Raw genomic sequence first — 576,716 nt, forward strand, 5'->3', positions numbered from 1 at the left:
GATTTGCTTTTACCGGTACGTGCATTAGTGAATACCACTTCTGTCACAAAAACATGAGTTGTAATCATACCACCGTGTAACCTACACTGTATACCCATTACACTACATGGCATAACCAAGCAGGGAATGAGAAAAGATGTACAAGCAAGGAAAATGACTTAGCAGAATGCATTTCATTTCCCAAATACATAAACAAAACAAAACGAAAAATAGCTGCCATGATGCTTTACCGCATCCTGGTTACAGTGCTATATAATTCCCCTTTGGGCTTAATGTTGCAGGAAAATGGCTTTCACTGCAGCAAGGCAGGTTAGATTGGCCTATCACTAAATATTTATAGCTGAGTATGAAAAATAACCAATAGAAAATATGAAACAACTTCCTTCATCCAGTAAGTGAATGTGGCAGTTTCTGTGGTGATTTTAATGAGATGCAACCAGTTAGTATATACAGGCTGTCTGCACAGAAAAATTGACCAGTGCAGCTCTTCCAGCGTAACTACTTCACAATAGCTATTCTGGGAGAGCACTTTTCACTCCGTTTCCTTTGTTCTTGAACAGTGTCTCCACATGGAGGAAATCACTGCTGAACAGCTAAAGTAAATCAGAACAATTACCACAGTAAAATGTCATTTTTACATTATTCTAGATCTTTATTTACTAATTGATTGAAAAGGCACTTATTTTCCTCTTTTAAATCTCTATATTTCCTCTCTCGGTTTTAAGTTTCTCTGGTCAGAAATACAGTTTTGTACAGTGTTGCACCAAGCATAATTCATCATTACCACTGCAGTCAAGTGACTGACTTGATTCTCATCTCAGCTATGTGCATTTCCATGGTGAATAAGTAGAAAAAGTAGAGATGTCCAATGGCACGTGAACAGAATCAGATTCTACAGCTCCACATTGTTTAGAGTTGAGAAGAAAAACAGAAAAATGCAAGTTTTCTTTTGACATAAATCTATACCAGCTCTTAGGAAAGCTAGCCACTGTCCAAGTTTTCTTTTGCTGCTGCTCAATCAGATCAGCTTAGAATTCACACTTACTGCCAGTTGGATCCTAAACACAGTCACAGAATCACAGAATATTAGGGATCAGAAGGGACCTCAAAGGATCATCTAGTCCAATCCCCCTGCCAGAGCAGGACCACCTAGATTAGATCACACAAGAACGCGTCCAGGTGGGTTTTGAACATCTCCAGAGAAGGAGACTCCACAACCTCTCTGGGCAGCCTGTTCCAGTGTTCTGTTACCCTTACTATGAAGAACTTCCTCATGTTTAAGTGGAACCTCCTATGTTCCAGCTTATACCCATTTCCCCTTGTCCTATCATTCGATGCCACTGAGAAGAGCCTGGCTCCATCCTCATGACAGTCACCCTGTCCTCCATAATTATCTTCCACTTGATGCTAATGAAACATTTCCTGCTACCCCCGTGCACATTTGTTGAGCCTGAGAAGTATGAAAGTTCATAGTGCCATAAGAACAGTGTTCCTGCGTCAGGTTAGGTATGAGTGAGTTACTGGCCACGTGAGAATACACCTTCTGTTGACAGACTAGCTCCAGAACACAAGACTGAACATCCAGGACTGGGATACTGTGAAGCAAAGCCAGTCAGATCTGAATCTTAAGAGACAAAGTTTAAATTAACATAGTGAAAAGGAATACAAACAGTACATTCAATTTCAGTTTACATCAAAGCAGAAACTTTGCAGTTGCTGCCCAAAGGGCACAGTAACCGAAACACATGACAGGCATACCTCCTTGCATGAAACGGAACGTCATTTTGCAAATCACTGTTCTGTGATTTGGAAGTAATCTCCTGTAACAATAAAAACCCTAAGAAAAGACTCTTGAGATCACCACTAATTAGAAAGACAATTCAAGACTGTAGGACTAATATGACTTTGTCAGTGCTCCACAGTGAAGCATCATAGAAGCAATTGCTTTAAAACCACCCACAGCAAGTACGAAAATGTTCAACATACTTGCGCTGCAACACCGAAGTCATTTCTGTATTTTCGAAATGAACACGTTTCAGAAAAACAAAAAAGAGTTGTAAATAATTAATCAACAAAAATATCCACAACTCAGGCCAACAGTTTAATTAAATTTAGAGTTTATTCCAAAATGACTATTGCTTTCACAGCAGTAGAATGTTTTTCAAGATCATCACTCATGTCTTGGAACAAAAATTGGAAGCTATTACATATTCACTCCTGAAATACAATGTCACACTTTACTGACTTTGAAAGTATACAAAGAAGGTCCTTATTTCCTTTGGGTGAACAGTTACTGTACAGTTTTCTGATATCTCTGTACTGTTGGAGAATCCTGTAAAACACAAAGATGTTGGTAATCTATTCAAGAAGCTTTACTCAAATGTACATATTATTCTATCTCAACAGTGTTAACTCATCCATTCCTTGAAAGCTGGTGTTTGAGTAGATTCTCCTCCTTAAATCTATAAGTAGTATGGAGCCTAAGATGCACTCATCCACAATATCAAAATATACAACAATCCATCTACTTTTCACACGCTGACTCACACATAAAATGTGAACGACTCTCCAGTCATGCACCTTTTCCTTCATCATGAGTAAACAACCAAGTTCGTAGCTGCAGGTCTAGCAGAGCTCTAAATTCCCACCTAGCCCAGCCCAAAACCTCCGCGAGCTTTTTAAAAGGCACATATATGGATCTAAGTGACAGTAAGGACAATGTCCAAGCAACTAACTGGAATGAGAAATGAAACGAGGTCACCCAGAGCATCTGACTTGAGTGTCAGCCCTAACTTGAATCATATCCACACAGATCTCTAAGCTGATTACAATGGGGATTTTTAACTGCAGCTGTCTCTTTTTCTGCAGCACAGGGTTAAGCTTAGATTAACGCAACTCATCAGCATTTAACAAAATCAGTCGGTGTCACAAGTGTGAGTTCATAAAGTAGCCATTTCTATCTGGACAAAGATAACTCCAGAAAGATTTCAAGCTTTTTAACACTTCTAGGAAAAACAAGCCATCAGAGAAATACAGCAGTCTAGTACTTGCAGGGAATCTTTGCTAAATGTTACTGCTCACAGGTTCTGCCAGATACTAGGTCTGCCATACAGAAGAACATTACATTTTTAATCTTGCAAATGTTTTTATATTTTTAATTAGACCCTTCGTCAAGCTTCAATAGTCAACAACAACACAGACACCAACCACCTCAATCCACCTACCTTTGTGTGAATATTGTGCAGTCTTCCATTTCCACCGCTTCAAAGTGTTTACATCCCAGGTGCCTGTGAGTGATCGCTCTTCCACTAGCATCACTGATCCTAATCCCTTTAGCAAAGACTGTGAGTAAAGAAAACATAAGGAAACAAACCACAGTTTACTGAAAATAGCATCACACTCACCGGTGTAGCACACAGTTAGACCGAGTAGAACTTTCATCTCTAGCATTGATCTGTTAAGCAGAGCAGTAGAGACTTTAAAATCTGCTAGACCATGTAACATAAGGGCACCTATAAATTCACCAGGTGTCAAACTAAGAAGCTGAGGTGCTGAGAGCTTCCTCTGTGTTGTAGCAAAGTTCAGAGCCTACTAGTCTCTCCATTCAAGAGCTGAAACTCACACTGCACTTTTTAAAACAAACCAGAGAACCCTACACCTTGTTCCCCACGTTTCTATTGTAACAATAAAAATTTCATATTTTAAAACAATAAGCTCCTGCCATGTATTATAAAATAATCTACTTCTGTATGAAAGATCAAATAAACAAGAAACTGAAAACATACAGTACATGATAGAAGTGACCAAAGTTTCAACAACTTGCAGAAATAAACTATACAAGAAAAAAAAAAAGTTTGTTTCCATTAATCTTCTCCACATTTCATTAACTATAGGTGCAACTTGCAATAACTAAAGAAACAGCAAAACAGAGTCTCAGCCTCTGCACTGGTTAAGGTACTGCAGGAAGCGTTATACAACCAAGACCTCAAGAGAACCAGCCCTACAGGTATTTATGCAGATCTTCATGCTGTGCCTATGGCAACTTCATCTGAAGTAACGGCTTCTGTGTTGCAAAGCTGAGTAAAAATAAGACCTGCTTCCCTCTGAAGTTGAAGTTATAGTAATATTTTCATATCCATCTTTTGTGGAGTCTCTAGTACACAGGATGTTTCATTCCAGAACCAGTCGTCTCTGGAACAAAAACTCCCCAAGTGGAATTCTGTCTCAAAGGATTAAATTTACCTTCAGATTTACCATCACAGGTTTAGACAGCACAGGATGCTCTCCAACTTCATACAAGTGCCTAATTCTTAGCAGGACACGACTGAAGTCTGCATCACCTTGCTTCTGTTTACCTTTAAGAGAAAATAAAATGCAAACATTTTCTTACTTTAAAAATTAAACCAATTCTTCAAATTTTTTTTTTTTTTTTTGTAAGCTTTACACTCATGATTTGAATTTAATTCCCTTTTTGCAAAATTAGCAATAGGACTAACAGCAAGAAATACTCTCAACTCCCACTGTTGACAGGAATGACACCAACAGGCATAATGAACTCATGCAGGAGAAATATTTTACTATTTGAGTAGAGCAATCATACAGTACAATTAACTTTCTTGACAGAGGAATTTAACACTTGGAATAAATAAAAGTACTAAGCATAGAAGACAGAAAGAAAAGAAAGCCATGTTCTTTAAGCGTAACATTCAGCCACCCTTTTGAGAGCACCTACCCATGTGGACACTGTGGACCTGCTCTGTGTGATTAGAGCTGTACCTCCACCCTGGAATGCTCAGAGTCTGGAGATGAAGATTAGGTGGGACAGTTACAGGTGAACCATGAACTGAATTCTGCTGGAGTTGGCCAGGTAGCTTTGGTTTATCTCCTCCACGCAAAATGAAACAGAAAAGACATCAAACATGCATCAGACACGTAAGCCTGGCTAGGGTATTGTAGAAGAGTAAAGAGATTTTTTTTTTTTTCCTGCCAACAGATGCAAAGCAGATGCTATGCTTTCCCCTCCAAGGCCTTCTGAGATACAAAGCAGCGTGCAGCACGATTTTAACTGCTGGAGCAGTTAGAGCTTTCCATAAACCTCATTTCACTGCAGCTTGAGTTGAGTATTCCATTACCAGGCTTCAGTGTTAGTTAATAAGTCAAACAAATATTTTTAAAAGAATAACTCAGAAATGGTCATTAAGGACTCAGCATTCAGGAAGCTGATATATGGTGCACTAGCTACTTTGCACTAATTCCCTGAGTGGACATTTTGTTGTCATTGGATGCTTTAAAATTTATTATCCTTTGAAAGTAGAGATAATTACATAACAAGAGGAACATTTCATACACTTGGATAACATTCATGTTTGAAATTAATGCAAAGTAATTAGCAGGCTCCAAATCTGCCTCCTAACTCACTGTATACTAACTTTGCCACACAGGAGGCTTGAAGTCTGCATTTACAAACTTAACAGCATAAATCAGAGCAAAATAAAGAAGCCATTCAGATGCTAAGGATAGCACAGGAGATGGAATAAGTTACCTGCTAATGCTCCAAACATTACTACTGGCCTGTGTTCTAACACCAGTCCACTTGTCCGATACAAAATATTGGTGACAGCCTTCGTTCCTAAAATAAGCCAAATCACAGGGCGAACCACTGAAGAGTCATTCAAAGTGAGATTGTAATTCAGGTCCCACTGAAGGTTGTTCCATAGTCTCCTGTGAAGCATGACCTGTACGGGAAAGGTAAATGTCACAACAGTAATCAGCCACCAGGCTTTACGTAAACTATCAGCAGCCATGAAATTATGCTCTCCTAGGAAAAAAAAATATTTTTATGTTACCTCCACTTGTCCATTTCCTTGACTTGAGACACCATGAGCTCTTTCTGCAAGCAGCATCAACCTTGTGGCATCATCTTCAATGTAGGCAGTCTGGACCATAGGATAATAGTTCTGAAAACACGCAGTAAATCACGCAGTGATAATATTAACTTCGGTAACAGTAATGGAGAACGAAGATAAGACACAATTGACTTTGGATTACACCTTTGTGCCTACCCGAGCCACTGTGTTATTCACATATGCCTTGAATGGTCTTTTCTGAACCTGATATCCATTGCTGTCAGTGTAGAGTAGCTGCCTGGTGTTCAAATTTGTGCTTGTCCTTAAAACTGCTTCACGATTTAATTCCAAAGGCCCAACGCTGTATTCTTGCTCTATCCTATGGCAAAGTAGCTTCCCATCGTAGCCTTCTGGTACTGTATACATCCTGGTATATACTGCATATATGTAATCCTGAGCAGTGACATTACTATAAAAACGAGAGGAATATATGCAGAGTTTATAAAGCGGAGCACTTGATCAGTTACGTCAAGACTTGCAAATCATTCATGATGTCATCCTACACATAGATAACTTTCTTGTCTGTTTTCTATGTATTTCATGTACCTGTACAATTATTTTAATTTCAATTTAATTTTCAAATGTACAGATATTCAGCTGGAGTAAACAACACCCTACAATTTTCTGTAAATGACACCCTACAAAATTTCTGGAGTAAATTTTCTTTAGTGTTGCAAGTGTAAAGAGGACTCTTCATTTGATTAGAGAGGCTCGGATTTTCTCAAAAATAACAAAAACTTTAAAATAATTATGACTCCGTAAGCAACACATTTACATTCTACAGAATACATGTATTTTTTCAATCTGGGCAACATTAATTTTGATGCAAGAATTCTGCTGTTTTCCAAAGGTCTTTCTCAACTATAATCCTCATACAATGCCATGTAATGCAAAAGGCTTCAATCAAATAACCAGATTTAAAAGAGTGTGAAGGGGTTATAGACTAATAAATTTTAACACAGAAATTAGCTAGTTCATCAGGGGGCAGAGTGTGCTTGTGTAGGATTCACTTCTCCTTTCTCTAATTCGCTTGTAAGGAAGATATTCACAGGTATAAAAATAAACTATTATGTCCAAATTCCACTCTTGTAAGAAGATGTTAGGTGCAATTTTTCACTGAATTGTATAGAAACAGGACCCAATAGAAGTTGCACTATAAAACAAACCACAGAAAATAACTCTGAACAAACTTCACCTCCCTTCCTGCAGCAATATGTGCTATTTAAAGGAGGTGCTTCCTCAGCACTACATTTAGCAGATGCATGCATCTTTTAAATCCTAAACAGTACACAGAACTCACTGTTTAGGACTAACTATACAGAATTAATCTCATACACATCTACAGAGAACTAAACATTTCAGTGAAATGAAGCTGTAATGGTGTTGTACCTGTAGAAATACTGCCGTATTTCTGTCACCAAGCTTCCAAAAACCACTTCCAATTCCACTGCTTTTGATACTGGAACAGCTGAAGCATTTGGGGCAAATAAGTAGTTATCTGAAATGGGCCCTTTCGTCACGTCTCCATTTGCATGGTATTCAAGAAACTCCTGGGTCATCTGAACAGTCTGGTTAGTCTCCCTGTGAATTCACAGAAGAGGAAAATTTCTATTACTTACAAACACATTTTGTACATAATAGATGCAAATCTGAACCGCAACAGGAATGAAGCTGGGAATGTAAGGAAAAAAAACCTGATCTGAAAAAAAAAACTGAAAAAAATCATCTATTTCCTCAAGTGAATAACTAATTTCATAAGATTTAGGAAATGAGGACAGCAAAGAATTACAGTGCTTCCTGTCAAGACATCTGTCAGTGTGTAAATAAATGGAATTTCTATATAATTTTATATTATTGTAAAACAGAAACATCTTAAGACAGAAATAACATCTACATCAGCTTGTTGTTTTGACGTGAGAGTTGCTACAGGATCAAAAACCACTCATTGCATGAAAGTGAGGTATGCATCTCAATGCACCATATCGATGAATAATCAGGTTTAACTGACTCTGTAGCTAGGTAAATGAGCATGATGCAACTTTCCATTTTTGACATTGGTAACGAATATAATGGCAACAGGATAGCAAATTTACACTCGCTTAGTACCTACTTCGTTTCTTCCTTTCTCCCCTGAAGCTTGCAGTTTAGCTATTCATGACTCCATATCACAGTCTTTGGAAAGTCCTATGAAGACAATTTAAGATGCTATTGCCCTCAGCTATCTGCTCTGCTCCTCTTTTGGAGCCTTGTTGGCAAAACAGGAAAAATCACTTAGTCTGGCATACAAATTTAAACTGCCAACGATTTTAGCTAGTGTTAATACAGCAGTGTACAAACTATAACGACTGAGGAGCAAAACAAATCTCACCTCAACCTTGACTGGTCTTTGCTTTTATTTGCCTGCTTAAATAGAATTTCCTTAGCTAAATGTTTCCTTTCAAGAAGTTTTGAAGTTTCCTACCACAGAAATAATGATATGGGACTTGCAAACCACTACTGATTAGCAAGAGAAAGTTCTTGCTTTATTACTTAAAGGTCATTGTACAGCCAGAGCGTATGTGCTTACTTATTTATTTTTACTACAAATACAAATTCATAGTCCTCTTTAGAACTGAAGTACAGCAAGATTCTGCTCATCTACTAGTTCATTCTGTGATACGTCATCTTAGACCGACTGCATGGTTAAACAGGGCAACGTTAGAGAAATAGCACGGAATCACACCTAGGCTAGTGTTGATGTTCCTTGAAGAAAGGAGGACATGTGAACTGAAGGAAAACAGAGTAACTGCAAAGAACATTCTTTTACTTAAGTCTCAGAAATAAGGCACACAATACTTTCACAAAGGGTTTTACGGAATCTGAAACATTATTAAAAACAGGCAGGCAATCTCACCTCTCTGTAATGCTGTGCATTAGGTTTGTGTTTTGGTCAAACAAGACCTGGTAGCAGTTGTTAACCACAGGAAGCAACTGTCGACTTTGTTGATCTGCATGAGTTACATCTTTTCGCTTGTACTTGACTGATCTTCCAACAAATGCAGACTGCTTACCATTCAAGGGTTTAACATTGTATTTTCTGTAGCTCAGACCGCTTATTTCAACTAGAATATAGAGATCATAGGTAGAATGGGACTCCGCCGAGCTTTGAACCTGTATGTTAACATGTATGTAATGGAGCAACAATGCTCCATTACAGAAAATTAATTAGCAAGGCAACTATCTTCATGCGTTGTAAACCTTAAATTACAAAAATTAACTACTACTTTAAAAGTAAGTTTCTAAACATGCCATTCTTATAATTCTCAATTATAATGTAGATCCGTGTTGCTTTTAACTGTGAGTTTCATGAACTTGGATTTAGCTTAGTCTTTCTGTGAAGGAAAGAGGTCACTAAGCAAGTTACAAAGTTAGATCTTATTTTATTGTGAACCTGGAATAGTAGATCTTGATTTACGATCGCATTGCGAAACGTCTACATGAGCAGAAATAATCACAAATTAAACGAATCAGTCAAATGCCAGAAAAGAGACTGAAACATAAGAGTGATGTGTAGTGCAAGTATGAGAAAACTCATGCAAGAGGAGGAAGCACCCAGATGTGCCCTCACCTTAAGAAAGGCACACAGAGACGGAGGAGGAAGCATGTGGCATACTTTTGAACAGTAAACAGAACTACCAGCGTTACTTAATATCAAAATACCTTAAACAACAGTTTTTAATCATCTTTCAACTACATGTATCCTGCCCATTAATGTTATAGAATTCAGTATTACTTTTGGTTTGGGGCAAGAAAACGGGAATAGAGAAATACTGTACAGATTACATGGACAAAGAAGTCATGTTATGAAAAATAAAGAAAATAAAGCAAATTGTCTGTACCTTCACACTGCGGACTGGCATATGTCCAGTCACTGACACTACAGACCTCCTAACCTTTGTGGCATCAACAGGGCCCACTCCCATTCTCTCCCTTCACTGTACAACTCCCACGTGCGGTGCAGAAGGCGGCAGAGCGCTTGCCAAGCCTCACGTCCTCTCAGCCACATACTCACATCAGGGTTCTGAGCTAAACATTTCTTTCTCTTAGAAGGAAGGAGTGTGTGATATGAATATACTTTTGAACAATACATACTGTGAGGAAAAGACCCCAAACCACCTTCTCATTAGTGGTAAAGAGATTTCATTTAGCCTCAAGTGACTATCCACATGCATCTATGGGTAACTTCTAGCAAAAGAGAGTACAGACCAACTCTAGAACAGAGAATTTTGTATTTTTTAAATAAAGAACGACAGCTTGACTTCAAGTCATACTAAATCCTGAAATAAATGCTTTAAATACATGTCAATCTCCTCCTTGTATCTTATAACCCTAAAGTAATTGAGACGGTGGGACTTCTGGGAGGCAAATGGCTGACAGGTAAGCATGACCATGTTCCAACTCAAGAGACTGATGGCTTCCAGATAAAGGCAGTATAGTCTTACACCATCGTCACGTATCTATGCGGGGACAGGAGACAGCTGTTGTGTATCATTATCACTACCTGACCATAGGTGCCACAGGCCACAGATAATAGAAACACTGTCCAGATTGCAGAACTTGTTATCTGGCATCTTGGGGACAGAGGGGAGCACCTGGAATTGTGTCGCACCTCTTCAAGCCTTACATGCAGGAGGCAGTCCTATAAGTTTATCAAGTCATTGATGATGACGCACTCTCTACAGCATGTGCTCCTGAGAAAGGCTAGTGCTAGCTTTCACTTGAGGCCACTTTCTTCTCTCCCAGGGAACAGTTGGCCTTGCCTTGGAGCTTGGCTATGACAGAACGATATGTCATATGGCAACTGACTGTCCCCAGTTTCTTTTGGGCTTAAAGACCCACATTTCTTAAATCTCTTCTCCTCCACAAGGCAATCTGCCAATTGTACAAACAGGTCTGTCAATTGTAGGGCAGGGCTTCAACTGAAAAGGCTTTATTGGAAACAGTGTTTTTTTTATAGAAAGAAAAGCAAGATAAGAAGTGCCAGGTCACACACAGCAGGCATGCAATGGACAAATCAAACACACTAGAAGAGCAGGAAGCCCTGCAACAGAAAAGCAACAGAAAGAAACAAAGTTGAAGTACCTGTGCTGGTACAGAATGTCCCAGTTCATCATAAACGCTCATTGTCAAGTGGCTGACAGAAACCGTGACCAAAGTAGTGATGTTCCATGCCAGTGGATTATAGACAACAACATATTGGTCAACGTCTGTAGCACCTTTACGCACACAAATAAAGCTATCAGTCACTAAAACTATGTATTTTTAGAATATGATATTAAAGTATTTGAGAGACCTGTCTAGGTACAACCATCTTACAAAATTTTAACATAAAACCCCACGGTAAAACTTCATGATTGAAAAAAGGGAAACATTTAATAGTACTTCATAAAAGCCTCTTCTGCTTTATTCTTCTATTCTTTATCCAATAAAAAGAGACTGTATTCAGGAGATGACACCTGAGATGAATGTAAATGCATTTAGTGAAAATAATCAGCTTACTATAACTCATTGTCACGCAGTATTAACTTTATCAGAGTTATACAGAAGATCAAAGGAGAAGTCTATTCTAAAAACAACCCTGTAAAAAAACAAATCAGTCTGTTGCGCAGCCCACAGCACTACTTATATTTGACAGTTTAAAAAGTTTCCAAAGAAAAGATAAAATGGAATGTACAGTCTTTAGAATAGATTCCTTAAAAATTTCTTTACATTTTTTACACAAGCTGGCAGTACACTGTAACAAGAACATTTCTCAACTGTGACTGTGCTTGTTACTGCGTAATCTCCCATTGCACAGTAAGGTTAGTTTAGCAATTACCCCCAATCAGCACCTCTTCCCTCCGTTATATAGTTGAGGTCTAATACCTGCACTGGGGCAGGGCTCTGTCTAACACCAGTTTAAAGGTCCTGGTTTCAGAAGCTTGAGATCTGAGAGCTCATAAATTCATCTGAGTTTGCCTCAGGTCTAGCACATCTCATAAGGCAAACAGAATTTTCCAGCCACAGTTCACAGAACTTAGGCGGTACATAGAATTTTGATTTTTTTGGAGGAAAACCTTATAGATTCCATAAGTTAGCCTGAAAACTGGGAAAGCTGTGTTAAAAAAATACCTGGTATTCCTGAGTCTTTATTGTAAACAGAAGAATAGACCTCTCCATTCTTCTTCGCATTGTTCATGTCAAAGATTATGGAAGCCATTAGCTTCTTTACGTTGAACATTCCATACATCAAGTTATTCATGTACATGTCCTTCACCTTCGGAGACTCTGTGCCTGTTATACCATCATGGTGCTGGACCTTATATTTAAGAGCAGTTTGAAAGGTCACAATACAATAGGATAACAACTTCAGGTTTGCATTTCTATCAACCTGATCCACTAACCTTCAGATGTATAACTTAAAATAATAAGGTATTACAGCTAAACTAACAGATTCACATTTTGCTTATTCCAAATCGCTATATGTAGAATGAAATGGTCAAAGACAAGATGCACACAGATTTCTCTCTATACATATTCCTCTTTTAATATTTAGAAATTAGTAAAGTTACATACTTAGAGGAAAAAAAACCCTACCAAACTTGGTAAAACTTGAAAACACGAATGCAGCAAAAATTCCTACTAAGATCTGGTCAATAACTTAGCTGACAAAATATTTATTATAAGCAAAAGCACTGAGGCCTGTACACAGTCAATGGTATGAGGCTGATCACTTAGCTGCTGAATTTCGAAGAAACAAATCTGTCCTTCCTCTTCTAACTTGCAGAAGTAGAGATTATCAATAGTTTTCAGTTGGTCTAGGTTTTGTTAGTTTGTTTTATTTTTAAAAACCATTTATGTAAATAACAAAACTAACAGTAAGAAAAGGCATTTCACATGCAAAGTTTGAAATCGCATACTCTCTTACTGGCTGAAGAAAACATTTGCCAGTAACCATGTCTTGAATGCATGGCTAAGGGGCTGAAGTCATGTTTCAAGACAGTGTTTTGAAAAATTGCTTTATGTTTACTTATGACTTGCTAAAGGGGAAAGTTATTTCTAAAAAACAAAAAAGCAACCTTGAGATGCTCCAGCTGAAATGCTTAAGCAAAGCTTTGCCTTTGGGCAATAAACATTTACATTCAAATTAAAAAATAAATCAATCTTTACCTCTGAAACTGCCCATCTAAGGCTCTGAAGTTGCTTTAAGGCTTCACATTTGCAAATAGAACTTGCTGGGTGTTTCCGGACATACTGTGTGAAAAAGGACTCTCCAGCATAAAGCAGTGAACTTGCTCTCCTTGCGATTCCTTTTAATGTGCTCCGAGAAGTATAAAACCCAGTCCACGCTTGAAATGGTTCTGTTCAGAGTTGAATAGATCCAATATATGTCAAAATACCATTTCAGTTATTTATTTGTTATTTATTAGACCACTACTGTACAGCTTGTCACATGAAACCTGGTATGGGTTTACTTATCAGCCATGAAATGGAATAGTCAAAAGCCCTAAAAAGAAAAACTGTCATAAACGTGCACTTTGGAAAACTACAATCTTTCCTACTGGCCTAGTAATGTAAGTGTTGACACAAAGCTGTTATCAACTAAGTTAACCTGTGTTTGCAGAAATTTCTTCTTTGTGGACCTGCACAGAACAGCTTTAGAAGCTTCACTGAAGCACATTTTATTACTCATTAACAAAGAAAGTGGATTACAATCCTTGGTTACTGCTCGATACAATCTCTCTATACTCCCCCCTTTTAGTCAAAGGGATTTATCTCAAATTTCATTTCCTCTAAACAGAGTAGAAATAACAATGTGATGACTCCAAACTACTGCAGCACTTCAAACTACATCAAAAAAATGCCCTCAAGTGGTCTGTGGAAGTATTTCAACAGTTAATTTGTGCATATAATATGGTCCAGTATCTCATAAACTAGGAAAACAAATACTTGTTTTTAAAACCTCCAAATCTCTACTTAGCGAGTTGGGTTTTTTTGTTGTTGCTTTGGGGGGATTTTTTTTTAAATATTCTTCTGATAAATAGTTTTTGCAGAGAGAAGTTGCAGAAAACACTTCATAAAGTGCATATATGCAACCATAGCAATCTGGTATCAGCCTAGGATCAAAGGTAACAATTAGAAAATGTGATCTTTTGCTCAAAAACTCTAGGACAAATTCTTTTTGGCCTGAAAAATGGCACAAATTCAAACGGAATGAATTCCATTTCAGTTTTCAAGATTACAAGCAGAGGAGTCATATATGCGTACTAGTACAGTAAAATGAATGCAGAGTAGAAAAAGGAAATACCTATCTGGGACTTAAAACTCGAGTTTCCAAGGCATATGTCAGAAGTTACACTGAGCCCAGTAAGTGACTCATAATGAAATGGCATAGAAAGAATGAGAGAGGATTAATCATCAAGAAGCAAAATAGTATGTGGGAGAAAGTGCACTCGAATCTATACGGCAATTGCAAGGCACAGTAAGCTGTTTGGGGAAGAAATCGCATCGATGTGTGGGCACCCACCTGGAACATTGAGGGTGCTGCTATTATGTAAGCTAATGGCAATCAACTACTGCCTGTAAATTATGCCAAGATACAGGTAAAAGCCCAGATGTAAAAGGATATTAACACTTAAAACTGGCAGTGCATTTATCAGCAAGTTGTTAGATATGACATGATCCCTAGAGGGAGGTGAGTGAGTAAGAGATCAGTCCATGCAATGATTCACAGGAAGCAATAGTTATTTTTATTAATTTAAAAGTTAACACACACGTTACAGAATATTGAATGCATAAGTTAAATTTCGGTTGTAACAGTCCAAGATATATATCCACCGCGTCAAAAAATGTGATGAAGTAGTGGTATCTACAATTACACAGAAAGGCATTTTAAAGATAACAATGATATTTTAATGACAATCCAGGCAATGAAACAAATTAATGAGTTTAAGAATTGAGAAGTTAGCTGTGTCTTCTCTCTGCATATTTCCATATGAGGCCTAAAACGGTAAATTTACTCGGGAAAAGAAATAAAGGGATGTTGAGTGTGGCAGGCCTTCTTTCGCATGTCCGCAGTACTTTTCAGCTCTGCTTAAAAAGTGAAGGCAGCGCAGCACATAAGAAGCAAGCAAGCAACAAGCAGCTGCAATGAATTTGTGTCATATCATACTATGAAATTTCAGAAATACAAGCAGTATTTTTACTTCTTCAGACTTCAGTTATAACACTTTTTTTTTCTCCTCCCAGAACTTAAAACTGTTATCTTTAACGTAAAAGACACAACTTTCTCCTAGAGCTACAAAAGACTAGGAGTCTTTAGGAGACATTATAGAATCATAGAATGGTTAGGGCTGGAAGGGACCTTCAAAGGTCATCTAGTCCAACCCCCCTGCAACAAACAGGGATATCTCCAACTAGATCAGGTTGCTCAGGGCCTCATCCAACCAGGCCTTGAACGTCTCCAGGGATGGAGCATCCACCACCTCTCTGGGCAACCTGTTCCAGTGTTCTACAACTCTCATGGTAAAAATTTTTTCCTAATATCCAACCTGAATCTACCTCCCTCTATTTTAAAACCATTACCCCTTGTCCTATCACAACAGGCCCTCCTGAACAGCCTCTCCCCATCTTTCCTGTAGGCCCCCTTGAGGTACTGGAAGACCGCTATAAGGTCACCCCGGAGCCTCCTCTTCTCCAGGCTGAAGAGCCCCAACTCTTTCAGCCTGTCCTCATAGGAAAGGTGCTCCAGCCCTCTTATCATCTTCGTGGCCCTCCTCTGGACCCTCTCCAACTGGTCATTAGTGTTTTGTTTGGACCAGGAACATGCTTTTGAAATTAATCTACCAGTCACTCTTACCTAGTATGCTTTGCTTTTATATAAAAAAAAAAAATAAAATTTTTGCTTTGGTTTTGGAGCTCACAAACTGGACTCCTGATAGTAAGTAACAAGTATTAACAGGCATTCAGTCCATATGATCAGATTATATCCAATTTTCCTGGACTTATGTAGAGTGCGGACATCAAATCCTCAGCACCGTTTCACTTCAACCACTCCTATTCCACTGTACTAACAAAGAAGTACCCTAAGAGCTTTCAGATTCCCTTGGTCCCTTGATTACCTGCCTCGCTTCTCCTTCAGACATTCTTAGATTACTCCATGTCACATTTCCCATCTCTGCTCTAACCGATCCATAATCCAGTTCTTTTAAACAGTAATAATGGGACAAGGCTCTATTTGGCCATGCATCCATATGTTTTTAGGTATCTTTCAATTTATCAGCTTCCTTTCAGTTCCCTGGATTCTGGAGCACTGTGTCCTTACTACAACTACAGTTCATTTTTGGGAAAGAGGAGGAGAGGCATAACACGCACATCTGATACTGCAGAACATCTAGGAAACTACAGGTTATTTGTGTATGCTAACGTGTGGGAGGTCAAGAAAAGAACGAATTCCAAGTTAAACGTCCAAACATGAAACAAATACTCAAAATCTATATTTGAAGCAGTCTTGGGTCCTAGGATCTCAGCTTTAGGAAGTTCAGACAAGACTCCTCCAATGTCATGAGAGACTTCTTGTACTAGTTCTGCTGGTACACCTCTGCAAAGTACCTTTGCCATCACTGCTGTCTGCTAACCAGTTTGCAGAGTGTTACATACTATGCAGTCTTTTTTGCCTTCATCCACCCACTGAAATATCGTCCTGAATTTCAACCAGGTGGCCTAGGCCTACGGGTTTCTCTCATTGCTCACTGTTTTCACTGTAACAGAACCTGATGAATACAGTATCTATACATTTCTTCAAGTCATTAAAAAATCTGGATGACATTACATACATGAATACACCTTGTGCTTAGCCTTCCTTTGCAATCTATTGTAGTTATTCAAAGACAGGAAAACAAAAACCTCAAGCTAGATTTCTTGCCAAGTTTGCCTATTTCTATACTCTTTCTTTCAGGGTCTCTTTACCCACTGCTTCCAACTGTTCCAAAGAAATACTCCAATCACTGCCCTACCATATTTCTTTGCCAATAAGTTGGGATAAACTTGTCTATTTGATGACACCTGGTAGCGTAAATAAATGTTATAAAGAGACAGCGTTTTTCCTCTTAGTTCTCATTTTTTCAATTTCCCTTTATTAAAATTTTAAATACGTACATTTGAGGCAGACATTATGCAGTTTTGAACTTAATTACCTGTTGAATATGGAAGAAAGTCTTGAGAGTCCCGAATTTCCCATGTAAGATTTCTGCTATAAACTGCTTGGAAGTAATCACCAACAGTGGCATACTGAACAGTCACTCCGAACTCATCAGAATGCTTGTTGATATAATCCAACAACAGGTCCATGTTGGAGTACTGAATAGATGCATTAAAGAACTGCTTGTCACAGCCCTGAAATTCCAAAAGCAGAACAGTCGAATGACTTTGGGTCATGTAATTTAGAAGGATCTTTTTTAACACTAGTCTATGTCAAAGTGGTATTTCTTTTGATCTTGACTGCCCATATAAAAATTACTTGTTAAAAAATATCAAAACCGGATAGGGTTACTGGCACAGATCAGCTGACAAGCAACCAGTATTACAGATGGGGAGAAGTGTGTTGACACACCATATTGTGTAACAGCATGAAATTTCATGGTAGCAATTGGAAAATGCATGCATACATGCCTGGAAAGACAACCTTTGTTGCTTTTCACACTGCATTTGTCTCAGAGGAAATAAGGAAGTTCTTATTTTCTGATCTTAAGAATGCTTACAGCTTTAAGAAGTGCTGCAGACATGATGTGAAACAAAACAATCTGGACAGAGATCCCTGTAGTTCAAATGTGACACAATGTGTTGCTGATGCCCCATCCTGACAGTAGACTATAGTACTTTTGATGCTTATCCAAATAGTAAAAAGAGGTGATGCACTGTCTATTAAGCCTCTTTTTTTTTTTGAGCATGCTTGCATGAGTTCCGCCTTCTGTTGAAGGTGTCTCAATATAGACTATCTGCACATACAAACATTTTAAAAAAGATGTAACTAATCACACCTTTGTTCAACTACAGTAGCTGAGCAGGAAAATGAGAGTTAATCAGCCATGGCACCATGTGTATTCTTACAGTATCAGTATTATAGCACAGGCATTGATCTGAAGAGCAACAACATGCTAAGAAACCTTCTCCACACGAAAATGCCTAACTTAAGCCTTCCAACACTGACACCAGCTTAATGCGTCCTCATCTTCATGTCTCTGTGCTCGAAACAGAAAACATTGCACAAGTCAATCCTGATCTCATTTTCAAAATGAAGATGCTCTCTGCAATCTGCCTTCAAAGCTTAGCAGATGCTTGAAGAAATGGCCAAGGAGGCTCTATTTTCTTTGCAATCCCATCTTCCACCCCAACCTTTACCTGATGAGCTCAAGAAGTTTAACCTGATGAGCTGAACACATTCAACTGATGTTCAATTGAACTCAGGGGTGATTACTCTCCCTTCCCTTTCTCAGATAGGAGTGCCACCCCCATCCCTTCCCCATTTACTAGGTGTTTCAAGTAAGGTCACTGTCACATCCTTTATGAATCCTAATGCACGTGCCTGTCCCGCAGACCTGACAGGGTCACTGATCAGAGAAGTGGAAATCTGACTTCCAAAACAGAGAAGTTCTTCTGATACACCCAGACATCTTCTGCATGCTTATAATAGAAAGTAAAAAACAACTTCAAACTGGAATGAGCTACTAAAACATGTCAAGCCAAATACTGAAAAGTACAGCAGCCAGTCCAAACCTGACTTTCTAATGTTGACTCCAACTGAATTTGTGGGGAAGAAGTAATATGTTTACCAGTCAAAACTACTTCATATTTATGGAGCATGACTTCCAACTCATGATCCAAACTTCCTCATAAAAAGTAGACACTGCACCACACAAGGGGATGTGTTGGGCTGGTAGACTCCGCTTATGCTGACACAGAACATAGTAGCTGAGGAGCACAATAGCTCTGTAAGAGAAGGAAAACCAGGACAACCTGCTGTATGTGTTTAGCCATCATGTCCCCTCACTATATGAACAAAACTTTGCACCTGAACATGATACATTAGTCTACAGTTAGTTCAACACACAGACAAAAAAAACCCTCAAGGATCAGTTCCAGCCCTTAAGACAATTCCATACCCCCTCCTACATCTGCTGCCATGGCCTCTAGAGAGGCAGGTTTGAACTTTTACGCTGCCCCACAGCTCAATGCCTCCTCCTGCACAACCAAGTCCTTCAGATCATGAACAAACACTTGTTTGTCCATATAACTCCGCACAAAAGTGCCAATAGTCTAGATGTGAGGTCTGACCTTAAATGGGAACATGTGTATTTCCTGTTTTTTTAACTGAAGGAAAAAAAATAGTATCCAAGTACTCCAAACTATTTGTAAAGTAGCTAAGCTTAGATATACTAGTATCAATATAGCTATTCCTCTCTCCTTCTTTACATAGCACTATGAACTAGCAACAAACTTCTATTACTTTGTTTAAAGCTCATTATCACAAGCAAACAAATCAAAAAGTCAGAGACTGAAATTTTCTTACATTACTGCAAAACTGCAGATTTGGATCTAGACATCTAGAATTTATTCGAGCAACGTAAAACTCTCCTCCCCACTCCAGCATAACTTTCACTATAGCACTACTACAGAGTATTATATCCCTCTTCTCCTCTCAACCTCTCTAAAAAAAATACTCAATATAAGCAAGCGTCACAAACACAGGAGAAAAACAAATCAGTGACTCAAAGCTGCATCAGTCAGAAAACGTTTGTTCTCTTTGCAACATCAGATATTGTGGTGGAACAGACACCTTAAGAACACACATCATCCTTTAATATTGTAATTACGAGACTTACAGCATTCATCAAAATTCAAAACCAGATAGTACATTCCTTTTGGGCAAGTTATTCTTTTCTAAGGACTTTAAAATAGTAAGAGCATATCAGTGCTATGTGTACATGAGGACATAATTAGCACAGCATATTGCTTAAAAAGTGTTTGGATGACCAAGCTGGGATATGCTTATGTTTCTAACTAAAATACAAGGACTGTACAAGAAAATGATTACACATCAGTTAAAAGAAACCTTGTCTACCTAATGCGTAATACATTTTCTTGTAATGCTATCATTTTTGTTAACGTAGAGTTACGTTGTGCTAAGCAGTTATGTAAAAAGATCATTTAAAACAAGGAGAGAAAAAAAGGAAGCAATATTTCAATATATAGTTTCACAAGACGTTATCTTTACATTTTTGTCACATTTCTTTCTGTATTAAGTAGCGTGGAAGACTTATTAGATAGCTGGCAGACTGTACTAGGAAGTTCTTGTTTTTAAAAATCATTACTAATCAGACATTTGGACTCCACTTATTAGAAAAACACTTTACTGACATGTGGTTTGTACCCGCATTTTTACTGTAGCAAAGTACCATGGTCCATGCTGTAGGTGTATTTGCCACTTCTAAAGCAAATGCTGATCACGCACTTACCCACGGCCACAAAACATCACTTGTTCGGAACCAGGCTGCTCTCTCCTTAATGTTTGCCACCATGGTTTGTGCATACAGATGGATGTTCGTATTTGTAACAGGGAGACTCATGTTTGGATAAACACCGTCTTTTGGTGGATCTGGGAAAGCTGCAATTCCATTCCAATAAAATCCTGACCTAAGTAGAAGGAGAAAGCAATAGGCTATAAACAGGATTTATTCAACTGGGAAAAACACATCAAAAGTTGCTGGGATAAAATGCAGACACACAGGGAATAAGAAGCAAAAAAAAAAATAAAAAAAAAATCAATTTTTATTCATTGCTAGTATTTAGGCTGTAGTGTTTATACAAGGGTAGAGGTAGGGGGAAGGTTGTCCAGATTTCTTTTCGCACTGTGCAATTTTCCAAGTCCCTGCTGCTTGCTGGCATAGAACAAAGAAATTATAGAACAAAACAGCAAGCTTTGTAACAATGAGGATGCTCCCCCAGGCAGACTTCATTTACAAAGAGTATTTTACTGGATAAGCCAATGAGCAAAACAAAAGTTTTGAAAAGCTCTTGGATTTTTTTCACAAAGTAAACGGAAAATTTTAGTCGCTTTAGTTTATACACATATAATATACACAATCTCAGCCCAATATAATGCTGAAAATCTCCCACAGAAAATCAATTAGCAATAGTCAAGTCCATACTGACCTTCCTGGAGTTTTTAAATCTTAACTTTCCAGGCAGAGAAACAAAACCCCAGTCCTGCTTTGGACATTTACTGTCTACAGCAATTGATTTGTTCCACATTTTTATTCTATTTCTTTTTTTATAAAGACTGACACGAGATATATATATATATACGTGTGTGTGTGTGTGTGTGTGTGTATGAGCCTCCTGGTGCTAGAAAACATTATTTTTTAAAGTCTGACAACATTTTGAAGTATTTGTAATGCCTGTCAGTAGTAAGTGTCACTTTTGAGTATTCAATTGTCAGGTACTGAGCAAACTTCATGTATTATGGTGGGAAGCTGGAGATGCTTTATAATCCTGACTGAGATCTACACAGTCTAGACATCTCCTTGACCTGCTGCAGGTCAGGAGAAAGCAGTAGAACACTGTTGAAAGAAAACAGTCAAAGAAAATGCTTAAACTCCAACAATATAAACTCTCAGAAGTGATCAATATTTCTGCCTATTTGGAAAATCTTCAGACCTGTTTGAAAAAGGTATTTGAGATGGGGTACAGTAGCTGTACTGATCCATAACATGGGTGAAGATGGCCTCTCTTTCAGACAAGGAAGGAGAGCCCAGCCATACAAACTGAAGCTTCTGGAAAACAAAAAAGGTGAGAAACTGTTACCTTTGATGACAAGTGCAGAAACACCATCATTAACAACTTAAGACTTTGGAGTGCCCATCTCTCTTTCCACCACTTGTAACACTTGAAGTGGTTTTACTTAAGACCAGCCGATGGCACCACAAGCAAGGTCACATGCTATATACAGGAGACTACAGTGTTGCCTCTTCCTATTCGAACTGATGGAGAAGGAGAGGAGACAGCACACTGCCAACATACTGCTAAAATCCAGATGCAAGCCTAGCTTATCACAGGCGTTACATCTCACTTGTTTCAGTGGAAGCTGAAAACCTCTAAGCTAGGAAGGACTCAGATGTAGTCTGGATGGCACTGTAGTCAGTGGGAATCAATATTTAATCAACTGAAACAGAATTTTTACAGTTTTGGAAGCCTCCAGACTGTCAAGTGCCAGAAAAAAAAAAAAGAATTAGATGGGAAAAGATTGTCAAAAGCTCATAAAAGATTTTAGCAGAAAACAAAGTATCACAATTCACTGCAAATATAAGGTGGTAGGTTCTGGCTTCATCAAATTCAACAGGAATTTTGTTGTCTTCTTCAGAGATGCTTAAGTTTCACCCAAAATTCATAAAAACTGCCTAATGCCCAGCTTGTACTAGTGAAAGCCCTTTATTTTCACATAATTTAGTGTGTGAAATTGATGACAGATCAGGTCCAACATTGTGATATGAAAAGAAAAACATTTACTGTGTATGGAAACTGTGCAAGAGAACATGAAACAAAACCTGAATTCAGAAAAAAAAATATTAGCTGCCACTCTAACTAACCTAGTATTATCAATTTTACAGGCACAAATAAGTGTTCCAAGCATGACAACCACCGTGCTCAAACATACACATTACACTTTAAAACAGCATATAAAAACCCTACATATCTAAGATTTTCTCAAGAGAAGCTGAAACCCATTCTAGATGACTCCCATTCCAACACTCCTAATTCAATATCCACTTAACACCTTGCTCATCTGCCCACATTTTCCATCTTCTTCAGGCTAGATTATATTTTATCCTTGACCAGAAGTCAAGGGTGTTTTTACCTTTTTTTTCTGCATGTCAGCCTTCAGATCATAGTCAATCCGAGAAATAAGATGAGCATTAAAACCAGCCAGAGCAAAAAGAGTTGGTGTTGTAGCTGAAGCTCCAAAAGGATCAACGTGCCAAGAAAACTGAGGCCTGATCCCAAAAGTTTCATACAAAAATCCATGGCCTTCTGCAAAACAAAATTTGTTTACGTTAAGAACATTTTTACAAGTTCATTTTATAAATTTAATAGGCATATAGTATAACAAATAAGCACTTAAAGGATAGTTCTTCTTTGCTGTTTTCCAATGCTAAATCTAAAGTTTCAGGAATTTAACAATTCACAACAGAAAGTTTCACACAGACAATACTTATTCTGCTATGCCAAGCATAACTTATTAACATCATAAAAGATGAATAACAAAAACGAATTATGCTTAGAGACAGGCCCAGGAAAAAGTACTTAAATACAGATTAAGTTAAGGCTAATAGCCAGGTTGGAGTCTGCTTGAAAACAACAAGCTGGGTTTTAGCTTGTGTTTGCTCAAATCATACCACCCATTCCCTGAAATTTACAGTCTCTCATGAATGATAAAGGGACAGAGAAGCCACCCAATACACAAAACTAATATGAATATGACCCTTAATTGTAAAAAAAAAAAGAAAAAAGCCGAAGTTTAATAGCAATCTTGATAAAAGATGTTATTTACAACTGATGTTTTTAATTTTGCATTGAAATGAGTTTCAAAAAAAGAAACCTCCAAACCAGAAGGACCAGACAATAGAATAAACTCAGACAAACCATTTAAATGAAAGAAAACCAACCAGATAAGCAGTAGATTTTATTCAGAACTCCAGTATATGGCACTAGGATTCTCATCAACAACAAAAACTCAACCAAATAAAAAAAACAACAAACAAAAACCCCATTGAAGATCTTAATTTCATAGTTCTGGAATGGTGCTCAGAACTATATGAAAATCCAACCATATCTTCCTAATTTTGGACAAACTCCATTCCAAATTTTAATATCACATTTGAACAACTGAGTTTGCATGGCCTTCTCTTTTCACTTTATCTTTCTCATGGTTAATGTCTTCTCTAATGAAAATATTCACAAATAATATGTTTATTTTAACTCTTCTGACTGTAGCACACTTTAGACAGTTTGTTAGGCTTTTCCTAAACACAGCTGGTTGGACAGACAGGAGAAAACACAAAATGTAGGCCCCAAATGTCTGCACTGGCTTTGTCTTCTCAAGACAAACTCCATATACAATGCAAGGACACATTTTTTTGTTTGCATATACTCAAATTGAGCAGAGTGCTTTCAGGAAAAATGAAAGAGAATTTTAAAATATAGTAATATTTTTGCTCCTGCTGAATAAATTACCAAACTTGAATTTTCTTTTTAAAATAATTATGTTTATACATAGAAATATTAAATTAGAAATAATGGGTTTTTTTCAGCTAACTCCAATGAAAGAAAAAGCTGTATTTGCATTTAACAAAAGGACTCTTCAGTCCATATTAGTGTTTTCCTTGGAGAAGTCCTGAGTTCAGTGTACTAAGCCCATATAACAACCTTTAAACACAGGAGTCTAAGAGGAAAAAAAAAGTAGATAATGTTAATTCCCTCTTCTCCTCCTGGCCAGAGTGCTATGTGGTGACTCAGACACGCAAAAGCAGCTGCTATTCCTGTGCTCCTGATAAACACTGACAAGCAAGGAACAAGGCCAGTGGTGCCATGCAGTCAGATTCAGCAAATGACAAAAGTGTTTTCTGACCCTTCACTCTCCCACGTAGAAAGCTGCCCAGAGTGCAGCCTTGAAATGGGCAGACACATGGTGCTCACACATCCCCTCCCACCCCAAGAAAGCATGCTACTCTCTCACAGCATGTTACAGGCATCTATAGCACAGTAGTGGCATGATTTATCCTGTTTCTTTTTTCATTAACAGCATGGAGATAAACCTAATTACTAAAAGACTCTTTAAACCATCAGATGGGAAGGTGTTAACATGTAAATGGCTGGAAGCAGAAGCTAGAAGATAAAAATGGGAAATGGTGCATCTTGGAAATACGCACCTACTTCTAACAAGGCTGCTGGTAGTGATGACAAACGGGAGTTTCTTCATCAAGCAAGTCTTTCAACTAAGTTCAGATGACCTCAGTGACATTCTATGGCCCACACTCTGCAGAAGACTTTGCTTAAATGATACAACCTTCCCACACTCCGAATTGCTACCAGGTATTTTCTTCCAGAGCGTCTCATACCCTCAGTTTCACCATAACCATCTTCCCAAGAGCTGAAGCTCTCAAATACAAACACATACACACAAAAAAAAGGCTTCTGCTCCAAAGGAGTTTATAAATGACATTGATTAAACTGCAAGTGAGCTTTTCAGTAACTCTTCTGCTTACTGCAGAACTGTTGTGTGGTGGGGTTTTTTTAAGCAAAGATTTTTTTTACAGATAACTCATGGGCAAGTAAAAAATAAGAGGTTCTTTAATCAGTTCTTAAAGAGTAAGAAAATAATAGCAAACTTGGGATGGAGAAATTAAAAACAAACAAAACCCCCCAAGGTCATAACAATGAAAAATAAAAGTTAAATGCAAATACCCGTCAACTGTAAAATTTGATCATCAATTAGTGTCACAGCTTCATCATGCATCACTTGCCCTCCAATGACAAATTCCAGTCGTCCCTCCTGAAGCAACTGATGGACCTATGATATTGAAATTAAGACACAGAACATAAACATCATTTCATTCTTATCCAAAAAGGTTGCAAATTCATTTCAGATCACAGCATGTTACCTAGACGCAACACTTGACAAGAAGGCATCCAGGACAACAGTTGGATAAAAGGCCGTCTGTACTGAGTGCTATCAGAAGTAGAAGGAGAAAAAAGCATACTAACACACTGCACAGTGCATTGACTTAGCCAGCTCACACTGAAACCAGGTAGCAGGCACAAAGGATGCACTGTTAGTTAGACCCTGACCTTCTGTTGTTCCTCAGTAGGGCTGTTACTGTGCCCTTATACTATCTAAACACCAGACTTGTCCCCATACATCGCACTGGCAGCAGCCAAGGATCCTGCCTCAAGGCAACAGAGCTGGAGGATTAAAACAGAAGATACCAAAAGTCTCTCCCAAAGTCTTCCTCCTGCTGCATCTGTCTCGGCTTTGGAAAGCAAGCAATATGCAAACTCATACAAGCAGCAATGGCCAGGCTCCCAGGGTTTCCTTTAGTCCACTACCTCAGTAACAGTTTGGAGACTGAGATCTGTGGGATCCAGGAGGGAGACAGAGTGTGCCATCACACCATGGCCACAAACACATCCATTCTACTCTGTATGTATCTGCCTTGCGTTCAGAGCATGGACAGGTTGCTCAACTTGTGAGAGACAGCACACTTTATTAAGAAATAGTTATTCCACATGTAGCAGGTTTGCCTGCCTGATAAACCCATTGCTAACCTTCATTTCTGGTCTCTTTTTCCTAGTTTAAAAACAGTCAATATATTATGAGCTGTTCAATTGTTCATGGTTTTTCTGGGTTTTGTTTTTTTTTAATTTCAGCCACTAGAAACAACAAGCATGCTGACAAATACAGCTTTCAGCAAATTTGCTGAATGAAGAGGGGGGCAGTGTTTGGAGGAAGGGAGTAATAGACTGTGTCCCTTTCTAGAAGTGTCAGGGAGTCTTCTGTTTTTATTATAGTTGCTTCACTACCTAGTACTTCAAAGATACCTCAAACTTCCAACAAAGAAAATTTGTATAAATACGTATTTTTATCTCCACTTTTTTTTTTTTTTCAATCCGTCATGTAGGATGCCAAATCCAGAGCTATTATGTTTATTTCCCCAGGAACCTTCAGTGAATGCCCCTGTGTCTGCTCAGATACGATGCCAGATTGCCAATTTTGATTATAATCATTTCTCTCGTTCACAATGTTGTGAAAATGCTTCAGGGCTCAGCATTCATAAATTAGTTCCAGCCGACTGTGGTGACTGATTAGCATGCTGGGAGACCAGATAAGTGATATCTGGTGTCAGCACAGAACTGGTCTTGACCTACATGAAAAGCATCTGCGGCTATTACTCCCCATTTGGATGGATGTCCAAAAAAGATACCTCTGATCCAAACTTTGGGCCATGGAAACATTTTTTTAATGTTAAGTTTCGTGGAACCACTGAGAGGCTGAAAACACAAGAAAAATAATTCAAGTAATTTAAATAATATGCAATCCCAGAAAAAAAACAAATCAATATCTCTAATGACAAGCACTTTTGCTTACTAGAACCGGGCAAAGGGAACGAGGAACTGAGGAAACAGAAGCAGCAGTACTACAAGGAGCAGGCTACTACGGTAGTAGAACATATCTGTGGTCTCTGGGACAACTAGTACTATCCTTACATCAACTCACCCCTACAAACCAGACAGAAGTGGCTGCACATCTTTTTTACCTCCTAGTTAAAACATCCAGACATCAAGCCAGGGTAAGGTGATAGGAATGGTTCGCACAAGAAAATACTGTGAAAATAACATGCACCGAGAACTAAGAGGTTCAAAGCTGGCACAATACTGCTGCAATACATTTCACTCCTATATATTCTCTTGCCTGAAGTGTAAAATCAGCTTCAGTACCCAGGCCGTACCTTTTCCTAGCTTTTAATACTACTGCTCTAATCCAAAGCAAACATTCCAAAAGAAATTAGAATTAAACCCTGTATTCCAAGTGAAATTGGAATTCAGAAAAAAATATGACAAAATTAAAACTAGAGAGCCTGTACTACAGAAAATCGTTAAAGCTAGAGTTCAAGTGGAAAAAGCAGGACAGTAACCAGAGTGACCTGATTTCAAGGCCCAATATTTGCAAATTGTGAATGTTAAAAACATGTCACTTATCAGCAAGCATCATAGCTCTTAAATATTATTAGAGATTAAGTGTTTGACACAAAGGCTTAAGAGGAATTTGCTTTTAGTAATTTTAATTTTCAGAGAAGCAACTACAAAGTAACCAGAAAACAGACTAAAAATGCGTAAAAGCAACAATTATCAGTAATTAGGTCAGGAAATTAAAGGCCCAATCATGTGTACTAGTGTACATGTGTGACTACTGAGGTCAAATGCGATACACATTTACTCTTCTGGATTCCACATAATAGCAAGATTAGATATTAGAAACACGGGCCTTTACTTTACATTTGGGTTACAGTGGCACAACATACTTACCTTAGAAAGTTAAGAGTACTATTCTGTCCCTGTACAAAGTAGTTCCTATATTATTGTCTTTAATTGCCCCATCCCAGACTCATGGTACAGTTTTCTAATTAAAAACAAACAAGAAAATTGTCCTGCAACAGGCAAGTATGGACAAAGTGCCCCCACAAAAACAGCAAAATGCCTATACACAGCGAAACCTCTCATACAAAGGTCAGCTGCACACAGGTTGTAAGCTGTTACTTTAATACTAAACATTACAGAAAGTTCAGAATTTAGTGAAGGACTAGGTTAAAAAAAAAACAGACAAGAAGGGTCTTTTATACATGACACTTTAAATATCTAGCACTTCAAACAAACAGAAATGGAAAGTGCTGCAAGTAATACGCTGCTGTTGGCTGGACCCCAGTAACAAAACCGACGGTGGAGTTCTGGGTGACTACCTACGAGAAGCTGCATCTGTATATCATCCGGTTTTAGGGTCCAAAACTTAAAAATCTTGCACTGCAATGCAACACATGACCAGCTGCCAGGCTACCAGCCAGTCTTTGATTTCAGCATGTTTGTTTCATGCCAGAGGAAAGAAATGACAATGTCTTCTCAATGTCTTTACCAGGAAAAAAAAACAGTCCTCACATCAAAGCTCTAAGACTGAAAGGAGTCTCAGCTTATAAATAAACAAACCCAAGAAACAGTTGTTGCTGTTGAATCTACAGTCACCTCTTTGCTGGACTATCCTTGTTTACAAATGGCAGCAGTTTGAGCAGTACTTAACTGCAAAGAAAAAACGTTCCTTCTTGTAAGCAGTGTTAGGCAGCAGTTTATAAGCTTCAAATGTTTAACAGATACCGGTGCAGCCTGTTTCAGATTCACCCCCATCTTATATTAGCATGCCCCCAAATACGAAAGCCACTGACGAAACAAGAACTGTAAAGCATAAAGAGTCTTCAGTGCAAAGGTTACTACCTCCTACTGCTCTAATCTATAGCTGGGGTTTTAACCTCTTGCAACTGCCTTCACAGTTAAGGTCCCTTCATAAGTACCACCAGATTCAGAGACAGCTTACACAAGACCTGGGTAAAAAGCAAATGGTGAAGTACTTTGCCCCTCCTTGACCTCTGAAAAGAGCACAGATTCTTTGTTAGCAGGAAGTACAGCTCTAGTACAACCTACCTGCTGCTTGTGCGTGTCTGTGGCTACAGCATCCCACCAGAGTCGAAAGAATTCCTGTTCCACAGCAATAAATTTGCGCTGCTTTCCTTTCATTAGCTCTTCTACAACAGACGTGTAGACATTTGCTGCATAAGCGTGCATACTTTCCTGAAAAAAAAAAAGTAGAAAATAAACTCCATTTTGCCTATACTAAATGGGCTGTTTTGAACCCTCATTGGGCTTGAGAAGAGAGACATCAAAAACCTCACATTTGTTGCACACTTCCCTTTTACACTCAGAAAGAGCCAGTTCTCCCTGATTATGTACAGCTTGTGGGCCCTTCTGCTCCAAAATGCATCCTCTCACTGGGGACCTCATGTGCAGATCTTGTTTTAACTTCCCCCCAGATCTGCAGACACGGATACAACCTTTCTTTTTGATGTACTAGGAAAGGCCTGCCCTGTCCCTCATTCCTTACCTTAAATCAACAATGCCATAAATAGTAACACTTTGCACCAACATAGTTTAAAAACCCACATGCACGCTTTATTCTTCCATTTGTACTTTTCTTCTGATGGCCTGAATTATCAGAATTGTTTCTTTAGAGAAGAAGAAACCAGTATAATACAGTGATACACATAACGTAAATTAAACTATTTCGGCCCTAGAAGTTTCAGCCATGAAAAAGAACTCCATTCCACTTGATGTTTTAGGTTCAAGTAAAATCAAACTGGCAACAGACTCTTAGAAAGAGTTTGACTCTTTGTAGAATCATCCAGAATCTGTGCATCTATTCTATATAATTTCTAAAGCAACCTGTATTCCAGAATGAGGCCTATGGATTTGACTGGAATGCAAACATGACAGCTGTATTCATCAAATAACCTATCACGTGGTTATAACCCATCCTATGGTATCAAATGAAACAACATCATGTTAATTTTAAAGTTGTGCCCATTAAGATATTTCGTGTACTCTTATCCCTTATCTTTGCCAGAACAACTTCTGCTGACCAGATCCAGTCTTCCACCCTTTACTTCATTTCAAAATCATATAGAATGTCTAAAGGCAAAGCAGAGATCCTAGAATTTCCTGCAATGTCTGTGTTTTCTTGTAACAAGGTTATCTGCATGTTATAGCAGTTATTTTAATACTAAGCATAACACTTTTCTACTTTTAACTACTGGTACTTGCTTAAGAATGCACACCACAATACATACACATACATCTGAAAGTGACTGACATATAGATCTCTCACTCACCTGAAAACTAATGGGCATATGTAAAATATGAATCCATGGTTTTAATTTAGGCAAGTTTCCTATACGAAAATCACATTTTGAAATAAGAAGGGCACGATGTGATCCAAATCACAAATGAACTTCCTCACCCGTTGCTTTCCACAACTGAAATCCAGCTATCTTTGTAAAAATGCTGAAGTGTCATCAGAAAAGGGAAAACATTTGAGTGTAGGAGGAATGGCTTAAAATATCATATTGCTTATCTAATTAGTTACTTGTTCAATGATTTCTCGATCAATTCTTGAGGGTTTTTTTAAAATTGAGATTGTGATTAGATGTTTAATATAAAGTGAAATTTTAGTTAAGGGAGTAGCTTTAAAGTTTTACTAATACTCAACAGTGACACGCTCAAACGATTGCTACAGAATTTTAATTTTTCACCAGCAATTGGCTACAAAAAACACATCCTAAAATCCAAGTATACGTACAATGGCTACAACATCAGGCTAAATTTTAGTTCTTAACTATTAAGTGGAGTACACTGGATTTTAAGAGCTGAGCTGAACGAGGACTTTTCAATTTTTTTTCAAATTTAAATACCAAAATATTCTGTGTGGTAACTTACTGAAAATATTTTCTTGAGGTATTTTGCAGATTACGGCAAGCCAGTCTTTACTCAAACTCCAACTACACTGGAACTAAGCAGTAAGATATTACCCAACAACACAAAGTTCATAAATCCCAATTGTCTGGGTGGGAGTTGAAAATAATTGTTCTCACAAACCAGGATACTTGCAAGCAACAATAAGCATTTTCTTTCCAGTTCGCATCCTCTATCAGCTAATGAGATACCCTGAAACAATAAGCAGTGACCCAGTATACATAATCAGGTAAGATTTTACTTATTTAAATATAGATTTTAAACTTCTAACATGATGTAAAACTGTTTTGTACTGCATTCTAGACAATGGCGAGGTGTCTTTCACACCTATGGTAAGATACATCAGTAAGACGCCACATCTCACATAAGTTATGGTACCACCGCTATTATCAGATTGCAACCGACAGCTTTCTTTGAGAAGAAAAGAAGTCTTATGAAATGCTGGGATTCTCCATCAATACTATAATTTCCAGCACACAATAAAGATTGCTGTTCTGATATCATAAATAAAATGCTTATTTTTCACATTATAAATGGAAAAATGAAACACTAAAAAAAATAGTATGTTGTCAGCCATGAGTGAAATCTAATAACTAAGCAGCCCAAAACCATAAAATAGGTTGGGCTCACATTAGTGTTCCACAGAGAGTTACCTTCAGGTTTCACTTTACTACAGAAACATTTGAAAGGATCCACAGGTTGCCTTTGCGTTTTTTGACTACAGGAATTGCTGATGCTTGTGATTTAATGGCAGCTAATTACGTGTTTCATTTCTCTCGGAGATTTCAACCACTAGCTGACCCAAAATAAAAACTAGTTTTGTGTTCTCTTATGCAATTTCTGAGTAGGAGTCTGAAGTATTACAGGAGAAATTCACTAATCTTTCCTAAAAAAAGGGAAGACAAAATACACACACAGCAGAGATTCTTTGGTAAGCCATTAACTCTTCTTTATTAGTCACTCTTAAACATCTGATGCCGTATCACTTTAGCCAGTGAAACATCCACAGTATCTTTCACATAAATGAAAGAAATTCCTACTAATGAAGAATAATTCAGGATTTTGAGTAACATATATAAAAGCTATTAATGTCCCACCTGACTTATTTTGCTCTACATCTCATTTATTTAACAAAAATTACTTTGCTACTACACTTCTATGGCACTAGGCTCCAACCTCAGCCCAGCCATGGAGGACCCGGAATCCCGCTCTCGTGTCGGATCCAGAAAGTTTTCCTGGGGTTCTGACTTAGCAACGAGATAAACAAACAGGCCAAGAAAATCTGCCACATAATCAAAGCACACCATCAAACAGACTGAAGATTCTCCTTAAAAACAAAACCAAACCACTCCATCGGGCGCACCCTGCGGAACACAAGCACACGCAAACCCCAACCCACGGGCACAGCTCCTAAGCAAACCACGCCGCCTCCAAACGAGCGTCGGGATCTCGACCCCCGCGGTGATGGAGCGCGCTCCAGGGCAGCCTCAGGGCGGGAGGCGGACATTACAAGGATGCACGCGTCTCTCTGCCGGCAGGAGCTGTTAGGACCGGCGCGGGCAGACCCCCGCAGCCCGCGTTACACGGCTCCGGCTACTTGCTCAAGGGGGAAGGCGCACGGGGAGCTGAGCCGACGTCGGGCAGCGGAGAGCCTCGGCCCCACCAGCCGCCAGGCCCACCCCACCCCAGCCCACCAGCCGCCGGGACGGCGGCCGCGCCGCTCTCCACCGCGGCGGGCCTCCCTCCGCACCTGCACCGTGTAAACCCAGCCGACGTCCATGTGGCTGTGGGCGACCACGAAGGCCCGCAGCTTTCCCCGGCCGTCGGCCCGAGGGAAGAGCCCGACGAGCAGGAGGAGGAGAAGGAGCGGGGGCCCCATGGCGGCTCCGCCGGCTGCCCGCCGCACTTCCGCGTCCCGCCGCCCCGGCACCGCCTCCCGGCACGGCGGCCGCGGGGCGGGGAAGGGGCGGCGGCCGCGGCGCGGCACCATCTTGGCGGCGCGGGGGCGCCCGGCTCGCTTGTGGAGGGGAGCCGCTGTGCTCAAAGCAACCGATCAACACGAAGCTACAGCAGTTTTCCTCTAAACGAGAGGGTTTGGGGCACTTTGTCCTAATCCCGCGCGGCTCTGCAGGTGTTTTGAGATGGCTGCAGCGGGGTGCGAGCGCCACTTAAAGCACAGCCCTCGGGAGGCCCCGGTGGCTCTCGTTGATAAGTCTGCGGCTGGTTTTCTTATAAAACTAGATTGCTCAGAGAGATGTTGAGTTCTGCCTCTCGAACAACTATAAGTCTTTTTTTTTTTTTTTTAATTTTTTTTTTTTTAGGAAATTCTTCTGAATTGAATGCGAGTTCTTTATTTCAGGGTATAATAGTTCATTACAGATTATTGTCTGCATCTTTGAAGTTTTGAAGTTGTAGCGAAATTAAATTTTATGTAGTTGGCCTTCTGATCCCATTTAAATTGGTTTTATGACTTGTCTTATCGCTGCTAGCAAGAGGTGGACCCTGTGCTGAGAACCGAAAAGGTAGACTCCCGTGTCTGCATAAAAGTCCTAAAAAGGAAAAAAATCCGTAGTTAAAAAATGTTACAGGGTAATGCAGCTCAAACAATGTCCTCAGAAGTTTTGTCTGCAGTTGCACCAGTTTCTGCCCAATCTATCATTGTGATATTAAAAGCTATAATAGTTTAAACTATCTTTTTTAAACCTTTGACTCATACACAGTAGTATAATTAGGCTACATTAAGTTCTAGTTTGAATAAATTACATGCTTTTAACAACACTACAATCCTGAAATGACCAAAAAAAAAAAAAAATCATACCAAACTCTTAGCTCATTTCCAACAATGCAAAAGTGAAGGACATCAGATGTACCTGCTCCTACCTTCAAACAGCTCCTTGGCTGTTGATTTAGTATTACTAGTTTCCAAACGTAATTTCCTTCAGAGACATGACTGGTTTAACTATCACAAATAGCTTAAGAGTGTCCATCTACAGACTTACACTGATAAAAGTAAAAGATTAATTCATACTGGACTAGCTGGCACTTGGGTGCAAATTAACCCATCTCAATAGTCAACACACCTGTAGAAACAGATTGCACACTGTAAACATGATTTGCATCCATCCCCTCATTTTAGAACGAAAAAAAAAAAAGCATGCTGCATCATATGCCAAACTGGGTGAATTTTTTAACATACAAAGTTTGTAAATGAAGTCCAGAATTAAAAATGCTCTGTAATACTGAGTTGAACAGCATAAAATTGCTACATTTTACAAAAATTATATCTAATATAAATGGATTCTCCCAGGACAGGGCCCTTGTTAATACAGTAGACTAGAGTTTTCTCCAAAAAGAAGAGGCTAAACACTAAGGTTAATTTCATTTATAATATCTTGTTATGAAGAGCAATCAAGGTCTGCAGGTAATTTGTAGGGGGAGTTGGTATCACTGCAAGCAGCTGGATGAAGCTTTACTTTAATACAGCTCTGTGATACTCTTTTTTCCCCACAAACCATCAGCTTAAACCTTTTCAGTTCCAAGAAAGCTAGTGCACATCCAGCAAACATACGGCTTAGGGATATATATACACACGCTACACACACAGTCTAAATGAACTGGTGTTCTTTTTACCTCAGAAGGCATTATGGTCTTTGTAATTTAGGTGAAGTTCCCAGGAAAGCTCAAGTGTTGGCATTTTGCTTTGTTCCCAGAAGTAGCTGAGAATGTTTGCAGGATGTTACTCCCATTTTAAACTTATTTCCTTCAGAAAGTACAGTTGTCCTCCTTATTCTTTCACAAAGGCCACGGTGTGATGCTGTCTTGGATGCAATGGAGAAGAATACGAATATTTGATCAGAATACTTATAATAGAAAAGATTCAATCAAACTGCCCACAGTTTACACACCTAAAGGCATCAGGAGGGTCTTCACTTGCTGCAAAAAGTGATTAATGTAGGCATATCAAATAGAATTTATGCTGAAAATAAGGCTTCCCCATCATTTACATACCATTTCGCAAAAAGCTAGATGGAGGAATTGTGCCATGGCAGCTGCCTACATTGACATTTTATCCTCTTGTTGGCTCCTAATCTCTTAGTATGGCTTGATTATAGTCTTCCTGTGTTATTTCTTAAGCTCTTCTCATTTGCCCATACAAAGTGTGTTTGCTCTCTTTGACATGAGCTGTGCTATACGTGGGCCTCTGACACTCTCACCTCCAAGAGACAGAAGAGGTAGGCAGGACACTGCCAGCTATAAGCTAAGCAGTCACAATCGTGTTAAATACCAAGACAGCTACCTAGTGAACAGAACAATTAACATACCTTTGCGTTTCCTTCCTGTGGTGTTTTTGGGGTGGATGTCTGTAAGAATAAAGGCGTTTATGAACATGAGTTTGCTCTAGCTGACTGTTTCAGTGTTTTAAAATTTGCCATTCCCCTAGACGTTTTTCAGCGGAGGCAAAGGTTACACAGAGTACTTCAGCATACTTGAGAACAGGTTTGCTTGCTTACTTACCTCCCACGGATGCTGTAAAGACAGTCTGTGGATCCACAGGGTTCCGTGGACCAGATGCAAACCACCCTCCAGCCTTGCAGCGATTTCAGCGTGTGTAAAACCCGACAGTTCACGTGGTGCCCGCAGCTTTTACCTGTAAGCTAGCCTGCGCGTTCTAGGGACAGTAAGAGAGCAGAGCCGAACGTCGTGAGGAAAACGCAGGTGCCGGTGCTCGGTGCGGCTGTCCCGGAGAGGCCGTTCGGGCGCTAGCAGGGGTGGCACCGGCGAGGCCCCGCTGTGTGCTGGCAGCCCGCCCGCTCCGCTGGGCTCGGCCCCGCCGGCGACGCCCGGGCCCCGCCACGGTGCCGGGGTCGCCCCGCGCCCGCTCCCACCTGTTGGGGCCGCGGCAGGACCGGCGCTGTGCCGGGAGCAGCGGCGGGTGCCGGCGAGGCTGCGCCGCCTCCGCCGGGAGCTCCGGGCGGAGCCTCCCCTCCTTTCCCGTCCTCCCTCCCCCGGCTCCCCGAGCGCCCCGAGGCAGCGCCGCTGCCTGCGCCGCCCGCTCCCCCGGGAGAAGGAGGAGGCGCCCCGAGCCACCGGCGCTGGAAGCAAAGCAAATAACAGTTCAGAGCACTGGGCGCCTTTCGGAGGGCAACACACATGTCCCACAAGCAGGGTATCTGAAAATGCGCTCCCTTCCCCCGGCACTCCCTGGTCCCCTCTTACTCCCCCGTTCCCTCCTCTGCCCCCTCCATCTCTCCTCCCCATCTCTCCTCCCCACTCCTCCGGCTCTGTCTGTCCCCTCGGCTGCCCTCTCCCCCTTCTCCCTTCGTCAGCCCTCTCCCTCCCGCCGGCCCCGGGTGCCCTCGACTGACTGTGCCTTTCCTCCCCGCCCAGGTGGCAGCGCGGTTGACTGGTGCCTCTACCAGCTCAATGGAGCAGCCGAGTTTGAGGTCTCTGAAGGTGAGTGCGGGGGTGCTGCTGTGGGGCGCGTCCCCTCGGCCACTGCCCCGGCTGGCGGCGTGCGGGGAAACGCGGCTCACCGGTGGGAGAGCGGCTGCGGCGGAACACGGCAGCCGCCCCCGGGCGTGGGGCCTGTGGGGCGGCGGCGGAGGAAGAGAGCGGGCTGGCGGGGGATAGCTGCCGATGGCCTCTTGTAAGTTTCTCGGCTGGTTTGGTTTTGGGGTTTTTTTTTGGGAGATGTTGGGTTTCCCAGCCAAGTGGCCTTGGTGGCATCAGTCCTCTTGGCCTGGCCATCGGTGGCTACTGGTGTAGGGGAGGCTGTGTCGTACCTGCCGGAAAGTTTTCTGGCCTTTCTTTTCCTCCCCTTAACTTTGGAGAGAGAGGTAACCTGGAAGATTTTATTTTTGAATATCTTGTGAAGGATACAGCCTTTAGGCGCCGGGGCAAGAAAGTCTCCCCCCGTCTGTGAATCACGTACGATTTTGCCCATGCAGAGTATTTAAACTCAGATGTCAGCCTCTATTTTCCAGGATGCCAGATGCATAGTGCGCGGAGTCCATGAGCATATTTCAGTGTCTGTTTTCAGTCAGTTGAGTGGAGCTAGGACCTCATCTCGACGTTTTGGTCTGTTGATGTTATGCATTTCTGAGGTGAATGCATTTACTGTTTGTAAGGGCTTAAAATGCATCACGAGCTCAGCTGGACTGAAAAACTTCAATGCTGGGGAAAGTGACACACTGTAATAGATTGGCTTCACGTTAGACATTAGCGAAAGCTTTCCAACAGTGAAGCACCAGAATACATGGGATAGGTAGACAACTAAAACTCACTCGAGATATTTAAGGTTTGTTTCACCATCGTGAGTTGAAGTGATAAGGCTACAGATCTTTCTTGCCTTGGGGCAGGTAGGTAGACTACCTTTTGGAGTCTCTTTTTAGCTTTGTTATCTGTGATTCTGAGGGATGTGAAGTTTTGGGTTATGTCTCGTGTTTTGCTGTTTGGAGAAGTGATTTAAACCCCAGTGTACTAATAATAAGCTACGGCTTATTTGGAGTAAACTTTGGAGTAAGTTTATTTTTTTCCCCCTCCAATTATTTCATGGTAGTTTGTATTTCACAGTATATTTAATAGTGCGTGTAATTACACATACTTACATACTGAAGCATTTCTCAAAATGTGTTGTGATTTTATGCCTAGATTTTTTTATTTTTTTGTGAAACTGCATACCAAACCAGATGTGATGACGATAGGTGGGGGTGGAAATTACATCCGTGTGAGGGAGTGTAATGAGTGAGTGACAGCATTTCTTAGGCGTCATAGAATGTTGAAAACAAGCTTTAGGTTGGCATTTACTTTCATTTAAAGATTTGAATGAGTAGAATATGCTTCTTAGCCTTATTAGTCTGGGTAAATACCAGTGTTTCAGCACTGCTTTGAGACCGTCATGTTTTCTTCTCAACAGGTGTTTTATTCGTTTGATTTTTTGGGTCATCTTTTGTTACATGACAGAATTTTTTAAATTAGTTTGCTAACCCTGACTTCGGTTTTCTTTTACACTGTCAATTTATGAATGCTCAGTTTTACTCCATGACTTAAATGGAAATCTTCCGTGTTTTCTCTTATTTACTCAGCGTAGGAATATGTGAAATTTGGAGAACAGGAAACAGGCTGAAGCAGTGTAATTTGATCACATGAGCTATAGAGTCAAAGTAATCTGCAGGTAGTAAACCCTGTTTATGTTAATAGGATTATATATAAATAGGATATGCATTTTTCCAGAATATGTGTTGTCTATTAAATGCCACTGATATGTAGGAACATGTACAGCAGTATAATCAGCACACTTTGCAGAAGCGAAAAACAACCTTTAAAAGGAAGGACCTCTATGGCAGGTGGCTTGACCTTTTTTGCATGCCAGTGTCCAAACCTTTTCCTTTGCTGAAATTTACCTCTGAAATAGCTTAAATTACACAGAGCCAAACAGAATCTTTAGCTTATAATGGATTGTTCCTATGACTTCCAATGAAGATTTTTTTTTTTTCTATCTTTATCCCAGTTCTTTTTACTTTTCAGAAAGGCTGCAACTGTTGTGATTGCAGCTGCATTGGTTAGGACCACCAATGGTCAGAAGGACTAACTAATCTATATTAAATATTATTGTGTGTTTATCTATCAATCTATCTATCCATCTATCTATCTATCTAAATAAATAAATAAATAAATAAACATTGACTTAGTAGTAGTATAAGTTCAATGAGTTCTCTGGGCACCTCTTGCTGCTTTTTCTGTTGAATACATGCAATGGCCTTGTGGTACTCTGTCAGTTAGACTTCAGAATTGTGTTTTGCAACATTTCTGTCTTAGACCAGGCAAGAAAATTATTCTTTTTCCAAAAATAGATGTGTTAGATGAAAAACATTCATTTACATAACAGAAAAGCAAAATTGCATATTTCAAATGCAAGGAAAAATAGAGCATAGTAAGTAAAACATCACAATCAAAGCCAAGATAATAATGTTTGATTTAGTCTTGCTGCCTTGAAACAAAACCCTATTTCAAATATTGCTACTTCTATAATTAACATCTAAGTGCAAAATATATTTTATTCATGCTAAAGATCTCAAAGCACTTTGCTCACATTAAGTGCAGCCTCACAAAAGCTGTATGAGGAACAGTATTAGATTATCCATTTACAGGCTAGCAAAACAAAATTTAGAAGTTAAGGATGTGATTTTAATAGCTGACATTCAGCTTCTATAAAACAGTTAGTACTTGGGACTTCTGAAAAGTCAAATCTTGTACTGTTTGCACAGACTATCTAGTGGACTGTAAACAGGACTGCTTATTCCAGACCCTTTGCTCTATGTTCCAAATCACATTAACTTCTTGCAAACTTTGTGTAAGTTAAAGCATGTTTGAAATATTTTACGCTGTGAATTCTAAGCTGGCATTACGTTACTCTAGATATCACCACATTTAGTAGTGATTATATGGTTCATGAAAATATTAAGTCAAAAATAATATTTTTAGTTTTCACTTTTAAAGTTAGCTCATCTGAGACTTGAAATTGGTTTGCAGTTTAAATTTTCTTTTCATCCATTTTGTAACTTTATGCTCTTGCATGACTGAAGGCCCTGATAATATCAGTACCTTGTGAACTGTGATGTGAACTTGCTTGTTACTTACCTTATGCTGCTCTAACATTCTCTTTTATTTCTGAGCAATTTGAAGAGAGATTTAGTAAGAAGACAAGATGGATAATATTGTATTTTGTTGTAAAGGTACGTTTGAATAATGTACATTCGAAGGAACTAGAAGACTCGCGAACTGATGAGTAAGAATTTTATCACTGTCAGGTTTACCTCCTGTAGCTTTTTGTTTACTGTAGTTTTTAATCAAAGACAATAAGTCTGGATTCGGTTCAATACTGTCTTTTCCATTATTACACGAATTCCATGGAAAGCAGAGTGATTGCACAAGCTTACAACCGAAGTAATGTCCTTGTGAGTCATGCCTTCATTTGTAAGGTCTAATTAAATAGGAAGTCTCCATCTGTAGATGCTTTCACATCTCAGTTGTTTTTTGGCTGAGCTGAACAATTGATTTTACCTTGGTCTCTTATAAAAAGGCGTGGTAGCAGCTCTTTTCTTAACACTTCAGTTTGCTAACATTTGTTTTGAAGTATGATCACCACGAATGGCTGTTGTATTTCCAAGAGGCCTTATTTGGAGGGGCATGCTTTACAGTTTTAGGCTCCCAGTTGCCCAGTTTGGAGATTTAGTGAAGTGAGCTGTGCCTCTTCTGTACCCCACAGTTCTGTTTTTTTTTTTTTTCAAAGGAAACCAAGAGTCTTGGAAGGGACTGATACACCCCTTGTTTCGCCCCAGCGTACATTTAAGACACTACTAGCTTGCATACGGCACTGCACAGTGCGTCACAGGACTCGCACGCACCCTAGTATACCTTCTGATGCCGTGTATGTGGATGGTAACGATGATTCCCGTCCTGCTTCTTACATCCCTGTTTATACATGCAGCAACTCCCTGTATTTAATCCCTCTTTATTTTACAGTCACTTATGTTGGTATTTGGTTGGTTAACTATCACTGATGTCTGGGAGCTGCTGCAGCACAGGGAAAGGGATGCTGTCTGAAAAGTGTTATCATCATACTTTGCTCCCATTGTGACATCATATGTAGCTGTGTAAGACCAGATCCAGTAAATGACTCTTTACAAGAAAATGTGAGTATTTGATTATACTTCTGTTTGTTGCTGCACAATCTGATGTTAAGTTTCAATATGACAAATTCAGCATGATAAACAAAGAGGAAAGATTAAGGTATATTGAAATTACATTTGTTCATATGATAGCTTTACTTCTAGTGATACTTATCTACAAAAGTAGTCCATTTTGTGATATTCTTATCTATTGTTTATAGAGTCTTTGTTTATACATGGCATGGGTTTTGTAAGAATCTTTCATTAAAATATTTCTGTAGATTACTATAAAAAAAGACTCCTTGAATGGCAATAAAATACTGGAAAGTATGTGCACTTGTAATGAAAAAGGTGAATGGCTTATTTAAATTTCTCATTTGTTGTTTCCTAATTTTTTGCTTTGATTAAAAGTTGGTTTGATTTTTGTGGAATAAATTAATTAAGTATATTAAGATTATTTAATTGCAATGATTTATAAAATCCTTGCATTCATAGAGTTTCTATTGGAACTTGATATGGGTGCTAGAGTGTGTTTTCTCCTAAGAGTCATTAAGTGTCATTTGACTATAAAACAAGTACTTTGTTAATGCTTTGTTGATTGTTTTCTTTTGTAAATATCTGACTGAAGATGTTAGCTCCTTTTCAGTAACCTGAACAGTGGTGTTGCTGTTTAGATGAAGCTTGAAAAACAGACTAAGCTTTTTTTTTAGCCAGGTTTTCAGATTTTCCTGCCCTTTTCAAGGATTCCACTCTCCCTCTAACATGCCGTACTTGTTTAGCTAATTCTCTTGCTCTTTGATGCCAGAAAGTGCACCTTTCATTCATCATCTCAGTTTCCAGGATGTGGTCTTCAGCCAATTACCTTTTTACTCTTTAACCTCCCATTGATTGTTTTTCTTTCCTTCCCTTTTTAACATCTTTACTTACATACTCAGTCTGGTTTTCTAGTTCCTGTTGTTTTCCTCAGCGTTGGTTTTACTTTACCATTGTCCTTTGTAACACTTCTCTCTGCTGAGGGGATTGTAGGGGGTCTCAGTCCATTGACTGTTGCAGAGTCTGGCAAAGGGATCCCTCCTCTGTGTTGCTGGAAGTCTGCCATTGGCAGCAGGTGCTTGCACAGCAAATCTTAGCTCTTTTCCCTCTGTCTCTCACTATTTCCAGGTCTACAAGGCTTACCATTTTATATGATCCTTTCAGTTCCATCCAAATAACTCCTGGCAATTTCAGTTTTATCTGTGCTTGAATGATCAGAATTTCCTTGGGTGTTTCAGTTGGCTGCATCCTTTAAGGTGCACGTGTTATGCATATCGTGAAAGATGGAATCACACTGTTGTGCGCCTGATTATGCGTGTATTAGCAAGTCAAAAATCATGCTTTCAAGTTATCTAGTCCAGAATTTAACAGGGACATCTTTTATGCTCCCTCTTTCTCATTAAATATGCAAAATTTTATGTTGTGATTTTGTTATAAATAGTAACACTGGTGAAGTAAACAGTGATTTCATTGGGGCCACAACTTTGCCATTTAGACTAATTTTTGTATTTAAGTCAAACATTATCATTTGGCTTGAATAGTGATGAACAATTTAAAAGAGTATAGAATTGCTTGTGGTTCCAGCTGAGATGCAGAAAAATCACCAAGTCTTCAGAAAGCCTCCTCGTCCATTATAGGTCAGGTCGGAAGCCAGGGATCCTTTATGAGTTTTATATAGGGGCAGAGAGTACCCATTTTCTGATCTTTTCAATTCCAGTTTATGAATGTGTGCAGAATAGCTGATGTGCAGAGAAGTTTTTCCTACTGTGCAGTTTTTTTTTTCTGTATGAACCTATCAAAGCTGAAAGAAATTCCAAGAAGGTGAGATTCTTCTGATTCCAGAATTACAATCCAGAAGTTTAACTTCTGCAGATATGAATTCGGAAGTCATATTGCAGGCCATACGGGTGAGAAAGTGACTGTTCTTCATATCCTTATTTATCGGTTCTTTTGTGTAAAATGCATTTTTCAGTAAAATTCAGAGAGATTTAAAGCAGAAGTCAGTCTTTTCTTTTGCATATTTGTACTGATGAAAAAATTTCAAAATGGTATCAAACTATTTTGGGATTTCAACCGCCTTTCTCTCTTAGTATACTACTTAGATGTAAACTCCTTGTTCAAAGTAATGGCCAGTAGCTTGCATCTTTATAAGTCTCTGTGTGATCACCTAATGGTGTATGACAAAAGCCCCAAATACTGAAAGGTGTTATGTACTAGCCAAATAGTGCATCTTGCCATTTAAATTGAGTTGTCATTGTTTGGTTATCCAGAAGAGGGAGCTACCTCATAAATTTATAACAGTTTTGAACTTAACAAAGTCTCTTTTAAAAACCTTAGTGGCTTTTTTTTTTTTTTTTTTCTTAGAAGTCTGAATCCAGAGATTTAATGTGGTGCCTTTTTGGTCACTCAGTTCATAGTTTGCTGATTTCTAAGGACATCCTTAGAGACTTAGTTCTTGGATTTCCTTCAGTTTTCAGTATCAGTTCAGTGTTTGTCTTTAAACGTTGTGTTTATCTAATGCCCTAAACCCTTTGGTTGATACGATGATTGCAGTCCCTTTCATTTAATCTCCTGAGTCTTTTTAAACATAGATATTTCTGACTAGCGTGCCATGGATGTTTATAGACATTTTCTGTAGCATGCAGGAAGAACCTTGTGGTGGCTGCTGGCCTTCCTCAGTGCAACTCCTCCTGAGATAGAGATGGCTTCTGGGCCATTGTACTATTTTTTTCTTTGTAAGGGGTGTTTCTTCTGTCTCAGTAAGCAGATACAGATAGTATTTTGAAAATAGCAATATGTAAGTAAAATAGCAAAACTAATGTATACTCTACTATATGCTTTCTCTCTCTTTTTAATTTTTTTTTTTTTTTTTTTTTTTTTAGAACTGCAGTGCCATTTATAGTGAGTTAATATACTATTTATGGGCTATAAAAGTAAAGGACCATGAGGTACTGGGAGAAGATATTATAACATATTAAAACTTGTACTGGTAGTCAGGAAGGAGACCAGACTTTTCTGGACATATTTTAAAGTGCATGATTTAGCTAGATTCTGGTATTCCTTGGTTGGTGGAGCTCTAGATTGCGACCTGCTATAATGATAAATCTTGTTAAAGCTATCATACCTCCAGGTTCATTGTTGGTCATTTTGCGTTAAGAACTGTAGCAGCGTTGTGACTTTGTTTCCTAAGGTAACTAGAGTACTGAGAAACAGGTGAATCTTGGTTCAACTGTTCCTTGGTTTTTGTCAATAAGAGCTAGGGAGGGTGCTCTTAGTGTTATGAAGCTTGTCTTTGTTTTTCGTCAAGAAGAGTGACTATAGCACTATGCTGCTTATTTTTTTGTGCGTGATGACCCTTATACGTTTCATGTGAATTTTGAGATGTCAATGGAGCCTTCGTTTCCTGGAGATGAGTACAGGATAGTAAAAGTCTTTGCAGTGCCACTGAAGGGTGAGAATGAAACATTTCATTTGTTACTGACATTGAATACTGCTGCATGTGGCAATGTCCTGCTTACTTCAGATTTCCAATTAGTAAATCTCTAAGTATGACTGCTTTCATGGAGAATACCACTGGATTCTGTTCATATCTGTGCATGGTATCATTGTGTGGCCTTCAGGTTATGTATGCAAACTGCTCTGTTGGAGCATTTAGACTTTACATCAAGAAGTCGTGTACAACATTCCAAAACTTAAATGTACCAACAAGAAGAGCTGTGGCTTATTTGGAGTTATTTTGTAAAATACTTTTGAAAATTCTTTATATATTTTTGACATGCGCACACACACATACACACACACGTGAACACTTTTTTCTTATGTTCATGCAAGGTTTGTGTAAAAATCAAAGGAAGTTAAATTAGATCAATATACATGTGTTTGACTTTTTCTTCCTCCAGGAGGTTTCAGAATAAGTATGTACATAAATGCTGTTTGTTTTACATACATAATGTTTTGCACATGTGTGATAAATGGCTATTGTAGTTCGAAGATATAATATTTTAAAATATTTGTATGTTCTTAAAACTGATGACCTATTTGTATGTTTTTAAGTCTTTCATTAAATACGATTTCTTTTCAGAACACATACGTTCCCCAGATGTTTCGGCTATGTTTATTTATAACCACATTTTACAGAGGCTCATGTTGTAGCGAATAGAGTTGACAGTTGGGCTGATTGTAGGAATATGCAAAATGTTAACCTCATAAATCTTTCTCCATCTATCATATTATGTAATTTTTACAAAATATTCACAAGTGTGATGCAAGAGATGGTTCCATTAATTTAGTTGGAACCATTTTGGTATTGCAGTTAAAGATGATGTATTCAATTCAGAGACAATTATGTCCAGACACTAACAGGGGTCATTGACTTGATGTTCTATTCATAGAGGGGGCATGTGTCATTCAAAGGGGAGTTGTAAAACTATTTAGCACAGTTGCATTGTTAGTGATGTGCCTTTCCATTTCAAACAACTACCATAACTAATTACCATATTTAGTAGAGTCTTCTTGAAATCCTGAAATGAAAACAACCCATAGTTTCTTTGGGAGATACGAATTACATTAATATTCCTTCTCTTTATACCCAGAATAAACTCCTGGGTTATGACTAGATTCAAAGATGCAAAGCGGAAGTTTTAGTCTTGCAAGACTTAATGACATCTGTCTTATTGTGCAATCTTTGAAATTTTTAATACAAAGACTGTTTTTTGTCGATACCTGTTTTTGTCCATCAGATAACTCTTATTTTTAAGGTTCTCTGATAAGCTGTTGTGTTAGCTTCATAAACTCAGCTTTGAAATTGAATGTTTATTCTGGAAATACCCCATCATTCAGATTTTGTTTATTTGCAAGAAGCCCTAACTTAGGAATCCTTCATAATGATATATAAAGTAGATATAATCAATTTAAAATAAGAATGAGCTTATAATTTAAGAATAATTCTTTTTTTTCATGCACTACAATTTGAAAAATTCAAAATGTGTTTTTCTTCCCTTGAGGTTTTTCATGTGAACAGATTTTTTTTTTTTATTTTTTCTTAAGCTTGGCAAGTTGTTATTTTCGTTGCATGCTGTCTCCTCTATTCTAAACCAGGAAAACACAGCCATATTTTACTTGGACTGCTTTTTCTGGGTTTTTAGAGATTTTGCTCCCTAAGAACACTTGCCCTAGTGGAATGTCTGCCTTTTCTAAGTGGAAGCTAAGGAGGCCTTGCATGCCTGCCCAGTGCATTGAGAGTGTACTTGTGCATTGAGGTTTCTTCAGAAAGGTACCACTGTGCCTCAGGAACTTTGTGACTTTATCTTGCTTTTTGATTTCCCCCTTCCTTCATGCTCCTCTACAGTAATTAAAAATCTTACTTAAAATGTGATACCTATGTTGACTTTTCTGAAAGTAGTGACTGTGTAATGCAATTTATTTCAGTTTAAAAATACTGCAATATTAACTTGGTGTTTCTGATTTGTAATCGGGGTCCAAAGTGGCAACGCTCATGCCATTGCATCCAACTGGGGAATAAGCCAGGCCAACCAGAGCAGTGGCAAATGTTCCTTAGCTGCCTCCCAAGATAAGAACCAGAAGACCAACCACCTCAAGTGTATGTATGCACACAGCCTAGGGAAGAACCAGGAGGAACTGGAGCGCTGTAACCCGTCGGAATGTTATCATATCATAGAAATAACTGAAATATGGGAAGACAACTCACATGACTAGAGGATCACGATGGGTGATTCTAGGCTGTTTCATAAAGGCAGATAGGGAAGAAGAGGACAAGGAGTCGTGCTCTATGTTAAGGAGAACCTCAAATGTATAGAGCTTGACTACAGTGATTGTGGAAGCCCTATCAAAATCATCTGGGTCAAGATCAGAGGGGTTGTCTCCAAGGGGGATCTTACAGTAGACATCTGCGACTGACCTCTAGACCCAAGACGATAAGGATAACGAAGCACTATCTGGGTCACTTAAGCAAGCTTTGGATCAACAGATCCTGGCTCTTATGGGTGGCTTCAACTACCCAGACTTGTTGGAAGAACAATTCAGTACTTTACATCACCCATGCAGTTCCTGGAATGCACTTCCTCATACAAAAGTTAGATGTTCCAACAGGAATGAGGCACTGCTGGAAATGCTATTCATAAACCAAGAAAACCTTCTTTGTAATTCCTTGGTTAGTGATAGCCTTGGCTGCCATGATCACAATATTGTGGAGTTTGGGATCCTGCTGAGCGCACTGAAGGTTAGTACTAAGACAAAGGTTTTAGGTTTCAGAAGAGCAAACTTCAGCTCACTCAGAGCTCAGTTGGGAGGGGTTCCATGGGAAACTTCCATGGACAATAAAGGAGGTAGCAAGTGCTGGGAGTTTTTCAACAATGCTTTCCTGGAAGCACAAAAACAATTTATCCCTTTTAAAAGTAAGGAAAGTAGGTAGAGCAAGAGACCCCCTTGGCTTAACTGCGAGCTTCTGAGTCTGCTCAAAACCAAGAGAGAAGTGTACCAGAGGTGAAAAATCAGATGAATACCCGTTGAGAACTGCAAGGGCATTGCCAGGGTGTGCAGAGATGCAGTTAGAAAAGCAAAAGCTTAGCTCGAACTGAAGTTGGCCAGAGATGTCAAAAACTGCAAGAAAGGGTTCTTCAGGTACATAAACAACAAGCAGAAACAGAAGGAAAATGTTGGCGGCTGTTAAACAGGAAAGGTGATTTAGTCACTAACAACACTGAAAGGGCAGAGGTTCTCAACACTTTCTTCACCTCTGTCTTTACCAGCACTGTTGGGCCCCAGGCCTTGGGAACAAAACCCAGGTTGATGCACAAACAGACCTATTGTCAGTGAAGGAAGAGTCAGTATGTGAATGCTTACAGGAGCTTGACCTTTACAAATCGATTGGCCCTGACAATATCCACCTGAGGGTGTTAAGAGAGCTGGCTGACATCGTTGTGAGGATGCTCTCCATAATCTCTGAGAAGTTGTGGAAATTGGAAGACATCCCAGAAGACTGGAAGAAGGCTAATGTCACCCCCATCTATAAGAAGGTCTTAAAGGAGGATCTAGGAAATTACAGGCCCATCAGTCTTGCTTCAATCCCTGGAAAAGTTGTGGAATGGATCCTCCTGGGGGCTATCACAAGTCAAATGAGGCACATGGCTGGGAAAAGCCAATATGGATTCACCAAATTGTGCTTGACAAACTCGATGGCCTTCTACAACAAAGTAACCTGCTTGGTTGATGTTAGGCGAGCAGTGGACATCGTCTACCTGGATTTCGCCAAGGCTTTTGATACTGTTTCCCACAGAAACTGATGCACTATGGTCTAGACAAGTGGTCTGCGTGGTGAGTGGGGAACTGGCTGACAGGCCACACCCAGAGGGTGGTGGTAAATAGCTCCTTTTCAAACTGGCAACCTGTCACAAATGGGATCCTCCAGGGATCAATATTGGGCCCAATGCTGTTTAATATATTCCAATTGATCTGGATGAGGAGCTCAAGTGTACCCTGATGAAGTTTGCTGACGATACCAAACTGAGCAGGAAAGTGGACGCTTTGGAAGGGAGAGCCATCCTGCTGGAAGACCTGGATAGGCTGGAGGAGTCAGCTAAAAAGATCCCTATGAAGTTCAACAAGGACAAATATAAGGTCTTGCAATGTAATCTGCGAGTGCAGTGCAGGCCTGGATCTACCTTACTGGGGAGCAGCTCTGCGGAAAGAGACCTGGGGGTCCTGGTGAGCAACAGGCTTAATATGAGTGGATGGTGTGCTGCTGTGGTGAAGAAGCCAAGAGGATGCTGGGTTACATCAACAAGGGAATCACCAGCAGAGATAAAGAAGTCATCATCCCACTCTACTCAGTGCTTCTCAGGCCACACGTGGAATGCTGTGTCCGGTTTTGGTCCCTGCTATACAAAACAAGATGTGGACAGGCTGGAGTGGATCCAGAGAAGGGCCACAAAGACAATCAAAAGACTGGGAAGCCTGCCATGTGAGGAAAGGCTGAGAGAACTGTGTTCGTTCAGCCTTGAGAAAAGAAGGCTTAGGGGAGACCTTATCACCATGTTGTAGTATTGAAAGGATGGCTACAAAGAAGATGGAGACTCCCTTTTTACAAGGAGTCACATGGAAAAGACAAGGGATGATGGGTACAATTTACTGATTGGACACAAGAGGAAAATTTTTCACAATGAGAACAATCAGCCATTGGAATAATCTCCCCAGGGAAGTGGTGAATTCCCCAACATTGGACGCTTTTAAGATTGAGCTGGACAGGGTGCTGGGCCATCTTGTCTAGACCGTGCTTTTGCCAAGGAAGGTGGGACCAGATGATCCTTGGGGTCCCTTCCAGCCTGGTCTTCTACGATTCTATGGTTAATCTGATGATTTTAGAGGCATAATTGTTCAGTGACAATTCAAAAAATACATAGATGTCTGTTAAAGGACTGGCTTTCCTGATGATGTCAAAACATAAAATGTACTAGTGGGGAAACAGTAAAAAGAGTGTTTTGGGACAAGGAAACTGATCTCAAAGGTTGAGCTTCTTGATTCTACCATGAGACAAATCACCTCTGCTAAAGAACATCTTTAGTAGCAGTAAGAGGCTCTCTCTCCTATGCTGAGGTGAGTCTCTGTAGCAGCTTGTGACCTATATTACACGTCAAATGTCAGTCCTCAATACTCTTATGGCAGAAATCGCTTCCTTTTACTGCATGTTCGTAAAGGACCCAGAGCAATGCCTGGGCTGACTGGGACTCGGCAGTACTGTCTTTGACAGCCCTGTCATGCTTGCAAAGCGCGCTGGCTTATGAAGAAGCTGCAAAGCATCTGGCAAATGTGTGTGTGTGTGTATATATATCTCTTCTCTCATCAAATACCTGAAAGAAAGCATGTACTCAAACCCTGTGGTTAAAAAGTTGAACAAATAAAGGAAGATTGCAAACCCCAAAGTTTTAATGACATCATCGCATACTATTTCCATAGGTATCCTGCTGCATTTGACTCACAGGTTTTATGTGGCTCTGTTTTACTTCTTGTATATGTGGTGTGAGAGTAGTTAGAGCTCTGTACTTCTCCAGACATGAAGTCGTGTGTTGTTTCTTTAGTAAGAATAGTTAAATATGTCGCCATCCATGTAGGTTCATTTTTTCCTTTTTGTGGAAAAAAACAGCACATGCTTACCTATGTTAATGTAACATTTGAGTTCAGATGATAGCACAAGTCAAGAAATTCAAAGATATAGTTCCCACAGCAACCATAATTTCAACCTCATTGCTGTGAAAGCACAGAAGCCCACAGTAAGTGACACAGATAACCATGAAGAATACTGCATATATGCAAGTGTGAGATACAGTTGCTAAGAAAGTCATAAATTTTAATTTCCAGATATTTAGATTCACATTTTATATCTATTAGTAGTAGTAGTATTTTTGCAGTAATGAAAGACTGAGGGAAAGAGGCGAGTTGGGTTAGTCTATCTTTTTGCTTTCTGGTAGTATACAAACAATAGATTGTATTACTATCTCTGCGTTTTTGTTGGGTTTTCCTTTATTTCTAAGTAAGTAATACTGAATGTGAAATATAATCTGGCCTACTTCCTTATCTGATTCTATTTTTTCTCTTTGTTTAGCCCTGTTCCTGAACTGCAGCTAATTAGGTCTGTTCATTTGCCTACCGAGGATAAATAAACTAGATATTTACCCACATCTAGTCGTACATCTTGTTATTCAACCGCATCCGTATCTTAAGGTTCCATTATAAAATATCTTGAAGAATATGGAATATATTTCCTTTCAATATCTATTAGGCTTCTTTTGGTTTCTTTCTTTGCCAGCTAAGTCTGCCAATTCCTTGATTTGGTCATGTTAGACATGTTTCGTTATCACAGTTAGGGGGAAGTGCCCTTGTTTTCAAGTTAGAAATATGTAAATATTTCAACTATGGTGCCTACTTGGCACAGAAAATGTTTTATAAATAATGTTTACAGGATTTCCAGGAGTTGGTTGGCTGAAATATCTATATTATACGTTTCTTAATCTTTCAGATCTAGCCAGTAGAGAGAGAGACTATAATATACCAGAAGACTGGTATATTAAATTCCATTCCCATGGGTGATTATTATATCTGTAGGCTGGATTGAGTGTTCATGATTATTTAAAAAAAATAAATTCCCTTTGACTGAGGCATATGCTAATACCTCATAATTTATTTGAAAAAAAATCACAATGTAACTGTATCTCACCAGTCATAAAAAAAAAAAAAAAAAGTAAGTGACACAGGATAAGGAAGGTTAATAATAAGAGTTTCTCTTCAGTAAACTACAAAAAATTTAATTTGGACTTCATCTAGTTTCTACCAGACTGATTTTTCTCAGCCCTCCATCACATCTTAGCCTGCAATATGAGCCCTTTTATGGACAGTCTGGGCAGAGCTGAAAGACTGATTGGATGTGAAAATGTTCTCCTTGGGAAATCTTTGGATCCTGCCCTTCCCAGATAGTTAGGCAATCTGCTCTAGGAAACCTGTTTTGACAGTGCCTGTTATCTCTGCTAGGCAGAGTCCTATAGGGACCATCACAGCCTACCTCAAAGCCAGGGTTAGGGGAATTCACTCCACAGCCCACCGCCTTCCCAAAGGTTTTATTGTTCTGTTTCATTTTGTTCAAAAGCTAGTTATGAAATGCACACGTATTATTGTACATGTGTTTAAAATAAAGTTTTTAGTTTATATGAAATGCAGGTTTCATTCTGTAAGAATTTATATCCTGAAGTTTGAACGCCATCTGAAAATTAAAACAAAACATTCCCAGGGGTTCAACAATTTGTTAATAGATAAATGCAGAAGGATAAGTCACATTCTGGCTACCGTCTGATCAAGTGTTGGTCTAGCCTTTCCACAGGGCCTTTACTGTTTCTGAAATGAGGAGAGAGACTGGGAATTATAAATCATGGGAATTCTTCAAGCGGCAGACAGAGTGTTGGAATTTGAGTGGAATCCCGGGTAAAAATTTAATGCATAAGCTCTGTATACTACTGAAACAAGACCCCCTTCCATAAAGTGAAAACCTAGGATATAGGTTTTGCATAAGAACTGTGCTGTGGTCACAAGCTTGCATCAACATCCTGACAACATTTCTTGCTTCAGTGTATGCAGCTAGTATTTTGGGGCTTTTCTAAAGTGTGAATAGTTACCAGGGTATTTTTGTCATCTTCTGTTTATCCTCTTACACCTAGTAGCTTTGGTGTTAGTATTTGAACTGACATAAATACGGGCAAACTTCAGTGGAAACCAAGAACTGCCTTGGGATGGTTAGAGGTAACTGGCAAACAACAAAACATCCCACTTGAAATTGGGCTATTGGTAGTAAATAGTAATACATAAATAGACACAAGGTCTGTTCAGTTTACATTCATGTTTCATTGCAAGTTGATTAATGGAAGTGTTGCTGCCTGATTTGGTGCCGCAAGATGCTGTTATTTTATATAATTGATCACTCCGCCTTTAGGCCTGGGTGAGTGAAATACAGAGTCAATAACTGCCAGGGGTTTCTGGTGATCTTGGCAATTTTGTTTCGAGGCGATGGGGAGCTGCTTTCTGTGCAGTGGCAATAGTTCTTGGTGTTGTAAACAGGGTCATAGTTTCAACAGTTACTGCCATCAGAGGACAAAGTTGGTGTAACTCTACCAATGTGTATATTTTTCCTCGAGCACATATCTTTCTCTGTGCACATATGGCCCCAGAGATGTGGATTTCCTCATGGAACGTGGGACTTTGATGAAAGTGGATGGCCATGTCACCTCCAGTTCTCAGTGGAGAAGAAAATCTTCCTCGGTGGGATTAAAACCATCTGCTTGCGTCATGGGCTGTTAGGTGTGAGATATGATTTGACTTCAATTTGTTAGTCGCCGTTAGTAGATGGAGGGTTGGTATGGAGAATACAGTGTCCCATCTGTTAGGGATTTTTGTCATTTCTTTAAATTTGAAAATACATATTTTTGTCAGTTAAAATTAGCTGGAAATAATGAATGTAAAGTTTTTGCAATCTTTCAGTTTAATTTTTCAGAATTTAGAGTATTTTACATCTATCTGCAATCATTTATTCTGTCATCCAGTCAAAATTACCATAAAGATGTTTGAATTATACTTGTTAACTCTAATAGAAGTTTGGTAGAGGAATTGGTAGTGCTGTGTTATTGAAGCTGGCAGTATGCTTCCTTTTGCAGGATTGTATTTCCAGTTTCCAACTTTGACCAGCTCCTAACCATTGAGGCTAACAATAATATTTTTTGTTTTGAGTTTGCCTCAGGCTCATTTTTCACAGAAAATTCTAGTCAAAACTATCTACTCGGCTTTGAGCACAAGCCTCATAAGAAAATGCCTGATATCATTTTGTCCATTAAAAAAGAAAGAATTCCATTAACTTTTCCTTCGAAAACCTCTGGTACTTGCATGCTTTGAAGTAGGAACTTCAATTCGACAAGGTAAATATAGTAAATTTGACTATATTCCGGAGTGTCTTTCGCTATCCCTCTGAAAACTTGCTCTGCTTTGAGCAATTTATAAACCTCTGAAAAATGACAGTTCAAATAATCTCGTTTAAGTGTTGCTAGAGGTGGGTAGATAGACTTCTTACCCCCTCCCCCCCTCTTTTTTTTTTTTTTTTTCTGGCAGCTCTGTATACAGTGAATATTTCCCAGTGCATAATTGAATCCCAGAACTGAATTGACCTTTCTCTAATTGTGATTCTGGTCTTACTTGGATCGGAGGTTTTTTGGTATTAAAGTCCTACAACTTTTCGGTTCTCTCTTTTGAATGTCATTGGAGCTTTCTGTCTACTGGAGGGAGGCAGAGTGAAGAAAGAACCTCTGTCTGTTTTGACACAGAGCAGGCACTGCCTGTCAAGACTACCTTGGAAAAGGATACTGGGGGAGAAGGAATGGACTGGCATTGCAGAGCTCAGGTGGAAAGGAGATCAAAACTCTGAGTGTTTGGAGGAGACTTGTAGCACCTGGTAATCATGGTGATGTGCTGGAGATGCCTGAATGGAGACGGGGAGTGGGGTGAAAGCACAGGAGGGGGCATTACTAGAAGGGGAGGAGAGACTCAGAGATCAGTCTCCTGCTGAGCCTAGAGTGCAGCACAGCTTACCTGAGTACTGCTTCACCTCTGATGCTAGAAGTCTGCATGACATCGTTGCTAGCATCAGAAGTGAAGCAGTACTCAAGTAAGTACTCGAGTAAGTAAGTACATACTTTAGTAGGTGCTTGTGGACCAGCTCTTTGTTAGATGCACAGACTGTAAGTTTGTGTAGCTAATGGTGACCTCCTCGGTTCAAGAAATATGGAATTTTCCAGTAGTCTTTATGATTTCAAAGTTGCAGGTGACCTGTGAAGGTATTAAGTTTCCTGTCATCTGATGGACTATGTTTGCCTTTTTAAGAACTTGGAAATTTTATAACTTTGAATACCTTTTAAAGAACACTTCAGAATTGCCATATCAAGCGTGCAATTACCTGTGCAGCAACTGAGATACAGCACAGCATGTTGACTAATACATTATGAAGTGGCATAGACAATTTAAACAAAACTTATTAAGCTAGTGTTGTTTTCCTATTGTGTTTTTTTTCATGTGATTGCTAATCTGCAAAATTCAGTGAATCTTCTTAAGTATCTGTCATTATTACAAAGTCACAAGGTTCTATTGTGATTGTCTGGGGGTGATAATAATTAATATTTAAAAACATGTAGTTACTTTGCTTTTCTTAAAAAAGGAGAAAATATTTCAAAAATGAATTCTGCCCTAATGGGAGTCAATTTAGAACCTACTGAATGCTACAGTAAAACTTTAATGAATCTCAGGAGGAGCAGAAATCTGGCTTTTCATATAAATTCTTGCTGATGAGGTGATAGCTCTTTTTCTATTAGGAACGGTTGTAAAGTATTGCTCAAAACAATGAAGTGGTACCTGCTGTCTTTGTTCCTGTCTTTGGAATGGGATTTGGGGATATTGAACATAGGTATCTCTCCTTTCTGAAAATACTGAAATGTCTGTTAAATCACAGCTTTTCAAATCCTCCCAGAGGAGATTTGCTTAGATTTTTTTTTTTTTTTTTTTTTTTTACTACATGTGGTAGATGACAAGTAATAAAATCAGAAGGGTTATTTGTTGTATTTTTATGGCTGAGTCTGTTATATTTTCAGACGTGTCAGTGGACAGTCAGCGCTGCCTGAAGTCTCAGAGGTCAACATGGAAGCATGGTGGAATGACTGTGCTGCTGATTGTAGAGAGGAGACTCAGGTTGCATTATGATGATTTACGTTATTCAAACGGGGATTCTGATTGCTACAGCTCAGATGACTTGTAACGTGACAGGCATGTCATGTATTTAATTGTGAGATGCACTGATAGAACGAGCTGGGGTGACACAAGTGTAATGTAGCACAAGCAGTTCTGCAGCGTGGGACGGGACGTACTTGCTCTGAACCGCACTGCGTTGTTGTGCTGGCCCACTGGGTCCCTTTTCCAGCCCGTTCTGATGCAGCTGGTCAGCTTTTAGCTGATTTGGCTTTTAGCAAAGTAACAATATGTCATGTATACAAGGAAAATCTAACTGGTAGGAGGTGAGTATGCGGTAAGGTTTAAGCTCTGTGTCCTTCAAATGCTGTGAAAATACAGCAACGGATGTGCAGGATTTAAACTGGTTATTATTCTAGTGTGGTAGATATACACAGATAATTAAAATGTCATTTTTACAGTGACTTGAGTAGCTAAGAGTTTGATCTTCTACCAACATCTTTTGATATTGCATTTGGTTTTTGTTCTTATATGTTGTTAGATGTCTGTATTCCTCAAGGCATGTTTTTTCTGAATTACATAAATTTTTGCTTAGAATCGTATGCTTTTTTTTTTCTTATTATTCTTCAGTCTTTTTCATTCTTTCGATTAGATATAAGGAAAAAATTTTTTACAATGAGGATGATGAAACACTAGAACAGGTTGCCCAGAGCAGTTGTGGATGCCCCATCCCTGGAAGTGTTCAATGCCAGGTTGGATGAGGCTTTGAGCAACCTGGTCTAGTGGAAGGTGTCCCTGCCCATGGCAGGGGAGTTGGAACAAGATGATCTTTAATGTCACTTCCAACCCAAACCATCACCTCCAGCTGCTTAGTATGATTTAAATTCCTGATGGCATCATGTGCAGACAAATCTAGTGTAATTGTAACGTTAATGAGCATTACTCTGTCATTATTTAAAACTTCTCTCTCAGCATGATACTGTGTAAATATACATACTAGACTTTATATAAAGACTCAGGGCTTAAGTCTCCAAACAGTTCTGAGTACGCTGGATTTCAAGGGCAATTGTCTGCTTTTCCTATCATGATGTTTTAAATATCAGGGACAACCTTTGACAGATTTTTAAAGTCAGTTATTTTTTTAAAAGAAATAACACAAACCTTAGTTTACAGTTTTTTCTACATATATTGTGTACATCTGCACATGTACTTTTTTTTTGTTAGTTTAAAGAAGTGATATGTGCCTTCAGCTTTTCTTGTTTTTGCATAGGCTAAAAGAAAGTGCCATTTATGCTGACAGGAGGAAGAATATGTAGGGAAAACTCTAGCCATGTCTAGCTCGAAGAGTCCTTTAGGGCTGCTTATTTGGTGTGCTCGCTGTGCCCTGCTTTGGTACTGAAATGTCTGACAGAATCGTCAGAGATCAGGCAGCTGAAGATGTCAACAAAAAACCCAGCCCTTTGTGGATCTGCATATTGGTTTTCTTATAAAAACCAAAATAGTTCCACGCAGCGCTAGCGGTCGTTATGACCATTAATTGTAATTCTATCTGTGTAGGCATTATCGGAGTCTTACATTAATTTGTAAAATCCTTTTTTGTTGCTTTTTTCCAATCCTTTTATATAGGATAGTAATCTTCTGTGCATAAACATGCTGCAGAATATATATTTAATTGTATTATCTGTTTTATTTTTTTTTCCTCTTAGTTCGATCATTTGTCACTTGACTTGACATGCAGTATTTCACTGCATTGATTGCAGTTTTTCCATAGGGATACTTATGGGTAAAATTTAGAATATACTCTCTAGTTTTAGATCAAATGTAGAGTATGAGCAAAATAGATACAGATTTTGCAGTTTTGTTTTTGTGTAATTTAGATTTCATATATGCAAATTAGGAAAACATTGTTACACTACCTGGGGGAGATGTGTATAAAATTGGAAGTGTTGGAAACAGTGCTCAGTGTAATTGCAAATTGTTGCTACTTGAAAGTTAATATTTTTGTTAGACAAGTTTAAAAACCAGCGTGATATTGAAAGTAACTCACTACTGAAGGAAGAGGTGTTCAGTAACTTTCAGGAAAATCAAAAAACCCCACCCACTTTGTTGTTGCCATTCTGTGCTAGAGAAAGCACATGGTTAGGAAATGCTGGTTACTCTAGTTCTTCTGTGTGAAGTATTGCTGACCTTATTAGGGTACATGCAGTGAGCGACCTTTAATAAATTAGGGGCTATAGCTGGGCTATTTTGATGACAGTTGATATGCATTTGTTCTATCTGATTTCTAACATTAAGATGCTACTAAGATAATTTAAAAATAGTTAATATTTGAAATATTTATTCTGCTTTTTCTTTCATGTTTTCATTTATGAAAGCTTCTGTTGGTGAAAGTTGTCACTTGTTGCTTTGATGTCCCCGTACCAAGCTTTCAGAGAGACATAGGAGATCAGAAAAGGGAGTGATTTTAACAATTTAGTCTGGTTTGTTTCATAATGCAAACTGTGGATTTCTACCCAGTGACTGCAACATTAATTGAATAATTTTTGATAGAGCTAGGGAATAATTATCTTTCTATGAAGACAACTTTTAGGCCCCAAACTACATTATTCATCCTACTTTCAGTAAAAAGTAAAGATCTTAATTTTATGAGGAGGCCTGTGTTCGGGAACAGCAGTCCTCCTGTAAATTTTAGGTTTTATATCTGAGGACCTTAACAAGCAAACTGTTGTTGGCTTTATTGGGAATTTTGTTTGAGTGAAAATGGAAAGGATTTGACTCATTTACTTTCCAATACCTAGGTGTACAGACATCATTTTCAGTGTATTAAGATGCTTTATGATATTTCTGTTTGTTTTTATGCTTTCTTATTCCATGTACATCTGTTCACTATCATTGTACATCCTAGGTGCTTAACTGAGCCTGATTCAAAACCTGTTGCTCACATTGAGTGGTCCTTTACTTGAATGAACAATTTTCATCTGTAAAAGGAGAAATCCATTTCTGTGCTTCCTCATCAATCAAAGATACCACAGTATTATAAAATCCATTCTTAAAACTTTCTTCTGCTGTAATGCCAACTGATAGAGAGTGTAACTCTCGGGATGGAGTGTAACATACAGGATGGACAGTCCCTATATGCCACACTCTGTTTCTACCTATCATACACCACGTCTTTGTGGACATAGACTAACTTGTATTGTGATTACCTGTGCTTTGTCCCATTGCTCTTTTGTTATGTTCTTTAAAAGTTACATATGTAACTTGACTGTGTTGTGCCCATGAGGTTTATTTTAAATGTTGTTTTAATAAAACATAATAAAAAATGATGTTTACTTCCATAGAGATTGTTTTGAAATTTGAGATATATGTAGTATATAGCTTTATGTTGAATACTGTGCGAAAATTGCGTGTGATTTAAGAATATGTTTGAGACTAATTCGTAAAGTAAAGTAACCTAGTCTGTAGATGGTATGTGTTTATTTGGAAATTCTGTCTAATCTCAAGCAATAGAACACAGAGCTGCAAATTGTCTTCTTCCAAGGAAAGTCCAAACAACCTTGTTGCCTCTGCCGGATGTCTTTGATTATAAACCGCAATCATCAGGTATTTGCCAGGAAGGTCATAAAACTCCTTTTCGTCAGACTTTTGCCCACAGCCTGACAACAGAGTGCTTCAGTGCTCTCCCACAAATGAGTACAGATTTATTTATTTATTTCCGTACCGACTGAACTTCAGAAATTAAACAAAACAGAGATTTAATTGCTGTGCACTGAAGCCCTTTGCACTTGCCTTTGAGCAACTTACTGAGGTGTGGAGGGGTTCTTATTTCATGGAAAATGCCTTTTCCAGTCTCATCTCTGCTACAGAAGCTATCACCTCTAGTTCCAATTCTACGCATTAGTAAAAAAATTTGAGAAATGCCATATGAATGCAACATCTGTCAGCATTTATCAAAGTCTTGCTAGTCTAGCTGATATTAAAGCCACATGATGATTTCAAACTTGCCCATATTGGACCAATAGGGCATTAAGCAAGAACTGGAACATGTTGCCCAGAGAAGTTGTAGATGCCCCATCCCTGGAAGTGTTCAAGGACAGGTTGGATGAGGCTTTAGGCAACCTGGTATAGTGGAGGGTGTCCCTGCCCATGGCAGGGGAGTTGGAACTAGATGATCTTTGAGGTCCCTTCCAACCCTAACCATTCTATGGTTCTAACTGTGCTATTTTCCTTGTAGTAACCACTTTGGTGCATTAGGTGTTAATAATCAGACTTCTAAATAATTTTTTTTTTTCTTTTTGATGTACAGCTTAAAGGATGTGTGCTTTGAGAAGCCCAAAGCTTCCTGTCCTGTTTGTATAACTGTTTGTCAGTTTGTATTTAGAGCTTACAGTTCTGTATTTGAATTTCAGAAGCTGAGAATCGAGATGTTCTTAAAGTAGTGTTTTCGGTATTTTCCTGGTCTGATCTTTCAGTGGTGTGATAACTGAATCATGTGCATAAATTAGCTGTTCTAAAATGAGAAAAAAAAGTCTTGTATAAGCTGAGAGGGTTCATACTGCTATTTCTCAAGTGTGTTAAAAGGAGAAATTATACTAACCTGTTTTTTATAGTTCAGTCTAGCTACTTTGTGTTTCTACTCAGAGACCAATGAATAAATCATAAGTGTTATGTATGTGTTAATCTAACCAGATCCTCAAGGAAGGATAAGTAGAGCAGCTGTTATTTTTACAGCTGTAGCTCATAATTTGAGTGCTTTCCTTTTAGCTGTCTATTTAAATGTAGTGCAGGATTTAGACTTGTGCTAAGTGTATTGATACAATACATCAAGCCTCTTTGCTTTTTCTGAAGCTCTAATTTTATATCTGAAACTAGCTTTTAAACTAGTTTAAAATTAACTTGTGCTGTGATCCCTTTGGAGAAGGCTTATGTCTTCAAACGTCGCTGCAACACCTAGTTCAATTGTCAAGTTGAAGCTCAGAGTTACTCTCTCAGGATAAGTATTAAATAAAAATGTTAAACTCTGGCTTACATGCAGATCTCCGGTCCAAGGGCTTGGCTTCACTGAATTCTCAAGACCTCTGTTCACCGAGTTGAATCTGTACATGTTTAAAGAATTGACCTCATAGATTTTAAGGGAAGTCTTGAGTTATTCTCCACCGAGTCATGGATAAGTTTAGATAGGTAGAGCGCTTGTTATTTTGCATTAGGAAATGGTTGCGCTGGTCATTTATTTTGCATAAAGAGTAAAGATTTTGGTGTTTTGGCTAGGCTTTTTTGTTTCAAGAGTTAGTGATGACCCTGCAAATTAATTTCCCTAAAAGCTACTTATGAAGGAAAATGAGATCATCTGTATGTGCCATATATGGTAAGTAATTACAGGTTTATTAAGATGATTTATGTATAAAATATTGTTATTAATTTTCTGTTTAATATTTTCTTTGTCTCAGATGAGATTTGTTGTAAATGACATATGAAAACTCACTTTCTAGCTGTGTCCTTCTCTTTCATAGATACTGCATTTTTGGATAGTACATTCAAGCTTTTAGAGGAACTATCAGTAACTCTGTGATAGAGGGAAGATGCTTGTGTGTGTTTGTGCAAAAAAGAGCAGTCTTAGAAACAAGTATGGCAAACTAAATTTTTTTTACTACAGTCAAAGGAAAGAAACAATTCATTATCCCAGAGATGCAGTGTCGTGGCCTGGCATATTGGGACACTAGAGGGGTTTCTGCTGTAGTTTGGCGGTTGGTGGCATTAGGGCATTAGGGTGGCAGGTGCTAGCATGTGATTTGCTAGCAAACTTGCTACTGAAGTACAAATATTCTTTTTAATTTGGTTATGTGTTACTCCTTGTTCAACTGTATATGTCATTTAAATATAATTGGAAATTCTTCAGTCTGTAGGAATTCTTTATGTCGACAAAATACTGTCATGATTTCTTTTGAAGGATGAGGTTTAGAGCTAGGAAAGAGGGAGAAGGGAGCCATTTCCCATGGCTTCTGGTAATTAAACAGGTAGCATGAGCAATTTGTTGATGAGTGATGCGCTATATAAGTACACTTTATGCTCAATTAAGTAATGACCGTGTATCGCTTTATCAGTGAAGGGAAGAACTGTAATTGATTTCGGAGTGTTAGCACTGCACTCTGGATACCTTTAGAAGATATTTTTATAAGCTGGGACTGTAAGCCCCAGGAAGAACTTCACTGATGATAAAATTCTGCCTGGGACTCTCTTGCAGTCTAACACCATAAAATCAGCTTTGCTGACTGCAAGTGCTGTGTTCCACCTGCTTCACTGGGCTGGGGGAAGCTGGCACCATCAGCTGCCCTGTTGGTGAGGTGGATGGTCTGACTGTGATCCCTGCGCTTTTCTGTCTGAGTCTGTGCACACAACAAAGTTCTGTTCATAACCTGGCCCTTTGTGAGTATTTTTTAAGGACACACATGCACGTTGCTGGAAGTGCTAGGTGTTTTCTAATTAGCTGTCGAAAAAATCCTGTTATTTTGCATAGCTTTATGTAGCTATGCTTCAATTATTTGGAGCGATGACTGTTTCTGTTTTCTTCAGTGATTGTGGAGCCCTTGGCTGCCTCTGTGCTGGTCACTTTGATTGAGCCTTCTGTTTCACTGCACTGAAAGCCTTGTGGCTTTTAAGCATCGATACATGTGGAGGATAATTCAACGGATGAGAAGACTGAAGCTTGTTGAAAATATGCTGCAATTGTTTATCTTAGGGTCTGAATTGTGTCCCTGATTAGATTTTTGGGGTCAGGAAGCCTTTTTCCCTCTAGAGACTCTAAACTGAGGTACTGCATTAGAAGGTTTCTGCATCAGCTTTTTCTGCTGTGTCATATAAATTGTAGTTGTTATTCAGGTATGCTAAAGCTGTGTTACCATGGTAGGGAGCTGGATTAGGATGGAGTCTGAGAGAAAGAGACTTCTAGTTTTGCATTTTGACTTTGTTCTGTATCTGTGCTTTGATCAGAACTGTATTTTGCTGCAGCCATGGTTATGTGTGGTCATCCACGGTTGGACTGGATGATCTCTAAGGTCTTTTCCAACCTAGAAAATCTATGAAATCTATGTTCTTAAAAGCTGCATTTTTGGTGATTTTTGCACTTTTGTGATTTCAATGGGAATTAAAGTGTAATGAGATTTTTTATTTATTTTTTTATTTTATTTTTTTCCAAGCACCCGAAAGACCTGTCTCAGTCTTTTTGGCACCAAAGTTAAAAGTCAAAAAGCCCTTAAAAATGGTATCCCTTAGTACTAAAACATCAGAAGTTCCTGTTATTTTGATGTGACTGTAGGATGTGGTTTTCATCATTCCACAATATGCGTAGGCAATTCAGCCTTATAAAGTCCAGAGGAACCTGAGACCTTGAAGGTCTGTCTGCCTGATGAGTGCTGAGGTTCACTAGCATGAGGTTTTTCAACGAAGACTTGGTTTGTGGATCGTAGAGGGTAGAGGATTGATTCATTTTGCTTTGCTCTGAGAGATAAAGCATCCAGTTTTAACCAGATTTGGATGTAAGTTTCTTTGGGAGTGTTATTGACAACTGCCTCAGAGTTTACATAATGTTCATAGAAGCAGAAATCTCATCTTTATTCGGAGTATTGAGTTAGTTTGACAATTTGGAAGCAGATATTTTCGCTGTTGTCCATGTTTGTTTGATTTCCTCACAGAAATAATGATGTTTGTTTGCTTTTATGCATATAATCCAGTGTGACATTTTAAATTGAATGTTCCTTTAAGAAACTGAAAATGTAGCAATAAGTATTACAGTGTTTAAAACTTCATCCAGCTTAGTAACTTAGAAAAATACAAAGTAGTTGCAAAGTGGGAAACATCAAATGAAACTCTAAATCCAAATAGAAAAAAAGTTTCATCTCCAGAATAGTTCCTTCTTTGTAAGAATTTGATTCTGAGCTGTAGCAGATATATATCTTGCCTTGAATTTCATAGAATTTCATAGGATTTCTAGGTTGGAAAAGACCTTAGAGATCATCCAGTCCAACCGTCCCTAATCTCCCATTAAACCATGTCCCTAGGCAGTTCATCCACCCTTTTCTTAAACACATCCAGGGATGGGGACTCAACCACCTCCCTGGGCAGCCTATTCCAGTGGCTGACAACCCTTTCAGAGAAGAAATTCTTTCTAACATCCAACCTGAACCTCCCCTGACTAAGCTTATACCCATTTCCTCTTGTCTTATCACCCATCACTAATGTAAAGAGCCCTTCCCCCACCTCCCCACCATCCCTTCTCAAGTATTTGTAGGCTGTAATCAGGTCTCCCCTCAGCCTCCTCTTCTTCAGGCTAAACAGCCCCAACTCCCTCAGCCGCTCCTCATAAGTTTTATTTTCCAGCCCCTTGACCAGTTTATTCGCCCTTCTCTGGACCCGCTCCAGGAGCTCAATATCTCTCTTAGAGCGAGGGGACCACAACTGGACACAATATTCCAGGTGCGGCCTCACCAGTGCCGAGTACAGGGGCAGGATCACTTCCCTATTCCTGCTGGTTACACTATTCTTGATACACGCCAATATCCCATTGGCCTTTTTGGCCACCTGGGCACACTGTTGGCTCATATCAAGCCGATAGTCAACCAACACCCCCAGGTCCTTCTCCGCCAGGCAGCTCTCCAGCCACTCTTCCCCGAGCCTGTAGCGGTGCTTGGGGTTTTTACACCCCAAGTGAAGGACTCTGCACTTGGCCTTAATAAAGCTCATGCCATTGGCCTCAGCCCAACTGTCCAGTCTGTTCAAATCCCTCTGAAGGGCCTCCCTACCCTCAAGCAGATCGACACAGCCTCCCAGCTTGGTGTTGTCTTCAAACTTACTGAGGGTACATTCAATCCCCTCATCCAGGTCATTGATAAAGATGTTAAACAGAACTGGACCCAGCACTGAGCCCTGGGGAACCCCACTGCTGACCGGTCTCCAGCTGGATTTAGCCCCATTTACCACCACTCTTTGGGCCCGGCCATCCAGCCAGTTTTTAACCCAAAGGAGGGTATTCCTGTCCAGGCCAGCAGTTACCAGTTTCGCAACCAGAACACTGTGAGAAACTGTATCAAAGGCTTTACTGAGGTCAAGGAAAACTACATCCACAGCCCTTCCCTTGTCAACCAGGCGGGTCACCCCATCGTAGAAGGTGATCAGGTTTGATTGGCAAGACCTGCCTTTCATAAACCCATGCTGACTGGGCCTGATCACCCGGTTAACCTGTATGTGCTCATTAATAGCACTCAAGATAACCTGTTCCATGACTTTGCCCGTCACCGAGGTCAGACTGACAGGCCTGTAGTTCCCCGGATCCTCCTTCCGCCCTTTTTTGTAAATGGGGGTAACATCCGCCAGCCTCCAGTCCAGCGGAACTTCCCCAGTGAGCCAAGACTGCCCAAAGATAATGGACAGGGGTTTGGCAATGACATCCACCAGCCCTCTCAGGACCCTCAGGTGGACCTTTTTTTACCTTTTTTGAAGATAAAAAAAAAGGATTATTACCTTTTTTGAAGGTAAAAAAAGGATATTACAGAATCATTGAATTATTTAAGTTGGAAAGACCCTTAAGACCAATGAGTTCAACCATTAACTGAACACTGCCAAGTCCACCACTAAACCATGTCCCTAAGCACCACATCTACATATCTTTTAGATACTACCAAGGATGGTGACTCAACCACTTCCCTGGACAGCCTGTTCCAGTGCTTTATAACCCTTTTAGAGAAGATTTTTTTCCTAATGTAACCCAGTATTCTTTATTTTGTTGTTTCTATGTTCTCCAATTCATAAAAGAAGTAGAGGATTTTTTTCAGGATTTTGTCTGTGTAATTGAGAATTTTAATTTTCTTTGTGTAGATCTAAATGATAATCAGGAGAATACCAGGTCAATACCATGTTCAATAGACAAGGCTTATGATTTCATTAATATTTGTATGTTAATACTGTGCTCAATAAGAAATACCTTCATAATTGGACTGTAGGAAGATTAAGTAACTAAATATGGAAGGTTAATTTTAGAAAGTGACTGTCAAGCTACTTGACAGTAGCAGCTGTTATCAGCTGTGATGCTTGCCATTCTGTTCAAGATGGTGTGAAACAATTGTTGCAGGACTGTTTTGGGGGAAGGGATGAGGCCTCTTCCAGAGTTCAGGTTAGGTGACAACAGAGACAAGTAAGTATATTGTAGACAAGTTCTTATACATGTGATTATTATTATCTTGAAAGCAACAAGTTCAATAATGTAATTAGGTCTTGGCAACTGTGGGAAGTTAAAAGAGAAGACTACATAAAATCATCTATGCTCTGTGTTTTCTGTAGCGTGAGAACATTTTATGATTTCTCAGTGAAAAAAAAAACAAAAGCAAAATTATTACCTCTAAACACAATAAAAGCGCTTTTTCTTCTTAAAATGTTTTCTCTCATCCTTCCTTGCATGAAGAATGCTTTTGTTTTCCAGTCACAGACAACTGCATAGGTGTTAATACCACTTTCTTCTGAAACATTGCTTACCCAGGGGAGACAGTAAGAGAGCAAACATCACCTGACATGACAGAGGATCTAGCAACATGCTGTAGGGAGGTGTTTCAGATGCTTTGCTGGTAAGGATAGAAGACGACCTTTATAGATTAGAGGGAACAGTGCTTTCTCCCTTGTTTCCCCCGTTTTTTTCTGGCTATGGCTTTAGCTTGCTTGCTTGTCCTTTATAACAGTGCTACAGGGCACTAAGCAATTCAACAGGATGTGTGTATGTATGGCAGCGTATTTCTTCTGTCTTGCCTTGATTGATGAGACAGTCTGCATATCTCTGATTGTATTTTGCAGAGAATAGCAAACTCAACTGCGTTTCAAAGTGGCTTGCTCATACTGTATACTTGCTCATACTATATACACAGCTATAATTGAAGCAAGTAAATTACGTGTTTCAAATCCCTCAAGAATATTTCTTTAAAGGGTGAATCTAGCTTCAAGTATGGAGAGTCAGTATAAGACAGACGAGGGAGTTGACTGTGATGAGAAGAAAAATTCTTTATTGTGCTTCGGTTCTGCATTATCTCTGGTTATTTGACTTGCTGGCTTAGTCACAGAAATGGTAGTTTGAAGGGATGTTCACGTCACGTAGTCCAGCCTCCCACATGAAGCATGCTGGTATGTGCAGAAGCTTTTCCTGTAAAGGTAGGATGAAAAAAACATTGAGTTTTTCTCTTGTCATCTGTCACTGGGTTCTCTCCCTCGTCTGTCACCCGCATGCTTTCTGAACTTCCTTTTACAGCTGTTACACCCATGGCTTCCCTACTTGTTACCCAAAATGTCCCTCCCTAGGTCTGTCTTCAGGTGAACTCTGGCCTCCCTAATTTTGTCCTCAAGTTCCTGAACAGTGCTCTTTTTGCCTGTCTTTATTTTCATCTCTGTTTTTTTTTTTTTTTTTAAATTTAACTCATCAAAAAGTTTCTTCCTAAGCTAAGTGCCTTCTGCCAGAACTCCCAGCCTTCTCACAGAAGGCCTCCTTCCTTCCTGAATTCTCGATAAAGATCAGGGAACTCTCCTGGGAACATTTCTCCTTTGTGCCTGATCTGCTGATTTTACCCTGCTGTTCCCTTTAATAAGCCTAAATCCATTCTTCTAAAATCCCTCCCCATTCTGCTGCTTACCTTTCCAGCCTTTCTCTGTGTCCTCAACTCAGTCATCTTGAGGTCACTGCAACCCAGGCTGCTGGACAAGGTTCACCTACCAGTTCATCCCTATTTGTGACCAATGGCTTAAGCAGTGTTATTGCTAGCGAACCCCTTCAGCATTTGTATTAGGAAATTGGCACCAGTGCTGTGCAAGAACTTGGGCTGCCAGTGTAGTTCTGTGTTATCCTCTCAGCAGATGTTCAGGTGGTTAAAAACCCTCCACTTGTTCAAGAAGTCCATAACACACCCCTACCCACAGCAGTAAAAGCTTTCTCTCTCTTGCCTCAGGGTCTCCATTCCCTGTAAAAAAAAACAAAAACAAAAAACAGAAACCAAAACACAAAAACCAGTTTAAAGCCACCTCACTGGGTTTAGCATGCCTATTTGCAAAGATGTTCTTCCTGGTCCAGATTAGGTGGGTTCTGTCTCTCCCTGACAATGATTCCTCACTTCAGACAAGATGATGTGATTGAGGAAACCACATCCTTGCTGATGACACCAGCTCTGCACTCTGGTGATGGTCTACTGCTGGTAGTAGTAGAGTAGTAGAGATGGTGATTGCTGCTACCTGGGCCCTTTCTCTGGTAAGGATTCATAACATGTAAGGCAGCATGGGGACATCAAGCATCTGGCTACACGGTGCAGAACTGTGACCTGCAGGGAGATCTGAGCTGTAGTCCTGTTAGAGAAGAGAATCATTTTAGCCTGCATTGGGTTTGTTTTCTTTTTGCTCAGTTGTGCTGTTTGGAGCAGGCTGAGCACTGCTCTGTACTGCTTGTAGTATCTAAACTGTTTTTTTTGTCTCTGCAGAGTGTTATGTTGTGAGTAGGGAATGCTTCTGATCTGATTCTCTGCATAATGGAGACCAATTTATTATCTGTGTACATCTTCTATCTGATTTCCTTTTCTGAGTTTGGCCTGTGGAACTAGTTTTGAGTTCTTACTGTCTGTTTTACAGTTGCAATTATCATCTGGCTGTATTTTCTGTGAAATTGCTAGTTTTCTTTCAGGGCTGCTGACAGGTTGTTGCTGCCAGGCTGTAGTGTGCAGAGACTGCATGTTTTTCTGTTGAAAGTGGAAAGCCCTTTTTACATCTTAAGCTTTACTCAGCAATAGTGACTGGACTGGAATATCATTCTAATGAGTTTAGAGGATAAATTTTGGGAGGATTTACAGTGCTACTTCTTTGTAGTGCCTAGCACATAAGGCTCTGGTCTGTCACAGGAATCTCTAGGCACTAGTAAAGTACAAATTCTAAAAGTCACCATTGCACAGGATAGATTTGAGATGTTTTCAGCTTTTACAGTGAAACAGGAGTTTTTACAGGAGTGCTCAGCAGTGTCCTAGAGGCCTCCTGTAGCCTTTCAGAAACATCTTTGTGTAAGACAGTGCTGATTTTAGAAGTCAAAGATGGCGTTTGGGTTGAGATCTAAAGATGTTTTCCTGTTTATGATTTGGAAGTTTAAAGCCTTTAAAAGGCTGCTTTTAAAATTATTTTAAAACAGCACACAACATCCAGTAAACTTATTTTATTGCTTGTCAATGTGTGGATTCACCCTGCACTGTTACGAAGACTAGAAAACCTGTACCAATAAGATGTTCAAATTATCCTTACCTGCTTGAAGCCTTTTCTCTCACAGATGGGAAAATATCATAAATTCTTCTCTTCTGTTGAAGATTGCTTGGATAATCCATTATTGTTTGTATGAAAAGCTTTTTGAAATTACTTGCAAGGCAATAAATTAACTCATAATACTTACAGGACCGCCAACTAATAGCTTCATGACCTTGAAAATGAAGATAGCAAAACAATATTTCTCAAGAACTTATCTATTTATTTATTTATTTAAAGATAAAACAAAGTAGTTTGCATAATTTCTGGACAACAGAAGTTGACATAGGCATTTACATAATTAAAAATGTGAGGCAATATTTTAGCAGACAGATTTGGCTTCAAAAAATAGCATGACTAAATATGATAGGATCAACCCTAGTTCCTTAAAAAGACAAAAAAAAAGAAGAAAGAAAAAATCTTTAGATCAGTTTTGATGAGTAAAAATTTTAATTTTAGAAAATGGAACTAAATGTTATCATAGGGCATAAAATAAGAAAAATGAGGAAATCCCTGTCAAGTAGCTTCAGTAGAACGGGGTGACTAAGCTGACACAGAGATGATAGACATGGGTCAAAACGTAGCTAATCTATGACAGTTTTAGTGACAATACAACAACAAAAGCTATTTTGTAATTGGGAAGTGGATGATGGATGGTTTGTCTCTTCAGGTAATTGGCTGATCAACTTGTTGGCAAGAATAAACGTAGGAGGTCTGTCTACCCAGAGCCATGTAGAGGCACTGGGAGCTGGAGGCAGTGTTAGCCTGCTGCCCTGCCCGATCTAGTTTGCTCAGCTGGAAATTGCGTGGTGTGGTCAGGAGGTCAGGCCAAGTCGCCCAGGGGCTTGCTTATGAATCTCAGAATCTGTGACTCTCATCAGTCTGTATCTTTCTTCCTTTGATCTTTATAGAATCAAAAGAATAACCGCTAAGTAGAAACAGCACTAAATGGATATCAAATAGCCGCAATTTCCAGGGTGTCATGGCATTTTTTGGAGACTCCTGAAGTAGATGCCCTCCATGTTTGTATACCAGTTACAGATACTAGATATGTCTAGTCCAACTAGTTTCCAGTATCCTTTTGTCCAAGATTTTTAAAGCTTTAATTACTTTTTTTTTTTTTTTTTTCCCATCTGGGAGGCTAGTTTTGAATCTCTGGGAAAAAAATAGGACATGAGCATTGCCGTGAATGAGCTGCAATGTCTGACTGAAAACACTGAATTCAGAGCTCAGAGGAATGCTGACTGGCTACTATATTGTACGTGAGAAAGCTTGGTGTCTTCAGAAGCTTACAAACAAAAAAGTAAGATGAGCAGGGCAGTATTGCATGGAGAGCTTCAATTAAAATGGAATCACCAGGAGTCCTTCATAGATCTCTTCTTTTGTGCTTGAAAAGAGGTCATGCAAGGTGTGTTTTCTAGGGGCATAATAGACCACTCTGTCTTTCAGCAGTAAAGTTTTTGCCAATTACCCTATCTTTAACCTTCCTTTTATTATGGAAAATTAATTAGAAGGTTCTGGAGAGGAAATGGGGACTAACTGGGGTCTTTATGTTTTTATGGCCTATTTAGCTTTGAAAGCACGAATTAAAGTATTTTCCTAATATTTATAATGGAATCTGTCCTCTCCTTCTCCTGCTGTGGTGATTACAAAACAAAAGGCCAGACTGCAAGGCTTCAGCCTGCATCAGGGAGCAAACAGCAGCTATGTCTTTATTGTGCCAGCTGAAACAGAAGCACGAAGAATTTAACCAAGGCAACATGCGATGTACTGAGTCACAAAAGTCTTTTTAAAACAAAAATGTTGATATTCACCGTGAAGGGAATCCGGGAGCAATATAAAACAGTGAGAGCTCATGTGATAGGATCTGGCTTCAGCTATAGTGTTGAGTGGAGATTCAGTCAGAAAAACGAAAGAGTCTAATGTAATTTAGGTTAAGCTTACAAGGAATACAGCTCCTCCTTAAACATTCTGAAGTTATTTTAGGTAACTGAAATTGCATATTAATTTTCATCCTCTTACTTAAAATGTAGCTGTCCCTGTTTGGAGGAGTTTACAAAACCGTTCGCGACACTGTCCCAGTGTTCTTACCCTGCACAGGTAGGAAGTCTCTCTCTGCTTTCGTCTGACGCGGCACCTCCCTCGCAGCTTGAGTCCTTGCTACGAGGTGGTCTATCACAGATTGATAACCACAGAGCAGATGGAGAACAGAATGCCTGGACAGATATTTTATGAGAAGATCAGGAATTATGACTTTATAATCTTCCATCCTGCTATTTTGGAGAGAAGCCATGTTTACTGCTTTTACAGTAAGCATTAGCATAGCAAATTATGCTGTCAGCAGTAACGAGTAGTGCTAGTGCGAGGGGGGGTGAATAGTGGGATTGCAAAAGACAAGTTTGAACCTGAAGAGCTAAGAATCCTGGTTGGAAATTAATGTTGATTATGCAGCCTGTGCGTTGAAATATCAGTGTTTAAGGGTCAGTCAAGGCAGGAGAGAGCTCAAGCAATGTCTTAGTCTGTCTTTCTTTTACCAGCTCCTGCAGAAAAACTGTGAAACAGGAGGCATGTGTGTTTGACATGTTCTTGTTCTTTGCAGAGGATGTGGACAAGGAGCATTAAAGGAAATGGAGGGTTTTCTGCAGAAATATTTTTTAATATAAAATCTATTTATTGTTATTTTTGCTGTTGTTGTTGTTATTAATTTTTAAGTAAACTTACTCAACTTCAGCCTCGGCCTCCTGGAGTCAAATTAAGAAGTGATTTTTTTCATTCCAATTGTGACATTTTTATACTTGTAGAATCAAGCTTTGGGTCAAATGTATATTGTTTTTTCTTTATCTGTGTGAGCTTTTGTGTTTGGTTTTTTTTTTTTTTTTATATTTTGTAATTCAAGTCCTTTACATCCTCATCATCTTTCTCCTCTATAAGTCTGTTTTTCTCTTGCCCTTCTTCTCCTTACTCTTGCAACACGCCACAGCTCTTCCTGTTCGACAGATCAGTACCATAATGGTTTAAAAAATTATGGAGCGCATAGTGTCTCCACAGTAACTCGTACAGAAAAAGGAAAAAATTCAGGGAAGTATTTGTTAATGAACTCCACTTTTGATAAATGGTTAAAACGTTTCTAAATGTTGTGTCTGTATGAAAAACAACTGCATTGAAATGCTGTAAGTTTTACGGATATCATAAAAAAAGAATTTAAGGCAAAAGTAGTGGTCTGTTGTCTCACATACACTACAAAGCAAAACAGAGCTCTGGGAACTTGTTATAGCTATTGATTTTTTTCCACTTCCACATCTGTACTAGCAGAGGGGATTTTCATCTTGTTAAATAATTGTGGCACATATCTTCTTGCCTTATTCACTGCAATTTTGACTAAGATTTTTCTATATTGAATAGGAGTTCACCTCAGATAACATGCTTTAATTAAGGCTTCCTGCAGGAGATGGCAGCTATCTGTTGCTGTTCTTCCTACCTCAATCTATGGGCTACAGTAGGGGAAGTAATTCTGGAAAGTGTCTTGTTCCCAGTGTAACCTGAGAACAGGGTACATTTGACAGGTTGCCCAGAGAAGTTGTGGATGCCTCATATCTGGAAGTGTTCAAGGCCAGGTTGGATGAGGCTTTGAGCAACCTGATCTAGTGGAAGATATCCCTGTCCATGGCAAGGGAATTGTAACTAGATGAGGTTTAAAGATTCCTTCCAATCCAAACTGTTCTATGAATTAGAAGACCTAAGTGGTATTCTAAGACATAGTAAGGGCAATCCAAAGATTTTGTGGGCTCCTTGACCTCCCCCCCACCCCGGCCCCATTGTATTGTAAATTACAGCGAATTTCTTCAAAGAGCTCTATGAAACTACAGACCCAGCTCCAAAGTGACTCTGAAGACTTGTTTATCATCCTATTTGCCTTAATAGCTGCAATGATCATGATTTTCAACAGTGGGGCTCCTTGTCTGACAGTAAGTCAAGAATTTCATTGTTAGAATTAATGAGAAGCTTTAGATCTTCAGTTCCAGAGTCCGCACCTGATGCTGCAAGGGAAGAAAATGAGCATAAAAATGAGCATTGGAACACTACACTGGAAGACAAATTATTGTAATGTGAAGAAATATAGAATAACGTGGATGTGAGAAATGAACAAAAGTATCTGAACTAGGGAGAACTGAGCTGGGTAAATGCATCTTCAGAGTGATCTCCTTAAATCTTTTCAACTCAGTCGATATGAATGAATATATGGATATATCTCTGGAGGACTGTACAGTTTACATGTCTACTCTGTCTGCTTACCCTTTCAGTCTTTGGCTTTTCTTCTGTTGATGGGTTAAGAGATGCCCACCCTTCTGATGGTTTGTGTGTGATGTGCAAACTGGTTTAGTCAACAGCCGAACTGAGTTTGTGAATTCATTTTACGCTGTTTACAGAACAGTTGTCAGCTCTCAAATACTGTTAATTTGCAATGGAGTCAGGTCAACATCTAGAGGTGAATGTCTCCATATTCCTTTATGAGTACTTTGTGCTACTCATCTTTGATTTATAGGTGTTATAAATTTTTACTTGGATTCCTGTCTCCTCTGTCATTTTTCATCTTTTAAAATTAATCCAAAGTAAAATGTAGTACAAGACAGTAGGTTTTCAGAGTGGTACTTCTTACTGTATTTTTCTAATGTAAAGTTTTTAAGCCCACATTTTTGGACTTTGAATTTGCTGGTTGATATCTGAAACTATTTAGAATTTGGTTTCAAATGTCACAGCAGGTAATTTCTCTGTTGGAAGAAGAGGTTTCTTCTTGGCCTTTTTAATTCATATGTGTTAAAACACAATAATTGAAAAAGCTCTTGCATTTCCCCGCTGTACTAGAGGAATGTTTCTTAATAATGTGATATACCTTCAAACATTAACCACCCAATAAATTTTCTCTATTATTTTGATACATGGCACCAACTCAGTTAAGATCCAGGAGAAGTATCTAGTGTGAAGTTTTTTTCAGGATACTGAGCTTGTTCTTTTTAATGTGTTTAGACCCTCTTGAAATACTTTTCTTTGGCAGCTTCCATACTGTGCACATTTTTGGTTTGTCTATTTTTATCATTACTTTTTCATATCTTTTGTCATGACTCTTGTATATGATTGTTTTTGGTAAATGCTAATGCTAATGTTATTTATGCTTCAGAAAACATAAGTTCAAACATCAATCTGAGCCTTTTCACAGAGCCATGGCAAAATGAGAAAAGTAATAATAATGAAATGAGCACAAAGACCATACAGAGATTAGGGATGAGTTTAAAAGCAGTGAGAAGTTTGTTTTTGTTGTTGTTTTGTTTTTTGTTTTTTTTTTTTTAATAAAAGCAAATCCTAGATGGATATGCCTGGAAAGTAAACTTCCTTAATATTAGAGATTAGTTTTTGATTCCTGAGGGAAGAAAGACAGATTCATAGCTCTTATACATCTCTAAGAACTGATTCAGTCTTCTTTAAAGCAAATAGGATATTTTTGATTAACTTTGAGTAGTGTTGAGTCAGTCCTTTACTACTGTTTTGTAGTCAGTGGGGAAACAAACCTACTTTCTCTTAAGTATTGCATTTTCCTTAATGGGCTTCTGCTGATAAAATCCTTGCAACTGTTGATAACTTATTTTCCTGCCATCTATGTATAAGGAAAGGTATTAACTATAGGTATTAACTTATTTCTTGCTTTTTACTCATTGCCTATTTTATGTACAATAAAACGTGTTTTGAGTTTGAGAGATGTCTTAGGGTGTCAGGAGTTTAGAGCCAGGGAAAACAGAATTTTATGGTGTTTTTTGTGCTGGAGCATAATGTTTTTTTTCTCACATAATTAATTCATTAATTTGGTATAGATAATAGTGCTCTTGTGTTTCTTTATTTTTAATTAAACGGTTACCAATGCATGCGTATGCTTTGACCTTGCTTCTGTGAAAGGAAGGAATGTATAGGAAGGGGTGTGATCTTGCCTTGAGCTCCTAGCTCGTGCTGAGCTAAGAATGCAGCTAGAACTATGATTAAGAGACAGTACTAGTAAATAAAAAGGACCAGTATTTCTGCTTGGCTCTGAAGCCAAGAAACATCAAGATTTGCATCCGTATGGCTAAACTCTTCTACTCTCTGGAGCAAAGTTGGATGATAGATCTGAACTACCCACTGATACAGTCCCTGGCCCATGCTATCCCCGAACTGTTTCCAGGCCCTGTGTGGGAGAGCGCTAGCTGGCAAAGACAGAAACCATTCTGGGAGCTGTAGTAACAGCTTAACGATACAGAAATTGCATGCCAGCACCCAGACCCATACTCTGACTCTCTAGCTTAGCAGTGTAGACAAAGCCACAGCATCTCCACGATGCCAGTGGAGCTTGACTCCACACTTGGCTCACTTGTGATAAATTAGCTCCTCCACTTCCTTTTGAAGTAGTTCCCTTCAAGAGAAAACTCAGGTACAGCAAGTGGGATAACATATTCAAGCAGTATAGATGTGAACTATGCCAAGCTTGACTGTGCTTCAGCAGTGTCCCAGCAATACTTGCATCTTCGTAGGCCCCAGGCTGAGCTGCTTCTGTGCATGTGCCTTTGTTGTCATGCTCTAATTCTGGTGTGATGCAACACAACTTTCTCATCATTTCAAGCTCTTTGAACTGAAAAAAGCCTCCAACAAAGCAACAGTCATTGTGTCTCAGGGGCACCATATGTAGCCTGAAGGAGTTACAAGCCAAGTGCTATACAATGTGATCATGAATCTAGCGGATCTGAAAGGTGCTGGTCCACAGCAATGTTGATGGGAACCAGCCCACTTTAACTGGAGTAGGACGCAACGCTGTCTCTGTTCTCTGGTCCACAGACATCATAGAGATGTACTGCTTATTGTGTCATGTTTCTGTATGAGGCAAGCTGCTCTTGTTAAGAGCCAGCAGGTGTTCCAAATGTTGCCATTTCTTATCAAACGTTGCAGTATGCTAATGTTCAGACTTAAAAGCCTTAACTGATCTTGCATTTAAAAACCACTACATTAAACTCTGAATTACTCTAAAAAGCCTTTCATTTCAAAAAATGCAACCCCTTTGATTTTCTATTTTCTGATTAAAATGTCAATAATCATAAGTTGGGCTAAAATTGCTCATGCATAAGTGTCCCTATACACTAGTAAAAATGCCCTGAAAGAGAATACTTTGTGGTCCTTCTTGCCACAGGGCAAGACATGAGTAATTTTCATATACTCGACAGCAATTGGGTGCATTCATGGAAGAAAGATCCAGGAGCGACTGACTGAAATCCAAAAGCCGTATTCTGAGGTAGTCCCTGACCTATAAATTGCTGGAGCCCAGGAGAGGATGCTGTATACTGTCCTTGTTCTTTATATTCCTCCTGGCGCTGCTGTTCCTGACAGGATGCTGAGATGTAGGGATCTTTGAGCACATATGGCTGATTTTATGTTCTTATTTGCAGATCCCAGTAATCCTGCTGTTGTGTTAGATTTTAGCTCTTCTGCATGCTCAAACATATTCAATTTCATTTTAGTAAAGGGAATAAAAGCTGTTTAAAAAAGAAACTGCTGCAAATGAAGAGTAAATTCTGAATGTGCATCTTGTTGACATTGTCCTTTACAGAGCTGGAAACTTTGTCGTACCACAGCAGTATTATGTAAGAGAATGGCGGTGCATAAATGTTGCTGCAAAGCATTCAAATGTTGTGTCCTTGTCCCTTAGGGCTGATCTTCTGAAAGACACAAACAGAAAATGACTGGGGAATGAGAATATAACATACAGGAAAAGAAGCATATTAAAGATTTGGCACAGTTTGGTTATATGCGAGTGGTGGTATAAGTCTTTTCTTCTTTTTGTGTGTTTTTTAAATGAAACTAGAGGTAAGGAGTTTTTATAATATTAGTTTATACACTTGGTATATTGGCAATTAAAACAGAAGATGTGTGTCCAGAACTCGGTAAGCTGGGAAGGAAGCAGGAGGGGGAAGGGGTCAGCACAAGAAGCCAGAGGAATCCTTTGCTTCCATCAAGAACAGTAAGGACAACCCATGGCTATCACCATCCACATGCTAGCTTTCTACACAATTCTAATAATAGAGACATTAATTTGGGCTTGTAATTGCAATTGATAATCAGTTTCACAATGTTTTTGTATTTTATTTGACCATCACTTGTGATTACAAGAAAATTGAGAACCGTGGCTAAACTTTGTTCTTTAACTTGTACTGCATCATACATATGGTGAAAATCACGTCTGTGTGCCATACTAAGCGTAGTGTAACTCTAGGAGGAAATGGCATTTGAGTTATATTTGTGGGCTTAACTATAAACTACTTTGGCTTATAGATTTAAATTGATCCTGGCAGCTCTTTACCTTTTCGTTACTGAAGTTTTATGAATATGTATGTTATTGATTTTCTTCTTAAATGGTTTTCTGCTTAAAAGTCAGAGGCTTGCTGGTATATCACCTTATGCTTTAGTAATATTATGGTGATATGGATTACTGGTTTTGTATTTTTGAACATGCTTGCCTGACACCTTTTCCTATCCTTGTATAGTGGCTATTTGCTTAATGCACAATTGTTTTTGCAGTTGCTAAACCCATCCTTTCATAGTGCCTATTGATTATGAAGTGATACTTCTGCTTTTTATCCAGTTTTTGTGACCTGACTGTATCTCTTGAGTATTGCTATGATAATAACTTCTATTTTCTTTATATGCTGTGTATATTAATTTTAGTCTGTACTGATTTTAGCTGAAACAAAAAGAACTAGAACAGAAGCACTGACCTATTTGCATTGTGTTAGATAATATACATCTTCGGTATAAAGTAAGGTGCATCTTAAAAATGGGTCATGTCCTGAAATCCTGACTAAAGTTTACTTGAAGTTCAGCATATTTTTGAAAATGAGAGATGAAAGCCTCTCTAATATAATATGAAAGTGAGAAATTCACTTGTAACTGCATTGTCAGTTCACAAATTGCATGAAAATATTTTTAAAGTCATGACAGTTAATTGAGGGTCTGATGCCCGGAGAAGTTGCGGATGCCCCTTCCCTGGAAGTGTTCAAGGCCAGATTAGATGAGAAACCTGATCTAGTGGAAGGTGTCCCTGCCCGTGGCAGAGGGGTTGGAATTATGTGGTCTTTAAGGTACCTTCCAACGCAAACCATTCTGTGATTCTATCTTTTTGCGATTTGTCCCTAAAACTTCTGCACTTCCAAGTCATTTTACTGGCTGTTATTTGGTTGATGAGACATAAAAGCCAACTCCCAAATGTGTGCATACAGTATTAAAGAATACTAGTCGTTTTAATCTCAAATATAATCAGTCCAACCTTTTAGAGTTAGTTGTTTAGCATTAGGCCATGGGAATAAACTATAAATGAAGCTTTTCGAAACTGCAAGGAAGCGTGACGCAGCAGAGCTTGCTAAGACTCACCAAAGCCTTAGGCAGCAAGCTGTGAACTTTTACCTTGGTAGATTGAATTTATGTTGAACTTTTACTGGGCTACACAAAGGAAGGCTCTGAAACTGGTACAAATCAGGAGATAAGGAAGCTACAACCACCAGCAGAAGCTGCGACTGTTGAGACAAGAAAAGGAATGGCTCACCTAGAGACAGAGAAAGGATTCAATGAGGAACGTGGAGACCCCAGACTCAAATATTACTATTGGTCCAAACTCTAGTGCTAGATGTGGGAACTTGGATTGTTAAGGGTATAATTGCCCAGGAGTTTCTTTGTTCTGGATCTCTCTCTGGAGGCACCCAGCTCAAGCTGTGACCTGCTGCTATATTACCAACAAATTAGCCTGAAGTACTTTGTATCAGAGACTCTGCCTTGGAGAACCTGGGGTTGAACTTACATGGGAAATGTGTCTGAGTGTGTGAATGTGAAGGGAGTCAAAAAGGGGCACCCATCAGTTCCATGGCACCGCCCACTACAAAGGGACCTCAGTCTTAGTAGTTAAAGTCTTTGGTGGTGTGAGTGTGACTCTCAAAGTGAAGGTTGAGTGCTCTATGACATTTCCCTAACGATAGTAAAGATCTCAGATTTTTCTACAATGTTAGATAATGTCCATTTACATAACATGGGCAACTTTATCTACCTGGCTGAAATGCGGCTTTAAGATAACATTCCATATAGTGTTTAATACTGATGGTGCTGTTTAGATGATTTCTCCATAACCTTCCGAAAGTGTAGCTGATCTTGAACAAGAGTTAATACCTTTAGAGATACAATTTTGTATTTTAAATGTACTAAGTTTATTAAAGATGCTATGTAAACAGTAAGATAAATGTCCTGTCTATCCTTTCAATCTTCATTTATGTTTTATCTTTATTTATTATTGGATTCTGCATCTATTGTCCTTTAAAATTTCTTCATTCAAGGAGTGTTCCTGGGATTAACAAATGCAGAGCCTGGCTCTTAGGCTTTAAGTCCTTAAATTCACTTTGAAACCTAGAGGCAGCCATTTTGTTAAACTGTGATGCTTGCATTAAGAAGGGAAAATATATTTTGAGTTCTTCTGTTTAGCTGTTGACATTTTGTAGCTGTGCAGGCATGTCATGAAAAAGCCATGTCATGGTTTGTTCTGGCTGCTTTTTCATTCTTTAAATTCCCAATGGGAACTGTAAATCCATGTTCAAATGTGTTATTGAGTTGGTTACAAAATCTAAATTTATCTTGTGCTCTTCACCTTTTCAATGAACACTGGAATACCTAAGTACACTTACTAAGGAGTCAGGTTTCCATTACTCATTTATTCTAACTCTTTGGAAAATATTAGAAGGATTCAACTGTTCCTTCTGCAACTTTTAAAAAAGCTTTAAAATCTATTTTATTTTGTTATTTTCTTTATTGTATGTCTTTTACATTACTTTATATTTACATTGATTATATTATTATCTGTTTTCTTCAATATAGATCTTTCTGTAATCACTAATATGTGAAACAGTTGAAAGTTGGGAAGGCTAGATTTGAGAGAATCTGTTTGTGTAGTAAAGATCAGCTGCTTCTTTAGATGCCCTAATGTCTTAATGGCAAATACGTAAAGATACTTATGAGACCTTTTATTGCACATTTGTGTTTTCTATTTTTAGCATAATTTTTCAGACTTGTCATTATTATTTTCTTTAGAAATACAGTACAACTCTACTAGAATTTATTTTCTGTCTTTCATCATAAATTATGACTTGGTGCTTAAACGATCTTGACAAAAGTTATTTTGTTTATGTACTGGATGTTCTCTTTTAACATGTGTAGTGTAGTTGAATTGTGCATAGTTTGTGTTTCAGAGCTGGTTGTAGTTTTTGTTTGTTGTTTTTAGGGAGAATAAAATTACAAATTTTACATCTTACAATGTATTAGAATTTTCAAAATTATACTGTCAAAGTAAGAAGATATGCCACTCTTACAGTTTTCTTCCATCTTTGGTTCTCTTCAAGGATTGGGGAACTGCTCAGAAAAACACTCAAATTTTAGAAATACAGGTTTAGTGCCAAGTGTGCCAAAGCAAATGCTTGTTTGTACAAGAACAAAGCAAGAAGGGGCCCAGTCTTATATAATCTGATCCATGCAAAAATTCCTATAACATTAGCCTGCTTCAAGAGGGAGTCATTTGTGAAATCAGTGAAGGTCTTTGTGAAATGAGGAGTGGAATCAGTCCATGGTGTGGAGCCTTGATTTGTTTGTATAGTGCTGCTTTGTACTGATAGAAAACAGATAATAACCTGGGTGCAGAATGCTGCAAAAAAGTGATATAAAAAGTAGGACAAAGCACTGATCAACTTTATATAATTAGGATTGCTTTGTTGTGGTACAGTTTTAAAATACCTTTATATTTAGACTATTTTATTTCTATTGAAAATTAAAATCAAGTAGTGTGATTCACCTTTTTTGACAAACCAAATAATTAGGGCTGTTTCTCATACACCAGAGTGTTTAGAGCAAGGTCAGTTTTCATTGTAGTTAATTGTGTGTTCGATTACAGTTCACAACACTCTGCAGAAATTTTTCTGACGGTCTTGTTAGGTAAGAAATATTCCTCTTGAAACACTACTTCAAAATTTGAAGTTGGGACTTTTAAATGGTTTGATCTGGAGACCTTTAATAGCTTTATGAAGAGCCTGCAGAACTTGACAGAAGTCTATTGGGCAACACAGAGATCAGTGGCAGCACTTTGGGTGAAGAAATGACCAAATCGATCAGCTGATCCCAGAGGCCCATGTCTTTTGATGAAGTTGTCTTAAAACTGTTTCTTCGATGTGCTTCACACCAGTGAATGGCCTCATGCTGCTTTTCCTTATCGGCTGTGATGTGGTTAAATTGTGTGCCCTGAATGAAAACCTAATTTGCAGATGTTTTTGCTTGGGCAGTATTTCCCCTTTCTGTTCTGTGGATGGGCTCTTGGAAGCCGTTTCCTTTGATAAGGCTCCTACCTCAACAAAAGAAAATCCTACTAGGAAGAAAATTGATTGGCCTGGCCCTGGTGCTTGCTTTGGCAGGTGTCAGTGAGAAGCTGCTGGATATGGAGAGGAGTAGAGGAAAGGCAAGATCCTATGAGAAATAAGATAATACGAGAATAAGATAAATAGTAGAAATTTTAGAACATCCTTGATAAGTAGTAATATAAGACTTTAGACACCTATACATTGTGAAATGTAGAATTTTGCCCAAAAGGTACTGGCTATTCTGTGTAACAGTCGTTCCCTTCAGAATCCACTGCATGAAGATAGCAGGCTGAGTGTGCGGCTTTGGATCCCCGTGCGCAGCTTTCTGTGATGTAAAAAAAAAACTGGAAATAATTGCAAATACAATTTACCGTTCAAAAGCAGATCAATTGCATTCATTTTCTATATGATAAGAAAGGGCAGCAGTAGCAGTTGGCTGCTAATTATGAATAAAGACATAGCATTTTTTAACCTTGCAATCTTCAAATTTGAGTGCTTATTTTAGGGATTAAGCTGGAAAAGGTTTGGAAGCAAGCCAAGTGTCAGTATTGTCACTGTTTTAGACTTTATCACAGCATCCAGTCTAAAGGATGGATCTGAGTCTTACGCTTCTAAAGCAAATCCAAGCGATTTCTTAGGTTTTGCTGATCTGTTCCCTTGTTGTAGTCTTTTTTTTTATTACACAGCCAATTTTTGATGGAAAACTCCCCACCTTGCCATTGAACTGTACTATCAGAAAAAAGAGGTGTCAGAATCCTGTTAGCTTTATTTTCTGGATTTATGTGATTTTTAATATTAGCAGCATATGGTCTTGTAAATTGTATTTGTGAGAAGACATTATCCCCTGAGCCCGCAAAGCTGAGAATAATAGTCTGAAGTGTGAGGCCTGTGAAAGATACAATTCAGTATGAAGAGTGAATAAAAATCTTATGATGCTTATAATGATGTGCACTAATCTATAACATCTAGGTATCACTGGAGAATAAAAATAAAGAAGAAAAGCCAGAGCAAAATTCAATAACCATGTTTTTAAATTCTGAGAAATATTAATATTTTTTTAAAATAGCAATATATATTAGTATTTTAAATAATGCTTATTGAATTTGGGTTTTTTTTTAAAATAGAATTTTTAATTAGAAGCTACATGCACCACTTGAGACTGTAAAATTGGTCTCTCTTATTTTGATACAGAGTAAGTAATTAATGATTCATCTGTTCTTATAGCTAGCCAATTTATATTTCATGTTACCAGCTGGTTTATGATATGTCAAAGACACAGAGAAAGGTATCATGGGTGTACTACATTAAAAATACAGTTTTTATCTCTTGGTGCGTAGATACAAACTAAGCGGAAAGTGAAATTATGACCTTGCATTACTGAAGATATTATGAAAACTGCGTGTTTTTAAAATTATGACAAACAGATAGCATGTAAGCAAGAAAAGACAAAAGCACTTAGTGGTTTTATTTCCACAAATGAGTGGAGCTTTCTGTAACTGGAAATGAAGCATTAAGTTACTTGCCAATGAGATTTTTACCAGCCCCCTAAACTGGATCGTCAATGTCATATGTTGGAGGTACTTATATTACTGGGTGTTCTCTTTAATTTTATCATTTTTACTGTGTCAGCTTTTATTATCATTAACAACTAGGCTCACAGACTCAATTGTGTCCCAGCAGGATTTCAGATTATTCTTCAAATTACAGCAATTTGTCATGATGTCAATGTTTTTTAACCTATAGCCCTAGGTTACCTACAGAGTCTGCGGAGTCTGGATTTCACATGCCACAGATTCAATTTATATTGTGTGTAAACAATTACAGTGCTTCACAAACAAACAAAAGGCAAGCAAAGTCAAAACTAAAGGTCGAAGTCTAGCTTGTTGTAAATCCATTCTAATTGGATTTTTTTTTCCAAAAGGGATATAGGAAATGCAACAGTATCAGCTCTTTACCTTAAAATGAGGTAGGAGTGAGTTAGATTCTTGTTAATGGCAGAAACTCTGTCATTGGTGGCAGCAACAGAATTCAGATGAATCACTGTTACGACTAGTGTTTCTTGTAATTTGTGACTTCAAAAGTTTTCAACAGTTTTAATGATATTAGAGAAAAAAGCAAAATGATCATAGAGTCATAGAATGGTTTGGGTTGGAAGGGACCTCAAAGATCATCTAGTTCCATTCCCGGCAGGATCTTGAAGCTGAAAGAATGTTCTAGGTCAGGAACATCCTAAGCTGGGGAAGAGAAGGGAGGAGAGCGACTGTTCATCCTCTGGTAGCTTTTGTGGCATCCCCAGGTGTCCTCAATGCTGAGGATCCGGATGGTGGTCTGAAAGCCCTGAATCAACCCTGCCACCTACAATGGCCAGAGCTGTCTTACAGGACACAGCTGTGCTGACGTTTACTCACACAGACAAGCTGTAGGACAGCTCAGCTGTGGAGTGGAGATTGGAACAAATTTACCATCTTCACAAATTGTGTGTGGCATTAAAGTGACTGAGGGGGAATCTGATTGTTTAATGTAATGTAGAATTGCATTTATTTTGCTCTCTTTTTACTGTGTCGAATATTGCAACCTTATGTTTACCTGCATTTTCATTCTTGAACTTTGCCTGTGACAAGGTGATCTTACAGAATCACAGAGTGGTTGAGGTTGGAAGGGACCCCTGGAGGTCACCTGGTTACCCTTACTCAAGCAGGGCTACCTAGAGCTGTTTACCCAGGACCATGTCCAGATGATTTTTGAATATCTCCAAGGATGGAGACTCCACAACCTCCCTGGACAACCTGTGCCAGTGCTTGATCACTTTCACAGTAAAAAAGTGTTTCCTGTGTTCCAGTTTGTGCCCACTGCTTCTGGTCCTGTCACTGGGCACCACAGAAAGGAGCCTGGCTCCATCATCTTAGCCACATTGTTTCTACAGTCCTGTGTCTGTATTGTTTTTCTCTGATACCTTTACAACTGTGATAACAGCAGTTATTTCCAAGGGCTGGGGTGATTTTGCCTCTTTAATCAGCTGCATTGCTCCCAGACTATGTTTTCTTGATGTACTTGCTTCGTCGTTCCTGGTGATGGAAACTGTGAATGGGCTTATCCACAGTTTTGTTTGCAAGCAACAGGTATGGGATTCTTTGCTGGCTTCTTCCTTTTTCTGATCACTGTCACCTCAAAGGTGAAAGGATTGATATTCCATGGTCATCTTGTAAGAATTTCCATACTCCCTGAAACACCACTAACATTTTCACACCCATTAAGCATATCTTTCTGTTTGATTCTGGATTATTTAAATTTTGGAAAATTCACGTAATGTGGCAAAATATGGAAATCTGACATCACTACTTGTGTGCGTCAGTCTGAAAATGGATTTTTGCTTCAGCAAAATGCAGAATTTTAAAATGGTGAAATGCAAATATTTTTTTTGCTCAGAATACAGTATCATTGTAGTGAATGTTGTTTCATGCAAAAAGAAGATTTCTGAAGTTAGAGATTTAGGAGACTTGACCATGGGAAATCACTTGCAGTAAAGTGAAATCTTAGTAAATCCTTGTTACGGTGAGTGCCCTGTGGTCATGGGTCATGCTGCCAAAGTGAGGGTGAAGGAGTCGAGCTCAGAGGGCACCCTGTAAACAGAAATGATACTTTTAGGATTCTTGGAGCATTAGATGTTTGATCAAGTGATTTTGGTGCGTTGCAAGAAGAAAAAAATAGCTTTCTGGGGAAGCCTTGACTAGAACAGAATAAACTGAAAATGGTTTTATTATGAAAAATCTTTGCAGTTAAAAATAGTTATTTTAGTGATAATACAGAGGCTGAACGTGGGTGCTGTGCAAGATGGAGAGACGGACTGGCAAAAAGGTGGTGCATTGGCTCCCAGACCCCCAGTTCTGGGGGCAGTAGCTGTTGCTAAGAAATAAGGGGCTCTGCCTTCTTGGGATTGCAAGAGCCCTTCTCCCCGCAGCCTTCAAGCTCAAATCTTACTTCAGCCCATCTAAAAGGGACCAACAAGACTGCAGTTCTTAAGTGTTATTTTATAAATATGAAGTAGAGATCAAACCTCTGTGTCCTCAGCCTCTCCATCACTGTAAGCAAGTAGTTGGTGAATGGCATGCCTGTAGAAAGGGATTTGGTTAGCCTCAGAGTTGCTAAAGAACTTCAGTTAAGCTTTCAGGTCTAGTTTACTTGCCAATACATATAGATAGATAGATAGTTTCCTGTACATTCTCTGAAATGATTTTGTATTAAATTATTAGTTCGCGCTCATGCAGCCCAGAAGGCCAACTGCATCCTGGGATGTATCAAGAGGAGCGTGGTCAGCAGGTCAAGAGAGGTGATTCTTCCCCTTTACTCTGCTATTGTGAGACCCCACCTTGAATACTGCGTCCAGTTCCGGTGTCCCCACCATAAGAGAGACATAGATTTGTTGGAGCGTGTTCAGAGGAGGGCCACAAAGATGATCCAGGGGCTGGAGCACCTCTGCTACGAGGACAGGTTGCGGGAGCTGGGATTGTTCAGCCTTGAAAAGAGAAGACTTCGGGGGACCTAATAGCTGCCTTCCAATACCTGAAGGGAACCTACAGGAAGGCTGGGGAGGGACTTTTTACAAGAGTGTCCACTGATAGGACAAGGGGAAATGGGTTTAAGTTGAAGGAGAACAGATTTAGATTAGATTTTAGGAAGAAATTCTTCAGTATGAGGGTGGTGAGACTTTGAATAGATTGCCCAGAGAAGTTGTGGATGCCCCCTCCCTGGAGGTGTTCAAGGCCAGGTTGGACAGAGCCTTGAGTAGCCTGGTCTAGCTGAGAGGTGTCCCTGCCCCTGACAGGGAGGTTGGATTAGATGATCTCTAAGGTCCCTTCCAGCCTATGCCATTCTATGATTCTATGATTCATGTATTTTCTGGTGAACTTGAAATGCTTACATCTGTCAGTTACGTTGGTACAAGTTCTTGATTTGTTATAGATAAATTGAATAATTAAGAAGCTGCTCTTAATTACTGTCCAAGGAGTCATAGAAGTTACAGTTCTAAATGTGTTACCAAGTAAGTCTTTAGATTAAATTTCTTTAAATAGAATTATGCAAAATACATACTGCCAGAGGTTTCCGCCACAACTTATTTTAAAGAATCTTCTATAATCTAACGGCATCTGGTTAAAAATTTTTAAAAGTGCTTAACTGATGTGAGGATGAGATTTGTGGTTAGATCCTAAACAAAGCTTAGGTATATGCTTAAATACAAATGTGGTACATACAAATATATGTAATCAAGCTCATTGGCTGCCTATTTGTGGAAATAGCTAAGCTTACTGGATTGTTCCCGTTGCTCCACTAAGTTTCTGAAACTAAGTAGGGAATTATCCTGGAGGCTCAAGCCAGGCTTAGAGTATTTGCTGCATGCATACGTTTAGCTTACAGAAAATGCAACTGTATTTCCTTTTTGTCATGTTGTTGACTTTGTTTTAATGTGGCTTAGTTTTGGGGGGTGGGGGGCAGCGGGAGTGGGTGAGTGGTGCAACAGTATTATCTGGCAAGGAAGGAGACTAGTTATGCAAGGAGGTAGACAGGATTTTTAACAGCATATATAGGTTGGCAGTATTTATGGACAAAGCAGAGCAATGACAGCTAAGAATCAGTGGTACTTAGCCATAGGATAATCCCAACAAGTAAGGATCACAGGCAGTCTCAGCAATCAGACTGCGAAGTAGGTGACGATGAAATATCAATGGCAGTGGATGTGTTGATGGAGGGATTCTGTAACTGAAGAGATTACATAAATTAAAGTAGATATGAGGAACAGCCTACAGTCATTAGCATGTGTAATTGTGTGGTTATGGTAGACACTTTTACTCCCAGATGCTTAAGCTTTCCCAACTCCTAAAGGTACACAACACCTCTTGGCCCTTACAGCCCACCCTCATGGCATGGGGGATCAAAGGACATCCCTCCTGGTGCTGCATGAAGTTTGTTCAGAGAAGTACTTGCCTCTACAACAGTCAGTTTTCTGCTGCTGGGGTCTGCAGTGTTGGTCCTCTTCTGCTTTGTCCACCACCAAATTTTCTTTTATCCCCTCAAAACTGCCATGACCCACAGCTTAATTTCCTGATTTCCCACACTGCTCACTTCTTGGTTTACTGCCTCCATTCCAGTCCTCAGATCTCACTGGTCACTGTGCTCTTAGGCATGGTGTCTCATAGATGGTTTTCCTCACCCATCCCCAGGGAGTTGTTCCTTGAAGCTTACAGACATCATTCTCTTTTCTTTGATTTATAATTGTCTTAAGCATACCATTATTGCATTACTTTTCCCATGCTCTGATCTTTTCATTGCGCTGGCTCAGCAGTTCATTAGTTGAAATTAGTTCATTCTGTTGCAGACTGTAGATATTTTAGGGCTCAGCATTAATGCTTGCTCAGCAGCTGCGTTAGTCCCCTGTCTAGCTGTAAATAACGTTAAATATAGTTTTGTGGAGTTTAGCAAAAATTCTACCAATAAGGGGCCACCCCTCCTCTTCTTTTTTGTTAAAGTAGTTAGTGACATGCTAGGGCTTGGTTTTGCTTAGCAGACCTTTCTTTTCCAACAGCAAATTATGCTGGGGCCTTTGGCCTGTGTTGGGTGAGGGCGCCTGTTCCCTCCTTTGCCAAGCTGAATTTCCTCTTACAGACAGCTGCACATAGCTGTAGTTGGGATGATTGTTTCTCTTACGTGCATGAAGTAACTGCAAGTGCGAAAACTTGAACTGTCCTCAAGCTGGGCTCAAAAACCCCAAAATTTCCTTGCTATGGTGAGCATGTCAGTTACTAAGCCAAATTTGTGTTCTTTTTAGTTGGGATCATTTCTGGTTCCACAAACACTGCATTTTTTTGTTGACATCTGGTGCAACTTCAGCAGGAGGTGTGGTAAATGTCCATACCCAGATTTTTTTTCTCTTGAACTAAAATGAAATTATATTGGATTTCCCGTATGAGTTAATCAGCATGCTGCTATGTAATAAGGTAAGACTGTCTCCCAGTTTTTTCAGAGAATATTTAGTGGTACCAGCTATTAGGACTATATTCATATTCAGGCTCTAGATCTTACCTCAGCAAGCATGTCTCCCTTGTGATCTTTTTTGAGACCTCTGAACTCTAGAAAGGAACATACGTGGCCTGGTGCTTAGCGTTTCAGGGTGCTGATTCCAGGGAGCACCCCCTGCGCTGGCAGTTTCTGCACTGGACAGGCTGAGCACTTCCCCCCGCATTCCCAGGATCTCCTCGGGGCCAGACGCCTCTGCTGTTTCCATTGCAACTCTTAATTTGTAGGTGCTTAGTCCTTTGTTAGGTTGCAAAATCGATTCATAACTTTCCACTTCTACTCTCCCTTGTAAGTATAGTTCAAAATAAGCAATTCCTTCATTTAATTTGCTTTTACTATGTCTTGAGCTGCAATAAAAAGAATTCCTTTTGATGTTTGTGCTTCCATTCCTTTCAGCATACTCCTATGAGGAATCTTCTCAGTCATCGTTTATGTTGTAATTCTCTGTTTCCAATGCCAAATCACCTCGGTGACTTATTCTTTTTTCTGCATTTTGATTCCTGCTGTTGGTATGAGGGTGGCCGGAAGTGGAACACAACATTTCGGTGCATTTGCTTTTTACTGTGGTGTAGTATGGGGTTTCATACTCCTCAAAATTTGGGTTTTAGCATGTCTTGCAAGCTTTGATTTCCATTCATTGCTAGCTTGCTTTCTACATTTCTGCTTACATATTACTTTTTTTCTCACACCATTGAATGCTTTTCTGTTAGGTGGTTTGTTTTTTTTTCCTTTTTTCACTTTTAATTGCAGAGGTTGCCCAGAGAAATTGTGGATGGCCCATCCCTGGAAGCGTTCAAGGCCAGGTTGGATGAGGCTTTGGGCAACCTGGTGTAGTGGAAGGTGTCCCTGCCCATGGCGGGGGGGTTGGAACTAGATGATCTTTAAGGTCCCTTCCAACCCTAACCATTCTATGATGCTATGATTCTATAATAGCTTGAATTTATTTTTAGCATTTGTTTTACCAAGTGAGTATTATTTCAGAGACTGCAGCTTTGACAGCAGGTGCAGCATTGTTTACTGTACTTCAGATGTTACAATAATTTAAATATTTGGATGATCTGGAGGAAAAGCTAACAGAAAAATCATTATATTGACGCAATTTGGTTTTTTGAGCCATTTCCTCTCTCTTGAGTCTGCATCAACAGTATTGCAGAAAATTTTGTGTATGAGAAAAAATGTTGTGCTGTATCATTTTCTAGAACAGCTTTTTAGTTCTGCAGTAGTTCCATCTCACTGGCCCAGGATGGCTGAGGTCTGCAGGCAGTCCTGAATCAGTGGATTCACATGTCTCCTTAGTTACTATGGAACAGAGAATATGTAACTACTCTTTGTGGTGTAAGGTAACACTGGGGGAAAAAGCTGTTTGCGCTATTCCTATCTGAATTAATTAAACACATTGGTGGAAGGAAGGAGTGAGGATGAATGTCCTGTCATATGTCATGTTATTTCTCTGCAGTCTTGTGAAAAGCGTAGTCTTTTGGGCTAAGTTCTCTTCAAAGCTGTCATCTTTGTATGATTGTGTGTAGAATGCAAAAGCATTAATAAATGATCCTGTATGTTGATTTTGTTTAATAGACTTGCCATGTGCAGGAAGTGTTCCTGAATTATTATTTCCTGAAATATTTTGAGTTCTGAATTAGCAAAATGTTAGGAAGAGTGGCTGTGATTTGCTTTTTAATGTGAAAGCAAGTACAATCTGCTAATTTTATTTGATTTTTAATTATTTGCTTAAGTCTCAAAAATGTTTTAGAGGTGTTACAAGTTCTCAGGCAGCTTCTGATATTTTATGACAGGTCATAGTATTTAAACTGTTTCCTATCTTGATCTTGTGCAGAAAGTTTGTCAATTTGTACCTGCTTTAATGTCTTTTCTCTTGATTTTTATTTTTCTGTTGAAATTGTTCAAGCTCCATCTCTCCAGGATTTCTGTATCTTATCAGCTTAATCCCTTCAGAATGCTGATTTTTGGAAGCTGTTTTAGAAACTGCTTTCCCTTTGCAATGTTTTGACTGTGTAGTAGCCTCACCACACAGGTGCCACATCAGGATACTGCTTAAATGGGTGTTTCAGTCCGTGACTATTCAGGAAGAATGTATGTGACCCTTAGCATGAGTTGAACGCTGTTCACACTGGGTTCCCTCCCTCTCTTCCCAGTTCCTTTCTCATGCAAATACGCATGTAAGCATGTCTTCAGAGTCTAAGGGAGTTCTGTCAGTGCTTGTATCCCTGTTCTAAATTCTCTTTCAGGCCAGCCACTTTCCTATCTGTGTATAATAGCATCATTTCTTTGGATTGCCCAGTGCCTCCAATTCTGTAATTATTTCACGCCATGTGCATGTTTGCACGTTCTCTGTTACTCTCTTCTCAGGCTTTCCTGTCTCATCTAGCTTCACATTCCACTCCAGAGCCTGACACCTACAAAGTTATTTGGGATGTGGGTCGTCTTGTCTTAGGGTATGAAGTTAGTTTTGTAATCGCTGCCTTGCGTGGCTGTGGAGTGATAGGTCTTGTCTGGAAACCGTTTCTGACAGTGTGCTGGGTGAAGTGCCAGGGAGGGAGCACGCAGCCTCGGCTCCTGAGGCTCCACTGTTGTGACAGTGCCCATCAGCAACGTCTGGCGCTGCGTGCTCTGGTGCCTGCGATCCCTTCAGTGTGAACAGCCACTGAAACTTCTTCCCTTCATGATTTCCAGCCCTTTCCAGCAAGATTTTAGCTATCCTTCTTAGGACCTATCGCTGCTTTGCATAATTTTTAAATAGTGTGGATAGATTTCCTGCTTCTTTGTGTGCATAAAAGGATGTGATAACAATGTTAGTTTGAATAAACTGCATGCTTCATGAATGTATAGATTGCATGCAGAGGCGTACATTGCCAAACCTTTTCTGCCCTGCACAGCAGTAGAACATGGTAGTGAGTTCCTGATGTTGTAGGGTACTTCAGAGAAAGGACGTTATCATGGGTATCACTGTAGGGGGAAAGTGTGCCATACACTCCAGACTTCTCATATACTAGGCATGCGGCAGCATGCAAATGATGCTATAAGTATATAAGTTATTGAACATCTATAAAAAATATTTGTAAAACTAAACTAAGTTTGCAAAACAAATAGTATGTTTTCTTCAGCTTGTAATGCAGTGACACCAACTGCAACGTATTATTTCTCATTTGGAATATATATACATATATGTATTTATTTATGTTTATATTTCAATTGGGAAACCGTTGGGAGCGGAGTAACCTTTGTTGTGAGTAAAGGCGAAGCTGGAAGTGTTTGTTTCAATAGTTGTCCCCAACCCTGCCTTCCTCCTCGGGCTCCCATTTTGTTTGCCCATCAGTGTCCCTGGCCTGCTTGGCACAGTGACAGGCCCTGTCAGTGATAGGTTTTCTATTTGAGACTCATCTTAAACCCTTCTAGGAGGCCATAGTTTCTACATTGTCTTTTTCTGTGATGTTGTTTGCTGTGGAGTAAATAGTCTACCTCGTGTTTTAGAGGACACGGAAGCTTGTTGTAGGAACAGAAAAGCTTTATTAGCTTGGGAACAGTGTCTCATAAGTATCAACATTGCTCAGGGGTCCTGCATCTGTCGCCACTGGAGGCCTGCAGTAGGGAAGATAGTGTTTATGCCTATGTAATTTTTCGTTTAAGTAGGCAAGACAGTAGAAGAGCGAAAAAGAAGAACAAGGAAGGAAAATGCCTCACAGCAGGAATTAGTGCTTGGTCTTTGGTTCCCTGTGCTATGTTCTTTCCCTTGAACTGCTCTTGCCATTGCTGATGCAGTCACTGTATAGGCTTAATCTCCGAATTAGTAAATTCTGGGAAAACTTCCAGCTTCTCCTTTTGGCATTTTGCCTGTTCTTTCTGATTTTCCTTCTCCTATCATTTTTCAACCTTGCTTTCCATCTCTCTAGCTAAACCCAGATCCTGCTGGATTCTGTTATTGTATTCTGAAATTTGCCAAATAAAAACTTGCCCCTAGAGTGTGCAGAACTCACTTTTTTCATGTGAATGGAATTTCTTCATGCTCTTGTTAACTGGTTCCTTGGACTCATTAGCTGATAAATTGCAGGATATGATTTAGATGTCATTTTGAAACACTAAAGGCTGAGGCAAAGATGCAGTTGCTGTCTGTAATACAGTGCTTCGGTTCTGTCCAAGGTTGTGAGCTCATGGGATCTGGGCCCATCTGCACTTTTCCCTGTTGCCAGATGCTGCTACGACTTCTGCCTGGTAGTTCCGGCTCTTTGGCTGCAGGCTTGCTCTGACCAGACTCAAGCCAGTAGATAGGAAACTGTTTATCTTTCCAATTTCTTCCTTTCTCCGAGGGGAACACCTGAAAGCAGTGCCCAGCATAGGGTCGTCAGTCTACGGATTACCATGCTGTTACGGAGCTAGGAGAGGACCATGGCTTATGCAGCTGCTGTGGCAGGATGGGGAAACCTACTGCTTCCCAGCCAGAGTGGTACAGTGGCCCTACAGAGGAGCTTGTATCACAGAGGGGCACCCTGGGGGCACAGGGATGTCATAGCCCAGGGCATCAGTCTTGCCTCAGAGACTTCTTGCAGGAACCATTATGTCCAAATATCCTGGCTGCATTCTCTTAGTTGTGGAAGAGATCATTAAATTAGGCTCCGAGCTCTGCATATTGGTTAGCTCCACCACTATCACCAGCACGCCACAAAAAAGAAGAGCAAAATTGCTGGTTCCTGTGTGAAAAGGTATGAGCATGGTGTGGATTCAGTTCATCCCATGCTTTGGCTTTCTGCAGACCTTAAAGTGACGCTGACTCTGCTAAGGGTCCTTATGCAATGTTCTCCGGAACAGATAGGGTGAAAGATGTTGAAGGAGGTTGGCTTCTGTAATTTAAATTACTTGATGATAATTTTTAATTGCTAGCTTTCTAAAATCACCAGGTGCTGGGAGGCATTAGTTTTATTCTGTGTCTACAGTACGTAGGCTAAAAATAAATTCTTTCTTTTGGGAGGTGTTATTTTTAGGTTTAATACAGCAAAAGGTAGTGTGTTGAAGAAACTTCCCCTTTGTGAATAATAGAATATTTTCCTAGCAGCCATTATTTTTTTTCAAAATTGTTGGGCTACATCATAATTTTAAATCTTAAATATTCAATTTAATATGCAGTAGCCACAGAGTGTGTATTGAAATAAAAAATAAATGCTATAAATGTAAAGATTCTAAACGATTACAGTTGAGGTGTTAGACAAATAACTGATAAAATTTCTCTTTAACTTTTTGTATTAACTTTTTGCAGTATCTGTTTTTGTTTAGCTGTCAAAGAATCAAAAATGGAATTGCATGGCAGTGCTGTACATTATGTTATATTTGGCTATTAAACACGTATCAAGAGGTCTATTCAGAAGTGTATGGAAATACAGATTTTTATTTTTAAGGCAAACTCTTAATCAGAGTAATTTATGATACACTCATTACTATCGCAAAGCTATTAGATGAATTCCTTTGCAAGTAGGCATCATGTAATGAGATGTACTTGAATGTCTTCAAAATAAGCAATAGTGGAAGGATGTTTGTACCACTGCTACTTTAATCACACGTGGGGTAATTTCCCTCCAAGGTGTTCAGCTCATGCTGAGGTCTATGCCATCAGGGCTGGAATGTTTCTAATATCTAATTTCTTTATAGTTATCTTGGGTATTTCTGCTGCAATTTGCAATGTAGGTCTAGTCTCAAATACAGAGAAGGGTATGATCCAGACTGAGTGTTCATTCTGGACAGAAGTACTAAGAGAGGACTAGATATCAGAGAAAAACACTATTTTAAAGTTAGCATTCTTAAATAGAAGTAAAACTACTCAAACCTGAGGGAGGTGATTTGCTATCTTATCCCTGGCTTAGAGCTCCGAGTCTCTTCTCTGTCATGCTGAGTAGGTTTGGAGGAAGACTACGGAAGTAGGTTTTTATCACATTATATTTCCTTGTTGCTTTATCCTTTTAAATGAAAGGCAGCCAATGAGCTCCAGTATTTCTGAACAGGAGTATGACTCTACTATATCATCTTATTTTCTTGGACATTATGAATAAATAAAGAAACAACAAATCTAATTTGCTGATGGCCTCAATGGAGAAGTCAGTAGCTAGGCTTTTTACATCTCCATACATAAACTAGATACACGTAAAGGGAGAGAACATCTGGCTCATAAATATTCTCTTTTGGTGAGCAAATTCAATTGCAATGAAATATAACCATAAAGGGTTAGCTAAATATTTTGTTGTATTTTTTTCTGTAGCTGACTAATTCTATGTGTTATCTTATTCCATTTCAAGATGAGAAGAGAAAGTTTGCACTGTGTCACACAGTTTGCAGATGTTAGGATATGGTTAGATGTAAATTCTGTCAAAGCTCTAAAAAACCTCCAATGACTACAGAAACATTAAAGTAAGGTAATATTTTAAGATAGCCTGGTTTTGGTGCGATTTTTGTAACTTATGAAGACTTTTACTATCACAATGCTTAAAATCTTTTGTTCTTCAAAAATAATTAATTCAAAGTTCTGTGCCAATTCAAAATTCAGTTCCATTTCATTTACAGCCATTGTATTTTACTAAATGAAGGACAGAATGATCTGTATATGACAAGTTTTGTTAGACAAAGAAAATATTTAAGTATTCAAACCCTATTTCTTTCAATTGCAGTTCAAGTTTAATTGTTCTAATTCAGTTAGTGTGATGAATTTGGAGGTAGTAAAACAGAGACTTGGAGCACCTGACAGTGCTCTATTTCAGATATTGAGAGTTTAAATTATTAAAGGCTATGCTCTAAGTGTCTGACAAAGCTAAACAGAAGCTCTTTGTGAGAATGAGTTTAAGAGAAGAACAAAAGCATACTGCAGGAGCAAAACAGGGTGGCCACCCATTCAACAGGTGTTTATACGTGGGATCACACAGGAGCCCTCAGAACCAATTGCCTTCTAACACCTAATTCTTCCCTCTCTCATGCTGCAGAGCTTCCTGATGGAAATGCTATGAGCAAACATGATCAAGTCCTTCAGCTGAAGATTCGTCCTCATCTTCTTCAATTCCTTACTTCTGTTAGGCTACACTGTTACCAAATCTTATGTTCTCAATCCCGTTTGTATCACCTTTGCTAGTTTTAATTCCTTCCTGAGGGTACTGGCTGCTTCCTGCTTCAGTCTCTGGCTCCTTTCTTTTTTCTTTCTCCACCTTCCCCTTTCTCCAGTCCTTCTCCCCAAAAGTCTAACATAGGGAAATATAGGTTTCTCCCTTTCCTCAAGTTTTTCTCTCCCTATCCTATCAGATTTTTCTCCTCCTGGCACAGATCCAGTTTTTGTTTGCTGTGCTCCTTTTAACTCTTCTGTTTTCTTACTGACATCCTCAGTCTCTATGGGCATTTGTGTCATGCCTGCCCTCGCCTTTTACTCTCCTCCTCGCCTTTTACTCTCCACTGACACTTTCACTGAACATCTTACTCTTTAGAATGTATCTTAGTCTCTTCTATCTTTCGGAAGAGGGAAAAAAAGAAAAAAAAAGAAAAAGCTCTTGACCTGCTAACCAGTCTTCCTCCTTTTACCATTAAGCTTGCTCTCTTCTTGTTATGCAGTTATTTTTCAGCCTCTTGAATCCAGTTTTGTTTATTGGTGCTTTCCACAAAGTCTCTAATGACCGTCTTTTGAAGAAAGCTCAAAACCAGGACTCTGTCCTCATTACTGATTCACTGTTTACTTAAATGTCTCTGCTGATCTGTACATAGCTCTTCCATTTTACAGTTTCACTGTAAATTCTTTAGGATAGGGCACTCTTCTATTTCTGTGTCTGTACAGTATTCAGCTCAATTAGTAGATTGTTTTATGAGTAGCACTGTTAACTACCATGAAAGTACACATAACTAATACGTGTTTGATCAAAGGTTCTTTTCCCCCACCCTCTCCCTGGATATTTGACCAGATCAAATTATGTGGGTTATCAGTAGGATTGATAATAAATAGCATTTTAAAATGGCACAGCTAGTTATCTGCAAACGTTCTCTCATGAATTTGCCTTGTGCTACAAATTCAGAGCAGAGCAGACTTTTGCTAATCTTTTTCATGTGAACTGACCTACTTAAGTCAGTGGACTACTAATATTTACCACACAGTAAGGATTTGGCTCATAATCTTGGGGAAAGCATTTGCATGCACGCAGGGAATATTGTCTAGTGTTTTTCTTAAAGGCTTTCTCCTCATTCCATTCCTCCTTACGAGGTTGTTTGGTTTGGTTTAGTTTTTTGTTTTGGTTTTGGTTGGTTGGTTTTTGTTTGGGTGTTTGTTTGTTTTTCTAAAACTTAGAAGTGAGAGGAACAAGGTAAACAAGATCTGACCCAGGTGTGATGCAAAAGGAAGTTGTCTGTGAACCTCTCTAATTCAAATGGCAAGAGGAGAAAATTATCTCTGGATGAGAGTTACTATTTTGTCTTCACCAAAAATACCCCACTTGGCTCCTAGAAAAAATGAAAACACTCTATAAAGAGGGGAGGCTCAAAATGATAGACCATAAAATATCATAAAGTTTCCACCAATTGAGGACAAATAAGGGGCAGCAGTGATTGCTGAGATTATGTGGAAGGGCAGGAACGTTCTCTCAGGTGCTGAGGAAATTGCAGACACCCTGGCCACAGAAATTTAAAGGTATTTGTGAAGAAAATTATTTGCGTTGTCTTTTCATCGGCTGTTGGTGTGGCTTTTTGAGACTTTACTTGTCACTGAAATAATTTATTATTAAATTATTTTTATTAATAGTTTTTCTATTTTTTTTCTATTTTTTTTTCTTGGAATGGTGGGAACACACGCTCATTTTCCATATATTTGTAGATATAAATTATTCCTATGTATTTTTACTCAACGGTGTTGCTTGAGTTTTGGAATCAAATGCCCTGCAAGGTGGCATTTCTTTCAGTTTCAGCAGTCATCACAGAACGGGCGGAAGCTACTCTCCATCTTTTATATAGCTTTCTACTTTTTCCAAAGTCACATGCCAGTTTTATAGGAATAGCAGGGTACTTGAAATTACCTTCGAGAAACATATGTCCTAACTTCGTTAAAAAGAAATGAAAACAGAACCAAAAAACTGTGCAAGATTCATGCAGGATTACACAAAATGCTGTAGTAATGCTGACAACCGAATTGTATTTTTTGTGTTTAATTCCAGGGCCTAAACCACAGGACCATCCTTCTGTCCTCCAAATTGGTTTTGTGATTGGGTACTCCCTTTTCATGCTGTAGTGGAGGCTTTGGTACACAGCCATTTGTCTGCTATTCAAGCTCCTAACCTTTAGTGATGCTTATACCTTTTCAGAGTACCTGCCTTCTGCAGCAAACAGTTCATGGTTTAATGAACAGATACTGAAAGTTTAAGGAAATTGCTTGTCTGTTCAGTTGAAAGAATTTTGTTGTAATATGAGACATTAAACACTTGGACTAAAGAACAAGCTTTATTTTATAATGCAAGTGAGCAATTTTCCTCTTCTACTTGTTTTTCTTGTTTCTGAGTGCACAGATTTCAACATTGCTTTTTCAAGGTGACGGGATAATGCAGTGAATGACAGTAGCAGGTCTAAGAAAACTCCATGGCCTGCAAACATTCCCTTTGTCCCTGTACCGGGAAGCCACAGAGATTGTCTCCTAGCCTCCGTGTGTTTCATACTTTGTAATTTATCTACAAAAATGGCAAAAAAAAAAAAGGGAAAAGATAAATAACGATTATTTTATCTTAGTTCTGCCGAGCGGTTGCCGTGCCCCTGTCTGTTCTGCGTGCACAGGCAGGCGTCGGCAATCTCCGCGGCAGCGACCTGCCCAGGCTGGCGGCGAACGACTGTCGCTTTTGCGGCACACGACGGCACCGACCGGCACAAGACTGCGGCCGCACGGGCCAGCGCAGACCCACCCAAGCATCTCCAAGTTTTTTTCTCCCGCGTCCCCTCCCTTAATGTCTTGGTCGCCAGCAGAAGAGCAGGAATAATCACCTGCGGGCTCATTTTTCACTCCGCTACGCGCGGGCCTGGGGCGGCGGGCGGGGAGGGGCCTGCGCTGGTGCCGCACAGGCGTGTGACGGCGGGAGCGGCGGCAGCAGCAGCAGCCGCCGCCGGAGCCCGGCGCCGGGCGGGTTTTGCTGCAGTACGCTGATTGCCGCTTCCCAGCAGCCAGCAAGATCCCCAGCAGCAGGCGCTTGGAGGAGACTCTGCGTGGCCACTTGTTTAAGGAGTACCTGACCAAACAATTGGGCTATTCTTTAACTGCGGGAGAAGTGCCTGTCTTCCCTTCACGCCAGCTCCCTACCGGCTTGCTGCGTTCGTAATTCATCGGAGCCGTTTCTCCCTGCGTCTTCCTCCAGTGACTTCTTTTCCTTTCTTTTTTTGTTTTTTTTCCTCCTTCTTTTTTTTTTTTTTTTTTCCCCCCCCCCCCGGTCGTTATTCGCCCCCCTCAAATCTGTGCCGCATCACCAGCCCTCATTATGCTGTGCTCAGTAGCCCGGTGCGTTCTCCGCCTCTGCTAGGCAGTGGCAGCATGGATGGTGCTCTTGTGACGACCTCTGCTGATGCTATCAGTCCACTGCGGATAGGCATGCTGAGTAATCCTGCTGTAAATGGGCGAGGACACGGACACACGAAAAATTAACCACAGCTTTCTTCGAGACCACAACTATGTGACTGAAGGTAACACAAATACTGTCGTTATTCTCTTCTTGCATTGCATAATCTGTGCCAGGAATGCACTGTCACGTTTGGAGATGTAGGCTGTTCTTTTTTTTTTTCTTTTTTTTCAAACAGGGAGACTTTCAAGGCGTTTTTCTGTGTGATGTAGCAACAGAATCTGTTTGAATTTGCTAAATCCCAAAGGCATTCTGTCATGCTACGGCAGTATGTGAAACTATATGGGCTGAAGAAGGTCTTGCATTGTGCTGAGTTTCTGCTAGTGAGGTGTGCAGCACCTGGCATTGAATGCACAGGAGCTGCAATGTGGAGGATCAGAAGCAGTTGGTTACTTAAAAAAAGATGAAAGATTTGACAGCACTAAAGCAAGAGAAATAATCCGTAAAGTTAACTGTTTGCTGGTGTAATAAAGGTTATGCATCTCATTTTGGTAATTATAGCCTGAGCATCACAGACATTGCTGAGTTGATTGTTCCCTAGAGAACCGTATATATTTAGAAGGGACATGTAAGCATAATCTTATGAAATACTGCTGCTTTCTTTCCATCCTCTGTGTATGTGCAAGATACGTGAGAAAATAAAAGGTATCTTCATTTTAAATCATTCAATGGTTGGTAGCTTATTACATAAAAACGAATTTTGCTGCAGGTGACACATGTTAAATGCTGAGAGAATTTGCCTTGAGACCAGTGAAATGGTCGAGTCAGGTGCTGATCCATATTTCCTTGCCAGAAAGTTGGTTTAAGAGCAGGCCATTTTAAGATTGATTGATTGAAAAGGAGAAATGTATTTGTAGGTGCTTGACTTTGCAAATATGTTTGTGTGGGCAGAGTTTTAATGGCACTTTCCAGCAGCAGAAACAGTACTTCAGTGCAGGATGGTATAATATGAACATACTTAACATCAGGGTGAACCAATACTACGTGAGACTCAGTCTCCAGATTCTGTCGTCATTTGATCAATGCATGGTCACTTAATACTCCCATGCTGCATCCTGAAGTGTGATCAGCTGATGCTCTCTAGGTTATTGATGATTTGCGTTTTTTTAGAATGTAGAAAACAGCAGGGTGATTTTGCCGAACTGGGAACACAAAGCAGATTTTTCAGAAGAAAAACTAAAATGCTGTGTACTGTAACTGTTACCACTGGCTGGTGTAATTGTTTGCTAATCTTGCCTCTAGGACATTCTCTGCATTCTGGTTCATGTTTTGGTGCATTTTTAAAATTGTTTTGCATTTTCGATTAATTCTTTTTGTCTGAATGATGGTTTATGTTTATGTTTTGAGATGTCATCTGTAATAACATTTGAAGAAACTTTGTCTTAAATTTATAAATTTATGCCTCAGAATCTGCAAAATGCACAGTATAATTACTGCGGTGTGCTTGCTACATGTTGAGATTCAGATGTATATTTAATGGGCATGTACAGATGTGTTAAAATTTGGACTTTCAAGTCCGTTAGTTTTGTAATCTGAGGAAAATAATCCCTTGTGGATTTCACAAATCAATATTCTCCTCTTGTATGTTATGGGTGTTTTAAAAATTAGATGGAGATTTTTAGTATTTCTGCAGACACTGCTGACAGGAGTTTTAGATTTTTTTCACGTTTTATCTTCACTTGATATTTGGATCAGAAGGACTGGATGTCCTCCCGTGATTGCACATGGAGTGGCTTGTCTGAAATGTGTCAAAATGCACCTTGAACATTAATGTCAGCCTGTATTATATTTTACCTGGGATTAGAAGTCATTATGAAATCTATTGGCATCTGATTTTGAGGTAGATGAAGTATGGGAAACCTTCAGTAGCAAAGTGTTAGTTCTTCAGCTCGGACTGTGTAATGTTTCTTGGGAATGCTCAGTTGGTCAGCTGTAGTAAAATTATTCACATCTGTTATATCTGATGTTGCCACACCTTTTAAAAGATCATGAACATGATGAGGGAATGGATTTATCTGTGAAAATTTTCCAAGGACACCTTCAGCTCAAAGACGACCACCACAAATTTTAATTTCTCATTGATATACTTTGTTTAAAATGCATAATGAATATGTAAGTTAAACTGGTACTTAAAATGTACTCTCGTCTGTTTTTTTTTTTTTTTTTATTTTGTTTAAAGATTTGGCTCCATGAGACAACCTTTAACACTTTTCACGTGTAAGGCCTGAAGTCCTTTCACAGTCCTTGCATTTGGTCCTAAGATATATTAGTGATGCATGCATGAGAGTAATATACATATAGAAATGCAGTTGCAGGCAATAACGTGTTGCTTTGTTAGACTGGAACATAATTTCATTGGGGCCAAACCCAGTTCTTTCTTTTGGGGTCTTTGGCTTTTGTAACCCACTATTTAAAACAAAGAAATTCTTTATATTGTATCTAGTCTATTAGAGACGTTACCGATTCATTGTTGTCTGTGAATGACTACAATTTTCTCCTCTGTTTTCAGAGTTTTAAAATCTCAGTAAGGATTGTCCTATGTCCTTGCTGCACCATGCGGCAGACTAAATTCATTTACTAAAGGAAGTATTTCTGGCCTTTATATGCACTTTCTTCCTCTCTATTCCCTGAGGAAAGTAAAGCCAACAATAATCAAAATGATGTGGGTTAACTATAGTATTGCTTTAGTTCTCTTCCTCTTTTACTTCTTCAGTGACTTAAAAAAAAAAATCAGGTGTTATATGAAATCATAGGGTATAGGAAAACTGTGAGCCAAACCTGATTTGTTCTGCTCTTGCTAGTGGACCAAGCGTGTTCCTAACGAAACTGCTTGCTTAAGCAAAGTCAAATTTAATCTCTTTGATAGGTCATTATTTTGTAATATTGGAGTTATCTGTATCAAATATGACTTCACCTTGACTATGGAAACTTGAATTGATTTTTAAATCTCAAAAGTTCCTTGATTTGATGGTTCATGTTTTACTGTTGATGTTATACTCTTTTTGGTAATAGGCATTGTAGACACGTATATGACAACAGTGACTATCTGGACTTATTTCTCCTCTAACATATGTATATCTGCAGTAAAACCAATCATAGAATCATAGAATGGTTAGGGTTGGAAGGGACCTCAAAGATCATCTAGTTCCAACCCCCCTGCCATGGGCAGGGAAATCCTCCACTACACCAGGTAGTGGAGTTGAAATGGAGTTCAATGTAGATGAAGCAAGCAGGACTTGAATAATTTTGTCCTTGTAAGTCTTAAAAGTATGTTAGAGTTGCACAATGGAAAGAGGCAATTTCATTCCAGCAGCAATATACAGTAAGTTCTTCAATGATCACTTTCAAAAATGATTTTGAAGGACACTCCTTTAATTGGAGTTATCTGTGTGGGGAAAACAGGGAAGACCTGATGGGACTTGTAAAGAAAGAGAGGAGAAAGACCTGAGGCCTAGAAAGTGTGACCTGTGAGGAAAGATTGAACCTTTTTTATGTGAAGGTGGTGAAAGACTGAGATATGTTGCCTAGGGAGCTTGTGTAGTTTATATCAGTGAAGTCTTTAAAAGCAGGTGACAGATCTGTAAGAAATGACATGGGGATAACTCGGCCTCCCTTGGGGCAGGGGATGGACTAGGTGACCTCTGAGATCTGTTCAGGCTTGTGATTCATTGCCGAGCTGTGTTTTATCTTTATTGCCTTTTGCTCCCCAGCTGCGGGAGCCAGCTGCCCAGGAGGTGTTGTGTCGGTAAAATGTATTATTTCCACAACACCTTTAGAAGAACAGAGAAGAGAGGAGAGGCACGGTGTAACATGGGAAAGAAGATGGGCTGGACGGGAGAGACATGAGCCTTCAGGTCTGTTAGGGGAGATGGCAAGAAAATCACGGACAGAGAGTTGGGGGAAGGGATAAAGGAGGAAAGAGGCTTGTGTGCTTTTGGGGGCAGAGAATGTCCTTCAGTCCGAGAGTTCCCTTGACATTACATGTGCTTAGAGAATGGTAAAACTGACAGGACTGCTGATGTGCTTTGCTGTCTCAGGACCTTGGGATCAGCCACAAAGGATCTGATTCAGAAGAGTGAATTGTGTAGTACGGTCACTGTGTTCCTTGGCAAGGGCAAAAAGTTGTGGGAAACGACGGCGCTGCTACTTTGAGCAACTGCACTGTTAATTCAGCTACTCTGTATTTTACAGATTTAACGATTGACGAAGAAATAATGAACAAAATTCACTGTCCTTACCAAACTCTGTTAAAGGATGTGATTCATATCCATGAACCCAAATTTATCTGGAGAAACGCTCTTGTGGCAAAGGCTTTCTGCAGGTTGTATGCAGACATCTATAGCGTATCAATTCATCCTTGCCTTTTTATGGATTATCCCTGTTTTGGGAAGAAATAAAAAATTGCTTACACTCAGTTTCTAGAGACAGATTCCTCCCTTGGTCTAGGCCTGCAAATTCAGGTGAAACCAGTGAAGTTCACAGGTGCAGTGGGGCAGAAGCTGACCTTCACTATCTAGTCATTTATATGGCCAAATGGTACAGATTGGTTCCATATGGCTTAACTTCTATTAAAAAGTTAATCATGTTAATGGTGTATTAACCTCCTCAAATGTGGTATTTGAAGAATAATGAGAGTTACCAGTGTAGTGTAAAACATATTGAATCATAACCATGTGAAATATTTATTATAGAGGATGAAAAAAGACTTTTTTTTCCTCATGATTTTAAAGGAAAATCCTCAGCAGATAATGAAAACAGATTTTGGGGCTTTTTGCCCCTTAACTAAAGAAATTAGTATCTCTGTTCTTCATTAATCAAAGTTAAGGGGAATAATCCATTTTCATCTGCCAAGAAGAAATTAATTTATAAACTTGTCTTTCATAAACATCTCAAATATAATTTGAATAAGAGCTGAATACCTGAGAGTATTGGATGAATATAGCGAACAGATACTGCTCTACTGGCTCAGTCTCACCACCAGTCTAGTCTGTTCACTTATTTCTGAGAATAGCTGGTAACAAGCTCATTAAGAAAAGTGCAAGAGGTAATTCTTCCTCTCTTAACCTCCAGCAATTCAAGATTTATGTTGTGAATATTGATGATTTTTATCTTTTTGCAAATCTCATTTAGAAACAGTTTTAGAATGACCCTAGACATTATTGCTCATTCTTGTTCTAGTCACTTGTGTTATTTATTTTTTTCCTCAAGTCAAGTATGAACAGAGGTAAACCTTGTTAAAGCATAACTTTACTCCTTGTTAAACAGGATATAGTTCTGTCTTTTTGTGCATGGATTTGGTTCTTCTTTCACTTACAGTGCTATTCAGATGAATGTTGTGGGTAGCCTTGAAGATTTGGATTAATAAGGTTTGTTCCATCCAAGTGATGTTGCTGACTTTGTAATCTTTATTTGTGCAGCTTAGTTGGAAGAAGCCACGGAGGCAGGGATAGAGCGCAGCTGTCGCACTGACTTGCACTGAAGCCTCAACCATTTGCTCACCCGCTGAAGCCTGCAGCTGCATACATGGTTCAGCGTGCAGGAAAATCAAACTTGGTACTGCTTGAAGCTTGGATCTGCACAGCACGGACATTTAAGGTGCTGTCCAGTGTGGGCAACATGGGGCAGCAATTTGTTCAGGCAAGCCTGGAAAAACCAACATAGATTTAGCCAGAGTGAATTACACTGTCAGCAACACTTGTCACTGTTCAGTACCAGCTACACATTCAAAGTACTCCACAGATATCATTTTCATACCGCATCTGTTAGGCACTTCTAGTACCATCATCTCTATTTTACTTGCCCAACCTGCTTTCTGAAGAAATTATGATCAGGAGTAGGATCAGACCAGGACTTTGTAATTTCTTAATTTACTGTTCCCAGCATTCCCAGAGAGCAGAGACATGTTAATGTTAGCTTGTTACTGCCTCCTCAGAAGACCTACCTCGTCAAGGAAGGGGTTAGTTTAATGACTGGCTGTTAGATCCTCCTAAGAGAGGACTTCAAGGTACTCTGAGCTGCAAGACATGCTTAAAAAGCATGGGGTTAACTTGATTTGGCTCTCCAATTAATGTCATGCCTCCACATGACTATTATTCACCAGTGCCACATGTACCCTGTAAAACGTTACCAAGTGTGACTAAACTGGGCTGCAATCTTCCCCATTTGCAAAGGAATAAATCCCTGACGCTGGAGCGCTGGTTTTGGTGGGTTGCCCTCAGGGACCGATGGCAACCTTGGCTATCTTTGCGTGCACGTATCATCAACAGGTGATCTCCCTCTCCGTAAATAGATAATAACTATATATAATTGCTGTGTAGTGTTACAGGTCCTGGAGAAGTGAATAATATGTATTAACAAAAGAAAAGTACCCTAAAGAATGTTAGCTACATGATAGACAAGCCAAGCTGCTTCCATGACAGTGAGTATGCAGAGCTGCAAAAGAATCTGGTTGTACCAGTCTGGGGCTTTTCTCAGGTGCGACCAGTGCTGAGTGGCACAAAAAGACTGGTTAGTTTCAGCAATTTAGCCTATATGCTGTTTGTTTGCACATATATTATGATATGTAGACTAATATGGACTAGAAACATTATAAATAGGAATGTTTATCGTATATTTAACTATATAATTACTATATGTAAGAACTACATATAAACTTTAAAAATGGAAGTTCAGGTGGTCCATAGTACAGTGTGTGTAGAGATAAAATGCAGGCATAAGATATGATCTATGCAAGCGCTCTCTCTCTGTCAGACTTCTTTGTAATTGAAACTGACAATTCAAAAGCATGAAATAATGTAAAACTAAACAACACTGTGCAGGTAGAGTCAGTGTCATCGTTCACCGCAGGAGCAGTTTATTTAGCATATGCATCATTATAGAAAGAAAACTGTACTTTGCAATATATTTGTTTTCTACGTAGCCCTCAGACACTTCAGCAATGTATCATATATTTAAACAGTGAGTTTAGAGAATAATAGATGTGGTTCTTACATCAGTTTAAAATGTGAAACATGATACAATAATGCTGAATATTTTATAATAGAAAAAGGACTGAGTATCTTTTATTACAGCCATAAAAAGGTAATCAATCATTACTGCATATGTTGTGTTACTGCATCATTACTAGTTTGTTGATCTTTGAGACTTTCATAGTTTATTTCACCCACCTTAGCAAGGCTTTGTATAGAGGAGAACGTGTTGAGATGGTAGGGTATTTGCTGGCTAATATCAGTGCAGTTGTTTTGGCCAGGGAAGGGATGGTAAAGTAGGTAATTATCTCAGAAAATTAGGAAATTATTTTGGTTTTAAATAAGAAAGGGATTTACATGCACTTCTGGCCATACTGAGGCACTTTCTTGATCAACTATTTCTGTAGTTCCTGGGTTAACACTGAACTTGCCTTGAGTAATGAATGTGGTCTGTATTACTGGTTCCTGGTGAAAGTTCCCCAGTTCTTTACCAACAGTAAAAAGCCCACCCAGCAAAGCAGCCACATATACGGTATATTCTCAGGAATGTTTCCTTGCTGATAAACTGTTATACCTGTTATTTTCATTTCTTAAATGCAAATCATGGCAGAATGTATTTTGCCAGGGCAAATACAAGTAATGAAAATGTACATTAAGATACTCAATTCCTAATAAAATCTTTCAGCACAACACATCATGCAGTTCAGTGAATTTTGCAAATTATTAATAAGACAGGGATTTGGGGTCTGTATTGTTAAATATAGCAGTGCTTTTCCTTTCATACTTTCATACTGATTCATCTGTTTGAAAAAGAAAAGAACAAGATGGAAACATCTATGTGTAGTATAATGACATTTGTGTGTGTTTTACTCAGGAAGAGTACAGAAGAAGGTAAAGGACTACTGAGAGTTGGTTTATTATCCTCTATTTCCAGTTCAACTCAAGTCTGAATTAGAAATTAATTGTCACCTTAATTCTTCCCATGTATAGTGCTTTTCTTGTTCATGTGACCCAGGCAATGCAGGTAGTTGATGACTGTGCAAAGTAACACTTTGCCTAAATCCCTCGTTAATGCTGCCCTGTGATACTACTGATTGTGTTAGAGCCGTAGAATGCTCTGCCTGTTGGGCCAGTTCCTAGTGAAAAATAAGGATCATCAGAGTTCAGTTTAAAAAAATGGTTGCTTATCTCCTTCTCTTTGTTTTTGTGGATCCATATTATTTATCCCTAATCTAAGATGTTAAATGAGTATTTCAAATAGAATAGAAGTAGTTCTCAAACAGTGAGCTGGTTACCAGTATTCAATAATTTATTTCTAAACTTTTGGCCAGTCAATGAAACCTCATGTCCTATTAACTTTGAGAGGTTTCAGTTTATGATAGGACTTGGCACGAGGTCTTTAATAAATCTTTCAAGGATTTTCAAATTTATAGCTGTAAATCAGACTATTTCTGTCATTATTCAATAAATAATTTCAGATAGAATGTATTTTCTTCTATATTGTAATATGGTAAAAGAAAAATGCATTTAATAAATTCAATAATAATAGATTAGTAAAATTCAACAAATAGGCACAGCAGACTGGTAAATGCAGGGCAAAATTGGCTGCCAAAGTAGCACAAAAGACTCTTGTCGTGGTACATGTTAATTTTGACACCCTGCTTGATTTAGTGTCTTTTATTTCTGCATGCAGATCTGGGATATGGGAATAACCAGTACAAGATGCAGTCAGCTGTGTATTCTGTAGTCTTCTTTTGAATGGAAGATTTAGGTCAAGTATGTTCTCTTTAATCAGCAGTGAAGCTCAAAGCAGGATTCACATATGCAGTGTCTTTGAAATAGGTAGCTGTGAATTACTGCGTATCTTACAGAAATTCCTAAAACATCTGATGCTAAGAGTCAAGTAATGGTCATACGGATGGTTGTGCTTCTCGTTGCTTGGGTGCAATGTGGATGTGATTTCATGCATGTTGGATGCACTCGTGCTTTTGCGGGTGTTACACTCTCAGAAGCCTTGGGGGTGACTGCCAGTGCGTGTTTTCTGGTGTGTCCGTATTCCTTCCAGTTGCTGTGCTTGAAATGTGAATCGAGAAGTGTCGGTATGGTTATGTAGAAGTTTCAGCATTGGGAGATGGGACAGTAGGAGCTTGTATGTAGGGCACTCTCTCTTTCAAGTCCCAAATGATTCAGAGATTATTTTGGTTTATGTATGTCAGTGTTTGCCAAACGAGGAAGTGAGACTTGGTCTGCAAGGGGAGCGAGGCTTTCCTTATACCATGAGTATGGCAAGTGTCCTTGCATTTCTGATTTTCCCCTCTTGTGGTCATGAGCTGCAGTTTCTCAGAGAAATTGATTGCTTGGACATGGATTTTGTTTCCCGGGGTTAGGTATGTACTTAATTGATGGATTCAGCTTTTCTATACGGAAAACAGGTCGTACAGAGTAGAGGCCTGTTGTGAGACTGTGGAAATGTTACAAAGTTGCTAGATTAAAAGCAGATAATAAATTGCATCTGATAGCAGTAAGAATATTGCAAATCAGCCACTTGTATTAAAACTTTAAGATTTACTACTTAAAAGAATTTACACTACGTCCGAGTGAAGATTTTTGGTTGCTTAAACTTTGAACTGCCCTGCAGAAATCAGCGCAGAATATGGTTTTTACAGAGTACAAACAAACAATTGTTTGTTGCATTGATCTTTCCCGGTTTCTTGGTTAGGTTGAAATACTGAGAATGTTGCTTTTACTTTTTCATAGCTTCAAATTAGTTTCAAGGTATTTAAATTTGGGACTTAGTTTGAAACTGCGTGTGGATGCAGTTACTGGCAGCAAATAGTCCGTTTTTCAGAGGAAGCTGCAGCCCAGGTTGCCTACCCTTCCTTCTCCGCTGCTGCTGGAGCCTCTCCCATCACAGGGGGAGTATCAGCAGAGAGGAGACCAGAGGGCAAGAGGCACTGGTTAGCTCACCAACCTAAGAGTCCAGCTTCTTCAGAAAACGCTAGCAAACTTGACTTGTTTTTAAATTTGTCCTTTGCTAGCAGAGAGGGAAACACCACACCTGCCTGCTCCTGGGGGCGCAGGTTGCTGTGAGCAGTGCTGAATTCTGCAGGTGCAAAGTAGTTGCCACATGTCATCAGCATCCCATTGTTGCTCCATGCAAACTGTTAAATGTGCGCCAGAAATGCTAATGTTTCGGTCAGTGTTATGAAGACTTACATAGTAGTGATGGTTACTCTAATGCTGCTTCAAAACCATCTTTTCTAAGGTGTTTGTAATAGTTATGTGCAGTAGAAGGAAGGGGGAAAATATGAGCTATAAGAGTATTGGAAAAATGCTTGACAGTTATCCTGGATGAACCTGGGAAATGGTAGTAATGTTAAAAAAAGCAAGCAGAAAAAAGCGTTGATGCTTCTGTGCTATAAATAATTACTAACAAAGATGATTGCCAGTGTAGAGAACTGTTTGCAGAGGGATTCATTTCTGATTGTTAAGTGTAAGTATATTTAGATAGAAAACGATTTTTACTCCTGACAGCTAAGAAGTTGGTGTAAATTGGAGGAATTAGCAATTCGGACTCCACAGAGCAAACATCAGCCTGGTTATTACAGATGAGACTTGATAGATGTAATTATATTGAGGTTAGCACAGGCAGCTATTCCTTTATTTTACATTTTAATGACTGAATTCAGTTGTTATGGCTGGCATATTATTGTTAGTGATTGAATTTACACAGTTTTCTTTAAAAAATATCCAGTTTGGCAGAATCTCTTTTCCTGAAATGTTGCAAATATTTCTAAGCTCTTAATGTCCCTCTTCCTAAGTCACTTCTTATCCAGAAATCTCCATTCGTAATTTTTTTGTGTGCATATGAGCATATGTATTTGTGGATCTTTATTGTCCAAGACTGTAATGCATCCAGTAACTCCAAACATTTTTTAAATTTTCAGGCTAAATAGAAAACCTTACCTGAATTTTGCCAAGATTTGAAATGTAAATGTCTATGTTAAAAATGCTTTAACTTCAGAGCTACCACTAATCATTTTGACTGGCTTTAAGTCTGATTTTCTAATGTATTCATCTGTTGGCTACAATTTCTAAAATGTTGTTTAATTCTGCAGCTTGACAGATTTAGAATAACTTAGGAGCACATACCAGTTCTGCCGTTTTACATTCTTTGAAAGATCTGCATCACAGGTTAATGGGGTCAGTATTTGAATTAACAAGTTGTTAACTGAGGATGCCTAAAATACATGCTCTATCACAATAATGGAATTCAAATAATTGAGCTTGAGGAGGAATAAAGGAACTGATCGGAGTCTGCTTTCAAAACTGAACAATGGAAGTGCTCCTGTTTTTTTGCCTTCTGCAGTTTTGCACTGCAATCTAGAAACCGTGAATCTAAAATTTGAGGTTTTATTGTGTAAGTGAAACCCTGTAGGAGTTTGCAAGGTAAGAGCTATTAGTTAAATCGTGCTAATACCTGCATCTGAAATAAATAAAAAGTAGCGAGGTAAGATTTGACTACATATGACAACAAAAGATACCTAAACATTTTAACAAGGACCTGCCATCATGAGTGGAACATGCTGCTAGAGAAGGTGCAACGCAGTTCTAACAAACTTGAGCACAGTTTTTTCACCTAAAAGTAATACCTCCACCAGTTTACTCGTTCCAGACAAGGAATTTGAGGAAGTCTTGTGCTTTAGCTTGTAGAACAGTCACTGTTTTTTCTGTTCCTTGTTCTGTGGCCTACTGAGAAACCTTCTGCTGGAGCACATGAAGATTTTTCGCTGTTTTCAGTGTAGTCTTCAAAGGCTGCTTCTACTGATGAACAGAGTTTATTGACGGAGTGCAATAGTAGCACGTAGGGCAGAAACAGAGATGAAGCAAAGCATCTGTTCATCCTAATAGCTCTTAAAAGCAATAACCCAACAGTTCCCTGAAGCTTTTATCCAATTCAGAATCCCCAGAGCTCCTTTTTTCAACTCTGGGGCTACCCAGGTCATGATCCATTTCTTCTTTTGAAGCTAGCAGCTTTAAAAACTGTCCACTCTTGATGTCGTGTTTCTGTAAAAACAGACGGGACAGTTTGTTCCTGCAGTTCTGTGAGAGTGTCTCAGTGAAGGTGTCTGGCCTCTTCCTCTATGCGTTCTTCCTCTGTATAAGAAGAGGGGAAAGAAAATTATTTCGAAAGTTTTATTAGCTTATGTTGCAGTGAGGAGAGACTTTCTGCATTGCAGACAAACTAAATGCAGAAGTTAATATTAAAACAGAAGTGCTTTGGAAGTGCAGTAAATACTGCATGGATAAGCATGCTCCACTTGCTGCTCCTTTTCCTTCTTGGAGTGTATCGTGGTGGTGGTGAGCATGCCAGCCTCTCAATGGACCCCTGAATTACTGCTGCTACCAGCCTGTTGTGTAACAACATTGGAGACATACCAACTACATTTTTTTGCCCTTAGTACTACTTCTAAAGATTAAGTTTTTAATGAAGCTACAAAAAAGCAGAGTTCAATAATGAGCTCTGTGCTGCCATGGTTGGTGTTTTAGCAGCATCCAAGCTTACTAGGGTCTTCAGCTAATTTAAAGCTATCTAGGTCTCTCTGTACCCTATATCATCATCCCAAATTTATTTCTTCTCACTGTTTCTAGTTGAGGTGAATTTCATCATACCAGTGTTTTTGGAAAGTTTCAGTTTACCATCATAAATATTCATGCCTATAGCATATATTTACCACAGTAAATGTCATATAAGACCTGAGCTTTAGTTTCTCTGTGTTTAATGTGTTTTAACTCACAGATAGCTGGTGTTTTCCAAAATCTGAATCTCAGATCCATTAATGTACCACAGTTGAAGAAGAGGAAGAAGGATATGTTGATCAGTTCTTATAGTTCAAAATTTGGGCGGAATCTAAAATTCATCTGTTCTTCTACATGTCTGACGTACGGTCAAGAGTGGAAATTATGCAAGGGGGTATGGATATTTCGGGACTAAATATTTCACAAGAATAGTTTACATTTTCCCCTGGTTCACACAGCCTTCTACCCAGACAACAGATACTTTCTGAAACATAATGGTCTGCCTTCCAGTCCCCTTTCATGTGCTTCTGATATGTGTCTTCATGCTGCTAAAGTTCCTTTGATCTCCTTTTGGCCACTTTCCAGACCATCTTTTAATTCCTTTTGTGAAATTTCCATACCAACTTTAATTCCTGCCAGAAGGCAACTGTTCCATCTCTGTTCAAGCAGGGCCCCAAAGCTTTAAATTTTCAACATCTCTCTCTCTGGAAGTAATGCTCCCTGCTCAGACTTTGTCAGGAATATAGATTCAAGCAGTGCTAGGGAGAGAAATAAGGAGCCAGAAATACAGTCACTTGACTACAATTGTTCTCTTGCCATTTGCTGCTTTGACTTGTTTGTGGCAATACGTGGCTTCTATCTGCAGTACTTGCTACTCTTCAAGCTCCAGAAATCTTTATTAAAAAAAAGAAATCCAGTCAAAGCCATAACTCATTTGGTGCTCTTTGCCAAACTCTTTCTGCTCTCTGTACTTATGTCCATTAAATCTTGTGAGTGCAAGACCTGGGATTGCCACCTTGTGCCATTCTTTTACTGTCATTTTACTGTCAAAGGGCACACGTGACTCAAAATCATCTTGGACTTGGAGTGATTGATTAATCTGTATATGAGCCTCAGCTGCAAGGGGAGGGTCTTTTTGAAATTGCAAAAGTCCCTACTTCTACACTATTCTACTGAAAAGGAGTTTCTGACTTTGGAAGGAGGCCTGAGAGGCTTCTTGGGTAAGGTCTTACTTAAATAGGTTGGTGTCAACAGACTTGTCTGAAGAGCAAGGTCAGGATTTTACCTTATTATCATAAGGGAGAAGCTAGTGGTGTTTCCTTTTTTGAGTTTACCACTCTACTATAGAACTAGGAGTGACTGGAAAGAATTGAATTTGTGTGAAGAATTTTTTTTTTTAATTCAGTTGTATTTTTTCTTCTCTGGTAGGTTTTTAAACTGAAATGCACTGCTTGCTTTTGTTAGGACGCTAAGATTCGTGTTTCTATCAAAGAGCAACAGTTTCCTCTTCAAAATCCTGACAGGTAGTTACAGCCCTTACGTAATTGTGATTTCGTATCCAATGAAGTCTATTAAGAACCTGTCACTGGCTCCAGTGGGATTGGATCAGGGTGCATGGTTTTGCATAGCTGTACTCTATGTACATATTTTAAGTCCATATAAATATGTCTGTATATGCAAACCACATACTTTGTGCTTTGACAGGCCGGATTTTAATCTCTACATCTCTTTTTTCTAATGGCTTTATACAGTAGCCTTAAATACTTTCATCTTCAGTACTACATTATATATGTTATGCAGATGTAGTATATAACCCTTCATAACTGCAAGAGTTTTTTTTGAAGACTCAGAGCAAGTATGGATAAAGTATTGCTTACTGAAAACCTTTTTGGGAATCTCAGTGTGTCAATTTTTCAGAGATTCAATAAATACCTTACTGGTTTTGCTCTTTAGGACGAAAATAGGTGAAAGTGGAAATTTGGCTTAACTTCAGTATATTCAGAAATCTTAGATTCTACAAAGCTTAGATTTTTTTACATACTGTCAGGAAACGTAAGTATATCCTGCAGTTTCACCAGAAAATCCTGGAAGCTGAAATTATATGGATTTGTTAAAGGTGTACGTTAATTTTCTTGCGGTTTACTGCATTCCTGTTCACTAGCAAACTGTATATTTAGCTTATTAAGAATTTATTCTTTAACCAAAAGAACAGATTTTCCATTGTTGCTATAACCATTTAGAATTATAATTTCGGAATTTTTTTTGTGTAAGGGGTTAGGAAATCTACTTGGAAATTCTCATGCATAATACCATTTGTTAAATTTAAGGTACTGTTAAAATTATCCTGTTCTATAGTGTGACCTTAATACTGTCTTTGCAAGTTTCCTTAGGAGCTTTATGTAATCAAATTTGTAATAACCCGGGTACAAACTCATTTCTTTTGCTTTAACCTTTTTGTCTCCTCCTTCTATATAGTTTACCCTTGCTGCATATTGTGTTCTTTTAAGAACTTTTATGTCTTTCCTTGAAGCAAAGCTACTGTCCAGATTTTCTCTTTGAGGTAATATTTATAGCTTTCTGAAATGTAAAGTAATTGTAGTTCAGGTTTTAATTGTATGTCTTCTTCTTTTCAAGAATATAGTGCCTGGACGTGTTATCAGTTTGTTTTTTAAAGGGCTGATAAATGTGTCTCAGTTATAATAATTTATGTTGCAATAGAATTCAAATTAATGCTAACCAGAAGATCTTTCAATGGATGAGTAGCACGAAAGGTATAATTAAATCTCTCTGAAAAAAATAATGATATTTCATGAATGTCAGTAACATAGTTTCAGCCCTTAAATAAATTTCTTTGTTACAGGTATTTTTCAGGGTTATCTCTACCAGAACTTTAAAAAGCATACATGTCTTAAGGGAACATTAATTCTTCCCCTTGATATGCCCATTTGGGTGCTTTTGGATTTGTGCTTATTTGTTCAGTTCTTATTGTCTCCCTAAATTATGATTTTACAGCTTCCAGAACATTCATATGGTGGTAGTATCATAATGACACAGTGGGGGTTTTTTGAGCTGTGTGCAGAACATTTAGGTAAATACTTAATCTTAAACCAATGAGGAGCCTCCCTGTGGTCGGTGATTACTGTTAAGAGCATTCCAGAGTGCTTTGATTGAGGCATTACCTCAAAGATTAACCCACTATCAAAGAATAGACTATGACTGAAGAATTAGCGCAGTTGCATTGTTGGGAAGAAAGATTGTGTGACAAATGCAGAGTTAGTCACTTCAATTAACCAGTCTTCAAAATTGTGGTGAACTTTATCATAACCGTTTTCAGTTACTTGTGGGAGAGAGTATCAATTTCTTGTGGTCAAATCTAGCAAGCTGTAGCAAAGACATGCATTGCCTTTTCTAGCTCTGGGTCCCTGAAGCATGTTTCTTGGTGCAAATGCTGTGTCTTTGAGCTTTGTTTGGGTTGTTAGTAACAGAGTGGGGCACAGTGATCCAGCCCTTTGGAACAGGTGTTTGCTTAACTGTGTTGGTGTAGTATCTCACATTGCATTGGATATTCAAAGCTTTTTAGTTCTTCTCTCTGGAACTATCACAGCAGACAAGCAAGGAGTGGAGGCTTAGCAAAGAGATTTTGTTCTACAGAACACCAGGGAGTTTCATGTCTTATAAAAGTGATGTTTTGTGGAAGTATAGAAATGGTGTATGTGGGACAGGGCCCCTGCAAGTCTGTAGTCCCGTTTCCCACAGGAAGCATGGTCTTGCCAAAACTATAAATCATATCAGCTGTGGATTTGTGTAGCTGAAGTCTTGAAACACCTTCAAGGATGGAGATGCTGCAACCTCTTTGCATAACCTTTCTAGTTCTGCACTACCCTCCTAGAGAAATAGCCTTTCCAGGTAAGCAGTCTGAACCTGCCAAGCTGCTGCTCAGTTGCTTTTGACCTTAAAACATCATGCACCACTACCAAGAAGTGTTTGGCTCCATTGTCTCTGTAATCCCTGTCAAGTAGTCGTAAGCTGCTATTAAATTGCCCTTAGCCTTCTCTTCAGCAGGTTAAACAAGTCCAGCTCCCTCAGTCTCTGCAAATGCCCTAAGCACCTGGCCAACTTGGTAGGTGCTTAGAACTTTGCTGGATTTTGTCCAATTTTTCCACTTCAGCTGGGCGAGATAAGAAGCCAGACACAGTGTTTGAAGTGTAGACTCATCAGTGATGAGCAGAGAGTGATTTCCCTCTTTCTGCTGACCACGTTCTTCCTAGTGTTAGCCCAGCATGTGGTCTGCTGATGTGAGCCCGCTGCTGGCTTATATTCAGCCTAGCATCCAGGATGATCCCTGGTCCTTTCCAGCCAGGCTGCTATTTCGCCAGTTGCTTTTCAGCCAGATGTGCGGAGCTCTTCTGCCCTAAGTGCAGAATTTTGCACTTCCACTTGTTGAACTTCCTGAAGTTTCTCAGGGTCCGTCTAGATTCTCATAGAGGGCATTTTTTGTTGTTGTTGCTTTACAGCCATTTCTTGTCTCCCCTTAGTTTGTAACTGAAAGGTGAAGCACTGAGTTTGTGTTGTTAGTTATATTACTATGGATGTTTTCAGTTTTGTAATGTCTTATAGTCCACAGTGCACAGTGAATATACGCTAAACTTGGATGGCACCAAAGTAAATTTTCTGTTATGTTTTTTTTTTTCATGAATCAGTGTAAGTTTTTGGCTACCTCCATCTGACAAGATTGTTTGAAATATACCAAAGAGCCTTAGACATTTCTGCTTCATGAAAGACTCGTTGATTCTTTTCTTAGTGAGAAAGATGGCATTTTTATCTAATACCTCAAATAGCAACAGTGGGAATTGCATTTAGCGTGCAGTGAACTTGAAAGAAATCAATATTCTTTTTAGCTTGTGTAAAAAAAAAAAAATAAAAATCATAGGTTCTTAGCAAAGCCATAGCATATAGTTTATTGAAACTGTCATTATTCCTTTTTCTTTGGAGACTATCCATTAAAGTTTAGGTACTAGTAATGTCATTTCTGGATGCTGGAACGTAAGTATGGGTTCCCTAGCAGTGATGACTAATGTGATTCAGCTGTAGGTACAAATTATCAGGCTCATTTTAATTCACCAGCTATACATTGGCTGGGGACACCCAGGTGGAATGAGACTACAGTCCACAGTGGTACTGTCCTTGCACACGTGCAGGAAACAAGAAAGGTTATGTTCAAGCACCATCTGAATATTGTCACTGGGTGAAGAATGGAGATGAGGAATCCGCTGCTGCAGCCATAGATGCGTGGATTCAGCTATCTAAAGGTCGACACTATGGACTTACCATTTGTCTTTCCAGTCATGGGGACTGAAAGGTAGGTTTTCTTCATTTCTCAAAGGGAAAACAAACTGTAGAAAACCCAGCGATTTCTATAGAACTCACAGGAAAATGAGGTGAGATCTACCTCACTCTTTGGTGGATCTGAGGACTAAGTCCAGGAGCTATATTACAGTCCTTATGTACACAATAGATTCTATCCATTATTTAAACAAGGAAGAATAGGGAGTATTCTAGCTTCAGTATGGTGACAGGATGTGTGTTCATCCTGAAAATAGCATGTGCTTTCTGTCGTGGAAGAGCTTTCTGTTTGAATTGGACTAATCTCTGGAACATGTATCTTTCTCCTGTGGCAAAATTGTTTTCTTTTTTGTTCCATGAACTACTCTCCCAGATAGTGAAAGTGATCCTACCTTTTAGAAATATCCTGTAAGGTTAAAGTGCCTCTTGAAGTGCTTGGGATACGTAGGTCATCATAGACTGCAGGGGAGATTTAAGAACAATAGTTAACTTGTGCAGAGAGAATCAGGAGGATGTAAGCAAAGGAAAGGCTCTTTGAAACACTTAATGCATAAGGTGCTTGTTTTTAAATGCTTAAGACTTGTTTTTGAAACAAATGTAGGTTACCCTCAAAGTGTGAAATACTTGGCATTTGATGTTTTTATAGATTACTAAAGGAAACAAACGAAAATCCACACTGTGACTGTTTGGGCTCTTGCTTTCACTTGTAGCTTTTTTTTTCTTCTGGTTTTAGCTTTTACCAGTTTGCATTTGAGGGAGGGTAAACGCATTAACAGTTGTGGTTTTGGGTGAAACCTGTTTGCACTAATTCCAGTCCTTCAAAGGATGATTAGAAACTATCCCCAAACATTTCAGTTGTTGATTTCTTTTCTCTATCTGGAGAGAAAAGTAACAGTGATATATGTGCATTGTTATTGTAATATCTAGATGATCTGTGTATCATGGTCATTTTAGGGCAGCTTTTTGGTGACTCTGAGAGGAGTTTAGGCAGTATGTAAAGTCATCAGGGTTCCATGACGACTTTGTTTCTTTCTGATACTCTTAGTCTTTGTCACATAAAGAAAAGGAACAGATTTACTGAAATTCCTGTTAGTGATGAGGATAATCACTGCCTTAGAAAGTGAACAGAACATCTGTAGTGCTCAGGACAGAATTAATCATTGTCCTATTTTTTTGAGCCAACCTACTGTATCTTATTTTATATTTAAATACTGGATTTATTAAATATGGTATTATATATGTGACCAATTGTTTTTTTTTTCTCTTGGATATACCTCTTCCAAATATCTTGGCCAAAATCTGTTTATAATCATAGCCCATGGACAGCCATAATCATAGTCCAAGGTAGTAGATATTCAGAGAGACAAACTGATTTGTTGCTTTGAAGTGGTTAGTATGTTGGAAACTAGGAACTTTGTGGAGAGAAAAGCAGTACACACTGGCAAATAAAAACATAAAAATAAAAATTAAAAAAATCTGGCATCTTTGTTCAGGCAGTGATGCATAAGTCTGTTTTGCCCAAATAAGTGAACAAGTCTATTTACACCTACATTTACTCTTCAGCATACACCTAGCAGCAAGATTAAACTTAAGTAATTGATACAATAGAAGTTGGGTTTGTTTTGGATTTTTTTCCCTAATAGAGTTCCTTTGCCATATTTTTATAATGATTGTTTTCTTGGCCTGCTTTCTGTGCTTTTCAGCAGTTCTGGTTTATATATAAACCTCACATATGTGCACTTTGTCATGTCACTCAATTCCCTTGCAAGATTAACATTGCCGTTGACCAAAGTTAAGCAAAGGCAATGAAGGCTGATACGTTTCCAATTAATTACTGGAAATCATTCCTACCTGTGAACATCAGTATTCGGTGCACACTCCTGCCAGAAGGAAATGATTGGTCATTAGTTTCCAATTCTCTGTGTCTAAACTTGATATTTCCTCCAACAAAAAATGTCATGGTACTCCTGAAAGATACAGAGATCACTCTTGGAAGCAGACACACTTGTTTTAGTAAAGCTTTAGAGAATTTTTTTTGAAATTGTAAAACGTCACATTCATCACCACACTCAAAAGAATGATTTATTCATGCATTTCGGATAGAGGATTTTTGGTCTCTCTCTCTCCCTAATGCACTGCACTTTGGTGTATACAAATCATTTGTACATGTCACACTAAAAACTAGTGGCTGGAAACTGTTGTCCTAGCTGGAAACCATGAGGATAGTGGAAAGTTTCATTTTTTCCTTTAAAAGTTGTCTTTGTTAGGAGCGATTGTTGTGTTAACCCTATTTAGATTAATGTGGAAGTAAAATAAAATGCCTCTATGGAATGGGTGGGACAGGAGAAGCAAAAGAACTGCTTCTCTGTTAGATAGTTCATAGGGTAATGGTTTCCGTAAAGAAAACGTGTAAAGAGCAGACTAAGAAACTTTCCATTTTGAAAGGGAGGTAGAAGGGAGAGAGTTACCCAATGGCAAATACTTGTTCACATCAGAGTTGAGAGATTAATTTAAACATTATGTCCTTATTTATTTTATTTAGGCTGTCTAGTTAAGTTGATTCTCAGTGGCCATATCCTAGCTTGCTATACAGGTAACCGGCAGGAGCATCATCAACTCAGAAACCAAAGAATCCAGCTTGCTGGTTGGGCAGACAAATGGAGACAAATGGAGCTCCACAGAAGGTGTGAAAGTAACCCAAATACTTCAACAGAAAATGGAGATTCTTCACCACACCCGAAAATGTACTTGCTTGAAGCAGGCATTGTCAAATTAATTTCTTTTTCCTTCACTTGTAATGTGGAAGGTGCTGACTGACAGCCCTGGAAATTAAGTCCTCTATTTCTCCACAGGACAGTATAGCAAGGGCAGCAGCAATGCAAGCTTCCCCACATTGTCCTGCCAATGTTCCTCAGCCCAGTTCTGAAGAGGTCACTTCTGGAGGTGAGTGGGTGGAAGAGTCTCTGTCCATGCAGCTATTGCTGCCAGGCAGTGGTTCTTGAAGGACAGGCTGTTGGACGGAGGCTGCCCCCTTGTCTTGAATGAACCACCAATCTTTAACAAAAAAATCACTGTATGTATTGTAAAGCAGTGTGGGCTGGATTCATGGAGGCTGCATTATTCTGCTTGACTGCTGTCACTCTTTGGTATTTCTTTGTGGTTGGATGGCACCTTTGCATTTTTTTCTTTTTGCACTGTTTTGTTTTCAGAGACTTTGTCGATGCTTTATGTACACGTCTATGAAGTAGCATGCGGATAGCTGAATGCAGTCTGGTTGTAAATGTGATACAGAGAAGTGGTCACTGGTGGCAGCCATGTGTGCAAGAGGAGCTTTAGAACACGAGACTAGGAGGCATGCTTTGAAATGCACGAAAAATTGATAAGGAAGTGACTGTTGGTTTCCGGTATCTAAATGAACTATTAGGTTTCTGTTGTAAAGCTGTATCTTAACACTTTCTCTTTTCATAATTACTATGTAATTTAGATATTAACACCAATTAAGCTGGTAAACTAATGTTCTTTTTTAGATTATTTTACAATTAATGAAATCTTCCTATCGAAAGTTAGATACGCAACATTCTACACTATATGAAAGTAATGGGTATGTATTGCAGTTACAGTAGATAGTTGTCATGTAAACCAGAAGATATGTGATACATTATGTGAGAGGAATTAATATGACTGATGCAAGTTTTCAGAACAAAAGTAATGAGTGCTCACAAGTTTGGCAAATCAGTTCTCATGTACGTTCCTGGATTTCTTTAAGTACTACATAATTCAAATGCAAGGAGGAGTATTCTGTTTTCATCTCTTAAATATAGAAATACAATTGAGAAAATGGAAACAAGAGCTTAGCAAGACAGTTAGGTCATGGTGAATTACTTTTGTATCTTCAGATGCTGCATGAAGGTTTTGCAATGACTGATCATCATTTGTAGTTGAGGCCCATAAGGCTGTTTAACTCTGCTTCTATGGCTGTTTGTAAAGAGGTATGATAACAAGACAATGTAGTGCAATTCAATAATTTTAGACATTTAGCATTATTCCTGACTGTTTCCACAAAATCTAGAATAAGAAGAGTTCATTTTCCTGACCAGAATAGACTTCCTGGAGGGAATTCTTGTCTTTTTTTTTTTTCTTTACATTCAAGGATATGAATCAGAATAGTATTAATCCCATATACAGCTAAAACAGGTCCTGACTTTTTTTTTTTTTTTTGTCAGGATAGCAAGGGATACAGGATTTGGCTCATAATTAAAATGAGTGATAGAGACCTGTTGGAAAATAATTTGGGACTGATCCATAAACTCATTTAAAGTGAAGAACAGCTTGAGGATCCTTATTATGACAATATGTGGCATTAGATAGTATAATAATAGGCATATTTGCTAATAAGTAACCTTACTTAACATTTGTATGGTGCCAACAAATCCTGTGGATTTGATTTTCGGCTCTTTTGAATGGAGTGCAGGTTGCTAACCTCTTACTGTTGCTGACAAAGCTGTAGAGAGGTCCAGAGTTGGCCTCCCACACACCTGTGTGAACTGAGTCCAGAATTTCAGCTCAAACCTACCCCTGTGCCATGTAAATCTTTGAAGATAATTATATATCTTATCACAATTAAACCTTTCTTATAATAGGCTTTATTTTAAATTCAAATACAAAAATACAATTAAATCATTGTCAGTACAAACATAAAAGAATGGTCAAAGAGACCATTTCCTTCACACTGTATTTTATTCGTACGGCATTCATTTTTCTCTCTGTGTATGCTTTCTGTGAATTCCAATTAATATAGAGTCTGATTTTTCTACATAGTTACATTGAATAATGGTGATCTAAAGGAGAATACTTATAAAACAAGGTATTACCCAGAGCATCCTAGAGCAAGATAATCCTTATAACCTTGATCCTGGAGTTTTAACTTGTGTAAGTAATTCTGTTGATTCCACTGTAACTGGTCACATGAGAAAAGACTTCAGCATTAGGTTCAGTTATAGATCCCTATCTTAAAAAGCTTCTGTTTTATCACCCTTTCTCTACCTCCAGTTATATCCTAGTGATTGTATAGCTTCGCTCGTTGTGTCCAAGGACTGGGAGCAGAGGAAAGTTAAACTAGTCCTTGGAGAGGGTATATAAATATCTTTCCTGAATTACAGTGAATTGGTTTGAGGCTTCACGCTCAATTCACAAACTATTTTTTCTCACCAACTACTAGATAAGAGAAGAGTTTAAGGGACAAATCCAGAATTTTAGGTCAAGTGTCAGAAGCAGAGGTTGCAAACAAGGAATAAGCAACTCTTTTCGTTCACATTTAATAAGGTGTGGACTGTGCATGGTCACAGTTGGGAAACCTCCGTGCTCAAGTGTCGTTTGTTTCTGTTTGTCTTTCTATCTATGAAGATAATATAGATCTGCATTTATATGTAGGTGATCCAGAAGGGACTTTGCTTATTGCCAATCTGCTGGAGGTATCTCTTGAAAAGCGTTTCCCTAGCAGGTTTGCAGCTGGGGTGAAGTGCGTCAGGCCGTATGTGATGATCGGGAAGGAACTGTGTAATGTTAGATTGTTCAAAAGGAAGCGTTTATTTGATGCACTTAAAAATGTATCACGTGTCAGCACTGGACTGCTAAAAAGAAATGATTGAGATACAGCAGAAGGAAATTCCTTCTAATTAAAACTTTATGCCACTGGCATCTGTAAGTAAAAGGAAGACTAAAGTACTGAAGCTATCGGAAATGAAAAGTCATTGCTCAGATAACAGGCTGTGCAACTGATTTCATAGATTTACCAGACAGTTATCATAGGCTCCTAACATGTTACTAGTTAGTATTGTGATCGTAGGAAGGAATTTGTCACTTGTCTCTCCAGGTTTCATGAAGGACTGTTTTTAGCCTCCATTCATCTCTAGGTTGGTGGTTTTAGTGCAGCCAAGTTCAGTAACAACCAATCAACAGCTGTATAACAATGTATATGAAAAATGTTTGTTTATATATTTATTTAGTTCCTAGAAGTCTGCAGTGTTACTATGGCATCTTTAGAGGTTCAGGTGTTGGCACGCATGGAACTCCTTGCAGGATCTTTGCCGATGCTGGGCAGTGGGCAAAACTCTTACAGGGCAGGAAATGCATTTTTCTGTTTGCACACAGAAACCTGACCCTGCCTGAGATTTTTGGATACTTCTGTAATGCAAAAAATAAGGAAATATGTATTTATAGCAGTCCTTCTGTGCAAGGAACAAAAAAGCAAATAGTCCACCAAGTCTCACAATAACAATTTCACCCATTTAATTATTTCTTTTTGAGCACCTAGGAAACTGAGGCCCATTCAAATTGCTTTTGAGTGTCACCTTTCATCTTGTTGCAGACAAAATACTACAAACATAGGATGAGGTATGCAGACAAAAATGAAAAGATGATACAGAATGTAAATCTTCTTTCAGGGGCCTTATAAGAATGCCATCTGATTATCATCATCACAAATACAATACAGGTACCTGTCATCCTCTGCATTCCATAAAAACCTAACTCACAAACAAGTTGAGTTTTCATCGAAGTCAAACTATCAGATCAGCCACAAAACCCCATGAAAGATGTTTTTGGTTTTGTATTTGTATTCTTCTATACATAGGAAGACTAGGGAGAGCTAACAGCTCAAGAGTGTCAAGGTTGATGGAATCTAAATTTTCAGTAGAGTTTTTTCTGCTTTAGTATGCAGGTATAGCGAATTAAAAGTTAACAAAGTGGTACTGAGACCCTAGAATCGCGAGATTTTCTGAGGCAAATGGAAGATTTGTTTGCTCTTAAATACTGTTTGCAGTTTCTTTCTTAGGCTCATCTAGTCTACATTTGGAGTTGATAGAGATTTTCTGCTGCACTTTAATGGCTGTGGCACCAGGAAGCTGTGAATTTTTGTAGACTCTTTTGCTTGATCCAATACTTCAGGCTCTTCTAGGGAGATGAGACAAATTAGGAAATGTGTTCTTTTTTGAAATACTTAAGAATGTGCTTCAGGAAAAAAACTTAATTTTTTTTTTAAAAGACAGATGAATCTTAATAAGCACTTTAATAAAAATTAAGGGATTGATTAAAATTAATCTGTAGTGGAAAAAAAAGAAGTGGTTAAATTCCAATGAAATTGGTCTGAACTTCCAGGTGAAAGGAATTTGAGATGTTACCTGGAATCTTAGGCAAAGATAGCTGGAATTTAGATGGTGTGCTGTAATATTGTTGACCAGATCCTATCTGTGGAGATGTGTGATGAGTGCTGAATGACATTGTGACATTTGTATTGCTTTGTGGATTGTCAAAAGAAAAAAAAAAAAGCTTGTTTTTCTAATTAAGTAGGAGAGAATGACACAATGTATTCTGGCAGTTTGTCACCAGGTTGGGAAAACAAAGTCCTGTTTGTTCTCTAGGATGGGAGCAGTAGGGAGAAATTCTGAGTGAAAACAGATTCTGGATAACAGGGTGTTTTTTGAAAAGTCCAAGATATTTTTATTAGTAGTGTCTATGCCGATATTTTAATTTTGTGAGGAAAGAATTTCAGTGCTAGCTTGCTTGATTTTCTGGGAGTGCTGGAGTGAATGCTACCTATTTATGTCAGGGGGAGCATGATGGGACAGTATTCTGCAACCTCTAGAACTACAAAAAAATATTCAAAACAATCTATGTAAGTGGAAAGGAAAGTTGAATCGTAAAGGGGTTTTTTGCTTGTGGTTTTTGGGAGGGAATTTGGGTTGGGTTTTGTTTATTTTAAATTGAGGCTTGGCTGTCCAGTTCTGAATGGTTCAGAATAGTTTGAAGGTCTGTTTGGAAGGAATTGATTCAAGGTGATTGACTCCTACCCCAGTCCTGCCCAGTGACTGGTGGCTTATGCTGTCCCTGATGGGGCAGAGGACACTGGAGGCCCTGTGGGGCGGCTGCTGCTAGATTAATGCCGATGCTTCTTCTCCCCCCCGCTCCCCTAAAACGTCCTCTCAGCTAAATGCTTGTGCAGAAGAAAAGTGATGTTATGGCCTGCGTACTTTGCCTGCCCTAGTTACACAGCTGACAGTGCAGTGACTGTGCAAGTGTACCGTGAACTACCGATGGTACCTCTACCTTTGAACCTCATAGTAAATGTATAGGGATTTCTCGTTTGGAATAATCTCAGTCGCTGTGAGTGGTGCAAGTGTGTTTTCTTGTAGCTCGTAGAGGAATCTGACACAGGTTCAAAGCAGATCTCATGCTGGCTCTGAGCTAAACACTTCTGAGGAACACAGGTAAAGGAAAGCTGCAAGACAAATTGAGTTGTGCCTTACCTACAAGTCATGAAATTTTTCAATCCACGGTGCTGCTGGTTTCATACTGATAGGGATTATGATTTTCTAGTATTGCCCTCATGATGGTATTTTTCTTCCTTAATATTACTATTTTGCTCATGCTGTTAGCTTGGTTATATAGGATCTGTGTGCTGAAACTCTGCTTATAGATGAGGCTGTGTTGCAGAGATCTGTTCCATGCATTGACCCCAGCTGTTGACTTCTTTTTGCAGGAACAGGACATGAATGAATAAAACATTACTGTTTAAATGTTAGATACAGAAAAAGTCTTCTCTGTTTACAGGATCAGTTTTGTAGTGTCAATGTGCCAAATAAACAGCTGAACTATTATTTCAGGCAGCTAGCTGTAGAACTGCATGGAAATGGGAGTGAAGGAGTGATTGGTATCAACAAAACCCAGGCCTTTGTAAAACAAAACCAAAACCTTTCCCATCCTGGAAAGATTTATGAACAATGCCAGCAAGCAGATCTGTTTCTCACCTGACTGGAGTTTACAGTTTAGGTTAGAATTTTTGTTGTAGAACTGGAGATCTTTTTCTGGATCGTCTACACGGATCGTGTGACCAGCTACACTGTGCTTCATCTGGACAGCAAAGCATGCCTTTTTCTTTCTTTCCGTGAGCCAAGTAAACCTAAAATCTAAACTGAACATTTGATGATACAGAAAAAACATTGTTGTTGCCCACTTTTTCACAAGATCCAGCACGGTGCTAGAAGGCAGAGAGCACTGTGGTATGAAACCAAACATTTCACTGAAGTCAGCATTACTAGTTTCAGCTAAGTGAAGATTTCCATGGGCTGTGTCTAAGACTAAGTATAATCTAAATGCTAGATGTCACTTAAAAATATGCAATGAATAGTGGGATGGAGACAGAGATGAATAGCGGGAACGGGAAGAAAGATGAAACTGTAATTATAAAACTAGAGGATTTACTCATTTAGGATCACCTTGTCCAGTACTGTAGAGGCAGAAAATCCTAATCATGCCAGGAGCATGCACAGCCATGCTTTCAGTAGAAAGCAAAGGAAGAAGGGGAAAAAAAGATGCCTTATGGGTATTCTTGAGAAAGAATCATATACAGTGAGCTCTGGCGGTGTGCACTGTATCTGCTCTGACCCAGAAAGAACAGCTGTTGCCCTTCTCTACAAGCTGATGCCTTTAAGGGTGCACTTTACAGAAAAACAAAATTGTGAGGGTGTGAATGGGTACACATAACAGGACAGACTAAGCCAATGAAGCTCTAACTTTGCAATATATTTATATATCATAGAATCATCGAATGGCATAGGCTGATATGTATCTATGTAGTTGCAATATATGCATTTTTTTACTTTCCTCGAATTAGAATTAAGTCTTGCATTTAATTTTAAATGTTTTCTCTTTGATCTACTTCTTTCAAATCTGGTTGAGAGAAACAGCATGTTCTGTTATTAAAACATAGACTGCTCTGCCATTCATCTCCTGTTTTGAATGCGTTAGGATTGTTACGGGTTTCTGTAGTTAAATAAATAGACCTGTAGCAGCAATTTTGAAGATATGGGCTTAGTGTGCACACATCTGTTGTGTATATCTGACACTTGCCCTCCCTGCCTATCCCCACCCCCACCTTCCCAGTAAGCCTTTTGTGGACATATCTTTACAGTGTACTTAACCCGCAGTGCTTAGTAGCATTGGCCATGGTTCTGTTACCATAACCATAATTTTCTGAATATCAAAGATAAATTCTTTTACTTATTCCGTTTCCTCCTCTTCCTCCTCTTTTTTACGGAGACTCTCTTTGTTCTAGTGAAGTGCTTTTATATTGAGGGCTCCACAGCAGGTAAAGTTGACATACTAAAATCTTAAATTTTGCTTATGGTAACTTCTACTATTTGAAGTTTTTGAGAATTGGGAAGGACTTGACAGTGCCTGAGTGTGCACATGAATGATTTTTTTCCCCCACTGTTCTTGCTGGCAGATGGTCCTTCAGGGACTTTTGCCAGCAAGTGCAAGTCAGAATAGCCTCTGGGAGTGACTGCACTGGTAAAGATATTGGTCAGCCTTTCCTCCTTGCTGAGCTCAGCAGAACCAGGCTGTCAGTGAACCTGATCTATCATTTTCAAAGTTATTTCCAATTTTTCTCTCTGTAATCCCAGTAGCTGCAGAGGAGAGTGTTTAGCTCCCCATGAGAGTTGTCAAACATAACAAAATATGAAATTACATGATTGTTACAAAATAAAAAGAGTGAGCTTCCAGTCTTAATAATCCTCTGAAACAACCATTACCTTTTAAAATATTAGCTTTAATATAAAATTTCTGTTCAAAACAAATATTCCTTCCAAAACATAAACTCAATTAAAAGAGGTTTGCAGGTTGGAATAATTGTCATGATGACAGTAAATGCTACTCTGCAGAACTACTCTGACTGCCATAGTAGTCCTGTATATAACCCAGATTTAACCAACAAATATCTATTTAATAATTAATGTTTTATTTTTGTGTAAAATAATGGAGTTTTATTTTGTGAATGAGAATTCCTCTTTTTATGTAAGGTTCTGTTTGAATTTATATTTCTCATTCTTTTTTAGTTTTTTCCAAATCCTTTCCTGAACACTTGCCTCTGCCTGACCTCTAATACTGTGGATTAAAAAAAAAAAAAGCAGAACTCCAGATGGTTCACTTCATTAAATGAGGGCACCTTTATTTGAAAGGCGTTTGAGTATGAAACCAGTCATATGAGTTAAAAATCCAACAAAGAAAATAAACAATCATCAGTCCTTTAAAAATTATGTATGCAGTTTGACATCCATCAGTGGTAGTATGACATTGGATTTCAAAGACTTTTAAAGATCTCCCAAATTTCTCACAGGCTATCAGAGAGCTATCGGAGTCTGACTGCATGTCTTAGAAGCCTGTGTTATATTGGTAGGTATCCCGTACTCCCTGATCTCTTTTCTAATTACTATAGTAGCATACTGGTTTTCTGCAGCTATGTGGAAGTGGTGTTCGGTGTCTGGTCGTGAGTGAGTCAGTATAGAATATAGCAGAGATCAGTCCCTTGTGTGCCCCATCGTGGACCAAAGCAGATGTCTTTTAGTAATCTTTTGATGGATATTTTCCAAGCTGCAGTAATCTGAATTCCAGGAATTTCTCTATATGCCACCGGGCTTGGAAGAAATGCTTGATAGAAAAAGATTATTTGACAAAAGTGCCAGTGGAAATACTACTCTTACGCCCATTTTGTGTGGTTGTGGTAAAAACTGCAAGGTATCAGAATTGATGTGTGACTAAAAAAAAGATTTTTATGTGAAAGAAGATTTGTACTAGGAAGATGATACAATAGGAAAAACCCTAGCCTCAAGAATAAAATTTTCCATTGACTTTGATAATGCAGAGATTTAATTGAATATGTTGTTCAACTCTCTGCCATAAATCATGATCAGATGCATATCTTTCTCGTTATTTATGCTGTGATAGCACTAAGAGGCAATAGGCACAGCTGGTTCTGTAAACACACAAGAAGGAGGTGGTTTCTGCCCAGAGGAATGTTAGCGTTAACTATGAGGAAAGAGACGATATAAAGTTATATTAAAACAGGGAGAATGTGAGGTCACGATGACTGTGCTGGTCAGCACAAACAGCTGTAATATGAACCTGGCTGCCAAGTGTCTTTATCTGATGATAATCCATTTGCTGCAGTGCCCTGAGAAATATGGTTTGGTTTAGCTGAGCTCAGAGTTGCAGTTCGATCAAGCAGGTCTTTCAGTCTCTGAAAATGTTCTTCACATTGAAAATATTCTCATGTTGACCTTAATCACTATTTTCTTCAAATATCAATGCAATCATAATAATTAATACTATACTAACTGACTGAGCAACTGTTCTCATACTCATGCAGTTGTGTGACAGTCTCCCTGGACTCCCTGGGGCTCCAGCTTAAGATAAGCTAGAGAACTTTGCTGGTTACCAGTGAACTATGAAAAACATTTCTTCTGATCTGACATGCTGATTCTCCCTTCACCCATGCAGCAAAATACATAGGAATGCACCTGAGAGTTCCTCAAATATCTGCAACATAAACATGCGGAAAGAGGGAATCTGTGGCAGTCATCTTGTTCGGATGAACTTGGAGGACTTCAAGTGGATGAGAGAGTCCAAAGCAATTTAATCTTAGACTTGTATGGTTTTTGTGCTTTTAAAGATATGTGATGTAAAAATTTGTAACTGTATTGTGTAGTTTGAGTGTTGTGCAATAAATCTATAAGCTTTTTCATGGGGACCTGACATGCCTTAAGCGCTCTATCCATTCATAAATGGACCTTTGGTGAGGTACAGAACTGGTGGTGCAGGGGTTAGGAGAGCGCAAAGTGCTTTCTGAAGTGCCTTTGCAGCAAAGGTGTTAAGATACTTGCTTCTCCACCACCAGACTCCAGGCAGGTTGTGTGTCTCTCTCTCTCTGATGGGATCCTATGCTATAATTGGTTCATAATCTATCTTCAAATATTTTTTATGACTCTCTCAGTTATTCCTAGCTAAACCAGATGTGAATTGTGTTCAGCTGATCTCAGCAACAAATGTCAGATATCGGTGGATAATGACCACTCATGTATGAGAAAGGCTAGAGTATTCCCTCTTTCTCTAATCTTGGCCAAATCAATCTTTTACTCTCTGCATGTTTTTCAAAATAGTTTTGTGTGTTTACTATTAGTGAAATATTAGGATGTAGATAATGTGTGAGTATTTCTGTGTAATTGAATACAACTATAATGGGACCATGTCTTGCTCTGGTTTACTTTTAATTCATTTTTCACCTATTATTAAATGTTAAAATAAAAAATAAGACAATTACAAGTGGTGCCATAAATCAATATGTGTCCTGAACTGCAGAACAAGTCATTTTTATAAGAGGGCAAGCCCCTGTATTTATAATAAATCAAGTTCATTATCTTTTGAGCTTCCTGATTAAAGTAATTAGTCATTTATGCTGATACAAAGGCATCAGTGAATACATTGCTTTGTTTCACAAATATTGAATCTTAAATTGTTTTGTAAGGGTCATTGGTTATAATCAGCTGCACATTGTAATGTAAATTCGTTGTTTTGTTGCTGGGGAAGTAGCTTCCTCTAACCCAAATCAATACACCAAGCAACTCTCCCGCAGTTAGAACAAACTGCCTTGAGGTCTGTAACATGAAAACTAATTTAAAACGCCACATCGGACATAGCAGGTGGAGTTGGGTAGGGAGTCAGAATTAACTGATGCTTAGTGCTGAGGAGAGGGCCTCATAGTCAGCGAGGGCTGCTCCAGACTGTGCAGATGACTGCCTCTCAGGAAGGCTTGTGGTGCGCATTTCCCCTCTTCTGCACCTGCTGTGCTAATACCTGCCCGTTCCCGCAAACAGGTGTGGAGGGGTCTGGTTAATGCCATTCACAAAATCTTTGGAAATTTGGGAACTGCATATGCTTTCATACCTGTAAAATACTGCTATTACCTGATGGGCTTTGGTTTGGAATGTGAGTTGTTCTCTCCAGCTAGGCGTAAAACAAATGTCATCACCAAGCTAAAATTCCTGCTATTGAACTATGGAAAAACATGCACGAAATCCTGCACGACATCCTCCTGCTCTGCTTTAGCTGTTGATAAGATTACTCTGTTCTGGGGTAGGCTCAAGCACAGCTTATTTTTCACTGTGAAAACATTGTGTGCATCCAGAATGTGATAGTTTCTCGCCTATTTCCAGACATCAGTTCTGACCCATAAGTACTTGGCATCATTTCCACAAAAGTCGCCTTTAGTCTGGAATCTGTACATTGAGAACAAAATGTTATGCTTCCCTGGAGAAGTTCAAGTGTCTCCTGAGTTGTTTTTTGGACATTAGTAGGGTATGCCAGTGCTCATAGGTAGAACAAAGTATGATGAGCCCAGTGACTTCAGTGTAAATCTAGCTTTTCCTCTGATGACATTTTTGGTTTTATCAGTACTGCTGTCTGAGTGCTGAAGACTGTGTGTGCCCAAGAAGCATAATGCTTGTGCGCATTACTCATTGCGAATTAGTCTTCCCTCCCTAAATGAGATGACAATTCTGCTTCCAAAATAAGTGTCTTATTATTTATTTAAAGGCTTCCAGTAAGGAAAAAGTTAAAAGTAGTTGAAAATAGATGAAATGGACTACGACCTGTTGTTGGCTCCTTCAACCTCATTCATTTACCATACTTTCCCTTGTTCCACAGGCTATAAACCCAAAATGTTTCTCCCTGTCTTTCAGTAGCTCATTTGCAGTTACTGCGGACACTGTAAAGAAACGAAAATGGATTAAGCGATTATAAGGAAGAAATTCTTCACTCTGAGAGTGGTGAGGCACAGGAACAGGTTGCCCAGAGAAGTTATGGACGCCCCATCCTGAAAGTGTTCAAGGCCAGGTTGGATGAGGCTTTGAGCAACCTGACCTAGTGGAAGGTGTCCCCACCCATGTCAGAGGAGTTGGAATTAGATGATCTTTAAGGTCCCCTCCAATCCAAACCATTCTGATTCTGAGTGTCTCTTCTTATCAATGTCCTTTCAGTAGAAAGCATCACCTAATATAAAAAAAAGAAGTTGATGTTGCAATAAGAGAAGTACACGTTGTCTTTTCAAATTGTGTACACACAGTTAGCTTTTATACTGACTGCTTGGTCAGGTGTTCTGAGAATTGTTCTAAATTCTGTCCCATACCAGGAGGTACGGTGTCTCTTCATCCTGCACAGGGAGTGTTGGCACCTGACATTATTACCTGAAAGCCACAAGATCACAAATATGTTCCTTTGGATGCTGCAGGTGTGATATTTATCAAGAACTGAAATGGGCATTTCACTTTGGTTCTTGATCTTTTCTATTTATATTAATGGTAAAACGTTCACTGATTGAGAACCGGTCACAACGTTTTACAGGATCTTGTGAAGATGTAACATTAGAAAGGACCTAATGATATACTTTGACTAAAACTTTAATTATGTTTAAAGAAGGCAAGTTGTTTTCTGATTTAGTTTCTATGTAAAATCCCAATTCAAGGGTAATTATGAATCTCCAAATTATTTCATTTCATATTAGATTACATCCTTTATTTAGGGTTAAAATAAGGAAAACCTTCCCATCAGTTACTTTGGTCACCTGCTGTGCAAACTAATAATGCCATGCTAATCTGAAAAGGAGTGTCAGTTACAGTCACATTTGAATTCCGGCATAACAGGAAGGAGACAAGAGAGGGAATTTAGCTGAACTAGTGCTATTTTGTACTACTCGATTTTAAAATCTACAGTCAATCAAATAGATCAAGAATGGAAGGTGTGTTTGTAAAGAGGTACAGGTGTGTGTACAGGAATGTTCTGTGAATTAGAATTGTAAATATTAATAATGAGACGTTACTATAGGTGCTTTTTTCTTTTAGCTACTCCTGTGAGGAATAACATTTAGGGTGAGGATTTGAGAGATTCAGCTTAGAAAGAAAGGTAGTTGTGACTAAATGCAGGTTATCACATGAGCTCTGACATTTTTTTTTCCTACTGTTAGTGATGAAACACTGAGCAATTTCACAAGGAGTCTTAAATGTACATTAGAGAAAGACTTTGTATATGCTTGGACAAAGAAAATAGATAATTTTCAGAGGTTCTATATTTGTAAGCATTGTAGCATTGTCCATAGTAAAAAAAAAAAAAAACCAGGCAGGCTACAAGAAGTTCTCTAAAAGGATGAACATTGTCATTTGAAAAGAAAATAGATACTTGTGTCTCTTCACCACCTGGGTATTAATGCAGCCAATTACTGTGTCCTGCCTTTCAAACATTATTATGTTAGAGCAAGAAAAGAGCCAGTATTGTGTTTTATATGACCTTTCTAATGCTATACGTACACATATAGATTCGTGTTATTTGTCTCTTTGATTCACCAAATATTTCTTATTTGTGGCTCAAGGCATTTATTTATTGCAAAGCTTCAAGCTGTGGTAAGCAAGGTCATAGATTAAGAATTGATTTCCACAGTTGCTCTAGCATACAAACTAAATTTCTCGTGGTTAGTTATAAAAACTACAGCTGGGCATAAATTCAGCTTTTCAACATTGTCTCGAAAATTAAGGTTAAAGTGAATGTGAAAATACTCTAAGTATATCTTGCATGCTTAATTTAGGCCTTCAGCTAAAACCTAAGGAAAGCAAATAGTTTTTATGCTGCAGGCTTCCAAGTAAAACCATGCTGGTACTGAAGTGTTTGGGTTTTTTTTATTTCACCTGTTGTGTTTTTTTTTGTTGTTGTTATTACTTTATGTCTCTCTTATTTTTTTAATCAAATTTTCAGTACAGTTTTTGACAAATCATGTTTTGATCAGTATAGGTTGATCAGTTCTTTAGTTTTGCTATATGCTCCTGAAGTCATGGCTAATTACAATAAGAATGTAGTTTTCAAAATGGAATGTAGTTTCTTTCTCCTTTGGAAAAAGACAGTCCTACTAGAAATAGAAAAATCCGCTATTTTGTTAGCTTTGTCTCTAATGTGAAACACCACATCTTGTTAAACTGAAGGAGTATTTAGACTGTAAACTGAAAATTCAGTAAAATCCAGGTATGTTTTGGGGGTGTCTCTAAAGTGTTTGTGGATTGTGGGATTTTGTTGTTTGTTTTGTTGTTTTTTTTTTTTTTTTAGGTGTCCTTTGTGTTGGTAATGATAGTAGAACTACACTGTGTGCAGCAATCAATTTGTGTAAATATCAATGCTGCATAATTCTTCGATGAATCTTTGCTGCAATACATGGATTCCTAATAACTATCTAATAAATTTTAAGTTACAGAAATTGGCTTCTTAGACACATCTTTAAAGAAAATATTTCTAATATAATGTTTTGCCCTCTGATTTTGAATTAATATGCCTAGAGCAGAAACCGTAATATAGTGTATGTTTTCCCATCATAATCAACATCATCAGGTGGCTCTACAAACATTAGCGTGGCCTCTACTGTTCCTGCATGCGTCAGAGTTACTGTTTCTGCCCTTAGCAGAGGAACCAAATTGCAAAATTATTTTTCTAAGATAACAGAGAGCATTGTGTTTGCTTGATGGGAATTCTTGGTTTACAGTGCGCAGTTCATGCTGTACCTTATAGCACTGGCCCACAAGGAAGAGACTAGTGTGTCAACTGTTTTGTGGTACTCCATCATACTAAAATAGAGGCTGAATTGCCAACCCTCTGCACACTAGTGGATGAAATAACTTGCTTCACAGTAGTCGCAATACGTATGTAAAGAAAAACAACTGGAAAGCAAAGTGCCATGTGTGTTGAGAGCAATAAAAAAAATTGGCAGGTAAAACAGGTATGGAGTTATTTGAAAATATGAACTCTGTTAAGAAAAAAAATACGCACAGAAATAAAGTACCTGAGACATAGAAATCACTCCTCTTTCCAACTTAGATGGATGTTTTGGAGGAATGAAGTTATGAAATTCATCTGTTGGTACTGATTTTTACTGCCTCCCTGAACTGTATTTTGCAAGATTAGAATACATGAGTCTCCTTTCATGACTGTTCCCAGCAAGCCGTTTTCTTAGCACTTGATTTTATTTTGCAAAATCTTGAGTTTGACATACTGAAAACTGAGGATTTTGTCAGTATTTAAAATGCCGTGTCCATAACAAACTTCCTTTAGCCTTCCTTGAGATTTCCATATGGAGATATCTCAAAAAAATGCAGCTTTGTGGTGAAATGAGGTGAATCTGTTCAACTCAGACTTTCTCTGAATAATAAAACAGTCTCACTGAAAGGCTTGTTAGGAAAGAATTATGATTATCAAATTTGGTAGTCAGGAAGTCTTCTTGTTAGGGTATTGCTGCAGAACTAACTCAAGCATGGTTATGCCTGACTGAATACAAGATTTCTGCCCATTTCCAAAACGTATATTTCTTGTTTGAAAAGCACTTAAATATGTATGAAGAATCTTGGACTGATACATTAACTTTGAATAAATTCCTATGACAAATGAGGGAAATGAACAGAAAGCAAAAGTAACTAGTTGAGCAGGACTCCTTGTGTGAGGTTGGCTGCCTGCAGAGGCAGCTATATCACTGATAATTCATTGTAGATCCACCTGACAGTAAACTTTGAGGAACAGAAGCATTTCAGAAGTAGATCTGGCACCGCCCTCCTCTATATTGATGTAGTAGTACAGATTTTTTCTTTTCTTGCCGCCCTTACCTCCTAGACAGAGGAGCTACATGGAAGAACTACTGATCAGTTTTATTCTGCTCCTATGATGAGCTTGGTACAAGAACATCATAGTGCTAGAAATCTGGTATTCTTCTAGTTTTGGATCCTCCTTGACATCAGATGTTTTCCTAAAAGCTGCAAAGTCAGTTTCTGCAGTCACCCAATTCTCATGCCCAGTATGTTCTCCACATGGAACCATTCTCCACATGGAACCTTTCTCTAGTGACACCCAGTGCACAACATTAAAACTACCTGAAAAGACCACCTGAGATTTATGGAAAGGAGTTGACTGTACATCTGGGGAAGGTTTGTCTAGTTGCAGCCTGGAAGTTTGGGCTTATGTAGGAATCTGTTGTGAAAAATGCTGTTTCAAAAAGTGCACCCTATGTGTTCAGGACTGCTGGAGTCTTTGAGTTAGCAGAGAAGTGTGCTGCTGCAGTGACTTTGGTCTTCCCTTTGCATTTTAATTCTGGCATGTTTGTTATCTCAGCACTTCATGCAATATCTAGCAAACTGTGATCTTTCTGACTTTAATTGGCAAATTAAAAGTTCCCTGAAGGTTTAAAGTGTGTAAATATAAATATTCTTACCATACTTTGATTTTTGTGACACAATTTGTTCTTTTTCAAATGTTGTTATCATAATATAGGTATGCTCCAGTGGTAGTATTCTGTTACTTTAGTGGGGATTAATTCCCCCAAATCCAATATCTGCAGCCAGAGGGCTAACCAGATAATTTCAGAAAGATCAAGGGACGACAGTCATTTACATTTGATTGGGCTTTCTCAGAGTCAGGCAGGTCAAAAAGATCAGATATCACCAATGTATCTGTGGCTGGGGATTCTTCCAGTTTGTGGGATTGCATGACAAATACAGGGATAGCATATGCAGCTTCTGTGCACCCCACTGTGCACACTTGGGGCCAGGCACTGGTCTGAAGAAGGCAACTATTAACAGGAATTAATCTATCACTCTTGTATCTCTGCATTTCCTTGGGAATATAATTCCTTGGCATGTGTTAAAACAGCAGTGAGGCTTCTTTAACTGCAGTGAGGGGAAAAAAAACAATTAAATCATGCAAATAGTATCTATTTATGCATTCTTGACTTCATCTTCCTGCTGCTTTTTTCTGACATGGATGGTTCTGCAAACTACGCTCAGACAGAAGTTGTGAACAACTGGTCTTGCTGAGACTCTTCCCAAGCCTCCTTCCATGTGCTGTTCCCTCAACACCAGAACTTCCCTAATAACTGACAAAGACTTCCAATTACAAAACTAAAGCGAACACGTTCATTGCTTTTTTTTTTCTTCTCATTATAGCATTTTCATCAAGGATCAGATGCCAGCACCAAATAATGGTTTTGTCTCAGGTTGCTTTATTCTCCGGTGTGATGGTGGAAAATGGGACCTTCACTATGGTATTAGCAAGGGAAAGGATTTGAGTGAGCCAGAAGCAAAGGCTGCCAAAAACTGAAACTGTGTGACCAAAAGAGTCCTGGTCCTGTAGGTTTTGAGGGCCCTGTAATTTTAAAAGTTTCAAACTCATTAGGGCATCCTATCTGTTTTAAAACAGTTTTAGTCATACCTCAGTCTTCATTGCTTCTCTGCTGTGGAGTTTTTCCTTTGTGATAAGGCTAACTTTAAACGTTCCAGGTTTTTTTTCTCCCTAGCAGAAGGGGTAAGCTCACAGCCAACACAGCCAAGCATGAAGCAGTTCTGCACTAAGCATTCCACCTCTGTGGTTACCCCATTGCTGGGATTGCATTTGAGCAGCTCTAGGTTTCAGTACTGCTGCATTCTTTTCCTTTCCATTTTTAATTAAAAAGTTTTCATAGGGAACAGAACAATAGTGGGTTTTCTATCCACCACCAGCTCATCTCCCCCACCTCCCCCCCAAAAAAAGAAAAAGGTTCAACTGAGTGAAATGCTATTAAAAGCAGCATTGGTACAGATGTCAAGTGGGAAGAGACAGTAAGCATGTAATAAAGAACAATTAATTTGTTTCAGAAGGAATATATGTAAAATAATAAATTATTTAAAACCAAGTTTTCCTCTGTTTCTCTTCTTTTAATCTCAGTTTTTCAGGAGAGTCATAATAGTAATTTTCTAACTAGGCAACAAAGATTTTGGTTCCACTTAATGTCTCAGTAACCTTGCATTGAAATGCTAGTATGTCACAATACCAATAGCTAATTTTAGTAATCAACCCTTATTCATTGAATGTCTTGGAATTTACTACTTTCTACACCTACAGGTTTTGATAAAGTCCCACAGACTTCATTTAATTCATTGCTATAAGGTGAAATGAGACGCTTTATGGATTTTTCACAAGGACACACATTTTTGTTTACAGATGGATGAACACAGGAAGTTTTTTAACACCTGTGTCTAAGCAGACGTGGAAGTAGGTATTTATGCTGCGCACAGCTTATTTTTTCTCCAGATATGGAGGCATAAAGCCTGAATAAAAATGCGATGTATACTCTTTAGACATTGCACAATGTCCTTTGGTCAGCAGTTACTCTACACAAACATGATTTCTCTATTACCATGCAGGAGGACTGTAGCAATCATCATAAACCCTAGGGTTGGCTGTGAGAGTATCTGAGCAGAATAAGAAGACTTTTCCAAAAGGAAACTTGCAAGAAAAGTTCTTTCGTTTGAAAGGCTGTGGTTGACTTTCTCAAATTATGGTTATTTGCTCATCTGACCCATCTGTCCAGTAAAAATAGTACTAAATCCTGTAACATCTACAGTAGAGCTTTTTGGATCGTGGGAATCCAGTATTCCTTGCTTCATGGCATTTGCTTTTATTAACAAGAACTACGATTGTTAATGTTCTTGTGAGTATCCTAAATCAGCATTTGGAACATACATATTTCAGGCGTGATACGCAGCCAGAGCTTGATACCATAACCACTGTGTTCCAGTTATTTATTTGGTAAGTATTTTCATATTTTTAAAATAAAATGTATGGAATTTTTTTTTATCAAACTAAATTTTTTTGCAATGGATACTTCATCGCTAAAAATCAGCATTATCGTGGATCCTTTCTCAGTCTTCAGTCTTTTGCAAATTGCAGTAGCATACCTTCTGAAAAACATGAATGCTGATTTAGAAGAGCACCTTGAATCACGTGTGAGTTTAAGAAGAGGCATCAGCAGTGTAAGATGGCTGTACTACAGTTTTCACTCCATGGACAGTCTGCTCGGTGTTTTGCAGTGCCATGCATGCTCTGTGACATGGCATACACCTACACTGGCTCAACCAGCGGAAAATCAACAAAAACATGCAGATGCTGAGAGAGATGCTTGAAGAAGTTGAAGAAGTACAGGTCATCTGGTGTGAAGCTTCTAGGTATGCCCTTCTTTTTATCAACAAAATGACATAGTAGTTGAACTATTCATTTGCTTTTACTTAGTGTCTGAGTACAGATTTGTTTATTTATTGCTTTCTTGTTGATAGAAAGTTGAAGAAGGGAGTTGAACAAAACATACAGGGCAGTTCGTGTTAACACAGAACTTTTTTCCCTTTTCCACCCTCTCAATAAGACGCACTGGCATGGGACAATTTGAATGCAATCCTGATGATGTGGAAAAGCAAAAGAGAAGGCCACAGACTTGCAAATAAAACTTAATTGTTATTTGCTCATTTGAAACTGGCAAGGAGACAGCCAATACATTGCTCCATGACTCGCTCTAAGTTACTAATGGTACCTGAACTATGTTTTATTTATATTTCACATCATTCATGTACTTGATCATCATTCTCTCATCATGTTTTATGTTCTTGGCCTATCTGAGTTAATTTGTGGCAGAGAGAAGCCTCTGTGCTCTTTTCGAATGAATGGCTTTTGGTTTCTGTTTTCCCTTGTTTTAAAAATAATCAGATTGCAAATCTTACACGGGGGGATGAGTGGTGGAGCTCATCCTTGCTTTGCTGTCTGGATCATGAGCGTCTGATATATGACAGTTCTCTGCTTGCTGCAAAACTACTCTAGTTCCATGCTGTTCTGATTGCTTTTTGTCTTTTTTTGCCTCTCAAAGGCACCGATGTGTGGATACTTCCTGACTCATTAGTACTTTTTTTTTTAATTCATTGGGAACTATTTCTCTTTTATTCAAAAACAGAAGGAGGTGGTAACAACTAGCTACACTGGAGTGGAGTGCTAGAAGAACAACTAGCTATTCAGGCTCAGTTTAGGGAAAAGCGATTTTGCTCCCTTGTTGTTTTTCTCTTAAATAAGCCAAGAGGTGGGTTTGGGTTTTTTTTTGTCCACACCCATCTTTACACTTTCCTTCACACTCATCTGCAAATCAAGTCCATTGCTAAACTGAGATGCTCTCTGTACCTAAATTTCCAAGTGACCCTAAGAGTAGTCTTAAGAAAGCGAATCCACATGATCTGAGTGCTTTCAGTCTGTGTTGCTGTTTGCAACCTGAATGTAATTTGGTTTCATAGTACCCGCAGCGTGCCAGGGAGAAGCTAATCCTGTAGATGGATAGTATATTGCTCCATATTGCCCATTCCTAGTCCTGTCAGGCCATATGAATAAGCATGGCTCTGTGTGGAGGCTTCCCCCCTCAGTATAGTCCTGGAATTTGGGCTGATGCAACCTCTTTATATGGTGTGGAGGGTTTGTACCGTGAATGGCAGTGGAGTGTACAAGTAAAAAGGAGCTCACATACCCACTGAAAAGACTGTATTGATATGAGGAGCTGAGATATTGGATGTGGAACTAACTGACACACAGTTTTGAAAAGTTGGGGGCTTAAGGGAGAAATTAAATGGCCTCTCTGTTGTATAGCAGAAGTGGATCAATGGCTTTTTTTTTATGTTTTTCTTTGAAAGATATCATCTGCTGGCTGCAGAGTGGGTGGATTCAGCTTCCTTCTGGAGCCTGAGAAAATCACTTGAGGAAGATCTTGCTTTCTGCTGCATCCTAAAGACAACATGGAAGGGGAGAGCATCTATGAGGTTGATTCTGGAGATGGACTTGGAGGTAAGGATGCCTATGACTTATTTTTGCTTTCATCCCAGATGACTGGTTACAGGAAGCACTTATGACAATGGACCTCAGAAGTCACAAACAGCAAATGTGATGAAGATGTCTACAGTTTATTGATTGTATGATGTCACTTTACAAGCAGTGAATAAAAATTTTTGAAAACAACTGTGTCCTAGAGGAAGCAGCACACCTAGACACTGTGCGTTCTAAATGTTGTTATTTAGAGTCTGAGATGTCTGAAAGATGATGCAAACCCTAAATACTTAAAATAAAAGTAAAGGTGTATAGCCCTTTCTCTCTTTGTTTCTCCTTTTCTGTCTCTTACCTGCTGCATAACTGTGTTGCACACACTATCTGTTTTGCTTGCATTTTTTAACTGGACTGCAGAAAACAGCATGAAATAATACTGACTCTGTCTTCTATACTAGCAACCCATGTGTAGGTGGAGACTTTTCATTGACCTACAACAAAGAGTTCTTGGTTTTTACTTAGGTACTTATTCTACAGGTGTCCTTGGGCAAATTAGCTAACTTCATTGCTGTGGTTTATCATCTTCATGATGGGGTGAACAGCTTCTCAGAGAAGGTAGTATTACGTACTTCTACAGGGATGCTGTTCTCTGCCTATAATGCAGAGGACCTTTGACAGAGTTTTCGGGTAGATCCATCTGTTTTAGATTCCTGGTTTAACACAGTTTTTTTCTGAGATTAACTAATCAGATACCTTAATCTAGTTTGCAGAACACCTTGAACTGCCTAGGTTAACTCACTTTTGAACTCAGAAGTGTAAATGTTATAGGAAAGAACGAGGTTCTACATTAGAGCATTGTAATAACAAAGACTTGGTGCGCTGCACATCGGTTTGATGGTTGAGATGTTTTCCTGTGACTGGATTGTAACCAGGCAGATGGGTTTTTGTCTGACTATACTGTGCTTGTGCTAAGACGCCCCCTTTTGTGTTTAATAGTTTTGTAATACTTTTCCTGGGCCCTATCTGTATCAGCAGTACTTTGTACTAGGTGGGATAGTTTCTACTGTCTTACCACTGAGTTTCCTTCTCATTAATGAGTTGCTTCCAGACACTTATCAGTTGAACTAACATGCGGATATGTATCCTTAAACAGTTTACTAATTTTTTTTTTTAAAGACAAAAAGACTCTGATAGTTCAAGTTACTTTAAAAATTCCTGATAATACTGTCTATGAAATAATTATTTTGTGATAGTAAATTTTATGACAATAACAATGTAAGTGTTTATGCTCAAGTAATGCCTTTTTCCTAAGTGAATGAAGGGTAACAGAGTAGCAGCATTCTCTCTGACTCTGAGCATTCATGTTGCTCTCTCCCAAAGTTTTTGAAACACCTGGAGCCATCGCTATGACTGTTACTGATTAGGTGTCTTTTTCATCTGGTAACCTATCTCAACTGCTAGTTTTCTGGCCTTACCATTGTGTCCTTCAGTCACTGAATCTCTGCTGTGGTACTGCATCTTTGTCATTTCTTTCATGCCACTATGAGCTTGGAAAAATTCTTTCAGAGCTGAGGTCGAAGACAATTTTGTATCGCAGCCCTCCTTGAGTCTGACCTTTGTTGTTATAATAAATTACTGTCTTTGATCTACATTTTTCTAATTTATATAGGCAAGAGTGAGTGTGTGTGTTTAGTATGCAGAATGGGTAACCATATTTCAGGCTTGTCCTGCTCTCTTTCTTTTTGGATTCTGACTTAAGATCATAAGCTCTTCAGAGGAAGTTTACTATTTTTGGGAAATAGAATAAATAATCGTTGACATAAGTTTAATAGAATTACTGGTACAAGAATAAAATCTGATCACGTATGTGATAGGGCCATATTTACAGCAACATGTCAGTATCTCCAACGTACATGTATGTATGGTGCTTTTTCAGGCAAAGTGTGCTTGCATGAGTAATCCTAACCACAGAGTACCATTTCACATATTTCAGAAAACAGGTGATGTTGTCTCTGTGTGAATTGCTGCATAGCAGCTCATGCAAAAAAAAATTTCCTTGCTTCATCCCTAATAAACAAAACAAAGGTATATAAAAACAAACTCAACAAAAATTCCTATTCTGAAAGTATGAGGAATGGGCAAGAGCTAGCTCTCTGATATGATCAGCCCATCAAGCATTCCTGTCTGATGAGTAACGGAGGTGTTGTAAACTCCTGGGTTTTAAAATCAAGGGCAACTAAAACTTTGAATGTAGCTTTGCTACGTTTCTTGGATTTTCTTTGTCCTGCTTTTCGTACTTCTACTTGAGATTGTAAAATGTCGAGTATATGCTGTTTATGGTGCCTAAGTAGGAAATGTTGCACTGTTTTACAGAATGTGATTTAAATAAAAATGTGACTTTAAAATAAAGCAAATATCTTTTGGAAGATAAATGACATGAATACGTTGAGATGGGTACATAGTTCTCAGTGGTGTATAACGAAGTCTGTGTACACCGTATGTGTTATAAATACAGGCATGCTGAGAGATGTATACATATCAAGCACAAATGTATGGTTACAGTTAGGCTGATGTCTGAATTTGATGTCTTAATTATATCAGAGACCTGAGACAAAACAGAAACGTGCCCATTTCCGGCAACATGAGTAGAACATGTCAAGCAATTTCATTGCCATGAAAGCGATGAAATCACCTTCAAAAATCAAAGTATGTTTTGTTAATTCAAGGTCTATGGTCTCAGATGGAAGAATTTCCTGGGACCATAAACTCCTTGTGAGACTACATGAGTTTGAGCGTCAAAAGACCTTAAGAATTTTGTGGTCATCTCTTGTCAGATCAAAAAAAAAAAAAAAAATTACCCTTTTGTTCATTATTTCATTAATAGAAAATCAGGCCATTGTTTTCAGATTCAGGAACACAAAGTAAAGCTCTTCCCCTCATTTTAACTTCAAAAGTGTTTGGATTTTCCTAAGTGTGGGTGGCTTATAGCGCTCCTTAATGCCACTAAAAGGTCAGCAATGATGCTTATAGATCTTAAGTAAATTAATTTAATACTGTGGAGTTATGCACTTAACTCAGACTTCTTTGGTTTAAAAATTAGCCCTAATATTAGAAGCAGTTCAGGTAGCTGTACTGGAAGCATTGTACCTGTTCCTCTTGACTAGATGTTGCTTAATAGCAGGTTTTGAATGCCTCTTAAATAACACACAAAGAAGAAGAGAGCTGACTTTTCTTCTGTCCTATAAAGCCAAACTGCGTGAATGTCCTTATTATGCAGCTGGTTAGAGTCTCCCGAGTACAAGCCACCTCAAACATGGCGGAGAAGAGACAGGACTGTAATTCTTTGCTGTGCGATGCACTGAAAACCCATTATAGCTGACCTAGAACAGATGGGCCCATTTACATCAAAGCAAAGACTTCATAGCTTCAGTTGCCTAGGAGAGATTTCTGCTTTCTTCAAACGAAAAGAACTCTGTGGTGCAGTGACCTTGGCTCGCTGCCAGGTGCCCAGCAAGCTGCTCTCTCATTCCCCCTCCTCAGCAGGACAGGGGAAGAAAATCAGATGAAAGGATAAGGAGAGGGACATCACTCACCAATTACTGTCACAGGCAAAACAGACTTGACTTCAGAAACATTAATTTATTGCTAATTAAAAGTACAGTAGGTTAGTGACAAAAAAAACCTCAACACTAAAACCACCTTCCCTTCATCCCCTTTCTTCCCAGACTCAAATTCACTCTTTCCTTCCTGACTTTTGTGCCACCTCCTGCCACCCCTGAGCAGTGCAGAAGGATGGGGAATAAGGGTTATGGTTAGTCCATAACACTTTGTCTCTGCTGCTCCTTCTCTTCATTCTCTTCCCCTAGTCCAGCATGGGGTCCCTCCCATGGGATACAGTCCTTCACAGATTTTTCCGATATGGGTCCTTCTCACAGGTTGCAGTTCTTCAAGAACTGCTCCAGTATGGATCCTTTCCGTGGGGCACAGTCCATCAGGAATGTACTGCTCCAGAATGAGTCCCCCGCAAGCCACAGTTCTTGCCAGAAGACCTGCTTCTGTGTGGGCTTCTCTCCACGGGCCACAGCTCCTGCCAGGAGCTTGCTCCAGTGTGAGCTCTTCATGGGCTGCAGTTCTTCATGGACTGCAGTTTCTTTCAGGGGATCTCCACCTGCTCTGGTATGGGGTCCTCAATGGGCTGCAGGGTGGATATTTGCTCTGTTGTGGTCCTCCATGGACACAGGAGGACAACATGCATCACCATGGTCTTCTCCATGGGCTGCAAGGGAATTTCTGCTCTGATGCCTCAGCACCTCTTCCCCCTCCTTCCTCACTGACTTTGCTGTTTGCAGGGTTGATTCTCTCACATTTTTCTCACTTCTCTCTCACGGATGCTGTTGTACAGCTTTTTTAACCTTTCTTAAATACGTTGTCACAGAGGTGGCACCAGCCTCACTGATGGGCTCAGCTTTGGCCAGTGGTGAGGTCTGTCTTGGAACTAGCTCTGTCCACCTTGGGGGCAGCTCCTGGTCGCTTCTCACAGAGGCCACTTCTGCATCCCACTGCCACCAAAACCTTGCCATGTAAACCCAACACACACTCTTACTGTTATTCCAGAGCAATATACTGCTTCAGGCGTGTTCCTTGTAGACCTGATGCAATTTTTAGAGGGTATTGTCATTGATTGTCTTTATTATCAGTATCTCGGCTACTCTGATGTATTCTGAAAAGTAGTTACTAACTTGGACAACATAGAATTAAGAATATTTGGAGATGTCTTTTTAGAAACTTTTAATCCTTTTGATTATGGAGTGATATGATTATTAATTAAAACTAAAGATCAAGCTCTATTATTGCTCTGCTTCCGTGACCTCATTTTTCAAAATTAATCCTGTTTGTTTTGGCAAAGAGTGTGCAGTGTCTAGATACATACGCAGAATCAATACTGTAGCACACATTTTTCCTTGTTCCCTGTATGAACCGTGTTTTAGTAAGAACATGTAGCTGTGGTGCTTATGAACGTGGTTTAGTGGTGGACTTAGCAGTGTTAGTGTCGTGGTTGGACTCGATGATTTTCAAGGTATCTTCCAACCTAAATGATTCTGTGATTCTATGATTCTGTGAAGATTTGCTGCTGCCTGAAAGGTGTTACGGGGAAGAGATTGAGAAGGGGTTAAGCAACTTTTGTGGTTCTGTTACATTGTCAATGTTACACTAGACCTGCTTTTGGCCTGGTGTTTTCACTTGTAGCTCTTGTTCTAGTAAAACTCCTTCCTGCATGTTAGCAAAGCAGTGAGCCAGTTGCTATGGTATTGAGCTGTTTTGTTTTGTTTTGTTTTTTTTAACCAATCCACTTGCTTTTGTGATGATTCAGCCTGTAATAAGAAACGGGTCACACAGGCTGGAGCTGTAATCAAAAGAGCAGCTACTGTTGGCTTGAAAATCTGTAGAGGTTGGGAGAACAGCAGAATTTGAGTTTCAAGAAAATATTTATCACTTTCTGTGTTTATGGTATATATTCTAACATGTAGCTAAATGCTAGTAATGGTGGTAATAGCACTAGTCCTTTTTCAGGATGATAATAAAAATTGAATCTCTGGACTCATTTCTCTGTGTTGTTCTATCACTCCAAAGCCATTAGTAGTTTCTAGCTAAAAAATTATCAAGTATTTTTATTCTGTGGCCATTTCTTACTGTTTTTTGTTGTATTAATAAATAGTGGTATATTTCTGACAAGATATTATTTGTTAGTGGAAGATTACCAGACTCTGCTGCTGTCTTGCCAGTTTTAGCGTTGCTGTTTGGCTAATTAGAAAATTCTGGAAGACTACTAGGTTATGTAGAAGGACTTTTAAGTCATAATGATGCTGATATGTAGCTGCAGTGATCTAAGGATAAAAGACAGACAAGGTATTTAGAGAGGTACGTTCTGATAGATGAACTATCCAAAAAGTGAGAATGGACTTTTGCAGGTCTTCTGCGGGTTTTAAGAAGGTCTTGTCCTCTTCGAGGCAAGGTTGTTATCCTTCCCACCCTGTCTGCAACTGTATCAGCAGGACAAATAAAAGTTACTGCTTCTTTTGTACAAAACAATTTCTTTCAGAAGTCATAGCTATACCACAAGTAAAACTTTTAAATTTAAATTCAGAAATCACTAGAAATAATGCTTGTAAAAGACAGTGCTACCTACAAAAAAGCCAGCAAAATCTAGACAGCTCAACTGATAACAATAAGTATGTGAAAACACAGATTTGAATTGGGAAATAACTAGACAAAAAAGTAAATATTTACTGTAGGAATACTTTATGTGCTCTGTACAATACAATGGTACAATGCTTTCCCAGTGGATAGCAGGATCTACTGAAGAAGCCTTTGCTTATTACTCCCAGCAGTGTCATGAGAGCTTTCATTTTATTTCCCAGAGCCTGATGTGGTACCCCTTCTTTTTCTGTATGCAGGTAATAATGTCCCACTGTGGACTAAAATGCTGGCAGTGAATAATGATATCTCTGCTCTCATTGAGTATGAACAAAACCACCTCCTAGATACCAAGGTTTTGTCGTAAGAATCGTAGCTGAATGATGAAGTTGAATTTTGGAGAGGCTTTAAAGGATGCTGGTAGAGAGCATGAACTTTTCCACCTCTGTAATAGCTCCATTTCAGCGTTTGAATTCCTCACTGTCACTGGACATCCAGGTGAACCTCAGCATGCTGTGTACGTGCCACCAGAATTGTAAACCTGTCAGCTGTGATGTTCAGGAAATACAGGTTTCTAAGCATGTGGTACCTGACTTTGCAAGAGATCAAGAGGAAGATGTGCATCAGCTCATCAAATAATGAAAAATCCACCTTCCAAGATAGTATCAAAGAAAAAGAAAGCAGAGCAAAAAAGCAAACACAAAGGATTGTCACAGCAAACTAAAATGAAGAGTAGAACTCTTCCTTGTTTGTAGTAAGTCTTCATTTATTGCACTGGGATTCCTGCATCCTAATAAGTAGAACATAGAGAGCTCCCCTTTGACTGTTTAGCTAAACAGGCTAAAGTTTTTGTAGGTCAATTATTGTTTTTTGTTTATGTCAAATCTATGCTTTAACTCAGGGGACAAACTCCCACGTTTTTCGGTGAAATGAAAACCGCAGAAAAATCTGGATGGATCAAGAGATTTTTTTTAGTTTGTGGTTTTGGATGGCCAAATCTAATATATGGGATGTTCTCACATTTGTTAGTTGCCACTGGATGTCTGAGAACATAAAAAACATAAATCGAGGAGATAGAGTTTTTAAGGATGTCCTCTTTTTACAAGTGGGATTTTAATGGCACAGTTCTCTGATGTTTTATCTTCTGGTGTTCTCAAATGAGCTTTTTATTGTTTATTCTTTAACTTATTTTTAAGTGCTGTATACTAAGGTACAAGATATGTACAAATGACCAGCAGTCATTATGACATTCATTAGAGTGTGGCAGATAGTTTTGCACTATAATAAATGTGGGGTATTTTATATTGATTCTTCATTTAGAAATAAATTTGTAAATACGTGAGGGAGAGCAAAGAATGAGAATTGTTCTTCTTGGACATAGCTTTTTGGTGGCTTGCATTCAAAATGTATAGAGGGCACTTAGGACAAGTAATGCTAATATTTAACTGCTGTGGATATTAAAAATACTGTGGAAATCATTCTGAAGGGGTTATGAAATTGAAATGCTCATAAGCACATTGCCAGTATTTAACTGACAGTTAATGTCTTTGGTCTGGGTTTTCATGCAGTGATGGGGATATAATGAGTTTATTAAGGGATGATGATTTGAAATGTAAAAATGAAAAACCTCAACAAATGACTCCTAGTGAAATGACAGAAATACGACTTGCCAAAGTTCTTGTATAGTTGCCTGCTGCAAATAAATGCTTAGATGAGGTCTTCCAGTGGTGGCGTAGATGGTCTAGTGATAAATTAATTTATTCTTTGTTCAAGCACCACAGGCATTGATCATATAATTTAAAAAATGTTGAGCTTCTAAAATTCTTAAACCAAAAAGTGGACAAGAATATTCTTGTTCTTGAAAGTATTTTCTGCCGTGGCCCTTGCATTATAATACTTTTGAAAGAGCATGTATACAAGGTAATAATTTTACTAGTTTTTGGGATCACATCTGAAGTACGTGTATATTCCTGTATGACTTCACTTAGAAATTGCCCTTGACTAATTACTGCCCATGTCTTCTTGCCACCCAACTTGTAAGGCAAGTCAAAAGGCATGGGATTTCATTTAGTAAAGCTTTGCCTTTTTAAGGAAAGTCCAGTGTAAGAGATGGGAAGTGTGTTTAACAAATCTGTTGTTCAAAGACTTGGCTTGCTACATGTCACTTTGTTTACCTTTCACACAATGTATACACATACTGATAGTTCTTCACTGCATATACCAAATCTCTACACACCAGTCCCCTGCTGGTGAGAGTATCGTGGCCCTACTGCCTTTGGAAATTACAATAGAGATATGATGGTCTATATACTCAGAATACTTACCTCATTTTCACCAGAAGAATACTGTGGGCTTGATTCAAATTCACCATTTATTAAAAGTACTGCTTTTAATAGTGCAAATATAAGTAGAAAGAAAATTCTCTCATCAGTAGCACGCATGCAGATACACACCTGAATAACTAACTGGAATGAATTGCTGCTGTCTGGACTAGATCCACATAATGACAAATGCCTTCATAAAAAGTGCTGCTTTGATACATCACTTCATCTTTCTGAATTTCAAAGCTCTGCAAATTTAAATGTAAGCATGGGTAAATAAGCATTGAAACCATCCTGGCATGTAAAATAGACTTTTTTTACCTATTCAGTACTTGTATGTATTTGCTTTCCAATGTATCTTCTAGAAGAAAAGAAAGGCTTTTGAAGAAAAGTGAAAGATACAAATTAAAATGGAGAATATATTTCCACACGGATCCATGAGGTTTTTCTCTTTGATGCTGTACAGACCTGGGATGAGGGGCTGATAGTTTGAGCTGCTCTGCTTTGAATGCCGATATTAATATAAAATGGGTTCCTTAGCTTCCTCTCCTTATGTTCTGATGACAGAAATACAGTTTATTTCTCTGAAACAGAGCATTTTATTTTATGCTTCTATGATTATTTTATTTTCCTTGATACTTTTTCAATTTTCCTTAGGAAGATCCTTCCTCTAAATGGGAGAGCGCCTGTTCCTCTAGATCCTGTAGACTGATTTCCTGGGGTCCATTTTAAATTTTATTGACTGAAGCAGTTAATGTTTCTTAAAACCCTGCATCAGCAAGCATTCTGTTGAACTGTTCTTGATGGAGGGTAAACTGATTAATCTGAGTTGAATCTCTTCAACAGATGTGCAATGGGTTTCACACTAAGGAATTTTCAAGGTACTTAATTATTTCAATGACTTAAATCAGAACTGAGCTATCAGCACCTCTCTGGTAATTCTAAAAATAGTACCTACTTCTTTGGGGTTAGGAGTATGGGAGAGGAAACTCTCTTGAGTCTCAGCTAATTACACTGATGGAAGTGAACGTAGGAGCTAGAAAGATCTGGGCTGCAGCTCGTGACTTACACTCATCATAAGTCTGGGAATGTCCATTGAGGAAGTATTTTTCTGCTGTTGAAAGTGGTTGGGAGAGCAAAGTGCTTATTTGCTTATAGGGTCAACAGTTTTGTTCCTGCTTGAAAAGTTATCCTTAGATGAGGAAAGTTTTCACCATTTTTTTGTCTTGAATTTCTTTGTTTTTTAGGGAAAGCTATAAGGAAGCTTGTGCGCAAGGCGACTCTGGTGGCATCTAGAATCCTCAGATTTCCTTGACTGAATCCATCTGGGTTTAGCCCTAAATATAGTAGACAAGCTGCACTGCTTGCACTGATAAATTATATCTTCCAAATGATAGACCAAGGTACGGTCATGTATACTCACCGTTTTTGATCTCATTTGACTCTTGATTCTGTTGCTTTTTGGGTAGTTGTGACAGTATGGTTTGTCCCCATTGTTATGGACCATCTTTTCATCAATACTCTCAAAAAAAAAAAATTTGAAAGAGACTTCTGGCCTGGCTCTGGCATTTGTTGTTGCCAGCTCCTTATGAGTCTGCGGCTTGGTGGGAAACTTGGCCAGCCTCTCCTGAGTTTTACAAACTTGCCTTCAGTGGCAAGTAGACAGTGGGACTGTTCGCAGCACAATTTTATTTGGTTTTACTACCTGTGGAAAAAAAAAATATGTGAAAACCTAAAACAAAACTCCACTTCCTTTTTGACATATATTTTCCATTTACTTTGTATGCTCAGCAATCATGAAATGAAAAACACTATGTTCTAACAAAGCATAGATTTTTACTATAAAATAGCAGCTGTATCATCAAAAGGAAAAATAGATCGATAAAGTACTATTCTAAGTGATAGTTACTAATTAGGTTTCTTTATATCTGCTTTGGTATCTCAGCTAGCTGTTGGAATAAGCAAGCAATCTTAGTGCCAACTGGCCTGCTTTCTGAGGTCAGAACTTCTCTTTGCTTTTGTTTTAGATGGGAAAATCTTCTGTCTTCTACATATGTCTCTTCTGAACTATAGGGGAGAAAACTTTAATAACACAGAGCGTTACCAGTTTCAAGATGTTTTTGGAGTGGTAATGTTGGTTCACATTTTAAAAGACTTTGATATCCAGTAGAATATATTGGTCTGCTTGGATCATCCATGACATTTAAAAATTAAGACTGATTAAGCATTTTTTAAAATTGTATTATTTGAGCATGACATTGGTTGAATATTAACTCAATTGCACAGAGGCTATTAAAATTTTGATTTTTAAACGGTTTAGGTATTGAGTTGGAAGACTTCAGAGCTGTCTTTTCTTTTGGCCAAAGATGGAGGGGAATGCTTCCTATGTGTGTCTTCATGCTGCATGTTAAGCTGCGGTTTGCCTTCGCATGTTGAGCTTCATCCTTATTCTGGTGTTGTGCCCAGATACAAAAACTTCCAGTGGCTTCTTCCTAGTGCACAAAATACTTGGGAGAGAATCTGGGGTCTGGAATGGATCATTGCAAGCTCGGATTGGCTTGCACATTTGGCCCCTTGTGAATGTCCAGGTCTTGCTAAGGGAGACCGTATACCAACCATATCCTAAATCGTCAGCTGACCACAACAAAGAAATCTATAGGTCATACACAATTTGTGAGTTGCATATGGCTTTGAAGTTGTTACATAAAATCTCTTTTCTGTTGTCTGGCAAAAGAATATCAGATTTAAAGATTGAATGTCACTGGTGTTCAGCCTTGCAGAGTTGGTCTGCAGCTGGTTCTCCTTTTGAATGTAATTCTTTTAGAATATATGTACTTGCTGAGAGGTTGATGAAAGGTTCCCATAATTCTCCTGTTTAATTAGTACAATGTAGCAAATAATTGAAGAATGTGTCTTTTCAATTGACAACAACAGGTCACACCTTTGGCACGCAGATAATCTTTAATTTTCTGTGCATGTCGTTAATGGAACACAAAGATGAGCGCATCTTTGTTTGCTGGGTTGTGACAGTGTCCATGATGACATTCAGCTGGCCTGTAGTGGTCTGTATCAGATGCTTCCCTTCCTTGTCCACCGCCAGTGTTTTGTAGGAAGTCTTCATATCTGTTGTGTATCTATCTATTAAGCATTTGGCAGGTCAAAGCACTTTTGAGGTAAATTCATTTTCTTTGTTCTAGGAAATTCTGATGTTATTTAATGATGGTTTTAGGTGATAAAGTATTGTGCTCCTCTCATTATTTACAATCCTTAGGAAAATTCTGACTGCCAAGAAAATAATTTCTCAACAGGAAAGGCCTTGAGAGAGGTTCCCTCTGCTACAAGAGAAACAGTGGACACCACATTGGAAATATCTGAGAGCTGGCAAAGGAAATTGATGCTAACCATAGCCTCTGGAGGTGGAGTGGAGTTCACAGTGGAGTTCACTGCCTACTGTGGAAGTGCTGGATGTGGACAGGCTGTCCTCCAGCTGCTGATAAAAGAGAGAAGAGAGGATGGCTCAGGCTTTCCTTAACCACACATTGCAACAAGACTAGGGCTGTTCTGGGATGAAAGATTTCAGTTAGTACAGATAGTACTATAACAGTAGTAAAATGCTGATGATAGTTTTAAAATCCAGCTAATACATGATAAGGATTTAATAGTCACTAATTAACAGAATCTAGAAATACCCGAGACCCAGGGACATTTTTAATGTTAAATGAAAAACATGTTCAATGAAGTCAAGTACTCCAAAGTTACGAAAAGTTGGAAATGTGCTCCTGTTGGTTTTGTCAACTGCTTTTCCATTCAGCTGTACAATCGCAAGCTAGTTTTACTTTAGCATAGTAGTCCTTCAATGAATTAACTAAATGTATAGAAAGGCATCTTGAAAAATAGTCATGGCAAATGAGTTTCTTCTGTCATTGTTTTTGAGAGCTTGACCCAAATTTTTCCCTTTATTTGAAAGGTCTTCATATAAAACTACATATTTTAAATAAAACTCAAGATGCTCCAGCTAGATACCAGCTTCACTTAGAGCATGATGATATCCAGATCGTCTTATTAGCTCTAACTGTTCAACATAAAGGGCTGAGGACAAGTATCGTTGTAAGCAAGTAGGAGAGGATGCAGGTTTGAAGTATTCAGTGGAAGAAATTTCTAAGTTGGTTTTGGAGAGAACTGATTGTGCTGATGTAATAAGCATATGCTAAGACAGAGAGACCTTACAATGTAAGGAGAGAAAAGTTAATTTGGATTTTCAGCTATTAAAAGGATTCTATGGAGATAAAGCAGCTAATTGATAGAGTCATGGATTTAATACAGGAGGTAAATCTGATCCATTTAGAAAGACCAGTCCATACAGTCTATAGGTCTCCGCAACCAAGGGGCCTAATGGATTTGCTGCATTGATGAAATAGTGCAGAGCGGGAAACATGGTGAGAAGTAAGGCAGAAAAACAAGAGTAAATAGATCTTTAAATCTCATTGAAATTCATGGCAAGAGCATGAATTTGGCACAACAGAGGGTTTCCACATGAAGCTTCAGTTCCTCAAACCAATGGACACACAGCAGGACCATTGTTGTTCTGTCCTGTTCTATATGAGGAGTGAATAGAATACAGTGTTGCATGGTGTTTGCTTTTGTAGTGGTTCATTTTGTGTCGCTGCATTCCCATCTAAAAATACACCAAACGTGGTGAGCAGCTAAAGTGATGGCTCTTCAGCAGCAGCATACTGATATGAACTTTTATGTGTGCTCAGCACCCTAATGTCATTGAACGCTTGCTCGCTGCGCTGCGATTTAATGCTGCTCAAGCCCCTTCTGACAAGTTGATGTACTGGCACATCAGGATCCTGTATTGGTACATCACAGGGAGACAGGATGATCGGTAACTGTGTTCCCTTGCAGGGCAGTGGTTATAAATACACTTCGGGAGGAGATGACTTCTTAGCATTCTCTTCTTATTCTTTCAAAAGATATTTTCTATTTTCTGTGTTATGGAGATGGTGCTAACACGAGCAGTCTAATGCTGCATAATCAATGATTCCAAAAACCTGATGTGCTGTCATGTGTCTGATTATGCAGTCCTATGTTTTTTGCCATTAAAATGTACAAGTTTAAAAACTAACGAACTTACATTTCTGACAACTTACACACTTACGCACTGTTCCTTTGTTATAAAAGTTAGAAGTGAAATACTTGTAATTTCCTTGGGAAGGCAGATAATTCTGACCTTTGAAGAAGACATAGAAAAGCTTATATCCAATACTACTATTAGTGTTTTCATTTTCTTCTTTTCTGTTTGGGTTTATTTCTTCACCTATTTGTGTAATGAAGCCATTAGCAAGTTTACATTGGGGCAGCAATTAATGAAGATTAGTTTAAATATTGGCTTAGAAAAAAATCATCTGCCACTTAGCGGATGGGAGAAGTCATGATTAAAGAGTTAGTATAATGACTAGGCAGCACGTTTTCTCTTCAAAGTTTTAAATACTATGTGAGCAAAAATTAAAAAATGGCAATCACTTTCAATAGCTAATGTTGTACTCTTAATATATTTAGAAATCTAAACAGCTAAGCTGATCTTTGTCTTCAGAAGTTGCATAGAGTCTTAGCATGTTCTTGTGTAGCATGTAGTCTAGAGATACCCTAGCTCAGACTAAAATCTGAAAAGTAAGCAGCTGATGCTGTTTTATTTAGTAGTAATCTTTTAATTACATTTCACAGCTTTGTTACCTGCTTTTTGCCAGTATAATTGACATAGCTTGCTTTAATAATCTTAGTCGTTAAGATTGCTCTGCAATGGGGACATATTTCTTTTCTGATTAATATAATAATTTAGAATAAAGCAATAAACATGTAATACAGTAAATATAATGAAATGAATAAACAGAAAAGTGAAAACAAAACACACAAAAAACCCAGAAGCCCTCCACCAACCTAAAAATAAGCAAATCTCAGATCGACTCCTCTCCATTTCCTAAATAAAATCAATGCACACACACCAGGTAATATATCCTTTTACAGTCTCAAAGAGGTCTGATTCTGGAAATGGATGTTGAGCTGTCACTGAGCAGTACTTCCTAATGCTATCAGAATATTCTGCTGAAAGGGGAAAAAACCTCAAACCCTTAAAGGCTTAAAGAGTTGTTTAAGGAGATCTGTCTTCTTTCTGTTAGATTTAGTTAGAGACTTAAATATATTTATCTAGGTTTACCCATTAAACTTTATGACTGATAAATTTGAAAACAAGCATTCCTTCTATAAGGTAGCTACTTTTGATACCAGATTGCTAAATGGAAAGGCAGTTCTGTTTAAGTCATTAGGATGTGTATGCATATATTCTTCCCTGTTGTTTCCTGGCATTTCCACTGAACTTACAACATACATAAATGACTGTGTAAGCTCACAGTATCTAGTTATGTTTTAACATGTATTTTAAATAATATTCATGGTGCTTCTGCTGTGGTAAAAGTAAAATTAGGATGTTGTCATGCTACTCAGTAAAAACTAGGGGCCCTAGGGGCACTGGATTACAAATTGGTGGAGTTAATTCATATTGTTTCATATAGCAATTAATTACAATTTAAGCATAAAACCTGTTAAAAAACCTTGCCTTTTAATTACAAAGTACCAGAAGGCGTGGGTTAAAGAGTAGGTCACTGTTTACTAAGTCTTTGAGCCATAGCATAGTCTATGGTGTTGGTGGGTTTTGTTGGTTTTGGGGTGGTTTTTTTTGTTCCCAAGGACCCTTATTTTTCTGTTAGAGTTAGTACAGTCCCCTGAGAGTAGCAGCTCCTGCGGAGCACCAGCTGGGGCTCTGTGCAGCATCCCCTACCAGTTTATTTATCATAAAGCTTTGGCACCGGTATTTGCTGAAACCACACTGTTCTTAGGACACTCTCATTGAAGTCAAGCTGTTATAACACCTGGTGTCAGCATGTGGAAAAAGAGAAAGAAAACAAAAATTGTGGGTGTGGAGAAATTAGAAGGCTATCATTGCGCTGAGCATTGTATCTGCTCACTGCTTTCTTTGTTTCTGCCACAGTTGCAACAGAAGGGAAGCTCATCATGGTTATTGATGTCTCTCGAGTACTACAAATCCTTACCTTTCTTATCTGTTGTTTAATTCTTAATCATTTGTAATAAAATATTCAGCTATCTAGTCCACAGAATAAGACTTGGCTGATCTGATTTCCCTACAACAAAAAACTAAAACAATCCAAAACGTCCTCATATGCAGATGTTACAGTTGCATTGCTCAATGAATTTTTTAGAGGATTGTTCTTGTTGATATGACCGATAACATATTGGATTTTAGTCCAGCTTGTAGAAAACTATTTGATAAACAACTGTGTTATCTAGGAAAATGAGCATCATTTTTAATAGCTTAGGCTGCTGCTATTTTGTGAAACGCTTTTATCAAAACTTTAATAGTCACAGACCTCTTAAGGAAACAGATATAAGGCAGGGAAAGAAAAGGCTGCTGTGGAGACTTAATTTGATTAAAATGTTTTGGTAAAGAATCTTTAATTATTTTAAAGAAAGCCACAGTGGGTTTTTTCCTCCTATGCTGATAAGAAACTGGGAAGTTTTTATATTGCATTCAAATGTGTGATGTGAAATGAATTAGTTATTAGCTATATCTCCTTGGGGCATATGCACTATAAATAGCTTTTCCAAGTCTATTGCTTTATTCTGCTCTGCACTGTATTGTCAAATTGCAGACCAGAGTAAAATGTCTCCCATCAGTTGCACTCTGAAGCAATGCATATGATACAGATTTGGCTTTTGCAGACCAAGGTTTGTTTTTATGGTACACAAGCAGATGGGAGTACTCCTTGGTTCACTGGCCCCTCATTTTTCAGAGTCCCAGGAAAAACAAAACACCTGTTGTTTCCATCACCTGTGATTGTTGTCAGCAATGGCAAGAAGGGGGAATCTAGGTTTAATTCTTGAATAAGATCTGTAATACTACTAGTAAGGGTGGAAAAAGTCTTTTTAGGTCGGGCCGTGAAAAGGCCTTATTGTGAAGCCAAGTATCAGCTGTGTTGGCTTTATGTTTTGTCATAATAGTAAATACAAGTGAACTGGGGCCATAAATTACTTTACAGCTTTAGACCTTGAAAAGGGTCTGATTATAAACCCAGAAGACCAGGGTGTTTTCTGTGATACCTGAACTATGGCATGTTGTTCATAGAATCATAGAATGGTTTGGGTTGGAAGGGACCTCAAAGATCGCCTAGTTCCAACCCCCCTGCCATAGGCAGGGACACCCTCCACTACATCAGGTTGCTCAAAGCCTCATCCAACCTGGCCTTGAACACTTCCAGGGATGGGGCATCTAGAGTTTTGTTTTGTAAATAAATAAGAGGCCACTGTCCTCACTGTTAACACTTACCATGCCTTTACACTAACAAACCCACGAGGTGCTGCCCAGGGTAGCTCCAGAGAGATTTCCTTTGTTTACAGTTACCAGAATCTGAGGGTGTTAAAATTGCCATGAGTTTAATTCTCTATCTATTCAGTTCAAAATTCTTATAAATCCAGGATTATACTCTATGTATTACTCTTTTACTGTTCTGGGCAAGACATGAACTTCAGACTCTTGAGGAAGTGATCACCCTAAGGAATCTACGTCTTCATATTGATGTTTATAAAAGCCATAGCTACTTTCTCAATGTTGAAAATAACAGTTTGAACAAGAATGCTTATCGCCACGTTTTGACCATTACCTTGGTTTTCTAGGTCTTCCAGGACTATTCATAATTGTGATAGATAGTGTATGGACTATAGCAGTGAAGGATACTGTAGCAAACTCTGCCACCCAGCCAGGTCCCTGCCATGGCAGCCTGGCTGCTTGTACTGCCCTTCAAGAGTTGTGAACATCTGGTGCAGAGTCTCAGTGTGTAAGGTGGTAGCAGCAGCCTTGCCTTCTAAGTTGGGTAGCAGCAACCTTCATGCAATGTGAAGTACGATGAGAGGAGTTTGTGAGTCAGTTGTGCAAGGAGGATGGGAGAGCACAAGGAGACATCCCCAAAAGATCAGCTTCTGCCCTGTGGCTTACAGGATTGCAAAGTCCTGGATAATGTATCACTTTTCAGGTCTATACTGTTTGTCTAAATCTCGGAGAATGAGAATGCCTTTTCTCAAGTACCATGTGGCCTGTAGAGGTTTCTCAAACAAATTGGTGCTGCTGCTCTTTTTAAAGACAAGATCTCCAAGTGCTTAAATATTCAAGTCAGAAGTGCATTGACTTAAAGACACTCAATTCTGACTTAATTCTGGTTAAGGCGGACTCAAACTCGGACTGAATCTGTGGAGAATCCTGAGCTGTAGATGTGTTCAGATTCTTAGTGAATTCCTTGAACTTGTACTGAGCTCTGTGTGGAGCTGCCTTGTGAGCATCCACTTTGTTCATTAATGCTGTAGAAGAGGGAGAGAAAATGGCAGGAGGAGTGGGGCCCCTTTTCTGTGGACTACCCATGTTGAAGCAGCTTGGGAACTGAGGGAATTTGGTTTAGACTTAGCCCAGGGGAGTTTGAAGGCACTGGTTCCAATTTTGGTTTCTACCAGTTGAGAGGCAAAGCTGGACTGGCATGTTCGGTGTCCCTGCTGTCAACTGAGCCATGACCCTGGGTGGTGGTGGACAATCTGCCGATAGGATCTGTGATACCACCACAGCAGACTCTAAGCGTATCCCGTACCAAACGCTCCCCCAGCCAACTGGTGTTTGAAACCAGTTGAACTGCCATTCATCTTGCTCTCTATCCCTGGTCTCACTGAAGTGTGGCACTTTTTGGCATGACAATATTTCTTTCTGTATTGGCATCTTGAGGTTCAAATTCCTACCAGGCAGCCAGGACACAAGAGCTGAGAGTCAAGGAGACAATACCGAAGGTGAAGGCCAGCTCTTCGGTAATTAGCAGCAGCGCGGGGAGGTAAGCAAGTGAGCTTAGCTACTCCTCCCGCTATATTAATGAGCAACTCACTTGTTCGTTTGATTGCATCAATAAAATGGCGTAAGATGAAATGCTGTATTGCTTTACAGTGGCAGCAAATTTTCTACTGGAGTAAAATATAGCAAGTACAGGTTTAAAAGATATTAAATATTTTCATGTATTACGGCGCATTTTAACTTGCTTGAGTGATCTTGCATGCTGCCTTGGAGGGATATATCATAAATACAATTGTTATTATCCTTTATGCCAAAATTACATTGACACTGGTCGAGATTCTCATGCGAACTGAACAGCATAGCTCCAGTGAAGGAAAAGGACAGATTTGGTACCTTCTGTTTAAGTTGTCAAGGTTGGCTGAATTCTCAGTTAATTTAAAATCCTGCTTTATGGCCTCTATTACACAGGTTTCTGCCTACTCCTTGAAATCTCTCTTCTGGAGTGACAGAATGTAACCATAAATGGGTTTTGATGATTTTTTTTTTTTTCTGTTTTATTGTATGTGGTTTTGGTTTTGTTCTTTTTAAAATAGCAATCTATGTTGCTTCATAGGCTTGTAGGGAGGTCTTTCTACTTCTTTTTGTTTGTAATGTAAGTCTTTAGCACTGGATGAAAAACCAAATGATTCAAATTTAAAATGCAAACAGAGTCCTCATTTTCTGTGGCTGGCAAACTTTCCCTTTTATCCCTCAGCCAACTTCTATCCAGTCCACTGGTTCTCCTCCTCTGTGTCATGCCTGCTAACTTTTGCAGATTAATTTTTTATGAGAGATACGATTAAAACGACTTTGGAGATTCACATAAATTATCTCTGCAGCTTTCACTTGCTCTTTGTTGTTGTGAAGAATTTGCTAATATTTCTCCAATTCAGCATGTGTTCTCTAAATCAGTACTGAGTGTTTTTCTAATTTGTGCAGTAAGTAATTTCAACTTGATTTTTTAATGAAGTAAAATATTAAGTATGTTATGTAAACTTTAATCGTGGGGGAAGGGAACCAGAGAAAGTTTTTCAACTTTACCTTGTTGTTTACACAGCTACTAAATCTTTGTGAAGTAAGTTCAGCTGAGCACAGCCTTCAGGAGCAGCTCTGATAGCTCCTGTGCCATTGAGGTGCCTTTCTGAGATGCAGTTCTTTTTCTTTTTTCCCTGAAAGTACAGGGGCAGCCGTTTCTGCTGCCCTTCATTAGCAGAAATTTTCAGTTTACTTCAGTTTATTACTACTACAAGAGGAGAGTAGACAGAGACTCCCTTTGCTCTTCTAGGTGTCTGTCCTTGAGTGCTCGAATCTGAGCAGGAATTTATACTTATACAGGAGGAAACTATGAAATGAGTGGTTGTATTTCATGCATGTTTCATTCTTTGAAGTCAGCAGGAAAACACCATTTATTTGCAGTACCTCAATGTTTTGCCATAAATGACTAGAGTTGAGAATTCACGTAATCCAGGCTCTAAAGCTCATCAAAACTGCAAGACTGGAAAGTGCAGCCCCTGTGGTACTAGACAACATGCAGATGCAGGTAGCGGGAGGCCTGCAAGCTGTGTGTAAACAGCCTGCTCAGTCCTAAACTCATAAAAGATTAGCTGCTGCAGTCTCCGAGATGATGATTTTTACATTTGAGACAATAATGATGAGCGTCCTTTCTATTTTTAAGAGTTGGTGAAAACAATACAGTTTTATGTATTTATATATTTGTATTGTGCAAAGCTGTACCTACAAACCTAAGATGTACGTTAACCATCTCTTTTGTTCTGCAAAACAGAACTAAATTTAATATCTAAAAGTTTTCTACAAGGTTATTTTAATGTTTATTTCTCTTCTAGTAAAATCTTAGGCAGTTTTTATTGTTATGAATTAATTGATTCTGCTGTGTTGCAATTTCATTTTAAGCAACTAGGTCTTATGTTTGGGAGAGCTGATTTAGGGCCAAATTCGCCATGTAAGTTTTTATCATCTAAGAACATTATAATTTGCTTGCAATTAACTTTTGAGCTGCCAAACTGAACATAAACTGAACCTCTGTTACTTTTCTAATGTAGCTTGAAAGCATTGTAGTTTATTTAAGGTTTTTCCAACATTTATGATTGGTAGGTAGTGCATGTATAGGTATGAAGGTTAATTAAATCAAGAGGTGAAGTTTGTAGAACAGGGAATGCTTCATTAAGCCCTGTGTGAATTAACATGTACAATCTGTTCACAATACCCCAAGTGCCATTCACTGAGACAGTGTAATTACAGCTTACACACAGTTTCATTAGTTTGTGTTTCTTCTACTGTGGTTGACATGTATGTTGTCTTCACTGAAACCCTGGAATAGAGGAGGGACTGCTCGCTGGTGGGCATCTGAGCATACTGACATTCAGCAAATCATTTTTCCTTTGGGTTCTAAAATGTCTTATCCCAGATGTAATTAAGCTTGTAATTCATCAACTGACACTTTTTTTTTCCCCTCAAATTCCAGATCTAGCTGAAGACTTGTGAAATGGCTCTTCTTGTAGGCTTTTTTTTTTTTTCCACTTTAAACAGATGGGAAACAATAATTATCTTTCCCTGCTGCTAGTAATTCATTTTTTGTTTGGGTTGCTTTTTATTTAAAGTTCATTCATTTTTATTTCAGGGCAGGATGTTATGACAACCTAAAGATGCAACCTTTAAGACACATCTCTCTCTCTAATGTGCATGGTGTTTAGGCAACTATAAAATCTAGCTGTGAAGAAACAGGCCTTCAGTGAAATTTAACTGTATAGATTCTCAAGAGTTTCTTTTAATAACAACTTCTGCTATTGAGAACTGTGAATGCACTTAAACAAACCAAAGTATTATCACCAGTCAGTCAAATTTGCATCTCTTTTGGTATGCATTTAGTTGATTCCTAGAGAAGGACTGTTTAAACTCCATTTATGATCTCTGCAAGTCAGAGACTAGATGCATACATAAAGATCCTGGAAAGTCATGTGAGCGTGCTTAATATTACCCTTGTGCTAGGTCCCACGGGCCTATTCAGGTGAGAGAAATTAAAGATGAGGAAGCACTTGAAGGCACAGGTCTGTAGTCAGAAAAGTAATATTAATGAGGGTAATAAAGAGACTAGTGAGGACGAATGAATGATGAGCTTTATTGCAAATCTTATCTGTACGTTGCTTCTTTATATTAAAAAAACCCTGCATAAATGTTCTTGTGCAAAGTTGCTAGACTGATGTGAGAAGAGAATACAGCTGGGATGTGTAACAGAGGTAGCATTAAAACCGACTTTCTATTGTCCTCTTGTTTCCTACTAGTATCTTTAAATATCTTTAAAGGGTTTATGTTTAGAACTACTATATTAAGAGAATACATGTTACATCCATGCCATGTGGTATCCCAGCTCTGCCAGACAATGGCAGGTGCTGGAGTGGTAGTGATCTTCTGCTATCAGTCCTCTGGCTGTAGTCTGAAAATACTAAAAAGCTTAGGGCCTGCTCCAGAACTGATTTACCTTTTGTTCCCTATTATATTTTATGGTATCTAATAAAGTAATATTAAAATATTTAAATTTTCTCATGCCAAGAACTATAGTTTTGAGATGACGTCCTAAGTTACTATCTGTGTTCTTTAGGTTTTCAATAGATTGTGTGTATCTCCAGATTTTAGTGAGTTCTAGTATTGTTTAACACATTTCATGTAAGATCATTCCACAGGAAAAGTCAGTAATAAAATAGGTAAGAAATAATACATGGACTTAAGCTAGATCTTACCAGTATATAAATTATTGCACAGACCTAGGCTGATGTAACTTCAGAAATCATTGTCTGCCAAAACCATCCTAAATCATCTGTTTCAGGAGTAGCATGTTTTGGGGCAGAGCTTCCAACATTCGTGCACATAATGAAGAATTATCGGAAAACAGGTGAGGAAATACGGGAACTAAAATGACATCCATTTGCACTGTGTATGTCCAGAAATGGGTCTCAGTGCTGCTGCAAAGCACAGACGTGCGTGGCAGGTGGACTGTGAGGAGGAAAAACTCACATGAGAGCTCTGGTTTTAGCCATGGTGAATTTATACATTGGGAGACTATTGACTATTAGCTTTAGGATAATACATAGGAGCTTTTAAAATATATATATATATATTTTAATATTTGGCCTTTGAAGTGAAGGACGACATTGAATTGAGGCTGTCTTTTTATTTGTGTCAGTACAACATACATCATGACTAACAGCAGTTAGTTGTGTCTTCTCAAAATAAAAGGCCTTATGTTATTTATTCACTTCAGTGCCACAAGAGTGTATGATGCCTTATAGGTGATTAAAATGAACATGCCACCAGAATCTTACAACTTAGACAGTGCACAGCAAGAGGTGACAAAAAAAAAAAGGCAGATAAGTATAGGAAGCATGAGGGTTACAGTGGCAAAAGCTCATGAAAATGCTTTTATATACCAGTAAAAGCTTTCACTTATGCTTCACATATGTTTCCTCACTGCATGTTGCCTGTGTGTCTTGCTGGTTATTTGATTTTTGGTTTTGTTAACGTATTCTACTCATAGACTTTGGTCCTGATACTGTTTCCCTTGAAGTCCCTGGAAGGAACTCCTAGGGATTTAAAACAGTGTTGGATCAATCTCTGTAAGCAAAGACTGTTGGGATGTAGTAATGAAGAAGCTGGCACTTTAAACTTATGTTAAAAGGAAGTGTTTTGTTAGAATGAATAATGAAGCACCCTCTAATTCTTGTTGTTCATGTAGTAGGTGTAATATTATGTACAAGAATAATGCATGCATCATCACAACTACTAATACAAAGTGGAAAGTTTTACGGTTCTTCCCCTGTTAGCATTCCACTTACCTCTAAGTGTGTATCATTTATCCAGAAAAATGTTTTATTTTCCACAATGTTGAGATTATTATTGTGAGGATACGGAATTGTTTTGGGGTTTTGTTGTTTTTGTTTTTTTTAAAATATATGTTTCTGTCCCAGTTAGTAAACTTTTGTCATAATTAGTGCTAACTGTGGTTAAGTGCATAACTGCATACATCTCGCTTGAATCCTATTAATCTCCTTATCTCAGTGATATTTTTGTAGTAGATTCCTAAATACTTAGTGTAGAATATTGTTATTACTATTATCTTTAAATATGATTTTTTTTTCATTTAATGAGGTTTTCCTTACCCTTGTATCATAAGAAAATTTCAAATTATTACATTTGCAGAAATTTTTGCTTTATCATGTATTTAATGTTATGCCTCCAGTATTATGCCTCTTGCCTCTGTCCCATCTATTCACTTTTATCTTTCTTCTGTTTCTGCCATATCCTTTTCAGCAGTATTATAATTTCTGAGTTTATGTATAATGTTCTTTATTCTAAAGGAATTCTATCAGCTTGATGGGAATTTAGATTTTTTTAAAAGTTGAAAATCCTTTAGACTAATTTGCTCTACCTAGACAGAACACGTTCTCAAATGCATAGGGCAAACAGGATCCATGTACGTTATATGCTGTAAAATGTGAAGAGAGGAGCAGACTTTGACATTTGGTAGAGTCTGCCTTGTAACATGTGTAGTTGTGTTTTAACCTTTACATGGAGGAGAACCACAGAAGTGGAAGAAAACTATTTCCTTTTCTATAGAGATCCTATTATTTTCTGTTAAGTGGATTTGAGGGCGATATTTCTTAACTATTCAGACATGTAGATATGCTGACAGACAACTCATGACAGCTGCAGAAATATCTGACTCTTTAAAAAACTTTGTTTGTTTGTGTCTTTTTTGCCCCATGTAGAGATCCTTCAAAAAATACATCACTGCTGATTTTGGTGATGCCAAAATACCTTAGATACCATGATACCCAAGAAGCACGAAACAATACACAAACATGCAGTGTATCAAAAGGAAACAGGTGTTTAATAAAATGTAATGAAATTTATTCACCTGTTTATGTGAGTGCTGCACATGTTTGATGGGTATAACTATTTATTAAACAGCTTGCCCATGTGTTGCCAAATAGTGGATTAAATTCTAGTAAGTCTGCTTAAGTATCTCTGTGCTCATGAGTGTGACATTTAGTCTATTTACACCTTTCCAACTGGGTTAAAATGTCAAAAAGATATATTTTTGTAACATAAGTACCTCAATTCTTTTTGACATTATTTTCTGTAGCTCGTTTTATATGCATATCTTTCTTTTACATTATCATCATGATGGTATTAATTTGGATGTGCAAATTAGCTCTTCATGATGTTGTCATGTCAGCATCTGGATTCAAGATGTGCTGTTTCATAAGCATCACATCCTATTGCATTTCATCAGAGAGTCCCCCTTTCCTAATCTAATTATTCATAAGGAACCTGGGGGACTGTGCTAATGGGCATCTGAAGCTATAAAGAGTAATGAAAGTGGTTGTGTTACTGCTATGCAATTAAGTGTATATAGAATACCATTCATATAATTAAATTCAGAATTTTTACCACTCTTTTTCTCCTTTATAGTACATTAATTATTTCTCTGAAGTTAAAAATAATGCTAATGGAGTTTAAGAGCTTTTTACGAGAGTTGTAGCAAATATAGTCACACGTTGATTTTGGCTTTTATTTTTAAAGGCATTCAGCAAATAAGTAGCCAGTTATATGAAATTATTTTTATGTATGTTTTCATGTTTTATGTGAAACGGTGGTGGATGTTTCTGATTGAGGCAGAATTTGAGCTGCTGGGAAACTAAGGGGGGGTGGGCTGTGTGCTTCCTGTTTAATATTGTGTCCATTGGTTTGATTGGGTGCAATAAACATTATGCTGCTGCTGCTGGTAATGTGTACTGGCAGTCATTGCAATTTGTAAGTTCAGCATGACCTTTGGTCTGGGTTCAGTTTTCTGTCTTTGTTCATTTGGAGTAAGTGTTTTGATGAATGAAGATAAAGTATTTAGATCAACTAGTCAATATGTTTTCCGCTGATAATTCCTTATTAATAAGTGCTGATGGTTAGTATCTTTAAGGTCTACTGACAATCTGATTGAAATCAATGGCAGTTTTGCCTCATTTAGTTCAATGGGAGCAAGAATGAGTCTTTAACCAGCAGAAAATTAAAAACGCCAATCTCTGTTCATGTGTCATTCAATATGAACAAGAGTTTTTATGGTGCTGTCAGGCTGAAAAAATCCTTTTCTTTTTTGATAACAAAGCTGTGTTTAGCTGAAGTAATCCCTAGGTAGCCTGTTAGAGGTGTTCCAGCTTTGTTATTCCCAACAATACAGAATGTGGCCACTCGCTGATTCTACTTAAGTAGTTGCTACTGCTCAAAATAGCTTCGGAGACTGCTGTGCTACTGAAATTCTGCTGCAGACATCCTGCATTAACCTAGTTATCTTGAATTTTCTTGTGAAATTCAGACTTTATTGTAATGCTGTGGAGTACATGATATTAAATATGTTGTGCAGTTCCTTTTTCCAGAACACCAGTTACAGCCATAATGTTCCATGGCAATGAAGAGGCTTCCTCTGTCTTTGATTTTATGCAGCTGGTCCTATGTTCTGGACTGCCTTAACCATAAAAATCCCACTATCATTTTAAAATCACTCATGTGCGTAGTGGCCTACTGCAAAACTGAGCAGTAGCTTCATAAAACAACTCTTCCAGGCAATTCTCTTAGTTTCTCCCCAGGTATCCACCAGGAGAAATGAGCTGTGAAGTTTGAATGAGAGTTTAATAGGTCCAGGTCCTGTCTGACCAAATGACAGAATGTCAGAGGGGGACTGACAGCTTCTCTCTAATCATCTCTATAAAAGCAAAAGGAGAGAAGAAAGGGGAGGAAAGTGCACAGAAAGCCTGGTCTCTTGGCTAGATTTCCAGATTGCTTAGGGCTTTAAAGGTCAAACCCAACACCTTAGGTTAGTACCTCCCTAATTACTAGGAGACAACCTTTAGAGCACAGGAATAGCTTTTGGCATTACTCAGCAAGTGTCTGCACTCTACATTAGTTCCTGCTTTAAAATATTCTTGAAGTACAGCAGTCTATTGGTAGGTCATTTATCTACCCTTGCAAAGGCAAGTAAGTTTCACCTCCAGGAGAAGAAGTTACATTCTTCTTACCATCTCTACAAATTACTCATGGTGCTTGGTCATATCGGTGGTCTTCAAAGTCAGGTTAACACTGTCAGATTTTGTACCGTGATTAAGGATTCTGATGCAATGACTGGCAAATTTTCTAGCCGTTTCCTGCAGTTGACCATTGCTGTTCCCGTTTGCTCTTGAATAAAACTCAGCATTGCTTTCATGTACCTTCTAAGCACATTCTCTGAGATGACATGTCTGAAAATCAGTAAATGAGGAAAGAAAACTTAAATCCATTCAAACAACCTTTTTTGTTTGGTGTGTTGTTTGTGTTTGTTGGGGTTTTTTTTGTTTTTAATTTTACAGTGGTAAATTTTGTATTTTCATCTTTTTCTCTGGTAATTTATGTTTTTTCACATTATTTTGGTTTCCTTTGGTTACAGGGTAAAATCCTTAATTGTCTGCACTAATATATTAAATAGTGACCAGTTGAAATACCATTCTCACTGGCTATCGGTTGCTTCCTACTCTCCCTATTACTTTTGCATATTTGTGTTTTTCTGTATAAATACGGAAATAATTGTTTAGAACAATTTAGAACAATAAAAGATCTGATTTTGTATTCCTGCCTAGTGTGTACGTATCTTTACTCATCCAAGTAATCCTGGTCAATGAACAGCATTTCTGGATATCCACCTAAAAAATAAAGCAAGCCTCTGCTTGAGCCTCGCTTGTGGTTGGTCGTTGCTTTGTTAGGCTTGAATTCTAATAATATTCTCTTGTTCTTGCACTTTATATACAAATTATTATTTTAATGATCCTTGAGTTTAATTTTGTGCAAATCAGATATGGGGGGGTTTGCTGCCTGTCTTTCATTGTCAAATCAGTTTCTGTCCTTTTCCTTTTAAAGCCAATTTCCACACACAAGTTCCAATCCCTTAGATCAAGAATATGCTCATTTACAAAGATTATAATTGATTTTTTGGCCCTGTTTTTAATACTTTGCACTGTAAATGACATCCCAGTGGAGAATAATCATCATACAGATGTTTGAAAGCTCCTTCCTGCCGAGTATGGTAATTGAAGTCTATAAAGTGTCATCAGACGGCACATTGTTTCTAATTAGTACAAGGCAGTTTCTCTTAGCTTTGTATAGTTTTACTAGCCACTTTCCTTCATTATTTTACCAGCTGGCTAGTAAATCCTGTCAGTTACTCAAAAACCAGATGAAAAGCATGAGATTTTTCTGGGTGGTTCATAGCGTCTTGCATTCCTTTGCCAAAAATACCAATTTTTGTATGGCTTGATGGTGACTTTCTAAATCTGTCAGTATGCTTTTAGCTCCAGCTGGCCAGGTACTACTCTGACATCTTTTGAAAGACACTTGATCTCACATGATCAGGAGAAACATTAGTGCAACAATAAATGTATCTCCTCATAATAGGGCCTTAGGATAGTGATTCTCATTTGTCTGTTTTCTGAAAAAGGAACTTTTTCAGTGACTGGTTGATGGTTGGATGTTTATGGCAGACAGTTTCCCAGAGTATATTTGGAACAATCAACAATGGGGTAGAAGTTGGCAGATATAAGAATGTCTTCTATTGAAAGGAGCTCAAAAATCTGTGCAAAATCATTGGGAAAAGCAGCTTTACTGCCTGTTTCAGCTTCCCTGTGTGAGCGTGCTTGGGTACAGGTCAAATCCTGAGGTCCTTATTGAGGGTTGGATTGTGTCTCCAAAACTGTACCTCCCTCTGATAGGTTAGCTTAGCCTCGAGTAGTGTCCCTGTATTTCCTCATGTCTTGCTCCAAGCTGTTTTTGCCTTAAATAATCTGGGAGTTTATAGGACTTCAAAAGAGAGATGGAGGTAAAGAATTTGCAGGACATGGTTGCTTTCTTCAGGCATCCATTCTAAGCATATGAAAGACTGAAATAAGAGCTATCTGCCTTTGTGATAAGACTCAGAGGCAGGACTCCTGATGATTTTTTTTTTAAAGTGAAATATGTATTTCTCCCTTACATGTGGTGAACACCTTGTCTGAATGTTCAGATAGCACATCCAAAATTTGTTGTGATGCATTACTTACGCAATTTCTTGTTGATTCCAGTTGAATGATACTCTCAATATCCAATAATGTAAAAGTCAACATTTTGCTTGGAAATTGAGGAGGTTCAAGAACCTTCTTTACGTTAACAGCTAACAGACAATAATTTCTTGTGCTGATGTATGTTCTAAGGCACCAGACTAAGATTTAGGAGGCTGGTCTGATGCTTTCCAAATGACAGCATCCTGAGGAAATAATTTTGCTTCTACAAAATTTCTGTGTTTGGGAAGAAAACAATACATAACAGCTATGATCTGGAGAAGGCCTGTAATGTAAATAATTATAGAACTCCTCCTTACTGGTTTCAGTGGAAAGTATACTTAGTAATTGCAATATATTTAATATGATATTGCTTCACACTGGACCCTTCTGTTAGTGCAAAGCGTGTGTAGAAGCAAACCTCTTTCTTGCATGAATTAGCTGGTAATTGTGCAAGCTTGTATGAGGTTATTAAACTAAAACCTGTGTGAATGTGTGAATTTGATCTGAGATGATGTTTGTAGCAAAGCGCAGTGACGTGTTGCTCTCTGAAGTAAAAAGAGTTTATTTGCTACTTTGCTGATATGTATTGCATCACTTAGGGATAACAATGTGAAATAAAAATATTGTTGTAATGAGCCGGTTTCTTCAAGGTTTAAGAAATGGTGTCTGGTCTGCATCTGTCCCCTTCACTGCAGTGCGAGGTTTAATGGCCACAGGGAGCTGGTGCCAGACCTGGGGAAGGTGATGTCTCTTTCCGCTCAACCAGCCTTTGGCAAATTTTCCAGCATCTACTCTGTGGTTCTGACTTAGGTAAAACTTTCCCCTTATCACGGTCCTTTGAACAACTAACGTGTGTGTTTCTCTACTGCTTTGCCTCGGAGAAATCTGTCAACACCTTTTCCCTTCACTCTGTATTTAATGGATATGTCAACATTGCTTAATGGAGAATGGTGAAAAGGTATGTTTTGTAGTTAACTTTGAGCATGATGGTGTGTCCTGACAGCAGCAGTATCTCGGGCACAGCGTCATGCTAACGTCATTATTGAGCTCTGATTGCTAATTCAGCCAGTTCTAGCTCAGATACTCCTCTGCAGTACTCTTCTGCAACACGTAAATACACCCTCATGGAAACAAAAATTCAGAAGCATCTCAACTACATATCCATCATTTATAATTATAGTGGGATTAAAATAGACTGGAGGCTTCAGTTGGCCTCATGCCTCAGAACTGCTGTATTGCAGCAAAGGCTGCTCGGCTTTGAGAGCACAGCAATAATTACTGTGGACTGCGTTTAACAACCAGCTATGATTGCAAGGCACAGCTTCAAAGATACTGGGAGGGGGTGGAAGCCTTGCACTGCTTTCAAGGGCTTGGATGTTTAAATGTTATCTGTGTGGGCTGCAAATTAGCGGCTCTCAAACTACATGGCTCCAGGAGGCATGGCCGTGGGGAAGGTTCCTGCAGATTCCTGAGCCATCACCCTATGCTTTGAAGTCCTCTCATCTGGGGAGGCTCCTAAGAAAATTCCTCTAGGTTTATCTTGGTAGAGGAGACAGAAATCTGACCTACTGACATTTGTTTTTCCAGACTGTTTTGTTTTTAACTTTTCAGCTTTAGCGGTGTGCTGGCAGAAGCTATATTTTGCGTTTAACCTTTTGATGAAGAAGTAATGCTTGTACTTAGTGTTAAAAACATGATAGGCTTGAGGCTTTGAAGTCCATGTTCTCCAGTTGTGAACACAGTGGGAATGGTCTGAGTTCCCACTTGCAATATTTTATTATTAGACTGGAAAGAGCTTTTAGGGCTGTTTTATATGATTACTGGGTTACCTGCATGTTGCTACATTCCCAAGTAGGAAAAATATCTGAAACTGCCTGACCAGAGAGCAGTTGCTGTTTTAGACATTGTAGCATTTGTAATATATGCTGATCTGGTCCTGTTATGTAATTGATGTCCTTTGGGAATATCCCAAAACAGGGATGTTTATTTCCTGAGGCTGTTAGCAGTGTTTGAAGTTTCTTTATCAGACAGACTGAGGAAAGGTGCACTGATTTTTAATGTCTTCTTTTCTTTAAGTAATTTTTTTTTTTTTAACTGAGTAATTATAGCAATACGATGCATTTAAACTTGAGGACAAATTTATCATTAGGTTTTGCATGCTCCAGCTGTCTGGAGTTCAGTCTTCTGAGGCCAGGAGGTCCTCTAGTTCTTGACATAACGGAATGATTTAGCATGCTCGTCATTTTAAGTACATGAGTAATCCCATCTTTCTTCACATTTATTTAGTTGGATACATATATACGTGAGAGTGTGTTTGTACATATATATATATATAAAGACTTCGGCCTTTTGTGAACTTAATCTTACAAAAGAAGCTTTTAGACCCATGTAAAGTTGTGTAAATCATTACTAAATTTTTATATTATTTCCGCACTCATATCAAACATTAAAGCAGTAGGGTTGATACAGAAGAGTTATTCTGTTCATTTCTAGACCAGCTTGGGAGCAGTCCTTGGTGTTCTGTCAGTAGCAGGAACCCATGTTAATACCAAAAATATCTGATTTTTCTGGTCTTTTGGATTATTATATAAACTCCTGAAGAGATCTTGATGCAAGCAAGAAGAACTAATTGAATGATTTTTGAGTGTGGCTTTAGTTAACACACTTAATCCAACCACACTACCTCGTTAGTTCTGAGACGTCACAAACACTGATTCCAAAGGATGCTTAGAATGGATCTTATATATTATGATGTGCGTGATCTTCATCAAAGAAGTATTAGACACTCCCAGAAGTCCCACAGTTATGTGATCTTGTGACAGACCCGGAGGCAAATTCTGAGTTGTCAGCTGAATTGCCTTTGGAGCCTGCCAAGAAAACAGATGCTGATGTTAGATGAGTATCTACACGGCTTGGCATGGAGCTCCCGTGACAGCTAACAAGCCCTGTTCGTGACCTCAGCCTGCTGGTCCCGTGCTGGGAGTCGCAGAGGAGATGTCCAGTGATGTATACATTAGAGCTGAATGTTGCTCATGGTATTTGGATGTGGTTTATTTGGATCCTGTAGTCAAAGTGTCCTATCAGTAGATTTAAACACTGCCATCTACCCTCTTGCGTTAAGACTGAGAAAAGCAGATGCGGTTTGTTTTCTGTGTGCTAGTTCCACAGGCTCCGGAGCCCCTTGTACTCTGGGAAACTCCTGCCGCTGCCAGTTGTAGCAGAAAACCCTAATGTAGTTTGACATAGCAGAGCATGAGTGTTACTGGTCTCTGTGCAACACTGATTCCTATGAGTCGCAGTCACGAAGTGCATCTGCCAGAGTAAACGGAGTGTTCAGGAGCACTGCGACCCTGCGACCAGCTGGGATGGAGGGGCCGGTGCCTGGGAGGGGGACATTCCACTGTTTTCAGCACATCGTGACTGCATGCATGCTACCTGTTGAGAAATGTCCCTGGCTTGTGATAACCCCTGAGCCAAGCCAAAGTGATGTTTGGGGGAGAGCAATTTATCACAGCCAAAAGCCTGTCAAGGTCCACTCTTAGCAATTTAACAGCATGAATCATAGCGCTGCAAAGCCCAGGAACGTCCTGGAGCTCTCTTGCATTTGCTAGTGGCAATATGGCTGTTGTGTCTCTGCTTTCCTTGTCATCACTCTGCGCTTAAAGACTCTGGCTCTAGTCCAGCTCCTAGCTTGAGCCCTTCATGATTTTTAAGATTATATCCCACCACCTGCCCCCTGCTTCACCCAAAAGCCTGCTTAATGGGGCTTTTTCTTCCTTGGTGCGTGCTGTTGTGAGCCTTTGTTTGTTAGGTCTCCATCGGTATATTCATTTGACAACATGCATACTCATTTGAACTGAATGCAGGAACGTTTAAGTCTCTAGACAAGTGATTAAGAGCTTTATTAAATAGAAATGTTTTGCTGAGCCACAGTCTGGATTATGTGTCCCTTAGCGTGTGTATAATCAAAACTGCTTCTCTGATCTTGGATAAAAACTCTGGAGGATCAGTTTCATTTTTTCCTTTGTGTAAAATGGGCATGCTAACATTTCCTTACTGACTTCTTTGGGTTGCTGGGGGGTTTAATGCCAGGGAAGCACTTTGAACACGAGAACCGCTGTGACAGAATTACTGAGAGCTCTGCTTCTGGAATTTAATTGCTCAGTTAAGAGGGGGGAAAAAAAAGAATTTCAGAACCAGCTGGCAGTGAAATTCTATTGAAATTTGTATGTAATACATGGGAAATAACATATCAAATCTGGTTATTCAGGATTGTATTTTAAATTTTGGATTACTTGTCATTACTCTTTGACATATTTTAAATTAATGATTTTCCTTTAAAGTTCTAAATATGAGTGGGATTTCTTTGTCTTTGTTTTATAATAGCCTTTTAGCAAAACTTGGCGTTTGCTTATTGTGGATCACTGCAATTATTGTGCACAAGCATAATCACTTCTGACAGTGAAAGTAAAATTGGTATATTTTAATAATTTGTGCACTTTCCATTTTTGGCATTTATTTGCTCCAAAATGAGGGGTGAGGTTCAAGGTCTGTCTCTGCTCTCAGTCAAACCCGGTTGCCTAGCATTTTTAACAGTTGGCAGCACCGTTTCTAATCTGTCTTTCGCTGGCTGCCAGGCTGCGCAGCTCCGCGGTGGGAGGTGACATGGAGCTGAGCAGGAGCTCCCAGCTCAGGCAGGCTTCCCTCTGTGAGCACCAGTTTAAACCCCGCTCTGGAAATCGTAAATACATAATGTGATGCCCATGGCGATTTTTTTCCTTTTTGCCCTTCAGTGTTGGATGGTAAGAGGAGCGGACTGGCAGGTTTCCTAATTGCACTAATGTTTATGAAGTGGAGTGGTTTAAGCCCGTTGCCGAATCCTTAGCTTAGGTGACCGCCTCATCTGACAGCAAAAACAGAAAGAAAGAAAGAAAAAGAAACATCCAGCTGCAGGTTTTTTTTTTCCAGAAATCTTGGGAGAATAAATTGCTAGCGTGTGTTACACAGGGGTAAGCTGGGAAGAAGCTTTTGGGGGATGTGAATGTTGGAAGCTTTCTGTGAATATATTTATGCTAAAAAAGAGATTGATCTGCAGTGTTCTCTTAGTGTTAGTGTGGCGTGTAAGAATAGCTATGAGCAGTGTTACCGAGTGGCTTAGTATTACCGAAGGTGGAAGGTTTTCTAGTGAGTTTTCCAGTTCGTTCGGGTTGAACGAGAGAGAGTTGAGATAGTTGGGACTGTTCAGTCTAGAGAAGAGAAGGCTCCGGGGTGATCTTATTGCAGCTTTCCAGTACCTAAAGGGGGCCTACAGGAAAGCTGGAGAGGGACTTTTTACAAGGGCATATAGTGATAGGACAAGAGGCAATGGCTTTAAACTGAAAGAGGGTAGATTTAGATTGAATATAAGAAAGAAATTTTTCACTCTGAGGGTGGTGAGGCAGTGGAACAGGTTGCCCAGAGAAGTTGTGGATGCCCCATCCCTGGAAGTGTTCAAGGCCAGGTTGGATGAGGCTTTGGGCAACCTGGTGTAATGGAGGGTGTCCCTGCCCATGGCAGGGGGGTTGGAACTAGATGATCTTTGAGGTCCCTTCCAACCTAAACCATTCTATGATTCTATGAACAGGGTGAAGGGATCAGTGCTTCCCAGGCTCAGCTGCTTGGAGCGTCCCCTGTGGCGCTGAGAGGGGCTCCTGTACTGCCCGTGCTGCAGCACCACCGCCACTTGGGAGCCCCTAAACAGGCATTTAAAGGAGTTGTAACAAGCTTTTTAACTGTCCATTGAGCATCATTCAGGTTATGAGGACGCAGGCAGTGCACTGAGTGACTTCAGTAAGGATAACAGTGATGTTAATAAGGCATTCTGCAGAACTGACGACTGAAGCTTTGCAAAGTCTAAACAGGTCACCTTGAACATGAAGAAACTGAAGTGCATGTAAACTGCAGCCAAAATTTTGAGAAACGTGTCCTACTTTTCAGCTACACCACATCTGACAAATGTTCTTTGACCTCATTTATTACCGAAGTATTGGGAAACTTTCCATTTAAAACCTCAGTGGACAGAAGGTCAAGTCTCTTTGGCCTCTTTTCCTGGAGGCCTTGTGCTTAAATTTCTTAAATTTAAGAATTTAAATTAGGAATAAAAGTGGGTGTAACTTTATGAAAAATCTGAATCTCAGTGACTTATATTTGGTGTGAAGTGGTTTTGGCACAGAGCACAGAACCTAGAAAGTCTATTTCACATGTTTGTGCTGTAGGCCAAAAAAATATTTTTCACATTGACTGGGCTCTGCTAGTTGGGTGTCATTTCCTGATTTTCTAATTTAAGAAATACAGCTAGAAATTAGCATGTGATTAAAAAGCTGTTGAAAATATTTTCTAAGCTCTTAAAATAAATATATACAAAAATATCGGAAGAAAAACCAACTGTATTAAAGCTCAAGGCTAGAAACAGTAAATACCAGTGGTTGTAAGTGCTCATAGAGGGTGCAAATTTTGGATTTGGTTTTTAGATTCTGTTTCAAGTAAATTCTCTCTTTGAGTGAGCATTGAACCTGCAACCAAATGTTCTGAATGGGAAGTTGCTTTCCTTGGTCCCTGAGGATACAGGAACGTATAGACCTGTGAGACTGAGTGGTATCATGATGATCTCATAGTCAGCTGAAGCCAATGCATATGTGTAGCAGTTCAAAAATCCAAAAGTTGGATTATTAAAGATGGAAAAAAAGGAAAGACTTGCTCAGTGCTGGTGAAGATCAGAGGTTAGGGGATTTTTCTAAACTATTTATTTATTTATTACTATTATGTCCCACCATCGCCAGCTGAAGTGTTCTTGTTTCAAACAGTCTTTCAAGAGCTGTTCAACGTTTGACGGTGTGGTTTTAGATCTCACATCAGGAGGAGGTTTTTATGCTGAGGAAGAAAGATGATATTTAGCCTGATAAACTTTCTTGTTCTTGCTTGATGGGATTAAATGATGTATTTGTCCTTGCTAGCACTGAAGCTAGGCAAAGTGTCAGTTAGGAAAACAACTACAGGAAACGTAGTGGACACACATCTCGGGATTTTGTTCCGTTATTGACTGATCACCTTGTTTCACTCATCCCTGAAGCACTTTCACTATTAGCATATATGTTTGCCTTGCCCCAGCTCAGCTGCCTGTTGTGTTTTGCGTTGCCCGTGCACCTAACATGGCGCAAACACCATTTTGCAGCAGAAACTCCAACAGGTTTGAAAGCTGTAATAAACGGGAGAAAAAAACCAAAGTGAAAGATTTGCCAGGGTGACAGATAATCCCAGGGGCAAAGGGGCAGATAGATCCTTCGTTTCGAACTGCTGTCTTATCTTTGACTGTGGCGTTTTCTTGTGCTCTTTCATGCTCTCTCGAGCTTTCGTGTGTGCATTTGGTCTCTTGCACACACTTTTTTGTACAGTATCTCATGCTCTTGTTCTTTTGAATGCGTTCGCATGCTCTCTTTCTTTCTCTCTCCTTCTCTTGCATCCTTGTGCTCTCTTTTTCTCTCACCTGTCCTTCTCATATGGCTGCCCAACTGCCTACTGGCTTACATCCTGTGTTGTTTTGGTGACTTGGAGACGTGATCAGGCAGTTTGTGTGTAGGTCAACAAAATGTCTTGTCTACCAATAGAGTTGGCTTTCTGGCATGTTGGCTTTAGTGTTAAGTTTCTGACCCAGCCAAGGTGGACAGTGTGATGTGTGATGTGAGACTTTGCATTGTGTTTACTTGAATTTTGAGGGGTGGTTTCTGATGTCATACAATCCCTAGATCCAAGACAGCGAATAGCACTGCTGTGAACCAGAGTGAATGCACGTTACAGAGTCTGCTGCTTCAAGTAGGAAATTTTTCTGTTGTCAAGAATCTCTCTGCCAGCTATTTCAGAAAAGAAAGATTCATTTGACCCTCATACCTTTGAGGTTTTGCATACCTTGTTTTCTAGCTGCTTGAGGAAACCTTTGAAACTTCAGCTTAAAAAAGAGATAGCAGGATTTTACTTTCCATCCATTTTTTTTTTCCTCTTTTTTTTTTGTCCAAGTCTAAACTAAATTCTGACAACACAGCTCACTGTAACGGCCTTCCCTTCACGTGAGATACTGTGATACTGCTCCTCTTTTATCTACCATTTGTCCTTTTTGTTTTATAGCTCTCTTTGTTGCAAGCTTCTTTGTTGTTTCTTCCAGATTATGCTCCTCAGGGACTTTGGTATCAGTGTGACTGAACATTGCTTGCAGCCATGCCAGGTTGTGCTGTGATCTTATTGGATTTCACAAGCCAAGGTTAGGCCAGGTCAGAACTTGGTTGAAATAACGTACACTACAAGATTGCCTGGTAGCCACTGGGAATGCGCACGACAAAAACCTGACCTAGATGCTGATTCGATCAGCTCAGGCCCACAGTGTTGCCATGCCGGTGGCGGATGTGATGTAAAGGAGAAGTTCTGACCTGTTCTGGCTGGAAGGAATTTCATGGCTTTTTTTTTTCCACAAAAATATTGATGTTAATTCCAGTGTTCTGGTCCATTCCAAATCTTTTAATTCTCTATCAGGATTACACTGCAGTTCAGCAGAATATTATATTCTCTGATCTTCTTTTCCCTGTACTGTTGCGTGATGCTGTTTGCCCTCAAAACTTGCTACTGCTGTCCAAAAAGATGCGTTTCTGTGATGGGTGAAATAGTTTTGAATTTTTCTCTGCTTTCATGATCTTCTGAAGCAAAATGAAGTATACCAGGGCCTTCAAATGAAAGGCCTCAGAAAGGTAGAATTTATTAGTAACATACAGAAAATTATAGTTGAGCTTTTCTTAGAGTTGCACGAGGTTTCCAACCAAAAGACTATAAAGATGAGTAAGTGTGTTCAGGCTTTGCTTCACTGAGTGCAGACTAGGTGGAAAATGGCACGCAATTATGCTAGGGTGCCCCAAAATGATGCAAAGATTTATTATATAGAGAAGGCTTTTCTAATTATTTGTAAAGGTATTTAGACTTGTTTGTGTTGTATGGGAATAAACTATTAAAAACCCTTAAAATAAACCTGTAGGAGGCTAGAAAGTGAACACTGAGAAGGATTCGATGGTGTGAAATAAAGGACAAAATTCATTTGGGCTATGTGTACCAACCTTTGTTTCATCCCACTTCACACTGAGCCTGAGGGAGGGCTGCTGGAGGGTTCCTTTGCTTGCTTCCATGATGGAACAATACCCATGAAGTTGAGGGAAGAGCAGTACATTCAGATAGAGATACTTTGATATGCACAGATGTGTATTTATAGGCTTATCTAGCTAAGCAGCAGCTGTTGAGTGCAGCGTAGCCATTAAAGCAAAATAGCCATTAAGCACATTTAAAAAGTGTAAATTGTTAAGCTGCAGAGGAATTAGTTAAGGAGGTACAAAAGGGCAGAGGTGACTAGGAGTCAGGGAAGGAAATACTTCCGACTGGATCAGGAAAAACTTCCTGTCAGTTTGAGCTGTAGAGTAATATGATGTCTTTCTGTGAATATGTAGAATTAGTCAGGGGAATGAAGTTTGTAATGCATCATACGTGCTGGAACAATTTGCAGAATGTGGACCAGATGATCAGGTGTATACCCCCCTGGAGTATTTTCGTCCTTTGAAGTTTTTCGGTTTGCTTTTCTCAGTCAGCATCTGTATTTTGAGTGTCCAAGTTGTGCTTTTTAACTGAGTGAAAACGTTGAGCATTGTTACTTTTAAATCCGAGTTTATATACATTTCTGCATAGACAAAATGGGGAATTAAAAAATAGAATAGGAAAATTAATACTGGATTAAAACTGAGATTTCCAATCTGTTTGGAAATATTTGCCTGTTGGCACTGAGGTTACCCATAATTGTTCGTAATAGGTAAATTATCTCTGTCTCTGATAATCCTAATCGTTAGTGCAAAGCTTGGCACTGCCAGCAGAGATATGGAAGGTGTAGTGCAGAAGAAGGCTGGAAGGAGTCTTTCATCTCTGCCATCCCTTGCCAAGGGCTTACTGTACATGCAAATTCATCAGCTCTTCCATTGTGGAGCATTTATATATCCTTGAGAGGGTGAAATCTGGTAGTTAACTACACCGTATGCTCAGGGGGCTATTTTGCAATGAGAAGAATCTGCAGGATAGGACCATAGTGGCTGTTGCTACAGCCTTGATAAATATGTAGGGAATGTTCTGCAGAAGGGTATGAAGAGCTTTGTTGATTGATTCTGTTTCTACCTCCTCTGTCTTAGGAAGAGCCAGCCTGGCTAATCTTTTTTATGAAAACAGCATGACTAATATTCGCCTGCTGAACAGATATGCTCGATAAGATTCTTTTTCTTGGCTGTTGTTTTCAGCTGTTATTTACAGGATCAATAAAAGTGATTTTCCAATTCAGAGATAATTTTTTTTACCAACAAACTGCATAGCCTCTAAGGTCAGAATATTGGATCTACTCGTTTTCAGAACAAGTTAATTTAAAAATGATAGGTAGTTTCCAGCTCAAAATTAGTTTTTCTAATAGAAAGGACAGATACATCTGGAAGAAACACCTTGCGGGGGAGAGCAAATTTTGCGTCAGAACAACATCATTACGCATTGCCCACGGATACTTAGTGTTTTAACTGCTTTTCTTTAAACAATAGTCACTTAACTGCACACAAGATTTTAATGACAAATGCAATATAATAACAAAATGCAGAGTTGTTTTATTATAAACCTGGTTCAGTTACTATTGAAATCTGTGCAAATACTCCTGTGGACTTTACTGGACGTTGGCTGATACCCTCTGTAAAGTGCAATATAATATTCTGTGACCATAGAGAAGAGTATTTCATGTTATCGTGGAAGTATTCCAGGCCAACAGCAAGTGTATTCACACATACAAGTTCAAATGCCATTCGTTCCTTTTGCACAGTTATTTTATCTGATTCTTTTGTGACCTCTTGGGAAAATCATGTGTACGTTACACCTGCACACACATACACACACAAATACACACATATTTTAATAGATAATACCTTCCATCTCTCCTTCTCTCCCATTGCACACTTAAGAGTCTCCATTCTAAAAGAACTTTCAGTGTGAGACTTCTGCAGTTCTACCCTTCTTTTGTGTAAGGTACAGCTTTAGATGAGTAAAATCATGCAGATATTTTTTTATAAGCAGGAGTCCACACCTAGTATCAGTATGAATTTTGCATGATAAGATAAAAATAGCCAAGACATATTCATCCACTGGAAGCACTGCAAATGAACTTTACATGCCAGAAGAGTTGATTAGGTTTTTAGATTTTGTAAAAAAGGCAGTTTTTTAGATGAGACTCAACCCATCCCCAGCCTCAAAGCATCACCAACCATAAGCAGAGACTCTCTTCTCTGCCTGTACTCTGATAACACCAGTTTTTTTGAGGTTATTACCTTTAAAATACACAGTCTATGGAAGTCACATAAAAATCAAATGCCATTAACTTTGAGAAATTTTGGGTTCAGGCCTAAAATATTATAAGTCGTAATGTTACATTTTTCTCAAAGTCTACACATCCATACGTTTTATTCAGCAAAAATGAAATTTACATACATGCTTCATGATTTATGATTCTCCCTTCCTTCTTTATATATGTAGTATGTGGAGGAAAAAAAGAGGAAAGTTTGGGTTTGTTGCTTTTTTTTTTTTTTCCCAGACAGGAGAACAATTTGATGGTGAAGATTTCTTAAAAGAATTAAAAGATATTTTATAATTACGGTAAAGTTTTCCTTTTTAAGATAGTGAATTGTTTATAACCTTCCAGTAAGAATCATGCTTTTGGATGGGCGTGTTGCTGATGAGAGCTACTGGCAATAGAAGCTTTCTAACACTCAACTGCTAGTTTATTAAAAGAATAATAGGAACAGATGTTTTCAATTCATAAAATGCATCAAGTAAATGGTACATCCACTTGTTATTTCAATTCCTTTGAATTTTAGTGAACTCATTTGGGGCTAGGTTTTCAAAAGAGCTTAGCCCACTGTCGCCTTGTTGTTCTCAGTATAAACTGATGGATGATGAACCTGTTTGAAAACCACAGCTTTTTGTGCCTGAGGGGGAGCTGCTAACTACTAAGGCTTCTAAAAATCTGGCCCATGTTTCTGATGAGTGAATACTGATCATTATAGAGGATTCATACATGCAATCTCTGAGTAATACCCTGCATTTGTCTGTGATTGTGTATGTGATGGCTTCTTAATTTACTATTGCACTAGGCATTTTAATTTAAATTATGCTAATAGTGTAGGATTGACTGTGGATTAGGATTCTAGCATTTACTGTCATATAAGCAGAAGAACCAGTTCTTTTGCTCCTACAGTCTTTCTCCCTTCTCATCTTGATGTCTAGTAATTTGTGCTCAAGACTGGCCTCAGGTTTTGATGAGGTTTCTTGTTTAAGCTGATGCAATTACTTAGGGAAAGGGAATTCTTGAAAGATAGAAAAATAAGAGACTGGGATCTTTTTATCTTCTGAGGACATATTTTTGTGATGCTGAAATGATTTACAAAAATGATTTGAGTGTGTTCTTGCCAGCATTGTGCAGTGAGCAGTTCTGGTTTTGCCTTCTTTCCTCTGTGGTAGGACAAGGCTATACAAGTATTTTGCTTTTACACTCTTGGCTCAAACACACATTTGAGAAAACTAGTGCTAGGGGGTTGTATTAAAACCCTCATGAAAGGTGAAGAATAAATAATGCGTGCAACAGGACTGAGATGTTATATTGGTCCTTGCTAGAGGAAATAGCAGGATGGCTGATGCTGTTACTATCTCCAGTACTGAAAAAAAGCTTTGTAGCAGCCTTAGATTGCACTTCTTGAAGCAGTCCTCTTCTCCAGAGATCTCCACTCCCAAACTGCAGATGTGCTGGAAACACAAATTTGCCTTGTTACGTTTGCACTTGTTTCATCATGTAGCAACCTCAGATTGTAACGGCATGCAGCCTGTTTGCATTAGTGACTTGCTGTTGAATTCATCTGTACTCCTTCAAATTTCTCTGTTGCTGCATTTTTTGTGGAGTGCTTGGTATTTCTAAAGGCTTTGTGTTGTACTAGCAGTCTAAAATTTGCCCTTTTTCTCTTTTTTCCTCCAGCTGATATTATTTCTACAGTTGAGTTCAACCACACTGGAGAACTGCTGGCTACTGGTGACAAGGGGGGTCGGGTTGTTATATTCCAAAGGGAACCTGAGGTATGTGAGTTTCCAATGTAGTCCTTAATAGCTTGCTAAAACTAGGCTTTACTTTTAATAATTTAATTGTATCTAACTAACAAACTTGTTTATAATCTCAAGATTCAGTAAAACAGAACGTCACCTCTTTGGAGAGGAAGTGAAAGAGGGTAAGGATTTTTTACTTGGAAGTTTGCTGTTCTGAACAAAGCTCCAAAATTCTAAGCTAAGAAAAAAGAATGTTGTTTTTGCTTTACTTCTACATTGTTTTAATAGCTTTTGCCTATTTGATGAAACCATTCCATTCAAAGCAAGACCTTTGCCGTGATACCTTTATGTTTCACTTTTAAATTCAGTTCATCTGCAGTATCTTTTGTAGAAAGCTTTCCTGAATAATTGACACTTCTTCAAAAAGTCTGCCTTTTATTAAGTGTTACTTCAATACTTACAGGAAATGTCATTCCTGTAGAAACAAATCTGTCAATATCATGTTTTAAATGAGAAATTAAATTACACTTTCAATATTTTTATATTTATCAGGCTGCTTATACGCCTTTCCTAAGAGATGGAGATATATTGCTGTCATAAACCACATGTTTTTGTTGTTCTTATTCTCCACAGAGTAAAAATGAGCCTTACAATCAGGGGGAGTACAATGTTTACAGCACTTTCCAGAGCCATGAACCTGAATTTGATTATTTGAAGAGCTTGGAGATAGAAGAAAAAATAAACAAGATCAAGTGGCTACCACAGCAAAATGCAGCTCACTCACTTTTATCAACAAATGGTAAGTTACATGAGAATATATAGGAAATACCAGCATTTCACTCTTGTGCATTTTAGTGCTGACTGTATATATTTGTTCATTTTAATCTACTGTTTTAGTGATTTCCTCTTTCAGAGTTTACCAAGGCTGTCATACTGACTCTGATATCTGTTATTTATGTATTTTATTCATAGTCATAGGGTTTTTCTCTGTTGACTATCCATAGACATTTAGTGAGCTATCCATTCTTTGATTTTGTGACAAAGACATCACCTTACTCAGCAGCTGTGTTTCGCTGGGGATTTAAAATTTTGTGTACTGTATTTGTCATAACTTTTATTCTTTGTAGATGTGTAAATGAATGTAGATGAGAGAGATGAATTTCTTTTCATTCATTATCATCAGAATGGTTTATTTAGGTTCTAAAGAATTACAAAAATCTTTGGAAGGCAGTAGGAATAATAACAGGATATTGATACTGACTCGTCTTTCTAACATGCTTAAGGCCTATTGATTAAAAAAATGCAGTATTATTGCTAAGAGGGGATATGCGGATGTGACATAGGAGGAAGAAACTGAATGGAGCCTGACATGCATAGGTGTCATTTAGGAAACATTTGGACACCCACAACCTTTATTACTGATGGTGATGCATGAGACAAAAATATCCAATTTTAAATCTTAGATCTCATTGTAATCAGAAATTAATTTTTCTCGCAGAAGTTTGAGCGTAATTGGGAATTGCTGATAGAAAAATAGTGTAATCTCACCTTTGAGAATTGACGCTTTAGGGCAAAGTGATTACTTCTAGTTAAAATTTATAGCAATAAATAATATTTACGTTAATTCACAGTAGATAGCAAATTATTTTACGTTACATAGTCTGTTTTCCTTAAAGTTGTCTTTTCACATTTTGAGGGCACTGTTGCAATATTTGAAGTGAAAGATATCTGTTGTAGCTAGGTGATTTGTGCTAATTTAATGACTAGTCAGCTAATTACAAAGTTTGGGAGTTTACTTCTGCATTTCTCCCTTGGTCAAAATATCCCTTCTACTTCAGATAACTTTAATGGCTTCTTCCAAGTGCATGATATAAAAGCAGTATTATTAAAAACAAACCTCTCCCTTTTCATTTTAAAGTTTGGTTTTGGAAACACTGAGGAATACAGCTGAGTCCTCGGATACACTGCTTTTACAGTTAGCCTGATAGACTTTTATACCAGCTTTCTAGTTGCCCCCTCCCTGGAGGTGTTCAAGGCCAGGTTGGACGGAGCCTTGAGTAGCCTGGTCTAGTTGAGAGGCGTCCCTGCCCATGACAGGGAGGTTGGGTTAGATGATTTCTGAGGTCCCTTCCAGCCTATGCCATTCTATGATTCTATGATTAGTATGGGAGGGGAAAAAAGAAAAAATAATCAGTCTTAGTGTTGCTATGGTTTAATCCAGTTGCAGCCAACACCGAGCAAGCCTAGGCAGAATATTTTGGCCTCTGTTTTTCCCCCTTCTAAATTTTGGTGCGCCCCAGCAGACATCTTTACGGTGAGGAGAACAGAAGTGGTGCCACTGGCATAGCCTTTGCATTTTGGCTTTGAATTACAGAATATTTTTGTGTACCAAGGAGGTTTCCTAACTTCATGACACAGCAGGACTGAAGTCTGAAGAATTAGCTCTTGGCATATTCTTAAAGATAGTTTTAACTTTAGGATACAGAAGGCCCATGTTGAATTCCTTGCTGTCTCACAGATTACCTGTGAGAAGTCATTAACAATGTATGTCAGTTCCAGGCCTGTAAAAAGAGATAATGTTATTTTCCCTAACTTGTAGAGAATGAAGGCATTACCTGTCACACATGCTCATATTGGGCAGGTTGTAGAAACATCTTGAGTACTGGTTTATATCTTCTAATTTCTGAACCTGGTATTTTAATGCAATTTTTGATATTTTGCTCTCTAGTAGTTTAGGATCTAAAGCACAGTTTTGGTCAGAAAAATGAGAACTGTGGAACAGCATCCTTTCTTTCTGCAGGCGCAGGTGGGCAGTGCCCATTGAATTTGCTGGAAGGAGCATCCTTCTGTTAGGGAACATGAGGGGAGAGTCTGTCTAAATCTTACCCTCAATGTATGAGTCTTGACAGGTCTGCATCTGCCCAAATCTGTTTCTGTCCTTCTAAGGAGGAGTTTTGTCTGAGGCTGTTCCTGCACAGGTGACCTCTCTCAGAGGGGATCTTGGTTCCTTTCCAGTTCACACGTTACCAACAAGTCATCTAAGCTTTGATTGCAGTATCTTAATTAATGGAGGCAGAAGGAAATCACCAAGGCTTTCGAATCCCGCGGTGGATTTGCAGTGTTTGCAGTTAGCAAATTTCTGCTTTGTGCTGTAAACTGAACTGATTTTGTAGTATAATAATAAATTATTATGATTCATTGGTATCTTTTGCGCCAGAATATGTTTGGGCCTCTTTTGATGTGAGCTACATCGGGTAGATCAGAATTTGGCCCATATAGATCCTTTCATCTGAGGATTTCAGGCTGCTTACGAGACATTAATTAATTTAAACTTCACAACACCCTTGAGACTGAATGAGTACTGAACCTCACAGATATGTTTCTATATTTTGTGAAATATAAGCATGCTTAGAATTTCTGGGGAGTTTTTAAAGTCCAGAGGCAGATGAAGGAGAAGAAAACCAACACATGTGATACCCTTAACTGCTAATAAAGTAGTTTTCACTCAGGAAATGGATGGGTTTATCAGTAATAGTCAAGTCAAACAATGGAAAATTGTTTGTGTTTTTTCTTATAATTTATTTTGTAATTGCTATATTTATAAATTTTAGAATAGATAAGCAGGAATGCACTATTTACATGTAATAAAAATCCCAAGTGCATGACATGGCCTATATGTGTTTTTAGTAATTAATTAATGTGAACGATACAAATGAAATGTATTGAATATTTAATTGGAGCTTTTTAGTTGCAGATTGAATTAACCTCTTGTTCTGTAGATTGATCAACTGTAATATTTTTCTTGCTTGAAAATTAGCATATCAAAATCATTATGAGATGCGTAATAGTAAAAACACTCAGAGTAGTGGAGGGATTGATTTTGAAACAAAAAAAGGTCAAAGGTAAATTTGCAAAAATGCAAAGCAATTAATGTATTCGTATATCGTGCCTTTACCGTGATGTGTACTAGCATTAGAAAGAAGTATTTGGATCAGCCACACTGGAAGGAATTATGCTCTGCTATGTACTTGGGGAAAGAGGGGTAAAGGAAGAAAGTGGGATGAAATCAGAAATGATGCAGGAACTGAGGTTAATGAAACCTGTGGTGGCAGCTGAAGTGCAGAAGCTTTGGAAAGGCTTTGGCTGTTCTGTCAACAGATGAGTGAAACAACTGTTAGAAGCTCGGGGACGGATTTTTTGCAGAAGACTTAGCATTGATTTTTCAGCCTAGGGAGTGTGAGGTTTGTCAGATTGGGTGCACGACCAGAGTGGGAGTGGGAGATCAATGTTAGGGAAATCTGCAGCTTCAGCTACTACAAAAACAAGGAAAAACTCCATCTTAAATGTTTAAAACTTTTATTCATTGGCTTCAGAGGCTCTTTGCTAAATGAGAGGCATCCTTATTCTATCAGACGCTTCACCCATCATGAAAAAGGGAGAGTTTAGATTTAATTCCATTCCATGTAAGATTAATATATTTTTCTCCCCACTTCTATCTCTTACCCTTACAACACAATTCTATCAGTTTATTTTCTCAGTTATTTCTCAGCTGCTTTCCCTTAAGAGGGAGAAAAGTCTAATTTTTCATGCAGCCTGTCATTTGCTGGAGCTCCTGATGTTATACCAATACATCCCTGCCCAGTCCCACAACGAGCCAGGCAGGTATCGTTGGTCTGGCTGTCTACTCCATGCTCTTCTTGCGCTGTGTATAAGTAACCTAGCAAACTGGCTTTAATATCAAGATTATTTCCTTGCAAAGTCAAATTGTCAAACTGAGCTTCGGCAGTGAGCATCGATTGAGTGGTTTTGGTCTGTGTCACCTGCAAACTGCCAAGCTGGCTATGAGAGCAGCATGTGCTCTACATGGTCTGTTAGCTGCCAGGAACCTCTGACTTGGTTTGCAGGTATGGGATGTGCTTTATGAGTATTTTTTCTGTTGGCAACATTTTTTGGATGTGTAAAATTAGATGACCCAGACTGTTTCAGCATGGGAGTTGTCTAAACCAAGATGTAGAAACTTCTTTAAGGAATATATTGTAAAAAGTGAGTAACCACATTCTGAATTCCTATGTTGACAGTTGTCTTTTCTTTTAAAGATAAAACAATCAAGTTATGGAAAATTACTGAAAGAGATAAGAGACCAGAGGGGTACAACTTAAAAGATGAAGAAGGAAAACTTAAAGATCTTTCTACAGTAACATCACTGCAGGTAAACTGCTGTCTTTGTCCAAAATCTAGTTGTTTCTGTACGAAGAAGGTAGTCATGGGTGCTAAATTTAAAGATTTAAATATGTACCTAATGCTAAGCATATATATGATTATTCTCATTGAAGTTTTAGCTGACTAATAACGGTCTTGAATCTGTCACACATTTTCAAGTCACAAATGCTTTGTGATTTAGTGACCAACACAAATACCTTTAGAGAGTTTATGTCAGTTTTATTCTTCCTGATAAAATTCACTCAGCATGACTTAACATGCTTTCACACAGCCTGATGTGCTGGAAGCATTCTACTTGTAATTAACATTAAACATTGTTCGTACTCCCTTCAGAGCAACTGAGTTAAGGACAGTACACCAAATTTCAGTCTCACCTTTATTTCAGTAGTATAAAAGAATTATCTTCTATCTGAAGAGTGGGATTTGCAGTAGTCTCTGCTCCAGTGAATGTGAGGTTCTGCATTGCTGAACAGATGCAGTCATGGAACTCATATAAGCATGTATGATAACGTAATAGATTTTTGCTTACAGGCTTTAATGGCTGAATTCATTCCAGGTATTTTAACAAAGGAAGTGGCTAAAGGTTAGAACTGGAAGGCTATGTTGTATAAATGCTAGTGTTTATTATTGAAAACAAGCAAACAACCCCTACCTCCAAAACAAGCTGATACTGTCTGTTGTGAAAAAAAAAACCTCCAAAGTGTAAAGATGACTACGTTAATGGAATATTTACCTATTCTATATGATTAGGCAAAGAAAACCATTCCAGGTTGCTTATAGTCTGAGAATTCAAAGGCTGAGCAAACCATTCTATCGTTCCTTTACTGGCAAGCTAAACTCAAAGCTTTAATTTCTCTGTGTTCCTCTTTAAACTAACTTGTGGATTGATGTATGATAAATTGTTTCTGATTGATGTTCAACAACATAGAATAGTCACAGTCATGGACCACAGTCTTACAGTGTTTAATGCTTTACCAATAGGAAATAAATTGACAGTGTCTGGTTATTGAAGCACGGCACTGAAGTGACACACGGGGAAATAATGAGGGCGCAATGATGAGTGACAGTCTGTGGTCTTGGCTTTTCAGGAGTATGTGTGTATGTGCGGTATGTCAATACACCTGTTGACTTTGTTTCCCAAGACTTCATTTATTATGTTTTGCTGAGATTATAACCTTTTCACCACTTGACTTTTTGGAAGAGAGTCATCAAGTAGAAAAAGAAATACTGTAAGTGATTTACAACTAACAGCAAACATTTTAGCAAAAGCAAAGTAACAGGACTTCCCTGCTTGTCAGAGGCAGAGCCTCCTGCATCCTGCATATGTGGGACAGTTCTGCTGTGGGACTGGCCTGTTCTGCGGCAGCTGCCAGTGCCTCCTTTTCCTCAGTCCAGGCTTTCCAGTTCCTTTCTTCCCACAGTCCAGGCTTTCCATCACTCTGCCTGCCTCTCCGTGACTCTCCTGTCTCTCCCTTCCTCCTTGGCAGGAATGACCTTGCCCACCAATTCATCCATGGGGAAATTCAGCTTGCATGCACTGTCGAGAAGTTTTATAATGTCACAGTCTTTGAATGCTTGCTTTCCATTGAAACTCTCATCATTTTACAAAAAATTATTTGTCTACTCCCTTTGTATTTTATTTTTTTTGGCAGGTGCCTGTGTTGAAACCTATGGATTTGATGGTAGAAGTCACTCCCCGGAGAATCTTTGCTAATGGTCACACCTATCATGTCAACTCAATATCTGTCAACAGTGACTGTGAGACATACATGTCAGCGGATGATCTCAGGATTAACCTCTGGCATTTAGCAATCACAGATAGGAGCTTCAGTATCCTTAATTGTGGTTCCTTGCTCAGTCTTGATAGTATTAGTGAGGCTTAGGAGAACTGTTTTAAAATATTTTTCTGCAGATATTAAAATAGACCTTTACTTATCAGAACCTCTTCAGTATTTATACAGATAATAGACAGAAAATGTTCAGATATCATAAGAAACAGCTAAGATATTGCAAAAATCAGGGAATTTTATGTGAAAACAGCCTTGGAGTTGGTTAAAGACAAGTAAATAGGAAACTGACGCTAGCTGAATGGTAACTATCCACCTGACTAGAATACTCTATACTCTTATTTTCTGAAGACTCTTCATGCTGAGCTACTCCACCTTGTTTTGCTGAAAGGTCAGTCCTTACGCTGACCATGCCTGCTGTTGTCCGTCATCCTGCTTCCCAGAACCTTAATGCCTGAGGTGGGCACAGTTTGGGAGTAAGGCTCAGCTGCTTTGTGTGAGTTGTAGTGTCTGTGATTAATGCAGTCGTTGCTGTATCAAGTGCTGGCATCATCCTGAATGCTGTGTTGTGGGATCATTCCAGTAATCTGTGAGGCTGCCCCTTGCACTGCAACAGGGTGGCTTGGAGGAGGAGCAAAAGAAAATGTATCAAAGAAAAGTGATTCTCTGTGTTTTGCAGAACATAAAGGGACCAGTAAGAAGAGAAATAGGTTATGGGGCCAGCTCAGAATGGTATGTTCCTTTGGTGATTTCTTTTTAAGTATTTGATTTCTTTTTAAGTATTTGGTGATTTCTTTTTAAGTATTTGGAACTAGATGATCTTTAAGGTCCCTTCCAACCCTAACCATTCTATGATTCTATTCTATGATTCTATGATTTCAAAAGGAGTTAGAAGAATATTTCTCTGTGGATTTGTATGAGGGAGTATTAGACGTCCAAGTGAAGTTGTCCTACTGGGGACAAATGCCTAAAAGAAAGCACGGATCATAGAATCATAGAATGGTTAGGGTTGGAACGGACCTCAAAGATCATCTAGTTCCAACCTCCCTGCCATGGGCAGGTAAACCCTCCATTACACCAGGTTGCCCAAAGCCTCATCCAGCCTGGCCTTGAACACTTCCAGGGATGGGACATCTGCAACTTCTCTGGGCAACCTGTTCCAGTACCTCACCACTCTCTGAAAAATTTCTTCCTTATATCTAAGCTAAATCTGCCCTCTTTCAGTTTAAATCCATTGCCCCTTGTCCTATCACTACATGCCCTTGTAAAAAGTCCCTCTCCAGCTTTCCTGTAGGCCCCCTTTAAGTACTGGAAGGTTGCTATAAGATCACCCCGGAGTCTTCTCTTCTCCAGGCTGAACAGCCCCAACCCTCTCAGCCTGTCTTCATAGCAGAGGTGTTCCAGCCCTCGGATCATCTTCGTGGCCCTCCTCTGGACTCGTTCCAGCAGCTCCATGTCCTTCTAGTGCTGGGGACTCCAGAGCTGAATGCAGTATTCCAGGTGGGGTCTCACGAGAGCAGAGCAGAGGGGCAGAATCACCTCCCTTGACCTACTGGCCACGCTTCTTTGGATGCAGCCCAGGACACAGTTGGCTTTCTGGGCTGCCAGTGCACATTGCTGGCTCACGTTGAGCTTCTCATCCACCAGCACTCCCAAGTCCTTTTCCTCAGGGCGGCTCTCCATCCATTCTCCACCCAGCCTTTACTTGTGCTTGGGATTGCCTCAACCCACATGCAGGACCTTGCACTTGGCCTGGTTGAACTTCATGAGGTTGTCACAGGCCCACCTCTCCAGCCTGTCAAGATCCCTCTGGATGGCATCCCTTCCCTCCAGCGTGTCGATCACACCACCCAGCTTGGTGTCATCTGCAAACTTGCTGAGGGTGCACTTGATTCCACTGTCCATGTCTCCAACAAAGATGTTAAATAGCACTGGTCCCAGTACTGACCCCTGAGGAACACCACTCGTCACTGGCCTCCACTTGGACATTGAACCACTCAATGTCTTTGAGTGCGACCATCCAGCCAATTCCTTATCCATGGAGTGGTCCATCCATCAAAACCACATCTTTGCAGTTTAGAGACAAGGATGTTGTGTGGGACAGTATCAAATGCTTTGGATAAGTCCAGGTAGACGATGTCAGTTGCTCTTCCCCTATCCATCATGCTGTAACCTCATCATAGAAGGCCACCAGATTAGTCAGGCAGGATTTGCCCTTAGTGAAGCCATGTTGACGGGGTGTTCTCCCTGTCAGCGCTGATTGTTCATAGGCCAGATCATCTGTGGAGCTTAACCCATCTTTTGTTAATGTCACAGGAAACATTTTTAATTAAATCAAACAGCTCTTAATGTCTTTAAATAACTGCCTTTGCAGGATCGAATGACAGGTGCATTTACCCTGGAGATTGTAGGGGAGTATATCAGTCTGTTTTCAAACTCTTGTTCTTTTTCTGTCTTGATTAAGCAAACTAAATGGTGCCCTTTTTTATATGACTCTTTATATAGGACCAATTTATATGTGATTTTTGAAAGTTGGCTATGTCTGCCTTCAATACTCAAGCAACTGTACTTCCATTCTTTAGTAGGAGAGACCAGAGTGGGAAAATTGTTTGCCAGCATGCCTATATGGGATAGCATCGTGGCTTCTGACAGTGTCCTCCTCAGTGCAGCTTCATCCTCCAGTCTTGTCTCTGTCCTGGGCACTTTTATATGTGGCTACTGTGTGGTTTCCTCTACTGTATATCCTCCTCTTTCTTGTGAAGCAGAGCAGTGAGTCAGACCAAGCACAGCAATCTCTGTATGTCTATGTATGATAACCAGATGACATTCCAGAATACTTTTGCAAGATAAGTCTTTGCTTTTGCCAATCTCTTTTATTGTGTTAAAAGCTGTTCTATAAACTATAGGTTGCCAAGAGAAATGTTTTTGACAAGTTTAAAAAAAAACCCAAATAAGTAGTTGTTATAGTTTGTGAGGACAATGTGAGTTTTTATTACATCATTTGCCATGCTGAGAGCCTACTGACAGAAACATTAGCCCCAAATGAAATTTTTAAACCCCAAATGTGTTTAAATCCATGAAAAAAAAGGCTTGCTGTGGGAGTATTGATACAATCAGAACACAAGTATTGTGAATATGGTAGTGTAAAATAATTCTTAGCATTTATGCAGAGATTTTTATCTTCACATCCTTTATGTAAATTGCTCAATTTATCCTTACAAAAGATAAAGAGGCTGATAGATAGATGAATTTGTCTACTATTTTGTGGATAAGGAAATTGAGGCAGAAATTTTTGAGAAATTGTTTATGAAAACTGTACATTTCATAGCCCTGATTAACAACAATTCATTTGCCCTTTGGATGGAAACACTTGTACGCAGGCTTCAGAAGCACTTGGCCTTCAATGATGTTTCAGATTCTAGCAGCATACTAGGAAAGAGCTGAAAAACAGACTTAGTCTTTCGATCCTAACTACTACTGTATGTCCTGATGGAACAGCATGGATAGCAGAATTATTTGAGATTGAATAACTGTTTAGGGTGTTATTGCATCTACTCCTGTATGTTCAACTGCTGTGCTTTGTGACAGCAGTGTGGACTCTGTTTCAAGCATTAGCACGCTCGTGTCATTGAATATTTGCTAATAAAAAGTGGTTTAGAGTTTATGATTGAATTATTGATTTAACTCTTAAAATATTACACAATTTATAGTAGCACACTCAATTTCTGAGTGTGTTCTAAGAGTGATGATGAGAGGGATATATAGACTGTGTTTCTGACTTTTAGGATAGAAACTTTTCCTGTACCTGAGACAGTGGCTTTGGGATACTTAAGTGGATGACTTTGGGGTAACTAGATTTCTATCCTGGATTGGGATACAGATATTGCTCCTTCTTTTTGATACTCTTGAACGAGCGTCTGGGAGGACTGTGATGAGACAGTTTAGGCAGTGATAGGAGAGAACACTAGGTAAAGAGATGATCAATACTAGGGGCAAACCGTTCTTGCCAAGCTGGCCATGGTGACAGCAGATTGACTTTTGTGGGTGGATGTCACTTCTGTTTCAAACAATATAAGCTGTATCTGTACTCAGTTGTCCAAACCAGATCATCAGGCAGATTACTTTCAGTTAATTCTTTGATAAAGTTGAGATAGGTGTTCCAAAAGAAGGTGAGATAGTTACAGAATATTGCTTATATTGGGGAATTAACTTGGAGACCACGATAACTGGAAGAAGGGAATAACTAAGTTAAACTTGCATCAGTCTTTCTACAGGTATCTTTTTGTCCATATAGAGCCCTGTAAGTCCTTGTAAAACTGCAGGAGCGTGTTTTCCACTAGATTTCAACATCTGTGCCATAAAGAAACTGCATTTCTGTCCTACAGAAAACCCAGTTACATAAAACTCTCCTGGAAGTAGATGAGATTCTGGTAAAAACATTGGGTGTGCAGGTTGCAATTAGGACTCGACATCTTAAGATGAAAAACTTCTGCCAAACGAACAGTTTAAATTATAAATGAATGTTGCTGGGCTCGGTGCCTTCTGCAGCACAAGTAGGGGGACAGGCAGGAGGAGGCTTGGGCAGTTTTAAAAATGCTTGCTTCACATCTTTTTACTAGATGCCAAATGGAAATTAAGCATCTTGCTGTTTTACATGTGAGACTTGATTCCTTGAAATACACGTTTAAAACAATAAATAGAAAACATTTTGGTTTGAAGTGACATTTGTTAATAAGGGACCTGGCAGTGATGTGTGTTTGTCTTTCTACTTTCCCTCAGAGGCAGCACTGCTACGTATAATGAACTACAATCTGTTTACCCAAGAGGCTGGTTGTGACAATGACAGAAACAACAATATAGTGGTAGAGTTTCTGGACATTCAGCTCATGTTTGAACGTCTTTACAAATTGCATGGGAAACACTGGAGAAAGAATGGATTAGCAGCAGTATGCTAGGGTGTTTTTCAAGTAAAGTACTTTGTCTTGTAGAATTTTATTTCAGAACATTTGGGTTATAACCATTATTTTAGCAGTTTTACAAATCACTGAGAATTGTTCATTTCTTTGAAAATGAAAAGACAAAGCAATGCAGATCTTAAGTTAATTCTCTTTCTTGTCTCCTCTGGAAAATATTTTAAATCAGCTTTGTAGAATTTGACCAGAATATTTGCCTTAGGTAAAGCCTTAGGCAAATAAAATACAATTAGTGGTTTTCTGATTTGCTTTTGTATTAGCATAAACACTAACTGTAAAAAAACAGACAAGTGAGTTTTATGCTATGGCTGCATGAATTTTCCTGAGGACTATGCAAGACTTCTGTACATTGCTTCCCACTTGCAAGCAGATTTGCTCAGTATTCTTTGGGCAGGAGGGGGCAAGGGAGAGGAGGAGGTGAGAAAAGGAAGGGGGAAGGTCAGCTGACAAATAATTGCACATATGAGGCTTTTCTTCACTAAAAGATTTAATGTGCTTGGTTGTGTTATGGAGAACGAGAGTCAGTATCTTTAATTACGGATGATATTCTTCGCTGGAAAAGAAGTGAGGTAAAGGTTGCTGTATTTGTTCATGTTCAGTCTGAAATCGCTTAGCAGTGTTGCCCATAGCTTAAGCCTTTAGATAAGCCATCTTGGGTGTAGTGAATGAGAAAACAGGACTGCTGGAAGCATACTGATAAGGCTTACTTCACATCAGCAGCAATCTTTGGACTATCTAGCTGTACTAAATATTCTTTATGAGAGTATATTTGGATTGCTCACAGAACTATGTAGCTCATAGCACTTGAACTCCCTTCATTTCCTGGTAGCACACTATTTCACTCTAGAGGCTGTCATGGCATTGCTATGGAAACAACATCACCGTTTCCAGCATGTACTCATCTTGAGACTCATCTTGACTAAAATACTCATTTCTCAGTCAGATCAATATAGTCCAGGGTTATCCTGTTTTAATAAAAAATTCCTTCTTCTGTGTCCCAAAAGGGTTAAGCTAATTAGCAAATCACCATAGGACCTTCTTATAGTCTAATGTATTCCAGTATTTGAAGCATATCATGGATAGTCAGATCGTTAGGCGCTGTGTCTTGGGGAAATTAATTTACTTAAGTAGTAAACAACAACAAAAAAGAAAAGAAATAGGAAAACCAAAATAACATGGTGAATTGATGAAGACCAGTCTGTGAGACCCCATTGTGCACCTGAATATAGGGCATTTATAGTGCTCTAGGAGCGTCCCCCCGGCTGGGGAAGATAGCTAGCCTTACAAAAGCCCTGTTACTTGCCTCAGTGCTATGCATTTGAGTGCTAAACTGAAAGCAAATCTGCATCATTCTCTTGGCATTTGTGGAGCTGTAAGCTGGCAAGTTTGTACCCTTGAGTGAGAGAAGGTTGTTTCTATAAAAATTCCTCAGCCAGGATGACTGTGCACAAGCTGTATGCACAAGGATGCATTTTCTGCGCCCTCAAAAAAATGCCTTTACTGTGTGAGAACGTGCTGTCATCTCCGCCCACAGCACTGTTTTCCTCAAGCATACATGTTCTGTTTTGGGAGATGGCAGACATTTCTCTTCTTTTGAGAGCTCTGTGTAATACCTTTTAGCACTTGCTATTCTATCAAGAAAGATTCTCCCAATCTGTAACATGTATTCAAAAGGTATCTATTATACCATGGAGTTGTGTTCTAGCTGAGTTGCTACTAGCAACATTTGAGTTGCTTTTCTTCAAATTTGTGTTGTTCTTTACTGCATAGAGTCTTTCCTCTGATTTCTCTGTCTTTCTGTCCTTTAAAGGAGAATAAAGATGTCTTCAAAGCTAAAATCAGCTCTGTAAGTTAGAAGCAGAGGATTGCAGCGGTACTGTGTACCCTGTTATGGTTTAGTGAGTTCTTTTAAAGTGTAACTATTGAGATATGGTTGCTTTCTTTTTCGAATTCAAACACTGCTATGTGAGCAACTTGAGGAAAAAAAAAGCTCTTTTCAACAAGCTGATTAGATTCTGGATTGATGTAATGCACTCTTTAGTCTCAATTTTTTTCAGCAGGGGAATAATGGGCTTCCAGTAAAAATAAGAGTTGACAGTAGTAAAAATAAAGGTTTTGACACCTAACTCACATCTGAGTAACTGTGAACTGCAGGTTTTCTGTGCGTTTTGACAAATGTTGAGTTGTGCTCTGGTTGAGACAGACTACTAGAAATGCTGACTAAGGGCTCCAGAGCCCTATCCTGCAAAGCTATGGGGAAGAATAGTATGTAGAGGCAAAAGGATAAAAAAAAAATTTAAAAAGGAAATTATATTACATGGAACTTGCAAATACACGAAGTTTACACCAAGTATCAATACATAGCTGTTAGTTTCTTTGCTGTATTGCCATTTCTCATCTGCTGAAAATTACATTGTAAAATGGTCATGATAGAGATCTTTCCTACTCTGTATTACTGAAGTGCTTGACATACTTTAGCACAATTAAATATTTGCAATAAAAAGATTTTAAAATAATTGCACTAAAACGTCAGTCTTAGCCCTGCTTTATGCTCAGTTAAACAGACTGTTAGAACCAAATAGGTTTGCTGGAATTTCAACGCAGAATCTGAGTGTTTCCGGGTGAGATCCCACTTTCCATTACATCCATCCATACTCTAATTCTGCATTAGATAAAATGGCAAACTGTTCAGGAGAGAGAAATACTGTAAAAAAGATAACAGAGATGAAGAAATGGTAGGAAAATGATTTCATTTTGGAGAAATATAAGTCCATGTATCTTTGGTCCATAGACATCTGTTAACTGCCAGAATGCAGTGGGATAGAATTTCACTGAGCACCAACAGAGTTTTTTAGCTAGGGATCACTTGCTTTAATGGATAGAGGAAAATAATTCAGAGTTTTTTTTAAAAATTAAGACAATTCTTACCTTGCAAAAGATAATCAGAAGCAAAAACTTTGTTGTTGACTGAAATGAATCTCTACATTGCCAATGCTCAGCATTTAGTCATTTGATGGTGAATTTAGGAAAAGGGTTGTAATACTTAAGCCTGCTTATCTCTCCCAAGAATTTTCCTTTTAAGTTACTTTTATCTGAAGCATTAGAAAAATTTTCCAGTTGAAAAATGACTATACTAGATGGAAATCCATGGTTATCTGTTTAGCAATAGTTAGCGATTAATTTCAGGTTGTTGTTAAGTGATCTGAGTTTTGAAGCTCTGCAAAATGGCAGTTTCTGTTGAATTTGCCTGTTAACTTTTGGGTTTTGAGATACTTCAGCTTACAGTATCTACGCATTAAAAATAAATTATTTTGAAATTACCTGAGCAACTGTAGATACCAAATCACCCAGTAATTTGAGGATCATTTACACTGGTATAGTTCGGTATTTAGTTTTGCTAAGATATAGTTAATAGATTGGCAACAGGTACTGTAGTTCTTACATAGTTCTTATTCCTAATGCTGAATATTTAGGTGTCAGCAAAGCACCATATGCAAGAGTGGCAACAGATCTTAGGTCATATACCAAGGCTCAGGAATAGGAGCAGACTCCAGCATAAAGCTTATAAAGTGCGACTGATGCGACCACAAGAAAGTGCTGTCCTGCATACATATGATGGTGCTTAAGGGTACTTAAGAGAATTCCTGAAATTGTGAAAAATAATCCCTCATTTCTGGAAAGATTCTTTGCATTAAGTAGTATAAGCAATTCATTCAGTTTTGCTACTGTCAAGGTGAAGTACATATACATTATTTCCTGTCTAAAGTGATGACTCACCCAAATTCTGATGTTCTCCTTTTATTTTGCTGTTGGTGGGCTTATTCAGGAATAAATCCTTGATTGCATGAAAGTAAGAATCACTTCGTGTTGTCTTTAGTTATTGAGAGGACTTCCTCATTGCTCTGAGAAGTTCACAAAATGATACCTGAAATGAATCCCACTGGAAATCAAGACACAGATTTGTAGTCAGATGGGTTTAGAATAGCTTGAATTTCCAATTATCAAAAGTTTGTGCATCGTGCTAGGAGGTCCAAGAGCTAGGAAGGTGACTGAATCTTTGTTAGCCAACATAAGAGGTAAAGTAAATTTAATCGGTATTTCTGGAGACAAAAAAGGTGTAGTGAAATGCTTTTTGGCCTCTTTTATATTTTTTTCCATGCATCAATTTATATTTAGTTTGTATAAAGTTTGTAACATTAAGCCTGAAACTGTAATGATTTAAACAAAGTATGGTAACCACTTTAAGTTATATAACATTATATATTTTTATATATATTATATATGTCATTATATATTTATGTTACATGTTTATATTAACTAAATACCACACTTTATCTAGATTTTCAAGCAAAGCTAGGCAGAGTTCCAATATCCAAGTTGTTTATGCGCTGTGAAAAGAATATTTTAATATACATTGAACTGGAGAAAGGCAGCTCTTAACAGAGTAAAACCCAATCATCATTTTAATGGAGCTGTTAAGCAGTATTACTAGATATCAATGATCAAATAAAGCCTGATTTTTCTTTAAACTGTTTTGGATTCTGTAGGGGTCCACACTAATTGGATATGTAATACTAGATAAATAATAATTAAGAAAAATATAAAAGGAGGGAAGAAGTCTCTGACTGCTAGATTGGGGACCACGCTGGCTCCGTGGGTGTGTAATTAAACAATGCATCAGGCACCTGTTCTTTGTAACCACTGTCATCAAACATGGCATAAGGTTAAGAATTTTAAGCTTTAAACAAAATATCTCATGTGACAGCAAGAAAAAGGATTTTAGAAATGTGGTAGCTGGGAAGGTCCTTGATGTGTGTTTTTGATGCCTGTTAGGAAGAAGGTGGTAGGGATTCTTTTATTAAAATTATGCAAGGATTGTTTTTAGTGTCAATTGAGGAATAAAATTAGTAAATAGGTAAGTGTGTGTAACTGTAAGTTGTCATCTTTGACAGTGAACTGAGCCTTTCATCAGCTCACAACAGTCTCATTTGTAAGAAAGGTTCTGTGTGTCCCTGGTGCCAAGTGCCAAGAGAGAGCTGCATTTCTAGGATCACCTAAATGACTTTGTCTTGTAGACACTAACTTAGATAGAGCTTCTACAACAGGCATTGAATTAGTTCTTCTACTTCTGTTGAAGTGAAACTCTGTCCAGTTTGGACACGACAGTATTTCTGATGTGGTCTATTGTAGAATATCTTAATTGAGCACAGTTTTTGAGCTTTCCACAGCAGGAACAGTTGTGTGTTTATATGTTATCTTGTGCAAATTGCAGTCTGTAACTGCTATAATTCAAACAATAGATAATAATTATGGCAGTAAGGCTGTGTGAGTAGGGACTATAAGGTCTTTAAGGATGATTTGTTTTCAAGAAATACAGAGAAGTCTTAGCATTTTTTAGTTTTTAAGTCGAGATTTAGGAAGTTCTGAAAACCATGAATAAATTTGCAAAAGTGGTCTTTCGAGACTTTTGTTTGGTTTTGTTTCTTGCTAGAGGATACTTTATGATCCTTGTCAGAAACAGTTGCTTTTTAGCTATTCTCATCACCTTAAATTGACTGCTATCTCAGGAATTTGACTATCAGCCAGTCAGAGAGAACTGGATGACAGGGCATATCTGATAGCCAAAGGAGCAATATCAGAGCTAGTTAAACAGTATTTTAGCATTGAATCACTGACTGAGACCATCCTGCCAGACAGCAAAAGCAAACATTACATGGCCGGAGTGTCAGATATTAGTGCCTTCAGGGCATGGGATAGTGCTACGAAAATATTCCCTATCTAGCCGTCCTCCAAAAATAAATAAATTGGAAGAGTTGAGCCTGGCTGTGAAAAACTAATTATAGCTGAGGCCTTTACATTCTTGGTAAAGACCAATCTCTTCCTTTTTCTGGAGTTATTTTTAAAGAAGTTAATTTAAGGTGATTTGAGCATAGCTATAGCCTTGGGATAATTACTGCACTGCAGATTTATTGTTTAATAAAAATATTAATTTGTTAATCAGAATACATAGTTTTCTTACTTATCACTCCTGTCCATACACAACTTGAATGAATAAGTATGTGATTATGTTATCCTTTTAATGGATTTCTTTATCTAACCCTCTGTCTTCTCTAATGCAGTTGTGCCCAAATAGAGACCCATACCCATTGTTTAGTTGCTGCAGAGGTAAGGAGAAGCATAGCCAGAGGCATTAAAATACTCTTAGTTTTTAAAACTGTATAGTGAATTGCAAAAAGGAAAAAGCAAATTGACTGGAGTTGCAGCAATGATAAAGAATAGTGTTAAATCTTGAGCCTGTAAAAGCCATTTCAGAACTCTTTAATAGTACATTAAAGAACAATACTGGGATTTCACTGTATTCATGTGTTTGTAGAGTGATCTAGGCAAGGCAACTATAGAAGGTACTTAGAATTTTACAATAGAGGCAAAGATGTCTTTTCACAGATCTCCATAGAGCCAATTGCTTTCCAATTTAATTGACACTGTTATTCTTCTGATTGTAGCAAACAAGTTGCTATTTTGTACCAGGAATGGCATTTAAAATACCGTTATCTCAAGCTTTCTCAAGTTTGTTGCTATCGAAAAGAGAAAGAGCGTTTAGTAGAGCTGAAAGGAATGTTAGCATCCCTAACGAGATTTCCTTTTTCACCCTAGTAGTTTATTCCGTTAGAATTTTCAGGTTTTATCCGGAATCTGAGATCCTTAGCAAAGAGGGATTTGAGAAATATAGCAAGGAATATTAAAATACAGATAAAGGGTCACATCACAGAGCTGATGCTCAGCTAAGTAGCACTCATATTTTAGTGTAATGTGGTCGCAGTCAATGAAGTTATTCCTGTGGAAACGGGTAACAGGATTCGGTCCAAGATTTATTGTCTTACTAATTTTATTTCTTCAGTTGATGAGTTTTAATCAGTATGGTGTCATTGTGGAAGCTTTTAAATTGCGTGCTTCTGTTTCCCTCTGGATTAATTTCTCATTGAAGCATTTTAAAAATGAGCCAGTCTCTATTGTCGCAGGTGCAGGTGGTGTATCCAACTTGAAAAACATGTATTATGAATTTATTGGAAGTTAGACAAAAAAACCATTTACACAGTTCTAGGTACAATTCTACGAAAAGATAATGTATAAATAATTTAATCATCTCTGCCAGAGGGGAAAATTCTCTTAAATGAGTCTAATTATTCTCGTTCCCATGTGAGTTTGGACTTGAAATTAACCTTGCTAAGCACAATCTTTTGCAGAGTATGAACATAAAGAAGAAGAAAATATAACTTGCTTTGCTCATTGGCGAAAATCTTTTGGCTTAAAGAGTATTCCATACAAGAACAGAGATGTCATAAGAAGGCTTACATGGTCATCTCAGGTATTGTAAAGCTTTTAGTTTGTACCTTTGTGTTCTGTTTGAGTATTTGAAACCGGAGACCATGGAATCTTTTCTTGCTATTGAAGTAGCCGAGGTACTTCTCATTAATGTAGACATTTCTCTCTTTTCTGTTGTCATAATACACACTGGCAAGGACTGCGCTTTTACAGTGCCATCACATGTGATATTGCAGTAGGTAAGGGAGGTCATTTTTAGGGCCTTTGGAATAAAGGCAATATTTAACAAAGGTACAATACCACGTTTAAGTATAAATCTATTTTGACTGTTTTCATACTGACTACAAGCTATGTGAATACAAGCTGTGTCTGGAATCAGTGTTCTGAAAGCACATCAAGCAAACAAACAGGCATACAGCTGTGGGTATTGAACCTGTTTGCCTTGGGGAATAATCTTGGTGTTCCAAACTCCTGGAACCTGTATTTCTCTGCAGTACCTAGAGTCCAAGCTGATAGGCATTTTTGTAAATCCTTTCACATAAATTAAGCACCAAGATAATAAGATCTGACAAAAGGTTTTAATCAGATGTCTTATATAATTTACTATAGATTATTTGGAAAACTTTCACTATGCAGTTTCTCATGAGAAGTGAATCTGTTCCTCATTTTCATTTTCACATTGCTCTTTTTCAGGGATTTCTTGGCAGTGCAAAGTTAGTTACAGGCAGAAATATCAGTATAAATTTGGAATGGAAGCCTTGATTAGTACTTTTAAAGTACCTATTTTTCAGAAGCATCTGGATATTTTTAAAGATAGTTTTATTTGACTACTTCAATAACAAACATGCAGGGAAGGGGGGAGCGTTATGCTCTTGAAGACACTTCTAGCTAGCTAAATTTTGCAAAACATGAGTCCTTTGTGATTTGAATTGTAACTTCATTTAAAATATGGAATTATTCTACTCTACTGGGGTACAAGTACTACTGTATTGGGGTTTTCTGCAAGATATATGGAAGAATAAATTTCATAAAGGGAACAAAAATCCCCACCAAAATGCTCTAAAGAGCTGGAAGTTCTGCATCTGCCTTTTAGTAGGCAGATCTTCATCAGCTGCATGGGATTTTAATGATTATCAAGAAAAAATGTCTTGATGATTTTACCTGTTAGGGCATAGGTTATTCATTAAAAAAACACAAAACCACAGCTTTTTAATTTTTCTGTTTTGTAAGTTATGAGGGAAACAATCCTTGGCAAATTTTAAGATGGAGTTTAGAATCATCATAGAATGGCATAGGCTGGAAGGGACCTTAGAGATCATCTCATCCAACCTCCCTGTCATGGGCAGGGACGCCTCTCAGCTAGACCAGGCTACTCAAGGCTCTGTCCAACTTGGCCTTGAACACCTCCAGGGAGGGGACATCCACAACTTCTCTGGGCAATTTATTCCAAAGTCTTACCATCCTCGTACTGAAGAATTTCTTCCTAAAATCTAATCTAAATCTGTTCTCCATCGACTTAAACCCATTTCCCCTTGTCCTATCAGTGGACACTCTTGTAAAAAGTCCCTCCCCAGCCTTCCTGTAGGTTCCCTTCAGGTATTGGAAGGCAGCTATTAGGTCCCCCTGAAGTCTTCTCTTTTCAAGGCTGAACAATCCCAGCTCCCGCAACCTGTCCTGGTAGCAGAGGTGCTCCAGCCCCTGGATCATCTTTGTGGCCCTCCTCTGAACACGCTCCAACAGATCTATGTCTCTCTTATGGTGGGGACACCAGAACTGGACACAGTATTCGAGGTGGGGTCTCACAAGAGCAGAATAAAGGGGGAGAATCACCTCTCTTGACCTGCTGACCACGCTAGTTTAGGAAGTTATATATGTTGTATTTCTCCATACTACCAGGGACTGGATTCAGCAAAACAAGTAGATTCCTCTCAGTTCTCTTTTAAACATCTTGTTGATTTCAGAAAAGCAGGTTTCTGAATGATGAGATGATATTGCTTTAGTTTATACTTTGTCCTTGCCTTATTATGTTGAAGTTGCCCTCTTTTCTTGGAACCCTTGCTAGTTTGGTGCCACTTATCATACTACATGGAACTAAGTGTACTGCCTAAGAGAAGCTGAGCTAGGTGACTTAAAAGTCTCTTCTGTTAACAATTTTTATGTACCTGAGGCTCTTCTGGTATTTGTTATGTTCCAAATGTAATGTTAAGCATCCCACAATAGTTTCAGAAAATCATAATTAATTAATATGCAAATATATTAGCTAAGTATGACTTCGCAGCCTTTCAGTGATTGAGTACTGTACACAGAAAAATGCAGATGTGCATTTATGAAGACAGGTCGTCTTCTGTTGACTCATCCACTTAATTTTGCTTTCAGCTGTGTATATGCAGATAATGGTTTCTTTGCTCTTGAAAATTTGAGTGTGCATATGGTTGTTGCTAAAGCAGGCATATGACTTTGTCTACAGATGAAAATGCGGGCGTTCTGTTCTAAAAAACAAGCCAAAAATTCAGTTCTTAAATAAATCAAAATTTTCCAGCATCTACTTCTCAATTCATTATTCTCTAAGTGAATTAATGGTTGCAATATATACAAACAGGCCTATCTATGAGAAAATTTGGATGTGACTTCCACCCTTTTAAGTACTCTCTTTCCTAGCAGTGCTGTTCTACAGTTCTCTGCTTTCTACACTTATTCAAATGTTGCAGCTACTCCATAGGCAGTTTCTGTTGTATATGAGATTTGTTTTTCTTCAACCTACAAACAGCAAAGTTTATAACATTTACTGAATATATGGCAGTAAAAGCAATTTCCTAAAATTTGACTAGGTACATTTAAAATATGTTGTTTCGTTTTTCAAATAATATTCGTGTAATGGAGACTTGGGGCTTTCTTGCTGCTTTCTGATTTAATTCTACTGAGATAATAGGAATGCAAAGTAGTTCTGAGATCTGTCAAATTCAGAATGAGTCTTTAGACTGGTCTGCATTCTGGGGAAAAAAAAATTACAAAAGATAAATGTAATAATAACAAAAGAACCTCTCAAAACCAACTAACGAGGAAAAGAACTGAGTGAAGACTCACATGCCTGGAATACTGTGGGTAGGGAGGGGAGAGACTGTTAAATCAGAATCCAGAACTATTGCTCTTGATGGCCCTTAAGGTGACCTTAGCCAAATCTTTACCACTTCGTGCCTCAGTTCCATTACCTGTAAAACGTTGACACTGATACTGACTCTCCTTTACTTTGAACTTAAAGAATGGAAAATGTTTCAATCATAGAATGGTTTGAGTTGGAAAGGACCTTAAAGATCATCTAGTTCCAACCCTCCTGCCATGGGCAGGGACACCTTCCACTCGATTAGGTTGCTCAAAGCCTTATCCAACCTGGCCTTGAACACTTCCAGGGATGGGGCATCCACAATTTCTCTGGGCAACCTGTTCCAATGCCTCACCACCCTCATTGTAAAAAATTTCTTCTTTACATCTAATCAAAATCTAATCTCTTTCAGTTTAAGGCCATTGCTGATTGACTGGGCCCGGGCCAGAGTCAGGTCCAACTTGGAGCCAGGGATTGTGAGAAAGCACGGGCCATCTTGTATGACAGTGGTATGCTGAATGTCAATGTGAGGCTGTTGCCCAAGGAGCACCGCTCCAGCACCCAGATGTCCTTATCATCCACACTGTATGGATGTGTACTGCCAGTAAGACAGGAGGATGTACTGAATATATCATCCTATCTCTGGGTGAGCTAGATCTCAACAGTAGCTTAGTTTTTATACCTCTTGTTTACCTAACATGGCCAAATTCTCTTTCATGGCTAGTTCTCGCCGAGTAGCTGGAAAGTAGCCTCTTAACTATGATGATGCCTTTTCTTCTTCCACTAACATCTCTTTTTCATCTGACTTAGGCAGTAATCCTTGAGTTAAGAAAGCTCAGAAGTTCACAGCACCGTGTTAACGTTACTGAATCTCTTCTTTGTATGCCCTTTGCACTTGTTCTTTATATTATGAGCAATCCCTTTACTTTGCGTTTGCACAGCGCCTAACGTAATTGTCTATGACTTGGCCTTCTACGTAGGGCTGAAAGGCCCATAGCAGTTTTTACTCTTTCTGTATCTCATAATCCTGATGTGAGGAAAAATATAGAAAAAAAGCTGTCAGAAACCTTTTTACTATCATAATGACACCATCTAAATGCCTTTGATGGGGATGTGTTATTGCAAATCAAAATCAAACCATTTAAATTGGTATTTTCAGCAAATCACCATTGGTGTGAGGCTATTGCCAGAGTTCCCAATTCCAGTATGATATCTGAAGAATCATTGTTATAAAGACCATGGAATTAAAAGTGGAATTGGGCTGACAGTGTACTACTTAGGATAATTTTCAAGTATGGATCAATACCTTGCATTAGCAGATACTAGATCCAAGACAGCTTGAAGGAGCACACATTTATGCAGCAGCTTCTGCTTTTGTGGTTCAGAAGAGTCAAATGGTACAGACAATGTAATTGCAACTCTCTGGGCTTTTAATAAAACCCATACAGTACATGCTTTTAGTGGAGCAGTGGGCGAATGCTGTGTGATAAAAAGCATTGACACTGTGGCTATTAGGAGTACTTAGAATATAAATACTGGCTCATCTCACTGCCTAAGGTAAAACACTGGAATTTAAAGAAAAGGCCAAATCCATTAACCTATTGACAATCCATTCCAGAAACCCTTGACTCTTGGACAACAGGTCTGAAAGAGAGAGATTCGGAAGCTGGACCCTATCCAATGGTGTCCTTGCCATCATGACATGCCTGTTGTAGAATTGTCATTCAACAATGAAAACATACGGTGTATCTTTAAGAAATGAGAACAAAAGAGTAGGTGGATGGTTAGGTTAGGGTTTGCTTCCTTCTTTCATAATAAGATTGACATAATCACATGATGATGTTATCAAGCATAGTGGGGCCTGATTCTGTCTCTGCTCCCCTGATGTACACAACCTGCAAGAAAACTGTAGCCATTTGGAATCACTTCTCTCAACTGCTGCATGGTATAGGAATGATATAACCACCGTGTAGGAAGTGTAAAACTGGTAGAGCTTGATTTGTAAGCATCACAGTTCCCTCCATGTAATGAAAATAGTGTGCACTAAATGACTAACAGAGGAAACCACTCAGAGAAATCCTTATATTAAAAGTGTAGAGCCTCAGCAGGACCACAGTAATCAATTACTCTAAACTGAAGTCCTGGCAGCTTCTATGAATTGCTATTGATTTCAGCTACTATTCAGTGAATCTTTCTAGGACTAGCCTGGAATGTAGGTGTGAGATGCAGACAAAATTAGGAGCTGGAACAAACCTCTGTGGAAAACATAGGGAATAGCCAGGTTTGGGAAGATATGTTATGCTGCAGTTTATTTTTTGAAAGTCCTTAAAAATTGCAAGAAATCAAGTCCCACACAGGGGTAAAAAAAAATTTAATGAAGTGTCACACCAGCATATATTGAAATAAGAAAGATGAGAAATTTGGTTTTCTTGTGAAGTTGTTATGGAAGATTCTATCTGGCTTTCTAAAGAAAGCCTCCTTCTTCCATTGCAGTTGAATCAAGGGGGGTGGGCAATTAATTATTTTTTTCTGTAGCCTTCATCTGACTATACAAATTATTTCTTCCTTGCAGTGAACCCGCAAGTCATATAAAAATTATTCCAAAATAATGATACAAGATTCAGTCCTTTATATGCTATAGCTTGTGTGTTGCAAGTTTGTTTTCTACAAAATTCAGTTTTTGTAGGATTCCTTGGTGGTTTCAGGAAGATGAAGCAACAATTTCTTTATGCATACTGTTAGCTTCAAAGGGAATTTAATCTGTTTTGAGGAGACTGCTATGTTTCCGTTATCATACAAGGAAACTCATTCTGGAACGTTTTTTTGCCCAGCAGGAACCCTATGTATTTTCCACATTCTCGTTATACATGCTTTGGCATGAACATAAAGCAGACCTGCTCGTTTATATTCTACCTGATCAAGAGGAGAAGTCAGATTAATGTGAATTTTGGATCAAGGTGAGGGTCATCTTTGTAACCTGCACTATAAGGAACTTTATGGAGTGACTTCTCCCACAGGGGGATGTTTCTGTTAGATCAGTGGCCCAGAGGCAGTGGAACAAATCTTCTTCCTCCTGTCATCCTCATTTTAATATCAGCTGCACAACAGCAGCACGAAATACTGAATTAGGGTTAAATATACCATTTAACTGAATCGTGTACTCAGATTGCATCCCTCACACTGCTTATCATTGCAGGTTGTTAATTATGCCTTTCCTTATGCTCTTTCCTCCTTCTTCTCCCACTGTTTTGCTTCCCTGCCTCCCCTCCCTCATATCTTTTCTTAAAGCCTCCTTTTCTTCTCGGTCAGGTCCTGTCCTGCCTGCTCGCTCTCCTATGTTGTACCTCTGTTCTTGAATAATTTGGGGAAAGCAACAGAGACACTCTTAGCAAAAGTTAAAGGTTACCTTGTCTTAGAGTATCTTTGTTACCTTTCCCAAAATTAACTCCTGATCTTGTAGCTCTGCTGACTGAATTGTAAGAACATCCTTTCACCAGTGTGGTCTCCAAGCATACTAGACCTTTCATTTCCATTTTGCTGTGGAGAGCATCTAGAAAATCTGTTGGCCTCTTCATAGTTTTATCCTGTTTCACTGAGCGAAACAATGGAGGGGAAACCTGGTGTATAAGACGGCAAACAGTTGGGTTTGGATGGACAGACCTGTTCTATTTTTTGCAAGCAAGAAGATATTTTCTGTTCCTTGTCTTAATGTTAATGAATTAAAAGATTGCCAATGCATTCCAACCCATTGTTGGCAAGGCACCAGTTCCTTGATGCAAGTACCTGGCAGGGATCGAAATTCATTCTTGGCAATGAAGTGTGAGAGTCAAAGCAGTATGAAGATCTTTTTCATTTTCTTAGGGGAAAATCCTACCCTGTTCATGCACAGGAACAGCAGCTTTTTTAGGATGACAGAATTACATCGTAGTGCACTGCCAATGGTGAACTCTTTGGTCGGTCTGTCTCAGATACCTTTGGTCCTAGTTGATTCACCCATACTCTGAAAATGAACCACGTGTACATGTGGTACAACAGGCATTGGATGTGACTGGTATCTCAGATGTGAGTGAACTGGGGGAGAGGGACCGTGCCCCACTTCAGACATCCCTCCACAAGATACAGCTGCAAGATGAGACAATAGCATAGGAGGCAACTCGACAGATTTGTGCTGTTAGAATACTTTTCCCTTTAGCAATGGAATCTTCATTTAATCAGTTTCTACCAGGTTCCCTCTTCTTTGAGCTCTTCAAGTTCACTAAAGGGCCTGTTTCTGAAACACGCTGTCTGGTCCAATTTTTTTTTATATTTTCCTGCCGTGCGATGTTGTGCTTAAAAGGAAGAAAAAGACACAAAGGGAAGATGGAAAAATAGAAATGCGAAACGTCTCGTGGGAGATGCTTGCCCTTACCATGTCATGCTAGTTTAAATACAGTTCCCACACATCACATGTCAAGCTGTACTTGATTGTTTTCAAATAGATGGCAAAAATCATGAGAGGAGAAAAATGTTCTTTTGTGTGACATGTTCTTCTTTTGATACATTGGGTTCTGTAGCTGTCAAAGCAAAAGCTGTTTTTCCATCTATTATTACAAATGCATTTGGGGTAAATCTCTTCCGCAACTCTTTATTCCCTTGATTCTTTACTTCAATACAAGTGTTATTGTTTTATTTTTTCTAAATCTAACGAAATGATGAATTTTCAGTGGTGCATTTTCTCTGTGATCCTCAATAGGCAACGAAGTTCTTTCTCAGTGGAGATTTAGATCACATCTGGAAATGCAGTCTGTTTCAAGTATTTTCTGCTTTTCTGGCAGGAGAATGGAATATTTAATTTCATTATTCAGCATAGGGTTATTCATTTCATGCAATGAAGGGAAATTCATCAATATTGTCTTCAGCATCCAGAAGAATGATACTTACCATGACTGTTTCACATACTCTATTTATATTTTATATCTTTCTCATCACTCAGCAGTTATTCATCTCTCTGCTGAGAGGTGAAATGCTTGTATTGAGTTACTATAATTTCTCTGAACTCCTGAAAACAATTTAATCACTGAAAGCAATTGCTTTTACTTAAAGATATTTCTTGAAACAGATTCAACAAATAAAAATAACTGAATAAAGGTAATTTTTTCCTGCTGATTTTCAAGAATATTTAGTGATGCTTTATAAAAGGGGTAAATCAATGTTGCTACATCTTAACATTCATTGCACTAATATTAATCATAATGGATTCTTGGAGATGGATGCAAATGTGGGAATGCAGTTGAAAAGCAACATTAATTCATTCCCAGTTGTTATTAAATGTCAGAAGATATTCATAGTTTTGCTGATATTTTCCTGTTTAAACCACTTGGTGTAAAAAAAAAAAACACCACCATCAGTGCGATGTATTTGCCTGTGCAAAGTCATCAAGATAATTATCTCTGAATCTTTTGTGTTATGTTTCATTTCAATGTAGTGTCCCAGATCTGCATTTTTGGGAAAGATCAAAGTATAGGGTGTAAAGGTGGTGATAGACTGTGTACCTCATTCCCACAGAAATCAATTAAAGGTCTTCCATTTGGGAAGTGGGCACAATGGGAACAGAAACAGGCTTAGTATCACGATATGTGATTTCTCTTGCCATCGGTAAAACAGATTTTCTCATTTATCATATCCTCTGAGATGTTTAAATTTTGAATGTCAACTGATTCAAATTTTATGTTCAGGGAATCCAGGCACTGAGGTGATTTGTGTTTAGGGCATTGAACTGGGACTCAGTAGATCTGGGTTTGTTCTGTCATGCATTTCCCATGTGATCTTATGCAAATCCTATATTGCCTCTTGCGCAGTCTCATCAGTAAAATAGGGTAATGTTACTCTTCTTGTTCGAAGGATTTGTGAACATTTGGATGGCTTATCTACAGCGGATTGCTGAGGGCCATATGAAAATGTACAATCTTATTTAAATGTACTGCTTTACATATATATCCTTCTTTCATTTTATGGTTCTGCATCTGCTGCTTTCTTACACCTTCCTCATGGGACTTTTTCTTTCATTCTTTTTTTTATAAGCAATCTCCCACAGGCTGGCCTTCTCCTCCAAATACATGCTAATCGGGTCCTGGATTTTAAGCTCACCAAGGCAGGTAATCTGTATGAGTCGATATGTAAGTGTAGGAGAGGCACTATGTGAGCTATACTTCATGTGGATAATCTTTGGTGATCCAACTGACAGGTTTGTACTTGGGAAAGTAGATCTTTGATGTATTTTTTGTTACAGATATGTTCACGTAAATGATTCAGATGTACAATTCTCAGTCACAGAAATTCATATTGATTTCAGTAGTGAGCATCGTTTACATAAGAACCCTGTTTCGGATACTCCTTTCGCAAGTGTCTGAATAGCAAAACCAATACTGTGCACAATTTTTTTTTAGAAAGCAAGCTATATTAGTATATATTCACACACAACTATTTGCATAAATGCTTCTGTGTTTGCCACATTTGCCTTTGCAAAAAAGTACATTTGTCATTTAAGGCTTTTAACTTAAGCTACGTGTATTTTTTAGCTTAAGTTGCATGATCATAAAAGCCAGTGAGCCTTTTACTGGAGTGAGCAGAGCTGAGCTGTACATTGTTCCCTATAAATCAGTATTATCTGGGATAGAGCAGTGATTTCAATAGCAACTACAGGAGATATAGCTACCTGCTCTCTATTAGTTTTAATGAAGCTGAGAATTCTATATCCCCTGGAATACTGTTTCTTTTATGTCTTTGTTTGCACAGCATGGACAAATGTTGACCTACTAATGGCATCTTCTGTAAAACCATTGCTGACTAGTGGCTTTTTGAGTTTGGTGTAGATGAAGCAGGTGTGGAAATTTAAAAACACCCTACTGCCAAACTAATGAGTGTATCTAAAAGCATTAAATGTGTGGACATTTACATGCTTCCTTCAAGAAGGCTGTAAGAGTTTACCTGCAAACAACTGCATTTTCCTTAATGAAGCTTCCATTCAGACATTGTAGATATAAAGCCAGCCAATATGGAGGACCTGACGGAAGTGATTACAGCCTCTGAGTTTCATCCCCATCACTGCAATCTCTTTGTCTACAGCAGCAGCAAAGGATCCCTGAGACTCTGCGACATGAGGGCATCGGCTCTCTGTGACAAACATTCCAAGCGTAAGTCCTTGCTTCATTGAACCCCAGATGTTGTTAAAGTCTTATTATTCACAGACAGCATGTAGACGTGTGTGTACCCCAGTGTATTGGCTTCTCAATTGCAGGCACAGTTGAAAAGAGAACAGCAAAAGGAAGAAAATTTTCTCATCTATACAAGTATTACCTATGAACTTGAAAACAGTCATGTCTGTGACTGGTAGTCCTTGTGGTTCTTATTGCAGGGATCAGTGAAGAACCCACAACTCTAGCAAAAGAGAGATGATTCCTAATGTATAGGGGGTGGTATTTAAGTGGATGAGCATACGACTACTGTTCTGAATACTACAGCAAGTACATTAAGTCACTCAAACTGCCTTCAAAATTTTGAATCCATTTTCTGAATTTAAAAATGTCAGGATCTCTCCTAAAAATTTAGCCCAGCATTCCCTGTATGTACTTTTTTAATAATGTGTCTGTACAAATGCAGAGGAAATAGTGGAATAAGTAATATTGGCGGGTGGGGGGGAGGGGGAAGAAAAGGAAAAGCTATTGTGTTGGTATAGAAGATGTCATCTGTCCTAAAGAGATTTTATGTAGCCTGTGAGACAGAGCTACCAGTTCATGACAGTTCATATCTGAAACCTGCATAAGAATAAGGAAGCAAAATGTTAAAATGTGGGACTGTATTTGTTCTCAAAGTCAAGGATGAAGGAAAAATGCATGTTCATAATGTCTTGCTATCAACTCTTTATAGTCTAGATAAGACAGAATATGGTTCTTTCCACCAGTAATCTGGCAAGCCTGGGCACTTTGCCTTGTGCAAACAACCTGTTTATTCCTGATCTTCTGAGACTGAAAACCACCAGACAAAGGCATTGTGTTATGTGGCTGGTTCCTATGAGGAGCTGAAACCTAATGAATCAACTGTGGTGGCTCTGCTTTAGCCACCTTCAGGACTGGGGCTTCCAGGACACTTCCATCTCACAGGATTGGGTCTCAGTTTCTTTTGCGATGTTGAAACATTCAGGAGAAATTCTCTTAGTGCCAGGGGCACGTAAGAGGTTTTATATCATTCAGTTCTTGAACCTTTTGAGGTAGGTGGATCTTATTAGTAAGGGTGGGAGAGGAGGAGAAAAACATTTGAAGATTTATGTGAGACATAAGTGGTGTACGGATTTAGCACACAAGTAATTTTTTTAACTGAAGTAAATTTAGTAAAGAGCCTATGACTAGGCGTTTTGGCTGCAAGGGGAAGTGCACATGCTCAGAACCTCTTAGGATGTGGTCTCCAATTATAGAAAATAACCTTTCAGGACAATTTCCTAAGCAGAGAAGTGTTTTACCTTTGTTAGCTGTATCCCCTTGTACTTGTAGGGGGAATTCAATACCATGAAGTGAAATGAGAGCATGACACAATCTGGTACATTGCTGAGAGTTATCCTGTCCCACTTAATTATTTTGTTCCATAATACTTTCATTTCTCCCTGTTAATAAGGCCTCCATGCCCCTGTAACTCAGTGCCAAATGCCAATCATAACTTATTAAAACAACAATACAGTAACCCTGGATGAACGAAGGCATTTTATGCCAGAAGGGACCGCAAGGTCTAATGGTCATTGATTAAACCCCATTTTCCAGATCTCTGAGTTAGAAAATAGCCATTTAATGTAGCATTGCTGCACTGAACTCAAGCTCATTGAGAAGCTGAGTGTGTACAATACAAAATTGATACAGCAATGGTAGAACTTCCAAAGTGTTAAAAGGAACAGGTCCATGTACTGCTGATAGAAGTAGTTCGAGTATAGCTCTCAGAGGCAAGCAAAACTAACTATATAAAGCCCATAGTAACCTAAAAGAATATATCATAAAAACCAATCAGTCTGCAAAATCAAATACTTGCATCATTGTCTCTCTAGTAACTTCTCTGTGCATCTAGTTCCTCTTACAGTTGCTTTACATGTGGTGCATATGCATGATCAGCACCCTACTCTCCTAGCTCAGCTCGTGTTTCAACCTTTGTCCATAACTGGCTTCACTTCTCAACCAAAGCAGCTATGACTATAGTCACTGTAAACCCTCATGTTCTGCCATGCAACTCTATTCAGTCTAATATCTCTATGTGCTGTGTTTCAGATGCTGTTCTGAGGTTGTAATGGATGTACATATTTTTAGGGATAAAAGATCCAATGTAAAACTTATTAAAAATGCATAGATGCTGAGCATATGTTGTGAACTTTTGGTTTTACTCCTTTTTCAGACCTTTTGTTATCCAAATCCTCGATAGCTGGGCTAAAGTCAGTTGCAGGTTTTGCGAGAAGAGCCTTTCTATTTGTACAAGTCTAGAGAATGCCATGAATAATTACTGAGCCATACTGTATAAATAAATTACATACTAATATGTGTAGTGTAAGTCACTGGCACAGGGTGTTAATAAATTATAGTGTTCTTGAAGATTTCTGGTTTACTGAACTCAGTGGCAAAATCTCTCTGTTCAGCATTAGTGACAGCAACAGAACAAGGTTTCCCTTATAAATCTTTCATGGTTCTGACATGGAAGAGACAAGAGACCTCTTCCACATCTACTTATCCTTGGTGCCTATGCTGAGATTTATTAGCAAGCTGCCAATCTATGTGATGAGTTGTGATGGGCACCTCTGTCCCTTAGAAAAATGATCTTGGATCACCAAATCCATCCATAAGACATTGACAGAATACCAGGTCAGAAGCTGACATTTAAATGGTCATTGAGATACTGATAAGGTGTGAGAAAATGTGTTGTTCTTCTGATAGACTATCTGAAATGGCTTCTCATAACACCTCTTTAATAGATCATGCAATGCTGGGTGAGCAATCAGAAGCTAAACATATGTGGCCATTACAAATGGATATCCAGGGAAGCCCAATCTGTAACCATAGGGGAGATACATACATAGTGCTGTTCTGTGTTATTATCAGACTTCACAAGTAGTGGGAGACAGTTCCATCAAAATATTCTGGAGAGATGAAAAAAGAGATGCATGTCTCTGCTGATTTAGAACATTAGAGGGGTGGGAATAAGGAAGAAGGTGTTCTTGCAGTCCCAAGAAGTTATAGGTAAAGATTTAAAACACATATGAAATTCAGACTCAAGCAGCAAGAAACAGGGAATTAATTTAAATAATGTGGAAACTTTCATCTAAATAGCATATGTGGCAAAACAGCATCGTGTATGAGGTGTTTGATTCAGACAGCATGCATGGCAATGCAATGTAGAAAGAAGGCAGTATATGGGAAATCTATGACGGCAGTGAAAAAAGGGAAGCTAACAACTGCAAAAGTGTCATTGTTAGAGCAGTTAGCTCGGAACATCCAAGAAATAAAAGAACTGTTCCCACCTCAAATTCCATAAATTCTCATTCAAGGGATTCAGATGGCAAGGAAGACGAGCATAAGTACAGTTGCAGTAAGATCATCCTGACTAAAGAATACTTACAGCAGTATATTATGCAACTGTTCAATTAAAAAATAGTTGCTAATTTGGTTCTGATCTTTTCTTTCTAATATTATGTTCAGAACTCCTTATAAACGTACATGGAGATAGTATCATTCTTCCAAACAGCTTGTAGGCTAGATAGGTACGTATGGCTGTTTCAACAAATCATCCAATAAAGCAGTCAGCTAAAGAAAACTGAGCTTGAGCATGTGAAGTCAGAAAAAAATGAAGGGCTTTTTCAATAGTTCATCAGAATTATTAAATTCAGAATTAAGTGGCAAATACAAACTGTAGAGTTATGCAACATGGAAATTTAAGTCACTGAAGAGTGTAACTCCTATTGGTATTCCTTGTAATAGCCTTAAAGTCATTGCATGCTTCAGAAATTGCAATCTATTTAAATGCTGTATGCTGCTTTAAGGATTTTTTTAGTGTTAATTTCTTAATATGTATTTGTAGACTAAAACTCTATTTCTAATTATCTGTTACCTATTTGCAAAATTTACAACAAAATACTTCAAGGAAGGAGGAGCTGCAGTTTCAAGTTTATTACTGTGATGATCTTTAAAATACAAACTTCGGGATTACATAAAGCAGTTATCCTCTGTCACCATTAGTTCATGATTTCCATCCTCCATACAGACTTCACAAGCTTCTGCCATCTGGGTCTGTCACAGGGGCCATTTAGAGCCCCTCTCCCTTTGACCAAAGAAGCATTTGTAGATGACAGGCAACCCTAACAGCCATCTTCTCTGGACTGGCCCTGAAAGGGGCAAAGCCTCTCAGCTGGTGCCTTCCCAATTCCATGGCATAGATAACCAGTATCTTAAAAGTATAAAATGGTCTTTGGAGCAACACAGAGTGAATTTGGGACTTGGTTTGTGACTCAAAGATGTGGTGGCATCGTCTTTTTTCCTTGAGAGCTGTTTACCACGTTTTTATTTGAAATCCAGGAAAGAAATGCCAGCCCTTCCCCAAGGATAAATGCCTCTATCTTGTCAGTCTGGTGTGTAACTCAGTTTGGTTATCTGCTGGGTTTTTTGAGATTACCTTTGATTTTAAACTTAAGAATTAAGAACTGCGGAAGCAACTAAAACAGAAATCAAGGTTAATCTACTTGAACATGTTGAATTTTTAAAATTAAATTAATTACATTTATCAGTCGTTTAAAGGAGACTGGAATTTCAGAGTCAAGACAGCTTTCAGACCTCTAACTGAATATGGATTATCTTTCATTTGCAACAGAGAACAACCAGATGCACAAAAAACCCTGTGACAGAATATCCCTGCTGGATTTGCTAATTAATATTGACCTTTCCAAATGGATGATGCTTATTGTAGGACTGGAAAAGAGACAACTTGTTTTTCTTTTATGTGAGCTTTACATTTAAAATACACTTTTTATTTCTGCATCTGGTCTCATGTCAGGTTATCATATGAGAGAGAGACAGCCAGCATTCTCCTTTTGTGCATTGAGAAGCCACTGTTGAAGTAATGTCTACTTCAGGCAGAATCTGCAAGGTTTCTTGTGACAGGAGTGAAACTTATCTGAGCTTCCGTAATGATTTGGTCCCATGCTTTAATAAAGACTTGTTCTCCTTATCCTGATTCTAGATTTATTTTATAAGCATGCACTAAAAATGCATATATTCATTGCTGGGTTTATAGCCCCGATGAAAAAAATGTGCCTGCATCCTGATAATTTTGTAATTATGACTGTCACTAAAGATCCGTTACTACAATTTCGCACATACTAAACTAGATCCTGGAAGAGATCCTTCCTTGTGCAAGAGTCCCATTGAAATTTAGTAGAAGATTGCCTTTAGCATGGGCTCCAAAGCCTCCATTGTGCTCAGTTTGTATGAATATATAATAAAGACATTTAAAACATGGCTAATGAAAATTCAAAAATGTTTCTACAGAAATGCAATTGAGTCTCTAAAATGTTTCCTCCACTTGTGCAAGATATGTTAAAATTAATTCAGAGGAAGAAAAAACCAGATTTATGTACTTCTAGCTATCAAATAGTGAGAGGAAAGAGAAAAGCCTGCAGCAGTGGTAAATGATTTATGATTGAAGAGGTGTTTCATTAACCCCTCTCCCCCAGCCACACATAGATAAAGCAAATAATTGCTCTAAGATCGCTTTAATTAGTCAGTCTATTAAAATTCCTGTCTTGTTTGCTTAATTTTTTAATAGCAACAAATACTGCTTTTCAATGTCTCATGAAACCAACATTATTCTTTCCAGATCCAGTTCCACTGGGGAAAAAAAGACCCACTTATTACTAACCTTATATATCAATATCCAAAAAACTTACACATGAATTTGACTGTAGAGGAGTAGTAGTTTTATGTCCCATTAACTCCACGAAATTGCTCACAACGCATGGCATTAAGCACACACATAAGTCTTTGTGACGCCGAGGTTTAGAGGCTTGGTCTTCTAGATTAGCTTTGCGGTTTTTCACTTCCTTGCTCTCTTTAGCACCATTTCTCTTTATTAACAAGCCCACTGGCAAAGTTACGTTAACATAGGCCGCTCTGGAGTGAGTCTCCCACCCACTGATCTTTAGCTATCGATCTGGCTTTGCCTTTCAGAACTAATGCACTGTCCCTTGTGGTTTGCGACAAGCTGCAGCAACTCACTGCAGATGGTAAAACAGATTCTTAAATATTGATTTGAGGCTCCGCTTTTAAAAACCATACTCTCTAGGGGTATCGATGAGAAGCCTGGGTTTATATTGGGTCATTGGATAAAGGAATGCTTTACGGTAGGTGGAATTTCAGTCTTGTGGTGTGGAGGTAGCTTCAGAAACTTGCTTTTACTCAAAGAAGAAAAATGATGTGTAAGTGACCAGGGCGTGAAGAGGTGCCTTCTGAATTATATAAAAAGAAATAGGAAGTAGTAATATAAAAAGATGCTGCTTTTTTTAGTTTAAAACAGGATAAACCATTACAGGCTACAGTAATACAAAATGTTAAATAATTGTTGTTTATACTTCATGTCTTATAAAATTATTATATTTTAGATTGCTTATGAAGGTGGGCTCAAAAATTCCCACACGTGTATAACCGCATTAATCATTGTAGAACATGAAGGCAAACTGTCACATTAACAGACCATGCTGATTTTGAAAAAGAATTTCTGAAGGAGGTGAATGTGTGAGTGGACTGGTTTAATATAAAACAATAAAACATTCAGAGATAGTAAAAGAATAAATAATAATAATGATAAATCAAACTATTATCATAAACATTGAAGCTAAAAGGCGTAAAGAGACCATGAATTTCAAAAGGAGCTTTGCAATTGGTCTTGATTCACTTAGAATGAAGTCAGGAACTCTTTAGTATGAAATCTTGAAGTAGATTATAAACAGTGCATAATAATGACTATACCTGGGCACACCAGAGGCCCTTGTAGCCCAGTGTTCTGCCTCTGATAGCAGGCAGCGGCAATGTCAACAGAAAATGTAAGAACAGAGCAAGTGTATAATCTTTAGCCTCTGCAATTTGCAGTTGGAAACTTGGGGTTCAAGGACTTTAGTGAGAGCGACCTTATTGCATTTAACAATACTCAAATGGATGTTTTGGGTTTTTTTTCTTGAATTTGTGCAGTTACCTTTGAACCTGTGTATAATTTTTACCATTTACAATATCTTTCAGTAAAGTGTTTAGTAGCTTAATTAGGCATAGTATGGAGAACCATCTGGTCTGTACTTACCCTTTCCTAGTTTCACTTGGTGACCCCTACTTGTTGATTGGAAGAGACAGTGTACAAAGTGAACTGTCGTTCCCTATTCATCCTTTCCATGCCACTCTTAATTGCAAACCCCTCAGTCTTTCCAAGGCTGAGGAGTCCCAGTCTGTTTAATCATTCCCTGCATGAAAGTAATTTGATACTTCTGGTCGTTGTTATTGCCCATTTTTGTGTCTTCTTGAGACCTCTACCGCATTAGAGATAAGACCAGAACTACACATAGCTCAGGATAAGAGCACATCTTGAATTAAATGGCACAAAAAAAAATTATGCTTTCTGTGTTCAAGGATAGTAACAAGTGTCATGGACTTAAAAAATGAATGTGATTAGTATTTTTATATAAATTCAGTGAAATTTAGCTTACGTTTTTTATAGTAAACTTTATGAAATGTATATGGTGGAGCATATCACAGCTGTCCTGGTAAATGGTACTAATTTGCCATCTAAACGTTTGAGGGTATAGTTAAATCATTTTAACTATAAGAGATTTTTAGCTCAAGATCATATTTTGTGAGAAACATTTAATTAGCATAACCCTCTATTCCAGAAAAAAAAGAATGTTTGAAAGTGTGTGTTTATCAGCTCTCAAGAGAGCACATCGGTTCTTCTTCCTTTTGCAAGCTGCTGTGGCCAGTCTGTCAAGATGGGTGAAATTCCATACATTTCAAAGTACCGTTTTCCAGTACATTTTAATCAGGTATTGCAGACATTTTCATTTGAGATCTGAAATGAGAGATAGACTTAATTTAGATAATAAATTGCTTGACCTGAGACTGCCTCTGTTTTCTGTGTTTATGAAACTTAAAGCCCGCTGAGAGATTACCTGATCCACCACCAGTTTTTCCGGGTCCACCTGAAATACACGTGTTATGTGTGTACGGTGTGTAACCTAGAGGTTATCTGTAATAAGTCCTTAATTCAGCCCAACTGCAGACTGTTTGCATACTTGGATAATAAAAAGAAAATTATTCTTCCTGTCTTGTTCCAGCATCTTTGCTGACCCTGTCCTCTACAGTCCTCTCCCTCTTCATTAACCCTACTACCACTTTTTCCAGTGTTGCTGAAACTGTCTTCTCCCATTTGTAGCTGTGACCCTTGAGCAGGAACTGGACAGTTTTCTACATCCATTAGCTGTCTTTGGAGGGAGAAAGAGAGTTAATTCATGGTGCAGGATTTACGAGAACCTAAATCTAACTAACAGCACCTAATTGCCTTAAAACCAGAAGTTTTCAGGACAGGATGCACATGATTAGCAGTATCAACTAGAAAAAAAGCTTTAATAAGTTATTATTTGTTCATAAGTAGAAAGAAAAGATCTTCAGAAGAAGCTTTGTTTTTCTGCTGTAGGGAATCACTTTTTAAGGCTGCTTATAGTTTTATCCTGTGAATGATGGAATTTTTTAACAAATCTGTGGAGCTGGTAAACTTTCAAGTTTTCCCTAGTTTTGTTTTTTGTCATCACCTCCCCAGATAACCACATATTCTGAGATATATGTAAGCATGATTCATCTTTACTTTTCTTTTTAAATATATTTGGCTTTGTAATAGCAAAAAGTTGGTTTTGTGTGTAGTTCTGCCTTTGCTTGGCAGTAACAGATTTTCAAGGTTCCTATCTTTATGCCTTAAGGAGTACACAGTGTTATCATCAGGGGTCTTCTCCATTGCTAGTTCTCTGTCTTTGTTTTGTTTACCGATATTTCACAGGAAACTCTTGCAGTTATCATTAAGCGCTCAGGCCAAAACAAAATTTTGCCAAAGCTTATACTCTATGTTTCTCTCTTTTAAAAGCAATGAAAGATTTGTTTGACTGAATACAGTTGACATTTCTTTTATCCCATCAATTCATTATATAATTAAAAATTCAGGTCGAAAATAAAAAGTGGCTCCAGATAAGCTTTCATTATATTAGATAGCTTTTCTCACCCCTGCCTCATATTATCTCAGATAGTGTTATTGCTTTCCCTTTAAATAGGTCTGTCTTCTTTGTGTTTTCAAAAACATTATTCGTATTTGTATTTTGGAACCATATGCCTTGCAGCAGTGCTGTGAGTGCTTGTGTTTTTATTTCATCCAGGCAAAGGAGTGAAGGTAAGAGGAAAAACAGAAGTGGAAGGAATGTTGAAAATTCAGCTGAGGCATTACCCAAGGTCCTATAGTATGATGTAGAGAATCATGCATACTCCTTGTTGCGATGGTTTTTGGAGGTATAAAGGATTTTGTGTGCTATATTGGATTTTGACACTGCACCCACCATATGAGCCATTTTTAGCATTATTATTGTTTTTTAAAGTTCACATATGCCAGAATTTACACCCTGCAATGATTAAAGCTCTGCCCAGTAAGCAAAATATTAATTTTCAGTGGTGCTGGAGTCTGAAGAATACCAATGACTCCGTCAAAAACGTGTGTCTTTGGAAATGGGACAAACAGAATAATCTTTTATGAGAACATGGGTTTTTATGTTTTCTGAGTCTGAGCTGGTTTTGGCTATTGTTGGATAATGGTTGGTTGACTCCTAAAATATGTTTTAGTTACAATCTACTCACTACTTTTCAGTGGAGTGTGCACTGTAGTGCTGTTTATCACTTTCCTGTGTTCCTAGCTGTTTGATATCCCTCTTTCACAATTACGTATTTGGGAAACTGGAATATTGTACAGCAGTGAAAGGTAGCTGGCAAAGCTGAAGAGGAAGGCAGCATCAGTGACTACCAGGTCTCTCTCCAGACCTTTATAGTGGGATTTCGAAGTATGCACTCACGCCTCGCAGCCCTTGCCATTTGTATGGTGTGCGTGGAGTTGAGTGAGACGTTCCAATCGACACATTATCAGGCGGTTTTGGCAATTAATGTAAAACTAAGAAACAAGATACATAAGGAAGGTTACATTCACACACGTAGCCCTAATTTTTGTGAGCCATTAGTTCTTGTTCAGAATTGAGCTTGAAGATTAGTTTGGGTGGATTTTGATTTTTTTTGTTCTTTATTGGGTGTGTCTCGTCCAAAACTTATAGCTTTCAAGTTTGTGGAATCAGGCCCATGTTAAAATAAATGGGAAGTTGCAGTGGCAGCGCCCACTACAGCCAGAGTGCAACTCACTGGCTTGATGTGGGCTACGAGGTTGTTGGTGGGCAGTGCCTGTGCACCACACTCTTCGTGGGTACTGCCCAAGGGATCTGTTTTCTTTTGGCCAGTGTCTGGAAGGGAAACTGAGTGAGAAGGACCGTCCCACCCACTCTAGCTTTTCCTGGCCTTTTTTTTTCACTAGACATCTGTGTATATTTCTGCATGATAAATATACACCTTAGAAATGTGTTTTCCATCCACTGATTCTAAGGAGAGTCTCTATGTCTACATTAGGTCAGAGAAATTCAAGGAACATTAAGAATTTTTTTTACAAGAGATGAGAGTTTATTTTTCAGCAGATGGCAATTCCTTTTCAGAAAGAAGCAGCATATTTTTATGCTGCAGATTTTCTTCAGGATTCAGGAGAACAGTGCCCTGGCAAGTATCCTTCACCCAGCCCATCCTTCTCTCCAAAGTCTGGACTTCTGTGAAAAGCTACCCTGTTTTTTAACTTGTGAGCACCGTGTTTTCTTCTATCAGCTTGAAGAGGCCGGGATTGAATTTGAATTGCTTGCCTGAACTGAAGTCCAAGTCGCATGGCTGTCACTGCTGTCCTGTTACCAATTTCTCAACTCGTATTAGCCAAACTGAAAGAAGACTATGCTTTTTTTGCAGCGTATGCATAACCTTATGTTGGTGCTAGACCAGAAATAGAAAAGACCCAAGGACACTATATCTTACCTTCATTTCCTGAGGCCAATGCCTTGTTCTGGTTGCTCAGGCATATGCTGCTATTTGCTAAGCTTTGTCTGTAACACTGCGAGCTGCTGCTTTATTTCCTGTAACAATTTTCCAGGCTTGGATTTGCTGACTATAGAAACTATCTGCAAAGCACTGCTGCTACTAAAATTTCTACCACTATCTTTCTGTAGTGATATGAGGCTTCCATGCCTGCATTAGTTTCTGCAGTTAATTAATCTAAGTCTTTCTAATACTTACTGTGGTAAGGATAGAAAAGCAATAAACAGTGCAGATAAGGGATGAAATGGTTTAATCTCATTAATTAACAAAATGCAGAGTATTCAGATACAAATATTACTCCTCTTCTAATGACTGGGAGTTGGACGAGTCACGTAGAGCCAAGAAAATATATCTCAGCTATAAATGAAGGTACAGTTCAGTTAGTGTAGTGGTTTTTTTTCTTTCCTGGTTTTAATAGCAACTTCACATCGTAATTAGGAGGATGAAATTCCTGCCAGCCAAGTACATAGGTTGGACAGATTAAAGGGAAGAGGTATGAGAAATGATAATTGCTTTGTGCTTGTCAGACTTCTATTGAAAATCTGACAGGATAATTACAAAATACCTGCTTCGCAGAATGTCTAGGCAAATTTTTAAAGAGCTATTTAAAGTTATTCGTTTACAGTCTGTCTGAAAAGAAAAGTTTTTCCCCCTTTTTGAATTAGTTCATTACCATTTAGATATGTGGTACATGTTCAAATATAAACCTTATTCTCATGTGCACGCCTGGCTGCATTCCACTGCCCACCCCCAAAGAAAATTGCCCATAATTTTTTGCATTACCCCACATACTTCGCCCACGTACACAACCTTAACTTTCAGCAGAACATTATTTCACCTGATGGAAACTGTAACCTTGTTGCTTTCAACAGTCTGAATCATAGTCATAAATAAAGTAACTGAGAGAGAAATGTTCCAGTGGACTACACAATAAACTCTGTTTTGACTGACAGTAAAAAGTTGTTCTACTTTCAGCACTTTTTACTGTCTCATCACATGGCTTTTCTTCACCTGCTTTTGAAACTTGAAAATGACGATCACCAAATTGCTAATTTTCAAAGACTGTTCTATACATAGGTGCCAGAACCCTACTGATTTTGCCGACAACTGAAAGATGCCAAAATCTGACTTTGAACTAAAATTCACCATGTGAAGTCATTTGGATCACAGGGACACAGATACCTGCAGAAAGGCAACAGAGTTGCTCTGGGCACCTGGTAGGCAGGCTTTTTGGGGAAAGATGAAGAGACTTTGGTGAGTCGTGGACTTGCAGCAAATGAGGTAGAGCCCGCTAATACCAGTTGTTTCAAGTTCCTGCAATTCAATATGAATCATCCAGTATCATTAGTATATACAGTTGAACAGAGATGACCAACCTCGAGCTACAAGAGCTAGATTTCCCTGTATGGAGGTACTCTAAGCAATATTTCATGATCCCCTGCCTTTATTGGATCATGCAGTGCACAGAACAGCTAACCAGCACTTACAGTGGGTTTATAATTCCCAGAACTGTCAGCAATTGCACATAAACTAAATAGTCTATGTATCCACATGGTAAATCACTGTATATTCTCTGTTCACCTGTCAGGAAGAGGTAATTGCAATGGCTTTTCAAAATTCTCATGTTTAGACTCAGATGCCTTCGGACATGACCAGTGAGTAGCCTGCAGACTGGCCAGCTGCTTCTGGCAACCAGGGCAGGCTTTGAGTAAATAACCTTTCCAGGGATGCCAAGACTGTCGTCAGACCACCTCTACACCTTTCATGTGACAGGCACACCTGAATTTTTGTTATGTCAGGAAACAGGACATGGGCACCCCGGAAAGGATGACCATAGATGAACTGTCTTGCTATAGGTAGCTGTAGTCAACTAACTGGTGAATTCACATAATTTCCCAAACTGGTGCCTTGGGCTCATAGCTATAAGGTTAATTATTGTGATATTTAAAGCTTACAGTTTGTATTTGTATATAAAGATAAAAGAATAAATTGAGTGTTGGGCATATAATTAAATCTATCATATTCATTGGTACATTGAACTACATTGTTTCACAAGAAATGCACAGTACAGATTGTACAACAGAGCATTTTTTAATGGAATTCTGTTTTCTCTCTGGCTTCTTTTTCTTTGAACAGTTTATGAAGAACCAGAAGACCCCAGTAACAGATCATTTTTTTCAGAAATTATCTCTTCAGTGTCAGATGTCAAATTCAGTCACAGTGGTAGATATATGCTGACAAGAGATTACCTCACTGTCAAGGTTTGGGATCTGAACATGGAAACAAAGCCCGTAGAAACGTACCAGGTAGGTATCTCCTATGTCTTGAAACGCAGCAATATAAAAGCATCTCACTATTCAAAACCTGAATGTTTTCTTAAACTTCTCATTGCTTGGTCTGAGAAGAAGGTAGCTAAGAGATCTGCTAATCAAGGTAGTTAAAATCCTTATAGTTGCATCCTTGTAGTTGGAAAAGGGCAATTTCAGCATTAGTAAGGAAATGTAAGGCCTGAGGTGTCAGGATGACATTCACTGTGGATTGGGCTCTTGAAAGAAATGATACTTCTAACATGGAAATAACCTCTTCACTTCAGCGTCTGTTTTCATATGATTATTAAATTTAAAAGAAATGAGGATTTGGAGGATTGCTTAGTAGTCTGCCCCTATAGGGACTGCTGAGAGTTCACACCTTTGTAATTTCAAAATTTTTTAAAAAATCTTTATCTCTGCATTTCTGCCTTGTGCCTAGTTCTAGAAGCGGTCAGTGTTAAACCGTAACATCACCACTGACGCATCAGTTTGCGAATGCCAGACAGACACATCTGGTTGCCTGAATCCATTGCGATATTATCCAGACAAAATGCCAGTGGCTCCAGCCAGCACTGAGTTTGTGCTCTGACATCTGTTCTGTTTGGCAATAGAGGGCTGAGCTTACATTTTCTGACTCTGCGTTGAAGAAGGAAAATACATCTGTGACACCGAAAGTGCTTGTTATGAAAATGCAATGAGAAATAACTGTTAAGCTACCTACAGAAGAGTATGCAAAGTAGGAAAAATGTCATTCATCTGGCTTCTACCACTTACGTAGAGACAGTCCTATGACAGTGCTGGAGCAATCCCTTGTTTTCTGTGTCTATATAATGGCAGGTGGGGGACAGTAGTTCACAGTAACTAGAATTGAGATTGGTTTTAAAATAACATGTAATGGGAGTTTGATGGCGTGACTTGTCAAAGTAACCGAAATTTTACATCAAGAATATTGGAGGTATTTATTAACTAGTGTTTAGTAGACAAAGTAGGCCTCAGTATTTTCCGATGCACCCATTACATTTTGGTCGATACCCTTCAGAGTGCCTCCAGTTAGTACTGGAAAGTCTGAGGCTGCGTACCTTTAAAACTACAGAATCGGTTTTGCTCTGAAAATGGCAGTACTGATAATGCTAAATGTGTTAGAAATGTTGATATGCTGTGAAAATGAAGTGGGAGGGTAAGGGTGAGACTGTGTTTTATATAACAGAATCATATCTCAGATTTTAGGAACTTAGGCAATGTATTGTTTTATGCTTATGCTAATGGAGTAGGCAACCTTGTCCCTGGAGTGGAATAACTGGTCAAGCAAACCTGTTTGTCTTGACTTTGACATCTGCTTTTATTTCATCAGGTAGGTAGCTGTGAAACAAGCTGGCCACCTTTAAATCAGTCTGACACCCAACAGTGGGGCCAATTAAAAAATTATATTTCTCCATGCTGGGATGGGAAAAATGAGTATAATGTTAAATTTTCAGTACTGATTATTGCAATCAGAAGCTTATTAAAAAAAAAAAGAGAGACCCAAACCAACAATAATCATGCAAACATAACAGTGTTCTTGCTGCCTTACTTTAATCTATGGATTGCCTTTCATTTTCAAACATTTATCGAGTGCCTTGTGAAGAATATACAGATGCATTGCTGAGCGTTGCAGCAGACTAAAGGACAATCTGGAACTCAGGGGCCTTAGGAGGCCAATAGCACAGGACTGCATAGGATTCACATGGTCCAACTGCTCTGGGCAACCTTTCATGTTTTTCATCTGCCAAGACTAGAGAATTCTGTTCTTAAGAAAAAGTGGTTTAAATTACTTTTTAAAATAATTTGTCTTAGATGTAGCTCTCTCACACATACATAAATCTCATATATAAACTCGTAAGTCTCTCAAAAAGTTTTTTGTGGTGGATCACCTGAAGGCAACAAATAAACTTAACATTTTCAATTATGTATCCACACAACTATGATGAAATGTATATCATTAAAAGATTAAAAGACATTCATTAAAAGATTGAATTTCTCATTTCATCCACTGCATGGTAGCCACTTAGATATTGTCTAGCTGAGAGACTTAGAGCTGAGTCTAGCTGAAGAGGGTCACAACAGGAGATTTCCCCACAGGGTTGTAAGAAAGAGCAAAGTCTATAACTGTAGTACTTCATTATTGGGTTACAGTTTTAGTGTCAGGAAAAAAAAAATTGAATTCCTCATGCAAGCTCTTTTCCTTAGCAATGCTGTGGCTAAAAGAATGCTATTCCATAGAGCAGCCTTGCTGAAACACCTTGTCTGCTGACAATGATTCAACATGATTTTCTCCTGTTTATGCTTGATGTCAAAGAGAAAAGGGCAGAGTATGGTGCACTGGACAGCACTAAAAGAGCAATACAGTGGAATGGTCAGTGCTTGAAAGTTGCAAGGCAGCCCTGCTTAATGGGATACTCTTCTGATGCTGCCAGGTGAATTACCCCAGCAGAACCATACCGGCAGCAACCAGAGGTGAACACATTCATAGCTGATAATAGCTTGATGCACTTTTGGCTAGATCTGTTGCATAGCAATTTGAACGAACGTGTCACCTACCAGTGCAATTCCTGATTGTGACCATTCAGTCCCAGTGAAATAGCTCCCTGTGTAGTCACGTTGCTGTGTTAGTCTGGAGCACAGAATTGCTAGACAATTGCATGGAAGTCTGACCTAAAACAGTGCAGTGAAGAAAAAGAGAAGGCTTTTTGTAATTAGTTAGGAATGAATTTGGTTGGGATTCAAGTCCTAGTCATATATGGTAAGAAAAATATGTACAGACAGGATAAATCGGATTTTACCCTCAATCAGTAGTGGCAGATGAACATGCAAGCAAGGTGAAAATTAAATGTTTCTTCCAGTTAGTTTCTCATAGGCATTCTGAGGGTCTGAATGTGGTCAAATGTGGTAAAGAGTCCACATGAAGAGCAAGCTGAACGTCCAAGGCAGTAGTGCAAATTTGCAGGCAGTCAGTCAACAAAAAGGAGCTGAGACCTTGAAGAGATCAGTAAGAAATCTGAGAGAGAAACTTCAAAATGCTTTTTGACAGAGTTGATAGAAAGGCACAGCTGCAAGCTGTGGAGTTGGACGCACTTTACAAAGGGTGTGTACATGACGATGGCCATGACAGATGGCTGCTGGAAATGGGAACAAGAGGAAGACCTAGGAATGGCAGTCAATGAGGCAAATGCGATCTGCTTCCTTCTCCTGCCTTACCCAACCTTTCTATTTCTTCCAAGTGTTGGGAGCTCACAAAGATGATAAAGGAAAGAACTCCGGTTCTGTAACAAATTACACTGCTAACACAAAAAGGCTTTAAGTAAAGAGAAAATGAAAGAATTACAGAGGGTGCAAGAAACTGCATCAGTACTAAAAGTATTCTGACCTATTACTCACTGCGAGGGTAAATGCATTTAATTGTGAAATGTTTTATCTGCATTTTATTTGCCTATTATTTGCTGTACAAGACATTATCTGTTGATGTACATCTGTTGATGTACAGCTCAGTGTTCACTCATCTATTATTGAAAATTGATCCATGACTAAAATTTATAATCCTTTATAACCTTACATGACATGCACAATACTGTAGAATTTGGCTATTGAAAACGAGTTACTTTAAAGAAAATATAGGTGAAAGGTTGTCGTCCCTCATGTGGTGTTGGTAGAAGTTACCTTGCTAGAAGAAATGTTTACACCCGCAGGCCTGATGAGGATGCTGAGCATCCATGATCAGGAACAGTCTCCCTGGACTTGCAAGAACCAGTACCTCCGTATGCCAGAGGTAAATTATGCCCCTTGGCTATTGGATTGGTATGCATGCTCTGAGAGGCCATCCACATGTCTATGTTTTACAGTTTCTACAACAGCTAGAAGAAAACATCAGGAGTGAAAATGCGTTAGTAAATTCATCTGGGCAGGGATTTTCTAGCTCGTTATTTCCTTGTGGAATGAAACCAATCATCCAGCAAGAAAACTAATCAAATTCAGCAAAGGGTTGAAACAGTTTGCATGAGATCTGCCTCTTTATAATAACCTTTGTTCAGCAGAGATGTGTGGCCCAGAGGAGAGGTCTTCTGCTGGTTAGTCCCACTTTTCAAGTATGTAAGTGAGAATTTACAATGTTGGTTTTAAGTCTCAGCCAACTAGGAGATATCCTTGGGCTAAATTAGTGCTCCAATTTGCAGCCTGTGCAACTGGAACCTTCTACTGTATTTGACTTCTGAAATACCTTCCCAAATATGTGTAATACCATACACTACAGTTCTTTTAATGGAGCCGAGTTCTTTCTGCCACAACAAGTGAAAGTCCACTTATTTTGGACTATGACATTTTTGTTACTATTTAAATTAGGTTTCTTGCACATTAATTAGCACATCTAGGGTGTCAGCTGGTGAAATGTCGTTGGGAATTAGGTTTGCACTGAGAAAATCACCCAAGCAGGAAACAAATATGTTGAAGAGGGGTGGTCTGCAGCCTGCTGAGGGAGGTATGCTTCATGCCTTCCTGCAGCAATAATTCTGTAGCACCTAGTTAATTGGGCTGTGGAAAAGTACAGATAGCTTCTTTAGAGTTTAAACACAGTATCTTCTGCAAAGCTACCAATCTGTGCAGCACATTTTCAAAGTGAACGTGGGAGATAAAGTGGAGAGTGGGGGGCTGGTTGTGGAGTTTTATATTTTGTTTTATTTCAAGAATAACAACAGTTATTTTCTTTGAAACAGGTCCATGATTACCTTAGGAGCAAGTTGTGTTCCCTCTATGAAAATGACTGCATCTTTGACAAGTTTGAATGTGCATGGAACGGATCAGACAGGTAATCCATCCTTATGTCCATCACTGTCTTCGTTTAGCAAAAGAGCTCCCATATGATGGGGAACAATCAGAAAGTAAAATGTTACATGTGGTTATTTTCCACATCAATTTACATTGTCACATACCAGTGTTCAGGTTGATAAAAGGTGTTTGGATGTTGATGCATTTGTGTCTCTGACCTCCTTAGACACGATGTATACCTTATTAATCTTGACTCATGCCTTAGGGGAAGAAGCCCTTCAAATTCTGTCTGTTTTCACCGAAATCATAAGTAGGCTGCAAGAGTTGGAAAGAATGCTACCAACTTGCACAGCCCCACCAACCCAGTAAGGAAGCTTGTGTGGTTCTGTATTTACATGAGCTGCCTCAGAAATCTAGTTCATTTACTGGAAACAGAGCAAGGAAAGGCAGTCACAGGCACCCACTGATTGTCTACAAACCGCTGCCACCCTCCCACTGACATAAACGACAGTTTCTTCTGATACGTACCCTCGTCAGAGCAGTTCCTTTCCCTGTGTGCTGAAGGAGAAGTCCTGGTTTTTATCTTGGACATAATATCTTGTTGAATATTTTCATGAGAAATAATGGCACAGGAAGTCAGAGAGTGCGAGTGAGGATGCAATGTGCTAATGCCATAATGTTAGCAAGTGGTGGCAGTACTTTGGGGAGTAGGAATATTGTGCAGGAAGAACTGAGCGGCTGAGAGGACTAGGATGATAAAAATGGATGAAATCCAGGAGTATAATGTCAGGTGAGGATTTTAGTTAAAAGAAAACATAAACCTTCATCTTATCAATTGGAAACAGCTCACAGGGATGTTCATGTGTGAGGTGACTGTGGAAGGGATTAGCAGTCTATGAAATGCATGTGAAAGAGAGCACAGGAGCCAATTTTGAATGGCACAGAGTAACTCATGGCTCAGCAAAGCTGGGAGCCAAGAGGCAAAGTTTGGCACTTGCTGAGAGCCTGGAACTGTGCCTTCAACTCACTTAGCTGCTCATTTGGAAAAGAGAAAAACGGTCCATCTCATTGTATTTGAAGCAGGCCTGCCCCCCTGGACTGGGCAGGGACTATGAAACAGAGTGTGGGGCAGCTGTGAAAAGGCAAATATGATCCTTGAGTGGGCAAGACTGGGGTATCCAGCAGAGAGAGGAGTAGTGGTGACATTATGTTAGGGTCTTATTCAAAGACCTTTGGACTGCAGTTACACATTTCTTGTCCCTCCTCTCCAAGGTGTATGAACTAATCGGGCAAACAGCTGCTCTAAAGAGAGGAGAGGGCAGGAGTTTTGGTTTTGATCAGCTTAGCAAAAGAGAAGCCAAGATTATACTTGCTCCTAGTAAGTATATCAAGGAGGTATACATAGAGAGGATAAGGATCTAGCTAATCTAAATGTGAATGATAATGACACAAGAGCAAATAGGTATTGAGTGACAGCAAGTAATTGTAGCGTGGAAATGATAGGTAGTTCGAACAGTGACAGTGTGGAGCAGTCTTCCCATCCTGAGTGGCAGAGATTTAAGAAGTCCAACTGTTTTGATGATGGTGCTCAGGAAATTTGTGAAAGCAGTTACATGAGACATTGGTTAAAATGGCAAGCATCTGAACTTGGAAGTGCAGAACAAGGTCTATTCCAGTGCTGTGTTCCACAAATGCAGATGAAGTGCAATGCCGTACAACGTGCAATGCCGTACACTGTGCAAGGGGCATCTTCTCTTTGGTCTGCTTCACTTTGCTCAATTCTTCTACCTGCCCCGTGGAGAGATTCTGTCTTTACTAAGAAATAAAACTTTTACCTTGTATCATTTATGCAAATGAAACTGTATACTTCCGTTATCTGTGTTGTCTGCATGCCAGGATCATGTGTTTTCTGACAAGGATTAATTCAGCATCGAGTATTCCTGAGTGATACAAGCTGCTGGCCATTTAACGGCATAGGTGGACAACACTGGGCAAAATTCTTCCCAGATTTCTATGACTGCAACTTAGGTACTAGCTGTTGTGGAAACGGCTTTGATATGATCAGAAAGTGGGAATGACACACAGAAGTTTCAGGGGAAGATCCACGTTTCGGGGCTTTTCTCTGAACCTCCCAAACCCATGCGTGAATGGATGTTTTAGCAGAGGGTTCCCTCAGTAGACTGGTTACTGCTTGAGTTTGGTCCTACTGGAAATACCAAAATAAAAGCCTTTCTTGGGAATGTGGACAATACTGATGCCTGCCTAAATCTGGCACAGAAGAACCACGCAATCAAATCATTCAGGTATTTTGAAACTTTGACAAAGATTCAGAGCTTTTCAGATCCTTTCAAACTGTTTTGCTTATCTTTGATGGGAATTGCCAGTGTGCTGTACAGGATGGACAGCCACGTGGTCTCAGGCTCAGAGTCTTTCTTCTGCATTCAAATGAAGTGCTGCTGTCCTCATTAGTGCAGTAAGACCACTCTCTGGATAGTTGCCTGGTAATAATAGAAATATTATTCAATATCAGGATTTAAAGTGAGTGTAATATTTTCGTTCCTACTTGACAGATCAGAAAAATCAATGCAGTGAGTAATTGTTAAGTGGGAACATCAGACTGTGAGGGCTTCATGTATTGTACTGCCCAGACACTGGGGCGTTGTTCGTCGTGCACGGTTACCAAATCTGTCAAAAAACACAATACACTGCTCTTGATTGTAAGAAACTGTTGAATAGAGAAGCTGGCAACATTTCACAAAAGATAAGGGTTCACTTTAATTTAGTTGTTTCTTTTTAAGAGTCAAATGTATCAGCACTGATGTTCATCTTTTGATGAAAATTCACTCTTCTGAGCTTCTTGCTTCTGTATATGACAAGTATTGTGTTGTTTTGCTACAAAGATTTTTTTTTTTTGATGGATCATAATTTAAATTATATTTGGATACCAATACCTCTTGAAGAACAGTTCATTTGAATATTAAGGTCACTTAATTTGATCCTTTTGCTGTGTATTTTTTTTTAAAAAGGACTGCTGCTAAGGGTAAGCAATGCCTATTAAAAATGGTAATCTTAAAAGATGCTGCAGTACTGTATTTATATTATTAATACGTATACAGAACAGTAATAACTGCAGTTCTAAACATGTTATTTTTCTCTTTTGCAGACTTTAAAGCTACATTGACAGTTTAAAGTGACAGGATTGTTCGGTTAAAAATGAAAGCATGTTTATTATTTAGGTGAAAATACTTTTCATTAATTTTTGTCATTACTAAGGAGTTAATCTAGGCTGTGATAGAACCTGATGGTGAGACTGTTTACAAAAAAAAATCAATGTACGTGAGCTCTGATTAGAACGTGATTGATGCTCAGTTACTCCAATGAACAGGAACTAATATGATCAGACAGACCCGATCTCATTTGCTGAAGGGCACATTAATCACTATGTACTTTGGCAACAGCAGTGGTCAGGGGAGGGAGTCAAGCAGGAGTCTTACAGTAATTCAACCAGATGAGCACATATTATCTGTAGTTGAGTATATTACACTAAAATCATGCCATCTTTATTGTATATACATCATTACATGACTATGTGGACTATGCGAGCCCTATTTATATGCCGGTTTAATTTAGTTCTTCCATTTGCTTCCAAAGTCAGATCTTTTAATAATGACCCACAGGACACTGTTTTCTTCTTGCTGTCAACCATACTCATTTTGTTATTTCAGTTTTACCTCAAAAATCAGCACCTATGGAGCTGTTTGTAAGTTACAGGAGAAGCCAGTAAAAGAAAAAATAGTGTAGTAATTCTGCATGGTAGGAAATGAATACCTTAATTACTATTCTTTTTATTTAAGTTCTCAAATGAATGGGTGTATGGGAACCCTTCCAGGGAGAATTCTGAATACCGTCATGAGAAGTGATATGCTGTAAGCAGATAAGTGAAGTCACATACAACTGTTCAGTCAGTCCTTTCCTGCTGAACTGCCATTCATCCCACTGAATATCTGTCAGCCTTCACTCTAATCAGGCGGAATTGGCAGGTCCCAGTGGATAAGATGTTAACAGTCTATTCCTGTCTGGCTGCACACTCCATGCTGGAGAGCTTGAAGACATCATTTTGTTCTTAAGGCCCAGCATGTCAAATATTAGCTTGGAAGGACTTGGAGATCCCCTGATCTTATTCTCAGTCTTATCCCAGCCAGGTGTACTGGAGTGCCACAGCCCTGAATCTGGTGTCTCAGGCTTTCCTATTGGCACAGTCCCCAGCAGGTTTAAAGATGTTCCTTCTCTGAGATGGGGAGTCAGTTGCTTCACACAGTGCAGAATAAAGGAAAATTCCTCAGTATGCCAGAAGGCACCCACTGTTTGCAACAGTTCTTCCTCCTTTCCATTTTTCATAACAAATCTCATTTTTCATTCCCTTAAAAATGTTTTTGAAGAGTTTTCCTGGAACCAATCCTTTCTTCTCATAAGGTCAGCTTGTCACAAAACCAGATCTGGTGGCCTTTGCTTGTTGGTCCCAGGAGACTGCAGATGTGCTGTTCTGCACTGGTGCACATACTAGTGAAATCTTGAAAATTTAGGGGCTCAAAATATAATTAGGGAGACAGTTTCAGGTCAAAGAAATGGTGCTTTTTCATGCTGGGTGCCTTGAGGGACTCCTTTGTGGAGATTTACATGTCTGGAGCCAAGCTCTGATGGAAGCTGCTCTGAGTCGCCTTCCCTCACACTTGCTCGGATTTGCTGTTGAGCCCCTCTTGCCGCAGGGAATGAAGTTCTGCTGCCGCATTAGCAGTGAGGGGCAGGTTAACAGGGCTAGTTTAGTTTTTCTATTGTCCTTAAGCCTGGCATGCACTGGTCCTTGAAGCCTGCCCAGCCTTAGTCCTGTCACACCATCCCATGGTTTCCATGAGCTCTTGAGCAACAGAGGAGGGGAAAACTGCCACAAGCTCGATTTTTCCAGGCAATAGAGATCTGCAGGTGAAGAAAAATTTCTGTGCGTCTAGGAAGACCAATCAGGGCCAGAGTTAGCCCAAAAATTATTATAACAGAGTCTTTAAAAAAAAAAAAAAACCAAAACAAAACCAAAAAGACAACAAAACCAAGACAAAACAACATGAAGCAAGTATGGTTTGGTTTTTAAGCAAGCCTTAATTCCAGCTGATGTCCCTAGAGTTTCAGGGCAAACCCTGACATCCTAGAAGGCAGCTGAATGGGGCAATTTTGATAAAAACTGTTGCATGCAAGGACGACCACAATACGGATGACGTTTAAGAGCTTGGCTTGCAATAAAGAAATCTGAACAAATTACAGGAGTAACAGATATGAGAATGACAGAGATACGCCAGTTCTTACTAAGTGACATATTTGATGGAATCTTAGTGTCTAAAAAATATCGTGGAAGATGTCACTGCAGTTTAGAACAAATTATGAAGTCCTATTCAGATGTACTTGAGGTTGGTGAAGTAGGGAATTTGTTGGCCTTCCAACAAAGGCAGAACTTTAGAGAAGGAAGCCACATACTGAAGTATTTCATTTAACAATGAGTCATTACCAAAACCAAAATATTGAAAGCCAGATGTTTAAAGGTATTAAGATACTTAAAGATGGCTGAAGCCATCAGTAGTTGTTACAGTGGTGCTACAGACCCTAAAACTCTGGCCCTAAATTACACGTCAGTGGTACAACTGCTGGTTGTCATGTTCAGCCCAAAGGAGAAGGCAAGGATGGGAGCCCAAAGCCCTTGAGGGCTGAGCACATTGTCTATGAGAGTGAGCAAGAGTAGAGGTAGTGGGAGATGGCAAAGAAAGATTGAGCAGTGGGACTTCCAAGAATAAAATGAAGAGATGAGAGGGAAAATAAGGAACAGAGAAAGGGAAGTGGCAGAGTGAAGCAAAAGAGGCAAGACAGAGCAAGGAACAGAGGATGAAGCTAGGGAGGACACTTCACTGGCAGGAGAGAGAAGCAAATACGGTGTTTTATAAAAACTGTAGAGTGGGGTAGAGGGAAATGGAAAAAGAGGAGAGAGGAGGAAGAGAGGAGGGGAAAGAAAAATCTAATTGGAAAGCATGGTAAAGACCAGAGTCAAGATTGTAGAGAAAGAAAGAGAAAAAGAAAACAGAATGGCAACTAGGGAGGGAGTAAGAAGAAAAGTCAATATAATAAAGGTAGGATTGGACTGCACTGGAGTTTCTCCTTCCCTTTTTACCTTCTGTAAGAATACATTTGCCCTTCTTGTAAAGAGAAAAAAAAGGAAAATGGATAATACTTAGGGCCATAGCAACTCTGTGTGAGAACTGAAGTTTGGCAGAATGCCTCAGTAATAAGCAAGAATGCCCCAGTGTCAGTGAAGGCTGGATGAATTAGTAGCATTTTGTGTTGCTCAAAACGTGCACATTTGAAGAATTGTCAGAAACCCTCAGACCTTGCTTGGAGCAGCTCTAAAAGCGAGAGCACAGAGTACTCCGTGTGCTCTGCGGAGCAACACCATGCGGAGAGGAAAACGTGTTCCCCTCGCGGGGCAGCGCAGGAGGGTCGGCGTGGAGCTGTGCGGATGCGTTTGAGGTCCTTCAGATACGAGCTGTTGCCTCTCCTTCCAGAGCACTGGCTAGGCTGCTGATGCATGAAATGTAGGCAGTGGCAGCCATGGCGCTACCATTGCGGTTTTTCCCTGCTTTTTTTTCCTTTTTAAAATGTTTTTGTTGTTGTTGTGGGGTTTTGTTTTGTTTTGTGTTTTATTCATGCTGCTTGTAGCTGTGGTGGCTTGACCTGGGTACAGTCAATCAGCAGCTTTGCTCCAGCCCGAGCTATCTGTACGCTGCTCCGCAGGGTGCACTGGGCTGTGTTCTGTGTCCTAAATACCCCTGTATGGCTGAGATGACAGTACCTCTGATCAGGAGTAGCACAACTTGAAAACCTACTTTCTGAATAAAATTGAAGGTGGTTAGGCAGAGCTTTTCTGGGCAGCTCCCTTACACACCTATTGAATTAATGTGGGGTGTTCTGGGTGAGGAGCTTTGTTTGATTTCTTGAACCAGCCTCACTTGTAAGGGTTTTGTGCAAACACTCATCAAAACACTGCTGGGCAGAGCAAAGAGTCTGGAAATATAAAACAGACTCTTCCTATACTCAGCTACAATTTTTATTCTTATATATACACACACAAAATTCTCCTTATCGCATACATTCCATTATTGTACATTATATTTTCCTGAACGAGAATAAATTGCAGGCTTACATCTAGTTCTCACTCTCTTTTATTGTTATTTTAAGCAGCAGGTAAGGTTATAATCCATCTGTGTTTGTGACCTTGAACAAGAATGGGCACTTTCTCATTTACATAATGCTATTTTTTACTGAGCCATTAAACTGCAGAAAAACAGGGCCAGCATGAAAAGTAGTCATCTACATATGTTAAAAAAAATAACTGCAGTAAATCCAACTGAAGAAAGCAGGCTTTTAAGGATATGCTAGAGTTCAAGAAATTAAAAAGCAAATGGACTGTAAAGGCAGTTTTACTGCAAGCAAAACCTCCCAAAATAAGATTCTTGACAAACACCTCTCTGTGCATTTGGTGCACTGGTACTCTGCTTGCGTGAAAACTGCTCCCCTGATGCTTCCTGCCTTCATCTGGAGGGATGCTCCTCGTTCCCCTGGGAACCACAGCTCCGCAGCCCATGGCACAGAGTGCCCCAGTGTTATGAACCTGTTTCAAAATTTTGCCTGGGGGGAAAAAACCCACAGTACTGTGCTGGGCTGTTGCATCACAAATTGTGTATGTTAGCGCTGAGATATGAAATAACCTCAGCTTTCTCATGTTGTGAATAACCATTACGGCAGGAGCTGTAATGACAAGACATGGTGATTTGAAAGGAGTGAAACATTAGATTTACTGCTGTTGATTCAGTTTCTGAAATGGGCACTAATCTTGATCAATAGGCTTTCTGCAGCTTCTGGGATACATTTTATCAAGCTGTCACACTGACTTTTTTTTTTTTTTTTTTTTTTTTTTTTTTAAAGCTTGTGATATTGTTAACTTGTGCCTTCCTAAGTGGGATTGTGCCAGGCCTTTGCAGGCGGGGAGGGTAAGGGAAACCTCACTGCAGACAACCCAAGGGCAGGTACTGCTTCTGCCTTCTCCCAAGCAGTGAAGCAGCTCCCTGCCATGGCTCCCTGCCAGGGCTGGCTGCAGCTGAACCCAGCAGCAGAGCAGCAGTAGTGCCAGGGGATGTGCTGCCTGCAGACCTCAGGGAAGCAGCCCCTGGTCAGGGTGAAGGCTGTGGGTGAGCTATTGCTGAGGGCTGTGCATGCTGCGTCTGTGCTACGCTTATCTGGTTTGCAATAGTTCCTTTTAGCGCTTCAGGAGCTGCAAAAGGCTCAGTGTGGAATCAGCTGTCATCGAACTCCAGTATGCCATCAGCAAACATGGAATCAGGATGGAGCTGGCAGTCCTGCTAGTGATTCACAGCACACAAATCCAGCTCGGCTGCTCTAGTTACCCTGCAGTGTCTCCGAAGCGAGCAGCGCAGCTGTCGGGCAGTAGCCGTAGTGCAAAAGCAGTTAGCTGCACAGCTCCCATTTGTGCTTTTTTCAGTACATTATTCATTTGTATTACAGTAGCTCCTAATGGCCCCAAATGAGATCAAGGCAACACTGGCTGGAGGCTGTGCATGTAGTGTAAGACAGCTCCTGAATCCGGGAGCATCTAATCTAATCAGCTAGGGAGTGTCTGTATGACAGAGTATAGTTTATGCCTTATTCTCCCACGGTGGCATGTGCCGTGGTCTCCTGGCCAGTACGCTGCTCGACATGGATTCCCCCGAAGTGGGAAACAACAGCAAAGTGCTAAAGCAGTGTAACTGTCACTTGAGATGGAGGTTAGATTATTATATGCGAGGCAAAGGAATATGCTCTCAATAGTTTCTGATTGCCTGTACAGCTTTTCCTGTGGAGACTTGACCATTCAGGGTGGATTCCCCTTCCAGAATGGAAATTCATAAAAACACCCTATTTGGGGCTGAGACAGGAGAGTAGAGTGTGACCCTGGCTTCAGATATGGAAAAAGTTCACAGGGGATGAGCTTTCAAACAAGGGTCTCAAATCCATGATTATGCTAATCCAATAACCTGAGGGCCGTGGATGAAATCCTGAATTCATTAAAGTTAGTGACAAAATATCCTCCCCTAGGGACTGGGGCAATGAAGCAACTGGAAATCCATTATTTCAAACTACAAGCTGATTAATGGGGTAATTTTTATACAGATTGAGGTATGTTTTCTGTCCCTTTCTCCCAGACCCAGAAATATATCCTGACTTGAAGCTTCATTCACACTTCATGCAAGAGATGACAGAATCCTGCTTATCGATGTCCTTACTTTTAAGAGGCATCGTAGATACAAATTTTAATGGTGTCTAGACTTGCAAGGTCTATGGCTTCAGAAGGGTAAAGGGTTTATTCTGGAAAGAATTTACTTGTGCAAACTCAGTGTGATTTTTCGGAACCTGTCAAAACACCTTTCTTCAAAATATTCATTGAAATATGTAATTTTGTACTAAATCTTACTATTGTATCAAAAGGTTTAAAATATTTGGAGATTTTTTTTTTTTGAAAGACTGTTTCTGCAATCATGGTAAATCTCAGCTGTCAGAAGAGGTAAGGCTCTGGAGGAAGAAAAAAGCCTGAAATATATGATCCTTAAATGCTGATAAAAAGCTGGAGCGTAATTAAAAATAACTTACTTGAACATATTTCTTTTCTTGTCTTGTGAAGTCAGTCTCATGATGTCAGGGTCCTGTCATTTGTGCATGCTTCAGGATGCGAGTTTTTGGGGTAACTGTAATTTTCATGGAATACTCTAATAGGGAAGGGGAAGACATTGGTAGAAGAAAACTATTCGCTCTGGGGAGTACTGGGAAAAATCCTGGTTTATATTCTTTCCCAGCTGAAACCAGAAGTCATCTTATCCTAAGGTTAAAGCTCGTCTGTCCTGATCCAGTCATGTTAGTAGACTTCCCACAAGCCACTGTTCAATTGTCTTTGTTTTCTCTCTCTCTCTCTCTCTCCTTCTCTCTACAGTGTGATAATGACAGGTGCATACAACAACTTTTTTCGAATGTTTGACCGAAATACCAAGCGGGATGTTACCTTGGAGGCATCCCGAGAGAGCAGTAAACCACGAGCTATCCTTAAGCCCCGGAGAGTCTGCGTCGGAGGCAAACGGAGGAAAGATGACATCAGTGTTGACAGTTTGGACTTTACTAAGAAGATCTTGCACACAGCGTGGCACCCAACTGAGAACATCATTGCTATAGCAGCGACAAACAATCTGTACATATTTCAGGATAAAGTGAACTCAGAAATGCACTAGATTTATCAATATCCCTCTATATTTACAAACCAGCCTCTTGAGAGTTGTAGAAGGATGCGATCTTCGCAAAAATTGTGGCTTCTGTGGTGGGATTTGTAGGTTGCATCCTTTCATCCCTCAGCCTGTATCATTATTGGTGACAAGCCAACTATTTTCCATCACTGCAACTGTATGAGTAAAAGGCACGACTGCAAATCCAGTACTGTGGTCTGTATCAGTTCCTTTAAACAAACAGGGGTATTTATTATCTTGGGAGTGTTCCTGAGGAGGGCTGAGACTCCTGAGCTCCTGGCAGTCCTTTCGAGGGTCTCAGCGGTTCACAGGACCATGCTGGTTTGGTTTGGTGCGCTGCCTGCTTTGCAGTCCACAGCATTTACCACATTGTTAGAGCTTTTTGCCTCAATCTCTTGATTATTTTGTTTTCAGTAACGTTTTCCTGTTTTTCAACTAAGCCAGGCCTGTTTGAGTGAACGGATAGCCACATCCCTTTAGAGCACGTGGCACATCGGAGGGGCCTTGTGACAATTATAACGGGAAGCAGAATCCCTGCTGGTGAGAACCTGCCCTGTCTCACCCATCCCATTCCCTTCCTTACAACACCCTCTTATTTACTTATTTATTTATTCACATTACTAACTTTGTGCTTCAACTTCCCGAGTGAGTAAGTGACAGACTGGTATAGTTACTCAGCCAGCTTATTTTAAAAAGTTCATTCTCCATAGATCTCTGCTCTGTTTAAAACAATAACTAGTATCTTCGTCACGTGGAGGACTATTAAAAAACTCGGTATTGCCACTCCAGAGGGCCTGGCTGGTCAGACACAGCCTGGCAGTTAACACACAAACCTGTCCTACTGTTTAGGGGCTGGAGTTCTGCAAACCTCGGCTAGAGGTGCTGTCCTGGAAGGCAATGATTGACTTCAGTGGGAACAAAGTTACATCACTGCTAGATGCTTCAGAAGGTCTCTCGTTTGTTTTCTGCAGCGTGGTCATATTAAGCCTGGCCTTTGGGGAACACAGGCAGTGCCGTGGGATCTGTAACGGCAGAAAGAACGCTAGTGGGAAATGCAGTGAATTTTAATGTTTTAACATGAGTCCGCTGCTGGGCGACAAAATTATTGCTGGAGAAATACGAAAAATCGAAAACTCCAAACCAAACAAAAGCTTCTTCCACATAAATACCTTTAGATCTATCTCTGTTTCCAAATGAATAGTGATGTAAATGGGAAATGAAAGTACATGCATTCGGCCTACCACACGCAGGAATTATACGGGACTGGTGCAGTGGGCAGGGAGTCCTCTTAATCCAGGAAAAGAAAGTTCTGCTGCATCCCTAATAGCTCTGGCTGCAAAATTAATATCTCAAAGGATTTCTCCTCGAACCTTGAATAAAAGAACATAACTCAGATGATCTGTTAATCTGCCCATATTAAAACTCCTCAGAAAAAAAATGTCTTATTTAAGCCTTTATGCACTGATTTCTTGGTAAGTGGAGAATGTACTGATGAAGGGATCTGCATGCTTTTATATTTTGGTTTGGGGAAAGGGTGAGTCAAATTCTGCTTACAAGAACTAAAAATAAAAAAGTCTACAGCTTTTATATGACATCCTGACACAACACATGAAATCTCTGTTTGAAGTTTTCTAGATCAATGCTGTATATTTTGTGTGTAGAAGCACAAACGCATGTGCATCAGTTTCCAGCCACACTAAACACATACGGTATGAAATGTGTAGGTTAATTTTAAAGGGAATGAGGAATGTTTGTTTATAAAATACTGTATGCTGTAGCAGGGGTGGACAGTATATGTACATATTTATTCTAATGAAATTTAACAAAATTGCTTTTCTTTTTTTTTTTCTTGTAAAAAGATTTAAGAATGTGGTAAATTGTATAGAAAACTTGTTAATGCCAAACTACTGCTTCAAGGGTGTCATACAATTTCTTTGATTTTTGGCCTCCTCCATTAACTTTTGCAGCTCAAAAAAAAAAAAAATCCTATAAGCTCATATTGGCATTTACAGCTAGAAGTACTTTAAAACATATATTTAGCTTTTAACATTCTCAAGTAAGATTCTATAGATAACTTATTATAAAGCAGATCTTAATACAACAATTTTTTGTTTTTAATTTGAAGTACCTTACTCTGTTACAGCTTTGGGTACCAAAAAGAACGTGTTAAAATTAAATAAAGAAATATATCTTTGGAGCTTTATAAAACTAATGAAATACCCAACCAAAATACCATTAAGTGATTATAGAGGAAATAAATAGAAACGTTTCAAAGACCAGTATTCCATTCCTGTCTTTGACATCGCTACTACAGATTGGTTTCCTGGTTTCTTGAATGTATGGAAAGTTAACATCGTCATTGTGAACGTTTCCAACTTTCTTTCTCCTTTTAGTTTGAGCTTTCAGTGGTGTAGAGTAAGTGATGGTAAAGTTGGTAAATCTGATTGTTTTGAAAGCTGTTGTTCATGGCTGCATTCTTTGTGTTGCACAAATTAGCTAACTGTTGTTGAATAAAAATATAAATATGTTAATACCAGCTTTTTCAATAAAACTACAACCAAAAAGGCATAAATAGATGACTTCAAGGCACAGCTTATTTTTAAGCTAGACATGAAAAGGTTGCTCAGCTCCTTTTACAAAGGAGGAAGAGTCACAGGGATCAGGACTCACAGGGCAAGCTGTGTGAACTTAAAGTGTTGTGGCAGGTAGAGAAGTAAACACAGTGCCGTGAACGGGGTTGACTTGTGGGTTTAGGGTGATGAAGAGTGTGCACAGTTACAGGAGAGCTGGAGATACACTTTTGGTTCACACCTTGGACCAGCTTTTTCCTTTGCTCACAGCCCAAGACAGACTTTAGGAGATTTGAATCTCAGTCTCCTAACAGATGGAATAAAAGACATGCGCAATGTGAAGGGATGCGCACAATCACAGGGTGAAAAAATGGCATGAGGGTCATCACTGGCCAGGTTGGAGACCTTCCAGTGCAGCAGACTGTGAGGGCACGTCTGGGATGAGTCCAGGCCTGGCCTCCCGAATGGGACAGATGTTGGCCCAGGTGACAAACCAGAGGGCTACCAGCAGAACAGCGTCCCTCTTTCCCCCCACCACTCTCTTTCGACCTCTATGCCAGGGGAAAATTAAATAAAAAAAGAAGAAGAACAACAAAAAAAGTTGACTTGGCACACACACATTTAAAGCTAGGGAAGTGCTCACTTCCCAGTCAAACCTGGGAACTGACCCTTCCCAGTCATCGTGGTGTTTGTCCCAGATCTTGGGCTCTTATTGGGAACCTCAGTCTAAGGCAGCTCCCGCTGCCTGCGTGTTCCGCACAGAGCCCCGGGGTGACAAACCGCCTGGGCATCGGCACAGGACAGTTAGACACGGAGAGACTAAGTCCTTTTCCTGGATGCAGCCCAGAATAAATGTGCCTCAGCTGTTAGATTAGGCAGTGTGTTGCTTTGCACAGCTCTCCCAGAGCTTGCATGCTAATTTCTCCCCCCGCCTTTTTTGGGAAGACACAGTCAATCCCACTCATTTAGATGGACAAATATGACTAGGCACTGAAGAGAGAAATCTCAGCTGAAAATCAACACATCAAGCAATACACTATTTACCTTTCCAGTTTCTCTTTTCATCCCTAAATACCCAGCAGGAGCAGGAGTCACATGGCTAACTCTCATGCTTTGGAAATTTTCACACGCACACTTAGTAGCCGCATACGGAAATTTAACCCTTCGTGGTTTGGGGAGGGATATTGGTGTGAGCCACCTGCTTCTCCTGTTTGCAGCCAACAAGTCGCCTCGCTTTCAAGCCAAGTTTGGATCTTCCAATGTTATGATTATTAATCCCTGACGAGAAGGCAAGTATAAGGATTGTTTGCCTTCTATGTCCGATTTCCAATAAAATTATTATCATCAATTTGCTCCCACTCCCAGTAGTATCCTTTTCCATTTCAGTCTTAGCAAATTGCATTAAGTCTAAAATTAGAGCATGAATTCACTTATCTTGCTCATGTGGTAGAACCTTGGAAGGCAACAGGATTACTGGAGTGGGTTGAAATTCAAAAACTTGTGCCTAATTTCATAAGATGGGGGGACAGGGTATGTTTCTTTCGTTTTGCAAAGCTTTGAAATGGTCTGGATATTCTGTACAGGACAGTTTGCCATGTGCATCGGAAAGGTTTGCTTTCAGAGCACACCATGAGAAAGCTTTTCTTAGCAGGGATATTTTTTTCCTTCTCTCTGAAGTTGGACGAGGATCGAACTTTTATTCACGTGAACGTGAGCACAACTCTTTAGGCACTTACTTAAAGATCCTAAATCTGGCCGGTGATGCAAAGCATTTCATGTGAAGCACCTGACTGAGCAAAATCCTCAGTTCCCTCAGCTGTAAAAGCTGCCATGAATAAGGATCAGCCAGGCAAGCTACAATTAATCACTTGTCTTGCTGTTTGCCAAGTGAAGACAGTCAATGAGTAGGACAAGCTTCTTAAATCATCAATTCCATTAAACAATTATTTTAATTATCATGGTGACTCTATATAGTCTTTTTAGAATATGGCCTCTCAAAAGAATACAACCTACAACAGGGTCGCTATCAAAGGACGGGGGTGTGCTGGGCAGCCACTCCTTCTTTAAAACTAGTACTAATCATACTCGTAGCAGGTGTGTGTCTCATGCAGCTGCCTGATCCAAGGTATTACAACAGATTCTGAAGCAGACTCAATACAGGACGAAATTCTTCAACTGGTCATAAACTGACAGTGCTCCAGGGAGAGGAGTACTTGGCTCGGAGAACTCCAGAAACCCCACCTTCTGTGGTTTCATCATTATTTCTCCAACAGGAGGAACAACTCTGGGGAAAAACTTACTGTAAATGATAAATAATAAGTAATTAAAACTGAAATTAGGGTCTCAGATTTGGGTCAAAGAGGTTGGTATTCTTCCATGCTCTATCTATAAAATAAATGCTGCCCAAGCAGGACACCAGAGTGAGACCCCACTGCCAATAATTGTGCCAACGTCCCAGCCCCGGCCGGCTCTCACTTTAATCTCTCCTTTGCGAGGCTGGAAGACCTCCCAACAGCTCTGCTAGGCCCCCTGGACTGGGCTCCTTCTCACTTTGGTGGGAAGATGCAGAAGGAAGCAGAGGTTTCCCTCAAATAGGAGAGATACTAGCATTGCTATCTGTTTGTGATACAGGAGACGATGCTCACAGTTAATTTGTGCACATCTCAGACTGTCTCGTGCAAGAGGTGGGGAGGAGAATGTTGCCAGTTCAATTATCGTTCTCTGACATCTCTGCTAACACCTCTCTGAGATGAACAGCTGCACTTTCTGTTTCTCACAGCTATTGATCTGCAAACCCAGATAGATGTTGCTGCATGAATTGCACTCTGTCAACATGTTAAAAATATTATCTGCAAGCTTAGCAGGTAAAGACTTACTCTGGTATGAAATAAGAGATAAGATGCGCTATTTTAGACCAGCTTCCTCCACATGTTTTGTGACCAAGTAGGGCCTAGCTGGGCTTCTTTTGAAAACGTTTGTCTATTTTGAGCTGCTATTGTAATACTGCTAACCAACGTCCAGGAAACCAGTGCTACTTTTAAATCTGACATCTCCTAATCCCTTTGTGGAGCTGCCAGAATTCTCTCCTTGCACAGTTTATCCCCAAGGTCCTGTCAAACCAGCCCCAAACCCGAACTCTCCTGAGATCCATTATGAAAGAGCAGAGGAGGTGTTTCTTGCTTGGGAAGGACAACTGCAGCCTGAAGCTATCTGAAGTGAGGGACAGAAGGACTTCCCTTCCTCCGTCTACACAGTCTGTCCCCAGTTCTATCCCACGCACCTCCTAGTCCATTGAGCTGCCTGTTCTGCCTGCGTTGCCTTTCTTTCCACCTCATCCTATGACTCCCCACATTCTCCCTTCAGCCTCCATCTTGGGCCACATCCAGTGGCCAGAAGCCACGAAAGTCCCATTGACTCCCACCACCGGACCAACCACAGCCACCTCTGCCGGCTGCAGGAGCAGTTCCTCATCAGCATGGTGGCAACTGCCCCGAAACCTCCCATCTCCTGAGCTGTCAGGGAGGAAAGCCCCATTTGCCAATATACTGTATTTCAAGTGGAAGATTTACAGAATCAGAGAGATTGTATCTTAGCAACCAGCAATGCATTAAGAAAGCAGTTTAACTGTTCAAACCTTCAATTAAAAAATCCGCCGCAAAGAGGCAACTGCCATGTAGAAGACACAAAGCCCTTCCAGCAATTCACGAAGAGGGGCACAACTGCCTTATGCACATCCACCTGCCAAAGTGACCTCCAGAAATCTTTTCCCTTCCCCACGTACGCGAGTCGGGTGCTGTTATGGCCCACATCTACGTCGTTTGCTCTCTTGCAGGAAGTGAAGTGCAGAAAAAGCATCTTTTTGCAGAGAAACCCTGAGGTTTTGTGTACTGGTCTCATCCCATAGGAGCCAAAACAAGATCTTCAAGAGTTTCCAAGGGGAAATAAAGCAGTTCCACAATGAAAACTCAGACTGAAATAGGCACAGGGCTGTTATCGCCCTTCATGAGATACTGTCTTTTCATCTATCCCCCGATTTGTACAACTTTTAGAAATACAATCTTTTCCCTTCTAGGGTAAATACCTTGACTATCAGCCTTCAGAGACACCTTTCCCTCAGTTCTCTTCTTCCATGGGCTTGAGCTGAATCACAGACTAGAGCCAGGCCTCTCTCTGCATTACGTGGACATCCCAAAACACAGGTCTTGTGAAATCTCCTTACCATGCCTGCAGCAAATCTGAATTTCATCATTGATCCGACAGAGCTAAAACAGAAACAACAGGGCTTCTGCAAAATTTAGTTTAGGTAAATTACTGTTTTCTGCCTCAAAAACTTTCTGTAAAAGAAGTCTCATCAGCTCTTAGCACACATTATATTGTATTTTACCTTATTGTCAGCCACCTGATCGATGTGGTGCGGTGACATGCTGCAGCAGTGGGATGAACTTGAGTATAGTGCGAAGGAGCATCTTTATTTTTTTTGAAAAGGAAGGTGAGAACCCCCCAAAAGGGAGCTGCTTGAGAAAAACACTCAGTAGGAACAGTGCAGAGTCCCTTATCCACAGATTGATTTTTTTTGTGCAGAGAGGTAGAGCTTAACCCATAACCAGCCTCTGAAGGCAGTAGGAGCATGCCTGGCACTGCAAGGGCAAGTCTTCATACAACCCATAGACTTAACGGGATAGAGAAAGGTGGCAGCCATTGTCTTTCTTGGTCTTGGCTCATAGATGCACCATTTTGGAGAAACTTAGTATAATAATTAAAGCAAAAAAGAAATTCTGCCAGGACAACTACCGGTCCCAAAGAGTACCCATGCTATATGAGCACTGTGATATAACGCACGTGCATGTACTCAGCGTACCCATTTATCTTTAAAGACTCTTACCTCTAAGCTGCACAACAGAAGAGCTGCCCTGGGCTAGAGAAACTTCAGGCTACAGGACTGAAACACTCCCATGGAGATTCACTTTTTAAACAACACTTGAAGATCAATTGAACTGTTACTAGAAGCAGCATTAGGAGAGATTTATGCATCACCTCTTTATTACTCTAGAAAGCAGCTTCTGTAAAGAGAAGGCTGAAAAATCCATTTATTGCAAAACCATTTGCTGGGCTCATCATCCGCCCCTCCTGCTGGGGCCAGGGCACACGCACAAACAGCGCGTTAGCCACGGACTGCCTTTGGTGAGGAAGCTGTAAGTTCTTTGAACGTATTTCTTGCCAGTATGTGCTTTGAACAAAATTTAGTACCAAAAGAAAATAAACTTGCTTTGCATTGCATCCTTGCGATTGAATATGTTTTGAACTTGAAGATTTTTTGCTAAATGGAGGGCTCTTAGAGTATTCGGACAGTGATATTCGTCCTGTCCTTCAGACAGTAGCATCAGCTTTGATTGTAGCCAGATTCTTGATCAGAATTTGGTCTGTAGACTACTTCCAAAACATCTAAGCCCTATTAAAACAACATTTCCTTCACCTAATTGATTGTTTGAAGTTATTTTCTGTGATTATTTATTGAAGTTATAGTTTGTCACCTGAGGCAACAGCATGGCTTGTTGTCGTGGAAACCTCTCTGCTGTCACCAGAGCTGAACAGGGAGGGAGAAACAGGGGAGAGAACTACAGAAGAGACGCTTTGTTGAAATGCCTCACTCTTTAAAGTGAAGAAATTATTTCAGCTAAAGGCAGGCCACACTGAGATCAACACACACTGGTTTCTGAGATGTTATAGGGTCCGTGGGCTCGGCTCAAGCCCTTTCTAATTCAGCGTGACACAGCTCCTGCTGTCAAGTGCTGCCGTCTCCCATGGTTAACAGCAACATTTGCAAGGCCCTTTCTGATGCCAAACTTGCTCTCGCTGCAGAAAAATCCTGCCGTGTTCAAAGACAGAACAAAAACTCTGTAACAACCTGCCGTCATCTCTCTATTCGATTTGTAAAAGAGGAAAATTCAGTCTTTCAGGGTTTCTCCTACTGGCCTTTACCTGGTGCGTGATGTTGACACAACCTTTCTGCTTCCCCCAAATTTGTGCATTCATAGATCGTGGCGATGTCAAGCAAGAGTTGCAGCTGGAATTTCCCTTAAAAGAAGCACATCTTCTGCCTAAGTTTTAATTAAATTCTGCCCCAGATTTTTCTTTCTTATTGTTCAGGTAACAGAAAGTTAATAAAAAGGTTTAAGCTCTGATAAGCCCTGATTTTTTTTTTTATTTTATTTATTTTTATCCAGTACATGAAGGCACGGAAAAAAACAGAGTTTCCACCAGCAAGGCCATCAGGACAGCCTGTTGTCACCACTCACGTTACCACAGCCGCAGGCAATGCGGACCACCACTGTCACATGGATGCTGAAAGACCTCAGAATCGTCTGAAAAAGCTGCTGAGCAGCCGGACTCCGCATCTCACGAGCTTACTATGCACTGGTGATATACCGCCAGTTTACCGTTACACAGTAGCTTATCACAAGGCAAAAAATAGCTGGTTTTCCTCCATTTTCCCAGCCCTGCATCGCAGAGACGCCCCCGCCGCCAGGACTTTTGCGCCTCAGCTGTGTCACGCGGTTTGTCACGGGGAGGGGGTTGGGTCTGCAAAGGGTTATATCTATTTTTCACAAAAGATTTTTTTTTAGTTTTTTTTTTTTCCAGCCGCATTTCCTCTCCGAAGCGGAGCAAAACCGGTCGCCGGGTCTTTTGTTCCGCTCCGGCGGCGGCGCGGGAGCCACCGCCGCGCGAGGCGGGAGCGCCACCTGGCGGCGCGAGGAGGCGAAGCGCGCGGCCGCCGCCGCCCCGGCACGTGCCGTTCTCGCGCCAGAAGTGCGGAACAGATAAAGCAAAAAAAAAAAAAAAAAAGCTTAGGAATAAGGCACAGGAATAGCACCAACTTGGCTGTGAAACAAAGGGATTTTTAAGTCAAGTTTACTTTTTAGCCCACAAGGAGCGCTTTTCCTTAAAACTGAATTGGTTTTTCAAAAATGCACATCGACATGTCATTGCAAGATTCCAGAACAGGGGTGAGAGAAATGTCACCTGTTGTAAGAGCGGGAATAAAAATCAGATACACTGGCAACATCACAGGAATTCAACTGGAAATGCAAGAGTTGTGGAGTGGCCACCTTGTCCCTCAGCCAGATCCTCGGAAGATGCCCAGGAGTGTTTTGTGGCAGAAGAGAGGGTGCTCCCCAGGACTCCAGGGTCTGCACAGCCAGAGTTCACCGTGTGATCAAAGACTCTACTCGGGGCAAATTGCCAGTACTTACATAAATGCTTTTCTCCCGGGCTTTGGTGCTGTGAGCCTCACGCCCTCTGAGATGGCACCAGTCAGTGTAGACGTAGAGGTTGCTTCATAATTATCCATGGAACAGATGTGCAATCTAATGCCGAAACATAAATTCTAGAAAAAAAGTGAATTATATCATCACAAAGGTTAAAAAACTCCACTTCCCACTTATGTCAGGACATGGGATATGAGATTGTAAGATGATGACATTCTGACCACCACATACCCACACAACTAGCTGTGTGCAAATCTACTTCAGATTACTCTTCGTACAGTGTAATCATTTAAAATCCCTTCCTGTCTAAGGCTAGTGGACTTTGCAATCTGACCTTGTGAGCAGAGGATGCACCTAAAAGCTGGCAATAAAACATGACATGACATTAGTGTTATGTGTCACTGTCAAATAGAAGCCTCTCCAAAACAACCCACTGCATCATTGTCTCTGCTTTAGCATTATATTTCTCCTATTGCCAAGTTTCTTTGCTCATCTGTTTGTTTTTCAGCCATTCTTCCTAGCTCCCAAACTTGTGTCATGCACGGACTAAAGCGGCTTTGGAGGTGTGATGCTTCTATTTCACAGTTCTATAACATTCATACCACTCAAAGGGAAGTACTGAGAGGAATATCCTTGCTGGCTAATTTCAGGCACTGCAGAACATCCTAAATTAAGATGCCATCTATACTGTCAGTAGAAGTGTTGTGTTTGGGAAACTCCAGCAATCTGAGAAAAAACCCTGTTGCACATATCTAGAGACAAATGGGAAGACACCAGCACCTTAAAAAAGATGGTGTGATTAGAACAAAAGTTGCAACAGAAAAATTTTGCCAGAAGCAAGACCCCTGCCCCACCTGGGAGCAGGAATGGCCCATGCTGACACCCCACTTCTGCACACAGGAGCAACAGGGCTCCTAGTCAGGACCAAGGACCTCCAGATGGTCCAGCAGAGCCCAGCATCTTCTCTGGGAGTTAGGGATCCCCCTGAACAACCCAGCATCATTAAAGCACTTTGCTGTCGTGGGCAGAAGCTGCTGTCACCTCACTGGGGCTGTACGAGGTGCCTTTTCAGCACTGAAACTCGACAGCAGCAATCCCACCCACGCAATGCCATCAAAAGACGTATCATGTCCCAGCAGAGAGGTCAGGTCAGCGCTGGACACAGGATAACAGAGACATCAGCACACCATGGCGCTGGAGGAGGCACCCCTGCATGTGACCTGGCCCTATTTTTATTACTGGTGGCAGGTGGGAAAGTTCAAAACTACCTGAACGCAGCCTCCCTTGGTAGATCCACACCTCATCGCGCTAGAGCGATCACAGACCTTTGGGTAGTCATAAACTTCTCTTTTCTCTTTGTAACGGGGATCTGCAGAAGGGAGGAGGATGCAGCAGTAAACATGTTGGGGCAGATGATCCAGGCAGATCCACCGCAGGGGACGTTGTTTCTGCTGTGGCTAGCGTGAAGCAAAGCAAACCAGCTTCAGGCTGGCAGTGCCACCAGTCTCCAGGACTACACCTACCAACCTATGTCAGGCTGTGAATGTCTGGGCTGCCAAGTCATACCTGAATTATTAGTATTGTCACTGCCCCAGGAGTATATCTTCATTTTTTTGTGAGTTCGAAGACAGTGGCCTAATGTCTAGAGACAACTGTAGGAAAACCTGCATGTTCTTCAGGAGGAAGAGTGGGAATGCACCAGAAGACATCAGAATTTCACTGCTTTATTTTACTTGTTGCAAAGTGAGACAGCCAAGGGGGAGTTCACATCCAAGCCCATAGGTCATCTGAGAAACAAGGAGAGGGGAGTTAGGGCTAAAAGAGTCTGCCAGATGGCAAAGGTCAGGGAGAGACCGCTAACATCTAGTCCTGAGGACATGCTGCTTTGGCAGGAAAGCTCTAGGGGCGCGTTTTGGGTGTGGGCAAGCTAGTGTCAGATGGCTCTGGTGCAAAAATAACGTGTGCACTCACTGTATATATTACACACAGGTATTCCCCACCTTACGTATGTGCTGGGCACGCAACTGCTTCTTAGCTAAAAAGATGATTATAATTAACCTCCTGCTCCTTTGTTTCTAATGTATTTTGGGAAGTGTGATTGTATATATACACACAGACACTTTGTCCCTAGGATTGCAAAGATCCTTGGTTTCATCATCAGGAGTTGCAGTCCCTCAGAGGAACCACCCCAAGTAACTCAGTGCTCAAATCAGAATGTGCAGTAAAACACGTCACTTATTGCACAAATTTAAATGAAAATTTTGTCAGATGAAAATGCTGAAATGAGTACTGTGAAGCTGTAATCTTACAGGAGCTGCTTCCTGTAGCTGTCAGTGGGAAGATAAACATCCTGAATATTTCCTTCTATACTCATGTAAAATATTTTGTAAGGGAAGATTGTAAGCAGTGTTTCTAGATTCCCATTCTGCTTCAAAATCTGAAGTTCAGTTTTATTAGAGATGATGAACATGCAAGTTTTCTCAGTGCTGAACATCCTGTCTTAATGAGAAGGTGACTCTCATCTTTTCCACATCAGGCTATAATTTGTAAGAGGAAGTTGCAGGACGCTAATATTATTATTTTTTTTCCAGAATAAAAGCTAATTAAATCTTTTGAGTAATAATATGAAAACAAATGAACCATCTCACTTAACGCATATAAACATTAATGGGAAACGGTTGTTTGGTTTCTAGGCATCCTATTTGCATTTAAGTAACGGTTGTATGTATGTAGGAAGTTGCTAGAGCAGGTGTGTATCTCTTTACAAGTTGGTGAGTTCCACCGAATTTTTGCTGCATGGATTAATATTTTTCTAACTTAATGATCAAGTAGCTGGTTTTCCTTTGTATCTATCTGCTGTTCAAACAATTGCAACTGTGAAGCTGGGATCAGAGCACAGCCTCTTTTAAACCCCTTCTTTTGTTACCAAACGTGACCCTTACCTTGAAAAGCTGCAACGGATTTCAAAAGGATTAAGAAACCATTCACAATCTTGAAACGTCTTTTGCCTTTTTCAGTGGAAACAGAGAAGCCAAAAGGCAGCCAGAGATACGGGTGTGCTCTGGAAGGTGGCAAATTGTTTTATGTCAAAGGCTCAAGTTTACCAGCTGTGTAGGAATGTAAGAAAGAATCGTACTACCCCAATAGTATTGTTCTTATTACCATGTATTACAAAAATTGCAAGCAAATTTACAATTAATAATAGATATTTTATGGAACTTACTTAAAAGAAGACCAGATAGTTCTAGTAAATAATCCCTACAGGTGTACTGATTTTCTTCTCTGGAAGAACTGGGCAAAATGTGAAGTAAAAACTCGTTGCATTCTTGCCTACTGCAAGAGGCTGTTAGTCATTACAGAGTGGGATCTTAAATTATTCAGAGTTTCTGTATGTTTTGTTGTTTTTCTGGGCTTATAGGAGAATGTACCAGTTTGGAGAACAAGCAGTACTTTTTCATGTTACTTTGAGGATGAAATTCAAATGATGAGTATTTACTCTAAATTCTGTATATTCTGAATGCTAAAGCTGAGCTTACAGAACAGCTGAACTTAATTTAGATGTGTCAATAGCCATGTAATATCATCCTCCTCCTCTTCAGTTAATTAACACTAATTCAAAAGATTGAATTATCAGCCTAGAGAAAGGGCACCTATCTTTGGAACGGTTTATAATTCATCATGTCTTCAAAACTGAATAAGAAAATAATAAATGCAGGATTAATTGAATAATTAACAGCAGCTGCCACATTCTGTCTGTCTCCTTTCCAGTCTAGAAGATGGACTGGTTTGGAATATAGAACTGGCACACATGAGTAGAACAAAGTTACTTTGTTCTCTGTTTGCTTGCAAGATGTGAAGTAGATAGAAACAGCCTTTGCAAAAAACCTTGCCTGGAATTGCAATGGCTTATTAAGTGTTAGTGATTTTTTGCTTGTCAGCTAAGATACAATTTAGAGTAAGAAAGATTTATTTGCTAAAGGTTTCAGAACACTGAGCGCTAGACCGACAAGAAAATGGAGTACCTATCCATCATGTCACTGTTAATGTATCCTCTTTTTCCATAAAAAAAAAAATAAAGGCACCAAGAAGGAACACTTCATAAATGGACATTAAAGGGCAGTATGTGAAGTCAAATTAGTCTCCTTTTCCCCTTTCAGGTACACAGAAGAGCTGGAGAAGTATAGAAAATTACATCCTACCTGCCAGTGTTCAGAACTTTCCATCTCTGTCGGAAAGAAGCACCTGACAAATTTAACTGCCCCCAGCAAGCAGGGCTGTCACCCTCTCACCTGTGCTTTCTCTACAGTTCCTCTCAGATTTGGAGGTTTTGGCCTAAATAATTTTCAAAAGCATCACAAGTTGGAATCCTAATTTGCCCTCCAGTAATATGACACTTTTCCATCTGGTGTCCCTTTCGGTAGCACAGTCATGGCACTAAGGTCCAGAGGCAGAATTATTTCACTCACAGGACTTCAGCCAGCCTGTAGCTACATTTTCAGTAAATACTAATTTTTGCCTCATCTTCGTAGAACGCATCACATCAAGGAGAACCTAGTTTCCTGGAGCTGCATTCAGCTACTTTAACATAAACCTGTCCTTTGTGCAACCCTTCCTCCACGTCTTCTGCAAGACAAGGTGGGCAGGCTCCAGCCAGCTGTTTGTTTCATGACAAACCCCCAACTTCAAGAAGCTCCCTCTCCTGTGCTGAATGAGGCAGCGGTCCTTTGGAGGAGAAAAGTAAGCACAGACATAATGATAGCAAAATACATGTGTCTCTCCTTCCTACCACGTTGTAGCCTCGTGCCAGAGGTTTTCTGCTGTTACGGTTCCTACAGCAAGTTGATCTGGATAGTTTTCTTTCCTCCCTGAGGTCTGGAGGTGGATGCAGGAACCGAGAGTGGGCGAGAGGTGCTCCTCGGCTCCCTGCTCTCAGCAGGATTCAGAGTCCAGCTCACCAGTTCAGCCTGGGCTGACGTGTAGAGACAGACACACAAAGATTAGAGGACTTACGTGCATACAGAAGCTCTGGACAACTTAGTTTATCATCTAACCTGCTACTACGGAGCACATGAATTATTATTCCAATAATCTAGTTAATTCAGGGATTGTTTTTCACATAAACATATAAAGAGGAATTTTACAAATTGGAATCCGACAGACATCGGTATCAATATCCTTAAGGGAGTTCACCCCCCCCCCCCCCGCAAGGGACTAGAGCTTATTAGCTAATAATTCTAAGTTTGCAAATGTAGTAACAAGTTATATGCCAATATCTACTAACAATTTCCTCAGAAAAGATTGAACTAGAAGTCCCAAAGCTGTTGGAGTTAAGCCTCATAACAATACTAAGTCACAGACGGGAACTGAGGTACTTGGATTAACCATTTTGTCTCATTTTACAAAGCAACTCTTTCCAAAGAGATCAATAAAAGAGTCTCTATCCTTGCAAGACTTCCCACATCTGACTTCAGTCAATATTCTCTTTTCAGGATATGTAATAACTTCTTCAAAATGCATCACAGTAAGTCAGTAAATTGACATCCTTACAAAGAGTAAAAGCTAAACAGAAGAATTTTTAACATTAGTTCTAAATACCAAGACTTGCATTTTTTCTCCTGACAAACATATGAATAGAAGTTCTACAATTATGTGTATATAAGGAAAAAGTAAAGAAAAAATCTGCATCTTTTGTGCTTCAATTTCACAGCCAGGAAGAATATTCAGATATTTAAAAAGAACCTACAGATGTTCTAGCAAAAGGTGGAGAAAGGGCTAAGTTTGGCTTATTTCCAGCCAAAATGGGACCAGGCAAGCGAAACTATGTCGAAATTTGCACACGATTTCTTTTCCACAGGTGGAAACAGAGAGATGGTTGACAGTTTTCGAAACTGGTGGAGGCTTCTGCTCTGCAACATCAGGCTTGGCTCACCACCTGGGAACCGGGCAGCATGCCTGTAGGTGCCTTTGGCTTCTTCCCAACTGCAGCCCAGTGTGATGTTCAAGAGGGTGCTCATAGTCGGAGTGCAGCCAGGTATCTCATTTTCCCAAAAGTTTCCTCTTCCCTATCAAGAGTTTTCACTGACAACACTTCTCCCTGCCCCTGGTGATGACTGCTATGCAAAAGCAGAAAAGAATCTAATGCAGGATCAGTAGTCAGGGAAATATATTGTGTGATGTATCTGTGAGATACAGTCATCCAGTGGTCAAAAAAGGTAGTGAGTCATAATGAAAGTAGGGGTAAGCAGGGCATCTAGATTTCACAGTTACTGGCGTACTCAGATTTTACTGATAGCTTTAAATAACCTGAAGTACAACTGCAACTAACTCACACCAGAAAGCTTTAAACATTCTAAACTGTATTTTTCAGCGAAAGCTGTTATCAACGCAATATAAACAACTGCTCACAACGTCAAAGCATAACGAACAAATGCTGTACTCATTCAAGTTTGCATTTTATGTTTATTTGCACAATACAAATCGTTAAAGAAACATACTATTTCAGTTTCCACCATAGACTTTTATGTACTATTTTCAGTTGCTTTGGCTTGTCCGTTACTGGTACCATCTCAATACCAGCCTCCCTCTCTGGTGTTTGTCCTTCACGCACCAGCATGGGTTATACCTTAGTGTCATTTATGTAGCTGTTGTAACCAATCAGAACAAATAGTGGTTTTTATACAGAATATTTAATACAAAATGGAAGCTTGAGAACTTTTTACAACCTTGCTGGGGTGTGAAATGGTGTGCCCTTTCAAAAAACATTAAAGTCACTATCTTCTGGACAAATAGTGAAACAATGAGTTCTGTACACAGATATCACCACCAGGTTCTGACTATAAAAATCACTTTTTCCTAGAAAACACAAAAAAAATACAAGCGATATATGCAACATAAGCTGTTGTTAGCTACCTATTCTAAATCATACCTGTGAAAATACACATGGGCACATTGTGAATATTTGAAGAGTAAAGTGCTTTTAACATAGAGCAAGTAAACGCATCCAGCGTCGTACCACAGGCAAATATTTGTCTCCATTTTGAACAAAATAGTCTCCATGCAATTAGTCAGCAGCAATTCCCTGCATTAATTTATAATAATATTAAACTAGCATATATTACTTCAGTCATACAGGGTTTAAAGTCAGGATACAGTGTGTACACTTAGAAAACTCAACCGATGCTCTACATTAGCACACATTTTGAGCATCGCTACAGCAAGATTGTTTATTTTTTATTTTTCCTTTTAAGAAGCCAAACCTTTGGTAGTGTAAATGCAGCGTACATTGAAAATACCACTGAACCAACATGAGAGCTCATTATGCAGCTGACAGGAATGGGAAGAAGAAAAAATCAAAAGCAAATTTAATGGCTTTATGCACTGTGCTCCTCCAGTCATGCTCTATTTTCACATGCCTCCCTGCAGGTAGGAGTTTAGACATGCAATTCAAGCAAGTGATTGCTTTCAGTTCAAAGACAGGCCATTTACTGCCAAGACGACCCTCCAGAATTGTGCTGAATTCAATTATACTTCCTTGCCTCAAGTTCAATAACACTTTTTTAAACTCATTGCTTGCCTTCAGCACAATATCTTTGGTTATATCATCCTCCTCTATAGACTTGGTTCCATTTTTGCTACTGAAGGGCATGCCCACAGTTATTTCAAATTTGTACCGATCAAACATTTTCATGTGGCACTTATGCTTTGTCAAATACTTGAGCCGACACAATTCTTCCTCCTCCAGTGTAACATTTTTTGGGTCACAAAGAGGGTAGGTTTCACCATACAAGCATCTCATCCAATCGCCAATAAAAAGTGGAAGCATATTAATCGCAGATTCTGCACTATTGTCGATTTCTGTCACTCGCACGTATTTGAACCGCCCGGTCCACGTCACTCTGTGTCCTTCCAGGTGACTACACAAAATCTGAGTACGTGCCATGTTAGTCTCCTTCCATGACCGAGGTCCGCAGAGGAAAGCATACTGATTCCATGTCAAGGTGGAGTTGTAGACTTTCATCCCCTCCGATCGATACACATAGAACCAACAGAACAGCACTACAGCTGTAATCCACACCAGAATGAGCTTCACAATCGAGCTTCGAGTGAGGGATTTAACCATTTCAACCACAGAAAAGTTAACTTTCGTCCACCATCGGAAGAGCAAAGGAACAGCACACAAAACCAGAGTCACTACAATTTTCATGAGCTCCAGAGACACAAACCACTTCACGAAATGGATAAGACACATCAGTGCAATGCCTACACCTAGCACCGGGAGTGCAAAAAGAAACAGAAAATAACCGATTGATGCACGAACGAGCCCAATGCCAGAGGACTCCCGCAGAATGACCACCGAGAGTTCACACCACATAAAGCAGACCAGATATGGGACCAGGTAGCAGTAGGTGCCCTTAAAATTCCGTAGTTGTGCCATTCTAAAGAAAAGATAGAACAAGTACAAAAACAGAAGGCACGGGATGCTTACATTTACCACAAAGAAATGGCCTACAGGAACAGTGAAGAAGGTTTTACCTATGAATTTCAAGTAGCCAAAATTCCCAGGTAATACCTGCAATAGGGATAAGCAACCTGCTGCTATCTCAGTCACTAATGCTCTTCGTGTGTAAGGTTCTGCACATGTGCTTAAACTCATGTAACTTGTCACTGTGAAGAAAACTGAGACAGTAGCTAACTCTGAGCATGGTATACAGTCTTTGCTTGCTATAGGGAAGGAAAAAATGACAAAGAATACTGAGAGTAAAAAATAAATGTATGGCTCTAAGTGATTCCATCCAAAGTTCACCTCAGCTTGCTCAACATCTAGGTTTGGTTCAAAACGAAGCAGTAAGTCAGTCAAAGCACGGAAGTTTTCCCAAGCCTTACTGTCTTGAAAAACTTTCAGTGTGCAAATCACCATAGAAATAAAGGACAAATAGAATATGACTAATGGAATAATGAAGGCAAAAAAATCAATTGTCAGATTACTGATGATGAAGAAAAAGATGAGAGCATTGATATGGTGTGTGGGAACAATGGTAGACAGCCAATGCATTCCTGCCTTTGATGCAATATCTATAAGGTATTCTTTAATTTCCATAATGGCATGAAGCGGATATTTTACAACCTGGAAAGAGAGAAAGAAGCATTTTACTTATTAGCAGTTTCATATCTTTACATCACAGATATTCTTAGCTGAAGCAGTGGCAGTCAGTTGTCTAACCTCAGCTGACATGAAAAGATTTATATTTCAGACAAACGTTGCCAATAAAATGAGATTACTTTGAGATTATTAGCTCTATTTTTATTAATTCAGTCAGATGAAGCTCAGAGGCGATTTTGATTTCAGGAAAGATGTATTTCATTACCTTTGACATATATAATTAAATGGCTTCCTAGTCAAATATTCTGCACCGCTAACTTCATTCTGAAGATAAACTATATGGCTGCAGTCCTGTACTCTCTTAAGCCATTACTTGAGCTGTGAATACGGTAGCTTTAAAGCACTTAACTCCACCACTGTTCTGCCAGGATTATGCTATACGTTCTGATATGCATATACACTACATGAAGTAGTGCATATGATTCATATGCACTTACAAGAAGGCTTTACAGCTGTGGTTTATCTTTAAAACGATTCTTCCCAAGCATCTAGGGATGCAGCTGCCAAAATCTGGTTTGTAAGCAGCAGAAATATCTTTAACTATAATTACCACGTGTTTACGGATTCTTTTAACTCCACAACAGTAACTGTACAGGATCTTAAAATTCTTAAAACTGGGGCAACACACACAATGACTTGGGCATAAGCCTATTTATGAATGAAGGTATCCCTGTTCTTCTTCATAAATGCATCTCTTTCAGAACATTAGTTATTCAAAGGATTTCTCCCATACCACCTTCCCCCCCCCCCCCATATGATAACGGAGAACAAAATGGCAACAATTAAAACAAAAGTCCTCAACACCATCAGCTAGAAATCCCCTACCTAATTTGGAATTTATACCAGTATTGAATGCATGCACCTTAATTTTCCCTTCTATCACTACCTAGAGAAGTATCTGTATAGAAAACCACTGACAGCAAGTTCCACCATTCTTGAATTCCTTTGTAACAGAACCTTTCACACCTCAAGGCTATGGATAATTTTTCCCACCTGCTTGGTCCTGTTCAAATAAGAAAGATATGAAGCATATAATAACATCTATAATAAAAACACAGCAGTTATGCTGGGGACATTTAAGTCCTCACTCAGATGCAGTGAAGGCAGATTGCCCTTTTCCACAGAAAACCATTATCCCTTTCTCTCAAATATATGACTCATATATATGAAACTGTAAACACATATATATGAAGTCAACAATTCTTGTACTGACCTACATAGACAAAACATCAGCTTGTAGAGTCAAGTGCAAGTCACCTCTGTCTTGCCTGAAACATGCAAGTTAAGCGCCCTTCAACATAACCTGTTCAGTACCAGCTTTTTACCTTCAGTCGCAGGGGTAACTCTTCAGGAGTCTTCCCTGCCAATTCGTCATCTTCCTCCTCCTGCATAATCAGGTTAGATGGGATGATTCCCTTTGCGTACTTCTTGGTAATTTCAACAAAGTCATCCAAAGCAATAAATTTTTTAGCTAAAAGATAAAACGAAGACTTTGAGTAAATGGTATCATTACAACACTATACTGATGATGAGTTGGAAGATTAATTTTCTTTCCTGGTATTAAAGAAGATCCACTCTGAGCTTCAAAAACTGACTGACCAATAACACAGGCTTACCTTGGAACTTGTTCCGTGATCTGTGCTGAAAGCAACAAGCTGCTTGTGCCAGCAATATATGACTACTCTAAATCTTCTCCGACCAGTAGATAAGTTTATTATATCAGTAAGAAGAACAGAATGTGTGAATATAGCTTATTTGCAAGTATTCCAAGGAAAAGAGACTACTGGATTTTTAAATTGTCAGCTATTAAATCTTTGGTAACTTCTTGAGAGAAATCTTTAACTAACAGCCATATTGAAAAGTAAGAATTGTACAGGAATAGTAATGAATTATCTGTACAGTATTAAAAAACTAACTTCTAATTTGGCATAACAGTCATTTTTCTGAGTTCACAAGTTACAGACATATAATTATGGGAAATGCCCAATTATTCATATACACAAGACTAAACGTAGATTACATATAGTGTATTAATTTAATATGCTACATGGCTATACAAAAGGCCTTCCCCAAACTATATAAAACATGATCTAAAACAGACAGCCAGCAACAAAATATACTTGCTCTGTAGTACTGAGACACAAAATTCACAACCCTGCCCTAGAAGATCCTTATCCACTCCTGTGAGTAGGAGAGGTAAGAGGTTAATTCCAAAAACTCTAGAGATGCTGCAAGACAGAAGATGATTTATACACTGCTTCAAACTCCTTTCATAGCCAGTTCCTTACATTAGCATGTGTTAGCTGGTTTCTATGGTAGACAAGCTTGATATCGTTTGTAAAGGAGGATAATTAACAGCAACTTCTTCCCGTACACTAAAGCAAATGACATTGCTGTAGATATGAAAGACTTTTGAATGACAAAAATCTGTAACACACCTCCTACGCAGTAAGTTTAGCTATTCAGCTGATACAAAGACATGAAAGCTGGCCTGCTTAATACTAGTTTGAGATTCTAAAGAGACAAAAAACTGAACTGCTCCACTAAATTTAAAATCAGAGGACTAGTGCGTTTGAGCCTATTAATTTTTTGGTTTTAAAAAATGCTACATTTGTAGAAGTTATATATAAATATATCTGGTTTTGATATTGAAAACACTGTAGATGCACAACAAAATACAGTATGTGTGTCAAGATACCTGCTACAGGAAGAGGGATGTTAAAAAGTTCAACAGGAAAACAGCAGCTTACAATCTATCTTTTGCTTTAATCTCACAACATAGATGTTGCCTTTTGGTCCCTTGCCTGTAAAAGCCCCTTCCAAACCAAACTATTCTATGATTCTTTTGCTCGAACTTTTACTTTATTTTTCCCCTTCTCTCTCTCTCTTCTCACCCCTCATTGCACGAACCGTATGTCTCACAAAATACCACCTGGCATGCCTCCCAAGAAACGAGAAAGGATTTATTTTTGCTAACTATTCTTGTCATTCACTGTAAGGCAACAAAGAAATCAGTGAGACTCCTTAGCTGTCTTAGGTAGGGTTCAGATCAAGCCTAATACCAAATGCATCACCTAAATTTATTGCCCTATTGGGACAAAATATACAGCGGTAAGATAGTCTTTTTGATGTGGAATCAGCAAGCAGACATAGTTAGAACGTCATAAAAATTCCTTAACAGTACTTTTACAGGGCCATGCAACATCCTGAGAAGGAAGGAGTTGTTAACTTACTATGTATAGATGGCCTGTCAAATGTAGTGACGTGTATACTCTCAGGCACACAACTGTCCATTGACAATGTCAGCTCTAATATTCTGTTTATACCTCCACTAACAATATCCCAGATCACCTATCTGCAAACACATATCTAGCTTACAAATTATCTTCTAAGTATTGTCAAAGTATTAAAACCGAAGGAAGAATCTCCTGCTGGCAAGATAAATGGAGAAACTCAACGGATCACAAAAGTAAATGATAGAGAGTAACAGCTGTCTTGTTCATCTGTGAAAAGATAAGAGCTCTCTAGAGAAGAGGTAACAGCTTAACTCCTACTTTAAGGGTTTGATGAAAACTTTTCGGGTTTAACTGTTATTAGTATTTTGCCATCCATGTGTCTCTTAAATTGATATAAAAAGCGTATGTTGTAGATTCTATTTCATTATTCATAGATTTTTTTCCTTCAATTTGGTTATGACAAATTCTCCTGCCTCCCCCATCCGCCATAGAAAAAGAAAAATATGCACATCAATTTCTGCCTACGCTTACATGTAGGTTCATTTACTCTGCTGTTATTTTATCTGCCATTTAAGCCTTCAAAAAAAAAAATTTGCTAGTTCCTTTTCTGACACACTTTGAATTACTAAAGAATCCAGCATAAAATGACTTGCTCTACACTCACGCTCTATCAGCACGTGCCAGCTCAGCTAAAGGGATGGAAAGAACACTGGTGTCGTCCACTAAGCACCAATGCAACATAGCTCCGATGAACCCAGACACATCTGCGTTACGATACGATGACCAGACCATGTAACACAATAGTCTCATCCTTGAAGGACTATTTCTAGCTTTCCAGAAGTGGCAAACGAGTCACAAGAACAGCTGACCTATTCTCACTGAAGTTGTGATAGGATCCGAAGCTTGGTCTCCAAAACACTATTTCTCCTGTCACTTAGTCCCTCACTCATACACACAGGCATGCGTTCCTCCTCCTCTTTCACTTTTGTAAAAGTTAACGTAAAACTGAAATACTCTGCTCTTTTTAAGAATGTTATTTTCAGAAGTCACCTGCATTACAAACACAGTCCTTGAAGGTAAAGGCCAAACTGACCTGATGAAACGCAAATCTAATCTTTCAAGGAGTTTAAACCTGCAAACCCCCAGATTTGTCTCACGAATTCCCATATGATGCCTTAGTTATACATATTGTCAACTATAGATGTATTAGTAAGTAATATGCTTTGCGACATTTAAAAGTGCTCTTCAAGAACTGATCTAGATTGCATGTGAACTATCTCATATGACCTTCTGAGATTTTCCTGACAACCATTAATCGAACCTTATGTTAGACAATGTTCTTGAAAAACTACACATGCTGTATTGCTTATAATTAATTTTCCTTAATTTAACAACTTTCCTCCTGAAGGCCTAGCAGCATAGCAGAACTTCTTAGGTATGTAGGGCTAGGGAGAACTTTATTTCAAATCCAACCCCTCACCATACCTTAGAAAACTCACAGATTTGGGTCTACAAGTGTGACCCTGTGTGTGTTGAGTGGTTTAATTCTCTCCACTATATGAACTAAGCTGCCTCTAAGTTATGAAAGAAATATCTTGGTGCATTGTTCCTACATTAATTCTTGAACAAACATGAAAAGACAAACATTAATTATAAGGGAATGGCAACAAAAGCAAGGCAAATAGAATGAGGGATCTGTCTGCATTAAATGGTTGTATAATTAATTACCTTATTGTAATCAGAAAGCTTTATAGAGTTTAGAACTAAAAAAAATTATTGAAAGTGCAAAATTTTTTTTGCTGAATAGACTTGTAAGTGCTGAAAGGGCAAGAATATAAAAATAACAAATAACATGAAAACTTCTCTTAATATACTAATCATTGATAATTTGACTGTAATGGTGATGTCTTCTGCGAGTTCACATGCAGATTGGTTATTTACCTTGCACGTATAATAAATCGACACTACCAGTTTATAGCAATCCAAACTTTCTATACATTCTTACTCCAGCAGCACAAAATTGCTTAGCAAAACAAAATAGAAACAAAAACCACTGTCAAAGATTGAAAGGAGCAGCATGCACTCACATTCACTGCTCACTAATCGCTCCAGCATTCTTCTCTGCTTCTGCACTGACTTTGGGACCGGGCCAGGTTGCTTCTCACCATCTGGTTCAATGACAAAATTTATGGAAAGTCAAAGCAGTCAATTAAAATGATCAAACAATAACTGGAAGGTTCTTCAGGCTGCAATATCTGGGGAATGGTATTTCCTCAAAGTCAGGAAAAGACATACATATAAACAGGTAATAAGCGGTTATATAGCCTTCTATACTCCTATTACTGCCCTAGAAAAGGGAACAGCATTGACATAGCTAATAAATACTGCCTTAATGGCAGAGTAAGCCAGATGTCTTGAAGATAGAGTTTGTAATCGAAATATCTAGTAAGATATCATCAGGATGACTGTTGGGGGCGGGAGGAAATCGAACACAGCAAAGCCAGAAAAGATGTATTTTCCAAGGACAGTGAATGTCAAATGAAGATGTTTTTAATATTTAGTCACTCGTATGGGTGCTTAACTGAATGGCAAGCTACAGCAAGAGCCGGCAGGCTTTTATAAACTAACTTTATTGGTCCAGAGAGCACAGTCACTAAAAGAGAGTTAAGAGTCATTAACACTGTTACCTTTTAAGTAGATCACACGATTACTTTTATCTTATGACGATTACTTTTATTTTATGACTGATGGTTTATAAAGCCATCTAGGTTCTAGCTGTATTCTGCCTGTAAGTCTGTATTTTGTCAATAAATTTATCAATACCATAAATCCACAAACAAACCTTCATTGTCAACTTGCCCAACATTTTCCAGTAGTTCAGAAACTGCTAATTGCTTCTTCTTTTTTGGGTTTAATTTCCAATACATGACTAAGGCAGCTTTCCTCACAGCTCTCTCTAAGTCAGTCTCAGACGATAATTTTTTCACTTCTTGCTCATTCTCAGAAGTGATGCCTCAAGAAAAGGAAAATACATTAGATAATATTATCCCACACCCAGGCAGAAATGACAGATTCCCCCACAATGTATTTTTCTCACTTTAGTCTGAAACTTCTCAAGTTTCATTCACATCTTGACCACTTAAGTAAATCACTCAAACGCCTTTCTGTGCCCGTTGCTTATCAAAATCTAATCACATTGCTGAAATTCAAACAGTAGTTCAAAGACTGTGCAAGACATGCATTATGCTTATGCCTTGCTTCATCTCTTCAAGTACAACAGTTCAGGCAAAAGGTGGTGCAGATATGTATGGATGACATGTAAAAAACAGCAAGAACTTAAGGAAAGTTTTTTTTGGGGGGGCTGTTGTTTGTTTTTTTTTTTTCTCCTTTAAATCAGGGCTCAGAGAGCTGGCAGATGAGAGGAGACCATTCCAAGCATGCGAAGTAGCATGAAGGAAGACGTGAATCTTCAAGTGGAAGAAGACGGTGAAAAAAGACCAATTAGGAGAGAGGTTGGAGAGAGGGGAAAGAATGAAACAGGAGATATGCAGGTGGTGCATGGTTATGTATGACCTTCACGGTCAAAGAAAAGAAGCTTCAATGGAAGGTGGGGAGGGGAAGAACGAGCATGAATTCCATGAAGGAATTCAAGCAAATAATTAATATAAATGCTTTTATGAGCAGTATCAGTAATTATTGCCTTTTAAATTACTGATTTGAACACGTTGTCAGCAACTACTCACGTAATTTTGTCAAAAACATTCCCATCATATTTTAACCCTTTTTTTCAGTGTTAAAATGAATATAGTGTTATTTCAGGTAAAATATGAAACGTGAGCAAAAAATTTCAGAGAACCCATACCTCTTCTGTCTGCCAGGCATCTGCGCAACAGTTTGACAGCTTCTCTTCGGCCTTGCTTAGCAGCAAGGATGAACCAGTCAACTGCACTACAATTGTTAAGTTCTTCGTCCTCCTCTTCTGCTAACCTTAAGAAGTGTTTCCCCACCTAGAATAAATGGGGAGCAGAATTCCTTTAATAACTGAAATATATTCTAGTCTCTCTCTCCCTTCTTCCACCCCCTGGAACTCAGAATAAATTGTCTCTGAACAAAAGGTCAAAACATTTGCTCCAAGCACTAAAGAACTTAACTGTAAGTCGATCTTCTGGAGGGAAAGATCAGTTTCCAGAACTAGAAGCAAAATGGAATCGCAGCACATTCGGCCAGGACAATGAATTAGTTGCTATTGGTCTTTGAGAATCTAGCAGGATCAGGTAAAGCTCCTGGTGTTAAAAATAGTATTAAAAGTCATCTTTTCTTGGATTCTTTCCCTGCTACAACAACAGTCAGACAACGCCACTAGTCTTATTTTTAAAACACAAAAATTAAGTGTAATAGCCTGATGCCCATGACATTCAGAAATTCAGATGAAGTCAAGGTATTGACAAAGGCCTAAACATGGAAGGAGGCTTCAGCAGTGAATCGCCTGACTCACAGCAGTTTAGCCACTGAAGGTCAAAGCAAACTCATGATTAATTAGTGAATTAGAAAAAACCTAACACTGCTTAAGCATCAAACAATTTCAGCGATTTAGCCTGTAAAAATCCTCCTACTTAGAAATTATGGAGCAGCTGCCTGTATTATTGTTTTACAGAGAAGAAAAAACATCGCCTTCTTTCTTCCTTCTATAAAATTGAAATATATATAGTAATATAATAGTAAATGTATTTATGCAACAGCATAAAACGCTTCTTATCATACCGCAAGGTAACAAAACATTACATGCCAGAAAGTGGCCAAAACTACTGGACATTTTATCTGCATGCCTGGAGAACCCGGGAAATACTTTTGCTTGGCTCAGCGCACTCCCTCTCTCCCTACTGTTACTTTAGTTACATTCTAGGAGTAATTAAAGCAAAACCTTAAAAGCATAGCTCTGTAAATCCACAGTATTACCGGCTGGAAAAAACCTGTTTCACAGTTTCTCTGAACCTTTGCCTTAGGTATTACCACTAAAGGTGACTAAAGAAGTACCTTTGAAAGACTAATAATTCACATTATTGCCCTGCAGCAATAAGCACACTGATATAATCAAAAGATATTTTTATTCCAGTAAAAGTTAGGTCTCTAGCCTTGCAACTGGTTTCATACACTTAAGTGGGTGCTCTAACAACTTTTACATAGATAGTTATTGTGTAGGCATCATAGTGATTAAACCTATAGTACATACACAGTGAAGCTATCCAAACCATACAGAAATAAAAAAAGAAAATTGGACTAAGTAATTCCAAAGTCAGAACAAAGCACTGATTACAAAGTCACGCCAGAGTTCAACAGGCAGCGCACAGATATAGTGGCAGATCAAGAAGAGAGCATTTGAGACAGGAAAAAAAAAAGATTTCAGCAATTGTCTGGTAATTTATCAGCCAAATGCAGATGTACCTTCAGCCATTTATTTCAGAAAGGAATTGCTTGAACAAGTTACATGGTAAACAACATCCTCTGGCAAGAACAGCTGTTTCTTAAGCATGTTTATATTTACAGTCATTGAGATTTTGAGCAAACCTTCAAGAGTACTAGCACTTAATGATGCAGCTCTTTTAAGTTTACACGGATTTCTTGGACCTGGAAGCTCATATTGCAACATAAACAAGCAGATTTTGGAATTAGTCATATTGCACAAGGCTACTGTACAAGCAAGACAATAGCATAACACCTGTTTTATGACAGAAGTGGTTTGGGGCTTGCTGGTGGGGTTTTTTTTGTATTGTTTGGGGTTGGTTTGTTTGTTTTGTTGTTTTTTTTTTTTTACGGGGGGGAGTGTTGTTTTTTTTGGGGGGGTGGCTCTTTCAAGTTCAGCATTAAGATTCAATCATCTACTCCATCAGAAAAATCCCATAGAATCTACCCCTAAAATCTGAGCAATCAGAAAATATTTTCCCCTTCATTTTGATTATAAAATTACAAGCTTTTGTGTAGATTAAAAGTTTTGGTAGCAAAAAGAAAATCCACCTCCAATTCCCATAACAAACATCAAGGCTTTCAATGAACTACTACTGGAAGGTCTACCAGCTCTGTGAACAAGCCCCATGCAACAGCCACCTTTCGCTGTCATAGCAAAGCTCCTACACGGAACCACCTGAAGATGGCTGCAAAGCAGTGGCCTGCAGCACTCAAAGGAGGAAAAACTGATGGGAAAAGGTGTTAACCTCGGATTTGCCATTTAAGCAATCGAGGGTTCTCTCTTTCCCATGAGCTACACTGTGAAACGAAGTCATAATGGGTAATGGCTTAACACGGATCTTCATACTGTACTTCTCCAAAGGCTGCTTTCACCTGTGGCCTTTGCTAATCGAGGCAGTTATCTCAAGCAGTTCCCTTGCAGAGATCCTCCAGTTAAGGACACAGAGCTGCCTCTTCTCCATTACAGAATTCCAGCTGTGGGTGTCGCATTTACATAATGGCTGTACAGTTATTTCTCAATAAAGAAACTACATAAAGCTATGGTAATACAGGTTGACAGCCACGCAAAGTGCATTTATTTCCATAGTCATTGCAGGGTTATTTTTGAATAAACTCATAGTAATAAATATAAGCCAGTGAACCGAGTGATTTCTTGTGTTTGACTTTGTAATTATTAGCAAACAGCACAACAGTGTCATCTCAGCTTCTCATTCGTACTCCTACAAAGGTAGGAAATAAAAATAGATTTTCCTAACTGATTCTAAAGGGATGTATTCGACAATAGAGAATAATTTTTTTTTTTTTTTTAGGATTTTAAAAACTAAAATTTTAAAAACTAATTCCTTCTCCACAAGTCAGAAGAAACTTGGTTACATGGAAAAGAAATTACGGTATTTGGGTTCCTTTTCAGGCAGTCAATTCATCCTGAGTGCATACAGAAACAAAATTATACACTGGATCTCTTTGCAGCAAGAATCCTATTATCGTGTGGGAACAGAAAGTGTACACAGTTAAAGAGCTAAAGAAAAGGAGTGAAGGTGGAACGAATTGAGAAGGATAAAAAAAATTATTATTTATATACATACATAGACACACTTCCTAGGCTTAGATGACATAAGGTATTTCTTACTCTACGAGAAGTTACATCCTGAAAGAATATTTATGGCGTTTGCTTTCTTTTGTGTGGAGTAATAGAGCCAAAATGTGGATTTTACAGCAGTGATCCCCTCCAGGCTAAAGGTTCATCCTCCGCAAAACCACCGGCTGTTTCAAAGGTGAGGAATTTGTTACTGTCTCAGATTACAACTCTAAGGACAGCCTGCCCCTCAAACAAGTTGAGATGGAGTGTGGAGCAAGCCTGGCATTGCTATATTTTTTACCAGCTTTAAAAGGATTTCTTTCCCATCTCCACCTTTTATTTTTATTTGCAAAAAGAGTAGTGATCCTTGGGGAAAAATTAAAAACAACCACCTATGAACATGTAGGAGATCATAGCCACTGCCTTTTGCCATCAAAGCTGAAGCTTGAATACTCAAGTAAAACACTAACAAGTTAAACATTAACTAAAACGCTTCTGAACAATTTTAAGCCATTTATACTAGACTAGTCAGACAAATACAACAGACAATGGAATGCAGCAGAACACTGGTAAAATTTTTCTCAAACCTAAAGGACACCTGAAGTGCTAACACATACAAGGACAGAACTGCCATTATTCATTCAATTATATCTGTCATTACACAACTGAAAATAGCTAATTTCAATAAACAAGGAGGGGCTTATTTTCTAAAGTGTGTTAATTGATTGCCCACAGAAGTGAATGCCCCATTCCTGGAGGTGTTCAAGGCCAGGTTGGACAAGGCTTTGAGCAACCTGGTCTAGTGGAAGGTGTCCCTGCCCATAGCAGGGGGGTTGGAACTAGATGATCTTTAAGGCCAACCCAAACCATTTTATGATTCTATGAATTCAATAAAGAAATAGTATAAGTGCAAAACATCAATCAACCTCTGTTCCTGCTAAAGCACCTCAATGGCAGTTTCTTTCAAAGTCCAGCCTAAGAGTCCTGATGTCTTTGTATATAGTGAAGGACTGAACCACCAGTCCAAGCTTAGATGAGCTCATTGTTTTGTTCCAATGACAAAATTAAACCCAAACAGCATTTAATAGTCCCTATCTGCACATCTCCACAAGTAACTCAAAAAAAAAAAAGGGGAGGGGAACAAAAGCAGTTCTGTAGCCTCTCTATGGTCTCAGCCTATCGTCCCCATTTTCATATGTATCCTAAAGGCTTGCTCAAGAGTTGGACCTGAAACCAGTAACGCTCCCAAGCAAGCAGCACTTCTCAAGGCGGAGAAACCATTTGGCATCACCTTTCTTTGAATAGTTTAAGATCAAAACACATACAGTTCAACTAAAGAAAAGATAATAATTCTACAGCAGACAATGCTATTTCTGGAATTAAGAACAAACAACTCTGGACAAAGAGCATATAAAATTACCTCCGTTTGTGCTTTTGCTTCTCCAGCTTTGGCCCTCTCAAGCAGTTCCTCAAAGAGCACTTCAGGTTCTTCCTTCATGGCCTCTGTAAATTCATTTGATAAAGAAAATTATCTCCTAAAAATATTTGTAAGTATTTTATAAATCAGTGCTATATGTGGCTGAAGAATTAAAGGATTATATCTAAAAAATCCAAAAGATTTTGCAAGAATAGTGAAGATTAACTCTAATTACAATATTTACTTCAGTGTTGTACTTCAGCGTATTGTGTACGCTGAAAACAAACAACATTTAACATTACTTGTTATTTGTTACCTGCCACAGGATGCCACAGCTTCTCATTTACTTCCACAGAATTAGTTTCTCAATAGAAGAATATTCATTACGATAAATATGAGCACATGTGGAACATGCAGTATGGATCAGTTTTTGGACTATGACTATTCCTGTTCTTGATAGCACTTAAGTCTTTCACCTGGCAGCCTCTTTATTTAGTAGTGAAGCCTTTTCCAGAGTTTTGAAAAATCAACCAGCCTTTAAAACATGTCCAGCATATTTGAAAGCTCAGCTGTCAGCCTCTGCAGTACACAGAAGCAAACAATGATTATACCACTATAAAAAACACTATTTTGTGTTGAGTTCAACACTTGCACCTATTTTTTTCTCCTTTCCTATCTGCTGTACACATACAGACCTGGATATTTCTTTTTTTGTTCAAAAGCATCATATTGCTTCATCAGTCAATCAAAGAAAAAGCTTCAGAGCTTTATCTGACATCCAGTGTTTGTAAACAACATAATGCAGCATGCTACTTGATGAATGAAGAATAAGTTTAATAGAAAAAGCTGACAGAGGCCAGAACTACTACTTTTTATGAGAAGATTTCTCATAAATTAGTGTGGGAAAATGATTGCAATTGGAGGGGAATGGGAGAATATTGTTCCCCAGAATTCAGCTAATATTAGAGCAGCTCTGAGATGAAGCACAGCTGCTGCTCCCAGGAACAAACAAGGCCTCAACATCCTTGAAATGGGGAGTAGAGTGGTACAAAAGTATCATAGCTCATCCCTGTTATCGGCGATAAGAAATAAGGAACAAGGCCTACGCAATACCCTTGAAATGGGGAGTAGAGTGGTACGGAGGTATCACGGCTCATCCCTGTTATCAGGGACGAGAGGCGCCTGGTAAAGATAACCATAAAAATGCCATCAAGGGAAGTGAATCACAACCGCTGCCTCAGCAGTGATGGCGACATTGTGTCCTTCAGCTACTAAATCACACGTTCACCCGCCTCCGAGCTGCGACCACCCCTCACAAGAGCAATTTACACCAATCCTAATTTGTGAACACCCCTCACAAGAGAAATTTACACCAATCCTAATAAAAGTTATGTATGACTAAAGTCACTCGAGCTCCACCTAAAAGATCTGAAAAAGGTATAAAACAGCAGCAGAACAAAGGGCACGTTAGGGAGAAGCCCCTCCATCGAAACATCTGGGATCAGTCGACAGGCTGAACCTCTCTTCTCCCCCCCATAGGGACGCCTATTGGGTAAGAACTCCGTGTTACGCGCACTTATTTACTAACATCTTGCTAGCTATTTGCTATTATCACTGATCAGTGATAGTTTTATATTATCACTGCAGTACTTCAATTAGAGTTGTTTTTGTAGTCAGTCACTATCACTGGCTATCTACGAATATATATCCTGTCACGAATAAAATCTTATACATAGAAAAGTTCTGGAGACTTTTGCCCTTATATAAGGAGGCTGGGCTATAGTACTACCGACCGGGTGTACTCGCCAAAGTTATATATTCAAAAGTTCTAGAAACTTTTGCCCGTATATAAGGAGGTTGGGCTATAGTATTACCGAAGTGGTGTACTCGCCAAAGATATATATATACACAAAGGTCCCAGCAACTTTTGACCTTATTATACAGACCGGTCGTTTTAGCTTCAGAACGTGACAGTAAAATTGGCGTAGCCGGCAGGATAGCCATGGATAAACTGCTACAAAAACATAAATGTGCTCCTTCCCCAGATGGGAAGGAGTGGGCTCAAAAGCATTGGAAAGATGAAGAGAAAATAGTAGAACGCATTGAACAATGCCAGGCTGAGCAGAAATTTAAAGTGGGTAAAAGCAAAAAAGGAGTTATTTGTGCTGTGCTTGGAGCCTGTCTGTCTTGCGCACAGCAAGAAGCTAAAGATTCTTCTGCCCCATCTAAACGGATTGCAGATGTAGAATATGCTGCCATGAAATCAGAAAATGAGATACTAAAATCATCATTAGCTTTTGAAAGGGAGACAAAAGAAAAATTGGAGGCCCAAAACAATAAACTCATAATTGAGAACAGTCAATTTAAGATGGAAAATGATCATCTTAAAATTGAACTGGAAAATCAAAATGATAAAATCGTGATTGAAAATGATAAACACAAAATTGAAAATGATCATCTCAAACCTGAAAAAGACCATCTCAAAACTGAAAATGGTCAACTTAAAATTGAAAATAATCAACTTAAGACTGAATTGGATTATACTAAGGCTTTAATTAAAGTTGAAAAGGACCACCTTACAACTGAAGTGGACTACCTTAAAACTCTGCTCGCCGCGGCGCAGCGCAGAGAGAGAGAGTTGCTGGAAAGGCAATCCTCTGTTTCGGTCAGACATATCCGTAAATCAACATATTATACGGATCTTGAGACTTGGGACGGGAACATTTGGCATGATGAGGATGACGATAATGAATTCATGGGGACCCCCGACCCCAGGTCTCAGCCACTTCCTTTAAAACCAATAGTCAAGACCAAAACTTATGATGAAAACGGGGAAGTTCATGCTAGAATGCGAACAGTCCCCTGGTCCCCCGCTGACTTAGATAAATTGCAAGAGAAATATTCCAGACGCCCAGATGAAACAGAGACTGAATATGTATGGCGAGTTTCCCTTACCGGGGGAGATCGTATTTTGCTGAGTGAGGATGAAGCAGAAGGCATTTGGGGCTTCTGCGTGTTTTTAAACACCACACCTGGAAATCATGTTTATTCTTTAACTGCACGAGCGGCATATTGGGCAGGTGGTATAAATCCTCAGGAGAGAGGTGATCCGTTAATAATTACCACCAAGGGGCTCTCAGATTTGGCTTCTTCAGTGCAAAAGGCAGCATGTGTACAAGCAATATACAACAGAAAGCTGGGAACGAGATCCCCTATGTCAGCCCCCATTGATCCCGAACGTTTAACACCCCTAATTCGTGGTCTCCCTGCTAGCCTGCAATTGTATTTATTAGCCATGCAGGATCGTCTGCAAGCTGATGTTGCAAGAAATGCAGGCTTGCCGAGATGGCAACAGCCAGCTCCTATACCTAGCTGGACGGATTTACTACGGGATTTAATCAGTTACGGCCGCCGAGTGGGTTGGGTCAGTACAACCCTAGAAAAACCCACAGATCGTACGCATCGAGTCCACCAACTCACTGCCCCACCTCCTAAATTTGAGAAAAAATTCCAGCTTAATAATCGGACTAGCTGGTGGAATCAAGCTCGAGAGTTGGGAGTGCCTGTACACTTACTGCGAGGTACTACCACAGAAGGTCTCCGTAAGCTAGTTCAAACTCTTACTGAAATAAAGGGTGGTGGCAGTATTAAAGGACAGCTGCACGATAAGCCGCAATCTAAAGATATACAGGCACCTTCTGCACCACAGTCAGATCTGATCGATCTATCAGAATTCCAGCCAAAAAACGTGAGTCCCCGGGGAGGACAGTGAGCCACCCTCTCTGGCAGATATTAGCTACACAATGGCTCCCTAACAAATTGTCTGACCCAATCGTGTCTATTCCAATTGGACCAAGGAAAATTTATGCAGATTTCCTCGTTGATACAGGCGCTCAAATGTCTGTAATAACTGAGGAAACAGCTGAGGATTTAGACATAAAAACCAGCCGCCGCAAAGTGAAAGTTGTAGGAATTGGAGGAGTTGTAAACGAGTGGCCGACAGCCAACGTAACCCTATGGTTGCTGGGGGAGGAGAAATTAACCCGTGCGAAGGTACTAGTCGGGGCTGCCAACACTAACATTTTAGGTTTTGATCTGTTATATGGGAGGACATGGAAATTACCCGATGGCTCATTGTGGAGCTTTGCAGGACGAAGTGACAGGAATCAGGCGCACATCGGTTCTGACTTTGTAAGCCTGAAACTGTTAGAAGTATCCATTCCCCTGCCCTCATCCCGAGTCACAAACATAAAACAATATCCGTTGCCAGCTGCAGCGCAGGCAGGGATTGACGGGGTAGTAAAAGACTTAGAGGAGCGAGGTATAATTACCTGCACTCACTGACCCTACAACTCTCCAGTTTGGCCGGTTAAAAAGCCAAATGGACAGTGGAGACTCACTATCGATTACAGGCAATTAAATGCTAACACCGCACCTCTAACAGCAGCTGGACCAAACATTGCAGAATTAGTGACCCAAATTCAAGGAGCGGTGCATCTCTGGATGGCAGCTTTAGACGTAAAAGACATGTTTTTCATGATCCCTCTGGAAGAGAGAGATAAAGCACAATTTGGTTTCACTTGGAGGGGGAAAACAGTATACTTTTAATAGACTGCCTCAAGGATATAAACACTCTCCTACTATTGCTCATAATGCATTAGCAAAAATTTTAGCAAAAATTCTTATCCCCCCAAATATCACTGTTTATCAGTATATTGATAATATACTAATGGGAGGTGAGGACCCAGAAGCGGTCAAGCAGACGATGGATGTCATAAAAGAAAAGTTAACAGCTTTGGGCCTAGAAACACCCCCATCCAAATGTCAGAGGCCAGCCCAAGAGGCCAAATTCCTGGGAGTCTGGTGGATCAAAGGAGCTGCCTCTGTTCCCCGGAGCTGCCTCTGTTCCCCAGACACCCTGGAAAAAGTAGAGCATGGGCAAAACCCTTCCAGCAAAAAGGAATTACAACAAGTTCTAGGAACTTTAAGTTACTGGTGTAAGCATATCCCTGGGTTTTCCATTGTTGCTCATCCCCTGTATAACTTGCTTAAGAAAAACAAATCATGGGACTGGACCAAATAACACGAGGATGCATTAGAGATCCTGATAAAGGAACTGAGATTATTCCAACAACTCGGTCCTATCCACTCTACGGACCCCATCCATGTAGAGTGGGGGTTCAGTGAGCATGGTTCCCATTGTAATCTGTGGCAAAAAGGACCAGATGGACCAGAAAGACTTCTGGAGTTCAGCGTTCACTCCTTTAATGACACTGAAACAAGATATTCAGATCTTGAAAAAGGCCTGTTGTCCCTAGTGCGAGCAGTGAAGCGGATAGAACAGATAAGGAAGGGGCAGAGTGTGATCCTTCCCGGACCTTTCCGCCTTTTAGATATGGTCCAAAGGGCACAGCACCACCTGCTGGCATTGCCCAGAAACCCACTGTTCGCAAATGGTATGCTTACCTGGAAGGGATAAATGAAATTATGCCAATTAAAGAGGGCAACGCTAAAGTATCCAAATTACAAAAGGACATTGATAGTAATTCACTGTTCCAAACCCTGCCTAGTAAACCATTCCCAATCCAGGAAGCACCCCCTCTAAGGGAGGACAGTGATTTAAAGGAAGTGTAGTTTACAGATGCATCATCCCACCGACAGAATAACGAATGGTAATATAAAGCAGTAGCATTAGAAGTAGCCACGGGGAAAAAACTAAGTGAAACAGGAAAGGGAAGTGCACAGGTAGGTGAACTTAGAGCAGTCTTGTTAGCTGCACAGGAAGGTGCTAGCCACATTTACACCGATTCATATGCAGTTTTCAAAGGAGCCACTGAACGGATAGGCCATTGGGCAACAAATGACTGGCAAGTCAACAGGACTCCAGTCTGGCAAACTGAAAGCTGGAAACAATTACTAGAGATAGGAGAGCAAAGAGTTTTGTATGTCAGTTGGGTGAAGGGACACGATCCGTCAGCTTCTATTGCTGCCCAATTTAACCAACAGGTTGACAGCCTCACACGACTGCATAAGATTGATGTTGTAAAGGAGAATCATGAATAGAAGCGATTACTTGAATGGTTGCATGTAAAACGAGGCCACACAGGACGAGCCGATCTATACCGAGAAGGCATAGATAGCCCCAGGATGGCCTATATCAACAAAATTATGTGAGCAAGTAATAACTGCATGCTCACAATGTTGCTTTCAACTTAACAAAGACCATCCAAGTAAAGCACCTCCTTTACACATCCGTGATTGGAAAACACTGTGGCACACCTGGCAAGTTGATTACATAGGTCCACTACGACCCTCAGGGGGTAAAAAAATACATCCTGGTGGGAGTAGAGGTGGTTTCAGGAATCACCATGGCTACAGAAGTTGCAGCTGCTACCGGAGAAAATACAGTCCACAGTTTAAAGCAATGGTTTAGCATTCTCCCTCTCCCTGAAGAGATCCAGAGTGATAACGGAACACATTTCACAGCTAATGTGGTACAAGACTGGGCCAAAGAAGAGGGGATTCGCTGGGTATTTCACACACTGTTTTATCCCCAGGGTAATGGCATTGTTGAGAGAACAAATGGCCTAGTTAAGAAATTTGCTAAAACTCATGAATCAGGATGGCATCAGCGACTACCTAACGCCATCTACCAATTGAACAACAGATGGAGTGAAAATGGGTGTCCAAAAATGAAAGCTTTCTGCTCTTCTGCCAAAACTTTGGTACTGAAGGCAGACGTGCAACCAGGAGAATATCCTACCAGCTTTCATGCGGGACAACCTGTGATGGTCAAAATGCCTCAAATTGGAACTGTGGCAATGGTATTAACCACTCCAAAAAATCTCTATGCCTGGGAGGCCAGAGACTGTTCAGGAAAAATACACCAAATCAGTACTCGGTGGATAATACCTTCATTTTAACCAAAATTGCCGGTTGCATTCTCAACCGAGCGTGTGTTTTCTTCTCTTTTACAGGTACTTTGAATGAATTGTACGTGGACAAGTGGATGCCTACACGGATCTCAACTGTACACAAGGCCTATTAACATTGATTTTAGCAGTAATACTATTCTCGTTAATCATGGTAATCTGGAAACCTAAATTTTAAAATGGTTAATCAACAGGTTGAGATTATGGTACTGTTTTGCATTTTACCCTTGATTTACAACCAGAACAACCCAGAATGGCCATAGTCTCAAGCTTACATTCGATACTCAAGCAGCATGGGGCGATACCCCAGCGGCAATCCTTCAAGTTTAGCCACTGTAGTAATGCATGACACTGAAATATACCACTCACACGAGTGGAAATGGGATAAAAATGAATGGATTCATGTCCTAACTGGAAAAATTGAAGAAAACATCCAGATAGGATGTAGAAAGATCAGTGGGTCAACACATGAAAAGGCTTCCCAAATTACAATTTCTAGTAACCTATTGGAAGCAGACCGGCAGACATTCAGCCCAAACACTGTAATTGGACCTTGTTCCACAAAAGAATGGAATTATACCAGACAAAATTCCACTATAACCTGTTGTTGTAACCGACGTAACAGCAGCAACACCTTAGACCCTAGTACGGTAGACGTTGAAATCACCAAATCTTGTGTCAGTGAGCATGGGGACTGTTGGCACAATTTCACCTTGGTCAAACCTGTTTATGTGGTATGCCACTGGCAACAAAAACAACCAGTCCCGTTGGGTTTAACATTCAAATTCAGAATAAATGCCGTGGCCAGTCCTCCAATGACGCTTGTTGCCATGATCACATACCATGGCACAAACACTTTAACCACCTTGGATAACAAAGATGGAATTATACCCTTTTTCACTGTAGCACGTGGTGATGACGTTACTGTATGATGCAGATTAGTCAATGAATCCGTTGTTAAACCTGTAAATAGTTATGGAATTGGACCCCAAGGCCCTCTCATACTATGTGAAAACCAAAACCAAGATTGCTGGTTAAATTTAACCTCTGTGCAAAATCCTTATAGGATCATGTGCAACAAAACTCACTCAAGACACTGGGGAGAATTGAAAATAAATGTTACAGCCAAACCATTCATCATAAATGACCCCAAAATCTTTGAAATTGGGCCGTATATAATTAGAAACACAGGTCAACAAGCGTTGTTTAACTTGTCATGGTCTCTCAAGCGAGTTGAATTGTTAATGCAAAATAACATTTCAGGAGTTCAGCCAGCCTGCTCATCGTTTCTAAGAACCTCCTATGAGGGATGGACAACCTGGCTGCTGAAACGAACCCCAAAGTGAACAAAGAGGAACCTGACTGGTATCCTAGGAACAGGATTGGGAGTCCTAAATAGCATAGATTCTGAAGTATTAATGAACAAACTAGTCACTACAACCAGTGACTTGAATAAATTGGAGCATCCTTTACGATCTTCCCTATTGGCTCTGGGAACTAATCAATGGCTTTCAACAGATATCCTACCAAATCGGCAAGAAATGAATGAAAAGGATCACAAATTGATCGTGGATGCAATTGACACAGCCCAAAGTAACGTTTCCTTGGCTCTCAGCTGTATCCAAGCTCAATTATGCATGCAATCAATAACTGCCTCAATCATAAGCGAAGGTGAAGAAGGCACCTTACCCACTGAAATCAAGAAAGTAAGCTGGGACAATGCAATTGACTTCAAAAAGAAATTCCAATCCTGGTGGTACTTAGTAAATTTCACTTATGACTCCACCACCAACACAGCCACAGCTTTTGTGCTGACTATATACAATGCTTCAGTATTCATGATACACCCCATCATTGCATTAGGATTGAATCACAACGGAACTATACTCTATCCTCTAGAGCATAGAGTATGGGCCCGGAAAAATGGAGATAAATGGCAAACGATGTCAATTCGTGCATTGTGTGAGAACAACAAGGATTTATCTGCGAAGGTAACACCATCCAAGCCCAAGACATCTGTCTTGACACTGAACAGAATGTCTGTCATTTTGAAATCCGTCCAAACGAAAGCACTGAGACAATACTCATGTATATTGGCAAGGGTTGTGTGTGCCTTAGAACTTTGTGTACTTCCGTATCAGTTGACAATGCTGTTGTAGATATGAAAAACTATTCAAATCTTTGTGTGTGTAATTTTGTTGAGATTGTAGGATGCAACTTTACTTACTCAGCACCAGTCATATCTTCTCAACTGCTGCAAGCAAATCTTACCCTGATTCAGGAACTGTCACCAGGGCCTATTGGAATGAATCTTACCTTGACGAGAAAGCTGCTACAACATCAGGATCTAAAGGAACTGCTGAAACAAGTCCAGGACAACAGTGAAAGAACTCCAATTACCATACATCATGACACCGATGAAATACACCGTGTCCAGGAACAGGTGAAAAGAGATGCAGAACACCAATGGTGGGATACCCTTTTTGAATGGTCACCCACTGCCACAGGAGTTCTCAACAGGATGCTTCACCCTGTTGTTGTTCTTTTAGTCCTAACTATACTTTCTTTTGTTTTGCTGGAAGTGGTGTATGTGAGAATCTGGACAATGATGAAGAGCTTAACCCATTTAGAACCCATATCGAGTGCGCATAACACAGTTGATGTCCCCCACACTATGAGCATCCCCAAACCTATTCAGGCATTGTGAAACTCGAGTGACTATAGAATCATAGAATCATAGAATGGTTAGGGCTGGAAGGGACCTTCAAAGGTCATCTAGTCCAACCCCCCTGCAAGGAACAGGGATATCTCCAACTAGATCAGGTTGCTCAGGGCCTTGTCCAACCTGGCCTTGAACGTCTCCAGGGATGGAGCATCCACCACCTCTCTGGGCAACCTGTTCCAGTGTTCTACCACTCTCATGGTAAAAAATTTTTTCCTAATATCCAACCTGAACCTACCTCCCTCTATTTTAAAACCGTTACCCCTTGTCCTATCATAACTGGCCCTCCTGAACAGCCTCTCCCCATCTTTCCTGTAGGCCCCCTTGAGGTACTGGAAGACCGCTATAAGGTCACCCCGGAGCCTCCTCTTCTCCAGGCTGAACAGCCCCAACTCTTTCAGCCTGTCCTCATAGGAAAGGTGCTCCAGCCCTCTTATCATCTTCGTGGCCCTCCTCTGGACCCTCTCCAACTGGTCCATGTCCTTCTTATGTTGGGGACTCCAGAACTGGACGCAGTACTCCAAGTGAGGTCTCACGAGGGCAGAGTAGAGGGGGAGAATCACCTCCCTCGACCTGCTGGCCACGCTCCTCTTGACGCAGCCCAGGACACGGTTGGCCTTCTGGGCCGCAAGAGCACATTGCCGGCTCATATTGAGCTTCTCGTCCACCAGTACTCCCAAGTCCTTCTCCTCAGGGCTGCTCTCGATCCATTCACCACCCAGTCTGTATTTATGCCTGGGATTGCCACGACCCAGATGTAGGACCTTGCATTTGGCCTGGTTAAACTTCATGAGGTTGGTACGGGCCCACCTCTCCAGCCTGTCGAGGTCCCTCTGGATGGCATCCCTCCCTTCCAGCGTGTCGACGGCACCACACAGCTTGGTGTCATCGGCGAACTTGCTGAGGGTGCACTCCATGCCACTGTCCACGTCACCGACAAAGATGTTGAAGAGGGCCGGGCCCAACACGGACCCCTGAGGGACGCCACTCGTGACCGGTCTCCACTTGGACATTGAGCCGTTGACCACTACTCTCTGAGTGCGGCCATTGAGCCAATTCCTTATCCACCGAGTGGTCCATCCATCAAACCCATGACTCTCTAGTTTAGAGAGAAGAATGTCGTGCGGGACAGTGTCAAAAGCTTTGCACAAGTCCAAGTAGATGACATCCATTGGTCGACCCTTGTCCACCGATGTTGTCACCCCATCGTAAAAGGCCACCAAGTTGGTCAGGCACGATCTGCCTTTGGTGAAGCCATGTTGGCTGTCACCCACCACCTCCTTGCTCTCCATGTGCCTTAGCATGGTTCCCAGGAGAATCTGCTCCATGACCTTGCCAGGCACAGAGGTGAGGCTGACCGGTCTGTAGTTGCCCGGGTCCTCCTTGTTCCCCTTTTTAAAAATGGGGGTTATGTTCCCTCTCTTCCAGTCATCGGGGACCTCGCCAGACCGCCACGACTTCTCGAATACAATAGCCAGTGGCTTGGCAACTTCATCCGCCAGTTCCTTCAGGACCCGCGGATGGATCTCATCAGGTCCCATGGACTTGTGCACCTTCAAGTTCCTCAGATGTTCTCGAACCTGGTCTTCAAGTACAGTGGGCGGTGGTTCATCCTCACAGTCCCTGCTAGTTCTTTCCACAGCTTGGGTGGTAAGACAAGAGGCTTTACCAGTGAAGACTGAGGCAAAAAATTCATTGAGTACCTCAGCCTTCTCTATGTCCCGGGTAACCAGAGCACCAGTATCCTTCCGGAGGGGGCCTATGTTCTCCTTGGACTTCCTTTTGTCCCCTACATACCTATAGAAGCATTTCTTGTTGCTTTTTATATCCCTTGCCAAATTCAATTCCTTTAGGGCTTTAGCCTTCCTCACTTGATCCCTGGTCACTCTTACAGCTTCTCTGTATTCCTCCCAGGCTATCTGTCTCCGCTTCCACCCTCTGTAGGCTAACCTCTTCATTTTCAGTTGGTCCAGGAGCTCCTTGCTCATCCACGCCGGCCTCCTGGTCTTTTTGCCCGACTTGTTCTTCGTCGGGATGCACCTCTGCTGAGCTTGGAGAAGGTGCTCCTTGAATGTGGACCAACTTTCCTGGGCCCCTTGTCCCTCCAGGGCCGCCTCCCACGGCACTTTGCCCATCAGGTGCTTCAAGAGGCCGAAGTCCGCCTTCTTGAAGTCTAGGGTACAGAGCTTGCTGAATGGTTTCCTTGCTGCCCCATGGATCTTGAACTCCACTGTGTCGTGGTCACTGCAGCCAAGGCTATCCTTAAGTTTCACATCGCCCACCAGTCCCTCCCTGTTGGTGAGCACAAGGTCAAGCATGGCACCCCTCCTTGTCGGCTCCTCTATCACCTGCAGGAGGAAGTTGTCATCCACGCATTCCAGGAACCTCCTGGACTGCCTGTGCCCTGCCGTATTGTCTCTCCAACAGATGTCAGGGTGGTTGAAGTCCCCCATGAGGACCAGGGCTTGTGACCGCGAGGCTGCTCCTATCTGGCTATAAAGCGCCTCATCTGCTCTGTCCTCCTGGCCAGGTGGCCTGTAACAGACTCCTACCGTAACATCCCCTATCCGTCCCCGTCCTCTAATCTTGACCCATAAGCTCTCTGTCAGCTCGTCCTCCGACCCCAGGCGAAGCTCCACGCACTCCAGCCGGTTGCTGACGTAGAGAGCGACACCCCCTCCTCGTCTCCCCTTCCTGTCCTTTCTAAAAAGCTTATACCCCTCCATGTTGACACTCCAGTCATAGGAGTCGTCCCACCACGTCTCCGTGATGCCAATAAGGTCGTAGCCCTGCTCATGTACACGCATCTCTAGCTCATCCTGTTTATTTCCCATGCTGCGTGCGTTGGTGTACATACACTTGAGATGGGCCTCCGACAAAGCCGACTCGCTGGCTGGAGTGACAGGTGTTCTCTTGGATGGCAGTGTAAGATCGTTCGAACATACCTGCGATCCATCCTCAGCTTCTGGACCCTCGGTGCTGGCACTGGTGCCATGCTGACAGCGGTATAGATCTGACTTCTTGGCTGGAATTCCCTTCTTCTGTTCTACAGATACTTCCAGCATATCTTTACCATTCTTGATATTCCCCCCCTCCCCCTTCAAATCTAGTTTAAAGCCCTGCCAATGAGCCCTGCTAGCTTTTGAGCTAAGACCCTGGTTCCCCTCTGAGAAAGGCAGGTCCCATCCGGTGCCATCAGACCTGGTTCAGCGAAAGCCTCCCCATGATCAAAGAAACCAAATTTCCGTCGGTGACACCAGCCTCTGAGCCATCTGTTAATCAAATCTGATTTTCTATTCCTTCCTATGTTCTTTCCTGCCACTAAAGGGACTGAAGAGAACACTACCTGGGCTCCTGACCCTTCGACCAGTCGCCCCAATGCCCTGAAGTCCCTTTTGATGGCCTTTGGACTTCTCTCTGTTAGCTCATCAGTTCCGACCTGCATGACCAGTAATGGATAATAATCAGATGGCCGTACCAGAGCAGGGAGTTTCCTAGTGATGTCCCTGACCCGGGCCCCAGGGAGGCAGCAAACTTCCCTGTGGGTTGGGTCCAGTCGACATATTGGCCCCTCTGTTCCCTTCAGAAGGGAATCGCCTATGACAATTACCCTCCTTTTTCTTTTAACAGGAGCAGTCAGAAGTCGTGAGGCAGACTGACTCCCCTTAGGCAACCCTCTGCGTGGGCCCTCATCTATGCTTTCTTCTTTTGATGAGGCTTTAATACCGATGGCAGTCCGACCCGGCTTTGGAGACACCTCCAAGCAGGGACAGCCATCACCCTCCCTGTCTTCCAGTTCCCCTCGCAGAGCACTGTACCTGTTACGTAAGGTCACCTGGGGGGGCAAGGGAATTGCCAGGCAATTGTGCTTGCCACGCCGAGCAGGGACCTTGTGCCATTGCTCCTCGTCCCCTAATTCCTCACATTCCCTGATCCCCTTTACCCTCTCCACTTCTTTCTGCTCTGCCACAACCAGATTATGGCAGCTGTCAATTTCCTTCTCGCTTTCCCTAATTATTCTTAACCTATTCACCTCCTCCCTGAGTTCCAGCACTTCATCCTGGAGCTGCGCCACCCGGCTTAGCAGGTCATTGACCTGCTCGCACCTCACGCAGCCCTCCTCAGGGTTGCTCCCAGCTACCAAGGATAAGCTGTGACATTCCTCACAGCCTGTGACCTGAACACCCACATCCCCTCGAGTGGGTGCTGAAAGCACATTTTTCCTCCTCCGAGTCGCCACCATGACTCCCTGATAAGATGAAGTACCTCAAATCCTGTCCAAGGAGCTGTAGACTGCAGCTGTTGTCCCCTCGTTAGGCGGGAACAATAGCCTTCCTCAGCTCCTTCGCGGTGGGCAGCGACAATAGTCACGGGGTGGATTATGTGGGAAAATTGGAGGGGAATAGGAGAATATTGTTCCCCAGAATTCAGCTAATATTAGAGCAGCTCTGAGATGAAGCACAGCTGCTGCTCCCAGGAACAAACAAGGCCTCAATATCCTTGAAATGGGGAGTAGAGTGGTACGAAGGTATCATGGCTCATCCCTGTTATTGGGGACAAGAAACAACGAACAAGGCCTACGCAATACCCTTGAAATGGGGAGTAGAGTGGTACGGAGGTATCACGGCTCATCCCTGTTATCAGGGACGAGAGGCGCCTGGTAAAGATAACCATAAAAATGCCATCAAGGGAAGTGAATCACAACCGCTGCCTCAGCAGTGATGGCGACATTGTGTCCTTCAGCTACTAAATCACACGTCCACCTGCCTCCGAGCTGCGACCACCCCTCACAAGAGCAATTTACACCAATCCTAATTTGTAAACACCCCTCACAAGAGAAATTTACATCAATCCTAATAAAAATTATGTATGACTAAAGTCACTCGAGCTCCACCTAAAAGATCTGAAAAAGGTATAAAACGGCAGCAGAACAAAGGCCATGTTAGGGAGAAGCCCCTCCATTGAAATGTCTGGGATCAGTCAACGGGCTGAACCTCTCTTCTCCCCCTCATAGGGACGCCTATTGGGTAAGAACTCCGTGTTACGCGCACTTATTTACTAACATCTTGCTAGCTATTTGCTATTATCACTGATCAGTAATAGTTTTATATTATCACTGCAGTACTTCAATTAGAGTTGTTTTTGTAGTCAGTCACTATCACTGGCTATCTACGAATACATATCCTGTCACGAATAAAATCTTATACATAGAAAAGTTCTGGAGACTTTTGCCCTTATATAAGGAGGCTGGGCTATAGTACTACCGACCGGGTGTACTCGCCAAAGTTATATATTCAAAAGTTCTAGGAACTTTTGCCCGTATATAAGGAGGTTGGGCTATAGTATTACCGAAGTGGTGTACTCGCCAAAGATATATATATACACAAAGGTCCCAGCAACTTTTGACCTTATTATACAGACCGGTCGTTTTAGCTTCAGAACGTGCAATTAGTTTGGAAGAATTTTAAAAAGAAAAATCAATACAACTTCTATGCTTTAAGTTGAGCAAGTGTAAGAAAAGACAATAGACTACTGATTCAGAATACCAGTTTTACCAGCCAATCTAAACCTGTGGTTAAAAAAGAAGATCCAAACTCAAAAGTAAGTGCCAAAGCTTGACCTCTATGTACCACGTTACCCTGCAAGGTCCCCAAACACACCTTGATGCTTGGTGGCTACATACTGAAGGCACGGACAGCACGAGAAAGTACAATTAGGAAGCAAAGTTTCCAAACATAGGAAACCAACTGAGAGAAGCTTTCTGGCATCCGCTTAAAGTCACAGATTTCAGCCTTTACCTAATTTGGGCAGTAATAATGCAAGAAGCTGCTATGCAGTCCCGCTAGCCAAACTGCCATTCAGTATCAGCTGTTTTTCAAAAGGTGGGAGGAAGGAAGAAATAAACCTGATTCCAAATAATCTCCTGAAGAAAAAGGCTACTTGTAGTCTTTAACATCCCTGGTACTGGGACTATTTCCAAACAAGAATAGGCTACAAGCCAACACTTTCATTAAAATGGATGTATTTTAACAAGAGCAAACCATGAAGTTAAGTTTTCTTCTTCACCATGCCACAGTTTTGTCTGCCAAGTTCTACTTGGAAAAATACTAATGCCAGATTATAACACATTGTCTGGCTAAACAAGGCACATAATGAAAAACAATTTTCTTTTAGTACTTGGTCTTTTCAGAAAGCTGTAAAAATATTATTGTAAAATAGGCCAACAGCATCCCAGCAAAATTAACCACTTAATCTCCTTTCTCTGATATATAACCAACAGGACTGAACTCTAAACAAGTCAGAAGCCTGTTTTCCACATGGCACCACTCACACCAAAAGACATCATTCAAGGGCTTTCTGCTTACAATAAACAAGAAGTCACAGAAAAGAGCATATTGTTTAAAAGAAACATAATATTCATCCATCTACCCCACCCAAATGAAAAAAGTTGGGCAAGGCAGTACTTCTCTGTCTCCTCCTGTGCTTTCGCATTCACTAAATTTCTTTGCATCAAAATTTCTGCAGCAACAACAGTCTTGGCTATGGATTTTTTTTTTTCCCTGTTCAGGATTTTCTACATATTGAAAAGAGACCATCACAAATATTTTGGTGATACTCTGGATAAACCAATATAGAAGGCACAATTCAGAAGTCAGTGTTTGATATTTAAGTGGAATTTATACACACACACAAAAGTAAACTACAGAAAGCAGTTTGTTAAATTGATAATAAGCCCTAATAAGAAGGGTGGTTCTCTGGCAGCTTATACAGGCAAAGTGGCTTCCTCTCCCTCCTGCTCCACTTGCCACATGTAGGAGCACGACATGGCTCTTACCCCTTCCCTCTCTTGCTTAGATGAATGTCTGTTAGATAAGAACACTTATTACAATAGAAAGCTCTAAAGCATTCCCGCTTTGCTTCTTCACCACCGGGATATAGTTATTTTATTGTAATTACAGTGCAGATTAACATGTAAATAATGTTCTTCGCCAAGATGGTAAAAAAAAAAGAAAAAAGCCAAACTAAGAACGTGCAGCCTTATGTTCCAACTACCACCTTCACCAAGAAAATAAAATAAAATGTGTTGGTATAAGGCAAACTTGTTGAAATGTTTGTTCTAGGAGACATGACTGCCCCGGGAAAGAAACCCTTCCTGCTGTTATTTTCAACCTACTGCCCAGTCCCTCCTGCCCGGTTACCACTTCTATGTACTCTCACACGTGACCTAGAAATATAAATAAAAGACAGTCAATTAAAGTTATGTCTGTGGGTTGGTTCTGTAGTTGTAGGGCAAGGGTGGAAGAGCAGGTTGTGCTGTGTTTTTGAGGTCAAATTTAGAATAGCTTGGTATCGTAATATTCCCATAACTAGCAATATTTTCCCTTTACTTAAAGGATAAGCAAGAGGATAAGTAAAAGGATAAAGCACAAACGACTCAAGTTTTGTGGCTGCCCTATCAATCTATTTTCCCATAAATTATCTAGGTCAGTCTCTGAAGGTAAAAGGTCCAAAAAACAGTCAAAGCGTGTTTTGGAACAAGGATGGACAACACTCTTTCTTCCAATTCGGCTCAGTGCTAGAACAAATACTATACAAGAGTAAATGCATCCAGCATAAAAATACCATAAAAAGTGGTGATCTATAACTTACCACCCTTGTTCTTAAGCGTGTTTTTAGTCAGAAAATGTCTTGATGTGTAGTCCTCCCACATAAGAGTACTGCAATGGAAATGCTGTCAGTAGAAGCTTTTATTTTCCAGCTTTGCTAAAAACTCATGTCTATTTAATGTCAAATTTTACTCTGTCTTGAATATAAAAATTTCCAGAAGAGAGGAACATTCATCTTGCAATACTTCATGTATCTTTCATGACAATTAAAATAGACTTCACTAGCTGTTGTGTGTCAGGTGCGTTTATATAAGCCAATGAAGTCTATCAGTTATTCAAGGTTCACAGCACTGCAGTCATTCAAGCGAAAGCAGGCAAGTGAAAGTACACAAGTTTTAGACGTCACATAGCATACATATAAGAAACAAATTAAAGCAGTACAGGGACATGGAAGGGTGATTAGAACTTCATGTTTGGCTTTAGTTCCTACCCTGCTACCAAGACCCTGCATAAACCTTAGTTCTTTATTAGGATACTTTGTGGTTCAGTTCCTAATTTACAAAACAAGTTAATTCTGCCTTCACAGAGACAGGTCACTCAACACAAATTATTCAGTAGATACTGGAACAACAACATTATTAATAAATTTAAATGTTTTATTTTATTATTCCATGTGATTAAGTCTTAAGCTTAAGATAAAAAATGATATTGTATCCTTTAATTTTCACCGTTTCATTAAAAAAAGTTGGAAACAAAAAAATATTTGTGATCTGCAAAGGATGAAGCAGATGTATTTGAGCACTATAGAAAGCATTTAAACCTTTGAAGGGCTACAGAAACATTCACTTTTGAAACTCAGTCTTTTCATTTAACAGGTTAAGCTGTCACTTAAAACTTATTTTATTAAAGCACTTATTAAAAAGACTCAATACAATGATATTGATGAAGGCTCGTATGCATAGTCATTTACACCATTTACAAGAGTGAGATAAAGCTGTGTATTATTAGCAGACAGACTTCAAAGATGCTATCAAAACATTACTAGAGTAATTTCTCTTTGCTAGTAAAAAGTATGTTTTACAACTCCAGAAAAATACTCAGAATACAGAAGTCTAAACACAGCTGTTTATATAGGTAGGCTGATGAAAACTAAAGGCTACCATTTACTTTCTGAAATTTCATACATTACTTTACACATTGACTACATAAAGCAAGATTCCAATTTTGAGTCCAGCTTTGCTGCTATAGGCTTATGTGGAAATTTAGCATTCATTTCGGCGTAGGCAGGCATTTTTACTGTTTCTGTTAGGTTTCGACCTAAGGAAACATTACAGTTCTTAAAAGAATACAATGCAATGACTATTTTAGGATGCAATTATTGTCCCTTACCTCTGAAATTTAGCAATTAAATTGACAAAAAGGCAGTTCATCCACAGTAGGGTTTTAGTCCAAGTGAGACTGCAAGATATTAGCACTTAACATTTTTAAGTCACAAAAGGAAGATGCCATCATTGATTAATTAATAAGTATAAGCCTCACCTTTGGACTATATTAGGGATTAAAAGCTAACAAAGTCTTCAACATTCATACAATGTTTCAAAGAATGAACTTACACAATCTAGACAAGAAATATTTAAATGCGAAAGATTTTATAGACAACCAGAGTACACTGTGGTTGTCATAAAACTTCTCAGTATTCTAGCACAAATCTAAGATGGATGCAATAGATTCGCCATCTTTCTAATATCTTTCACATATGCAACCGAGACACACCGTGTGTGCATCATTGTAGTTAGGTTGACTCGTCGCGAAGTGTCTGATGACATATTTAGCAAAATATGTTTTGCACACACTTCAGGAAAATGTTTTAAAAAAAAATTAAAATACACCGTGTGACTTCCATTCATGGATTCTGAAGTATTTAAAGGCACATAAATAATCCTCACATGTAAGGAAAGATTTTTAGTTATATGCATATACACAGAGCGGATCATACACACCCAACCACCACATAAAACAACCTCAATTTTTTAAGTGCTCTTCTAATCGCTAGGAATCATTGCCTTCCTTGAAAAAAAAAAAATCCATTAAAGTTATTCCATGCAGAAAGAGTCAATAGAGTGCATACTGAATAATAAGAGTGTTTGTTGATTTACTTTCCTACCAAGACAAATATATTACAGCTCTCAGTAGAATGGATTTACCCAGAACCAGGGAGTTTTAACACCTTGCCTGCTATTATCACGCCCTACCCAGGTGCACACAGCTCACTTTTCTCTAGGTCACAGCTACTGCATCTGCATTCTCCAGATAAAACAAGAGGAGAAAGACCATGAACAAGGAATATCAAAGCCAAAACCTGGTATTTTAAAGGATCACAATCTCTCACACCTTTTGACCTTAGGATCTCATTTGTTCATGCAGTTATTGGGGGCCAGTCACAAGACAGTTATCATACACAATAGCTCAATTTTTTTATTTTTTTTTTCCCACACAAACCAGGCACTTCCAAGTGCTTTGAACAATGAAAACCTAATGACAACAGGATAAAAGGGAAAACTGAAAGCAGTTTCTCAGACAGGAAGCAATAATGAAGACAAAGCATTAATTTGAAACATATAAGTTTAAAAGAAATTACAGGTTTTACAAGTGAATATTAAAGCTGCATGGAAACTCTACCGAACAAAAGATTACTGCATTAAGCAACACCCACACTAAGTGTATGAAGGAAACCTGTATGGCATATACACTTTATATGATCATGACTACACGCATTCATTTGGGCCCAGAAATAAAGTGACAGGGATGTGCAGGAGGAGGAGGGAAAAACCCATGTGTTGGGGAGAATAAAGGATCTGAGATGACAAGATACGAAACAAGATTTCTGGATTGGCCTTCCCATTTTATACGTACAGCAAAGCGTTCCTACAGCGACTGAAAATAGTCAGGAAGAGTTAAGCATATGCACAATACATCTGCTACTTTCTGTCCTAGCCAGTGGCAACACACTGCCAAGCTCAATGAGTACGCAGCGAGAAAAGTACATAAACGTTTTTGCCGTTTCATCAGAAGATGTGCCAGTTGCTACACTTGAAAACTGCTACTGAGTTGGCCCAGCAAAGTGCACTAAGCAATAAGTAATCAATCTCCCAAATGATCTTGCAAATTCTAAGGTTTTTCTTTGATACAGGATTTAAAAAGCAGTTTCCTTTATGTTTTGTTTGAATAAACTAAACTTTAAGATACACTGAGAAAGAACAGAGTTGCAAAAAGGCCAAAAAACAGCAATCATGACCTCCACTACATCCCAGAAAGTATCACATTCAAGAATGCTATCATGATAAGATTATAGGCATATTTAACAAATAACTTCATGAGGTAACTAATCAGAGAAACCAAAAGACAGAAAACCATTTTTACTTCTAACTGAGCAATGCACAGAACCTAGTTTAAGAGGTTAGTGAGCTACTCTTGTAACAGCAAGTAAGATTTTGTAACCAGATAGGAGCATCAGAAGCAAAAAAACTTGCTAGTTGTATTTATTGAAAAAAAAAAAAAAAAGGGAAGAGAAAGTTAGTTCTTAGGAGTAAGAATGCATCATGGTAAAGCTAAGGTCATGCCAAAAAAAAAAAAAGAAAAAAACAAACCCCAACAAATTTAAAACATATACCATGACAAATCAAGAGAAAAAGAGAACAACTCAATGCAAAATCTGTTACCACCTTTTTATGCCCTTTTCAAGCACACAAGGAGCAGCAAGCTTAACAGGTAGACTATAGGGCCTATAAATAATTCAAGGACAATTGAACATTTCAAAAAGAGAGTGGCAGTGAAAGATCTACTAAAAGATGCTTGCTTGGTTAGCTGGTTGTTTTTTGGTGTTTTGTTTGTTTTTTTTTTTTTCTTGCCAGGTAATAGCATTAAGAAGCTCCATAGCTGGAATTTCACACTGAAACAAAGAAACTATGGTTTCTTTTAATTGTGTTTAAAACTGCAGTTTCTCTTAATTGTTTATCCAAGTGTTCTATTGAACTATATAAGGCAGCGTGTAGCCTCTTATTTAAAACTGAGAAATGGAAAGCAGCAAGTATGATACCAGAGAGATTCATGATAAGAGAAACCATTATATCAGATATCCATACAAAGTAAACATGTAAAAGGAAAAAAAATCTTAAGCCTATGGAGGAGGCAAAGAAGATACACTGGGTAAAATCTTGTGTAAAAAGCCTTGACATAAGACATCCCGGAAGGTGTCAAAAGGTTGAAGGACTGGCAGATCCAGCTCATATTTCTGTCTCCAAAGGCAGTGCGTACAACTTCTCACAGAAGTCCTCTAAACAAATTAGAACGTAGGCTGTTATGTGGCTAAGCGAGAGATTAAGAAATAAAAATCAAAGAATAGAAATACACAGCTCTCATTCTAAACTGATAATCTTTCCCCAGGAGACACACAGGCATATACAATAAGGCCTATATTATTCAATGCATTTATGTGTAATTAAAAAAAAAACAAACAAAAAACGCTAACACAGAGATGACAGTCATCTGTTATTCAGGCCAAAAAAAAACCACCTCAGAACTGATTACTGCTAAGAAGAAAAAAAAAAAAAGCAAACTCAAACAAAACCTGCAAAAGCATGTCATGACTAAGTCATAAAAGGCCAGATGAAATGCAGTAAATGCAAACTAAGAAAATATCTTATCATAGTACACACAGTGATAAACTCTACACTATTACCACTCAGAATAAAACCTTGGAGTTTTAACATGCTGTTTTATGAAAAAAATAGCTCAGTGCTAGTAAGACACTATTATCAGGGCTTTTTAACCTGGGGAAGAAACTGAGGAGAATGATACTAGACGTATGAAGAATTTGTAAAACGGAGAAGGTAAATAAAGAGACTACTCAATGTCTTACTGAATCCAAAAACTAAAGTGCATCAACAGGTTAAAAGTATTTGGCCAATGCCAAATGTTTATACAAGTTTAAAAAGCAACTGGACAAACCAAGGGTAGAAGAAAAACAAACAAAAACCAGAAAGCACTATCAAATACACAGGAAGCCAGGAAGTCTCCTGGCTGCAAGGTGCTAAAGAAGAACATTCTAAGAAGGAAACATCTGCCATTGAACAACTTTAACATCTCAGTAAAATATTATTAAAATCTAGTCAGGACAGCACTAGTACTGCATTTCAAAAAAGTTCCTGGCTCTAACAGGTGTGCCGTAAACAATAGCATAAAGGATTGTAATGAAAGACATAAGAAGAATCTTGAACCTGAATGTCACTATTCAGGTTCTCCGGTATCAATACTGAGCATTGACAGCAACTTCTGTGATCCTTGTTCACAAACTGCAACTCCAGCGTCAGTTCAGGTAGGAGAGAAGAAAAAGCTGCATGGCATCCAGAGAAAAAAAAAACGCATTTCGTGTTTTCATTAGCTTTATCCAGTCAGCTCTCTACTCAAAGTGGGTTTTGTACTTGTAAGAAGTCACAGGACTTCAAGAATTTCCCTCAGCTCCATGTTATTAACTGACAAGAATAATTTACATGCTTGATGAAGATGAGTATGGAACAAGCTTTCATCCACAAGTCTTTCCACAAGCTAAAATCACTGGGGTAGGTGCAGAGAGGGAAGAATGCCTTTGACATTAGATCTTCTCCCACACCTGAACAAATTCTCCTTATACCATGAAGTATATTGATGTCTGAACTGATCTTTGTCACATTGCATAGCACTGTACTTACTTGAAGCCTCAGGATAAATCACTTTATTTCTTTAGCAAGAAGACCTTACTGTAATTGAATCTGAAAGGAAGCACCATCTGAATTACAAAGAAAATTACTTGCTTTTACTTTGACAGGATAGTAGTATGAATAACCTATGTTTGCCTGTTCAACTCCACCCCTCCCACCACGCTCTGCAAGGTAAGCTGAACAAATAAGCGTGTAGGTGGAGACAGACATGACCCAGAGAAGACAGACAGAGTTACTGTATTTGAAAAAGCCTTTTCCATTACTTTCATTATGATGAACTCGAAGCTGGATTTTTATTTTATCCCTTATGTCTAGACATTGCCATCTTTTTTTTTCCTGCTCTTTTTTTTCACTTAAGAGCAAAGGCATACACATATTAGTGACAAAATAAAAAATCCTTTCATTTGCTAGAAGATGCTACATAAGCATATCTCCAAAGTCAAAGGTGTGATTTCTTTCTTTAAGGAAAAAGATATTTAAACTGTTCATCCACAGGTAGATCGTCTATTATCAATGTGCTTTTAAAAAAAAAATTAATCTGTACATTTTGTAACAAAAATTAAAGTTCTAAGAGCTTTTGTGTGTCATTGGATTGTACTGTTGAGCTTTCAGTGTTCAGTGAAGTCAGTTTGAGTCTCTAGAGAAATCCTCCTACTCACTTTCCACGAGCTTCGAAAGTTCAGTGGTATTGTGCGCAGTGACTATGTAGGAGTAAAGTTTCTGGAAAGACCGACATTCCACTAAAAGGCAGGCATTAAGCATCACATCATAAACATGATTTGTACATATAGAATATAATGACACAAAGCAACTGACTGGAAAGGGAGAAATATTTTGTATAACAAACGTCACTGCTTTGATAAATGATTTTAGTAGCTTTAGATGCTTATATGTTCATCCACGAGTGTTTAATCCTTTCATCCACTCAGAAGCCTCCTGGATTCTTACCTTAACTGCAAAGTAAGGGCTTGGTACAATTAACAGTACATTGCATGTTTTTCTTCTCTGCAGTTCCGCTTCCATGGTGAGATGTTAAGATGGTTCCCCTTGGCCCAAGAACAATTACAAATATTTATATTAGCATACATTGCCAAGCATTCTATTTTTAAAGGTGATAACAGGGACAGGAGATAAGGGCATAACAGTTGTTTACAGAGGTCTTGAAGTCTAGGACTCAATTTTGCTTTCTCTGGGAGCAGCAATGCGTTTGTAGATATGATAATAGTCTTAGTCACATCACAATTGCAAGTCATCAAATAGCATTAAATTGAAAAGGGAACAACTTCTGCACCCCCACAAAATGAAGGCAAATCGTCAGGAGAGCAATAAAAAAGAAAAAGCATGTAGGTGGAAGACTAAGAATGATGATATTATAGAGACTATAAATCTTAAAAGTGGAAGGAAAACTATTCTTAAAAGGTATTTCTTTCCAGCATAGCTATTATTGTACGATGATCATTTAAAGTCATTATAATAATTTTACACACAGCTAATGAGACAGCCCTGCTGCTTTTTCTGTGCAGCATTTCCTTTATTGATGAGCTGGGATAAATCTAACATGTCCAAAACTGGAGATTCAAAAATAAATAAGCTTTTTGTCATTTTTTAGTTGAAAATTATCATTATTAACCCTCCCTACAAAAAAAAAAAAAAAAAAGAGAGAGAGAGAGAAAGAAAAATGTAACCTACAGAAAAGCAATGTGAGAAAATTGATATCATAAACCTCACCAAGCCCACATATTTTTGTAGGTGAAGACCTAAAGTTATCATAACAACCTGCACAACACTCAGTGGAATTCCAGCAATTCTGCAGTTTAGGCTCTGCATCACACAGACAATCTAGCAGTTCATTAGCTTACTGTCAAAATAGAGTGGCCCTTAAAAAAGACCCACTCCAATTGTTTTGCAAGTCCACAGCACTTTATTAACTTGCTTAGTAAGCACTTCTCAATTTACTGACTTTGCAAAGCATTGGTTTTATTTCCCAGTTTTCTGTCTCTAGTCTTACCTTCCTAACTTCTGCAATGAAGTGGGCTTTCTGCTTCTGCAACAGGTCCTTTAAACAGCAGAACAGTTTCAAGTCTCTCCTTGATTACTGTACTGTAACAGGGATTTGTTGCAGTTTTATTTGAAGATGAATGTATAGATATTAGGTACTTCCAAATGCCTTCCTCCAAAGCCACTGGAAAATATCTGCAGAGATTAGCAGTTCTTGCTGCTGATGAACGCAGATGCATTATATTAGAGAGCTGGTCAGATGAGGAATGTACTTTTAACTTTCCAACTGTTCCCATTTAATGCATTTTGTTTGTACTGTGGAACACGCATAGTGGATTCCTTTTAGAGAAAGCTAAATTGAAAGATTGTAACCCAAATGCTAGATTATTTTTTTAAATGTATACAATAGGAACAATTTACAGAAATACTTGTAAATCATTACATGATTTACTAATGTGAATGTAGCTCTTCCCCTTCTATTCTTCAGCTGCTTGTTTCTATGCCTCTACACCCTGGGACTATGCTAGAACAGAGACTGCGTCATCATAAACACAGTTTAGGAAATTGATCCACCTGAAAAATAAAGGAGGACGACTGAGCTAAGACATTTTCCTTAATCTGGTTCACTGTGCAAATGCAAAAATTGTAATCAGTAACAAACAAACAAATAAACAAGTATTTCAAATGGTGAAAGAGCAAAGATGGAGAATCTTTCCTCAAATAAATGCATGTCCAATCCTACTCCTAAGTATGGTAAACACACCAGCATGTTATTGACAATAGCAGTAGACCTGAAAAAGCCAATTCCCATTGTTCTGTACTGACTATGACTATGTCCCAAAATTTTAAGTGAAAATACAGTCATTAACTTTTGTTTGGATAGAATCCTTTCTCCTCCACAGCAATGCTTGGCAAATGAGCTTTCCAGGAGCCTGAGTAATTACAGGTGAAGTTTGAAGGGGCATTAAAAAACTGACAGATAAATTGTTAAGTAATTAATACTTCAAGATATAATTCTCCCCTTCTAACAATCAAAGATTTTTCTGAGGTTTCTTCAAGCTTTGCACAAACATTTCACTTTGCCTTGAGAGTTAGTCTGTATGAGGAAACTGCCAGAAAACAATGACAGAGGTGCTAAAATAGAGCTTTGAAGCAACGGTTCTTTGTAACCTTAAGTGGAAGAGGCTACCACTTGAAAAACATTTGTACATTAGAGAGATTCCCTATTTCTCAGCTATCATTTAGCAATGCCTTGGCGACGTACTGTGGTACATTCTTACAATGTGTTGTAAACTGTTTAGAAGAAATTTTTTGTACTATTTATAAATCCTAAGTCATGCAATTTATAAAATAATTCTCTTCCAAGAGATACAAAAAGCCTCATAACCTTCCTAAGTACAAGCAGAACTCTGCACATCTACAAACAAAACATAAGAAATAGATTTCTGTCTGCAAAGCTCTCAGTACAAATACCTTCCCCATGTGTTCTCGATTGTAGAGCAAGAGATTTGTGTATATTTCCTTAACAGCAAAAACATGGACAAAACAAAAATTAGTTCCTTAACAAAAGAGATGTTTCTTCAAGCACTGCAATGCAGCTTTGCAATGCTCTCAAAAGTTCTCAAACTCTAACCTTTGAATTCCTACCCAATTCCTTCTCTCCAACCACACTGGCTAGCAAATGTACATGAATGATGTAAAAAAACCCAAATAAAACATGTTTCATTCACATACAAAAAATAATCACCTTCACACTGCCTCCCAGATTTCTCCATTATCGTAGGATGTCCTCTTTTCCCTGCTGACTGGCAGACAGTCAGTTTTTAAGACAGACACTTTACATGCTTGAAAGTACTTAAGCATTACAAGAAACGGTAACACCTCCAGAAAACTTGCAGCACAATAAATATTCACCCGGGGTGAGAGTCAGTCTGGTTCAAGTTACCATTACAGTTGACTTGAAGCAGTTACTTGAATCCAGACATCCCAGGCAAGTATCCAATCACTATTGCATTGTGAGAAGCTTTTCTCAACCCTGCTTCCTTTTCACCCGAATCAAAAGTGAAACACCCACTGGGCCACAAAAAGCTACCTTCTAACTCAGCAACACAGACCACTTAACTGGCGTGTGAATTCACGCGTCTCTTCCAAAAACATTTTCGTTAATGTATTCATTAGTCACATGCTAATCAGAAGTATTCAGATAGTCACATGCTAAGTGAACATGTTGAAGATGCATTTTTCCTATCTCTGCTCGGTGTACACATAGAGGAAGTGGTTCCACTAGCAAGAATTATATTTTTAAGCCTATTTGTAGAATCCAGTGTTGGCATCTCCACAGCTCTCATCTGAGCTACTTCTTTTCACATTGCTTTAGGGCTGTATCTAAAGGAAAGCAGATGCATAGAGTGGATGCAAGAGAAGTGTCAGAAAGGGTTATGTAGCAGCTGGCCAGAAACTGAGAGGCCTGTGCACCTGGGCGGCGTAAAAGTGTGTTAGGAAATTTGAGTCTTAGCCTGTTTCTACAGACTTCATCAGCAAGCAGCCACTGGTCTTCCTTGCTATACACTATGTTCCTCTTGACTCAGACTACTAAAATAATGGCAGAACTTTTTTGTTTAAGCAACTGGCAACTCTCCTGTAATTTGCTTACATGAATATTGATGACTCAATGGTTTTAAAATTTCAAAAGCCCTAATTAGTAGTGTATATGCTTTGCTCACTAATAAACGTCCTGTCCAGGATTATTAAATATGAGAGTTGATGTATTGATATTCATTCCATCCCTGCCACATACACAAAAACCAATAACTTATACAGCCAGAAGTTTTGTAGAGAATGCATCAGCTTTGGGCAGAAATAGGAATACCTTCTTTTTCTTTTTTAAAGCAATGAAAACAGTATCTACAAATCATCTCAAGCTCAACAATTGATACTGCTTTTTTCATTAAATCCAGATTTGATTTGCACAATAAATTCTCAAAGCCTCCCATTGTGAAATGAATTATACAAGGAATAACAAAAACACTACCTAATGATACATTAGCAGAAGGCAAATTGAAAAACTGCAAAGAAAAAAACCTATAGTATAGGAGTTTGATCCAAATAAAGTACCTGTGCAGCTGAGGATGTGTGTGTGCTTAAGTGCTTTATTGAGACAGAGCCAAGACATTCATTAATTTGCTGGATTATGCTACAAAATACGGATAATGCTGCAGGAGTAGGAGATGAGTGCTTTCAGGAAATAAATTACTTAATGTTCATGTTGATGCTGTAGCCTTAAACACAGCATATATAAGTAGAGACTGTAAGAAAAAGCACATATCAGAAATACAGATACATCAGCAAGAATATTTCAAGAATCACTGACTGGTTGAGGTTGGAAGGGACCTCTGGAGGTCACCTGCTCCAACTCCCCTGCTCATGCAGGGCCATCTAGAGCTGGTTACCCAGAACAGCTTTTGAGTATCACTAAGGATGGAAACTCTACAATCTCTCTAGGCAACCTGTGTCAGTGCTTGGCTACCCTCAGAGTTAAAAACAAGCAGGAAAAAAAAAAAAGAAAAAAGTTTCCTGATGTTCAGAGAGAACCTCCTGTGTTCCAGTTTGTGCTCGCTGCCTCTGGTTCTGTCACTGGGCACGACTGGCAAGGGCCTGGCTCCGTCCTCTTTGCACCCTGCCTTCGGGTATCTATAGACATTGGTAAGATCCTCCTGAGCCTTCTCTTCTCCAGGCTGAACAGGCCCAGCTCTCTCAGCTTTTCTCATAGGAGAGATGTTCGAGCCCCTTCATCACCTTAGCAGCCCTTTGTAGACTCTCTCTAGTCTGCCCATGTCTCTCTTGTACTGGGGAACCTGGAACTGGACACAGCACTCCAGGTGTGGCCTCACCAGTGCTGAGCAGAGGAGAAGGATCACCTCCCTCCACCTGTTGGCAGTGCTTCATCTAACACAGCCCAGGATGCCAGTAACCTTCCTTGCAGGAAGGGCATGGGGTAGACAGGCTTAAGGTAAAACTGCCTTTCAAGATAATATTTGAGATGGACATTGTGCATCTCCCCTTCTCCAACAGAAATCATGGCTGATTTATTTAAGTTACTTGTATTACAAATTTAAGTTTGTAGAATTTTGTGCAAGATATTTAAACCAGTAATAAAGAGGTGTGTTCCATATATTTAATAGTATTTATTGAGATAGCTTTCTGTACAGCAATATGCTGGTCTGTTTTTTACACCATTCAGAGTTACAATCATCATCATAGTGACACACAGTGACTATTCGAAGTAACTGACTTCTTAATCTTCCAAGAAAGAAGTTGGAACAGCCCTACCCAGAACATCTGTTCTAGTGCATATGTCCTTCCATACAACCAGACCACAACACGCCATGGCTAAGAGATCTGTCGTGGTTTAGGCCACTCGCTCAGTAACGAAACTCCTCACAGCCGCTCACTCACCCTCCCCAAACCCCACCCCCTGGGAATGAGGATGGGAATTAAAGGAGAAAAGGAAAGGAGACCATGGGTTGAGATAAGAACAATTTACTACTACTGCTACTAATATATGAATATATATATATACACATGTACAATGATAAATATGTACAAACAAGTGATGTACGGTGTAATTGCTCATCGCCCCTTGACCGAGGCCCGTCTCGTCCCAAATTAATGATCCCGAAGCAGATAAGTCCCAACACCGCAATCCCAGACGAACGGTAGGCCCAAAAATAGAGAGCAAGACAGAGACAGAGAGAGCACTCAGAGTCCGAAAGTGAGTCCTGGAAGAGCAAAGGCCCTTCTTTCTGACTGTCCCTCATTTTTATACTGGGCATGACGCTGCATGATATGGAATACTAATTGACCAGTTTGGCCTCAATCCTAAATCTAACTACAAATCATAAGGAGAGATGTGGACCCCCCATCCTGGCCATGCTCCCCCCCAGCCTGTTGTGCTCCTGCACACTGGCAAGAACACAGCAGCTGAAAAGTCCTTGAGACCTCAGTGCCAACTATAAACATCAGCTATCAACATTCTTCTCATAACGAATCCCAGATCAAAACTAAAACACAGAGCTCTTCTAACTGCTAGAGAGAAGAACTAACTCTGACCCAGCTGAAACCAGGACAAGATCAGATCCTTGACCTAGCAGCAACTGGAATATTATTTATTGGTAAAGTGTCTATTGATTCCAAGGAATAGCTTCTCTGTCAGTTCAAATATTTCAAAAGTTGCTGAAGTGCCTATTTTCTGTTTGAGACATCACTTTTTTCATATCTGTTCATATGCACATACATGACTGTAAATTTGTATTTCTCTCTATTTGTACTTCTTTCTGAAGTCCTACTAAAATCCCCATTTTTAAGTTCTGATGACCAATGCTGCCATGGGTGGAAGAAAAATTCTCTGCTTTCTTCCTGTTAAATGACTTTTCAGTTCTAGGAACTCTTAGTATTATGACAAATGACAGAAATCTAAAATAACCATAGAAGAAAACACTGGATGAAGAAACATGATCTTATCAAACACATTTGCTATCTAAATCCACTAAAATCCTGGTTGTTAGAGACTCCAACGTGACACAATGGCAATAGTAGCTCATTCTGCAACATTAAATACTTGTGTATATTAAGATGGGGATGGAAAGGGCAATGACAGTGGCACCAGGCACTGAGATGATTTTCATGGGAAGAGCTTTAAAGTAATCAGGAATGAGTCACAACTGAAATGGAGAAACACATCAATGCTCGAAAGTCCTCTTTTACAGGGGCACAAACAAAAGCATCTATAGTACAAAACTGCATGGAGATCATTAGTAAATACACAGGCCTGTAAAGACAACTAAGACAAAACTCGACATGATTTTAAAAGCCCAATACTTATATAGAATATCTCCAGATGAGATAAAGAAGAATACCTGACAGAATCTCTGTGTAAAACACCACTAGATTGATAGCTTGTATTCATTTTCAAAATCTCGTATGAATGTGGGCACCAACAACAGAAACCTATGTTTTCCTCTTTCAAATCATATTATAACAAAGCCCAAGATAACTCCATACCATATTCCTAATACTGTTGTTATTCTTTCCCTGTTGAAGCATACTAAGAAACTGGAGAATGAAGAAAGAAAGAAAACATACCTGTTGGCACTGATCCTAAATTAATGACCATGTAATTGTCAGAACTGTCAATTCTCCGTCATCTCTGAATTCTTTTACAGGCGGGCAAGATGACAACATTAGTAACGATACACTGAGGCATGTTGGAAACTCAGGTATCCAAAAAATTCTCTGTCTGCAATGTGCCTTTTACTAACAAAGAACCCAGAAGGTTCTAACAGTGAATGCTGAATTAGATGCAAACAGCAGATGTGCTAACACAGCCACAATATTGGCCTGAACTATGTGCAGAGCTCAGCTGCATTCGATAGACGCCATATAAATATTCACACATTTAATAATTTTAAACTCTTGAGTAGCCTTATTACCTTCAATAGAGTGACTCTGGTTTATAAATGTAAGGGCATGCACATAAACGGTTTCAGAATCAAAAGTCCAGTTTTAAAGAAAGTTAAAGAGCACTAATTTTGCTAGACCTTGAACACAAGACCTTCTTGCACAAGTGTTAGATTACAAACTGAATTTAAAACTGGAACTCAGCAGCTGAATACAGGAGTCAAATGTTTTCTTTCTATCTTTTTCATGAGACGTTTCACTCATCCCATCAGTTTTCACAATCTTTGAAACTTAATGGGTTCACACTGCAGGGGGGAGAAGGGGAGGGGGAAGTATAATTCTGCCTTTCAAAGCGTATCATGATTCTTAATCCAATTTCTTATCTGCCTGCTAATTTTAACTTCATTTCTGTTGCTCTGGTTTCGTGTATCGGTTTATTATTCCCTCAGTCTACATTACGGTAGTATCTATTCATCCACATTAGAATCCATATTAAAGCTGTGGCTAGCATGCAATCTAGCCTGCTAAAGAAATTAAATCAAAACCTTAATATAACGCTAAATTACATTTAATTCTTCCTGCCATTTTTTCAAACAAATGTCTTTCCTGTTGCTCTGTACACATATGAAAAATTGGATGGAAAAACTCAAAAACATGCACAAAGTAAGCTGCACAAGAAAAGTCTCTTCCACAACAACAGGTTAAAAGAAATTGGAGGAATTTATTTTTCTACTTTACAGTGTCTCTTTAAACAGAGTTTAGAATACATACACACACAAGAATCTCCCAATGTTTAACATAGGCCAATTTTGCATAAACATTGTTTTCATACTTACCATTTTTTTCAGCTTTCTCCCTGCTATGGGAGTAGCCAGGAACTGAAGAAGAAGAAGAAGAAGTTGCAGTATCTCCTGAGGATGGTCCAGATTGTTGACTGTTCTTACTATGGTCCACAGCAGCAGCATTTAGCTGGGACCTTCCAAGATGCAGCTGGGAGTGAGAGGGACTTGAGGGGGGATCAGGATCTGAATTCATTTTAGCTATAAAAGAAAAGAATAATGATTGATTGTCAGATAGTAGGGTTAGATTTGTATAATTAGTTGAACAAAAGCCTAGAAAAGGGCAAGAAGGCTGATAGCAACTTCAAGATTTATACATATTTCAATAATTCCAAGTGTGCGCAGCTATTGTTGAATAAGACTGACCATATATAGCATTGTGCCAGAATAGTGACTGCCTTTTTTTCCTAACTAAATAAGAAATTACTTTCAAGTGTAGATACATGCTAAAATTAATGAATCAATCCTGTAAATACTGCATGTAACTAAATTATTTGAATCTCATGTTCTACTTATACATGCAAGAAATAAAGACGAGCCCCTAACTTTTTATGGAACCATACTAACATGTCCATAACGACAGAAAAATTCACTTCATATCAAACATCTGGTTCACAGCCACCACTTAATCAGGCAGAGAAAGACAAGAAAGATAAGAAGACAAAGTAGAAGATGTAGAAGGTGAAAGTAGCATTGCCAAAACAAAGATACACTACTTAACTCAGCCAACAACTTCTTCCACTTAAAGCACACTAAAATCACAACAGGACACTAAAAGTACCAGCAATATTACCACTGTAAAACATATTCTAATTTAGACAACTTGCTTGCCAAAATTAAGCTTCCCTAAGCCAGAAAATATTTTACTGATATAAGTAAATGCCTTTCTGTATTATGTTTCTATATCAAGTTATAAATAAACCAACACAGTTCAGTTCAACCTTCAAAGAGTCCTAGGAAAATACAGAGATTAAAATACCTTCCCTGTAAACCAGCATGTGTATTTTTAACCATTATACAACCACAAAAGTTACTTTGTATCTGGTTTTAAACTTGACCTTAGCGCTTTGAAAGAGACACGAGTAAGATTAAGACATGCTGAGCCTTCAGCCCAGCCGGCAGCGGCAGAGGATGCTTCGCGGTGAGATTCCAGCTCTTTTGGGGAGAACCCTTCCAGAAAGGCGAGCCGGGCAACAAAGGCATCTCTCCAATACACGTGTGATGAGCAGGAAAACACTTAGCTCGCTGTTAGCTAGCAAAAAAACCCCACAACTCCCGTCCCACAAGTCACTCTGCGCTCGTCCTACGAAGGACGCCACCAAGTTTCCCGACTGCAGGCTCAGCCGCGCGCAGAAGCTAGCCCTTAGATCTGGCTAAAGATTTATTAAGAACGCCGGGAACGGGAGGCAGGGTGAGACTTTCGAGGAGCCCGGGTTTGCTCAGAAGCCAGACGGCGCGGCGGGAGATGCCGGGGGCCGCCCGCGGGCCCGCCCCGCCCGGACGAGCCTCGCTGCCGGCGGTGACTCTGCAACTGCCGCCGCCCGGCCGCTCCCGGCGGGCGGCACGGCACGGGACGGGGCGGGACGAGACGGGAGAGCCGCAGTTGGCTCGGCCTCTTTCCCCGCGGGACCGGCGGGTGCCCGGGCAACGGCCGCCACCCCGGAAGGCCGGGAAGCCCCGGCGCGCAGGCGGAGCGCGGCAGGAGGGAGGGAGGGAGGGCGGGCGGCCGCTCGGGCCGTCGTGCCCGAGGTTGCCGCCCGAGACGCTCACCGAGCCCAACGGAGCGAAGTCACCAGCGCGGACTCCCAGTGACAAGTTTCTCTGGCGGCTCCAGAGGCGGCGAGACGCCAACTGAGGCCGCATCGCGAGCCCGCAGCCCTACGGGGCGGCCCCGGACCGCCCACTGGCCGCCGCCCCTTCCCCTCCCCTCACCTCCCACCGCCCCTTCCCCTCCCCGCCGCGCTGTGCTGAGGGGACAGCGCCGCTGCCACTCACCGCCCGCCGCGCCCCGGGGAGGCCTCCGCCGGTGCCGGGCAGGGCTGCGGGGGGAGCAGGAGGAGGCGGAGGCGAAGCAGGGCGGGCAGGCGGGGAGCGGTAGCGGTGGGGAGCACGGGCGCTGCCGGGGCGGCGGAGGCAGCGCGTCGAGTGCAGCCTCTCCCCGCGCTGCGGCGGCAGGCCGGGGGCGGCTGCCCGGCGGTGGGGGCGAGGGGCGGTATCTAGACGGAGGCGGCCGGGGCAGGCTTGGGCTGCTCCAAAATGGCAGCGCGGGGTGTCGGGGGCGGTGGCCGCCCCCAGGAGAGGGTCTGTGGGGCGGCCGCTGTGAGGCGGCTTCTGGCGGGCCGGGACGGGAGCGCGGCCTGGAAGCGGCGGAGCCGGGCGGCGGGCCCCGACGGGCAGCCGGCGCCGGAGCGGGATAGGGGGGGGCCGCCCCGAGCGGTCACCGAGTGCTGGGGAAGGCGCCTGACAGCTTCTCCCGGCGTCGGCCCGGAGTTTCTCAATGTCCTGAAAGCTGCCACTGCGTACACCTGTACTTCCGTCGCCTACATGGAAAGCTCCTGGGTCGGTAGTGAGCTGTGAACTTATCTGCAAGTGTTGCTGTTGTGTTGGTCGTAAACTTAATTCTTTTTAGAAAGAGTACATTACTTTCTATTTTTGAGCTACTTTAAAATAAATAAAGCAAGGTCCTTACATGGTACTGTGAATGGCGTCTAATTAATGTTCCCCCCCCGCCCCAACCTCACAGACTCAAAATAAGAGATTAAAGTTAAACTTCAGCCATTCATGTGAGTAATTTTGTCACTTAGGTTGATTTTCAGAAGTTCTGAGTTTGCAGCAGATCATGGGGAGCTACAATATGTTGCATTTTTAAAAGTCAGTTAGATTCTACTTGATGTCAGTGCACATTTATTTTAATCCTCAAACAAAAATGTGGTCCTCAGCATCCTTACTGTTTCCTTCTCTTGGAAGTCATAACAAAATTCTTCCTCTTAATTGTTTCAACAAATATGAAGTTAAGCTTCTCTTTGCTTCAAAGTAAAATGAAATCTGGAGAAAGCAGTTATTTTTAAGAAGATAATTTGCAGTCTGAGTCTAATATGGTTTTATCAGGAACGTACAATGCCTGTCTTGTGTTATCTGTTTAGTTGTTTCTTTAGACTGGCAGTATGACTTGACTCAGATATGACAAACTTCTACTGCTGCAATCTGCTCCTCCTGCTATTCACATTTGTTTCAAGATATTATTCTATACAATTGATTTGATATTTAGTGGGTGTGCTTAACGGATGTAACTTGCTTAGGGAACAGGTGGAAATGAGGGTGGTAGTTGGAAAAGTAACTAAAAAAGGAAGCGCAAAATGAAGCCTCCCCTGCTGCTTGTACCCGCTCCTTTCCAACACAAGGCACAGTCACACATGGCATAAGATGTTCCAGGGGAGCTCAGTTCAAGGTTAAAACTGCCACACTGACTACTAACCTGCTGAACAGTGGGACTCGAAGTAAAATGTATTCTGTGGTTACTTAGGGCCAGTCCTACATTGAAGATGCACGTTAATGCCATTGCTGAACTCGATCAGGTCCTTAAGAAAAGGCCGACTAAACCTTTGCAGTAAATGAATTGTCTTACACACCTTATATACTCACGTACACACTATATAAATGCATATAACATTATTGAAAGTAAACCAAGCTCAAACATAATCCATTATCAACTCCACTAATTTCACTTTGGCTTACGCTTTATCACAAATTATTACTTCCCATTTGGCATTATCACAGTTGCCAATTGTTACAGCTATAGAGAAGAAACATCAAAGTACTGTAATAACTCATTGCAATACCTTTTTTAATTTCAGTTATGTTCTGTGACCGTTAGAATCAATAGAATGGTTGAGGTTGGAAGGGACCTCTGGAGGTCATCTGCTCCACCCTCCCTGCTCATGCAGCGCCGCCTACAGCTGGTTGCCCAGGATCATGTCCAGACAGCTTTTCTGTATCTCTAAGGATGGAGGCTCCACAACCTCTCTGGGCAACTTGTGCAAGTGCTTGATCACCCTCACAATAAAAAAGCTTTTCCTGATGTTCAGACAGAGCCTCACATATTTTAGTTTGTGCTTTCTGCCTCTGGTCATGTCACTGGGCACCACCGGAAAGTTCCTGGCTCCATCCTCTGCACGCTCCCTTTGGGTATTTGTAGACATTGATAAGATCCTCCTGAGCCTTCTCTTCTTCAGGCTGAACTGCCCCAGCTCTCTCTCAGCCTTTCCTCATCGGAGAGATGTTCCAGTCCCTTCATCTTTGTGGCCCTTTGGTGGACTATCTCCAGTATGTCCATGTCTCTCTTGTACTGGGGAGCCCAGAACTGGACACAGCACTCCAGGTGTGGCCTCATCAGTGCTGAATAGAGGCGAAGAATCACTTCCCTCCACCTGCTGGCAACACTCCTAATCCAGCGCAGGATACCATTATCCTTCTTTGCAACAAGGGCACATCGCTGGCTCATGTTCAACTTGGTGTTCACCAGGACCCCCAGGTCCTTTTCTGCCAAGCTGTTTCCCAGCTGGGTGTCCCCCAGCATATACTGGTGCCTGGGGTTGTTCCTCCCCAGGTACAGGACTTTGCACTTCCCCTGTTGAACTGCATGAGGTTCCTGTCAGCCCAGATAAAAAAAGAAAATCCTATTGCAACAAGAACAAAATAAAAAAGGTTGCAGTTCAGCCAGCTGCTTCTTGTATTAGAGAATCAATAATCCTTTTACAAATATTTTGTAAGTTTACAGAGTGATGTTTGTTGACTTTAGCTGATTTCTGTAAACACTGTTTACTCAAGAGAAAATAAAATGTAGTAGGAATGATTGCCTGAACATCTTAGGTGCAGTACTGAGATATGGGCTGAAACTAATTGCTTTTCCATACAATCATCAAAAAGTTCTAGAAATATACTTGAGCAGGGACATCTAATGATCTAAGCAACTCGTGTCACCTCTGTTAAGCTGCATGTGATACAAACTGACATTTTCACGTTCTGTTGTGAAATTTCTATTTCCGCATCTAGGCATGTGTTTAACATTGAGATGTTTAAGAAAAGTCTGCCTCAGAAAATTTAATTTGTAACAGCAAAATACAAGATCATGCTAAGCAACATTTAAATACATTTTGTTATTAAATCAAATAATTCAATCTGATTTACCTATTAATTAATTTACCTATCAGTCATTCCTGAAATGAAATCACATTTGTAGCATTGCTGGCATACAAGTAGTTTCTCAGCAGTCCAGAGAAAAAACTATTTAATCAAACTAAAATGAAGAGATAAAGCAGTAATCATCCAAGAAAACAGACCTGCAGGAAGTATGAATCATTCCAATGAATAGCCTTCAACTCTACGTGTTTGTCACAACACCTCTGAATGACAGTCCATTTCTTTAGTCCGTGGTACACTCAGAAACAGGTTTGACATAATTAGTCTGGATGTTTCTGAAATATGGTAAGCCTAGCAAAAATATTGTCAGCAGTGCTGCTGTTGTGAGAGTAAGAAGAGCTGAAAAATTCATAGAGAAATGCCATGTGCGTCTTCAGGAGTTGTATATTACGAAAGGAATTACGTTATGGAAGTACAAATATCTGAGCGATGCTAAACAACCTGTACTGAAAGGCATCTCAAAGATCATCTCTTTTTTTGCCCCACCTCACCAATTAAGAGAACAGCTGTTATTTCAAAATAATAGGTTTTGTTGTTTACTCTGTTACACCCATTTTAACAGTATAATTTAATCGATGGAAGCATTACATCAGCATAAAATTGGTGTAATAAAAGCTCTGGCATACCTCATGAGCAGCTGGGTACTATTGTGCCATTAAACTAAGGACTAACCTGAAACCAGACCTTTTATTTTTATTTCTTTTTTAAGTCAGTGTGTAAAAAGCAGCAGGTATTTTCATTCAGAGTGAGCTTACTACATTAAGCATACTGAGATGGTAGATCGAGAGAATGACCACTGTGATGTCAGCAACTCAGATGATAGTGCCATTTGGGATGGACGTGGGAGGAAGAATTAATCAAGGGCAAAGGTGGGAGGAAATGGAAAGAAACCAGAAGATAGCGGGCACAAAAGCAGGTACAAATAGGAATTGAGTTCTGTGAAGACTGGTCACGAAGACTTTTCTTCCCAGATCTGCATATTAAATACGCCTCTGTCACGTCAGGGTTGGAGCAGCTTTTGCATAAGTACCTGTTTTCATGCGCTAAAGTATGTAGGGTAATGTGAGCACCTTTCCTGGTCCACTGCTCTTTTAACTTCTCCTTATTCCACTGTCCTTATGCCAAACACTCTTTGGATGGCAGTACGCAAGTAGTATTCATCATTGGGTTTTTACATAAAAAAAGCAACACTGTCATTCTCCCATTAGCTCTCTCAGCTGTGAGGAAAGGGTCAACATTTTCCTTTTCATGAATACCTATGCTATAGGTGACTTACGTGGCATCAGATGTTCAGTTTTGCCCTTATTTCTCAGCTATCTTTTCTAATCATGGACATTCACTGTGAAAAAAGGAAAATATTTTAAAATGGTCAGATACAGCCAGTAGCCACCCAAGTGGTAATTAAGTAAGGCTGTGAAGGTCTGACATAGCAGCTATTGGGAATTAGGAACTGCCCTGGAGCAGGTAAAGGGGAGTGTGCTCCTCTTTCACTTCCTTGAACGTTCTCGATTTGTTCTTTGCACAGCTTCACTCCTAGACAGCTACTGATTTCATTGCTAATCCACAATTTAAATGGGACTTGGCTGTCTAACACCTGAAGCTGCAGCTGAACCAAAGTTGTACTTGCTCTGTTCTGCTACAGTCTAGAGGAAACAGGGCACTTCTCCTAGAGGGAAGGAATATTGTCTCAAATCTTTATACACATACACACAAAAAAAGCAATAATATGAACAAAATATGGAACGCTATCTTGAATCAATTTGATGTGGCCAGAGATGAAATTTGGTCTAAAATTAAATTCGACATATTTAAGCACCGAGAACTTGATAGAGGTAACTTCGCACTCTACAGTTTGTAAACAGTTTGTAAGTGAGGTTGCACTGATAAGTACCATGGCCTCCCTCAAAAAACATATTTAACACAGATGAGTTTGCATCAACCTTTCAAATTGCCAAGTATGCCACAAATTTTGTCCTGTAAATTGATCCCTTAGTGTTGTTTCCTTTGCAAGTCAAGCTTAATCTTTTGCTCACAGTGACCTCTAGTGTGAACGAATGAAACGACTTGGTGCCATCCGAGGTAGAGCATGTAGAACATGGCATGCGTTCACGCGGATACCTGTTTAAGGGGACACACACGTGTACCATCTGTTTGACCATATGACAGACTGCTTTATGGATTCAACAAGCATGCAAAACATGAATGAGAAACCATAAAACCAAAAACATTCTCTCAGCCATGCTAAATAAACAATTTAATGATCTTTCATGATGTCTGTCTAATTTTGTTCCGATTTTTCTTTATCAAAAAACGCATGCATGAGTCAGGTAATTTCCAGCGTTCTCAAGTGCCGGAGATTGCTTTTACTTTCTGAAGCACAGCCTTGTACCGGACTTTGTACGAGAGATACAAATCAGAAGCCAGTGGTGCAAGAATTTCTACAGGGAAAGCTGTAAAATTTACAGATTTTCAAAACCCTGACCCCAATATTGTTATGAATTAACCTCAATATATTACATACATTTTATTCACCAAAGTATATCAGAGTAACCATTTCTCTCCTCTCTTTTACAGAACAATGTGAATGTATTAGAAAAAAAAAAAAAAAAAGCTGTAAAGCAAAGATTTTTCTGTTTGGTTTCTCCTAAATTGCAGGAGAAAAAACAGAAGAAAGTGGAGCAGACCATTATAGAAAGTAAGTTAGCAAAGAATATTCCTGATGATTGGCAGTGTTAAATCTGGAATTTGACAGTTAAAGGGAATTTAGTTCTCGAATTAGCTAATTCAATCCTTGACTATTAAGAATTAAAGCTATAAGCATCTTCCCACATTTCAGGTGGAAATAATCTCTGGCTTACTTTGGACAAATAGAAATGACCATTTATTTGTCTAACAGACAAGTTCACATGGCTTGAAATACAAAGTGTTAATAATTTGCAAAGGATATTACAAAAAAATTTCTATAAACTCCTTTCTGTCCTTTCCAGGGTTCCATCTGCTATGCATCAGCAAACATAGACATGTTGTTCTCCATCCACAAAACATTACGTACAAATTGCTGTCTGAAAAATTGAGTTACTACATCTCAGTTTCAGGCATGTTTGATGTAAAGAGTTCTGTAATAGAGATTGTGCAGAATTTAATTAAGGTTTCTAAAATGTGCGAAACTGTCACACTGAAAATTAAATTTCTGACAGGAAATATATGCTATCAGTCCTATACATGTCAGATCAAATTCTGTCATATTGTGGCTTTCAGTGTTTTAGTCAGGAAGCCTTCTCAGAATTGTATTAGTCATTAAACTTTCAAATCATATTTATGTCAATATTGCTATCTCCAAAGCTCACCGCTTTCTGCCTAAAAAACTGGCTGCTTATTTCAAAGCTTTGAATAGAAGTGCATTGGCAGAAATGTGAAAAGAAAGTGAAGTGCTAAGGAATTATTAAGTAGAGAATTTAAGAATTATTATCCGTAAAGTTCACATTATTCACTGTCAGTTACATAAAATAATCAAAAAGGGTTCAGTCAATTTGAAATGCAGATTTAAACCTCCATTCTTTGTCCATTAGATTCTTAGCTTCCCAAAACCTTTTACATAAAATTTTTCTACTACATATTTTACTATGCTTGTTCGGATTTTATTTATACATGTCAGTACTCCAGTCCTGTTAACATGAAAAGCTGTGAAATTTACTAACTTTTGCAATGATGTTACGTGACATTAAAAGACATGTTGCATTATTATCTTTAATGATGCTGTTTTGTCATAGCGAATGCAATCATCTAATTGTCCTCATGGTGCCAAACATAGTTAGTCTGTATTGTCGCTAGTCTGTATTGTCGCGGGATGGTGCTGGGCAGTTTGAGTCGTTTCAACATTTTCCCAATCCCATCTGTAATTCCAAAGTTCTACACACAAGGCTCCCACCAGGTGGCAATAACAGTCTTCATTCTTTAAAGCATTTGCTATATTCTAGGGGGTAGAAATGTATGTTATGTACTTGTTAGAGAGGAAAAAAAAATGTGATTTATAATAATGTGACAGAAAATGTGATTTTCCTGAACTCTCAAGGTACGAGCACTTACAAAGTCATTTGTAAGTGGGAACAGAGTGCAGGGTGCTGGGCAATATCCGTTGTTATGTTCTTAAAATCTATTTCAATATAAATACAGGTAACACACTCAACTTGGTTCCTGAGAAACTGAAAATGTTTAAATTTGCCTTTAATGAAACCACAGAGAGCAGACAGTGTGAAATGCTAATTTACCAGTAGGAGCTTAAACCTCACAGAGGTCTCACAATTTTAGCTCAAACTTAGACTGATCAAATTCACACCTTCAGCTACAAATCAAACACTCTTTTTAGAAGTCTAATCTAGATGTATTTCTTCAAGTGCTGTACAACTGCTATATTTCTAACCTGTACTTCTGGAGGAAAAAGTGTCTGCATACACGCACTGTAAGACTCCCATTTGCCAGAAGTGGTGGACTTGCTGTGCACTTAACTTTTCAGGTGCTCTACACACAGTCAGCAATCGTTGCTCACCACATGAGAAACGTGCTCCACCTGCAGAGCTCTGCACCTGCTTAGACCAGCAGAACGAGTTCCACATACTCAGAGTTTCCAGATTTATTGCAGCCCAGTTAGAGCTACTGGTCTGACGGCATGCAAAAGACCTCAACCAGTGAGAAAAATCCTCAAATTTCTCCTAGAAAAGTTTCCAGGAAGAAAAAAAGGGCATGTATGAGGAAAAGAAAGGATCCAACCATTGTAGTATCTCAAAGCTAGTTGCACAATAGTTGCCTGACTCTACTCTGTCTCGTCACTCATAGGCGTGCAACGTGGTCAGTTATTTTCTTGAGTTCCCTATGATAATACACAACAAGACTTAAGTGCCCAAAATGGTCTTCACAAGCAATGAAGAGGACAACATCCAATCAGTCAAGTAGAAAGTCCTAAGGAAGGAGGTGGAGACAAACACTACAAACTTTCTCACACAGAGGAAACAGTTTAGAACAAATGCGTTTCAGCTCAAATAATATAACTTAACGGTAGATTTTAAGAACTGAGGTCATCTTGTATACTTCACACATAGTTCTTTTGCACATTTTCAGTCAGCAGAACTCTATGTTCCAGCAACGTACCCATCATTTAATAATTTCCAATCCTACGCAAGTAAAATCATAGAATCATAGAATCATAAAATGGCATGGGCTGGAAGGGACCTTAAAGATCATCTAATCCAACCTCCCTGTCATGGGCAGGGATGCCTCTCAACTAGATCAGGCTACTCAAGGCTCCGTCCAACCTGGCCTTGAACACCTCCAGGGAGGGGGCATCCACAACTTCTCTGGGCAATTTATTCCAAAGTCTTACCACCCTCGTACTGAAGAATTTCTTCCTAAAATCTAATCTAAATCTGTTCTCCTTCAACTTAAATCCATTTCCCCTTGTCCTATCAGTGGACACTCTTGTAAAAAGTCCCTCCCCAGCCTTCTTGTAGGTTCCCTTCAGGTATTGGAAGGCAGCTATTAGGTCCCCCTGAAGTCTTCTCTTTTCAAGGCTGAACAATCCCAGCTCCCGCAACCTGTCCTCGTAGCAGAGGTGCTCCAGCCCCTGGATCATCTTTGTGGCCCTCCTCTGAACACACTCCAGCAGATCTATGTCTCTCTTATGGTGGGGACACCAGAACTGGACACAGTATTCGAGGTGGGGTCTCACAAGAGCAGAATAAAGGGGGAGAATCACCTCTCTTGACCTTCTGACCACACTTCTCTTGATACATCCCAGGATGCGGTTGGCCTTCTGGGCTGCACGAGCGCGCTGCTGGCTCATGTTGAGCTTCTCATCTATAAACACCCCCAAATCCTTCTCTTCAGGGCTACTCTCAACCCACTCTGTGCCCAGTTTGTATTTGTGCCTAGGATTGGCCCGACCCAGGTGAAGGATGTTGCATTTTGACTTGTTGAAGCTCATGCAGTTTGCACTGGCCCAATTCTCAAGCCTATCAACGTCCCTCTGTATGGCATCTCTTCCCTCAAGTGAGTCCACAGCACCACACAGGTTGGTGTCATCAGCAAACTTACTGAGGGTGCACTTAATGCCGTCATCCATGTCGCTGACAAAGATGTTGAACAGCACTGAACCCAGAACAGACCCCTGCTCCCTCATGTAGAGGTGTATACACATAAAAATTCACAAATATTTCCAAACCATTTCCCTGTGACCTCAGAAACCATACTGGTCAGAATCCATTCTTGTACATTCTGAATTTTTAAACTATTGCAACTTATGTGATCATATAAACTGCCCATTTTGACTTTTTTTCCCCAAATGCTTACACTTGACATAAAGAAAAAGCTGGTGTAGGAAAAGATGATATCAACATAGGCATTATTTTCTCTACTGTAGTTATCTAGAATTTCAAACTGCAAAGAAAAGTAATTTATAACATTGGTTGAAATAGGATATTGCATTCGGTTCAGGGTAAGGAAAATGTAAGGTCATTGCAGAAGTTATTGCCTTTGATAGAACAGCTTATGAAACATAACTGCTGGTTTTATCTGAGCATATCGTGAAGCACCCATAATCCTGAAAAATTATATTTAATATGCAGTTTAATGCCAGTTTTAGTTTTCATGTGTTTCTAATAGGTTATTGGATGATAAGTCCTTGAATACAAATAGCTAAGACAAAAAGGCTTATTACTGAAAAAAGTTATTACTGAAAAAAGAATGTGAGTTAGGTTTTCCTTTCTTTTTCAGTTTACTTTAAAAAAACTCCAAGTGTAAAACATGATTTGAAAATGGAATGTCGAAGGCAGAGGTAAAAACGTTACTGCCTTCTATATTCTTGAATAGTCTAGTAATACTAAGACACATTCTGTTTCAATGGAAGGAATCATTCAACTATAGGAAATTGCAGCTGCAGAAGCTCATTACAGCTTCAAACCATCATATACAGAAACACACTTAAATATCTAAGGCACCTTCTCAACTATGCATAAATAGGCTTCACTAGGAATGCCTGATAATGATGTAACCAATTCACTGAAATGGAGCTTGTAATGATAACAATTCAAAAATATCCCCAAAGTATTGAAGTCAAGTGTATATTATCATAGACCTAATAATGCATTAATGTTCTTATTTTGCCTACTCACATAACATCTTTTCTCCCCTTTTTTTTTTCTTTTTGAAATATCTTTTACAATGCAAAACAATTAAGAAGAAACATAGAAAAAAAATCTTCAGCCAAATTTTGGATCAGGGTCCATTTAACCCTTAGGTTGCCAGAGGTATTAAAGAGTACAAGTCATAAAGAGCAGCTGCCTTCCCTTTTAGTGATACAATTGGTCTTTGTGACGAAATTGTTCTCCACTAAAGCTGCACAATTTTATACATTAAATCCTACAACAGGAAGAAAAAGTGATGAAGAATTCTAAATTACTTTTCACAGTGAGGAAAAAAAAACCCCAAACATAAGAGAAAAATAAGGTCCATGCAACTGCACTCTCAAGACCATGCTATCCTGCACTCTTACGTATGTCCATATCTAGATAGATTAATACTTCATATCTACAAGACATAGAGGACATAGTCAAATACTACATACATACCATCTTCACACTATTCAGCCATCTATTCTAATGCAAACGATTTTTCCTACCACCATCCTTCTTCAGAATCGTGCCCAAAAAGCAGGAGGTAGCCTTCGTTTAGTGTCAGTAGTGGTGAAGCATCAGTTGCAAAAACTGCATGGAGATGCACTGATGGTCATCATATTTTTCTTCAGTAACTTCTGACTTCTATTTCTTGCCCCATTCATCCTAATTCCCTGCAAAAATCTCTTGTCCACTTATTTCCTAATGATATTTTCTGTTTTATGTGTACCATCACCCTACACTTTATTTGCCCCACTTCCAACGTGTAGAAATATGTCTCTGCCTCCATCATTTCTGGATCCAAGCGAACTCTAATATTACTAGTAGCACACTGATGCAATTTTTGCCTGAAATTTAACACACTTTCTGATAAAAATTTCCTTTTTATTTTTTCGCACAGTTAATCTGCAATGCAGATTAATAGTAATAATTGCAGATTAATAATCTTCAATGCAGATTAACTACCTCTGGATAAAAGGCAGTTGATTTACCACAGACATTGTTTTTAAAGTCATGTTATTCCAATTAATTATTTTTCTTTTTTTTTTCTTCTTTGTATTCAGTTCTTTATCCATCAGTATTTGTTTTACCAGAATTTTGAGCTGCCTAGTATGCAGTAAATGCTCTCACCATTAGTGCTGAGTAAGATATTAACAAATTCTTTGTTTTGGCACACTATATACAATATTTACTTTTCTCTCACTGTATTGTAAGGTCATGTTTGTTCTTCTATATGCTCTAGGTCATTCTATCATTACTGTTTCCCCAGATTCTTACGACAGATATATGACTTGGACTGCTTTTTTCCCAGGTAGATGGGTATTTCCAGGATGAATCTTTTGTTAGACCTTTATGTCCATGCACTTACACTCTTTGAGTTTCATGCCCTTCTTTCCTCTTTATGTGACTGTATTCCTCAATTATTCATAGAACTAGGTTGAATGTCCCTGTTAAATAAACCTTAGATAAGGCTTAGATGAGACTAAGACAGCCATAGACGCTTATGATTTCTTTTTTCCCGCACATGTTATTATTCTGTGTGTTTTGATTAGAAATGAACAACAAAATGTTGTGAAATAAAACCCTTGGAAGACGGAAAATATTGTAAGACTTTGAGAAAAAGGTAAATACTGTCATACACCTGCAAAATGTTCTGGAACCTGAGAGGTGACCTATTCAGGATGGCAGTGCATTCATTGTAGTGTGCATATAGGGGGTCAGTGTGACATATGGCTGTGAATCCTGCTCTATATGAACACTGCATGTCCTGGCCTTGTCAAGGCATTGAATTTTTCCAGTATTAATGTGTTGAGCTGGCTTAAGTTTGGGCTGTGTAAAGAAAACATGGATTCAGCAATAGTTTTAGACCAAGGGTCTTGTAAACAAATGTCATGAACAAATAAATGACAGGCAGATTTCAGTATGCAGGCTCAAATAACAACTGTTAACAGTTGGGAGTTGGAAAGAACTGAGCAATTTTAGAAACAATCAGAGCCATTTATAGCTGGTTAAAAGGCAACAAGCATATAAAAGAGCAATGAATATTTTAAATTACTTGATTTCTTCAGAAATGGTACTTCTTGATCGAAGTAAGTTGCTACAGATCAAGCAATATTTGGCAAGATGAGAAATCAAGAGAGAGAAGCCTTGGAAGGGAGCTAGGTAGGCTCTCCTGGAATGGAAGATGGACAGACAACGGGTAAGAAAGATTTTACTGGGTTTCTTGTTTCAGAACACAGCTGCTTGCCATTTTTTAATTAACAATGCTCTATGATTATGAGAATATTTGATAACTGCTTGCTAATTTATTTGTCCCAGAAGAAAAAATACTAGAGACTTGATGAGGTACATCATAGTTGATTGATTGTAGATTGCATCTTGGGTCCAATTATGAAAGCAGGAAAAAGAAATTTTGATGGACATACGATTATTTGAGATCACAGTCCTGAACATCTGGACTTGGAAAAAACAATCATCCTGAGAAGTTTTCTGACGTTTTTAACAGACGTGAACTTACATTAGATACATGGAGTTTTTTAAATGACCTCAAGATTTTTTTCTACTTATTCTGAACAGCCTGGCATTAATTCACAGGAATAATCTCAGAAGTCTTAAAAGCTTTTGTAATCTTATATATGACTTGTAGCTGAAACTTAAGCAATAAAAAAAGATATTTGTTACAGAAAAATGACTTATCATCATTCAGTATTTGCAGATGTAACTGAAAGAGCACAAGAAACATGCTTGAATTTTCAGACTCTTTAAAAAGAATTTCTAAGTAACTTAAGAGCCACAAAATCTGTTTCCAGCTCAAAATGTTGATTTCTAAAACTGCATAACAGCTGCTTAGTTTGAGGAGATAGATGACTGTCTATATACTTTAATCATTGGCTCCTAATTTGATTCTTTCACAGTAGCTCAAACTTGCAGCAAATGAAAAAAAACCACAAACAACCAAAAACCATTACTAGTTTTTTATTCCTGTTAAAAATGTTATGCTGGTAAATGGATAACTTTTTCAGAGCAACAGTGAATTCAGGATAACGTTAGCAGAAGTTAGAGGAAAAGAGACTTCAATTTTTCACCTTGTGAAATGACTTAAATGTATAAACATAGAATCGTCAAGATCAACATGAAAACGGAGGCAGTAATACTAGCAATAGCAAAAATATGAGATTCAGAACAGCAAAGACTGATCTGTGAGTTAAATAAATCATTACAGTCCTACTTTTGCAATTAAATTTAGCGATGACTACCTATGCCATAGCTGAGGTGGACATAAGTGGATGATGTTACACAACATAAAATAAAAAAGGTACAGCACAACCATGGTATACCAGGTAGCTAGCAATAAAACAAACATCCATACAGTCCAATTTTGTGTGGCAATCTTCTATAAGGACTGAGAAAGAAACATTCCCTGCATTTCATTTGAAGCACAGCATCAACAGAATAATTCTGTAGCCACAGGGTGTTCTCTAGACCTGCTGCTGTGGAACAGAGGAAGTGTTTTACTCTAATTCCTAACAAATTAATGTACTTAGCTGTTTTTGAAAAATATGTTCCCCTGAATAGTATTTTCCAGAGAATGTCCCTTTCAATCCTCAGAAAGCTCTTTTTAAAGTTGCCTCAAAGGCTAAACACAATAAATAAGGTTTTTGTGGTTTTAAATTCTCCAGGCCAGCGATCTGTGCATTAGTGTTCCTATCTGGCACTGGATTTCAAGGCTCTCAATTGCCACTGAAGATACAGAAAGAGCTATTGCCCATTGAATTGGTGAGCTTCTCTAGATCTGTACTACTGATGCTCTTTAATCTGTACCCCTCAACGTTATTATCCATTTTCTTTTGTTTTCCTTTCCCTCCCAAATAGAAGGGCTATGTTCAGTCAACCTATTTCTAATATACTGAGTTAAAGCACTAAATGCATATTCACACTTACAAATTCCTCTCTACAGCTAAAAAGATTAATGATTATACATTTTATTTTGTAAGCAATCACATTTTGTAAGCCTTTCACATAGTTTTTAATATGTGTGTCCAAAAGCTTTCTAATCATACTGTTCCCAGATAGATTCAGCAATAGAATAGAAAGTTACACAGCAGGTTTGATAGCCCACACTCTAAAGTGGGAAAAAACACCTGCGAAGATACTTAACTACACTAAGGAAGCCTGGAATCTAGAAAAGGCATGCATTACCAATTTAATTCTCTTCTCATTATGCATGTCATTTTAAAAAATCCTTCCTTTAATCGTTTCTTTGTTACATTTGTACTCATACAGTTACAATTTTCTGGCTTTGAAGAGATAAAGACCAACACTGAAGATTTTGTATGTATCCAGCAGTGATGGACAAGAACCAGTACTGTAATACCATGGGTTCTTTTAACACTGAACAGAAATAAATCTGTATGTTGAAAACGAATCATGGCAGCGTACCTAGACATATTTATAAAAATGCCAGCATTAAAACAAATTATGGTAACAATAAGCAAAACTTAAAAACTGAAGTGTTAAAAAAGAAGAGTCAAGTCTTGCACTTGGTGAGGAATAACCACGCTAACCAGTACAGGCTGGGGTTCAATAACCCACACTAACCAGTACACAGGCGGGGGCCAGTCAGCTGAAAAGCAGCTTTGCAGAATAAGGCCTGGGGGCTGTGGTGGACAACAAGACCATGTGCTGCTGTGGCAAAGACGGTTAGGGGTATCCTGGGATGCAGTAGGAGAAGTGTTGCCAGCAGGTCAAGTGAGGTGATCCTTCCCCTCTACTCAGCACTGGTGAGGCCACATCTGGAGTGCTGTGTCCAACTCCAGGCCCTCCAGTGAATGGCCACAAAGATGGCACCAGAACATCTTTCATATGAGGAGATGCTGCAAGAGATGGAGCTGTTTAGTCTGGAGAAGAGAAGGTTTAAGGGGATCTTATCAGTTTTTACAAATATCTGATGGAAGGATGTAAAGAAGGCAGACTCTTCTCAGTGGTGCCCAAAAGGCAACGGGCACATACTGAAACACAACAGGTTCCCTATGGAAGTTTCTCAACGCTTGTTTTCAATTACTTAATTTATCTAGTGAATATTCATTGAATCTACTGAAAGCAATGAGGTCTAAATGCCAGCTACTTGATGTACATGATAGATGTGATCTACAGGGTAGATATAATGTATGCGATTGCACAGAATGCATTCCCAAGTTAGATTTCTTAGCCCGCTAAAGGAAAAAAAATCACTTCAACGTTATCAGAGAAGTTCTGTAAAGTACCACTTTCCTATAAGGTGTTATTTTGCTATGAAGAGACTCAAAAAAACACCCAAACCCAAAAACTCCACCACTATTTATGTGTCCAACAAAATAGGTCATAGGTTCCTTCCTCTGCTTAAATGAAAAATATACAGAATGATAAAGACCAAAAGTGTTTAGTAAAGCTAGAAGCTAGTATGCACTAAGTAACAAGTAATTCAGACCTGTTATTTTCTGAAAGAGGAAAATCACCATCAGGGGTTACAGAGAGACTACTTTTAAGACTTCTGGTAAATCCTGTTTCCACAGATAAGAAGGATTTTTTTATGCGATGGGACTCAGCAAATGCATTTAATACAGGTGCGTAGGCTCAACAACTCTCATTGCTATTGCAAGTCCATTTCGTAGACCTGCATACACAAAACCCCTTTGTCCTCTTACTTTCAAGCCTCCAGCACTCTCAGAGGATGAAAGAAGGCAAGCCATCTTTAACTTCTAGCCCCTACAGCTCTCATAGATACACCATTCATCCCCTTTTTTTCTCTCTGGAGTTCCTCATGTCAATATTTAAGGGAGTTGACAATTTCAGTCTGAGCAGCTTTGTTTTGTAGTAATGTGTCTTTCCTTATAATGAAAGGACCAGAGTTGTCTTCTTATCAACCAAAAAGTGAATGTAACACCTCTAAATTGAACAAAACCACACTCTAACTAGGGTTGGAATCAGCTATGAACAGTAGGTGGATCATCAGAAGACATAGAGATCTTGAGTGAAATGTTTCCTCAAGGACACAGAAAAGTCTGACAGTTACCTGAATGTATGGTGCAGATTTATAGCTGAGACATATAAACAGAGAACAATGTGAGTGGAAGATGTCTCTGCCACAATAACGAAGAGCAGCCAGGAAATCCATATTCCCCTTAAGCGGGGCAGAGCAATGACCTCAGTAAACCACATTAACTGTATCTCGTACATGAAAAGGCATTGAGTTTCTTGGGAGAGAATGGTATTGGACTGAATTGCTGCCTTGCCTCGGGCCTCGCATTTGCTATTTTCTATAGCTCTGTTTCTCTATCTGCAAGAGCTACTTAACTGCCTTTCCGAGGACCTTACGAATTGTTAAATGAGCAAAGATTTCGAGAAGGTTACTATTGTTTATTAGGCAAAGTGATATACTCAGAAAAAAGGCCATCCAAGCTCGCAGGCAATTTTTTTTTTTTTTTAAAAGAGAAAAATTTCAAAATTTGTAAGATATAATACACTAGCAAAAACCCATCTAAAAATTAACCTAATGTTTTTAGTTAAACTCTTACTCATACTTACATCTGTCCCCATTTAAATTGTCTGTACTAAGAATACAGAATTTAACATTAAAGGCTATAGTAGTGACTAAATTTTTTGTACCTCCTTCTCCCTCCAAAAAAACTCCAAAGCCAAAGAGCTATACAGAACAGTGATTCCTTCACAAAGAGTGTAATAAGATAAAAACTCCAAAGGCAAAGAAATTAGCATGCAAATAAAGGCAAAACTCACAGCAAATATACCTAAAAGGACAGGAGTAGGTTGCAAAGGCAAGTATAATTGTGCTCTCTCCTAATGCTGGACCTCTTACCTTTGTACTCCTAATATCCTTTATCTTAGATCCATGTATATTTAAGCAAATGCTTACAAAAACCCATCAAGGTATTATCAGCTCTCTAGCTTTTAACATGTGGCATCTATTCCTCTCCACTGCTAAAATGCAGTTTTAATGCACTTGCATCAGTCACAGGTATGGCAAGAGATACATTTTTGAGATACACTTGCTAGAGATACTGCTCCTGGTGACCAAATAAATCATGTAATTTTGACTTTCATAAAAAAGAAAGGAATGCTAGCACATTTTCAACATACGACAGATTCTGCAGTTCCCTGTTTGCATTTCCCTATTTTTCCCCAATACATTAATCAGAAGATACCATTATATTCTGTATTGAATGCAGAATTCAAATGTACTTTTCATTAGCATTCTCAATGGAATTAGAATTTATCAACATAGTTTAAAACAAACAAAACAGAACATTTCGCACAGCTGACTACTGAGGATTGCCTTCAGTCAGTCTCCTGCTGACTTTGTTAATAGCAAACAAAACTACTGAAAAAAATCACTATATGATTACAAAAACACAGGACTGGAAGAGATTCAAAATCAATCCTTTACAACTTCTCTCCCTAATTCATTCATCCTAACGCAGGATCCACTTCTCTGCTGGAATTCATCCAGGAAAGATCAAACAAAATGACTCCTCACTTTCAAAGACAATCTGCTACAATTCTTCACTTATTTTACCATTACAATGATTCCAATAGATTGTAAAAATTGCAGGATGGAATTTAACAGGACCAAATACAGGATATTATATTTTATACAGCTAGTCTATGATCTAGGATAGGTCGATAACAGGATGGATCAAGAAGCCAACACAGGATGAAGAATAACTGACTGGGTAGCAGTACATTGGGGATTACATTAGATTAAAAAATGATAAATCAAGAATGTCATTCTATTTCAGATAAAGGCAGGTGTCATTGCGGCATGTAAGGCACACAGGAGGTAATCCTTTCACTACTCAGGATTGTAAGGCCACAGCTGCCGCACTTCAAAACCCAGGTCCATCCTTTGGAAAGAGGCGAATCACGTGGACAAAATCTAGAGGAGAGCAGTGAGTGATCAAAAACCAAGACGGAATTTAGGAAGAAGGTGGGAAAATCAGTCCTTGGCCTTAGCAAACAAGATACTTCAAAATATACAAAATCTTCTGCAAAGAGAATGCTTTTAGTGCTCAAGGGGCATAGAACAGGTAGTAATAACCTACAATAAAGGAGATTTAGATTAGACATTAAAACTTTACAAGAAACACCATCTGTGCAACCATGATAAGAGAGTTGTTTTAAGAAGAGGTGATACAAAGTTCTATAAGGAATATCCAGGCAGGATATTATTAGCAATAATGCCTTGGAGAACAAGATAGTTCAGATAATCTACCAAAATTTCATCCAGCACTGAGATTTTTATCAACATTCCTTTATTCCTCAAATGTAAACTGTTTCTCACTTTACCACAAAAGGTATTCATTTTGTGAACTTCTCTTTTCCATTTGTTTTTTGCAATATATATCCCTTTCGAAAGGTATGATATCTAGAATACTTCCTTATTATTTGCTACCCCTGTTAATCTCACTAAGCTAACCTAAAAAGGTTTTTCTGCTGGACACAGCTGAGACCACTGATCAGCCAGTGTCTTGTTTATTTTAGTAAGAGCCAAATTTGGATATCTGATCAGCATAACGCTTCGCTTGCTCAAAACATTGCTCAGCTAACACAGTGGTTGACGATATTCATAGTTAGCAATTTAAAAGCCAGCAATGCATTTGTATTTTATTTTTTTTATTTTTGTTGGCATACAGATGTGAATTATCACATTAATTAATCTTCATACAGTAGGAGATCTGCTGTTTACACATGTTCAGGGTGACATCTGGTTTAAAGACAAAACTTTAGATAGCAGAATGGAAGGAAGAAATAAATCATATAAATCATCAAGAAACTCTTGGGGCACTGGATTAAAAAAAAAAAAAGGACCAATTTAATTCTTAATTTAGATTCCCTTTAGTTATCTTAATCTTACCCTCATCTTCTTTGGTGGTCTGAGAGGGGGCAAGGAAGGTAGCAATTTTAGAATATTTTTTTTAAAAGTTATATGTCAAGACTAAAAGATTATTTCATTAAAATGCAATTTGAGGTTCCAAAAATTTTCTAGCCTACAAATTTTTAACTCTCCTAATCTTTCCTCTGGGCCATTCTCAAAGTCTTTAGAATATGCAAAGGTTTTTAATGGTTAGGGCCCAAGCCACTTGAAATGACTCATATAAGAATACACTCGAACAGGGCAAGTATCGTGGTTTAACCCCAGCTGGCAACTAAGCCCCACGCAGCTTCTTGCTCACTCTCCCCTGGTGGGATGGAGAAGGAATCAGACGAATAAAAGTGAGAAAACTCATGGGTTGAGATAAAGACAGTTTAATAAGTAAAGCAAAAGCCACGCACACAAGCAAAGCAAAACAAGGAATTCCTTCACTGCTTCCCATGGGCAGGTAGGTGTTCAGCCATCTCCAGGACAGCAGGGCTGCATCATGTGTAAAGTGTACTTGGGAAGACAAATGCCATCACCCTGAACATCCCCCCTTCCTCCTTCTTCCTCCAGCTTTATACACTGAGCATGATGTCATATGATGTGGAATATCCCTTTGGTCAGTTGGGGTCAGCTGTCCCAGCTGCGTCCCCTCCCAAAACCAGCCAAAACCAGCACAGCAAGTTACCTAAATAATTCAATACTGTTATACCCTTTGATAGGTACACAACGAACTGAAAATTCCTTTGGAAGTTTCATTTTATTTTCCCTTTAGGCCAGAGACCATTTCTTTTCTGAAGCAGGGAAATACTTTGCATTACACTGCCTCACAACTGGCACCACAAAGTGTTTTATATACACTGCACCGGACTCATTCCATTTGAGCAAGAGGAGTGTCTGTAGGGAATAGGCAGGCTTAATTCCAAATGAAGTTGCACAAACAAATTAAAAAAATAAGCTAGGGAAACAATGCAGAAATTCTGAGCACCTTCTGGGTGCTTTGCCAGATTTACCTGGCTATATCAGACTAAACCAATTTCATACACTGAGCTCTGGGGTATTGCTAGTGTTCTGTCTGCTTGAGGGGTTTTGTCCTGCAATCTCCTTAGATGGGCTTTGGGAAATTGGACAGACAGTGCAGAGAGTGAATCCATTTGCATACAATATCTGCAGCTTCAATTTGTCATCTCAGCAGCCCTCTCTTTGAAGCAAATCATGAAACATAACCAAAGGAAGAACCACAGAGGAAAAACTCCATGTCACAAAGTACTGTGGCTAGAGCCAGCACCCAGCTGCTCGGATGGAGACTAAGGGAGCTGCCTTCAGAAGCAGCATAGCCATTAGCCCAGCAGGCTGGGAACTGACCTGCTCACAAACAGTGCTAGTTTAGCAATCTCAGCAGTTCAGCCAACCTCTATCACTGACTACTCTTTCCTTAATTACATCTTCTTTGTATTTTCTCGTAGCCTAATTTATATATACTTTCTACTATCATCTTCACACTTGATCTGTTTGACCCTGCTACTGTATTACCATGGCTACACAACAGCTGACTGGAACTTTTTCAAACTGTTATATATATAATATTATCTTATGGGAGTCCTTACCACAACATTTCCATAACTGGGCCTGCAATTACAGAGTTTAATTAAATTGACACGCATCCATGTTTTTTCTTATTCTTTATTTGCAATGTGATTCTCCTACCCACCTTAAAATGAAAGGGGCAATCTGCACCAGCATATATTGCAGTTGGACTAGATAATCCTTGCAGGTTCTGTCTAACTGAAATATTGTATTATACTGTATTGTATTGTATTCTGTATTATTCAGTTGCATATACTATATCCATTCTTGTTTTGCCATATCAAATACATACTTTTTGATCAGCATTATTGTTCTCAACTCTGGCTGTGCAGTATACTAATATATACTATATATATTAGTATGTATATTATATGTACTAATACAGTATCTCGAAGTGCCCAGGACAGTGAACTACTGGGATAGCTGTCAAATATTCAAGTTCTGGAAGGCATTTTTCTGAAGCCATCTAAAGAAAAGACGGGGAGAAAAAGACTGTTATAGATAAAGCTCACTAAAACTTGCCCAAGGCCATAAGAAAATATAAAAACATCCCATGTTGTTTGGACAGCAGTCTATGCTGACACAATGTTAATTACTCAAGTTTTTACTGAACTCTGGGAAGTGAACTTTTAAGACATTAATTGATTTTGTACCTTTTCCTAAGGACAAACATTGAAACGACTGAGCTAATGTCATTAACCCTGTCTAAACCTTCTACTTAATGTAGCCTATTTTATTGAATGTAAGTGAGTGGCTTTAAACTGGTACAAGGAAAGTAGAACCATAAGGATAATTAATAATTTTTTGTTGTTGTTACCATAAGATTAATTATATCAGATATGATTTATTTAAACTTGATAAATATTTTTATTCTCCTCTGTTGCACATTAGCCTGTCACTTAACAGAGATTAAACATGATTTTATTAAACACAAAAGCATCCAAATTCCGCACCACCAAGGGATCTACAGACAGCTAGAAAAACTTCAGTTATTATGCTTTTGAACCTTTAAAACAGTATGATAATACAGGAGCAATTTCAGTATCTTCACTGAAAAATATCAAGCTAGTGCATCACCAGGATGAGTAGTAAAGTGCCGATTTCATCTTCCACAGGGTATAACTCACAGATTCCAGTATCTTCTCCTTTGGATAGCAGCTGGTCCTATCCAATTTCTACCTCTAAATAAAAGAGCACATTCAAAATTCAAAGTCCTACATTCTGTCTTTAAAGAGAGCTGCCTTCTAGTGAGAAACAGCAGACCTTGCAGATCTCCTATGCTCAAGTACACTCTAGTTTCCAAAGATATACAAATACATGGATCCTCTCTTAACAAGGAAAAGGGAGGGAATTTATCAAGCTTCCCTATCACCCTTTCTTCATCAAGATTAGTTTTATGACAGCAACCTTTTTTTCATTCTTTAAGAAAGATAGATCCAAGGGAATCCCTCAATATGCCCCAAAACAAAGACCTTGCAGTTATCTGCACAACAGCAGTAAAATATTTCTTGATTTTGTATGCTGATTGAATATTTATATCAGCGTGCGTAACAGAAGCTGTGGTATTTCTTAATGAATATTTCCTGCTAGCTGCTATCCTTTGAAATGATGCATAACCTTGTATTACGTCTTGACTACCTGCAGTTTTGAATATATAGACAGAAGAAAAGTACATCTACTTTGTAACCACATAAACTGCTGCAGAAGTACTAAAATTTTCAATATGATTAAATTCTGATATTAATTGGATGATTAATGAAGCGTATTTTCTTTTCTTTTTTCCTTTGCACTTAAAGTTTCTAATACAGGAATGCTAAAACTCAGAGTTGCCAAACATATATAATATTATAAATATATACAATATACAATATTATAATAAATTCTTGTCTTTAGAAAGTTGAGGTGGCCATTAAACAACTCATCTTTAAAGAGAAAGAATAAGAATCATGAAGAGAAAAAAAAGTCCACCAAAATTTCATGGTTTTAACAGCCATGTTTAGCAGCCTTTTTCCAACAAAGCTCTGAATAGCTCAGTTTGTTATGTACTACAGCAAGCGTGAGTGAACCATAGGCACACATCCTCAGAGAATTCCTTCTAAGAAGTATAATGGCTGTTATTTTTACCCTTTTAATCCCTAGTCTCTCTTTATTGCAGCTAATCATCTCAACATGTGCATTAAAGAGAGCTATGCAGGTAGCACAAGAAATCAATTGCCACCCAAAGCCTTAGTGCTTACTTTCATAGCAGCATCTTTAATCAAACATGGGTTAATATATTGTAAATCTTCAGTTTTCGCCTTTGTTTTAACATAAGTCAAATGCTTTATTCCCATATTCCACAGCATAGTCATTAACTCCATCTATTTATATTGTCATTTTTAATTTGATATGTGACTGAACAACAAGGCAGCTTTTAACCAAGTCAGCTGTACATAAAGCCTATAATAAAACCTAATTTTAGGGTGTATATTCCCAGAAGATTCTTCCCCCTCTATTAAGGAAAAAGCGACTTCTCAAACACAGGTGCAAGAAAATATTAAAAGTACATACATATCCACACAGCCACATGCCCACACACAAAGGAAAGGAATATTGTATGATCTACTCAGTGCAATACAGAAATGTAACTTATGATTGTTAAAAGTACATTTGGAAGAGAACATATTTCAACTCTTAATTGCAGTGTGATTCCTTTGGCTGCTATTGATAACTGCGCATGGTAAGTATTCCCTATTAGAAGCACATGTTCATAACACATGCTATTTCTGGATATTCTACCAACACCCACCTATGGCAGAACCCGTCAATAGGGTGACAGAGAGGGAAGAACATCTCCAAGAAGATATACCACAATTTGTCGTATCAGTGTTTCTACCATTTATAAAAGAAAATTGGATTTTGATAAAATTCGTGTTATAGAAAGAATTTGTTTGATGCGCATGAGGCTGTAGGCAGGTGTAGGCAGCTTTTGCCCTTGGCCAAACTGAACAGTGTCCCTCACCAGTTACAGTATGACCCTATGAGTTGCAGACACTGGCACCAGTTTCCCTTTTGGTTCAGCAGATACAAATTCTGTTTTGAAATTCAACAGCATGGTAGGTGATGGGGTTTTGTGCGTGTTAATGCCACTATCAATTTTATACATGACTGCACAGCAAGACATTCTCCAGGGGTATGTAAGTAGCACCTCTGCTCTGGGGCCAAGATAGCCTTGACAGAGATTCACCCATGATGCGGAGATGAAGCCTGGGCATCCCATACCCAGACACAATTAGCAGGCCAGCTCTCTGAGCAAAACACATCTCAGCTACTACAGAAAAACAGGTCAGCTCTTCCCAGCAATCTTGAATCTGAATAAATAGTTTTTTTAAATTTTAAATTAATATGAAAACATTATTTTTTTAAATGAAAATCCACTGCAAGATTCACAATGCTGCAAGAACTTAGAAGAATCAACCTCTTTCCATGTCAATGACTCCTCTGAATCTCCCAGGCTTTCTGAAATGGATGTCTTGAATTCAATGTTTCTAGGAAAACCCTTCCCATAAAAGATCACACCCAACTCCTTTGAGGTGGATAATTACAGTCACTCTACTTGAAGTTCCCCCTGAGAGTAGTTCATGTTTCCTCTCCTGTCCTGAGCAGTATTAACATCAAAAATAATCAGTGCTGAGCAGTGAGAAGTTTTAAATATGGACATATTACAGACTGGGCGGAGAATGGATCGAGAGCAGCTCTGAGGAGAAGGACTTGGGAGTACTGGTGGACGAGAAGCTCAATATGAGCCGGCAATGTGCTCTTGCGGCCCAGAAGGCCAACCGCGTCCTGGGCTGCATCAAGAGGAGCGTGGCCAGCAGGTCGAGGGAGGTGATTCTCCCCCTCTACTCTGCCCTCGTGAGACCTCACTTGGAGTACTGCGTCCAGTTCTGGAGTCCCCAACATAAGAAGGACATGGACCAGTTGGAGAGGGTCCAGAGGAGGGCCACGAAGATGATAAGAGGGCTGGAGCACCTTTCCTATGAGGACAGGCTGAAAGAGTTGGGGCTGTTCAGCCTGGAGAAGAGGAGGCTCCGGGGTGACCTTATAGCGGTCTTCCAGTACCTCAAGGGGGCCTACAAGAAAGATGGCGAGAGGCTGTTCAGGAGGGCCTGTTGTGATAGGACAAGGGGTAATGGTTTTAAAATAGAGGGAGGTAGATTCAGGTTGGATATTAGGAAAAAATTTTTTACCATGAGAGTTGTAGAACACTGGAACAGGTTGCCCAGAGAGGTGGTGGATGCTCCATCCCTGGAGACGTTCAAGGCCAGGTTGGATGAGGCCCTGAGCAACCTGATCTAGTTGGAGATATCCCTGTTCCTTGCAAGGGGGTTGGACTAGATGACCTTTGAAGGTCCCTTCCAGCCCTAACCATTCTATGATTCTATATATATTAGACATAATTGTTGTAGTGTTGCTACGCACTATTATATAGTTGCCTGCAGATGGCTGCATTTCAATGGGAAAAAAACATACTGTGTTAAAAAAAAAAAATATTGTCCTTGGTCAATTTTTGTATTTCTGATTTCTAAATAATAATATTAATATTAACAATAACAATAGCAATAACATTAACAATAACAATAACAATAACACAAATAATCAGTGCGATCCTTTGACATTGACAGCAGCAGATAATTTGATCCCTTATGTGTAAATTAGTTTCAAAAATACTCTAGGAATTTTTTTTGTAAAAGAATGTAAGAGTTTAGAGCATTACAATTATTCAGAGCTGAAGTTTTAAAAACTTCTCACGTTTTGAGTTTTAACTGAGCAGGAGGACCACCACTGTTTACAAGGGATTTTTATTATGATTGAAAAGTTAGGGCAAATTTAGAGCAAGGATTTTGATATCCTTCTGCTAGTCTGCAGGCTTAAAGCTCTTTACAATGAGTATATCAGTATCAAAAATGGATTAACTTCTCAATTATGGCCTGTCCTTGAAATTTTATTTCCCTTTCTACTTGATATATTTACTTCAGCACGAGTACAATAAAGTCGAAGTCTCTCTAGTTCTAACCTGCGTAGCTGTAAAGTTACCACAAGATTTACAATGTGTTTTTAAAGTGTTACTTCTAAATCTCGGTTCTATTCCTCCTGAACTAAATGAAGAATTTGCATTGATTTTGAGGGATTCAAAACAGACCCAAATATTTGCTTGCTTATGTCTCACATAGCACTTTTTGGATTCAATTTTTCAATCTGCTTTACTAATCACTAAAAGCAGAGTTAGAAAGTTAGTAACGTAACAGCCAAAAAAATAGTAATAATATATCAGCCACTAACTGGGCAAAATGTTTCCTTTCCTTTGCAGATGCCTTTTGTGTCTCACAAGTGTGCCCTCCGTGTGTGTGTTTTTCAGAAGCCTCCCACATTACCAGGGACACCGCAGTTACCAGAATATACCAGGATTAATTTCTGGCTGACCCACAGTATTCCTGTGGGAACTTGGGCATGTCTTGCAGGATCCAGTTGTTTTCTTTCAGTAATATACAACACTGATGTAAACAAACAAACAAACAGGTCAGATTTTAAATCTTTACTTTCACTCAATATTCCAGCCTCTTGGATATTCCATGTCAGCTAATAGCATTAGTTCTTTGGGGATGGGAAGCTCAAACATTTTTCTTAATGAAAAATACTGAGAAACAAAGAGCTAGTGAAGTTATAAATGCCACCTTCTTATTTATTTGAGTACTTTCAAGCAAAAATTATTTAATAAGGCAAGAAAATAATTTACATGTAACAACACAATGCACCGGCCCAGTATAAGCAAATCCTATACAGAACATCCTGCCTTTCTGCAGAACACATCACCGCATCCTTGCACAAGACACAGCACCGATATAAGGCCATGCATATATTATTTAAGAGCTCCGATTTCTTCTCTCCCAGACCAGGGCCAGGACTAAGGCCCAAAATTCTTACTCCTGTAAAGCACAGTTAGATAGCAGCTAAAGCAAAAGAAGCTGCTTATTATGGTTTAATTAATCCAAACTTGAACTAGAGCCACTAATAAATGTGTTGACGTTTTTTAAGAGCATATATATCAAACATTTATACCCGAAATTGTCTTGGAAAATGGAACGAATAAACTATATGAGGTAATTAATGCTGGCTGGGACATTCAATTCTCATTGGTTTTAAAATCAAAAGTAGCATTTTCACTATAGAGGAGAAACTTTCAGGGTTATTCTGGCTACGAGAATTCCTTCAGCTCCTGTATGAAATGCCTCCCTTTGGAAAGAGATTCCCAGCAATGTGTGCTCCCTTTTGGTCTCAGAAGGCAGTTCTGACTGTTTAATTGCCTTTACTGCTAAACTGTGCGTTCCACTACAAATGCAGATTTGAAGCATTCAGTTTGGCCATCGATAGTGTTATGGTTTTATCCGCCAGACTGAAGGGTCCCCTTATCAAATTTCTATTGCTGTGTTCCAGCCCAGAGCTGTCTTTCTGACGAACTCCATCAACCTACTTCTTTGAGTGTATTTCAAGATCGACGCATGTGTCATGTATTTGCAGTTCTTTCAAATCTATCTAGCTGCTTTCCCACATCCATCTTGTCTTATTAAACTAAGTATAGACCTAGCACCCCAGCAGCAACAACGCAAAAAAACCCCAAACAGAATGGCAAAACTGCTTATTTGCTCCTTGATGCTGGGCTTATTTACACAAATACTGCATTAGCCATCGACCAAACATTGAGCTAGTTATCGTGACTGTTCCCACTCCCCGAGGTCTTAGTATTTAGCTGACAGGAACACATTCCTGCTGCACTCACTAGATCAATCACTGAATCTGGATCAACAGAAACATACTTGCAAACGGCATTTTAGTAAAGGTGCATTTGAAGCCAATGTACGGCAGTGCAGAAGAGGCAGTCTGGCTTGGAACCTGCAAGCAAAGCCTGGGCCAGAGAGCCTCAAGGAGCTATTCTGTTCCATTCTAGCAAAATAATGAGGTTTTAAATGGCATTAGGGTTTACGGCCGTCTGGCATGGATAGTGAGTGCCAGCAGTTGAGTTAATCTGACAACTCCATGTCTAATTCTCGTGTGCTACGGTAGGGTGTAACACGAAAAATGAAATCGATAAATCCTTCTCAGCACTCTACTCTTGATGCGCGCCCACCTCTATTGAGGCGGCAAGCCCGGTAAGGGGGATATTACACACACCCGGCTCGAGCTGGAGCGACTTCCGCGCACACCGCCGGGCTCAGCACCGCGGGAAGTTTCCCGGAGCAGGAGCGAGGCCCCGGGGAACCCGCCGAGGCTGAGAGCGGCGCGACCCCCGCCGAGCTACGACCCGCGGCGCCCCCGCCGCGCCCCCCCGCGCCCGCCGCTGTCGGCCGCCCGCCGCGGCGGCAGCGGAGCCCCGCGCCCGCTCGGGGCGGGGCTGCGGGAGCGGCTCGGGGCCGCCGCCTCCCGAGGGCGGGCCGTTGGTGACAGCTGGGGAGGGAAGCCGGCGCCGGCAGCGAGGTGCGGTGCCGGGCGGTGCATCGCCGCCTGCTTCGCCGCTCTGTCCGCATCGCGCCGGAGGGTCCCTCCGGGGAAGAAGCGGGGCGAGGGCTTGGCGGGGTCCTGCCGCCGTTGCCGGCCGCGGCGTGGGTGAGTAGCGGCGGCGGGAGGCATGAGTGGGTGATGCGGAGGCGGCGCGGAGGACAGAGTGGGGGAGGGAAGGAGGATGGATAGATGGATGGATGGATGGATGGATGGATGGATGGATGGATGGATGGATGGATGGATGGATGGATGGATGCTGCTGCGCTCGGAGACTTTGATCGTGCGAGATGCCTGAGCGGAAAAAGTGCAGCCCGGGGTGGGGCGAGGCCGTGCCCGTCTCCGCTCGCCCCTCCGTGCCGGTGACCCGACGGGCGAGGAAGCCCCGGGAAGGGCGGCCGGTCCTTGGCGGGGCAGGGCGCTGCCTGTCCCGAGGCGGGGAGAGGCGGCTTCCGCCCGCCGACGGGGGCAGCTCGGCCGGGCTCCCCGCCTGCCCCGGCCCTCTCGCAACTCTCTCGCAGCCCTCAACCAGCCGGGGCGCGGCCGCCGTGGGGAAGGGAGAGCCCCGGGCCCCGCGGGGGTGCGAGCCCACCGAGCCCGAGGTGCTCCCCGTGCTCACCCGCCCCTACCGGCCTCCCCGCGGCCGGTCCTGCCGCCGCCGGTACCTGCGGGAGGGTGGGATAACGGTGCGGCGCATCCCAGCCCCCCGGCCGGGCTCCACCGCCCTCCCCTCCTCCCGGGCGTTACCTGGGGTCCCGGCGGGCGTCCCTGGGCGTCGGCGGGGCAGGCTGCGGGGGGGTTACACCTGCTCTTGCAAGCCCAGCCCTGCTGGCACGGGTTTGCTAAGAGCAAATCCAAGGCCTGCCCTTGGAGGGCTGGCAGGATGAGGCCTTTATTTTTTTTCTGCAGGGTGCTGGCTGGCTGGTATTTACATAATATCTCTGCTTAAGAGTGACCTCTTCCCTAATTGGAGGTTTCCTTTCCATTTTCTATGGCAACACTACAGAACAGATCACTCCGGGGGCCTGGATGAGAGGAGTATCTGCACACAGTGTAATTTTTGTTTATTGGTTGCCCATTAAGACCAGTTTGTCCTAGTGAATGGGGGAGATTTTGAGAAAAGTTCTTTATCTCAGCCCTCAAAGCAGCCGGTAGGCCTGTGAGTCACTGCAGATTTGAGGGGTCTCTAGAGAGAGGATGGAGTGGACACAGGTTTAACAAACACACAAGAATTAGATTTGTTAGGTATTTACAGATTGTCAGACATATGTTCCTAGCCTGACTGATGACTTCCATGTACCGCACTGCCTAATCAAACAATCCTAAGAAATGATGTTAATTTAACCAGATGGTATTTATTTTTATTATATATTTGTTTTAAAAAATCATAGGATTATTGGAACAAAATCCTAGCAAATTTTGTAAGGGGGAAGAAAATGATACCCACTTCATTTCAAGATTCCTTTTGGTGCCTGAAATCCCTGCCCTATGCTTAGGACTCATCATGTCTGCACAGTAATGTTGTTTCTTACATGATTGGTCTTACTGACAGTAAGCATGATGTGCATATGTATTTATGCAGGGATGGGATTCTGTAATGCTTATTAGGGTCTGCTGTGTTTTACCTCCATGAGATGCCAGTTTCTGTTTCAGGTTTTTATATGGCTAGAGGTGAATACGCTTTGTGTTGCTTTTCCAAAGCCTGCTGAAAATAAACATTTTCTGATTGTAAGACACACGAATTCACGGTGCATTTAGGCAGGAAAGTTTTTCTGAAGACTTTTAAATTCTGCCTAACTGTCTTTTGAGTTGATGCTTTTGTTCTGCATTGGAAATATGCATGCCTCACTATTAATAATGCTAAAATTAGTTATTGTAATGCAGGAGCTGTGATACTCTGTAGGGGTTAGAACATTTGTTTTCAGCCTCTGCTCTGGTTATATTTCTCAGTCTATTGGAATGACTTTGTTTCTTGCACCTGAGATAGTGTGAAGTCTTTTTGGGTTTGGGGTTTTTGTTTGCGGGTGGGTGCAGGTAGGGAGGGTGTTAATATGACATGAATAGACATGCTGGAGTTTTAAACAGAAGGGCCAAGAATCTTAGATCTTCTAGAAGAGGTGATTCTCCTTATGCTTGGAGAGAGCACTGTTTAGAGAGGTGCTCTGCAAGTTTAAAGAGGCCACCTCTGAGGACTCCTCGCTGAGGCACTGGAGCTTAAGTCTGTTACGGGCTGAGATACTAGTACTGTAAGAGGCCATTGGTATAGAGATTTGACCAACATGTTTGAGTTCTCCTGCATGCAGATAAAGGCATATTTTTCCTTTTTCTATTTGGAAATGCTCTGAGCAATGCTAACCCTCCACTTAAATGTATGTTCCCTTAGTGTCTTAGATTGTTGTTATGGGAACGCAAGAGTTGGAAATATTCTCAAAAGAGGCCATGGGTTGAACCTAAGGTGAAAATGAGGCTTGAATTGGAAAAGATGTGCTCTGTTAAAATGTTAACTTCAGTATACAGTGATAAAATAGAAGTTCCTCGTCATGATTTTTCTCTCAGAGGTCCATTTCATTCAAGCTCACTTTTTGTTTTCCATGGTTAGTATATTTGTGCCTCCAGCACCATCTTTGTTACAGTTTATCTCAGCTCTGTTGCCAGTTTCTACTTGTATATACTACTTGTCAGCATTTATATGTTTATAGCTATTTTCATGTATAATTTTTTTTTTCTGTTGAACGTTTTGATTAGATTATGATAGAAAATAGGAGATGTAGGAGCAGAAGGTATATTGAGGAAATGAATGGAGCTGGGCCAAACTTCCGGACAGCGTAAGGCTACCTGGAGCTGGCAAAATACATGTCAGGGAACATAAAATAACAAAGAATGTGAGATTGGATTGGCTCTCTATAGTGAAGCAAGGCTGGTTTCATGCTGCCTTGCTCTAAGAGTATATATGGACATGTACCACTGAGTGCTGCATCTCAATTTATCTGTTCATTTATTAATTTTGAACTAAGATTGCTCTGCCATCAAGGAAACAAACCATTAAAATCCTGCCTCATGTTCTTGCCTGTAATCCTGACATTTTTTTTTTCCTCTCAACTTTCATTAACTCTATTCTGCTTCGTTTTTAAGGGACAATATGCAGCCTTAATTGCTGCTTTGCGTACTGATATGCACAAACACATTCCATCTGTTTTTCATTAAAAAAATTCCATGTTTAGAACAGTTGCTGATTTATGGTACTTATTCCAATGTTAGTCTGCATTATTCAGGAAAATCAGTTTCATAGTCATTGTTTCATTGTTTATTCACACGTTAAAATAAAATGTCATGAGTTTATGATCTAAAAAAGTGCTTTTTTCTATCTTGGGAATGCTTGCCCCAGTATGCAAATTTTGTAACTTACTTCTGCTTAACTTTTGCTAAGAGTTTTTAAAAGATAAAGCTTTATCAGCCCTAACTTCAGCAATAGGGAAAATATCTATTGTAGTTGAATAAACATGGCGTAGATTGATTCTCAGTGGGGCAAAATGGAACCATAGTAGTAGTTTAAGCTAATTTTTAACTCATTCTTTTTCAGTGACACTTCCATCCTTTGCACATTATAATAAATCATAGAACATTTTTTTAGCATATGGAATGCTTTTGTAGGCCTTTGTTTGAGATCACTAACTTTGAAGTTGATTAAGACTTTAAGTTGGTTACTTCCTTACTTGCAATATTCCATCTCTTCATTCGTCTATTAAGAATGGCAGCTTAAGAGAAACTTTTGCTACGTGCTGTGATAGGCGAGGTCTTCACCTTTTTCTCTCAGCACAACACCAGGCTCATAGATCTGGCATTTCATTCCACAGCTACCTTTGAATTCGACACATTCTTTTGTAACCGTATAGGCTCGCAAACACATGCATAAATGCAAATGAAGAGCCAAAAGTGCTTGGGAAGCTCCCACCTGCAGCGTTAGTTTAAATTAGACACGAACGGATAAGGTGCTTGATGTAATGAGGAATACGGGGTGAAAGGTTGTTTTTCCTGTGATTTTTGTTGGGTTTTTTTGGCACAAAATCTTGTGGTCACTGTGCACCTTGTTAACAGTTCGCAATGCTAAATTAGATGTCAACAAAGAGAAAGACCTAGAGTGGCAATTTCTAATTTATCTTTCTATCCTCTGGTTTTAAGAGAGGTGTGCCTAATACACTTATATAAAAACATATAAGCATACACACACACGTAGTTGTTTTAGTGCTGTCCTAGTAACATGGTGAATAACCTGAGTAACTGAAGCCAGTTTCTAGAGGTGAAAGTCTGAAAGTTAAGCAAAAATCACTTAAATGGTGAGATGTTTAGAAATAGCGAATAAACTTTTCTTCATTGATTATGTCCTCAAAAAGCAGAGTCCACATTGGTTTGCTTTGCTTTGGTTTTGCTTTGTTTTTAGCGGAAGATGGTTGAAGAGCATCTTTGTTTTGTTTTGATGATGACAAGAGAACTTTGGCGTAAGTATTGTTTTTTGCAGATGTTTCTAAAAAGCTATATATTCAGTCTGTGAGCTGGCAGTTTGTAATCAGTGTAAGAATTAAGAGGGGAGCTATTTATATTATCAACTCAATGTGTATTTGTCCATGTGTTTCTTACTTGTTCCCTACTAAATGCTGGATGTAGCCACAAACATAGGAGGATCAGGATGTCTGTCATAACTCTTTGAGGTTTCCTGCTCTGTTTTCTTCTTGTTTTCAGTCCACAACAGTATTTTGCCTGTTCTCTAGCACCCTACCTTGAAAGTAAGGAAAATGGGAGCTGTTTCAGAAAGTATATTTTTCATATTTCTCAGTGCCATTTTGACTTAACTTTCATCCTCTTGGATAACTGACGGTTGTCCTCTATTTCAGTTGTCTTTGACAAGACATTAGTATTGCACTTTTTTCATTGCTCTTACAATAGCTGTTACCTTTCCGTTCAGGACGGAAGTGTCATTACTGTCACCCGGGTGTATTTTGAAGTTTCACTTTTGATTTAGCACTGATGTTAAGCACGTGCTGCAGATGAAATGCATGGCTTCCTGGGTGTAACCTCAGTAAATAGTGTCCCTTTAGCTAAGGTAAATATGATTGTCAGCCTTTGTTATGGGCACTGTCTGCATATCTGGTTGCTTTGACTTCACTATGCAGGTGAGGAGGTGATTTCCCCCCCCGCCTTCCTGTGAGTATAATGCACTCAAGTTTAATCCTAACATTATCTATTTGGCATGTTGGTGTAATTGAAACTGAAGTATCATTATTGTTATTATTATTATTTGTATGGTCAGAACAAGAGTGAGCACTGCAGAGCAATCTTTCTTGGGTTCTTCCGAAATTATCTTATTTCTTTTCTTTAATGATCAGAACGAGGAACGCCTTGTCTATCTAAAGTAGACCTATTTTAATGAGACTTACCAAAATGTCAGTGATTATGAGGCTGAGATTTCATCTTCTTTTCCTGTTTTCAGTCTAGAGCAGTATCCAGCATCTGGTAACTGTTTATTTACTGCACCATAATGCTTCTATTTATGCTAAGAAAGTGTCAAATATTTTGCATTTCTTCTCGCTAGCTTGCATTTGAACTGCCATCCAAAGCTACAAGCCTTGTTTTCCTGTGAACTACTAATTCTTCGAACAAGCTTGTTCTCCACATTTATAAATACTTGTGGCAATGTGATGCACTTGTATCCTGAGTCTAATCAGGATGCGTTTCTGGGGTAGAGATTTTACTTTGTGAAGATGGTGATTCTCATCCTGTTTGAGTCTCTAAGCTGCAGGTACTTCTATGATTTTGGAGTAGCTCCTTCATGTAGTTCTTTCTGCACTATCTGGATGTAAACACACTGTGGCCCCTATCAGGATAGAGAGAGTGCATTGTGATGTGTTGCTTCTCTAAGTTGCTTAGAAATGAGAGACGAAACCCCAAGAATACAGCTTTTTCCCTATCAAGGTGTAAAGCACTGCTTTCACAATGTTTTTACTTTATGTTGATCTCCTTTGAGTCACATCTTGGCATTTCCTGTGGAACAGATCGTGTCTTAGTTGTTCATTGCTAAACTTGTTAGGTATAGACTATATTATAATTATGCTCTTGCTAATTTAGTGTGGCAGACCTTTATCTCTTAAAGAAGATTTCAGTCATTTTTCCTCTCATATCCTTTCCTTAACTCCCTATTTCTTAAACCAAAAATAATGATCTGCAAGTGCATTTTATCCCAGCTTCTTATATTGATGTTCTCTGATATTTACTCATTTTAAGAAAGATCAGAGTGAAAACCTAGCTGCACTATGGCAAAAGAAAATAATTCAGCTGACCAGTAAGGATGATGGACTTAATTCTCTCAAAGGCAGACTTCAGCTTCTCTGTGCAGCATAATCCTTCCAGAAGATAATCATCCTATTAGCTTTTCCACGAGGCTTTGGCCACTACCACGTAGGATGGGGAGGGAGGATGGGATGCTGTGCTCCAACACTCAGTGTCTGTTCTGGTAACTGTGAGTCTTCTAAAACGGCAAACTGGTACTAAAAACTTTAATTACATTTGCTGTAGCCTGGCTTCCTACGGAAATTAGGCTTAAATGGTTCTGCTGTCTCTTAGTCCTCTTTGACTAATTTTTGCATTTGTTGGCCAATTTCAAACTGCATTTGTAAGAAGAGTTGAAGTCTCGAAGATAGATCTCCCACTCCAGAACTCAAAAGGTATGTACTTGCTGGGGAAGGTTAGATGAGCCTTTTTGTATTTTTAATCCAATTTCACTGTTGAATGACATAAATTTGTATTCTCTGCAGTGAGTTACCTGGAAAAGTGAGTATTTTTGGGCTGTTTCTTTTAGTCCTGACATCTCATTATATCCCATTATTAACATTTTCTGGAGTTTTTTTTTTCTTATTGTTGTTTGGTTTGTTTGTTTTTAATGGATTGCCATCATATGTTACCATTTCTCAGGATTTTTTAGATTCTACATTCTACCAGCCAGGAGATTAAGGCTATTACTACCTCTTGCAGTAAAACCCAAAGCTTTCCTGCATTCAGCTAATTGTACCAACCATGCCTTTGTGTTAATAGCAAATATTCTGTGTATATATTGTTCTATTGTTTTTTGCAGATTTTTTTTTGTTATTGTCCACTGTATAAGAAAGCCTGAAATATTTTTTATTTTCTTCTACTTTTATTTTTCCCATCTTTTCAACTTAGCCTTTCCTAGATGACTTCTAGGCTAGAAGATAGATGGCTATTCTGCACCACAGTGGAGAGCCATGATCACAGCAAAGGTTAGATGTATCTGAGCTAGATGGAGTCTGTTTAGCTAGCTATTAGGAATCTAGCTATTGAGTAAAAAAGCAGTAGTTTCTAAGAGTAAAAACAGTAAATGCAGAGAATTCTTGTGTCTGTTCACAAATGCGCACTCAGAAAATAGTTGAAGGATTAACATACAGATATTAACATACATATGTTTGTGGAGATGGTATATCTGAAAAACTGGATGGAATAGAAGATTCCTGCATACTAGCAGCACAATATAATTTCATAATAATACAAGATTATGCTTTACGAGGGGATGTATTGGAGATGTGTCTGATTTAAACAGTGTTTAAGCTCTAATGAGAGTTCTTAGAGTACTTAATGTATATATTGTCCAGGAATTGAGAGAGGCTAATCCTTCAAAGAGCACAAAAGCAGCATATTCTAATGTGAATATTATGTATTCTAATTAATAATTCTATTCTAATAACCTTCTAATTGTTTGCTGTTTCCTCACACAAAGCAGAGGAATATCTAAAAAGTTTAGAGGGAGATGTCCCCTTAATAGGTAATAAATACTGCGCATTTCTTACGGATTTAGATCTGTAAATCTAAAATCCTATCAGATGTCCTTAAAGCAGAGCCTTAAATATCATGATTGTCAAGAACAATATTTCTCCTCTGCAGAAAAAGCAAAATATACTGCAGGTTTATTCTTTCATATCTAGTATATATACCTCTTGTGCATCTGATGCAAAAATGCGTTACTGATTCAGCTGCCACAATCAGCTGTAACTGGCATGTGGACTAAGGGAGCTGGAAAAAATCCATGATCCTGCACTGGAATGCAGTAATTGCCAGCTTCTTGCTGGGAGGTGGGACCAAATGCGTGAATCTATCACAGCGTGAAGCTTAGATCTGCAGAATAACTATCCTGCTCTAGTTATTTCAGATTTCAGATACCCTGGAATAACCTCTCTGTTTCCCAAGGAAATTATTTTTATTGGTATATAAATATATTGGGAGAGGGAAAAATTAAAATGGATAATGTATTCTGAACTGACTGTAAGAGAATAACTATTTCTACAGTCAGTTTTCTCGTGAAAACAAGTCTGAAGAAACTATATGGAAAGTAGGTAAGTCCATAATTGTGAGAAAGATGCAGGAGGAGATGAGTGAGTTAAAAGAATATGCTACAGAGAAAATAAGAAAGAGTGGGTGTCTATGTAGGCAGCTTTGTTGATGGCAAAATGCTACATGTTCTTATTTTGCTGTGTGCTTTTTTGTGATGGAGGAATGGATGTTCTGCACAGTTTAAGCCATATCATTCTGTTTTCTGCTATAACATTTTTTTTTTCACCATGTGGAAGGAATCATTAACACTTAGGTATGTTCTTTAGTAATGAAACTGTACAATGGGAAGCTCTTTTTTTTTGAGACTTCCTGAAATACACAAACCATTTTTTCTTTTCACTGTTTTATATTGCCTGAGATACACCCCACCCCACAGGTGATATAAATGTTGTCATGGGTTCTGTCTTACAAGGGTTATAGGTTTTTAAATAGAAAAATAAGAACCGTCTTGGTACTAACTGGTTTGATTCTGATCTCAGCTGCAGGCTGTGTAATGTGTGGATCCATCATCCATACATCCATCAACTTTATTGCATGTGTTCTGGATTTACACTGGATGTAAAAAACAACAAGCCTAGGCAGAGAGGTTGACAGTAGTAGTACGTTCTTTGGGGCTGTGACCAACAGCCTTACCTCTCTGCATGGGAAAAGCTGCTACAGTTTGGGGGTTTGAATACCTATATATCCTTATTTAATCTGCAGTACAGTCTAAAAATTGAAATTTTTTCCAGCTTTTAGCATGGCCCGTGCCACAAGTATTTCTGACTGATGAAACTTGCCCTGCAAATTAGGACTGAAAGTGGGTGCTAGTATGTGTTCTTAAGATTTTAGTAGACAGATGTGACTTTGGGGCCACAGTCCAAAACTTTAGTGACTGAAGAGGTACACAGACCTTCCTCTTGGTGTAAAACTAACCCAGTAATTTTGAGACTCATTAAACCTGCCTGTTAACATCCAGGTCACAAAGCTTCATGTGATCCATGCCTACGTTGTCAGGACTTCATTGATTGCGCTTAGTTTTGTTGTCAGTTCAAGAGCTAAGCCTTTCTCATTTGAACTGTCCTAGAACTTACTTCTTAGCGTTTTCTCAGTAAGCTTCAGTGTTTCTGGGGAGCAATATTCTGAATTCACCAATGTGTTTGACTTTGAACTGCACGTGCCCTCTGTTTGAGCCTGTTCTGTTTGGTGGCAGACCTCAGGTCTGGATGGGGTTTCCCAGGAGGGGACTGTATATGAAGGATGCACTGGGGATGCACAAGCAGTTCTGTGTTTGTGTCTGAACCTCAGAGGTGTTGGCAGGTCACGGGGGGAACTTCTGTGTGCTGACCTGGCAGAACACAGTTGCTGGCTATGTGACTTTGCCAGTATTGGTAATTGCTGTAGATTCTTGATCAACTGACACTTTGGGTGCAGGACAGTACTGCATTGCAATACCTAGTAGATTTTGGATGCCAAGTAATGGCTGTGCATTTGAAGCAGGGGAATTCTTGTAGTGTATACGTGCAGTGTTTTCCTCATTCTTGCCAGTGGGATGGCTAAGGCAATAGGGAAGGCAGCCGCTATTGCCCTGCGAGTGCTGATTTTTCAGTTCACTACAGGTCTGTGAGCCTTCAGTTCAGCGTTGGAAAGCCAGTGTTTGGTGCAAGGCTGCAGTCAGCTGCACAGGTGATGATCCTGGTGCTGCACTCGCGGAGAAAGTAGGTTTTGAGACTGGTCTTTCGGAATGACTCTATCAGTAACATGTACCTGCCTACTAGCTTTGGTGTTGCGTGAAGCACATAAGCAGGAAAGAATAATGCTAATATTTTTATAGATCTCAGCTGATCACAGAGTCTTCTTCAAGAGTATCAATGTGAAAATCCTCAGATGTTGTGTGTTGGGTGCTGAGGCCTTTCTTATCTCTTTTTGGCAAATAGGATTTAACTTTATCCGAATAACATATCAGATTGCCTTTCCTTGTGTTTTGAGAATTTGTTCATTTTTGCTGTGGCTTGTGAAACCGTGCTTGGCTCCTCGGTGTTTGGTGGAAACGCTGCATGCCATGTGCGTTTAGCTGGCTGAAGGTGCTGCATACAAAGACCATTGGTAGATGATCTTGGCCGTTGCTGCCCTCATTGCGACTTGCCACACAAACAGCACATATGACACTCCAGGGGAAAAAAAAATCTCACTTTTTTTCTTTGTACAAGCCACTGTTGCAGAGATGATAAACATTTCCTCTTAAAATAAATTTTGGGGAGGTGGGAATCTACCTGATTGTGTTCTGAATCTGTTGGAGCAAACTGCAGGCCTCTACTCCATATGGACTTTGACCTGATATCAACTTCGAGATCTGTAATAGGCTGGAGTTTGCTTTTTCTGGCTTTTCTAGGGTAGCACATAAAATTGTATTACAGGCTAGTTAAACAAAATGTCAAGAGCTTAGAGATGGCTTGAAATCCATGTGTTGAAATCCCTGGACAAGCCTTCAATGACTATTAATCATTTCACCTCTATGGAAAACTGTCAACTAGTTCCTGATTTTTTTTCCTCTTTTTTCTCAGGTAAATATTTTTGGTATGCTCAGCCGAGATGTTGTGTCTCCTTGACAGCAGAACTGATTCCCTTTGGAATATAGCCCTGCACACCCACTCACACTTCTCTGCCTGCAGATCCCCTGGTTTGTTCCTGCTCTTCTTCTCTCCTTGCCAGCAAAGTCTCTTCCAGTGCCACTTCTGTCCCCTTTGTATTACAGCCAGATGTACAAGACCAAATGCTCTCTAGCTTTACAGAGACTTCATCTCATCCATTATGGAGCTTTTATCTCTTCACAGATTTTTAAAGCGTATCCCAGCATCATCTTCTGTGCCGTATCAAAGCTTATAGATCGCACTGGAGCAATATATACTGATTCTCTGGTTAGCTAATACCGTTCTGCATTGCAGTATCTCGGTTTGTTTGACTCAGATGAGCAGGATGTTGGAGAAATGGTGCCAACCATATGGCTGAAGACTTAAACGCTGTTTAAATCCACATAAACTAATAAGTAACTGAGCCCAAGAGGAACGTGGGAAATGAGTTACAGGAAATACCAGCTTATAGAGATGTACAGCGGCACTGGAGACCGTCAGCCCTTGGTTCTGTCGTCTGGGCTTCAGACCGGACTATGCAGTGCCTATGCAGATGTCAAAATGAAGCTTTAGCCTCTAACAATGGCAAGCTGAGGTTCAAAATCAGCTCTAGAGCTGCAATTTCTTTTCTGCATGCTCTTAGTAGTATTTGTGCTAATAAACAGCTTAGAGTAAGCTTGCAGTGCAGTGAGAAATATCGGTCTCAATGGGACTGTCAGGTTAAAATAATGTTTTGTTTTTAGCAATTTACAGTTTCAAGCAAATCAATTAAATATCAAAGCTTCATTACTTAAGCAGTTCAATTAAATTTTGCACTTCTTTCTCTGGTTTTGTAATGTTGCAGTAGATGGGCAAATGCTGTGAAGTTTGTGTTCAAAAACATGTTAACAATCTATTTTTTCTTATTGCAAGAAAAAAAAAAAAAGCATTTCTAATGGCATTGGGTTGCGTGGGGGCCTGAACCTGCAAGATGTGGTCAGACTTGTGTATTTGGATTATTTTGCCTTAGGTATGCCTGTAGTGAAGCTGTGGGATACATTTCAGAATTGATGCCTACATCATTGCTACTAACATAGAGACGATCTGCAAGTTGGATCAGAATTTGACTCTGCTTCTGTTTCTGAGTATGCGTGTGGGGAATATTAGTCTCTGTACAGAGATTTATTTCATCTTTTCGTGTCAGAGGAGTTTGAACTGCTGCTTCTGTGTTTGGAATGCTCGCTGTGGAAGTGTGTCAAGGAGACAAAACTATCATGCTTTTCCTGATAATGCAGAAAGCAGAGTTTTCAAGACTGTTGGTTTTTAGTTATCCTTCTGCCTATCCACATGGCAGGAAAGGAATAAATTCTTTTGTCATCCTTCTACACGAGATACTGAGCCAGCAGGAAAAATGCCGTGTTGGTAATGTTGATCTGTATGTAAGTTGGAGCTCAGCTTTGCGTTTTCTAACATGGTTAAAACTCATTCTGTTTTTGATAAGTAGAATTTATATTCAGATGTTTCATGTCTCCATACAATAATCTGCATATTATTTTATACTTAGTTGTTAGTCTTCCTCTTTTTCCTTCATAGCATGATTTCTTGGTTATTGAAGTTTTCTTCCTTCTTTATTCAGAGTGCCTAAGAAAGCCTTCTGTGTAACTTGAATTTCAGCTTTTTCTGATACCTGTTTCATTCTACATTTCCTTTTTACATAATTGCTTCTTTTCTTCCATTGAGATTATCTGTCTCTGTAGAATGGAATATACGTTTCAGTCTGCACAGATCATCTGTATGTGCATTTGTGTAATACACTTTTATTAATATTAATAATATGTCTTCATATTATGCAATTTTAATCATAAATGTTAGTGTCAGATTCAAATCTACCTGTATAATGCCAAAGAAGCATATTTATAATAAATTTTACTGCTGCTAAACGTGGGATTTATCTTTCTGAATTTAACATCAGCTTTCTACTTGAAGATCGTGTCATGTTGGGTAACTTTAAATTTACCGAGAATTTACAGTATCTTTGTTTAAAGAAATTTTTCTGAATTACCCGTACACTAAGAAAAGTGACCACTTTTTCTTTCTCGTTAATAGCAAGCTACTTATTTTCTAATTTATGATTTTGCTTTTAGTTAGCTTACTACTAACTTCCTTAGTACCATTTTTTTTTCCTTTTCACTCTTTTAGTGAAAAGTTTCCACCCTTCTAAACTCTAAATATGTTATAAACTTCTTATTCAGAGTTTGAAGCTCAAATCATGTGCTGAGTCATTGTTTAATGCCAGGTTTTCCACTGCTTGTGTTGTTTGCTTCTTGGACATATAGATTAGCTTTCGTGAGGTTGAGAAGAAGGCTAAAAATCAAGTCTTGAATTTATCAAAGCAAAATTTACAAAAAGTTATCTTTAGACTTTCCTTCTCAAACTTTCCTCTCATTGTGCAATATACGATATACAGAAAGCCCTAGGTGGATGGTGCTTGTGAGATGGTTCAGCATCTCGCCCTCATTGTGCAATTTATCCCGATAACCAGGTACGGAACAGGATCCATGTCTCCTTCTCTCTCAGACTGAGCTGCACTAAAATTAGTATGTTTCATGTGAACAACCAAGCCGATACCGAAGTTATGATAGATTGGAGACAATGTACAACATTGCAACTTTTGAGACACATTCAAACGCTGTCATATTTAACTACTATTTTTCTCTTTTAAATTCGAAGGATTGAAAGTAACAGGTTAATTGTTGAATATGGAGGAAAACAGAAGACAATTATCTTCTGCTTCCTTTTCATTTTGCTTTTTCACTTTCAGAGGGTAGCTTAAGGCAAGAAAATCTTGGCAACAAAAGCCTTCACAGAAAGCTTGGATACCAGGCAGGTTGCATTACATGAAGTGTTTACCTTGCATTCTCATGGTGCAGAAACAGTGCCTTAGTTGATAGGTGCACCACATCATAGAAGAGACAATGGGATTCACGTTCTGTCTCATTCCCATCACAGAATAAAACCTCCGATCTATTTGTAAGTAATAGTTACACAAGCTAAGGGCTCAGATTGCCAGTCATCAAATCTGCTATTCTCTTCTCTTCTTCTCGTAAGCTTTGTATTCTTTTCTTCTTTTGGTAAAAAGAGGCCATTATTTGTTTTTTGTCATCATGTTTTTTTGATAAAATACTTCAGTAAAATAAATGTAAACTGTTTTTCTTTGAGGATCCTCATTGTTTCCTTTGTGAAGAGCTAAACTGGTGGAAGAACTTTCCACTGGAGTATAGCCTTAGCTTTGCACGAAAATAATTAACATTTGAAGCCAAGATACTATGTTTATGGTCTGTTGGCCTTCTTCGGCTTTGCAAATGCCATGTCTCCTTTCCTGGTATAGTCGCTGTTCTTTGAATCTTGAAATATGTGGACCTAGTATAGGAATAGAGAAAGGCATCTTAGTGCCCCAGAGAAAATGCGATGATCTAAAACTGCATCTCTTTGAACTGCAGCTTTAGTGCTTTTCCTTTATATACAATATCAGTAGACATAGTGTAAAGGAACAAGTGACACTGAAATTCAAACTATTTTGTACATATATAATTTTTGCATTATGACCATTTATTGAGATGATCTTCAAGCTAACAACCAAATATAGAAATATAGAAAAAACTAGCCAAATCTAGAAACAGCAGGTACTGAAGTGTGTGATGCAATGACAAATCATAATGATGAATTCCTGATTTTTTCTTATGTTTGTAGTCAGGCCTTTTATTGTTCCTGTCCTTGTTTCTTACATCACTGTTTTACATTTCATGCTGTGCTTTATTTCAAACAGTACTATGACTGTATTTGGCAAGATGTTTACAGTAGGTGACTTGGGTCAAAAAAACATGTTCTGAAAAGCTTCATCCTTTTCCCTGCTCCGTTTTACCATCTATAATCTTGATGTACTGCTTTTTACATACACCTTTTGTCACTACAGCTGCCTTTCTGCAAGAAGGAGTGAACTAAACTCCTTTTAGAATTTCATTAATGCCACTTTTGATCAGTTGGCAGATGTTACGGAGTGACCGGCGCTCACCCTGGCCCCTGCTGATCCCCAAGTGCCATATGTGTCTGCGAGACAGGTGGCTGAGTGTAGGACGCTCAGCTGGGGAAGCCCGACTCTCAGTGGATGCTCTCTAAAAGATGAAGACATTTCTAAGATGGATGAGCATTCTTGTCAATAGATTTTTAAAGCAAAAAAGAGGCCACAGTGATAATAACTCACTTAACATGTAAAAGCATCTTTCAGTAATATCTGCATGCGTTCATTAACTTGCAAACGTAGACATCTACTCTCTCTGTGAATGCTCTAGTGTCAAAGAACTTATCAATTTCTTTACTTACCTGATTCTGTTAACTACTTATTCCCCTGCCTCAGGAATCATAAAGCTTCTGTGTTATAAATATGAGTTAAATTAGGCAGAAGTTTATTTTTAGATTACTGGTTATACTGACAATCAACGTGTTTAACAAGAGCGTTCTTTGTGCTGTGCACCAATTTTTACAATGAAATTGTACTCTCATTATTGTGTTGACATGAAAGAGCAGGGGACTTGCTGGCAGGCATTTCTGGGTTAGGCTGCAATAACTCATTAGAAGCTCCTAAAGCAGGATTACATAAAGAGGACCCTATCTTCTCAGGTTAAATATAGTTCTGTAGTTTAATCTAATACATGGCTTCCATAAAGTCATTCTGTATTGACTGACAGTAGCCTGATTTGTTCACCATTTCATTGCTGTGCTTAAAAACAAAACAACAATGAAAATATAAATAAAATTCACAAGTGCATCTTTCATTGAATTCATTGTGAGTCTATTGCTATGATTGAGGATGTGGTTGGTTTTTTTTGTATGAAAACATTAATTAGATTGGAATAAACTTGAAATATATACAACATATCTTTCATTAATCTATTTTTCCTTTAATCAAGTTATAAAAAGAATTTCTTACTTTTTCTGTTTTTAGCTCTAATCTTGAAGGGTACTTCAGCAAAAGTAGAGATAACACTAGCTGTAAAAAAATCTACCAATTGAAATATGGAATTTTGCAATATATCACAATCACAAAGAGAGTAAAGGAAATGTGTTCAAATTAAAGGATTTTATAGATCCCCTTGGACTCTTTTTGAGAATTGCTAAATTTCCATTAAAATTATCAATGGAGTAATTGACTTTTAGACGCAATGTTCCTTAGTAGGATGTTGACTATTATTTTATGTTACTACTCTATAAATCCTTAACTACTCGTATCATCATTTATAAGCACCATTTTCTGGGGACATTATTCATTAGCTTCTGGTTTCCATTCAAAAGGTTGAGAAAAAACCTCTAACAAAACAAAACCCACAAATGCCCTTTTCCTAACATGAGAGTTCAGGTATGTTTCAAATAGCTTTATCTATCAATTTCTCTGTAAGGCCTCACCTTGAACTGCAGTAAAAAGTGACATAATTTTTCATATAGCTGGCAGGATGCATAATTGTGTGTGTGTGCATGGACCTGTATATGTTACTGGTTATAGATAGCAGTCAGATAGATGGAAAAGATTCTTGCCAATGCCTTTATTAAACTTTCTGGACTTAAAAAGCCTAGTGTTGGCACTGTGGGGTTCATTCTGATGGCATCAGTATTGTTTAGCTGTTGAGTAAGCAGCACTGCTTTTGACAGTGCTGAAGTTTTCAACTTCTGTCTGCTATACCATGAGTTGCATTTCTTAGTGTAGCATTGCTTTTTATCTTTGAGCATGTGGGGATGCACCAGAGGTAAAGTTATGTTCAGTTCCAAATACGAAGTCAGTGCCATGTCTGCTAGAGGTGCAGATACACATCTAGAAATGAGCACGGTTTGGCATGACTGAAAGCCTTAGCAGAAGACAGTTATTCATATTCATAATGCCTGTTAATTTTTTTTCTCTCAGATAACCTTGTACATGTCTGATAAGGACAGGCCATGTCAACCAAGTGCAGTCCAGTTATAAGTTCAAGTTACAGTAGTAAACTTGTTTTTTTTTTTAAAAAAACCCACGCTGTAAGTAGCTGGGAGTCTCAGTCATAGAGTCATAGAATTGTTTAGTTCAGAAAAGACCTAAGATCACCGAGTCCAACCATTAACCTAACACTGCCAAGTCCACCGCTAAACCATGTCCCTAAGCACCACATCTACACATCTTTTAAATATCTCCAGGAATGATGACTCAACCACTTCCCTGGGCAGCCTGTTCCAATGCTTAATCACCCTTTTGGTGAAGAAATTTTTCCTAATATCCAATCTCCATCTCCTCTGGCATAACTTGAGGCCATTCCTCTCGTCCTATCGCTTGTTACTTGGGAGAAGAGACCGACCCTCACCTTGCTACAACCTCCTTTCAGGGAGTTGTAGAGAGTGGCCAGGTGTCTCCTGAGCCTCCCTTTATCCAGGCTGAACAATGCCAGTTCCCTCAGCTGCTCTTCATAAGCATGAGCTGCTCTCATGCTCTAGACCCTTCACCAGCTTCATAGCCCTTCTTCGGACACGCTCCAGCAGTCCGTCTATTAATTCGCTGCATGCAATAAGTTTTTTGGTTTTTATATGTTCTTGCATTCTAAACAGAGAGTTTACATTAACAAGTTAGTGAGGACATAAAAATAATTAATTTCACACTCTTTGCTTTACTAATGAAAAGGGAATTATTTATTGACCTTAATAAACCTTTATTTTAAAAACTTTAAAAAGACTGTTTAAGTCATATTTGGTATATGTAGTACAAACCCAGTTCTCACTGGAGTATTTCCATTAGAAATACCTTCCTGTTTTTAGGACAATCTTCTAAAGACAGAAATAAAGGTGTTCTTATGTCATGCATTACAAATGTAAAAACCAAGAGCTCAGTTCCCAAAGTGTAAGTAATGCAATTAAAAGCCCAAAGTGAGACTGCTTCTTGTTAGCTTAAACATTGTTTGTAAGTCGGACAGTGTTGCAGTTTTCCACTCTCTTCCCCACATCATGTGGGACAAATTTTTGATTGATAAATGTTTTCAGTGTACTTCACAGTTTTTATGGTGGAAGGAAGCTGAGATATCTTGGAACAATAATAAGAAAATACACTTTTTTCTTTTCTAAATAGCAATGATAAGGTGCACTTGGTCTCAAGTACTAAACAGTTATAAATTGTTTTCAGTAGAGCTTTCCTAAATATAGCATCCAAGATCAGAACTGGAGAAAATGTTTCTTTCAAAACTCGTAGGGGACAAATAGACTTTCTTAAACTTTTTTTTAAAACCTCAGCTGCAAGGGGAAAAAACAAAAGAAACCTGAGAAAAATGGAAAGGTTTTATTTTTGATTTTTTTTTCACAAACATTTTTTTATTTAAAATAAATTTCCTTAATGTTCCTTTTTTAGTATTTCGCCATGCACAGAGCAGCATCTGGGAAGGACTTGTGAAAATCAGATATTCCCCTAGTTCACTAGTAAATTTAAAAAAATCTTGTCTTTTTATTTCCTTCACAGAAAAAACATCTTCTCAGATAGCATCTGAAAATTCAGCTAATCTTCACTTTGCTTCCTCTTGAGTTTTAGTTCTTTGGAACAAGGACTACCCTGTACTATTAATTCTAGCTTTGTTGTCAAGGCAATGAATGTGATAATGCATCCAGTATGTTCTAGCATGTGTTAGAAGTATTGCAGACAAGCGACATATGCTTTAACAGGATGTGGCTTTGCTAGTTTGAGTCTGTCTGTCCCTGAGCTTTTTATCTGTACCAGCTTAGGTGATGTTATAGATAATGTTTTTTTTTTTTCCACCTGGACAAGGCTCTAACAGTATTCTAACAGCTTTGGGTTTTATCCTGAGATAAATACAGCATATTTATGTGATGAGCAGTCCCATTTTCAGCTTGTTCTCTGGGCATTTCTGAAATTCCAAGTAGTAATAATCATTATTGCTAGTAGTAAACTACTTCGTCGAGAACTTATGCTCCCCTTAGTGTATTTGAGTAGATATTTGATGTTTGGTAGATGTTCTAGAAATAAATACTGTAATAAAATTATTTTCACACATTTTTATCTTAGGACTGCATGAGTGAACTCAAATTGCCCTCTATAGTCTCTAAGGAATTCAGCTTCTCTCTTGGCTAACAAGGTATTTCATAGATGTTACTGTAACAATAATTTCTATCAGAAGTCACTTTATCTAATTTACGTTTTAGATTTTTCACAGTACAAGATTTGCCGGAAGTGAGATGCCTGGCTTAGTAATAGGGATGCAAATTCAGAAACTTCGTATTTAAGATAGAAAATGTGGAGAGGAGCTGTAAGAGAGTCAGTTGTAAGGCCAGCAGCAACAGAGCAGCTGTATTTCCATCTAGAATTTCCTAGACAGAAGACTATGCAGATTGAATTGCTATTGCATGCTCTAGGTGGTTACTAACTGCATCAGATTTACTGTTCTTGGAAGCCTTGGCTTGCTCACTGTGGATCACATATGAATAGTGAACGAGTCCAGATATTCTTTTAATATTCTTGACAAGTACACAAAGTCTTTCTAGGCAAGAAAAGTGAAAACGTTCAGGTAAAACTCAGATCATTGGTCCCTTGCATTGTGTTTTATATCTCTGGTTCTGAATGGTCCTTGCTGTGAGACAGCCCTTCTCTAATGCTTTGTGCAGACTGTTCATATAGGTGTCTATCTTGGTGATAACTCCACGATTAGAATTCCACTGGCTTGGAAGAATCACTTGTTGGCAGCACTTTATTAGTGTGAAATAGATTTTGTTTATCTATTTATTCTCTCAAGATCATCTGAATTTAAATAGCACTTACGTACATCTGTTTGTCTTAAGTTTTTGGTAAGAAGGCTGCTCAAAAGTTCTCAAGGTGTTTCTCCATTCAATTTTCTGAAGTCAGGCTACAGAATATTTGTAAACATACTGGGTCAGTGGGCATGATTGCATCATGGCCGGAATATTGATTTGTTTTCCCCTCATCTGAAACCAAGCAGGATACTCTTTTTGTGAAAATTCCCCAATCAAGGTGACTGTATCAGGCCAGAGGGGAAGAAATGAACAGCAATGTTATAGCATGTACATAGACCTTTGATTTATCTGTAAGTATGGATGACAAAAAGAACAGCAACTGAAATGTGTAATTGGCTCAATTTTCTGCATGCTACCTTTGTAGCATACTGTCATTGTTCTGTAACTTCCAACACATTTTTGCTGAAATAGTGAATAATGGGTTTGCACCAATGCAGTGTTTTTCCATCCTCGTTCTGAATTCCTTCTTCCCTCTGTTATGATTTCTTTTTTGCGATACTTAAAAAACCAACTTTACGATACTTAAAAAAACAAACAACTTTCTTTTCTCTATTACTTTTACGTTTTGAATTTCCTTGTAGGCTCATGAAGACCTGTGAACCAGAAGTTAGGAGAAATGCTGTTACATATGGATGCTCCATTCTCAACTGTCTCTGAGTTGGCACCGGTGGCCACTGTTGGAAGCAGGACACTGTGCTGGGTGGGACTGAACCCATCTGAGCGGTGTGGTCGTTCTCAGCAGCACGCGGTTCTTCAGTCTTGGTGTAGTGTTTAGGAGAGGGCATCTATAAATAGTTGTTACCCAAATTGATAGCTGATTTTAGTGGAGAAATAAATGAGATAAATTAAAATGCAATTGTAAGGTGGAAAGGGAGAGAACAGACCATGCTATAATAATAACGATAAACTTAAAAAAATGGGGAGGGGGGAGGGGAAGACCTACAGATAGGAAGAGCACAAAGGAAAGACTGATTTTTATCTTTTTCATAAGGAAATAGTCATAGCCAATGAGATGGAAGAGTTTTCTTTGTATTCATACAAGGATGACAGTGAATTAGATCCACTTTAATAAGCACAGCAATATAGTTTCTGCGTATGACACAGTCATTTCGCAATACTAACGCGATCTGGTCTGGCCTAAGCAGATGATTGCATTTTTGTTGAATTAACTAGAAGAGATGACAGGAATGACAGCATAGTGCTGTAACTTCCAAATAGCTGAACTTGAAAGTTTATACTTTAGAATTTTAAATAAGGAGTTACAATTTTCACTTTCTAACTCTGCCTTTTCCCAACATAGCAGCCACATGATAATATTTAGAGCCCAGGTACTGTTGCATAATTTGATTTTGCTTTTTGCTTCCTAAGCTATCCTTTTACTGTGAAATATTAGCTTAATTGTGAAGACCAAGGTGTTTTTGCTACCTGCTGGAGTTTGCATCTGACATCTAGCTCTCTCAGCTTTCTTGCTATAAGTGTCGCTTGCTTAAGAATAAAACTTTGGGAGCTGCTTAAGGTTGAATAAGTGAAAATGGAGAGACATTGGTAACAGTCCTTTACCTTTGAGTGGTTCTATTTTCAGGAGATAAATTTAGTAAAAATTGCTGTATAGATACCATATTATTTTTTTTAAATATATTAAATTTCCCAGTAAGAATGCCAAGATAAAAATCACTTTTTAGGAACAACTGCCTTATTTTTATAATACCCTTTTGCTTCACAAAGGTTTTCCTTCTAGTTCCAAGCAAGAGAGAGGTCTACAAAAAACTTGATTCACAAGAAATTTTACTTAGTGTCTGAAGACAGATGCACTATTACAAAGCAGGTTTTTACTCTTTGTAACAAAAACAGTTTCTTCTTCTTCCTATGGGGTACTAAAACTTTGCTCATAAACTACGTTCAGTATCTCATAGGTTCAACTGCTGGCTTCCGTTCCCTGCCCCATGCTCTCAAGTGATGGCTTCCCATTTGCTTGCTGTTCCTAGAGAAGGAAACCATCTCATAGAAATATCCTGATTAGGATATTTTTTAGTTTATCTTTTCAGAAGGATATTAAATCCAGCAAGTTTAATTTTTTAAAGGTCTATTTCTAAAACACATCTTGTCTGTCCCTGGACTTTCTTACTTAGCCATAACATCTGCCCATTTTTGTCATTATTGTATCATATGAAGTCCTATCATAGCTTTTTCAAATATCCCTTTAGTGATTTTTTATATTATTCCATAAAGTTCTTGCAGGTATTGGATAATCCAACACTATGTGCAGAATATTGTCCACTGTCCGAACAAATTAGATGGTTCCTCTTTCTTTAATCTCTCCTCTTTCTAGAAATCTCTGCAGCATTTCTAATAAAGGGTTCAAAGTCTGATAACAGTGGGAATTCTTGAAACTCTTTGTACCACTTTAGATGATTTAAAAATCCATTATTTGCCAAGCATACCCATTTACTGCAAATACAAATGGAGGAGGATGCAGACGTTAGCAGTGTTTTGCAACAGGGAATAGGTTAAATGGTCTTAATTTCTTCCTTCAAACAAAAATGATGAATAGAAAATGCCACTACATTTTAGATAGGAACTCTACGCAAGATAAAAATAATGTCATTATCAGTCCTTGAGTCTGTTTGCAACAAGTTTTAAAGCACAATTAATTGTATTTCTCATAATTTTTTACAGCTATTTCTTATTTTATATTGTCAGAAAAAAAACATCTATTTGACTATGTGTTTTTACATTTAAAAAAATCAGGTAGGCTGTGAGGCATTAAAATCTCATTAGATGCTTAGTAGGCAGAAGTGGATGAAAAAGCTGGAAGTGGGCTTCCAGAACAGTTTAAGCCTTAATTTCATAAAAGTTTTGGAAGCCAATACTGTGATTGAAAGAGGTTTTCTGACCCCCTTGCCATGCCCAGCTGCTTTTTCCTTTGCCAACCTCTCCTTTGGGCTGGCTCCAGCATTTTTCAGGTTGAGATGAGTTGGCTCAGAGAGAGCAATAAAGGTTAAAGATACTGAAAAAGGATAATACGTCACTTTTAGCTTGGGTTGGTTCTCTCTTTCGGCTTATCACAGCTGTGCTGGCTCAAGCTAGGGACAGAATTATTTATTTTTAAGGCTTACCTTGACTTATAAAGTGTTCATGAAACTATGGCCTTAATTGCGGCACGCTGTAGGGAGGGAATGAGCACTCTCACTGTGCATCCTTCCCGGGATTGCCTCTGATATCACTGATTAGAAACTTTTCCCCGGATGGTATTTTCTTCAGGTACAAGCCTCATCACTCATCTCTTGTATCCTTTTCCTCTGCTTGTTTCTGGTGTTCCTCATGACCACTTTCCCCAAGAGAGACAGGTTAGTAACTGACTGAATCACTGATGCTCCACGGCAGCCTTTGCTGAAGTTTAATCATTTTCACTGCTTCTGTGCTGAATTCTGCAGAGCTCTGGCAGTACGTCCTTCTGCAAAGCTGAGATCAGTGGTAGGGTGCTGGGATTGAGTGGGTGTCTGCAGGCAGCAGCAACAGCGTCAGGTCATACTTATACGACCATCAGTAGGTGCTAGTCTAGTGACGCAGTAGGGGAGGGCTGTATTCATAAAGGTGTTGAATTACCCAAATCTAAAGGTGCAATTCTTACTAAGTCTGCATGGTAACTTCCAATCTGCAAGTGTCTGAGTTTGTGTGTCCATGGCTCAGCTTTTACATTTTTCCCAAGTAAATAGAGATTTTTCATCGCTAAACCAGTCACTGTTCACCTGTGTTTAACCTAATCTGTGTCCCCAAAGGGACCGAGTCAGTAGGTGCATCATGCTAACATACACTGGTAAATTGGCTGCCTTAATAAATGCATTTACTGGAATTTTTGCTTGGAAAGACAATCAGAGGAAGAGGTAGAGTCCTTTTCTGTGGCTGTAGAAGTCTTTTGTTCAAATCAGAAGTAATTCTTATACAAAATATTATAGGATGCCAGTTCCCTGTTTAAACTAGGTCACTTTGTATAAAATAATTAAAGATTTATTGGTCCTTAGGGAAGGACCTAGATCTCTAGACTGGTGTTTGAGGCCCTCAGTGGAGAATAATGAATCAGTCATTTTCTGGGCAAGCATTGTAATCATTATAGTTGTGTGAAGGGCTCTTACAATATACTCTTCCAATTGCATCCTAAAGATAAAATCGACACTTGCTTCATTTTTTAAGAAAAGGGCATGGGGAATTTAACTACAAAAGAGGACTTAGAGCTGTGTTAAGTGAAGATGCCCATCTTAGGAAATCTTAGTTACAGAAATATAGCTTATTGCGTGTTTTCTGTTGAGGATTGTATGGAGAGGGAAAAGTGAACTTTCCCATTTATTATAGAGGCAGAGGAAGGGACAAAGGCTGGATGTTCCACTTCCCTTAGGTGATCAGCATCTGAATTGTGCGTTGTGTGATGCTGCAATTGCCAAGCCCTTCTATGGATCTACCCCAAAATCATTAACTAAAAATTATGTAACACAATCACCATTAACTCATGGTGCAGCTTCCAGCAGTTCAGCATGCTGCTGTCTCAAATATTCAGAATAACCTTGAAACTTAGAAGCCATGTCTGTTTTCCTTCCTTCTCAATAGCAGCTTCTGGACAGAGTTGGAAACACTAATTATCTCTAAAAGTAGCTTAAATGATGACAACTTGAGTGCTGGGAATATCGGTGACCTAAGATGTTTGTTCACTTCTGGCTGATCTTAATGCACTGGGCGACTGGAATAGCAGAGCCACAAGTATAGAAAAACATCATGAGTAATATCAAAGAACAGTGAAAATTTTAATGGCATCTTCTTTATCAAGTGCTCCTAGTTCATTCATTAATTCATTGTTCCCAATGAAGTGTTTCATATTAACTATATTTAAAAAGACAGCCTGCTAAGTGAGAGCAGTTGGTGATGGTTCTCAGAAACCCCAGCAAGTAAAATAAAGCAGTATAACACTGACTGTCCATTAAGAGAGGACTTGATGCTATCGTACTTTGTGAAGTTTTCTTATTAGCCCTGAACAATGAAGCAATTAATGTGGGGTTTTGTACCTAATTTTAAGATAATGCAAATAATACCTATGTACACCCCTATCAATATTTTCTCCATGTACATGAAACAATCTATTTTAGGACTGTTTTGGAGGGCTTTTTTTTTTTCCTCTGGTTGGGCATATCTCACATTTTTACATGCAAAGCTAGTTGCCCCGAGTAAATTCAGTAACTAATTTGAATTATCTTTCTGAGATGCAGAAAAAAACGTAAATGAAATTCTTTCCAGCTTTAAAAAAAATGACATTAAAATAAATTCTCTGTGCCTATAAATGTAGCAGTTTCTGGTATTCTAATATTCTTCTGCTTTGAAGCCCTGTACTCACTTCACTTTTATCCTGCTGTAATCATTCTCTCATTGCCTTTCTTTTCTGCAAATATTATAAACTTATGGGAGTGATGGAGAGGGCAGATGAGATGGTTGAATTTTCATTTTCAATTGTGTTTATGTAAAACAGGTCACCCCTTCCGAGAGAGTTTGTATACTGAAATAACATTGCTTTTTTTTTTTTTTAATGTCTATTGTTTCAAGTGAGGCCATTTCATAATCACTGGTTGGAAATTCTGCTTGTACATAATCTGTTTCTAAAGTAGGCAGCTTAAGAAGAAATATCACTGACATGAATATGCAATTGTAGATGGTTAGGATTTACAGTCACCAGGTATACTAAAGATGATACTGACATTAAACTTTGTCCTTTGCCATAAGGTGGAACGGTATGAAAAAACTCCTAAATAACTGTTCTTGTAGAATAAGTGCATTGCTATTGTACTTCTTTAATTGAACTTCAAAAATATTTTTATTTTTACCGATGCGTGATAATGTTATATCATTACATAGTTTTCCCATCTTACTGTGATGTAATATAAAAGGAAATTGCATTATTTAGTGACTGTTTTTAGAATAATTCTTCTTCTTCCTCCTCCTGAATATATCTTCCAGTAGCCAGGTAGCATGCAGAGCAGTGGTAAGTAGAAGCGAGGCTGTGATGCAGTTCTGTCGTAGTCTGGTGCAGGCAACTGAGTGTCTCCAGGATCCATTGGAAAGCAAGGCAGAACTTGCAAGTTAATGCATGTAGCTGGGAATGCCCTGCAAAGTCAGGACATCCCTCATAAACCAATACATGTAGTTATACAAGGCTCTTCTGATATTTTGTGTTGTCAGGAAGACAAAAACTGTTCTATTTCTGTTAGCGTACCACAGCACAGCAGACTTTCTGCAGGATGATAAATGACAGATTTTTGATGCTATTTGACACAGCTGCATTAACTCTATTGCTGAAGGAATAAAAAAAATAATTTTTATTTATTTTTTTAATACAAAGGCACATTATCATGTAGCAGGACTTCATTTAGACATGAAAGATTAAATCATGTTACTTCTTATACTACTCGTTCATCTGTTTGGAACATTGTTGTTTTGATTGGAAGCATTTGCCAAAAGACAAGTTCTTGGCTGTGGGTCATGAATATATAAATCTTTATCTCATAGTGGTAAATTTTACTCTCCTTCTCACATAAGTTCATGCAGGAGAGAGTATCTTCTGCTGTGATGACATTCTGCCAGAGTAGTGGCCCTCAGACTTTATGAACGGATACACAGTTTAGCATTTTTAAAAATTATTGAAGAACACCATATCTGACTATTCCTGTGAATTATTAGAATGTTGACGAATACTATTGTTTATAAGGAAGAAGCAGAAAAATGAGGATGTATGTATGAGTTTGAAGGACAGTTTGTGCAAATATACCAACTGAGAGTACATTTTGTGGTAATGAAACATGTAGCACTTCTATTTGAGAACACAAAAATTTCATAGTGATTTTAGAAGTTGGCTTTAGAAGGCCAATGAAATCTTTTCTTCATATTTTCATTATAAGAAATAAATACTTACTTGGATTTGTTAAGCCATTTCATACAAGGAGTAATGATTTTAAACTAAAAGAGGGTAGATTCAGACTAGATATAAGGAAAAAATTTTTGTGATGAGGGTGGTGATACACCCACCAACTGTGGTCCCGGGCAAAACAGACTCAGCTTTCTCAAAACAATTTATTAATGGTTACTTAAAAGTGACAAAGGGAAACAAAACTGGTTACTTGAGAGGATAAAAAAGAAACAAAGCCAGATCTTAAAACCGACACCTTCCCCCTCCCCCCCTGTCCTTTTCTTCCCGGCTCTACCTCCTCCCCCAGTGGCGCAGGGGGAGTGCAGGGAATGGGCGAGTGCCGGTCAGTTCATTCCATGCCGTTACTGCTGCTCCTTTCTCAAAGGAGGAGTCCTTACACCATTTTCCCGTGCTCCAGTGGGTCCCCTACTCACGAGGAAAATCCACAAACTTCTCCAGCGTGAGTCCTACCCGCAGGATGCAATTCTTCCCTATCGGATTGCTCCAGTGCGGGCTTTACCACAGTCTCGGATTGTTAGGGAGTTGTGGCCACTCGCTTCGGCGTGGGTCGTCCCACGGACTCTAGATGCCTCATAACCTCATCGTGCATCCCATGCTCCATTATTAACAGTTACTCGTCGTGCATCCCATGCTTCACGACCTCTCTCAGGCTCAGGCATCTCCGACGTGGGCTTCTCCACGGGCTGTGAGTGGGTCTCTGCTCCACCGAGTCCATCCCTGGTTGCTGTCTCGCCACCGATTACAGGACAAACTCAGCTCCGGCACACCTCATCCCTTTCCATCTTCACTGACCTGGTGTTGGTGTGGCCGTTTCTCTCAGATCTCAGCCCTCTCTGGGTGAACTTGGCCCAGCAGGCACCCGGGAGCAGGGCGCTCCCCGAGTTCCCCAGCCGGCTCCACCGCCGCCATCCTCAGCAGGTGGCGCCAGCTGGCATGGGCCGCCACCCGGGAGCCAGGGAGCGGGGGCAGTGCCCTCCTCCCTTCTCTCCTCGCTCCTGAGCAAAGCACACCTTTACGGTTCCTTTGTCCCAACGTAAATAGGGCAATTCGCAGAGGCGCAGAGGCGCCGATTGGCTTAAACCCCAAGGGGGATGGAAGTCCGATCTGGTGGCCAGCTCCTGCCACCAGAACCACCCCCCACATCAAACTATCACTAACTGTCCAATGTCTTTACATTTGTTAGATCTTTTCAGACCTCTTGAGTTTTTGAAGAAATAAACTGCTTCTTGCAATAAAACTTCAGTCAGATATTCCATTTAATTCTTAGTCTCGACTCTATTGTAGATGCCTTTGCATAATGCCCTTGGGTCCTGTAGTAGTTACTTTGTCTTTCTTGCATTGTGTAACAGGAAAGTTTGTCCCAGATAGAGAAAGATTCCGGGCGTATTTACTCCTACTAGGTTTGGATTTGATTTGTTTTCTTCAAATCACTATTTTTTAAACAGAACTTTGCTATTCTTGAAAAGCATGGTGTAGCTTTACAACGTAGTGCTGGTGTGCCTCATAATTAGTCAAAAAGTAGTAATCAAAAGTGGTTCAGTGTTCATGTAAGTCACTGAGTGCTCTGAGATGCAGCAGGGTTTCAGGTTTTATATTGGTGACTGTTGTTCACCAAGAATGAAACACCAGCTGTTCCATAAATGAATGAAATGCATTTCACTCTTCTGCCTGAAAGTGCTCCTTTCTTGTTCTAAAGGTAATTCAAAGCAAAGCACCTATTCTAAGTGCTTCTTTTTTCCCTCCAAATATATTGTTGAAGTATCGTAATAGTTCTGATAAATTCACAACCTGATCTGACTATCATCACGGTGTTTTGCTGGCAGATTTCTGAGCTGGCTTGTCACCTTGCAGAAGGGACACTCAGATCTAAAGCTGGTATTTTATAGAAATGCAGAGGAGTTGCTCTCTCTTTCTTAAATAGTGCTGCAGACTAAATGGCCTAGCTCTTTAAAAATGGGAAAACCCAGCAAAATCCAACTGCTCTGTTGGATTCTTACTCTGTTCTCAGTAAATTTTTAGGATTCTACAATGACACTTTGTTATTTACAGGGTAGAATGTTATTGTAGAAGTCAGTAGCAAAGGTTTTAATGTTCTTGATGGAGCCAGAAAATTAACAAAATTTGTTTAAATCATGATCTATATACTGTCCAAAGGCAGCAACATAACCTGAATAGAAAATAGTGTCTTCAATAGTCTCTTCCTCCTGTCTGGATTAGGTGTATCTGTAAGAATTTTTTTTTTTTTAAAAAAGCATTGTTAATCAAGTGCCTGTTTTTTAAATATAATTTACTGTAGGAATTCAGTTACTTTTTGCATTTACCAGTATGATTTTATGTGGCAAAGGACTGATTTTTACATCACTCAGAAACTTTTTACTTAGGAATAATTTCTTTTTCTTTTTAAAGGATGCATTTGATAAGAAAAAAAATCACTTTACAGAAATGCTCAAGTGTAATTCTGTTTTTACCATTTAAGTGTTTTATTTTTTACAGTAGAGATATTTCTCTGGAGTACTTACTTTTTTTACTCCTCCTGCACTTTAGAAGTACTAGTATGAATTATGTCCTATTGGAATACTGATAAGGCTTTTTTGGGGAGGAAGGTTGTTGGGTGCGGCAGTGTCCACTCTGCATCTCGACTTGTATGCTGCTGTTCAAGAATGAGTTGCTATGGAAGTGTGTGCTGTTTTTGTAGTACTAAGGCATTGGCAGAATTTCACACTAATGGTCTCAGTTGATTTTTGAGAGGATTGAGAAAGACTGGATGGACACAGCGTTGGTAATGCTAAGATCAGTAAAGTGCACCTTTCATATTGACACACTAGAAATATTGGAACTGCTCATGCCTCTCCTTGCCTGAGAGAATTGCTGTTTCCACTATATGTAATAGTCTTAATTTGTTTGGACAGAGGATGTCTGATGATAACCCAGGATGCTTCTCAGGATTTCGTCGGATTAATTCATGGTTACAGGAAGCTTAAAAGGCCTTCCCAGTTATCCTGTCATATAAGAGCACTTTGATTATGCAACCAAATTGAAAGAAAACTTCGCAAAAGCAAATCTAGAACACCAACAAAAATAATTGTCTTCCATAAATCATCATAAATAATGTAAAAATTCATCTTAACAGTAGTGTGGGTTTGTTGCTTTTGTTAAGAAAGCCCATTGATCTGCAGACCTTTGGAAACTTTTATTTTTTCCTTGCATGCTTTTGTTTTTTAAACTCCAATTAGTAAATGTAAGTGTTTAGTATCAGGACAGGGTTTTTTTCAGAGCTGAGAATACTCCCTAGATCTTCACAGATTTTAAGAAAGATTTAGAAAAGCTTTTGTACTCATTAACATTTAGATATGTTTTCTGTAGTTTCCCTGGCAAGACCCAATATAATGAGAAATAACGTCTTTGTGAGGTTGGAAAATAACAAATAAGAAGATGCTATACCGACTCAAGAAAAATGAAGTTGTCAGAAACCAAGTAAGTTATTTAGGGAGAAAGGATTTTGTTATTTATCTTTCCTTAACAACAGAGGTGATTTACATGCAGAAAACAGTCATAAAACAATATCTCATTAACAGCGCCCATAACTCAACAACTCTATGTATAGATGGCTACAGGAAAGGTAGGAATAAATCTACAGAACTAATGAAAAGGAGGTAATAATTAGACAAAGTATTCTAATATATTTAATAGAATCCCCTTTCATATCTTACAATAAGCTAAAAATAGGTAAGACCACGAACACAAGTGTGTTATACACCGTCAGGATCAATAATGCAAAAACGTAATTGAAAATTAGCTTCTGGTGTAAAGTGGAATTTCTGAAGAGTTGTGATAGGAATGCAAGCAAGACACTACATGAGAAGGTCTTAAAAGCATAGGCTGATTTTTATGGTGACACTGTTAAATAAACAGTTAAAGATAATTAAAACTGAACCCACCATGTCAGGGGGCAGTCTGCCAAAGGAAAAGCAGGCTGAAAATCATCTCGTTAACTAACATCATCAGCACCTGTCCTGCCACTTTTTGAGCAATTTTTTAAGCAAAGAATTAACCTGATTGGTTGGTTATTGTGTTTTTTTTGCCTTTGGGCTATCCATCTTCCTAGTTAGGAAAACCCTTATGCTCATTACAGCTGTCTATCTCCCCCTCAAAACAAACCAACAAAAATATTCTCCCTAAACCCCTTTGTTCCTCAAAGGAAGTCCTATTGGAAAGACTGTGGAAATCTAGGAATCCAATTGCATCTTGAATTGAAGAAAAGCCAGTTGCTCAGTTGGTAATGTGCTTAGCAATAAATAATTTCTCAAAGCATGGAGTGGATCTTCTGATGCTTTTTGCCTGTTTGAAATGCTGATATGTTGCTTTCTGTTATTTCTATAGAACAAGTCTGTTCTACAAAAGATTTTCTACATCTGGAAGATATTTTTATTTATATGTGTGCACACACAGATGCAAGTTTCTTTTTTCTAAAGACAGAGAATAGTTGTTTGGGTCTCTGTCCCCTCTTTCTGTCTCTAAATGAGATGAGGGTTAATTTTCAGGGCTGGTAGCTGGTTAGGGAGAGCAGGATGTCAAGGTGTATGTTGTGTGTGTATGAGGGTAGATAGATTAAAGAAATTATTTTTGGGGAAAAGGTTTCAAGTTTCATTACTAGCATCTAGTGAAAAGAGAAATTATAATGTATTCTTAAATACTACAGCTTTAAAATTTCTGTAGGAACTTAAAATTTAGAATTGGGATAAGTATATATGTGTTCTAGTATAATCCACAGATCTATGGGCTTTTTGTGTCAAAGGCTAGGATTATGCTTTGTATTTCCACTGCGAGTGATCAAAGTATCAACTGGTGTTCTCTAGAGGACTTGTGACCTGCATTATCCTTCAGCTGTGCAATTCTAGTGCTCTAAATTGAACATCCTACACAAGAAACCACCTGCACAGTGACTGTAGGTACTGGTTTGAACTCTTGCAAATGAGGCAGTTTGTATATTCCTCTTGTTTAGGGGAGGATTTATCTGCCTAAAACTCCTTTGAAAATGGAAGATGCTGTTGCCTTGCTTTGCTACTTAGAAACCTCATGACAATTTTGTGTCCTATCTAGGGTTTTTAAGAGAATATTGCAGTCTCCAAACTCTGCAGCCAGCTAAATTCATTAGCAACTAAAATTGAGAGATCGGCCATACTTTTGAATTTTGCTGGACATGAGGATGGAAGCTTAATATACACTTAAGGATCTGGATGAAAGCAGTAACTTAAATATGCTGTAGGGAATGTATGCTGCTGCATTAATTTTCCTGGAAACTGCTAGTAGCTGCAAATACTGGCTGTGAGTATCCTGGCTTTTGCAGGGTTGCCCAGGCAGATGCATGCATTCCTCTTCTCCTTCCTCACCTTTCTAACAGGTAGATAGATACCTTTACTCTCTTGCCTTCCCTCTCTCCCATCCTATGCTCCATGTTCTTAGCTGTTTCACCAGCCCCACGTTATCTTACGAGCACCACTGCCTATTTGGGATTCTTTCATGTAGTGGGAGATACAAGTCCTGGAAATCAGTGTATCTGAAACTTAAGTGGCAACTTAGCAGACACGCTGTATCTCTGTTTTGCGTCCAGACCTATTTAATGTTAATGGAAGTTGTGCATGAATAACAATTGATTAAGACTTCTTTTTTTTTTTCTGCAAGCAGAAATGTTAGCAAGGATAAGCAATGCTATTGAAGATGTAGCTAGACTGTTTTACAAAGAGCTAATATGATCTAATGATATGCCAGCAGGTGGAGAGATGAAAATCCAAGTAATTTGTTTTGTAGTCAGTGGCCTATAATCCCTCACTGTAAAGAAAATTGAATCTTTATAATTAATTTATATAAATTAGAAAAGATGAAATGGACTAAGCCTCAGATGTGCTCTGAGTTTAGGATTGGTTTTGCTATGAAAATGGTTTGTGAGCTAAAAGTATCCTTGTGTTTTTGAGAGGGAGTTGTACTCTTTCATCCCAATGCATGACTTAGGATTTTCCTTTGATGCCAAAGACAGAATGTAGTTATTAGATAAGTTTATTCATAACGTGAAAAATAGTTGGAAATAGAATACATCGATACCTTTTGACAAAAAAACTCAATACGTGACTTCTGAAATAGAGGTTTGAAATAAAAAGGTCTAAATACCTTTACACTTTTACATAGTGTTTACTGTAAAGTATAATGGGATATTAGGAGAGGAAAGTTGAGGCAACGAAGGAATTCATGCCTTACCTCAAGCAAAAGTAAGGCTTTCATAACAAGATTAGTAACAGTTGTTGATGATGAGATTTAAAGGGATTGTCCTAGTTTGTTCTTTCACAGTCCGCTTGTGTAATCTTGGGTGGATTTTAAAATCTTTTATCTCAGTTCCCCACTTAGAAAAATACATAGAAAATATGAACATGAATATTTTTTGTTGTTGAACTTTTCAAGAGAAGATTTATATATATAATATACTTCTCTCTCTCTCTCTCTCTCTCTCTCTCAAATCTTCTCAGAACTTTTCTCTCTTCAGTTCTCTTCTAGGGAAGCCTCAAGCTGTTAGGGCTCAGGATTTCAATAGAAATAGAGGGACTGAAGGTATGAGGCAGTCATTTTCTGCAGGATTCCTTTTCTTTTATTTTAAGGGAAATAATCCAAAACAAAATACTCTTACTCAAATTGCCTAAATGCTTGTTTATTCCTTACTGTTGTAAAGGGTATGTACACATGCAATTTGATGTTGTCTTGTTAGATATAAGAAGCTGTTTTCAGTAGAAAGTGCTGCTAGACTTCCTGCTGGTATTGCTATGGAGTAAGGCAGAGAACATTTTTTTAACTTCAGCATTGACAAGGGTGAATTCAGCTTTGTTGGACCTTTTCTCTTTTAAGTCTTCGTGATGTGAAACTATAGCGTGGTTGATATGAGCTGATCTGTACTACTGTACTGGTACTTTCCTCTTGGGATCAAAGACACAGATATTCTTGCGTAGATGGTAACAATGAAAAGAGCTTGAATTACCTTTCTTAAATATAGACTTCTGTGTTTCCTTTTTGATAATGGAGATATGAGTTTTATATAAAAAGTAAACATACACATAGTAGAACTTATAGACCAGTTTCTAAGTATAGTTTTGATGTGATTGATATTACATCAAACAAAGAATTTAGTATGTTTTGAAGGAGAGAGTGTGGCATAGAATGTCAATTAACTATTCTTTTAATAAATCTGAGAGTGCATGTTAATGCTATAGACCTTTTCTAGCAACCATAGTCAATAGGTGAAAGACCACCTGAGCAGGGAAGAAAAGTTCTGAGACCAAGAGAGTGGAGCATAAGACCTAAATAGTGTCTCTGTATCATATTTTGACATAATAATCTCCTAAAACTTCTTCAAATATTTCTGCAGGGACTTTCTCTTTTTACTTAAAGTAAAAATAAATATTTTATTTCATTAACCTAACAGTTTTTGTGTGTTTCAGTATTGTTATTTGAAACAGAATTTTTACTAATAAAAGACTTCTGCTATAAAGGAGTTGCATGGTATTATTTTACAGATAGAATTTATCCAGCCAGTAGATAATGGTACAGGTATATAGAACTTTGAATATCTTTCATGGAGCATTGCTGAAATAATGGAAACCCTGGAATGTATGTGTTACTCCCTGGAATTGTTCAAGACCAGGTTGGATGAGGCTTTGAGCAACCTCATCTGGTGGATAGTGTCCCTGCCCATGGCAGGAACACTGGAACTAGAGGATCTTTAAGGTCCCTTCCAGCCCAAACCATTCTATGATTCTTGTATCATTTCTACATCTTGTAGTTTGTTGTTTTCTCATTAAAATAAGCAAAAGCTTTTATAGATTTATTTTTTTTCAACCATGTGTTACTGCAATATTGTTATCAACAATATCAATAGGAATATCATATGTAGTATGAATATCAGCTATGTATTACTGTAATAGTGCATGAGCTGTGTCTTGTGGCTTCGAGCGGGTGTGTGTGGACGTCTGAAAACGTGATAAATCTTTGTTCCATGTACTTGTTACTGCAACCAAATGAAAGAACAGTTCTTCACCAGTCAATAGTTCTTGGAAGTGTATTGGATGCCAGATGAACTGGGAAAGAAAGTGTACATGAGGAAACTAATTTCAGTGATTTGTAAAGCAGAATTGCTGATGATAGTATAAGAATTAGAATAAACACATACTTTATCAGTGTGCTTTTGAGGATTTCTCTGCCCATGGCAGGGGGGTTGGAACTAGATGATCTTTAAGGTCCCTTCCAACCCTAACCATTCTATGATTCTATGATTCATGCTTATTGTAAGGTAGCATAAAAACAGTCTATATAAAACCTTGTGCTTTTTGATAAAAATGATGTGATCAATGGCAATTTTGCTGATTCTAATTATTGAGGTATGTGAATTGGTACTTATCTAATTGTTTTATTTTTTATTTTTTCCCCATTAGCTCTGGCAATGTGAGTTTTGAACCTTTAGGAATTTCCAGAAATCTGAACAGCTCTTTAGAGCATGATACATAGTAAACATTATGGAGTGAGAAAAATCATGCCATGCCTTAGTTATGAATTTTTTTAAGCCTTCATTAGGAAGTAGTTCCAGTGATGTTGAAGAAAAGCCCTCAAGATATGAGTGGAAAAAAAACCAAGGTGTATCAAAGAGGACTTGTTTTCCTACAGCTTCAGGAAATCTGCTGTATAAATTACTGTCAGATTGCTTTTTCTTTTCTCTTTTGTGTTTTTTTTATATGCATTTCAGCATGACAACTTGACATGATAATATAAAGTGAAGATTGTAACCAGTCTATAGGCAGTTATTTCATCCCTCTTCTTCCCAAACTGTGCTTTAATCTCTGTTAATAATTTTTGAAATTAGAAATATGCTTGTTCTCTGTTCATATCCAGTGAAAAACCTGTATAAAGACTTTGCTTGGAAATAGAAAGGAATTAACAGCATAGTCTTTTTCAAGTCTTACTCAAGAGGAAATAATGAAAACCTAACTGGGTAAAAATCTTATTTGTAAGAGATGTTCTAAAAGAAAAATCATAATATGGTTTGCTGCTAATCTCTCTGTCATTCAATAACTTGTATCTAATTAAAATGACCAAATTTATGGGAAACAAGACATAAATTTAGTTTTGGTGGGTTTTTTTTTTTCCCCAAGTAAAACACTGAGTGGTAGCAACTAAACCACTGGAAGCCTGCTCTTGCAGTACTGGCTCGAAGGCATGGATCCTTAGAGTAATACTTGATCTCAGATAATGATCAGTACTGCAGCGTTTCAGAGAAAGAGTCAAGAAACCTTAAGTACAGATCTAATTGTAATCTTGAGCTGACTCATTTTTACATGTTTTTGTAATATTTACGGAGAAGTTATACTGTGTCATACTGTGTTTTGTCTAACACAGAATCTAGTATCCTAAGCATCAGTAGGTTGAGTCTGGGGTAAGAGTAAAAGCAGGGCAAGAATGAGAGACACTTCCCACTCACTCTTGTAGCTCAGTGGTTTTCTGTGCTGAATGTGGTTTCTTTGTATTTAGCAACCATCGCTGTATTATTTTTCCCCAGAAATGTGTCCATTCTCCCCCTCAACCCACCTAAATTTCTAGAGTGACAGGTCCTTTCAATTATTTTCATGTTTTTGCTGCCTGTTGCTTCAAGAGCCACCTCCTTTTTTATTCTAAATCCGCATCCTACTATATTTTTCTTCTAGAAGAGAGTGAGCAGTTGGTTCCTAACCGTCTTCTTCAGTACCTGGATATTCTCTTCCAAACTGCCTCTCTTGAAGCTGAAGAGCTCTACACTCAATTTTACTTGCACAGGAGCTCTTCCATATTTTTTGCCTTTTCCCCCCCCTCCTCATTTGCTTTGTTCTTATGTTTATTGAAAGACATCTGCTGTTGGATTAGTACCCAGTTAGTGTCGGTATGCTAGACTAGATGATCTTGGTCTGAGCCAGTATGGTTATGCTTAGGTTCTTCAACAGCCTGTGCTGTTGTCTACTATTGCATATTGTATAAACAATACAGATGGTGAATCTGTGAGTAATTTAGAAAAATACATGCATAAGAAAGAAATCTGGTTCTCCCACCTACAGTAAAGTTTACCAAGGTTTATATTCAACAAGAATTCTTCACGTTTGTTAAATGATCATATTTGGGCCAACAGTTTGATTGACCAGGCTGCTACTCAGATATTACACATATTTTGCCAGAGTTTTTTAGATATAGTATCCTGACTTGAATTCATCTGACTCATCTGTCATGACAGAAATTCTAGGAGGTCTTACTTGTGTGATGACGTTCAGTGAATGTTGGTCATTTCTTTCTATCTTTTCTGTTTATGAGTAAATGAAAGTAATGAAATAAAACTTCTGGTAGGTTATCTACAGATAGCAGAGACTTACAAGGTGTTCATATCTGAAAAAAATATTTAAGATTACCTTTGTATTATTTGTTTTTATTCCTGTTATGTGTCTTTTTAGCTTTTGTCTTCGTAGTAAACATGTAATGTTTTGTCTGGCCAAGACTAGTGGAAGGAAAAGGAATCCCTTAGACTCTGTGCACTTTGCTTTCTGAAGCATTTCAAAAAGTGAGGTTTTTTATGTTTGGTTTGGTTTTTTTCATAGACATCGCAGATCCTTTTTCCATTTAATAACATTACTGTGGAAATTGATGTGAGATAAAGTTTTAACTTCACAGTCCCTAGGCTTTAACATGTGAGCCCTGATTCTTAGGATGTCTTCATTAATGAACATTTCTCTATTAAAATTAATTTCTGTCTTATAGTTTGAAAACTGTAATTTGATTTACAGCTTCAGGTCAAAAAGCTTCCTCAGGTGAGATTATAATTATAAAAACCCAATGCTATGCACTGTTTGTTAAAATCCACTGAATATTTAAAAAAAAAATGGTTATTATATAATCTAAACATTTAAGATGAAATTCCAGCTGTGCTATTTGACTGTCATACTTGCTGTTTTGACACCACCATTCTTTATATGCTCATGATATGATAACAACTGAAAATCAGGAAAGATATGATAAATCTTACTACTTTAAGTAATGTTTCAGGTAGTATGGCTGAAATTTCATTCAATATTCCAGATGATGTAGGAGTCTGATTTTGGCTTTTTTTTGAGATTAATATTTTAAAAGGCTGTTCTGCTTGTGTTAGAAGTACAGTGGCAAGAGAGAGAAAATATAAGAATCAGTAGGTTGCTGGATGCCCGTACAACAATTGGACCAAGGTGTTGCTATCTTGCAGATATTCAGGAATATTTTGCAGATGTCCAATTGTGGGTATTTCATTTTATTATATGTCTATTATGTTAACCTTTTCTGTTAGTGCAAAATGTTTTTGATTGCTATGATTTCTGTAGAATCATAGGTTCTGCCATTCATACAGGTTTCTGCCATTCTCTCAATGTAAGAAAACAGCAGAGCTGGGTTATTTATTTGTTCATGTATTTGTTTATTGTCGGGCTCTGCAGTTTAGAGACTGTAATGAAGACTAAAGTGCTGTCAACATAGTACTTGTCTGACTACTCCATATATATCTAAGTTGTTTAGTATCCAAATGCAGACACTTTATTGACCAAAATCTTAGCTCTGAGCAGTGAGGATGCATCAGTGTCAATAGTAAGTAGGCAAATTTCCTTTGCATGTAACAGACTCTTGTTGCACGCAAGATCAGGAATGTAAATTGTAGAATGTTTCTTGTAAATGGAGAGGTAGCTTTAAAGACTGAATTAATTACCTGGATATTTTCAGTTGAGTATCTGACTCCCAAGTGTGTCTTAAAATCTGCTTCTCTCCCTCATGTATATTAATAGAGAAACATGTTCTTTGATTAATATTTTACAATATGGGCTTTCTTAACAAAGATCAATTTATCCATGCAGAAGTGAAGTGTGGTCATAACATACTGATGTGAAATAGAGCAATACATGGTAAAAGAATATAAAGAAATAACATTGTGACCTGAATGATATCTCATACTCAAGCTGTGTCATAAAAAGTGCAAACAACTGTTAGCAATTCATTATTTTCTTATATCAGTGAGTAATACTGGTATATGGGAAGCATAGAAAGTGCTAAGCAGATGTTCATCTTATTATGTCAGTGTGTTGTGTGCAAAGCAGGTAAGATACAAAATCAGATCTAAAAATGGCATTTTTATATTGTTTGCTTTTCTATTATGATAAAATGCATGACGTGAAAGTGTCAACAGTTTGCAAGTCCTTCATCCACTTTTAAAATGCATTTTATGAAGGCAGATCTGTCAAACAAACGTGCTGTATCTCAACATGTCAAGTCAGTTGTGGGCGCTGAAGGATTTGGTTTTGAGAAGTCTTCAGTATTCTCAAGTCCTGTAGCAAACAGGAATTCATGTTCTGTGTGTTGCTGGATCAAACCTGCTGCAATAGGACTGTAGAAGTTTGCAGATAGTTGAACAAATACAGTGTTTGTTTCATGATCTACCGATGCATGCTTGCCACCTTCAAAGCGACGTTAGTCAAATTGAACCACGTTGTGTGTATGTGTGTCTTGCTTTTCTTTTTTTATTCTCAGAAGTTATGCTGATGACAAGCTTGAATGTTTGCAGAGGAGTCAGTAGAATACCAATCAATTATTTATTGTGTAATGAACTGATGCTTAAAAGGAAGTTTGTCCATATTGACCTTGAGCACAAAGAGAAAAATCACTGCTGGTAGTTGTGCAAGTAGGTCCACTGGCAGATGCTTTTTGTGTTGAAGTGCATATTGAGATGGAATAAATTTGGAGCAATCATTTCAGTTGAATGTTTATCTGCTCCCCACTGCACTGTGTCTGTGTGTTAGTATGTTAGTTCAATGTTCTTGAGCTGTATTGTATGCACTAATCTGCAAGTGTTTAGAAGAACTTGTCTCTTGCCCTTCTTCTCTCAGTTGCTACACTGGAGTAGGGACTACGTTTTTCTTTTCCTATTTAGTTTCTGTTTGATTATTCCTGTTCAGATGGAGGATGGGGCAAGCCTTTCTGCTCCATCTGGCCAAAGACCCATGACAGAGTGGGGTTTTTTTTACAGTGTATTTCAGAAGTATGTGAAAACACTTTTTCATAGTTGTTCTGCACGTATGTGTTTATGCAAATCGTATTGTTTGTTTTCTTATCTCTTGTGTCCTCCTTTGACTAAATCAGTGAAATAAAATGGAAGAGGTATGTGATTAAGTATGATGACAAAAAAAAAAAAGTGAAATAAAGTGATGTCGGTGGACGTTACTTTGGGCTAATTTGTAGTAACTGCAGGTACCAGTACGTTTATATGGAACACAGGAAGAGAAAATAGTCTGTGTTACGGATAACATATTTCACCGGCTTTAAAAGGAGAGTGGGTTCTGCAAGTTCAAGAAAAACTGTAATGCTTAGTGGAAGAACCTCTTCTCAGAACAGCCTCAGTTGTTGAACATGGGTGTATTTTCCATGTACCATAAGCAACCTAGAAGGTGCTGTGCCGAGTGGTCCGATACTAGTGAGAAACTGATTGGTACAGGCTGTTGGGAGGGGTTCGCAGGCTCCATCCTTGGAGGTTTTCAAGACAGGTTAAATAGAGCAGGAGGTTGAACTAGAGACCTCCCGAGGTCCCTGCCAAGCCATGCTATCCTGCTATCCTATCACCCAGATAACCAGGAATTCTCTCCAACAATAGTGCACAGTGTTAACCATCACTGCTTTTCAAACATGGGAATACTGGTAATACTAAAAATATCAAAATAAACATCTGCGTTTCATTTTTAACTCTTAAGCTGATCCTGTAATAGAGAACTTAAGACTCTTCCTTCCTACCCAGACCCTCACACTGAAATACTCAGTAGATTTAAGACCTGGTTCATTCAGGTGGAGACCAGTAAGGGAGTACCAGAACCCAGCATTTACCCCAGGAGTGTTCTTCTAGATCTGTCTGCTTCAGCTGTCTTGGTTGTCAGAAGGAGTTATATCCAAACAAAAAAATACTGAAAAGATGCTAACAATGTTGGCATAATGTTCACTGTGCTGTTAAATTCAATGGAATAACAGTATTTTTGATACGCATTCCTATAAAGGGCAATGGCTTAAGAAGAAAAAGTGCATTTGTTATAGAGTCAGTGTTGTCAAATGTTGGTTTCATTTAGTAGTTTCCCACTACAGATATTCAACAAAAACCTGCTCGACACCAACTGTGAACTTGGAGTTGATTACCTGTCACATTAGGAAGACAGCCTTGCCAGAATTGCTCTAGAAAAGAAAAATGCATCCAATGGTCCTAGCACCCATTGGTGTCCTGTATCAGAGCAAGGTGTGCTGCCAGAAAAACTAGCATTCAAAAACGTGTAGGGAAAAAAAGGCAACTTCCTCCCCCGCCCCTCGCCCAAGCCCCAACTGTGTCTCTGACTTAGTGGTTCCTTAAAAACTAAAAATATGCCAGGATCTCCGAGCACATCCATTTGCATGTGTTTTGAGTTTTGCAGGTCATGTACAGTTGTTTTCAGAATGTTTTGAGGTAGCAAATCCTCAGTGCTGTTGCTCTGCCTGTGCTGTTTGCATCTTGATTTGCAGCTCATAAAACTGTAAATAAGTAATTCTTGATTGTTCTGGAGTTTTGTCATTCATATGTTAATATAATTTACAAAAGCATATGCAAGGATAGGAAAACATAGTGGATTTTCCTCCTTCTTTGACCATCACTTCAGGGTATAAAGTTAAATTCTAACTTAAAATTTAGTTCTGTAGATCTGAGATATATAATAACTTTCATTTTCTTTGTAATTCTTGATGAATATGAAATTTTAATCAGAAATTGTTAAAAACAGGCCATGGAAAAATCATAGAATCATAGAATGGTTAGGGTTGGAAGGGACCTCAAAGATCATCTAGTTCCAACCCCTCTGCCATGGGCAGGGAAACCCTCCACACCACCAGGCTGTGCAAAGCCTCATCCAACCTGGCCTTGAACACTTCCAGGGATGGGGCATCTACAACTTCTCTGGGCAACCTGTTCCAGTGCCTCACCACCCTCTGAGTGAAAAATTTCTTCCTTATATCTAATCGAAATCTGCCCTCTTTCAGTTTAAAGCCATTGCCCCTGGGAATAAAATAAGGGGTTTGAGTTGGTTGAGATGTTTGTTTTTTGAGAGATTCTTAACACTCTGAATTCAATGAATATTTTCTGGATTGCTTGTTTTATAGAACCAAGATTTTATTTCTTGTGTCGATGTGCTAGCCTAAGTGATGTTTTGCTTGTATGAAAAGTGATTAAAGCCATTCAGTTATAAACTAGTCTGTTAAAACCTCTGAGAAGACAATGTGTGGTTTAAATCGAAATTTGGTACCCTGGCTGATTTTTGCCCTTAAAAAGAGGGAAGCCCTACAGTGCTGTTTAAAGCATACATAAAAAATCCTGGAAGTATGGTGATTGATAAGGCAAGTGCAGTTGAATATTAGATCGTTGCCCTTTCCAAATGCCTTGAGACTCCTCTAAACAATCAAATTATCTTAGCCTGGCATTTAAATGACTCTTAAATTAGTGGAGAGACGTTTGAGAAATACTCTTACAGAACTGACATGCAGAGATAAATTTATCTATCTATACCATGCCCCCCCACCCCAAAAAAAAAGTGTCTGTAAAGGAATAAAAAAATGTATGTGGACATTACTTGGTCCATTGTCCTTCTTAAGAGTAGCGTGGATAGGTGAAGCACTACTAACGTATGCTTGTTCAACTTGTTCTTAATTGCCTGCCTGATGGAGATGACTTCTCAGAAAGATATGATAGATCTTTCTAGGTTTCTTCTTTCTAGATTATATAGCTCTCTGGTTAGCCAGTCTTACTGGATTCCCCCTCTCCCTCACAGTTATCTATCTTTTATCATCTGCTTCCCAGTTAATCCAGTGAGGATTTTATCCCTCTTTCTCTTGGCAACTACCTTTCAGAGATATGAAGACTCATTGTTTCTCTTATCTTCTTTTATTCAAGGTTAACAGTCTTGATTCTTTTCAGCTGTGCCTTTTAGGCTATTTCTTGTGGCTTCCATCTAGACCTCTTAAATGGCTTATTTCTGCAAAAAATTGGATGCAGTACTCTAGATTGAAGGTGATGAAGGGAACCACCTCACATGTGAGGCTGATGATTGAACACACCAGATGCATTTTACCTGTTTGCAGCAGCATGACAGTGTTGGCTTGAAACTTTGCAGATGGTTAATGGTAATGCTACTGATGATCATTTTGGAGACAGGATGCTTTATCCAACTTCCTTATCACCACATAATTTCAATTGTATTTGTTACCATCTCAGAGGTCCTGGTGAAGTGATATACTTTAGGCACTAGTGTGTTTGCTTTTTGAGACGTGGACAGTATGTTAAGTTCCTAAAGGCACTTCTGGATACATGCTACTTGGGACCTTCTAGACAGTCTGGTTAAGATGTTGCAAGTGGTAAGTTATCTGCTTTATTTATGCTCTTACTTGTCGACATCAAATTTTCTTCTTAATTAAATATGACTTTTTGTTAGTTGTGAGTGGTAATATAAGAATCCCTTCTTGAAGCTCACGTGATAAGCTTTGCTAGACATAATTCTAGGCTTTCATATTTCAAGCTTATCCTTTTTTTAATACTGAAAAAGTTTTGGAGATAAAGACTTTTATTGCGTATAATACACCATGTTATCGAATGAAATAGATGACTATATACAGATGCGTGGTTTTATTTCAACTTTCTTTAAAGGGAATTTGAATGGTTGTTAGCTTAGAAATGTGAAAGCTGGTGTTATGACTAATGAAAAATATGTTTGTGTACCTTTACTAGGTGTGTTTCTTGGTTTATAGCTACCTGAATCCTCTAAGAAATGCTACTAATCTGTGTGATGCTCTGAGTAAAGGGTTGTGATTTGAGGGTTAGGTGAAGGGTGCTCAGGAGCGCTCACTTAGCGGGATGGTTCCCTTGGCTACGCAGCTGAGGCTCAGAAGCAAACGTTTGCCCAAGAGAGTGGTGTCCTGCAGTTGACGTTCACTGAGAGGTGCTAATGATCCAACCAAGCCAGTAAGCTGCTGTGCTTAATGCAGTTACCATTTGTTGTGTAGACTGGACTTTAATTCCATTTCTTAATTAGGCTAAAATCCAATAAAACTAGAAATGGTAATTAGCAGGAGCCAGGTCAGAGGACAACCGGTTTTTAAGTCATTACCCTGCTTTTGTAGTTTAGGCAAAATCTGAGTTGAATAGAAGTTCTTGTGTCTGCTCATATTTTTAGTCAAAACTAAATTACCTGTTCATGATGTTTTAATTCTGGCCTTATATTGGAGACCATCGACTGTTTTTAAAAAAAAGTCTATAAACATAGTATGTTATATAAGTGTATTTTTAGTGCTATATAAGAGTAGAATATTATGTATCGACTCTTGGATTTCTATTAATCAATGCTTTCATACTATTGATTCATTGTCTATTTCTGTCTTAGTATCTGTGGTGCTGCTGCTCTTGAATCGAGACCTCACGTCTGAAAGTTCAGTCATCCATTTTCTCAATTTCAACAATTTCTTATTGGGATGATGTAATAGTACTTACAAATTTTTCAGTAACTACTCCTTAACAGTGTTACAAGTGCAGGAAAACTCACCCTGAGATTCTCTTCAGGTTACCGTACATTTCCAAAGAGCAGTTTAAGGGGACTTCCCTTTTAGTCCATGCCTCCAGCCTTTGGAATTAGAGCAGATCGCACTAAAATTTCCATATACAATTACCAAGTTTCATGGAGCTTAGAGTAAACAAGTAGTGTAAGCATAGGAGAATCTAGTTCCATGTGTGTAAATCATGTTCTCCTCCTTCTGCAAACATGCTGATGACTTGCTTGTAGAAGTACTAAGTCATATTTTATAAACATCAAAAATGAAAGCGAAGGGATAATTTATCCTATTGCAGTACAGCAGCCAGAGGATTTCATGGGATAAAGTGATGACTTTACTTTCTGTTGCCTTCTGGGTGAAATAATACCAATAAATATCGATTATCTCATAGATAAATTTTATTTTTTCCTGAAATGTTACTGCTTGGCTTGGTATTTAAAAACTGATGATAATTAGGTGGTGAAATCATACCTACTGTATCTAGTAAACCTTGTTATTTTTTAGAAATTTTAAACCAATTTCTTCTTTGTGTGTTAAGTGTTCAGTGGTCTGAAATTAATTTTGAACCCATCAAATTTGAAATACAATAACATCTCATATTTAGCAATGTTCCAGTATAAAGTTTAATTGAATTTTGTTTGTTTTACAACAGCTGTTAATGCTTTCAGCAAAGAAATTGCCATAGTTAAAGAATTTTGGGAAGAATCCCATGAGGATTTAAAAAAGCTTCGAGATGAACATTTGCTATATGATGACAGAAGAAATTTAGTACAGGATTGCTCAAGGTGTTACATGTGGAAATGAAAATTGTAATGTCTATTAGATTTTAAACTATAACAGATACATGCAGCCTAGTGAACAGCTGAAAGTCTTTGGGCTGTGCTGAAACAAAAAGAACAAACCCAACGCCCTGGCCTGTTAGGTGAGAGGCACAGAGGCTGCTAATTAGCACTCTAATGCCCTCGCTGCCACATACAGCTTCATGACCGCAGCATCAGTCATCTACAGGCTTACCTTTTGATGAAAGGAAATCTGTGCCAAAAATACAAGTTCAAAGTTTACATCTATCCGTTTTAACCCCTTTAAGGACTTCAAAATGATGCAATATTAAAAATGTTATATTTTCCTGGTTTGGACAGAAGATGCATAAGAACTGCCATGGTGGTAAATTTTTTAATCTTGAATGTGTGTATGTGTATATTTTATATATATTTCAATATATATGTATTTTATATATATATATATATATACACTACTGCTGTGTAGAAAAGGACTAAGTATAAGCCAGCTGAATCATATCTAGGGACTGCATCCCTTTTACATGGCTTCTCCAACACATTTGATCAGCAACATGTGCACTTCTGCTGATGGTTGCACTTTTCTTGACTTTATTGTTCCGTTGTCCCTAATAAATATGGATACTTTGATGCAGTAGCATGCATATGCTAGTCCTCTCTCTCTAGTATATCTTTGCTGACTCAAGCAGCAGTCTTTTTCATCTGAAAGTTTATTTACTGGGAGGAGTTTATATAAATACACAGTAGAAAAGGGTAGTATAAAGCCAAGTGATTTATCAAACCAAAGAAAAAAAAAACACACAAACCTGAAACCAGACAAAGAATTTCTCAGAACGTTTCTGTTCAGCATTCAAGATATAGATAGTAATGCAATGGACAATTTTTATTTTTTTTTAAAGCTCATTATTGTATGCTTTGTATTAAAGGTGGTGTTATAAAGTGAAAAATAAATGAATACTTTTAACTCTGTCAGGAAAACAGATCAGATCATGGTATTTCAAATAATTTTATTTGAGATAAACCACCTTAACAGGATTGTGAATAAAAAATGTTTGGTATTGCAATGCATTTGACTTGATATTTCCTGACAGAAGAATATTAATTTCAAAATAAAGTTGTTATAGAGCAGTAAAATTTAAAGAAAGTTTATACTTCTCCTGGAACTGGGTTTACTCTTTTTTTTTTTTCCAAATTTAGTAGGGCAACAGGACATTTAAAAAAAAAAAAAAAAAAAAGTGAAACAATAAGCAAAAAAACCTGTGCCTGTGTGTGAGAATAAGCCAGCAAAAGAAAGGGGATGGTTCTCTCCGCACAGGTGTGGAAAGGAGAGAACAGCACTGAGCTGCAGTTCGAGATGGGATGCTGAAGGGATGCTGAGCTCGAACTTTATGAGCTGGCACAGTGAAATAAGCGGAGCTCCGTTACTGCTGACAGGCCAGCAAGAATTTTAAGCTCAGCATATGTCACGATGGTGAGAGCTGCAAGGAACTCCTTTGTGGAAACGGTAGAAGTGGGTTTGTGTCTGCGCCTGGTCCTCACGCTCGTGTTCTTGAAAGGTGGATGTTTGGCACATTTGAATGAACAGGTCTGTGAAGCACCAAAGGGAGTGTAACAAGTGCAGGAAAACTCACCCTGCCTGGGGTATGTCCCCTGTGCCCCTCAGGGCCCCATGTCACCGTGCTGGAGCGTGGCTGTTTTCCTGGGATATTACACATTCCGGCTCAAGTTCCTCCAGACCTTTGTGAACTCCAACATAATGCTTTGGTGGGGTCACTGTGTCTGGGGCTGAGGGACAAGGATGTCAGGCATCCCAGAAATAGACTCTTCCTGCCAAATCTGTAGCCGTTTCTGAACAGTGTTTAATGACGACATCCTGCTTTGGTGTATAGCATGTGCGTTACTGTGTGTATGTAAATTTATATATATATCCAGGATAAAACTGTGTGAGGAGAGGAAGGAAAAAGGATTTCAGACACCAGATTTTTGGAGATGTATTTCTACTTTTAACTCATTTACTTAGTGGAACAAGATTAGTTTCTCTAATGTATCTTGAGAAGGCCATGATAGCCATATTTTTAGGACACTCAGATATTTCATAGCTGGTAATTCCAGCTCCTGCTAGGTAAGCCAGAAACTGAACTTCATGATGTAACAGTGAAGGCTCTCTTAAAATATTGCTAAATAGATTCCTACCCTTCTGTTCCTTAATGACTAACACGGCTCCAACATTTTTTCTTCAATCCCTATTTGCACGTTTACTCCTCAAGAAAGGACAGTGACTCTTTAAACTGGCAAGGCAACGTTTGTAGGTAGGGACACTCACCTAGCTTTTGTTACATCCAGCTGATGTCAGCGAAAGAGTTCGACAAGGTCTTGGGCATGCAGTCTTTTCATCAGGTCTGAATAAGTCAGAATTATTCTGACTTTAGTTAGATACATATCAGCCAGAACATCTTTAGAAGAAAAGGTATTTAGTACTCATGGCATACAAAGGATATTAACCTGATGGGGAGGATGGAAAGAAGTGATGAGGTGTTCATATCCTGTGGGAGAGAGAGTTCATTCTCTGTAGAACACGAAGATGAGAGGAGATGGAGCAAAGGGAGAATACAATCCAGTTTATATATTAAAAAAAAAAATCTGTATTGAGTTTGTATTTTTGATATCCAGTAGTCTTAGACTTTCGTTTTATATGTGTGAGGTGTGGCTTTGGTGCTGCTGTTGAACTAAAGAAGAAGCAAAAATGCCGAAGCCTTTGTTCTTTCTGTGCATAGTAATAACTGAAACTGGGCTCGTAGTGTTCAGTCTTAGCGACTGAAAAACCTATGATAGATAAGTTGCACTTATCAACATATATTGATTGTCTATTTTAAGAAATATCACTAGCTCTCTGCATTTCTGGATACCTAAATACCTTTTGACTGGTAGATGCATTTTCAGTAATAGTTGCAAAATTTTATATAATCTGTTGTGAAGTGTGCCACTGTCAGACATGAACTCCCCGTGGTAGAGACATCTGAAGAATTCGGTTTAGTAAATAACTGGACTGGAATTAACAGAGAACTAGAATTTAACAGCCAGCGTGGTTACTTATTACTGCATCTCTACAGTCCTCTTCCTTACAGTTCTCCTGGTAAAGTGACTGGAGAGGGATGTCACTCCATCGCTGGTAATTGTTCTGTAATGACAAGTACCTGAAAAGCGTTTGGATTGATTTCTTCTCCCTTCCCCCATTACTATGATTTTAATTGGAAGTAGCTCTTTCTTCGTGTAAGACTAGCGTGAAGTCCTTTACTGAAAGATAGTGATGTCTTTGTATCAAACAGTGCCTGTTTCTAACTGTTACGCTTGTCTTTGTTTAATTGGACTTGCTGAGGTTTCTGGGAGAATGAAACTTCTGTGATCTCCTCCTGCGAATCACTTTAACCTGCCATTTCTGAGTAGAAAAATCTCCCTTTTATGAGTGGGTGGAATAATACGCTAGCTGGATCCCGACATTTATTAAATTTTAGGTCTTTGTAGAAAGCTAGAAGAGAACACGCAGAATTTGCGGATGAATGTACATGTGTCATTTTTACGATCACTGTGAAGTCTTTATTGAGCACGCAGGATCTGTGCGCTTCAGAGCTGCTCTGTAACTGAGAAACGTAGGTATTCGTAACTTTGCTGCTAGAATTGAAGCGTTTACTCATAATGTACTACAAATGGCATAAAAGAGGTTGCTCAATTTGAGTCTTAACAGAGCTAATCAATGCTATTAGGTATAGAAAGTGCAAGTTTTCTTCCTAAGCTGGGTTAAGTGCTGAGCCGCAGTCCAAGCACGTATGACTCGGCTGCCCCGAGTCCTTTTCACAATTTGTTGCTGACTCACTGAGTGACCTTGAGTAAACCTCTTCCCTTGGCATAGGCTCTCAGTAAAGGAGAAGTACTAGCAATGACCTGCGTAGTTATTCTTGGATGAATGAGTCCTGTGAAACTGCAGATTTGATGTAAATGATTTGTTTTGTTTAGTGTTTTATTAGCCTTACAATAGGCACTGTGTGTCGATAATAAAAAGGAAGATAGGGGGTATGTGTGTCGAGGGACAGAGAGGAGGGTTGATAACTAGATTGTAGGTGGGCTGTTGAATGTCTTTATCTTTGGCTTCCTTGATTTTTAGAGTATGTGCTAGCTGATTCTGCAACACTGATTCAAAGTTATTGAGGGCTGTGTTTTAAAAAGTAAAAATTATAATAATAAAAGCTATTGCTGAAATTTAAAAATAAAATTTCTCTCAACATAATGTTAGTTCTAGTTTGAGTAGGTATGGTGTTTTTTACGCGTACATTTCTATGTTTAGGAATATACGTCGTACAGAATTAGAAAGACACAATAGCATTATGGTGGACTGTCTCTGTAATGAGTGTCTGACATCTCATCTACCCCCTCTTGATAGATAACTTTATCCTGTTTAGACAGAATACATTCTAGCTTTCTAAGTCTTTGACCTGTTTCAGATAGCTACTGTTCTTCCCTTTTTTGAACTAACCGTCCAAAAAATTACTGAGGTACAAGGGTTTGTAAAAAGAGCAGCCTCTAAAGCCAGGAATTTGTCTCAAATTAGTGGAAAAGTTTAAGGGAAACATTATATGATCCTACGAAATCTTTGTAATATTGTGAAGTGAAAGCTTATACTTTTCCAGTTGTTCACACAATGCCAGCTTCCAGCTGGCAAAGATCCTCAACATAGCACTTGGATCGCATTTTGGTTGGAATTGTAAAAGTACTAATTTCAATTTTTCTCTTACCGAACAACATATTTTAAAACTGCTAGTACCTGTAAAGATTTGGCTTTTAAAGAGAAGGACTTTCATAAAGCTGCAAGAAAGGTTTTGTGAATAGTTTGACAAAACTTCTGAAAATAAAACATGTACCGTGAAGTATCCCTGTTGTGACACAGTGTGAATTTCTTATGAGTATGGAAGGGAATTTAAAGCGAACGCTATTGTTTGTAGCAATAGCCACATGTGTCAGTTTCCAGACACATGCTAAATGCTGATGTGAAAATTTCTTACTTTTAATTAATCATATCAAAGTCAGTTAAGCCAAATGAGTAGTTTCTAGCCTCTGCATGAGGGGTTTTCAGAGTTAAGATATAAGAAACAGCTATCGTGTTGTCCAGGCTTAGAAATCCAGTTGTTTTTGTACAGTGCCACTTGTATGTATTTGCCTGTACCCACATCAATGCTAAATTAATGTCATATATATTTATATACTGCCTGACCTACTGCGGCAAAACAACAAATAAACAAGCCATAAGTGAAAGAAGTTAAAAGGCCTGAATAAATCTTGCATTAGACACAAGTTTAATAAATACAAGGCACTGAGGAGCACCAGTGGAAAAATAATAGTTCTTTTTGAAAGCTGAAACCTTTGCTTTTCCATTGTGCGGAGGACTTTAGACGTACAAATACGTGTAATTGCCTTATCAGTGACAGATCTATGAAGAGTCTTTGTTCAAGCTTTAAAAACATGAAATCTCTAATATCTGAAGTAGTGAGGAAGAGAGTGAGCCCATAAGTAAGCTTATATTCCCTTAGAGAGCCAATCTAATTGGTGGTCTTACATCAGCAATCTCGGTCCCTTTGATAATGCGGTACTGAACACTGTGCGTGGGAGTGAGGAGGAAAAATAGCCTTGTAAATCGTCGTTGGTCCAGACTATGTCTTTGAGTAAACTGCATAAGAGCATGACAAAACAGCTTCAATTGCTGGGTCAGTCCAGGGCACAAATAATAATGTTCAGCAGCTTGAAACTGATCTGGAAGCAAACTACTGCCAGCAGAGAGCAATGGCACGACATCTCCCTTCATTCTTACCCCATTTGAGGGTTGAGCCCATGGAGTCTGCGTGGACTGAGCTCCGACTGGTGCAGCACTAAGCACACAGAGCAAGAGCCATTAAGCCAAGGAATGAGAGTTGCAAACAACTGGTTTTGAAGCCTGTGCATGGCTGGAAACTCCCCCTGGTTCTGCTTACTGGGCAGAAAAGACTGTATAGCAAGTGTGTCAAAATGTGTTAATTTGTCTTAGAAGTTCTTGACTAAACTCATTGGTGTTTAAGACAGCATAAAGTAAAGAGTATTCCAACAAGTTTCTTAACGCACTCAACACTGCACTTACTGAAGTGCTAAACCCCCTGATTTTATCCTTTGCTGTAGATGGTGGTGTATGGATGGTTGTATAATAGTTTGACATTCCTCTTTCTCTTGCATTTATATATATCCTATGGTAACAGAAACATTAAGTTATACATGTAAAAGGATAGTCTATTTTTGTAAAGTCTAAGAAGCCTAAGACCTGTTAGCTGTGTGGAAACTATCTAGAAGCTAATTAGGTGCAAGTGAAGGGATATCTGAGAGAAGAGCCTTCAGGAAGCTGGTTGTCTCCTTTGACAGACTTGGGAACAAAAAGAGCCCACAAACTTGCGTAAGCAGGCTGAAAGGTGTAACCAATCACAGCCTCTAGCAAGGAAATATGAGTTGGTGAAAACATTTTATATTGAATGTTTTATTATACATATGTATTTGGGGTGGTTTGTTGGTTGTTTTTTGTTTGGTGTTTTTTTTTTGTTTTTTTTTTTTTAAGCATCAGAAGACTGGTTCTTAGTGTGAATGAGGCTGTATAGTCTCTAGACATGCTCACTGAAAGCTCGTTGAATCTATTTTAAAAAAAACTTACATGGGACATTAATGTGCTTGATATTTAAAGCTTTGATTATTAGTTAATTATTGCTACTCTTTAAGGAGATAATTTCATATAGATTGCTCTCCCTCACTCAATCGCTACTTCATCCCAGTCATCTTAGTTACGGAGAAAGTTTTTGTCTGTATTTGTTACACATAAGCAGTATGTAACATAGAGAATATAGATTTTTCCTACTTTTGCACACAAAAGCAACTGTGTAATGCAGTTTGCACACTGTATTTGTCACATAAAATCTAGTAAGTATTGTAATTGACTTATTTTGCATTTATTTAATGGTGTTAAATCAACTGTATAAGCAAGTCATGCTCACATTCTTCTGAAACACCCGCTCAAGAGTTCCTATTGCTTCCTACTTCAGCAAAAAGAGAAAGAATAGGAAGATTTTTCTTTGCATTGACAATCCAATTATAAAAACAAGGTGGCAGGAATGATACCAATTCCTGTGAAAGCACTGTTGCATGATGCACTGCCTACCAGCCATTTTTAGGCCCTCCATCTGGGAATCGTGGCATGGTAATCTGCAGTAAGGCAATATAGAATGACACAAAACAAACTTCAGTTGTTGACCTATTTTTGGTAGTCGACCACTGCTGGCAGAAATTTAAATGAATCCCAAGGAGTGATTTCTTACGGGGATCCTCAAACAGAAAGCTGTAATATAGAGGAGGCAGGAAAGTGAGTGACTACTTAAATGTCTGTCATTTTTTTCTAATGTCCAAATGAAAATTCTGTGTTTCACCCACCAGAGACATATTTTGCAATTAAAACAACGGATTAAAACAGATTAGGAAAGTATCCATCAGTGTTCCTGGTAGTCACTGAAGAAGCATTTGTAGGCAAGAATTCGCTGCTTACAACGTCCTTGATTTCTGCCATATCAACTTCAAGGTTGCTATTAAAAATAAAAGTAGGAGAAAGTTCCCAAAGTCATTCTGTCCTCTCCTCTTTAAATTTGTTCACTATATAAAGGGTGGAGATGGTGATTGCGCATTTTGCTAAGTGTGTGTTGCTGAGGAAATGTAGAATTCTTTATAAATGTCGCATCACAGTATTTTCTTGCTGGAAAGTCTTTGTGTTGAAAGGGGATGCCACTGAGGCATGATCCATGCTTTTCCTACCTTTGGCGTGATGCATTCATAATGTCTTACATTGAAGCTTCAACACTTGTCTTTGCTTTCTGCTGATTCTTTTAAATACCACTTTTTCTATCTGCTTTTGGTGCAGCCACTGCAGAAGGCATCACGTTTTATGGTTGTAAAATGGTGTATTAGGTGGAAACTGAATGGGTAAAGGAGAGAGCAAGTGATGTGTATGGGATACAAGTGTTTGTTGCTGACATGTTCTAGCTGTCGGCATGTCAAATCTCATTCATGAAGGGCTGCATCTGTGCTGCTTTTATTTATGTGTAAATAAATTCTTTGGTCTGCTGGAGATCCCAGGGAGTGTGGTAACAAGCAAATATCACATTCTTAGAAATCAAAGACTAGAGACAGGATTGGGAAGATGCAATCTTCTTGCATGTAATTTGCATGCCTGACAAATAGATGTCTTACTGAGAAATTATAAATCAAATTAATATTATGCATATAAAGCCTTAGACTGGAAAACAAGGTACTGTACTAAAATGTCATGGGGTTTTGGAAGAAATATGCTTTTTTAATACTTGAACATTTGGTGAAAAGAAGCAACCTCTTCCCTCCCTCCTCCAATGGTCGATTAGAATAACTTCTGACAAAAAGCCAATGGTCATGTACGTTCCTGTTACACACCATTTGCCAAGTGAAATTTCTAGTAACTGCTGCAGAGAACTCACAGGTGTGCGCAGCACTGAGTTCCCAAAGGAATTGCCTTTTGTTTGGGTCGTTCTTGTCACTGCTATGTTTTACGCTTAGTCATTTTAAAACCAAAAAGACTTGTTTGCAAAAAGTCTTCAAAATGTGGATCAGCTGCACAAGGATATAAGGAGGACTTCTGAAATATTTGGGGAAACTACTTTGCTGTTACCACATGCTAAGGATACGATTGTTGTTTTTCTTATTTCTCGGCTCTGAAGATTAGAGTTGGACTTGCTTGTTGCTGTTTGAGATGCAGAGGACAGAAGGAAGGGTTAGTATCTCTCTTCTATGGAAAAAGGAGTTCTTCTGGGATTACCCCCTTCCCTGTAGTCCACAGACCCTGCATGTGTGGACTGTACATGACATTACCTGCGTTGTCAGAGGATTTGTCCTCAGCTGTTCTGCTTTCCAAGAAGAAATCAAAAATATCTGTCCACCTTAATGGTTTTTTTTAAACCATCTGCAAGTAATGTACTCTGTTTAAGAGTTAAAATGGTCCAAGATGTCCCATATGAACGGATCTGGCTAAAATCTCTGAGAATCTGAGTGCTTTGCCTATTCTGGGAATCTAAAGGAATAGGTGGAGGTTGGTATCAGTGTTCACTCTCTTACCTTTAAATTTGTGTTGCTCTCAAGATACGATGCTACTTGACATGATGGAGTAATTTGTGAGAAACAGAATTTTCACCAAAGATTCTATGTATTTAAGTTTGTAGTTAAAAAAAAACCCAACCAAACAAACTTGGATACTCTCTGACCTTTCCTAACTATTTGGGAAGTGTTGACAAGTGTTGCAAGTCATTGCCATGTACACAGAAATAAAACCTTCATTTTTATAACACTGAACTTTTGTCTAGAGAGCCATTATTTAATAAAGCACATAACTGAATCCACTTTCTTTATTTGGCATGTACGGCCATAACTACAGGATATGAATAAGTTGGTGACAATTACGTTGAGTGAAATTAGTAATTTATCAAACAACAGCTCATCTGTCAAATTATTTCTGTAATAGTTTTGGTTCTTTGAGGAGTTTTTGGCATGCATGGTATGTTCTGAATGAATTTGAACAAATGAGTTCTGAATGAGTTTGAACAAATGCTGTTTATTCTCTGTTTCTTTGTAAATTAACAGATAGGTTTCCACAGCAAGAGCTTCCCCTCTTTATCCTTCCTCCCTGCCATTAGAAGTAGATTTAGTTTAACAGTTACTGGAAATGAGAAATTAAGTATCCAATTATTTGAAGTTATTTTTGTATTACTATGTCTTTTAAGAAGCTATAGGAAGATTTCCAGTGGTTGCAGGTAATTTGTTGTGAATAGCACTAACAACTTCTAGTGACTGACGTAATTAAATATTTCAAATTTGCCATAGCTTCTGCAAGGCTTATTGCAAACTAGTCGTCTTTTTTAATCTCACTGGTATGCTATGCCACTAAAAAAATCCACTTTAAAAACTATATATTTTCACTTTACTAAATTTTTTTTTATTATATATGCTATCACTGCTGCAATTTGAAATTGCAGGTTCTATATTTATGTCCATCCTTCTCTCGAAACTTTTGTAAACATTGTTCTCTTTATATAGGGAGGTCACCTGGCCAATATTCTTATTAAGATACTTTTTATTTCCAAATTTATAGGAGAATTTAAATGCAACCATTAATCTTAATGACAAGTTTTCTAGAATCTAAGAACTCTTGTTAATATTGTGGAATGAATAGGTCTGCTAAAATTTAAATACATTTTTAAAAGTAGAAAACTTACCTGGATAACTTTTGAATTTGAAATTGTGTGATTTTGTTTTTTTTCTTTTGAAACTTGAGATTTATATTGTGGGCATTTAACAAGAACTTTCTTCTAACTCGACTTTGTTGTCTTCTTGCTGGCCTGATTACTGTCTTCACTAGTTTTTGACAAGTAAATTCTTTCTTTCTTTTAGATGTTTCTGCATTTACATGTTAGCATGGCAGAACCTCTGTTTTCCTTTCGTTCAAATGTGTTCAAATTGCTTCCTGAAGGTCAGAAGAAATAATAAAAAATATTGTTTATGGGGAATAATGATATTGTAATATTTACAAACAGGGCAATTCAAAAAGAGTGATGAAGACAGGGTAAAGTCAGACATATCTGACGTCATAAAAAATAGAGCCTCTTGGCCTTCCTCTCTCCCTGAGGAGGCTTGTTACTGTATAAATAAATTGAATTCCTCTTTTCCAACCTTCTGTGCCACTTAAAGATGCTGACTAAGCTGTTTCAGCACTTTGATTTCTTTCCATGATCTGGCCCTAGCTGTACTTTCATCCTCTTCAGAAGTATTCCCTCATAGCAGAGAATTTGGCCCTAAGGAAATGAATATGCAGACTTATTTTTCTTTCTCCATTAAATACTGCCTAGATGGCTGTCTTTATTGAACGAATAAGCTGGTAAGTTATTCCTCGAGGATTTCGTTTTTCAGCCACTAACAACAGAATCGACTCTGTAACATTTAACAAACCACTAGAAATAAGTGCAGTACTTCCCAGCAAAGGAAATCATTCAGGAGTTACGTTTTCGAGACAAGCCTGGTGTATTCTGTATGAAGTACAGCTTTTTGTGAAGGTTTGAACTGCGGACATGGTCATAGACGCACCCATCGTGTTTCAGTGCTGTTCAGCAGGGGTATCTCACCTGGCTTCCAGCTCTCTGGCCAGAAAGGCCAGGGGCTTTGACAGGTTCTGTGTCTGCCAGCCCTCTGCTTTGGAGACCCCAGTACAGCTGTGTCTGCACTAGACATTGCTGAAATTTGTCTGCCATGTCTGAATTCCTTTTAGTCGATCACTGACTTATGCCTTGATACGAAGGGCATACTATGAGGAGATTTATTACTGAGGAGACTGTCACGTTTTGAGGTCAAAATGACCAGTCTATCAGCTCCCAAGTCGGGCGAGACCCTTGGGTCCGACTCCCCCTGCCCTCTCTTGGCAGCTCAGCAGGTCGGAGGGTGATTCGTCTGACTTATCGTGGGATCCCTCACTAATAGACAAACAGGAGGTAATTTGGCCAGTATACCAGCTCCCAAGTTAGACGAGACCCTTGGGCCCGACTCCCCCTGCCTTCTCTTAGCAGCTCAGTGAGTCGGAGGGTGATTCGCCCACTTATTAGGGATCGTCACTAGTAGTACTATGGGCCAACTCCTTATAATAATTCAAAAGTTTCCGGAAACATGCATATATATTTTATTTGTGACAGAATACAGGTTCGAGGATAGCCGGTGATAGTGACTGACTACAAAAACAACTTTAATTGAAATACTGCAGTGATAATATAAAACGATTACTGATCAGTGATAATACTAAATAGCTAGCAAGATGTTAGTAAGTAATTAAGTAAGTGCACATAACACAGAGTTCTTACCCAATAGGCGTCCCTATGGGGGGGAGAAGAGAGGTTCAGCCTGTCGACTGATCCCAGAAGTTCCGATGGGGGGGCTTCTCCCTAGCATCCCCTTTGTTTGCTGCCATTTTATACCTTTTTCGTATCTTTTAGGTGGAGCTCGAGTGACTCTAGTCATACATAACTTTTATTAGGATTGGTGTAAATTTCTCTCGTGAGGGGTGTTCACTAATTGGGATTGGTGTAAATTGCTCGTTTGAGGGGTGGTCGCAGCTCGGAGGCGGGTGGACGTGTGACTTAGTAGCCGAAGGACACAATGTCGCCATCACTGCTGAGGCAGCGGTTGTGATTCACTTCCCTTGATGGCATTTTTATGGTTATCTTTACCAGGCGCCTCTCGTCCCTGATAACAGGGATGAGCCGTGATACCTCCGTACCACTCTACTCCCCATTTCAAGGGTATTGCGTGGGCCTTGTCCGTTGTTTCTTGTCGCCGATAACAGGGATGAGCCATGATACCTTCGTATCACTCTCCTCCCCATCTCAAGGATATTGAGGCCTTGTTCGTTCCTGAGAGCAGCAGCTGTGCTTCATGTCAGAGCTGCTCTAATATTAGTTTGAATTCTAGGGAACAATGTTCTCCCATTCCCCATCGATTTCAGTCATTTTCCCACATAGACTTTACTCTCTTTTCTGTACTCCATAGCTTAAATAAAGATGCTGTCATAGGTGTTTAGGGACTATAGGGAAACTAGGGTAGCTGATCCTCGTTAAGGAGCTGGACATTCTTTTCGTCATTAAGCTTTCAGAGTGGTATTTTCCATAAAGATAACTTTATTTCTGTAAATAGATTTTTCTGTGCATAGGAAATATCAATCCAAACTAACATGTAGTGAGTATCAACAAAAAGTCCAATTCTTCTATTGTTTTCCCCTGTGATAAAAATATGTTGAAATATTATCAAGAAATGTAAAGTGAAACAATACCAAGGCTTTGTGCATCTCTTTCGATTATTATTTTTTTCAGAGAGGAAATTGTCATCATTACCTTCTCTGTACAGGAGAGTTAGACACAGACAGAATACAATTGAGGTTTTCTGAAATTGTCTTGTCCTGTGTTCAACAGCACATGTAACTTCCTCATGTTAATATGGTTTTAGTACTTATAAAGATCCATGACAATGTCCAGTCTGTATGTGACAATTTATAGGTGGCCATCATAATGATTTAAGCCTGTAGCTCCCAAACAAGTGACTCATGTTGAAATGGAATGCAAACTTAGTGTTAGCTACATTGAGCTAACAGTCTAGATTGTTCTGGTCTGATTGTCAAGTAGTTCAGCAGCTTTCATCCTGCTTTCATTGAGGACCATCTCGTAAAGAAGACCATGAATTAGACTTTGCGTATGTGTTCTCAATAGAAAGAAGACACTAATATTTTTGGATGGTACCGTATTCTGCTGCATTTTGTTACCCTGTGTAAATATTTTTTTTCATTGTATTACAACCATCAAAGCTGTTGATCAAATCTGATTTGAATTAAATCTCTCTTCTTTTGTTTCACAGATGATGTCACTAATATTGCTCAGAAATCCCTCCTCACTGATGAAAAAGAGAATGTGCCAACAGGATTAGGACTCGTGGTTTGGAAAGTCCCAGTACAAACATACTTAGAGACTTAGCTACTAGTGCTGCTTTGTCTTCACCTCTTTAAATTAAAAACAAAACCAACTGCCTCAGAATCCTGTGGACAAGAGAAAGGTACTGTGTTTTGCCAGCATGTTGGCTGGGTAGGAACAAAATAAATCTAAAATACAGATATGATGTTAATGATTTATTAGAGACGATATAATTCAAAGCTTCAAGTTTAATTTTTTTTTTTTTTTGGTACTGAGATAGACTTTAAACCCAACCAGATTTTGATTAGTAAAATAACCGAAATCTGTGCTGAGTTTTTATCTTTGCTTTAATATGGTTCTCTTTACATGGAGCTTTTCTCTGATCAGTGAATAAATTTCATGATGTTATCAACATTTTCTTTTTCATGATTTTTTTAAAATTAATTTTATGAGGCATTTTTTCCCCCCATGGAATCTAAAATATGTCATAAATATATATTTATGTTGCCTAGTGTCTTATGTTTATCATATGCTTGCTAACTTGACCACTGGCTTACTTCAGCTGTATCTGTCACCATTAATAAAGAAGAAAGGCTTTAATTGCTTTGGTCTCAGTGAGATGTTAAGCTGCTTTGACAGACTTTCTCAACCTTCTGTTGACTTTTATATGTTTCTAGTATGCACGACTCTGGGTATTCAGAAGGCAGCTATATATGCTATGCATAAAAAATTCCCACAGTGTTTTGGATACTTCTAAGGACCACCTACTTATATGGGGAAATACATCAGTTTCCTCCTGTTGGAGACTTATGGCAAGGATGACAGTTTAACACAAGGCCTAATTCCTCGCTTTTTCACCTTGTGGTAGTCCTGCAGCGGAACTGCAGTGATGATGCAGTTACTAGGATTAGAAATATTCGGAGAGCTGGGCAACCCCCACTTTGTGAAAACGCCCTTACCGCAGCAAAATGCTGTTGGCTCCTAGAAATGATATTTTTATCTAGAAAGATGTTGCAAATATAATCAAGGTTTGTCAGAATACTATAATGCAGAAAGAAAAGGAAAGCAGCAGTAACCCAGGAAATACCCTTTCCCGGTGGATGTTTTGCAGTTCACATCTTGAAATTTTTGCCTCTTGGCTGCTCATGAGCCCTGCCTTTAGATTGAATATAGTGTGTAGCAAACACTTGCTTTCTGTTTTTGAATGGAAGGGTAAAGTATGACCCTAAGTAAGGCAAGTGCTATGGGAAATGACAGCTGTAGAGTGCATGATTGTTACTGAAAACTTCACGAAGAAGGAAAGAGTGAAGCAAAAGATGTAGAATATAGAACACAGAATGATAGAATGGTTAGGGTTGGAAGGGACCTCAAAGATCGTCTAGTTCCAACCCCCCTGCCATGGGCAAGGAAATCCTCCACTACACCAGGTTGCCCAAAGCCTCATCCAACCTGGCCTTGAACACTTCCGGGGATGGGGCAGCCACAGTTTCTCTGGGCAACCTGTTCCAGTGCCTCACCACCCTCAATGTAAAAAATTTCTTCCTTAGATCTAATCTAAATGTGCCCTCTTTCAGTTTAAAGCCATTGCCCCTTGTCTTATCACTGTATACCCTTGTAAAAAGTCCCTCTCCAGCATTCCTGTAGGCCTTTTTCAGGTACTGGAAGGCTGCTATAAAACCACCCTGGAGCCTTCTCTTCTCCAGGCTGAACAACCCCAGCCCTCTCAGCCTGTCTTCAGAGGAGAGGTTCTCCAGCCCTCGGTCGTCTTCATGGCCCTCCTCTGGACTCGCTCCAGCAGCTCCATGTCCTTCATGCCTGAGGAGCTTCAGTCATAGATGTATTTTAAAAAAAATCATATTCATATCTACTTTAATAATAACAGAAAGTAGGTGATACTTACTTTTAAAAAAATAAAAATGCTGAACTGTCACGAACTGAAGGTATCTCGACGCACGAGTCACAACCAAAAGGTCGTTGCGATCGCAATGTATCTCAATCAGAAGGCTTTTGGATATCTCGAGAGAGCTTCAGCCACTGCTCTAACCTCTCCAATATCCAGGAGGCTGAACTTTAAAACCAGCTGTTGAATATTATAACTTGACTTTCTGCTAAGGTGAATGCGTTTTGATTTTTCAGTCTTAGAGAAATGCTATTTAAATATATTTTTTTCCCGTTATCCTTTAATCTATCCTATTTCTGTACATTCAAACAGTTGAATACAGATTAACACATTGATTTAGACTGAATGTTTTATTTAGCTGACTCTGCGTAATTAAAATTAAATGCTCAAAACATGAGAGAGTCTTTAACAACGAATGGATTTTGGAAGATGATTTTGTCATGTGCAAATTATCTGTAAGGAGGCTTCCTATATTTGGAACTAGTTTATGAAAATATAAGCAGAGGAATTTCATCCTCTGGATTGCTTATGCACATTTACCCAATGCTACAGGAAAAAATCCTCCTTATCTGGTCCCTATGTGTCTTATTTGATTAGTCATATTTCTTGCATATCAATGTCTTATTTGGCTAGACTGTTTCTCATATTTCAAACCATCTCCTCAGAATGGTGGTGTAAACACAAAAATTTGTGCAGGAACTATGCTGTTAGATCATACAGCTATGTGTGGGCACTTCGCTTTAGAGAAAGACTGGCTGCTTCTGTGAAAAATTAAGATTGCTGCGATGGGTTGGGTATTAAAAAATGGCTTTTTCTTTGTTTTGCTGACTGATTGTAAAATCTGCCAAAATTGGTATTTTTCCCTCTCTCTTTAAATTGATGAAAATTAAATTTAGATAAACTTCGCTATGATGCTCGTATTTCCGTTTTTTTCTTAACATCATTTGAATAATTCATCTGTGCTGATTAATCCTCTGTACAAATATTACTTATGTTCCCTGCTGTGACACAAAAGAATTACTATAACATGTTTGTGTCTGAATAGTTTCTCTTACTTGCAAATGCAACAAGGTAGTACATTTGTGTAGCTGATAGCTGTACAGCTGCTGGCAGAATTCCCACACATGTTTTCCATTAGATAAGTCTGTGGCTGGTAATGGTCGTGTTGAGATAAGATAGGTAATGTTTCACTTCATCATCTAAAAGTACTCCTCTATGTGTTGAACGTTTGCAAGAAGTTTTAAAAAGAAAACTAAACAAACTTTTCTGACACCTTGGAAAGGTCTTTCATATATTAAGCTGTCCAATATCGGGCATAACAGATCTTCAGGCTATTATGAAGCTCCTTGTCTATTCATAAATGAGTATGAATGGAAAAAGAAGGCATGAACCATGAGAAACCTGTAGTCTACATGGTATGCATTCAATAAATAGTAGTGAGAGACCATGAAGTTTGCTGTTTTACAATTCTTTAGGATATACTGTCCTTAATACCTGGTGTTTTTTCTTGATAAATAGGCTCTCTCATGGTTATGGTTGTATTTCTAGCTTTTTGTTTGTTTTTCTCAGCTCTTCCATTCAATTAATTTGTAACTTCAGTAGCTCCGAATTGTATGTTATGAATATTCAATAGTTTTGATAGTATGGTCTGATTATGGCAATATATGTGAGGGGGAAAAAAAAAAGGCATGTTTTATGCATAGCATTGCATAAATGTTGATTTCCAGGAGAACAGTTTTGAAGGACACTAATTATTTCAACACTTGAAACTTATCCTTTCTGAAGGAAACCCATCCTGTGCTCAGACATGCGTACTATATTTATACATATTTATGTTAATCATATTATGAGAGTTTGTATTACAATTAGTCTTAAGCAAAACTATTTTAAAATGTGCCTTTATGTGTTTCTATATTATAATTAGTTTGGACAATAACAATAGATTTCAGGAAGTTGCTCAGTAGCTTGGTGCTGCAGTTCTGCAACCAAATACTGTAGGGTGGCATAATGTATTATTTTGAGCAAACTGCTTTCTATGAGATGTTTGTTTAATTCAAGGAGACCTTTCTGCTTCTTTTCTGCTTTGTGTGATCTCTTTGTACCTCCCATATTTTAGATGAAATTTAGAGTCTGCAATGCTCCCATCTGCCAGCTAAGTTCTTTTTTTTTATTTAATGTGAGCTATGCTCTGGGTTTGTGTCAAAAGCCTTAACACGAACTAGAAAGTCTATCTTAAGTTTGAAAGTCTATCTCAAGTTTGTTTGGAAGGTTGCTTCAGATGGGAACATATTTGGTAGAATCACATTTATTAACATTTCCTTTTCAAAAATGTTATTAGTAGCTCTTATGTGTGTTGGTTATAGCAGGAAATAGAAATGAGAAAAGCAGAATATGGGGAAGAACAAACATCTCATAGGACCAAATGTGTTACCAGAGAAACTTAATTGAATAAAACAGATCATCAGCCTAGCAATACTAGCTAGCAAATACAAACCACACAATGAAGGAAAAAAAAAAGCCTTTACAGTGAATACACTGTTTTGCATCTGGATGGAACTGAGTAGCATAAATGCACTTCACAGTTCTGATTTGTGTTGAAAAATTGCTTGTTCATCAAAGATGTTAATTTGAATATACAGTATTAGCATGGAGTATTAGATGGTGTCATTTTCAGGTATTCTTCTAAGTTCCGCTTTATTCACTTTCTGTAAGTATTTTGATCTTGAAGAAATACGTTTTTTCAGCTATGAAGTCTGAAACTTGTTTCATTGATTGAATCTCTATGATCCTCTTTACCTGAATTAATTTTCACATATTGAGCCACTGTTTAGAGATTGTATCCAATCTAACAAACAGATGTATTAAGCATTTATTGTCTGGAAAAAACACCATATTATCAAAATCAGAAGTCTAACTGGCTATGGAAAGTTTATCACACGTTTATCATTACAGTGCCCTCCACACAGGTCTGTCTTCCCCCAGCCCTGAGAACAGTACTGGTCTGTGCTTCAGGAAGAATTCTATTTACAGATTAGGAAAGAGAAATAAGAGAAGTAGACGATGTAAATGTGTTAAAGAGAGTGTCAGAATAGTATGTACAAGGGGGATTCCTATCTAGTCAAAATGATGGGTTTTGTAGGTTTGGTGTGAAGTCAGGGCCATCACGCATGCAAATCTATTTATTCCTGAAGATGAACAGGATGAAAAATGTTTAAAGGAATGTGTGTGTCTGTGAGCATCAGAATTAAATAATTTGAATAGGGGAAAAGTTTAAATCTGGTTAGTTGGCAACCTCCGAACACAGTGCTCTGCAGGCTTGATAAACTTTTCCACAACCCTGCTAGCCTGTGCACTGCTTCTTGCAAAGTAGAAGTTTTGGGAGGGAAATAGATTCCAATTGACTTAATGTGAAATTTAGCTTAAAATTAAGAAATGCAAAGGGGAACCAGGTGAGGGAATATACTGACATGTAAAGGACGTGTCCAATCTATAGCAGAGATGTTTCTATTGCTTCATTGAGCAGCTTGCATTTCTTTATTGAGGGAATACTTTATTGCCTTCTGATTGTTTCAGACAAGAGACAGAAAGGGATGCAAAAGAATTATAGTAGTTTACCGTTCTTTTAAGACTTACCTTGGTATTGTTTTGCCTTTGAGATCTGTTGCACTTTATTCTGTCTGTTCAGCAGTGGCAGTTTCATATTTCTGTGCTTTTCAGGAAACTGTGGAAAGCTGACTTCCCATCTTTTGCAAGTAAAAGAACTTGAGTTAAACTGCTTGCAAGAATGTGGTTGCAACAATTTCCTGCACAAGCATAACTTTATATTTCCCTTGCTTTACAAGTAGTAATCTATACATGAATGAATTCATATATAGATTCAGAGATTTGCCCAAAGTGTAGGAGATGATGTGTGATGTGGAAAGAATAGTTCTTTTGGCAATACCTGTTTCCATATTTTTCCACTGAGTCTTCATTAAGACTGTAAAGTGCAGTGACTTTACGGGCACTTCATTAAGTGCCTGTAAAGTCACTGCCAGCACCCTAACTTTTAAGGCTTCCCTCTGCCACCTCTTTTAGGAGACGAGGTGGGGAGAGGGACAGAGCTGAATACTAAGATCAATTCATAACAGAAATTGTACGAGTTTAAATATATTTTTACACAACTGTGTACGAAGTTAGGATTGCTACTGTATCCTGTTTACACGATAATGCAACTTGAATAAAGACTTTTGTCCGTAGTCAAAGATGATTTACAGAACCATTTAGACTCTGCAGAGAACGGCCCTCTTTGCATGTACCATGGGAAGAAGGAGATTGTGTTCCTAAGGTGAAGCATAAACATCTTTCGTTCAACCAAAGGGGCTCACGTAAGCTTTAGGTGACACTTCTTGGCCTCAGCTTTACATAAAACTCTGTACTGTCTTCATGGTCTGCTCTCTGGAACAGCATGCTGAAATGAAGTATTTCCCAATGAAGAAAAAATATTGTATAGGTAAAAGGGATAATGATGTTTTCCTCAGAGTGAACAATAAACACTTTTAATTCCTCTAAATGACCAGAATAGCCTGACTATGACAGTGTTCAGCAGTTTGAGATACGCTGCTAGCAATGCTGTGCCCCTGATAAGTTGGATACCCCCATAAGTGGGATGTGAAACTTGCTTACTAGAAAGCTCAAAATTGCATCTAGAAGTAATGTGTTCTGTGTTTAACGATTCTTTTGAATTTAGGAAGCTTTATTTCCATATATATTTGTGTGCATTGATTAATTTCTGAACTTCAGAATACTTTGGGACCAATAATCTGGGCAGCAGTCAGTCTCATAGTCTATAGCGGCTTGTCACAGAGTAATTCTGGAGTTTTGTATTTATGTCTAATTGCATGTGAATTGCATGAATCTAATTGTGGCTGAATTATTACTGAATTTAACATGCTGAGGGATGCTATCCTTATAATTATGATTTTGGTACATGTATATCGATAGAGGTATTTTCTGCAAGTCTTCATGGCCACCACATTCAACTCTTGAGCATCTTCAGGAAACACATTCGTACTTCTGGTGGCCGACTTTCCAACAACCATTCCAACAAGCCTGGCATGGTTTGAATCAAATTTGCTGGCAGTTACCAGAAGGATATTTCATTGGTAGTCTTCTCACGGCAGTGAAGCGTTTTCAGTTTGTAGATATTGAAGGATGGTGACACAAAGAAAGTCTTTAGTTCACAGAGTTTTTCGTCTGTGCTTTTCTTGTGCTTTTTCATGCTTGTCTCTGTCCTGTTCAAGCCAAGAAAGAAATGAAAGTTCGTCTCCAGGCTCTTGCTGTGTCAGTATCTAGCTGTGCATTTTACTGGCTGTGATTTTAAACTGCTGCACTGCTCCCTTACAGAACTGAGAGAATTGAGAGAAGAAAGGAGATATTGTCTAACTGTGAAATGTCCAGTTCAAATATTTTATCCCAGGTGATGCAGTTCTATCAGCCTGTACTGCAGGATCAGAAAGACTTAAACTCTGTTGACTCCAGTGAAGATTCACTCAAAGAGCAATGCTTGAAATGCCGGTGTTAGCTGCAAGATTATCAGAGCATTTTTATGCGAAAGGTAACAGGTAGATCTTGTAGGGGAATTGCAGTTTTGTGGGACACTACATTCGATAGTTACTGCCAAGTAACAATCGTAAACTCTTGCTAGGTTCTCATAAGCCCCATTTCTCATAATTCCTATTCAATGCCTCATATCTTTATGAGGTAGGCAAGTGTAATATCTATTTTTCTGAGATTGATTTGTTCCTTGTATAAGAAATCTGTGGCAGAACTGTAAATGTAACCAAAATTCATCGAGCTTTAGCCCAGTGTGTTGCCTGTAAAATAATACTTTTTTAATTATTATTATCCTGTTAGGTTTGAAATTAGATTTGAATGTGGGGTGTCTTACTTCAAGAGCATTGAAGTTGAGAAGTCATCCTTGATAATGGTAGTGAAAAGTAAATTTGAGGTTCTAAATTCCTGAGGGCAAGTAGATACTTTTTGAGGATTCTGTGACTCTTCAAAATTCAAGCAACAACACTGCCAGGTCTGTAGTGTATATATTTATTTTGATCTCAGGAGCCAAGGAACTTGACGTTAAAAGTGGAGCATGAGGGCATGGGAAACATAAAACGTGTTCTTTTATCAGTCTTCTGTATTACTGGAACAGGCTGACATCTACATTTTGGCAGAGAGCCTTGATTTTAATGACAAGATTTCTCAAAGTGGAGCTGTCTCTTGGTAGGTAAGGAAGTTTTGTCGTTAACCTGCTCAGAGCTATAACTGTTTCTTGTGCTGACTGACATGCTTGTGCTGCTCTGCACATAGCTGTGTAATTCTTCTGTGATGGTGCAGTAAGGTGGGAATGGGGCCTGGCTGGCACAATACAAGGTAGCTTGCAGGTTTAGTGAAGGTGATTAATTGCACACAATAGTTCTTGAAGTTAGAGATAGTGAAATGAAATTATGCCACCTCTGTTTACTTTACTGTTCAGCTGACAACTAGATCACATCCAGATACGCCTTTTCTCCTCCTTATGCTTGACCTCTCAAGTGTATCCTACTGAATTACGAAATAATAAAGTAAATATTCAACATTTGATAAAATGTTAAGACTACCCCAGGTTTGTGGGTTTTGTTTTTTTTTTCCATTCAGGTTCTGTCTCTCTCTTGAGTCATTGAGTTGGGAATCTGAACCTCTCTGCCCAAGCCTGTCGGTTGCTTTGAATGTTTCCTTCACAACTGTTATCGCTGAATTTTTTTCATTTTTCCAGTTCCCGGTTTTAACTTGTCTAAGCCTTCATAATAAAAATAATAATAATGATTGAATAAAAAATAAATCTAAAGGAACCTTCCTGCAAAAATCAGATAAATAACTAAACAAAAGCAATCCAGTATAATCTAAAAGCCTAAACTTGGCAGGCGGGTTAATTTGTGGGGTGACACGGAATAAAGATATTAGCATCTGTCTCTATTTGCTGTTTCTCTAGCCCTAATTGGGAAATGCTACAACTTGCCCTTTCTTCTTGCTGCTGTTTTTGCTTGTAAATACTGAGCTTTAAAGGGAGCGCTGCTCCTCAGCTCTCTCCCTGCGTCGCACCCGGGGTACGATGGGCAGAGCAGGAGGCTGGACATATGTTGCACTAGGCAGCAGGCGTCTTGTCAGCTCTCCTGTGTGTGCTCAGAAGAAAGGGATTGACATAGAGATCAGAGGAGCAGCTCTGCCCGGAGCTGCCTCTTGGGGTTAACCCAGCACCCTAAAGGGCTCTGCCTCGGTAACAGAGCGGAGCGTGGAAGGTTATGGTGGGAGGGCTTTGTTTCCTTATTTTTAATTGCATTTGAACTTTGCCTTTTTGTGCTAATGTCTTTTTTTTTTTTTTTATTTCATTTGTGTCACAGGACTGCTGTTTGTAGCAGTTTATCTTTTAATATGGATAGTAGGGTGATTTTAGTGATTAATCCACAAAACGATGCTACGAGTGAAATTGGGTAAATATCAATAAAGAATGATCATTCATTAAAGCCAATGAATATTTTTTTAATTTACTTTGAAGGTCTGAGATCAAGCTCATGACTTTTTGCGAAAAGAGTCAAATCAAGATTTCTGTAACTCCTGGTATATTAAAGTGTTGTGTAGTGCAGAAGGGGAATTGGAAGAGCATCTGCACAGGGTCTTGGGGGGGCCAGCTGAGCTGAAGGAGGTACTTGGCAACTGCGGTTTGGAGGAAATCTGGTTCACTCCCTGTCCTGGGAGGCTGTTATGGAGTCAATACTTCCCAACACTTTTCTGCATGAAGACTAAGTGATATTGTATTGTAAGGCAGCTGTACCCCTCACTAGGCACTGCTTGGATGTCTCCAAACAAGCTGTGGTGTTGTGCAAGCACAGTCGTTTTGCATATTTGCCTCTGTTTTTTGTTCCTGTCCCATTATGTAAATTTGTTATTTTGATTGATTTCTGCTGTTCCCATGGCTTTTACCTGAGCAGTTGTAGCAATTTTAGGAGATTATCAATTTCAGGATATCAGACAGGAGTCTCACATCTGAGGTTAGCATTTTTGTACCCAAAAGATTGCATTTCTGTTGTTGCTTGACAGTGGAACGGCAGTGAGAATTGTATTATTGTAGTCACAGTAAACAGTCCATTTGAAGTTACGTTTTTGAACTGGTCCTTCAGTTGCACTCCAAAATAATCTATGAACTCAGAGACAGTTGTTCCTTTGAACACTTTTCCACCATGTAACTGTTCTGTGGTTCCTGTTCTAATTAGTTTGCAAGGATTATTGAAGATATTATCCCTTCTGTAAATAGCTTTAACATAGATTTAAAAAAAAAAGTATACATAATAAATTCAAATTAATTTTGGTGACTAAATGCATTTGTAATTTCTTCCCTTCCTTCTGCCTTGACCTCTTCAGCTCAAACATTCCCTTTTACTGCATATTTAACTATAATAATTTCATGTAAATTGAGAGCTAACTTTTCCTTTTTGGTGGATTGCTTATGTCCTTTGACTAGAATGAGGCCATTAATGTACTGGATGCTATCCAATGGCCTGAAGTAGTACTAATCAAAAATAATTTTTCAGTGTTATAGCGTTGTCTGTAGTCGGTATGTATATGTTTGAGGGTATGTTTGGGGTTTAAATGAGTTTGATATACTTTGATTATTTTTTTAATTTTTTTTTTTTTGATAGTATGCAGTGGCTTGGAAACATTTTAGTTGCATGTGTTTTAACAGATGCATACATGACATAGGCAATCAATTAACCAAAGTGAAAATGAATACATTGGTGAAATTCATTTTGAAACTCATCAAACTCTAGTTCTGTTAACTGCTTCATAAGGATCTGGAAAGCAATGATTTCTGGATGTTAAAATGTGAGTACTGATTCCTGGGGGCAATGAGAATTTTCTGAAAGTCTGGAGATAGAGAATCTCAGCAGATCACCTTTCCTGAGGTGCCATTGAAAACAATGATGGAAGCAGTTACTATCCTTGGCTGAAGAGCCAACTGACTTAACAATTACTATGCTCGTCTGTAGGGCATCACCCGCTATGGAACCTTCTGAGTGAGGTGTCATAAAAGCCAAACTCATGCTACGCTGGCATCTCTACAAACGAAAGAAGTTACCTCTGTTCAACTCTGCTCAACACGGTTATGTTACTGTGAGCTCTTTCTGCCAAACAACAGTTAAAATTACTTAGAGCTTCCTGGTGATTGCTTTCCATATGGTTTGGGCCTATAGGTATATTGTTACTAAAGCAAGAATGGCTCAGGACTGTAGGCTGTGAATCTGCAAAAATGAATGTGGAGCTGTTAGTTAACAATAAAGACGTTTTTGGTTTAATCCACAAAAATAATCGCAAATGACACTTACAAAAGTGTTCTATGGTAAGGAGACTTTGCATTTCTTTAAGTGGGACAGGATTTAAAATAACCCTCAAAGCTCTGCTGTTACAGAAGTAAACCTGTCTCTGTAGGTATCTAATAAATGGGTATCTAAAATGTGAGTAGTTTACAACATACTTAGAAAACTATTCTGATAACTTGTGTTTATATTTTTTGACTGGTAAGAGCATTATTTTACATCCTGTAGAGATGCTTTTGCTTGTATCCATTCAGTCATGTTTTATTACATAGAAATGAGAGTTGAAGAAGTAGGTCGTCTGAACCTTGTGAGAAATGCGCCTGGGGCATTGGGAGCTGTGAACGTTGTCTTTCCCGTACAGTCACTGTTTGATTATGACTGATTCATAAACTATAACATAGGTGAACTGACAGTTACTTCTGAAGTTAACATTGTACCTGTGTCCACTGCATTTACTGATGTCAGGTGCTAGGGTAGTAAGATTTATTTTAAACTTCTTGAATATTCAAAATTGTGCTATACTAAGAGTGTACATACATCTATGTTCACAAGCATAATAAGGGTCATGGGTAGCCCATAATAGGCTCTGCAGTGGTATAAGAGAAAGGTTGAAGTAAAATGAAAAAAACTATTTACGTGGAGGCAAAGTGCCTGGATGAAGAAGCTTTTTTTTTTTTTCCCAGTATCGTGTTTTTGCTTGATGTTTCAGCTGACATGACTCATTAACAACTTCACCTTCCAAAAATCATGTTAGTGAATAATGTTCAAGTCTGAATGAAGACTAGAATGCTGAATTTTGGATTACACCATTTAGTAAATTTTTCTTGTTACCATGTTATTTTATCCATATTTATTACTTGAGTTTATGAGTGTACTTACTATTCCTCTTGTTTACTATTTATTACTGTAAGACTCTCTAAAGATATAACCCTCCACTTATTTTCATGTATTCACTACAGAATTATGTTTAAAGACTTGCATTTCTTTGGATGGAGTTATTTTCCACCAGAAACTAATCTACTAAGTTCCTTCCTTTCTTACTCTTAAGTAATCAAAATTCTTTGATGGTACCCTTTCACATTTTTTTCAGTAATTATTTTTTCTTTTTTTACTATTATGCTTTATTGACATTTAATATTCAGAAGCATTATGTAGCAATTTATTACTTAGTTCTAGGCCTTTCTTGCTTAGGCCAGGGAAGAGATTGAGGTAATGATAATGAACATCCTATAAGTCTGTGAAATAAATAGAGAAGAAATTGGAAGTTATGATTGGAACACTGTTCGGCTGACTGGTTTTCCATGTACCTTAGAAATTTAATGAATTTCCCAAAACATCTAACAAAAATTGAGTAATAATTAGTTAATCATGGTAAATATTTTGATCTCTCACATGCCAATCTCCCAAACTGTTGAACAGTTAATTCAAATCCAATCCAGTTTATTTCTTTTTGTTGTTGTTCTTTTTCTTTTACAAGTGCCCCCATACCTATCAGGTAAAGTGAGACATTTGATATGTTCCAAAGACTACCGAAAAGGTGACTTGTGATTTAGAATCCATTACTCTTTCTTATCCTTATTTTTTTATTGTGAAATAGAAAAGATATTTAAATGTTCTTAAGGCTTGCAATACGTATGTAGAACTCACAGTGCAGGAGGTGGCTATTCATAGAATGATTGTGGGACTGTATTGTGGTGGCTCCATGAACTTGCCTCTCAAGTGACATATGGTGAGTTAATAAATAGGTTGTTGGTTGAAGCTTCTGAATCAATAAAGTTAAATTTTGTCAGAGTAGAATATTTTTTCCTTCTTTTTTCTCAGTGTGTTTACAAGTTGGTTTGTTGTTTTTTTTCTTATCCTGACCTTTATCCAAACAGTAGATGTGGGTAGTCAACTAGAAGAGAATCAGGCACTCACTGGTTTTAACTCTTTCATTTGGGAATCAAGATGTGTGCTCCTCTGCTGTAGTCCTTGTGCATTGTGAGTGTCTGGGCTTTGTGCGCCTCTGAGTGTATAGAGAGGCTTTGTGTTGCCATAGTTCCTGCTTTTGAAATAGATGGGCTGAAAGACGTATCTAGGGAAGAGTAAAAATGGAGATGTTTCTACACCCATCAACACAGGTTGATGGGTTGGGTTGTGGTTTATTTGGTGGCTTGTTTGTTGTTTGTTTGTTTGGTTTTTTTTCTCCTTAATGCCTATAAGAGAAGAGAATGAGGTTCTGCGTCTAAGCTTTCATTTTACCTGAAACTTAAAATTTTTAACTGTTGCAATTTTCAGGAAAAAGATTGAGAACAATGTTTTGAGATTCCGTTTTTTTAAATTAGATATTCATATTGAATGGTCTAGTATCTTCAAAATATGCTTGAGAACATGGCATGGTCAGGAGAGGTTGTTACTGAACAAAACATACGTGGTGGTAATTTCAAAACACTCCACATTGCAAATCTCTTTTTTGGTTTTCTGTATGTCATGTATATCCACAACAAGCACACTTACCTCACTTTCTTGTTTTACTGATGGAGAAGCAAACATGTCTATCATTTAAATGTTCTTTATTCCAAACTGAAACTGGGGGTGGGGGGGTGGGGAGAAGGATCTGATGAGGTTAAAATCCATGTAGACATGCCAGTGAGGATGGTTTTTTGTTTCCTTAAATTAGTTAGTCATCTACTGAATTAAATCATATATAATCTGGCTGCATCAGGAATTTCGTTTTAGTAAGGATTTCAGAAATAATTCCTCTATAGTATCTGAATACCTCAGATAGCCTTTGAGATAAGGAATGATTCATTTCCCCTTCCACCATTGTAAATTTTGTGCAATTATTATAGATTGGATTTGCACATCTATGTTATTTTAGATTTTCTTTATAAATTGACCAGGGAAATAATACTAGCAACTGATTTTGAATTCTAATTTTCCATACAGTTAAGGATTTTAGGTGAAATGTATTGATTAAGTAGTCTTTAGTTTCAGTCTTTAGCATCATAGAAACTCCATAGATTAATAATATGAAATTCCTTTATTAAGAACTATAATTCCTCAAGTTTCTACTCACCAGAGATTTTTGTTTGAAGTTACTGTAAGAATATTGCTAATTTTGTTTTTTTTTAATCAACGATTATGTGTAAAATCACAGTAGCACAAGTGTTTATTTGTTTTGTAAGGTAGATTTAATACATAAGTAAGATTAAAATTTAACTCAATTTCCTGTTTTATTTTTCATAAATTATATACTAAAATGCTCACTAATGAATTTAAGGAACAGATTAAATTTTATTGCATCAGATAAATAAAGATTATTAAATTTGGAAGGAAAGACATCTGATATTACAAAGCAAAACAATGATTTCACTTAAGTTACTTTAGCAAATAATGGGTATAGTTGGTCTTTTTTCAATTGTTCTTTATAAATTAAAGAACTCCGTGGGAATATTGTCAAACAGACTGAGACTTAATGTCCTGAGTTCTGTTCACGTTTCGTCTGACTTCACTTGTCATTTTGAGCAGGATATTTAACTCGGTTTCTGTTTATCAGTCCTTAAAGAGGAGAATAAAATGTATTTAGTTGAACTCACCAAGTGGTGTTTGTGTGTACACACCTGGGGTATTGGTTACCCTTTTAACCCTTATTAGAGTTATCCTGTTAATCCTTGAGAAAGTATGTGCCAAAGAATGCATGTGATTTTCATTCTAAAACAATTTATGAAATAACTCCCCGGCAAAGGTAGATTGGAAAGAGCAATTTACTCTATGAGGGCAATTTGGTAGCAATTTTCTTGGAAATACAATACTCCAGGAATGTAGTTCAGTATTAAAGTAGAAACCTCTCTGCATCACTGGCAATTTAATGATGAAAAATATGTGGATATTTAAAATAAGCGGAGGACGTGGGTTTGGAAACTAGTTAAGCATTGATTGCTCAGTTTGTTCTTGTGGAGCACTACGTTATTCTTAGAGAAGAGCCAAGAGGAAAAAAGCAGCAGATTAAGCTTCTATAACTATTCTTAAAGCAAACTAATCGTGGGATTTCCTTGTTATTGGAATTAGGGTACTTTGTCTGCTATTGATATTCTCCTTGAATATTACATAAAGGTGATTTAAATAATTGAATACTTACTAAGCTTAGAGGTATGCTGGGGAATGAAGATGAAGTTAAATACCTTCATGTTTTGATTGGAGTATTTCAAACAATATCAACCCTGAACATAAGCAGTTTATATATATATGTATATATTTAAGGAGTGATTTAAAACTGTTTTTCCAGCTTTGTGATACCTTTTCCATATATCCTGGTGCTGTGAGACTTGATGACAATTGCGAATAATGCAATTATGAATCATAACTAATACATTAAGGTGAGAAGTGCTTTCTTCTTACTATAGGAAATAAACTATTCCCACTGAAACACCACCAGCCTCAGTTAATTTATGATTTTTCCAGTGCCTCTTGGGAATCCTGAGCAAGTTAGCTCTAAATAAGATACTATTTCTGTTTATATGCTATATTCATCATAAGTGTAAAGAGTTTTATTTCTGGGGACATCAGATGACAGTGGATGGGGTTTAGATAAGATGATGAAATATAACTTCTTCTTTTCTGATCTATTTCTTTCAAAGTCTAGTGCACTATGCAATATAGTATATACTACAAGGAAGTTCAGTGTCCTTTAAAACTGGATGTTAAGTCTGATGTTTGATTCTGCTCAACGTTGTATCTAATTCTGTTCTCAATACTTTGTTTCTTCCAGGACATGAGAGATCGCTTCCACAATGGCAGAGATTTGTGTGAAAGATTTTGTTGAACACTACATGACTCTTAAATGCTAAAAGCAGAAGGCACTAGCTGGTATCTCAGCGTGGAGCAAAAGTTTTATTTTAAACTTCAAAAATAATTATGTCAAAAAAAAGTCGTGCCAAGGGAGAGAAGTCTGACATGGAGACTGAAGCCCTGCAAGCTGCTAATGAGGAGCTACGAACTAAACTAACCAACATCCAGATAGAATTTCAGCAAGAAAAAAACAAGGTATTTGTCTGTCTATATTTTGTGGTCAATCTTAACAGCAGCACTGTTAGAAACCAGCAGAGCTTGAATTTCAAGCTAGTTTGCTGCTAGAATGCATTAGCCTTAAATGAAAAACACGTGACAGAAGTGAAATCAGAAGAACCACTGAAATTGGTGCCAACTACTTTAAATAATTTGTAAAAGGAGGTAAATATTCCCAGACATCCAGTTGCTGAAATTTGCAGTCACAGCAATACAAATGGCACTAGCTTAGCCTGATTTACAGGCAGCAAGAGAGATTTCATAGAATCATAGACCTGGCATAGGCTGGAAGGGACCTCAGAGATCATCTCATCCAACCTCCCTGTCATGGGCAGGGACGCCTCTCAACTAGACCAGGCTACTCAAGGCTCTGTCCAACTTGGCCTTGAACACCTTCAGGGAGGGGGCATCCACAACTTCTCTGGGCAATTTATTCCAAAGTCTTACCACCCTCGTACTGAAGAATTTCTTCCTAAAATCTAATCTAAATCTGTTCTCCTTCAACTTAAACCCATTTCCCCTTGTCCTATCAGTGGACACTCTTGTAAAAAGTCCCTCCCCAGCCTTCCTGTAGGTTCCCTTCAGGTATTGGAAGGCAGCTATTAGGTCCCCCTGAAGTCTTCTCTTTTCAAGGCTGAACAATCCCAGCTCCCGCAACCTGTCCTCGTAGCAGAGGTGCTCCAGCCCCTGGATCATCTTTGTGGCCCTCCTCTGAACACGCTCCAACAGATCTATGTCTCTCTTATGGTGGGGACACCAGAACTGGATGCAGTATTCGAGGCGGGGTCTCACAAGAGCAGAGTAAAGGGGGAGAATCACCTCTCTTGACTTGCTGACCACGCTTCTCTTGATACATCCCAGGATGCGGTTGGCCTTCTGGGCCGCATGAGCGCACTGCCGGCTCATGTTGAGCTTCTCATCTATAAACACCCCCAAATCCTTCTCTTCAGGGCTACTCTCAACCCACTCTGTGCCCAGTTTGTATTTGTGCCTAGGATTGGCCCGACCCAGGTGAAGGATGTTGCATTTTGACTTGTTGAAGCTCATGCAGTTTGCACTGGCCCATTTCTCAAGCTTATTAAGGCTTTGTATTTGATCTTAGCACTGAAAACTGTATGTTGTAAAAAGAAGCTTCTTCAAAGTCAAACATCAGCACCATCTTCAAAGCATGCCACTTTAAATGCCTATGGAGAATGTAAATTAACTGGAAATCACCTCTGTAGGAGTCCTGATTTGATTTGCTGAGGTTCTGTGTGACATTGCTCTGAGCTGTTCAATGATGGAGCCGATTGCTAATGAAACAGATCCGTCAATATTTGTCTATCTAGCCCATGTTCAACAGGTATTTCAGTAATCAAGTGAACACCTAGGAGAAATTGTTCCTTCATGAAGTACGTAAATATTTATAAAGATTAGCATTTTCTTTTATCTCTTTTATATATCTTTTAAATAAGGACAAGCCAATAAGGTTATTTCTATTCTATTCATTTATTAATCTCAATTAGTGCATTTGGCTTTGCACTAGACAGTCCTGGAGGTGATTCCATGTGGAGATGGATTTATCTGTGTGTGTTTGGTGGTTGCAATAGTCTCAAGGACTTAATGAGTGGAATAAGTATGCACTGAAAACGTTTTCACTTTATATAATACAGCTTTGTTCTAGCCTTGTTTCTTTATATTAGTGTAAAATTTGGAACACCTGAATAATAATATTCCTATATGTTCTAGTTTCTTTAACAGCCTTGTGTGATACTTAGCTTGAATGGTCTTATTTTTCATATTTTAATTTAAAAAGCAGACACCCCCCCCTACAAATATAATATTCAGAATTTATTTCTTATGGAGGAAAAAGAAACAGTAAAGCCTTAATTCTTGTTTGACTGATATGATAGATTCAGTATATATCAGCCAACTAAATTTGTGTTGCCTTGGAAATTTTTCTTTCTCTCAGACTCAAGCAAAAAGTCATATCTCTTACGAGTCAGCAGTATTGATGAGTGGACCGAAAAGTCTTTTTTTTTTTGCTATTAGCTTCCTCATCCAACTTCTACTCTTGTTTGATACAATGAGAATAAATTAAAAAATGGAAGTGGCACAAACTACTTGTGCTTCTTTAAACCACACACCATGAAATTTATTGGTGACTGATACCCTCTAAAATAGAATTTACCAGCTGATAAATCACATTATTTTGCTGTAATTTTAACGTCTCATGCTGTCGTTAGGAAAGAAAGAGACTTGTGAGCTGATGGTACGTTACATTTACATTAGTAAATTTTTCTTTTTAGTTTGTCTAGTTTATTTAGTTTATCTTATTTTCTATTTGGTTCTGTATTGCTTTTTATATAGAAATACGGATGTGAATTTATTATCATCTTTTAATTGCATTACAAAGAGCACATAATTATAAAGTTATCTTATACCTTGGACAGAAGAATGAATTAATTTTGAGTGTTCAAATTACTCAGATTCTAAAAAAATCTACAAAAAGATTACATGAACCTTAAGAAGAGTTAGGCCTGATTTGCTTCCAAGTTTGATGCTTTACCTGTAAAAGCATCAAGTTTAACTCTGATTCAACTAAGAATAAAGTGTAGCTATACAACCACGACAGCTGTAGGAACATTTTATACAACTAGTTTGCAATTTACCAGTGTCCAGTCTGGTCTTCAGTTTGGTTACCTGTTCATCTTTCTACAGTTTGAGAATTTCATATTTCTGGAGTATTGAGGTTGTTACAGGAGACACACCTGTGTATTGTGCACATATGTGTGCAGAGAAATGAGTGGGCTCACATATGTGATGTGTAGGTGAATATGAAAGAGGAGATTACAGCCAGGGTGCTCTGAAATCCTACCAAATGTACAGTGCAGTCATAGGAAATTCTGCAGCATGTTGGAGTGCATTTCTGGGAGGATTGGGGGGAAAAAGGTCTTCAGCCTCTCCCACATCTTTGCTGTGGTGCTTGCTCTAAATCATTTAAGTATAATTAAGCTGTGTAGTTTATTTCCCACCGTGAGGGCAACAGCCTGCTCTCTGTCTGTGCAGAAGTTATATAGAATGCCTTGACTTACAAGATGTGTAAATTAAAGCCATAGAGATTTTTCCTCTTTAGACCGTAGCTTAAAAATTCGTAACAAAACCAACAAAAATTATGACTTAGTATCAGAAAAGTAAAAACACTGCACCCAGAGAATTCTAAGTAAATTAGATTATTGGCACAGGGGTAAGAGAGAATGTATTGAAGTTGCTAAACAGACAGCTCTGTGGCCTGTGGGACATAAACTGTATTAGGAAAGGTAACAAACTCTTGTGGGGCCCATTAATTTAATTTAATTCTCCTAAACTATTTTGTCCCTCCTGTATATGCCTATATTAATGATTTATCTGAGGAAGAACCTTCTAATTTATGAGACTCATCAGAAATAGAAATTAATCTTAACATACTTCTGTCTACAAAATACTGGTTTCTTTGAAACAAAATTTTACCCAAGAGACATTCAAAACTTCCTGCATGTTTTCCCAGTTCACTTTGTTTCATTTGTTGTTGAGCCATTTAAAGAAATTTCTCCTGGGATTATAGGTTTGCTGCCATCTATGGAGAGCCTGGAGAAGGAAATGCATGACCTGAACACAGGCTCACATGCTGCCCTCTCTCTGCTAGTGGAAATGTTGGGTTGGAAGACATCCAAAATTTGAGTATCAAGTAACAAGTAGATGACCAAAGCACAAAAACTGTACTTATTTGAAAATGAATGTAGATAGGACTCGCTCTAACTGAATCTTAACATCTAGTGCAGTAAGCACGGGGAGCTGCAGTGAATGAGCATAGTCTTGGCAGTCAGTGTCAAGAAAACGTGGATCAAATGAATGCCTATGCTGAGATCCCTGAATATTTAGAAACAAGTATTAAAAGGTATCTATTCCTACTGAAATTGTTAGCAAACATCAGAAGATGGTTTTCCAATACTTCGAGTAGTATTTCGTTCCTGATGGAAAGATGTTACAGTGTTTGCTGTCACTATTGCTCCATCTTCACCAAGTTCTGCTATTGCTTTTAAATATCGATATTCTGCTTGTGACTGCACATTTATAGAGTTGAGATTGCAACGCATCTAGGAGTTAGGATAAGTGAGATGTTTTGACTCAGTTGCCACTGTATCACCTCACAATTTTATAGAATGTTTTTGTAAGTCCTCATGCTTTTCCCGTATTTCTTTGGGTTTTTTGAGCTTTGATGTCAGATGTTGAATCTGTGTGTAACAGTGACTCCTTGTAAATTGGAAAAAAAAAAATCTGTTTTCAATATGTGATATTAAAAAAAAAAGAGCATATCATACTGTCAAAACAGCTTTATTTACTGGGGACTAAAAAAGTTGTATGGAAAAGAGTTATGGGCAGTATGTATGGAAGAACTCTAAATACAGCTGTTGATCTGAGAGTTCAGACATATTGAATATGTATTTAAATGAATGTTATTCCCATCTGCTATGTATGGAATAAGAAAAGAGCTGGTTAACTTACTGAACTATAAGGAGTGTGCTGAAGAGTAAGGAGACACTAGGGTATTGTAATTGGGAATGAAATACGGCAACCCTCGTGGAGCAGGGAAATGGGTGAAGTATTGGTAAAACCATATATAGTTACTTCTGCCACTACTGACTGGGATTAAAAGGAAGCACATCCCTATGGATAGGTTTTTTTCCTGACAGCAGTTGAAGGGAATCTGAATTCAGCTGTTCTCTGTGCCTAATATATAAATATAAATTCTCAATACTTAACAAAATCAGTAAAACAAGAGAATTCTGGACATCTGTGAAGCATTGGACAGTAAGTAGCAAAGTTATTAAGAATAAATGTGGCGGTGTTAATTCAATCAGAATTCAAAATTATTAAATGAGTGAATATGCTAAACATGATAATGCAGTTTCTAACCCAGGTAAAACATTTACTGGAGAGGAGTGAGACATCAATAGACAGATATTAAGCAATGATTATCATTAACTTGGAAGAATCAACAAGAAAATAATGTAATTAAACCTTTCAGATGGTATCCTGCTGGAAGTGGTCAATAAAAAACACAGTGCAAGAGATTCTAAGAAAGTCAGATGTTACAGTGTGATCTACAGGAAAATTCCACTCAGAACTGTAGTAATACCTTTAAAATTAATGTATCTTATCAAATTATATATCTAAACTATTTAAATCCAGAGTAAAAATACAATCACTGGAGCCTGTAGAAGTTTCTAGGAGATCCAAATGTAGCATAGGGCAAAGAGGTAATTTTCATGTATTCAGATACAAATAGAAACACATTCTCTGTGATCCTTTGATATTGTCACATAATCTTGAAAGTTTAGGTTAAAAGATCATCAGAAGTGGAAATTATTGAGGCAAGAAAAATTGGAGTAGATGCGGTGCCTTGATTTTTTTTTTTTTAATTCTTTTTAAAGAGTTTTTTTTTATTATTTGTTACTGGGAATGGGCATGCAAGAAGAGAATATTTATGAAAGTGAAGAGAATAAAGAGTGAACACAGGAGACTTGCTGTGGAGAAGGAATGACAAGTACGATCATAGATAAACGAAGCAAGCAGTAGAGGCGGATGGACTGAAAAAATGGTGACTAAGTGTACTGGTTTTAGCTGGGATAGAGTTAAATTTCTTCACAGTAGCTAGTATGGGGCTGTGTTTTGAATTTGTGCTGAAAATTGTGTTGATAACACAAGGATGTTCTCGTTACTATTGAGCAGTGCTCACGCAGAGCTGGGGCCTTTTCTGCTTCTCACACTGCCTTGTCTGTGGGTCAGCTGGAAGTGCACAAGACTTTGGGAGGAGACACAGCTGAGACAGCTGACCCCAACTGACCAAAGGGATATTCCAGACCATATGATGTTGTCATGCTCAGCAATAAAACTGAGGGGGAGGTTGGCCGGAGGGCTGCTCCTCAGGGACTGGCTGGGCATCAGTCTGTTGGTGGTGAGCAATTGTTGGGATTGGCATCACTTGTCTGTCTTGGATTTTATTTTCATAGAATCATAGAATCCTTTCAGTTGGAAAAGACCTTTAAGATTATCGAGCTCAATCAATGATCTTTCCTCTCTCTCTCTTTTTCTTCTTTTTTCCTTACAATTTAAAAAAAAAATATTTCTTTTTAATTATCAAACTGTCTTTATCCCAACCCATGAATTTCTTTCCCTTTTTTACCTTTCCAGTTCTTCCCCCACCCCACCGAGGGTGATGAGGAGTGAGTGAGCTGAGTGGTGCTTAGTTGCCAGCTGGGTTTAAACCACGTAACTGAGCACTGAGTACAAGTTCCATCAAAGCAAGGTCTGATACGGTGGAGTCATGTTTGACTGCTGCTTCTGACGTTTCTAAACTCTTAGTAGAGGAGAAGGAGATTTGGGGAAGTGGTTGCCTGAAAAAAGAAACAAGGCAAAGAAGGTCAGATTCTTGGACAAGTGGAAGTGATAAAAGCTACATTCAGAAGGTGCAATATGATGCTATGATTGGGAAAGAAGTAAGATTTCCTAGGCTGTGGACTGATGTGACCACTTGCAGGCCTGATTTCATCTTTTTATTGGAGGTGACAAGTTCCCCAGAAGTCTTTCGCTATCTTCCTTAAGTTTGAAAGATCTACTTTGCAAGTTTAATACTCCACAGAATAGTTACTGTGTCCTAAAACCTACAGATTTTTAGCATGTTTTTCCCCTAAAATAGTTGATTTTTTTTCATTTTAGCACAGAGGTCTAAATAAATAACTAACAATCTAGTTGATGGAGAATTTATCCTTGACATGTGTCATCAGTTCAAATAATTATCAACCTTTCACATTGAGTATCTTCATCTTTTTGTTCTGACACTAACCTATTGCACTGTAATTTTCTCTTGCTATATCACTTTGCCATGTCACTTCCAAGTAGGAACCTCAAGTGTCCAGCAGTTATAAGTCATCCAGTGCCCTAAGTAGTCTCTGATATGGAGACCAAAGTGTGACTGTGTGTTTGGGGGGACATCGATTACTGCTGCTGTTTCTACTCAGCTCCCTGCTGTAGCAGTGCCTTTCAGAGACTCAGCTTTTGGGGTTGTTTCTCCTCCTTATCTTCGGACACCATACCAGTGTAGACATATTAAAGCTGATCCAAGTAGATGTACAGATCTCCTGAATTAATCTTTTAGACCTGTTCCCCCCTCCAAGTGGATTTCTGATATGACTGGACACTGCAAAGCTGATTCCTTTCCCATTTCAGTATCAACCCTTTTTGGCTTATAACCAGGAAAAGATCAGGCAAACAAAGCTGCTGCACTGGAGGTGACACCTTTGGCTTAGATGTGGTTGATGTGGATGCAAAATATCTATTCAAGAAGAGCTGTCCCAGTGGCCTGGCTGACAACAGCTCGTTAGTCTTCAGATACTCAGTTAAACACCTTAACCCTGGCACTTGGTGAAGGCAGATTGCTAAGAAGCCAAAGATGGGGCGGAAGGTGTGTACTCAAAGGAAGTGTTTCTTCGCTGCCTGGAAAAACATAAAGGAAAGAGAAAAGCAAAAATTGGGCAGGATTTGCCTGCCAAATTGGAATTTCAGAGGCATATAGCAAGTTGATTTGGAATATTTGGTTACAACCTGGTGATACCAGTGTTTTCCTGTATAATTTAGAGCATGTGAACATGAATATGGAGCAATGAAACCTTATATTGCCCTGGAGAAGTGATGTTTCAGAGTGTTTTGCAGAAGGTACTCAGGAATATTCAACATCAGGCCCAGAAAAATGTGTTCCTTTTAAATTTTATTAAAATTCTTCAAATTATAGTGGCTGGAGCCAGCTTCACCTCGATTGGTTACCATTGGATTTGTGTGTACAGGGACATAGCAAAAAGAGAAGGAAAGAGATAATTTATTACTTTTACCGATTTTGTTATTTTGTCCCTTGTCATGTCACTGGAAATGAGGTCTGTATTAAAAAATGTTTCTTTTCTACACACTTTCCAAAATAAGACCTTTGGAATGCAGGGAAGACATTTTTCAAGATATTGCTGTAGATGTGGCTGCAATTCAGTGAAACCATATTTAGTCACGCAGTATGATGCATAATTTTCCAACTTTTTTTTTATTTCTTGTTCTTTTACTTACACCCCACAAGTGATTGACTGTTGTGCCACAGATAAAAAGCATCAGGGTTTAAATCCAAGAGAAAAAAGTTGAAGTAGCCCTCAGTGAGTTCTTATCATAACATTTTTATTAGGACAGTGGTTCAGTAGCACTCAGAAACATATATGGGTTAACAGGTTATTGCCTTTTAGAAATGCATAATTTTAAATTTATGTCATTGACTCTAGTTCATAAAACCGAGCTATTATATTTCTGTCTCAAGTGCGCAAACTGCCTTGTCAAAGAAAACACCACCAGATGCAAATGTTCTACGATAATACAATCATATTGTTTTAAAGAAAAATCCTTCTTTCAGGCACTGGTCAGACATAAGAAAGGGAAGAAGCAATGATGTTTGGCATTATTTTTCCAAGAAGTTAACTTCTGCTTTGGCAACAATGTTGTACCAATGTGCAGTGATTTTTAAAGATTTAATCAGAAAGGTAGAAAATATGTGTTTATTGGTGTCCTGATATCCTGCCTGACTTTGTTTCCTTCATGTTCTCCCTATGAACAGAACAGCTTTCTTCATTATGTGCCGGATATTAAAAAAAGACAAATTGCTTTAAAGTTTAAGTTAATTTTGAAACTGAGACTTAATCATATGGGAAAATACCACGTTACTATTTTCATTCAGTCAGTTTCTCTGGAAGCCAGACATGTACAGGTCTGCGTAGTGTACGGAAGAGAGGGACAGAGGGAGTACAGGAAGGACAGCTTACGGCTTTCAGGGAAGACCTAGCGGACAGATCTAACTTTCCATCTTCTCTGACGAGAATCAGTAGCAAGGAAAGACTTTTTAAAGACCTTGAGAATGAGAATGCATCTTTTTTACTGGGTCATGAGGAGTGGTAGGCATTTAAGATGCAGTGTAAAAATCCAGGATTTTTAGAAGGATTCTTATTCTTGTTTATATTGTTCTTGCTGAAGCTTTGTAAGTAAAATGACTAGTGGTATATGAAAATATTGTTAGTCTGAGTGGTTTAACGTGTTCTCTCATGCAGCAACAATGCATGTAGATGTTGCCTTCCCCCAATTCAATGAAAGATGAAAAAATTGAACAAGTATGTCATTTTGTGTAACTCAGTACTCCTTCAAAATTTGAGAATCCATTTCTTGTATATTAAAAATGCTTTTAGAAACCACATTCATTAATGTGTTGTATTGAAAACCGTCTTTCAGGTTTATGCTTTGTGTACAATGTGACTCATTTTAAAATACTGTAGTTTTGAAGGTATATTAACCTTGTTTATATATGCCATTATACAGTTTGTTTTCCTGTCATCATTACTAGGTTTCATTGCACAGTTTCATTCCAAGTTTCTTTGCTCGTTAGTAAGAAATTAACTAATAGATCTAAGTAAATAACAAGTATTGATTTATTTCAAATTTATCAATAAACTGATCCACTTGTGGTAGTAAATAGGTAATTGGCTTAGCTTTGTTATAGCATCATAGAATGGCTGGGGTTGGAAGGGACCTTTAAGATCGTCTAGTCCAACCTCCCTGCTATGAACATAGACAGGAGAGTCCTAGACTCTCCTATGGAATTGCATAGCCTAATGCAAGTACTGAAAATCAATCCTATCCACTATAGGTTTGGAACTAAATGTCATCCCACCTGCAGATAATTTCCAATAGCCAGACTTACCATTTTAGGAGAAAATTGAAGAAATCATTCAATCCATCTTTCTTCATAAAGATATATCTGAATCATCCTGGAATAGAGTAACAATATCTGTGCAATAAAATCTGCTTCTAATGGTGTCTGATTCAGAGCTGTTACCTTTTCTACAGGTGTAGTTATAGTGCTCTCCCAGCTGTGTTTATTCCACAGTGTATCTAGAGGATTACTTTCATGAAAATGTGGATACCTTTCCTCCCTCTCCTACTCCAGCCTGTTTCCTTTCTGTTTTCATTTTATTTTATTTTATTTCATTTTTAAAAATCCAGGATAAGTTTGAGTTGGTTAATTCTCAAAGTTACTGTTGAGAATAACAAGATTATAACAAAATAATGAAGGTTTCTAGGCCTTTCCTGAACTAGTACTATTACTTTTAATTAACTCTTGATTTTTTGTTTTGACTGTAGAATCTGGAACCATGAAAAAATTTTTTTGATTGTGCCTCTGTAGTAAATGATAGTCTGAATATTAATAAAGATCTCCCATACTTTCTGAACTAATCTGAGGCAAGTTGCAATTCTGGCTTAGTTTAGCATCAATTAAATGCTAAATGTTTGGTATGTATGATTGTATTGCCACTCAAGGTTAAAACACAAGTCTTTGAAATCTCTGCCTCTGGCTTTGCTTTAGATGAGAATTACATGTGTAGAGCCCATATTTTGGCAGTCACTGTGATAGGAACAGTAGAAAGATTTTGCATGATGAAATACATTATAACATTTCTGGTGTACTTCAATATGGAAGCTTTTCTCCTTTTTTTTTTTTTGTTCTTTTTTATTTTTTTTTCCCCTTCCAAAGTAAATCTAATCCCACTTGGAAAAAGCATTTCTTTCCATGCAGCCTGCTGAGCATCTTTTTATAATGAGGTTTCATCACAGCAGGTATTACTATAATGGGCTATGAGACCTTTCCCCTACTCCCCCACAACCCTTACAGTCACTGGCCTATATTTTCTGAAGTGTCTGAGGACGGTAAGTAGCCTCAGTTTTGGGATGTCCTGTCTGAAGCCCCTTGAGTAGACTTGATTTTTCAGAAGACAAATTCTTTTGGCTTATTTAATAAGGACTTTCCCGTTAAAGTAGCTAAGAAATTAAGAGATCCAAAATCAATGTCTTTTTTTTCCTTCTCCCCCTCCTCTTTATTTGTTTTTATTCTCCATATTCCTACTTGAGAAGAACACCCCTTTGCTGATAGGATTTCTTCTCTCTGTTCCTTCAAAGCAAGACCCTTTCTCATCTGATTAGCAGGAAGTACCATAAGACAAGTAGTGAGTTTGGGTGTAATAATTTGAGACTGAAATCATAAAGGCAGTATGTGTGTAAATTAGGTAAATCAATCTATCCCTGTCTGAGCATCCCACCTGTAAAACAGTGGTAGTGCTGCTTAGGTACAGAAGGATGTTGTGGGAATAAATTAATTGGATGCATGTGAAGATCTAAGTCACTATGAGCATCTGTGAAGTATGGTCCTTCAAATACTGGTAAGTTTTCTAGCATTTCCTTCCCAAAATAAACACAAACTCTTTTCTCTTTGCTTTGTTTTCCATCTGCTTGTAGAGCACAGTTATGGATGAAAGTAGTCTTGGGCAGTTGGTGGAGGAGATGAGAGAACTAGTTAGGATGCTGCTCGATTTTATTTTATTCCCTAAAACTATGAGAATTTGTTTCCAATAGCACAACCCATGGCAAATTCCTGCTCACTCATGGTCTTTTTCTTGCCCTGGTTCTCTATTTGTTTACTGGAGAGAGAGGTGTCAGGTGTGCAGGCTTTGCTTTTGAATATTCAGGATGAGTTTTTAATAATGTTTAAGAAAAAGCTCCCTTGGTGACTTTTAACAGCACAGTAGCACTTGTTAATCAATGTTTATATTGGTGTTCCAGGTGGGTAAATTGAGAGAGAAAATCCAAGAGGTTAAGCAAGAAAGGGAGCAGGAGCAGCACAAGCACACTGCCTATGTTTCCGAACTGAAAGCCAAGCTCCACGAGGAGAAAATGAAGGAACTTCAGAGCGTCAGAGAGCTCCTGATCCGGCAGCACGAGCAGGAGGTGGCAAGAATGGTGAAAATTAAGGACGGAGAAATTCAGCGTTTGCAGTCAACAGTCAACGTTCTGCGGGATGGGGCAGCTGACAAAGTGAAGACGGCGCTGCTGAGCGAAGCAAAGGAGGAGGCTCGCAAGGCGTTCGACGGTGAACGGATGAAGTTGCAGCAGGAGATCTTGGAGCTGAAATCTGGCAAAAAGCAGCTTGAAGAAGCTTTGAACAACATTATGCAGGCGGATAAAATGAAGGCGGCTGACCTGCGCACGGCTTACCAGTCCCATCAGGATGAGATTAATAGAATAAAGCGGGAATGTGAAAGGGAGATCCGCAGGCTGGTAAGTTCCTTAAGTACTGTGTAGTTATTTCAATTTATAGTGGGTATTAGTATATTGCTGTATGTGCCCACAAATATCAAACCACTCTTCTGCAGTGACATCTTTGATCAGTACTGGTTGCTACAATAGGCCACTGTTTCCGCTACTTTCTCCTCCTTACAGCATAGCTGAACCTTGGCTCCATGTTTAGCCCAACCCAATCCAAAGCTTTATATCACATCAAATAGAATATGTGTGCACCAAAACTTTCCAGGATGACTTTTCTCAACAGATCAAAGAAATAAACTTTCCCTTTCCCACTTGCTCAACTATATTCCCTTACAAATTACTGTTGATCAAAACAGTCAGGCATTGATCATTTGACAATGCAAGAACACCTTTGTTAGATGGCAAAATTAACTTTTCAGATACCTTTTATATTTATATTGGAGGAACCAGTTGTGCTGAGACAAGACAATGTCTTTGCTTCTTCTGCATCATTATCCAGGTCATTCGATTTTATTTTTTTTTTTTTTTTAAACGTCTGTGTTTTTTCTATTGCAGCAGAAAAGTTAGGGTCTAGGACAGCAGGCTTTTTTCACGCTTCATAAACCCTAGGATTTCAGCACAGATGGCAGACTACACTGTTTATATAAAATCAAAAACCAGGCAAACTTTCCCAATGAAAGCTAGTGCCCCAAATATCTCAAATTATGCAGCTTTCTAAAATGTAAAGAATCTAAGATGGGCTGTTCACAGTAGTATATTTAGAGAGTTCATCACATGACACTTCTGTTTGGTATCATGATATTTTCCATGTATATGTATATATATGGTTGTTAATCTGTTTAAACCAGCAGTACAATAGCTATGTGAATAAAATTTAAAAATTATAATAAGCATAATAGTTATCATATATCAAGAAGTACAGACTTTAAATGGAACGAAACATCAGTTTTCTTCAGAAAAATATTTTATCAGTTTGTATTTACACAGGTATGTCCTCTTATTTCTTGTATTCTTTAGGAAAAATGATCATGAGGGCAAGCTGCAAAAGTGTAATATTTGTTTAATGGTGATGATTTTCTGTCTGAGACAATGAAAGCTTTTAATGCAGTTAATATTTATGCTTTAAATAAATTGGAGGCTGATCAAATCTCAGGGGTATAATTCCTTGGTTAATGAAAGACCGCGGCAAAGATTGACAATGTGAAGTTTCTGTAAGCGTAGTTTCTTTCATATTTTGTTCCATATTATAAATGTAGAATTTTCAAATCTTGGCTATAAAGTACAGGTAATTTTTGGAAGTGTTGAAGAGGAGAAAAGATTGCTATGTTGTGGCCTGTGTTTTGCTAGAGAATAGTTTCTAATTAAATTTAACCTTCTCCAACCCAAGAAATGGTGAGGTGAGGCACCCCAAATTCCTGTCATCCCAGACTGCCTCAATAAACACACCTACGCGGTGTTTTTGGGTGACATTGTACAGGAACCACTTCTGTCTTCTTTTTTTTTTTTTCAAAAGTGAAAGCTTTCAGCCTGCTGCAGTAACAAAGAATTCATTCGGAATTATAACTGGAGCCTTACTGGACCTCTGTTACTCCGTACATCTAAAACAGTTTTTGGAGAGTGGGCAGATAACTCTTTTTACCTGCTCCCAGCCCCAGCAGAAGCCCAGCATCGGTCTCGTGGGCTTTCCCTGGCAGTGTCCGTATCTCTCCCTCTCCCCACCTCAGGGGAAGTACGGGACAAAGATCTCAGGAGCCTGGTGTTGCCTTGTAGTGCCTAATGAATTTTGATGGTGGGTTTTTTTATGAAATTGTATGGATTGTTGTTTTTATGAGAGAGAAGTGTTTCTTCTAGGAATTCGTAGCAATGTAGGCAGCTGTTATCACATAGGGCACTCTTTAACTGGGACGAGGTAAAAAATATTAGATGCTGCTCGCTTCCTCTGGGAGTGGGATCACAGAATCAGACCATCCGGATATCTCCCTCCTCACCTCTTCCCCCCATTTTAATTAGTGCAGGGGATGCTTGCCTTCCATTTCAGGTTAACCGTACCAGCTGCAGGTTTGGGATACTCAGGTGATTAAGTTCCTACCCTTGTGGGATGAAATGACTAGGATGTGGCTGGCAGCGTTATTAATATTAGCACAGTTCTGTAACCAAGCTTCAATTGATGTGCTGTTTTGTATGTGTTGTGTTTTTACAGTGATATTAAGAAATCAGTGTCTTTGGTATTAACAACCTAAATGGACTGGCCATACTGTAATTCAAAATCAGATAGAGTAATTCAAAGGTTTCGGTGTCTGATTGTCTTGTCAGAGTCAGCTGATTTATTTTGCATTTTAGATCACAGGCTAGTTTTGCAGATGTATTTCATATAGATATTGCAGCTAAAAAAGAAAAACCTCAATATTTTTACCATTTATTTTAATACCTATGACTAATTTGAGTAAAATCTTGCATTTTTTGGCTTCCTGTCAAGAAAAGAAAGTAGTGAGAAAGGAAAAAAGCAAAATCCATTTTCTGTGAATATATGGATACAATTACATTGTGTACATAAACAGCCATGCTTGTATTGTACAAATGTCAGTATTTTAGAAATATGATTAATCAGTTTTGAGATCGCCTTCGCAATTTTGAATTGAACCATGAATAATACCCAAGAAGTCTCAATACAAACAAGATTGAATGGGGAAGATCCTAGTGCCCAATAAGGGAAAGTGAAACAGCTATTTGGCAAAAAATATAACATGCTTTTTATCTGTGCAGTATGAAATTATATTGGAATTTGTCAGTTCCTGTAACTGACTTAATATAACAGCGATATAAATGTTTTCATTAATTTAAGGAATGGCTGTTGACATGAATTTTTTTTATTTATTCCCTCCACCCCTGCCCCTGAAAGAAAATATATTCTTGCTGGCATATACAGTGTGCTGGCAGCTAAGAAACTGAAAGTAAAAATTTACTGGTAAGAAACTGGAGAGACAAATGAAACAGAAGTCTTAAAAGTAAAGAGACAACTTGGAGAATAAGATAAGAAAGCAAGAACTGCTGTTACTTAATTTTTTCAGTCCATGTTTTCTGAGTAGTTGAGTATGAACAATTGCATTATTCTGTCAATGTAGTATGAAACCTGTCCTGATACAGATTCAGATACTTAAAAACAGAAATAACATTAAAAACCAGCAAAGAGGGGAGAAAAAATCAGAAATAGCAAACCGAAAGATAATCTACATGAAGGAAAAATGTTAAAGTCTGTTTTTATGGATCATGATTTTTCTGAAAAAAGAATATGCGAAATTGTAATTGCACTTTTTCGTTCATGGAGCTTCAGTAGAAACAGCCCTGAAGCATACGTTCAGCTGAGGGCTGCAAAGGCAAGCATGTACATACCTAAATTACTCTGTATCAACAGACTTCTGTTTTAATGATATCTTGGTGAGCAGTACATCTGATTTCCTTCTGACGTCTGAACTGGTACAAGGTGAATTTAGTACAGACCTGATTAATGGTGAAGAGAAGTTAGAAGTTGAGTTTATTAAGGTATGTTTATGGAGTAGCTTAAAGAGCAGAACTGTACTACGAGGGCATTTAATTTTTTAATCTAAATATAAAAAAGTACTCAAAATAACAGTATATTTCAGGCAATTTTTCTTGGGCCTCAATTAAGCTTGTCATTTAACTGATTTACGTGGTTTAAAAGCAAGTTTAAAGTTAGTTTTCAGTGGTAAGTAAAATTTCTCTCTTTTGGCTGAAATTGTTGAAATAACGTATTCGAATTGCTGGTGAGTTTTGGCAACAGACCAACCTTATTCTGTTACCAGCACAGCTGTGAAGGAGAGCGTGAATATTAAGTATATCATATCAGTTAGAGGTTACATTCTGGGACTACCTGGACACTGTTTTTAAGAAGGCCCTTACTTTGCAAGACACATTTCTCTAGATACTCTTTTTGCAAAGATAAGGACAATGGACCTTTACAGTGCTTGCCTTGGAAAATATATGCAAAAACCCCAGTCATTAAAAGTATATTGAATTGCATCATCACTGATTTACTCATCTATTGTATTTTTTGAAAAAGAAGGAAAATGAACGCTTATTTTGTCAGACACTGTTAATGTAATATTTAAACTTTAGAATACGCTTGTGCCCTGTATTTTGTAGTGTATAGTTTTGGTAAATATTATTTCCTCTGTTGGAAAGGTCTTTAACATCAAACCTTTCACCTATTTTACAGGCAAATATGATTCAACCTTGTTAAAATCTTTGCACTTACGGTCTTCCTAAATATTCCTAAACAGCTTGGATTGAAAGATTTATTTAACTTTAATGTAAAATAATCCCAGTTTTCTTAACCACAAAATCAATGTAAAAGACTCCACTGATCTTATTAAATGCATAATCAGATCCATTAAGAGGGCACACAGTACACTAGTTGAGTTAAATTTGCTTATTTCAATTGTATTCTCAAATAACCTTATAAAACAGTCTAAAGAGTAATGTGACATTACTGAAGATTCGTGATTGCAAGGAAAAAAGTCCTTTTTCTGTTAATAGAATCAAAGTAAAAGCAATTGTTTTGAGGAGTGATTTTCAGAAGTTCCTATCAACCATGATTTGTGAAGACAGTTGCGCTATTTAAGTGTCCTTAGTCATCTTAGTCCAGATTATCTAGTTGCATGAATTAAAAACTCCTTCCAATGTGGAACTCTTCTGTTTAGTGTTTCCCAAATATAAGTAATGCAGTACCTGGAAGAATGTAATTCAAACTAATAGATTAAGCAGTTTTTAAAGGTAAAAATCAAGGCAATTCCACTTAAACTTCTGTTGAAGGAACACAAAAACCCTGTGCTGAAATAAGTTTACGTACCACTTATATAGTGATTTTTTAAATTATTATTATTTCACTTTTGTGCCTGTGTATAACATTGTGTCTCACAATTTAAGCAAAGACTTCTGAAAGACTGAGAGTAGCATCTTTTCAGAATTAAGAATTAGATTGTTCCAGTTCAGGACAAAAACAAATTTCAACTAAGTCCTTCACAAGTTAGTGTTTTCTAACCTTGTGGAGCACTTAATATATTTGCCTGCCTCTAAGTCCTTACTGTATTACTTAGCATTGACATTCCATACGTGAACTGCAGTACCATACAATCACAGAAAAATTTACATAGTGAGAGTCCTCTCAGGGTCACCTGGTCCAATGTCCTGTGTGAAGCAGGGCTACCTTGAAAGCTGGATCGGGTTGCTCTGGGTCTGCTCCAGTCCAATATGAAAATCCCTGAAGACAGAGATCCACTGTGTCTGTAACAACCTGCCCCAATGCCTAGTCACTGTGAAATTTCTTTCTTCTTCCTCTGTCTGTAACCTTTGATTAATACCCTTGTCCTTTTGCTGTGCATCTCTGAGAAACGTCTGCTTTGTTCATCCCTGTATCCCCCTTTAGAGAGTTGGATGGATACCTGCTATTGTAATGCATCCCATGGTCTTTGGCTGGCTGAGCAAGCTGGGCCCCATTGTGGTCTTACTGACCTTCTGCCAGTTTGTGGCACGTGTCAGTTTGTCAGTATCTTTTTTTTGTGCTGGGGAGCCCAAAAGTGGCTGTGCTACTCCTGGTGCAGTTCCACAAGTGTTTAATAAATGGCTAAATCACTCTCTATCCTTCTGACTACCCTTCTCCTGGTTTGGCCCAGTATCAAGCTAACTTCAATCATTGCAAGCTCTCACCACTGACCCATATCCAACTTGCCCTCCAGGACACCAAAGTTTTTCCTTTTTTCTTTTGTCTTTTTTTTTTTCCCCTTCCTCCTTGCAGAACTGCCAACTTCAATTGGCATCCCACTTTTTCTGTTGCAGGAATTTAAACTCTCCCAGGGGCAGAACGTTGTATCTGTCCCAGGCAAACTTTATGAGATTTTTTTTGGTCAATTTCTCAAACATGTCAAAGTCCTTCTGAATGGTGCTCGTGTTCTTTAGTGTAGTAACAGCTCTCCCAAATCTGGTGTCATCCACAAATTTGGGGATGGTGCATTCTATGTCTTCATCTGGGCAGTTGATAAAGTCGTTAAAATTTGTTATTGCCTTCAAATATTAAGGGGTAAAATTTAGATGACCAAACGAAAAGCTTTTGCCTTCTGAGAGATTCAGCAATTATTTTTCAGTAAAACATGAAAAATAGTCAGAGCAAAAGTTTAACACTCCACCTAAACCCCAAATTACATCCTTTGCGGTTGTGGCAACTATTTTCTAATAACATTCACTTTCTCCTGCATTCCCTAGACTAGGATTTTGCCATTTTAAGGCAGTGAAATTCCTATCTTTAGGTCACATTCAGCACTGAGGGTGGTGCAGAGATTTTTTGCCTCTGAAAATTCTGGTGCAGAGGGACAGCTGGCTGTTGGCAGGGGCACCCCATGTTCCTTTGCTGCCCTGAGAAGGATGGAGCCTGGCTTTTCTCACTTCAGTTGTGCAGTGGCACATGTACATGAGTTTTGTTTCTGGATCAAAATCTTCAATTTTGAGGCTGGAAAGCTCGGTTTTGAATCCTCCAAGTGTGTGCAGTGGTGCATGGTTGGGTAGAGCCTGCTGCAACACGCTTCTTACCAGCCACTGAAACCCGTGTGTGTTTCACACACAGCTGCTGCTACCAAATTGTAGGCTGCTTCTCTGGGTCTTGCCATCTGTTTGAGACGCGTGTTTCAGCTACATTCCAAGGCTGAGCTAATCTCCTGCAAAGACCCTTCCACCACCTCCAGCATTTTAGGACTGCAAAGTGGTACTTTGCTTTCTGTCCTCTGAAGATTTATGCTTGTCCTCTCAGGAGCGAACAGGGCAGCGTTCCACTGGGGGCTGTTTTTTTCCCGAATCAAGCAGATCTAATGAAAGCTTTTTGTAGTGCAGGCTCAGCGTTTCGGTTGTATTCTTAGTATTTTCTAAGGACTCTGTTATGGTAGGTAGGTCACAAATCAGACTTTTATATCTCTTTACAAAATATGGAACAGTATTAAAAATCCATGGAAGTTGTGTATGGTGTGACACCTGGACAAAAAGCTCTTTAAGTTTGGATGACTTAGTTCTTCTACAATTTCCCCCTTTTGACAACTTATTCATTATAGCTCTGTCCATGAACACTCGTAATAAGTAACAAGGGAGATCCGGTAGTGGAAGCTGTATTCAGCTACAGTAATGCAAGGTGCTTTTGAGAAAGATGTGAGAAACCTCCTATCAGTAAGCTCCGGAATTAAGCTTGGGAAGTCTGCCCATATGATGTTTCTTATATAGTTTCTCTTAATATACGCCTTCCCTATGAGATTTACACACTTAAAAAAATATATATGAAAAGCCATGGGAAGAAAATACTGACTACTGGTTTGGAAAAATTACACATGAAATTAAGAACAGGTCCCATCTACCTGTGTCTATGACACTCCTCCACTGAATGGCTGGCTGCTTTTCTCCCTCTTCCCCTAAGGCTTCTAAATAAATATAAAACATTTATTTAAGTAGGTCTGGTGTAGAGGATTCTATGCATGACACAGAAATATTTTAATTCCTCTTTCCAGGCGGGCTTTCAGCTCGGGATACTGTTGTTAGGCATTATTGTCCCTTTATAACTGTAAAAGGTGTTAATTTCATTTAGTTCTATCTTGTAACTGTTTATTGGAGTAGCATCTCTTTTTTGTTTTTCCGACTAACTAGCAATCCTTCAGTCAAGATATCTCGATTTTCAGTGTCAAGCATTTGGTATAAAGATTAATTAAATTTCTTCTGGAGAAGAGCACTGTAGAGTTTTATTCCGCAGTTGGCTAGGAAATAACTTTGATAAGGACGGGCAAAGAGGAAGGTCTTACACTTGGCAATGCAGCAGCTGGCTTTTTCCACTTTGAAAACTGAGTATGTCACTGCCTTGATAGATCTAGCTTTTAATTCCCTGGGAATTTCTCTTTCAACTTTGTGAGAGGCTAAAGTTCCTCCAAAGGTCTCTGACTTTCTTTCACTGTAGCCATTGAAGTGTGGAGTAACTGGCAGGTTGATACTTTTTCCAATGGCTGGCTTGGTTCTCTTTCCTGTTTGATAAATATTATTTAAACACATCTTTCTGCTCATTTCTCTTAGCTGTTAGGTGGTGGCTAGATACCTGTTCTTAGGAAACTATAATTTTGGCACAGGCTATAAATGCTAATTCTTCGTTGAGATAAGGCAGGTAATCGCTGTGTTCAGCACCTAACATTTGACAGCACAAAACCCATTAATTAAAAAATGATACTTTAGAAAGCTGTAATTTTAACCAAGAGCTCCAGAGTTACTTATGCTATCCAAGATGATTTCTCAGTAATTTCCCTCCACAGCTGCTTACAGATGATCTTATTTTCTTTAAAATCCTCTTTTGGAGAAAATTTCTGCTACTCTTCTTCTTAAAACATATAATTGAAAATGTGTCCCAACGTTATGTCATTCCACTGCCTTCCTATACTTTTTTGTACTGAATTATACCATGCTTAATAGCATAAAGCAGAAAGTACCTTTTCTAAAATGCTTCAAAATCCATGCAAAACAGAATTTAAAAGAGTTAACATGACCCTGTTGCATTGTGTAGCTGCAAAAAGTGGGCAAATTTGTTTTAAACTGAGAATAAATTTGAAACTAAAGCAGCCACTTGGAAGGAATTTCTGGGATAACGTATTTGATTTAACATAATACCTGTGAGCCCAATGCATGGATTTGGATCTCATTGTGCTAATTAAGTTGGGAGAAAAGGTGGTCTCTACCCTTTGTATCTTAGTGAGAGGTCTGAAATGAATAGTAGTACAGGGAGGAATACACGAAAGCGGTGGTAGATCAGTGCAGTCAGCTTTCAGTTGCCACATGTTGCTTGTCCCAGCTACGTTGTGCCACAGGTGCAGAAACCTCTCACGGGCCCCTGGCGTGGCAGGTCCTGCCCCGTGCTCCCTGGACCATGAGGGGTTAAGGAGCACAGTGGAAAGGCATCTACTTGCTCAGAATCCGATCATCAGGTGAGAACTCATCCATCCAGGTTTATTAGCTTCAGCTCAATGCTGGCCTTGACATCATGCCTACATTTCTTCCAGTAGAGAAATTCCTGCATTTCTATAATGTGCTTCCTATGTCTTAGGTTCTCAGGAATTTGTTAGTTTAGAGTATCCACTTTGATGATCGGACAATAGATCGTCATCTCAGCAGTGTAGTTACTGTTAAGTATTTACAGGGTTTTTTTTTTATTGTTTCCTTTTGTATTTTAGACATCTCATGGAAGAGATAATAAGAGGAATTTGAGGAAGGTCAGTCAGATAACTAAATGGATATTTGTGGAGTGTCCCTTCAAGCAGGAATAGTGGCATGGGAGAAAATATGAAAATGCATGAGTGCGTATATGACCAGCCGGTATTGGGGAGAGGACATAGTACCCTAATATTAGATAAGGGTTGAATAGACTCCACTGAGGCTGTGAACATTTTTGAAAATGAGAGTGATTGTTGTTGTTGTTCAATATAACAAAAGGAAAAATGGCTTTAGAGAATCCAGAGATGAGAGATCTGTGGTTGAAAAGAGCATCACTAACAGCAACATTCACATTGGATGGTGGGCAGGCAGGACTGCATTAAAGGTCAGAAAGGAGAATGTTGCAATGACTACGGCACAATAAAAGAACTCAGGTAAAACTTTGCCTCTGTGTATGGATTTTAGAGCTGATAGGCAAAAAGAGTCTTTAGATGTAATCAGATTGCACCTGAGAGAGAAGAGAATTAAAAATGACAACTGTTTTATGTATGTAAGTGATGAGGAGTTTGGGGAGGGTTCCCTAGGGATGTAAAACACACATTAAAAAGCATGGAAAAGAAAGGAATGCTATGCATGGTAAAGTAAATTCTGAATGCTATCTGGTGAATGAACATCATAGTAATAGAATACAGGGGCCTTTCAACTTGAGAGGTCATGAGGGGACCACTAATTGTTATTTCACTTCATATCATAAAAGCCAATGGTGTTCAGCTTGTCTACAGTAGTCATAAATGACGATTGGAAAATATCTCAAAATGTGAGTGTGCATGTGGGTATATATATGTATATGTACACTGTGTGTGTTTGTGTATGGACATGTGTACAGGTATATGTATCATATACAAAGAGAGACCAAAACATTTATGGGAAGAGCAAACTTAGATGGAAAAGTTGACAAGCTTTTAAGCATACATCATCTTAATCTGCTGAAGGACTTCTGTACCTGAAAGCTTGTTTCTTTCCAGCTTTATCACTTGATCTAATAAAAAATATTCTTTCTCTTTTAGACCATGTGGATTCCTAGACAATCTTGGTTATGACAGTGTTGCTCCTACAATATGTATTTGATCAAAATAGCAAGCAGCAGGGAAAACAGATTAATCCGTTTTGTTTTTCATTTACCTAATGGAAAAAACTCCTCTCCCCACTAAAATGAAGACCGTAATAAGTTGACTAATTACATAAGGCTGTTTTCCTTTATGCTGCCAATACTTTTTTCTTTATGTAACCAAATGTGTCAAGAATTTGAGAAAAGAGTAGTTTTCCAGTGGTGCAGAACTGGCGCGAAGACGTCGTGTGATCTTTTTCAAGTGTTAGAATATGTAAGACTAAGCTAAGCTAAAGTCTTTTGGGAGTGTTTGACCTGTCTTCTCTAACTGTCAGGTTATGTTCGGTTTAAACCTAAAACATATCTCTCCTTTTCCCAGTCCTGTACCTCCTCTTTCTTTATCTGCCGGCCCCTTGACCTGCCATCTCTCCCACATGAATCTGAGGGATGTCGCATCCTTGTAAAATATTTCTCTTCCTTTTTTTTTTCCCCTCTCTGGAGTAATTTGTGTTCTCTGTTAAGAAAGCAGGCAGGGAAAATGAACAAGTTTGCTCTGTAGTGTGCAAGTCTGAAGAAAGATTGTAAATCTTTGGGTCAGGCACTGGGGTAAATTTAACAAAATGAGGCATTGATTGTGCTGATGCAGTTACATTGGAGAAATCAAAGGTATAACTGTCTCCTCGAGGAAAGGAGAATTATACTGTGCCCCAGGCTTCTGAAACAGAACTTAAGGTAGAGACGTTACTGTTGCAGTTCTATTTGTCTTTATCAGTTTGTAATAAGCTAGTTGCTTAGAAATTCTTCTTTCTGCTAGTTTGTGCTCATAAAAAAAGTCACCATTGCAGTGCTCTGTGTACTTGTGTGCGTGGCACGTGCATATGTTTAAATGAGTAAGAGATTCTCTTGTACCTACCTGTAACTTAAAATACAAGCCCAAAATAAAAAAGGATATGCTGCCGTTGCTATTATATTGCTATATTCAATTATTATCAATGTCTCCAATGTTTTTCTATTTGACTGAAACATGGGCTGTTTCTTTTCTCTGAAAGTTTCCCCACATGTAGATGTGGTAGAAAAAACAGTAGCAGGAGGAGCAGAGGGGAATTCTTCCTGCTTTCCTGCTTCCCCCTAACCTCCACCCCAAAGCCATGCTCTTTCATGGCATATCTTTCTAACGTGTGTGAGCTTGTGTGCTTTGATCTATGGAAGTGTGTGCAAAGGATGACGTGGGCATGATTTCTCTGCTCACACCTGTTTCAGACGATCCATTCTGCTGCAGTTCAGCAGGTAGCAGTCTGTACCGAGATTGTTGCTTTCTTTTTTTCTTCCAACTTGAACAACTATGTCATTCCATTTACCATTTAAATTGTGAGAATATGAAGAGTATGAAATGTGCTACTAGTTGAGTAACTAAAATCAAGGCTGTCTGTGTAACCTTGGTTCTTGTTAAATGTATGCCTTGCATGGCCAAATTTCTCTCTTGGTTACATAGATGTTCAGTGTGAACACCTGTGTAATTGAGAGCGAAACTTTGTCTGCAGTATTTGGTTACACGACATTTTTTCCTCCCAAGGCGTCCCTGACAGATCAGTGTTCATGACAGATAGCATTCAGTGAATGAGGCAGCTGCTTAATTTTTGTCATCGCTGTTGACTGCACAGTCCCTGTGAAACCCTGCATGTATGTTGCAAATCTTTCCATTAATAAAAACTGCATTCTTCTCCTGCAAGGCCTTTTTGACATACTTGAAACTCTCACAAATCTGAGTTACTCTTCTGGGAAGTATTATACCTGTTCACTGAATGAGGAATTGAGACCCAGTGACCTTCTCAAATCAGAAAAGAAATCCCCATCAGAACCAGTCTCCATCAGTTCCAGTTGGAATTTAAAAGTAGTGTAGACCAGCTTATTCACTTCAAATCTGGCCTTTTTATCTTTGATCATGACTTGGTTCAGCAAGGCCATCTCCTGCCACTCATGTTCTGTAGACAAACTAATTTCATGTGCTTTGTAGACTGTGAAAGGAGTAAGGCAAGAGTCCTGAAGAAGCAAATTGTGTCTAGTTGTCTAATCTGGTTTTATTAATCCTGTACAGCACTCAGACTTAATTATAAATTACTTCTAAAACTTCTTTCCTTTTTTTTTTTTTTTTGGTGTAATTTGACATAAAGGACTTCTATAGATGTAGGGCTATAATAAACAACACATGTATCATTTAACAAGTTTATAATTTTATTATTTTTTTTCGGATAAGACTATGCTAGTCTTATTTCCAAAATTCCATGGGTTTGTGCTGGCCAACAAACCAATTTAGTAAACTGAAGGAGATACAGTACAGTTCCAATAAATATATCGTTAATGGTTAACATTCTTGTTAAGAAATCTGTTTCTATAGTAACTGCTGCAGATTGTCACTTCCTCTAGCATTTGGAATAGTACCAAAGTGAATTTAACACTGATGCTGTGAGGAGCAAATCCTGTGAGAGCTGCAATAGATCACTGCTAGCAGTATGCTTTATTTGGTATTGAGATGTATGAACAACACAGTTCAGTAACCATAGATGGTGTTCATGAACTATTTCTTCTCACCCTTTATTCCAATGCTCTGTGTGCATTTGCTTTTTTTCCTTCTGTGCAAACACTAGTCCTCATTTGAATCTTATAAGAAGGGCACATAAAATACATAGATATGCTTCAGATTTCAAGTTTAAGTGTGTGTGCATGCATATGCTACTAATTTTTCAATGTGAAGAGATTCGCCACATGTCCTTTTCACTAATAAAGAGGGAGTCGATATGAGGCAAGTGTGTATGGCTGAAACTTTAAAACAAAGCCCAGGTGAGTTTTAAAGGGTATGTTTGTCTTGTCTTATACTAGCACTACGTTTCTTCTCTGAAGCATAGCGAAGAGAGATTTTTCTTTTGTTTATAGGAGTGTGTATCCTCAGATGAAGTGAATTATTTTAGTGGCCGTGTATTCTGTGTCGGTGTATGTTTATATCTATTTTGGTTTGTCTTTTGAGTTGAGGCTGCACTGAGCAAACTCATGATCAAGTGAAGTCTGAAACTTTTCTAAGGGGAGGGGAAAAGGCTTGAGAGGAGAGATATGTTCTTTTTAGCAATCCCAATCTGGCTGCTGGTGTAATTCTGAGAGAAATAGAACTTTGTTTTTGCAATGAGCACGTGGAGATGTTACAGAAACTTCCTTCTTCCTTTATGTCTTTCCAGATGGATGAGATAAAAGGCAAAGACAGAGTAATTCTAGCTCTGGAGAAAGACATCGGTGTCCAGGCAGGCCATACACAGAAACTGCTTCTTCAGAAAGAAGCTTTGGATGAACAGCTTGTCCAAGTGAAGGAGGCAGAACGATACCACAGTAGTCCTAAGAGAGAGCTTCCTGTGGGGGTCGGGGATACCACTGAACTGATGGGAAGCCCGGTAAGAAAATTGTGTTTTCTTCAAATGTGCAATGGGATAATTGCTGCCCGTGTGTTCGCATTGGTTTTGTGGTTGCTTTTGGAATACTAGAAGGACTAATTCATGGTAAACGGCCCTGCAGTGCACGGTGCTGTTTCACTAATGATTTAGAAACTCCTTGGATCTCTTGTATTTCAAAGAATGTTGAAAAATATGTGGATATTGAACTTTTAGAATTTACATTGTGAACTCCATTATTTTCTTAGCTATTTATTTTGTAACTTTAGTAATTACTTTAACCAATGGCAAATAGATGCTATACTTTTCAAAAACTGTGCCATATGATTTTAATCTGTCTGTGCACTAGATTTTTTTACTTTTAGCTGATAGTAAGAAATCCGATGAGAAGCAGCCAGCAATAGGTGAAATACTATTTATCTATCTTTTTAAAAAAAAAAATGTTAAACCTTTACATACATTTCTCAAGTAGACACTTTTCATGTAAGACGTCATGTAGCATTTTCACAGGATGTTATTGTTCAGTGTTTCAGTTAATTAAGATAAGTTTTCCAGACACTGATGTAAAGAATCTATTTTAAATGTATACAATCCACTTACTAAACTATGATATTTAATTTAAGGATAGTAAAATATTTTTCAAAAGGTAATTTTATATGTCTGTATGTTTTTGATGTAAAGGAGCCGCATTTGGATGAACGAGATGTGCGGAGATTTCAGTTAAAAATCGCTGAGCTGAATGCTGTAATAAGGAAGCTAGAAGACAGAAATACTCTTTTAGCAGATGAAAGAAATGAACTGGTAAATTAATTAGTAATAACACAGATGGTGACTGGGAGGGCGTCTTTATGGTAAAAGATTTAATGTTGGAAAGTCAGTGTAATAAATAATTTACAAATTAGTCCTGGTTGGCTTCAATCAATTGTATCTAAATATAACAGAGATTTCTACAGAAATTCACTTTGTGACCATAAAAGACATGGATGGAATCTCTCTTGTTCTAGAAAAATAAAGCTTTATAAATTTATTTTGGGGTCATTGTAATCAAATTGACTGCTAGCTTGCCTGTGGCACTGTGTAATGATGTTGTGTAAAACATGCATAGTCAATGCGCTTAAATTACTGTATTAACCTTTTTGAAATTTGACATTGGTTTTGTGGCATGCTTATACTAGCTAGGAGTTAAAAAAGCTTTCTTGTGCTGGAGATGAAAAATCTGCCATTTCTCAAGGGAAGTCTCATAAGTAGGTGAAATTATCCTAGGAGAGTGATAGTAACTTACAAAAGAAAGGATATGACAAGAATTTTAAGAATGAATATTATTAGCCTGCATTGCTACTTTATTGCTTGTACTGAGGTTAATGGCAAAACTCACATTGACTGCAATGGGAGGTGAGCTTTAACAATAAGAATTTTTACACCTGTCCTCTTATCATGTGCTACATCTAATGGCAGAAGAAAAGATTTTTTCATTCTAATTAGATTGAAATTTTCCCTCATGCAACCTGTGTATCTGATTCTAAAATAATGCTATTATGTATGGTGAGGGCAGAAGGGGAGGGCACTCTTGCCATGTGTCAGTCCTATAGATGAGTGAGGCATTGACATCTTTCCCCTTGCTTTGTCAGACTTAGCTCTTCATGTTAAGAAGGTTTTGCTTTGTGATAAAAGGACTTAATTTAGTTATGACATCTCAATGATTATTGGAAGAGCTAATTTTTGAAATTTTCTTGTCCAACATCTTGGCTGAATCTATAGTGAAGTCAATTGAACAATGCTAGACTAAAAGGGGATGAATTGAGAACATAATTGTGTCTTTTTCTTAAAAATTTTCCTCTTTAAATAACTGTATAGTTAATTGCCTTTCCATATGAAAAAAACTGACCCCTTATTAAACATTTTAAGTTTCTTGGGGTAAGAACAACATGCGTTTTAGCCTGGGTACAGTTTGCCATTTTTCCTACTTTGCCTATGTGCTGTGTGTTTTTGTGTTTTCTTTTCTTCCCCCCTCACTTTTACTGCTACAGTTGCTTTTCTCAGCTCTATAATCTCAAGAACATCTTGCCTTTTTTCAAGATTGCATTATGTAAAGACAAGATAATTCAGCCTCCTAATTCTTTCTGTGGACATAAGTCATTCAAAACGTCCTTGAAGAATGCTGAAATACTGCAACATCTATCCTTCAGTGTCCTTCTAGATGGAGGGCATGTATGACTCAGTCAAGTGCTGTTCTTGATGCTTGACTTAGAGACATAAGAAGTGTATTTTGGAAAAGATATTGAGAAGGTTTTGTCATGTTGTGAGACAATATCACATAAAACCAGTAATATCAGTAAGCTCGTATGATTAAGCACTGTGAAAAACAATTTTCTTGTGAGAATGAAACAGAAAACCAAACAGTCAGTGAAATTATCTCAGGAGAAAGATTATCTTTTTCTCATTTCCAGTTAAAACTCAGTAAATTGAAAAATCTTTTGATTGGAAAATACAGAATTTTTTTTTTTTTTTTTACAAACAACACAACTCAAGGATTAATGAAATAAAAAGAGTGAAATATTGAATACACACAAATGCAAGAAAGGACAGTAATTTGCTTCACATAATTGTCTAACATCATAAAACCACAGGAACAAAACTGAGCAGCTTGAAAATGTCAGCAGAATGCTGAGATTGAATCTGTGCCCTCTGGCTGAGTTTCTCGTTGCTCTAATTACACTTTAGGTATAGGGTTTTTTAAGTGGAGTAGGAAGAGTTTACTCCTGCTAAGGGATAGTCAAAATTACTACCCTAGAGACCTATTTGAACACAAGACGCTTATACACAATGAGATTAATTTATCAAGAAATCACTTTTGTGAATCATCGTAAGTGTTTTCCAAGAGCCAAATGCAGTGACCAGAGCTATTGTTTTTGTAGACTGTACAAAAATGCTGTTTATTGTTTGTTTGGACTCCTGTAGTTGTTAGTCCAGCAGTAGTTTATAGCAGATGTCACTTAACAAAAGAACTAAACTTTCTGAATGATGGCAGAAGGCAAGTGAAAACACACGTTTCTTCTTTCCAACAAGTATAAACTGAAGCACAGCTAACTTGGTTCCTTTGCCATTTGCAGCTGAAACGTTCTCGGGAGACAGAAAGTCAGCTGAAGCCTTTGGTGGAAAAAAATAAGAGAATGAGCAAAAAAAATGATGATATGTTACAATGTATCCAGAGAATGGAAGAGAAAATAAAAAATCTATCAAGGGAAAACGTAGAATTGGTAAGTAATCATCTCTGACATCATGTTATAAGAACACATTGCACACAGTTACTTTTGAGGCAGAAGTACTTGTGAGGCTTTGACTCTAATACAGGCAGTTCAGAGTCTTAAATTCAGCCCGTGTAACTGAATATTCATACTCTGAATTCAGAGTGGCACGTGCTTTGTGTTGTATCAATTCTTACTGATTAAGGGAAGGGATCACAGATAGATAAAATGTGTTTGGAGGCTATAAAAGTATGTGACTACAAATCAGCTTTAATGAATGCTGCTTTTATGATTAGAAGTCAGAACTGAATTTGAGTGCATATGCCAAAGGCTCTACTGTTAGATCATTGAGTTCACTTGTCTGTTAATTTTATCCTAGACTGTATTCTTTCATCTCTTTTAAAATATCTTATATGAAATATTAACACTGAGGCATACAGAATGTGTAACATTTTTTTGTTGTTGAAAGAGGCTTCATGTTGTAGTGGCGTATGCACTGATGAGTCCGAAGAGTTCTTGATTACTACATCATGCATGAGAATTTCCCTCCTGTTCCAGCAAGACACTTTAAAATGTTCTTTATGTTTATTTTTTTTAATTGTGTTTTAATTTTCATAGAAAGAGAAGTTATCTGCACAACCAGCACTGAAGAGGCACACTTCTTTGAATGATCTCAGCAGCACACGGGAGGAACAAGAAATTGAATTCCTTAGACTGCAAGTCAAAGAACAGCAGCATGTTATTGATGATCTCACAGTGGTAATGCTTATGACTGGTATACATACATGCATGCACACACACCTATAGGCAAGCTAAAGATTTGAGAGCAGCGTTTTAGCTCCAGTTGTTGTAGCGATGCAGAAATAGTTCTTTGGCTTCAAAAGGTTTTTGTTATTTCTCAAATTGTGAACAAATTTATTTGGAATGTGTAATGATCCTCTGTATTATAAAATATTTCCCTATTTTGAGCTGCTTGTGAAAAGAAGTGCATCAGTCCCTCCACCTCACTTAAAAAATTGGCTGTAAACAACTGAGGAACTTGGAGGAAAAGACACGTTTCAAAACTTAATGACTGAAACGTGTTGGATGAGCGCAAACTCATCCACTCTCTTGATCTAGAAGTTGTCCTAAAATAAAGGAACATGCAGGATGGCATTCATTTCACCTAGTTAAGCAGCTCTGAGGTGGCCACACTAGCTGTTATAAGAAATGGAGAGAAATATGCATGATTCATCCAAATGAAGGTAGCAGCATAGTTTAAGATTAGAATTTCACAGCTACTACCCCCTGACTGTGAAAACCATGCAAGATGATGTTCATGGATGTTTGCACTGTTTGATCAGACCTGTTTTGAGTTTTGTTAGAGTTGTCCAGTGCTATTTAGAGCAACGTGTGATAAACTCTTCTGGTGCTGGCAGAAATGATGAGAGACTCCTGCCCTTCTGGAGCAGTATCTGGAACTCAGGCAGGCTATTCTAGAGCATCTCAAATAGCACTACTGACTGCTAAAAAATGATAAAACAAATTTAAGATCATTCTGTCTAAATAAAAAAATAAACAATTGGATACAGCATTGCCAATAAAAACAGAAGATCAAAAAAGATAAAGCAACAAGATGTGTTACTGCTCTGTCTAGAACATTGTCTTTGTTCTTGGCTGTTCCTCTGAGATTTTGACCCAGGATTTCTTTCTGTAATCAGTGCCAAAGATTGATGTCTGCATGCATTCACCAGTGTCATAGTGTTACAAGCAGTAGGATGTTGCTCAGACACTATGATGTAGTGTCTGATTCACAGAGCAATGCTGCTTTGCCTTCCAAATACAACTATAAAGGTAGGGACTATGACACGATATAAAATCCTCAGTATATGGCAGATACAACCTCATTTATATTTCAGTGTAAAATGGGTATGAAAGGACTCTCTTTTTACTGGCTCAGCCAGTAATCTGATGAAATATATTGTATTCTGTCTTCGGTCAACTAGTATTTACTTGTGTTTAGTGTGAAAGTAAAATAAATAAATATTTTAAAATGTGGTTTCATATTTGCTTTGTTTCCTATTTAGAGATACTTTTTCATTGTCAGAAAATTATCCATCAGCTAAATTGTTAACTAGGATACTGCTTTGGTTGGCAGTACAAACTAATTGATGCTTCGCCTTCCATATGAATGCAGTGGAAATCTGCACTTCTGTTGTGCTTTTCAGCTATCTTTTTCTGTCTCAAGCCACACCTCTACAGAGTACAAATGTATCAGAATTATCAAGAATGACCCACATGTCACGCACCTGATTAATACAAAAGTCATCAGCTTACCTCCAGCTGAGTCCAGTATGATATACAGAAATAAGAATGGTAGTCTTAGGCAACAGGGTTGTCTGAATTGATTAGTGCTGTCGTTTGTAGCGTATTCAGGATTTTTACTGTCTTTTGACGCTGTTGAAACCATATAAACTTGAGTTCTCCCACGACAGTGGTTTTCTGGTCAGTTCTTAAAAGGGAAGCTGACAAGATAGACTCAGAAGATTGCAAAAGATGCTAGTGATTCAGCAAATGGTGTTTTTTAATTGGCATTATGATTGTTCTACTAGCCTTGTGTATTATTAAGACAGTAAATTAAGCAGTCTTCTTACAAACAAGATTAGAAACAGGAAGGACTGGGGGATTTTCAGTGTTTGTTCATTCTGCACTGAAGTGAGAGGAAAAGAAAGACAGAGTGAGAAGACTAGCCAGTTTCTCCAACTGTTTGGACACTTGCTTGGGATGCAGGACACCTGGGTTAAGGCAGGGACTGTGCCTTAACCACTTACCTGAGGAGGGAGCATTATTCTTCAACACTCTAAAATTCAACTTTGTATTTTCAACTTGAGATTAATATATTAATTATTCTGCAACTTGAAATACCTACTCCGTTCTACCTTGACAGTCATGACTTTTCCTTATTCTGAAAACCACGTTTTAAACGTGCTATATAATTCATTGTGCTTTTCTGAATTATTTTGTATTTTCCAAAACTTTGTTCCTGGAACAATGTGCTGATAAAGATGAATATTTTTATTGTGATTTCTGCTGGGAGCTTCCTATTTTTCCAGTTTCTGAACTGAGTATAAAACAAATAACTGAATAGAATAATGCCATGCAGTTAGCAATAACTGCTAGAGGAGAATTTGGAACTGCTATCATGCTTTTAAAAACAGAGGTGTTGCAAACAAAGATGCAGAGCTAAGGAAAGAATCAGGAAAAAAGCAAGGAGAGGGATCACCTGCTTCCTGTGTGGTTTTTTTGCTTGTCCTCTTCTTTGCATTTTTTACCTTTACTTTCTCCCCTTTTCCTTTGGAATTCAAGGCAGTATTCTTGATCTTGAATGTTCATAAACCCTGCATTTTTCCATTTATAACCTCCTCATATTGTGAAGTAGTTGATTTTGATCTTGTTCCAAGGTCACAGTAGAAAAAAGGCACTAAGTTGACGCAGACTAAGTGAGAGTGCCTTTGGATTTGAGACTTTTGCCCTACAAGGATGAGTCATGTGTAACACTGTATCTGCATATGCATGGTTGTATGTCAGAGTATGCCTGATATAATGACTTGTAGTTACTAAGGCTGGACTCATTTTTGGCTACGGATCGGCTTCTTCAGGATGGTTGTACGTTGAGTGAGAACGTGAATTCTGTTTCCATAGTGAGCTTCTTGGTAAAAGAGTCAAAGGAACTTTCAGAAATCTGTGCCCAGTATTTAACAAAGCTTTTTCTTGCCAGCTTCCCATCGGGTGTGTAAAGTATATGGCTGAAGGTTTGTTTGCTCAAGGGATAAAGCTGCAGTACAGTATGGTGTTATACCAATGTGGTGTTATTCAAAAGGATAAAGACGTTGTCTTTGAGTTAGCTTTACCATAGGCTTCAAGAAAATTTGAATATCTCTTTGTGCTAGACGTATATACCTAAATACATATTTTAAAAGAAACTTGCACCAAAATATTCTCTTTCCTTCTAGGAAAGGGAACGGTTGTTACGATCTAAAAAACAGAAAAGGAAAAGTCTGAAGCCTCCGAAGGTGAGCAAACTTTCAGTTTTCTGTGTGTTTTGGTTGTGAACAGCGCTTGTGTCAAATATTGCCTGAAATCAGAGCTCTACTTAAACTAACGGTAAAATTGCATATAATTCTATTTTTTCTAGTGAGTGCTTATTAACTTTTCCTTAGGATAATTCAGGAGCTGCAGGTTTTATACTGCACACAAGTGTTGCTGTTTTGATTTTTGTTTTAAATAAACAATATAATTACACTTCTAGCCATTGTGGCCTAAATATTCAAGTGGCTTGAGGTCTAAATGATATAATGACTTGAAACAACTACCATTTCAAAGAACAAACGCTCAGTCCTTTTTAAAGAAAACACACTCTTCAAACTACTCGTGCCAAGTTACTGCTTAATTGCAATTGGAAACTTTAACTCATGTTAGGGATGTTATTGAAATGATATTTCTGTATGTGATATATAAATAGTAAGAAGATTCTGTTTTTCTCTGGTAACTATTTTGCTGTAGAATGCAAAGTACAAGAGAAAAATACAGATTGTAGAAATAGAAAAGTTTTGCTTCACAGTATACCTGTAGTGTTTATTTAGAATCCCTTCCAACCCAAACCATTCTATGAATCTATGATTGTGATATATGCTTAAAGTAATGAATTTTGCTAAATGTTTTTTGTGAAGTTGAGCGTTAGCAGCCTGTTGCGTGTGAGAGGAGAAGAGTGGGGTAAGAGAGGAAAAAAAGGAAGTGAACAGTGGAGAGGTGACTATCATCTGTATGGTAGCTTAAGATACGTTCTGTCACACATGGGTGCTGGTTGTCAGTGTGTTTTGTGTAGTATATTCCTGGTGACCTCCAGGTGGTGCTTGCTTATTGCTCTGTGTTCGGTAATACCCATATTCTGAAAGATTTATCCTTTGGGATTCTCTGTTTCAGCACTGATTCCTTCAAATTATGTTTTGAGTGAGCATGTGTCTTTTACATATGAAGGGAGAAAAATTCAGAAGTAATAATAAATCTTGCATACGTTTTTCTGTTATGTAATGGAAGGCTGATAGACACCGAATATATTTACAGTAACCCTAAACCATTCTTTCTTGGTGTAGTATACCTGGAAGTTTGTGTGTTGAGAGTGAGTTTAAAAATGGGACATAAAATTAAATATATATATATGTGTGTGTAACTAATACTGTAATTTTTTTATAGTCCTCTCTAATTATTAGCCTTTATCCAATTTTAAATTAATTGCGTAGATCTTTTGCCGAATTGTAAGGTTCCTAATGAAACAAAACCAGTTAATTTAATTTTTTAGGAGTTGATAACTAGTGATGCTAATTTATATAGGCTGAAAAGTTCCATAATTATGGATTTATGTCTTAAAAATATTCTGTGTTAATAGAACTTCAGCTGATCTAGACTCTATATCCTTTCCTTTTGCCTATTTTCTCTTGAGCAATCTGCTGGTTTTGCGGTTTCTACTACTTCTTTTCCTTATTGACCAAAGCAATGATTAAATGAGTTAAATGACATGAAGGTTGGAAAAAACGTGCATAGTACCACGAAAAAATTTGTGGCAGTGCTATTCTTTATGTGGTAAGAGTACTGTATATTGGGGACTTCTGCAGAGATTATTGCAAGAATGGTGTGTATATTAGCAGCTGAGTTAGTAGGGGTTTGCTTCTTAGTTATGATAGATACACCAGAAAAAACAAATTAATCAGAAGCAGAGATAACTCCCACTTGTTATTTCATACCCTGTCCGTTAGCTCATTGATGCCCATACGAAATTGACCATTTGAAGTTTTATTTGATGCTATCGCCTCTAAGGAAAAGCATGCCTATAAAACAAAAACAAGTGAAAAAAAGAAATAAAGTTGTGAGAGAAGAGTGAATGACATTATATATGCTATACTAGTTATACTATATATACTATGCTAGTTATTATATAACTATATGTAGTTTCTAAATCAGCTAATCCCTTAAGGAAGGGAAGAAGTCATCAATAATATATTTATTAGTGTCCTATTACCTGCCATCGTGTAAACTTGTAGGCTATTCACCTGTGTATGCAGTGTTAACTTGGAGTTCAACGCTGTTGATGTTGGCTTCTAAAATTCCAGTCCTGGCATACAGGCTGGTTTCCTTCCAGATCACCTGTGTGGTCCTGTGAGGATCAAAATCCTCAAGGGAAGCTGCATTTCCCACAGTTTTCCAACAGTTTTTTATTTAAACAATCTTTGTAGAATGGGCTGCTTACCCAGATGAGATTGTACCATCTTCATGCCCTCTGTTTTTACAGCCTATTTTAGGAATTCAGATGAAAATGATCGAATTCATTTAACCACTCATTTGCAATTTTAGTGTTTACAATGCTTGGTTAGATGCCATTAACAGAGGTAAGATCCAGAGGTCCATCTCACTCTGGACAAAGTGGTAACATTAAATGGTGATTGTTCTCCTCTGGAAGTAGATATCTAAATAAGCCATATGAGTTTTGTCCCAGAATTGGCTATTTCTCCCCATGGATTATAATGGCAGTCTAAGGTGAGTTGCTTTATATATAGACATGTACAGTGCAAGTGTACTTCTGTCTATGATTTGTGCAAGATTTTTATATCATACAGATGATAACCTATATATAATAGTAGAAGAAATTATGGATGTATCTGTTCTAACCAACCACTCAGAAGGAGAAATTACTGACATAAATCTGTGGCTTTGCTTTTCTAAGATTTGTTAAATGTAAAATTAGCATTAACACAGTGAATTATCGAATTTGGCTGTCAAAATTGAATCTATTTCCAGCAGTGTTCCTCTTTCCTTGATAAAGTCAAAAAGGAAATAACTGATGAGAATTAGGTTTCATGAATGTGGTCAGATAAGCTTGGCTACAAGGTGTGGAAAGATTCCTTTTTTGTTCTAATAAACAGGAACTTGGTGCACAGGGTGAAGACTTACACTCATTTACTGTTGCAGCTTCTCCTAAACAAGTACCTTTACAGTCCCGATTCCTTATTTTTCGAGGTTCTCTGACTGGTTTACTTACTGTCTGTGTTTGTTTATTAATATGAGTATTTTCCTGACAGTGGTTGCTGTTAGCTGGAACAGAATCCATGGCGTGCCTTTCTCTATCCTTAAGACAGCTTGTGTGAATGATCTGTCAGGCCAGTCCAGCAGCCTTTATAGCCTGATTGGGTCTAAATAACACCAGTTCAGCTGAGAAGCTTTTGAAAATACCAAGGATTTTTTTAAATTTTATTTTATTTTTTTGCATTTTGATGTCTATGTTATTTCTGGAGCTCTGTATGTGCACTAGGTTACTGTTGCTAGACTAAGCACTCATTTAATTACCAAGGGGCATAGGAGTCCATAGAACAGCGCTGGCAACCGGCTTGGGTTCCCTGAGGAAAGAGGCTGCATAGTGGGATGGGTCTTTATAACCTCTGTGGCTTTAAGGTGTTTAGAGGAGTAATACAATGACTCCATATAGTCAGGTACCGTAGAATAGTTTTCTCTGAAGTGAAGCAGCCTAAGTTGATAGATGTTTATTTTTCTTACATTAACCTGCCATTGGACTTGTTAGGAAAAAGACCTACCAGAGGTGAATCTTTTTTTGCTGTTTAAAGTATGCTTTTTCCCAGGTGTTTTTTTCTTTTCCTTTTTTTCCGAGTTTTGGTAGTGAAATAACCAAGAAGCTCTGGAAACAGTATTTTTGGAGTTTTGTTTATTTTGACATGTAGAATGGAGTTACAATGATTCCATGATTGATGGAGTCATGCATTGGAGAAAAAGGCATAATTGCCCAGTTTGTTTGTAAACGGCAGGACTCTACGGATTTGTTTATTAGTAAATAAACTGTATTCGAGAAAGTGGAAAACCTGCACACTGTTGTGATGGAGTTCATATTTCTTGTTTTATATTTTTCTTTTTTTATCTGCCTCTGTGCTTTGGTGTGCCTGTATTTTTCTGGCTGCCAAGAAATGACATATAAGCATGAAGGTAAGAAGTTACTGATTAGCTCATCTGATTGCATTAAAAGGAAATTCATCTTGGATCGTTTTCGTCATGTTACATTAAGTATTTGAAAATGAGTTATTTAAATGTAAAATGAAACTACTTCAGCAACAGATAAATCAGATTATGTATATGTAAGTATGTCTAATCCAAGCCATTAAAAATATGAAGGTATATTGAAATTTGCGTATAATATGATCTATGTGTCACTACTGATTTGTAACATTCTAAACTTCAGTGTTTACTGAGTGCCATGCTTCAGTAGAAGAGTTAATACTTGAGTTATAAAGACCTAATGCATAATTTTACTTTAAAATTATGTGAAAGCATTGATACAAATCCACATGAAAAATACTATAAAATGCGTGGCAGTAGTCAGTGGAAATTAGAATTTAAATAAGAATTTTTTAGCAATTCACATGACTGTTTTCTCAGTTTGGAAGTAATGATTTAGAAGTAACAAATGTACAAATCAATATAAAAGAATCTTTAAGTTGTTAATTGAGTATGTTCCCATTTTTAAGAAAAGTTTGAATGAAACTTGAAGGAAAAGAGTGTAGAGTCACAAAAATCCAGTGAGTATTGTACATGTTTGTATGTAGTTTTCAAAAAACTTTGTGATTCAACTTTTGAGCTATATGTGGAATCTCCCTTGGAGCTGATGTATTTATTTATGCCTTATTATTTATTACAGTGTTTATCAACAAACTTTGTATGAATCAGATGTCTTTTTCTTCCTTTTTTCTCTCTACAGCTGTTCCCTTACCAGTTAATTTGTTCTGGTTTTGCTGTGAATCACTTCTTGTAGCTGGTTGCTTCATATACTAGATGATCATCTATAAAAATCAGCTATTTTGTGATTATGTCATGAAGCAATTCATACATGTGCAATTAATATACAATGGTTAAATACCTTATCCCCATTTCTGTGGAAAGTATCTGCTCCACAAAATGATAAATGTACAGCTTCTCTAAAGAGAAAGGAGTCATTAAAAATAAATAAATGCTGGATGGGTCATCTTCTGAGGACTAATTACACCTCAGTTTTTGCGGCAAACCTTTGTACTTATGAGAGGGGAGTCTGGTATGTTTGTAATTTGAGTGTGAGAGAACATATTAGCTTTCTGGATAATTCTTTATATTTCTAGCATAGAGCTTAAACCTGTTCCCCATGTCTTTTGTTTTGTGAAGTAGGACAGAATGGTGAACAAACTGGTGTAGCATGTGAATGCTGGAAGAAAGGATTAAATTATCCCAGAGAAGTGTTTGTCTTAAGCACCTTAGACATAGCTTTGCTTGGTGAAAGGATCCCAGTGCTTCCAAAACAACTGAGGGAAGAGTAATGTATCTTTACAAGGTTTTAGTACTATAACTGTGGTCCTTTTATTTTCCTGATAAATACACTAAACAGTAGTCTAGTAGCTTGCAAAAGGAAGGTTTTTGCTAAAGATTGTTCAGAAGCTCTTTACCTTCTGTGCTGCATCATATTTATTTGTATGCATATAGACAAAAACAGACTATTTGGAAAAGATGTGGCTTTTGGGGGTTGTTTTTTTTTTCATCCTTCTGGAAGATTTTAGTAGAACCAGTTAATTTAAAAATGCAACCTGAATGAAATTTTGAAATTATTATTTGAAGGGCTCTTTTAAATGAATCAATTAAGTGGTTCAGAACAGAACCTGGAAGCTGACTTTGGTAGTTTGAGTGGGATTAGCTATACTGTAAAACAATTATGGAGTTGTTTAGCCTATGAGGGATGAGACTGACATGGTAGATCGTGGTAAGCAGAGCTGCAGGCTGTAAATGGAGTGCATGGTGTCGTGCGTGCAGACACCGAGTCACACCTGTGAGCCTGATTTTATGGTACCACTTGAATCAAGGCAGAGTATTTTGACTGTTAATGAGAGCTGTGCTGAACCAAAAGAATATATTAAGCATTATGGGGCTTTGTGAGAAAGTGAAGATAGTACTTTGTAGACATACTGGAAGAATATATAAATTAGGTAAGTCTAGAAGACTGCAGGGAAAGGTAAATACTTGGAATTCATCATTAGATAGGACATTATAGATAAAATAAAGCCTTTCAGTATCTTGAATGAAATTGATAGCTCACAATTCCACTCACGTCGCCAGTTTGGCTTTGCTGAGCTGTAAGATATCTGATGTTCTGAATTAATAACAACTGATAATTTTTTTGTCCTTTAGGCTTTTTTAATGAACAGTGCTATTATGTTCTCACATATAACCTGTGGTTTATATAAAAAAAAAAAAAACCAAAAAAACCCCGCAAACTGTGACATCAGGATCTATGAGTCAGCATCAAGCAGTGTCAAAAAATATAGAGATAGACAGACAGATTTTTCTTCGTCTTAGAGCCGTGTCTCTCCACTAACCTCCCTGTCTAGAATGCTTCATGACCTGACTTCATTTTTCCAGCAAATATGTGGGTTTTTTTCCTTCTGTTAATTCTCCTGCTTCTCTGAATTTGTGTTGGATTATTAGAACACTTGTATAGTATAAAAAGATAGACTTTGTATTGATTGATAACAGTTAACATTTGTTATTGATGTTTTGGAAGGAAACATACTTGAAAAACTGTTTTTCTGGTTAAATATTTAAGCATTTTTTTTAATAGTGGAATTTTCTATGGAAATTTGCTTCCTGAGCACATGTTAGGAAATTGATGGAAAGGAGGCTCTTAAAATGGTGAAAGAGTTATTGCAGTTGTGATATTTTATAAAAAATATCACATTTTTTCATAATTAATATTGTACTATTCTCTTTGATTGGCTACTTGTTTTCTCTATTTTTCTGTAAGCATGCATTTAATTGATTACATTGTGTAAAATTTTTAAAATCTACATGGAAATGCTGGTTTTCCCTAAGCATAGTTTTTTTTGGTTAGTCATAATATTGGAGCAAACTTTTGAAAAAATTTGGAATGATGGTACTGAAAAAATAAATGAAAAGCAGCAATTTATACTCTTAAGTAGGATTTTGCAAATTAGATTTTATAAATTAACTTTTTTTTCTTTTTGAAAGTTAGTATGAATTATGAAATTGTTCCACATTGTTCTTTGGAATATTTTTCCCTCTTGGTTCCACATCTTATGTGTTGCATCGTACTGGGTTACTTTCTTTTGAATAGATATTGCATTCCTCTGGTGTGGATCTTGTAAGATCTGTATGGTTTCAGTAATTAGCTTTTATGCTTTTGCTAAAGCATTATTCTATTGGCAATTACCCAGTGCTATATGCAGTTCAGTTCTTGGAGGTTCTTATACAAACGATGTTGAAAAAGTAGCTCATTTAATCAAAGAGCAAGGGTTTACAATGGAACCTTTTTGCTTCCTAAATACTAAAACAAAGGTCAGAGAAGACCTTGGCAACAGCCTGCTGAGTCATTGAGGTTTTTCAACTGTTTTACTAGTAACTAAAAAAACCTAACTTTTCAGAGGCATGTTGTGGAGACATTTTTTGGATTTGATGAAGAATCTATTGATTCAGAAACATCATCTGTAACTTCATATAACACAGATAAAACAGACAGGACACCAGCAACACCAGAAGAAGATTTGGAAGATGTAAGTAGTAGCTGATTTGTTCTTAAGTTCTATAAAAATTGACATGGAGTATAAATGCAAACATTCTTTTTCAGCCATTCTGCCACTGGAGCTATGAAAGATTTGGCATAGAATTGCTTTATTTTAAGTCCAGGAACACATACGCAGTCATTGCAGTAGAATAAGATATATAAGATAATATTCTGCCTGACAGATTTAGCAGATATTGGACTGAGAAATAAAATTGTTTTTCTCAAAGCCTGCTTTATTTGTCAAAATAAAATGAATAGGCATGTTGCTTTGCCAAAAGTCAATGGTTGCTAGACAATAGTTTGCCTTTCAACCTTATAATTTATTTGACTGTTTTGATACAACCAGGATTTTCTTCCTGTACTTAACAATACTCAGAGAGACTTTTGCAATTCGTTAAGGCTTAAATGATCATAGGTAGTAAATACCCACTGACATGTTTTGTCTCAGCTCTGTGATATACAGTGCAGCTGGCCTACTTTAAAAGATTGCAGGGCTGAGGACAAAGCATGAGTTAGATGCTCTTTTTCATCTTTCTTTCCTGTTCACTAACTTGTGCCTAATACTCCTCAGTTGCAAGAAGCTTTGTATTTTTCTAGGTTTAATATCTAATGCAATCTCTTTTCCTTGGAGCTCAAGTTCCTGGAGCAGAAATTAATTAAAGGGAAGGACATTTCTTGCCCTCAGCATTATAGGAAAGACCTTGAAAGTGTTGATGTCAGTTCCTCAAAATTCAAAGACAATTAAGGCATTAAAAATACTTCATGTTAAAAAAAAATTTTAAAAATTATGTAGCTTTTGAAATACAGCTTCTGTGTTAGTGTGCTTGTGCTGGTAAATTACTTCACCCTGGCATTGTAGAGAAAAAGAGTAAGGAGGGAGTGATGGGTTGCATGACAAATAGAACAAACCGCTGCTGAAGCCTCTGTGGCTCTGGAGCTGCTGAAGACAGTGGTGCATAGAACTGTTCCCTCTCATCTTTCCTCAGTCAGTTTCTTCCCATTTCTACACTTTACTGCCTTATGTAGTAACTTACACTGTCCTGAAATTGTAAGGTAGACAAAGTTACTGATCTCTGCATTTCTGTGTCATCCTCAAGTCATCCTTCCTTCCATTTCACTTGTTTTAGTTTTTTAAATCTTTATTAAACTTTGAGACTGTGTATGAGTTGTGTTACTTGTCGTGTTTGTGAGTCTGTCTATATAAACGAACCCATTATCATATATATTTACACAAAACCACTTTTTTTTTTTTTCCCTCTTCATTAAGAGTACGCCTAAAGAAGAAGCTGAACTAAGGTTCTGCCAGCTGACAAGAGAGTATCAAGCTTTGCAAAGAGCATATGCATTGCTTCAAGAACAAGTTGGTGGAACTCTGGATGCAGAGAGAGAAGCAAGGGTAATTTTTAAACTGAAATTTCTTTTAACTCTGAAGTCATTGAAAAAGCTGAAAAAACTTGGAGTAGCAGGAGATATCTTTGCAGGTCAGTCAAATGCAAAGCACAATGTTTTTGAGGATTAGAGGATATTATCAGTCAGATGAGAATTTATGTTCATCTGGTGCAATCAGAACAAAGATATCATCATACTTTATTCTGGCATGCATAATATATTAAAGATTTCAGTACTAAGACAGTGTTATTGAGAATGATATCCCAACTGAACCTGCAATTTGAATAGCAACATGATGCATTTAAATGAATTGGGGAATAAGTTGTTATAAGTACTTAGGTACTTTTGTCATAAGAGTATATTAAAAACCTGACCCAAATTTGACAAAGGAATTTTTTCTTCAAGTGTTTTTTTGAATATCTGAAATCATAATTTGTTTTTAAAAATCTCAGTTTGAGAGTATTCTTCCACTAAAAAGTACTATCGTTCCTAGTAGGTCAGCATGTGTGATTGCTCACTCTCTCTGCAATAATTTTTTTTTTATCCTCACAGCAATCTCTGTACTATAGATATTTGAAGTGTGGGAGAGTAAATATTCCGTTTTCATTTACCATTCTGCCACCATTCTGTTTAACCCTTTAATGTAGAGGCGAGGTCAGCAAAAGTCATGCAAACATCTTCCACTATGTTTGTTCCAAACCGGGGAAGAGAGAAATCACTTCATAATGAATTGGTGAGCTCTGACTCAGTTCCCAGATCTAGTCACTGAACAGCAGTGACATTAAAAAAGAGCTGAGTTAACTAGAGGCAAAATTGCTTCTGCTTTATCTCAACTCTTCGCAGGCAGGAGCATGTCTAGAAATGTAACGTATTTGCAAGTTACCCTCTACTTAAATGACTGCTGTGATTGATGACCAAAGAACGTGTAGCATCCAAATGGGCAAGCAATAGCCATAGGGCTGGAAATTTCATCATCTTCATCTCATGTCCTTCATTCTGCATCGAGTCCAGCTTGAACCTGTAGATTACTGACTGCTGAGAGAGTTGACTGATGTCATTGTGAGGCCACTCTTAATTATCCTTGAAGGGTCATGGCAATTGCAGAACATTCCTGAGGACTGTAAGAGAGCAAATGTCACTCTTGCCTTCAAGAAAGGCAAGAAGGAGGATCTGAGGAGCTAAAGGCTGGTCATTCTCACCTTGCTGCCTAGGAAAGGGATGGAGCAAATAATTGTGGAAACCATTTCCAAATATCTGAAAGACAAGAAGGTGACTGGGAGTGATCAGCATAGATTTACAAAAGAGAAATCATGCTTAACCAGCTTGATAGCCTTCTACAATGAGTTGAGAGCAGTGGATGTTTGTCTTGACTTTATAAGTCTTTGATGCACTCCCCTGTAAGATTCTTGTAGACAAACTGATGAAGTACGGACTAGAGAAGCGGACAGTGAGGTGGACTGAAAATTGGCTGAAATAGCTTAAAGGGCTGTGATCAGTGACAGAAAGTTCAGCCATCACCAGTGGTGTACTGCAGAGGTTGATACTGGCTCCAGTACTATTTAACCTCTTCCTTGATGACCTGGATGATTGAACAGTGTGCACCTCTAGCAAGTTGCAGATGACACAAAATTGAGAGTAGTTAATTGATGGTTGTGCTGCCATTCAGAGGGACCCTTCAACTGCCTGAACAAATACGTGAAAAGGAATCTCATTCAATTCAACAAAGAGAAGGAAAAGTCCTGGCTGTGGGGAAGAATAACTCTATGCACCAGCACAGACTTGGGGCTGGCTTGCTGGCAGGCAGTTTTGCACAGGAGGACATGGCGGGTCCTGGTGGACACCAAATTGAACATGACCCAGCAGTGTGCCTGTCCAGCAAAGGTGGCCGACTGCGTCTTGGGCTGCATTAGGAAGAAAGTCCCCAGTAGACCAATGGTGGTGGTCCATACTCAACATTGATGGGCCACACCTGGAGTGCTGGGTTCATCTTTGGGCTCCTCCAATACAAGAAAAACAGGGACATGTGAGACAGAGTCCAGCAAAGGGCCGTGAAGATGATTAAGGGCTGATACACAAGGAGAGGCTGAGAGAGCTGAGGCTGTTCAACCTGGATAAGAGAGGGCTAAGGGATATCTTATAAATTTGTGTAAATACCTGATGGAGGGAGCAAAGAAGATGGAACCAGACTTCTCAGCGGGATCCAGTGAAAGGACAAGATGCAACAAGCACAAATTCAAATGCAAGAAATACCATTTAGACATGAGAAAAACCTTTCTTCCTCTGAGGACAGTCAAACATTGGAAAAGGTCTCCCACAGAGGTTGTGTATATATTCAGAACCCCACTGGACAAGGTCTCAAGCAAACTGTTCTAGGTGCCCCTGTGCTTTGAGCACAGGAGTTGGACAGGTGAGCCTTTCCAACCTCAATGAGACTGTGATTCTAAAAAGTGTTTAAACATTAAGAAAGCCTGTAGCCTACTTCACCCCCCAAAAAATCTCCAAACCACCAAAATGGAAAAACATGAATTATTACATATTACTGCCTTGCTACATGTGGCCTTCATCGTATTGTGCCACTGCAACATGTTGCTAATAATGCAGAAAAACAAAGATTATCATGTGGTTTAAAAATTACTGGTGGGGACTCAATTTATCCCAAAAGTAGGAGCTGCCACTAGCTTAATGGTTCCACTGCTAAGAATAATTAATAAAATATTCACAAAATTCTATATTGCTAGATTGCTGATGGTCATTAGGCATACATGTGCACTAGTTCATCCATGTCATTTTCTCTGGCAAGCATTTTAAAATCCACATATTGATTGTTCTCAGATACAGAAACAGTATGCTTGTGGGATCAAACTTTCTGTGTGTTAATAAGCAAAGCTTTCCAGATAAAAGTTACAGAAGAACGTAGACTGTTTGATGTTATCTGGAGTTATTTACTGCTAAGATCGTTAGTCTATTATCTCCAGAGCCAGTATTTAGATGATTCAGGGTTTCCTTTAAAATGTGTTATGTTTTGTTTCATGGTTTTTTGGGTGTTTTTTAGGTTCTTTGAAGTGGCTTTCAGATTGTCTTCCCTGTGAAATACAGTTCATGTAATAGTAGAGTTATTGCTTTATCACTTAATTTGTTTGAGTTCTCAGCATCTTACAAAAGCCTAGTCACATTTGACACTCTTTTTTTAAGTAGGACACTTAGCAAAGGAAAACAATAAGAACTTTGGAGATCACTTCTCATGCGAGGATTGAGGTGGGGGGCATAATTACATCTACTTAAAGTAAGATTTCAAAGGCACTCAGGTATTTTTCAGTTATGAGAGATCATTATATATTTCCTTTGCCTTCATGAGAAGGGAGATCCTAGTACGAATATTTTTGTAATACCTTTTTTGAATTTTATTTTGCAGGCATTTGCAAACCGTCCCTTTAGTATGCTTTGGAATCACTGTTCTTTCTTTTTAACGGCATTTTAGTCTCTTTCACCACATCCATGCAAATCTGTCTTTTGTTGGAAGCTTTTTGCATGGTTAGATTTGTAGAGCTCAATGTTCTGGTGAGATGAACATTTCCTATTACTTTTAGATGAGGCTTAAGGTAAACAACAAGGACCCAAAAATGCAGAAGGAAACCCCCGTAGGAATTTTTGAACTGCTTGGGTGAAAGAATACCTGAAGTAGGGTGGGAAGAGTACTTGCAGTAGCTCAGGCAGCCTCAGTGACTGAAGATCTCCAGAGATATCCTCATATCCTTTTTGTTTAGTACCTTGTATGATCCAGTCCCTTTTAGGGCATCACCGGACTCAGAGGGTAATACCTACTGTAGTGTAATAGTTAGTGTAATAATCATGTAGAATGAGAAAAACAGACTGGCATATGCTGTTTATGGGATATATAAATTATTTTGGGTCAATATAATTTATTTACCTATAGACCTTTTACAGTGCTTATTGCAATTCTCTTTCTCTCTTCCTGCTTTTTCCCCATCTTCCTTGAATTACTAAAGCTTATAAATAGCTTCTTAAAGATCTTTCAGTTCCTAACTTTTTTTTCTCCCCCCACTTGGGAAGAGCTTTGTCACTGACTATGTGATGATAACATCTTTTTAGGCTAGGAAGGAAAAATGCTGTTAAATGGGTGGCTTTAAATATTTTGTAACATAAACACAAAAGTAATTATTTAATGAAAAGCATTAAAAGATGACTGGACAGCCCATAAATGGGTAGAAAGTATCTTTACTTTGATTCTGTGTGTAATTAAATCTACCTGTCTACCTGGATGTGCATGCATATACACGCACTTTTTGATATTTTTTTTTTTCCCCCAGACTCGTGAACAACTGCAAGCTGATCTTCTCAGGTGTCAGGCAAAAATTGAGGACCTGGAGAAAGCTCTAATCGAGAAAGGACAGGTAAAAGGCTCTCTTAATGTCCTCTACCACATCATTTTCTCCCTTGCATGCAGTGGTGCCCTTGCCATCTTCATTGCTTGCTGGTATGTTAGTGTGACTGATGCAGCTTAATTGCTACTGCAGCAATAGATTACTTAAATAAAGGAAAGTATTATGTAGGCTAAGAAAATACCTTTAAAGACTCATTTTCTAACACATAACACACTAAAGCATAATATCAAAACAAGTGCATGTACATGCATTTTAAGTTCTGTTTGTGTTGTCGTTTGGTGAAGGCGTTTCTCCTGTTTTCCATTTTCTTTATATTTGCTATAAATTCCAATAAAATAAATATTCTATATTTGTACTGGAGAATATTTTTGATGTGTCACATAGAAAAATTCAAAACCAAATCACTTCCACACCTGCTTCAGCTAGAGAAATGAACCACTGGTTGTGTCTGGTTACTGGAAGCATCTTACGGTGTTGATCTCCTGGCCTTAAATTCTTGGAGGACCCAACTGGTTTCAAATTCCCATACCATCACACAGAGTAAAATTAGGCTTTATGCTTCAGTATAGCTTGTAAATACTTGACAAAGACGTGGCTACAGAGTCATATTTAATAATGTCTAGGATCTTCAGGAAGGCTGATTAAGAGATATGAGAGTGGATTTAAAAGATGTTAAGTTGCATAAATGCTGGAACACACTGAGAAAATTGAGATGTTATTTTATATTATTATTTGAAATAACAATTTTAAGATTGCAGGTAGCTTATGGTAATGAGTTAAGATATAGGTTTCTATAGATACACATTTCAAAGACTAATGATCCTGTAGCATTGAATAAAAACAACCTACGAATAATGCCAAGTTAATGATATTACTGGTTTTATGGTTTATTCTTTGTAAGAAAATTTTTCTGTAAAATTATATATAAATACAAAGGTTTTGGAACCATATTCAAACTAAGCATAAAAATTGTTTGTGCTAGCTTCCACACAAACTGCATTTTGCTTAGTAAATTCCATGTAAATAAAATATTACTAAATATAGAGAATATGTTATCCATCTGAAAATGGTGACTCACTGAGATTTTAGAAGAATAAATGAAACTGAAGACCTCTCCAGGATCTACTGCTGACATTTTAGTGTGTTGATGGTTAAGGTGTTGTGGGCAAACTGCTCTGTGATTGAAAACATTAACAAAATAGTTGACTATTACAGTGTAAAATGTAAGTGCTGTGCATGTAAATAAGAAAATTGAACACAAATACCCATGTAAGAAATTACTTCTGTGATTTTACTTCCAGAATGATATGTCAAAAAGATATGCCTGGAAATTAGAGTTTAATTAGTTATTATTTTACGAGATTCATAACCACATTTTCAACCTTGTATCTCTTAGTAATTTTAAGAAGACTAAAAGGAATGTGACAAGGAGCAATGTGATATTGTCTTTAGTGGGTTAGTTTGTATGCTCAGCATTAACTTTCCACAAAAGTGGTGACAGTGTCTTCCTGGGAGCTCTAGCACCTGCTCAGTTCTCCTGACCTGTTAGTATTTACATTCAACAAAATAAATGGTTATGATGATAAACTGACCTCTATGTGATTTTTTTATTATTATTATTATTACTTTGTCACTTAGGTGATCATGGTAGTGACGATGATTTAATAATACTCGTGAAACGTTCATTTGGGGAACCAGTACCTGAAATGCATTTGAAAAAGAAACAATGAATCAAAAGTTCCTAGTGTGTTATCTCAGGAATTTTCAGTCTTACTTTGCAGCTTTGGAAGTAAAATTCAGAGCAGGAGATTAGAATATTATGGTTAAAAAATGGCTCAAATCTTGGCTTATAACAATTGATGTGTAATTTCAAAGTAAGTGTCAATGCCTCTTGTTAATCTCTGATGAGCTCGATCTGTCAGAATTTCCTTAGATGTAAAATAAGACTATTAATCAATTTCTGCAAGGTACATTGAGTTGCATGCATAGGAAACATTATATTAAGGGAAGAAATTCTTATAAAATATGAATATTGGTATATAATAAATCTCAAAATATTGAAGTATGTAATGTGCCAGATGGATTTTTTTTTTTTTTTAAATGCTCAGCTCTCTCAGTGACCTGGTATGTATATAAATACAATCCCATTGAAGTTAAAATTTTGTCAGAAAGTCGAGTTAATCTAACTTCATCAAGAAAGACTCAAAAGTTAATTATCAATAGGTCAAATTAATCCATTTTTTCCTACTTGTGTGAACTGGAAGAGTTGAACCTGCAGGTCTGATGTAACTTGAACCTGCCTTATACCATATGCATGCATTGGGATATCCACCCTAAGTCTGTGAGTGCAACTCTTTGTTCTTTCTTTGACCTTAGTAAAATGCTAGTTAAATGTTAAACTAGACATTGGATTTTATTTTCAAATTTCTTTCATTTGCTTCAAAAATTCTTTACCAATGTCATGCTTTTTCAGTACTTATTTTAGTATATTATTCTTAGTATGATACTTTTAACATCATAACACTGGAGAGCTTGTTTACTGTATGAGAGTTAAAATGCACTTGTGCAGTCTTTTATATGAATGGGTAAAGGAGAAAGAACAGTAGTATATGTAAATGTAGTGGACAGTAGGTAGAAAAACTAACTTTCAACTTTCTTAAAAATGTGAATATTACAACATAATGTTTTAAATATTTTTGGTGGATGTTGGAAGGCTAGTGAATGAATGGGCCGCGATATCCAGATTTCATTAATTTCTTGTGCAGCATCAGTGTGCAAATACTTGCTGACAAAGCATCAGCCTTAATACTTTAGTAAAGATATTTAGATTTTAAATAAGTTGTCCTTTTTAGCTAGAAAGTAATTTGATCTAGAATTAGTGTGGCATGTTAAGTGTTAGATATTGTTTTATTAAACTTATTAGAGCAGTATGAGCTAGGTTATCTAAATAATTTTCTCTACAGGGAGAAGAGAGCGAATTTAACTGTTACAATCCATCAAATCTGAATGTCCAGCTGTGGCTGGCTGGCAGTGAGTTTTTGTAACTTGGGTCTTTAAGGGGATATTTTATGAGGCCTTTTGAAGTCATGCAAAAATCTAAAAGTAAAGATCGGTTTTGGAACAAGTGATCAAATAGAAATACAGTTTTTAAATGGAGTATAGAATATCTTATATCACTTCCCTTCTTTCATAGTTTGAATTCCGTATCACAAACACTGTGTCTCACACTTTTAGCAGAGGGCAATTAACTGAATTCCCCTGAAGCTTATTTTCAGTCATTTGGGGTAATTAAATATTTTACTTCCCTTTCTCCACCAGCATTTACATTACACCACTCAAAATGGGATTTTGCAAGAAAGTTCCCAACACTTTGCAATGGAAAGAAATGATTTTGAATTAAGACAAGTAAATAAATGTTTATAAAATGACATAAAATATCATGTAACTACATTCACCTACAGTTGCTAAATGTGAAGAATTTAAAATATATGCTTAGCTAAAACACACTAGGAAACAAGATATTCATTTTCAGGAAAAGAAAGGAAATTTAATTTTCTCTGTAGCTTAAAATGCTATTTATCCTTGAAATATTTATGAAAGCTGTAATTTTTGATGTGTGACCATTTTTATTCTTGAATGTACAATGATGTCTGAAATCTTCTAATTATTGTGCTTATTCATTTGACTTGTTTAACAAAATATATACAATTATAATATTTCAATCCTCCTCTTTCTCACAGGATTCCAAATGGGTAGAAGAAAAGCAGCTCTTGATCAGAACAAATCAGGAGTTACTAGAGAAGGTACGTGTTTAGAATCTGAGAATATTTTCACAATTACTGCCCTTTATCATAAAAGGAATGGTACTAAGTACTGGAACATCAACTTTATTTCTCTCCAGAAACAGAAATTCAGATAAATTCTCTCATTGAAATACTAACATATTTTTGTACTCTTTGGGAATGGGAGCTGCTCTTCCTTGTGGAATTACATGTTGTACGGCCAACAGTAGAACCCAAGCTGGCTGATGTTGCTAGTGTCCAACAAAATACAACCTAAAATATTAAGCTTAATGTAGAATCCTGTATTTTGTCAAACAATTACACAAAGATTATTATTGTCCTGATCACTAATAAAATTGCTCCCTTCAGCTTTTCATTATCTAGTTTTTCCACACATTAAGTAATGCTGATTGATTTAAAACTATTGTGTCATTTACTGCCTAAGATACTCAGAGCTCATCATCCTCATTGTTCTTCACTGATACTGGTGGAAAAGTTAGCTAGTACTCAGGAAGTCAAAGAATTTTTTTGTTAATTAGTAGCTCAATATTAATATAATAGGAGTAAGATAACCAAAGAAAAATTTGTGACTAAAAGTAGCTACAGCTGGACTTAATTTATTCAGTCACTTACATGGGTATTATATGCATTATAGTACATTATACCAGATGTTACACTTCTATTTAGCATCATAAAAATAAAAAGATCACCCAGTTAAGCTAGGCAGTAGACCAAAGCTAGTAGTTGGCATAATGAATAGTCAGTTTTGAATTTCTATTTTGTTGTTGTTAGCACCCCGAAGCACAAATCTGGAAAAATAAAAACTAGGCATTAAAACCTCCCCATTATTGTCTTTCATATACTGTGAAGAGTAGATGTCTGGTTATGCAAAGACAATGATAACAGTCCTCCCAAATGTTAATGTAATCCAGTTTTATTCATTTGATTTTTAAAAAAGAGCTTGTATTGCTTAACTTATTTAGATACAATATTCATATCACTTTTCATACTACTTCGAGATTACTATTCTAAGAGATCATTGACCATTTTCTACTGGCAGTTCTCACAGATGCTTTCTGATGTGATGTTCCTTCTTTATCTCCAAGACGTGGCCCGAAATCTAACAAGAAACTGAAATAATTAACAGTTTTGTCTAAACTCCTGGCCTGTAACTCTGTACAGTATCTTTTCCATTGCTTATGAGGCGTTATGATGTTGTGTTTGTCTCATAGATTTACAGAATGGAACAAGAAGAGCATCAGCTGAAGAACGAGATGCAAGATGCAAAAGACCAGAATGAGCTGTTAGAATTCAGAGTGCTAGAGCTTGAAGTAAGAGATTCTCTCTGTTGCAAACTCTCAAATGGAGCAGAAATTATGTTTGAACCCAAGCTGAAATTCCTGTAAAGATTACTGATGTCTGGTGCATGTTTAAGGGAGATCACTTAGGTATCTATTTTTTAAATGTTGTATCTTAGGATAATGAAATTGATGCCACTGCCTTAATATGCTTTGGAGAGAGTGCTAACTAATGTTTATAAAGATGTAATATAGCTAATATATATTGCATATAGTTTGTTTTTCATCTAATAAAATATTTTGTTTTGCAATATTTTGCCTTTTTTTATTTGTTTCATTTCCATAACTGCTCCTTTCCTGCATGTAAAATCACTTGGTATGTATACTACAGCCTTGGCTGTTGGTTGTTTCAATTAACACACCTTCTCACATCTTGCATGCAGTGATCTGACTAAAGATCCAACACTTCCACCACATCAATGTATAATTGCTTTTAATTAATTGATTTAAGATTGACAATATTCATATGAAGTAAAATTATCTTAAAGAACACATTTCGATAGCCACTTTGAAAGACTTTCTCTTACCTGAAATCCATTTTCTGATCGTATAAAATGGTCATGGACTGGAAATAATTGGCATCAGTCAATGGAAAAAATGAAAAAAAAACCCACCCTCTGAGAATGTCAGACTGCTGGTGAAGCATAAGTACAACTTCTGTACGTGAAAGTAGTACGTTGCCAATAGCAAACAAATTCTATACTTTGCATAAATGAAATAACAGCGAAGTTATCTGTGAATAACAATTTGACATTGTAGCCTGTGATTACGGTAGAAAGCAATGGTACTCATCACCTCCTAAACGGGGTCCATGGCGAGTTTGGTAGCACTGAACTACTCGTGTGTGATGCGCAGTTGTCACACAGTTGTGTTGCCTGATCACACATTGTTCCATTTCAAAGATCATCAACATTCTTAACGCCATTTAGAATAAACTCTTCAAGAAACCTGTCATTGCCACTCCTCCATAATTTTCATCACTCAGCACGTTTCACCAAAAATCTTGGCATGTGTAACTTCTCTGGTAAAGATGAAAACGTCATGTCTTCCTGTTATGTGGACATTCTGCTTGTTGTCTTTGACATTTCTTAATCTTTTTTTAATCCTTTACTTTATCAACCGTATATTTTTATGTCATAGGCCGTTATATTCAAAATTACATATTTAGATTATTAGAATTTCCGTACATGTTCAGGAAAATAGAATGCTTTCTATTAAGCAACAGTAAAGTAAAATACTGAACAGTTTAGCATTTGAATTGGCAGTTACACTAGAAACTGCTTCCTAAAGTGTAAGTATTCTTAGAAGTAGAACAATCAAAAAAATTTTCTTAGGAAAAGAGAAAAAGTGCTTCAATACATCCTTCACGAATGTCCTTTTTACACGGAAGACTCACATGAAAAATAGCTCAGTATGATGTGTCAAGTTTTGTCATGTGCCAAATTTTTAAAAACTTGTTTCACAAAATAACAAAGGAAGTGTTTTTGTGTGATTGCAAGAAAACGTGTTTTTTTCCTTAGTAGGCAAGCATGTAGACACAAATTTGACTGGCAATGTGAATGCTTTGGGAAAATCGTGAACACTTCTGGTAATCATGACAGTATTTTTGTGAGAGCAATTAAATTATTTTGGATTAAAATTAGGCTAGAGTAGAAAACACAACCATTTGTCTATCATTTCATGCAAGCAAATTCAGGTGAGTTTAATGCAATAAAATAATTTTTTTAAAATCTAAAATGATAGCTGAATTTGGACAAGAATTAAGCTTCTGGTTTTGGATTACAACAGTTGGATCATTTAAGCTCATTTCAAAATTAGACCGTTAATGAAAAAAAATGTTTAAAATAGAGCCTATGAGGGGCGAAAATGTATAAAGTACAGAGATCTTTTTTCCCCTCTGCATTGTAGTTTCAGTTGTTTTTCATTGTACGTTTAAGGTAGTTAATGAACAAGAGTTGCTGTGCTTTGTAACTTGCTTAAGTGAATGGATGCAACCTGCTTGCCATATTGATTAAAGCCTCTCATTTTCTGATTTGGGAAATTGGGCAATGCACGGATGGTCATAGGAACTACAATATTTGCAGTAGCTCGCTTTCATTATACTGCCAGAAACTGAAGCTCTTGTTGCCAGTGCCTCCGTTTGTAATATGGAGAGGATATCTGATTTTCCTCACTCGTGTTCCCATGGCCATAGAGAATTCAGAGTAAGACCCTGTACCTTGGTTGCTCAGAGCCTTCCATCCTGTCATTTTCACAAGCACACTAGAATTTAATTTAAGTAAATTTGTTTATTTGTTGTTTTACTGTATTTCTGCCTTCTGAAGAAATAATAGCTTGGTATTTCAAAGAAACACATGAAAGTCAAGCAGATGGGCAGGATGAGTTTTAGAAATACTATAGTTTTAGATATATGGGAATTTATAATTTTTAGTTTTGGCACAAAGAACATCACAAGTGTAGAGTAGTGCAGCCTTTCAACGTATTCTGACATCATGGGTTGTGCAGTGAATAGGACTGGGAATTTTACATGCTGTAATAGAAAGATTAACTGTAGAATAAACAGGGAGCACAGACACAGCTTTAATTTTATCGAGGAAATCTTCAGTGATAATACTATTTCATGATGGATTTTATTTTTTTTTTTCTGCATTTTCTTCTTCCTAAATTGTTCTTTGTTCTATCCAAGAAAGCAATAGTTAAATAAGGTCATAACCAAGATAAAAAACTGCAGAGCTTTCTAGGGCTCCAGCCAGTTATTTCCCCAGTGTCCAAGGGTTCCTGCATCTGAGGAGTGTCCGTTAACTTCACAGAAACTGGGTGTGCATGGAATCAGTTGGAAGCTAAACCCATTTTTGTGCTTAGCTGAAGCCAAAATCATTCAAATACGGTGAAAGTAGGAGGAAATGCCATATATTTGGATTGTGAATAGGAATTTGCCTTTTTAATGTACAAGCATGTTTTGTAAAGGTGGGAAATAAATGTTTATGTATAATTACACGTGTTGTTTTTAAACAAAATCTTTCCTCAGGAGAGAGAACGAAGGTCACCGGCATTTAATCTTCATATAACCACCTTCCCTGAAAACAATGGAAGTGCACTTCAACTGTTCTGTCAACAGGAAGGAATAAAGGTATATGTAGAGCGTTAGTAACAGTTGGATGGCCAGGAACTTTTTCAGAATGACCAACACAATATCCAAACAAATGATTCGTCATCTTACTGTAGGGAAGAAAATCTGAAAAAAATAGATATAGTAAGAAAAGATATTTTTAACTGGGAAAAGAGTTTCATAAGAATATGATCTAGTAGTTTGTCAGGAGTCCATCAATTAAAATGAAGGCTGGTCAATCAAGATAATTACATTTAGTCTAGGCTACTGCTGTAAAAACTTTGCAGAGAAGAATGTGGATGTTGATGTGATTTTTTTTTTTTGTCAGGCTTGCTACAGTGCTTTGTTCTTAATATTAAATGTTTTCATCTAAGGTCAAAAATATGACATTCACTTACTATTTTACACCCAATTTAGTGAAGCACCTATGCCTTTTTTTTTTGTTGAGTTAATATGCTTAAGCTATTTGCCTAGGCCAGGGCCTTGAAGCATGATGTGCCTGATCCAAAACTGATTCAAATAGGTGAGACCCTGTCTATCATTTTAGATCAAGCACAAGGGAAACATCAAGATCACACTTGGTTAGCTTCTGCTTTTCATGTCTGTTCTCCCTTGAGTAGGCTAGCTGTACAAATTGATTTGCATGCTGGTTCACTTAAGACTGAATTCAGACTTGCTTTGTTAATAATATTGCACAATAGGCCAGGGTAACTTTTCTACAAGAAACTAAAGTGGAATATCTCTGTGTGTTATACTTCATGGCACTTGCTATTAATTTATGCTTCTACTTGTAATTTCTTGTTACAAAAGACTTGTTTCTATTCAGTGCCTTAGTAAGCACAGTACTATCTGTAGTGGAAATAAACTGAAATTGTAGACTGCATATTGGTAATGAGATGAGTAGTCGAAAAAAAATTTTAAAACCTGATTTTTACCTACAGGTTTGATTGGGTGGCCATTTCCCAAACCGCACTAAGAGTCATCATTTGGCATATTAACTTTCGACTAGAACCTCCGTGGGATGCCAGACCTGATTTTTAGCTTATCTGTTTTTCTAATTTGCATGTTGGTTTTAGTAGGTACAGCTTAACAGGATCTAGAATTCGTCTTTTTTTCATTGTCTTCTGCTGCATTTCTAAACAAAGGTGTTTTATCAGTCTGCCTTTCAGTTCACTTACCTGGAAGCATGGCAGCCACCTAATGTGGGCACACTGAAATTGCTGACGTTTTGTACGTTTTCAGTGACTTTTGAAATTGTTAGCCATCAGTATCAAATTGGATTCTGGAAGGATGCAAAATTGGATTTGGTTTCTAAATCTTCCTATATGCTTCAGCGTGAAAATAAATGAATCAGAATGAATAAATGATTAGAATCTGGCTCGATAGGTTGCACATCTTACTGAATTCCATTATTCACTAGTGTAACTGATCAGCTAAAGAAGTTTCCGTTCAATGTTGTCAGTGCAGATCATAATCAATAGTGTTGTTTTTAACACTGATCCAAACACAAGTATGTATTAAGCTCAGTACTGTTCTAAAATTATTGATGTGCACTGTTTAATAGCTAATGTAACATTTGAAGACACTGCTGAAGTGTTTGGGGAGAGAGGGAAGAGAGAAAGGGGACTTCTCAGGATAGACCAACTTGAACACAACACATTATTCCTTCTTTGGAGCCAGGATGGACTACCCTGTAGATTCTCTCCCACATCTGTGTCTGGTCTTCAGGAAATCTTTCATTTCTTATTAAGCCTTCCTCACTGGAATCTGTTAGGTACAGAATCATAAACAAATATATTCTAGTGTAGTTATGTAATTTGCAAGCATAGCTAATTTAGCTTTAAAAAATTTTAAAGATTGATCATCCTCACTACCCACATAATACAATTGCGCAACACATAGATGCAAACCAGCACGTTTTGTACTGTAAATAACGAAACTGGTGAGCTCAGACACAGCCCTGTGAAATGTTGGCCTCTTCTAAGCGTATTCTGTGCTGAATATGAGTAGAAATTGAGGGTGCCAGCATTTAACAAGGTTGTCTTGCTTTATGCATGTGTATTAAGCATTTTAGACTAACATGAACTGGTCTCTGCCAATGCTTTCAAGCCTTCCTACCCTCAAATAGCATGGCTGAGTACAAGCTCTTGATAGGAATGATCCCTGGTCCACATTAACTTGTGGAGCATACTTGGGATAGTTCAGAGAAAAGTGATTAGCACAGGTTAAACAGTTCCATGAACCTTTTCAACAACTTTTTAAAGTAGAAAATAGAGTTCTCAGGCCTAGGAATGGTCCCTGGCACTGTGTAAAATACAGACATTGTGTGAATTTATTCCTCTCTTTTTTGTATCAGAGGAATGTTTTTCTTGATTTTAGTCACGAGGCATTAATAAGAATGAGTTGTTCACTGCTTTTCATGAATCTAGGGGCTAACTGGCAGAGAAACATGGCTTTCTACTCCCGGAGGCTGTGAGCTAATAGTGTTTGGAGGAGCATGTTCAGTCCACCATGCATATTCCCTTCTTCCACTGCTGGGCTGATTGGAAACTCCACTCTTTTAAGAAAGCAAATAAAAAACAAACCACCCAACAAACCTTCTTCACAGTTATTTTGTTCATGCTCTCTGTCTTTTTAACTTCTGTAGCTTGATGTGCTTGATGCTGTACTCCAAACAAACAGGAAAAAAAAACAGTCCGTAAGCCCATTTATCTGTTCTGATCTTTCAGTGAATTGTACAGCAACATTCTGCCCTCATACAGACATCTGGATTGCTTGCTAGAATCAAGAGTGACATTTGATTTTGTCTCTGAAACTATCAATAACACTTTTGTAATTGTGATGCAAAACTGATGTTTCACTTATTTACATTTCAAGTCTGTTTGCATGCAGATGTGAATAAAGGCTACATAAGATGCAGCATATAAAAACTGTTTCTCAGCTACCATATTAAAAATGTGTTGAATATCTTTTTCAGGACGTGAATATATCTGAACTTATGAAGAAGCTAGATATTCTTGGAGATAATGGGGTAAAAAAAATTAATTTCAAATATACCTCTACTTTCATGGGTATTTTAGAGCTTTATTGTTTTTCCCCACAACAGAAAATAACATTTAAGAAAACGCAGAGTGATTTTTATATGCCTATATTTGTACAATCAATATAAATGCATAGGTACTACTTTTGCACACTTAAAATCTTTCTGTTAAACTGATGCTAATGAAAAGTGTATTTCCTCAAGATGGGGTGTGATCTTGGCTGAATGACATGGAAAGAAGGCACTATAGTAGACAGAGGGAAAAGATATAAAACAGGTCTAGGGCAGAAAAATAAGGAAGTCAAAGCAAGACCAAGTTATCCCTGAGCTTTTTCTCTTGAGTAGTAATAGTAGCACTTACTACTGTGAAGAATGCCTCTGCCAGGAGTGGATTTGCTGGGAGAAAGGGCAAGGATAACTGGTTCTCTTTCTTCCCCTGTATTGTCAAATACAGTATAAAATCTTGCTCATGCAGTCTGCGCACAAACATACATGGAGCTGGATCCACTTTAAAGGTAACTTTAGCAGTTTCAGGTCTTTATAATACTAGTTTTGAGCTCTAGATTTACTTTTTTTTGTTGGAAGATCTCTAGAGGTTTCTATGGTACTTGCTCTTTCTTTGCATTGTTTTTGTTAATGGGAAGTCTAGCTCTGAAGTGCATGAAGGGAAGATTCACTTGCTGCAGAGCTATAGTCCAGTGAACTGGCATTTTTCTGGTAAGGAAAAACAAAAAGAGAAATTTCAAAATCCCTTACAGAAACCACTTAATTTTCATTTAATAATGAACTGTTGCAAAAGTGTTGTGAGAGTGGTGTACTGAAACAGAGTGGAGACTGAGTACCCTTGGGTTAGCTTTTAATACTTTGAATCATGGGATCTTTTCTGGGCATGTTTATAAAATGCTAAATGTTATAGCTGATTTATTCTTTAAAATTCAAATTTATCACTTGTGTTGACGGACAGATTTCCAATCCAATTTAAAATGTATCTTTTTGTATTTTAGAATTTGAGAAATGAAGAACAGGTTGCAATAATCCAAGCTGGGACTGTACTTTCCCTCTGTGAAAAGGTAGACTACAGTAAAGATTTTTTTCTCTGCCTAGAGACTGATCGTGTCTTCTAAGGTATCACGTAACTTTGCCAGGGAAGCATGGCTTTCCTGTCAGTCATCTGAATTGGAGCATGTATTCATCCTTAGATGGCTTGTTGGGATTGTGATGTCTTGAGGTAAAATCAAACTCACAAAATAAACCAAATTTAAAAAAAAAAAACAAACAAGTTTTGGAGATATTCCCTAAGAATAAAGTACTAAAAAGCTACTTAACAAAAGAGACTTAATTCTCAGAAGTGCCTATGTCCTCAGCTCTCTGAGAATAGAGTGCTATGAAGGCCTCCGTAAGTTGTACCACCATGATCCATTTTGGACCTGTTTCTGAGTATAATTGTAAAAGTTCTGAGTGGTCTGTGGACCTTTCCTCCATAAATTACTGGGCGTAGACAACAAAAACATAGTTTGTACAGTAGAGGTAATCTGTCAGGTCACTCAGTTCTGCATGACTAGTTCCTTTCTCTTCCAATTACAGAGAGAATGTAATCTGTAAATGAATAATGGTGACGTTTAGAACTAAGAAAGACTTGCCTTTTTCCCCGAAGTCCATCCTTTCATAGGTTTCTGTTAAATCTTTCCTGGATGCATTTCTGAAATTCAATCTGAACTTTAAAATTAAAGTTTGAGCATTTTGTATTAATTATTTTAATTGGTATAATTCTGATGATCTACTTCTCTAAATATCTTAATGTAAATAATCTAAAAAGGATAATTTAATAATCATTGATTCAAGTGAGTAATTGCTATAAGCCGAATAGAATTGAGTATAGAATAGAATAGTGCTGTAACCCCTATGCTTTTCATTGTGTTATAGCGTTAAAAAGGGGAGGTGATGATCATACCCCTTTGCATCTGATAAGGAAAGTGGAAGAACCCCAGTATGCAAGACTAAGATAGAGGGCAAAACTGGCTAAACTTTAGGGACTGGATTGGGTTGTTATTGCTTAAGTAAATTAGTGCTTCTGGAAAAAATGCCCCTGGAATTAGTGAGCTTGTTTAATTTGCATCAGAGTGGTGCAGAATAGAACATACACTTTGTTATCTATAAATTATTCCCATTAGTAACTGGTCACAGCAATACGGAATTGGAAACTTTGTCAACTGGAATAATTATTTAAATGAATTTAAGCACAATTACAATGGAGACTGTATTTATTTATTTATGCTAAAGTTGGTCTATAATTTAATTTATCTTTTTTTTTTACCTTCAAAATTTCTGCCAGTTCCTAGTTTGCTTAAACAGTTTTTTGGTTTTTTTTTTTTTTGGTGGTTTTACCATATAATCTGGTTATTACAGAAATGGAACACTCCATCAGAAAGATGGTGATTTTAATTTTATCTTTCATCGATAAATAGATTACATTTAAAGAATGAGATGAAAATAGTTCATGTTATCTACAGACTCTATCCATTTTATGTCATTTTAGTCAAGTGCCTCATAGTAACCTAATAGATACATGCTGATAGCAAATTGAATCAAGAGGGTACTCTGAGAAACGTGAAACCTTTTTCACTTTTTCATGGGGCACATTTGAGGTACAGACTGACCAAATGACTCTGATTTTCTCCATAACAGAAGGCACTATCCATGTCTCAGGTTTACTAAGGTAAAGAATAACAGAAAATAGTCTTTTGCTGTCCTTAACAAAACAAACACGATACTACAGTTCATAATGTGTTCTACAGTACAGACAAAATCAGACAAAATCTGATAAGTGAGACTGGATGACTGTTTTAACATAAATTCTATTGGGTGCATATACTGAATTTAGATTAGAGGAAATTTAAAGCAACTCCACTGCCTTCTCCAGTGTAATGTAACCTTCTTAGATGTCCGTCTAAATAAGAGCCAGACAGCATCCTATGTACATTCCTATAGTTCCTTAATTACAAGAAACTATCATTTATTATCATCTCAGAATAGGATCTTTTGGTAGAGGAATGGTTCTACAGATGTAGATGTTGTGCTAGTTATATGCACATGTGCTAATTAATCACACTCAGTGTTTATTTAGATCAAAAATATTACACTAAGCCACTAGAAGTGATCTTTTGGAAATCAAGCTGGCAGGCAAGGAAAGTTTTGGAGTTCTGCTGACAAAATTCCAGAAGCTTACTTTGAATGCTACAACTGTTTACAAGTCCTAACCACATGCTTGTCTCTTCTGTGTCCCTTGGTTCTAGGAAGGCTTACAGGCACAGGAAGATCAGAATCAAGACTTAGTTTGGCATATCGTTCATACCTGGGGAAATATTAGATCGCTAATTTGTGCAAAAAACCCTTCATTTACAGATGTTGAGAGTAGGTGTGAGAGATGCTGAGGACTTCTCATTTCTATCGATTTCAAGGGTTCAGAATGCTCACTGTCTTGCCAAATCCTTTATCAGTGGGGAGGCTTTCCTTAGGAATATCTTCAGTCTGTTACCTTCAACATGAAGAAAAAAAAGATGATAGAATAGAATCATTGGGGAATACAATGTCCTGTTCACCTTTTTCCAGCTCTGTAGAAAGCTAAACCTACTAAAAGGTTAAAACAAATTTCCATTTTTACCCATCAGTCTCTTAAATAGTGGAAGATCCAAAAGGATCAATTAATGAATTCCCATTTTGCTTATTTGTAAACTTATGATTGCAGATTTCCTATCTAAATCTTTGGAAAAAAAAAAGGGATATGTCATTAATTCCTTTGAGTCTGAGCCCCAACGAATCCAGCAAAACCCTAAATTTAAAGTTGATGTGTAATTCTTACCAAAAGAATTAAAGTAATTACTAGGAGTAATCTAGTGTTAGTAAGCAAAACATTTGGGGAAAGTGATAAGCTACAGTTGGTCCTAATGGGAGCTGGTGCTACGAAAGGAAGCAGTAGTTTAAACTATACTCTCTGTAGGCTAGCCATTGATCCTTATTGTAGACCAATAAGGAAATTAAATAAAATCATTCAGAACTGAGCACTCCCATCCATTCCAATAAACTTAAATGCTGAATATTAATATAATCCTGATGATGGTTAGTAATTAAGAAAGAACTTTCCATCCATGCATTTAGCTATCACAATATGTAATTTTACCTTTGGAATGCAATGGCCATTCTTCTTGAATTGCCTTGATTGTTTTGTGTGTCACCAGAATGGTAAGAGATTCATGGTAGCAACTGCATGAATTTCCATCTGTCCATTTTATTGTTCCCTCTACAGTACTGATGTTTGAGAAGTGAGCTTCCTCCCACAAAGGGTGTGGCAAACTGTGCAAAAATAAAGGATCGAGTTTGCCACCTTGTCTTTTGCTTAAATTGCCATCTGGAAAAAGGGAGGACTGGTACCCTGAAATCATATGATGGTTTTGCAAATCAGGCCAACAAACATTGGGTGTATCAAGTCGGAAACAATCAGGTTAATTTTGAATTCTTCACCCAAGTCTATTTTGTGTCTTGAACTTTACAGGGGGCAAACCCCTTTAATTTACTGTAGGAAAACAGCCTCTGCTTGTGAATTTTTAGTATGTTTCTACAGTCCTCCATTCTGCCTATGTTTTCACAACCTGTTTATTCATGTGTAGCTTCAAAGTGAAGAGATAATAAGGGGGAAGCACATGCCTGGGGGTGTTGGCAACAAATGTTCAGTGCGAATTTTTCAAAAGCTCTGTGTTGTTTTTTTTTTTTATTTTTTTTATTTTTTCCTCTTCACACTGCTGTGTTCCTGTAGTGGTTAAAACAGATAGAGGGGACAGAAGCTGCACTGACCCAGAAGATGTTAGACCTGGAGAATGAAAAGGTAAGGAACAATAACTGAAAATATAATTCATTTAGCTAAAACTCTTCTCAAGGGAACCTGTATAAACTTAATCAAAGGTTGATTTGCTGCCTATCTCTGCTTAGCAGAGATTGCTTTATGGAAAGTAAGCAAGAGGTTTCTAGAACAATTTATTACTTTTATTCTTTGAGATGGTAGGGAGCTGTCAAAACAATATAGAACAAAAATAGCAAAATACGTACAAATCAGGACATGAAGACATAACTTTACAGATTATATTAACCAAACGGTGTGAAATTGTCTTTGCGCTTTCTCTGTGTATTAATTTGTCTGGCAACAGCATTGTCTTTTTAATCTTGGGGTCACGTTAGTAGAGTTGTCAAGGATATTCCTTTGCTCTCTGGTATTCAGCTTCTGGACAAGTCGTAAAGACTTCTTACTCCAGATGACCTTTCTTGCCCTGAGGTCTTTGTGCTTAAAGACAGAATGTTTTCTCAAAAACAGTTCTGTCTTGCATAACACACTCTATACTGACCTTATTTTTCCATATGTTGAACAAAGAGTTTTGGAATGAGTGTTTGATTTTATTGGTTTACCATGCATGCTGTGTTTCTCATCTTCAAATAGCTTTACAAACACTGATTAATCCTCGCCACACCTTTTACAGGTAGATAAGTAATCAGCATTACATTCATCTTAAAGAATGGGAAACTGAGACAGGGAGGTTAAGTGATTTGCCCAGGTCCACTGAAGAAGTGTGTATTTGGGCCACAATCAAGAAAAAAAAGTGCTCAAACTGTGTTCTCTGTTGACTGTAGCCTATCATACTGTTGTCCTTTAACATAGGGATATGACATATGATCCTTTCCACATTTATTATTTATTTTCAACTCCTGATACGGGAAAATGCAAAGTACCCACAAATACTAGATACTTTTGTAAAAGGAATTGGAAAATAGTAGTTTCTTTCTGACTTGAATTAGTATCTTCCCACTTATTATCTGGGATGTTTTCGAGTCTTAGTCTGGATAGCCCTCTGTCTGTTTAGCATAGCAACCTGAGAGTCTGCATTGCCAATTGCATCTAGAAATAGTATTCTACCGTGACACTTTCAGAACGGCTGAACATGGGTTTAGTTGTCCTTGGAACCCATGTTAAGAGTTTGAGATACTATTCTTGTTTCCTTCCCTCATGCTTTTCATGGCCAGCTTTTGGAGATAATAGCTTTTGGAGAAGCAACATGATCAGAGCAGCTGCATTGCTATTCTGGGATCTGTTGGTAGCTCTGACCCTCTCTATAGTCTTGGGCAAGTCAGTCTGCTTCTCTGGTGCCAGACACGTGTAAGCATGTTAGGACCAGGCCTGTCCTTTACTATGCATTACACAGTGCACGGTAATATTGCATCTTGTACAACAGCCATGTAGCTGTTGCTGTAATCCACACACCTGGGGAGTCAAGGTGGGATTCAGTTGCATAAACATGGTGTCTAATGCCATATTACATTCTTCAGAGTTCTGAAGATGTCTACAGGGGCTGAGAAATACGTCCTGCAGGACCTGTTAGAGACTCTTGCCCTTCTGGACCAGCAGCTGAAGCTGCATATCCTAAAATGGCTATAATAGCAATAAATACCAATCTGTGGTTAACTGGATTCCAGCCCCAAGATCAAAGTCTGACTTAGAAACTTAGTCTTTGGTTCTGCATTCAATACTAATTCATAAGTAATTGAAAGAACTCCAAGTTTACAAAAAAAAAAAAAAAGAATAATAGATATTATCGTTCTTATACAGAGAACAAATAGCAACTTGTTCCTCTGAGTCCTATAATATTGGTCTTATATGTTGCTGCTGTCACCAGTTATGAGTTGTTCTTAACAAGTGCGAGATCATCTGTAGTCAGTTGATACTCTGAGCCCCTCCCAAGCATTGATTTACTGATCAAAATGGATTTTTTTTTAAAATCAGATGTTTGGACTGAGAATTCATCATTGTGGTCCATGCTTAGGGAAATTCTATGCCAATGCTACACTGACAGTTAACAGAAAAATGGTCAGAAGTTCACATAGATGTCTGAAGGTAAAATTTGTCCAAATAAATGACTTTGGGGTAATCTCATATCCAATAAAACTAAGCAGACTAAGCATTTGATTTTTTTAATACTGTTAATAAAAGCCACAATCAATCATCTTAAGAACCCTGTGTAATTAATTTAGCATTTATTCTATATATTGGGAAATGTAAAAGTTTTTTTTTCATCATTCTTTTTTCTGTTCAACACATTAAGTTCAATCGAAGAGCTCTGCTTTCCGGACTACAATTCTTTTTAAGCATGAAAACCTGCCTTGAAAGAAAAGCTGATAAAATCAAGTAACTGTTTTATATTCTACTTACTATAATCCAAAACACCCTAAAGGTGTGTTTTGCAAGAGCATTGTCACCAGTCAGATCTTGCTTGCTTATTCAGACAATCATTCAAATGTCCACAAATTTCTTGCAACATCATGCTTTTGGATACTGAGTTCCACTGAAATCCTAGTTTTATAGAATCATAGAATCATAGAATAGTTTGGGTTGGAAGGGACCTTCAAGATCATCTAGTTCCAACCTCCCCTGCCATGGGCAGGGACACCTGCCACTAGATCAGGTTGCTCAAAGCCTCATCCAACCTGGCCTTGAAGATTTCTAGTGATGGGGCATCCACAACTTCTCTGGGCAACCTGTTCCAGTGCCTCACCACCCTCACAGTGAAGATTTTCTTCCTTTAGATCTAACCTAAATCTACCCTCTCTGAGTTTAAAGCCATTGCCCCTTGTCATATCTAAAAATAATAAAATAAATAGGTGAGCCAGGAAGGAGTCGAACCTAAAATCTTCTCTTAAATATTTATATCTCTATCTCTGATATTTATATATATATAACTGTGAAAATTGTTTGATTGTAAAAGCAAAACCAACAAATCCCTGTAAATCCTATGTATGTTGAAAACTTCTTCAGCTAAAGTCACTTAACCTCTCTGGGCATCACTTTACCCATTTCAAATTGGCTTCCTACCTTTACGAGTTGAGATCTAGGCTTTTACTTCTGCTTCACAATGCATTAGGGAACGTTGCTGCAGAACGCAGCTAGAGTCCTGCATGTTCTGGCTTCCTGCCTAGAAGAACAGGCTAGACAACACAGATTACAGTTTCCCCCTGATTTCCTTAAGGGTGCACACTGGATGTTTTCAGAGAAGCAGTAAAGTGCCCTCACTTGTGTTTCTCTCTTTCCTCTCTTGGCCTCCCCTGTGCAAGTAACGACTATTGGACCACATGCATGCATGTTCCCATTCACCTTTCAGCCTTTATGTGCACTTCTGTCAGGTCAAGGCAGGTTTGTATGCTGGTGTGGAGGTCTATGCTTTATAGGCATAACTTGTAAATGAGATACACATTATTTGAAATGCTAATATTGTGAATTTGGTATTCCAAATATCCTTAGGATGAAGGTTGCTCATTTGTTATAGGCTTTCTTTGCTTTCAAATGGAAAGCTACAAAAAATGATGGCATTTATGATTCTTCATGAATTAGGATAAAGAACAAACACTCCCTTGTTTTTATTATTGCTCAGGACCTGTTCAGTAAACAGAAGGGTTATTTAGAGGAAGAACTCGACTACAGGAAGCAAGCCCTGGACCAGGCATACATGGTAGGAAAAGATTGGTCATTGAATTTTCATGTTTGGACAAATTTGATAAAATACACGGTGTGAGTTTTTTTCTTTTAATTATAAGTAGGGTTCATTTATAATTGATTTATTTTTCTGCCAGACTAGGAAATCAAATACTACGTAAATGGAGATTTAGGAAATTGATTATATTATTTTGAAATGTAATGTTTTTGCATTGCATTTTTTATTCTAAGATATGGGAACATCTTGTTAGTACATCTGGAATGGGAAGAGCTGGTCTATGTGTGCACAAAATTATCACTGGTAAAATACATTAGAAATTACTTCAGAGCTTTTCCAATTTTGCTTTTTCCTAAGCATTTTTAAATCTTACTGCTGCTAACCTATCCCAAGTTGGGAATGCCTATTCTTCCTGTGCGATTCCTTCCTGTGCCATCCTATCCAACCTTACCCTTCCTAATTTTCAAAAGGGAAGCTGTAACCTTGCCTCCTCTCAGGCCAAGCAACAATTAGGATTTTTCTAGGAATTGGTAAAACTGCACACCCAAATTTGTTAATAGTGAGACTTCAGGGAATCAAAATGTAATGGCCTGAAGACTATTATGCATTGTGAGTATTTCTTATGGGGAAAAAGTTTTCAGAAAAGAAGCAAGATCTAGTGCTCAGAGCAGATAACAGAGATAAAATCAAGCAGGTTCTATTCTAGCACTGTGACCTTGGGCAAGCCATTTAACCTCTCTGTACAGCTGTTTATGTATTGCTAATATGGATAGAATTACCTACCTCACAAAGGTGTTATGAGGGCTAAAGGGATGTTGTCAGATGCTCTCGATTGAAATATTGTCAGTCTGGATGCTGGTTTTTAATAGGATCATGCTAACCCCAGTAATCAGGGAAACACTGCCATTGTTCCTTTCTTTCTTTACTCTTGGGAATAGTTCTTTGTATGAATGTAGAGTTCTCCTGGATGCTCTGCTTTGCAAAGTACTGCAGTTTTGGTCAGTGCATGAGAATCTGGTTAGCAGTCTGGCAAATGGCAAGGGGCTGATGGAAGATTAGCGTATGCAAGTATACAAGCGTTCCTCTCTTCATTGCTCATGACAACTTGGAACTAAGCCAGTGATGTAGGCTTTGAGCAATGGATGGCAGGATAGCAGGGCCAGAGACACGGAGACAGTAAGATTTGTGTTGTTTACACTTCTCCCTGTGGGCTTTTTATTTTATAGGATGGCTTAACAATTCAGTTGCAGTTGAAGAGAATCTGTTAGTTTGCATTAATTTCGTAATGTTCAGCATCAGATGTTGGGGTTTTGTTACGAATTGAGCACAGACCTATCATCTGAATCTGTCTTAAATAGAAGAAATCGATCGTTTACCAGATTGCGAATCATTGCCTGGGTGTAAATCCGTGCCAGGAGGCTAAGTGCACTCTGTGTGGAATGCTCCTCACTGCTCACCACTGCCGCTTTCTGTCTACCTGTCTGTGTCTGTCCTTCCCTCCTGCCTAAGGCTTTGCTCTCTAGCCTTCTCCTCAAGCTGTTGGTGGGTTGTTTGCTTGCTGGATTCAAACGGCAGCCTGTCTGTATGTGATTTGGGTTGCACTAGAAAATCCAGGAGCTGGAAGCCACGCTGTATAATGCCCTGCAGCAGGATCCAGGACGGTGGGCGAGCGAGTCACTGACGGAAGCCCAGAGAGAGGATTTGCGAGCTGCCGTGGAGAAGGTGAGGCGGCAGATCCTGCGGCAGAGCCGCGAGTTCGACAGCCAGATCTTGCACGAGCGGATGGAGCTGCTGCAGCAGGCACAGCAGGTAATCCCAGTTCTCTCTCCTCCTGCTCGTTGGTGTTACCTCTGTGGTTGCCACCACTGCCCGTACAACTGCATCCCTTCACCCCCCGCCTCGTTGAGTTCCGCCTAATCTGTCACTGCTCCCGCCTCAAGGAGGTGAGCAGCGTGGGATCCGGTTGCACTGGGCATGGCACGCACATAAAACGAGTCACTGGTTCACTACAAGGTCCTGTTGCACAGTCTGTTCCTTGTGGGTGCAACCACACAGTCTGCCACAGGACTGACACCGTAGGGACCTTGTTGCAAGTTTAAGGTCTAAATTAGAAAAAGCCAGAATTGAAGGTTGTAAGAGTGTAACACTGTGAAAAGAGGAAAGGCAGAAGCAGCTGTTATAAGAATCCATTTTTTTATTTTTTCCCCCTTCTGTTTCTTTTAGCTATTTGTGAAGTCTTTTAAAATTATTTTTTTTTAAAAAATAGGAAATCATAGAAGTTTTTTAAGAGGCCATTTACAGGCTTTCATGCCTTTAGATTAGTTCAGAAAAGCCTTGTCTAAGCCACTTCCTTAAGGATGAATACTGATGACTTGAATTCAGACAAGTTCCTAGCAAGTTGTGGCAATTATTTTCTGAAGAATCATTTGGTAGGATTGCTAGTTTTTCTGTGCAAATATTCAGGGAGAGGAGAGAGCTGCATGTCTCAAGGTGTTAATTATTCCAGCAGGAATAATTGTCCCTAAGTATATTGGTTCCTCTTTGTAGTAACCTCTGGAAGATGCAGCCAGATGTCCTAGATCTTGAGGACTGCCCTCCAGTTGCTCGAGCTACTTTCTGTGCAAATCTGCAATCACATATCATAAATGCCAAACTCTGCTATGCAGGTGTGTTCAGAACGTTGTTTCTATCTCAGGTGTCAGTTACTGGGACAAGGACTGCATTTAGTTTACTTCAAGCCTCTCTCTGTTCAGGCTGGCTTTGTAGATGAATATGGATCATAACTGATGTAATACACTGACCTGGCACTGTTGTGGTCATCTCCTGTCATCCTGCAGTGATGAGAAGTGCTTACGGTGCCAGTGGTAGAGCTGAGCTCTGACTTCTAAAAATCTCCTTTCTCTCACTCCTTCACTCTGTTCCCTTGGCTTGGAAAACATAACATTGAGATCAGGAGGTGAATTTTTTTTTTGTGGGTGACAGATCAGTGATGGTGCACAGAAAGCTGGAGAAGGTAGGCTCTAGCTGGTGCTAAAAGTGTAGTGTCAGAAAGAGAGAGTAGGCTGAATATATGAAATTTGGTAAATAAGGATGGAGCCAGAAGTTATTAGCTTAATGTTACCAGTGTAGCTGAAAATTAGTGAGATGGAGAGTTTTTTGCCAGTTTCTTAGTTCAATTTTCTAGTCAGATATCAGGAGTTTAATTTGGACTATGTTCCGTTTTGTCCCATATACTACTCGCTATCAGTCAGAGCTCATTAGGTGTGCATCTGGAACACGTGAGTCCAGTTCATGTATTCACGGATCACTCCACAACATACAGTCAAATATGATGAGTGTGGAAGAAAACTTCACTCCGACTCCGAACAAAAATGCTAGCGTAAACATAGCCTCGTTACCCATGGATGTTTGTGTACCTGTCTTCTGATCCATCTTATTCTGTGTCATTAGAGTTTCGTGTTGTGCCCATCTCATAAGACATGTTAATGTTACAGCCCTGCAGGACACATTAAACTGAATTCTACTGCTTAATAAGGAGCTAAGTATTTTAGTCATCTATTTTTAATGCCCCATAGTGGACAGGAAAAACAAAGGCAAAGATGGTAATTAATTTGCCTGGGATATGGGAGATTAACAGATTGGATTTGAAATCCTTTGCTCAGTTTCTTCTTCTCAGTTGTTTTCTTCTTGAAGGTTGTATTTGTGGGTCCTTGTGGGAACAGTGGTCAATGCTGATAACCTAGTAGTTGTATGCAAATGTCCACAGCTTAAAAACACGCAAATAAACAAAACCCCCTAGCATGGATCAGTAATGTCACAGGGCTAATTCTCCTAGTTTTACGCTCATCTACACTAGCAGATGACAGCAGCTGAAATGCTACAAAAATGAGAGCATACCTGTGCGGGCAGAGTCCTAAGATATGGATGAAGCTGCTGTAAGTATAGTACATCCCTAGATGCTGCATTAAATGAATCCCCTCTTATTGTTCGCTGACATTGTGGCATTAGCAAGCATTCGTTACGCTTTATTCTGGCAAAACTGTAGTCTAGACCTGGTTGTGTTTATACAGTCTGCAGTGCCTTTATAGCATGCACCACCCTTCCTACTCTGCTGAAGTAGAAGTTATGGAGAATGAGGCAACAGCATGATGGACCAGCAAGACTTAATATGGAATGTCCTTGTTGCAAACACTCTCAAACTTTCCCTGAAACAGCAACCAGGTATTAAAGACTTAGAATTCTCTGAAATTCTGGAAGTTTAATCACTTCCGGAAGGCCTGTTTCTTTGCTTCCATTACCTTCTGGTCTGCCTGATACAAGGGCTTCAGAAAAACAACTCTCCTTATCTTGGCAGGGGCCGGCTGGCTACAACCTTCTCTGAGTCAGTTTCTGTGTCAGACATACAGAATGGGGGTCCCAGAAGATCTGATAATGGAGAAGGAGTAGTTCTCTCCTTCTGCGTGTAAATGATTCTTGACCATACTATAGGATGCAGAAGTGGCAAGGCATGTGATGAATGCTGAAGGTAGGTCTGCAGGGGTTTATTATAGGTGAACTGCTTCATGCAGGGACTTTGAGGATTTAGCTTGTGAGATGCTGGTTTTACAGAGCTGGCGAGTGTTCTTCCTGGGGAATGTACTGTCTGAAAGGGACAGGGACGTGCATAAGAAAGTGAGTAACCTGTTGTCCAAATGTGAGCCTGTCCTGTTTTATGTGTGCTTCTTTGTTCAGATATAAAGCCTTAGTTCTTAGCCACTGGGTATTGACTTTATTCTAGTGAAACATATGTATTTTAGGACATATAAATGTCCTAAATATAGGACATACCTGTTGTCCTATACCTGTTTTACATTGCTAGGTCTGTTCATTTTGGGCATGTATAGCCTCACATTATTGTTCAGTAGTATATAAATGGAACCATTCATATATACCCATTGTGTATTAAGGAAACCAGGACTCTGGAGCCAAATTAGACAGACTGTGTGATTAGATCTGCTTGCTAAGGCATACGATGCTTTTATTAAACCCAGAATGCAACATGCAGGTCTGGAGGACAGATCCTCAGCTGAAGCATATTGACAGTACAGCCTTTAAGTCAGAGAAGATGCTTTGATTTACACCATGCACTCTATTTGGAGGAGGTAAAATATGTTAATTAAAAATCTGTCACAAGCAGCTTGTGATATTTGCTTCCAGCCAAGGAGTATGTGCAGTTCAACTGCCTTTCCTGCGTATATTGTCATCCAAAATGTCTCGTTGTGCTACACTGTTATTATAAGCTTTTGTAAATCGGTGTCTGGTTTATTTTTAGCAGGACCTCATTTGAAAGTAACTTTTGTGCTCTAGTCAGTGCAGTGGAATAACTTTTGTGCATTTTAGAAAATATGAAGATCATTACTAGCAGGTTCTCTTTAGAAGGGTAATTTTTTATGTATATAACATGCTAAGCCATTTCGAGAGAGAGAGGGAAATGTGTTGGTGTAGATATAAAAACCATCTCTGAGAAAATATATTTCAAACAGAGCAATACAATGTGTCTCTGAAGTACTGATACCAACTTCTTAATTAAGCAAACTCAAAAAAACCCCAACCAACAACCCAACAACTGAAAAAAGAAAACAACCCCCAAAATCCACACAGCATCACGGTTACATAGCCTTGAAAATGTGTTGTGATTGTGTTATCTTGCTAAAATTAAGAAATATTTAAAGGTCAAATTATGCTTTATATAAACCAAATGGGATCTAACTTGAAATATGTTCCTGTTGGTTTGACTGTAGCTGCTTCCGGAGTAAGAAACTGTGGAAAGTAATCAGAATCAGGCATTAAATAAGGATAGTCTAATTCAAATTACAATGTTGGCAGTATTCAAACATGAAGAAAAATTATAATAGAAATAGAATTTATTCTGATTCCATTTTAAGTTATTTTAAATACAAAGAGAAGCTAGAAAATCCTTGAAGGACAGCAGATTGACACTCACTCAGTTCCAAAAATGGTTGCTGCCAATCAGAAAGAGTATGGGAGGCAGATTTTATTAATGTAATCCAGTAATTTCCCAGAACAGTCTTATCTTTGTATAAAATCGTAAGAAAAAAGAAATAGAAAAGATGTGTTAGTGCATTGTGTCATCAAAAAGTGTGAAACATTTTTTGTTCTCTGAGTGTGTACTAAACTGGGGGTGTTTTATTCTAACTTGTGTTAGAATATTCTTGAGTGGAGCTTAGTTTTACAGAGTAAAACAAACCATCACTTCAGTTCTAGACCTGAATATAATACATTTATGGAAATCTAAAGTAATTCAAATTGCAACTCTAAATAGTTGGAATACAGCTGTAAATATTTTAACAAAGTTTTCTTTAAGTTACAGCATTTACTCCTATGAGCAAGTTGGATTATTCATTGGTAATAAACCCAGAAATTGTCACTTTATTTTCATGTTTTACTAGAAGATGGCAGAGAACAATCCTTTAGGACAAAACAGGTAAAACTCAAAACTGACCTCTATATGTCACGACCATGGTGAAGAATTCACTGCCAATTCAATGCCTCAGGCACTTTTTTTCACAGATAGCAAGGCAAAGTCAGAAGTGATGATGTTTTGATCCTGAAATGTCAAAATACAAATATAAATATAGCTTGAAATCGAAAAACATCAAACTAATTTCCTTCACTAACTTTCTTTGTTCCTTTTTTCCTGACCTGAGCCAAGTTCTTACTGCTTAAAGGTCAAACAAAGCTTTAGTGGATGCCATTCCTCCATGAGTTTTCCTTGCTGTCTCGTAGGTAGGACATCTTTTTCACACTGGGAGAGCAGTTTGTTTATAAATCCATAGGATTGCCTGACACCATATCTATAAGATCATATTGGCGTAACCATTTGGAATACATATTTGGTTTCCTGTTGTTTATTTGTTTGTTTTCTGAAAACCTTGATTAAAAAAACCTCATTTGTTCATACAATAATTGCCAGTGTGAAGTAGGAACGTGAGATTTGCCATTTCATATACTATGGATGTTCAGGTAAAGCTTGGATAAATCCAGCAGTTGTTCTGCTCCCCTTTGCTGTGTAATCTGTTACAGTTGATAGTCCATCTATTTTTCACCCAAGGAGAATTATTAAGGTTTAATGTTTGACTGGGAAGGCTCTTTTGAGAGGGAGAGAGGGAGGGAGGATGCTGTGCTTGGTGTACCTCATTGACAGGCATAAGGAGGTGTTGTCTTAAATTTGTCCTCCTAGGCACATTACTTTGTGTCAGAGAGGACAAATTAAGACACCACCTCTGGCATGTTGCCTTGTGCCAGAGAGGCTGACTTGGTGAAAAACTCGCAGGTTTGTCACACAATTCAGAAAGTAGGCAGAAGTATTACTACTAAGGTAACTTACACACTAAGAATTAGGGGAGATCATTTTACATCCAAATCTATATAGATATGATCTGTTTTAATGTTTCTATTTTAAATCTGAAGTGTTAAGCTGATAGCAAAGTTCATCCCCATCTATTTGCACACAACTATACGTGAAGAGGAATACATAGGACAATCAGTGATTTGGGGTTTTTTTGCATTACTAATGCTTGCAGTTGAGAAATATTCTGTGCTTTGCTCTTCAGTACATAATGCATTTTTTATATTAATGAATTGCTCTAAAAGGCCTCTGGTGTCATAGCTGTCTGACTGTAATCTATATTCATCAAGCACATCATGACTAGGTTAATCATAGTTGACCTGTGGTATTGATTGGTCATGCAAGAGTGAATGTTGAGTCTTTCAAGGCACCATTGCTGCTATATTGACAAGGTCACAATAAACTTCTGTGATTTTCCACAGATGACCTGCATGGCAGTTGAGAGTTAATTTTAGTCATTTCTGTGTTTATCTTACAATGTTTCCTTATGTATGTTTTCTGCATATTTAGGCTTCAGATCAAACCATGCCTGCTTTGCTAACTGCCTTAAAGATGCTACTTGTCTGAAAAAGTGATGATAGTAGGACTGATGTAATACTTGCAAAATATATCTGAAAGATCTGCTTCCTTTGTTCTAAACAAGGTGTGATTGAGGTTGCATTCAAGTTAAGAGTAACTGTATGCCTTAAAGTGATAGTAGAATCAAGAAAACTCTTATCTGAAGTCTGAATGCTGAAATCCTCTCATTTGAAATCCTGCGTACCCTATGTTTCTTAGGAAAGGCCAGTGGAAGCTCAGGAAAGGCAGGTCTAAAAAAGAAAATCTTGTGAAGTTTGTTATAGAAATGAAGATTAAATGTGTTTTCATATACACAATTCATACATATATCATGATGCTTACATGGAAATTTGCTATTTAAATATCAGAATGTAAAGTATTCTAAATTTAATGCTAAATAAATATTACACGATGCTTTTTTTTCCCCCTTTCTCCCCACATGGTGAGTCTAGGCTGTCAAGGAGTTAATTTTAAGATATTGAATCTGTTTTGCCTTCTGACCTCATGTAGACTTAGAATAGCCATTCTGTGTAGACTAATGTGGCTGTAACTATTGTTTTTCCCTAGTGAAAAGCAATACGACTATCAATATTCTTCTGTTAGATATCAATGTATGATATAGTTTTACTATAGCATAAGTTAAGACTCTCAGTGTACAAAAAAATAAATGATCAAGTTTACTAGTAAGTATTAAGGCATGTCTTCATGTATGTATGGTCATTCAGTATCAGTTTATAACAAATCATTATTTTAAGTTAAATGCATTTATAAAATTAATCAATTTACTACCAAGACCAATATGATTGTATACATATTAATTTTTATGCTGAGAAATGCATCAGTGCAGCTGCTAAATGGTTCGCTCTCCTCAGGAAGGCAAATAAAGAAACTACAAATGCATAATAAAGATTAACAAGAACAATTCTCCTACTTCAGTAAGCAATAATTGGATTATCATGATTGAGACTGCAGAACAAAGAAAGGAATTAAGTTTTTACCTGCTATGTAAAGAAAGACCTTGGTGAGAATCAAAGGGGTACAATATATCCAAAATGATCTTTTATTATCATATCCAACTGGCTGAAATTCATATTAAGTTTTCATTCATAAAGTAAAGCAAGATGGCAACAAAAACAGCTTAGGCTAATGCTGTTACAGTGTGCTTGCTTGTTTCCTTCTGACCGTTAGCCAAAATCACATTCTAGGAATACGGGACTAAAGGGAACATTTGGATTCCTGAATCGAGCCCTTACAGTAGGAGATCTAACAGCTTGAGTAAATGCATGTGGCAATTACCTATGCAAACTGTATTTTAAACACAGTAGAGGCTTTTAAACAGATGTTAAAATGTATTAGATTTTTTTTTTTTAAATCACAAAAATAATATATTTCTTTTCATTAAGGAATTTTATCCATCAGCTTAGTGATTTGAATAATAGCTAAAGGCAAGTCAGTTTATATTCCTCTTTGTTTAAATTTATACATGTAATGTAGTTATGCTACTCACATTATTAGAGATCTTACATACCTGTGTCTTAAGAGTGTTGAGATGCTGCTTAAAATAATGATATAATGAAACAATATTGATTCTTCCCTTTGTCAGCTTGATAAAATATTTCCCTTGCTAGAGTTTGCTGCAGAATGAGATACATTCTGGATGATGAGCTGGCTTCAAAGATTCAAAACATGGTTCATGTCTGATATAGTTCATCCATGGTGCCTGTCCTGTAAATATACATCAACCTGAACCTTTCCAACATTTCAGAGCCGAGGCTCTAAGCAGCTTAGCAAATCCTTCTTTGTCTGCTTTGTGCTAAAATTATCAAATTGTTTTCTTGGATTTGCTGATGAATGTAAATCCAATAAGAGTGTGTCACAGGAACTATTAAGGTGATTTCTAAACCCCCTGATTAGCACATTCACAACTATAGTAGCATAGAAGGGAGCATATTTTGCAGCCAGCTAAATTGTTCTTGATGTTGCTGTCAGTAAAACATCATTTCTGCAGCTTGACACTGATGTGAAGGATGATGTGATCATTGTCTTCTGGCTGATGAAATTTGTCACAGAAGCTCCTTTCCTGGTAGCGTTTTCCTCATTTGACAAAGCCCCTAATGATTTGAAGCCATCCAAGATGTTGTTTGAGGACTGTGAATGACTGACAGATGCTATGAATGAACTGGAGAGGACAAAGGCTTGGATGAAGAAGTCCACTTCATCTAGCCTGCATCACTATCCAATAAACAGGAAACACTTAAATTATTGGAATCTGTGGTTGCTACTAAAAAGGTACCTAGGAAATCAGGTCCAAAAAACCAATGTGTGTAGGGGACCACGTAATTGCAGAGAGACACAGTCCATTTCTTATCAGAATCTGAGGTATCATGAAAGAAAAACTAAAAAAATGCAGTAAAATGAACATTTTGGTTAGTTGGTGGGGGAAATTTGGACCTAGCATCTTAGACTAGCAGGGTACTTCATTAAATCACAGATCAATTTTTTTTTTTGTAATGCTGAAATTCCTCCCATGCCAAATTCTCAAAATGATGACAAATCATTACTGGGCTGATTTATTACCCCCAGCAGAAAAATGATATCTCTGAGACTGCAATCCAGGCTCACTGAGCTCAGTGGAAGGATTTCCACTTATTTCAGCACTCCTTTACAATGGATGCTATATTAATGTAAATGGTACTTAATGTAGATGGATTGCCATTACAATACAAGTTGGGCACACATACTTCATGTGTACTGTGTGGGAATGCAATTAACTTTTTTTTTTTTAATAGAGCAATTTTTTTCATTTTGGCTAAACCATTCAATGATGTTAAAAAATGGAAGTGCAATATTATCGTTTCCACTCTCAGCTTCATTATTTGTACTTCTTTGCTCCATAATGCATGATGAATTTTCTAAGCCCATGCTATTGGAATTTCTCTGTTAGTGAAAGTAGAATCATAGAATCATAGAATGGTTAGGGCTGGAAGGGACCCTCAAAGGTCATCTAGTCCAACCCCCCTGCAATGAACAGGGACATCTCCAACTAGATCAGGTTGCTCAGGGCCTCATCCAACCTGGCCTTGAACGTCTCCAGGGATGGAGCATCCACCACCTCTCTGGGCAACCTGTTCCAGTGTTCTACAACTCTCATGGTAAAAAATTTTTTCTTAATATCCAACCTGAATCTACCTCCCTCTATTTTAAAACCATTACCCCTTGTCCTATCACAACTGGCCCTCCTGAACAGCCTCTCCCCATCTTTCTTGTAGGCCCCCTTGAGGTACTGGAAGACCGCTATAAGGTCACCCTCGAGCCTCCTCTTCTCCAGGCTGAACAGCCCCAACTCTTTCAGCCTGAATCATATTTTCAGGCACAGATCCACCGTCATGCTGCTTCCATTTCACCTAAATGTTGATTCCTCAGACATGCCAGAGATGTGGCTTGCAACTTTGAGGCTGCAGTGTAGCCACAGAAGCCAGACCATGCAAAAAATCATAGAAACCTCCCTTTTGAAATCAGGACCTAGCTGCTTCTCCACTGACAATGTATTAATATCATTCCACTGGACCTGGCCTCTGAGTTGAAAGGTCTGCAAGGAACCCATTGCCTTTAATTCCATTTTTAAAACTGCATCATCCCCTCTTTTGCACCTTTGTACAAGGGATTCATGACAATAATGAGCTTGCATCTAAGGTTATCTAGCCTTAAATAAGATTGCATGTGTTTGGAAAACAACCGTTATCTCTAGGGAAATTATCCAACTGTCACAAGGACAGAGCTGTAGATGCAGAGACATCTGAATTGGTCCCACATAGCCCAGCTCAGGCAGCATATTACCTGAGTAATTCTTCATGCAAACTTAGAGCCTCTCCTTCTGGAGGAAGGTCATAGAATCATAAAATGATTTAGATTGGAAGGGACCCTAAAGATGATCATCTAATTCCAACCCCACTGCCGTGGGCAGGGACACCTTCCACTGGATCAGGTTGCTCAAAGCCTCATCCAACTTGGCCTTGAACGCTTCCAGGGATGGGGCATATACGACTTCTCTGGGCAACCTGTTCCAGTGTCTCATCACCCTCATTAATAAAAATCTCTTCCTTAGAACTGAAATCTGTTGTCTTTCAGTTTAAAGCCATTTGCCCTTGTCCTATCACTACATGCTCTTGCAAAAAGTCTGTCTCCAGCTGTCTTGTAGGTCTCCTTTAGTTAATGGAAGGCTGCTAGAGGGTGTCCCTGGAGCCTTCTCTTCTCCAGGCTGAACAGCCCCAACTCTCTCAGCCTGTCTTCATAGCAGAGATGCTCCAGCCCTTGGATCATCTTCATGGCTCTCCTCTGGACCCGCCCCAACAGCTCCATGTCCTTCTTGTGTTGTGGACCCCAGAGCTGAATGCAGTATTCCAGCTGGGGTCTCCTGAGAGCAGAGTAGAGGGGCAGAATCACCTCCCTCGACCTGCTGGCCACACTCTTTTGGATGCAGCCCAGGACATGGTTGGCTTTCTGGGCTGCCAGTGTACATTGCTGGCTCATGTTGAGCTTCTCATCAGCCAGCACTCCCAAGTCCTTTTCCTCCGTGCTGCCCTCAATCCATTCTCCGCCTAGCTTGTACTTACTTATGCTTGGGATGGCCCTGACCCACGTGCAGAACCTTGCATTTGGCCTGATGAACTTCGTGATGTTCACACGGGCCCACCTCTCCAGCCTGTCAGGGTCCCTCTGGATGGCATCCCTTCCCTCCAGTGCATCCACAGCACCACACAGCTTGGTGTCGTCAGCAAACTTCAGTCAGAACTGCTGGGAGTAATAATGTTGTGTGTCCCATCTTGGTGTTTCAGCCCTCTGTTACCTCAGAACGGAAGAGCTAACTGTCTTGTTTTCCCTACCAGTACTGGAAGATACACACTGAGGGCACTTGCCATCCAAGCTTACCAAAGGGAAGTAATTGCTTAAATGGATAGTTGCACTTCAAGACATGTGTCCTGTTTCCCAGAAAGACAACCCTCCTGCTGTAATGTGAAATGAAACGAGGGCTATGAGCATTTTGGAGGAATCTTCTGCACATTAGAAATCATCTGCTGAGAAAAATGTTGAATTTCCCACTTTTGGGCAATTTGATAGCCCTTTATGTTTGGGAGCTCTGCAAGCATTGGATAGAAGAGGAGGGGCAGTATATGATCACTGCAGTCAGTGAACATCATTTATACAGCTGGAAATGACTGAGGGTAAACGTCCCTTTTACAGCTCTGTTCAGTGAGGCAGTAAATAGTGCCATGGAGGGGGTGTTTTAGCAGACTCTCAGTCATATGCCTGTCTTTGCACTAGAGACTTGCAAAGGAAATGTGCACTTTTAGCTGCTCTAACTTTCTGGATGTTCTCTCTCTTACCTAACTTAGCATTTTTAGGCTGTCCACCAGGAATTACAACTGTGAACTCACCTTTTTATATACAATGTATCTATAACTACAATTAAGAAAAAATTGTTAATGGATCTGAAAAGTCGGTTCAAATTACAGTTAAGTAATAAGTAAGACATATGTTGTACATCTTTAGCATCTTTGTTCTGTAGCTGTCTGGAAATGCAGATGGACCAGCTGAACTGAGCCTCATTCCTGCCAGAGCTGCAGTTGTGGTTCCAGGCATAGCATGGTGGGCACAGCCACCTCCTGCCAACCCAGCACAACATTACAGCCTGCTCAGCCCCTGCTGCTTTCTGGCTGCTTGCGAACCCTTACTCAGAAGTGACAGCAAACTTTGTTGCTAGGGGAAGGATGATTTATCAAGTAGGTGCCTGCCGTGCTGAAATGGGTGCTCATCCAAAAGTCATGAGAGCTTCATGCGGGTCAAGGTAGCGGCAGGGAGTATTCACAAATCTACCCCTCTGTCATCCTGAAGTTTTGTGAGATTCTATTTGGTATTGCAATAAAATCAATGACAGATTAGTAGTCATTATCTTGGCAGGTTGGTTTTGAATGCGGTTGAGGTGGACAGCATTAAGAATCCCTGTCCCTAACGTTTATGCGCTTCTCTTTCATTGTTACAGTCTCTTTGCACTGCTTTTGTCTGACAGTTGCTCTTTGTTTGCCTTCAGTAATTCCTTTGTATGGCCCCGTGATTTGACAACGCAGTGTTATTCTCATCAATGCTGTCAGTCCTGAAAAGGTGCACTCGTGTGACCGAGGGGCAGCTATAAACCGTAGGAACACAGTAATTGCTGGAACCCAGCAGAACACCACTCCGCTTTGTCCCTAATCCTTGCTCTGACTGTGACCAATGCTGAGGGGTTTAGAAGAAACAGAAACACTGTGCTGCTTTTAGATTATCTGTCTGTGACTTCTGTCCCTCCCTTTTTAAAAAAATAGAATAAACAAAAGAACAGCCTGTGGCTTTCTTCTTAACTAAGACTTCTCCATGTTTTGATAGCATGATATAGTAGATTTTATTGATTCCTCATACAGTCTTTTGCGCAGTTGAAAATGCTCTGGATTTACCATGCAAAGTTCCCGAGAACCTTGTTAAGGATAGAGCTGAATGAGTCTTTTATAGCACAACTGTTATAATTCTGTATGACGTAGTAAGAAAAGCTCAACTTACTGATCATCAATTTATGCCCTGAAGCATTAAAGCAGGTAGAATTTCTTGATAACAACGTGTGGTTTGTTGTCACAGTTACGCTTTTGCAAACACAAACAAATCAGAATTCACTGAAAGCATCTAATCAAGTGTTGAAAACCTGAGGGCAAGTCCACAGCTTCTTGATTGTTAATTCTTGCAAATAAATGGAACAGTAGATAAAGATGTAAATACTTACACTGAATCTCAAGAAGTCCTGCCTTTGGTCTTAATTAGTGTGTGTAATTTTTGTGTAATTTCCTTCTCAGTAGTTTAATATAACCTTTGACTGAGGAACACCTCTTGCTACTTCTAGAAGACACTTTTTTTGTTAAAGCTAGGATTATTGCATGTAGCTCACGTGTTTTTTCAATTCACATTTTGGAAATTGTTATCTTTGTATGATCAAGATAATGCTGTAAATGCAAATAGGTACAATGGAGGAAAATAGTTATTTTATATGTTAAATACTGTATGCAGATGTCAATCTGTTTTTTCCTGCCAATATATTGCATATATATGTACATATTTTTAAGGCCTTCTCTGTAGTTAAATGGAAATAAATGAGTTAAATCAGATTTTTCAGGATATATAAAAAGCTGAATTAGGTTGGTTATCTTCCAGTGCTGACCCTGTTCAATCAGAGGATATTGATGGGAATAGCTACACCCACGTCATCCTCTTGGATAATCCTGCCTAAAATACTCCAGGGGAAAGCAAGTAAACAACTAAAAGTAAACAGTCTCAAGCTTTGATATCTGATGGAAAATTCCAGTCAATGGTTGTGTTTTAGAACAAATTCTGACCTGTCTAGGTTTGAACTCTTAATTTCTGTAGTAAAGAAGGTGTTTACAGAATCTTACTCATTTGCAGCAGAAGTCTTCTGTCACTGTAATTTTCTACTCATATAAGAGGAATACCAGGTATTTAAACAGTAGTCATCTGTCTTTAACATGTCCTTAGGTGTCGAGTCTGGAACAGGTCTACATATATGCATTGTACATGTAAATATCTGCCCTACGGACTATACCCACCCTGTATATATCTACTTTAGTGACATAATTCTAGTTGCTTCGAGTTTTTTTTGTAGATTTTCACTGCTAAGAAATTCAACTCTATATTTATTCCCATTTAATTGCTAGACTGTCTTTGTATTTAAACTGTTTTTTATGAAAGTGTATATTTCTTCACCTTAAAACTATTAGCTCTCCTTTGTCCCATAGAGTTTAACCGTTATGATGGTTTATGGGTGGAGATTGGAAAACAGAAGCCTCAGCCATTTTTTTAGAATTATTCTGAATATCTGGAGAGAATAGCTGAATGGCTGTAATCTTTTGAAAAGATTAAAAAATCATAAGGGAATAATAACATCTCAATTTTTACTTAATTAACAGAATTCCCAAATCTGAAAAATGCCATCTTATCCTAATTAACATGTTCTTTTATAAAAGAACACTTGCTATAAACCCTGAGGTGAGAAAGCCACCGGATGTTTGGGGGCTTTTTTATTTTCCTTTTTTCCTGAAGACGAGTTCTCAGCAGATACCAAAAAAATATCTCGCATGCTAAATCTTGAAAGTGAAAACAGTATTTAAAAATATTACTTCTCTCCACTTTTCTCACCATGGCCAGATTTTATCACAGAGCATAGCAGGACCCCCAGAGAATTGAAGTCTGTCACTCAGCTCTGAGATGTGGTTGTAAGAAGGAATCAGCATAAGTGGAATGAGTGGGAGAGGAGCAAGAGTGTAACCTGATGGAGAGGTTAGAGATCTCAGAGGCGATTACATCTGCCTGTTTCTCATCCCATGGCTTTTTACGGTGGTTGTAGTATTCCTAGTGCACACAGTATATGAAGACGATCACTTGAGAGATTTGCCTTGAGCAGGAAGTAGAAGTATAAATCAATTGAAATGTAATAGAGGAAAAGTGAAACTAATACAGCCGTGCTTGGGGCGTTTGTTACTGTCAGCAAAGCTGCACACGCTTGTGTCACACAAGGGTAATCTGCATTGTGTTTCTGTTGATCGAACAGATATTTATAAATAATGATTGGATGTTGTTTTGAAAGAGATACTGTTGTTCAAATCAATTTGGGAGTAAATTTGGGAGTGTTGCAGCAGCTGCTACATTGATTTTATTGGCCTATGCATAGAAGTTAGACTAGATAATTTCTCTTTCAAAGTTCAGGAATTGTTAATAACCATCGCTATTGCAGGCCAGGCAAAGGTCAGGTAGCTAATCCTGAAAAAAGCTGGTAGTATGAAGTTGCTCCTTGATTCCCAGTGGCTGTTTGGAGATTCCAAGTTTCTGCCAATTAAAAAAAAAAAAAAAATGAACCTACTTCATCTGTAACACATACAATATACTAAAAATGTAATAAAGTGCATCTTCTTAATTTAGAAGTCCAGAAAAATCAAAAATAAAAAGAGAAAAGAAGCATAACTTACAGTAAGGAAATAAGGGGACAGGAATAAGGTTATGTGGACCAAACAACAGTCATATTTTTGGAGAAACTTTGTGGAACTGAACAAGGCAAATCCTTAAAAATACAGAGAGCTACATTGAAGGAAACATTCCTTCTGACTCTGCTGGGAGGTGGCTTTGGCGGTAGGACAGAGCTGAATATCTGGATGGTGTCTTGGTGATGATCTGAAAATCTGTGTGCTCTGGTTTTCTGGTATAGCGTGACTATGCCAGAAACATAGTTATGTTTTCTAGGAAAGGAAAAGAGAGGGTTAAAATGAAATGAAATAATGTCATCTGCCAACTTTCTAGGTAAGTAGAGAAACTTCTGGCAGTTGCAGAGAAAGAAGTGTTGTACTTCTAAGAATTTTGGTGCTAATTGAAATTCTCTGTGTATATATGTTAAAATTATGATTAATGAGTGGTGATGATTAGGTTTCCTGGTAGTAAACATGATGTTTCCTGGTAGTAAACATGATGTTCTAAATGTGGAGCTTGTTTAAAATGCCATGGTTTCATGGAAACATGGAGCAATCCGGCCATGAACATGCCTAAAATAGCTGTAAAGGAAGTGTTACATTAATAATGGGCATTTGTTGTCATGATTTTCAATCTATTTGTTATCTTTTTGATTCATATACTTTTCAAATTAGATATGATCATTACTATTTTGCTTTTTTTCTGTTCCAGCGGATTAGAGAACTAGAAGACAAAATAGAACTTCAAAAGAGACAACTCAAAGAAATTGAGGAAAAGGTAAATAAATGCCTGGGCCATGCCAATGGATTTTTTTTTCCATACTAATTTATTTTTCTCTGTTGCATTGACCTTAATAGTACTTAACCTAATATCATGAAACCTATTTTAAAACAAGAAAGATAAAATTTGAATTCAAGTCATTGCTACATGAAATGAAGCTCCATCCCTAATCTGCTCGAAATGATTTGCTATCTGGATTTTATATCAAATACAGAAAGGAATCAAGGGGTTTGGGAGAACACTAGACTATGAGGGAGAGGATTTGCTGTGTTTTAGATCAAGAAACAACATAAAGATTTGACAGAAGTGGTTAGCTCAGCCCTGTTCTTCAAGTAACACTGCTTTGCAAAACTTGCAAATACTGAAAATTAAAAAAAAAAGTTAATGAGGTGCATGTTGCAAACACTGCAAACAAAAATATTTCTTGCTTTAAGATAGATACGAGTTCCAAATTAATATCCCAGATCCAAATTTTCTCCTCTTTTGAAGAAACTCTGATTGAGGCTTAAGACAGCAAATGTATTTGGGTCACTGTGGTACCAAGCAAGAGATGGCATGAGATTCCTGGACTGTGGGCTCAAGTTTCCCAGGTCTGTGGAGTTTAGACTGTTCTGTAGGGCATGGACTGACAATGGGCTTTCTCTAAGGCCGAGCAAACTGGTTTAGTTACATTGCTTTTGCTAAACCAGTGCCTAGATCCCAAGATTAGTCACACCATCTCAGGTTCATTTTCTCAGGTACATATGGGTACAAACCTGCTGCTGGGCTAAATGGAGAAGTTAGGGGAGTTTCATCTCATTATTTTTTTCTTTCGGGATCCAAACAGGATAAAAGGGTAAAAGGAAGGCTTTTGGAGGACTCTGAATGCAAGTTGAAAGAGGTCAGAGGGTTTGCAGAACAGAGAGAGGCTTTGGGGAGCAGCGTGCTGGATGTTGGAAGGTTTCTTCCTCACCCTTCACTAGTCTCGTGGTCCCTACATCTGCTCTCAGGAGATGGCAATCCTCCCTCCCCGTGTCACCCTTGGGAGTATTGCACTTCTAGCAGCTACTCCAGTTCCCTCAATAGCTTCCCTGGCCCCTTCTGCCTCCGCAGCAGTTGTCTTCCCTCTGCAGTGCCTCATCCTGCACTTTTTGAACCATTATGTCCAACTGGGTTTGTGGAATAGCCAGGAGAAGAGCTGTGAGGAGCTGGGCTGTCTGCTGCTGTTGCTAATCGTCACTTTACATCACCCCCACTGCTCCCTGGCTGGGGCTTGTCTGTCTGCATCCAGCAGGGAGGCAGCGGTCCCTGTTTCCACTAGCAGAGAAACACAAACAGTATCTGCCCCTTAAAGGGCTCTTTTGCTGCCTTTGCCCTCATCTACCCTGGGCCACTTCTATAGCTGAAGTGGTTTTTATAGCTGTTCCTGCCTGACAGCCAGTGATGTCTCAGATGCTACAGTTAACTCTTCAAGACATAGAAACCTTGAGGGACAGGTGATATCTTGACATTTTAATTATTACAAATATTAAACTTTATTCACCTATTCTAAACATCAAAATCTCTAGATATTGCAGTTGCCAAAAATGTAAGCCTTTAATCATTGTCATTGCAGTTTACAGAGTAGATATTGGATTAGACAGACTGCTAATTTTGAAAATGGAAGTCAGCGTTATCTGTGCTGGTTCATCAGTGCAATGGATGGGGAAACGTATTAGAAAAGAAACAGCTTAATCACAAGCTTAGCAGAAAGCTTGTAATGAGTTAAAATGATTAAGGTTCTCTTTACCTTAACGTTACATTAGCAGGAGACCTCAAAAAAGCTTCATCATTTTCTATTAACCTTCAACTCCTGGATGGGTGAAGGGCTTCCTTCTATCTGTATTAAGTTTGAATTTTTTTTTTCTTTGGGATTAAATCCCATCCTGAATTTGACTGCCTGAAGGAAGATCGTGTTGTCAGAGAATTAATGAATGAGATACTTCTACTTCATTGTTCTTCCGAAGGCTTAATATGTCAGTGGGTGCAGACTGACACCTACATGCCGCTGATACTGAGCACAATAATTTCTTGTGGAGAGAAGTCTTCCTTCTCTGAAGGAAGGGCGGTATTTATAGCTGAGCCTCATTGCTCATTGTAGCTTAGGGCAATGCACCACTTATAGTTACTGTGTCATGAATACGGCTTTTTATTTTCCTTTAGGAATGGATTCAGTTTTTAAGTTTTATGTAAAATTCTGTCAAATCAAAACATGAGGATGACAGTAATTTTGCCCTATAGATTCTTCAGCAAATCGTCCTGCTTCTAAAGGCTATACAAAAGAATAATGCAAAATCTCAGTTTTATTCTACAAGTTGATACATGAGGAACAGGTGCTGTTTAAACACATCATGCTTTTCTCATAACTGATTCTCTACCATTTAAGCTGCATTTAGTTTGTTCCCTTGGCTTTGGTAAGTCTTGGTTCAGGAAGGCTTTCAGGTGTGTAATTATAAGTACTTGCTTAACTGAGTCACAGAACTGAGCCTAGTATTTCTGAAGTTACGTAATCCACAAGCATTACTGTTTGTAAAGCTGCCCTCAAATACTGAATTTTGTTCCCTGTTACCCCTTTTTAGAGTAAGAATGGTATACTGTATCTCTCTTTCAGATCAACTCAATTAATATTGGTATAAGATTAACAGCTGTAAAGTACTGTCACTGGATTTCATATTACATATCTTACATCTTTTTTCTTTTCTTTTCTCCTCATTTTCTTTTGATCTTATGTTATAGTTTTTGTTCCTTTTTTTGTTTTTTTCACTAGCATTCATTCTGTGGCCTTGATGACACAACTGAGCCAAGACATGTGGTTGGTATTTTTACATTTCTTTGTACTCAATTTTTAACTCTTAGATCTTGCCATGTTTTGAGAATTGTCTTCATAAAACCCTGAAACCATGGGAAAGATTATACTGATTTTGCTTGCACAGAGAGGAAGAGTCCCTTATAAAATCCAACTGGGATGCTTTCAGTTACTTTCCTAAGCTTCTGCAGAAGGTCATTGGGTTTTCAACAAGAAATGATTTTGCATTCAAAGATACTGACTTCCCTAACTGCAGTGGGTGCTTTTCAGTTCTGCAGAGCAGGTACATTTTGTCTAAAAGTTTAGGTTTTCTGTAGGATCTTACCTTCTGTCATGCAGGATGGAGAGATGGCAAACAATGCTTGTTTTTGAGTTTTGTTTTCTAAAAAACCCCATAAGCATCACCACCCAGGCAAGAAAAGATTCATTTTATTTCCTCAAGATCCTTGAAGCCACTAAATAACTTAGGAAATTATGATCTTATTTTCCTTTTATGAGGCGGTGCAAAGGTTGCAATGTGACTGACCCTCCATGTGCTCGTGCAACATGGAATGGGCAAGGATAAGAAACGTCCATGTCTCCTCCTTGAGACACTACCATCATTCCCGTTATCTTTTCCACAGTGTCCTGATCCCTTCAGCTCAGTGCAAAAGACAGAGTGAATTTCTTGAACTATAGCAGGAGCTGTAGCAGCAGTGGCTCACCTCTCACACAGAAGAGGGAAATACAATTTAGAAAATCAATCCTAGCCCTCTTCCCTGAAGCAATGCAAGTTGCACACTACCTTTCAGTAAGGATGACTGATAACTCAGCAACCTAACTGTTGGAGGATTAAGCAATGAATCACAGAATGGTTAGGGTTGGGAGGGACCTCAAAGATCATCTAGTTCCAAACCCCCTGCCATGGGCAGGGAAACCCTCCACTACACAAAGCCTCATCCAACATGGCCTTGAACACTTGCAGGGATGGGGCATCTACAGCTTCTCTGGGCAACCTGTTCCAGTGCCTCACCACCCTCTGAGTAAAAAATTTCTTCCTTATATCTAATCTAAATCTCCCCTATTTCAGTTTAAAGCCATTGCCCCTTGTCCTATCACTACACGCCCTTTTAAAAAGTCCCTCTCCAGCTTTCTTGTAGGCCCCCTTTAAGTACTGGAAGGCTGCTATAAGACGGTTTAAAACTGTTGAATATTTACACAGTTTTGGTGTTTTGTTTTGTTTGATTGGTTGTTTTTTGAACTGGAAATACACAATGTTATTACCTTCACAAGTTTTTTCTTCTTTGGAATCTGTTGTGTATTATGTTCATGGAATCTCCTTATAGTAGGAGATGCAGTTAATCAACCTCTTTGAAACAGCTATCAAGTCCTATATGATGAGGAAGCATGATGACAACAGTCCCTCAAAAAAGCTGTTATATTTACCTTATGTTAAGCTTGAAACAGTATTTTCTTCTGCCCAGATCACAAGTACTTTTGAAAAATCAGACCAGTATTATCATGGGCTCTTTTGGGGGTTTTTTTAGCCTCCAGTAAACTCAGCTATCAGCTTCCTGTTCATGCTCTTGGGAACTGGCTGTGGTCTTTCTCTACTGGCATTGATGCATATGTTTTATATTTTGCAATAAAATGATGGTATATGCAGATGGGTGGAATGTAATCCAAGGGTATTATTGATTTTTTAGAATTGCAGTAGCTTTCTTTTGGTTGCTAGATGGGTATTGGAAATTAGTTGACTTTGAGCAATATTTTTACAGCGTTTTGAACATTTCTTTTGAAATTTCCTTTATTTTGTCAAAAATTGAGCTTGTGGAGATGTCTTTGAAGAAAGGGAAAGTCTTGTGGTACGTATAGTTCGAGTTGAATTTTCTGTTCTGCGGAGATCGGAAAGGACAGATGCTATTTCTCTTAATGTAAATTTGAAAAAGTAACGTTAAAGGAAGTCACCAAACTATTGCCTTTGGAGTTTCATACAGCTTTTTTATACCAGTCCTTGTTAGAGACGCTAACACCTGGATGAACATATTTGGTTTTAAATACTGTAAAAAGTATACTGGCCGAGTTTAGGGACACTTTATAAACATTCTATAAGCTTAGTGAGAGCACCAGCCCTTTTTAACTTCCATTTAAAATATTTTGAAATACTGTTGGTTCAAAAAAGTGTTATGAATTCAAGGCTTAGACATCATCTGCAGGCTCTCATACTGCATATGGCTGATGGTATTACATATCCCATTTAAAAACCAAAAAATTACAAGTATAATCAATCTCTGGAAAATACATTGTGCTAGTATAACCTGCTATTCCTTCAGCAACTATTTAAGCAGTTAAATTCAAGGTTGGTGTCAAGCATTTTGAGGGAGTAACACAGGGATAATGGCTGTGTAGCCATATAGCTATTCAACTCTCATGTTTCTAGGAGCGCGCATCATATTCTGGTGGTAGTGTGGAGGGCACTTTCCTTTAATTCATCTTGCCAGATGTAAATTTGTTTCTGATTAATGTAACACAGCAAAGCCTATTTTAAGAGACTTAACTATAATTGAACTCTTGAATGTTGCTCATTATTTCAAGGCAAAACTGGATAATTTGCCGATAGTAATTTTGGTTCTTGTTATTTTGAAGCTCACATCAAACTTTTAGAGATTGTGGTGTCTGTGACTTTAGGGCTGGATGCCAACACTTATTTCTAAACATGTCATCTGTCTAAAGCTCAATACATTTTTTCTTTTTTCTGTTGTTTGTTGTTGTTTTTGTTTTTTATTTTGTATACAGGCTATTAAAAGAAACTATGGAGTAAACAGCTGAGTCCACGTGCAAAAATATAGAAAATATTTACTGAGCAGCTTTAAATTGGTGCATTTTTTTCATAAAACAGTTTGCATAATACTTGAAGCTGCAAAATATTTGAATTTAAAATTAGAGACTTTTTTAGAGATATAGCTTCAAACTGGAATGATTTGATAATCAAATAAGGATCAGCACATCATAAACACTGAAAAAATCTAAACAGAATTTACACTCTCACACCAATCAAACACTGGAAAAAATACAAGTGCAATTACTGGCTGCTATGTGAACTATTATCTACCAAATGGTTTTCTTACAGTACTGAGATCTTTGTCTCCATACCGCATGCTTTCAACAAACGTGGTTTGCATTTCACCCAGGAAACACAGAATCTTCTTTTTAATATCTATATAGAAAGCTAAGTGTTTGACAATAAGTTCTCTATAGTAAATACCTGACAGGAAAAAAAAAAAAAAACAAACTGTTCAAATTTGGAAACTAATAGAGATCTACAATCCCATGTTGGTAAAATTCGTATAAAATTCTTCAGATGGAAATCCACAGGTGAAGAAGAGATGAGTTTCAGAGAAAGGCAAGATAGTAGACTGAACTAAGAAAATTTTAAAGTGAGTAAGAACTGCATGGGAGGAATGATTTTTTTAATGTTTCTTGAAAATTAAGGCAATAACTTGTAGTGACAGCACTGGGGGAAAAGAAGATCCCAAGATCCTGAGGTGGCCTGAAAGGTCAGTAAAAGAGAATGCTATTTTCAAGAAGAATGAGAGGTTTGAAGAAACGAGCATGTAGACAAATGTGATAAGCAGATAAATAGTTGGAAATAAATATTCAGAAATCATTGCAGCCTCCCAGGTGAAATAAAAAAAATGTTGACATTAGCTACCAGGAAGCAAAAATGGCACAACTTCAACCAGCTGAAGCAGATGAACAGTCAAGGACATTAACCACCTGAACTGCAAGAAAAAATTTGGGCAAAGCACAGATTGAAAAAATGGAAGTTGAAAAGAGTTGTTTAAGATGAAGAATGGTTGGAAAATTCAAAAAGATTAGGATTTTCTTTCAAAGAGGGAGAAGCAAATAGTCATTTAAGAGCTGGAAAAGCAATATGAAGAAATAGGTAATTTTTTTATTTCTGGAATGCTGAAAACATTAAGAGCACAATATTAAATATCCTCCCTCACATTTTCTTGAAAATCATCATTGTATTAAAAGGGCTACATAGAAAGCTACAGACAAACACATCTGCTCCCATGGACACACTGAGCTCCAACATGAACATAGAGTGGAATAAGATGGTTACAATAATACGTCAGATAAAGTGGAAATTACAATTGACAAAAATGACATAAGGCAGTGAACAATCAAGGCAGCACAAAGAAAGCTGAGGAAAAGCTTTGTCATAGCAATTGAATATCTCACTGTCGAAGGTGTGGGAATCAGCCTCAAAAGAAGCCAGTTTTCTCAGATAATTTTTAGGCTCTGAAGTAAGACCAGAAATGTGCTCCACAAAGAATCGCCAGACAAGATCACTTACCTTCTGAAGGAGCTGAGGCACTCCATAGGATTAATTCAGTCAGATGCAGCAAACTGTGGCTCATGTGAGGGTCTGAATAACCCTGTTTCCATGTACAAAGCACAATTTGAATTGGAAACAAGGATCCTGCAAAAGTTTGGAAACTCAATCCTCAAAAGAATGTGTAGCGCTCGATGTGTTGTTCAAAAGGAACAAGCATTTAGAGAACGTGTTTTCATACACAGATTTTTATGGTTTAGTTAAACCTGTTAGCTGGTATGATGACAGAATGTGGAAAAATGAGGTCTTCACTGCAAAAGGAAGAGTTTTGGCATTACTCTGAAGAGAAGGACTATAACTGGAGATCAACAGAGCTTGAGATAACCAAACCAGGTGCTGATGAAGGAACAAGAATTGGGAAGTGTGAGTCACTTGGCAAGGAAACGCTTTTTCTTCTCATAGACATAGTTTTGCTCATCACTGCTTTGGAAATTAAACTATAAGCACAAACATGGGATGATCAGAGCATGTGGGTGCAACGGTAAGCACGCTGCAGAGACAGGAGATCATCTTGTTACAAAGCAGAAAAGGTATGAGCACTTCAATTTTCTTATTTTTTTTATGTGTTTTGTTACACTGTAATTCACATGTGATATTTTTTGCAAAGAAACTGGCTGAATTGGGTGATGTTTTCCGTGACATTCATGATGTTTTTATTCTATGCTGAGCTAGCTAGATTTGTAGTTTTGGATAATTGAGTATATCATTCCAGTCTTGCTTCCCGTTGAGTATTGGTATTTATCATAGAGCTGGGAACAGACACCATGTGTTCACTGACTAGATTTAGTTCATGCAAGATGCCAGGTCTGACTTTCACTTTCTGTGACACAGCTTTTAAGTCATCTGTTCCAGCTGTATAGGCAAAGAAGGAAATAGTATTTCTCATTTCTGATATTAGTCATAACTCTTTCCTGGTTTTATGCTGAAGTACTCAGTAGTTTTCAGGATGAAGCATCAGAAGCGTAGAGCCTAATGGATCATGAGGTTTAAGACCAACTTTAGAAATTGTTATATTAACTTTCATCAAATCAGTGAATAAAAGCACACTTATAGACAGGAACATGTAATAGAAATATAGGAGTAGAAATCAGTGTAATGTTTGTAAATGCCAGTTTACTTCCCGCCTGGTCCATCTCGCTGCTTTTATCGCTTGGCTACTTTCTGCAAAATATACCGCTAAGAATTTTTCTTTTTACAGCTTATGAGCTGGATATTTAGGCTGGGGCACAGTTGAAAATAATGTTCATTTGGCTTCTACTGTAAATTGTTAATGAGCACAGTAACAATGTCCACTATTATATTTTCCTTTTGCAGAAGTGTTCAGGGATATCCATTGTCAGGGAGTATGATGTCTATTTGCGTTACAAACAATAAGTACAGAGAAAATCTAGTGTCTCAATAAGCTCAGAATCAAAGATACTCTTCCATTTGGGAAATTATACAGGCCGGGGAAGAGCCATGATTATATTTACAGGTCTCAGGAATGCATGATCTCTGAGAAGAGACTGGGTTTGGTAAGTCTAGAGAAGATCACAAAGTGGTTTGAACTTTGTTGTCCATATGAATTTATACTTTCTTTGTCTTTCCACACTTGTAGCTTTTAAGTATTATGGCTTCTTAAGGGACTGAGGAGTGGCTGAATCTTTTCAGCTCTATGTCCTTGTGTGGCTGACATAAGGCCAGTGAGTGATACAAAGGGCCATAATTCACCATAAGTGGGAATATCACATATCAAAACGTGAGACAATAAAGAACTGTTTGTTTATTCTCTTTGCACCAATTTTGTGCTATTTTCTACTCTTCAGCAAAAAATAAATGTTACCTTTTTCTTCTTTGCTCTGTAAGTTCAGCATTTGTTTACCAAAAAAAAAAAAAAAAGTCATTCCATTATTTCCTGGAGAATAAGTCCAAACTCAGTGGTTGAATTTTGAATTACAGTTATAGATCCAGTTCCAACTCAATACAAATGTATCAAAAGCAAAGGCATTTCAGTTACCAGTTGTAGGACTATACTTACTGAAGAGAGTTTCTGTAAATGAAGGCGAGCTGCAGGCTGAAGAACATTTAGAGATATTGCTAAAAGAGGTAAAGGAAAAGAACTAAACTTAGCTTGCCTTCCCAAGACCAAGTTTAAAAATTCCCTTTAGGCATGGTTTCATAATCTGTCAGAGGTGAAGTAGACTTTTAAGTAAAATACTGAATGAGGAAATCCAAAATTCCAGTTAAATATATTGAATGTTTCTCTGACTATTGTCATAGATTGCCCTTTGAAAAGGAAATACCCATTTTTAATCTTATGTCTTGAAACAATAAAAATATATATTTATCCAAAATAAGTATGATTTTTTTTGTAATAAACATACTCAATGTTATGAACTTATCCTCTTTTCAAAACTTTGATGCCTAATTCCTTCATGAATTAGTGTAATTGAATCTTTTATGAGGATCTCATGTTGTGAGCTGCAGCTCCTTTTATACATGCTGAATTACTTTGTGGCTAATGAAATGAGACTTTCTTATCAATAATAAATGTGTTCAGAATTGAGAAGGACTGTTCATTTGATCATCAGAGGCTTAGACTCTTTTATTGCATGCTTAGACTGCAGCACATTGAGAACCTAATAATTTCACGTTTTTCATCATGGATCCTTCACCTGGGAGAGAAGAAGAATTTTCGTATTGTATTAAAATGCCCAGTAATGAAGGATTTGATATCCTGAATTTCAATGTTAAAATTGATACTTCCTGGATTTTCCAGGAATTAGAAGATGAGAGCATACCTGAGGAACAAGTAAACAGTGTTGGAGAAGAGAATTTGAACCTCAGAATAAAAGAGCTGGAAAAGTCGCAGCAAAACCTGAAAGGCGCTCTGGAGCACTACATGGAATCAGATTCTGTCCTACAAAATAGGTAAATAAAAGGGTTTTTTGCATTCAAAATTAATGTGATGTGACAAATGTGCTCTTCTCTTTGCCCCATGTACGGTCTGACAAATGATAGATGCAAAACTAGCAAAAAAAGGGATTTATGTGGTTTTAGGGTGCCCGATAAGATTCATGTGTAAGTGTTTTGTGTAGCTGTCAGAATAGAAGTCCAATATTCAATTTTTCTTTTTTTTTTTCTTAATTTAAATTGAATTCACAGCATGATCTAAAATCTTGTAGCAACAAGACAGCTCTCAGGATATTTCTTTCTTAAATATTCATAAGGTGTAAATTCTGCTTGTAAAATATATCACTTTCTTTTAAGAGTTAATTTGGAATTTTGCATTGCAAAAAGAGATCCTTGTTTCAGAAATTTTCATCTAGTTTAGTATGCTATTGCTAATCATTATAGTTGCTAAAGGTGCCATTAAGCATTAATTATGTAGTTGACTAGAATAAGATGATCAAGTTTTTGATAGTCAGCAACTGCACTGTTTTAAATAAAGCCAAATAGTTAAAAAGATAAAAAAAAATAAATAGCATTCAAGATAATTATTTGTATAATTTCTTAATTGCTTTGATTCATCAAGGGGTTTGGCCAGAAAGTTTTTATTAATGGGCTTTTTGTCAAAATAATAATGAATCATTTTTGAAACAGAAGCTTTCGTAGGAATAGGCATATTTTAACAAAGATTTTGGGGAGAGGAAGATGGGAAGAACTTTATTTGAAACCAAAACAAAGTAAGTATGAGAGAACAATTCAAGGAGATTAAATGACCAGCTGAAATCCCTGCTTGGGATATAGGAAGCCCATTTTCAGGGATCTTGAGTAGGCAGCAGAAAGAAAAGCAATCCTGTACCTGAAGTTCCCGTGGCGGAAGCACAGACAGACGAGACGAGGAATAATGCGGAAGACAGAACTATTGGAAAAAACAGAGAAGCAGAGTCAGTAGCTGTAACTAAACAGGGCAGAGTTTTGGGCTGATGTGGCCCAGTTTCCTTCAATACCAGTGTTAGATGATGCTGTGCCAGTGCCTGCAGTGGGGAGGACCTCGTCAGGTTCACTTTCATACATGAATAGGTACTGATTTAATCACGTTTTCTAACTTAATCCTGTTTCTTCAGAAATGTACTTGTATGTGAGTTTTTTGAATGAAGGTAGTGTGCTGGGATGGAGGTAGCGGTTGGGCAGGTAGGGGCAGTAAGACAAAGGTGGAAGGTAGAAATGAGCAGGGGAGCTGAGTGGAAGGCTGTGGAACATTGAATGAAGAAATTCAAAGAAGATATGATACAGCACAATCCTGAGGGGCACAGGGGTAGGTAATATGTCCATCTCTGAGATGAGAAAAAAGGAGGTGTTAGTGCCTGTGACAGGAGATGAGAAACTGGGGAAAAAATTTCCTTAACAAGAAGATGATGTTTTGGAGTTCAAAACTTTTTAAAGCATTGATAAAATTTTGATGCACAGGCTGAAAGGGAAGGAAAATCTCAAGCAAAACAAGAAGCTTGCTCTCATAAGATTATTTTAGATATTCCTCCTGTGTAGAGGAGCCACATCGCATCATTTTACACCACCATTTTAATAACAACAGGAGAAGAAAACCTTTTCTTTTTTTTTAAATCCATCTTCATGTACAGAGTCAGTACAGTTATGCATTATAGGTTTCAGTACCCACTGTGAGATATGTTACAAGTAAGATGTTTTGCCTTCAGTCAGTAAAACACACAGTTACTCTTAGGTTACCTGTAATGTCAGTTTTGATGGGGAGTGTTTACCATCATCGTAAAATTTGACTTTGCTAACTACAAGCCCAGAAAAATCCTATAATTAGACACACATAGAGGTCAAAGACTTACGGTTATCTTTATAGTAAGTTGTTATTTCATATAGCGCTCCAAGCTTCAGTGAACGTTAATCTTGCAAATGTATTTGCTTGTGGTTTTCTTATTAAGCCAGCAGAGAGAGAATGAACATAGACGTTGTCTTAAACAGTTTTGAGAGTTGTGCATAATGTACAAACCCTTATAGACTCTTGTTAAGAATTATTTATTATTAGTGATCAACAATTTATTACTATTTTATTGTTGGGAGAAAGATGGAAAAATAAAGATAAATTGATGCATTGCTGATGACTGCTTATCCATCTGAAGCTGTACTATGTGGTACTCACTTAGCAAAAATGTTCATTCTCACTATGACAGGATGAAAGAACTGGAGCTGTCACACAAAACAATTCTTGTGACGATTGATCAACTAAATGTGAAGCTGCACCAGGTCGAAAATGCAAATGTGCGTGTTAAAGGGAAACTGCGAGACATTCGGGAGGACCTGATCAACTTGGTGAGGAGGATATTATTTCAAATGACCTAGTTTATCTTCCCTTGGTGGTAATAATTTATAAATTCTGAGTTTGTCAGCTCTGCGGTTGAAAACCTCCAGTTCTCTCAAGTGCTAGTACTTCTTCACGTAAATGTTTTGTAAATGGAAGGTCAGCTGGTGGCTGATAATTCATACAACAGACATTTTTACCTAGCTTGCACAGCTTGTTGGATGAATCTATGAAAATGGAGAAGGAATGAGAGTTATTCAGGGATGGTCTACAGGGAAACAATGTCTTTTGATTCTGTTTATCATAAGATATACTTTCATTGTCTCAGCTTTTTCAGCCAAAGCTGAATAATCTGACAGGACACTAGTACCATGCAGTACGATTCATTAATATGAACAAAAGTGAAATATATTTTTCAAGACTCAGGAAACTTAGACATACATACATTCCCATCAACAGAACCAAATAATTATCCCACACCTACCTGACTGCTTAACATGTCAGTGTTCCTCCTGTCCTGTCCTTGCTGGTGAATCTCTCAGACAGAAAAATACTGGAGATCGAAAAGACTGACCTAAGGAAGTCCTTGAAGAAATGCCTCAATGTCTCTGTGCCTTCAGTCTTGCTTCAAAGTTGTCACAATGGCACTGTGATACTGGTGGCTGTCATGCTGCTCAAAACAAGGGCAGCAGGGGAATCATGAAAGCCTCCTCTGTCTTTCATTGACATCTTTCACCTCTGTGTGTCTCTGTGTTCAAACACACTTTGGTGCAAATGAAAATACCAAAGTTTTTCTCAAATTGCTTCAAAAGGCGTCTGTTCCTTTCTCCTTCCCAGGGTGTTCATAAAAGGAGCTGACAGATGACAGGTATGGGGAAGGGCAAAGGGCAAAAGCTTGGCCTCTGAAAAGTGCATTTCGTTCTCTGCCTTTAGCATCTCAGTGCCACACCATTGTCAGTGTTAGCTATATGTTACTGTATAATTCAGAGCCGGTTGTATGCATCCCAGTTCAAATATTTCTATTGATTATTGTGGAAACACTGGAGGGAAGGGATGCCATCCAGAGGGACCTTGACAGGCTGGAGAGGTGGGTCTGTGAGAACCTCATGAAGTTCATCAAGGCCAAGTGCAAGGTCCTGCTCGTGGGTCGGGGCCATCCCAAGCACAAGTACAGGCTGGGCGGAGAATGGATTGAGAGCAGCCCGGAGGAAAAGGACTTGGGAGTGCTGGTGGATGAGAAGCTCAACATGAGCCAGCAATGTACACTGGCAGCCCAGAAAGCCAACAGTATCCTGGGCTGCATCCAAAGAAGTGTGGCCAGCAGGTCAAGGGAGGTGATTCTGCCCCTCTACTCTGCTCTCAGGAGACCCCGGCTGGAATACTGCATTCAGCTCTGGGATCCCCAACACAAGAAGGACATGGAGCTGCTGCAGTGAGTCCAGAGGAGGGCCACGAAGGTGATCTGAGGGCTAGAGCACCTCTCCTATGAAGACAGGCTGAGAGAGTTGGAGCTGTTTAGCCTGGAGAAGAGAAGGCTCCGGGATGATCTTATTGCAGCCTTTCGGTACTTCAAAGGTGCCTACAGGAAAGCTGGAGAGGGACTTTTTACAAGGACATGTAGTGATAGGACAAGGGGAAATGGATTTAAACTGAAAGAGGGTGGATTTAGATTAGATCTAATGAAGAGTGGTGAGGCACTGGAACGGATTGCCCAGAGAAGTTGTGGATGCCCCATCCCTGGAGGTGTTCAAGACCAGGTTGGATGAGGCTTTGAGCAACCTGGTGTAGTGAAAGGTGTCCCTGCCCACGGCAGGGCAGTTGGAACTAGATGATCTTTGAGGTCCCTTCCAACCCTAACCATTCTGTGATTCTGTGATTTAATGTGTACTGTAAAATATGCAAAAGAAAGTATTTAGAAACTTCCTGTGTTTTATGTAGTAGCAGGTGTGATTGAGTTTGTGTTTTGGTTTTTTTTTTTCCTACTGAGGTGTTTCGGTGATGGCTGAAATGACAAAACAGCAAGTCAGTTTTGCTCAGAATGCAGGATTTTACTGGTTTTCAGAAACTTCTGCTTACATCATTCCTGAGTTGTCAGAAAACAAGGGTAGAATTATTGCAAAATTAAGAAAAATTGTGAAGGAGAAAGAGATTCAGTATTAAGATGTTAACCATACAACTCTGAAATTGCAGATTGAAAACCAAGAAAAGTCAGAGAAGAAGCGAAAGGAGAAATTACGTTGGCTTCAGGAGCAACTGAAGACAAAAGAAGATGAAATGAAAAGCCAGTCAGAGTATTTTGAGCACTACAAACAAAGGCAGAGACAACAGACAGCAGTGCTGAGAGAAAGGGTATGTTACCTTCGCAGTGAGGTGTCTAGGCTAGAAAAGCAAGTCCTAGATCTTAGTGCCCATATTGCTCTTTTGACATCCAAGTTAGAAGATGGAATGGTGCACTATCTCCAACAGAAGCTGGAATCAGCATTCAGAGGGACTGAGGGCAATAAAGGCTCTGACGTGAAAGTAATGGAATTGAAAACTTGCATTGAAAATGTGGAGCGTGACATGGAAAACCACCTTGTGACATTTCAGCAAAATCTGAAGTTCTTAAGGGAAAAAGAGGACGATAATAGAAGAGAACAGGCACATCTGCTGACTGAACTCCAGTGCTCCCAGGACACTGAAGACTTTCTCAGAAGAAAATTGGAAGAATCTTACCATCATGTTTATAATCTGAAGTTATCTGAAATCAAACTACAGGAAAATATGGAAGAGCTTTTGGATGAAAATAGGGCTTTAAAAGATCAAGATAGGGTGAAGTTGAAAAAGAAGAGAGAAAAGGACTCACGACTTACAAGATTGGTCAATGGAGGCAACAGTATTGACATGGTAAGTAAAAATAAGGCAAAATATAATTCTCTTTTATCTTTATATCACCCTTGATTACACATGTCATTAGATGTACAATCAAGATAAAAGTGTGAGGCTTTTTCCTTCCTACATTTTTTTTTCCTTTGTTTCTGTTGATGCATTAGTTCTTCACAATGTCTAATTCACACCCACTGGAATCAGTAGTTGGAGCTTCATTACATCAATGCTTTTAATAGGTGCACATCAAGAGCACTTCACAAATCTTGTTTCCTTAAGTTTTTAAGTGATGTGCCCAAGGCAAAAGGTCTTGATTGGCACCAGAAGTAGAGCCCAGAAGAACTTCTGAGACCTCTGTCTTGTGGACACCATTCAGTGAAGGAGTACACATATGGTTGCGTGAGTTTTCACATTATTCATGCTCAAATGCTGAAATAAAAAGCACAGTTGACAATAAATCTTGTGTGTGAGATTTTTCTGGATAATGGTAAACACGGGAAGATAGATACAGTATTCATTACTGGGAGTGAGTTGAGATATTCAACGGTTTGGAGCTCTGTAGCATTGTAGTATGCCCTGAATACACTGAATAGGACTTCACTCCAGCATTGCATGGGAAAGCTCTGCATATGCTGTAATATGGCATTCAGCTTCTGCCAATTCATTTTGCTGACAAAGTACAATTCTTTTCACAGAGAGGATTCAAATTATTCTTTATACACTGAGGTGGAGGGTATTTTTATTCTGAGGATTTGTTAAATAAAATGAAATCAGCTAGGCGTCACACTCAGCTACCCCATTCAGATTGTGACCTGATATCCCAAGAACTCTCCTGGTTTTAACTGCAGTTGATCAAAACGTAATGAGCATGAACAAAAAACACTTAATATAGGAGGACAACCAGACTGTGAGTACTTCCAGAACTGGGAGAAGGTAGAGACGATCTTTTGTTCTTAAAAGCCTAGAAGAAATAAACCCAAAATTTTTAACCTAGTAGTTGAATGCATCTTTGCAGACATCGTGAATTTATATCATTAGTGGCTCTACAGTTCCCCAAGAAGTGAGCCCCAGGAGTTTGTTGTTGTGTGAGAGAGAAAGAGTGGTAAGATCATCCTGCAGTAACCAGCAGCACATGGGTGACCTTTGTGGAGAGCTCGGAAGCCGTGCCTCACTGCATGTGTCTCCATAGCTGCCTTGAGGTGGCAGAAGGACTGACTGCTGTTGCTTATTTTCATACTTAGCCTGAACCGTTGCTACAGTTACTTTAACTAGTGAGTTTGCTTTTACTTGGAAATGAAGAATAAGGTTTGAAAATATTTTAAGGCATTTCTAGAGGGACTTGCACTGAGTTGTATACAGGTGCAACCACCAAGTGCACTATGTGGGGGCTGCACAGGTAAAATCAGGAGGACTGAGGGCTTTCACAGCCAAGGAAGAAGTAGTGGAGAATTACTATTGGTTTGAGAAAACGGAGAAAAGGAGAAAGAAAATTTTGAGTTATTTGAAGGTGTGAAAGCAAAACTAATTGCCTGAGACTCATAAAAAAAAAAAAAATCTTCAGGAAACAGGACCAAATCTCTTTCATTCTATGCTGTGCCCTAATAAAAGGTTCTTTTTTCCTCTACACAAAATTTCCTAACCATTTCTTTTCTAAGTACTAATTTACAGCTGTGTTTGTCATAGGAAGTTACTGAGTGTGAATTACCCAGTCTTTGGTATAAATGAACAGACCATAATTTGTGTTAAGTCAGTTTTACTGTGGTCTACTGTACAGTAGGTTGTGTTCCTTAAATGCTATGTATAGCATCAGCAGCATCAAATCTTGTGCCTTCTGCATTTCTGATTGTCTTTTCCTCCTCTTTTGGTGCTGCTACTAATCACTTGGATATTTCTAGTAGAAAATGGCTTGAGATAGCAGGGAAAAAATTTTTATATCTATTATGAATGGAGGAGGGAGACATCTGGTGTTGTACTGTAAAACTGAAGAGGATTTTTTTCCCCTCATCTTGTGTCTTACTAGTACTTATTAACATAGAATTTCCTAATCCCATTACCTTGATCTTGTAGTATTCAAGCCGAAATAGTTACAAGAAAAATCCTACTTGAACTCCATTAACAGCTATAAAAATTTGAAATTATGTGAAATACAAGAAAGATTTTCGTGGTGTTACTGGAAAGCTGCTTGTACATCATTTTTCAGTGAAAGAGCAAATGAGATCATTTACCTGTTTCAGAGCCTGGAAAAAAGTAGTTTTTGAAGACAGGCTTATCGGACTCCTGTGAAATATACATGGGATGAGATTCCTCAGTAGATATTGTCGTTCAAATGCCAAGTACATCAGTTGTTCTTGAAAACTAGCCTTAGTCATTATTGCATGAAGATGCAATAATATTGAATCCAATTAGATGTTTTGTTCTGGCACTGTAGAGGTGAACTGCATGTCACAAAGCGGTGTAGTCACATAAATCTTGTCAGAAATTTGAATTTCCAGACTTGGTATCAGGATCCTGTCTGCAGTATTCCAAGAGCAACCTATTCCTGAATGAAAAATGCATCAAAAAGCAGCTAATTCCATGTGGCTGTGTCTTGAGTTATCAGGCAGTTTCTAGATGTGAATGTTAGGGATCTGTTGAAGGTGTTGGTGAAGGAAAAGTAGGAAACACTAAGCGACATACTTTTCTACAGCTTTCACAAGACAGCTTAGATCTTGATTTCACAGTATGGTGTTTCTGGCGTTCAGGCATTGTATCTTTTACGTCATTTTGTGTAACTTTCTTCTGACAGAAGCCAGATATCAATAAAGAAAAGATATCTGGGAAGAGATAAAGGCAAACGTGCAGGAAAGGAATGAGCGTGTTTTGAAGAATTAACATTAGCTTCAATATTACTGAGAAGACGAAGGAAGAAATCTTGGAAGTGGTGTGATTTCCATTTAAGTCATGCCTCCCAGTCGAGATCTCATATTAGAGATCTCTATAATATGGCAGCTGACTTGGGTTGAAATCAAAAGTATTCTCACTGGTGATCCTGTGGAAAATCAAGTGGCTTTTTGTGACTCCCTATAGACTGAAGACTTTGAAGTCATTGCCTTTCCCATCCGTGTATAATTTTAAAGCTGCAGCTCAGCCCAGAGGGAACAAGTTTGTTTTATGCTGTCATTTGATACAGAGCAGTGCAGGAAGAGAGAATTGACTGTGTTGGCTCGTTTTCTGCACTGCAGCTGTCGTGGCTACCACCTCAATCATCTATTTTATTGAGAAAAGCAAACCTGAATCTTCTGTTCACTAAAAATGAGCACGGTGTATGTGAAATGTGGCCTGTTCTGTATCAAGCAATAAGGGTTTCTGTTTTGCACTAGAAATTGACACAATTTCCAAATTCAATCAGGGGGTCAAGAAAAATGTCGAGAACAGAATTTGAAATTTACAATTAAATTATCAATGGAAAAGAAAATTTTATTTGGAATTATTATTCTACTTTGAGTTCTTCCTACCTAGGAACAGTTGTCTTTGTAGCTGGGCACTGAACTATTAGTCTCATTCCCTACTTGACTGGACTTTCTTTTCTCTTTGTTCATGAACATATAATTTAGTCTCTGTTCTGATAGTGTTCCATCTGTGATCTGGCATATTACATGCTTATTACTCAGATTTTCTTCCTTAACTCTTTGTAAAATATGAAGGAAACATTAGGGGGAAGTTTAAAATCACGACATTTACTAGAAAATGCTGGAATGAGAAAATTCTATTAAATAATAGCAATTATAATGAAATAATGGTCTTCTGTATGTAAAATAGTAAAGGAAATTTATATGCCTGTTTTTCATATCACAAACACTGTATATTTATAATCTGTTTTTTGCTTTTCCTGCTCCTTTTCCCATTAAGAATGGAGATCTACTCCAGGATGACATTCAAAATGTGAAATGGGGAGCAGTCTTGGATTCACTCAGAAGCAGAGCTACTCAACCTCCAGTTGTGCTGCTACATGCTAAAAAGTCTGGTATGAAAACAAACTGGAAATTTACTTTCATTTCTGTGCAATGAAAGTGAAGATGATTTCATTCATGTGGTGTGGATGACTTAGAAGGTATAAGACCTTCTAAAAACCTCCTAATCTGGAAATTGTATCTTGGGAAGGTGAAGCAATAACTACTTGCCAGGATGATACTAGCATTTAAATTTGAGCTTTCTCAAGAAATCCTAGAAGTTTCAAGAAGCTACAGAGATGAGAAATTAGGGGATACTTCCCATGTCCTGGCTGAAGTACAGTGTTTGAGAATGCTGTACATCAGTCAGATTTGCTTTTCAGTCCAAACAACATGAAAGCTCTGATCTTGGCAAATTGTATCAAATAAATTCTTCCAATATAAATTAATGGAAGTTTTATAGCAAATTTCAGTGTATGCAGATGAAAACGTGCACTGAATAATTTCAACCCATAAGTTTAACCCATAAGTTTTCATTTACCCACTGTAATGAGATGTATTTTCCATTTTTAAATGCTTTGAGAACTGAGGGGGACCCCAAATATGCCTTATGTTAGTGCTTAATTTTTATGTTTTCTTGTGAAGTTTGTTTTCTTCTTTGATGTCATGCTTATATCTGCATCAGTGGTGATGTATGCTTCTGGGAGAGAAGGTAGTTTTGAGCGTACTCTCGCTAATATACTTTTCTCTTCAAAACATCCGGACAGATTTTTTTGAGTTTGTTTTTCTTGTAATTATTGGGGAGTGGCGTTACATTTGTCCAGTGCTTTACCGTTACAGAAACACCAGGATGTAGCAGTTATGGACTAAAGCAGATGGAGGAGCTACCAGAAGAACTTCTACCAGTTTTGGAACACAATTCCAGTGCCTTTGCAAAAGTTGCAGATCTAGCAGAGACTGAGCAGGTGAGAAAAAAGTTACTGCTATTCTTGCTATCTTTGTGCACAGTGAGTCTGTGAATTTTGAGATAAAATGAAGAGTTGGTGTATTTAAAGATGAATATAAAAGTAGCTTTAAATCATACCAAAGATGTTATTCAAGATGACTACAAGTGTGCACTAAGAAAATTATTTACTTACTTGTACCTTATTTGTATCATTATTCTCATTGAAAATCTTTAAATAATTTAAAAACTCTTTATATGGAAGGATCTTTTTCTCATCTGTCTGTAATCAATATATTATGGATGAAGTGAAAAATAAATTTTAATTAGCAACACAGAATTACATATCTTAGCTTATATTTTTCTGCTTGAAACTTTTATCTTTTGCTGTTACCAGGTCATCCTTGGAACAAAAAGGACAGGTGCTCTAGAAGATAGTTTCACTTTGTTCAGATGTACCCCAACTTATTGTGCAGCAAGACTGCTTCCCTCTTGCTCTGGGAAGTTAACTGATGATAAGAAAAGTAAGGAAACCAACGATGAAGAAAACTTTTCTCTCTCGAAGGAAGAAGCTATAACTCTACCAGCAAAGATGTTCCATGATTCTGTGGTTGAAGCTGTGATGAAGAAGAAGCTCCAACTTACCTCCTTACAACCTGAAAGCTACCAGATACCACCTGTCACCAGTGTGAAGAAAGTGAGTAGCTTGGATTTCTGTGAGGCAAATATCACTCTTTGCTTTGATGGCCTCTGCCTTGTTGCAGAAGGAGGATTTTCTGACAAAGCTTCTGCGCTTCTTCATAGAAAGACACCTTGCATTGTGACTGAAATTTTCACGTCGTCTCTAGAAAACTACAATGTGGAAAAACATTGGGAAAACAAAAAATTTCTGCCAAAAAGCATAAGTGTGAATAAGTGTCTGGATAAAGTTGTTGATGATAGAAAGTATCACCAAAAAATCTTTAGAGGGAGAGCTAAAGGAAAAGAAATGCAGAATGAGAAAGCCCAATCACAACAGGTGACCTGTGTTCCTGAGGAAACTTCTAAAGTTTTGAATAAAAATGAATTGATCAGGCCTGGGAAGCAAGGAAAGGAAGCCAAAGACAGCCTAGGTAGCTCACAGGATGTCCAAAATTTATCTGTTCATTTTAAAGACTTAAAGAAGCATTTTGAAGGGAGCCCTGAACCAATGGAGAAAAAAGGAAGCCTTTCAGTAATCTGCATCTCTGATGTGAATAGGATATGTGATAGAGAAGATATAATTAAAATGGAGAAGAAAGGAAAGCAACCTCAGAAAACAACTTACCAAATAAACCCTTCCAGAAATACTCTCCTGAAAGAAAAGAAAGACCAGATCCTGAAAGTATGTGAACCAAACAAGAAGAATTTCTCATGTAAAAAAGTAGCTGCTGAAAACACTCAATATGCATACTCTCAGAAATTGTTTTGGTCAGAGGAAGAGAGGTATCCGCTAAATAAATTGTCTCCTATGCAGGAGAGGGCTGTGTGTTTAAGCAAACTGTTCCTGCCAGGGAGCAATTTTTACAAGTGTGTCTGTCATTTGTCACCGCTGAAAGCTGGTAATGAACGTCACATGAAAATATATGCTCTGGAAAAAGTGGTGGCTGTGTGTTCTCAGAGGATATTTCTACTGATGCAAGAGAATGAAAATTACTCAAAAAAAATCTATACATTACAACAGGAGAATGAGAGATACGCTCGGATGATGTGTGCACTGGAAGAGGAGATGGATGCATATTTTCAATACATTTTAGCAGCAGATGAAGCTAACATTGTTTCATTACAAAACTTACTTAATGAGAAAGAAGTTGCTGGTGGGTCTTATAATAACTTACTAGAAGAAAACGCTATGAGCCCAGAAATATTTTTTGTCGAAACCTTCTCTAAGAACCTCTCATGTGTTGAAAAGAAAACGAGGGATTTTGAAAAAGACTCATTGACAGTTGAATCAAATAAACTTCCCAGGAGTGTTTTATTCCTGGATAGAAGGAAAATGAAATATTTCCAGCTGCTTTCTGACCTGAAAGAAGAAAGAAGCAAGTGCTTCAAAGAAATAGGTAAATTATTACAAGAAAAGGAGAACTATGCAGCAAAATATAATGAATTAATACAAGAGAGAGAGGGAAATTTACAGAGAATATCTCTTTTAGAAGGTGAAAAAAAAAATTTATCAGGATGTTTGGCAGAGGTAAAGTGTGAGCAAGACAAATACATGACCTTGGTTTCAGAACTTCAAGAGTGCAAAACCAGCTGTTATCAAACTATTTCTGATTTACAAGAGGAAAAATGTGTATTGAAAAGAGAAATAGACAGAATCAAGAAAGAAACTTCAGAACAACTTGATGGATTTCAGAAAGCAAATGCAAACTTTGTTTTAGAAAATAGCAAATTCAAAAAATTAATATCTTCTTTGGGTTTCACCTATGAAGAGTTGACAAAAGATAAAAGTTTGGGAACAAAGGAGAAGATATTAAAACTAAAAGAAGAAAGTCAACAGCATGGTCTTAAGCCAAAGAAAGTTGAAACAGCATCTAGTGTAACTCAGACTGAAGAAGGAAGAGTTCTGGTTACAGACCCTTCAAACTATTTCTGTGGAAAAGAGGTAAATAATAATAATGAGTAATGTTATCAAGTAGGATCTTCTAAAGAAAGGAGGAGATAGTAATCATTTGGAGGACAAAGCTAAATTAACTTTCTAACATAGAAAATGTTGTAACCTCCCATGTGCTGGAGATTGAGATGCTAAAGTTAACTTTGATATAGAACGTAAAATGCCAGAAAGTTTTTTTCTGAATGTTATATTAGAGAATTTTTAAGTGATATAGCAAGCTACCAAGTTAAAAATAATTGTGAAGAGTGCATTGTTCAGGCATTTTTAGTTATTTATCTTCTTGCAAGAGCAAAAGTTTCTAGCAGAGCAAATTATTTTCCACAAACTTCTGTTATAATAGTGAAGTATTCAGAGTTGTGAAACAATCATGTATCTTATTGAAAAGTATGCACATGTTCTCTTACTTTCATTCTGATAGGGTCTTTTTTTTTTCAGTTTTAATTTTTATGAAACATGTGCCTAAAGACAGGATCTTTGCTTATAGTGGATTTCTCACCCATGTTTTTCCTCTGTAGTCATTAATCTTTCACTACAGTGAATTTCTATGGAGATTACTATGTTCTTTTAAAACCAGAACTATTACTTCAGTTGAGAATAATCAACAGGGAAAGATTTATCTCTAATATCTTGATTTTATGCAACTGTTTTTAGTAATTCAGATAGAAGGAAATCATATATTGTTCTGTAAAAACCTGTGTGCCATTTTGTACAGGTGAGAGGAGTTGCATCTTTCTGTTGTGTATCTAGGGTGCCACATTTGAAAGCTACAGCATGATGAAAGAGCAAGTTGAAAAGGCAAAAGAGGAACTAAAAAAACAGCAAAAGGATTTAGAAAAGTCAAAAAAAGAGGTAACCTCCTACTCTGATGTAATTCCTAGGAGCAAATTTGTTTTCTTTTTTTCTTTCACGGCTGTTCTTTCTGCCAGGATTTAACACTTGTACAAAACAGGGAAGTCTCTGATCTGCAAAACCAAAATGTACCTCTGTGATCTTTCATTTAAGTGATGAACTGCACAGTCATTTGTGTTTGGCCAGAACTTCAGGCAAAGCTGCATTCCTCCAGCACACTTTGACAGAAGTCGAGTGCTTAATAAAGACACACAGAGCAAACTATCTGTTGTGATCGTCTCTGGGCAGACTGCTTCCGTCCCCCTCACTAGGAATGGGGAGTAGAAGGCAGCAAAAGCACTGAGGATAAGGCAAAGCGGAATACAAAGTAATTTTTGAATGAGAAGCAAAATAATGTAAAATCTGACACAGTCAAGGGGTCTCACCATATCCAGTGATGATACAGAGCATGCACGCTGCCCCTTCTCTCAACATCTATGTAGTCAATGCGAAGTCCAACACCACCTACGTGGAGACTTGTTTGGATGACTAGTTCTGTGCCTGTGTAAAGCAAATCTGCAGTTTTAATACTAACCAAGGAAGCTTTCAGTGTTGTGCCTTTCTGAATGCCTTAGCTTCCTATATTTTATGGAATGATCTCCACTCTATGCTTATGCAAGCAGAATGTATTGCTCTTATGGCAAGCTTGTATTTACAGGGCTGCTGCATGCAATAACATGCATAACTCAGACTCCCTACCACTGGCAGTAAGGAGTGTGTTGAGTATGCAAAAGAGCAGTAGGATTGTACGTAGTGGGTGTACAGAATTGTTGTCCTTTGACAGCTGCTTTATAAGACTCCCCAGATTTCAGGTGAGGCAGCTAGAATGAAGGGGTGGATTTGCATGAGTGATGGATGGTTAGGTAAGGACTTCTGGCCTTGTAATATGAACATGAAGACAACATTTGATTTTTATTTATTTTTAAAAATCTGGTTAACTTGAGTCCCTCTAATCCTTTTGTGTTTTACAACAAAGTTGTGTGTTACAACAATTTCCTCAGTTTACTTAAAAGAATGTGAAGGATTTGCTTTCAGAAAGGAGAAGCAGTGATCATATGAGAGAAAGAGCTTGCGGTCAGGCAACAAGCTGATCTACTGAGTGGTTTTGTTTTGCCTTTTTTTCAAAACTGCAGTTGATTTGTATAAGTGGAGAAAATGCATTCTAGAAGAAATATAAAGGTGAATATATGGAAGGGTTTTTTTTTGCTTCTTTGCATTTTTCATTTTTGACATTTCTCAGGAAAGTTCTTTTCCTCCCTAGCTGATAAAATCTTACTTTCCATTTGCTCTGAGGGCTTTCAAAGAAAATTGTGAGATTGTGAGTGCATTCACCACTGCTTTTTTTAGCTTTATTCAGAATACTCAAGGTACCTTAAAATTTAAAAATCAATTTAAAAATTAATCATTTTTCTGCATAGCTCTAGTTAGATATGTTTCTATAGGACTTACTTTACGAGTCTTGCTCATTTGTTATAATAAGATTGTAGTTTATTGTGTAATTCCATTTATTTTAATCAATTTACAACAATTTAAAACTTGTGATGTGCAGATCAGACTGAAGCCTATAGTTGTAAGCTGGTAGTGGGAAATGACACCACTGCTAGACTAATTATACTCAGTAATTTTGCTTTTTTATTCTTCCCATTAGGCTCAGAAATGGTACACAGAACTTGGCTTTGCTGAAACAAGATATGAAGAAGTCAAAACTCGTTTGACACGGGTTCTCTCAGAGTTAGACCATCTTAAACAAGAAGCTGGGGACAAAATGCTTGGAAAGCAGCACTGCAAATTAATGGTATGTATGTAAATGGAATGGAGAAAAACACATTCCTTTGGAGAGAGTGTTTTGGATGCACCCATAGTTGTTACTGGTAATAGATTGGAAGCAAATATAGAGCACCTAGGGTCACTAGAGCTATAAACTTGAAAATAAGCAGATCTTATGCGAGGTAGACCATCTGTCTACAGAATAGTCCACAAAGTATGAGCTCTGCGTGGGCATTATAGACACCTCCATTTTTAAAGGGGACTCTTGTCCTGCTCTCTCTTCCCCACCTCTTTTTCCATTAAACATCTTCAGTCAGGGAGTGTTTCCATTTTTTATTTAACATACTTCTTGTGTGGCAAAGATGATGATGAGGAAAAGACTATGTCTCAGACTCATCCTCAGGCTGTTGTCAATGCAATCTAATTGATCTCGATGTGTCTAACCAATCTTGATGTGTCCAACAGTTGCTTTTGTTCTTTTCTTTTAACACAAGAGGGAGCCAAAAAGTTTGGTACAAAGTGTGCACGACTTACTTGAAGCGTAAGAGACTTGCTTCATTAGGGAGAACAGTATGAAAATGTTGTATTTCTGTTTTTATCTGTGTTGCAATGATGTGTTGCAACCAGAATGACATCATCTATCACTTCAGTTTGCTGTTTTCTATGAAACGGTGCCTTTAGGAGTCTGTAGTCACCAAGGGTGCCAAAGTTGGAAAGGCTGTCAGAAAGCCAGGGAAAATTAAACAGTGTTGCTGGGCATTACGGCCGACTATTAACTCTTCTCTTGGCTGTATCAGTGATAATAACCATTAAAATCAAACCATCATTCTACATGTTTTGTCAGAAGGTTATATGGTTTTACTGCGGTATGTCATAGGTCTGACTAGAATTTTTAGCTTAGTCACTGAAATACTTAATATTTAAGACTTGCTTATATAACATGTTATCAGAAATCTTGAGCAGCTGTGTGTATCTCCTCAATATTTTTTAATATAAGTTTGCAAAAAGCAAAACCTCAGATAATATCACTTCTAGGAGCTGATCTTATGATCTTGACCATCAATCTAAAGCTCTCACTAATCCTTTCAATCTGGATGAAATGCATGAAATTGAAAAAAAAATCAGAGAGTGGGGGAGGAGGAGTTAAATTCAGAAGGTCTCCTTCCACTTGTTCTATGCCATTATTACTACATTTTAAAGTAATAAATATTTTATTTTAAAATATTTTTGAAATTTGTACTTAAAATCTGATTAGTATTATTAATAATCTTCCAAAAGAAAACTATAACTGGGAGAGTGGAATTTGCTCTCTGAGATAAATATATGTGGAAAAACAAAGGGTGTATTATATAGCGATTGGAGCAGGAGGCCAGGGACTTTTGAGTTCTATCCTTACTCACCGTGTGACCATAGGTTGGTCACTTAATCTGCCTGTGCCCCAGTTTCCCCAGATATGAAATTATAGTACAATACTTAGTACAATTATAGTACAATACTTACCTTAAAGGAGCGTTGTGAAATCCCAATCCTACACCTACTCTCAAGGGGATCAACATCTCCTTGCTTATAAACAATTTTAAGATTAGTGCAAGATACTAATGCTAATATGTTTATGAAGGTTTGAAGTTGTATGTTTTGTATCAGCTTAATTTTTTTTTTTGAAGTACAAGGTAAGTATGTATATTGATTGAGAAGTTTTGTGCTCTATAACATGATAGAGAATATTTTCATCGTTTTATACATCTAACTTGAAAATCTGTATATTTGCTCTCTAGCCTGTGTACGCTGTGAAAGATCACCAGGAAACAGAGGAGAATAAAATAGCCAGTAAGAGATTACAGCAGCAAGTGCTGACCTTGAAAGCCCAACTCAGGGACCAGGCTGCATTACAAATTCAGTTTCACGACTTGCAAAATGAAGTGGAACTCCTTCAGGCTCAACTATGTGTAAAGGTATAATAAAGCTGTTCTCTGTGTGCTTAAGTGGGTCGACAAATGTGAGCTTAGACTTCAGATTCTCTCTCTTTCTTCTCAAAGCAGAGAACTGAAATAGTCTTCTTTCCTGGGAATGAGTCTGAGGATAATTAAATGATTTGCAGGCGTACAGAAGTGCCCCTGACTTCAGAGAAGTAAGGAAAACATGTAAACTGCCTGGGTGGTCCATGTTATGGGAAGATGATAGACTATAAGAAAAGTTGCTACTAGTTGCTTTAATCCCTATAAAGTAAAGCAAGCAAAGTGGTGCTGAAATTCCTTACAGAGCCACCTCCTTGCCTCAAAATTGCCAGGATTTTTAACATTCCCAACTCCCCTGTTGCACTACATCAGATTAGGAAACTCAGTGAGCTAGTGACAGAATTTTGATAGAGTTTTTTCTAACTTTGGTCCAGCTGCTAGGGCGGCATGGTAAGAGTTTCATTAACACATTTTCAGTTACATGTGTGGTTTGTAATTTTATGCATCGACATAGTTATGAGTGAGAGCCCCCACGTCTACACAAGTGTACTTACATGAGCAGTTTTTACACTTCTGCATTAAATTTCACCTGGCAAACCAGGGCAGGTACAGACATTAACATTTGCAAAGCTACTGCCTTATTGTGTGACAGCAAAGCTACTGCTGTCAGTGTGACTAGACCTGCTGAACTCTTAAGTGGAAACAAATTCCTCCTAGGACTCTTTTCCGTTGGGATTTTTTTCCTATTTCTTTGGAAACTATTTTTTGAAAAGGGATGATAGTTACAATGTGAGCCAAACTGTAATTGCCTGTCATTCTCTGAAACAACTAGTAAAAGACATTTTCTCAATAGTACTCTTCATACTATGATATGTGTAGAACATGCTTCATCTCTGTCTTTCCTCTGAAATACAAGCGATTATTTTCTTCTCTCTGCTGGGTGCAAGTCTCTTCTTACTTCCTCCACAGTAAATCCACCTTTTGTACAGTTTTGAGTTTTGGAGGGTTTTGGTTGGTTGGTTGTTCATTTGTCTGTTGGGTTTTTTCCCCAGCCTTGTCATGTGCTGTGATTCGCTTTAAACCAGTCCTGTGCAGAGGGTTAGTGACTTCTCTCAGTCATTGATTAGGATGCCTCTTAGCAGAATAGTCATGGTAAAATGAAATTGTTTTGTAGTGTCCGGTGTCTGTAGTGATGGATGATGCATATCCTATGGTAGGTGAGTAAAGGGTGAGACATGCTCTCCATATAAATAGGCAACTCCTAATTGTTCTACTGAATTGGCAAAGTGTTTTGCTCCATGCCTCATCAAGAATTGAATGTCACCAGTGCAAGTACCTATTGCCAGCTTTTCCTTTGTTCCCTCAGTGCCAGTGCAATGTAAAGACATGTCTCTCCTGTCCTATCTACAGTGTTTCGTTCCAAACCCACAATTTATTAGCTGAGGACCATGTGACCTCTTTCAGCATAACTGCATGGTCATAAAGGGAGTTTTGGGGCTTTTTTTTTAAATGCACATAATATATTTACTATAGGCTTTATAGAAATATAAATTTTCAAGCAAAATGAATGCAAAGGAATCTGTACTTTATTGCCAAATAACACTGTATTAATTTATAATGGAAATTAATTTTACCTGACAGGATACTGTATTTTTTTCTGCATAATCAGAAAGTAGGTTTCCCGTGGATAATAAACATTTTAATTATAAGGTTCAGAGTAGATCATCTGGTTCACCCTGGCTGACCTCCTGGTAGAGGACATGCATAGATTATGTCAGAGTAGAAAGTTGTTTATGTTCACTTTTCAGATCCTGCTGTTTATTAAACATGCAGAAAATCCCTCCTCTCAATCTACAACATAATATAGGTAAGAAGAGGGAAAACTTTCCTAAAAGAGTATTTTGGAAGATTCACAGAGTAAATGGGAACATGACGGCATAATGAAGGATACCAAGTCTTCAACATGATGCTGCTTTGATAATATAACATCACTGATACAGTGCTCCATCTAAAAACATCCAAAAGAATTTGGTAATGCATAAGACCAACATTAATGCTAGTAGGACAGTGTTTGTGTGCCAGGATGTCATGGTTAACCCAGCCAACAACTGAACGCCACACAGCCGCTCACTCACCCTCCCCCACCACAGGGAATGGGGAAGAGAATTAGAGGGGAAAAGGGAAGGAGATCCGTGGGTTGAGATGAGAACAATTTGATAATAATAATAATATATGAATATATGCATATGTGTGTGTGTATAATGATAATAATATATACAAACAAGTAATGCACAGTATAATTGCCCACCACCCGGTGACTAATACCTGTCCCATCCTGCTTAACAATCCCAAAACAGATAAATCCCAACACCACAATCCTGGACATGCAAGAGACCCAAGAGAACGAGGGAGAGATAGTACTCTGAGAGTCCAAGAGTGAGAACCCCCGGAAGAGCAAGAGCCCTTCTTTCCGGTCAACCCTCATTTATATACTGGGCATGATGTTGCATGATATGGAATACTCCTTTGGCAATTTGGCCCTCACTTTTAAGTCTAAATTCAAATCATAAGGGGAGTCGTGGATGCTTTGTCAAAGTCATGCTTCCCCCTAGCCTGTTGTGCTCCTGCACACTGGCAAAAGCATGGGAAGCTGAAAAGTCCTTGAGGTCTCAGTGCCAACTATAAACTTCAGTGTGCTACAACATTCTTCTCATAATGAATCCCAGACTAAAACCAAAACACAGAGCTCTTCTAGCTGCTAAAAAGAAAAACTAATTTTGTCCCAGTCAAAATCAGGACAATATCCATCCCTTATCCCATGCCATCCACATCATGCTCAAGTCTCACATATGTACATAGATACCATTCACTTAGTCTACTGAGTCATGCCTCCAAAACATCTGTTGAGTTCATGTAGTCCATAACTCTGGGCTCCTTCTGTCATGACAGTCTATCAGGGCAGGACAGATGATGCGTAGTTCACTCAGTTGGTAGAATGGATCAAGTTTAGTCTCTGTTGCATGCAGCATCTAGAGCTTGTAGCTGATGTGTCCGGCGCAGTACACATCCGCAGTCTGCAGGCTGAAGATGTCGTCTCAAGGAAGTCTGTGGGTGTCAGTTGTCAGGATCATTTCTGGTTCTGTTGAAGTTCATGCTTTAATAACCTGGGTAATCCTTAATATAATTTCATTAGTATAATATATAACAACCATAGCAATTATAGTATGCAGTGACAGGGCTATTCAGCAATTTAAATTATACAATTGTACATTGTCCATTTTCACCCAACATCAAATCCCCTTGAGGTACACATCGGACTTCCCCATCCTTCTGTATCACCCACCAAGTGCACCCAGGTCCTTGAGCAAAAGCAATCCCACAATGGGTTGACCTTCACCCAAGGCAGGAATAACCCAGACTGTCTTCCCTAGCATATTCCTAATGTGCACTACAGGGATTATATCCCCTTCTACAGTGCGTAGAAGTTCTGACTAGGCAGGACCAGCTCAATTGGCAGATCTTCTAGTGTTGACTAACCAGGTGGATTTTGCTAAATGTGTATCCCAGTGTTTGAAAGTTCTACCACCTATTGCTCTCAGTGTAGCTTGTAGCAGTCCATTATATCGTTTGATCTTCCTGGAAGCTGGTGCATCATAGAGGTGCATCAATGCTGTGCTCTTTGGCCCAAATATCTATAAGATTGTTTTGAAAATGAGTCCTGTTGTCTGATTTAATTCTTTATTGAGTGCCATGCCACCACAAGACTTGCTTTTCAAGGCCCAGAATAGTGCTTCGGGTGGTGGCATGGGGTATGGCATGGGTTTCCAATCATCCAGTGGTTGCTTCAACCATTGTCAGCATGTAGCACTTGCCATGGCAGGTTTGTGGATGCATGATATAATCAATCTGCCAGACCTCCCCGTATTTATATTTTAACCAACGTCCTTCATACCAAGGAGATTTCAACTGCTTGGCTTGCTTGTTTCCAGCGCATGTTTCACATTCATAGATAACCTGTGCAACGGTGTCCATAGTTAAGTCCACCCGTTGATCACAAACCCATTTGTATGTTGCATCTCTTCCTTGATGGCCTGAGGCATCCTGGGCCCAATGAGCTAAAAATTTTTCACCTTTATGTTGGCAGTCCAAATTCACCTGAGACACTTTAATCTTAGCAGCCTGATCTACCTGCTGATTGTTTTGATGTTCTTCAGTGGCCCAACTCTTGGGTACATGAGCATCTACGTGACGTACTTTTGCAGCTAGCTTCTTTACCTGAGCAGCAGTATCTTGCCACAATGGGGCAGCCCAGATAGGTTTGCCTCCGCGCTGCCGGTTATTTTGCTTCCATTGCTATAACCACATCACCCACTGGTGGTGTGTCTTCTCCAAGATCCATTACTGCTAGTAAGGAAGAGTATGATGGTGGTGCACTCCGTAGAACCTTCCACCACATGAGCCGTGTGCACCGGACTTCATCTGGATCTTCGGGTAACTGCGTGTTTCTCAGGTCATAGTAAATCACCTGTCACACAGTTAGTTCCCTCAGGTGCTGGATACATCTCTGGATTACATGTAATCTCTTCCTTGAAGGGGTGCCTTTCCCTTACAGCTGCCAGGAGCCGTCTCCAGAGGCTGCGGATTTGTGTCCCTTTTTGAATCACTTTATCGACTCATCTGTCCCTAGTGAGGGATCTCAGCTGCCTGGCTTCTCCACCATCTAAATCCAGGCTACTGGCCCTGTTGTCCCAGCATCTGAGCAGCCAGGTGACAATGTGCTTACCTTGATAACAACTGTAATCTTTTCAAATGTTTTGCGGCTCATTCAGGTATAGAGGTCGAGTGGTTTTGTCTCTCTCTCCCCTGTTGTTGCGACAGCTCTGCTTTAGAGTAGACTGTCTCCGTCTTCCTCTTCTGAGAAAGTGAAAAGTTCTTCCTCTTCCTCTGGTTGTCTTGATGGCCCTGCTTTCTCTTCTTCTCCTTCTTCATCCTTTACTATACGTGGCAACATTCGTGTACATTTCCTCTTCCAAATGGGAGCAACTGTTAACATTGTGGCCTGATTAGCTGCAGTACTCATGCTCGAGATTTGAGTAGGCGTCACAGGTGCCAGGGTCTGAGTGGATGCAGTGCTTGTTGGAGGGGTTAGAGTACGATGCCTGCATTTGCTCCAAGCACCAGAAGCCAAAGTGTGAATAGCTGCAGTGCTTGTTGTGCGGGTTGAGATAGCAAGTGAAGTAACACCAATAAGGAATTGGTAGAAATTTCTAAATGGTCGATTAACCCTAATTATGTGCATAATTAGACATATGACCAGGAGACCTTGCAACATGATTATGCTGTTTAGACCATGCCAATGATACTCAATACTCTCAGAATTCTCAAAAGCTTTTGTAAATGGTCTGGAGGAGGAAGGGGAAAATGAAGGGAGACATCCTCCTCATGTATCGGCTGTCCAAAAGAAAAAAGCTACTGGTGTAATTGGCAACAATACTGGCCAGGTGGCGCTTAAAATTCGTAAATGAAGTTCACATCGCCACCTGCCTCTGCACTGCTGAATACAGGTACAGAACTGGTCCCAACACCCACGATTTTATCAGCACCAGGCAGCACAACACAGCAATATTCTAAATTAGAAAAAAAAAAATGCCTTTCATCCCAATCCAACACCCAAAGACAGTAAACTGAACAAATACTGACAAACAGGATATATGGCAGATCAAGTGCTAAATAATACAACTCTGAGAGCACATAAAACAGCATTCCAGCCAGTGACATCCAAGGAAACATAATGAACAATTATAACAAATTTATTTTAACACACTCCAGTCAAATTTGTTGTTATCTCAACCACTCAGGCCCCACATTGGGTGCCACAAAGAGCTGTCATGGTTTAGCCCAGCTGACAACTAAACGCCACACACCTGCTCGCTCACCCTCCCCCACCCCCAGGGAATGGGGCAGAGAATTAAAGGGTGAAAGGGAAGGGTACCCATGGGTTGAGATAAGAACAATTTAATAATATAGTAATAATATATGTAAATATATATATGTGTGTATAATAATAATACATGCAAACTATATATTACAATATATACAAATAATATATACAAACGGTATAATTGCTCACCACCCGGTGACCAACGCTGTTGGCCCATCCTGGTTAACAATCCTGAAACAGGTAAATCCTGACACCACATTCCCAGACACACAAGAGACCTGAAAAGAGAGAGAGAGAGAGGGAGAGAGAGAGAGCACTCTAGAAGTCTTAGAATGAGAGACCCTGGAAGAGCAAGAGCCCTTCTTTCCGGTCAACCCTCATCTATATACTGAGCATGATGTTGCATGATATGGAATACTCCATTGGCCAGTTTGGCCCTCACTCTTAAGTCTAAGTTCAAATCATAAGGGAAGTTGTGGGACTTTTGTTCCAGCCATGCTCCCCGGCAGCCTGTTGTGCTCCTGCACACTGGAAAGAACACCACAAGCTGAAAAGTCCTTGAGACCTCAGTGCCAACCATAAACATCAGTGCTATCAACATTCTTCTCATAATGAATCCCAGACTAAAATCAAAACACAGAGCTCTTCTAACTGCTAAAAAGAAGAACTAACTCTGTCCTAGTCAAAACCAGGACAGAGGTCCTGTCCATGTGCAACCAATTCCTTATGCTGCTTCTTTTTATTTGTGATACAGGATCACACAAATATGCCAAGTGTGTGCTTTGGAAGTCAAGTCTAAAAGAAATAGCAAAAAACCTGCTATAATATTTTAAAATGATTCTTGAATAAATTAATGCGAAATGTTTTTCAACCTTTCAGGAAAAAGAACTTCAGAAGAGAAAGTCTGAAGCGATGTTGACCCTAGCTCCTCTGAAGGTACTATATTTTCCTGAAAGCCAATGCAGAACCTACGCAAAGGTGTATCCCTTTTCTCACAGGCTTCCATGGATGTGCCTGCCTCCTGCAGCTGCCCCTGGCTTGGCTGCTTGCTACTGGGCTTTAGGCACGGGCTTGCTGGCATGATAGCTATGGGTACTCTTCAGCCTGTCTAAAGGGTGACCTCGTGCAGGGAAAGGGAACGTCTCTTTCCAGCTTACCTGTACTAGGTGCAGAGGTGCCTAATAGCCTAGAAACATAGGAATGAAATCTATAGCTTTGGGTCAACATGTGTGAAATTACAAATCAGATGCAAAATATAATCTTGCAGTCTCAACAGAGAGTGAAATCAATGAAAATGTGTTCATGCTGCATAGGCTAAGCTGGCTTGCCTCACCCGAAAGTGCCAGGAGAGGAACAGCTTCATTACCAGGATGCTTAATGAGTTTCACAGGCAAGGAATTATTAACTCTGCGTTTGATGAAGAGGTGAAAAACTTGGTGAATGACGTGACCCTGGCAGAGTACACACTCGCTTTTACATCAACGTGTGGTCAAGAGGTAAGTGTTTGTCCTTCCTTGTAGGATCCTCCTGTTTCCACTGTTGTGCTAAGTCAGTGATTATATTTTTTTTAAGTGTTTCATGAGACTCAGGGTATAGTTATAAAATGTATCTCAGCACCTGATATAAATGTAGCTTCAGGCAAGCCCGTGGAAGTGGCTGTTTTACTGCTGTTTTAGTCAAAGTTTACATATTCTGGAGCTTATCACAAAGTATGTCAGTTCTCTATGTAAAAAACACCCGGTATCTTGACAAAATATGTAGCTTAGTGGGTAATGCAGCACATGATACAATTTGACTTTAAATATGAATTTTGCATTTTCTTCCTGCACAATGCTTTATCACAGATTTTGGAAGAAATCAGGAAAAAAAAAAAGGTCTAGAATGGATCATTTTAAGATTTAAGTCAAGTCAGTGAACATTCATATTTATCAGGGAGTTAGTTACTTGTGTCTCACTGGCAAGAGGAAAGTGGTTCAAATGGGATACGTTCTGCCTTGCACCTGGTGGTGTTTAGCATGATCATTAACAGCTCGAATGCTGGGAATATACTTCATATTTTTGGGGTAGCACCTACCTGAAGACATTCTTAAGGACAGGTATCTGAATCTGGCAACCTGGAGAAACAGGAATCCCCTTATAGTATTTCAGTAATCTTCAAGCAAGATTTTTTTTTTTGTTTTCCTTTTATTTTATTATCGTTTTTGTTATTATTATTATTGTTATAATTGTTATTAAACAAAGTCTGTAAAAATAGCTAAACAATGTTTGGTAATGTTTATATCAAGTACATTCAAACAGAATCTTGGTGGTTAAATGAGGAAAAAATAATGTATTTTGCCTTACATGTTTGTGAAATATTGCAAAAGTGACTGCCTATCACAGTAGGACACGGAACATAGGTTCATACTATTTTTTGTGCTTAAGCTAACACAATGCACTGCAAAGTGAGTACAGAAAAATAATTTATTTTTCAGTGACACTGACATTTATTTTTCGTCAGTGGAAGTAGAGATGCTCACAATGGGCATATAGTATAGTAAATCCACAGGATTATTTTTCTGATTATTTACATTTTTACTCAGAGTGGTATTCTGTATCACTCTGAAGAAGCATTATTAAGTGCTGGAAATTATCACTCAGTCATACTTGTTTCTGTGGCAAGAAATAATTTAAATTCATGTTAAGGAAAAGGTAGATTGATTTTTCAACATAAATGGCATTCAATTTCCCTGTAGTAATTAGGAAAATAAACAAGAGAGTTTGCTGGTTCATAAGTTATTATTTTTTAACTTGTCTTCTACTTCCAGTGTTTGACTAGTTGAGGATTTATGTGCTCTGAGTTTTTCTATGCTTTGGGTTTTATGTGCCTTCATATCTACATATACCATCATCCTATATCTCAAGCGACACTGTCAATGTGAGATGAAAAGACAGTGTGGTTGCAGGATGGGACAGGGCTCTGTGTCTGCCTGTCTCCTTTGAGAATGTCAAGTCTGGGTCCACCACTGTCTCGCCCAAGCTCACACATGTTTTGTGTGACAGTAGTTAGTAACTCATATGTCAGGAGGGAGATAATACTTCACTGCCTTCAGATATTTTCTCAGACGTTGCTGTGATAAATGAGCGTTGGTGTAAAGCTACCCAACAGAATAAATATCAAAATACTGTGCACATTCACACTGTCACTCTGAATGTCTAATTATCACTTTGCAGCTCCAACAGGAAAGAATTATATTGTATCTATATTCTGATGGCCAGTGACTTCATTTGCAGTGTAGGAGCCCCACATTCAATTCCTTGCTTCAGCAGATACTTAGCTATTCGTGCTAAGTGGAGCACAAACCCTTTCCCATAGTATCCAGCACTTTAGTGGTCAGAAGTCCCGCTTAGGCTCAGGCACACTGGGATTCAAGGCCCTTTTTTTTGGATCATGCAGAGAAGAAGTTGGATCTTGCTGTGCACCATGACACTGAGCTTTGGACCGTTCCGGTCTGTGATAAGTACCGTGATAAGTAATTCCATGTGTAGCAGGGGAAATCTTTCCTGCCAAGGCAGATCTGTATGTTTCCATGAAAAAATTAGGTTTCTATGGATTAGTTTTTCAATGGAAAACATTTCAGCAAGAAAATGTCCAAGTGTCACTACTAATTTAATGAATAATGGTTACAATCACAAAGAAGAGAGACTGTTTCATATTCATGTGATACATTCCTTTGATTTTAAAAATTCTGTACACATATGTTAAACTGAGCTACTTTTCATCTTTGAGGATTCATTTTTTGCATTTCAACTCTTATTCTCAATGGAATTCACATCTCAGATTCCAGAGCTATGCCCAGCTTTTACTTGCATAAAAGTCCTTTGAAAGCTCATTCCATTCCTTCCCCTCAGTTTTTCACTTCTAAATCATTCCTAACATTTGGATGCTTCTAGAAAAAAACTAGTGGATTTACGCTTTTTTTTTTTTCCATCTTAAAGATTTGCAATTGGTTTTGTTCATTTCTGGACCCAGTGACAAATGGAAGGCTGTTACACATTGGCAGCAGACTTGCCTGCTTTGGCCTACTGATGAATTTCAACCAAAAGTTTGCAGGGATGCATGAAGGGCTAATTCAGCAGCCTTTGAAATTAAAAGGGATTCTGTATTCAATTCAGTGCCTGGCCTTTTGTAGTTCAGTAAAAAACTTTGTGCCTGTTTCTCAGAAAAAAAATATGTTTTAAAATTCTTTTAAGAACTCTTTTTTTTCATCTCTACGTGGAATTAGATGTAGATTGGATAGATCTGCCCTAGCCGTGTGCTAGGAAGCTCTGGCTTCAGTGAAGGGCTTATGGACTTCAACGAGTTACTCATGCTTAAAGACAAAAGTGAACTTCAGTTCTTTGCTCATTCAGGACACAATGGATGGTTGGTCATTCCCTTCTGTTTGCCAAAAGTATTTTCTTCCTAATGCTCATCCCAATTAAAATACTAAAACATGAAGGGAGTGTGACGCAAAACCAACCGTCTTTGGAGCTTCTCTTCAGGCTTCCCTTTCAGCGTTTGAGACTGTTCTCGGACACTACAAATCACTGTTTTCCCAATAGCTTCATTTTGCTGATTTGCTCTAAATGAAAATTTCAGATCAGTTTTGTTCGGCAAAACAGCACGCATTTTGAGTTTTGTCATTCTTGATTATTTTCACAGCCCAGTGTTACATTCAAATGTTTTTGATTGAGAAAGAAAACTTGCTTGAATCGTCATTTTTTTTCAGCAGTGTATTTTTCATTGAGGTCAAATATACACTTGAATAATCTGTTCAGAAAAGAAAGTTAATTCTCCTTTTCTTATTATTCTTTTAAAGTCCTTATAAAGAGGACTAGATTTTGAATTACTTTTCCTCTCTATAATACACCGTAAAGCTCTTTATTTGTAATTTAGTTTAATTGAGTAATTTAGTGTAATTTAATTTGATTTTAGTTTGGGTTATCATAGTAAACGTATACTTTTGGACAGAATAGGTTTTATTTCAATTTTTTTCATCCAGAGAAAACATCTATGTCACTGTAATGAAAGAAAAGATTGTGTGCAGGATGGTGAAGAAAGTCTTCATTGTGTCTCTCAATTTTGAAAAAAATAGCCTTTTGGGGAGCCATAGAAATGACAATGTATGTCTAATATGGACTCGAAATTTTTGGAGGCATGAAAGAGTTTACTTCTAAGCCTTTGTGATATATTTTCCTTTTAAGAGACTTAAACTGAGAAACCATTGGACTCCCTTGTAGTGGAGTGATAATAAATTTGGGCAACTGACATAATTAAAACCTCATCTTATTTTGTGTTTGGCATTTGACAAACAAAAAGCATGTGTCTGAAGAGGACACATCCCACGGACAAGGGCTGCCTCCAGTGGGTGCGTGTGCCACTCGGCACAGTGCCATGGATGGGATTCATAGAATCATAGAATGGCATAGGCTGGAAGGGACCTCAGAGATCATCTCATCCAACCTCCCTGTCATGGGCAGGGACGCCTCTCAACTAGACCAGGCTACTCAAGGCTCCGTCCAACCTGGCCTTGAACACCTCCAGTGAGAGGGCATCCACAACCTCTCTGGGCAATTTATTCCAAAGTCTTACCACCCTCGTACTGAAGAATTTCTTCCTAAAATCTAATCTAAATCTGTTCTCCTTCAACTTAAACCCATTTCCCCTTGTCCTATCAGTGGACACTCTTGTAAAAAGTTCCTCCCCAGCCTTCCTGTAGGTTCCCTTCAGGTACTGGAAGGCAGCTATTAGGTCCCCCCGAAGTCTTCTCTTTTCAAGGCTGAACAATCCCAGCTCCCGCAACCTGTCCTCGTAGCAGAGGGCTCCAGCCCCTGGATCATCTTTGTGGCCCTCCTCTGAACATGTTCCAACAAATCTATGTCTCTCATGGATTCGCATGTTCAATGTCAGACACAGAATATATGGCCATTTTTGGCCTTTTGTCATGTCCCATTTTCATCATCGTATTGGAAAGGCCTTGGCCTCATCTTTCTTTTCTTGCTGTTGTAGAATTAATCATGGACATTATTAACAGTGATTGTTTCTCTGCCTTTCCCAGTGGAAAGTACACAGGACAGCATTCATCAACTGATGTTAGACACTTGTGTTCACTAAACAGCTAACAAAAAGGACTGGGACTGGGTTTTGCAACAACTGGTTTACTTGGGTTGGTAACAGTGGGAAGCAAGAGAAGATGCTTCAGATAACTAATAGGAAATGTGAAAGAGGAGAGTCCACTTTTTTCTGAATTTAGGTGTCTACTTGCAGTTTAAGAAACAGGCTTAACTATCTTGAACATGTGGTTGTGCCCATGCTGCTTTTGATATATTAAGAGAACCACACAGAGAAGCAAGAGAGCTTGGCTTAGCCTTCACGTGAGCTCATCCTAGCCAATGCAGCTATGCAGTATTTCAGGGTCTTTTCTCTGTCTTTTGGGTTGCATGTGGAGAAACAGGAGTATGTTCAATTCTTTCTCTCAGATGACTGAACCAACATGTCCTAATTTTGTGTCAACAGCCTCTGTCCAGATGACTGATGGCTGTAATGGGTGTAATGCTGCTGTACTCATTCCCTTCAATTTCTCTTGCTCTGGAAGGCTTTGACTTGATGATATATTTTCTATATTCTTTCCATAGTGGATCTCAAACCCTTGTGGCTATTTGCCCCCATTTCTCAGGGTCGAGAGGGAGTTTGTGCAAGGAGTACAGGGATAAATGGTAGTGCTTTTTATTGCTTTTCATCAAGTCATCTTAAACCTTATGGATGGAAAGCTCCAGGCAAAGAATGTGTCCGGTGTAGTGAATTGTTTGTTTTACAGAATAGGGAATAAATGTGCAGAACAGTATAGCCTAATCCTCCTGTGTATCAGGGGATTTCTTCTGAGATACTTTTTGGTAGAACAATGGGGTTTTTTTCTCTTTCTACTCATTTATCATAGAATCATAGAATGGTTTGGGTTGGAAGGGACCTCAAAGATCATCTAGTTCTACTTCATCATTTCTTAGCAAGAATCCACTTACTACTTTCCTTTCAAGGAAACAGTCCTGAAATAACATTCTCTGATGCTCTCCTTAAAATGATTTATGCATGGCTGGTGAGATCAGAAGCTTTCCTGACACCAAGGGTGAGATATATTTCATGTTTGATGTCTGTATTCAGACAGTCAACTCCATGGTCTTCCTTTTAATAGTTAGTGGAGAGAAAGGGATACTTACAAGGAGGTATCCTGCTCATTTCAGGTATCTGCTTTAGGTAAGGTGAGAACAGTTGGAGAAGCTGGACTACATTGGTTGTGAAGGGGGCCAGGAAGAGAGATGCTTTGATCAGATGAGTCCCACCCTCAAAGGGGAGAACGAGTTTAACCTTGGGGTTTCAGTATTTTGGGGACAGTGCTGATCAAGACCAAGGGACATTTCAAGACAAAGTTTTTTGCAGGAAGAGGCTTCTTTTTCTGACATTACAGAAAATGAGAATTCCAATGGGATGAAAGAGATGAGATGGTTGTTGTTTAGTAATTTTTTTAAAGAAGGGTAAAATCCATTACTGCGAGATGTTATTTTTGACATTCAGAAAGATTATTAAAACTACTGAAGGGTGTAAAATATGAATTAAAACAATTAAGGGCAGCCTGGCCTTTCCAGTGAAATAACTGATAAAGCCATTCAATAATTATCTAAGTGGTTATTTGTAAAGAGTTATCTCAAGAATTTGTGGTGGCTGACGAGATGGTACATACTCAAAGTTAGTGTCATTTTAAAGTAAAATTGGCTTGACAATTTACTAAAGTAAAATTTGGTTGACAAAGATCTAGATCTGTTTCCTGACTGCATACATAATACAGATACTTTAGCAGTGGTTTTTGCTCTAATTCATGGGCAACAGCATGCGTTTGTCTACAACAGTAAATGCAAGTACAGTAACATTATTAAAGAAATAAAAGTGTTTAAAACTAACCTTCCTTTATTTTCTGATAAATGTTAGAATTTAGATTAAGATAAAATGCGCAATTAAAAATATCCAGATGAAGTAAAACATAATATTCTTATCTCTGATATCACCAACTTTTTATTTTTGTGATGTTGGGGGAAGGTGATGTTTGGTTTATTTTAACATCAGTCCTTTCTAGAACCTGGCAGTATGCAAGTTTACACTTCTTCAGGTTTGGTGGAATACCACAATTCATTTCTTCTTGGGTGGGATAATATGTGGAAACTTTGGAGGAAAGTAAAAAAAAATCAAAGAAAAACAAAATCAATATTGTAAATAAATACATGAAAAATTAAGAAAGGAATAATTAACTAATGGAAGAAATTCGTATCTGGACGTTGAGATAAAATGCAGGACTTTTGCTGGGCTACATCAGTAGTGCTATAGAAAATGTAATCTTTAGTATTTCATAGAGTCCTACGAAACACTGAGGTCGAGACTTTTTGAGAGAATCATGCCAGCTTTCAAATATAATGCAGACCATACTGTGAAAACTTTGTAGGAGTGGTAGCAGCTTCACTTATCAAGGTTTGCATTAACCCACCTTTCTACTGAATTTCACTACTTTGGCTGCAGCAGAATTCAGTAATCCCAAGAGGCAAAAGAGTTTGTGAGTTGAACTGTTGAAGGAAATAGGAGGAAAGACGCTTCCAGGAGGTTATTTTTCCAGAAATTAAATGTGGCAGTGTCACAGCCTTGATTTGTGTTTTTTTCTGGTATCTTTACCAGCTCTGCCGCCTGTGTGGAGGACAGTGATTTGCCTTTGCATGGGTCACTGAGCTCCAGAACTTGTTCTGCTCCTGCTGACTCTCATCTATCACCAGGGATGCCTCTAACTGTGCTTCCTGTAGTGAGGAAATTCTCATTGAATAATTTTAGATCCAATCTCTTCATGCCTCAAAACATTTCAGGGCTGCCCTTTGTAACCCCTCCATTGCTTTCAGCCAGCCAGCATTTTTTGTAAGTGCTGGGGAGATACTGCACTCCTAACCTTGATTAGAAACCAAGGACTTCTGAAGCTTTCTTTGGCTTCTGTTTACAGGGGAATATCCAAATGTATAGCTTTCACTTTCCAACTGATGTATGCCTGTGATCCTAGGGTATTCATGCCACCCTATCTCAATAAATGCAGTAATCAGTGTAGGGAAAGTAAGTCTTTCAGGGAAGAGCAGCAATCTAAATTATGCACTCAAAGTTTGTCAATGTGAGTGGTCCTTCAACTCCTGAATGTCACTGTCTTGTTCCCTGGCCTGCTGTTCAGCCTGAAGTGAATGATCCAGGTGGTAGCTGGGGAGCGTGTCAGCTGGCCAAACATGCTTGTGTTTGGTACTTTTAGAGGGACTAATGGCCAGAAAATTCGGCAGCATTGGTTCCTTCCTCTCATGATAGGGAACCAAGAACAAAAGATGAGATGGGATCAAAGGCAGTGTTGATTGCTTGTGTTTACCACTCGCATTCTCTCAGGCTGTGTATCCTGGGGAAGGGTCTGTCCTGCAACACACTGGGTGTAGAGACACACAGGCACAGTTCACCCTCCTGACCCAATATTGAGCACAATACCACTGTGTTGGTGTACTTAAGAATCATAAGACACATACTTCAGGGAGCCCATGAGCTTTGAGGATTGCTTGGCAAGCGGGAGAAGAGAGTGATGAGCTTTTCCAGGTCTGGCTGGCTTGTACACGTCAACAGCTGAGATTCAGTGTCACCTCCAAGGCTATGGGACAGTAGAGCACCACTGATACCTGTATGCTCTAACCCTGCTGTCAGAGCTGCTCTTGAACTGCTTACAAGCAGCATGTTTCTCATAAAGCTCCACGACAATCACTCCTGATATATTTCTTTTCTGGACAATGGCAACAACTTACACACCATGCATGGTTCTGCGTGCTGTCATAGAATTATATTTTGATGCATGAGCTTGTCAATAAATGCTCATCTTTTTGGGGGGTCACCAGAGGAATCTTATACCACTATGGCATTTCAGAATCCTTTGATTTATTCTTTTTTTAATGGACACAAGTGATGTAGCTAATGCTTATTAAAGATGTATGGAGGAAAAGCAATATATTATTTTAAGGAAAATGTGTTTTGTTAAGTAACTGTTCCTGACCTGGCGCATTTCTAGTATTTTTATTTCTGGAGCTTTTGCAAGAGAACTAATCACAATGAGGTGATAACTCATAATCAGATATATTAATTTTAGAAATAAATAAATATTTATTGGTGGACGAGAAGCTCAATATGAGCCGGCAATGTGCTCTTGCGGCCCAGAAGGCCAACCGCGTCCTGGGCTGCATCAAGAGGAGTGTGGCCAGCAGGTCGAAGGAGGTGATTCTCCCCCTCTACTCTGCCCTCGTGAGACCTCACTTGGAGTATTGTGTCCAGTTCTGGAGTCTCCAACACAAGAAGGACATGGACCAGTTGGAGAGGGTCCAGAGGAGGGCCACGAAGATGATAAGAGGGCTGGAGCACCTTTCCTATGAGGACAGGCTGAAAGAGTTGGGGCTGTTCAGCCTGGAGAAGAGGAGGCTCCGGGGTGACCTTATAGCGGTCTTCCAGTACCTCAAGGGGGCCTACAAGAAAGATGGGGAGAGGCTGTTCAGGAGGGCCAGTTGTGATAGGACAAGGGGTAACGGTTTTAAAATAGAGGGAGGTAAGTTCAGGTTGGATATTAGGAAAAAATTTTTTACCATGAGAGTGGTAGAACACTGGAACAGGTTGCCCAGAGAGGTGGTGGATGCTCCATCCCTGGAGACGTTCAAGGCCAGGTTGGACGAGGCCCTGAGCAACCTGATCTAGTTGGAGATATCCCTGTTCCTTGCAGGGGGGTTGGACTAGATGACCTTTGAAGGTCCCTTCCAGCCCTAACCATTCTATGATTCTATGATTCTATGATTCTATTTTTTAAAACCTCAAAGGCTGAAACTGTCATTAACCATCTTAAATTTGTTTTTCTGTGCAATTGCAAGAAAAAAATGTAACATTAATCCTGTAGCTTTATTAAATTTGTATTTGGATAATAAAATGCTACTGCCCTGTGATAGTGATTTACGTTCAGGGAGATCTTTTCCTGCTTGCAACTGTTATGAAAAGGTGCATAATTTTAAATTATTAAAAAAAATATTAAAAAATTATTTAATTATTATTTAATAAAAAAACAAGCGCCATTTGTCTCGAAATTTGTCTTCAGTTCAGTGAAGATATTCAAGAAGGATACTGTTTGTTGTGGTGTTAAATTTGATTTGGAGGCGAAATAAGATGAGCTGAATTAATATTATTCTTATTGAGAATAGGAGCGTTGCCTTAAGAGTTCATGCAGCTGAGCTACTACACTTTTGAAGTCTATTCATCTTAACTTTCCTGAGCATTCGTAGGCAGGCAAACCTGAATTTGTTGTGTAATGTGAAGTGGGAGAATATGTGTGCGAAAGAATCATGTTAGAAATGTTGAGATTCTTCAAGAGGAGACCTAACATTAGGCAATTTTTGAAATCAGTAGTTTTTTCTGCTTTTTATCTAGATTTTCTTAATATCCAGATGCAAACTTCGGCTGTAGCTAAAGTTTAGAGATTATTTTTTGGGGGATGTTGGGGAAGAGTTGATGAATGCAGGATTTCTTTTTAGACAGATGCAGGAATGCTTCACATTTAAAATAATTGGTATATTATCTTTTTTCTTTTTTTAGTAAACATAGTTTATTTACATTTAATTTCTGTGAATATTTATTGTAATGAATTAATCCAAGCGGCTTCCGCTAATCTAAAATAAACAGCATCGGAAAACTTAATCCATCTTGAGTTTCTTAAAATATTTTCTCTTGCAGATACTGCCATCTTCCATAGACGTTTCACAGGCCAATGGGCAGCCAGAGGATCATGAGACATATGTCAAGGTGAAGGAGATGATTCAGTCAATACCTGCAAACTCTCAGCAAGAGATGGATAGCATCCACAGTGCTCACATCACTCCAAATGTGTATGCTAGTTCTTCTATAAAATTAACAAGCCCAGAGAGGATCATAGCCTTGCATCAAGAACTAAGACAAAACCATCGGAAAAATTGCCAGGTCAGTGAAAATTTTCTCATCATTTTTAGTTTAGTGAAATTTATTATTCTTGGCAGACATTTTATAGATCATAGAGATATTCGAATGATCGCTTCCAGAGATGCAGAGTTGATTGTTAGTTTAAACAAGCTGAGGATAACAAATGCTTAATGTTTTTCATTATATGTTTTGTTCCCTATTGTTTAGGAATGGCTTGGGGCTTGTAAAAATAATTAAAAGGTTTTGTTTTTATCATGGTGTACTCTGTGGTAAGACCATCTTTGAAAATTGTTAGATGTTTTTTTAAAAAAAAGTTGTTATGTTGATCTTGTCCTACCTTTTTTTTCCTCCAATTCTCTTTTTTTTTTTTTTTTTTAGTGATCCAATTATTCCTATGCCCTGAAGCTCTTTATAGTAATTTCCATTAACTGCAGGAATCCTGTTAAGAACAGAGCTGATCAATTGCAATTGCATTTGTGACAGTCTGCTGCTAAACTAAACACGCAGGAGATTTTACCCTCTCTGAGACAACATAACCTCTCCATAATTGTACGGAAAAAAAATTCAAATATGTGATTACTGGAGCCAGTTAGCTAGAGTAATTACAAATATTATTCTACTGAACATCCTTCATAATCTTGGGTTAAAATAAGTGTAACAAAACAAATAAAAGCGTAGTTTCTGCTTTTGGCATGAATAGTTAAAAAACCCCTGAAAGATATTGCAATTTCCTTTTAGTTAAGAAATTTATTATACAATGAAATGGTGACTCAGAATTCCCATAACATGTGAAACCCTTAAGTTATTTAATCCAGGGGATACATATTACAGTTCGAATCCAGTTTCCTTATCATTTTCTTTATCACAGTCACATATAAAAAGAATCAATGAAAATATTGTCATATAAGAAAATCATTAGGGAGAGCAGAATGCCTGTAGCTCTTTGTTTCGCCTGACCTTTGTAAACTCAGGGATTATATTTTTTATACATCATGTGTGCTTTAATCACATCCCAATGAGAGCATGACACAGGCCAACTGTATAATTATATGGGAAGTAAAGTCAACCACAATGCACAAAGTGGCCTGGAACATCCAAGGTGATGTCTTCTTTTTGTCTTTCCTCCTCAGATACCTTCAGTTGTCTCCTTCAACTCAAATCCAAAGGCTGACTGCAACCTGCCCATGATCCACGAGGAAGCCCCTTGGCCTCTGCTGTCAAGGATGAAGGATGCACAGTCCTCTCCGGAGCGTGGTGCTTTCTGGGCCACGACGGGGAGGGATCGGTTGTCGAAATGTGATGATGTATTTTGGGGTCAAGTAGGAAATCAGCATGCAGGTGCTATTCCCCAGGGAATGAAACAGAAAAATGCCATTATGAATAAGGCATGGCTCTCTAGAGAAAAAACAGATGGCCCAACCTCAGCTACCACAGCAAAAAGCTGTTTGTCAGACATCTTTTCAGCAAGTAATAAAGGTCGAAATCCTGTGGGGAGAAATCAGCTGCACAGGAAAGAAATAAAACAGCATAAATAAAGCAAGGTAAAGCTTCTTAGCAATGCGATTTTCCCATTGTTACAAAAGTACTAATCATGTTTAAAATGAATATATTTTACTAGTTAGCATGGCCTAGCAACTAGTTTGAGATGACTGGGAAATTTACCTGAAAAAGAGCTGTAATACTGTTTATGAGCAAAATTTCTTAGAACATTTGCAATCACTGAAACCTATGGATTTTTCAGTAGCCAGGCTGAAATCCTTACTTTCTTTTCATCACTTAGGATTTGCTTTTCTTTTAACTGAGGCCGTGAAACTATCTATTCAATGTCTTTAACTTTTGTATATAATCCATTTCTTCAGTGTAGTGGCAAGTTCTGACAGAACATCTGGCTTGTGTGACTCTTTCCTCTGGAACTTAAGGAAATGTAGTATCACGGACTTCCTAGAAACACATTTTACAGAAATTTGGGAATAGTTTTGCTGTTAGTGTTTATTTAGTGTTTTGGGATTTTGAAGGGAGTGAAATATTAAGGTTTTGTTTTTATTTTGGAGTTGTTGGGGTTTTTTGTTATCCTGCTGATCTATAGCAGGATACTCAGTATATTCCTGTGGATGACAGTATCTGTAAAATAGCATCCTTCAATTGTTACTTTTAAGCTCCTTATTCAAATTGCAGCTTAACTTGAGTAGTTTTACTGGACACGTTTCCGACTGCTTTCTTCAGGTGACCGCTTGGGCATCACGGGTACCGTAACAGCTGAGTTCAAGGGATGGATAATTCCGACAGCACCCTGTGCTGCCAAACCCCAACATCTACAATAGGGAGTGCCAGGCCACCCACTCTAGCACAACTGTGATGGTGCTTCCCCATAGTCTCGTTCAGAAATAGATGTATTCTGGGCTGCAGGAACCTTTGATGTATGTTGGATATGGAAGGGAGAAAAGTGTGGTTGTGCAGGTGCATGTGTGCACTAATGGCAGTTGACTCTGAGAAGTGTAACTGAGCACAGTTGTAAATTCCCCAAAACACTGGGACCCCACCAGAGTTAATACTTTTGGAAAACCTCTATTATTCGAATGTCCCATCTATCTATATTTTTATTAGAAAAGGGCATTTTTAACACACAGTGATATGTGACGCTGCTCCTGTGCTCATCACCAGTCTCCATTGATTACCCTGGTAATTAGCTGGTCCATAGTGCATTATTACTTTGTTTGATGCTGCTTTTCAGGAGCCAGATACAAAAGGGTTTTGAAGAAATATTAATGCACACGCTTACACTTCATCGCGGGGAAATTCATCTTAATTTGCGTAGTAAGGTAGCAGTGCAATTGCTTACGGCAGTAACTGAGTTGGTCTTCATCCAGCATATCTTTAGAAGATACACACCAGGTGTCCAGGGAAATAGCCCCTGGAAGTGATGTTTTGCAGCACTGTCTAAGCAGAGGAGACACTGGTGAGGTTCCAAAATCTGTGCTTCTGCTCTCATGTGTCTTTGTCTTCTTCCTAATACCTGGCCAGCACTTCTGAAGACCGACATACCTGATACCCAGCCATCAGCTGCCTTGTTATATGTTAAGATATTTTTGTGTGGAAAAACACTTGTAAATATTTAACACGGTGACTTTTATATTGATTAAATGGTGCTTTAAGAGTTAGTACTTATGAGAACTGGTTTTTGAGCTCTGTCTTGCTGACAGTAAAATACAGGTCCTGGTAGTTCAGGCTGGAGGTCAGACTGTAATGCACAAAGTGTGCTAATAATAAGGGTATTAATAATAATATCCTGTGATGATAAGATACTCTTTGTTACCCTAGCATAGCTATCTACTCTGTAGTTGAGACCATAGTAACTTACCATGAAATGAAGACTTTATCAGTCCAGTCCTCTTTCTATCAAAAACAAGGGTGGTCCATTTTAAACTTCAGACTTCATTTTTAATTGTCTTATTTGGCCCCATTCTTCCTCCTACTGGAATTAGTAATTTCCTGAATTATGCAGTAATTTCCTGAGGCTGCAGACACACAGAGGTGTCAATGAGGGAACAGAAACTTGCAAGCACATCACCTGCATGGAAGCACTGTAATGCAAAATGGACTCAAGCAATTCCTCAGACAAATGGATTCTGTGCTGGCAGTTTGTAGCTTTGCTTCACAAGTCACAAATTTCAGGTAAAATCCTGTAGCTTTCATTTTTTAAGACATCCATTCTTCCTACTACAAGGCGTTGTTTAAATATGTGCAGATACCACAGTTGTCATTTGGACAGCTGTTTCAGCTGCTTTTCATTCTCTTACGTAAAAATGCAAGATTTTAGACACTACAGTGGAGGAATGCTAATAATTTAACAGCAAAGTTTTGGAGTACTGCATGCAACAGCATTAGAAAAGGTGGATCAGCTAAAGGCTTTCTTTTTCAAACCTTTGTCCTACTCCATTTTTTCCTGGTACTGAATGGGCAAATGAGAAGTGATAGCCAAATTATGCCAAATAATTATGCACTAATTGATGTACAGGAAGATTAGATGATGCATTGCACCATCAAACAAGATCCTTAAAATTCTTTAAACATGGTCATTTATAGAAACAGCTTCAAGACGTACAGTGGCAGGCCAGATGGTTTGTATATTGGTGTCCTGCCAAGCTGAGGTCCTCTGGGAGTCTGAGCTTGTGGAGTGACTCATACAGAATAGTTAACGTTGTCCCTTATTCTGTAAATGATTTGGGGTTTTTTGAAATTGAAGGTGATCAGTAGCAATGTGCTCACAGAACACATCTGAAGAGTTGACTTGTGTTGAATCACCTGTGATCTACTGTTTGTCATCCATGGACCTGCCCGAGCCAAATGGCATTATCTGTGCTTGACTGAATGATCCGGACACTTGGAAGGAGGTTAGATGACAGTGTGCTTCCTACCAACAGATGCTCATTGAGCCTGCTTCCCATTCAAGGCTCTTCCACTTACAAAGAACTTGTTTGAAACAGCACAGGAACCTATTTGCTAGGATCAATAGTTCACATCAAATGAGTGCTTATTAACATATCCAGGCAATATTTTTGCAGTTCTTTTTTTCTAGACTTAAACTTCCCAGTACTAAAGTTGAAATACTTCATTTTAGCAGCAAAGTCTACTCTTTTCTCTCTAGTTTTAACAGAAGTATTACTTAGAAATAGAATATAAATGAAATACATGGAAGTAGTGACCTGAAATTATGTATAGTGCTTTTTAAAGGCCATGTGGAACATAAACTTAAAAAGGAAACTCATGGTGTACCTGAGGCTACAAATGCACCATAGGGTAGTTTGTACCCCCTTTGGGGGATGAATTAGAATCTGAAAATCAAAAACCACTGAAAGGAATAGTCATTCTTCTATGGTGGGTGTAAAAGAAAAAAAAAAATGTCACTTTCTTCTAAAACTGAACAAGCAGTTTTATGTAATTGAAGAAATTGAAGAATTCTCCTGCACTTCTGCTTTGTCTGTTTTGCTCTTCTCTGGTAGAAAAGGTCATAAACAGGGAATTTAATGCCAGTTTTTATGTTCGGATTAGAAGAAACAGAATACCTACAGTGATAAATCGTGTATTTTAAGAAGATTCTCTTTAGTCGATACAATTCTTGTGTTTGACTACTCCTTCTATTCTTATTTTTCAGGAAAATAGCATTCATAATATTTTAAAGAGTAATAAGTTGCCCTATATTTTGTCTACACTCACCTGTGCATGCAGTCTCACTTAACTACCAAGAATTCATTATGCAAGTTCAAAAGATAAAGTCAGTTGCCAGTTATGTTTTAGGAATATATAAACCAGACAGGGTTTGGTCAGAATCAGTGGAAGGAGCACGGTCTGCATCCCTCTTCGAGAACTGGTCTGCTGGAGAAGGCCTGGAAGGCACTGGAAACTAGGGAAGATGACAAAACTCAGAGTCTTTAAAGTAAACAATGCCAATGTCCATTCTAGGTTCTCCTGGAGATGAAACATTTGCTGAAAATGAAGAGGGGTTGCTCTGGAAGCCTGCCACTCCCCATCTATTGCTTATTTTGTGCTATGAAAAGCTTTTATGTGCATAGATTTGGGCATCAGATCTGATGCTTAACCTATGGTAAATCAGTTTCATGCTCAGGACTGATATTTGTGTAAGCCAGAACAAAAGCAAGTTGCCCATGATTATATTTTCTATATTCCTTAATAATTCCTGTTTATATTTTTTTGGGTAGCAATTCTAAAACACTATCTAATATCTTCTTAGTAACAGCCTTTTAATTTAGCCCTTAAGCTGATGGATATTAAAGCTCCTAATTAAAACCATATAGTACATGAAAGATTTCTACAGTGCAGACCTTCTCTTAAGTCTCGATTAAATCAAGAAACTCCCACATCTGTTTGTACGACTATATTCTCGGCAGGTCAGACAGCTGATAGCATTGGCTTAAGTCCATCTTTCTTGCAGTAGCTTTTTCTTGAGAATAAAGAGAACAGGAAGGACTAGGGCAGAAAATTGAATATTTCAGAAACCTTGGCCTATTACATTCAGCTAGGAATATTACCTTTCCCCAATCTGTGGCTCTGATCCTATCAGTCAGGATAATGGTGAACCATAGAATAATGTGTTCATTTACATATAAATACATATAAAATGTTTATGTACATCTGTCTATCTATATATGTATAATTGCATGGGGTAAAGGTAGTACAAAATAGTACAGAGAAGTCACTTTCTGCAGGTCTTTCTATTTTTTCCCTTTCTCTTTTTCTCTCTCCTTTGGGACGTGCTAATACAAGTAGGGACATGAGAAGAGACCGATCTTTTTTTTATTATTTGTGTTCTTTTAAATACTGAATTTAAACCTTAAGTTAAGAGGAAACAAAGACTATACAGTGGAAGTTCTGGTCATAGTTTGACCCCACTGCAGGTTAAAATCCAGATATGTATCAATCTGTCTTCCTTTTCCCAAATACACTGGTTTCCATGAGAAGGAAACTCACTTGCATGCTTCACCTGTCAGCCCAAGTGTGGATGACAGTAGGACCAGGCCAATGGGAGACACTTGCCCTATAGCAGTTTGGCTTCTCATTATCTCTTTTGTTGCTCAGAGGGGAAGAGAAAAAGATCAGTTATTGTATGAAATATTCTTGGTACATTTTTGTCTTGCTTTTATATGCATAAACCATTGAACTTTTACTAGGTAGGAGTTAGGCAACAGTAGGGAAAATGCCAGGCTCCCACAGCTGGACTGACCTGCACCCTTGTTAAAGATCTCTTGAACTGTAGCCACTGTCATACGTCATGCAATATAACCTGTCTGCCTTTGGAAAGCTAAATGTACTGTGGCAAGTTCTTGAGAGAAAAAGTTATGACTTGTGAAGAAAGGAGCTCTTAAAAAGAGGAAAAATAAAAAGGAAAAATGGAGCTTGAGGATCTTATTACAGATGATGTGTCAGATTCACCAGGGTACTGAAGCAGCTCTGTTCCAGTCTGGTGATCCAGAGCAGCTGTAAGCCCGACTTCTCAGGCACTGGCACTGCATTTATGTTCGAAACATTAGTGAATCAAGTCAAACATCTTAGGACGCAGAGAAGAGAGTTCTTTTTTTGGTAGGTTACTGGGAACATTTAATCAACAGTTACTTAGAAATTAAATGTTTTCTGTTCTGCCTAGTTACTCCAGTTTGGGTCATGGTGTGAGAACATGGAGCAGAGTAAAGGCAAATTTCGGTAAAGGTTTCTTTGAAGTTTGCTTGGGTTGGACTTGTACTAATTGTATCTGGACAAGAATGAGAAGCTTCGAAATGCTACGGCCCCTCGGCATATGGCTGTCTGGCAAAGCCTTCTTTAAGTGGGACTCTCCTGGAGCATATTGTCGATTTTTGTAATGTGGCTCCAAGGCTGAAAATCGCAAGCAATTCTTTCTCACTCTTAGTGAAAGCTGCAGCTAGAAAGGCAGGACGTGGCCATTTCTTGTTGCCCTCCCTTGCCCCCACCATCTGCTGCATGCTGCCTCTCTGCTTTCCCATCTGTGGGCTGGGGACTCTGTCTCTCAGCAGCCACATCTTTGTTTCCAGCTGGCTGCAGACAGTCCCTTCTGGTGAGTGGGCTTTAAAATCTAGGGGTGAAGCTGCCTGGCTGGAGGGTACTGATAGCTTGTGGCTGTGCAGGGAGCTTTGCTTGAGGGGCACAAGGCTGTTCTTGTCTCTCTGATTTGTAGGAGAAACTGCAGTCCATCATGTGGTAGTGACGGGATGGGGTCTGCTCATCTCTGCTACCCTTACAATTTTACATGCCTTTCCTGTGCTGGGTATGATCACCAAGATCATATGGATGATTTATGGATGAGCAGACAAGTTGTCTGATATACATGAGCTGTGCAGAAATAAATAACAAATCTACTTTATATGACTCCTATATCATCTGGATACCTTATCATTTTGCAAGGCAGAGGTATACTGTGTGTCCTGCAGCTGGTGAGCAGAAGTGTAGAGAAGCCAAGCTCCAACTAAAGAGTTTTAATTAAGAGCACACTGAGCATTAAGATATGGTCTCATGGAGGACAATTTCTTAAGTCTGAACTGGGAGGCAGAGGTCTTGGTCATGTATTTTTTATGATGGCTGCAAAACTTTTCGTCCTCTATTTTACCTCTCGTAGCTCATCATGGCCCCATTGCCTCTTCTCCATGAACAGAAAATGCCGTCTCCTCAAACTGGTCACCGTGGTGGCTCAAGGGACTGTCGCAGTTTAGTCCAGCTGGCAGCTCAGCTACCACACAGCTGCTCCCGTACTCCACATTTCTGCTGTGCTGTCAGTCTCCAGTAGTCTGAGGTCCTTTCCCACAGAGACAGCCCTCTGTGAACTCCTTTGGGTTCAGGAACCTCTGCTCCAGTGTGGGATGCTCTCCCATGGGCTACGGGTGGATCTCTGCTTCACCATTAATCTCCATGGGCGGCAGGGGGGCACCTGCCACCTCACCACGGTCTGCAGGGGAATCCCAGCTCCAACACACCTCCTCCCACTCCATCTTCACTGACCTGGTGTCTGCATGGCCATTTTTCTCAGATCTCAGTCCACTCTCCCCTGCAGCCGCACCGGACCCGACCAGCCCGACCGCTCTTGGCAGTCCCAGCAGGATGAACTCTGCCCTGGGAACGGAGTGCTTTGGAGCTCTCCCAGCTACACCGCCATGGCCATCTCCAGTCAGGCAGCAGCGGCTCAGTGTGGGCAGCCGCTCACCCAGGAGGCCAGCGGGGGGGAGGTCAGCCTCCTGCCTCTCCTTCTTATCACTGCAGGTCCCACCTGGCTCGAGTTCCTTTGTCCCCTTCTTAAATATGGCACTCACAGAGGCACTGGTTGGCTTGGCCCTGGCCCTGGCCCTGGCCAGAGACCGGTGCGACCAGTTTTGGAGCTGGGGAGGCTTCTCACATCTCCTCACAGGGGCCATCTCTACAGCCCATCCCTAGCTGCTGAAACCCACCACATAAACCCAGCACAGTGATAAATCTCTGAAGCCATTCCTGTCAAAACAAACCTGCTAAAGAGCAGATGATCACAGAAGGACCTCTGCAAGAAGTTCTGGGGAAATAGTGATGTGTGGCAGGTGGCTGGCCCTGAGTGAGTGTTGAAGAGGGTATTGGAGGCAATAACCTCTTCAGGTTTTTGGAAACTAAGAAACGATGCTGCAACTGGTGTGGACAAGTTGCTGGAACAGGTTGCCCAGAGAAGCTGTGGCTACCCCATCCCTGGAAGTGTTCAAGGCCAGATTGGATGAGGTTTTGGGCAACCTGGTGTAGTGGAGGGTGTCCCTGCCCATGGCAGGGGGGTTGGAACTAGATGATCTTTGAGGTCCCTTCCAACCCTAACCATTCTATGATTCTAAGTATCCTAGTGTGTTAGGTGGTCTCAGTTGGGTTCAGAACAGAAAATACCTGGTGTGATGATGCTTAGGAGAGCTAGAAAAAAATCGCTGCTTTTGATATCTGCATCTTACCCAGAACAACATGTTCCTGTAGTCTCCCTTTTAGATGTCTCTGTGAGAGTGGGATTTGCACTGACTTTTGCATGTGGATGGACAATTGACTCAACATTTCCTGGTTCTTCTTGGGTGACAAAACATCTTTACTAGGCTACAGAATTAAGCTCTTTATTGCTTACAGCTCAGCCAACGCTGCAGACCTTCACAGCAGTCAGATGTCTGTCTCCCAGGCAGAGAGTTTATCATGTGTTTAGGAACTAAGCTTAATTCATGCTCTGGGGAGTGGGATTCCTTGGAACAATTCTGAGTCTCCTGGGGTCACTGACAGTCATGAAGAGAAATCAGCACTTGATCTACAGGACAGGATTCGTCTCATCACAATGTAGATCTAAAATAGGCAAGATGATCTGCACTCTAGAGGTGACTTTTCAACTCACCGACTATGAAGATGAGCAGAGAGGAACTGCCTCAGATGTCAAGTCTACACTGCAGAAGAAAGGGAAAGTGAGTCCCATGCAAAGTACTTTAGTAGTAAATGTGACCAAGGTCATATGGGACGTGGTTGTGGTGATCTAGTAGTGCCTAGCAGGACAAAGACTTGAAATCTTCCTTCTGTGTCCTAGGTGACTCCTCTGAACACTGGACTAGCCTTCTCACGAGAGGTAATGGGCATTAACTCTTGGGAATGTCTCTTTTGTGTTATTCTGGATCTTTTTTGAACATTCTGCCTGGGGACTTTTCCTTTGTACTTGTGCCTTGGATTAACTATATAGTTTCGTCTTAATTTAGTCACCAACTCTGTTGGATTCACTGTAAGATGTTTAGGTAACAGTTTATAAATATATTAAATAAGAAATAAAACATGTATGGAGATCTGAAGCCTTGTTGACCTCACAAATTCTCCTGAGGCTCTGGGAGATCAGAGACACCATTTATCAAGTGAGACATTGAGCATATGCCAGGTCTAGTGCTAATACTCAGGAGCTTTTGCATAAAAAGAAGCTAGATTCACTGTTCTTTATCTGTGAACCATGTGCTCCTCTTTAGTTATGCGTGCTTCCCCTTGGATAATGTAAAATAGGACAACGCAGAAGAGAGGGTAACAACTTATAAAATAGCGTATTCAAACGCATGGATTCAGCCTGCGCTGTGGAGAGTTTTCTTCAGTGAATTAGTACCTGCAGTGCTGCCGTTCTCCTGGGAAATCACATAAGCACGTGTTTCCTTTAGAGGGCTTCTGACCTCTTTTGTGTTCTTCTTCTTAATTTCTGTGTCCAATAATCCTTATTGGTATGCTTCCTTGGGAGCTTTACAGAGTATAAAGGAGGGAAGTAGTTTCTGCTGCTCTTAGATTAAAAGCAATTGCTCAAATTCCTGCAAGTCTCCGGAAGATGACACATCTGCTAAGAATGAGCACTGCTCCTTGCACTGGCAAACTGGATGCTGGGGAGAGAATAATGTGATTGTCAAGACACATCTTTCAGTTTAATAAACCATTTTGAGAAGAAGGCTCTGCCTCAGTTTAATAATAGTCCTTGAAAAAAAATTCTAAACTCTAACATGAAAATAAACGCTTTTTCTATTTTGAAATAAAACTACTTTCTTCTGCAGTACTGGGGTGCATTGTAAACTAAGCCTTTTATAGGCAAATGGGATATGAATAAGACAATTGCCTTAGCAGTAATATTAAGAGTAATAACTTCTGTTGTGGATAAATCTGACCCTTTTTGAATGTAAAAACATTCATATTTTCTTTCTTAGCCTAGCTTTTTCCTCAGAAGAGGTTGTCTTGTCTGTAAGACTTATCTGAAACGTTGTATCTCCTTCTATGAATTACCACTTTTGAGGTCTCAGCTGGACAGAGGTTGTAACAATAGATTGTTTTGTACGTCTCAACTGGATACTCTACAACTGGAAGCTCAACAGAACGATTGTTTTGGGACTGATTACCAAGTCACAGTGTTGTACAAAATGTCTGAATCTACTTGCCAATCTCCTCCTTGATTATCGGCAGAAGGAACTGCATTTCCATCTGTGCTTTACATTGGGACCCCTTTGCGTAGGGATCTGCCCTCCCTTCTGTCCCTTGGCAGAGAGTTCATACTGCTCCCACAGTGAGTGCACGGGGCATGCTTTCCCTTGGCAGCATAGTCATTACACCCTTACCCATCGCAAAGCTAACACCCATCCATCGACACTCAAAGAGAATAAAATGTCAGTCTCGTGGACTTGAGGCCCTGGGAGCCGCACCGCTGCCTTCTGCATGTGAAACCATGGGATCCTTGGTATTTTTGAATTGCTGCAGCTGAACTCAGTGTTATCTCTTGATGACCACACCGTTAAAAAATCAACTTCTAATTTATTTCCTCATTTATAGGCCCACCTGATAGACCTATGACACAAGTTGAATTCATGTTCAATGATTAATGTGAAATAAAAGGTAGTGTTACATGGCCCAGTTAGATTAGATGCTCTGATTGAATCCTGCCACTCAGCCACAGCTATTAACAGTTTTATGTCCTCATAAAAGACTTTAATGGTGCTGCTCTTGGTTTTCAGGTGAAAGGAAATCATGTTATAACAAAATATATAGCCAGAGCTTATATAATGCAATAGATAAGAGATAAATGTCCATAAACATAACTAGAAATTTATAAGAGGATATGCTTAAACAAGTATTCTTTTTACCATGTAAAATGTTTTGGAGATTTTTCAAAGTCTTAAGAAGGCATTAGGTATCCAGATTTCATTGCCTTTCCCTTTTAGTTGGTAACTAATTCCTCTTGTGTCTTTGAAAATGTCACCTAAATTATTGAATTTGATTATACAAGCCATGTATAATCATATAGGGCCAAAGACGAGGATTCTTTGTGATTTTTAAATTTTGTGTTTATTCAGTGCAAATTTCCAATTGAAATATTTACCCATAGGACAATATAAGTAAAAATAGCTGAAGAACCTCAAGGTGGTTTCACTGGGACGTGATAACATTCACTTTTGTAAAACCTGGCAAGCGACTGGACTGTTGAAAAGGCTTTTTGTCACCCTGGGCATCAGGAAGCGACTGCAGAGTTGACTGCTGCAACACAAGGACAGTGTAATCCTCAGTCACGTGTTGGACTTAATGGGAATTAACAGATTCCAGCGATCTTAAGTAAGTGTTCCCATCAGGAAGGACACTTTTCTTCTCTCTCATTTTGTGTGGCAAGATCAATATCTCATCAGGGAAACCTTCAATACAGAATATTTTGAATGAGCATACTATAAATGATGTTCTCTTAACTGTGCTTCAGATATAGGAAAAAGAGTTTTCGTGGTATAACGAGTGATAAGTAGAACAAAGATCATTTGGGACTAAAATGTAGCTGTTTGATCCATTTGATAATTTCCATCTGGATGGCATTTGCTTCCCTCAGTAAAGGGAACAGGAGCTGCCTATTTCTAGGCAATCTGTTCAGTTTCTTTCACGGGAAAGGACAGTTTAGCTACTCCTTCCATATGGGCATACATTATTACATCTAACAAACATGTTGTTCATCTTTCATTTTATTCAGACCCTCTAAGCAGTTGTAATTCCTGGGTGAGTTGGAATGGGGATTGAATATCCTTTTTTTTTTTTTTTTTTTCCCCTCTCCTCTACAGAAATCAATATGAGAGGGAAAAGATCCCCATTATTCTGCAGACAGGTGCTGGTTAATTTACTAAAACAAAAGGAATTTTGCTTGAGGGAGCAGAAAGCAAGATCATAGTGGGCCCAACAATGCTGGAGGAGTAGAGGTCTGCAAGTGTAGCTCCCTGCTATCAGGGGATCCAAGTCATCCAATCTCTGTCATACATTCAGCAAGCTCTATCTCAGAATTCCCCCTGTAGAACAGTAAGATATTCTAAACATTAAAAGAATCATTATAACGATAATATTGTCTTGGCTAACCAAAGAGAGACAGTTTTCTTAGTACAATGGGGTGACACTGGTTAATGCTGTGTTTTTGCCACTGCCTTGAGACTACTGGATCTTGTGCCTTTTTAGCAATTTTCCCCTATTTGTGGGTTGTTTTTTTTTTTGTCTGAGGCAGCCTGGGCCCTTTGATAAGCTTTCAGGAAGAGTTGTGTATCAGAGGGGATACATCAGAGCTGCTCTGCTCTGACACCCTGGATGAGCAGCGAGGTCTGCACCCTTCTCCCCTCGCTGAGCAGCCATTCCAGCCTGAATTCCTGTTGCCCAAAATGTCATGAGGTACTAGAGTGCAATAACCGTATTGGCACTGGTGTTTTGTTCTGTTTGGTGTTTCAAACAGAATATTTCTGTTTGAAAAGCGATTCTGTTTTCTGCATCATAATTTTTTAGGAAGTTCTAGTGTCCAAAACCTTTGAAAAAGTACTGAAATACCTTCCTAATATCCCTGTGCATAAAAGCAGGAAGGAGCTGTAGCAATTGCTGCTTTGCTGGTTGTAATTTAAGAGGACGACCCTATTTTCTTTATGAAAAACAAGCTTGGAATTTTTTTTTCTTTTTGCAAACCCATATGATGTAGTTCTACAGAATTGGAGTATTGTGTGGCAGCATAGAGCCAAGCAAAGGGTCAAAAATTAAAAAAAGCATATGACTCAGTGCTTGGTGCTTTAAGACCACACCTCCTTCATCATCTTCTTACTATTCTCTCTTTCTTGGGTTGGTGTGACTTGCTGGGCTCTTTCAGCAGTGAGTTTGATTTTTGCTTTACCACGCCCAGCGTCCCCAGGGGATGCTGCAGCTGTAGATGTGCCTGGGCAGCTTGACTGCAAGTTCATCCACAGAGCAGTTCAGAGTTAAAACAGCCTTTTGTTGCAGTCACTGATAATCATTTGCTCTATCAACAAAAGTTGCCACCCCTACATCAGATTCATGAGATCATGGATGACTTGCAAATATGCTAATTCAGCACCCGAGTTCTGATTTTAGCAGCAATTTCTCCTTAGCATTTTGCACCTGAAATTGTTATTAATTTTAATATTTATCAAACAGTTGCAAATTGAGCCCTCTAGCTTGCAAATACTTGCATGATCTAAAGAAGTCTGTGAAGGATGATTACACTGCAGTTGCAGTGGAGGCTTACACAGATTCAGTTAGTGCCTGGTTCTTGGGGGATTTCAGTGTATTGATGGTCACATATTTCATCAGTGAGTTATGAATTTTGGATTTCAATGCCTAATTTTTTACCCTTGTCCTTGCTAACTTGTTGGTAATGTTCAGACTGAACACAAGTAATCTGACAGGGAGCAAGCTCTGACTGCTTGCATGGTGGGTTTAAAGAGAGTCCAGGCCATAACGCTGGTATTTGGGATGTTCAATCCAAAAGACAAGCACATTTCCTAACTTCCAGAAAAGACTTTTTTTTTTTTTTTTCCTGTTCTGACCTTTAACAATCTGCACCAGTGAACAGAGCCATGTCGCAGGCAGCTGGTAGGAAGGCGCTCAGCTCTTTCACAGCCTGTATCTGATATGCCTCCCATGTGTGAAGTGGGGGGTCCCACCAGACCTCTCACCTGCCAGCTCCCTAAACATGAGGTTTTCCTGGTACAATGAAACCAAATCTTCTCTCTGCTGAGAAGTTCTGAGCTTCCTTGTGGCTAGAAATCAAAGATTTAGCCTTAATTCCAGGCTGGCTTGCTGTCCGTCCCCTTCAGGAGTGCTCCTAGACCCTTACAGTGATAGGAGATGATGGAAAAGAGTCTGGTCAGGTTTCCGGTGACATGGAGTCTCAGTATTTATGAAGTCCAGAAGCCACAGTGAAATTACTAAAGATTTAGACCTATCAGGCTGAGTTGGTGAATAGTATTACTTTCATACTTACTTCGATGGGGACAAGGAAGGACAGGAAAAAGACATAAGGGAAGAAATGGTGGAAACAAGAATCCGTCCAGGAGCAGAAGCAGGGGCTGGTGGAAGAGATGAAGTTGTGTTGAGGGGGAAGAACTAGAAAAAAAACAGGCAAACATATGTCAGGCAGGACAAAGATTTGAACTTGAACCTCTGTTTCTCAATTCTGATTATTATGTTTTTAAAAATCTGTTTATATTCTTAATTGTTTAGCATGTATTTAATTCTTTAGTAAAGCGTAGTTGAAGCCAGAAACATTATGGTTTGTCATGAGGATACAAACAGCTGCCTCCAATGATGGAGGACTTTTTAAGCTGCTAAATGACCCATATCAGAAATAAGTAATGTTAAGTAATGTAACTGCTTGTCTTTCTCCACACTGGTGTTTCCATGGAGCATTTTCAAGTTTGTTGAAGGAGCAAAGCATCATAACACCAGTAATACTCTAGATTGCCTTATGTCTATGTTGCTTGTGTGGTGATTACGAAGGGAGAAAAAATGTTTTTAATTGAGTTTCTTGTGGGTGCATTTTAAGAAGCAAGCATCATATGATGCATTAGACTATTCTTTTAAAAAGGAAAAGAATATGTGGAGTCTCCTTCTGTTCCCCAGAGTTGCAAGAACTCATGGCTAAGCCAGTTAACGCACACATTTTTCACGTGAAATTCAGTCTTGCCATGCTGGAGAACTTGTCTCTCCACAGCACACAGCCAGGATTAGAAATCTTCAGGTGGGTCGACTCAAACATGGTAAATAAAATGAGACAGCAGAACGTGTTCTGTACCAAGGGCTGGGGCAGAGCGTGTGCCCAACTGCCTGGAGCCCAGGTGCTGAAGGACTTCTTGGGCAGGGGAGAGGGAATGGGTCAAATGAAGAAACAGGTGCTGTCTAGGCAGGAATTCCCATTCATTTTGTTTATTCACCTGACTGTTGAGGAAACCCCGTGACAACATATCTTCTCAGCTGACAGCCTTTGCTTAAGAATAGCCGTGACAAGTACAATACCTTGTTTCCCATAGAGAGCGCTGATGTTTGTTACTGCTGTGTCACTTCAGTTGCAGTTGTGGATTCGTTTTTCTCTTCCTCTGAAAGTAGATTTAAATGAGACAGAAGTAGTATCTGGTTAGTAACACAAATTAAACAGCCAGCTGAGTTTTCTTTCCTTTGCCAGAGCCCTTAAAGCTTTCTTTATGCTCCTTAAGATTTTATCCAGACAGATCATGGCTTTTTCAATCCTGGCAGTGTGTGACAGTTGGATCTGGCTAATATCTACACCCTTAATGAGTTATTAAAGTGGGCAGCATCATTAAGAATTTATTTTATGCCTTGAAGCCTTTTTCAGACCTTTTTGTTACGAGACAACAGCAGCTACTGGTGGTAAAAGGGGCTTTGCTGCTGCAGAGTTGTAGCTGCACAGGGGCTGTGCAAGTTGTACCTGTGTGCTACCCCCACAGGTGCTGACACTGTGCTGTGGACATCCTTTGAGCAATTAACTTACAGCATTCAAATTATTGATGCTGTTAGGCTATGCATAAATTACTTCCTTGTGCATTCTGCAGGCATATACTAGAACACAGCTAATGAAGGCAAATAGCCAAATCGTTATGTTGTTTCTCATGCTTAGAGAGTGAAAACTTGCTGGTAGATAGAAGAGTAGGAAAGGAGGATTCGTAAAAAAAAAAAATGAGCCAGCAACTGAAAGCAGATACTTCGGCAAGGGAAGAGGGCAGAGATTGATACTCTCCAGCGCTTTCATAATTTGCTGCTTGAGCACTTCCTGAAGCGGAGCTGGTTCCTCTTCATTCAATGAACCTTAATGGATTTTTTTTCTATTAGCTTGTCAAGTCTCTCTCGAACCCACATAAACTTTTTGTATTTGCAGTATACCATGGAAAGCAGATCCACCACTTAATTACATGCTAAGAACCACTTTGTTATGAACCCGTTACCAATCTTTCATTAGTGCATCCTGGCTCTTGTAACTCCTGGTTTCCCTCTCCACTTAGATGTACTTTTATTCAAGAATCAGTCTTCACTGTAGAGTGTAAGGTTTGCATGAGAATCTATCTAGCAAACAGCAGCTTTTTTTACTGTTAGCTTTTGGACTCAAATTTCCAAAGCCATTTCAGGCCATATATAGTATAAACATTTCGAAAAGTCAGAATCACAGAAACACAGAATCATAGAATAGTGTGGGTTGGAAGGGACCCTAAAGATCGTCTAGTTCCAACCCCCCTGCCATGGGCTGGGACACCTTCCCCTAGATCAGGTTGCTCAAAGCCTCATCCAATCTGGCCTTGAACACTTCCTGGGATGGGGCATCCACAGCTGCTCAAGGCAACCTGTTCCAGTGCCTCACCACCCTCACAGTGAAGAATTTCTTTGATCTAGTCGAGATCTACCCTCTTTCAGTTTAAAGCCATTGCCCGTTGTCCTATCACTACATGTCCTTGGAAAAAGTCCCTCTCCAGCTTTCCTGCAGGCCCCCTTTAAGTACTGGAAGGCTGCAATAAGATCACCCCGGAGCCTTCTCTTCTCCAGGCTGAACAGCCCCAACTATCTCAGCTTGTCTTCAGAGGAGAGGTGCTCCAGTCCGCGGATCATCTTCGTGGCCCTCCTCTGGACCTGCTCCAGCAGCTCCATGTCCTTCTTGTGTTGGGGACTCCAGAGCTGAAGGCATTATTCCAGGTGGGGTCTCACGAGAGCAGAGTAGAGGGGCAGAATCACCTCCCTTGACCTGTTGGCCATGTTCCTTTGGATGCAGCCCAGGATACAGTTGACTTCCTGGGCTGCAAGTGCACATTGCTGGCTCATGTTGAGCTTCTCATCCACCAGCACTGCCAAGTCCTTCTCAGGACTGCTCTCAATCCATTCTCCACCCAGCCTGTATTTGGGCTTGGGATTGCCCCGACCCATGTGCAGGACCTTGCACTTGGCCTTGTTGAACTTTGTGATGTTCTCACAGGCCCACCTCTCCAGCCTGTCAAGGTCCCTCTGGATGGCATCCCTTCCCTCCAGTGTGTCGACCACACCACACAACTTGATGTCATCAGCAAACTTGCTGAGAGTCCACTCGATCCCACTGTCCATGTCGCCAACAAAGATATGAAATTGCAGACTTTAGTGTAAATGGCCACTTACTATTTTTTCTTTCTTTTTAAGTAAGAGAATGTGCTCACTGGGCCAATTCCAGAGCACAGCCAAAACTTTTGGATGTAAGAGTAATACTGCAAACTGTGTTGCTTATCAAAGCTTGCAAGATAAAACAGACAATAACAGGTAGCGGGAAGGTGGATTAAGTTAGGAAATGAGAGTGTACTATTTCTTTTCTATTCCAGATAAGTGCTTCTTTTTTAAATATTTGATATTTATCATGTCTTTCTCCTCTCTACAACTTCAGAGTATTTTGCACTCTGGAAACCCTCAGCTTCACAAATTATTGTCTCAGGTTAATACAGACCAAAACAAAGTGAATAGGAAAAACAGAATGAGAGTCTCTTCTTTCAGCTCTTTAAACCTGTTTGTGCACAATTAACATCTTCATGCTTCCTCTTCCTTTCTCAATTGCTACCCATTCTGAAAGAACTTTTAAAGCCAAAGTCTTCATGTCTTTAAGACCCTTTTCTACCCCAAAATGCCCAAATACTCATTCAGCTGTTCAATATTGAGGAAGACAGTCAGCCATCTCTGGTTGAAGTGTTGTTTTTCTCAGATTCCTGCTTTGAGAATTTAGCAGCTATTTTTGCAGCAAGTGTCTTTTTTTTTTTCCTATGCTGTGCTATTACACCTGCTTCTTTTCATCCATTATTTCATCTGTTAAATAAAAATTCCCATTCATTAAAGTAATTTTACTACCGCATGATCCAACATTTTAGTGAAAATTTTATTAGACTTCCTACTAATGCAGATGATAGTGACTGAGATGAGTAACTGTTAATGTTTTGCTAATCTCCACAATATGGAATTAATAGGGAAATTCACAGTATTGACAAGGAAGTGTTGATACTAGAAAGCTATGTCCCTGTTGAACCAAAGCATTTAAAGCATATGCTGAAATTGCATTGTAACTTGAATGCTATATTGACCAGAGGGGGTTAACAATTGACTTCATAGTAAGAACTCAGATGTAATGTTGTAGTGAACTGGGGACACCGTTAAATTGACTTTCCTCACCAAAAAAGAGAAAAGCTCCAGTGTCTGCGTTTCCACTATGATGTCAGTGATTTGAAAAGCTGATGAAAATAGTATTCTGTCTATATGTCTTTTTGTTTTCTCTCCAGGAATGACTTTGCCAGTTGGTTTGGTCTACATTATTAAACAGTGGAGAGAGGCAGCCTGATGGTTGGTTCAGAGAGTACCATAGATGACGAATTAGGATTTTGCAATATGACTTTCACTACAGAATACAAGGTAGGTTCAATACAGATGAACATTTAATGTTTTATCTCAAAAGACATTAAATAAGTTTTCTTTAATTTTGATGTTGCTTTTTTGAATAGTTTCATTTAAATAAACTCCTGTATGCTAATTTTTAGGGGTGTTGATTTTCAAATACAACACATTGATCGTGGTAACACTCAATAAAATCAATATAACCATTTCTGATGACAAACGCAGATCTGACATTTTTTGCACAGTGATCACTGACATATAGTCTATTCTGTTGCCTTGAAAAAAACCCCAGCAAACTAAACAGAAATATATATCATCGGGATAGTTTTAAAATCAGCAATTTAGAATTCGTCTTAATATAATTAGTATATTTTTAGCTGAATGCCAAGTTTAATTATATTTCCTATTCATGCTAGAAGACTAGATTTCTCCCTTTTCATTGGTTCTGGTCCAACACTTTAACTTAGACAGGACTTGGGTTGTACGCTGTTGCTGAGTCAGCCAATTAGTACGAACTATTTACCTGTGTCTCATGAACTATGTAATGCTTGCTTTGATCACATTCAAGATCCTCACATTCTTAAACCTAGTTCCCCTTACAGCAGGCCTTTAAAATACAGCAACTTTATCTTTTACTGAGGTACAGAGAGATTAAGTCCAAGGTCATGCATAGTCTGTAGCAAACCGGGGTATCAAAGGCTGGTCTAAATCCAAGCGTAGGGCACTAAGCACTGGAACTTCTTATGTCATGAAGGAAGAGTTGACAAAGTTTTACCCAATACAACTATAGGTATTAAAAACTGACATGTAATTCTAATGGGAAATAATTTTCTTTGTATTGAATAGATTTAATTCTTGTCAAAGGTGCCAGACATTACCTGGGGAATGCCGGAATCCTGTATTCATCAGTAGATACAATAATTTACATTTATATAGCTATTGAAAACTTTTGTGGGCTTGAAAAAGATAGTTTTCTACAAAAATGAGAGTTGATAGTCTGTACTTTGATGCTTTGATTGTCTAAATGTTTGCATTACTATTACTGGAGGACACATGCTATTTGAATCATTATGAGAGTCTGAGTACTTCTTTCCTACCTGCTGCTCCATCTCCCCCTGTCACAAATCAGAGATTTTCCTCAGTTTCACAGTATGTTCAATGTTTCCTCTCGTCAGTCTCATTACGCCCCTTCCCCATTTCACTCCCTCCAGAGACCTTAAAATACTGTTAACCATTTCTCATAGCTCCTAACAACTGGCTGGACAGGAGACAGTATTGCTGCAGCTCACCTGGGTCTAGGTATGTGCTTGTTTTAACCAGCATGTATGTGCTGACTGGTTCAGGATCACTTGCCCCTTTTCTTATGAAAACTGAAATCCCTTTCCAATTAACTATTGAAAATGTGTTCTATCATCAATATGTAAATTTAGTACATTCTCTTCTTTACACTACTTCGGTGTAGATGCAATATTAAAGGTACAAAGGGCATTCTGCCACTATTATTTGTAGTTTGAAATAACATACTCTTTGCAGTTCTTCCACATCTTCCTATGCATAATGAATTTTAAATATACATCTTTACTGCCCTTTCCAATTTTCTAAACATAGTCCAAATAAGCGTAATGCCACTATTCCTAGTTATCCTGTTGTTTGGATTTATGCATGTATTATCTGAAACAGCTTATGAACTTTCAAAGGGATGTTGTTTCCATCTTCTTATCAAGGGCTTGATCCTGCCTTAGTAAAGACAATAGTAGGCCCATTTTCTTTGTTAAGAACAGTTTCCATACAACAATAACATTCACAACTCATGGTTTAAGAAAGATCTCTGTATATATACATGCATTTAGGAACAGCTCTAACAGCTCATGCATTTTAACAGCCTAAGCTGTTTAAACTGTTTGTGTTTCATCATACTACGTAGTTGAAGAATTATTATTGCTCATGGTTACTGTATGTTTGTGTCTGTTTTTTTTGGTGAGTGTTTATAATGTGGTACTTGGGAGAATTTTTTGCAAGCAGAAATTGTGGTTTCATGGCTGAAGCCCTTGCTTAGCATTACACTCAGACTTGATTCTTTGAGCAGTCCTCTCAAAATCTATTGCTTCCTGAGGATTAAGTTGCCATGCAAAGATGAAATTGAATCCAAATGGCCCAAATTGAACTGAATGGACTGAAGATGTAGACACCGACTTAAAAGAGAGTTTGGATATATCTGTACAGCTCCAAGCAGAGGGTAGCTGGCAGGAACATGTGGCACATCATTTATGCAAGAAATGCTGGGTCAAGTTGAAGGCATTCCTATGGCTTTCTGTAACACAAGGCACAGGCAGATCAACCTGGCAGCTCCCTATGAAAGCCTAGAAATGTACCTTTTGCTTGAAAATAGCATGATTTGCCTGAATGCCAAAGGTGTTCAATTATTTAAAGATGCTTAAGCAAGCTAGTTACCTAAATATGCATGTGGGGAAGAGGGAAAGAAGAGTAGTGACTACAGGATTTGGCCTAATATATTTAGTCTGGGCTTTAAATTTTTACATATACATTACTGCCTCTGGTTGCCTTTCTGCAGTCTTTGGTGGGTGTGAATCTGAAGATGGGTTTGGAACCAGACATTAGAAATCTTTGATAGGACAATTTCTAGTCAGCCATGTGAATATCACAGCTGTGCTAGGGTCAAAGAGGCTTTCATGGTGTTCTTCTCCAAGTCTGACAGAAAATCTACTTGCCATTTGAGTCCGTCTGATCAAATCATTATAAAGTAGGCTCTATGAAACATATATCACCCTTTAATATCCGCCTAAGACTTCATGACCACCAAAGGCAAATATCTATCCTATATTAAATCATTTAAACGTGCTGCTTTTCACATCAACATTTTACCTATTTTTGTTCCGTGCTATGATCATAAGCAGATGAGGAATTGCACGTTTGCTGTGAGTTCAGCAAGAACCAAGGTAACCCAAGGCTTTGTTGAAAGATATTATTTGTTTTATCAATATTTAATGTGGAGGAATCACTGAACTGCATAATTTGATAGAGATGGGTGTGCTGCTCTCTGAATACCTCTAATGCTGTCATGCTTTCTTAACGTTTTAGAAACGATGTAAGACAATAAACACCAAATGCTGTGTTCTGGAAAAAAAAAAGTGTGAAACAAGCTAATAGTACTTCGTATTGCACATATATTTTCGTGGAAGTTTTTCTGAAATTCTGCTGGGACTCAGCAGTGTCTCCTAGCCAGTTGTTGCTCAGGGGCTTTACTGGCACACTGAGGTCAGTTCCCAGCACACAATATGTGATTTGCATTCTCAGACACACATTAGCTTCTCCTGGGATTTGTGGAGCCCCTAGTAGACATCAAGTTAGTCTTCATAAGCAGTGGGGTCAGTTTGCTCTTGATAGCATTACTCCTGGTTAACCTTCTCCATGCTCCTTGGCTTTGAACACTAAGGCAGCTTCTGAGTCTGTTATGGCAGCTCTTTAACAGCATCGTTTGCAGTTATTACTGTAAGTACACTGAGATTAGGTTTATTTCTTTGAGCTACATAAAGAAGTTCACCCTGAATATTATTCAAAACAAATTAAAGAATACAGAAATTCCAAAGCCATACAGCCATATGATAAATTAGTTTCTCTTGCCCTTTTGGCCCCCTCCACCTGATCTCTGCTCCCCGGGGCTCCTCCAGTGCTCCATGCTGCTGAGCTAGGAGCCACCATTAAAAAATACAACAGGCAAGATAATTTTTTTCTGTTTCTTGTGAAATTTTCACAAGTATAAATTGGTCCATTGGGAGTCCTGTGAAGGCAGTAAGATTCTCTCAAGAGCTGCTAAATACAAGCATTTTTATGTCAAGGATAATTGTTAAAGTCCAGGGTATTATGGTATTCCCGCCCACAGGAAAGGGAGAACTTTTTTTCAGTGTGATTTAACACTTTCAGTTCCCTAAAAGATTGAGATCATAGCCTTGAATTCATAATAATTTTTACCATGAAAGAAGTAATTCAATTTTAAAACAATTTTATGATCTTTCATGAGCTCTTTACTGCAGGAGTCCAGATGCCAAAACCTAGAGCAGTGAAGCCATAAAGTACTTTGTAAAAAATATGTTTTACAAATTTCTAAAGAATGACAAGTGGAGAATAAAGACTTTAAATGTTAAGGATTTTAGAAGACTCGAATTACTCACAAGTGGTCTGACACTCCTGTGCAACATAAGTATTCTGGAATAAAACAAAACTCAATACTATTTCTCCTCTGTATGTCATTTCCTGTACCCCATATTGTGTATAAATATTACGTAGCACACAAAGTACTGAAATCTCTGCTGCTGCAATCAGATAAAACTCCTTTCAAGTCAAAGGATTAGTACTCATTTACTAACTTGGTCTAATATTGTATCAGAAAACATTGCCTAGTGAGTAGTATTGCTAGAAAGGCTGTACAAAACTCACTTATTTTACAACTGATATTTCTTCTCTTTCCAGACTGTGTTAGAAAACTCATACTCTCTGTTTACATTTCAAATCAGTGTTCAAGCTTCTGGTGTTTCTGGCTTTGTTTCTGAGAAGACAAGTGTCCAGTGCAGTTGTAGGAGAGGAGTCCTATGATTCACTCTCCTCTGAAGCCAGGCTGAGAGAGTTGGGACCGTTCGGCCTGGAGAAGAGAAGGCTCCAGAGAGATCTTCTATCGGCCTTCCAGCACGTAAAGGGGACCTACAAGAAAGCTGGAGAGGGACTTTTTACAAGGGCGTGTAGTGATAGGACAAGGGGCAATGGCTTTAAACTGAAAGAGGGTAGATTTCAACTAGATGTAAGGAAGAAATTCTTCACTGTGAGGGTGGTGAGGCACTGAAACAGATTGCCCAGAGAAGTTGTAGATGCCCCATCCCTGGAAGTGTTCAAGGCCAGATTGGATGAGGCTTAGAGCAACCTGGTGTAGTGGAAGGTGTCCCTGCCCACGGCAGGGGGGTTGGAACTACATGATCTTTGAGGTCCCTTCCAACCCTGACCATTCTATGATTCTGTGATTTGAAGCTCAGTCTTACTCTGAAAAGCAACAGCCTGTTGCCAGCTCTCGTAAGGTAGCAGGTATACTCTTCATGTGAAAGTTAATGCCAATGTTTATCCTCAGAGCACCTCTGTGCAAATCTGTGCTATTGTCTTTGTTATAAAAGCATCTTTAATTTAAATATATGCATGTTCTAATAAGGAGACAGTTTTATGCCAGAGAACCTGTAAAGCATCAGGAGTATGTCAAGGTAATTCAGCAGAAATGCACAAAACAGTTTAGTGCTACTTTTTTCTTTTTTTAACTGAAGCGTCTGTTTGTGATTCCTGACTAAATATCATGTATCTGGGTGAATAGAGTTTCAGTGTTTTGTTAAAGGCAAGTTCCAAGTGACAGCAGATGGAGTTGGAGCTAGGATTAATTGTAAGGAAAGTGAGAGCTGAGGGTGTTTGCTTTCAGTTTTAAGAATCAAATCTCCTGCCCTAGTTAACACTGAGATATTTGGATTTGATACAAATTGATAAGGAGATTACCAGAGCGAGGAGATAAAGAGCAGCCTCAGATCACCTGATTAGAACCTGGTTTTATTCACTCTGACATGGAAAAACTATTAGTAAGGGCACAATAAAAAAGTACTCAGCTAGGGCAAAGTTCATTTCGAGAATTTAAGAAAATTAATATGTAAAGACTTGTAGGTTAGAAGTACAGTGAGTTCAAATTCCGGAGGATCTTCTGAAGCTTGGTTAAGAAAGCTATGATTCCACTTACTGAGGAAAGTAAGAGTTAGACTCTATGTCTCGGTGAAGAGTGGAGAAAAATACTGGCTAGGTAAAGTGTCTCTGGTACAGAGATTTTAGTCAGGTCCTTCCATGGTAATCCAGATGTCTTTAAAGTCAGGTTCCTGCAGCACATGAAGCAAAAGAGTGAGGAGATCAGCTGTCCTCACCAAGAATGCCTGGTCTGTAAGATCTGACATCTGAGTTTGACTTTGAGTTTTTCTGGGAGAACATTACCGAGCAATGGCTACCCAGAGAAGTCCCTCTGCCCTGAGAAATTCTGCATTATACACACCATAGAATGCAAATGGAAATAAGAAATGCCTATTCTTACATGCCCTTGCGCGCACAGGTTGACATCAGTAGGTAATGATAGCTGTTTACATGGTTCTGTTGGTTGTGTTGGTTCTGTTTTTTAAATGCTCTGTAGTGCTTTTGAAAAGCCAGCCCTTCAGCAGGGAGCTGTGGTGGGTCCCTTTAGTTTAAAAGAATATGTATATTATATTGTATCTTTTATCTATGAACAGGTATTTAGGTCTAAAGGTGATTTTTTTTTTTTTTTTTTACCCAGATCAGAGAGACTAATGTTCAGGAGTGAACATTATTTATAATATTCCCTTCTTGCTGTTCTGTGTCCAGAGAGGAGATTCTCCAATTTATTACTCCTGGACATGCCTCCCATGTTAAGTGTCCCTGCATAGTACGTGTCCAGGGGAGGGCAGAGGCTGTCATGTGTGTTGCCACAGAAATTAAATCAGGCAGCCTGCTGGATTACAAACACAACATAAATTTACTCATTTGAAAAACAATCTTATTTGCTTTTGGACTTTTTAATTTTTATTTTTACCTTTGAAATAAAAATGGGAAAACTATTAATTTCACGAAGTTGCTGGCAACTTACTCTTGGTGACAAATGTGACAAAATAAAAGGAGACAATCTTGATCCACACAAATAAGAGAGGGATATCTTCCTTACTTATGCTATATGCTAGTCAAAGCAAAATAATTTTACCTACCTAAATGAGAATGCAGTGATTCTTGGGTCTTTATTGCCATACAATAGGTTCTGCATGTTTGTTAGGTTTAGGTTTGTTTTTAATTAATGCTTGTAAAGCTTTAATTAAAACTCTTCACACAAGATCTTTAAAGTCTCTGATTATATTGAATAGCTTATTCAACAGAAGCAGATATAATATTTTTAAAAAGTAATTTAATATAGCTTATGATTGCTTTTTTTAACATAGCTGTCATCTGACCTATGCCAGATAAAACTGACGACTGCCTTGGCAAATACCATACCAGACCATAGTGAGTAAGTGAATAGAAAGCTAATGAGGAAGAAAAGTAGTTGTCCTGGATAAAAGCAAGAATTCTGTGAGTGCTGATGAGCAATATTTTTTTATTTCATAGTTTTTATAAGAAAAAATTGACTTACATTGTAATGGAGGCAAATTGATCCAACACATTCGTACTGTGTAGATTTGTAGAGGGAGTCTCCAGAGGTGAAAAACTGATGTTCTGCACTCTGTGTCCACAACTGGTCACTCAAAAGCATGCTTTTGATCGTCTTTGCCCCAGCTTCTTCTGTTGCTGTTTAGACAGTTCGTCTGGGGAGAGATGCAGGGTGAGCAATGAGAGAAAAATGCCTCAAGTGAAGTAACCCGTCTCTTGGGCTGCATGGGACAGTCTGTCAGCTTTCTTGAGCTTTGTCCTCAGCAAAAGATGAACATTATTATTTAAATTTTAACTAAGAAATATATACTTATATTCATTGTAACAACAATGAAATTGAATTGTAACAAAATGGAATATTTTTTAGAAGGAAAGCTGTTTTTCTTTCATGAAGCTGTCTCTTCAAGTTGTATATGAATTTATGTGACACCGTTTATGCAGTCCACCATATACTAGTGATTCCCTTCTTCCCAGATTGGACCTCACTTATTTTCAGAAAGAGTAATGTCTGCAGTGCCAACTTCACAAAGATATGTAGATGGCTAATTGGTGTAGCGCATACAAGTCTACATGCTGTAAATTTACATTCAGATGGAATGTGTTGGCCCCAGTGTTTAGTTTGTACTTGCGAAATGAATCTCCTGTTCATCCCCTCTTTGCTGTACTACAGATAACACAGTGGAGTAGGCAAAATGGATTTCTTCTAAGTGAATCTAGACTGAAAAAAGCTTTCCAGCTACTGATGGCTTTCAGTCCATGGGATCAGACTAAAACTATTCCAAAATCAAGCCCCCAAAACTTGTATGGTATGGATACTGGGGCCTTAACACCAGTTTTCTGCTCTATTTGCTCCTACTGCACTTTGTTACTTGCTAAGTTAAACAAAACCAAAAATTTTAACATTTTAACTGAGTTTTAGATGGTTTTGTAAATCACTAAAGGTACCTTCAAACACCTCATAGGTCAGGCCTTATGATAACAAACTTGATTTCAGTGCTTTGTACCAAAATATTTTAAAATTATCTAAATAAAAATAGATTTCCTTGCTTCTCAAAATAGATTTCCTTGCTTGTTTCACAAAATAAGAAACACCATTAAAAGCACGTATTTGCTAAAAACACAAAACAAAAGAAATTTTGTAACCAGGTACTTCTCAGACAGTTGCAAGCATATGGTCTTTGTTCTCATAATCATACAATCTTGAAAAAGCTGTGATAACTTGGGACCAAAAGACTATTTCTTGCTAATGGCGTATTAAATACTTACTTGCATGTTTTTAGTAGCAATAAAATAGCTCCTGTTAAAGTCAATAGGAAAATATAGTTCATTTCCATTAGGCAGGATCAAAACTTGAATGAATACACAACAAATTCCTTCTTGCTTATAATGCTCTTCATAAAACACTCAATGTTTATCCTTTACATCTAAGTAAAGCCTCCTGAGAGAGAGCTTTGTTTCAACATCGGGAGCATGCTATGCTATCTCTGGTTGCAAAACCACTTTAATCTGGAGGTGACAAACAGGAGAGATTAATGGCTTCAATTTGGACACATGCAGCCAAGTACCACATTGATTCTTTAACAAAGGCTGCATAGACGTAATTGCCTTGGATTTAAGAAAGAAAATATTGTCTTGGTTTGTGAGCTTAAAGTACATTTTTATCTAGCTTAAAATATTTTTAATATCACCATAGAAATGGGAATACTCTACACTGCAGCGCCATATCAGCAAAACTGCTGAAGTATATGTTTAATCATATAATGAAATTTCATGAACTTCAATAGCAAAAGACACTTAACTAAAGGTATAGATAAACTGAGGGGTTAAGCGGGTGTTGAACCATTGGAGTAGTTCTTACATCCTTGTTTTTACAAGGAGAAAATTAAGACACAGAGAGGCTAAGTGATTTTCCCAACATTTCCCAAGAAGTTTGAGGAGGAGAAAGAAGCTGAACCAAATTATCTTGTACTTTAGACACTAAGTTAGACTCAAGAGTGACCCTTAAAGTCGCCCTCGAAAAGCAGACAGTGTCAGCATAGCTATTTGTTGATGCAAATCCTGGTGGGATGGAAAAAAAACCCACAACATCTTTGCACCACTAGGGGCTTTTACTAGACATGGTTTTAAACAGATATTTTAGATAAGATATTTTAGGCTAGTTTTATCAACAAAAGTGACTGAAACTTTTAACACAAAAATAATTTGTGGAAGTTTTAAGCAACACTTTGATACAACTGTGGATATTTTGCCTTGCCTTTGTGTTGTTTGTGTTGTTTTTAGAGAATGTTTTAGAGAATGTTTGACTCTTTTCTGAAAACGATGAGAGAGATGTGCTAGGATCCCCCTATACTCAGCACTGATGAGGCCACACCTTGAGCACTGTGTCCAGTTTTAGGCCCCTCACTTCAAGAAGGACATTGAGGTGCTGGAGCAGGTTCCGAGAAGGGCAACAAAACTAGTGAAGGGTTTAGAGAACTTGTCCTATGAGGAGTGGCTGAGGGAGCTGGGACTGTTTGGAGAAGAGGAGGCTCGGGGGGACCTTATCGCTCTCTACAATTACCTGAAAGGAAGTTGTAGGGAGATGGGAGTCAGTCTCTTCTCCCATGTTATGAATGACAGGACGAGAGGGAATGGCCTCAAGTTGCGCCAGGGGAAATTTAGGTTAGATATTAGGAAGAATTTCTTTACAGAGAGGGTTGTGAAGTATTGGAACAGGCTGCCCAGGGAGGTGGTGGAGTCCCCATCCCTGGAGGTGTTTAAAAACCATGTAGATTTGGTGTTGAGCAACATGGTTTAGGGACCCTGACAGTGCAGGGTGAATGGTTGGACTCGATGATCTTGAAGGTCTCTTACAACCAGACGATTTTATGATTCAAAGGAGGGTTGCAGAAATGATGTTGATATATTTTAATTGCTAGGCAGCATGCTGTTCTCTCTAATGAAACTTTTTCTGAAGTCAATTAAAATAAAAGGCTTAGAACACAGGAGGGTGCAAAGAGGTGATGAGAACTGATGTACGGTCATATTAGCTGAAGAGATGTAATGTTCATCTTCAAAGGCATCAGGGAATGCAATGGTGATGGACCAAAAAAAAACTTCTCATATTTCTGTTACGCTGGGAGCATTGGAAATTTTTTCTTTGGTAGTTGATATGAGTGTTGCAAAAAGTGCAGTCTAAGACTTTCTGAAGATTAACTTATGACATATGAGACCACAACCAAGAAAAGCTAAGCACCATTCAGGCCTCTGTGATGATGTGACATAATCAGCACTTTTTTTTTTAAAAAAAAGGCCATTTAAATGTATCTGGGAGGCTAAGGAAGGCAAGTTTTAAAAATCATAGCCAAAAGCCTTAAAATATCAAAGGGAAATAAGTCTAAATGTTACAAGTGTGAAGTTAGACATATGGTGTGATGGTTTTTGGGTTGGTGTCAATTACGCAAATTGACTGGAATTAAGTAGAACTCTGTCAATACTGGGAAAGCAGGTAGATGGACCCAATTTAATCAGTTTCTCCCCTCCACAGCCTTAACCTATTATCTTTGAAATTAGTATTTTTGCTGGAAAATGGCTGTGGACTAACAATAGCAAATTTTTTACTAGACTTGTGAGGGCCTATCATAGAATCATAGAATGGTTAGGGTTGGAAGGAACCTCAAAGATCATCTAATTCCAACCCCCCTGCCATGGGCAGGGATGCCCTCCTGTACTATCCTTCCTATACCGTCTACAGATTGGAACAGAAGCAATGAAAAAAAAGGCCAAATGCAGAAAATCAGAAGCTCTTTGTTAGCTAAATCACCCACAGTAAGAAATCAAAGCTAAAAAAATCCAATCAACAAACCAACAAACTAAAAACCTCAAAAATCCAACTGTCCATCTGATGACAGAGCTGTTCAGTCCAAGAATCCTTTAAGGCACAGTCTGCTTTATGAGACTCCAAGGGCAAAAAAGCGTCTGCATTTTGTGTCAAGACTGCAGGGATAGAAGATTCTTACAGTGGATTTAGTTCATCCCTGTCAGTTCTTCCACTGATACTGGTGGGGTTTTTTATAGTGTGTGGCGTTGAGACACTGCATTTTGAAGCTCAATTTCCCTCCTGCCTGAAAATAGAAAATTAATCCTGCTGCCTTTGGGAGAAAGAGTTGACTCAGAGAAGAATTATATTAGCACAACATATATATATATATATATATATATATATATATATATAAAAGGCACTTGCCTGAGAGAGAACAATGAACATTTATTTACTGTCTCGTGGAGAGTGAACTTTGTGACTGCATGGAAGGTCATCATATGACTTACATGCTACTTAAGTCTCACTTGAAGGCCCACTGTTGTGTCTCTTTTGCTTGGATGATTGCTCAGAATGAGGATTTCTTGCCTGTCCTGGACCTGAAGCAGTTAAAAGCCAGACAGAGCTACCCATGCCTTTCTAATATAAGATCATGTGTGCACACTCAGGCAGCTTGTGTAGTAGTAATGAAGGAAACACAGACTAAAACTATGCTGGCTGCCTGCCGTTCTTATAATAGCTGAACCTGTGTTTTAATGACACTCCAGCAAAAGAAAAAAAATCCCTTCAGTTCCCCAGTGTCTCCCTCCACGTACAGCTCCTGCATGTCACCATCCTGGTTGCGTGAGCAACTTTCATCTGGCCCTGGATTCCGTGTCTGTTTTTGTCTGCTGAAGAATAGTCAAGCAAACCTTTAAATTTATGTTGATCTGTTATGAACTTGTAGTAGACTGTTGGCAAGTGAGCCTGTGGTTCAATGAAAGTTAGTGACTTCTTAAAAAGAACCTGTTGAGTACAGGAAAATAGAAAGTGAATTGAAGGAGAATGTGATCTCTGTGTTTAATATTCCATAAGCTGGCTAACTAGATCTGAATTTTCTTATTTTAAATATTACAGAAATGTATACAACCTGTAAATCCAGTTAAGAACTCTAGCTTCTACGAGATGCCAATAAATTGGTCAACCATGCTGTAAAATGTATGTTAGTCTTTGGACTATATGAAGTAGTTTAATTGTGTGCTAAACTGAAAGTAGAAAATCAACAGCAAGTTTAAATAGTGTTGTCTTAATAGACTGTATCATGTACTCTAGTTTACAATTTAAAGGTAAAAGTATTTTGAAAAGGAGATGAAATGGGATAAATGTAACATCATGAGTAGCATATATATGGATTTCATGGACCTTTAATCTTTAAAGTTTCCTGTTCAAGGCTACAAATACATTAATTCAGCTATCAGCTCTTCTCAGCTATCTTGATTATGCGGGTCACACAGAGGTTGCTATAGTAACCTTGCATTACCAATGTGAAGACAGTGAAGGAGCTGCCTATCTAGATAAATAAAATAATCGAGGGGTGCTTGCAAACAGCACCCTGATTAATGTAACGCCTAGGTCCATTAAACGAGCACTTAGTCCCACGTGGATTAGACCCTTGATTTATGGAGTATGAGAAAGGCTGGCTCTGAAAGCCAATTTCGTGTGGAACAGGTTAGTAATTACAGAGGTGCTAGTCACTGGGGAAGCCCGTATATTATGGCATATATGATCTTCATTTGTTGCAGTCTGTAATCACCCTGTCAAAAGACAGTCCGGTATGGATCCCATGTGTGCACTCAAGGAAGCAGATATTGTTTGGATACTTTGAAAACCAAGAAAATGTGGTTTCTGTGAAGCTGCAGTAAGTCCACATTGTTGAATACAGTTGTTTAAGCACACAGCCCAGTGCTAGTGAGGACTAGGAAACTTCATTTTATGGGAGAAAAGACTAGATTACACAGCGGTTAGGTAACAGGCATCATTAAATGCTAGTGCCTGTCTGCTGTGATGACAAAGGAATAAGAAGTTGTAAGTGGGAAGAAGCAGCAGATTTCTGAATTGGATTTGCTCGTGAGTTCAATACTTTTGACAGTTACTCTAGGGGCTTGAGCATCAGCTGAAGCTTTGTGGTATTTGACCCACATGAACTCTCTGCGGGGAAAAATCCTAATTTGTATAGCTTTTCCTATCATGAGGAAGCTTATTGTGAGAGTTGCTTTCTTTTATGAAGCCTCTCAGTTCTTGGAAACTTGTAGGAAATTTGAAGCTTTTTCCCTAAGTTGGTTTTAGTTAAATATGGCCACTGGGTTAAACAAGTAATGAGGGGATGCAGGTACAGAGAAGCACAGTAGTAATGAATGCTCTGTTTCCAATGGAAACCAAGCCTAAAAATACTGCTGTAGCCATAGCTCAACTGTGCTACCAATTGAAGTCGCTGGCTAAGCCTGTGAAATAACACTCGAGCCTAAAACAGTGAAATAAAAGAGTTAAAGTTGTAGTCTCTCGCGAGCCTTCATTCAGTTTTCAGTCCTACAAAGGAAACTTCTCATTGCTTTAGAAGCGTCCCAGCTCTTTCCCTTTTTGTCTGGCCCTGAAAAGACAGATCACTTCTGTAACTTGCTTTGTCGAGACTGTCAGCCCGCTCCCTGCGAGAGGCTGCTGCTGTCCCGGCAGCTTTCTGCAGGGGAAAAAAAAGAAAGAAAGATTCTGCATCAGCAATTCCATTCGTATGGCTTTCCTCCCCTCCTTCCCAGCACAAAGGTGGTTTTGTTTGTGCTCAAGAGCCGACTGAAAAGTTTGGCTGGGAAATGAGCTCTCCTCTGGAGAAGAGGGAAGGGGTAGAAGACGTGGCATGTGGCTGCCGGATACAAACTTCTACCCGCTCCCTCCACCAGGTCATGGGCTAGAGATGGCTGTTGTGTTTAGCTGGTGGTTGTGGTGTTTCACACAGCTGCAGAGCAGCTAATGAGACAGCAGTTGCTGGTTTTGAATCGTTGGTATAAGTTAGTAAATCAGAATATTCTATTCTAATTTTGTGATGTAATTAGTTAGGAGAGAACTTGAAAGAAAAGATACTTCCCCCTCATTCATGGGACACAGGGAATAGGAAGGTTGGGTATTTGTAATTTGCTCACATTAGTATTTGTTTCACAGAATCTCTGGTGCTTTCAGAAAGGTGGGAGAGAGGTGGAGCAGTTAACCGTTGCAGCTAACACCCGCCAAGGCATCTCAAGGTGCTCTTTACTTGAGCAGATCGAATAACATTAGACTTGTTGAAATAAAAATTCTCCCAATAGTTACCAGTGGTGTGTAGTCTCTGCTGATAAAATGAGCTCTGCCCCAAAAAGCTCTTGTTTATATTGCTTGTTCCTTGTGTAACTGAAGATTCGCAGGATCAGAGATGTATCCACATTATTCTTTTTCCTGTCACAGACGAGGTAGATATATTGAATATAGGGGAGTCTCTTGTGTGTATTAGTCTTATGAAAAGACAGCCAGAGGCAAAGCACTGCTCAGGGCATTTCAAGGCTTAGACTACAGTGATAAGAGGATAGGCATGGCCTGTATACCCAGGGCAGCTGGGCATCAAAATCAGATGGGTAGCTGAATGCCTAACTCTGTGCTTAAATCCCGTGGGCAATGATAGAGGAGGTTCAGAGGACTGTGCGTATTTCGTTTTGCTTTCTCAAAAGGCAATGGTTTACATATTTTGAAGCAAAGAAGGAAAATGTAATGCCTCCGTAAGTTTTAATGTAGTGAGTGTACCTGGAAGTTGTCTGGTGTCATTCTTTGTTAGCTTGGTGCCCTTTCTCAGGCTCGAGGCTACGGAATTTGCGGGATAATCAGCTACATGATCCTCTGCAGCTCTGTATGTTCAAGCAAAGGTATGGGATACAGAATGCCTGGGTAATTAGCTGTGACAATCTTCTTCCAGCTTTTTTGGTAGTATGACTTGGAGAACTGACCTTTGTCTCGTATCTGGTACTGCAAGATAAATGCTGGCTTGGGCTTGAATGGAGAGGAAGCAAGTCACTCTCTTCCTCGTAGCTGCCTGCACACAGATGTGAGCCATGGAAGCGGCTGTGGTTAGTGAAGCTGCTCTCCATTGGAGGAGCACACCAGTTGAATTGATTGCATCCCAGTGCTGTTGATGAATCTTCTGAAGACATCACATGAAGATCTGTTCATAAAGGAATGAGGAAGAGTGGAAGGAAATAAGGGTGAATGAAGCATTTTATTTAAAAATTAGTTCATGCTTTCAGTGAAGGTCTATTTTTGCCTTTGAGCTTCCTAGCATCCCTTAATTCATATCACTTAGAATAAAATGACTTCTGGGTGTAAGAAAGATTTGAACTGTCTTTTCTGTATCGCTAAATAATGATTACCTGGGGAGGTACAAAATGTAAATTGGAAATGAATGAGGTATAGCTGGTAATACATTAGATATATTATCTCCAACCTGAGGCCTTCAGTCAAAAGAGAAGATCATCTGTTATCATTAAAAAGCACTGCAACAGGTATTTATATTTTTGTTTTTCTTCTTTTTTGAGTTGAAATTTCTTCTTATAAACAGTGCAACACCTTTCTGAGGAGACGTGTGCCATGACTTCTTCTTAGACTTCCTAAATTATATTTTTATTATGGAATTTATGTTTCATAAGATAGAGAAAGGAGGGATCTGTATTTTGCTGAGTGACTGATCTTCACTAGTTTCCTGGAAATGTGTGATTTTTTCCTTTATTTTCTTTTCTGAACAATCTCCTCTTTGTGCAGTTTCTGTGTGAACAATTCAGACTATGAAAACATTAAGTTTCCCTTCCAATAATCTGTGTTCCTGTGTTGGAACTAATTGTTTTTCTTTTGTTCCAGATACATCATTACATATGTTGTAATGCATTATGCTGAGTCAGACAGCAGTGTAAAAGAGGTACTAATTAGTCCCATGAAGTATCCCTCGTGCTTTGCTGAACGCTGGAGGGCATGTTTCTTAAACTCCAGGCCTCATTTTTCACATTTAGAAAATAGGGCTGGAGTTATTGATGATAATAGCATATGATATACTGAATCAGTTAGTTGGGGCAAGTTTGTACTGGAAAAATGTGCTGGAGGGAAAGGAGTATGAATCCTTGAGTATGCTTTGAATTCTTCTCCACATATTCCCAATGAGAACAAGCAAACTGGAAGCAGACGGAGACTTGTCACTGTCTCCTGTTTGCTGAGGTGACGTGGGATTGGTTGTAGTTGGTCTCCTTACAGACCTCTGGGTTTATCTTTCCATGGAGCAAGAGGGAATATCTGAAGCTTTGTGTCTCCTGGGGCTAGAACAGTCCTGCACTGCTGAAAACTGGGGTTAGTGCCATGAACCATCCACCAAAGAAGTGCATAAGAAACAGCGGATTTGATATTTAATTGAACTCTGCTTTTCTAGTCATTAGTTATACTCCTTCTGTGGTTTTCCATGTTTAAGCTCTATCATTACACTTAACAACATGTTTGTTGTCACCTGCTGTGATTTTGAATCATTCACAGTATTAGTATGCAATTTGAGACTATCGTATGTTCTCTCTGGAGAAAACTGCAGGTTGCTTCACTGCTTTTGTGTCTTTGAAGGTAAATGGAAGAGAAGGTTTGGCTCCCACAGTCTTTTATCAGAAAGTTAATTTCGAGTCACCCAAGCAAATTAAAGGAGGCAAAATGACAATATAGTAGTCACAAGATGTTTGAAATATTTTTAGGAAATAGCTTGCTAAGATACAAAGTAACCTGAGTAAACCAGCCCAGGATCTCCATAAACAACACTGTCTTGTACTTTCAGTTAATTGTTTCCACAGATGTAGTCAATGACAACACAGCAGCGTTACTACAGCTCTCAATTTCATTTGATTTTATTTCCTTTTCTTAATGGATGGGTTAACCATAAAAAATCTAACCATAAAAATCTATTTTTCCAATTATGACAGGGGTTTTCTTACATAAGTTTTATGAGTTGCCCTGGAAACAAGAAAACACTGAAGTAAGGTCAGAAAGATGGTGTCATGCCAACCATTGTTTCTAGTTTTTTGGTCCCGGCTTAATACTAGAGAAATGGTAAGGCTGAGGAGCCCAGCTGTTAGCTGATACTGGCAGGTAACTTCTGAGCAAGGATAGGTGTAGTATGTTTGATTTGATTAGAAAAAAGCCAATGGGAATATTCCACAGTGAAAAGTTGTTGTGTCAGAAAAACATTTTTTAAAAAGTGTTTTTCTCCCCGATTCTGGCATGTGCTCTGGAGTTGCTTCACTCTGCTGCTGTCTGTGCTTTGTCACAGTCTCAGGATTGCACTGAGTCCATCTTTATGCAGTCTGCATCAGCCAAGATCTTTCAGACCGCAAGACTGAAATCCTCTTTATGGTCATCTTCACAGAAAGTTATGGAATATTTTCTCATTTTCCGAACAATGAAAATTCTGGTCCTCTGAACATGAAGCAGACTGGTTTAATGTTAAAACAAAGGTCATTCCTAAAGGTTAACTGCTTTATAAATAGCCAGATTGTTTCCCTTCACTCACTACAAGTTTGCAATCTGCTTAACCTATGCACAGTCAGGGAAAAGCTGTAAATATAATGCTAAAAGCAGACACTTGGAACTATTGCTCTTACTTTTCTTCAGCTTATGCAACTGTTTGCAGTAGCTTTTTGCCAACAGAGCTGTTGTGTCCTAGTACTTTGGGCTTAATCTTTAAGTCTCCTGAGTACATTGTTCCCATTCCAACACTCTCGAACAGATCTGTGTGAGGAGGGTTTGCAAGACCAAGTTGTTAACAGAAAGCCACAAGTACATCACCACCTACTTAAGACATCAGTCTAGAATGGATCTAGCTCAGGAAGATATGCCAGCTGAAGTCCTGGCTAAAAAAAATCTACTAACCAAACATTTTGGCCATAAGAAGCCTGCGTCCCAAATCTTATCCAGACAGATCATTCCACCTGCTTCTCCCTTTGCAAATGACTGAAGTTCCCTCTTCCAGAGATTTTCCAGTGAGACTTGCTGATCTTTCAACTGCAGCTTTATGTCCATTGATAGCTGTTCTTTTCTTATCTGCCTATTCAAAGCAAAGCCCAAAAATGCAGAGGTTATCTGCTTCCCTAGCCCACTTTCTGCAAACAGACCCAGGGGATCTCTGACAGTAAGTAGCATTCTTATTCCACAGGCGTGTAAATCCATTGAAGGTGATGAGGTGATCCAGGAAATTGCTGCCCTCATACATTCCTGGGACTGTATGCTCAAGGGATAGTTTTATCCCTGATACCTCTCTGCCACTAATGATCTCCAAGAACTATAAAATTATAGTCTAACGCATTAACAAGGTGTAGAAGGGAAGGATGAATTTTATGTAAATTTAGCCAGGAAGTCTTTGAAACTAATTGCTTGAAGTGGGAGGGGAAAGCTGATGGAGTGTGATAGACATACAGAATTTTCTTCCCTGCTTTGAGAATAGATAGTGTTGATTAACTTGGCTTAGTATAGCACTGCATATATTAACTGAGCATAAAATTGCTCAGTGGATGAGCCTGCTCTGTGGATAAACTTAACAGACCATGCTCTGGATGTTATTACAGATGTGATTTGAGGAAGTTTGAGAGCTATACTTCTGCAGATAAATCTATTGTTTTTGGTGAACTTGATATTGGATTATTTCCCTGGCCTAGTGTCAGTATTTTAATTTGTGGTAAAAATGAAATCAAATAAAAAAAAAAAATATGTGAAGCCATACCTACAGAATGGGCTGTTTATTTGGAAAAGTCTCAAACTCATTAGTAATTCTAGGGAAATCCTCCTTCACATATGCCACTCAGTGTAGGTACCCCTGAGAGATGTCAAAGGCCTGTCTGTCAATCAGCCTGCTAGTTTACATTTGGTCCTGTTTGTTCT

At 38.8% G+C, this 576,716-nt stretch overlaps 6 protein-coding genes and 1 long non-coding RNA gene across 13 annotated transcripts; 4 read left to right on the plus strand and 3 right to left on the minus strand.

The window, feature by feature from the left end:
- Positions 1–2,126: 2,126 nt before the first annotated feature.
- On the minus strand, positions 2,127–32,982 carry MAN2B2 (mannosidase alpha class 2B member 2). Its single transcript, XM_086612027.1, has 19 exons — positions 32,854–32,982; positions 29,223–29,369; positions 25,443–25,548; positions 22,837–23,009; positions 21,639–21,754; positions 20,438–20,615; positions 17,120–17,318; positions 13,095–13,285; positions 12,057–12,243; positions 11,028–11,161; positions 8,800–9,056; positions 7,296–7,487; positions 6,063–6,315; positions 5,847–5,957; positions 5,543–5,735; positions 4,733–4,885; positions 4,243–4,355; positions 3,225–3,342; positions 2,127–2,332 (listed from the first exon to the last, which is right to left on the minus strand). Exons 1-19 carry the CDS (start codon positions 32,980–32,982, stop codon positions 2,238–2,240), a joined length of 3,045 nt encoding a protein of 1,014 aa, XP_086468153.1. The 3' UTR covers positions 2,127–2,237.
- A 456-nt stretch (positions 32,983–33,438) lies between these two features.
- On the minus strand, positions 33,439–35,877 carry LOC147528712 (uncharacterized). Of its 2 annotated transcripts, none has more exons than XR_015222176.1 (4): positions 35,752–35,877; positions 35,426–35,464; positions 34,734–34,921; positions 33,439–33,652 (listed from the first exon to the last, which is right to left on the minus strand). It is a non-coding gene; the product is annotated as an uncharacterized LOC147528712 (long non-coding RNA). The 2 variants fall into 2 exon arrangements; XR_015222177.1 differs by lacking the exon at positions 35,752–35,877 and adding an exon at positions 35,619–35,737.
- Positions 35,878–36,254: 377 nt separating this feature from the next.
- PPP2R2C (protein phosphatase 2 regulatory subunit Bgamma) lies at positions 36,255–239,780 on the plus strand. Of its 4 annotated transcripts, XM_086611489.1 has the most exons (10): positions 36,255–36,276; positions 36,483–36,557; positions 181,598–181,695; positions 182,296–182,461; positions 186,759–186,871; positions 188,535–188,712; positions 211,073–211,237; positions 224,447–224,616; positions 229,362–229,453; positions 239,489–239,780. In XM_086611489.1, exons 1-10 carry the CDS (start codon positions 36,255–36,257, stop codon positions 239,778–239,780), a joined length of 1,371 nt encoding a protein of 456 aa, XP_086467615.1. The 4 variants fall into 4 exon arrangements, with proteins under 4 accessions (XP_086467615.1, XP_009986447.1, XP_086467616.1 ...); XM_009988145.2 differs by lacking the exons at positions 36,255–36,276; positions 36,483–36,557 and adding an exon at positions 98,505–98,577; XM_086611490.1 differs by lacking the exons at positions 36,255–36,276; positions 36,483–36,557 and adding an exon at positions 119,269–119,347.
- A 17,162-nt stretch (positions 239,781–256,942) lies between these two features.
- Positions 256,943–302,988, minus strand: WFS1 (wolframin ER transmembrane glycoprotein). Its single transcript, XM_086612033.1, has 7 exons — positions 302,790–302,988; positions 270,486–270,568; positions 265,886–266,030; positions 264,866–265,036; positions 264,111–264,191; positions 260,113–260,258; positions 256,943–258,751 (listed from the first exon to the last, which is right to left on the minus strand). Exons 1-7 carry the CDS (start codon positions 302,986–302,988, stop codon positions 256,943–256,945), a joined length of 2,634 nt encoding a protein of 877 aa, XP_086468159.1.
- A 105,046-nt stretch (positions 302,989–408,034) lies between these two features.
- Positions 408,035–498,259, plus strand: JAKMIP1 (janus kinase and microtubule interacting protein 1). Of its 3 annotated transcripts, XM_086612169.1 has the most exons (21): positions 408,035–408,303; positions 420,037–420,531; positions 434,092–434,301; positions 434,980–435,099; positions 437,409–437,555; positions 438,162–438,302; positions 441,536–441,595; positions 449,039–449,167; positions 450,446–450,574; positions 454,896–454,979; positions 458,711–458,773; positions 459,985–460,083; positions 463,139–463,240; positions 466,197–466,250; positions 467,264–467,329; positions 471,070–471,138; positions 474,725–474,802; positions 476,390–476,593; positions 492,516–492,581; positions 495,370–495,414; positions 498,184–498,259. In XM_086612169.1, the coding sequence occupies exons 1-21, from the start codon at positions 408,175–408,177 to the stop codon at positions 498,214–498,216; spliced, it is 2,523 nt and encodes an 840-aa protein (XP_086468295.1). In that variant the 5' UTR covers positions 408,035–408,174; the 3' UTR covers positions 498,217–498,259. The 3 variants fall into 3 exon arrangements, with proteins under 3 accessions (XP_086468295.1, XP_086468296.1, XP_086468297.1); XM_086612170.1 differs by lacking the exon at positions 498,184–498,259 and having other exon boundaries at positions 495,339–495,389; XM_086612171.1 differs by lacking the exons at positions 420,037–420,531; positions 463,139–463,240; positions 466,197–466,250; ... (5 more) ...; positions 495,370–495,414; positions 498,184–498,259 and having other exon boundaries at positions 459,985–460,271.
- Positions 445,451–445,654, plus strand: LOC147528713 (uncharacterized). Its single transcript, XM_086611953.1, has one exon. It carries the CDS (start codon positions 445,463–445,465, stop codon positions 445,652–445,654), a length of 192 nt encoding a protein of 63 aa, XP_086468079.1. The 5' UTR covers positions 445,451–445,462.
- Positions 498,260–500,289: 2,030 nt separating the features above from the next.
- Positions 500,290–539,598, plus strand: C5H4orf50 (chromosome 5 C4orf50 homolog). Its single transcript, XM_086612168.1, has 14 exons — positions 500,290–500,319; positions 502,548–502,699; positions 504,916–505,054; positions 507,234–507,929; positions 511,797–511,911; positions 512,678–512,802; positions 513,178–515,403; positions 516,160–516,261; positions 517,949–518,095; positions 519,843–520,019; positions 526,843–526,899; positions 527,277–527,459; positions 537,797–538,039; positions 539,149–539,598. Exons 2-14 carry the CDS (start codon positions 502,671–502,673, stop codon positions 539,551–539,553), a joined length of 4,644 nt encoding a protein of 1,547 aa, XP_086468294.1. The 5' UTR covers positions 500,290–500,319; positions 502,548–502,670; the 3' UTR covers positions 539,554–539,598.
- The last annotated feature ends 37,118 nt before the right edge of the window (positions 539,599–576,716 follow it).

Source organism: Tauraco erythrolophus, chromosome 5 (genome assembly GCF_009769465.1).
Source record: "Tauraco erythrolophus isolate bTauEry1 chromosome 5, bTauEry1.pri, whole genome shotgun sequence".
NCBI lineage: Eukaryota > Metazoa > Chordata > Aves > Musophagiformes > Musophagidae > Tauraco > Tauraco erythrolophus.

Excerpts from the sequence above, each read along its gene's own strand:
- MAN2B2 (XM_086612027.1), bottom strand. The coding sequence starts at position 32,982 with ATGGGGCCCCCGCTCCTTCTCCTCCTCCTGCTCGTCGGGCTCTTCCCT. Across the intron at positions 21,755-22,836 it reads CTGACATGCAGAAAAAAAAG|AAGCTTCAGTTTGTATGGCT; the intron begins GTAAAAACACCC and ends TTTGTTTTCCAG. Across the intron at positions 4,886-5,542 it reads AATGTTTGGAGCATTAGCAG|GAGATAAACCAAAGCTACCT; the intron begins GTAACTTATTCC and ends TTTTGCGTGGAG.
- JAKMIP1 (XM_086612169.1), top strand. The coding sequence starts at position 408,175 with ATGTCAAAAAAAAGTCGTGCCAAGGGAGAGAAGTCTGACATGGAGACT. Across the intron at positions 450,575-454,895 it reads ATGCAGAGAGAGAAGCAAGG|ACTCGTGAACAACTGCAAGC; the intron begins GTAATTTTTAAA and ends TTTTTCCCCCAG. Across the intron at positions 476,594-492,515 it reads TGCTGCAGCAGGCACAGCAG|CGGATTAGAGAACTAGAAGA; the intron begins GTAATCCCAGTT and ends TTTCTGTTCCAG.
- LOC147528713 (XM_086611953.1), top strand. The coding sequence starts at position 445,463 with ATGGAGTTCATATTTCTTGTTTTATATTTTTCTTTTTTTATCTGCCTC.
- WFS1 (XM_086612033.1), bottom strand. The coding sequence starts at position 302,988 with ATGAATTCAGATCCTGATCCCCCCTCAAGTCCCTCTCACTCCCAGCTG. Across the intron at positions 270,569-302,789 it reads GGAGAAAGCTGAAAAAAATG|AGGCCATGAAGGAAGAACCT; the intron begins GTAAGTATGAAA and ends ATGAATTTACAG. Across the intron at positions 266,031-270,485 it reads AAGCAAAAGCACAAACGGAG|GTGGGGAAACACTTCTTAAG; the intron begins GTAATTTTATAT and ends CATTTATTCTAG.
- C5H4orf50 (XM_086612168.1), top strand. The coding sequence starts at position 502,671 with ATGGAATCAGATTCTGTCCTACAAAATAG. Across the intron at positions 520,020-526,842 it reads AGGCTCAACTATGTGTAAAG|GAAAAAGAACTTCAGAAGAG; the intron begins GTATAATAAAGC and ends TCAACCTTTCAG. Across the intron at positions 526,900-527,276 it reads TGACCCTAGCTCCTCTGAAG|GCTAAGCTGGCTTGCCTCAC; the intron begins GTACTATATTTT and ends CATGCTGCATAG.
- PPP2R2C (XM_086611489.1), top strand. The coding sequence starts at position 36,255 with ATGTCCCACAAGCAGGGTATCT. Across the intron at positions 36,277-36,482 it reads GTCCCACAAGCAGGGTATCT|CCCGCCCAGGTGGCAGCGCG; the intron begins GAAAATGCGCTC and ends GTGCCTTTCCTC. Across the intron at positions 229,454-239,488 it reads GCATGGAACGGATCAGACAG|TGTGATAATGACAGGTGCAT; the intron begins GTAATCCATCCT and ends TTCTCTCTACAG.